Source organism: Microtus pennsylvanicus, chromosome 5, assembly GCF_037038515.1.
Source record: "Microtus pennsylvanicus isolate mMicPen1 chromosome 5, mMicPen1.hap1, whole genome shotgun sequence".
In the NCBI taxonomy this organism is placed as follows: domain Eukaryota; kingdom Metazoa; phylum Chordata; class Mammalia; order Rodentia; family Cricetidae; genus Microtus; species Microtus pennsylvanicus.
In genome coordinates this window covers 108,246,281-108,822,996 of record NC_134583.1, presented here as the reverse complement: position 1 = coordinate 108,822,996, position 576,716 = coordinate 108,246,281, and the positions used below count along the sequence as shown (strand labels likewise).

General features: G+C 43.8%; 1 protein-coding gene, 1 long non-coding RNA gene and 1 pseudogene across 5 annotated transcripts; 1 reads left to right on the top strand and 2 right to left on the bottom strand.

Moving 5' to 3' along the window:
• Positions 1-108,437: 108,437 nt before the first annotated feature.
• Glis3 (GLIS family zinc finger 3) lies at positions 108,438-529,289 on the top strand. 4 transcript variants are annotated; one of them, XM_075973782.1, is made up of 11 exons: positions 108,438-109,032; positions 122,482-122,953; positions 246,331-246,538; positions 255,098-256,211; positions 432,158-432,319; positions 436,232-436,342; positions 469,388-469,532; positions 488,536-488,704; positions 504,670-504,845; positions 524,115-524,297; positions 525,092-529,289. In XM_075973782.1, the coding sequence occupies exons 2-11, from the start codon at positions 122,578-122,580 to the stop codon at positions 525,226-525,228; spliced, it is 2,781 nt and encodes a 926-aa protein (XP_075829897.1). In that variant the 5' UTR covers positions 108,438-109,032; positions 122,482-122,577; the 3' UTR covers positions 525,229-529,289. The 4 variants fall into 4 exon arrangements, 3 of the variants coding, with proteins under 3 accessions (XP_075829897.1, XP_075829898.1, XP_075829899.1); XM_075973783.1 differs by lacking the exon at positions 108,438-109,032 and adding an exon at positions 110,249-110,267; XM_075973784.1 differs by lacking the exons at positions 108,438-109,032; positions 246,331-246,538 and having other exon boundaries at positions 122,740-122,953.
• LOC142850344 (uncharacterized) lies at positions 467,531-488,715 on the bottom strand. Its single transcript, XR_012910681.1, has 3 exons — positions 488,671-488,715; positions 480,446-480,530; positions 467,531-467,551 (listed from the first exon to the last, which is right to left on the bottom strand). It is a non-coding gene; the product is annotated as an uncharacterized LOC142850344 (long non-coding RNA).
• A 36,583-nt stretch (positions 529,290-565,872) lies between the features above and the next one.
• On the bottom strand, positions 565,873-576,689 carry LOC142851405 (ADP/ATP translocase 2-like; annotated as a pseudogene).
• Between the last annotated feature and the right edge of the window lie 27 nt (positions 576,690-576,716).

The following is a 576,716-nucleotide window of genomic DNA, read 5'->3' as shown; positions in this document are numbered from 1 at the left end:
CATCCTTGGCAGCGTCTCACGGCCACTAAAACAGTGAAATGACCCTAGCACTGCTTCTGTGGCATCTTTGCTACGTGATGACCGAGGACAATGTCTTGGTGGAGAAAATAATCACTCAGAAGCTATATTAATCACAACACTGCTCAGCCCAGTAGCTTATGCATATCTCTAGATCACTCTTACATTTTAAATCAACCCTTCTCTATTAACCTGTTCATCACCATGAGGTCGTGGCCTACTGGCAAGATTCCGGCATCTGTCTCCTCTGGTGCTACATGGCGTCTCACTGGCTCTGCCTCCTTTCTCCCAGCATTCATCTTTGTTTTCCCGCCTAGCTCTATTCTGCCCTGACATGGGCCCAAGCAGCTTCTTTATTCATTAACCAATGAAAGCAACGCATATACAGAAGGACTTCCCTCATCATTTATCCTGCTGGTAGACAAATGAAAGTCTTCAGTCACTTGATCTTTTTGTTTTTCATAAGTAAAATAAAATTTAGCTGGTTTGTGTGAAATCTTCATGATGTTATTTCCAATCTTAGTTTTAATGTGAATATTTGAAATCTTAACATTTAATCTACATAATTTAATTTTCATGTTTGGCCAATACATATAAAGAAATAGGATTATACGAAATGGGGAAAAAAACCAATCAGTAGTCGCTTCTGTACCATATAAACTTTGTTAATATCTGAACCTTGATATAGAACTCTGGTCTTCGGATCCATCACCCATACATTGTTTGAGAAATCATCCCTCTGTTTGTGAGTACCGCCAGAAAGATACCAAACATCCCTCACAGGTATTTGGGGACCAGAGAACTTCCTCAACCAGAACTACCCAGAAGCCGCAGCTCTTGCTTGTTTCTCCTGGGGACAGACTTTCTTCTCGGACCCTCTTTCCATCTTCTTGCTTGTCACATTGATAGTTCATGGTTGAACCTTAGTTCCTTGCTTTTCAACCTGCTTCTAATCATTCTCCAACCAAACAGCTCCAAGTAGAAATACGACTGGGTCAGGATTACTGGAGTCGGGAATGTGTTTCCTGCTCAGCCATCTTTGTTCGGATACCATACTGTGATGGTGATTGTCACGGTGTCCCCACAACAGCGCAGTTACAGTGAGCATTTGACCTGGTAGTTATTCATTTAGAGGACTTGCTGCAATCGTGACAAGGGCAGCTATGGCAGAGCTGTTAGAAGAGAAAATGGTGTTTGCTAACTCACCTGGAAGTCAGTGGTAGGGCTGTTTCTTCTAGCTCTGTATGCCCTTCTAACATCTATCCCCAAGCTGGAGAACGCCCTCTTGCGGTCTTGAGTCACATCTCACCAATGAAGGTCTGTTAAGATTTATTGCACAAATAGTCTTGTCTGTCTTCTCTAACCTTCCTGTATTCTTCCGGTTTGGATCACCATCATCTCCCATCCAGATGATTTAACCTGCCTTTTAATTCTCCAGTTCCTTCAGGCTCTCTTTTTCATCCATAATCTTTCAAAAACATCGTGGTCATATGGTTCCTATGCTAAAGACCTCAATGGCATTCCTTGTCCCCAGGGTAAGGAGCGACTGCTTACATGGTTTCTAAAGCTCTTAATAATTTGAATACGGATTGTATTGCATCTCTTTTCCTCTCATGTTCCACAGTCCATCCCTGATTCTACTCCAGCCACCAGGTCTTTCTCTTCATTCCCTGACTCGATCACATGGTCCCTCACCTCTGATCGTTACATTTCTTGTTTCTTCTACTCAAATATGCTTTTTCTCATCCTCTCCTCCCACAACTTGGATATACTGTCAAATAAAATAAACCCCATACCCTGGACCAGGGTAGATGTTCTTCCCAGCAATGCTAAAGCATCCCACGTGTAACACCACTGTAGCTCACTCTTGCCTATGTTGTAATTTACTTGTCGGTACCAACCTCTGATGTGGGTTGCATGGGGAGAGGGACGAGGTATCGAGTGAAAGAAAGTCTCTATAGGAAAGAAATACAAATATAAATGAATACCTTGACCTGAGCATCCAGCAACAGGTTACAGAAACTCACCCAGCAATGGTAGCTGTGACAGAAAGGTAGTGTGGCACGGGGCTTGGTCTTGCTCTGTCTTCTGACCCATCATTCGACCTTATATATGTAGTGATATTTTGTTTGTGTTTTAACAAATAAAGCTTGCCTGAAGATCAGAGTGCAGAGCTAAGCCACTAGAGGCCAAGGAGTGGTGGCACATACATTTAATCCCTGGACTCAGGAGACAGAAGCAGCTGGATCTTTGTGAGTTCAAGGCCACCCTGAGCTGTGTGAGATTGAATCTGTCTAAAAAAGAATCAGAGCTCACACAAAGGTGATCCCAGCAGTTGGGATCCCACGCCTTTAATCCCAGCACTAGGGAGGTAGAGACAGGCTGGGCAGAGATAGGAATATAAGGAGGAAGAGATAAAAGCTTAGTAGTCTGAGGTTTGGTGGAGACAGATGCAGTCTGAGGACATGATTGTCCCTTCTGTCCGAGCATTGGTAGTGGTAAGATTCTCTAGTGATTGGCTGTTCTGTTTCTCTGATCTTCAGCATTAATCCCTATATCTGACTCTGGGTTTTTATTAGTAGTACCTACTGGAATTCGTCACTGTCGCCGTTTTAAATGGGGATAAATGAAAACCGCACATAATAAAGCACTTAGCACAGAGGCCTGATACACACATGAGACAACTCTTAGGAGTTCCCCTCCCCTTCCAAAGCCTAAGATATATAGAAGGAGGGTATGAGAGGAGCTTCAACACTTACACTAAGCCTCAGAGGGTGTTGCTGGAGTGGGGGCAGGGACTAGGCTAAGAACCACTTTTAGCTAAGGAGGAACCAAGGGACCTAGCCCCACATTTGAGCCCCCTGCAGACTGGAGCTCATGGGTATATTGTGTGGGGGCTGGGGGGTGGTTGGCAATGTTCTCTAGGACATGGTTAACACTGCAGTGCCTGGAAACACCAAGACAACTCATGAGTGGATGGAAAGGCAGTGAGGATGGTGTGGGTGAGAGGCTCTGAGATGGTGGTAGAGAATACTTTAATGGGCAGGTAGATCGTCCGAGGATATTGTTTGAAATACAGTTGTGATTCAAATCCTTGGGAAGGGCTTACAAGTCTGCATTCCTAACAAGTCACCAGGTAGTGCCTAAGTGGCAGCTCCACATAACATACTTAAAAAGAAGCAAAACTGTAGAAAATAGCCATTTGCCCTTGCTACTAATGATCTGATCAATGTTAGCTTCCTAACAATACTGCGTGCTTTGAATAGATATGGTGATAAACCACCTGGGCTTGGGCTGAGGTGACTCATCAGAATATTATCTTGAAATCATAATAAACGATCTGGAATTCATTTTCCAGTGGGGGAACCTTTGGCTTCAGGGCCTTTTGTGTGTTTATCAGGATGAGAAAGAGTTCGAAGAAGAAGGAGGAGGAGGAGGAGGAGGAGAAGGAGGAGGAGGAGGAGGAGGAGGAGGAGGAGGAGGAGGAGGAGGAGGAGGAGGAGAAAAAGGAGGAGGAGGAGGAGGAGGAAGAGCAGAATGGCTCTGTCTAGGAAGAGAATGGAGAGGACACTAAGAAGTCATATTGGAGAAATGGTCATGTGATGTTTAAATTCACTTGCTTGCTTGATACTATACTCATCTCCTTTCATCCCTTCCCAGGAGTCTTTGGGCTTGCTTGCCAATGCTTTGGTACATATAATTCCTTTCTTTGTTCTCTGCAGGGGGTGTGGGATTGAAGAGGCAGACTAGGGGGACAGATCACAGCAGCACCACACTGCCTTGAAGGCCTCTGCTAGCTTCTCTTTGGCAGCTGCTGAGTGTTGGGTAGGCAGGAGGCGTGGGTGGGACTCCGTTTTCTATTGTGGAGGAATATGACTCCAGTGCTACCCAAATCAGCAATTAAAGCAAAGAGCAATAATGGGTTGGCAACCCCACAGGGAAAGACTGTGACAAGGGAGACAGAGAAGATGCCTGGAGAAGGTTAGGAGTGGCTGGAGCAACCTCCTAGAAGACACAGAGTTACGGCAAATCCATTGTCAGGTCAGCCTGTATCAGCCACATCCAGACTTGCAGTAGTTCCTAATCTCACAAAACCATAGCACAAGGGACTAGCACTAGCTTTACAACAGTTTCAACCTAGGATCCATGAAAGGGCTTTAAGAGGTAGTGTACCCGTTTGTTTTGGTTACCTGGAAACAAACTAGAGTTGCTTGGGAAGAGGCAGCCCCAACCCAGGAGTTGCCACCATCATATAGGCCTCTGGAAGGAGGGTCCAGCCATCTGTGGGCAGGGCTATATGAGAGAGAAGTAGCTGAGTAAGCCATGGAAAGAAATCCAGTAAGCTGCAGCCCTCGGTAGTCCTGGGTTTGACTCCTGACTCCGGGATCCCACACGAGTTCCTGCTCTGACTTCTCAGTGATGAACTGTTACCAGGGAGCTGTAAGATGAAACAAACCCTTTCTTCCCTGTCCTGGTTAGCTTTGTGCCGATAGGACACAAGCTAGTGTCATCTGAGAAGAAGGAACCTCAACTGAGAAAATGCTACCATTAGATTAGTCTGTAAGCAAGCCTGTGGGGCGTTTATGTTAACTGATGATTGATGTGGGGAGCAGGGCATGGCCTACTGTGTGTGGTGCCAGTTCTGGGCAGGTGGTCCCAGCAGTACAAAGCAGGCTGAGCAAACCATGGGAAGGAAGCCAATAAGCAGTGTTTCTCCATGACTTTGGCTTCAGTTTCCACCCCGGACTGTAAGTTGTAAGATGAAATAAACCCTTTCCTCCTCAAGCTGCTATCCGTCACAATGTTTATCAAAATGATAGAAACCTTAGACATACCCCAAGTTGCTTTTGGTCGGTGTTTAATCACAGCAACAGGGAAAAGCTAACTAAGACAGACAATGTATGGGACTCTCCTAAAACTATATAAAAATGCTGTATGTGTTTGCACAAGCACACATTTAGGGAGAAGCCATATGTCTCCACCACATTATATGGTTGTAACATGATTAATAAAAACCCAGAGACAGAAAATGGGTTTCAACCTGAAGGCCAGAAAAGCAAAACAACCAGCAACTGGCTCTTACCTCTACCTCAGTCTGAAAATGGTGATTCTGCCCCCAGGAGACTGTGTGTGAGAACTGTCTCCTCCCGTCTTATACGCCTCTCTAGTGCTGGGATTACAGGTATGCACCACTACGGCCCAGTTTCTATGGCAAACTAGTGTGGCTACTGGGATTAAAGGTGTGCACCCCTAACCTGGTCTGTAAAGCTGATCAATGGGGTTGTTTTACTCTCTGGTCTTCAGGCAAGCTTTATTTATTAAAATACAAATGAAATATCACTACATATGGTGATATTAAAAAAAAGAGTTAAGAATCACTGAATTCAAAGTGATGCTAGCTAGAAATCTACTCTTTAGTATTCTTGCCTCTAAAATGGGTGAAAAAGGACTGGGTGGTATCGGCACATGCCTTTAATCCCAGCACTTGGGAGGCAGAGGCAGGCGGATCTCTGTGAGTTCGAGGCCAGCCTGATCTACAGAGCAAGTTCCAGGACAGGCTCCAAAGTTACAGAGAAACCCTGTCTTGAAAAACATACACAAACAAACAAATAATAAAACTGATGAAAAAGAACCAGAAGTCTTATCAGTGAGAAAACAAAACAATTGGCCCAGAGTTACACAGCCATTGGTTTAGAAATCATGAAGCCTAGTTAGATGATACTGACTTCTTCTGTCTGCTAGAAAGGTAGAGTTGACCTCACATTTTCAACATCTATCGTAAATAACACACCAAAACCTGACGTGAGAACCCAGCAGACCACACCTAAGTTCTGTCTGTAGTGCTGCCCCGTAGAGAATCTGCCAATGTCTGGGGATGTTTTAGAATGTCTTTACTAGGTGATGCTATCGCTGTCAAGTACATATAGGTCATCCCTGACACCAAATACCCAACAGTGCATCAGACACTTTTTGTCAAGATGTGTCTTGACAAAGTGATATGCCATGAATTCAGCTTGCTGGTATTTCTTGAGAGGATGGATAACTGGGTCTTCTCTAATGGAGATGGCACATAGATTAGAAGCAGTCACCCCGCAGCAGAATCAATATAACTTTCCAGGGAGAAATCACTCACCACAATTAGAGATTAATAATGAAAAGGCTCTTTGCTGACAAACACACAGCTGACTGTGGCTAATGCCTAAGGGAGAGCCGGCCTCAAATAGGAATTTTTACCAAACTGTATACACCTTAGGCTTTCATATTTTACATACATCGTCATCGTTAAACCTCCATTAGGCTCCTGTCCCTGGTTACACTTCAAGCGATTTAAACAGAGACAAGAGCCTGCAAAGATATTGCCAGTATTCTTTCATAGGTACAAAGTGTTATTCTTTCTGAACAGTTGTTACCCAGGGTCATCTTGCCCACCTGGAAGAACTATGCTTTTCCTGGTGAGAGCACAGGATATTTAATAGCAGACCAGGACTTAATCCTGTGCTGGCTTGTCCCCCTCACCTGCCTGTCAGAGGTGTGTTCTTTGGGAGTGGGCCTAAAGACTGGTCAATACTGGTGGACAAAAATTTACATCCTGGCATCGCAGATTTCGCTCATCTCTAGCAGGCCTAGTTAGCATACAACTTATGTTTGTGGTATCATCTTTAGGTAAATTCTACATTGTGTGATTTAATTTCTCATAAGCAAATCTTTTACTAATTTACTATCAGTAAATCCTTTAGAACTTCAATTCTGTTACCTTGAGTTCCTTCTACATAAGCCAGGGATGACATGTAGCCAGAGCTGTGTCAAGTGCCTGCTGGAAAGTAGTAACCACCCTCACACTATACCCTCCACACAGGCCTTTCCCAGAGCCAGTGAGAGGGGGCCCAACTCTTTTTGGAAAGAAAAACGTCACCCTTCAAGACAAATGTACTAATGTGTTTGGAACCCCTTTCCCTTTGAGCTTGGGTGGTAGAAACCCCCATATCTTCACACTGCTGGCTGAAGACATCCAAAACTAACTGGAGGGTCACATGTCCACACTGAAACCCCGTAGGGAGTGATAATGGGAAATAGAAAATCATGTCGGTGTCTCAACAAAGCAATCAGGGTAGGCAGGCAACTCATGTGTTTTAGGGGTCACATAAATAATGACCAGTTAACAACTAGGTTTACATTATACTTGCAAAACAGTGTCTTTCAAAGGAAAAGATGTGACTGGGATTTGAAAACTGGAATTACTAATATTTACCTTCATGGGAATAATTTGTAAACTCATGAGCAGGGCCAATATAACGCCCTCAACATTAACCTTTAGTATATTACATACAGGCAAGAGCTGCCCAATCCATTCTTAATGAGTAATTAGGAAACATTGTATACAGTCACAGACATTCGGGAACTGTGGTTCTGAATTTTTAAATTAGCAATTAGTCTTCTGCTGAATATTTAATGCAAGAATCATATTCGGCGTGCTCTCCCAGACCAGACTGATTAAGTAGCTAATTACAGCCCTGGCTATTGTGGCGTCCGAGTGTAGAGATGCTCACAGTAGTTAGAGGTGGCTATATTTGGTGGTGTTTAGCTATCACTGTGATACAGGGACAGCTCGATGAGGTTGTAATCATTCTTCTTTGAGTGAGAGGAATGAGAAGCATGTTTGCCTAAGTCCACGATCACTAAAAAACAAATTTGGTATTAGCTGTGACGGATCAGATTTTCCTTAGGCAATGTGAATGAGTGCCCGGGCAGGCTTTTCAGAGAAACTTTGGAGGGTTATGATTGCTTCTCACATTCAGTCGACTGGATGAAAGGTGAGCTAAAACCTGAACATAGTTGTCCTTTGCTTGTTCTTCAAGAACTCCAACCATAAATAATTCTCTTCTAAAAGCAGACACCCCAAACCTATCACTAACTTCCTTCATAATATAAAGACTGAACAGCCACAAATGGCTCCTTTAGTCCTGGAGATAGGGTCTCGTCTCTGTTTGTATTGCTGTGATAAACACCATAACCAAAAACAAGTTGGTGGGCAAAGAGTTTATTTCAGCTTACAGTCCATCACTGAAGGAAACCAGGGCAAGAACCCGAGGCAAGAACCTGGAGGCAGGAACTGATACAGAGACTGCAGGGGAATGCTGCTTACAAGCTTGCTCCTCATTGCTTGCTCAGCCTACTTTCCTATGCCATTCTGGACCACTTACTCAGGGACCACCCACAGTGGGCCAGGCCCTCCCACATCAATCATTACCTAAGAAAACAAATGTCCCCACAGTCTTGCCTACAAGCCACTGTTACAGAGGTGGTTTCTCAGTTGAAGTCCTCACTTCCCAGATGCCCTTGAGCTGTGTTAAAGTTGACCAAAAGCTAGCCAACACAGGGCTCTAGAATAAGAATGCTTCTTTCTTTTTCTGAATTGCACTAAAGTTGTCTAGAAAAAAGACATGATGCTGCTATGCCCCATCTCAAACATCCTGTACCCTGTGCTCCTCCAGGAGGATCCCGAGTCCTCAGGGTCAGCAGTGTATTAGCTACATTTCTTGTTGCTAAGACAAAAATAGCTGACAGGCGCTTTTGGCTCACAGTTTGAATTGTGAATTATACATTGCTTTATTTGTTGGTTTGGTTTAAGTCCTCGAATCTTCAGTCATTTCTCAGCTCTTCTTCCTATTTTGGCTTGTTCTTTTTTATGTTTTGGTTTTGTTTGGTTTTTCTGAAACAGGGTTTCTCTGGGTAGCTCTGGAGCCTGTCGTGGAACTCACTGTGCACACCAGGATGGCCTCTGCCTCTCTGCCCTGCTTGGCTTGATCTTGCACAAGTCTTATGTAGGTATCCACACTTCTATGAGAAGACACTGTTTTGCTCTGGTTATCCCTGATCTATGGATCTCTATTTTCTGCCATAGTGGAATAGTGTGATAGCACAGTTATAGCTGAGGATTCCAAAGATATTTATCATTTGCGTTCTGACCAGTTGGGAGCTTTTGTGTTAACCGCCCACCCATTGCACACAGAACAGTACCCAGTCCTAATGGCACATGCATTTTTTTTTTCCAAGTCCCAGCACTTAGTAAACCAAGGCTGGTGGATGTTTATGAATCTGAATTCCAGGCCAGCCTGGTCTACATAGTAAGTTCTAGACCAACCAATGCCACCCAGTGAGACCCTGTTAAATCAAAGGGGAAAAAAAGCAAAAACAAACAAAGAAAACAAGATAACAACAAACCAACAATTCATAGTGTAACTAGAACACCAGAGCTCTCTGCAGACTGTCAGAGGTAGCAATGGATAGAGAAAGAAAGTGAATCTTTAAACTGCTTTCAGGTTGCAGAGATCACCAGCAACCTGAAAGTAGATTGCCAACTTAACACTGTCTTCCTTCTCATCTCTAGCCAGTAGCTTAACAGAGAGAAGCAGGGGCCAGAGGTAGTCTGTCACTGTGAGGCTGATCCTTGCCCTTCTGGTCAGAGATCCCTTCAGCATGGGGGGGGGGGGCGGGGCAGAGACTCAGCTCCACACAGAGATCCCTTCAGCACGAGGGGGCAGAGACTCAGCTCCGCACAGAGATCCCCTCAGCACGAGGGGCAGAGACTCAGCTCCACACAGAGATCCCTTCAGCATGGGGGGGGGAGCAGAGACTCAGCTCTGCACAGAGATCCCCTCAGCACGAGGGGCAGAGACTCAGCTCCACACAGAGATCCCCTCAGCACGAGGGGCAGAGACTCAGCTCCGCACAGGGATCCTTCAGCATGGGGGGGGGGGGGGCAGAGACTCCACACCGCCGCTCTCAACAGTCTGAAGAGTTTCCTTGACCTCTTAGAGACCTCAACTCAGGCAAACCCAAACCTATGGCTTCAGCAAAGAAATGAGTTGCAGTTCTAGCCAGTATGAAATACAGTCAAGGATTTATTAAAAGTAGAAAGGATCATAGAAATAAAAGCACACTCGAGAACATGGGTGTGGGCTTCTCTGTGAAAGAGTTATTATCTATTATTTCGGGGTTTTCTTTGGGACAGGGTTTTTTTCTCTGTAGCCCTGGCTGTCTTGGAACTCACTCTATAGACCAGGTTGGCCTGGAACTCAGCGGTCAGCCTGCCTCTGACTCCTGAGTGTGGGGATTAAAGGACTATGCTGCCACTGCCTGGCCAAAAAAAGACTAACATGGATTTTGATTGTGAAGGGTCAGGAAAGGTAAGATGTTCTCAAGTGGGCTTTCCGAGGAAGAGTCGTGGTTAATCACCATAGCATCAGCCAGGTTGACCGTTTCAGCAGCTCTCAAAATAAACCTCCAAAGTAGAAATCATTCCCTTCATTTCTCTGTCTTAGAAAGCAAGGTTGCAGGATGGCTTCTGGGTGCCTTGGACAGAATACCATCTGATAACAGACCACCAGGGACCTCTGCAGTTGCCCAGGGTTTTCTGATGAGATTCTTAGAAAATTGCAGGTTTTCAGCTCTGGAAAGAGAAGGGCCTTGAGCAGTTGGCAACTGGACTGAGGTTCTTGCTTCCCGGCTGGTAACAAGCTCTAACCCAGTGGTTCTCTCAACCTGTAGGTCACAACCCTTTTGTGGTCAAGACCCTTTCATAAGGATCACTTAAGACCATTAGAAAACACAGACATTTTCATTATGATTCAATACAGTAGCAAAATTAAAGTTATGAATTAGCGGCGAAAATAATTTTATGGCTGGGGGGGGGGGGGTGGGTCACCACAACATGAGGAACTGTATTAAAGGTCCCAGCATTGAAAAGGTTGAGAACCACTGCTCTAACCATGATGTGGGATTCCCCTCTCTATGCTGTGAATGACATTGGCTAATAAAGAAGCTTCTTGGGCCTATGACACGGCAGAATAGAGGTGGAAAAACTAAACTGAATGCTTGGAGAAAGAAGGCAGAGTCAAGCCGGGCAGTGGTGGCGCACGCCTTTAATCCCAGCACTCGGAAGGCAGAGGCAGGTGGATCTCTGTGAGTTCGAGGCCAGCCTGGTCTACAAGAGCTAGTTCCAAGACAGGAACCAAAAGCTGTGGAGAAACCCTGTCTCGAAAAATAAAAAAAAAAAAGAAGGCAGAGTCAGTGAGATGCCCTGTAGCCCCGGAGGAGACAGACACTGGAACCTTGCTGGTAGGCCATGACCTTGTGGTGATGCACAGACTAATAGGGATGGGTTGATTTAAGATGTAAGTTAGCTAGAAATATGCATAAACTAATAGGCCAAGCAGTGTTGTAATTAATATGGCTTCTGAGTGATTATTTCTGGTCTGGACAGCCAGGAAATAAATGAGCAGCCTCCAACTACATAGCCAGACCACAAGGTGAAGGGTTCATCTTGCGTCCCCCAGCCCCAACAGGTTCCTCCCACCTCAGTCACCTTTAGGAAACCCATGAGCCATGAGGTGTATCTCTCTCTCTCTGTCTCTGTCTCTCTCTCTGTCTCTCTCTGTCTCTCTCTGTCTCTCTCTCTCTCTCTCTCTCTCTCTCTCTCTCTCTCTCTCTCTCTCTCTCTCTCTCACACACACACACACACACACACACACACACACATCTCCTACATTGTTCCCTTATTCTGTGGACGTTTTTGGCTCAGACACTTCCTGGAATGCTGAAGGAAGCTGGTTTCTACAGGAATTAACCTTATCTCCTCCAGGGTCTTGTGGGTTGGAGTTAAGATGCAACAAACCATCAGCAGTGTGTACGGCTATGTTAGTAACATGTGTGGGCAGATTTCTTCCAAAAGTATGGAGAAGAGCATCTTTATAATCAAGAGTCTTAAAGTTTGCCCATCCATCTCTCCTGTCCCCTAAAGCAGGTTTCTCTCTGCTTTCCCAGTTTGGGGCTTTTCTAAATAAAGTGCAGCTTAAAGACAGGTTCAATCCCTGCTTTATCTTTCGGACAGGTGGCCTAGTCCAGGGTCTGGTTTTAACAGCAAAACAACAACAACAAACAACAAAAACAAACCTCAAAATCAAAGAGAGCTGCAGATGCTAATTTGTTTTACTTTGTCATAAATAGTTGGAATTTATGGAATTTAACAGTCTGGTCAAAGAGCTGATACTTAGAGCAAGTAATTTCTTGAAAGCTTTTAAAATGGAATAGTTAGGTCTATGGTGAGTGCTTACCAAAACACAAAAATACTTTAAATGAAACATTGAGGGATACCTGTTCTTCTAAAGGAAGTGCTTTAAAGAATCACTAAGCATTTAATTATTTCACAGAAGGCAAACTATTGCTTCTTTATATAAACTATATTGAGTCATAAGATGAAAGTCTTATTAAGTTACAAAATTTTGCATTCACTGCATAGATTTAATAAAGATTTTCTTCTAAAACAGATACTAGAAATAAATTAAATTTTATTCATTTTTCCCAAGAAGTCAAAGATAATAAAATGAGAGGACACAAAATGCTTTATGTTAATCAAAATGCAATATTTTAAATGCATTTTGGAACTAATGCCTAAAAGTCCAAATATAATTGTGCTGTGAGATTTTCTTGACGTATGTAGGTTGTCAAGCATAAGTCTGATATATATTGTAGCTAGTCTTTCTCTGTCCCACCAGGTAGCTCCCAACTCATGACATGGAGACTTCATAAGTATGAAAGCTAAGCCAATAGCTTAGGTTTGTTTTTAGCTAGCTCTTATAACTTAAATTAACCAATTTCTTTATCTATTAAAATACAATCAAAATGCCACTATGAGTGCCTATCATCCTTTCTGAAGTAAATTGGCGTTGCCAGGAGTAGACATATCTCACTGCCATGAAATGCCTGAACTCATGATGTAGACCAGGCTGGCCTCGAACTCATAGAGATCCTTGCCTGCCTCTGCCTCCCAAGTGCTGGGATTAAAGGCGTGTACCACCAGTTTTTTGGATTTATGAGGTAGCATTTGTCACCTGACTGGGTGTCTGGAATCCTACTTAGTAAGTCTTCACCATGTCTATACTTTGTAGCAAACCCCCTCTGTTTTTCTAGCAGTTTAGGATTTACATTGAGGCTTTTATCTATTTGGAGTTTAGTTTTTTGTTTTTGTTTTGCTTTGCTTTTGCTTTTGAAGACAGGGTCTCACTATGTAACTTTGGCTGGCTTGGTACCCGCACAGACCAGACCGTCTCATATTCACAGATATCCCCCTGCCTCTCCTTCCTGAGTGCTTGGATTAATGGTGTATGCCACCACACCCAGCCTCTGGAGTTTTTTTGTGTGGTGTGAGAGATTAAGAGTCTAGTTTAATTCCTTAATATGTGGGCACTCAGGGTTTTTATTGAGACAAGGTTTCTTTACATAACAGCCACCTGACATGGGTTTTAGGAACTGAACTCAGGTCTTCTACATGGGCAACATGTGCTCCTAACCACTGAACCATTTCTCCAGACCTCTAGTTTCATCTTCAGAATCTCTTAATATATAGCATAATATCATCTGCAACAAAGGATATTCTAACTTATTTTTCTATTTGTATCACTTTTGTTTTATTGTCTTATTGTTCTACATAAAAATTTCAGAACTATATGGAATAGAAGTGGAAACAGTAGACAGCCTTTTCCTGATTCTGATTTGGGATAGGATTTCTTTGAGTTTTTTTCATTTAAAAAAGGATTATCAAATATGGATATGGATATACACACATATATATATCAAATATTGATATGTTTATATATTTACAATTAGGTAGTAGAAGAAGCATACCTCAATATAATAAATAACATATTTATAAATGCATATATACACATATAAGGATTGTGGTTATGTACATATATACATATATGCATATATAATAATTTATTAAATTGAGGTATGCTCCTTCCACTATCAAAGGGTAGGTAGGCCAACACTAAGATAAAGCAACAGTCAAAAAAAACCAATCACCCCTAAATGCTAGTCACTTTAGGAAGTAAATGAACCTTGATAGTACTGTGTACACTAATATTAATCATGTATATTAATTACTATAGGTATAAGTTAAAGAAAAAAGTACAGCAAGACTAGAGGTTAGTCTTATATGGATAGAGGAAAAAATAAAGGAGGAAAAAGTGAAGGGGAGGAATAGTAAAGATGAGGCAGCAAGAAAAGAGGCAGATCTTGCTAATGTAGAATGAAAAGAAATGAAAAAATGTAATCAGTTAACCTAAAAGAGTCCTCTGTCTCCAGGAGCTGAGACAGGGAGGCCTCTAAACAAGGCCAGCCTATATTCTTTGGGAAAGCTTTTCAAAGGGAAAACAAAAAAAGGAAATTATAGGAAAAAAATAAAAGGAAAGGTTAGGAGTAAGGAGAAGGGGAGGGAGAGAAGGTGAGAGAGCCAACATGCTGGCCTGCGATATTGCCCATGTGTTTTAAAGGAAGGAGGAATCAAGGTGAAGGGGAAACAGTTGGATGGGGGTAGAGGATACGGGTGCATTTGGGCTGCTTGCTGACTCCAGTCTGGACTCTAGTTCTTCCTCGCCTTTTAGATGTATGCCACACCCCTGGACGCCTTCTGCAAGGCTAGGTCATGGAGGCTGCCCCTCTCTGGACTACCCATCACAGGCTGGGTCGTAAATTCCTTTCACATCTTCAGGTTGTCTACAGGGGTCAGATTTTGAAAACTGTTATCTCTTGCTGGTCTTTTGTGAGGTCTGCTCACTGATGCTTATTAAATGTTTGAATGGGGCGGAGAGGTAGTGGAGTGCACCTTTAATACTAACCCTGGGGAGGTGGAGGCAGGCAGATGTTGGTGAGTTCGAGACCAGCCTGGTCTACAAGGAGAGTTTCAGGACAGCCAGAGCTGTGACACAGAGAAACCCTGTCTTGAAAAACAAAAACTAAACAAAACAACAACAACAACCTCTTTGAATGGTCCTTCGGAGTTCAGCTGCAAATGCTGAGCCTGGAGTTGGGTTGTTCCTCTGATTCTGGGCATGCTGCTTGGGACCTGTGTCCATGTTGCCCTGCAGACTGACGCCAGCCAGGTTCTATCTTGTCAAATACTGGACAGCTCCGATTCAGTTTCTCCCGCACCATCTAGGAGTGTTTGGCTGGCTGGGTTTTAGTGGAGGGGCCCATAGCATGTGCTCTGAATTTCCAGAGAGTGAGGTTCAGCCCAGTACTGCTGGTTCACCAGCCCAGCAGAAACCCTTTGAAAAATGGAATCCGTAGCTATGGCTGACAATACTTAATTACATAGCTCAATATAGCTAACAGAATCTGAGCAGTCTAGGTAGCCTATTTTTTCTTAGAAGTTTTCCTATATCTCAGACCAGCCTCAAGGTCATGACATAGCTGAAGATGACCTTGAACTTCTAATCATCCTGCCTTTTCCTCCACAGCGCTTCATTTTCAGGCTGTAGAGCACACCCAGGATTCTGTGCATCTTAGGCCATCACTGTATCAACTGACGTACACTCCACTCTGGAACTTGAATATTCTTAACAAAGTAAATGACAAGCGTTTGTGGTAGCCAATGAGCTGGTCACTATACAGCCTGTGTGTGTGTTGAAATAGAACAACAAAAATACCACTGTAATGTGACAAGAAGAGGGGGTTTCCCTGGTGCCTTTCTCCCTTCTGCTACTGTTATGTGCAATTGTCATCTCCTTTCCTTCCTTCCTTCCCCACCCCAGCCTTCTTTAAAATATCTGTTACTAAGAAGATTGGAATGCCAATCTTCCGAGACTCTCTGTTTTAAGTGTTGTTCTAGACATTCCTCCCATTTGGGGCTATTTTTGAAGAACTAATTATATATGGACAGAATCTGTGATTTGAACTCTGGAGGAATCTACTTCAGCTGTTTCTTGCAGGTAGATGAATTATTTGACCCTGCGTAGTGTTGAGTTGTTTTGCTCAGTGCATTGTAAGAGTGTGGAATGTTTCTGCTAAATCTGCTGGGTTTTTCCTCCTTTAAATGGTATTCCCTACAATTTAGGTTATTCCGGAAGGATTCCTGCAACAATGTGTACAAGTGGTTTCCTCTCCCTAGAATGTTTCTTTTCTCTTCTAATGGAAAACTTATTTGTGCATTGGCCCATGACAACATGCAGTATTTGTTCAGAATGTGTTAATGGAATGAATGACTATGAATAAATGAAAGGCTCCTTCGTCTCTCCCCCAAGTAATTTCTCCCTTCCATCTAACTTGGAGCCTTCTAATGTACTTTTTTTTTTCTTTCTGTGATAAAATACCTGGTAAAAGCAACTTCAAACAGAAAGGGTTTCCTTTCTTTGGCTCACAGTTTGAGGCACAGGATCCTGATGGAGAAGGAAGAAGGAGGTACTTGAAGCAGTTGCTTATACTGTGTCTGAAGTCAGGAAGAAAGCAATGCGCACATGCGGCTCAGCTTCCTCTCCACTTACACAGGTTTGGATCCCAGTGAGGCAGTCACAACAGACGGATCTTCTCACCCAATAACACAGTCAAGGTAATTCCCAAGGGGCATGCTGAGCAGCTCATCTCCAGGTGATTCCAGATTCGGTCAAGATGACAACACTGATCATCACACTGTCAAAAGTGTCAAAAGTGTCAATCATTTCCCTTATACTCTTCCATTTTGCCTCCCCGGTTGCCTCTCTTCTGCAGAAAGACTCTTGATCGTTGTTGCTGTTGCCTGCCAGGAGAAGCACAGTGTCTGAAATGTAGCGAACACTTAACAAACTCTACCTGAATTGAACCCTTGTCCACCCTTGAATATCTGGTTATCTTACTCCATCTGTTCCGTTTAAATGTCCATCCTCCATTGCAGGCATCTGACACACGTGTCTCTAGTTTCATACGATGTGATGTTCCTGTGTACTATTACTACCTATGCAGTACCAGGAAGCATACTCCCCTGGTTATTATTTCTTTATCATTTTACTTCGTTTTATTTTATTCGAGACTGTGTGACCCAGGCTGGCTTCCAACTTACTATCCTTCCACTCTTGCCTCCTGAGTTTGGGGGTTTTAGGCCACTCCATGATGCCTGGCTTTATTTTTTGTCTAAACCCTTCTCTTGAACCCTAAATTTCTAGTTCATTTCCAGATCTAAAGAGCCTTTGGAAATGTAAATTATAATGGACTGTGTTTATCAACAACAAGAGGCTTATTCATTTCAGCAGCCTTTGGAGATCCCAGTTGGCTCTTTGCCCTGTGGAATCTCAAAGGAAGGCAAACCTTCCTCATATCCAACCCTTTCCTGCTTGACGGAAACCTAGAAGCTAGTGCATCCTTGTATGGGAAGAGACACTTGTAAGCAGAGACTATGTTTTTGGTTTCCTGGCCACCCAGACCCGAATAATCACACAGAAACTGTATTAATTACAACACTGTTTGACCAATAGCTTAGGTATATCTCTAGCTAGCTCTTACATCTTAAATTAACCCATTTCTATTAATCTATGTATCACCACAAGGCTGTGGCCTACTGGTAATATTCTGGCATATTTCTTCTCCTTTAGTGACTTACATCGTGTCTCTTTGACTCTGCCTCTATTCTCTCTATCTCTGTTTGCATTTTCCAACTGGTTTTGCTCTGCTAAGTCATTGGCTGAAACAGTTTTATTCATCACCCAATAAAAGCAACACATAGGCCAGGTGGTGGTGGCACACCTTTAATCCCAGAATTTAGGAGGCAAAGACAAGTAGATGAATCTCTGACTTTGAGGCTATCCTGCTCTACAGAGCAAGTTCCAAAGCTACAGAGAATCTCTCTCTCTCTCTCTCTCTCTCTCTCTCTCTCTCTCTCTCTCTCTCTCTCTCTTTGGTTTTTTGAGACAGGGTTTCTCTGTAGCTAGCTTTTGTAAACCAGGCTGACCTCAAACTCTCAAACTCACAGAGAGATCTGCCTGCCTCTGCCTCCCAAGTGCTGGGATTAAAGGCGTGTGCCGCCACCACCACTCAGCTAAAGAAACCTTCTCTTGAAAAACAAAAACAAAACAAAACAAAAAGCAACACATATTCAGAAGGACATCCCACGTCAGACAGTGGATGGCAGCCTGGATGGAGGTAGGACATAGCACAGCAGTCATAAGCTTGGTCATTCAGAGCAGCAGGGTCAGGAATCTCCCTGGGTAATGCGCAGATTTCGCTGTTTTCTTGGCAAAGTTTGTGCAATTGAGAAGGGGAAGCAAAGAGAACAAGCAGAGTCCAATCAGCTGTGGGAGATGAGCTCCAGGGAGCTGGGAGATATTGATTATGTCGTAGTGCCACCACCTGGTCGTCCTGGGAATCTTCCCACACATGGAACATTGGAAAAGTCAGTGGACTTTGTTTTCCGCTTATGCTGTGTTAGATGCAATTGAAGTTACACAGGGAATGCAAGGGCCTCCCTGAGAGAGACTCCGTCCTCTAGATAACAGAAAAACCAACTTTGATTCTATAGAGTGGGGTTTGTGGGGTCCTGAAATCTAGGCTTTTCTGGGAATTCTAATGAACACTCAGATTTGGTATTCCTGATAAAATACGCAAGAAACCCAGGAAACCCAGATCATTTGGAACTCACAGAAAAACTTCCTATGAGGAAGAAATCCTTGTAGGTCTGATGGAAAAGCAGAATAATAATAATAATAATAATAATAAAAGAAAAACGGCAATATGATATGATTAAAATTTAGATTTTCTCGCAAGCCTCTTCTTCCATGGACTCTCTGGCTCATGACAATACTATAACCAGGAAACCAGTGCAACCCATGTGGTCATGCAGCCCTGTAAGCACTTGGGAGGCTGAGCAGGAGAATTTCAATTTTGAGGGCAAGTTCAGCTATCTAGTGAGTTTGGAATTTTTGAAATTTTTTTTTGGGGGGGGGGGGTTTCGAGACAAGGTTTCTCTGTGGTTTTGGAGCCTGTCCTGGAACTAGCTCTGTAGACCAGGCTGGTCTCGAACTCACAGAGATCCACCTGTCTCTGCCTCCCGAGTGCTGGGATTAAAGGCGTGTGCCACCACCGCCCGGCTTCTAGTGAGTTTGGAACCAGCCTTAACTACAGAGCAAGACGTTGCTGAAGTATTTACTGAAGTTATTCTTTTATCAACAAAAACTCAGGAGTCAGCTGTTGTGGAAGACATCTGATAAATCCACAGAGCTATGAAGAAACAAATGGTTGTCCCTGCCTGCTCACACTTCCAGGTTGAAAATGCCCTCAAATCTTTCTAAGCCCCTCCCTATTCTTTCCTGTGTCTCTCTATCCTAATCTGGATGGGCCAAAAACTCGTATAGTTAATTCTGGCCAGTTGAATGTCGACTTCACCCTCGGATCCTCTGATTCGAGCTATAACTTTAGGGGCAATCTCAGCAGTGTGAGAGTACAAGCAAACTATCCCACAGCACCCTGTCTCAAAACGGAGGAAAGATGAAGAAAATGAACAGCATTAGGACAATGGGAACAAGGGGCCATTCCAGCTTGGGTCGGACATTCTGATGGTTACAGGTGCAGCAGCCAACTTTCTACTACTGGGGAAAATGCTTGAGACAATCAATTTCCAAGAAGAAAACTTATAATTTGACTTACCATTTCAGAGGGCTTAGTTCATGCTTTCTCGGGCACGTTGCTCTGGGCCTCTGGTGTACAGCTTATCACGGCAGAAACATACGGTGCAAGAGACTTGTTCATCTCAAGGTGTCCAGGAAGCAAAGGGGGGAAAATAGCATCACCACATCCCCTCTAAGAGCATGTGTCACAGGGAGCTAGCCTCCTTCCACCAGGCCTCATATACTAAAGTTCTAGCACTTTCTAGTAGTGCCATGGGGTGACAAGTGAGGTTTGTCACAAGTGAGCTTTTGGAGGACAGTTACGATCCAGACGGTAGTAACATGCTACTCAATAGTGACACAATTAGCCAATTTAATTTCTACTCTGGATTCCTCTAGATCAAATGAAATACTCTTAAACCTGTGCTTCTGATACCTCGTTATAATCATATTTCTCTTTTACTAAATCTATCACTAGGGACTTGCCAGAAGAATGGAAACCACTTCACCATCTTCAGAATTATGGACTTAATATAGATCTTGGACTTAGGAGTCCTGGAAGGAAAAGCTAATAAGAAAAGCAAGGGAGCTTGAGAAGGAAAGCCTGGGCTGGGGGCAATGGCAATATGACACCCAGAGGTTAGAATCTGTATGATGTAATGGCCAGCCTCGGGGAATAAGAGATTAAAAGGGGAGAAGACTTGTCATTAAAATTTAGGATTAGGACCCTAGGCAGCCAGTATTGGGAATGCTGAGCCAGTGTTGGCACCAATGAGGAACAACTGTTAGAGCAGAAGGCTGGATTGTTGAAAGGCCATACCTGCTTCTACAAACACCAGCAGACATAAAAGAGTTGAGGACTAAGCAGTAGCTTTCCCTTCTTCTAGCATTTAGTCAAAAGCCAAGGAGTATAGGCATTTGGGGAATGTAGCTACGGATGACAAACTCCAATAATACAAAATAAATAGAAGGTGCTCCTGGTACTGAGGGAAACAGGTAGGTAATGAGTCTAGTGAGTAAAATCAATCAAGACACAGCTCCTTCTGGAAGGCAAATGAACCTGCTGCTTTGAAGGTCCATGCATGGTAACCAGGAGATAGGAATGCTGTAATATGTTCTAGTCTTATGATAACCACTTACTAGCTCAGACATGATGGGTAGAGTATTATGGCTGTAAAGTTTTGTACATAGCAGGTGATACAAAACTCTTCTTGTTTTTTTGTCTATGTTGAGTCCATCCATTCGTCCGTCTGTCCATCCATCATCCAAGCACCCAACCCAATCAATACATCAGCCATTCAATCCCAATCATCTATTCATTTTCATTCAGTCCAATCCATCAACTCAATCCATGTAGATAATGCATGTATGCACTCATCAACCCCCATACATTATTTCATCTTTCTAGTCCAATCCATTCATGACACATACATATATACATACATATATACATATAATCCATCGAACCATTTAACTAATCCATTCATCCAATCTATCCTTCGAATTCATTCATACATCTGTCCCATTAAATACTTCAGTCATCCATCTACCCATCTATCCATTCATCCATTCATCCATTTGGTTAGTACCTATTATATGCCAAGAATTTTGTTACTTACTGAAGATTCAAAGATAATACCAGTCTTTCCCACGTAATTTTCAAGCCAAGAAGAGATTGAACAACTACATAACTACAGAAAATATTATAAGTAACAATCAGATGCATTAGTCAGCTTTCACTATTACAAAAGCCTAAAACAATCACCTAATGAAAAGATTTATTTTGGCTCACAGACATCATGAGAGTCTTTCTTCCTTCTTTCTTCTTTCCTTCCTTCCCTCCTTTCTCCCTCCATCCCCACTTCCTTCATTCCTTCATTCCTTTCTTTCTTTCTTTTTTTTTTTGTTTTTTTGAGACAGGGTTTCTCTGTGGTTTTGGAGCCTGTCCTGGAACTAGCTCTTGTAGACCAGGCTGGCCTCGAACTCACAGAGATCTGCCTGCTCCTGCCTCCCGAGTGCTGGGATTAAAGGTGTGCATCACCACCCTTACTTTCTTTCTTGCTGCCTGTCAAAGTACTTTCCCATTTTGTAATTCTTGTAGAATATAAAAATATTTTCACATTGAACATTTTTTACTTATTTTCCTTTAATTAAACTTTCCATGGACCTTGTATATAATTCCTGCAAAAACACTTAAACTTCTGTTGTTTTTCTCTCTTGCTTTGTTCATATTGCTTGGGGGGGGGTTGTTTGTTTTGGAAACAGATCCTCCCTTTGACCAATGACTTTCTTGATTCTCTCCTGTTTTTTAGACCTTCATGATCTCACTATCCTGGAGACTAAGTATCCTGTGGGCATTTCTCTTTGTCTTCACATTGTTTTTTCAGCAGTACAGGGTTTTCCAGTTCTTAGGTTTATCTGTTTTTCTACATCATTTTTACCAACTGATTCTTCTGATTCAGCCTGAGAGAATTTCGTGAGAATAGACATTGCTGGGAAAAGCTTTCTCTACTCACTGCACTATGGAAAAGTTCTGTCTCTCCTCGACCAGAACTACTCCTCCTCCTCCTTCTCCTCCTCCTCCTCCTTCTCCTCCTCCTCCTCCTTCTCCTCCTCCTCCTCCTCCTCCTCCTTTTTATTATTATTATTCCTCCTTTTCCTCCTTCCCCTCTCCTCCTCCTCCTTCTCTTCCAACAAGGCTTCACTATTGTGTCCTGGGCAGCCCTTGTGTCCTGGATCTCACGCTGTATAGCCAGGCTGGCCTCAAACTCACAGAGATCGCCTGCCTCTACCGGGATTAAGGGTCTGCACCACCGCTGCCTGGCTCATATTCTTCGCAGCACAAGGTATTTAACAACTTGACTATACCCTCATTCAGATGTGGTTGATAGTGACTAGTATTTCTCCATGTGTCTTCAGCAGATCATCAGAATCTCAACTTTGATGTGTGAAGATTTTCCCCTTCAATTTCATTCATTCTACTGATTCAGTCTCTGGGATAAGGGGCCCAGAAAAACCCCATGTTTAGCAAGCGCTCCAGGTGGCTCTGATTGCATGAACACGTGAGACGTACTGAGAACTGTCTTTGTTTTCAGCTCTGACACTTTTATTCTTTCTTCCTTTGGTGCTTTTGGAAATATTTTATCTTTCACAGCAGACTCTCTTGTCACCAGACATCTAGATGGGCAGTAATGATGGGAAGTTTGCCCCCTTGTTTCTGAAATCATTTTTCTTTGAATCAATTATCTTTTTATATGTGACAGAGGTTTTTATTACATATAATAGAAAGTAGAAAGCCATTTAAAAAAGACACAGCACTAAATAATTTGTCTAATTAGCATGTATCAAGAAGACAAAAATATTCCATTAGACAGTCTTAGGGAGAGCTCATAATAAACCAGTTGTATAAGCTTTCTTCTAGCATATAGCAAAATGCCTTCCAGGCTTGATGCTTTGTCTCAACATAGGCCAGAGGAGTGGAGCAAATATTGGTGTTCTACAGATGCTAAAAGTAAGGTAAGACTCAGGAAGACTAGAGGTGCTTGTGGAAGTCACACAAGGAGTTTATTGAAGAACTGAAAATGAAATCGAGGTTTACTGGGGCCCCTTCACTAGCTTCACCTCCAATGAATAGTTGATATATTTTGCTAACACAAACATATATGCACTTACACACACACACACACACACACACACACACACACACACACACACTGCTCCTACTCTTTGTAATATATTATAACATGGCATAATTGACTATAGGCTCCTCCTTTGCACCCACTGTTTGTAAAGGTAAATGTCATCCTTTATCCAGACTTCTTGGACAATAGCTCAGCATTCCCAGTGAATTACATCTCACTCCCCGGGTGCTGCGGACTACAGATTGGGAGGCTGAGGCAAGAAGCGGTGGATCAGACAGCTACAATCCTTTCAAAGTCCACTGACCAGCTGGCCTGGGTCTGAAAAAGCATGGGATAAATTTGGACTAGCTGAACATAGCGGACAATGAGGAAGAATGGGAACTCAAGAACAATCGCAGTGGGTTTTTGATCCTACTGCACGTACTGTCTTTGGGGGAGCCTAGGCAGTTTGGATGCTCACCTTACTAGACCTGGATAGAGGTGGGCGGTCCTTGGGCTTCCCACAGGTCAGGGAACCCTGATTACTCTTCCAGCAGATGAGGGAGGGTGACTTGATCGGGGGAGGGGGAGGGAAATGGGAGGCGGTGGCAGGGAGGAGGCAGAAATCCCTAATAAATAAATTAATTTAAAAAAAAGATTCAGAAGAGAAAAACAAAACAAAAAAAAAAAAAAACAAAGTCCACTGACACAGCAAGAAACAAGTCAGCTACCACCAGCCAATGGGAACGAGGCTGCTCTGGGTTGACTTCCCAGCCCTGAAATCTCCTCGGTTCAGAACAGCCAGCAAGCATTGACAGGAGGACCAGCAAGTGTTTCCAGGTGTGTTCTCCCATCAATGTCCACAATGAAAGGAGAGACTGATATAGTCAATTTTCCAAAATGACTAAACTTCCAAAATCATTTAGATTTGGCTTGGAAGCATATTTTCTTTTATAGTCCTTCTATTATATTTGTATTTATTTATTTTGCATGTGGAGGTCAGAGGACAATTTGCAAGAGAAAGTACTTTCTCCCACCAGGTAGAATCTGGGATGGAACACAAACCATCAGCCTTGGTCACAGGTCCCTTTACCCGCTAACTTATCTTGACAATCACACAACACATTTTTACATTTAGTATTTGGATTTTTGATTAATATATTTTGAGAAATTAGAATATTTTCATATGCCAATAATGAGAAACATGGCATAATAGCCTGGCTTTCTCATTCTGTCTCCTTATATAACACTCTTTCTTCACATAAGCAGTAGTTGGTGATCTCAGAGGGACAGCCAAACTGGACATATTTTACCACATTACATACGTAATTATTATATCTGCTGACACATGGCTGCCAGTAAATACAGAACACTCAAGAAAATTTTAACATTAGATAAACATTAAGTTTAGCTTTAGTGTTATTTAGCCTTAAATTATTTCAGATAAACTCTGATCATTGCACGTTAAAATTATTCATGTTTTTGTTTGGTTTTTGCTTTTTTGCTTTTCAAGGACAGAGTTTCTCTCTGTAACCTTGGCTGTCCTAGAACTTGCTTTGTTAGTTGGCCTCAAAATCACAGAGATCCACCTGCCTCTCCCTCCTGAGTACTGGGACTAAAGGTGTGCACCAACATGCCTGGCTAAATTATTCATTCCTTATTTGACATAAAATTTAACTGGAAAAAATGTAATTTTATTTTCTAAATCCGGTAACCCAGAATGAAGATTAAATAAGATAATATATACACAATTCCAGACAGGCAATAAATGTTCATTAAAATTATTTTGTTATTGAGTAATAACAGTAGCAAATGTGATTTGTGTATGATTTGCGTGTTTCCAAAGCCTTCTTAAATTCATAACCTTGCTCACCCTCTCAACGACTGAGTTGTATCCCCTTACCAGGTGAGAAATTAAGCCTTGCAGCCATGTTCCACTGACTGCAGAGTAATCTGAATATTTACTGTGTGGGCATCCATTTTATGAGACAAATGTGCCATGTACTAGCTAAGAGGGTTGATGGAGGCACAGTTTTAAATACTGCAGCTACTATACATATTATTAAATGAACATCGGTTTCTGTGGCTTTGATGTTAGTTTATTTTGAGACATCTCCTGGGTAGCCCTGGTTGGTCTAATACTCATCATGTGGACCAGACAGGTCTGTAATGTGCAATATTCCCCCTGCCTCAGCCTCCCATGTGCCGGGATTGCAGGTGTGCACCCCACGCCTGCCTGAGCATCTTTGTTTTCCAATTGCACCGTGAGTCCCTTTCACCAGAGACCATGGCTGCTTTCTCCGCTGTTTTCTGACCAAAGGACTTCTAAGGAAATATTTTATGAGAAAATCAAACTTACAGATTATTGCTACATTTTTCGAATAACAAAAGTAATAGCAATGTTAATTCCATCTTTAGTGAACCAAGCTTATTCTAGATGGTCCACGTTTACTAATATTTACTAGTTTGTGAAATGGATGGTGTTAGCCCATTTTATAGATGGAGGAACTGTGCATAGGGATCAGTCATTTTCCTGTCTGACTATTTGACTAGTATATAGTGAGCCTGGAGGGTATTTCCAGGGTCTGGATCAGATTCTACTCTTTCTTTTTTCTTTCTTTCTTTCTTTTCTTATGTATACAGTGTTCCTCCTGCATGCCAGAAGAGGGCACCATATCCCATTATAGATGGCTGTGAGCCACCGTGTTGTTGCCTGGGAATTGAACTCAGAAACTCTGGAAGAGCAGCCAGTGCTCTCAACCTCTGAGCCGTCTCTCCGGCCCTGCATTCTTAATTATTGTCCTCTTCAGCCTCCAGTGGTGAAACAGCAGCTCTGAGAGCACAGGTGTCGGAAGTGTCCTCATGTACATGGTCAGTGTGCTGCCTCTGTGACTAGGAACCCCCAGGCGGCCGCTCTGGGTGGCAGTCTCACTGGAACGTTTGCCCCCTTACCTGACAATAAAAAGAATCCAATAGTTCTTTTAAAGTTTAATCTATTTCGTTATTATAACTTGGACTTTTTTCATATGGTTAAAATAATATTTCTTCTTTGATATGGTAAATACTTACAAATGTGCCCTTTGACCTATGAGGATTGAATGACTACATTTTTATTTTCATTTCTGGAGTAAAAAGTCATTTGCTTGCTCTTTGGGTTAGTGTTTGAAACTCTTGCTCAGTAGTTCTCCAATTTCCTAATGCTGTGACCCTTTAACACAGTTCCTCATGTTATGGGGACCCTAACCATAACATTATTTTTGTTGCTACTTCATAATAGTAATTTTGCTACTGTCATGAACTGTAATGTGAATATCTCATGTTCAGGAAATCTGCTATGCAACCCCTATGAAAGGGTCAGTTGGACCCCCAAAGGAGTAGTGACTCGCAGGTTGAGAACCATAGCAAACGATGTTTAGATGCAAACGATGTTTAGATTCAAACACAGAGAAATGTGTCCGAGTGTCCCTTTGTGTCTTCCTCCCTTGCTCTTGTGTTTAGAATGAGAAACACAGATCCTAGTCTAAACTCAGTACTGTCTGCTATGGCTTTCCAAAGACTCTACCCAGGAAAGAAAGCGTACGGACACCACCTCTGAAGACTCCTTGGCTCCTTCAAGCTTGAAATATTTGACACCTAAAGGTATAGGTTAATTTTTCCTTTCTGAGCCATTCTACTTTTCTCTGGCAACCTGATCCTTTTGTCTCTCTGGTGCTGGGGCTGGAACCCAGGACCTTGGACACACTGTGTTACTGTTCTGCCTCTGATCTACATGCCCAACCTGTTTGCACCCTAACACCATTCCCCAGAGAGGAACCTTTTACATCATCTTCAGGAACAATCTAAGTTTTACTAACATCGTACCTGAGCACACTAAAGAAGTACACAGCCCGCTTTGTGTGTGCATGTGCGCGTGTGCAGTGGTGCATGCTTATCCCCACATGCTCACACAAAGACCAGAGAGAACATAGAGTGTCCTCTTTGTCACTCTCCTCTCAAGACAGAGTCTGTCACTGAACTTGGAGGTAGGCTGGCAGCCAGCAAGCCTCAGTGTTCCTCTAGTCACCAGGCCTCACAGCATGGGTTACAGGCTCATGTGCAGCCACACCCAGCTTATTCTGTGGGTCCCAGGGCTTTGAACTCGGGTCCTGGAACTCAGAGCAGGTGCTTTCTCCCAGTGAGTCATCTTTCCAGTCCCACACAAAGATGATGATGATGATGATGATGATGATGATGATGATTTTGTGGTTTTTCGAGGCAGGGTTTCTCTGTGTAATAAACCTAACTGTCCTGGAACTAGCTTTTTAGACAAGCCTGGCCTTAAACTCAGAGATGCACCTGCCCCTCTGCCCGAAGTGCTGGGATTAAAGGCACGTGCCACCACTGCCCGGCAAGAAAACCAGTTGTTAATCTAGACTTTCAGAACAGCAATAACAAGGGCTTGTGCTTGGTCCTGTGCTTTAGCAAATTCCGTTCCATCTCTCACAAATGCCCCTGACCTTACAGCACAGACTCTATCTCTCCTGCACACATCAAACTGAGATGCTACCGCCACTGCTACTGAAATCCCAGCCAACACTGGAACCTGGTTTTTCTAACAGAAGTTGCTATGACTTTTTTTTTTCACCTTCTCCAAAATTTCTTATGAATGAAATAGTGCCCCAAAGGGGAGCTAAATACCTACTAAATGTTTCTGCTGTCAAATATTAGTGTTTCTAGAAGGTTCTGGAACTGTCTCATACCTGTCTGTCTATGACTGGTTGAGTGGATGCTTGAGGCATTCATCCTCCCTGCACACAGTCTGAAAAGGTGAGGAAGCCACACGTGCCCATCTTGTCACTGCAGAAGTAAGTGTCTCTTCTCAGAGGGCCTTGTATGACATACAGCACTTCTCATGGCCTCATAGGATACAGAGCTGGGTACCGTCTGGTTAGCTTCTCTGCTAGCCTCAAGATGGTACCATTGCACAGCCTAGAGAGAGCGTCAGTCAGCAGAGACCCTCTAGTGGATGCAGCTCCTGTTAAATGTCCCACAGAGGAGCCTTGTCTTTATCGTCCACAGTATAAACATATTGCTCTCATTCCCCACCGAAAGACTGGAAATGCCCATGTCTTGTAACTTGACCTGTTTTGTTTCTCTCACCTCCACCACATCAGGATTCTGTTTTGCTTACTGGAGCTTTAGGATTGCCTTCACTTCTACTGAAGGGGAAACTTGTCATTTGAATGTTGGGAGTCAGTGAGGCTTGACCGAAATCCCGTTACCCTGTAGCCTGTGTGTGGTCCTTCCCTTTCAGAAGAGGCTGACTCTAGGAGGCATGGGAACCAGATCTCCGAAAAGGATCTGAAGTTTATTTCTGCAACATGAAGAATGACTGAGAGCGGTATGTTTTAAGATCCAGCAGAAAGAGTGGATGGAGCATCACTTACAGAAATGGAAAGCTGGAAACACAGTGGTAAGGAATAGGGTGGAATGGCCACACTGGAGACATGCTGCTTCAGAAGACACCAACTCAGAATGTCTTATCAAGTGGGACAATGCACAAGACATATTGTTAAATAAAAAACCCAACATTACAAAGTAGTGTATTCAATTGTATGTATGTGTTTCTGGGAGGGCTACAAAAAAGGGGGGCGAGTGATAGCGGCTCCATCTAATGTGGCTAATTTATTTTTTGGAGTAGCATCTATGCTTGCTGCTTTGGGAATGTGATCTTTCATCCGGTAGATGAAATGACGCTGCAGCCAACAGGGGGAAGAAGAGATGCCTTGATTGACAGTTTCCTCAGAGTGATGAGCAGGGACAGGGTAAAGTGCCCTATGGAAGGTATTTCAGGGACACAGCTGCCACGTGTGAGCTCTGCACAGGTAGAATTCACTGTCTTCAAGGCCTCAGGTGGGTCTGTGTGAGATCATGTGAGATACTCCTTTAGGAACTGGCCCAAAATTTGTCAGAAGTATAATTGCTATATCTGTATCTCTCTCTCATATATCTGTATGTTTATATATATAACATACACACACACACACACATGCAGATATGGATATAGTGTGTGTGTTACCTGAGTATTAGTTCTTTTTAAATGTACTACAAAGTAGAAGGTCAAGACAGTCAGGAACACAGAACATGAAGCTGATCGTCAGCCCTTCCCACCGTTTTGCTTCAGAAGGTTAAGTAGAGTAAGGCCTGGGACACCGAGAGGCTTGTTTTCTACCGTGATGCTTCAGAGAAAGGGAACTGTAAATGGAGGAAGAGCTTTTCTTTCGTCCTGACTGCCTGGTCCCAAATAAACACACAAAAGCTTATGTTAATTACAGAATATTTGGCCTAGAGCTCAGGCTTATTATTAACTAGCTCTTAGAACTTAAATTAACCCATTTCTGTTCATCTATATTTTGCCACATGGCTGGCAGCTTTACCTGTCCTCTAGCATCTTGCTTCCCTGGTGGCTGCTTGCATCTCTCTCTTCACTCTGCCCTTCTTCCCTGTATTTTCAGTGTGACTGTTCTGCCTAGCCTTACTCTGCCTTGCTATTGGCCAAATCTTCTTTACTATCAACCATAGTTACATATCCACAGTATACAAAAGGATTATCTGCAGCAGGAATTGTTCTAACTCCTTTTGTAATTTCCCTTAGAGCAGAAATGCCTGGCCGGGATTGCATTCAGTCGGAAAGTGGTTTCAAACATCAGGGCCTCCTCTGCATTTTAGCAGCAAGATCAAATGGTAGATGCTTGTGGAAAGAGACTTCAGCATCACTGGCACATGTTCCATTTGTCTGATGGCCTGGGAAGTATCTGTAAGAGGGTACATGTGGCAGTGTGAGCCATTCAGTCAAGACCAACTGAAGTCCTAACCCTGTACTAAGAATTCTTTAGCCCCAAGTTATTTAGCTTTGTGTCGCCCAAGGCAATCGCCTGGTAAAGACACAGGCTAATTTTGCCTCACAGTTTCAGTGGTTCCAGGACAAGTCATTTGATTTGGGTTTGTAGCCAGGTGACCCTGCCTATGCACACAGTGCAGCCAAAATGCAAACAAGAGAACAAAGATGCCAGGGTACCACAATCTCCAGCAAGAGTGCATCCCAAATAATGGAAGACTCTCCTGTAAGTGGCTGCCTCTTAAAAATCCTATCATCTCCCCTGACAGTGAGACCTTCATATTTAAGAGGTCACTGATAGGCAGTTTCTGAGAACAATGTTTTGTATACCCAGGCCCCACAGTGCTTCCAGGAAAGTCCAGTTTCACATAAGCATTGCTGAAAGCTGCAGAAATCTCAGAACCCCCTGTTTTCACATGCTTGGATCAGGAAACACATAGCCACCTTCCTGGGAGTGACCACTGAGATATGGTGTTGGATGGCAATCAGGCTGGCCTCAAACTCACAGAGATCTGCCCCATGAGTGCTGGCGTTAAAGGCGTATGCCATCACCACCCAGCTAGACCCTGTTTATCTTTCTGGTACATTTCTGTGCCTTCTGCAGACACTGATGGGAGACCTACTAGTGCCTACTTACCGCATAAGACACCTAGGTGACTATCCCAGGGACCTCACGGTCTGTTAGAGGCTCAGAAGGGCGGTCACATTGCTGCCACTAGGACAGGAGGTGGCAGGAACATGCGTGGATGAACAACAGCCCCAGATTCTGTCTGGGTTAGATGGACTCTCGGAATTATATCTCACTTCCCAACTATTTTTAGAGGTCTCTAGGAAAGTAGTCTACTTCAGCAGATTCAAATCCTTCAGAAATACTGCTGGCAGCAAGACTTTCCCCTTTTGGTCACCAGACAGTCCCCCAAATTAGTCAAATCTAGAAAGTTCTAAATCAAAGTTTTTTTAATGCATAGTAGTTAGAATTTAAGTGCAAACACGGTGTGATTTTTTTTTATGCTGGCTTTTTATATGCACAAATAGCTCGTCATTGTTGGCTACTCTCCATTAACAAGGGGGCCCGTGTCTGCTCATCCCTGCAGGGCACCGTCCACTTGCTAAAGCCTTTGGTGAACCTGTCTCTTTTTTAACCAAATCCCATTCCTAACTGTGCCAACCAAGACACCCCTCATCCAGGCACTTAGTGAAATTCCACAATACTTTCCTTGGTAAGTGTACTGGGGGGGGGGGCCTTCATCGTAGTCAGGGTGATGAGAGTCTTCCCGCCCCCTCCTCCAGGTGGTCACATTTTCAGATGCAATAGGAAGTAGAAATACAGGTTCTTCTTTCAAAAGGCACAGAAAAATATCATGAAAGATACTTCAATAAAAGTATTAAGGGTTTTTCTTTCGTCTACAGTCTTTCTTAACTTGTGATAGTGTTTAAAAATTGGTACACAGTGCTAGTCTGGGTGATGCAAATTTAAATTTTTAGCATCCATCTTTATATTGTCAAGGCCAATTTCATTCTTTTGGTTTTAAAATAAAATATTTTGACATAGCACTGTGCTGTTTACTATATAAAGCTGATGTTTTGGAGTGCATGTGCATTGTGGAATGGTTAAATCCTGCTGATTAACAGATGCATTACCTCACATAGTTATCATTCTTGTGGCGAGAGCAACATAGCATCCCCCTCTCTCCATCTCTCAAGAGCATAATTAACCGAGGTCAGCTGGGAGGCAGGAGGAATGAAGGGAACTCGTGGCCCAGAGCCTTTGCTGGGGTTTTCATGAGAAGCAAAGGGAGGGGAAAAAGCAGCCTCTGAGTTTCCCTGTGCCTATCTAGTGGTAAGAATTCTGGGGGACTCTGAGCTACAGGAGTGGTTCCCGAGCTGTCTGGTACCTGACCTTGGGGTCATGCGTGCTGAGGAATATTGCCTCTCACTAAAAGCCAGCCTGGGGACATGCAGCTGGAGCATCTCTCTAGACTAGCTGGTCTGCAGAGCAAAGTCATACTCAGAGATACCTTGCTTGTTCATTCTCAGAATTAACTAACCATGGCATGGGCACTCCAGCCTGGTCCACAATGTCCCCAAGACGTAAAAGCATCATTAAACACAGAAAATTAAAACACATGATTAATACAACACATACAGCAAAAGCTCAAAACTAAAACTACTTAATACATCAAGATGGCAGCAATAGAGTGTGAGACCTGGTACTTTTGAGCCAAGGGCCCCTTGCCTCTGAAGCTGGCAATGTCTTTTCTTTTGCAACTTTCATTTGCTTTCTTTTGTTGCTGAGACAGGGTCTCACTATGTAGCTCAGGCCAGCTTCAAATTCACTATATAGTGTTATGGGAATTGGGCCCGATAAGCCAACGGTATTGGGGTGACTTAGCCCTGTGGGCGTGGTCTTCTCTGGGTAAGGGGCTGTGACAGGAAAAGCACTGAGGACGAGGGTCTCTCTCTCTCTCTCTCTCTCTCTCTCTCTCTCTCTCTCTCTCTCTCTCTCTCCTCTCTCCTTTCTCCTCTCTCCCTCTCCTCCACTTCTGTCTGTCTCTGGGATGGGGAGAGAACTGGCTGAGCCATGACTTGGAGTTCCCCTTGGCCCTTGAAGAACGAGGTTATAGCGCAGTGGCGGAGAGCTGGTTCCCCAGTGGATCTGAGGAGCAGCTCGTGACGACCCAGACTCCTCCTCCTGTCTTGTCATCATTGTGCACAGATTTGATTTAATAAAAAGTAAAACAGTCTCGAGGATTCCTGCTATAATATAGCTCAAGGTGGCTTTGCCTCAGAATTCTCCTGCCCTAGATTCCCTAGCGCAGGAATCACATGTGTGCCAACACGAATTCCTTCCAAATTAATTCCTCCTGGCTCCATTACACACAGAGCAGAAGCAGGGTTGGTTTATAAGTGTTACAAAGTTCCATCTTGAAAGTTACAGGGATCTCCCAGGATCAGGGCAGACCAGACTAGAACCAGGCCTCTCCAGAGACCAGAAGGAGACTCAAAAAAGACCAAGGTGCGGGTCTGGCCAGTTGAGGTCAGCAGACAGGCAAGGCTGAGCATCAGGGATTTCATGGTAGAAAGCAATGGTTTAGCAAGAATGTATTCAATTCTATGTAGGACTGAGATGTAGCCTGCACCTTTGAAGCAAAGGACCGAGTCTCTAGTGGCCCTTCAGGACAACAAGTAAAATTCATCTTGTAGAACGTGAGGAACTTTTAAAGGCAACACAGAGTTATTTCTGTTTTATAAGGATGCTTTTAACCAAAGTGCCACAGTGAGCAGTGGAAGAGACAGGACAAAGGACAGAGGTGACTTGGAGGGCTGTAGCAGTAGTCTAATATAGAGCGGACCCCAATGAGAGCTCAGCAAAACGAGTCCAGCCTGTGGGTGGACGGGAGTCCCTGCTGGCAGGTCTGGCAGGGAAAAACTTTCAAACTATTAACGTTGGGTTGGGTTGGCACCGACCCCTAGGTATGGCATGTACAGACAACATATGGAGTGTCAGAGTGTTTGCACATGTGAGGAGAGGCCAGGACTTAAGAATGAGGTGGTATCCGGTGAGAGAAATGGGGGTGGGAAGGGTTCAGCAGCGCCTCCTCCAGAAGGGCTCCACGGACAGCTGCTTGCAGACCTCCCTTCTCTCCAGCCAGGATTTGTCCCAAGTGGGCCCAGAATGTGCAGCAGAAAGGATATTGTTTCTCTTAGGCAAGCCTGGAAACCAGTCAGACTGAAAGGTTGGATCAAACATTTACACAAAGACTTTTAGAAAATTTATCAAGATACTGCATTTTTATTATTATAAAAATTTGAATCTTAGGCCATGTGGTGGTGATGCACGCTTTAACCCCAGCACTCGGGAGGCAGAGACAGGTGGATCTCTGTGAGTTTGAGGCCAGCCTGGTCTACAGAGTAAGTTCCAGGACAGGCTCCAAAGCTACAGAAAGCCCTGTCTAGAAAAACCAAATAAATGAATAAATAAAAATCTTAATCTTATAAATAAGTAAAATGGAAAAAAAAATCTAAGTAAGTACAAGTTTGAGTTACTGTTAACCTTTAATATTTTCTCTTGTATGCTCCCTTGATTTGCAAAAACGTGAGTCTTTTCATTATTTTGGAGGAGCCGTCTCTATTACTCTGGGGGTTTTCAACTGATCAATGGTCCTTACACACTGTGTGCTATCTTGAGCCTCCCTGGAAGCAGAACTAAAATGCTGCTCTCTTTGTAATCTCCAGAACCTTAGAACTTGCTCTTGAAGTCTTCATCAAAGGCCAATCATTGGTGAACAGAAAATGGGTACCTGGATACTTCATAAAGTGCACATGGGAGTTGGCCAGTGGGCATGCCTTTAATCTCAGCATTTGGGAAGCAAAGGCAAATGAATCTTTGAGTTTGGGGCCAGCCTGGTCTATAGAGTAAGTTCCAGGACATCCGGGGACACACAGAGAAACCCTGTCTCAAAAAAAGTGCACACGGAAGATGATCGAATAAAGTATCTGATAACAATTCTATTTATATAATTCAATAGAAACAATACACTGCATTCATTAAAAGAAACAAATATACATATTTGAAATATATACATATTAGTATATTATGTTTGCTATCTCAAACCCCTGACCATGTCCAGCTCCTGCCTTTCTGTCTTTCTACACCAGTCACAAGCTTGAGATTCATCAGATTCTCAGAAAACAGAGACTGTGACCAAACTCAAATTCCTGAAATCTTGGCAATTTGGAACAGTGATTCAAGTGAACTGAGGCTAGAGAGAGTCAACTTAGAGATAAAGTCCTTCAGATGATTGAAAGTCTAGTAAGAGCCATGAAGAGGTGCACAACACTGCGGCAAGTGATGAGGCCACTGGGCAGTGATGAGACCACTGAGGCAGTGATGAGTCCACTGGGGCAGTGATGAGGTCACTGAGGCAGTGATGAGTCCACTGGGGCAGTGATGAGGTCACTGGGCAGTGATGAGTCCTCTGGGGCAGTGATGAGGTCACTGGGGAAAGGATGAGGCCACTGGGCAGTGATGAGGCCACTGGGGCAGTGATGAGTCCACTGGGGCAGGAATGAAGCCACTGGGGCAGTGATGAGGCCACTGGGGCAGTGATGAGACCACTGGGGCAGTGATGAGGTCACTGGGGCAGTGATGAGGCCACTGGGGCAGTGATGAGGTCACTGGGGCAGTGATGAGGCCACTGGGGCAGTGATGAGGTCACTGGGGCAGTGATGAGGTCACTGGGCAGTGATGAGTCCTCTGGGGCAGTGATGAGGTCACTGGGGAAAGGATGAGGCCACTGGGCAGTGATGAGGCCACTGGGGCAGTGATGAGTCCACTGGGGCAGGAATGAAGCCACTGGGGCAGTGATGAGGCCACTGGGGCAGTGATGAGACCACTGGGGCAGTGATGAGGTCACTGGGGCAGTGATGAGGCCACTGGGGCAGTGATGAGGTCACTGGGGCAGTGATGAGGCCACTGGGGCAGTGATGAGGTCACTGGGGCAGTGATGAGGCCACTGGAGCAGTGATGAGGCCACTGGGGCAGTGATGAGGCCACTGGGGCAGTGATGAGGTCACTGGGGCAGTGATGAGGTCACTGGGGAAAGGATGAGGCCACTGGGGCAGTGATGAGGCCACTGGGCAGTGATGAGGTCACTGGGGCAGTGATGAGGCCACTGGGGAAAGGATGAGGCCACTGGGGCAGTGATGAGGTCACTGGGGAAAGGATGAGGCCACTGGGGCAGTGATGAGGCCACTGGGGCAGTGATGAGGCCACTGGGGCAGTGATGAGGCCACTGGAGCAGTGATGAGGCCACTGGGGCAGTGATGAGACCACTGGGGAAAGGATGAGGCCACTGGGGCAGTGATGAGGCCACTGGGCAGTGATGAGGCCACTGGGGCAGTGATGAGGCCACTGGGGCAGTGATGAGGTCACTGGGGCAGTGATGAGGCCACTGGGGCAGTGATGAGGTCACTGGGGCAGTGATGAGGCCACTGGAGCAGTGATGAGGCCACTGGGGCAGTGATGAGGCCACTGGGGCAGTGATGAGGTCACTGGGGCAGTGATGAGGTCACTGGGGAAAGGATGAGGCCACTGGGGCAGTGATGAGGCCACTGGGCAGTGATGAGGTCACTGGGGAAAGGATGAGGCCACTGGGGCAGTGATGAGGCCACTGGGCAGTGATGAGGTCACTGGGGCAGTGATGAGGCCACTGGGGAAAGGATGAGGCCACTGGGGCAGTGATGAGGTCACTGGGGAAAGGATGAGGCCACTGGGGCAGTGATGAGGCCACTGGGGCAGTGATGAGGCCACTGGGGCAGTGATGAGGCCACTGGAGCAGTGATGAGGCCACTGGGGCAGTGATGAGGTCACTGGGGCAGTGATGAGGTCACTGGGGAAAGGATGAGGCCACTGGGGCAGTGATGAGGCCACTGGGGCAGTGATGAGGTCACTGGGGCAGTGATGAGGTCACTGGGGAAAGGATGAGGCCACTGGGGCAGTGATGAGGCCACTGGGGCAGTGATGAGGCCACTGGAGCAGTGATGAGGCCACTGGGCAGTGATGAGGTCACTGGGGCAGTGATGAGGTCACTGGGGCAGTGATGAGGTCACTGGGGCAGTGATGAGGTCACTGGGGCAGTGATGAGGTCACTGGGGAAAGGATGAGGTCACTGGGGCAGTGATGAGGTCACTGGGGAAAGGATGAGGCCACTGGGGCAGTGATGAGGTCACTGGGGCAGTGATGAGGCCACTGGGGCAGTGATGAGGTCACTGGCAGTGATGAGGCCACTGGGGCAGTGATGAGGCCACTGGGGCAGTGATGAGGCCACTGGGGCAGTGATGCGGTCACTGGGGAAAGGATGAGGTCACTGGGGCAGTGATGAGGCCACTGGGGAAAGGATGAGGCCACTGGGGCAGTGATGAGGCCACTGGCAGTGATGAGGTCACCGGGGCAGTGATGAGGTCACTGGGGCAGTGATGAGGCCACTGGGGAAAGGATGAGGTCACTGGGGCAGTGATGAGGCCACTGGGGAAAGGATGAGGCCACTGGGGCAGTGATGAGGTCACTGGCAGTGATGAGGCCACTGGGGCAGTGATGAGGTCACTGGGGCAGTGATGAGGTCACTGGGGCAGTGATGAGGCCACTGGGGCAGTGATGAGGTCACTGGGGCAGTGATGAGACCACTGAGGCAGTGATGAGACCACTGGGCAGTGATGAGACCACTGAGGCAGTGATGAGACCACTGAGGCAGTAATGAGGTCACTGGGGCAGTGATGAGGTCACTGGGGCAGTGATGAGGTCACTGGGGAAAGGATGAGGCCACTGGGGCAGTGATGAGGCCACTGGGCAGTGATGAGGTCACTGGGCAGTGATGAGGTCACTGGGGCAGTGATGAGGCTAGTGCAGCAGTGATGAGGTCACTGGGGCAGTGATGAGGCCACTGGGGCAGTGATGATGCCACTGGGCAGTGATGAGGTCACTGGGGCAGTGATGAGGCTGGTGGAGAAGATGTGGAAGAGTGTGATGCAGATGATAGTTTCCCTGTCCTGCAACTTCTTCCAAATAATTACTCTGAGGTTTATATTAACTGTAAATGCTCAGGCACTAGCTCAGGTTTATTACTAAGTAGCTCTTACATTTAAAATGAACCCATAGTCCTCATTTTTGCTCTGCCACATTCATCTCCTGCTGTCTGTCTGCATCTTCTGGCGTCTCCTCTGACTCTCCACCCTTCCTCATCCCATCATTCTCAGTTTGGCTCTCCCATCTAACTGTATCCTGTTCAGCTACTGGTCCAATCACGGTGTAAAGGACTATTCCACAGCAGCATGATGCTGCACAAGTCTGTGGGAATGATGCTCTTTTACTCAGTGCATAGCCCATGGACAAGGACGCTCCTTGCTGATACAGAGCCCAGAGATGTACGAGCTTAGGTGGGGGTGGTCATAACGTGCTATGGATCAGCATTTGGCTTCAGGTCTCTGATTCTTTTGAATATCTCTCCACTCATGAGTTGCTTTTTACTTATTTGTTTTCTTGTCATAAACGTGGGGGCTTTGTGTCTGTTAGATGATCCTCATTCAGATGTGGGTCATGGTTGTAGCTCATCAAGATCCTTTAGAATCCCGATTTGGTCACTGAGACTCTAAGCCAACTCTGCCAGCCACGTGTGCATTTGATCAGCATGCTAGTTAGATTACAAACCTCTGGATCAAGAGTCAGCCACTCCAGCTAGGGGGTATCAGAGCTGGGTCTTTTGGTCTTCAGGCAATGTTCTTTCTCTGAGGAACAATTCTCACTGAGCAACACTTTGAAACTATGGGTAGATGTATTAGAACCCACATACAAAGACCTGTCTCTTGGGTCGATATTTTTGTTTTCATTTCTCAGAGGGGACTCTCAGGAAGGATTTCTGATCCAAGTGAGAGAGCAAAGCAAGTACTCCACATGAGTTCTCACAGAGAATTCTTACGTGAGAAAGATAATCTTCCTTCTCTGAGAGTTTTCAAATGTCTTTGAGGCTATGTTTTTGGATGACTGAAGATGGTGGGTGAGCAAGATTATTAAATGGAGAGGACTCTAGATTCTAGTGGGTGAAGCTGTTCAGCCATGTATGAGAATTCTACGATGGGACTGGTTTCAAAAAGAGTATGCTACGAGAAAGCACGGAAGCCTCACTTGGGATCCTGTCTCGGGATCTCGGATTTCAACTTAGAGAGGCTGAAGGAGTTTTCGGTTTATTCTTTGGCACATGATTTGTTCTGTTTAATTAAAGTTTGGGCTACATCAAGAAGATGTTGATTACTCTAACTGAAAAGTGTTTGAAGAAGTCTTTTAACTAGAAACAAAATTACTGCCTTGCCAGCAAGTTTAGGGGGACCAGCTCCACTTCAAATAGAACAATGGAAGTCGAGACCTGCACCTGGGGAAGGCTCTTAAAAGTCCCTTCTAGCCTCGGCTTCTATCCTTCCAAGTTTTGGCACAGTCTGGCTACACAGACTAGCCAGGCCTTGAACTTCAGGTCCTCCTGTTTCAGCCTCCCAGCTACTGGGATTACAGGGGAGCTCCACCATGTCCGCTTCCATTTCCTTCTTTTTGAAGATGAAGAACCAAGGTCCCGAGACCAAAGCAGCTTTATGAAAGTCATTATGTGGCTTGGCTTAAGAACAGGATTGTGGATTCATTCCCCGGGGGCTCTTTGTGTTCTCCACCTTGTGATGTTCCATCGCCATTTGGCTCAGGAAACGCACTAATAAGGACTTCTCAGGATGATTTATTTTGTTTGGAGACATTAAGAACATTAAAAAAAAACCCTTTAGAATATAAAAAAAACCCACCAGTTAAAAACCCAGTATAAATGAATTTTAGGTGATTCTCTCTGAGAGGAGCCATGCCCTGTGATGCCGCTGATGACTCGAATAAGCAAGAGCAGATGGTGGCTATGTTGGGCTAAGTCAGAGTCATGCAACAAAAGTTTGCAGGCTTTTGAAATTGTACTTGGTTGCAATTTCAAAATTTCTGTGGACTTTGCTTTTCTGACTATAAATGGAAGATGATAGCATTTTCCATTGTTTTGAAGAAAAAAATATAATAGTGCCAGCCTATGTTTATATAGAATAAATGTCACTCTTTTTTTTCTTCTTTCTAGTCTTGTCTTTTCTTTTTCCTTTATTTTTTATTTTTTGGCTTTATGAAACAGGGTTTCTGTGTACAGCCCTGGCTGTCTGGAACTCACTTTGTAGACCAGGCTGGCCTTGAGCCCCCAGAGACCCACCTGCCCTTGCCTCCCAAGCACTGGGGTTAAAGGTGTGCACCACCACCGCCCAGCGACTTTTCTTCTTTTTATTTATGTTAGTTTTGGGGATCAAGGAAGGGACTGATGTTCAAGTTAAATCTTTAGATTTAGCCAAAGGTGAAGGTGAAGAAAAGAAATCACATTTATTTCAAAGTGAGGCAGCAGTCAGCCATGTAAACCCTGAAGGAAGAATGTGCAGGAACTGTGAAGTCAGCCGGATGGTGGCTGGCCGACCTTGCAACTCAGAGGTAGACAGGAGAGAGTTCATCAGGGGCTCAGAAGCCTTGGGGTGATTTGGGGAGCTCATTTTAAGGGCAATGAAAGAAATCACTAGATAACTGAATTTGAGCGATGGTGCTGTTTTGTCATTAAAATTCAGAGGCTGTGAAAATGTGGATGGAGATAACCACCCAAAAGGCAGGCTTAGAAGTGAGCAACCTTTGTCCCTGGACTCAGAGGCCGTGGCGGTTGACTAGCCATCGTGTTCCACCACTAGAGGGAGCCAGTGGCCTTCCATGCCTGTGTGGTTTATGGTTACTGGGTTGTCCAATGAGTACATGGTGGCCTTGTCACTTGACTTAACAGTTTGGCTGTTTTCCAGGGACAGGGCCGTTGTGGCAGTTAGTGGTTGGTAACTTCAGCCCCTGCACTCTCTACCCAACCATATGTCCAGCCCCTCCGGACAAGCCTGGGCCTGGAGCCTCCAGCCAGCTTAGCATAAAGGCAGCCTGAGAAGACTTCTTGCTGTCAGCATGGAGATCACTTGAGCATTTACCCTCTGAACAGCAGCAGCACAGGGGAGCGTTTGTGCGCTTTCGGAATGTGAGGCAAGGTTCATGGTTTTTAAAATTCATGAACTGCATGGAATGGAACGTTCTTTCTCCAAGTACAAGGAAGAAACAGAGAGGCTGTGTCTTCATGACACCCAAGCTTTGGGTCATCTCTGGAAAAAGTCCAGTCAGGCTGTTTATTGGAAATGGTGTAGATTTTCCCCCATCCTCAAAAAAAAAAAAAAAGGCGAAAGGTTATGCTTAAAAAAAAAATAACTAATGGTTTATTTACTTTTAGCTTTTAAACTCTATGCTCTGGATTTATTCAGCCTCAGGAGGCAACAAGCCCAAGAAATTTAGTGTTTCTCTTTTAGATTGCTCTAAAACAGTTATTTGGGTTGGCCTATTATTAAGTCATGGTGAGATCAAAATACAAAAATGAGAATATGACCCATGGCTAGAAAAATGTGGAGTTGGTCAAGTTCCTTCCCCATTTAGCTCTCTCTGGCTTCTTTGGTCCCCTTTGTTGCTGTTTTCTGAGCACCCAATAGTCTTATACTAGTGTTAGACCTATCTGCATACTCCACTGGCCTCTCCTTCCCAGCACACTTAAAAGAAACCTTAGAATCTGAGTCAGAAATAAAGGCATTTAATTAAATCAGTTTCGTGGATTCCAACAGATGAATGTAGGACCAGCTCCTAATACTCCAGCTCTTGGACTCTTCTGGGTGGAAACAAGGCGGGTTTTATTTTAGACGATGGTAGTTCAGTTAAGTCATTTGATTTTAGAAAGGAAGTATGAAGCGATCCCCCCACACACACCCCTCAGGTGGTGGGGGGTGTTTGGTAGTCAGCGGAGTGGAGTAAGTTGGAGAAGGTTTGGTGCTAGCTTTGGAACTTCAGATTTTTACCTGTGTGAATAAGTCAGGGTGGTAAGAGGCACCACGAGGGCTTTGGGTATGTCTGATGTGACCTTTCTCATTTGCTTGGGATCCTTCTCATTGAAACGACCTCTACCCCGGGGGGGGGGGGGAGTTCATCCCTCATTCCTGTCTAGGAGCTGGTGGGGAGCATACTTGCCCAGAGAGGGGGTTGGGTAAACTCCCACAAGGTACGAGTTCCTCTAATAGAACAGATGTCCTCTTCACAAGGTAAGGAATATGCTGCAAGTTAAAAATATCCCATTTCTTTACACTCCAAAAGAGAATCATTTTACATTTATTTTTCTTATTTTAAAAACAATAGGGGATTGTTGTAGGAAGCTGTTTGTTTGTTCCCGGCTGCCCAGACTCCCAAAATAATCACTCAGAAATTATTTTATTTGAATCACTGCTTGGCCAATCACTTAAATATATATCTAGCGCTTACATCTAGAATTAACCCATTTTCATTACTTTATATTTTACCACGAGGTCTGTGGCCTACTGGAAAGGTTCCAGCTGCCAGCTGTGTCTTTCTCCTCTGGCGGCTCCATGGCTTCTCTTTAACTCTGCCTATTCTCTCTATATATCTCTTCCAGCCTGGCTATATTCTGCTAAGCCATCGGCTGAACCAGCTTCTTTATTAACCAATAAAAGCAACACATATACAGAAGGACTTCCCATACCAGGTGATGATAGCATAAGAACATATAATATAAATGAAGTGTAATAAGGAAGTGGAGACCGACATGAAATGACAAGCATGGTACCATATTTAGAAAATAATCACCATTAAAATATTAGCATGTTGGGATATAATTGTTGAGATATTTTTCCTAGCACTCATGCACATTTCACATAGAAATTATTGACATGTTATGGTTAATATTTTGTAACCTGATTTTATTCACTTATCTACATATCATAAATTTCAAATACGTCATTATTTTTATTGGTGGCTTATAGTTTTTTTTAACTGAAAATGCCACTATTTATTTAAGAGATTTAATCAGCATAATGGAAATGCTCAGACTTGAAAATGGCCAGTGAATATTAGACGTGAATATTTGAACCTTATCTTTACACGCGACAGCTTGAAGAAGAACTTGGCTCGTGTAAACTGAAAGTGTTGTTGTCCAGGCCACTTTTTCAGAATTCACTTCAGCAACAGGACCAGAGAACTGCAGAGTAATTTGCTGTCTCAGTGAGTAGAAGTTCTTCTGGAGACCCAGAGGTATCATTAAGATCAAATAAGAATGATCGAGCGTTTCCACTTTTAAGTAAGAGATTTAAACATTCCATTTGGCTTTTATTCAAGTTTAACCCAGCGAGGCGGGGTTTTATAACACGGCTACTCATTCGCTATCTGTGGTATGTGTTTTTAATTTTTAATAGGTCATTCTTGGTAGGGATTATATGCAGCCTGCTAACTAAGGAAGGCTTCCAAAGAGGAGCTGAAGACAAGGTTTGAACATTCCAGAAGGGTCCTCTGTATCATTGGACTAGGAGTCCTGTCATGCTGCTCCAAAACTAGGAACACTGTTAGACCCTAACAAGAATAACTGCAAATCTTTGTAATTCAATTCATTAACCTTCATGGCCACTTGCTACAAATAGTGCTAAGTGCTGATCAAGGATGGTTGCATGTTTGCACATACATGTATTCTGAGCAGAAGAATTCTTATATTTTTATAGTGAGACTTCACACATATGAATGGAACCAGGACCCTGATAAATGTTGCTCAAGGCCCATTTGTTAAGGCTGTAACAGAGCTGGGGGAACTCCAGTTCTGGGATACCTAGAATGGAGAAAACTAAGGGAATATGGGCATATGTGGATTGGGGGTACCCATCAGAGGAATCTGGAATGAACCCCACACAGACATCAAGACTACTATATCTCTTCTTTGTTACTTTAGCCTTTCTTTTCCTTCCTCCAACTTTTCTAATTCCGTTTCTTTCTCCTTCAAATTGCTTATATTTTATTTTATGCTTTCTCATCCTTTCCAAGTGGACTCACCAGATCGCTTTCTAGGTCTGCAGAATTTATTGTCTTTCCAGCTCACACGATGAAGAGCTGGGTTCCCAATCTCACTGTACATTTTTTGCCCACCCTCATCTTTGAGTGGGCTTTACTAAACGGCTCCCAAACGATTGTGCGTCAGGTTGGTGGGTATGTGTCCACATTCATGAGTGTGTGTGCATGTACGGTAGATGCTTATTATGTACTGAAGGCCTAACATCAACATTTGGTATCTTCCTCCATCACTCTCCACCTTATTGTTTGAGACAAGGTCTCTCACGGAACCTGGAGCTCATCAGTTGGGCTAGGCTGGCTGCCCAGTGAGCTCCACCCATCTTTCTCTCTCTCCCCTGTCCCTAGCACTGCGGTTACATCACTATGCCAAGCTTTTACGTGGCTGTTGGGGTTTCAAACTCAAGTCTTCATGTTTGCAGTGCAGGCATTTTACCAACTGAGTCATCTCCTTCCACAGCCCTCCAAATGCTTTTGATCACAAAAACACCATCCCGGCATTGCCCATAGGAGGTAAGGTACAGGTCCTGCGGGACCCTCTGCTGGCAGCGAATGTATGACCGAGCACCTGACTCTGAGAGAAATCCATCGGAAAAGCTCTGCTTGGGAATGTTTGAAAAATAAGCTGGTGCTGTAGGAGTTTAATAAAACTGGCCTTGTGCCAAGATGGAAAGAGTGTGGTCATCAACCCCAAAGGGAGCTTCAGCTGAGCGGGCTCATTTTCCGACGAAAATCGCCTTCCTGTTTTCAGACTACATCAATGATACAGCGATTTCTTTGATAATTGCCAGTTGTGCACAAGCCAGTCAGCAGAAAAATGAGAGTTTCATTTCTTCTCCGGCTGAGAAAAGAAAGAAAAAAAGAAAGGAGTAAGGAAAAAAAAGATGAAAAAAAATCCATAGCAAAGCCGTATTGTGAAGAATCTGCCCTGCCCACTGGTTTCGGAAAAGCAAGAGTGCTTTGATATCCAGTGGCTTCCCTGCATCCTCCTCGTTGTCTCTCCTGATGTGTGGCTGCAAGATGGCCTGATGGGCCCTGTTAGTGATTTGATTTCACATAAGCAAACACAGAGCCCGTCATTGGCTGGCTTCTGCTTTGTAAGCTTAAAAGAGCGTATCAGTTGATCATCGGAATTCCACCTAGATTCTTCTCGTTAAACTGCTAGCACATTTTATTTCCTTTGGACAGGGAGAGGAGAGATAACATTCCAAACTTGCAAAGAACAAAAAAAAAATCTTCGAACATTATAACATCCTTCCCTTTTCACCATTGGGTAAGGCGCTTCAAATTAGGCTGCGGATTTTCTAGTAATGTTCAACCAAATCGAAGGTTTGAAGATGTAATAAAATCATCATGTTGCGCCAAGGAAGCATGGTTACTCATCTTTGCTGACTTTTGGTGCCAACTCTTCCTATTATGTGTGCAAGGTCAGAGCAAGGTCAAACCAGGACTGCTTACTAGAGAAGGATTGTAGGGAGCTGGAAATTTGGGCTTCTAATCTGGTTCTATCCCTGGACACAGCTTAGATTCAACCTTGTAAACCCAAATTGTTTTGTTTACATTAGAATGAAAGGGAAATGGGTTAGCCATCATTTTTTATTAAAAAGAACGGTCTTGCTGAGTTCCTGAAGTAAGAGAACAGCAGCGAGGGGCAGGGGGTTGGGGGGTGATACAATGAGCCAAGGAGCAGCTTTGGTCAGAAGAAGCCCAGCTATGAAACAGTTGTAAAGTTGGGGGTCCCCTGGGGAACTCTGTAAGTGGATCTTCTGCCAGGGGAGTCCATTCCTGAGTCAAGGGGTCAGGTCTCGCTGTTTGCTCATACCCACAGGCTATCACTTGAAAGCTGCCCACAGTGAGGCAAGACTTGCTCTCTCCTGGGGGAGGGCAGTTCCCTGGGCAGGGTAGCCAGGAGCAGTCAGCAGCATTACCCTCAGACAGGGACGAAAGGTATTCCAAATAACCCGCAACTATTGTGCTGAATGTTACGTGCGTTCCTGATTGGCTGCAAAAATGAGGCCCTAGTCAGACGGAAAGGAAGCATGAAGACTAAGAAACAGGCATCTGGACAACATGAGGTTAAAGCAATCAGTGGCTAACTGCTGGATGCTCCTTTAACCCCTCGCCTTGTGCCTCCCCAAGCCAGGTCCTCCTCCATCTCAGGAGCATTCTTCGACAACTTCATCTACCGTGAATCAACTGCTTTTGCAGACCCTTTAAGACACATGTCCTTGAACACTGCTTTGTCAATCAGCAACACGCAACACAATTCAATTTTAAGAATATAGACTTTGAAACCAAACAAAGATTGATTCAAATTCCAACACTTGTGGGGCCATGTGCAAAGGACTTAGCATTTCTTAGTTTCAGATATTTCATTCATAAAACCTGACTGATGACATTGACCTCATGGGGTTGAGGCAAGGAATAACCTGGTATGGTAAATGCGAAGGGCTCAATGCATTCTAACAGTTAACTATGAAAATGCTATCAGTTTCATATTAATGGCATTGTATTGGCCACCCAGCCATGTCTTCCAAACTCGGTACAGTCGCATTGCTTGGGTGGAGGATGCAAATGGACGTTGCCTGAGATGGGTCAAATTTTCCTCACAATGGTCAGACTCATCGATGGCATACTCTTCTGTCTCAGCTTCTCTTTACACTAGAGGACAAGCCAAGATGGAGATGTCTTATGTTTAGTGATCTAAAACCAGAGGTGGGGCTGATGATTTGGTCACTCTGCCTTTTTGACTTTCTCCATTACTTCTGTCTCAGGAGCAAACGTTATAATTTGCACAGAGCAAGAGCCCCGTGGGAGTACAGACATCAGGGGGCAATGATGACGTCATCAGGAGATGTGAAGACCACAGGTGGGCTGCTGATTTTATAACTTGCTTCTTTTACAAATCCTAACATTCTCTTTAGATGTTTAAAATATATACTATATAAATATATAGAGAACTATAGAATAACAATATACACACGTGTAATTTAGCATATACGTTTGTATATGTATATATAGTTAACATTCACCAAGTACATATATATATGTATATATATATTTGATATTTTTTATTTAACATCAAGAACAATTATTTTTCCATGGTAAATATTTACTAAAGTGGAGACCAGGGCAGTATGATGTTCCTGATAGTAACTTCAGCAGAAATCAGTATCCACTTATTGCACTCCCAAGAGCCAAAACAGGTATTCTACCATTTTATACATTTTTGTTCTAAAATTAAATGGAAGTCCAAGTGTTGGATTTCATGGATACCATGTACTCCCAAGTTCTTTCTACAAAATGTTCAATAAAGTGAAACATTTCTTGTGTCTTTTGCTTCTGTCACCAGCCAGAAGCTCCCTCTCCACAGAGCATTAGAAGGAGGTTAAAGGTAAGAAGGAGCTGCTAAAGGAGTTCTCCAGAAAGATTCTAACCTGCTTTCAAGATAGAAGAAATGCCAGCCAGGAGTCAACAAACACACTCCCCTGAGAGTGAGCCACTGTTTCCGACAGCCTGTAGCCAGCTGGTCCGGAAGCAGTTTGGGTGAATCCACAGGTCAGAGCAGGAAAGGAAACAGGGAAAGGAATAAGCCCGTGCAGCTCCCGAGCCTGGGCTGGATGGGGAGGCTGGAGGTGTGGGGACTGTCACATGTGTGTGCATTGCTGTGTGTGCACAGCTGTGGCCCTTTGTGAAGACCTGAGTTAGTTCATCCCCCGGTACCTGGATCTGCTGAAGAAATGCATGGATTTTACATCCGTCTAGTTTTTATTTTTTTAAATGATTGAAGTACTACTCGGCCATAACGAAAAGGGAAATATTCAAAGGAACTTATAACAAAAAGTAGAGTTTCTTGTTGCTCTGACCCCATGTTCAACAAACATCTGTAGTTCATGCAATTTCCAGGAATGTTCTCTGTGTGTGCGCACATATAATATTGGCATGCACACACACATCTCTACATGGACAGACACACACACCCACTCAAGTGGGAACGTGCTGTGCACCCTGTTCTCTTCCACCCTTGTCTCCCTCACCTTGCCCAGATTTCCTTATCACGTTACATAAATCTGTCTCGTTTTCCCAAACAAAGGCACAATACCCTTGGTATCTCATCACATAAATGTAACATAGGTTCTTCCATCTTCTTCCAACGGTGACCATTTGCTGTGTTTGCCTTTTCAAAAATACTTAATAATAAACGCTTTTGCGGTGCTTCAGAGGTGTGTTGAACAGGTCAGTGGAAATGGTGTCTCCCAACAACGTGCACCACATCCAAGTGTGTCTGCAATACAAAACACCACAAGTCCAATCACTGGGGCAAAGGTTGTGCTCAGAGCACATTCTCATATTCAATCTCTTCAACGTTTTTGATGTTAATATGAAGAATTACTAAATTATCTGAGAGTTTATCTAGAGAAACAGAACCAATGAGAGAAACACACACACACATACACGTGCACACGTGCACACACGCACACATACACACACGCAAACACACACACTGTAAGGAATTGGTTCACATGATTATGGAGGATGAGAAGTCTCGCCATTGTCAGTCAACAAGCTGAAAACCCAGGAGAACCTGGGATATAGATCTTGTCTGAGAATTAGTGTAGTTGGTTGCAAGAACTCTAGTCTGAAGTCAAAGCCAAGTCCAAAATCAAGATAAAATCAACATCCCAGACTGAAGTCAGCCAGGAGGAGGACAGGACTCATTATTTGGCATATTGTTTCATGAAGATTCCCATGGCCTGGAGAGGGCCCACCGACAGTGCAGTGTTACAGTCTCCTGATTCCAATGTTCCTTTAATTCAGAAACACCCTCCCAGCCACAGCCAGAATAACACTTAGCCAAGGCACCTTGTCAAGCTGACATGAAACCATTGCAGAGTTATTCTCCCAAACCTTCAGAAGAGAACAGGTTCTGCCCCTCTACTAGACCCAGCTTAGGGCCGGAACAGAACCTGTATCTCTGTCCTGCTGCATAGAGAGAGATCTGAGCATCCTGAATTTAGGTTTTAGGTTCTCGGTCTTTGGGAACTACAAGACTTTATATTCTACCCTTTGAAACACTCGTGAATATTTTAAAACGGTGTCATCCCCCAGCTGTTGGCACACTGCTGCCTTTGAAAAGTCAGAGTCAACCTGGCTTTGGCATGTGTAATCCTGCAAACACTGATGGTCATTTTGTATCCAAAGGCTTTGAGATCAAACCTTTAGGGACATTCTTTCTTGTGTCTCTCAGCTTCTAGTTAATCAGCAGATTGCAAATGCACCCTTGATGAGTTCTTTTTTCCTCTAATGCTCATCCAATTTCATTTACAAACGAAACAAGTGGCCTTTGATCACCAACTTTTTGCAAAAAACTCTACCACACTCTGTCCAATCTGCTGCTTCCGCTGTACTCTGGGAGCAGTAGCTGCACCAGAGACAGCTTGACCTTACCGTGAGAAATAGCATTTTATCACGAAACTTGGCAAGGCCTTCAATTTCCTCCCATCTAATATCTGTCAGTCATCCTCACTGTCCAGGAAACATTTTCTCCACTCTCCATGTGAAAAGCTGTTATCTCTCGTGCCAGATACAACTTCTCTGGGACCAGATCATCCTCATCCCGGAGCTCAATCATGCTGCATGTCTGGATCCCTGTGGAAAACCAATTGTGTTCTTCAAAGTGTGGCTGCAAAGGCTGTGGTGCAATACAAAGACACTGGGTCCCCCACATACGCCATTAAGTCACTCTCCACTCCTCTCAAATTGTGTGCCAATCACTCTGACCCTGTCATACTCAGTGGGCATAACATAGAAGCTGAAATGAAAGAAACGAGGCCTATTTACTGAATCGTCTTGCTGAGCTCTGTATAATTATATAACCCCTTTCTATAAAGACAACACAGTTGACTTGAATTGATACGGTAAGAACCAGAAGCACATGAGTGCCAGAGCTGGGGCAGGGAAGCATTGCTCTATTAATTAATTTTACCAAAGTATGATTTGCAGATGAGCACAAAGCTGAAGCGCTGAAGTGATTAGTTAATGGGTTTTAATAAATGTATCTGTCTATGTATCCACTGTACAGGACATTTCTTATGCGCTGTCTTTCTCCTGGATCCCTGATTAGTGCCTTTATCACCAGTGATCCAGCACCAAGGACTACACACAGCATTGCTGGTGAAGAGGCCATGCTGAAAAGAGAGTAGCCAGTTCCAGATAGCACGTAAGTAGCTTCTTGGCGCCAATATCTGCAGTTATTAAGGGACACGAACAAGGAGACGGTGTGTTTAAAAACTTTCTTCGTTGCATTTATTTATGGCTGTGTGCACGGGTGTGGGGCTGTGCGCATGCCTGCCACTTTGTGCACGTGGCAGTCAGAGGACAGCTCGCAGTTGTCAGTTCTTTCCTTCTACCTTGCGTTTTCCGGGGCTTGAAGTCAGGTTGCTGGTCTTGGCAGCAAGAGATTTTACCCTCTGGGCCACCTCACTGGCCCAAAGACCTCAATTATTTTTTCTTTTTTTCTTTTCTTTTTTTTTCTTTTCTTTAAGAGATGCTTGATTTTTTTTATTTTTTTAAATTCATTTATTCATTAAAGATTTCTGTCTCCTCCCCTCCACCGCCTCCCATTTCCCTCCCCCTTCCCCATCAAGTCCCCCTCCCTTGTCAGCCCAAAGGGCAATCAGGGTTCCCTGTGGGAAGTCCAAGGACCACCCACCTCCATCCAGGTCTAGTAAGGTGAGCATCCAAACTGCCTAGGCTCCCACAAAGCCAGTACGTGCAGTAGGATCAAAAACCCATTGCCATTGTTCTTGAGTTCTCAGTAGTCCTCATTGTCTGCTATGTTCAGCGAGTCCGGTTTTACCCCAGGCTTTTTCAGACCCAGGCCAGCTGGCCTTGGTGAGTTCCCGATAGAACATCCCCATTGTCTCAGTGTGTGGGTGCACCCCTTGCAGTCCTGAGTTCCTTGCTCGTGCTCTCTCTCCTTCTGCTCCTGATTTGGACCTTGAGATTTCTGTCCAGTGCTCCAATGTGGGTCTCTGTCTCTGTCTCCTTTCATCGCCTGATGAAGGTTAATATTCAGGAGGATGCCTATATGTTTGTCTTTGGATACACCTTCTTATTTAGCTTCTCTAGGATCGCGAATTATAAGCTCAATGTCCTTTATTTATGGCTAGAAACCAAATATGAGTGAGTACATCCCATGTTCCTCTTTTTGGGTCTGGGTGACAAATCTGCCTTTGGTTCCTCGTGTCCACTGTTCTGAGATCTTTCTGTCTGGTCTGTGAGGTATCATGAGAACCACAGCGAAAGCTTGTGACTACTGAAGACAAGCGCACCTGCATGTGCCCGTATCTAGGACAATCCATGGCGTCAATGAGACGGGGAGGTAGATGGCAGCGGCAAAGCAATGATAGGCAATCGCAACGTGACATCTGGGCTGCAGGGCACAACAATAACGGAAAGAGGAGAGGAGTCCTCATCACCCACTCAGAAGTGAATCAAAATAGGGACCTTGGGCTTGCTAACTGGTGTGGTGTCCTCTTTCCCACAGCACGAGGGGGGCCGCTCTAGTCCGAGAATGTGAACCAAGAGCCTTTACTTAGGCCATGCGGTCTGAGAGGGCACTTCGAGTTTCATTCAGTTGTAACATGTAATTTTACGCACCCTTGCTTCTCATCTGACTTGAGAGTCTGCTTTGATATTCTTTTTGAGATTGTCCTCTTGGATAGTAAGGCTGTCCCTGTAGTACCATCTAGGAGATAATAAGAAATTAAAGCGGCTGAACTGAACGAAAGAAAGCAAGCTAAGCCCCACACATATGATCCTGAACAGGTATCTCCTTGCAGGGCATATGAAGGCATAGGCAGAACAGTTGAGAACTTTCTCTCTGTGTGGTTCACTGGGCAGGCTGGGTCTGTCTTCAGAGCCTTTTCCTCTTCACTTTGGATCAGCTGAGAGAGACTTCTGGGCAAGGAACCAGAGTGAAGTCCTTAGTTCTGTTGGCAACACACCAGACACAGAATGACCTTGGCCAGCACTCGGCAGTATTTCTGGAAATGCCTTAGTCATTTCTGAGCTGGGCTGAGTCCAGAGACAAACCTAACTCTGACACTTGGAAACCCTGAGGCTCCATAGACTCGGTTGGCTTGACTGCTGGTGAACTCCCACATGGCCCTCTCGTATTTTAAAGCAAGGCGCCGAAGGTCGGAAGACCAAGTCTTCACCAAGGCAGATCATATAGCAAGCGATTTCACAGGCAACCAAACAATGAAGGCTTTGAGGAGTTTCTGGGCTACTGACGCCTGCACCCAGTTGTGGTTTTGCCTGGCTGGCGAGGCACAGAATCGAGCACCTTTGCATCAATAGCTTTAGCACAGGAATGTCAAGACACGGTGATCCTCAGAACCCAAGGGAAGCAGAGGTGGTGGGTCAAGGTTTGTTTGTTCAGTCAGGCATCAGAAGACAAAACCGAGTCTTGGGAGGCGGCTGTTATCCTTGAGGCTCAGATCTAAAGGACCTCCTAATCAAACCATTGACCCAAAGAGCCACTCTGAGCTCCAGTTCTGATGGGGCAAGAGAACTCTGTATCTCAGTCTCAAGAGTAAGTGCTTAGTCTCAAAAGGCCTTGGGCTAGGGATGTAGCTCTGAGGTAGAGCATGGGAATCGCACACAGGCCCAAGTCCATGGGTTTGATCCCAAGAATGGCAGCAATTTTTAAATTTTTTCCCAAACCTTTCCATGGTTTTTCAAGCTAAGAATATTCATTTTTTGGCATGGTAACATCTGAAAATATCTATTTAGGACCAATTCTTTATTGTGATCTCTCCACTAAATTATTGTTTCCTGTAGTTCCTGGCACAAGGCACAGGATCAGTCAACCCTCCTGATGCCAGGCCTTGCCCCTCTGGCCCACTTAGCTGCAGTCACCTCCCTCTCACAATGCCATTGCTTGAAAAGGCTATCAACCCCTGAGTTTCAAGCAAGCTAGATGACAAACAATTAATACAGGGGCACTGCGAGATCTATTTTCTTTCAAAATTCCAAATTCTGTATACCCCAACCCCAAACAAACTGCGTGTTCATTTCCTCTGAAAAACACTTGTTTGTGCTCCAGTTGTCCCGTGGAAAGATAACACTGGATTCTTACTTACGAACATAACATTTGTGGCCCACCTATGAGCGGCAGTGTTCTTTGGGTACCATTTTACGTTCTCTATGTCAAGGGACCGTCACCATTTGATGTCTATCATTAGGCATCTAGATCACACGGAAATCTCACTCACTCTGAGAAATGGGAATGCAGCGTCAAATCAGGATAAATTCCAAGTAGCGTTTGTCCTGTTTTTAGTATGTGTTCTAATACTTTTTGATAATTTTATAAAATATGTAAAAGGCTTCCATTTATTCTTCAAAATTCTGGTTTATTATGTATTTTTAAAAATCAAGACAAAATACAGAAGTGTGTAAAATATAAAAACAGACTATACCTATGGGTTTTATTTTAAATAAAAAAATAGAAATATTACAGATTCGAGCAAGATCCTCCTTATTTACCATTCTTCCACATTGGCTGGAGACCATGGAGAATAAACGTAGCATGTATTCTTAACACATTTGTGAATCCTGTTTTCATGTATCGTTACATATCAAAAGACACCATACTATGAGTGTGTTTTAAGTCGTCGCACGAACCACATATTTTTGCACCTCTTATCTCAAAGGCTCCTTTATGGTATTGCCTAATATTTTGGCCCATATATATAACTTGCATTATCAAACCCAGACTCCTGTCCCACCATCCCCTTCCCAAATTCCAGCAGCCACTAGTCCATACTTGTGCCTACCCTTTTGTAGCACCTACAGCGAGCAAGACTTTGATACTTGTCTTTCTGGATCTGCCTTCTCTTGGTCCATACAGTGTCCTCCCATTCCATGCATTTTTCCACAAGTGACAACTTCATTCTTTATGGCTAAACAATATCCCTTTGTACATGTATGTTCCACAGTGTATCTGCTAACGTGCAGGGAGACACTTAGGCTAACCCCACATCTTACTTGTTGTGAGCAGTGCTATTGTTCCTGAATTCCGTTTTTCATTTTGACTTTTTATTCTGCCCTGCAGAAGCTTCTCTTATAGGAATCCTTTGGGTGGGAGTCAGCTAACTCTCTTGGGCTTTAGATATAGTGAAATGTATTTATACTCCCTTTAATCTTGCACAGAGACTTACCTGAAGCTAAAGTTCCGTCCTGTCTATCTTCCTCCTGAACACTTTGAACAGGTTCCATCTTCACCTGGCGCTTGTTGCTTCCAAGGAGGTCTGTTGTCTATCTCAACATGGCTTCTCTTTTGGATCTATTGTGCTTTCTTTTCATGTGTTTCAGGAAGAACTCCTAATCGCTTGTCACTAAAATGTATCTGTGTTGAGAAATGCTTTTATCCTGATCACGACTCAGTGTGATTTTTATGGATTTTGTAAGAGAAAATCTGAGGTGTTTTCTTTGGTTTTGAGAACCTCTCACGCTTTCTCTCTTCTGTGTACTGGATTCCGACTGCAATACATGGCTCCATCCTGTCTCTACCCTCCACGTCTCTCACTCTTATCTTGATTTCCTTGCCACTCTGCGCTCTGTGGCCCTGTGCTGCTCTCTTTTTGTATTTCAGTGAGTGCACTTCCATTTCTCCCATTTCTCTTGGTTCCTTTCCAAGTCCTACTGTAACCACTTCGCAATCTCCTCTAGGGCTAATTTGTATTCTTTCCTTTTTGCAACAAAGACACTATCTTAGAAACATTCTAAGCTATGCTATTCCTTGTCTCAAATGCCTTACACCTCACATTATAAGAAAATCAGCAGTGTCTTTTTTAAAGATACAGATTAATCTTTATTATGAAGTTAAAACTATTTTGTTTTGGTCTGTTTTGTTCTGGTTTTTAATCTGCCACAGGGAAGCAAGGCAGAAGGTCAGGTCCCTGTGAGTATATGGCATCAGGCTCATGGTCTAAGCCAGAATCAGAAAGAAGGATTGCCATTGGCCAGGAGAAGGCAGCTGCAAACCCATGACTGCAAGGCCTTGGTCATAGCAGGCCTAGCTGCCTTATGTGTGCTCTCCAGACCCACCCTGGCCCCACGCCTGCTCTTGTTGCTATTGTGAAATTCCTAACAAGCTTGAAACCAAGGGCTCTTTTTCTTTTTGAAAATTGTGTAGCTGGTCCTATACTAGGGGAAGTATAGAGGAGACAGAAAGAGGAAATAGAAGACAGACTGAATTGTGATACCACGGCATTGTGGGGAAGGGATATAGAAGCCGGAGTGATCCTGAGTGAGACTGTGGGCTTCCACTCTCCTGGCAGAGCAAGAAAGAGTATTTTGTGTGAATTAAGAACAACATGGAAGGAGGTGTCCTTCGGTTTCATGGAACAATTTGAATTCTTGAAGAGGAATTTGATTTCCTCTCCACCACAAGCAGACATATAAAAGAATCTGATAAACTCCTAAAATAAGAACATTCATAAGAATATTACTTTCAAAGAGTTATGGAACAGTAGGATTTTAAACTTACACTGGACTCAAGTAAATAAAACATAATGTAAAGAAATTTCTATTAACGCATTTGGTTTTCATCAGTAGTTACATTCATTTACAGGTAGGATGAAAAACCAAAACTTTAAGTCAGATCCAGTAAACTTGGCCTCATGTAAACGGCTGCCTTAGGTTTAATTTTCAATCTTTTGATTTGAACCTGCCTAGTTCTCCACATCTCTTGCGTGTCCTGTGTTCTCCAGGGTGGCACATGAGTTCTGGGAGGATATAGCAGTATGGTCACATGGTGATGGATGAAGGCAGGAAGTCTCCCGTTTTCACAGGGCTCTATAAGGGGCTCTGGGTCCTCATTGGCTTCTACCATACTGGAAATCTGCAGTGGCCTGGTCCACTTATTACTCTAGTAAACACTTGATCTGATGCTACAATGAACTGCACATCTCTGGGGTAGTATGGTTTGCTGCCTGACCCCCAGTTTAGGCTAAGCTGCCCCACTGCGTCTCATGATCCCCATCTCCCCCCATTCTCTAGAACACTGGGCTGTCCTTGTGGTTTCTCTTGAGCACCAGGGCTATCCTTGTAGCTTCTGGGGTAGAGCACCCATTCTTGCCAATACAGGTCCAAGAGAAAGAATATGGACTCCAGTGCCCCTGCCTTCCAGGTAAATCTAAGGTTGTAACTAACACATGAGGCTTCTGTGATGTCGCATTCTGTCCCCGTAATGGGTGGTTTGTTTCTTCCATTCTGGCACTTCACGGTGGCTTCTCCATTTTCCTTTTCAGACAAAGTTTGAAATATGTCCCCACCCTTATCTTATCAATCATTTCTCAGTGTTTCACAACGATCCTTGTTCTCCATTTGATCTTGAAGACCTGGATCTAAATTCTGCTAGTAGCATATGCTAAAACCCTCTTTCCCAGGCTTGACACTAGTCACTTAACCCTTTATTAGAAACGAGGTTCTGACCCTTAGGGAGCCACTCTCCTTTCCTGCACTGTTTAGCGGTGTGGAATGGAGGAAAACGCTAGAGATGCTGGCAGTCATCTTGGATTATGACCATGAAGACAAAGAACCTTCGTCCTTGATGACATTTTGAAGGCACCGGAATAGCCCTAGATGGGCTACTTTTGAACTCTGCTACGGTAAGAAAGAAGTCACTTTCAATTTGTATTAGTTTTCTGTCACTGTGGCCAAGTACCCTTAAGAGGAAGCTTTATTTCAGCTCATGGCTCCAGAGGTTTGAGCCATGGTCCACTACGTCATTGGATCTGAGCCTGTGGACAGAAGAACATCACAGTGGGATGTGCATGGGTGGATGCTTTACCTTTGTATGGATGGTGCACCACATGCATACAGTACCCATAGAGGCCAGAAGAGGGCACCACTTCTCCTGGGACTGGAGTTATACGGATGGTTTGTGTCACTATGTGGGTGCTAGACCTCAAACCCAGGTCCCCTGGAAGAGCAGACAGCACTCTTAACTGCTGAGCCACGGTTCCAGATCCCTGAAATTCTGCTTATTTGTTTTTAAACTAAAGAAGTGTTTTAAATTGACAGACAAAATTGTATTTAGTGTGTGAAGCACATGTTTAAAAGTACATAAATTGTGGAACAGTTAAACTGCTTAGTTTACAGGTCTTGCCTCCCAGAGGTCTAAGCTCTGTAGGAAGACCATTACAATGTGTTCTTAGTATGCTTGGGGGACTGTAATATATTGCTCTGACCATAGTTCCCACGTGACACCACAGAGCTCTCTAACCTACTCCCGTGCTCTAACGTATTCCTGTGTTCTTCAGCCAGCATTGCTTTCTTTTGCGTACACAGAGGCACCCAGCATTGGCCCAGGTACTTAGGCTTATGTTGACGGCTGCTTGGGTTAGTGTGGCTGCACCTAACATATGCATTCAGGCTCATTCGCCTGAGACACTTCAGAACTCTAGAATTTCTTTTATTGTTGCTGTTGCTTTGAGACAAGGCCTCACTGTGTAGCCCTAGATATCTGGAACTTCCTCTGTAGAACAGACCGGCCCCAAACTCAGAGATTTGCCTGCCTCTGCCTCCTCAGCACTGGGATTAAAGGTGTGTGCCATCGTGTCCAGCTTTGTGTTTTGTTTTATTTCTTGTTTATTTGTCTTTTTATTTTTTTCAGTACTCTAGACTATCTCAAGGTGAATGATAAAAGATTTGGGAACATTTTTCTTTATTTTGGAGTGCATCCTCTGTGGAGAGCCTTCTGACCCTTGAGCAGCTGAGGTGAGACGGGACATGGTACAAGTGGTGAAGACTCCACCAGCAGTTCCTGCTACGAGAATGGCCCATGAGACACGCTGAAATGAGATTAAAGGCAAACGCCACAAATGGCCATGTTTCCAGCTTGCCAGGTAGTTAGTCTCAAGACTTTCATTAGGACTAAGCTGTAAATGCACCAAAACACACACCAAAAACCTACCACAGAGGTGATTCCTTTACTTGATTCTCAGGTGGTCAGTATCATCTGAGAGATGACTCGGGTAGCGGATGTGTAAGATCACACAAGCACACAAACGTCCATCGGGAAGCATGGATACTCACGCTTCACTTGGTATGTGATTTGCATACACACCATGTTCCCATCCCCTAGTTATTCTGATCCAGCTGGTCTGAAGTTGGGACCAGGAACACGCGTTGTACTAGGTATCTAGCTATGAGAAGGGATCCGTATGCTTTAAAGACCTTTTCAACTATGCCAGGAAACCCCTTTTGTTAGCAAAGCATGCTGCCTTCATGCTTACTCCAGAGGAGCTGACCAAGGATGGGCAGAGAGGCAGAGCAGAGACAGGCAATTCTGCATCCTTCCATCAACGCATTGGCATCTTGTGACTGCACATGTAAAGCAATGGCCGCCCTTATGCATAATGGATATGATATTTTAGGGATTATTTAATGTATTTTTTATTCTCTTTAGATCAAGATGCCATATGGCTCCTTATCCTTTTAATCAATGAGCTTCAGTGCTGCAGGGGCAGGACAGTCACTGGCTAGAACACCAAAGTCATTGCCCAGCTTTGACTGTCAAATGAAGCTTTTTATGTATCGGATCCCCAGGGGGAAAGAGCTGCTGAAAGCCAGGCTGCACCAAGAGAGAAGAAGAATTTTGAAATTTCCAGCGCCCCCTTCATATATCATTCATTTCTAATCTTATTGGATTCTTATTAGAAAATGAAGCCTGTAAAAGCTCTGCTCTTCATATTTTCCTGAGCTCTTTCTTTGCAGCTGAGTACAAGATGCATTGATGTTGTGTGTCTTTCCGTCCCTGAATGTCAAGTTCTCTAACTGTTGAAGCAGAAAGGCTGAGTGCAGTCTCCGGCTCTTCCGTGTCTGTATTTATTCTCTGCCTTCTGGATCTCACTGCTTTGAAAGAAATATCCCAGACCCCTTTGAATTTTATTCATTCTTTTGGAATACTGAATATTCTTTTTGAATTTAACTTCATTTTTTATCAAAGCAATATTCTTTTGTAGTTAAATTGCTCTCCGATGCTTAAAACAACAAGAAGAAACAAAATATCCCCCGAAATACCAACCACAAATTCCCCTGTCCCATGTCTTCGCTTCTTCAAGTCCTCACTCCCCAGAGCCAACTGCTTTCATCTCTTTTTGCTTTATGTTTTGCTGGTTACCTCTGAGTTTTAAAATTGTATTTAACTTTGGCTTTTAAAAATATAAATGTTATCATCGAACATGTCATTTGATAAATGACTTTGGAAAGAAAATGAAATAAACACCTATTTCCAACCTATCATGTTTATTATGAACCAAGGTGGGGGATTTTAAAATCTGAGGGTCCTATTTTTTCCTTTCTAGGTCAAAAGCCCAGTCATGTAATAGTGGCTGTTAGATACTGTATGACGTACTAGATAATATGAAATACATATCATTCCATGAAAAGACTCTCATGTTTCCATTCTAATAAGAGAGATACGAAATAAATGTGGAACATACATGTAAAATGATAAGACAACGTCATAAAGAGAGAAGAAAAGCAAGAAGGTAAACAGTCTAGGAAGGCAAGGCTTCAGATGGTCCATATTTTTAACTAACATCATTAGACAAGCACCCAATACGAAAGAAAGAGCTGGACAGATACCTGTGGTCACTGAGAACCCAGGAAGAAAAGCAGAGTGATGGAGGGCGGTGACAGGAAAGAAGGCCGGAGAGCTCAGAGGAAGACAAGGCCTCCGTGGGAAGGTATGCGAGTCCAGGGGCACAGGTTCTCACACACACCGGCATTTACTCTACGATGGAAGCTTATATGAAGAACTGATCTAAATCGACACTTTTTTAACCTGCTGTATTGAGAACAGACTGAAGGGAGACAGGTTGAAAGCTGGAGACTGGTGGCTAGTGTCGCAGTCCAAGTAAGGCACAAGCAGGATTTGGACCACAGTGCCACGGTAAAAACAGAGAGAGTGCAGATTCTGGATACATCTGGGGGCAGAGTTCACAAGATTTGCTGATGAGAAGGCCTTGTCAATTGGAGAGGAAGAGAAAGAAGGCTTGTTTATCTTAAGAAGTCGTATAAATGCTACTTCTTGCCAAGGGGAAGACTGGGAAAGTGTCTGTTGGGAACGGGGATTCAGCATGAAAATGCCAAGTCTGAGATGCCTCTAGATTGTGCAAATCAAGCTATGGACTAGACAGATGTTCAAATCTAGAGTTCAAAGACATTAAGACTCAAAGAACTTGGGAGTTTTTCACATAAATGGTATTTAAAGTCAGGAGACTAGATAAGAACAGCAATGTGCTGAGTTAGTATACGAGAGATGAGCACCAGAGAGACCGAAGGATGGAGCTGGACAACGTAGAGGCCAGAGAGTCAAAGACGCGTAAATAAAGAAGTCAGGAAAACAAAACAAAACAGGATTCCCAGGGACCCCAGTAAAGTATATCAAAGAGAAATGCATTGAAAGGCTGACATTAAACAGCAGGGGAACGGAGAACTGACAACACATTTAGCCAGAAGGAGATCATTGGTGGCCTTGAAGCAAGCACTTTCAGTGGAAGGGAGAAGTGGTACCATGGGGAAATGTGGCACGTGAGTACGGATAAATCTTATTGGGAGTTTTGTTCTAAAGATGTGGAAAGGGAGGTGATCTACAAAGGGGAATGAAAAAAGACGTAGGTCCAAGATAGGAAAGGCATTTCAGGGTGCTCAATTTAAAAGACTTCAATGCTAGAGCCAGTGAGGATTCAGTAAACTGTTGTGGGTTTTGTCCTTGGAGAATGGATCCCCTGGGCTCAGCAATGAGAGGAATATTAGCATAGACACGGATGTAGCTAGGAGCACTGTAGACTTTATCCATTTCCCCCAAAGACATGGAGTCAAAGAAAAGGATGTCTCACATTCAAATTAGATCATCTGTCCCTTAACTGGTAAGTGGAAGCCTTCCCCTAGCCGCCTTCCTCACATCTACTTAGCTCAGAAGTCAGAGGAGGCCCAGCCACATGGGTCAGTGGGTAAAGGTGCCTGCCTCTAAGGCCAGAGACCTGAGTTCAGGCCCCAGATCCCAGGTGGTGAAAGTTAAGAACCAACTTCTGAAAGCTGTCCTCCAACTTTCACATGTCTACACACACACACACACACACACACACACACACACACACACACACACACACGCACACGCGCGCACACATAAACACACACAGAGGCACAGACACACAGAGACACAGACACACAGAGACACATAGACACAGACACACAGACACAGAGACACACAGACACAGACGTAGGAAGCAAAGGAAAGAGCCGTTTTTCCTCAGTTGATTTGTAATGTATAAACTTCTACCAGAGAAAAGACCCTTTGGATTATTCAGAGGGTTAGAAGGTACACATTCCTTCTGTTTCCCGGTGATATTTACACGCTGGCCATGTAAGGACATGAGGGTAGGTTCACAAATCATAGCGAAATACCATCCTCCTGCTAATGCAACCCATGAGAATCTTATGAAGTCACTAGTGAGCAAGAAGCAGGGTCACCCATGACAGCTGACATTCAGAGGGCTCCGAATCTTCGTGAGGTGACCATCACCAGTACAGAATTGTGTTCTTAAGAACACTCTAGAAAACAGGCCCCCAAACAACCTCCCCTTTGTATGTAATTTCTTTGTTTTGGGATTTTTGTTTGGTGTTTTTGAGACAAGGCCTCACTGTGTGTACGCCTTGGCTGGCCTAGCACTCACTGGGTACAACAGGCTGACCTCAGGTTTATAGAGCACCACCTGCCTCAGCCTCTCCAGTGCTGGAATTAAAGCTTGCACCACCACACTGGCATGGCCTATTCTTGAACAAAACTTTCTATGGGGATTTGATGTGTTGGGTTGCTTTCCAGTTTTGAACTTTGATTGGATGCATCAGGGACCCATTGACCATCAGGTCTTGACCTATGACTGTCATCGAAGCCTGGATTCGCAGGACCTGTGGGACAGGACCACTCCAGGTGCTGGAGGATTTTCCCCTTGGTTCAACTCAAGCCAAAGATCACCGTAGCTTAGGGGACTCCTGCCTGCTCAAGCAGGGAAACGGGGAGGCAGAGCTCAGTGGCTTTCCCGTTGCCCTGAGCAATGGAACAAAAAGTACATTGAGGACTCGTCCCCATGGAATGAAGATGGCAGCATTTGAAAAACAGGGACAGCCAGAAGCACGTTAAGTCACGTTTTCATTTTACTAGGAGGCCAGCATGGCAGGTGGTGTCACCATAGACGGGAGTTAGGTGGTTTCTGGCTTGGACAGTCATTATTCCTGGTGTCTTAGTCTGTTGGAGCAACTATAAAACATACTCTCAGTGGGGCAGCTTATGAAAGTGGGGGGTCCATGTCTCGGGGATGGGTTTAAGGCCAAGGTGTTATCAGACTGGACGCCAGGTACACACTTATTTTCTGGTATACAGGAAGTGCCTTCCTGCTCTGTCCTCACATGTGGAAGTGGCATGGGACTTGCCTTTTATAAGGGCACACATCTCTCATGACTTAATAAATTCCCCCAAGTTCTAAGGATTCCACAATAGGTTTGGGGGCCTAACATAGAAATCCAAACATTCAGACCATAGCTCTGAGACTTCTACCCTAATTCAACCCTAAGTCCCAAAGGGGAGAAGAGAGGATAGATTTAAAGCAATAGCTGTTTACTAAACACCCACAAAAATGGTTGCCCCTTTTAACGGAAATGATGAGACTGTCAACAGTCTGCACTAGCAATTTCCAAAATTTTTCATTTTTCTCTCAAAAGTCTATGGCTAGAATGGAAAATGTGATTTAGACGGACAACTTTTAAATATGACTATGCATCAGAATATCCCACAGGGCTTGTTAAACATACGTAGCTTGGTTTCAGTCCGGGGCATTCCAATTCACTCTCCCTGAGACAGAGTGGACACCCATGTAGTTTATTAAGTTCTATTGGTGATGCAGATATACAAATGGATGTATCTCAGTCTTGGAGTCATGTGAAAATAATGAATAATGGGAATGCCCAAGGAACTTATAGATGCCAGGACCACAGCTTGGGTCAATTGAATCAGAATTTCTGGTTGGGTAGGTCCTACTTGTTAAAGAACTTGACCTGGGAGTCTAAGGTTGGGCACTCTGGTTGCTACTATCATCTAAAAAGAACTTATCAAAACACACACACAAAACAAAAACAAAAACAAAAAAACAGTGCCCAGTTTCCTAATGACGCCATTCTGAATCAAGATCTCTTTGCATGGAGGCCCAGGAATGTGTACCCTAGAAAAGCCCACAGGACCTCTGGGGCAGTCAATTTTAAGAATTGCAGTTTTAGATTAACAATCCCCAAATCTGGTTGCAAGCTAGAGTCATGTGGGATAATTTAAAAAGTACCGACAGCCTGGCCCCTGGCTGCTCTGATTGATCTGGCGTGGTATGTGGCCTGCTGATCATTTCCTAGGTTCTCCAATAGCTTACAAAGCTTGAGAATCATTGGTACCCAGGCCTGTAGCATCCACATCACATTCTGGAAACTTGCTGAAATGCAGGTTCCTAGGCTACACCCTAGGCCTGCTAGAGCAGTCCCTGGAGGTGGAAGCCAACAATCTATGTCTTAACGAGCCCTCAAGGGCATTCTGAGCCTCACTAAGCGCTGAGAACCAGGGGATTCAACCTTGCTCATTAGTACTAATCAATTAGAAAGGATTAATGGATTCCATTAGCTGGCTGACACTTTCAGTCAAGGGGCTTAGCCCAGGTAATTTTAGTGGTGCCGCTGGGGAGAGGAGGGTAAGATATTACAGAGGCGCTCACTCAGCACAAGCCCAGTCTCGGGTTGTGTGGAGTGTACGTGCGAAGTAACGAGAGCTCTGAGGTCCACCACACATGCGTGGCCTCTATTAAAAGAGCCCCAAACATCCGTTAGTTAGGAAAACAAGCCAAGAGCGTTTTACAGCCGTTCCCTAGGTTCTGGAGAATTGAATACCAGTGACAATTGGTGATGTCCTGTTCAAATTCAGCTTCCTGTGCCAGACACCAGTAGATTCTGCTTCTCTTGAATATGGAGTGGGCACCCGGGAATAAGCATTTTAAACACGCACCCATGCTTCTGTGAGTTAGGTGATGGGCAAAGCAATCAGAAAACAAACACGGCTTTATGGGAGGAGCTTGGAGGTCCTTCGGATTTTAGCCCACTTGAGCAGCAAAAGGCCAAAGGTCCTCCATCAGCAGTATCAAGCCCCGGTCACGAGTGTAAAATCCCTGGGTCGGGCTCAACCTTTCTATCCGCTTCGGAAGCACGGCTTTGGTACCCAGGTAGAAGAGTCTTTCCTTGTCTTAAGCTTTTTCTGTTCCCTTGTCGTATTAATGTCTGGCTTTAAGCCTGCACTGTGCAAACCTTGCCCTGTCTTAGGAAACTTTCCTATAACGAAAAGTCCGATTTGCTTCACCTGACCCTGAGCTGCAAATTACTGGACCACTAGAACCATCAGGATTCTTTTCCTGACCGGCCCCAAACGCTACACATATTTGGCCCCTAGGCGGCGCTAGCCTTCAGGAAAACAAGGCTGTTTATGTAACAGATTGGCAGTTTTAAGCGGCTGTATAAATGTCATTCTTTAAAAATAAAGAAGAAATCTCGGTTAACTCAAACAGGAGCAAATTAAGAAGTAGAGCGAAACATCTATTTCGCGAACACAATTCATCCGCTGTCTCTGCTACTTCAAATTGATACCTTTTCTCCAAACGATAACTGGCACCCTCCCACTGGCTTTAGCTGCGCGGTGACAAAACAACAGATCAATCCACTCTCTTCAGTGAAGAAGAAAAACCCAGTCAGTTAGAAGCGGCTTCACGTGACTCATACACCTGAAGACAGAATGATTCGTAAGCCACCAGATAAAAAAGCCAAGCCACTAAGCCGTGACTGAGGTGTCGAGTTTATCCCCAAAAACGTATTTAGGAAGTTTTGTATCGAGACCCTTCACTGTCTTAAACTTGATTCTCTCTCCTTGCGAACTCGCCAGGAGGGCCCTTGAAATACCAATTTTCAACAGTCTTAAGGGAATATCTATAACACATAGAGCCTCCTTGTCGCCAGGGCTTTGTGGCCAGTCTGAGATCTCAATGTTAGCTTCAAGATGGAATCACACACAGGAGGTTTGGGAAAAATGCCAAGGCTCAGGCACAACTCAGGCCAATTAAGTAAGGATCTAGAGGTGGATTCCTGGATACAGGGTTCTGAGCCTTCACACTTGATGTTTGGAGCACCTTCAGTGATATAAAAATAAGGGTTTTTAATTTTTATCTTATTTTTTGAGATGAAGTCTCTCTATACTGTAGCCCTGGCCATCCTGGAACTCACTGTGAAGACCGGGTTGACCTCAAACTCACAGAACTCCCCCTGCCTTTGCTTCCCAAATGCTGGCATCCAAGGTGCACAGCGCGACCCTGTAGGGCTCTCCTCCCAGGTCCCATGAGGCTCGGACTTTGTTCTCTCAGACTCAGTGCAGACAGCAAGGTTCAGTGCTCACGCTGCCTGCCGTTCCCCAGTTCTTCCCCCTGGATGGCTCCATCAGCCATCCTGCTGACTCGTTCCTGTCAAGTTGTGAGCATAAGCCCCAGCCCCCAGACCTGGTTGCACTCCGAATCCCAGCAGGTCAGGTCCTGACCTCTCCCTGGGGGTGGGGTCAGGACCACTCTCCAGGGTATTTAAGTGATCTCCTGAAAGAGGAAACCGTGGTCCCTTTTCCTTCCTCCTGGGGGTAGCGTTTGCGGGGCTTCCCGGTTTCCCCCCTCGGAGCCACCCAAGAGCGCAGAACTCCCATTAAACCTGGATATTTTTTAATTCGGCTTGTTTTGATTTAGCTTAATTGGGAATTTTTGTGTCGGCAGGGAGCTTGCGTTAGGAAATATTCCTAACAGTTCCTAATGGGCCAACCCCGGTATCTTACTCCCTTCAGTCTGGACTTGCCTGAAATCCAACAATAGCCACATCTGGACCGCAAGTTTGGGGACTTCCTAGACAGTTAAAAATGGATCGATATACAAGGTACTTCATAAAATGCTCTAACTACTGGTTTAAAGATTAATTAGGTGGGAGAGTGCTTGCCTAGTGTTCTAGTTACTTTTCTATTCGCTGTGATAAAACTTACGTGACTAAAGCAACTTATAAAAGAAAGCATTTAATTAGGGGCTCATGGTTCCGGAGGGTTAGAGTTCCTGACCATTATGGAGAGGACCATGGCAGCAGGCAGACAGGCTTGGTGCTGGAGAAGTAGCTGAGACCTTCCTTCCTTATCCACAGGCATGAGACAAAGAGAAAGCTAACTGCAAATGACTTGGACAATTTAAATCTCAAAGCCCGCCTCCACTGACACACCTCCTCCAAGGCCACACCTCCTCCAAAAGGCCACACCTCCTAGTCCTTCACAAACAGTTTTCTTTTTTTTTTTTTTTTTTTAAATTTTTTTATTGATAAAAGGAGGATAAAGAAAAGAAAAAAAAAAACAAATTTCCACCTCCTCCCACCAGCCTCCCATTTCCCTCCCCCTCCTCCCACTCTTCTCCCCCTCCTCCCACCCCTCTCCCCTTCCCCCCACTCCTCTCCCCCTCCCTTTCCAGTCCAAAGAGCTGTCAGGGTTCCCTGCCCTGTGGTAAGTCCTAGGTCCTCCCCCCTCCGTCCATATCTAGGAAGGTGAACATCCAAACTGGCTAGGCTCCCACCAAGCCAGCAGATTGCGTAGGATCAAAACCGCGTGCCATTGTCCTTGGCGTCTCATCAGCCCTCATTGTTCGCCATGTTCCGAGAGTCCAGTTTTATCCCATGCTTTTTCTGGTAACAGTCCAGCTGGCCTTGGTGAGCTCGCAGTAGATCATCTCCACTGTCTCAGTGGGTGGGTGCACTCCTCGTGGTCCCGACATCTTTGCTCATGTTCTCACTCCTTCTGCTCCTCATTGGGACCTTGGGAGCTCAGTCCAGTGCTCCAGTGTGGGTCTCTGTCTCTATCTCCATCCATCGCCAGATGCAAGTTCTAGGATGGTATGCAATATATTCGTCAGTATTGCTCTAGGGTAGGGTCATTTCAGGTTCCCTATCCTCAGCTGCCCAGGGAACTAACTGGGGACCTCAGCTTGGGCACCTGGGAGCCCCTCTAGGGTCAAGTCTCCTGCCCACCCTAAAGTGGGTCCCTTAACTAAGAATTGTGGTTCCGTGCTCCCCTATCCAACCTTCCTTTATCCCGATCCTCCTGTTTCCCCTAGTCCACCCTCCTTCCCTTCTACCTTTTCTCTCCCCATCTCCCCTAACCCCCATCCCACCCCACCCCCAAGATCCCACTTTTCCCCCCGGCAATTTTGTCTACTTCCCTTATCCAAGAGGATAACTATATGTTTTTCCTTGGGTTCACCTTCTTACTTAGCTTCTTTAGATTCGCCTATTGTAGATTCCGTGAACCCTATTTATGGCTAGAAACCAATTATGAGTGAGTACATCCCATGTTCGTCTTTTTGGGCCTGGGATACCTCACTCAGGATAGTGTTTTCTATTTCCATCCATTTGCATGCAAAATTCGAGAAGTCATTGTTTTTTACCGCAGCGTAGTACTCTAGTGTGTATATATTCCATACTTTCTTCATCCATTCTTCCATTGAAGGGCATCTAGGTTGTTTCCAGGTTCTGGCTATTACAAATAGTACTGCTATGAACATAGTTGAACAAATGCTTTTGACATGTGATAGAGCATCTCTTGGGTAAATTCCCAAGAGTGGTATTGCTGGGTCCAGGGGTAGGTTGATCCCGAATTTCCGGAGAAACCGAAACACTGACTTCCACAGTGGTTGCACAAGATTGCATTCCCACCAGCAATGGATGAGGGTACCCCTTCCTCCACAGCCTCTCCAGCAAAGGCTATCCTTGGTGTTTTTGACTTTAGCCAATCTTACAGGTGTAAGATGATATCTCAAAGTTGTTTTGATTTGCATTTCCCTGATCGCTAAGGAGGTTGAGCATGACCTTAAGTGTCTTTTGGTCATTTGAACTTCTTCTGTTGAGAATTCTCTGTTCAGTTCAGCGCCCCATTTTTTAATTGGGTTAATTAGCCTTTTAAAGTCTAGTTTCTTGAGTTCTCTATATATTTTGGAGATCAGACCTTTGTCTGTTGTGGGGTCACAAACAGTTTTCATTGACTGGGGACAAGCTTACAAATATATGCGCCTATGGGGACCATTCTCATTCAAACCACCATATCTAGAATGCATAAGACCCTGCAAGGAGAGAAAAAGGGCCACAGAGAAAGGTCTGGAAAGCTGTGTTTTATTTTGAGTTTGGGGACACCGACTAAGTTCATTACCTTCAATATGAATTAATAACAGACTCTCAGATGATTTGACCTTACCCAAGGTAACTCAGGTAGCTAGGAGAAAAGCTATGATCTGTTATGACTCATGAAAAGAGGTCACACTGTGGATAACCAGATTTTGTGTTTCAAAAAAAATAATTAAAAAAGAGAAACACGGATGTTAACTTGATAAACAAAACCCCAAACTCTTCCTTCCTTGTTTCTGTCAGGCATCTTGTCCCAACAACAAACGGAGTGACTACTAATACTATCTCCCATGAATCTCCTTGCTCTCTCACTAGCTGGGGATTGGAGAAGTAGCAAAGTTCCCAGGGAAGTCACACCTGGGTTCTGGCTCCCACTCAAGTACACATTCTATCTGATTTGTGGTGCAGGACAAGTATTTTCCTCTTCTTTGAGCGTTGGTTTCCTCATCTTTCCAGTGAGGCAATACTTGTCTCACAGTGACAGAGAAGATAGTGGTCGATTTTATAAAAGGTATAGACGCACTGAGTAAAAACTCAGCACTGGTCCCTACAGCTGCCTCTATTTTCATCAAGCAATCAGCATTGCCTGACTTTGTGATGCTGGAGAAAGAGAAGCAGAACCATGGGCCAAGAGAGCTCCATCACGTTACTTTAGTTTGGTTTAAACAGAGCTAACTCAGCTTATGAGAGAAAATACCCAGAGGACTTTTTCATTAAATATATTTTGCTAAGAATAATGGAAATATATATCATCCTAGAGAATGTCTACATGGCCACGGAGATTGATTCTGCATTCACAAGAGACGAAATGGTCTTTGGAGACCCACATCATCCGTGTCACCTATGAATAATGTCTTCATGGCCATGGAGATTGAGTCTTCATCCACACAAGATGAAATGGTCTATGGAGACCCACATCATCCATGTAAAAGACACTAGGGAAGACGGCAACTCTGTGGCACACAATGACTCTGTCATGATCCCGGTCCCTCTGTGGCACACAATGACTCTGTCATGATCCCGGTCCCTCTGTGGCACACAATGACTCTGTCATGATCCCGGTCCCTCTGTGGCACACAATGACTCTGTCATGATCCCGGTCCCTCTGTGGCACACAATGACTCTGTCATGATCCCGGTCCCACGTCTCCTGACCTAGAGATACTAAGCCACCACTCTCTACTCTTTCTTCCCCACCATCTGCCACTACATAAATTCTCCAGTCAGCAAAACTTACCATCAGTGGTCATAGATGTGTTTCAACTCCTTGAATTTCTTGGAGCTGGCCACACACACCATGGCTGCAATGAGGAGGAGATTCCCACATCCTCTTAAATCTGGTTCTGGTGGGTAAGGGACCACAGGGCTTCCTAAAGAGTCAGATCCCTTGAGACAGGGCAAATGGACTCCAGACATTTAGGTTAAGTTGAACCTTATGGCAGTGGGTCTCAACTTTTCTAATGCTATGACTCTTTAATACAGTTCCTCATTCAGTGGTGAACCCTAACCATTAAATTATTTTGTTGCCACCTTATCCCTGTAATCTTCCCACTGTTGTGAACCACAACATAAATATCTGATGTGCAGGGTGTCTGCCATGCCACCCTCGTGAAAGGATGGTTCAACCGCTGAACACTTGTGACCCACCGGTTGAGAACCACTTCCCTCAGCGATACCAAAAGTGACCCCTTTGGGTGCCAGGCCACAGCAGGCACTTCTGGTGAGATGCCAGACTGGGCAGGTGATCAGGCATGGACAGCAGAGCCTCACACCTCTTTCATTTCTATTTGAGGCTTTGTCTACACAGGAAGTAACATGGAACACAGGTGACACTGGACAGGACCGGCAGAAAAAGCCCTTGGGTGAATAGAGTTGCCAGGCACCTTGATTTGTTGGCTCTGTCAATTCTGAACAGCCAAGGATTTGCTTTAGCCGAACTGTTTGGTTTTTACTGCACACGAGTGGTTGGTCAGTGTCCCGGGGTAACGCTTCATTTCCCTGTGTGGTGTAGACTTTGACCACCACTAGAGGTATTCCTTACACTTCACATTTCTTTCACTGAGAAATTTACACTAAGTTATGCAATAGGAGTGGGCGGAACAGGCTCCTCTGCTGAGACCTGTTCTGGTTTTATTTGTATGTTGGATGGAACGGGAGCGACCCCACGACCAGCCATGCTTTTGGAAGTGTGACGTAGGAAAGAGCCATGGCCACGCCCCCTCTCCCACAGTACTCTTCTGTAGTATCTTTGTGTGTCCCAATCTAGAGGTGCTGCTGTGGACGGAAGGAGTAAGAAAGGAAAAGGAGAGGATGCGGGAAGCAGTCTGACGACGGCCACTGCAGATGCCTCTTGCTCATTGGGCCTGAGCTACTGGCTGTTTGGCGTTCACCTAGGTAACCTGTTGCCAGGAGGACAATGACTTCCCCATGACAACACCAGAGCAAGGTTCCTGGCATTGTAAACAGGGCCAGCAAAGTCCGCCCTCAAGTGGGCCTGCGGCTTAATAAGCAGGCATTAGCACTTGAACTACTTCCAGAAGGCTGGAGGGGGCAGAGGGCACTGGGCCACCCTCCCAGGCACCTAACTCCTTGACGACAGCACCTTGTCTGCCCACCCATGCATGAGCTTTTGCTATTGCTTGGTTTCGGGGCGCTCTGCTGCCTGTCTCTTTTGCAGCAGGACTGAACAATGTGTCCCCATGGCTTCCTGAGAAGCAGATTTCAAGGCTGCCCGGGGTTTATACTGTCTGGATGATCTTTCACGTTCCCCTCGACTCTGTTTCTTCCTCTGAAAAAAAATCATTTGTCAAACGCAGCCAACTGGCATGGATCACACTGCTCAGTCACATGGCTCTAACTGAGATGTCTTCAATGCAAATTCATCCCCTTCTCAAAATTACGAGCAAACATACTGTTTGCCCCATGAAGGACTCCCGTTTGTCTCTAAGAATCTAAGACCCTAAAAAGAACCCCTATCCTCCTTATTGAGACCCTCACTTCGGGCCTGGAAGCAACATCCCAGATGAGATTTAAGGAACCCAGTGCAAGACGGTTTTCCCTGGTGGGGCCTGAAATGCCACTTTTCTGCAAAGCGGTGTCCAAGCTTTATAATAGTATCATTTATCTCAGAAGAGTTTCATCACTCAGATGTGACATTAGAGTCAAGTAGACGGAACGGGATGTCCCTTGTTCTCGTCACTACACATCTGTGTCTATGCCAGCCTTTCTCAAAGTTCTGAGGAGAGCTAACAGCCCAACCTGAAGAAACAGTCTCAGGGTCAGCATGTCTGGGATACAGTGGGTTGAGTCATGCTGAACAGATCTCTCTTCTTAGCTGAAACTGGGAATCTAGCCCTCAGCAAGGGAGGAAAACCCCCAGGCAAGATACTGCTCTATCACTCCTAACTGATCAGAAGCCTAGAAATTTCATTGTCTTTCAAAAAAATAAAAATGAATCGATGATTCTTAAATTAAATTTTCATATGTGTGCGGGCACGAGTGACTATGCTTACACACGAGCTCACCCTTGTGCTTCAGGGACCCACCTGTCACCACCTCCCTGGTGCTGGCATTATAAGGATTTGCTGAAAGGCTTGGCTTTTGACACGGGTGCTGGGAATCAAACCCAAGTCCTCACACTTGCTCGGCAAGCGCTTTACAAACTGAGTCATCTCCCCAGCCCCTCCATTTCTTGTTGTGTACCTGTGCAGGGTTTCATGCAGCTCAGGCTGGCCTTGAACTTCTGAACCTCCTGCTTCTACCTTCTGAGTGCTTTACAGGCTTTCACTACTGCCTGTAACTTCAAATAAAAAAATTAAAGGCCTGGTTTCACAGTTGTAAATTGTAATAACACCTCTCACAAGATTATTCTGAAGGCTGAGGGAGACGGCTAAAATAATGCAGTGGACAGAGATGCCGTGAAGCTATTTCCTCCCATACAGAACTTCATCCAACCTATTCCTCCTGCTCAGAAGGAAAGCCACAGTTAGAACAGGGCCACAGACCCTAGCATCTGCCCCATGCCTTTCCCAGGAGCACTGGGTTCTCTGGCCTCTTTGCTCAGGGCCTCCAAATCTGGGTCAGTCCCGCACCTCTGCCCTCATTGCACCCCTAATTCTCTCCCATTCTTACTCAGCTCGCATACCACATCCTCATCCGCCCACTTGTTCACTGACCCCCTCAACGTGACTACTTACTGTTTCCTCCCATGTGTTTCTAAGTGTTATACTTACCGAAAACTGCATGTGTTGTCCCACAGAACTCAACCTATTATTGCCCTTTTCGGGGAGAGAGAAAGAAAGACCTCACTGTCAGGACACAACCTGTCCTGTCTAGAGTGAACCTGATCACCTGGCAGGTGCCTCCTTCCTGCCTCTGTACCCTCCCAAGTCTTTGTCTTTGCTGTAGCTAGAACCCACTTATTAATTGTGCTAAATATATGTATATTACTGCAGTTACCATTTTAATCTTTAAAAATGATGTGTGTGTGTGTGTGTGTGAGAGAGAGAGAGAGAGAGAGAGAGAGAGAGAGAGAGAGAGAGAGAGAGAGAGTTTATGATGGTTATGTGCAATGCCCACAGAGGCCAGAAGGGGCTTCAGATCTAGAAGTTGAAGTTACAAGCCTACAAGCCACCTAACATGGGTTCTGGGAGCTGAATTTCTGTACTCTGGAAGAACAGCAAGCGCTCCTAATCACCGAGCAACCTCTCTAGCCCCATGTGAACCTCGTTGAAGTGCTCAGTACTACTGGAGCACTGTGTACATCCGTGCTCAGTACGGCCATCACCACCAGCCAGCTCCAGAATGGTGCACGGTTCTGAGATAAACCCTGGGCTTTCCCACTACTAACTGCCTCCTCCTCACCACCCTCTCCCAGTGATCAGTGCTATGACTTCGTGTCTGCAAATCTGACTCCCGAGATGTGTCCTCTCAGTGGAACCATGCAATATTTGCCCAACACTGACTATTACTTCCCTTAACCTTGTCTTGAAGGCTCACCCAGGTGTCAGACTGCCCCTGTCAAGGCTGACTAATATTCCACTGAGAGGACACATCCGCTCACCCACTGACGGACATGTGGGTTGCTTACACCTTTCACAATTGTGACTAACACAACAGTGAACCCTAGTGGAACAGCATCTGTTAGCCTTGCTTTCAATGACATGCTATCATTGTGAGCTCAAAGGCCATTTTCCACTCGGTATAGCGGCGCCTTGAACTGAGCAATGCCTTCTTCCCAGCAAGCATCTGCAAACTCACTCAGTTGGCCCCATCTCAGATATCCTCCCTCCTGAGAAAGTCGGCAAGCATAGGGCAAGCCCTGGTCCCACGGGGTTTAAACACCCTGGAGGAAACAGGCTCCGTACACTGAAGGGCTGCATTTCAATTACTCAATCAAAATTCAGAACAGAGCAAGCTTGCTGTGCACCTGAATACCAGGGCAGACGGACTGGCTTCCTGGCGCTGCAGTAACGCATTGTTAGCGCCTGAGTGTGGTAGCAAAGCAGCGCTCTGTGGTTCTAGTGGCTCCAAGGCCAGCATCAGTTTCACTGAGTTCCAGTTAAAGGATCAGCAGGGATGGTTCCGTCTGGAGGCTCTGGGGAAAGAAATGACCTCCTTGTTTTCTTCTTTTTTCTGCTAGCTCTTCTAGGGACCTCCTGCATTTATCCTAGGGACCTCCTCCACTTATTGGATTGTTGCCCCCTCTTTCAAGTTCAAATTGTCAGCCTTGTCTTTACTGTCACTGTCGCAATGCTTTCTCCTCCGTTTTCTGCTTACACAGACCACTGTGTTTACATCAGCTCAACCAGATAATCCAGTATCCTTGTATTATAGTATCTTTAGTGGAATATATTTTAAAAAACTCTTTTGCAATATAAAGTAACATAATTACAGATTCCGGAGGGCATAGATGTGGGGTGGGGTGAGGGTGGGGGTGCTAGGCAAGGTTTCCCGCACGAGTATGGAAGTCGGCCTTGATAGCAGGCAGCACCGGAGAGGTGCGTGGGGTGACGTTTTAGGGAGCAGGTAAACGTGTGCTGAGTTCATCACAATCAGAGAGCAGGTAATAATCAAGAAGGAATAGAGAGACAGGCGCTGGAGGCTGTCCTCACTTATGCTCTCCTCACTGTGCCTGCTGGAGCGTGCTCTGATGTTCACAGTGTTGCTCACCGGTGGTCCTTCTGAGTTCCTAACAGCACAGTGGAGAACCCGGAGTGCAGGCTGTGCATCTGCGGCAGAGCCGCTCCTCACCAACGCACCAAACTCTCCAACATGGGGAAATGCTCAGCTCTAGGAATACATACAGAACCAGTGTCCCATTCTTTGTTCCACAGACATTACCACCAAAGCAGAGAGACTTTCACAGTGGACAGAGTCAAAACAAAGCATGACGTGTTTGTAAACTATAACAGGGGAGTTGATTCTAAACCACAAGCGTCTTGGGTCTCTCTTCCACACAGTGAAGACTGAAGAAGGTGGAGAGAGAGGCACCCTTCAGACGAGAAGAGATCCAGGTGTTCTGCAGGGAAGCAAAGGATCTTAGAAGAAGGAAGGACAATTTGAAGATTAAAGAAGGGGCCTGGGAAGATGACTCGGTGGGTAAGAGTGCTCACTTTGCAAGCCTGAAGACCCAAGTTTGAATCCCAGATCCCTGGTAAAAAGTTGGGTGTGGCTGTGCACCTCAGCACTGAGGAGCATGGAGACTAGAGATATCACCGATGATTCCCAGCCTGGCTCCAGCGCCAGAGAGAGACTTTGTCTTGAGATAATAAGGTCTGATGTCCTCCTCTGGGCTCCACATGTGAGAGAGGGTGGGGGTGCACCCATCCCCTCTCACATACGCATATGCTACCCTTCCCCCCAAACAGACAAATAAGGAGATGTTTTGAGGGACAGGTGGGTAGGAATCCGGAACACCTCTGAACGTCTAGCAGGTAGCCGAGTGAAAGCTGAACTCTGCATGTAGTGTCCTTGAGCCTTTGTTTCTTCTGAGTTTGCCCAAATGCTCTTAGCACACTGTCCAGCCTTCTCAGCATCGCTTTAGGGGATACACGCTCCTTTAAAGAGGTTTGCAGGGAGCTTGTCACTCACCTGGAGCGCACAACAGCTCCAGACTAGGTCCTATGATAGTTTCCAAAGCAAAACACCAAGGAGAAAAGCCTGATTAGGTTTGTGTTCGGAGTCAGGAGGATGCTGAGGCAGCACGCTCGGAATGCCATGGTAGCCAGCTGCTGGCTGGAGGATTTACCAGCTGTGTGGCCGATGCAATTCTGCTTCACATTTCCTAATTCCGTTCCCATATAGAAAACGAAGACAAAAGTAACACTCTCCACATCAGGCTACTGCCAGTGAATAGAGTATGTGATGTGTTGCCCGACACACAGTAAGTCCTCAGTAAAGCTTAACGGCTGCCGGGTGCCTAAGGTCACAGGGGTCCATCTTCAAGTATTTAAGGCAAGGTAGGAAAAAATGCTAACTCGTGTTAAGCTTTTTTTTTTTAAACTTGAAACAAATCCCCCAAAGCCAAAACAAATCAAGTGACTTACAGAAAATGGTGCAAAACAGATCAAGTGACTTACAGAAAATGGTGCTTACTGAGTCATTGGCAGGCATCCTGTTTTCTTGCATTTTCCTTAGTGATTTATGCGAATCCTGAAATATGTGTTCATAGTGACCTCAGTCTCTTTATGAGAAGATATTTCAGAATTGAGATCTGCTGCCAAACGTGTGTGTGTGTGAGTGAGTGTGTGTGTGTGTGAGTGTGTGTGTGTGTGGTGACACACTTCAGGAGCACCACCAATCATGCTAACAGCTACCATGATATGTGGTAGAGCCTCACAAGGCTCTCAGAACACAATCACTGGAGGAGCGTAGGTCAGGTGTAATCATTAATCCCATTTTGCTGATGGAAACACTGAGGTTGAAAGAACCTCAGTCTGTCTAGGAACACAGGAAATAAGAAGCAAAGAGCTGACTCCACATCCTCTGCCTTCAGAGATGCCAGAACCACCATGGTGTGTTTTAAACCCAGGCTCCACAGTCAGAATGAGTGGTGTCTCTGCCTGTGGTCACTTCTGGGGGCTCTGTGCTATTCTGAAAGCACGACTTTTACACAAGCATTTCGAGGATGCTTCTCAACTTCCTTCTCTCTCTTTCCCTCTCCTCTCTCTCATACACACATATCCACTGCACAAGCAAGTTTGACCACTCTTGGTTCTCCCCACTGTCCCAGGTATTCACTGATAGAAGTCCCAAATAACTGTCTCAAAACCCAAATCTGTATTTTTCTGGTGAGGCTTGAGATCAGTGAAGATATCCAAGTAGAATCAAAGCTTCCAGTGATGCATCCAAATGGTTTTGAACCAGAATAACAGTGGGGGAATGAGGAAAAACAGCATGTCACTCCCTGGGGAATTGCTTTGAAGGTCATTCCATGTTTGGGGCACGAAAGTTCTCCTGTGTTTCTGTACACATGAGGACCTTATCACTATCATTTGTGGTTTGAGGAAGTTACTGAGCAATTCCCTTTCTTTCCCACCCAAGTACAGCAACAGTTGAGAAATGAGACTTGGAAAGGGGACAGATGGAGACAGAAGTATGGCCTCTTTTCCTGATGAGCTCTCAGGAAAACCTGATGGCTCTGGCCAAAAGATAACCAGCAGCTAAAGTCCAACTCAGGGAACCTCGCTCACCCGTGCCAGGCCACCCCCAATTATCACAACACTAGCCTCCATTCCTACATCCCACAGAGCAGAGACTGGATCAGACAGGCTGGTAGGGGAGAGAGGATTAGGAATGGGCAGGGCAGAGGACCTCAAGAGAAAGAGAAAAGGAGGAGGAGAGAGTTGTGTGACTTTCTGGGGAGATACAAACAAACACCTATTTGCTGAGGGCTAGGACACTGTCTTAGTTAGGATTTCTATTGCTGTAAAGAGACCATGGCCACAGCAATTCTTATAAAGGAAAACATGTAATTGAGGTGGCTCACTTACAGTTTCAGCAGTTCAGTCCATTATCATCATGGTGGGAAGCATGGCGGGAGTCAGACATGGGTGCCCGAGAAGTAGCTGAGAGTCTGACAACTTTCAAGCATCAGGAAATGGTCTGACAGTCACACCGAGGGAAGCTTGAGCAAGAGACTTCAAAGCCCATGGCCATAGTGACACACTTCCTCCAACAAAACTGGATCTAGTCTAACAAAGCCACACCTCCTAATAGTGCTACTCCCTTTGGGGGACATTTCCTTTCAAATCAGCACAGACACTAATGAAAAAAAAAAGAAAACAAAGAAAAAGCTCTGCCCCATGCTTAGTGATGCTAATGGCATTTTAGTGAGGGGTTACTTACTTGAGCTTGAAACGCCGCAGCATGGATGACAACTCAAGAAAGCTTTATCTTTGGAGGCAAATAGACAGACAGGTTATGTTCTTTCCCCAGCAGTCTTTCCTACTTACATAACCTGGGGGAGGGTTATGAATCTTGTAAATTTCAGGAACTTGAGACTTATGAGTTGTTTGCTTTCAGCATCCAAAGGGGTTTCCCTCCAGGATAGCGTTCAATTAGAGGAAATTGCTGCAAAGTGGGTTGGGGGTGTTTGGGGCAACTGGGGCAGGACAATCATTAATTCCAGGTCAGCCTGGGCTTATACTGTAAAAGACTCTGTCTCAAAACAAACAGAGAGAGAGAGAGAGAGAGAGAGAGAGAGAGAGAGAGAGAGAGAGAGAATAGAGAATAGAAAAATAAAAGAAAATATCAGCAAGATGGTGCAGTGTACAGGCACTTGTCACCAAGCCTGATTACCTGGCCTGAGTTCAATACTTAGGATCCACATGGTGGAAGGGGAGGACTTCTACCTGCACCTACAAAAGCAATCAACAATCATAATTTAAAACATTGGGCTGAGAGACGGCACAGTGGTTAGGAAGATTGGCTGCTTTTCCAGAGGACACGGGTTCAAATCCCAGAAACCATATTGTGGCTAACAATGTCTATAACCCCATTTCCAAGGACTTTGACACCCTAGTCTGATCTCTACGGGCTCTGTATGCACACGCCACATGTACATATATGCTGAGAAAACACATAAAATAAATACACATAAAATAAATACACATAAAATAAAGATAAATACTTAAAAGTAAATAACGTAATAAAAAAAGACAGAAGAAGGAAACCATCCTCAAACAAAGGGCAACATGAATGTTTACTCCTTCCCCGGTTAATACTCCCTCAACTAACCTTTGAAATTACTCCTCTTCGAAGGGAAAGCTAAGACAAGAGAGCGAGGGAAGAGCATCATCAGACCTGGGAAGCTAGGGTTAGTGTGGAGAATTCCCCTTCCATATTTTCCATTTTTGTTTAGCGTGAAAACCATTTCCCAAAGGTAGGTGCATAGGAAGAGGGTCATTTCCCAGATTCCTGCAGTGGATGGTAAGGAAAAGGAACTTTAGTCTGAGAGCAAAGCCCGCATGTCTCCAAGCACCAAGAAGGATTTTGGATGGTCTGCAAATGAGCCTTGTCAATGTCAGTCATAGAGTGAACAGGTCCTTCTGCCTGGGAAATCTGGACAGGCTTTCTGAGGAATATAGCATTTGCTATAAGGTTTGGATAGGATTGGAAAGTTTATGGAAGGACTCTTTGGAGAGTGTGTGCATTTATGCACGTGTTTGAGCATGTGCACATGGGCACAAACTCACGTGCACACACAGACATGTACACACAGCATAAGCAGAGGGAAGGGAAGAGAGTTGTAGATACGGCACTGAGAACAGAAAGTTGGGTTATGCAAGCGGAGTACGAAGGTCTGGCTTGCAGTGTTCATTAAGCATCTTTCTCAATAAAGAATTGAAGTGAGCAGACAAGAAGCATGAGACCTGAGGTCATGATGTTTGAACCTCGGCGACTAAAAGAATAATGATGAGCGGGTGGTGAAGGAGCACCCCTTGAACCCCAGTACTCACAGTACAGAGGCATAAGTCTGAGGCCAGCCTGGTCTACAAAGTCAGTTCTAGGCCAGCCAGGGCTAAACAATGACATCCTGTCTAAAACCAATAAATAATAATATATATTAGCTAGCCGGGGGTGGGGTGGGGTGGTGGTGGTGCACGCCTTTAATCCCAGAACTCGGGTGGCAGAGGTAGGCGGATCTCTGTGAGTTTGAGGCCAGCCTGATCTAGAAGAGCTAGTTCCAGGACAGGAACCAAAAGCTACAGAGAAACCCTGTCTTGAAAATCCAATATATATATATATATATATATATATATATATATATATATATATGCGCTATAGATATGAAAAGCAGCAAGACTAGCTTGACAGTCATTATCGTTAAGACTGTCCAAGGAGGTACAGTGTTTGACAGAGAGAAGCATTTCTTTCTTTCACCCCCCCCCATCCTTTCCTTCACTCCTTCACACTCGCAATAACTTCTACCACTCTCTCACGATATCCTAGGAGCTGAGAGAATCTAATAGCAACCAAGCACAGACATACGCCTGCCCTGAAGGAGCCCACAGTTGAGCAAGAAGCCAAAGCCTAAACAATCTCGCAAATGGGACACAGCTGCTGTGGGTGACGGCGCCAAGGCAGACACATGTGGTGTCCTGAGATCCTGCAACAAACAAGACCCTGCCTGGGCTGCGTCAGAAGGAACATCTCCTGAGGAAGCGACACCTGAGCTGAGAGCTGAAGGCAAGTGGGGGCTAACTGCTCTAGCAGAACAAAGAGCTTTGCAGGCAGGGGGACAGTCACATAATGGGACAATACACAGCAATAAAGGGACTGCCTCCTTGCTGCCAGCACTACAGTGGTGAACCCTGGCAGCATGAGAGAGTATACGCCGTGTGCCCCTTCCCATAAAGTTTGAAAACAAAAAGAAACACATCCTGAAGATAACATGAAGCAATACAAATTTAAAGACAAAATGCAGACATGCAGGTATCTCAGGGAAAGGGTGGAAGGGACAGAATGGAAGATTCACTGAGCAAGTCATAAATTGCTGGCTATGTTCCAGGTGATAGGGTTGGACGGGGAATTCTGGAAACTTCACTGATTTGTTTTTAGTACAGGCCTAAAGAAGGCCAGGCACTGGCCAACTTGTGCTGTACATATAGCAAAAGTTATGATTAAGAACATTCTGGGTTCCCGGGAAATCTTAAGAGGAAGTGCTATTCTGAGGAATGAGCACTTAGGGACTATGGAGAGAGTTGGTAAAGAAAAGTGGAGATAAGGAGGATGGAGGACGGACAAGGAGGCTGCGATACGGCTGGACTCTCCGTGTGGAAACCCACAGTTCTTTCCGAGCAATTTCCTTTTTATCTCTAGATAAAGAAATGTTCTTAAGTGACAGTTTCAAAATTTGCATCTTGAAAAAACATTGCAGTCAATCTGCCTTAAACACAGTGACAGTCTAAGGACAGGCCAAAACACATGCGGATGGAAGTTTTGTCTGGACAAAAGATGTTGAAAGCTTAGAACAGTAGCAGTAGTGGTGCAAGATGGTAAACGGGGATGATGGTGATGGTGGTGATGATGGTGATGGTGGTGATGATGGTGGTGATGGTGGTGGTGATGGTGATGGTGATGGTGATGATGGTGATGATGGTGGTGATGGTGATGATGGTGATGATGGTGGTGATGGTGGTGATGGTGATGATGGTGGTGGTGATGGTGATGATGATGGTGATGGTGGTGATGGTGGTGATGATGATGATGATGATGGTGGTGATGGTGATGGTGGTGATGGTGATGGTGGTGATGGTGATGATGATGATGGTGGTGATGGTGATGATGGTGATGATGGTGGTGGTGATGGTGATGATGATGGTGATGGTGGTGATGGTGGTGATGATGATGATGGTGGTGATGGTGATGGTGGTGATGGTGATGGTGGTGATGGTGATGATGATGATGGTGGTGATGGTGATGATGGTGATGATGATGGTGATGGTGGTGATGGTGATGATGATGATGGTGGTGATGGTGGTGATGATGATGATGATGATGGTGATGATGGTGATGGTGGTGATGGTGATGGTGGTGATGGTGATGATGGTGGTGATGGTGATGGTGGTAATGGTGGTGGTGATGATGGTGATGGTGGTGATGGTGGTGATGATGATGGTGATGGTGGTGATGGTAGTGATGGTGGTGATGGTGGTGATGGTGATGATGATGATGATGGTGATGGTGGTGATGGTGGTGGTGATGATGGTGATGGTGGTGATGGTGGTGATGGTGATGATGATGATGATGGTGATGGTGGTGATGGTGGTGGTGATGGTGATGGTGGTGATGATGGTGGTGATGGCGGTGGTGATGATGACGATGGTGATGGTGGTGATGGTGGTGATGGTGATGATGGTGGTGATGATGGTGGTGATGATGGTGGTGATGATGGTGATGGTGGTGATGATGGTGATGGTGGTGATGGTGGTGATGATGATGATGGTGGTGATGGTGATGATGGTGATGGTGATGATGGTGGTGATGGTGGTGATGGTGATGATGATATTTAGAAAGTAAAATCTGAGAGATTTAGATCTCTTTGGTCCATATGCTGATAGAGAGGAACCTGTCGATGATAAATTATTGTTTCAGTTTGCCAGTAAAGTAGGGTAGATGGGAAAGTGGGCAGAAGAGTTCAGTTTAGACGACGCTGACTTTGAGCTGCGTGCTCAGGTCCCATGTCCGTTTCAGCTTTTCTCCAGAAACGATCTTCTACTTTCTCTTTTATTCTTTATTGCCTGAAAGACACTTCACAAACTCAAATTCTTTCTGGAGCAAGACAGGTAACCAGGGTGACTGCAGTAGGCTAGGTCAGGGTGGCATTCAGAATGGTGACCTTCAGAGAATAGTGTACCTCAAAAGGGAATGGCTCACGTAAGCCCATGTGACGGGAGGGTCAAACGCTGCTAAGTCTTAATGTTTCCAGAGGGAAAAAATAATGAACTTTGGCAATTAAAACATGTGTACATACACACACACACACACACACACACACACACACACACACACACACGAGCTAGCTTTCTTCCTCCTTCCCTCCCTTTTCTTTCCCTCCCTTTTCTCTCCCTCCTTCTCTCCTTCTCTCCCTCCCTCCCCCCCTTTCTCTCTCTCAACCATGAGGCCAATACTGTTCATAAACAGTACAAATCATTGGCCCAGGGTAGTCAGATGAGAATTTTGGTTCCAAACATTACTGAACAATTTTTTTGCTCATCATATGACTTATCAGAATGCCATTTTTTGAAACAATGAATTCTGGATCAGAATAAAAACCGCAAGTTGAAAATTAATTATATATCCAGTAACAATATTGTATAGACTTTCAAAATATTTTAAAAGGATTGTCATAGAAGTTTTATGACAAATAAAATACATTAAAATCTCATGCATGGGTCCTAGCACTGAGAATTTACCAAAGCATATAGTCAGTTTTTAAACATTATTTAAAAGAATTTTTGTTGTTGTGTTTTGTTGAGACAGCATTTCATTGTGTAACAGCTCTGGCTTTCCTAGAACTCCCACTGTAGATCAAGCTGGCATTGAACTCACAGAAATCTGCCTGCATTTGCAGGCTGGGATTAAAGGTGTGTGCCAACACTGCCCAGCCAAGAGAATTTTAAAGCTGTAAAAATTGCACGAACAGACTAATGAACTTGCCCGTGCACCCACTTCACAGATTCATAATTATTGGTTTTCATCTGTAGCAGGGTTTTCCCATCATCCTTTTAAAGCTACAAATCTCTTGGCCACTAATATCTCAGCGTGCATTCCCTAGGGAGAATGGCATTCTCTTTTGTAGCCATAAAATGATCCAACATAGGACCAATACAATATCGTTACATAGCACACAGCTAATTTCTACTCTGATTTTATTTTATTTTTTTTGACCAGGACCAGGCAAGGCCACCTAGTGCCCTGGGCAATGACATATATTTAGCTTCCTCTGATCTGGAGCAGTAACTCCTGCCTTTCAGGGCACCAACACTTTTGAAGACTATAAGCCAGGAGTCTCACAGAATGCCTTGAACTTGAATTCGCTTGACTGTTTCCTCAGGATCAGACTGAGGATATAGGGACGCTACATATTGTGTCTGTGTCACCTCACTCCAGGTGGCACAAATGCCACTTTGATCAGCCGCCCGTGTCTGCCAGATTCCCCATCCCTACAGGAAGCTTTCCCTCTGCAATCTGCAATTAATCTGTGTGAAGATGGCTTGAGACGCTCACCTGCTCGCCAACATATATTTAAGCAATAATTCTAGCAATCCATTGAAGACTTATTTCTTTGTTTATAACTGTGTGGCTATCAATGTTTTGTAGGCTGTAGCTGTGATTTTGATGCTAACACTTCTCATCACTGGAATCATTATTACCCTGGAGGATGTATACTTTTTGGGTTTTTAAAAAAGGAATTCTGCATTCACCCACATGTCACTGTCAGGGAGAGCGTTCTCTTGCCCGTTCGTTTATTTTTTTTTTTTTTTTTTTTTTTAGTTTTTCGAGACAGGGTTTCTCTGTAGCTTTGGAGCCTGTCCTGGCACTAGCTCTTGTAGACCAGTAGACCAGGCTGGCCTCGAACTCACAGAGATCCGCCTGACTCTGCCTCCCGAGTGCTGGGATTAAAGGCGTGCGCCACCACCGCCCGGCTCCGTTCGTTTATTTTTATATCTGTGTGGATACCTGGACAATTTTGGTAGGTGATGTCTTATGACATGTCACTGTGAGCTTGGTGCTAGCATGTCCAGAATTGATCAGTGGAAACCGCTTCTAGCTAGCTAAGTTTCTCTGACTTCATTTAGAAACCAAACTCTAGGCACTAGCGTGCTCATAGCTACTTTATGGGTCGCTCCCTATGGTGGCACAACAAAGTACTTGACAAAGCATCGTACGGAAAGGAGTTCATTCTAACTCACAGTTTGGAGTGGAGTCCAGAACGGCAGAGAAAGCGTAGCTACAAGTATATGAGCCAATATACTGGTTATTAGGTCGCATTGCATCCACAGATAAGAAGCAAAGAGCGGTGAATGTTCACGCTTCATTATCTCCCTTTTTATGCAGTCTAAGACCCGAGCCCACGGAATAGTCCTGCCTACATTACGGTGGGTCTATTTACTGCAGTTAACTGAATCTAGAAAACCCTCTCACAGACAACCCCGAGATTTATACTGAAGGCGATTCCATATCCTGCCAAGCAGATAGTTAATATAAAGCATCACTGATACTGTGTCTTAATTACGCTAGCTGGTTTCAGCAAATAAACGCAGACATTCAGAGTGGGTCTTGAAAGTCCAGTCCAGTACCAGGGCACTCTTTTCTGCCTCCTCCCATCCCATCATAAAATCCCCTGGGATGGTTCATCTGCTCAAATTGAAGGGACTTAGAATCAGTACCTCTGAGCCGGGCTATGGTGGCGCACGCCTTTAATCCCAGCACTCGGGAGGCAGAGGCAGGCGGATCTCTGTGAGTTCGAGGCCAGCCTGTTCTACAGACAGGCTCCAAAGCCACAGAGAAACCCTGTCTCGAAAAACCAATAAATAAATAAATAAATAGAATCAGCACCTCTGGGTGTGTCTAGGAGTGTGTTTCTAGAAAGGTTTGACTTAGGAGAGCAGCCCCATACTGCATGTGGGCGGCACCATCCCATGGGCTGGGGTCCTGGGCTGAATTAGAAGGGAAACTGGGTTTAGCATCAGCATGCATCTTTCTCTGCTTCCTGACTGTGGTGGAAACGCAACCAGGCACCTCACATTCCTGCTGCCATCCCGTCTGCACCACGACGGACTTGTACTCTTAAACTGTGAGCCAGATTTAGCCCTTCTACTTTGAGCTGATGCTTCCCAGGTATTTGGTGAATGGACTGTGTCCCCTCCTCCCACGGCACACACACTGCAGCATCCTAGGACGCCATGCCATATTCTCACAGAGGCCATGAATGTTAAAGCACCATTGTTAGCCTCCATTTCATTTCCATTTCCTAGTGGCTGAGATAATTTATTGTGTTGTACCTTAGTTTCTGAAACGTTTCTACTTACACTTCTCACATTCTAGACGTGCTAGGTTTTCCTAAGCATGACTCTGCAAAGATTTCACCGTGCAGAGGTGCTATCTTGATATTACTTATCATCAGTAATACAGGAAACATGTCTGTTGCTTTAAATGAGGCCGATAGGGGACTTGATAATTAATAACTTCCATCTGTTTGACAGCTTAGAGTTTACAAAGTGCTTCCTTACACCTAACATAATATTGCTTCAGTCCCTCCTAACGGTTTGCATTTCCTTAGGCTCCGGACAGAAGGAACAACAGATAAGCTAAGGGCTACATGGATGTTTCACATAGTAGGAGCACGGACTGCTAAGCTTTTCCAAAACACACTTAGCGTCTGTGAGGGATGGAGACAGGCATCACAGAAAAGGACGAGCCATCCTAAGCAGCAGGTAATCTAAAAGGTATTAGTGTCAGCAGTTTATTCTTGCCATTGGTATTTCAAAGAAGTTTTGTGTGTTCGTCAGATTGATATTTTGAAAAAGACATTGCTTCCCCAAGCCAGTCTGAATGACAAATGCAGGGGTTCTTAAATGTGCCTTCATGTAGGATGTCTGGGAGGATGGAAGCAGGCTGACATCAGACGCTTAGACCAGTGGTCCTCAACCTCCCTGATGCTGCGATCCATTAGTACAGTCCCTCGTGCCATGGTGGTCCCCAACCATAAATTTATCTTAGTTGCTATTTCATGACTGCAAATTTGTTACTGTTATGAATTGAAATGTAAATATCTAATATGCAGATGGTCGGATGTGGCCCTCTCACCCTGGGAGAGGGTTATTCAACCCCCAAAGGGATTGAGGACCACTGGTGTAGGGTAAACATCTAAGCTTTAAGGTCACTCTACTAAGCAGTCTCTGCTGGGTGAGGAAAGGCTTAAAGCATGGTGAGGGCAGCTTGCTCACAGTCTAAACACAGGGAGCTTGATCCACTCGCTTTTCATAGAGATGCACCAATTACTTAAAGATGCAAAAATATGTTTTGAACTGAGAAGCATAGAATACATGCTTTTTTTTAAAAAAAAAAGCCAATGCAATGTCAAAGATGATCACATTCCCTTCATTTCATGGTTTCATGTGATTTTTGCACTTCAATGTTTCCAAAATCACACTGTGATCTAAATCAAGGTGTGTATGAGTGTGTGTGTTAAACTGTGCCTCCAGCATGGTCCCTAAACTCAATGGACATTAGAACTAGCCAGAGCTCTTATTACAAAAGTTGAATCCTGAGTGGTCAGTAAAGTGTGTATAAGCATGGGGACCTGAGACTGGTCCCAGATCCGCAAAACAATGCTGGCCATGACGCTGCACACTAGAAATCCCAGCACCGGAAAGGAGGGTGGGCAGAACCGCTGGAATTCTGGGACTCACTGGCCAGCCAGTCTGGGCTAATTGGTGCCTCAAACTAATGAGAAATTCTGACTCAAATGAAGATAACACCTGTGGTTGTTCTAGTCTACACACACACACACACACACGTACACATACTCACATGTACTCACACACATGCTTACACACATGCGCACGCATTCATACATACTCATGCACACACATTTGCACACATATGTTCACACATACATTCCTACGCACACATTCATGCACACACACACTCAATGGCACACACCTGTGTACTCATATCCATATGGACACACATTAAAAACATGTGACAGCCCAGGCTGGCTTCCGGCCTTTTGAAAGAGCCACATCATTACCAGCAAGCTCAGGTGACTCTGTCTCCCTTGGTTCTTGTGCTTTGAGAAGTGGTTTTCCGGATGGCCCTGCCACTTCCGTGACTCCAGCCTCGGTGTCGCCACAGGTCTGGAATGGAGGTCAGGTTCTAAGTTTTTCCACACCAGACTATGGAATGAGAATCCGAGATGGGAAAAGTCCAAGAGGAAAAAGTCAGGAAATGACTAAGAAGCACGCCTTGTTACTAACACCTCACAGCGAATTTGGAAACACTTGGACGCAAAGGCTAAGGTCTCTCTATGTAGGGGTCATCTTTGGCCTTCACTGTCATCACCCCATTTTGTTTTTATAACAGCTTTCCCAGTAGCCATAATGCTCACACCCGCCGTACAGATGTGTATGACACAAAGTCTGAACAGCTAGGACCACCGGTGGTGAGCCAGACAGAGCTGGGTTTCCACTCAGGAATGTTCTGACCCAAATCCTCTCCTACGCTGACATTACAACTGTAAGTAGAGAAGCCATAGGACATTTAATTAGTTATTGATGGGGAGGGACCAGCCCACAGTGGGTGGGGATATTCCTGGACTGGTGGTCCTGAGTTCCACAGGCTGAGCAAGGCATGGGGAGCAAGCCAGCAAGCAACATCCCTCCATGGCCTCTGCATCAGCTCCTGCCTCCAGGTACCTACCCTGTCTGGTTCCTGTTTTGATTTTCTTCAATAATGGACTGTGATATAGAAGTGTAAGACAGATAAACTCTTTTCTCTCCAACTTGCTTTCAGTCATGGTGTTTCATCATGACAGTAATCCTAATAAAGACAGTATGCAACACAGAGAATCTTGCTAAAGCATCTTACTCTTCCTTCTAGAGTAAGCTCCTTGAAGGTGCTATCCTGTCCTCACTAAGTGGTAGGAGCTGCTAAAGTAACTCTTTTCTAATGATGGATTCAATCCAATTAAAGACCTGAAGAAATGGAGAGAGGCTTTAAAAGTGAGACAAGCTGCTACTCATTGGGAACCCACAGGTCATTCCAGCCTGGGAAGTCAGTGGACTAACTGTACATCTTCTCTTCTCCCACCTCCCCTCCAAGTTCAATCCCCAGTCTCATCCCCAGCTGTGTAGTAGACCTCCCAGTGTGTCCTCTCCTCACTTTCTGTCCCCATTCCAACAGGATAAGAGGATCCTGGCTGAACACCCTGCTCTCCTCCCTCCTGTCAGCACCCCCATCAATCCCCATTCCTAAGTGTCAGTTCCCAATGCCTAGAATTACATTTTACCTGGAACTCCCAGTGGCCGTACCTATTAAAATCCCAGAAAATGTCCTACCAGGTTACACACAGCTACTACATTCTCCTAAGAACCAAAAAGGGCAACAAAAACAAAAACACCCACCCAACAAAGGCAAGACCAGGTATCAGCACCTAGAATTACAATCTTCTCAAATCCAGATGCCTAGATGCTTGCATAAAAACAAAATAGTAGCCAGGACAGTATGTCTCCTCTAGAGCCAAACAAAATGAAACAAAACAAAATGACAAAAACCCTAATAAGTAGGTCCTAAGTATTTAAAATAGCTAAAGCACAAGAAAAAGACCTTAAAATAGTCCTAAAGTTATGAATATGATAGAGGAAATAAGTCCCTTAAATAAATCTAAGATAGAGCAGAGCAGGTGGAGGTGGTGTACGACTTTAGTCCTAGCCATAAGGAGGCAGAGAGAGGTGGATCTCTGAGTTCAGGTCCAGGTTGATCTACAGAGTGAGTTCCAGAACTGCCAGGGATACACAGAGAAGCCCTGTCTTGTAAAAACAACAACAAAGAGAAAGAAAGAAAGAACAAACAGTGTAGGGAAATGAATAAAACAGTTCAAGACCAGAAAGTGAAAGTCAAATCAATTTAAAAAAAAAAACACAAACTGCAGAAAATCTGGAAATGAAATATTTAGGAACTTGAGCAGGAATTTCAGAGGCAAGCTTCACCAAGAGAATACAAGAGACAGAAAAGATAATCTCAGGTATGGGAGATACAATAGAAGAAATGGATATATCTATCAAAGAAAATGCTAAATCTAAAAAAAAAAAATTCTGGCACAAAACATCCAGGAAACCTGGGACACTGACAAGATCAAATCTAAGAATAATAGAAATGAATAGAGGAAGGAGAAGAAAGCCAGGTCAAAGGCACAGAAAATATTTTCAACAAAATCATAAAGAAAAATTTCCCTAACCCAAAGAAAGAGATGCCTAGCAGGGCACAAGAAGCAAACAGAACACCAAATAGACTAGACCAGAAAAGAGAGTCCCTTCAGCACATAACAGTCAAAACACTAATTGCACAGAACACAGAGTATTAAAAGTTGCAAGGGAGAAAGTAACATATAAAACAGTGTATAAAGTAACCAAGTAACATATAAAAGCAGAGCTAATACAGAGACTTCCTAATGGAAACTCTAAAGACCAGAAAGACCTGGACAGATATTCCACAGACTTTCAGATGCCAGCCCAGGCTACTATATCCAACAAAACTTTCAATCACAATCTATGGAGAAAATAAGACATCGCATATTAAAACCAAATTTAAGCAGCCTCTGTCTACTAATTCAGCCCCAGAAAACACCAACCTAAAGAGGCTAACCACACCCAAGAAAACACAAGGAATAAATGATCCCAGACCAGCAAATTAAAAGAACCACACACACACACATACCACAACAACAAAATAACAGGAGTCAACACACACTGGTTCTTAATATCTGTCATTATCAATAATCTCAATTCCCCAACAAAAAATACACAGACTAGCCGGGCGGTGGTGGTGCACGCCTTTAATCCCAGCACTCGGGAGGCAGAGGCAGGCGGATCTCTGTGAGTTCGAGGCCAGCCTGGTCTAGAAGAGCTAGTTCCAGGACAGGAACCAAAAGCTACAGAGAAACCCTGTCTCGAATAATCAAAAAAAAATACACAGACTAACAAAATGGATGTGAAAACAGTATTCATCCTTCTGCTGCATCAAAGAAACACATATTAACATCAAGGACGGACATCACCTCAGGGTGAAAGGATAGAAAAAGATATTTCAAGCAAAGGACCAAGCTGATATAGTCATTTTAATATCTGACAAACAGACTTCAAATCAAAGCTAAGGAGAAGAGATAGGCAGGGACACTACATACTAATCAAAGGAAAAATCCACCAAGAAGATATTATAATTCTTAATGTGTACGCACCAAACACAAGAACACCCCAGTTCATTAAAGAAACACCACTATAGCTTAAATGACATAGTGACCCTTACAATGATGGTGGGAGACTCCAATACCCCACTCTTGCTGATAGACAGGTTAAGACAAAAACTCCACAGAGAAAAGCTGGAGCTGATGTCACACAGCAAATGGACTCAGAGATCTACAGAACATTCCATTGAAACACAAAAGGGTATACCCTTTTCTCCGTAGCTCACAGAACATTCCTTACAACTGATCACATACTCAGATGCTAAGGAAGTCTCAACAGATACTAGAACATTGAAATAACACCCTGCAGTCTATCTGACCACAGTGTAGTAAAGCTGGGTTTCAACAGCAACAGAAAACTTACAAACTCATGGAGCATGAACAACTCACTACATGAAAAATGTGTCAAGGCAGAAATTAAGAAAGAAATGAAAGACTTTCTACAGTTGGATTTGAAGAATACCCAACATTCCCAGACTCACGGGACACAATGAAGGTGATTCTAAGACGCAAGTTCATAGTACTAAATGACTACATAAAGAAGAAAGTTGGAGTTGTTGGAGTGAACTCATACTAGTAACTTAATACCACACCTGAAATCCCTAGAACAAAGAGAAAAAATCACATCCAAAAGGAGTAGGTAGCAAGAAATAATCAAATACAGGGCTTAAATAAATAAAATAGAAACAACAACAAAGAAAAATATAGAAGTCAATGAAACAAAGAGTTGAGTCTTTAAAAAAAATCAGTAAGATTGACAAACCCTTATCCAAATTAACTAAAAGGCAGACAAAGAATACCCAAATTTGCAAAATTACAAATAAAAGAGGACATAACAATAGTTACCAGGGAAATCCAGAGAATCATAAAGACAAACTCTTAAAAAAAAGTTCTTCACCACATTGGAAAATCTAAAAGAAATGTGTAATTTTCTCATTATAGACCGTTTACCAAAGTTGAATCAAGATCAGATAACCAATTTAAACAGGCCTATAACCCTAGTGAAATAGAAACAGTCCTTAAAAACTCTCCAACCAGGACCAGATGGTTTTAGTGTGGAATTCCACCAGACTTTCAAGAGTTAATATCAATACTTCTCAATTATTCCACAAAATAGAAGCAGAAGGAACATTACCCAATTCCTTTTTACAAGGCCACAGTTCCCCTGATACCCAAGCCACATAAAGACCCAACAAAGAAAGAGAATTACAGCCCAATTTCCCTTAGGAACATAGATGCAAAAATTCTCAATAAAATACTTGCAAACTGAATCCAAGAACACATCAAAAAGATCATCTTACATGATCAAGTAGGTTTCATCCTGAAGATGCGTGGATGGCTCAACATACATAAATCAATAAATATAATCCACCATATAAACAAATTGAAAGATAAAAACCACATGATCATCTTGTTAGATGTAGAAAAGGCCCTGGATAGAATCCAACATCCCTGTTAAGAAAAGTCCTGGAGAGATTAGAGATTCAAGGGATATACCTCAACATAATAAAGGCAATTGCAGCAAGACCATAGCCAACATCAACTTAAATGCAGAGGAACTTAAAGCAATGCCACTAAAATCAGGAACAAGACAAGGTTACCCACTTGCTCCATATCTATTCAATACAGTACTTGAAGTCTTTTTTTAAATATTTATTTATTTATTATGTATATAATATTCTGTCTGCGTGTATGCCTGCAGGCCAGAAGAGGGCACCAGACTTCATTAAAGATGGTTGTGAGCCACCATGTGGTTGCCGGGAATTGAACTCAGGACCTTTGGAAGAGCAGGCAATGCTCTTAACCGCTGAGTCATCTCTCCAGCCCCAGTACTTGAAGTCTTAGCTTGAGCAATAAGGCAACTAAAGGAGGTGAAAGGGATGCAAATTGGAAGAGGGTTCAATTCCCAGCACCTTTATGGCAGCTCACACATGACTGTAACTCCAGTTCCAGGGGATCTGACACCTTCACATAGGCTTATATGGAGGCAAAAGCACCAACACACATAAAATAAAAATAAAAAAACATTGAAAAAATAATCCAATTAAAAATTGGTACAGATCTAAGTAGAGAATACTCAAAAGAGAAAACTCAAATGACTAAGAAACACTTAAAAGAAATATTCAACATCCTTAGCTATCAGGGAAATGCAAAACACTACTTTGAGATTCCATCTTACACCTCTCAGAATGGCTCAAACCAATAAGACAAGTGACAGCTGATGCTGGCAAGGATGTGGAGTAAGAGGAACACTACTCCATTGCTGGTGGGAGTGCAAACTTGTACAGCCACCATGGGAATCAGTGCGGCAGTTACTAAGGAAGCTGGGAATCTATTTGCCTCAAGATCTGGTTATACGACTCTTGGGTTCATTCCCAAAGGATGCTTCATCCCACCAAGATATACTTGCCCAGCCATGCTCACTGCTGTTCTAGTTGTGACAGCCTGAAATTGGAAACAACCTATCCCTCCACAGAGGAATGGATAAGGAAAATACCGTATATTTACATAATGGAGTATTTCTCAGCCCTCGAAATCCTGAAATTTGCAGGTAAATGGATGGAACTAGAGAAAAATCATCCTCGGTGGAACAACCCAGATCGAGAAAGATAAATATGGTGTCTGTATTGTATCTACTTATATATGGATATTAGCTGTGAGATCAATGATAAGCAAGCTACAACCCATAGAACCACAGAGAGCAGGTGAGCAGGGGGGACAGATAGATCTCCCTAAGAAAGGGAAATAGCTTGGATGGATGGAGGTAGGGGGCTGAAATAAGAAGATCAAGTAGGAAGGAGGAAGGGAGAAAGGGAGGAGGGACAGAACATGGGAAAGAAAGTTAAAATTAAAAGTCATTTCAGGGGAGACAGAAAGGGGGTGGATCTGGACTGGAGGGGTGAAGAGGAGAAGCTGAGAGGGGTAGAGGGAGGGGAAACTGTAATCAGAACATATATGTGAGAAAAAAAAGCCTACTTCAATAAAAGGAAAAAAAGAGTCGGGCTGGTGGTGCATGCCTTTAATACCAGCACTTGGGAGGCAGAGGCAGGCGGAGCTCTGTGAGTTTGAGGCCAGCCTGGTCTTCAGAGTGAGTTCCAGGATAGCAAGCACTGTTACACAGAGAAACGCTGTCTCGGAAAATCAAAAAAGAAGATAGTTTACTTCACGGAGATGAAATATAAGTGAAAATACCACTGAATTATCGAACTACGACATAGTATGAAATGCAATGTAACCCGAGGGCTGAGGAAGTAGCTTGGTTAGCAGACTGCTTAGCACGCACCTCTGGGTTTGATTCCCTGTACTACTCAAACCAGGTGTGTTGGTATACTTCGATAATCCCAGAACACCGATGGAGGCAGGATGGCCGAAAGCTTAAGGTAATCATAGGATACACAGAAAATCGGAGGCCAGCCTGGGCTGTGTTGGGGCACATATAAACAAAATTAAATAAATAAAAATTTTAAAATTAAAAGCGAGACAAGTTGCAGGACCCTAAAGGAGAATATGTGAAGGGGGTAAATGAGCTGAATTCTCAAGGGTAGCTAGATGAGTTTTAATTAAATTCTTCTTTGGCAACTAGTTTTGAAAAACCCATTTTCTCTTTTAACACAGACAAGGGTAGGGAAAGCCATTCTGGTGGGAAGGGCAGCAGCGTGCGTCGTGGCAGTGCCCCCCAAGGAGACGGCGTGAACTGTCAGAAGAAAACTTTCCACTGCAGCCATCGCTGCAGATGGCAATGCACTTTCTTTATAATTTTAAAACAGGCTCACACCTATTCCGGTTCGCATCCAAATTTTAGTGCGGCCGGGCTCTACAAACAACTTCAAGTTAGGGCAACAGCATCCTCTCCCACCAGGTACCTGAGGCTGGGTCAAGGCTAATGTTGGCGAAAGGGTGCCCCCTGCTGTCCAGCCAAAGTCACAAGTTTTGCTACCAGAAGCTTTGGTTAGACTAGGAGCAGGTGACTAAGAAAGGCGGAGTCTGAGACCCAGGGACCTTGTCTGGAGCTGGTGTGTTTTTACTGGGAAGCTCATGAGGACGTAGTAACAGTTTGCCTTGAGGAAAAATACAAGTGATCGAACTGATATTTGACTAAAGATGGAGTCACGGATCCATCACGAGACAGTTATGATATTAAGGAGTGGCAAGGATGGGAGTGAAATTCAGGCAGGAATTCCACTTAGGAAGGGTCTGAATCTGTTGAAAAGTTCTTAAAAAACAGAGGTATATTTCACTTAATAAAATTAAATATTATTCTCTAACATATTAGTAAGAAGAGTTTTATCATACATATATGAATATATGTATTATAAACACACATATACATATATGTACACATATACACACACACATATATATATGGAAGTAGCATGCACATTCTGTAGAGTTTTTGAATGCTGACTGGGGTGTCATGAGGAGGGGTCATTAAGATGCCACTAGTGAAGGACAAAGACCCTGGAATCTCCTGACAAACTGTTCAGTCCCAGGGTCCTCTTAGGTGACAAAGTCAACAGACATTTGTCCTCAAATGCATTTGGAATGTGGATTAGATGGACGGGCTTTGCTTGTGGCACCAGGACAATGGGTCTGGGACACATTGTAGGTATGGCGCAGGTTACTTCCTAAAGCAATGGAGAAGTGGACTCCCTTGCCCCTCCCCTGCCCCTCCGTTCTCCCTCTAGGTGGAGTTGGTCTTGTAAGATTCACACCTTCACTGAATCAGCGCCTTTGAGAGTGGAAGACGCCAAGGATGTCAAAGGAGAAGGAAGAGCTTTTCCTCCAGAGGCCTCTTGGCAAACCTGCCAGGGGTGGGGGGTTGTTAACTCTCAGCAGCACTTAACTCCTGGGGAATCTTCGCTTTCTGAATCCTCACAAACACATCCCTACTAGGCACAATCCTGCACTGAGAATCCCAGGGGACTCTCAGGTGTATTTTAGGATCTCCTCTAGAGGAATGACAGGGAGTGAACGGTAGCTGGACACAAAGAAATCCTACTAGCAGCAGCTGCAGCCCAGGTGCTGGGCATGGGGTAAACACTTTCTACCGCTGGCTCTGCTGAGTCTACCCAGAGCCCTTCAAAGTCGGAGTAGCATACACCCATGAACTGAGAGCCCATGAGAGCTGAGATCTGAATCCCAGCAAGCCCAACTCAAGCCAGTGCTCCTTTGTCCCGTGATGTCTACGGTCTCTAATGGTGACTGCAGAAGCCCTTAGTGTAACTACTGAGAAACCAAAGAATACATGAAACACTCAGAGCTTCCTCTTTCTTCTTATATCCTGGGTGGAGTTGATAGGGGACGTCCTTCTTCTACCCCCCCACCCCCGCTCACTCTTCTTTCCCTTCTTCTTTTGTGAACCAAAGACCACACTATTTTACTAAAGTTCTAGACTACCTTAGGGTCTGAGACTGTAGCTCAATGGTAGACTGCTTGACCAGCATGAGAAACACCCTGTGTTCCACCCCTAGAAACTTAAAAAACTTTTTTTAAATCCTGGACTACCTTAAGGTAGTATTTAGTGGTTGACTCAAAGTCCTGTGCGCATGTGTACGTCACATACATGTATCTGTTTTGCATACAGTGGGGAGGGTGGACGAAGATTAGGGACACCGAGAAAGCAATGAATGGCAGGTGAATGCCCAGTGCCCGGGCACGAAGCCTGGTGTAAACAGTATTGGGTTGGCAGTCTGAAGTTACGACCTGAATTCTGGTTCTGCCATTACCAACTACAAAAATAGCTCACCTCTGAGGGCTAGCACGTGTCGAGTACATTCCAATCATTTCACCAGTGCGAACTCACCTAATCCTCATGACTATCCCATAAGTACTTATTATTACCACCTTACCGATAAGGAACTTTGAAGCCTACAAAGGTTAAGCTAGGCATGTGTCCCAGGTCATGTGAGCTAATGGAGAGGAGAAATGGCTGAAATGCAGACGGCTCACAATATTAACCATTACAAAATCTCTCGCCTCCGGCAGATTTACTGTTAGTCTACCTTCCCAGGCTTTAATCTTTCCCATTTAGAAACTATTGTTTGTTTGTTTGTTTTTAACCAACTATTGAGGGACAAGCCTTAAGTAGGGAGAGCCAGGGAGACTGGTGAACTGGCCAGAGAAATGGTCTGGATAGGAGAATTGAGGATTTCAAGTTGGCTGACTTGAGGATTCAAGAAAACAGCCAGTGACAAGCCTGTGTGTGACCTCATAGGTCAGAGTTGGGAAAGATCATGTACACAGACTCCCGATACCCAGCAAATGCAAAGTGAGAGAAAGGGTGCATGGGAGATTTCCAGGGAAAGCTGAAGGAGGAAGCTTTGGAACTAAAATGAGGAAGGAGGCAAGCTCTGAAAGGACATTTCAGGCAGAGGTGGCGCTCAAGGTGTTTGGAGATTCTAGCAACTTGACCATTTGACTTAGGAATATAGTATCAGGAAGGGGTTGCTGCCGGAGGCGGAGATCAAAGTTCAAAGTTGAGGGCCACAGGCGATAAGTAGCCTGTAAATCAGTTCACATAGGAGAGGCTAGAGCCAGGGAGACTGGCGAACTGGCCAGAGAAATGGTCTGGAGAGAAGACCTGAGGACACCAAGATGGCTGAAAAGTTTGCGCCAACAGACTGGGACTCCAGGCATCAAGAAGACCGGAAGCCAAGGAAGAGTAGAGGAAGACTGTAGTGAGCACAGTGGCCGAGAGAGGAGACAGACAAGAGAGGCGGCTGCTGGTGGTTCTTCCAGACTGTGTCATTCCTGTGGCCTGTGAAGCAAGACACACCTGACCAGAGTGATGAACCGTGTAGTTGGGCTTAGAGCAAAAGGCATCAGAAAAACGCAACAATGACAGCAGCCTTCTAGGGGCCAACCTGTCTCCCCTCTTCCATCATCCTCTCCAGCCAACCAAAGAGTACTGCAGTACAGACACGTGGCTTTCTCTTTGAAGAGGCAACAACCAGGGTGCGAGCAGAGAAGAGGGGATAACTAGACAGACCTCTGTTGTGTATCTTGGGCAGGCAATTGAATCTTCCTGTTTTCTGTATCCCAGTGTGTGCAGGTATAAAATGGGGGACAGTATTCCCTTCTTTATAATGTTGCTGCGAGGAGCGACTGAGGGAACACATACAACGTGTCTGTTGTGAGCAAGTACATAGGACAAGTTGGCTGGTCCTGTTGGATAGTGGGCCCAAGACAGAGGCGTCACACCTGTTGGGGACTCACAGCCTGGATTCAAACTCACATCAACCACCTTTATTTCCATGTGCCTTACTAAGGTGAGGGTGGGACTAAGAAAAAGGAGTAAGAGAAAAAGCCAAGGAGATTACAGGAGTAGCAGTTAAGGGAGGCCAGGAGGTAGAAGGAGACATTGAGGGAAAATCAGAATGAAGACTGTGTGCTGATTTGTCAGACGGACACTAGCCGGGATCACTAGGGAAGAGGGGACCACAGTTAAGAAAATGCCTTCATCAGATTGGCTTGTGAGCAGGTCTGTGAGAGAATTTTTCTTGATTCATGATTGATATGGGAGGGTCCAGCCTATTGTGGGCAAGTGTTATCCTTAGGCAGGTGGTCCTGGCTTATGTAAAAACAGCAAGTTGAGCGAGCAAGCCAGTAAACAGCATTCCCTTCATGGTCTCTGCTTCAGTTCCCCCCCCCCCCCAATATTCCTGACTTGAGCTCCTGCCCCGACTTCTTCCAATGATGGACGTTTTGGTCATGGTCTTTATGCAACCAATAGAAAGCAAATGAAGACAGAAAATCTTTCCCACTTAAATAAAAGTCAGAGGACTAAAAACGATCAGAGCACTAATCTGACATCTAATTATTTCCCTCGCAATCAGACACCTGCTGCGACGAGACCTTAGAAACAAAGCCCTGCGGCATGATAGCATCATAGAAGGCGTGTGTGTGGAGGGGGTCATGAGGGCAGGTAATTGATAAAGCTCATGCAAGAATCTGTTCTGTGTTGGGAAGCAGAAGGGAGACGTGGGCTTGATGCTCTCTGTACGCAGGTTAAGAGTGAATCTGGTAGGGAAAGGAGGGGTCGTGGGCACAGACGTTTCTGAAATGGGAACTAGGATGGACAGTTTCGGGGACAGGAAAATGTTTTTCTTGTGTTATGGACCCATTTGGGAATCTGGTGAAGTTTATGGTCAATTCTCAGTGGGTTTATACCTTAAAGTAAAATACACGGCAATACAAGCCTCACTATGCACAGACTCCTTGAGGACAGGCAGTCTCATAAAGATATCTCTGACTTGAAGACTAGATGTTTGTGAAACCTATATCCTTAGGAACTGACAGTTGCCTCTCGGTCCCTGAATCTTCTGCACCCTTGTCTGGATAGGGACCCCAAATTGAACACAGAATGTGAAGCAAGACCAAATGTTTTTCTCCACCAAACGCTCCAGACAATGGATTTAGTCAGAGACCTTAAATCGATGCCAATTTTCTTATGTCTGAAGGATATTGGAGGGTATCATGTGCTGATCAAGTCTTCACTTGGTTCCAAGAAAATTCCACCAAGACCCAAATGTGGATAGTCCTGGGTAATCAACTGACTCATTACAGGATGTACCTGGTATGTTTCATGTGCTTACAAGATGGTTGATGTGCTTCGTAGGGGCTGGACGTATACATCCCACCCCCTATCTCACTCTCCCCCTCCACACACACACTATCTGGGCAAGGTGGAACAGAGCAAATGAGGTCCAGAATGGAAACCTAATGGACATATTTGGGTTTCAATTATCAAATGAAATCCCCCAAAATCAGCAGTGACTCTTGACGAGGTTGGAAGAAGGCTGGCAACAGGCACGCTGCCAGAGAAGCAAGTGGGGGTGCACACACTGCGTAAATAACTTTCCAAGGCCTCTTTCCCACCCATCCGGTTGGAAACTGAGTGCCTATCCCTACGAAAGCTACCAGTGCATCACGGAAGAGTGTGTCGAACAGTCCCACTTACTGTTCAGTTATGAGTTTAGACTTTCCCAGGCCACACTGTGTCCAGAAGTGCGTCCTTCTGCCCCATTGTCTATAAGTAGATGTGCAGTTACCATGCCAGCCCTGTCTATTGTTGGCGGTCCTATTTTGGATTGGTCCTATGTAATGTGAAAGGAAGAGAAGCCGTGTGTAGCAAAATCCTGATATGGAAATCCAGACTTTAAAAACATTCTCTGATGGCTTGGCATCCTTGGGATAAATTGGTCATAGTTTTCAACAACTCAGATCAAAGCCAAATGTTGCTTGCATTCAGACAATGATTCAGGGACCATGTCTTATTTGGTTCCTTTGAAAGTAAAGCACAGACAGACATTTTTTTCATACCTACGAGAGAAAGAGCTTTTGGCTGCCAAATTTGCGCATCGAACATTTTATTGTACTTCAATACAAAATTTTACATCTTGTCTCAAATGTCTCCTCAGAATTACCCTAGCATCTCTAAGCCGAGGTGCCTGTTACAATGATGGTCTTCTGGCGTAACGCGAAGAAGAAAAAAAAAATATATAGGCCAAGTGGTACAGATAGAAAATGAGCGAGTAAATAAAACACATATGGAACTTCTACTTCCAGAGTTGAAATGTATATGCGCGTGTATGCAAATCAGCCATCCAAATAGGAATGTAGGCCGGGCCAGACTTAGGCACAATTAAGACATGATGACGTTCACTTTCTATGGCTTGTTACTCCTGGCCTGGATATTTTCTATGACCCCTGACCCTCATTTTCAGCCTCCTTTTCTACTCTCTGTAACCTCTGAGAATTCTCCTTCAGAACTCCTGTTTGCACTGCCCACTGATTCCTCAAAGCCCCTGTGTTTTGTGTCCCTCTGCTGTGGACTCATAGTGAGAATGACTTAAATAATTAGCTTGAAAACAATTAGCCTCACACAGTCAATTCCTGACGTTAGCAAACGGATACTTTTCATATATGTACGGACTATTTCCTGGTTGTGCTTTGTTCTCCTGTGAGAGCTCCAGACCCAGAGAACCATGGCTTCAGTGGAGAATGACAGAGTAGTCACCAGTAAGCAGGTGGGCACATACACAAAGTGCTAAACAATCAAGGCCAGCCTGGGTCTACAAGAGCTAGTTCCAGGACAGGCTCCAAAAACCACAGAGAAACCCTGTCTCGAAAAACAAAAAACAAAAAAACAAAACAAACAAAAAAACCCCCAAAAGGCCAAATAGCATCAGGTTCAGTAAAAATTTGACAATAGCTGCGCAAGATTCTTTTGGGTTTTTTTTCAAGACAGGGTTTCTTTGTGCAACAGCCCTAGCTGTCCTGGAACTAGCTCTTCTTACAGACCAGGCTGGCCTCGAACTCACAGAGATCCGCCTACCTCTGCCTCCCAAGTGCTGGGATTAAAGGCACGCGCCACCACTGCCCAGCTCTCTGTGCAAGATCTAATAAATGCTTTTGTTGTATGTTTTGTGTGGAAGATGCATCGCTGAGCAGTTAGCAAATATTAACTGATTTCATGATCAAAGCAGTGCTCTAGCATGAAGACTGGTACCACGCCCTTTTTGTGGCTCTAGAGAGGGTTTTCTCACAATCACCCAGCTATTAAATGTGGAGGCAGGACTGAACCCCAGCAGCTTGTTTCCAGAGTCTCTGTTCTTATGTTGTGGTGCGTGTGTGTGTGTGTGTATGTGTGTGTGTGTGTGTGGCATATGCATGTGTGTGCACTGTGGAGGCCAGTGGTCATCTTTAGGTCTCTAACCAAATGAACCTGGAGCTTGCTATCTGGGCTAGGCTGGCTACCTTAGGTTCTGGCTGTCTCTCGTCCCCCAGGCTAAGCTTCTCTGTGGGTTCTGTTGGTCCTGAACTCAGGTCCCTATGCTTACAGAGCGAGTACATCTCCCCAGTCCCTGGGTAATGGTAGTGGTTCTTCTTAAGATATGTTTATTGTATGTGCATGTGTGTGCCTGAGTGTATGTGTGTGCCCACAGAGGCCAGAAAGAGGGCATCAGTTATGAGCTGCCACGTGGTGCTGGGAACAAGTGCTCTTAACTGCTGAGCCTTTGGCTCTGAATTCTGCTTGTCTAGTTGTCAAGTGGGCGACACAGAACAGGGCCCTTGATGCCAAGCCGTTTCAGGGGATCCGAAAAGAAGTCTACAAGGGCCTCCTTGATAGTGGTTCTTCACTAGGGGTGCCCATTAGCATCACCTGAAAAACTTCCAAGCAGTTCTGAGACCCAGGCCTCATGTACACTGATGGAATCACAAGCTCCCTGGAGCCCTGCCAATTATACAACAAAGCTTCCCTGAGTGTGGAAAACACAGCTAGCCCTAAGAAGAATCCTCACAGAGGATTGGATACTTAAAGAGAGGGGCCAGCCCGGGGAGGAGGGGTGTGCAGGGGTTAACTCACAGTTCTAAAAGTCTAAGGTTGGGGGCTGCTTGCAGGTGAGGACTCCTTGTCACCTCAAGGGAGTACAGATGATTGGTCTCCTTGTGAGGACGAACAAGCTGGTAAGATTGTCTGTTCTGGTTTTAGAAAGTGGTGTTACCTGGAGGTCCCTGTAACAGGACAAATCATATGCAGTGCACACATGGTCTTAAATTTTACATGTAACTTATGTTGCTACGTTTTATCAATGTCTTATGCTACATTCTGCTTGGTGGAGTACAATGCACCTGGAAAAAAATGTGACCTGCAGCCAGAAGGGCTGAGTTCAAATCTCCTCCCCGTCACTTCTTAGCTCTGTTTCTGCAAACGTTTAATGAGACCATGGATCTCGATGCTCGATCCTGGCATAGAATAAGCCCCTGATAAACATACGCCGTTATCGCTGCTGTAACTGCACTGTGCCTGGCACTGACCACTTGTAACCTGATGCCTCTGCTCTTTTCCCTTTGTCCACTTCTGGCTGGAAGGAAGGAGCAGGAAGTGACAAGAAGAACGTTTCTGACCTATGCAACCTGCTGAGATAGCATCATTATTATCGAGTTCAAATGGTCTAACTGCCGGCCTCTAAATTCAATCTAGAATCTAAGGACTCTCTGCCCCTGACACGAATGCCAACAGCCCCAAGTGATCTCTACAGCTAGAGTTTTAAATGTCATTTAGTTACAAAACACAGGACCGAAAAAGCATGGGAGTGGGGACGGCAGTGGAGGACGAACTCAAACTTTGGAAAGTTGGACCAGCAGCTACCACACAATGGGGTGGGATTCTGAGACTCGTGAGCAGGCAGCACTAAACGATTCCTGATTCCTTTACTTTTTCTAAATGCCATTCCATGGCAATCCTGGAGGCTCTGCTTTACCTTTTATTGAAAAAATAGTCCAATTGCCATAGGCAATTTGGAATGCATACATTCTCTTTCAGGAGAAGAGTGCTGGGGCGGCACTTGTTAACCAGTAACTGGAAGCATACAGAAATGGCCCAGCTTTTCTTTTTCAAGGTAGTTGTCTGTCAGGCAAATGGATAAGTCACTCTGTCTGACCCCCAAGGGTTGGCCAGTGGATCTGAAAGAGCCATTGTGTGATTGTAGGGGAGATTAATGTCCTTCTTTAATGTTATACTATCCAAATGACTGCAGCGTCCCAAAGAGAACCTGGACCACAGCATTTCTCTTATTTTTCAATCCAGGCTCTTCTTACTCTATAAAAGCGATAGCAGTGTTTACTGGGTGGTAGAGCTTGTCTTGCTTATCTTTATATCTCCCGTGGTCCCTCTGCTACCTTAGGTACTTTTATAGGTCGTTACTTGCATATAAGAAACAATAAAAGGAACTTAACAGTTCTCATAAATGAGAAAGTTAAACAGCAAGGTGGAGATCAGAAGTGGAGCCATTTTCTGCAGTTGCCTGTCCTGCAGGCACCGAGTATCGTTTTTCTCTGCAGGAACAGAGGAAGGCAGCTTTACCTGACTCTGCACAACACAGAGGAAGAATGGCTGCTTCCCCTAGATTCCACCAAAAAACATTCTTTTCCACCTAACATTAGGCCAAATTGGATCATAAGCCTGATCTCCAGCCAACTCCATGCCCCCCTGGGTGGAGGGGTTGGGAAGGTCCTGTTTTGGTTGGTTTAAGGTCAGTTTAGCTAGCCAGTCACTTTGACAAGGTTGAGTAGAATTGCCCTTAGAATTCTCAAGCCCCTCCTAGGAGCTGGGGAGGGGGGAGGGGGGGTCAGTTTGCCCTGAAGCTGTTATGCTGAGACCATTACCAACAGGCAAACCCCAATTTGTACAAATTTGTTTATCTGCCCATGGCACAGTTCCTACCCAGTCTTTACAAAGACAGCAGAACTGTAGTCCCCAGTGGGCCAGGGTACAGTCTTCGAATAAGTCGTGGAGTTGGGATTTCCAGGTTTTCTGATTCCAAAGTCCACCCCCTCCCAACATCCTGCCTGAGGGCAAGAGCAAATAAACAGGAGGTAGAGGCAGGTTTAGCTGCCCTGAAGGAGTTGGAGCAGTGAACTGTGGGGGAGACTTCTGTTTGAAGCTGGCCACTCCCAGGAGAGCTGAGACACTGGGAAGGTATTTTGCCCCTCTACCTGTTTCCTCGTCTGTGAAATGGAAATTGCACTTGGTTGGACTTCGCTGGGCTGGTGTGAGAATTCAGTGGGGTTGTACCTTTAAGGAACGCTCTGGCCTGAAGGAGGTTGACACCCTTAGTATGAACAAGTATGTTTGGGGGGCAGCTGGTCATGTGAATAACAGACATTAAAAACATACTCAGTATCAGGCTACAAGAGCCTAAGAGAATAGAAGCGTGTACAAACGTTGATAGCTTCCCATGTCCCAGCAATTTTGGATGTGTAGAACGTGTCTAAGCTTATTCCAACGCTCTCTCAGGCAGTACAAGGGAGAGTCCAAGGAAAAGCCACCAAATGGTATTGCTTCTGAGCACCCAGATTGCCCAATTACCCAGCTGCGAACCCAGTGATGCCCACCCTTCTTCATCCATCTCATTACCAAGCAAACCCACCTCCCTGTAACCTCCATTCTCATTTCCTCCCTTTTCATCCACTTTTAGGATGTCATTCTTTTCTGTATAGAACTCAAAGTGTGATGTGGTGACCAGGTTTCCGGTGAGCCGGAGTGAGTATCCATTGAGAAGGCCTCAGGCCAGGACCACCCCCAAACACAAAGCCTGGCAGGGCGATTTTGGATTTTCTTCCTCAAGGAGGCAAAAAGCTGAAGAGCCTGTGCCTGCTGAAGGAGAAGCGCCAGGTGATGAGAATCTTTTCTCCAGCGCTGAAGTGGTCACACAGACAAAATCAAGCAGCGAGTGCTGGGCACCGTCTCTGCCATTCTTTCACTTCCTTGCTAATAAAACCACTCATCTGATGAGCTTTTGTTACCTGCTAGCTCATGGTGTTCACCTATGAAGAAACGTAGAGGTGCTTAGGGACAAGGTCACATCTCTTCAGAGATGCTCATCTTCACAACTCTGAAGGTAGCTGGTACTGGTGATGAGTAGCAGAGGAATCGTGATGTAGTACTGTATACAGCTACGATTCATTCCTATCTGGGTAAGCCCCTTCAAATACTATTTAAGAATATGGCAGAAAAGAGCCCGCTGGTCTTGACAGAATTTGAGATGCTCCTAAAGCTTACACAAAATGGGAAGAAAAAAAGATGTACTCATCAAAAGAAACGGAGAGGAACCATATGGAGAAAAATACTCTTGTTAGTTACCTTTGAAGTAATACATTTTAGACTCCCATGTAAAGTTTTGACCTCAGAAAAGTCCCTTCTTAAGTATAAATGAGATTTTTTTTAAAAAAAAAAACCAGTATCATTGACTGGTGGGTAAGGAGAGTCTAGGCCAGCCATACCTGTGGCGAGAGTAGCTTAAATTTTATTAGCCTATCAAGCCATGGGTTAACATAATATGAAATTTGCTGGATCCTGCTATTTGTACTACTCATCCAGGAAGGGAAAATGGAAAATTTCCATCTTACACTTTTAGTTCCCTTCTTTAATTTGGCAAACACTGACTTTTTCCACTGCATCTCTACCTGAGTGGACTCTTGTCAGCTGGTGTGAGTGCATGCGTGAGCTTGTGTTTTAATAGCTAGGCATACAGTTATTGGTGCTATTAGCTCAACTTATCTGCCAACTGCAGTTCAGATTTGTTTCTGGCTATGGGTACGCGACAGGTACAGGGCTCTGACCATTGCTCTCTGCAAGTCTGTAAATGGATCGCTGCTAGATCGCTCAGATTCACACATGTAACAGTCGGAGCGTTGGATGGCTGTAGACACACGGCGATGAATGCCTGTTTTGACTTTAGCCTTGAGTCTGCAGCTGTGCAGGATCTGTGCCTTCTGTGCCTCTCTGAGGCATAGCTGCCTTTGCGGGATGCTTTGCTTCCACTCCCTGAAGGCCAGCTCAAGCAGCCAGGCTGCTCCATGCTACACTGGAGGGCATTACTCCTGCCTCCTCCTCCTTCCTCTCTGCACACTCAGTTGCCTTCATCAACATTGATTCCAAGAGACTGTGGACTTTTTATACGTGTATAATGGCTAATCTTCACTGTTGGTTCCATTTAGAATCAGCCAGGAGGCAAACCTCTTGGTGTGCATTTGAGGGCTTTCCCACAAACGTTTAACAGAGGAAGAAAGAGCCACCCTGAATGCGGGCTGCGTGATCCCACGGGCCGGGGTTCTCAGCTGCATCAAAATGAGAAAGTGAGGCGCACAACCTCGTTCATCTCTCTTTTTCTGTCATGGTGGACAATGACAATACAAACCTCTTGGCTACTTAAGCTGTTTTTGTTACATATTTTGTCACAGCAACAAAAAGAAGCAACTAGTGGGACTTCCAGTGTGCTTGTGATAAGGTCAAGAGAGGATCCCTTTATGTTGGAGGGCAACAATGTTGACAGAACCCAGGGGTTCTGGGCCAGGAAACCCAGCTGTGTAGGCAATTCTCTCACAAGAAGAGGTGATCTACTCGAGATCCGTAAGGTTTTCCTCTATCCTAGGTGCATGCGAAGGCCTTAAGCAACATTTCCTGATCTGCAGAGTCTGCCAAGTCTAATTCTTTCGGTCTCAGTGCTTGGACAGACGAGGTCCACTTGAGTTGGCAGGCGGGCACTGTCTGCTGAGTCAGTTGTCCTGAGTCAGGAGTTGAGATGAATTCAATGTGGGTCTCTGGGAAGAGGGAAGGAAGATGCTGGCTAGGCTGCCGTTCCCACTTCTCCGGCTGGAAGGCTGCCAGGCATGATTCCTAAGGACAGACGATGGGAATTGAAGGGTGACATCTGTGAACACCCTCCCTTCCTTTCCCACTGCCTCTCATCCCTCGCCTCTGACCAGTTCAGTTCGGAAGAAGCACCGATCTCATTCTGAGTTACTCCAAAGTTGTGCTGGGAGCATTCCAGAGTCACTGTAACTCTTGGACTGTAAGCTCACCGCCGAGCTCCATTTCTGCTCCTACCCCAAGCGCTGTACCGATTTAGTGGTAAATGTATTAGGAATATTAGAGACTCATGAAAATGTCACCCAAGTAAAATGCCATTCCCGCTCCTGTGCTCAAAATAAAGAAGGGAATTTGGGAGAAATTAATGACTCATAACTTCCCCCGCAATCTCATTTCCATGAGTAACTGATTAAAGTAGGGTAAAGTACTACATATTTTCTCTTGCAGCTTTTGATATTCCCATCATGTGAGAAGTTTCAGCAGCTTCCTCAGGCCTCGAGGCATCATCTCACCATTCTGGCATCAAAAGTACAGCGTTTCAATGTTACCTGAAATGCTGACAAAGTGTTCATTTTTTCCTGTTTGTTTTTATTTTATTTTTTTACTTTTTCATCCTTTACTCTGGCTTTGCTTCTGCCTGGAGAATGCCATGAGCCTGTGACGAGCAGAGTTTCCCTGGATGCTTTGCGTTTGAGCAGCTTGCTCTGCTCCTGCAGACTTCATGAGGATGGGTTTTTATGTGAATGTCAGGCATGTTGCAATAACTAGCCACAATGGAATAATCACGGCAATTTCCAGCATTTGGTTTCTTTGTTTTTGTGATGTTGCTGCATGCTTCATTTTATGAGTATTTTCTTTTCTTATGTGTGGTTGAGCCCATCCATTGCCATCCTGGACTTGGGCATTTGTATTTCGAAGGAGATGGAGACCAGAGGGAGAAGCAGGAAATGGACAGTGTGACATAGCACAGTGCTTACTGTTTGATTCCCTCACACTTTAGTTCTGCTGACGGATACCGCGGCGGTGTTTTATAGTTTCTGTGCCTCCCTCCAAAAAAAAAAAATGAGGACCTTAATAATAAGGTCCAAGAAAAAGTATTGTGCAAACCAGGGTTCTCCTGGTGATGTTGCTTATCATCACAGATGAAGAAGTGGTAACGCTTCTGCTGAAATAAGACACAAAAACTGCCAACGACCTTTTGGGTTTGGTATTCTGGGATAAATCACTTGTGTCCTTAGGGGCTTCTATCTGACCACAGCATCTATTAAAAGTCTACATTTGATTAGAACAGGAGCAGACTAGACTCTAAGGCCGAGAGAAATTCGCTGTGTATACCGTATGTGTTTACGTGTGTTTTGGTGTTTGCGTGCGCACAAATCTGTGAATGTATGTGGAAGCCAGAGGTCCAAGTAGGTATCTTCCCTGATCCTGTTCTCTCTCTGTCTTTTTTTGGGGTAGCAGAATATTTCATTGAACCCAGAGCATACAGATTTGGCTGGACTGGCTGGCCCGTGAGTTTCAGGGATCTGTCTGTCCACCCTCACCCCCCACCAACAGTGCAGGAATTGCAAGTGTGCACCACTATGCTCTGCTTTTTACATAGGTTCTGAGGATCTGAACTCAGATCTCCACACTCCTAAGACAACATTTTACTACGGACTGAGCTATCTCCCAAGCCCCAGACTAGTGAGTGGTCTTCTAAGCGTCTGTGACACCTCGTTCATTTCAGCAACAGAGAGAAATAGACCAAGACTCACTGCACAGAGGCCTAACAGGGGGATGTGGCCTGCAATGAACACATTGCATTCCAAGCTGGAAGTCTTTGCTGTCTGTGGCAATCCATAGTGCATCCACTAACAGTAGGTAATTTTAAAGTGACAGGCTTCTGAGGGGCTCTGATCGAGCCTACCAGTTGAATCACAACTTAGGTGGGGTACAAAGCTGGGGTGTTGAACTCTGAGGAGAATACTACAAGCAACATCTTCGAGGAGGGTGCGTCCACTCCTCCCAGCCTGTCTTCAAGTGAAATCTTGGTTACTCCCTCCTTACCTTCCTTTAGCCCCTTTACCCCCTGGAAGATACCACAGGATCCTCTCTGTATTCCACGGCCAGTTTTGAAATAGTCACCAGCATCCAATCCCACACGTTTGGGTTCCTTTTGCCATCCTTCACTTTTTTGTTTCCATCCCCCCTTTCCCCTTTTTACTACAAAGATTTTCTTTCTTGTTCCTTAGGATCTGACAACGGGTCCTGTAGAAGACTGACATAGTTTTAGGTTTAAAAAGAAAGGCAAATAAATAGGTCCAGAAAGGTGAAGAGTCTCTCTGCGGTTACCACGCTCTGGAGTTTTATGGGAAGGAGCGTGTGTGCGAACGAACGTGGAGAGGAAGACACTAGCTGGCCTGGTGACCAGGAGCCCGCCCCCATCCCTCCCCGCCCCCTCCGGCGCTCACACTCAGGAAGCAGCTGGCTGCCGGCCGGCCCTCGCGGCCGCACACACATCCACACTCCTCGCCGGGCTGCCTCCCTCCCGCCCTCTTCCCCCTTCCCCTCTCCCTGCAGCCGGCGTCCCTACTGCGCCGCCCGGGCAGCCCAGAGCGCGGCGCGCAAGGGCACCGGAGCCAGGGGCCGCGCACCTCGGGGCCGCGGCGGGCCCGGGTCCAGGCTCGCACCGGCGCTCTCCAGCCGGGACCCAGCTCAAACAGCCAGCATCCCGAGCCCGGACCCTGATTCCACGCATCTCCTTGGCTCAGAGGGAGGATGAGCACCCAGGGCCAGGCACAAAGTCGCCGCTCAACTTTGTAAAGACATGGTTGGAGTGTGTCTGTGTGTAGCGGGGACAGCGAGCTGATGCCGAGAGTCGGCCGGCTGCCCTGCCTCCTCCTTCCCGGGCCGCCGCCGTCGCAGCCGCGCGCGCACACGCACGGCCATCGGGCCGCGTTTCCGAGCTCCGGCTCTGGGCTTGGATGCGAGTTTTCATTTCCGAAGGAGGCAGAGCCCGCGTGGAGCGCTGAGGGGCTCAACCCCCACCCACTCGTCGCCAGTGCTGTCACGCTCCGGCTGGCGGGGAAAAGAGACTCGCGCGCCTAGCTTTGTTGTGGAAATCCGGTTACCTGGTAAGTGGATGCCATAGGAACTTTGTTCGGCAGGCGAGAGACGGAGGGAGAAGGCGCTAGAGAGTGTGGGGGCGGTCAGTCGCAGAGATGAAACTCAGGATTAGAAATAGTTTGTGCACGCCGGGTTGGTGGCGTTCGCGCGGGTTTGAGGACACAGGCACCCCAACTCCCCATACTCAGGGCTTCTAGAGACCTAGGCACACCTTACCGAGGCTGATGGCAATATTCACTTAGCCGTCAGACTGGCTGTCAGTTGCCTAAGAGCGCCCAGTATACACGGAAAGGAAACCAGCAAGGTGTTGAAGTTTCACTTGTGAGGGAAGTCTCTGTGCCTTTTAAAAGAAAATAGAGGTTCCAGAAGGCTACACAGTCAGGGCCAGTTTACCGAGCGCTCCTGCACGGTGCGCGCCATCCCTCGGGGTCATACTTGGGGAAACTTTGGCGAAGCGGGGAGTGATGGGGTGAGCTGAGGTCTTTCGCTCACAGTCGGGACAGTAGTTGTCTTTCCGGCTTCCAAGTGTTTGTGGAGCGCCACGAAGGCTGTTTTCCACTTTTGTCTTTCATCCAAGTTGGTGTGCCCATTGTTCAGGAAGGTCCTTGGGTTCCGGGATAGAGCTTCTAGTGCGGAGAGGAGCAGCGGTGCGCATCCGCCAAGTTTCAACTATAACCTCCCACGCCACGAAATCGCAGACACATTCAGACACTAACACCCCCCGCCGGGTTCGTCACCTCGCGTGTACATTTTTTATGGGACGGGACAAAAATGTCAGCACTGTTTGGGAAATGTCTCAGTCTTGGGGACTTTGTCCCGCTTCAAGACTCTGGTCCCTATAAATGACCCTGTGTCTATTTTGAAGTCTGCCGGGACCACTTTCTGGAAAGCGTGAGTGAGTTGTTGGCAATCCTAGACACACACCTTGCCCCAAGCGACATTTCCAAGTTACTCACTAGAGCTGACAAGTCACCCAGGGGACGAGGAACTCACCCAAATGTCTGTAAACCTTGGCCCGGGCAAATTTGTCATCCTATGGATGATTCAAGTAGGTACCTGGAGGGAGACACTTTGGGGAAAGGTCGCGCCCTTGGTCTTGGTATGTAATGTGTTTGGGAGGCTACCATAAAACAACACCTGGTGCGGGCAATCGCACCGTGGTCCGGATGCGGGCAGAGTGCGGGGTACTTGGCGCTGCGCACCCGAGTGCGGCTTCCGGGGCTCCGACCGGCGGGTCCCCTCGGTAGGTCCCTGCTTTTTCACAGGCGGCTGGCGGCGGCCTTTCTGCCCCCCGACTTACTCAGTACGGGGTTGCACAACAGGAAGCCGGCACGAGTTTGTTTTGTTTTGTTGCGTTCGCTTGCTTGCTGGCTGGCTGACACGCAGCGGGTGAGGGGCGGGGCAGAGCGGGGGCGGCAGGGTGCAGCGAGCACCACTAGGGGCCCTGGCGCCTCCACCTCCAGACCCTCCCCTCACTTACCTCGGGGAAGACCAGGGGACTCAGGACCCCCGCGGGGCAAAGGTGTGTGTGTCTGAGTCCTCTGTGGCTCTGTGCTTCTGTGTCTGTGTGTTGGGGAGGGTGTTGAAGCCGCCCGGGGGGCTTTCCACCCACTGTTGCGGGACCACACATCTCGGCCCTGCAGGCCCACCGCCACCTAGGCTCCTCTGCCCTGTGTACCTCTCTTCCTGGTTTTTCTTCCCTGAACCCAACTTGGTCCTATGGGATAGAGGGTAGGGGGCTACTTCCGGAATCCTAGGGAGCAATGTCCACAGGGACTATACACTCCTGCAATTGCAACCCTGTTTCTCCCGGAGTGTACCCTTTCCCAATCCTGCAGTCTCTTTCTAGGACAGCAACATCTCTTGAGAATAGGGGTTGGTGGTCTCTTGTGATCCTAGAGTTGGCGAGGAAAGAGAAGTTACACAGCTCCCCCCAGTGGACCAATTCCCTTTGGGTTATGGGACCAGGAGTCCCCAGAGGTAACCATTAAAAAGGCCTAGGGGACCTGGAAATCAAGACTCTGAGACTCAAGGGGTTTTGCCCAAGAACCCCTGCCAGACTTAAGCATCCAGGAAAAACACTGAAGTTTCTCAGTTGAGAGCGGTTCTTGGCCCGAAGGCGAACTCAAGACAAACGCAAAGCCTCTTCTGTCTGCTCTGAAGCTTTGATGAGTCATGCTTTCTGCCTTGGGTGGGAGCCAGGTCGGTTCCCCAAATGTCTCCTTGCCCACTGGACTTCACTTTTTAAACTAAATTAGGAACTTTTTAAATGGTAGAAATGAACTCGTGTTAGTTTAAACCTTACTACCCGCTTTCTCTCTCTCATTTGCAGTGAGGCTCCACAAGGCAGGTGCACCCTGTAAAAGTTTGCAGGAAAATAATGAAGGTTGTGCTTGGAAAGACCTGATCTAAAGAGGGAACTGCCTGAGCCCGTATGTCCCCCCCCTTTCTCCAGTGAGAACTGCTGACATTTAATTACTTTACTAGAATTTGCCACAGTTCTCAAGACTAGCTCCAGCCCCACTCCCCCTTGAATCGAAGGAGGCATCATCCCCGTTCTTATTGGTACTTTGTTTATTCTTATTCTTCCATGCCAGGAGGACGAGGCCCTTCTTGAGAGTGAGTTAGTTGATTCCTTGTGCTCTGGGATGATTCCCTCTTCCCTTACTCCTCCAAGGTCAGTCTGGGCAGAGTGGCCTTTCTCCAATTCATTGATTCTATTTGGCTTTCCATCAGTCTCCCAATGCTTCTGCCAAAGACCCACTCAGATTAGCAGAGCTCAGATAACTGGGGTTGGTTGGTTTGCTTGGGAGAAAGTGGTCCTTACTCCAAAAAGTAACTCTGTTTCTTGGATGCGTTCCAGACTCTACCTAGTATGGAATTTTTACCTGGGCAAAAAGGAAGGGGGAGGTTTAAATAAATGGAATTCATGTTTCCTAACAGCTCTAATTTTATGTGGCAGAGGTGTTCACTCTACAGTTACGGAAGACAGGTCGGTTGTACCTTCTTCCTAATCACATTATTTATTTCCTAATAGGCCTAAGGATATTCTGTCCGCATCGTCCTCTCAGGTCATAGTTGCTGGTCATTGGAGTTGGAATGTTAGTGTTTAAATCTCCCAGATTGTAGAGTTCTTTTGAGGGAGTGAATCCAGGAAGAGGCACCGGAGCACACTCTTATCTTTGGAGAAGTCATTTCCTGTGTTTCTGCAATTATTTTTCTATAGAGGAATTCTATTATAAATAAGGTGTCAATACAGAATTAACCCTTTTGTGTTTGGCTGGTCCATAAACTCAGGACTGAAGGGGGAAAAGGCACACGGGTAGTTTTTGTGATAAAAATAGGATGGTATTCTTAGTCAAGGAGCTAAAGACAAAACGACATGAAGACGAGGTGAATTTTTCTAGTAGATGTTGGAGTAAAGAAGTTACCCACTTACTTTAGGCAGAGTTGATACAAAAGCCAGCATTTTTATTGCCATAAACAAAATATTCATCTGGAAGATCACACTTGTTGGCAGCTTCATAAACAGGACACGCCCAGCAAACTAACATCCCAGGAGCCTCAGAAGTCCCTCAGTGACTGCCTCCCTATAAGGCGGTGGTTCTCAATTTGTGGGCTGCGACCCCATTTGCGGGTTGCATATCGGTTATCCTGCATGTCACAACGTATTTGCATTACGATTCATCACAGTGACAAACTTACAGTTGTGAAGTAGCAATGAAATAATTCTATGGTTGGGGTCACCACAACATGAGGAACTGTATTAAAGGGTCCCAGCGTTGGGAAGGTTGAGAATCACTGTTTAAGGTAACACTGCCCGCATTTCTAGCTCTCAATGTGAGTTTTCCCAAACAAGTATCTTTATGCAATTGGAATAGTTCTAGCTTTGTTTGATCTGCACACTACTTTATAGTTGGTCAGGTAATTTTGCTTTTCCGTTAAAGGAGATGGTAACAGTTTGGCTTAGAGAAAGTATTTGTTTGTGAGCATTACTTAAAATGGTAGGACTAAGGAGAAATGCAAGTGAAGTGGGTCCTACGTCTACCTGTCAGCAGTTCGGTACCTGCGTGCCTTGTGTGACTCCGGGCGAGCAGGAAAAGGGCTGAAGAGTATGCACTGGTAGCCCTGGGGTGAGGGTCACCACTCCATAGCAAACATACTGGACTGACCATGGACGTTGTCCACCAGAATGTCAAGGTTCGGGTAGGACTGTTGTGTCTGCCCAGAGGATGGGATAGGATTTCTACATTACATTTTCCTGCTTAGAGAGAGGAAGATAGTAGAATAGGATAGACTAGACAGTGTGCAGCTGTAATTAAACTGGATCTGCAGGACACGGAGCATGGGGCTCGTTACTGCACTGTCACGTGTCACTTATACTGTATTTATTCAGATAAGAAATGATAAGGGCAGGCTGTAATTATATATCTCACTTGTATTTTCTGCACAATATGATCTGCATAATATGGATAGCATAAATGTAGTAAGTATGTATAAATTAGTATTGAAATGTATGTGTGATAACTAAGATGTGAAAAGGTCAAATATGTAAATACAGTGTATGATGGCCTCTACATACGAGGGCTAGTTGGATTTCAGATATAAGCTAAAACTCAAAAGAAGTGAGAATTTAGACAAGGAAGTGACACATAGGCAGATAGGCACAGCACACCGTAGAATGGTAGGAATTTAAAATGAAAAATGTGGATGGAATAAAACAGTTACCGTTTGTTGACTTCTTTACGTCCTTGTATATTCACTGTACTGAGAATATGACATACATTTCCTCATTTATTGCTCTGTAATGGCATGGACAGCGCACAATAGTATGGGTGTCCTCATTTGACAGAGACACGGCCGAGACTAACTTGGGAATAGTAAGAAGGACATAAAATGGGCTTGGGGAGGGAGGAAAAATGGGCTGGTGGGTGGTTCATCTGGTAAAACTCTCATAAGTATCAGGACCACTTGAAGAAATAGATGTTTTCTTCACGTTTTCAGCAAGACCCGAGTTCTAACCCTAGAAGCCACGTGAAAATGCTAGACACGTTGGCACACGTGTAACACCAGCACTGGGCGGGGCGGGGGAGGGCAGGCAATGAGGATCTATTTCAGTGTATCTTCGTTGGTGAGCGCTAGGTCAGTTGTGAGACCTTGTTTCGGAGGAGGTGGAGTGCATCACTGGGGTTGACACCAGAGATTGTCATCTGTTTCCCACGTGCGTGTGCGCATGCACCTTTCCATGTTGATCTGCATACATACAAACTTCATACATAGAGGCACACATCAGACACAAACCCAGAAAGAGAAGGCTGCGAACTCTGGAAGCAGGGTTCACGGCAGCGTGCTAGAGGAAGAGTTCTGTCGTTTTCTGTTTTGGGAACAAAATCGGGGGATTTGTCTGCAAGGCTTGAAACCTCGGAGGTGCCCCGTGGCTGAGCACATCCTGGAGATGAAGAAAGTAGTGGGCCATTCTTGTCGGCTGTGATCTCTAGGCCAAGAACATGAAAGGCTGCTCGTTCCTTCAGGGGCAGCAAGCCTCACGGAACTTCAGATGAGGAGATAGGCTGGAGCACTAGATCTGACCTTGTCCCAGGCTCCTTGATAAAGTGACCGGTACTTCTGAACGTCAGTGATTTTTAACAGTTCTGAGCCAGAGCTTCCAAGTTTCGTTTCTAGGCCTGCTGAAGACTGTACACAAAAAACCAAGTAGAGGCCTGGGCTCTGTTTTTGTGTGTGAAGAAGTAGATTAATGTTTTCCCAACCTTTTCAGCATGACCAATAGGCTCCACTCCTGTCTGTAACTTGGCTTAGTCATTCACGAAGGTTTAAACAAGATTTTTAATAAATATGTTGTCATGTTGGGTAAAGGCCGAGTCATTGTTGTGGACGTTCATACTTCTTCCCTGATGTCAGGGGACAGAATTAACTTGTATAAAACTTCTGTCTACCAACGATTAAAAATACCTAACAGTGGCTACTTTTGAGTCACTGTGGCCAAGGAGAGAAATCATTCAGTCCACGTGTGGCAGAGATTCTTCAGCAAGCCTGACTCTTGGGTCTGGACGATCAGCTTTGCTTCTAGAATCTTCTATAGGTAGCTGTCTCTTACCCCTTTGAGAAAGTTGTGATTTTAACCTTAAAAATAGCCATTCCTGTGGACAGAGTGGTAGGTTATACAAACCGAGGGACCAGGAGCCATCTTTCCGTCTAAGCATAGTTCCCTTCGCCTGTGCCTCTTTGTGTAAGGATGGGTTTTCCTGTTTTCTCTACAAAGAATATTCTCCAGTCAGTTTCCACCGCTTTTCCAGGTTTGGAAGAAGAAGGCTTTGTGTCTCAAATGATGGCCGCATGGGACTCAGTCCCAGTGGTGCAGGTAATTAATGCAGGGGTGACGTCATAGGGGATGAATTCATCTGTTCAATTTTAGATTCCTCATCTCAGGATCTAATGGTTAACTCATATTAAGACCACGTTTCAGAAAAAAAAACCAACCCCCAAACAGCTCACTCTTCTAAAAAAACCTGAGTTTTGTTAATATATAGCTATTGCATATTTTGGTTTTTAATCAGGGTGTGACTTCATTCTTGGGATTAATGTCTACACTCTGCAACTGGGAAGATCTAAAAATAATAATTATTGCTATTATTATTAATTTATAGGTATGGGTGTTTTGTGTGCATGTATGTCTGTTTACCACATGCATGCCTGATGTCTGGAAGGCAAGATAGGGTTTTTTATTTGACCCCTTGGCACTGAGTTACAGACAGCTGTGAGCTGGCATGTGGATGATGGGAACTGGACCCTGGAACTCTGAAGAGGAACCAGTGTTCATAACCTTCGCACTGACCCATCAGACTCCATTTTTGGTTGTTTTGATGCTGATGCTGTTGGTTGCTCAGTTGTTACTTTTCAGCACAAATGATCAAGTCCTCTCTGTTGAGAGGTGATAGATAGCAGTGGTTGAAATGTAGCCTTATGTTGTTTGACCTTAAAAAAAAAATAAAGCTGAAGCAAAGGCAGGAAGATCTCTGAGTTCAAGGCTAGTCTGGTCTGCAAAGGGAGCTCCAGGTCAGCTAGGGCTACCTGGAGAATACCTGTCTCAAGAAAACAGACAAAGAAACAATCAAAAAACCCAAACCAAGCCAGACAAAAACTTTAAGTATCAAGCTTTCAAGTATTTTCTACATTGTATACCATTTTGTATTTCTTTTACTTTGATTGTTTAAATCTGGCTGTGCCCACAGCTGCTGTTTGTAGGTGTTGGGGCCAGCAAAGAGTCCAAATGGTTTTTGAACACCAGGTTTTGTTTCGTTTTGACCCCACCATAAGTTATAGTGTTTATCCAAAACACACTGTGTGCATACAGCTGGGTACACCTGCAAAGAGGTGAAACAGAACAGTTCTTGACTATTACTCTTGATGTACTCTGATAGCTTCAAATATATTGCAGTCTGTTCTATTTATTTATATATATAAAAAAATTTTCCCTGTTGAGTAACTGATACCGTAGGCCACCAGGAGATTGCTGCCCACTTTGCAAAACACTGCTTTGGAATGAGTATCTTGGTAAGTGTAGGGCTAAGAACTCAGCGTATTTCTACCTGTGCTGTGCCAAGGCATCGCCAGCCCATGACTGCCTGTCCGAGCATCCCTGTACATGCCGAAGGTTTTTGGTTTCAACTTCATTCTAATTTGATGATTAATAATCTAATTATGATTATTTTTTGGACTGACTGGCCATTCTTTGTGGGGTCACAGCTCTCTAGACCTTTCTGTACTGACTGACGAGTTAATGACTGAGACAAAGTGACGGCAAATTTCTCAGTAATTATTGCTGAAAGCAGTGACACTGGGTAAGGCAGGAGGTCGCGAGAGGCCTGTGGATGCACACAGGTGTCGAAGATGCTTTCTGGGGGCAGAGGTGCTGCCTGGCTTCACTGCTGGTCTCCAACGGGGTCTCTCTGAAGGTTTGGATTTTCTTACCAGGCATCTGGTCTGGAGTCACTGTCTTCAGAGCCACTGCCTGGATCTTCAGAAGGTTGCTTCTGACCATCAGACTGACTGACTAGGATGGGCTTCTGAACTGGATGGTTCGCCCACGTCCTCTTCTTCCTCTCTTAGGCTTTGGCCATGCTCATGCCCCACATTGTAAACATCATAGCTACAGACTTTGATATAAAATGCACTGTCAGTTATTTTATTCCGTTTGCATAAAAATTAATCTTAATTCTAGAGACAGTTTATAAATATGAAATTTAGAATAGTTATGATATATTGATCATGGGTTAGTTTAGAGTTCGGAATAGTTACAATATGTTGATCATTAGTTTGTTTAGAGTTTGGATCATGGGTTCTGCTGAAGAGAGGCCCTAATGCAGGCTATAGTGTCTTTTGTGAGTGGTCTTTCGAAGACTAGGGTAGAATGCTTGCTGGGAACACTCATTTGTCTCATTAATTAGTGGTAAAGTGAGATCCCTGATTTCATCTTACCAGAGAGTGTGTTGTTTAACATCAGTATATACAGATATTCAGCATAAATGTGGTAATATTCTTACAGTCTTCATTAGGCCTTGAGAGTACCTGAGTGAAAAGATTTATACGCTTCTTTGAGTTTCTGCTCTGCAACTCAAATGTGAGTTTCTTCTTGTGAAACTTTTGTGACTCTGTTGGTTTCCGTGCATACAGTTAGGAACTCGCACAAACAACTATGTCTTGCTGTGGATCCATTCATCATCATAGAAGACATTCCGGTTTTGGCCCAGAGAAATGATACTGTCCACGTCCCATGTAGTTCCTCTGTAATATCCTCCCACGTCATGGAGCGTGTTTGCACTGTCCTCTTGTTGAAACTGCCGACAAGAATCACTCTGATTTATTGGTGACATCTAATATAGCTGTGTTTATATTGTTGCCAATAAAATGACTTACATGATTGGTTTTTGTTTATACAGTCTTTACGGAGGAGTCAGTCACCTGTGTTAGAACAAGGTACATTCTGCTTATTAAAATGAACTCTTGGGATATAAGAACATTCAGCTCTACCTGTCCTTGATTAAATTGCAAAATCTGCTTCACACTGCCGCCGTGCATGAGAATACCTTGTATTACCCATCAATAGGTTTTTCATTTCTATATTCTTCTGGCTACGAAAAGCAGTAACAGGAGAAGCCCAGGAGAATAGCGTGGGCCTATTAAATGATGAAGGCAGTGAAGTTGAAATGACAGAGCTTAATGAAATTATACAATCATTAACCCAAAAGGGGGAGAATGAAAAGAGTAGCATGTCATAGATGGCTTACGTGTGGATGCACACACACACACACACACACAATGCACATTTGCTTATATGCATATATATATAAAAATTACCACATTCAGGATCAGTTTGCTTCCTGACCGTTATTTGTGCTTCATTAACAGGATTTTTTTGGGGGGGATGTGTGTGTGTGTGTGTGTGTGCAGGCTAAGAAATGCTCTCAGCATAAGGAGTGGAAAATGTAACAAAGGCTAAATGTAGCCTAAGGAAATGAAATGATGTATGAAAATTAATAATTAACTGGCTCATCAGATGAATTATGACTCTCGATGAGTCTATTAATGGTATTTACTAAGAAAGGGCCTTTGGCTGTAAATAGGCATTATAGAACTCGTTTCTGGAATTTTCTTGAGAGGATGAGTTAACATTGCTTTCGTTTGTCTAATCTCTCTTAATCTATGAGGAGCAGTGTCTGGAGCCCTGCGAAGGAGACTGAGCCGCGATTTTGTATTTTGATCAAAGTTGATGCTTTTCCAGAGAACGAGTGGGATTATTAAAATGGTTTTTCTACCTTAAGTTTCCTTAGGGGTTAAGTCATTTCCTCTCTGACCTGAATTACAGGAGTGTTTTAAGAGTTTGAAAGTGGTCAGAAGGAAAGATTTAGTAACTCATTAGCAGAGTGAACATTTTCATTGTGAGACCCAATGGGGTATAAAAATCTAAGTTTGGCAGAACGTCATATATGAAAATCCTGAACATGATATTTCTGTATGCTCTTTGTCTTTCTCCTTAAAAATTCTTTGTTCTTTTTTTTTTTTTTGGTAGTCTTGAGTAGAATGTTTGAGCCTAAGATGGAGGAGAAGCTTGTGAAAATTTTTTAAATAAAAAGAACGGACTGGCGAGATGGCCCAGAGGTTAGAAGCCCTGGCTGCTCTTGCTGAGGACCTAGGTTTGTTTCCCAGCACCCACATGGCAGCTCACAACTGCTGGTATCTCCAGTTTCAGGGGATCTGACCTCCTCTTTTGAGCTCTGTGGGTACCAGTCAGGTTAATGGTGCAAACACAACACTAACAAATATAAAATATAAGTAAATGCATCTTTTTTTTTAAAAAAGGTTCAGTAAAATTTTCCTGGTAAAGTGTATTATTAGCCAGGGATTTGATTTTCCTAGCAGAATCTAAATTTTGGGCTGCATCCCTTTGTTTTTGGTTAGTACTGTCTTTGTGCATGGTGTTAGGGAAGGCCCGGCCCTCCCAACAGTCTTTAATTGGGTTGGTAGAGAGGGCTGCTGTTTTAGTTCTTTGTCTACACAGTTCCTCTGGCTTTAATTCATAAAGAAATAGATTTGATATAGTAATTTGTTATTGTAGTATGTGAGTGTTTTTTAAAGTAGTACTTCTTATCTAAAAACAGACTATCTTATTAGGAAAAACAGACTATCAAAAGACCCTAGTGATTGTGTTTGTCTTCCCAGGCTTTTAGGGTTGAAGAACCGAGTCCGGGGAGCTTGTGACTTAGGTCTCGGCTCCTTGGCTTCTTCAGAGCTTCTCACTGATGTTTGAACATAGGTCTTTCCTAAAGTCGAGTGGTTTACTTCTTCTTTCTTATCCAGTGGGCTTGAAATGATATTGTGATCAATGACTTAGCTCAGAAGTATAGAAAACGTTATACTGTGAGTAAACCAAATTGATTTTCTAGCTCCTAGCATTGAATGCTCCAAAGATTTGTTGACATAATTCATGTGAAAACTTTAATTTTAAGCATATTTCCCTGTATAGTTTCTTTATTTCTTTTCATCTTACGCCCCTCACCCCACCATGTAGTTTCTATCTTTTCTTTTTTTTCCAATCTCATGGGTGGTTTTGCTTAACTTAAATGCTTGTTTGCCTAATTTTTTTCTATATTAATCATGTCATTTTTGGGGGGCTTCTTTTTTCTCAGATATAAAAGTTAAGTATATTTTGTTCTTTTTTATTTAAACCTATTTCAAAGAGGAGTGCAATTTATAAAAAATAAGGCAAAATAAATATTCATGCACGACATATCGGTATGATATTAATTAAGCCTGATGCTTGATTCTGCTGTTGCTCTCTCACCTCCCCTTCTCACAGGTCTTGATGGCCGCGCCTAATGCTGGCATTCTCAGTGATGCGCTTCCCACCCAGACTTTGAGGAGAACTGCTTGATATGCTGCTGGGGCAAAAATGACTCTTCTTTACTTTTTTTTTTAAACAAAACAAAATAAAACAGAAATGAGCACAGTCAACAGATCTGCAGACATTTGCCACTTGGACATGGTTTAACCGACTACAGTCATTTTGGACCATTCTTCATTTTCAAAAATTGGCCAGTATGGCATATTTATTTGCTCTTTTCCCCTTTTTGGTAGCTACTGAATAATGCTTCCTCTGAAAGTACAGAGTGCTTAGAAAGCACTATTTTATGAATGAGCAGAGAGTGGATAATGCGTTTGATTCTTGCTCAAGATCAAAGGGAGTGGTTGGTAGGTAATACAGTGTAGCTCCACGTGCACACGACAGATGATGTGCACACAACAGATGTGCACACAACAGATGTGCACACGACAGATGTGCACACGACAGATGTGCACACGACAGTGTGCAGGGAGTTTTCCAGAAAGAAGAACTGACGTAGGACCAGTTGAGTAGCATGCTCTATTCTTACTGTTGCATGAAGAAATTCAGTCATGCAGGTTTGGATAACGGGACCTGTAATGGCAGGGGAAGTGGGAGTGGCAGATATATGACAGAGAGAGTTCTGGGTGTCTCTTAGGGGTGGCAAAGCTACTGTCATCAAAGGGTGGGTTTCTTGGCAATGCAGAGAAGTCAAGAGCACATTCTGATCTTACATTTGAATCACAAAGTGCCGCAGCGTAGGCACGCATGGTAAATTTTATAAAAAGCACGGAGAACATTTGAGTATATTTTATTTCCTAAAATGGTGAAATAAAACAATGTCCTTGAAGAAGTTTTCATTCCTCGGTAGCCTTCCCACAATGATTGGTGCCTCCATTTCTCTTGGATTTTTTGGAGTTGAGTTGAAAATATTTGTTCAAGACTTCAGGTGGATCCCACAGCATAAAAAAATCCCGACTTTTTTTTTTCCTGTTGAGGACATATGGATATTATTGACTTGTTCTCAGTCTTCATTTCCTGTGTTTGTTCAGCGGTGGCTACTCCTGTGACTATCTTGTCTCTGTAAAAGATACATAGTGGCTGTTTCAGACATTTTCAGTAGAGAGGCACCATGGTGTGGCTTGGCTACTTCGTTACACCTACTTTAAAGAGTGAGTGGTTGGGGAGTTGGGAGAGCCTTCCTTAGTGATTTGCCCTAGGGAGTGTTGATGTCATTACATACAAGTAGAGAATAGTATTCTGTGGACACATTTGTATTTTTTTCTGCTTTCATCGGAGGCTCCTTAACACTATGTATATACGTAATACAGTAGGCTTTCTGTGAACATACTGGCACCGTACCTTATGGGTTCCTCGTCTGCGCTTTCCAGGAGGTCTTGTTTATAACTCTCTACTTTCGCAGACCCTCACATGGAAGGTGGAGTATTGTAACATTGAGTCTGTTTCTAGCTTCATAATTCAGGGTCAATATGGATCTAAGGTCTTGATGCTGCTATAAGTATTTCCGCATAAGGAACGACAAAAACTAAAATTCCCAGGCTTAGAAATTCTGAATTTCTGCAAACCTGGGCACTATGAAAATATTCCTCTTAGGATGAACGTCATGTTGGCTTTGTATTTGCTGACTGGGGACATCAGAAATTGAGTCTCTCAGTCCCCAAAGGCTGGTGTTCTGGGTTTCCAAAGACTCTGTGGGGAAAATGAAGTGTAAGGTCCTTTGGGAATAGAATGAGTTACCTCGTGGGAGCAGTCCTCATAGGACTGATGGTAGCTGCTGAGAGAGCACCATGTTGAGGAGGGCACAGTAGCAAACAGGACAATGCGGTGACCCATACACTACAAGCTTCCCATGAATGCAGAAATAGAAAGTCTTTGCCAGGGATCTGTGTGTTTTATGATCATGTTCTACGAGAGAGGCCAGTTTGCTTACTGTGTTTCTTTTTGTCTTGGTATGAATGTTATACAAGCTGAAAAATTGCTGTGTCTTATTTTCAGTTCTGCCTTTCCCAATGCCTGTATATGTTTTTGTTTTAAACAGACTTATCACCTATCCCATGGATACATTACTTGACTTACCCTGAAAGGATCAGTAGCGCCATTGGATACTGACCATCTTGGCCTTAGGGCTTTCAGGATGAATGGAAGGTCATGTGGCATGAGTCTCCATCGGCCATCAAGAAACCCGCAGGGGCCTGGGTTGCTCAGTGGTCAACATACTCCTCCCATCAGAGCCCACTCGGCCTCATCCTGTGCCAGCCTACCCAGCCCCGCTATTGGAAGTCCTGCTAACAGCCTCCACCTCAGGATGTCCTCCGGAGCAGGGATGGCTGCTCAGAGCAACGTGGCCGTGAGCCCCATCCATCTGCCCGCCCTGAGCCCCAGGAGACAGTTACTCACCAATGGGAAGCCTCAGTTTCCCGTCACTCAGGCCTGTGGCTTGGCTGCATCACTTACTGTAAAGCCCAAACAGCAAGAATTTGGAGACCCCTTTTCTCCAAATCCCGAGAAAGGTAGGATTGTCATTTTGAAATCTTTTAAAAACGGGATAATTTTATCTCCCCCGTGTCTTTTCACTGCCAGCGAGTTCTATAGAAAATATGTGTAAGTTAATGTCAGAGTCAAAGTTCACAGTCTCATGTTTGGTAAGGGGCTGGCTGTGTAGTTGTGTGTGAATGCTAGGCACAAGTGTGTGACCCCTCAGAATGTGAAGCGGAGAGGCAGGTAAAGCAGAAGGTTCAGCTTCAAGGGGAAATAGGGCAGGCGGTGGTGGCAGGAGGGCAGGAGCAAGGCGATGAAGTCTGTCTTCTGCATACATGTGGCTCTGCCTTGGCTTCTGGGAGTAGAGGGGTGGATTCTCTCAGCCCTGGAGGACCGGGCTGAACCAGAATCAGTGCTGGTGTTAGAAGTACTAGAAGAAAAGCTGTGCTTGGAAGGGAAGGGTTAAACGGGAGACACTGTAATATCCAGTAATAAGAGGAATAAGTTAATATAAATAAGAAAATTAAGAGTGAAATCAACAGAGGGAATCAAGTTGGAATAACACACAACACACCCCCCTTTATACTGGGGCTTGAAACCATGGCCTTTACAATAACAAACTAGGCAACTGCTCCACTGATGAACCCTGTCCCCGCCAAGAATAATAAACATGTATTTAAAATTTGTGAGGGACTAGAAAATTGGGATAATTTGAAATACACTGTGTGCTTTTAACTCAGTATTAATTGGGTTGCCATATATTTCAAATTAAAGAGTAGTTGTTGAGGACTAATAAAGTATTTGAAAGATATTTTCTCCAGCAACTGGGGTGGACTTAATGAATTTACGTTGCAGATGGTGTGCGTGTTTAGGCTAGGAAGAAAAAGAGCCTGTATCCTATGTAGCTACAGCTTTTTATGTAAAATAGCACTCTGTATATTCCTTAAGGTGCTTTACCACTTAGTAGTAAATGTTTGTATTTAAAGTGCTTATCTTGTTCAGTAGATTTACCGGCAGGCTTCTGAACAGCCACTTACGCTTTTAATTAATGTGAATAATGATTTATAACAGACCTGTAGCCAAAGGATTGTTTGTCTTTGTGTCTGTGTATTTTGGTGTAAGATGTATGGTGTCTATGGTGTTTGGTGTAAATGAAGAGATTTTTTTAAAAAAAATCCAAAAAAAAACCCCACCACAACAGGAAACATAAATGTAGCTTTTATATTTCTCTTACACTTTATTATCTATTTTTGTACTTAAGTTATATTTAGTCTAGTTTCTCTTTGGAGTTGTTTGCTCTCCTAGAGGTACTGGTATTTAAGTTCAGCTAAAGTTTTCCTGGGGCCCTTTTCCAGACTAGTCTGTCACTGTTAGGCCCCATGCAGCTGAACACTGTGTCTTCTTTCAATTGCCTCTGTTGGGTTTTAGAGGCATTGCCCTAGCGACAGTTCTCAGCTCGTCTTGACTAGCTAGCTGCAGCTTGCTTTTATAGGCACCCGTGTTTCTCCGTGTGACCTCCAGTGCTAATGGTGATATTATCACCAATCTGCATTTCTCATGTCACGTATGTGTCAGGGAGCATGTGGGGATGCTTTCCAACATGGACTCAGAGATGGCTTGCACCATCTTGGGATGTGGGCTGTGCTTGATTTAACTGATGAAGGTCCAAAAAGAACAAACACTTTGGGGACACTAAGAAAGAGCTCAGGAATGGTACTTTGATAGACGTCAGGAATGGTACTTTGATAGACGTCATCATTATAATCCTGCTTGAAATGCACTTCAGGAAGTTAGGTCGAGTGAGTCTGAGTATGTCGTCATGGCCAGTATACCTTGTAATGCATGTAGAGCAAGTACTGCCTCCCAGTTCTTCCCCGGAGGCTTGCTGGCTCTGTTAGTAGACAGTGCTTGGCTTCCTGTCAACATGCTTGAAGCATGAGTTCTCACAGATAAGAAGCTGGGGACAATCTAAAGTTATTCCTCTCATCCTTGCAGCTTGGATAGTATTATGGTCTCAGTGAGGCCAGAGTAGTTGAATTGTTCCTTCTAGAGTAGTGGAATTGTCCCTTACTGATCTTGTCAGAATTCATAAATCAAGTCAACAGCCAATGGTGTGGGCTTGTTTGAACTCCTTCTGATCATTTGCTCAACAAATAATCATCGGACATAGATTGTGGGGGAACCATTGTTCTGGAGGACTTGCTAGTAAAATGTAGTCCTCGCCTTAAAATTTGTGTCTAAGGGCCAACACGTTCCAGACTCAAGAAGAGCCAGTATTTCACTGTGAGTCCAAAGGCAAGGAGAAGGAACCAATGTCCAGTTCAAAAGCAACCATGCCGGAAAAGGTTGCCCGTCATGTAGAGAAAGGGTCAACCTTTTGCTCTGTTCAGGCCTGATTGGATGCAGTCTCTCATCACTAAAGAGGGCAGTCCCCTTCCTTAGTCTGCTGGTGTAAATGTTAATCTCATTCAGAAACGCCCAACGCAAACACCAAGAATAATGTCTCACCAAACGTGTGAGCACCTTGTAGTTCAGGTAAAGTCACACAAAGTAACCATAGTGGAGTCTCATTGCTTTGGAACAGTGTAGAGTTTACACAGTAATAAAAAGAGCACTTTCTGAGTCCTGAGAACGATTGTACTAACTCTTGGGACTGCATCCAGAGAATTTAAGTCTTTGAGGATGTTACAGGGGAACACTGGTGTGAAGTGTAGGTTTGACAGTGTTATTTATTTATTTATTTTTTGATTAAGGATTACATCCCAATAACCTGGGAACAAGGTAACAGTGGCTTCAGCATCCTCTGGTGTGGGTTTCAAATGATACCTCGACGTCATCGGGGTATCACTGAACTTTAAAAGGCCTAGGATGCTTTAAATTTTGAAGGAATCAGAGAGATGCACCGCATTCTTTGCTCACCAGGCCGAGTTCATGCTAGCAGAGAGGATGGGCGCTTTCCACAGTCAGTTTCATTACATGCCTTTTGGTGACCTCAGTGAAGCCGCGATCTCAGGGAAAGCAACCCCCTTTTTATTCCTTTGCCTGAGAGCAGTTCCCACCGTAGCCAGAAGGTAGCTGTGCAGGTGTCTATCACGAGATGAGCATGTGGACACAATGTGGTAATGCATGTGTGCTGCGCTTGAAAAGGGAGGACATTCTAGCACACTCCATGACAGATAAGCCTTGAGTAAGCTGTGTAGAATGAAATCTGTCAGCTTCAAACACATGCATTTTGTGAGTCCTCTTGTATGTAGTCAAGTTTGTAGAGACAGTGGTTGCTAAGAGCTTGGGCAACAGGCGTGAGAAGCTCGTACTCAGTCGGTACGAAGATCTGGCTGAGGTGAGAAAGTTCTGGAGTTTTGTGGGTAGCTTACTTTTCAATTTCTAAAGTTATTTCATTGTTTAACATTTGGGGTTTTCTTGGAGAGAGTCTCAGAGACTGACCTGGCACTCACTTTGTAGCCTAGGCCAGCCTTGCAGCCCTCGTCTCTGCCTTCTGAGTGCTGAGATTCCTGGTGTTGAGTCACCACACCGGGCGTTCTCACTACAGTTTTAGCCAAGAAGTAGATGTGAACGGGCAGTGAGCATGCTGGGATCTGTCTCATTCTAAGGTTTGGGGAGTGGTAGGGCATACTATGGGAGCGTCTTTCCCTCCTGAAATTATAAATCAAACAGGTATGTTATTTTTTCTTTTAATTTACGAATATTACTCTTTAAAGCCGCTAATAAGTTGCTAGTACATAAATGCGGTGAAGTGTTAACACCCAGATCCTCAATAGACGTCTGTTAGGTGTTTCTCTGGGCTTGAGGGCCCCATAAAAACACAGAGACACTCGGTTGGCTACATCTTCGAGTGCCCGGAACCTGTCATGAGGCCATTTTTCTTAGGGGTCAATGTTGGCTGTGCAGCTCTCCACTGCCAGGCCTGGGACCATGCAGTGTTCCTCTTGGCTGCACAGTGGCTGCCTCAGTCCAGCTCTGACCAGAGTCTGCCTCTGAGAAGAGGGAGGAAGAATAAAAGGCAGACAGAGAAAAGGATCATTTCTCTCAATTTTGTACTTTTTTTTTTTTGATTTTTTCGAGACAGGGTTTCTCTGTAGCTTTGGTTCCTATCCTGGAACTAACTCATGTAGACCAGGCTGGCCTAGAACTCACAGAGATCCGCCTGCCTCTGTCTCCCGAGTGCTGGGATTAAAGGCATGTGCCAAAACTGCCTGGCAATAAACTACTTATTAAAAAGAAAAATTCATTGTTTGGTCTCAAGTGTTTCAGTCTTTTTTTTCTTTACATTAAAAATAGCTAGTTTATTATTATTATTATTTAAGACAAGATTTTACTACATAGCCTATGAAGGCTTGGAACTCATTATAGACATGCCTTGAACTTAAGTGATCCCCCTGCCTCAGCATACCAAAGTGCTGAGTTTACAGACCTGTGCCACTATGCCTAGATTAATAGATTTGACTTCGCAGCATTTTACCACATTGATCCTTTTCAAGTACTTTGAACCACTTAAAATGTGACAGACACTGTGACATTTCGTCTTTAAATTGTCATTCTTCATGTATATACACAAATGCATGTTCATAGCCAAGGAAGTCAGGCTACAGTATCACTACATATAATTCTATCTTAATATGCATTCCATAATCAAATTAATTCTGCATTATTTTATATTTTATTCATAAATTACCTCTCTTACCACTTACAATCCAATTGCCCTTTCTAGTTGCTTTTGATTTAGGCAGTTCTTATCAATTTGAATGTGGTGCATACGGCCATCACAGTACTGCCGGCTTCTTTTTTAGTCTCCCCCAGTTCCCCCACCCCTAATGCGTCTGCCTTTGTGTCAGGTTTGTGTGTTGTGCCTCATTGCTTGGGCTGGTTCGGCTGACCAGTTCTTCCCGTTCTGATTCAGATTAGAGCCCCCTCCCATCTCACTGCAGCCGATCTGGCTGAAATGGTGGGCCCATCTATGCCCCTCTTCTTGCTCCGGGCCCATTTTAACTTGGGGGTGACTGATGTGAAACTTCACCAGGCATCTGGTTCTGATATTAATGTTTTATCGTCCATACGTTCCCCTTAAATAAGACATCTCGATGGTACGGGTCTAATCAGCCCATGCCTAACATAACTGTGGTCTTGGGCAGTTGGTATTTTTTAATTTTCGGGATGCTGTGACTCAGCATAGCCGTCAAGGCATGAAGGTCAACTTGCCATGTAGCTGGATTTTTTACTCAAGTATCATTTATCCCCATGTAAACCTTCTGTAGCATATTAATCAGTGGCCCCAGGACATTAATACAAGCAGTACCAATCATGCAAATGCTGTGATTCTCATACCCAGACCCCCATGGGCTTATTTTCCATGCTTGTTAAATATACAACCCAAATTATCTCAGCCAAACCCCCTCCATCTCAAAAATAAGGTGGAGAAAGATTAGGGGAAGATGCCCAATGTTAATCTCTGGACCCTACACCCGTGTGCACACCTCCCGTGTGGGTGCTCCCCCAATTAAAAAGACGAGTGTGGAGCAGGTGATTGTGTCACCTACAGTATTACCTCAGGAAACATCAGGCGCTCTTTGTGAACATGATGTCATTGCAGGCACGTTTCCCGTCAACGTTAGTCAATGATGTCACCCTCATTAGCCTCTCATAGCTGACCTCTGGTCAGTGTCTGAGTCAGGTTCTCTTTGTGGAGCGCGATGGTGTTTTCCCGATTTTGTCAGTCCTTGTGTGCCTCTTAGCTGGTGTTGGACTTTCAGACATACAGCGAGAAAACACTTGATTATGCTGGGTGTGAGGGGCCGGACTTGTTTCAGCTCACAGCTCACCGACTTCTGTCTGTCATAGTGAAGCATCTTGGTCACGTCTGCACGAGTGTGTGGCTTCTTGCACAGTAGCCTGACCATGAGGCAGAGGCTCCGATCAGAGCTCGGAGCTGGGTTAACCTCCCCTCTCTGCCCTTTGTGCCCAGAATCTGCCAGCTTGGCAGTATGTTCTGATCTCTAATACCTCCCCAAAGAATGCCCCAAGCTGGGGCAAATGTGCAAACACACAGCCTGTGGGGGAGAACTTGAATTGAGACCACAGCAGCATCTTCTCGTCGTTTTAGGGTCACTGTAGACTCACTTAGGGACTCTTTCAGAAACGGTTCTCTGTGACTCATGACTGTCATAATTCTTTCTGATGCTCAAATTAACCCAAATATGGCCGGAGGAACCCTCTTGAAGTCAGTTCCTGTGTCCTTTAGCCATGTTCCCATTAAATACTTCCTGTTTTCAGATGTAACAAGATGTTTTTGCCTCACTTGTACTTCCGCGCCCTAGCCCTGAAATCACTCACTTTCACCCAGATTGCAGGTCTCTCTGAGTGGGGGCATGACTGGAGAGCTGTGTGAAAGGCTGTCCTTACTGCCTCTGGGAGGCCATCACGCCCAAGCCCTGCCCATCCTTAGAGTTAGGGAAGGCACTGGAAAATGAGCTACCCTTCGCAGGCACCTCTGTGCCCTCCTTCATCGTGGGTCAGAGAGAGCCTGGGTCACAGGTATCAGTAGTGGTCCTCTCTGTTCTGCCCCACAAGAAGGGAAGGGACTTGTCTAACTTAGCATTTCTGAAGCTGTAGAAGTTAGTTTTCAAGTTCGTTGCACACATCAGGTCAGTTTTAATGGGCAGAGGTGACCTTCCCCCGTTGTCTGCATGGCAGGGGCAGCATGGAAGGGGATGCCCTTGTGCAGGGCAAATTGCTTATCCCGCTGGGGCTTGTGAGTGTGGATTCCCACTTTTGTGCACCAATGAGAGCATTTCCTTGCTTCCTGGTCCAACAGAACTCACTGTTATTAGACTTGTAGAAACTCAGTTTTCAGAGCATTTGTTAAATGAGTTTTATGATCCCCACTTTAAGCACCTTTGACAGGACTATTTAAATATTTAAGACGTTTCTGCATGCATAGTACCTTGAGGACTGTGTCATTAGGAAGATTTTCATTATAAAGGTTTTTATTTTCCCTCAGGCCCTCTGACATTTCTTGTTGGGCTTGGCTGTCCTTGGAGACAAAAGGAGTTAGTTATTCATTAGCAGTTGTGGGTTATTCATTATTGCTGGTTGGAGAAAAACAGAACAATATCAACAAAGGACACCGAACTAATTGGGATTTTAAAACTCTTTTTATGTCATTTAAGGCCAGTGTGTCTTGTAAAGACCTGGTTCAGGAAAGGTAACCTTATGTGAACCTGGGAGGCCTGACACTTAATGTATGTAAAGTAACACATCGAATTGTGTTTATTTTATTTTATTTTATTTTCTGATGGTTGATTTCACGGGTCAGAGTCTGGAGTTCAGGGTAGGGATTGATTCCAGGGTGGGTTAGTTAGCTTCATGTTGTCTTCCTGCTGCTCCATCACGAAGTTTACAAGATTGCCACTGATGTAAAATGTTGCCTTTCTTTTGCATGCCTTCCCTTCATTTTGAAAAACAACAGACAACAAAAACAAACTGTTTACCCCCAGGGCTGCGGAATGGAATGTAGCCATACCAGAAACTGACAAGGAATAGCGATATGGGGACCCCTTCTTTGGAAAAATTACAGTTAAAAAGAGCAAAACACTTGGCCCCTTTTTTTCACTTCTGCTTTTTAATCATTTATATTTCCTTGCACTTCCAATGTGGCTTCCTCTAGAATTAGAGCAAATAAAGTCAATATTCCATAAAAGCCTCCAAAAATAACCAAATCGACCAGAGCCTAAAGGCATTATTCCAGTTGAGGTGGCCAGAGTTTGCATTTCGTCTGGCCAGCGGGGCAGGTGGAGCACAATGTTTACTTTTGTTTACTCTCTGGGCTGCACAGGGGATACTTTGTGTGATTTATTGTTGCTGGGTGTAAATCAAATTGATGATGAATTTCCAAGTATTACTGGATGGCAGGGACGATTTGTTCCAGTTCAGAAAAGTGCTTTGTCAGGCTTGGAGCATTCCACATTGAAAGAATACAGTGTATCCCGGGAATAACCTTCCAGGGGTGCAGTGCTATAGGACAGCAAACTGAGACAGAGGGGAACTCAGGCAACTCCCGAGCTTTTAAAGGCTGTTTGCTATCAAAATTATATGTGTTTTCTTCTTTTAATACATAATAGAGAATGTGGCAAGATCTAGAAAGTAAGCGATTAGCTTTGGTGGAAGATCTGTCCTATGCCAGACATTGTTAGACTTTGAGACTGGGCACAGTCGATGTGTTAGGGGCGATGTTAACTTCGGTTTAGACTTGGGCAGTGCACTGCTGGGGGATGAGTGTCAGAGAGGATGCTTCCTGCCAGCCTGTCTTCCTCTGGGACTTGCTCCTCCAGTGTGTTTGGGCAACTACCATGAGCCTTAGGAAACCCTGATATGGGACATTTTTGCCTTGGGGAAGAAAGATTAAATAACTCATGGTCTGAGGGCCACAATCAATACATCTGAGTGATAGAAGTCAATCTGGATAGGGAAAAATCAACACAAAATTGGGTGGATGGGTATCAGAAGTGGATCCTGGAAGTGTGTGTGTCAGGGAGGGGTGGTATGATCAAAAATACATTGTAGGGAATTAAAGATAATTGATTTTTAAACATTCATTAAGAACCTTTGGCATGCAGATTGCCAGGCCGTGTGGCAATCCTGTCAGCTCTTCTCTTGAGACTGTTTCACACCCTTAATACTTCCCACGATTCTCAAGCAAAACCAACTGTACTATAGACTTCCTATTCATAACTAAAAAGTATACTATTTTAACTAAAATTTTCAGGAACTACAAGAACAATACAACATATGATAATGATGCTGATATCAATATGAAATTTCTCCAGTGTAGCTGCACTTAAAATCGAAAGAAACCATTAAGACAAGCTAAAAGTATAATTACCTGAAATTCTGCTGAGTCATATAAGGTGTTTTGTTGACTCAGATATTTTGTTTGCTTTCAGTAATATGGTGTATGAAACGATGGCATATTTCTATAAAACTGGCTGTGAGTCTTCCATTAGTTGGCATTACAACTTTGTAGATAATCTAGCATAAATAAGAGTCATGGGAAAATGGATTAAAGATCTCCATGCAGACCAGACTTGAAGGGGGACAGGCTTCGTTGTCTGACATGTGTAGATGCTATACTGTGCATGTGGGCAGAGCTGCACTGACTGTCCGTGCCAGTAGACATTAAGAAGGTATCTGACCGACTGACGCAAGGACATTTTCATTGACCATGCTTCAGATGAAGGTCCTGAGTTGCCCTCTCTGTCAAATTTAGTAGAAGGGGCTGCTTCTGTGGGGTGTGCAGAAGTTTGGAGTAAATGCCAGGGTCTTTCCAGAACTCTGAGGAGAACCTCCCTGGAGTTATTTTAGTAAAGACAGTCTAACGCTAGATATTTCTAGAACAGTTGCATGTCTGGAAAAGTACAGGAGAGCTCTGAGGTTAGTGCATAGACTGTAACGGTGGGAAGCGTCGTCTGCTGAGGGCTGGAGGCTGGGAGGGAAGAAGACACAAGTTTCCAGAATCCAGAGTCCTCACACCATGGTTCAACTAACTGGTTGTGGTGCCTCTGAGAACTAGTGACTTTTCTAGACTCAAAGCAGTAATAATGAGACTGCTGTTATCTGTGAGCATCACTGCCAGTCCTGGAATATTCCATATGGTTGTTAATCGGGACCTCTTCTCACTTTTCCTGCTGGTTCATAAATTGACTGGAGTGATACGGTGTTGGGTCTAGGTGAAATCACTGAACCACGTTATGGAGTTCCTTTCAAAAGTATTTGAAGTGTTTGGAACAAGCCCAAAGAAATAAAGCAAGGCAGGGCCACAACTTCCTTTTCCATGCCTTCTTTGCAGTTTTAATCAGATTTTAGAGGCTAATGATAGTTAATACATAACATTGTATGGCGTATGTTGCTATATACTCTAGGTGCTTTGCGTTGTTACATCTAAGCTACTTCCAAACACAGTGAGTTGGGTACCATTGGGTTCATTGTTATTATTGTTCTTCCTGTTTTATAGATGAGGAAACTGGAATCTACTTGCAGCACTTCTTCACCCTCACATAGCTAAAGAGTGGCAGAACCAGGACCCAAGCTTGTCACTTGGCTCTAGAGTAAATACCTTTAGCCATTAAGCAATGTGCGCTCTCTCTCTCTCTCTCTCTCTCTCTCTCTCTCTCTCTATATATATATATATATATATATATAGTGTGTGTGTGTGGGTGTGTTTTGGAACTTTCCCTGTGTAGATGAAGCACACCTGTTTACTCCACACGGATGTGGAACCCATGACAGACCAAGGTGTGGATAACCCCCAAAGTCCAATTTGGCAAACCAATGAGTTTTACTGGGGTCACTTGTAGGAATATGGGGGAGGGCTTACTTAGAGGAGCAGAATGACTCGCAGACAACTGCATTACCGAGACTCACTCAGCACGAGTGGGAACCCGGAGCACGCTTGGACAGCCTGCAGGCATCTCAGCAGGTTCCAGCGCCCTTGCCAGGTGCCTCAGCTGGTCTAAATCTCTTCCGGGCAGCTCTTCCTGTCTGAGAGTCATCTTTGCTCCTGGGCTGTTCTTACTCTGGCAGGGAGGGACTAGTGAATTTGGTCAGTTTCAGGGAATTCTTGATCACGTTTTTATTTTATCTTAGTTTTTTTGTTGTTGTTTACATCCCTGCTTAAAGAGCTGGATGGAACGTTTTAAACTCAGAGGAGGGAGTATTATATAATTCTGACTCATACATCCTTTCCACCCTCTTCCGTAATGATCGCTGAGCCTTGGAGGGGGCATAGATGTCTACCTGGAGCTAATAAACAGGCCACCATGCCACAGTACCGTTAAGGAGCTTCACCAGAGGTTAGGAGTCGAGACTGACAAGCAATAGTGATTTATAGGCATAAGCACACATTTAGAGGGTAGTTTGGCAAGCGTGTGACACCCATCTAGTAAAACCCTACAAATTTCCTCCCTATTGGGATTTATGACCTCCCTAGCCACAGGTTTTTGTTCAGGCTTATGGTACCATGCTTGGCTTCTCTCTTGTGAAGTGGGCCTTAAATCACAATTGGAAGATGGTTGGTCTTACCAAGATAGCCGAGCCACTGTTACACAAGAAGGCACATCCTGCCTGGCATGTGGCTGTTTTCTAGCACACAGGTTCTGCATCCAAGCAGGCACGTTGGTGATGGTTCTCCATGCAGCAGCCTGCATGCCCCTCTGATGAGCCAGAAGCCAGAGAGCAGAGTGGGAATTTCCAGTTCAGTCCAGCTTTATTTTTCTACGTCGTGCACTCAAAGAATGCACACGTGGTGTCTTCAGCAGTAGGGTCATACCTTCTAGTCCTGGCACATGACCAACAGCAGCAGCAATGGCCGTTAGGATATGTGGAGCCTCAGGCGCTTCCCTGGCCTACCACTCCCAGGAAGGGAGATCACTCCTGGATCCAATAACCTTATAGCCCCCATGAATGTCCTTTTCCACCCATGTAAAGTACTTTTGGGATTTTTTTTTTCCTGTTTCAATTAACCCAGCGCTGGGAAGGTTGTAAGGTAGGTTCCTGGTTCCTGGTTCCATTGTTCCTGGTTGTCTCTCCAGTGGTTTTTGAAATCTGCAAAACCTTTCTCGAGCATAGGCAGGACAAAGCAATATGCTGAACCACCATCCAGCAAAAAGTAGTGAGGTTAAAAAGATAAACTTGGTGATGGCACAATCAGAGTCTGTGGTCAGCTGTTCTGAGGAAGTGTCAGGAGATCCCAGACGTTCACAGTTAAGATACTAAAGTCAGACAATAGCAGGATCTAATACAGAATGGATAGGTTCCATCCATTTCCATCAGTTGCTTCCTTCGCAGATCAAAGCTGGGTGCAAGACATAGATAGGAGATGCTAATTTAATCAGCTCCCTGCTGTCCCTGGTCATTCTCTCTGAGGCATTTCCACATTCTGGAGCTCTTCCACAGAGTCTCCCTACATTTCTCCACACCTGCTGGATAGTTTTAGGTTGACTTGACTCCAGCTAGAGTCATCAGAGAGGAAGGAGCCTCAACTGAGGAAATGTCTATGTAAGATCAGTCTATAGGCAAGCCTATAGGGCGTTTTCGTAATTAGTGATTTATGGGGGAGGGCCCAACCCATTGTGGGTGGTGCCACTTCTGGGCTGGTGGTCTTGGGGGTCTATAAGAAAGCAGGCTGAGCAAGCCCTGGGAAGCAAGCCAGTAAGCAGCATCCCTTCACGGCCTCTGCATCAGCTCCTCCGGCCTCCAGATTCCTGCCCTTCGTGGGGTCCTATCCTCACTGCTTTTGATGATGAACGGTTATACGGAACTATGAGTGAAATAAACCTTTTATGCTCCACATTGCTTTTGGTCATGGTGTTTCATCGCAGAAATAGTAACCGTAACTAAGACAGTGGACCTGACTTAATTTGCTCATGCCTACTTAGGGCCAAGGGGGAATAAGGCCCTGTTCTCCCCACATGCACCTACTGGCATCCTGGGTCAGAGTAGCCCTGGGTTGGCACTATGGGTATAGCTGTAGCCCCTCCGTCCACCCTACCTGGTTGTTGGGGGAGTTCTTGACTGGGCAAACCGTCTCTACCCTAGCATAGCCTTCGGTGTAGGGAAATGTACCCACCTTAGTCTGGGTGGGGGTGATTACCTGTACCCTTGGGCCAGGCTTGATTGTCTTTATTTATTTGATTGTATTTATTGTATTGTATGGTTTTCTTCTGTAAGCCACTCAGCATCTCCCCAGGACACGATTTGTCTTTTTATCATTCTTTCCTTAAGAACTCCGGCTCATCATAAATCCGGCCACATTTGTCTTTGAGTAACCCAGACAGACCTCTTCCTCAACTCCACCTTTTTACCATCTCCTCTAGGTTGCTCTCATTTAATGAACTCTCTTTACAAGCCTGTCTAAGACACTGAGATCTGCCAAAGCTCTTCTGACTTCATAAAGATCTTGTCCCACAAAGGGACTCAGGAAAGCTTCTAAAACTCCGCACCAGCCTGAGTTCCCTGCTGGATCAGCCTTTTCTTTTATTTCTCTGCGAACACAGTTCTGTCTGGCCCAAGGAACTGGGGTTCTAACCCAGCTTCTCTTATCCCACGTTCCTTCAGTCCCTTGCCCCTCTTCTGTGGCCCTCTAGTTCCTGATATTTATGGGGACCTCAAGCAGAGACAGCCAAGTGTTCCTAATGGCTCTGATGATATGCCAGGGGCCGATTTCCCAGGCTTTGCAGCCATTGTCTTGAGGAATGGGTAGTTAGATTACTCAATTTTGCTGCCTCCGCAGCAGTCAGACTGATCCTCTCCCACTCCCAAGTCCCACAGCCTCACAAGCCAGGCTGCAATACTGGCTCCTTCTCAGCTCATATAACATTCTTCCCTAACTCTAGCATTGCCAGTGCTGAGTATTCCCTTATCACCATAGTTTCTTGCTCTGGGCCATGCTTAATGCCCCCGTCTGCATGCTGGATCTCAGATTTCCCTCCTTTTCGGTGAAGGTTCGACTTGAGGGGTGTCGTTTACCATCTCTTTCTCTCTCCCATCCTCTCTTTTGTCTAATGTGGTTGTCAAATCAGAGACTAGCATGGAGGATGCTCCCTTTCTCATTGCAATCGCCCCGGCTAGGGTGTGGGAGCCCATGACTAAGGCAGTGATGGTACTCATCCTATGTGCCACTGGGAGATGTGCTCACAGACTACTTAGTATTATGGGAGAGCCAGAGCAAGAGTAACGCAGCCTGGGATCTTTTAGGAGGGGTTTGCTTCTCTGGTTCAAGAGGGAGAAAAGCAGGCACACAGGTATTGGTTCAGATATACCAGATCATTGAGGTCTTGGAGATTCAGGTAGGAAGGTAAGAGATTTTTAAGTGTCATGGAAACTGTTTGACAGGTTTTAAGTTAATGGATTCATATGGCTTGCTTTATACTTTAGAATAGGATGTATGCTTCCCGTGCTGGGAACACACTGGCTGGAGAGAAGAATGACCACGGGAGGGTAGGTTAGGTTAGTGTCGTCACCCTGCTGAGATAGAGGGTGACTTGGAAGTGATAAATGCTTAGATTGGAGGTAGCACATCCAGTAGGCGTTGTTGCTGATGGTTTCTTTTGCCCCAGTAAGGGTGGGTAGGAGATCAAGTTTGTGTTTTGGACATGCTCGGGGTACCTATTAGCCTATCACGAGGGACTGCTGAACACACAGTGGAGGTCTGCAGTAAATTGTGAGTCAGGGATCAAGATGGGAGTGTTAACAGCAGAGATGATATTTGGTATCATGAGGCTACTAACCTCTGTCCAAGGATGGTGAGGATGGAGAAGCTGGCCAAGTCCTGACCTTTGGGAAAAGTAGTGCATCATGAGGCTGGGAAGAGGGGCCTAAGGCTCTGCAACCAGTAAGGTAGGAGGAAAGCCAGGGTAGAAGGAATCTTGGAAGGCTCATTAGCAAAGCAATACAAGAAGGGAGGCGTGATTGGCTAGATCAGACGATGGTGTGAGATATGGGTGAACGGATGAATTGACAAACCCTCTTTCTTCCTTTTGTTTTCTGTCATGCAGTCATTGTTTTATAATTTGTCTTTAGTCTTAACAGGAAGAAAAGCCAAGTGGCTATGAAGAACGAATATACGTGACTTTTCTCTGTCTCTTAGTGATCTGTGATAGATTGAGCACAATCTCAAATGCCAATCAGTGAGTGCTGTATAAACCGTCACCACTTAAAACAGTGTTATGTGTAGTCTCAGTTTGTGGGCTGTAGTTAACCCTCTCTTCAGACTGACGTTTCCCTTCCCTGTGCCCTCTAGAGCTGGACTGCTTACATTTGTCCTTATTGTGAGGTGTTTTCTTTCTCTGTCATTTGTGACAGACAGTTTTGCTGGGTACAATAGTCGGAGCTGGTATCTGTGGTCTCTCTGAGGTAGTAGACCATCTATGCAGGCTCTTCTGGCTTTCAGAGGCTCCGCTGAAAACTCAGGTGTAATTCTCATGGGTGTGCCTTTATAAGTGACATGGTCTTTTTTTCTTTTACAGCTTTTAATATCCTTTCCTTGCTCTGAACATTTAGTGTTTGGATTATTATATGTCTTTATCAGAATCCTCTCAAGGCCTAGGGCTATATGGAAGAGGAGACAGAAAGATAGTAAACGCCAGAGGTGAGGGATGACTCCAGGAAGACAGCATCTTCCTGATATGACACTTCTATAATCAGTTACATCACAGTATAACTGATAGACATACAAATTCTCAGAGGCTGTGAGGGCATGCTCCAGACGTGCACAGGTTCAAACCAGGCAGAATCCCAGCCCTGGGGAGGGGAAGTGGACACAGAGACCCACCCCTCTCTAGAAGCTGTTTATAACTGATAACCTGAACAGAAAATCAGTTTTCTCCAATGGAATATCAATCACTGCATTCCAATGTAGGCCCCATGCCCAGGAGTCATTGGCAACGACTGAATGGACCTCATGTTCCTTTTGTGGGCATTTTTTTTGATATTTACTTTTTGTCTTTGTTTTTAATTTTTTAAAAGTTTTGTTTATTTATTTTGAGAGAGAGAGAGAGAGAGAGAGAGAGAGAGAGAGAGAGAGAGAGAGAGAGAGAACATGTGCTGACTGAGTAAAGAAGTATGGAGGATCTGGGAGGAATTGGGGGAAGAGAAAGAATATGATCGAAACACATTGTCTGGAAAACAAGAAGTGTCCTGACTTGGCGAATTAAATTAACAAAGTAACTAGCACCACACCTACCCCTGTCTGCCTTAGAGTTACAGAGCATCTTTCAGCCACCCCACATAGTGCACTTTCGTGGTTCAAAAGGCTGTTTGGGGGCGGGGGAGGCTTATTTCAGGGCTCTGTGGTTGTGGGTGGAAATTAGCACGAACTGTCTTAATGTTGTGTTGAGAAGAATTTAGCCCTGCAGTTCCCACACAGTTCTTCCAGGTGCCCTTGGGTGTCCCCGTGAATTCACAGGCGGGCTCTGAGCTATTGTAATTTTCTTCTTTTGAAGCAAACAAAAATACCTGGGTTCTGTCAGCCACCGACTACTGGCTTAAGGTAGCTCATAGTTCCAGCGTGAGATCATACCACATTCCTTTCAGTGACGTCACAGCTTTCCAGACTAAGCTTTGGGGATTTGCTGTACTGAAAAACCCAGTCCACGTTTGATTTTTTTTTCTTGTTGTTGTTTTGTTTTTTAATGTGCAGCAGGAAATAGGGCTCCAGAATCTAACTGAAGTCCTACGTCTGAGAAGCTGTGCGGTCCTCAGGAATATCATGTCCTGTAAAAACTGTGCTTATTGAAGAAAGACTTAAAACTTTACTATCCCAACAATTCCTGTCTTTTTTCCCTCAGGTGGCTACCAAATTGTTGGGACATAAATATTTACTAAATGATTTGGTTCCAACTATTTAACACATGGAATTGTTGGTATTTTCCATGCGTGTAGAAGTACTAGAGATAATTAACTGAGACTTCGTTGTGTATAGCTGAGGAACTTTGCAAGCCTCTGATGTGGCCCCTTAGGCCCCAAAGAAGAAAAGGGAGAGGCGGGGCCCACACTGGGCTCCAGCTTGAGCTGCCTGCTGGCTGGCATCTCTGGGCTCCTTGCCGCTCAGCCCTCCATTGCCATACTCCTGTGAGTGATTGGTGATTGGGTGAAAAATAACCTCTGTCTATGGGCAATGTGGCGTCTCTCACGTGAGTATCCTCTGACCCAACCTCCACTTTCCAGCAGCCACTCTGAGGAACGAATGGCAGGTGTTACTGGCTCTCTGCCCCAGCTACTGCCTCCCTTTCTCTCCTTGTAACTCCACCCCACAGCTCCAGGACAGGACGCCTCTAGACTGTGTTGTTCAGGTACGAGGTTAAGGAGACAGGCGGGAGTATTTCATGTTCTATCCCCAAAAGAAATGAGAATGTGTCCCGAGTGCTAGATGACCTAATCACATGGGAGCTTTGAGAACATGGCTGTCTGTGCCATGAGGACCTCTCAGATGACATCACTACGGGATAAACCAGTTGTGGTGTAGTGTGTTTGGCCCTTAAAAATGCAAAGAAGTTTGTGTCTGTTACTAAATAGCCTATGCTTAAAAAAAAAGATAACAAAATGAGAGTGAGCTGACCCATCCATTTTGTTCGGACATGCCATGTGTTTAAGAGTCCTTGGGATTGCACAAAGACAGAAGGCAGATGTGAGTGAGCGACATTGTGTGCCTTCGTGGGATGCTCAGAGGTGTCCTGCAGGCACAGAGTGCCCCTGGGGTCTCTCTTGCTCTGCCTTGCCACTTTGGGGAGCCCGTCTTTCTCAGTTTCATCTTCAGTCTTGCTCTGGGCCGTGTGCACTTGGCTGGTTCTTTTGCCCATCATTCATCGCGTTCTACCTCTCTCCCCATCATGGCCTCTCTTCGTCTGTCACCATCTCTGCTTTATCTTTCTGATTACCTTCTTTCATTCTCAGTTTCCCTTTCTTCCCCCACTCTTATCTCTGCACCCTCTTCACTCCTTCTTCATGCTTCCATCATGACAGAATCCTCAAGTTCCACATCCCATTCTGCTCAAAGGCAAAGGGTCACAGAGAGTTGGGGACATTGACCCCCTGAGACCAAAGCTTTATATAGGTCTGTGTTGAGCTCACTAAATAGGGTTGAGGTGGTCTGCGTGGATGAATTCTGTCATGGGTGAATTAATCAGGACTTAGCGCCTCAACCCGCTTTTCAGAATGCCATGGAAATTTCACTTGGCTTGTACATGCTGATGACGTCTTATTTGAGTCTGTAGCCATGCTCCAAGGGTGTGACCGTGATCTCTGCAGCAGCGCTGACCTGTGGAAGTGTGAGGGCCACAAAAGGGAGCCATAGATGTAATTTAATATTTTAGTAGATTCATTGAATTTAGACATTACTGTTGCTCAGTAGCAACATGTGTTGGTGACCGCTGTGCTAAACAGTACAGCTTCAATTGTCAGACTGTAGGTCCTTCATGCCATTAATGCAACGATTCCTAGTTCCTAGTTCCTAGAAGGATGAGTGAACAGGGCGGGTGCTTGGGCTTGGGGGCCCCTTAAAGCTCAATGCCAGTCTTGTTAACAGAAATCTAGAAGTCACTGCTGTTCCTTCCATGCAAACTCCTACTTCCCCTCTCTATCTTCACCTCCCATTCTTAAATCTCTGCTTTTCTTGGAGGGCTAGGATTTACACAGATTATACCTAGCATTGCTGGTAAGGGTAATTCAGCAGTTGATAGTTAAAATGAGTCCTTTGAATTATTGGAAACCTAGTCTCTTTTTATAACTTAGTTTATATGGCAAAGAAGAAGGTTGACTTCATTCTTGAAATTGCAAAATAATATCTTATCCCAGAAAGGCCCAGAAGCCAGAAAATCATCTGCTTTCCAAGTTTGCATGTCCCAGTAGTAGGAGACGCTGTCCGCCCCCCCCCCCCCCCATCTGTGAGTGGAAGTGAGTTTGAACAGGCCCTTTTCCTTGTCTTAGTTAGGCATTGTCTTACGTTCTTGGGGGTCTCTCTCATGTAACTCCACCAAACACATAAACGGAAAACCCGTCATTGATCTTTGGTCTGCGTCTCCCTTGATAATGAAGGGATAGGGCTGTAGGGGTGGGAATTTGTCCTCATAGCCAGGAGCAGAGAAAAGAACTGTGAGCGGTTTTAATTCCCCTCCCATTTGGTCCTCCCACTACTGACTTCTCTCGGGTTTTTTTTTTCTCTGTTGAAAAGGGGAGTTGGAACTAGGTGACTTTTTCTGTGTGCAGTTCTCTATATGTGAAGGAGGCAGTGGCAGGGAACGGTCTCCACAGGCAGGGGACTGCAGACCGCTGGTTCTGCAACGAACTCTTTCAAAACAATGAGTATTTGAGACCCTTAGACCTCAGTGAAATTGAGGTTCTTGGTGGTCTCAGTTCGAGCCCTGCAGATGGCTTGGCATACTGTTCTTTTGTCCTCTTTTAACAGACAGACGTAAGCGTGTATATGTGGGTCTTCATTGGTGTCTAGGACATACCTGGAATGTTGATTGTCAGAGCTCACGGAGGGAAGAGGGGAAGGCAGAGATGGCAAACCTGTGGGGCCCATTGGTGCTTGCCAGAGCAACTGCTTGCTGGTGTTGCTTTGCTGTTGTAAATCTGAAGGACTGTTTGGAAACGAGGTTGGAACAGTTCAGAGGTTAGGTGACTCCCATGCATCCAGAATGTGGAATGTTGCTTGGGTCAAAAAGAAAGGAAAAGAATGAAAGTAATGTCACCCTGGGGTGGCCCTGTACTTTGTTTCCAAATAGTTTCAGATTATCAGCGATATTAATCATATGATAAGCATATTTAGTAGAGTGTGAGTAGGTCATTGCTGTGTTCGCTTGATTTGGCTTCTTAGTTTATGATCTGGACTTTCTCTGCATAGGCTTATTCTGTATGAAGAACGGTAGTATCATTATTTATTTGTCAATATTTAACACTGTTGTTTAATTCTTACTGAGTTGTCTTCAGCTCCCTAACAATGCTAAATTATACTGGTGGTAGTGCTCAGTTTCCCCCTAATTTTAAGAAGGCTCTGGGTGTAGGAGTTGTTAATGCCCCTTGGGATCTGAGGGTGGGTTTCAGGGAAAGTTCTTTAATGCCTTCACAAGCACATTTGGTTTGAAGAAATCAGTAGTTATATGTTGATACCTATAAACGTGTGTGTATCTCTCTGTGTGTGTTGCTAACATAGCAATGAATTTGTGGGGATGTGATTTCTTACATCAGTGAAATACTCAGATTAACATTCCCCCAATCTTAGAAACAAACCATAAATTAACGTATGTTTCTGGGAAAAATCTTAGGTTTTATAAAGAACAGTCAGCGATCATTCAGGTTGTACCAGAACAGGGCACAGCAGCTGCTGATAGTTCAAAGGCACCAACAGCCTTTCGTTTTAAATGGTTGACAGACAAACCTGTGTGGATTAAGCCATGGTCTTTAACAATAGAGAAACTGCAGGCTTTAGAACAATTGGTACGGGAGCAGCTAGATGCTCGGTATATATATTGAAGAATCAACCAGCCCTTGGAATTCTCCTGGATTTGTTATTAAAAAGAAATCTGGAAAATGGAGAATGGTAACAGATCTAAGAGCTGTTAATAAGGTGTTTCAACTAATGGGCTCTCAAACATATATATACATACATTCTTATACGATATGTCACTATACTCTTATAATTACTCTTTTTCTATAGTTACATCAGAACACTTTATAATTAACTTTATAATTTAATCATGTAAATAGTTTATCTATTTACTCTTCACTGTGAGATGACCATCTTCGAGCTTTTGTCCCCTTTCTTTGTAAAGAGCTGTCGTTAGATCTCTGAGGGTATGCCCCCTTCAAACAGCTGCCTTCCGATTGACTGTTATGCCAGCAGAGGGAAACAGTGGTTCAGGGGAAGCAGGCAGTCCTGGGGTTTAAACCTCTGGTAGGCCTGAGGTGCTTGAGAATGGGGGTGGGAGCCTGTTTCCCCGTGTTCTCAGGCACACAGAACTCAGGCAGACGGGGAGGTGGGCTGACCAGAGATAGTCAGGGCCTTTGAAACTCAGGAGGGTTTAGAAACCGTTTGACTGGGCAAACTGATTGACTAGGGTTCGACTGTTCTCACCGATGTGTTCTGTAAGTTAAATCAAGCTGCATGCAAGCTTGTTCGGTTGAGGTAGAGCTGCCTTAAAGCTGATGCTACATCGTTTGGTGCTGGTGTTTGAGTCCACGACGTGAAGAGGAGTCAATGTCTGTGTTACTGGACAGCGTTCAGAGAAACCATGAAGCACGTCCCAGTTTATGTCTGGAGTTAAAAGGGACTGCACCGAGGAGCCTACTGGAGGTTTCTAGAAAGGATCTAAAATCGGCTGCATGCAGGTTTGTCTTGGAAATGACAGGAGGTAAAGATGGAACTTCCTTTGACTTTAGTCTTACCAGGTTTTGTGGAGTATCATGGGTTTTTCTCTGTTTGTGCAAAGAATCCTGTCTGTAATGGTGGGCTGTGTTCTAGGAAGAATTTACTTACGGCCTAAGGTGATTGGAGATACCAGAAATCCCAAAACAATCGAAAGTAGCACTTAGGGAAAAAAAAAGCATGGAAATTGTAACCATTAACATCCCCAGTAGAAAGCTGGGCAGTGGTGGCGCACACCTTTAATCCCAGCACTCAGGAGGCAGAGGCATGTGGATCTCTGTGAGTTCGAGGCCAGCCTGGTCTACAAGAGCTGGTTTCAGGACAGACACCAAAGCTACAGAGAAACCCTGTCTCAAAAACCCAAAAAAACCCATCCCCCCCCAAAAAAAGATCCCCAGTAGAATGGCGAAAAGACTTCATTTTTAGCCCCCGAGAGGCTAATTCTACTGACATCTTAGAAACCATAGCTCTTTCCATTCTTTAGTCACAGGCTTATTTTTTTGTATATTGTTTTGTGTGCAGAAGCTTAATGCTGATCAGCAAAGCCTTAACCCATTAAAGAAGGTTTATTGCTTCTTATGCTGGCTCACATAGGAAATGATCCTATTCGAAAAGGGGTGTTTCCTTTGTTGCAGATCGGAAAAGCAGAAACCCAGCCAAGAATGACTTTTTCCTGATTGTTCTTTCTGGTAGTTTGCTAAGTCAAACTGGAAAGGGAAAAATAAATGCTGGAGCAAGGAACGGCAGATAGGAGAGGGAACACAATCTGTGAGCATTACTGACAAGCACCGCGATAGTGGAAATGCTGCGTTTGGGCTTGCCTGCGTCAGTCCCAGCACGCCGTGCCATACTCCTGGAGTCTTAGAAATGGGAAGGAGGGGGGCTGTCGCAGGCTTTTAACAAACAGGGTGTAGGCACTGATGCCATCCCACACACCGAGTGGGAAGGTGTGGGTTTTGGAGTTTTCCTGGCATGAGTCCATTCATAGCCAGAGTACTAGCCATTGGCAAAGCTTGTGGGTTTGGAAATGCCTAACAAGAGCCCATGGCCTCCAGTGATTCAGATATGATGAGAGACAAGGCTGTGAAACTAAGCTTGAGCTGTGTGTCGTAGCCTTCAAACGGCAGTCTACTGTGTTGGCAGAGTAACGGATTGAAGGGGGTCGAAGAAGTGACATGATTGGAGTAGTGCTCAATAAGGGGCAGCTAGCCACTGTCATGTATTTTGGGAAAAACAATACCTTGTGCATGCATATGGGTTACATTTAGGGTTAATCAAAATTATTTTTGGTGCCACTGGAGGTTTGAAGTTTCTGGTTTATTTCTGTCTTTATGTATTCATCTTGTAAATTCACTCATTTTGGAAAAAATTACTATTTCTTTAGCGTCTACCGTTACGTGCTTATATACCTATAGCTCTTCTTTCATGGCCCAGGATCCCCCTGTATTATGGTCAGCCTTGTTCCTGTAAACACACCATAAAGTGAGGAGGGCTGATAGGATAGTTCCCATTACCTGCATTGAGTGTGGAAACTTATTAAAGTTAAATATTTGTAGATGGTAACTTAGCCCCAGAGACCAGGTCTTCTGGTCACTCGGACAAACCTGTCTCTGTGGGTAAAACTCTTGATGTTAAGAACTGAAGGATCACAGCCATGTCTTCTGCAAGACTCGACTCCCCCTCTTTTCCCCTCTCCCATCCTTCCTCCCTCCCTCTCTCTCTCTCCCTTCCCCCTCCTCTCTTTCTTTTCATGATCCCCTCTACACGATCTGGCCTAGTCACTGCTCAGATTATTAAAATAAATGATACAGTTGGTAGAATTATTAAGCCGCACAACGTGCATCAAACATGTTACAACAACTTAAAAGGTCCGAATACATATTTATTTCCCAGTCTTTTGATGTAGGACCAACGTCTTTTCTCTGATTGAGGGTCTTCCTGGAGTTCACTTCAGTCATCTGCATTGCATAACTCTTGTAAAATATTGATCTCTTTAATGTGGAATGGAAACTTTAAAATATTTGTGAAGCAATCTTGAGTGTAGAATCATTTTTTGGGTTTCAAAATTCCCCTAAGATCATCCACAAATACCTAACCCATATCTAATTTAGCAATAGTGTTTTAAAAGCATCTCATCTGGAGAAAAAGAAAAAAAAAATCAAGGTAGTTTTCATAGGAAAAAAAAAGCTGTTTGTTCCTACTCCCTTTATGTAATATTTAATTAAATTATGTAAATACTAACAGCACACACTGCCACGAGCATGCCTGTCATAAACAGGTTTGGGAACAAACAGTGACTCTTAGTAATTATCCATTTCCATTGGTTGGAGCTAAATCACTCTGGCGTATTGGAGACCAGTGTCCTAGCGCTGAGTGGTAAGTGCTATGGGCAGCTATCAGTATCTTTTACACAGGGAATAACAGACAGCAGTTACACTGGCTATTCAACTAAGACAGACTCAGACTCAATAGCACTGAGGTACTTATACCACTATAGAGGTTCAGAGGGTGTGTGTGTGGGGGGGGTTGGGAGAGCACGTATGTTCTTAGCAAAGGGAAGAGGACATTTCATCCTGTGATAATGTGGGAGAGTCTTCATTTTGTTCAAAATTCTTTTCTCTGCTTCTTCATCAGAAAAATTTCCCCACACCAGGTAGGTTAAGTGAGGATTTTGTTGACATCCTAATGCAAAATCATTCTGGTAGCTAGAGACTTAGAGATTTAATCTTTCACCATTGGTGTGGAGCCCTATCTATCCTGGGCAGATGTAGGTAAACCCTGTCTTAACACCATCAGATTAGCTTCAGTGATTCACTTGAATGCCCTGACCTTCTTCACTAACTCAGCCTTGCTCCAGCATATTGGCTGAAGGATGCTAAAGTGGTATGTTTTCAAATGCATTCTCTATTCTAACCCTACTAAATAAAAAAAGAAGTTAAAAATGATGGAGCCATTTCCCATTTAGAACTTTCAAATTAACTATGAAAATGCTAGTATTAAATTGATTAAATAGCCATACCTGTGTTGGTCTTGTATGTGTATTGTATGTGTACATATGTGTATCTTACATACAGGGTGCAGAAATGTGTATTCATACAAGAGCACCCACAGACCCCATAGTTTTGATAGACTGAAGATGCTAATGCCTGGGGTGTGGTGATGGGCTTCCACAAGCAGTCTCAGAGATAACTTGAAATCAGAAGTGCTGAAGCTCTGGCTCCTGGGTTCTGACTTAGGCAAATACAGTATCCGGGCAGTAGTGGCACACACCTTTAGTCTCAGCACTCAGGAGGCAGAGGCAGCAGATCTCAGTGAGTTGGAGGCCATCTACAGAGCTAGTTTCCAGGATAGTCCAGCTACAGTGAGACCCTGACTTGGGCCTCTCCATCCCCAAACAGGCTAAGATGCTGGTATTCTTTTCTTAAAATAGAAGACCCTACATGCTGTCCCTCACTGGCTCCTGAGATAGCTGGGCTTGTCTCTCACTGGACTCTGCAGCAGGAGAGGTGGCTGCTCCCCTTGGGGTGAGCTCCCCCACTCCCAGTACTCAGGAAGGATGTCCCCACCCCTCACCATGGAGAGCTGATTCTGCCCCTCCCCTGAGAGAGGCGGTCCCAGTGACCCAGACAGACCAGCTCAGCTACCTTGCAGACCCATATCCGTATTGCAGTGAACATTTTGTGGGTGGGTCTGATTGGACAAAGGCTACACTTCCTGACACACTACAGCTTTCAGCCAGATGCGACTAGGATGAAGAGGAGATGTTGGAAAGTGGGAGGAGCAAGGTGTCTTTTGTTTTGTTTTTAATTAATTTGAGGGGTCTTTGGGGGGAATGCTTCAGGAGTGAGGGCCTGATACGAAGGGACTGGGAGGTGGTTGAGTTGAGGTGCATGATGTGATTTTTTTGATTTATAAGGGGGGGGGGAGCGGGGAGTCCTAATGACTCAAATCTTAGAATTTTTTAATGTGAGACCAGGTGGTTGTAGGGTTAATCATGGTAATTCGTGTAGAATTCATTATAATTTCAATATGCAAATAAGGCTGGCTCTTCTGTAGTCATGACTCATCTAGAATAGTGCTGTTCAGTAGAAACAATGAAGTCGCGCACAGGAACTGCATAAGTGATGAAAACAGTTTTAGTGGCCACGTTGAAAAGTACAAGTGAAGTTAATTTTAACATAGTGTATCTGAAATCCTGTTTCTGTATATAATCCAACATAAAAGATCTATAGCGAGAGCTAACTTTTATGTGCTACGTCTTCTCAACCCAGTGTGTTGTTTAGAGAGCATGTCATATCCAGAATGGCCACATCTCAAGGAGCCAGTGGCTATCCAGGGTTGACAGCTGCCCTCCTGGGTAAGTGTTGGTGTGGGAAGTCCCTTGGTAATGACAGGGACCACTTCTCTTTGGTCTTGGGCACCACTTGGTACCGGAGCCTCCATCTGTCAGCGCTCTTGTGTGGTATACATTGGCTCTGCCCAACAGCCAGCTGGCATCGATGCTTTGGGGAGTGCGGCTCTTTGGTATGTTGCTGTGTGTTTGATTTCACCTCAGAGGGAGCAGATGGATTCCTATGGAGCTTGAATAAAGATGATTGTTCCTCAGAAAGAGCCTTGTTGAGCAACAAGTATAGGATTTCTTGGATGATGGCCAAGCCCGAGCAGGTTTTCTATAGCTTGGTTGGCACACATTTTGCCCACTTCCTGGAGATGCCCTGTAGTTAAAAGGTGAAAAAAGCCTGCTGTTGCATAGGGAGCTGCAAAGGACAAGGTGCTGCTGACTGAGTGTATTGGGAGCCCTTCGACAGGGAGCAGGATGGGTCAGGGAGTGTCCCCATCAACACACTTTCCATAGTGTTCAAGCTCTCGCACACCCCTGTAAACTCCTGTCATGCCTGAGGGACCCAAAGGCACAGGATGTATATATACGGTACAGTTCTATTCCAAGATACGAGAAGAAAGCAGCGGTATCATTTCTGTATTAAAATGAATGCAGCTGCTGGGTGCGTGACCGTGACTCAACGCCCACAAGCCTTTGAAAGCCCAGAGCACGAGCCTTGGGCTACAGTTGGAGCTGCTAGTGAATTTGCTGAGTTTAATGCGGCTTTAGTTTTCAGCATGCGCACACAGGCAGCCAAGGAAGCGCCGGCAGGGTCTTAATTATAAGGGTCCATTATCTAGGGAGGAACAATGTGCTTGAAATCAATGTTTTGGAAGAAAAAGAAAACAAATACGTGCGAAGATTAGTTTCAGTCGGTAAGTTAGTTTAGGGAGAAAACGTGTACACAGATATGCGCAAATAACACAATCTTTTCTTCAGACTAGCTAAGGTTCCTGTTCCCCTCCTACGCCGTTTGCTTCTACCTGAACATCCCCCCCCACACACACTGAAATTGAATGAACAGTGCTGTGCTACTTAGGTGCTTGTCGATCATATTCATGTTAGAATTGTAAACTATTTATATTTTTTTCTAACCTTTCTTTGCTTCCATCTGATTTTAAGACCAACATACATTGAATATAAGATGAAGACGAAACTACCTATTACTGCCGTGGTTTCTTATGATCTTACTGATGATTGTTGTGGGGTTTTAGGTGAAATTTAGGAAAAGATTGAAGTTCACATTAGAAAGTGAGTTCATGGTAGCTGTGCCCATAGTGCAGAAACTGGAATTTTTGTTTATCATTTAAATGAAGTGGGTAAAAAAAATATAAGATTCAATGACTTCTGAAATAGTCTAACATGAAAAAGTATTCCTGAAGTTGGGAAAATAACTTAATAAACATAAAGTAATGCAGATGCATAGGACAGGTTGTAAAAGGTTAAAAGGTCGAGTGGATGAGAGGAAACACGCAGGTCACCCAGTGACACTCCTGAAGCGCAGAACCCAGGGCAGGTAACACTTTTGAAACCTACTACAGTGCTTACTTAGATTAGAAAAAAGCACTTTATTTATTTATTTTATGTGTATGGGCTTCTTGCCTGCATGCATGTCTGTGCACCATGTGTATATGTTGTGTGACAGAACTTTTCCTGGGGACATGAAACACACTTGTCTCCTCACCTCAGTCAGGGAACCCACGACAGCCTAACGAATGGACACGACTGAAGTCCAGCTTGGTGAACCAGTGAGTTTCATTGGGGTTACTTGCAAAAGCATCACCAAAGCCCACCTGAGCATGCGTGACAGCTCACAAAAGCTAGGAACCTGGAGCACGCTAGCTGCACAGCCTTTGGGTAGCTTAGTAGGTTGGAGGGTGTCCTTCTCAGGTGCCTCTGTTGGCCTAAATCTCTTCCAGGTAGCTAGCTCTCTGGTTTCTGCTTCTTCCAGGCAGTTCTTCTTGTCTCGGTCTTCTTTGCAGCTGGGCAGGGAGGGGCCTAGTGAATCTACTCCACTTCAGGGAGTTCTTGAAGCTCTTCTGTTGTTTATCTTCATGCCTAGGGAGCTCCATGCAGGATGGAATGTTCCAGCCTCAGAGGAGACTTGAACAATGGCACGTCTGGTGCCCGTGGAGTCTAAAGGAAGATGTCAGGTCCCCTGGGCCTGGAGTTTTAGAGCAGCTGCCTTACGATGCTGGGAGTCACGCCCAGGTCATGTGGAAAAGCAGCCACTGTTCTTAATCACTGAGCCATTTCTCCAGCCCCTTAAAGTACTTTTAAAATTAGCTGTGGGTGTATTCAAATGGAAACATTTTTGATTTCCTAGATATAATTCCATAAAGGAAAAGAAGTAAGTAATGGAAAAACAATCAAGAATTCTTTGCTTCATGTTTTCAGGAAGGCTTCTCTTGGTAGCGTGACAGATGCCAGGTGCTTATGAGGTAACAGATAATAACCTGCATCTCTACATACACTTTTATACCCAGCTAAAGGGACCATGGAAAGAATGGAGCATTAGCCTGGTGGCTCTCAGCTGGGCTGGTTTTATTTTACCTTATTTTGTGTGTGTACTGGTAGTTCTAGGCAGATTTCAGGAAGGAAAGTAGAATGTTGGCAGTGATGGGTAAATTTACTGATGTGGACAAGACCTCTCATTCTCAGTTCCAAAAGAGTTATATTGACATGCATTCTCTTCTTCCTATAAAAGTAATAGCCCTCTTCCTTCTGTCTGTTCTGGGCAGGGGAGGATGCCTCATGGGTCTTCAGGAACCTCTGTCCCTCCTCTGCTGCCCTTTGGTTGCACTATGGTAGTGCCTTGGGATATGCTCTAGAAGGGTACACCCAGGGAAGAAAGCAAGTGATCTCCAGTCTTCTCATGGGAGTGGTCCCAGAGGCTTCCTTCTGCCACTGTGCCCAGTGGTAAAGAAAGAAACACAACAGGGTGGCAACAAGAAATTCCTGGAGGATTTTTTTCCACTAGAATATTCTTAGGTTTAAATCCTGAGGAAGGGATTCCAGACAGCCTTTGGTCAAAGGTAGAATAAAGGGAACACGTGTTGCCTGCCCATGTGGTACAGCTAGGGCAGCGAATTAACCAAGGATAGGGAAGTTATCAAAACCAGGCCTGAGTAAAGTGCTGAAGGCACAGAGGACAAGGAGAGAGAAAATACCTTTCCAGTGTTTAAAACAAGATCAAGACGGGGGAAATGAACCCACGAGGAGTTCTGTTCTCACTGTAGATTCTAGAGAAACAGTGGGAAAACAGTCCACAGTCAAAACACACGTCTTGTTGATGATGTAAGTCAGGGTATCACAACCACTCCAGATTTTTAAAACTACATTTACAGAAGGGGGGGGGGCTATAAAGATGGTAGACTTTGATAATGAAAGCATATCACTAAAACGGCCAGACGTGGTTTAAAAAGTAATTAATCTCAAATGATAAAAATACCATTTGTAGGATTTTCAGCCATGACTCGGAACTCATCAGAGTAAGTCCCAATTAGAAATTTCCTCTCTCACTCCAAACATGTAGGTTTTCTCTCTGTCTCTCCGTCCCTCCGTCCCTCCCTCCCTCCGTCCCTCCCTCCCTCCGTCCCTCCCTCCCTCCCTCTCTCCCTCCCTTTTAACTGTACATTTGTCTGTTGTCCTGTTGAAGTCTTCAGCAGTCTGACTTCTCTGCTGGTTGTAAAGATGTCACGTGTGGCTCTTTATTCTTCCCATTGTAATCTTTTGGATTCATAGTATTTCCCCCGGAGACTCTCCCTAACCCTGGCTGGGGTGTGTATTTAGATTACTTCAAAGTGTAACTTTGCAGTTTTGGATAATGAACCGTGAGCATCTTGGAACCTTTCCCCTCAGTTTGGATGGTTTTTAAATAATGTTCTTGAAGCAGGATGTGTGAAGGAGATGAACGTGCGGGCGGCTCTGTCCTCAGTGACAGATTGCTCTCTGAGACATTTCTGCGGTGTCCACATGGGGACGGGAGAGTGGGTGCCGTGGTCATATGACCTGCTCCTCCACAGGATTCCCTTGGCTTGGCTCAGCTGGAGGCAGTTCTCAACACGAGGTGAGGTGACTGAGTCACCCTCCGGGGAATCCTGAGCTTAAAATATTTTTCACAAATTGCTGTGGAAAAGAAGAAGAACTCCATCACTGGAGGGTTTAGGTAGCTCCCATTGCAGGGGTTCGCTTTCTCAGGTTTCTCTTGTCTTCTGTTACATCAGGGGCCTAAAAACTTAGGGTGTAAAGAGAATTTGCATAAATTGAATCTTGTAAAGATGTCTTCCACATAGCTGGGGCTCCACACCATTCGTGAGTAATTAAACTCTGTGGAAAAGTTGTTGACAGTCACCTTGGAGCGAGTGCCTTTTGGTCTGTGGTGGCAGCTAGACTGCTGCGTTTGACAGCTTTTGATGCTTCCCCCCATGTTTTCTTCAAGTGGGGTTTGCGTCTCCAGTTCACTCTTACAGCCAATGTTTGCAAATACTGTAACAAAAAACTGTTCCAGCCGAAAAACCAACATTCAGTTTGTCACATCCCAGCCCGTGTGGAAAGGGAAATACTTTTTAAAAGCGGTAATTCTTAATATTATAAGTTGTTTGGAGCGGGGGCTATTTAAAAAGCTCCCAGCCTCAGTAAATGAAGGAGACATACTGATGGAAGCCACAAACATGTTTAGTGCATGAGATCACCGGCCTCATTCTCACCTTCAAAACAAAGGCTTTCCCTTCTCTCTAGCTGTGTTTTTTTTTATTTTAATCCTGCCTACCCCCCCCCCCCCCGCCCTTGACAATCACATCAAGTTTTCCTGGCTTTGGGCAGGGAGCAGTTCTCCAACTGTTAAGCCGTGTGAGAACAGTGAACTTGGTCAGCCAGGATCATTTGTGTTCAGTTGTCAACAAAGGCTTGTTTTACTAGGAACAATGACTACGCAGGTTTGTGCAGAGTGTTGTGTGCAGTGGTGTTAATCAGTAAGCAGCTTGAGCCATACCCACAATCCCTTCCACATAGCTATTTTGCTCTTTCGGGTGACTGTTGTTGCTGCCCGTTGGCAGCATCTGAAAAACACATTCATCAGTATGCAGGGATGCGCTCTGCAGAGAGGGCTTGCATCCGTCCTCTTTCCTTCTGCTGGTCTTTCATTGCGCCTCACTAGCGCGCCGCCTGTTAGTGCTGGTGTTTAGGAAGGGCGAAGTGATTAAATGACAGGGATGAAGGTCTCAGGTCAAGATGAAAGATACTTTTCCTGGTTTGGAAATACCTCAGTGTCCGTGATGGAGTGCGGTTTTCACACACGGGCCTTGCATTTGCATACCTACCCAAGCTTGCACAGAAAGGAGGATGTGGCCCCTGGGAGGGCCCGAGTCTAGAGCCAGGGGACTAAGTTAGCAGTGAATGAATTCTTCTGCTCTGTTTGACAGAATTCTTCTCCTCTGTTACTGAAAGGACTGAATTGCCATAGGAGACATTGAGTATAATTTGTGGCATGACTGAATGATATTAACTTATTAGAAACTTCAACATGATAGTTGGAGTCCCCTCGGAGTCCTGATCAGTGGCACACATATAACCCTCCCATGTCTCAAGAGTCCTCCCTGCCAGCTTTACCAACCTAGAGATGCCCACCATGTTTGTGCATGTTCCTTTCACTGAAGCTGGAGCTCTTGCTTTTGGCTGGACTGGGTGGCCAGTTTGTTGTTATGATCTGTTTCTACAGTCACCCCGCAAGGAGTGGTTTAGAGAAATGCGTTACCATGCCCGGCTTTCATGTGGGCTCTTGGGATCCAAGTTCATGTTCTTACGCCTGTGCAGCAGACACTTTACCCACTGAGTCATGTCCCCAGCCCCATATGCCATTTTCAGGAAGTCCCTGGGTGATTGTCCATGCTCAGGGCAGGTGGATTTATGCCATTGGGTACAGGAAGTGACACCTTTTTGAATGCTTTTGGCTCTCCTTGTGTGGTGAGAGTGAAGAGCTTGAAGTGTGAGGTACAAAATCGGATAGGGATCTTTATTTTTGCTTGCATGCATAGCTGATGGCTGAGCCGCTCTCCAGCCCATGAATGTTCTGAGTAGTATAGTGACTTTGAGAAAGTCATTTGCACCCTCCGTGTTACCAACAGGTATACGAGTAATCGGTTGAAATTCTAATGCTCAACACTCACTGGGTGAGCTGGTCCTCACCGCAACGCAGTGAAGTACCTCCCGATCTATCCTGGCTTGACAGTGAGGCCCCAGCCAGGTCAAAATGTCTTCTTCAGGCCTGGAGAAACCACTCAGTAGTTAAGAGCACTGGCTGCTTTTCTAGAGGACCCTGGTTCAATTCCCAGCACCCATGTGGCAGTTCACAACTGTCTGTAACTCCAATTCTAGGGGACACCCTCACACAGACAGATGTGCACATAAAATACAAATAAGTAGATAAAATATTTTTTTTAAAAAGTCTTCTTGCAGGTGACTTGGCTGGAGTGTGGCTGTCAGACGACTGAACCTCTGGAGTCACACTGAGAGTCACACTAAGAGTCACACTGAGAGTCACACTGAGAGTCAGTCACGCTGAGAGTCACACTAAGAGTCACACTGAGAGTCACACTGAGAGTCAGTCACACTGAGAGTCACACTAAGAGTCACACTGAGAGTCAGTCACGCTGAGAGTCAGTCACACTGAGAGTCAGTCACACTGAGAGTCAGTCACACTGAGAGTCACACTGAGAGTCAGTCACACTGAGAGTCAGTCACACTGAGAGTCACACTGAGAGTCACACTAAGAGTCAGTCACACTGAGAGTCAGTCACACTGAGAGTCACACTAAGAGTCACACTAAGAGTCAGTCACACTGAGAGTCAGTCACAGTGAGAGTCACACTGAGAGTCACACTAAGAGTCACACTAAGAGTCAGTCACACTGAGAGTCAGTCACACTGAGAGTCAGTCACACTGAGAGTCAGTCACACTGAGAGTCACACTGAGAGTCACACTGAGAGTCACACTGAGAGTCAGTCACAGTGAGAGTCACACTGAGAGTCACACTGAGAGTCACACTAAGAGTCACACTGAGAGTCACACTGAGAGTCACACTGAGAGTCAGTCACACTGAGAGTCACACTGAGAGTCACACTAAGAGTCACACTAAGAGTCAGTCACACTGAGAGTCAGTCACACTGAGAGTCACACTGAGAGTCAGTCACAGTGAGAGTCACACTGAGAGTCACACTAAGAGTCAGTCACACTGAGAGTCACACTGAGAGTCACACTGAGAGTCACACTAAGAGTCAGTCACACTGAGAGTCACACTGAGAGTCAGTCACACTGAGAGTCACACTGAGAGTCACACTGAGAGTCACACTAAGAGTCAGTCACACTGAGAGTCACACTGAGAGTCAGTCACACTGAGAGTCACACTGAGAGTCACACTGAGAGTCAGTCACACTGAGAGTCACACTGAGAGTCACACTGAGAGTCAGTCACACTGAGAGTCAGTCACACTGAGAGTCACACTGAGAGTCACACTAAGAGTCAGTCACACTGAGAGTCAGTCACACTGAGAGTCACACTGAGAGTCACACTGAGAGTCACACTAAGAGTCAGTCACACTGAGAGTCAGTCACACTGAGAGTCAGTCACACTGAGAGTCACACTGAGAGTCACACTAAGAGTCACACTAAGAGTCAGTCACACTGAGAGTCACACTAAGAGTCAGTCACACTGAGAGTCAGTCACACTGAGAGTCAGTCACACTGAGAGTCACACTGAGAGTCACACTGAGAGTCACACTGAGAGTCACACTGAGAGTCACACTGAGAGTCAGTCACACTGAGAGTCACACTGAGAGTCACACTGAGAGTCACACTAAGAGTCAGTCACACTGAGAGTCACACTGAGAGTCACACTGAGAGTCACACTGAGAGTCAGTCACACTGAGAGTCAGTCACACTGAGAGTCAGTCACACTGAGAGTCACACTGAGAGTCACACTAAGAGTCAGTCACACTCAGAGTCACACTGAGAGTCACACTGAGAGTCAGTCACACTGAGAGTCACACTGAGAGTCACACTGAGAGTCACACTGAGAGTCACACTAAGAGTCACACTGAGAGTCACACTGAGAGTCAGTCACACTGAGAGTCACACTGAGAGTCACACTGAGAGTCACACTAAGAGTCAGTCACACTGAGAGTCACACTGAGAGTCACACTGAGAGTCACACTGAGAGTCACACTGAGAGTCACACTGAGAGTCAGTCACACTGAGAGTCACACTGAGAGTCACACTGAGAGTCAGTCACACTGAGAGTCAGTCACACTGAGAGTCACACTGAGAGTCACACTAAGAGTCAGTCACACTGAGAGTCAGTCACACTGAGAGTCACACTGAGAGTCACACTGAGAGTCACACTAAGAGTCACACTAAGAGTCAGTCACACTGAGAGTCACACTAAGAGTCAGTCACACTGAGAGTCACACCGAGAGTCAGTCACACTGAGAGTCACACTAAGAGTCAGTCACACTGAGAGTCAGTCACACTGAGAGTCACACTAAGAGTCACACTGAGAGTCACACTAAGAGTCACACTCAGCCACTTGTGCCATCTTGCCTCCTCCTGCCACGGTGCCTCTATACCAGGATCTCTGCTTCCAAAGGAATGAGCAGATGGAACTGGAGGAAAGGCTGTCCAAAGAGCTCTGAAAATTCTGAATTACTTCTTGTTTCTGACTTCAGTTGGTTGGGGAGCATAGGTGAGGCATAGACCTGTGTGTGGGACCCTACTTCTCAAATATTCCTTGGTCACAGTGGCTTGTAGCAAGTGGTTTAGATCAAGCAAGAAATGGGAAGGAAACCCAAGATTGATACACATCATAGAAGAGCTTCTCTCATAGGACCACGGCTGTCGTGGAACCAGTGACAACACGGGGGACCGTGTAAAGGGGGCCTGACTTTGCTCAAAGGGTTTTCAACCCAAAGTCCAAGATACAAGGATCTGTGTAGCAGAACCACAGCAGAGCCACTGTATCTTAGAGCAGGAGTCTGTGGTATGGCCCTCGGAGCATTCCATCTACTTTAAAGATTCAGTCGTCCTGGAATTGCTGAAGAGATTGAAAAAAGTTCTAGAGCATTGGTTCTCAACCTTCCTGAATCTGTGCCCCTTTAATACAGTTCCTCATGTTGTGGTGACCTCCAACTATTAAATTACTATTGTTTCTATTTCATAACTGTAATTTTGTCACTGCTATGAATCCTAATGCAAATATTCTATATGCAGGATGGTCCTACATTTCTCCCTTGAAAGGGTCCTTTGGCCCCTGCAAGGGTTCTGACCCATAGATTGAGAACTGCTGTTCTAGACCCGTAGAAGTGATGTGTTGGAAGTGCTTGAGCAGGTCCAGAGGGTTGGTTCTGGTAGAGAGTCCATACCTTTTTGGGAATGCTTGATGAGTTCCTACAGTGGGGGTTTCTCTTGTGACAGTGGCTTGTTATAATTTCAGGAGGTGAATTTCCAACCCTAAGAGAAACGGAAGAGTCGTAGGTAATTCTCGTTTCATTATGGTTTCTCTCACACAGTGGTCGTCAGGGAATCCGCTCATCTGCCATATTTGAAGACTGAAGGCTACAGGAGTCTTTCTTTTTGAAAAGCAGAGTCATGTGTCTGTTCATGTCATTGCTTCCAAATACATGGAACTTGTCAGTGGAGCTCAGCGTCTTTGTTGGTAGAAGCAGTACTGTCGTGTGGCTTTGGTTGTGACCGTGGGACTGGAGTACTCAACAGTATTCTGTAGTAGGCAAAAAACTGGCCTAAATACAAAGTTATTTTTTTTCAACTAGATTTATACCCAAGTATTCCAGGACTAATAATCTCTTCTTTGGGATGACCAAGGTTCTCTGGCTAATTTTATCATCTACTTATATTTTAGTGTTGAAGGTTTAAATATAATTTAGTAAATGACAATGTTAAAAGGAAGATAAAAGAACAAGAATTACATGGGTAGTTTCCTGTTTTAATTTTTTTTTTTTTAGATTTCTTTATTTAATGTGCAGAAGTATTTTACCTTGTGTGTGTGTGCGCGCACGCAGTGCATGTGCCTGGTGCCCATGGAGGTCAGAAGAAGGTGTCAGACTCCCTGGAACTGTGGTTACAGACTGTGGTTGTGAGCCACTATGTGGGTGCTGGGAATCAAACTCGAGTCGTTCCCAACAAGTGCTCTTAACTCGTGAATCAACTCTCCAGCCCTCGTTTCCTAATATTAGCTGCTTCTTGTATTCCTCTAAGGTCTTCATTTTTAATGTCAGTACATCTTGAGACAGATTTTGATGCTAGTAGTACTGTTTTGCAGAAAGATGCCTGTTGATAGTACTTGTGTGGTATTTAGTTAGAAAATTTCTCATATATTACCCCTCGAATTACTGTTAGAGATCATCTACATTTAAAATAAAACGTTGGAATTCAGAGCAGGTACTCTCCTCAGAAGCCACACAGTGTGCAGATGGCACAAGGATAGGAACTTAGGAAGTGTGGTGGAAGCAGGTTCCTTTGTGGTAATCCTGAAACACTTCACTTAAGACCTGGACAAAGTTGAGGCCCTCATTAGAATAGGGAAGGAGGCTCATGAAGCCCCACCCCTCCCTGAAGAGTTTTTTGATAGTTAATGATTGTGGGGTGTGTGTGTGTGTCATTTTCTTCAATGATGTAACCGCTGCTCGGTTACCCATGTACTACTAGCTAGCCCCTCATCCAGGCTCATTAAAATAGTGATAAAGTCAGTAATCACATACATATAAGACCAGAAGAGAGGAAGAGGAACTAATTGGAAGGAAAAAAGGTTAACAGGTATAGAAAGGGGTAAGCTTCAGCAATTGAGGGGTTAATATGATCATAGTCTATTGTGTAAATGTATGAAACTGTAAAAAGAAAAAGAGAGAAAAAGTAATATTTTTGTGCTGTGAAATGGCAAGTTAAATAAGTTTATTGAAATTGTATATACAAGGCAAAAGTTTAAATAAATTAATGCTCTTGATTTCTGGTAACTTTGGAGGAAAGACATTGTTTATGCAAATTGCCTACCATGAACACAAGTATTGTCCCAAGACTTTAAACAGACCACATGATGAAGTATACCTTTCAATACGTTTTCTATGAGGGTGAATGAATTATAGAAACCTTATCTTTGGAGCAGGTGTGGTAGATCACATCTGTCATCCTAGAATCTGAGAAGCTGAGACAGGAGAATTGCCTTAAGTTCCAAGTCATCCTGGGCAATCTAATGAGTTCTGCTCTAACCTGGGATATGGTGTACTGCTTTGTCTCACATAGAACAAAACAAAAAACAAACACCAACCAACCAATCAAACAACCAAAATAAAAAAGCATCAGAGCAGAGCAAATAAAAAAAAATGAAAGGAAACAACAAAGAAATTGAATTTGAAAGTCTGAAGACATGTTTATTTGCCTTAATGGTGCTGTGCAACTTTAGTTGGTCGTAAAACCATTGATTAACAGCTTCTTTCTGTAAGACTTTGAATATATTGTATGATATTGGCGTTGCTTCGGGCTTTTAAAGGTTAACTATCTAACTAGTCCCTATGAGAGTTTTTCCTGATCCTGATTTCTGTTTCATCTCAATGGATCTAGGTGTGAGTTTGTTTTTTATTTCCTGTTAATTTTCGATCTAGGAACATGTAATACACCAGAATTCCTAATGGAATAATTTCGTGTATATCAGAGACTTCTAACCCATCTGTCGCATTTCCTAGTTGAGCTTGAATTTCAAAGAAGACCGTACTTGCCTCTGTGTTCTTCAGGGTGAAGAGATCTATAAAGTCTCAATGCAGTGCCTTTGAATCCATTATTCTTTTTGTACGTCTTAGAATTAATTACTCTTTTTTTGCATGTCTTAGGTTTTTAAAACTACTTTTAACTCATTTACTGAGTTTTCCTAGTACAACCCATGATATTCATATATTCTCAGATTTTAATTGTTACCTATTATTATCCTGCCTTTTTTTGTTTTCATAAATCCATGCTTAGAATGGAAGCTTCACTCAACTCACCTGTCACTTCTAAGTATATTTAGAGTTTTGTTTGAGTATTCTATTCATTTCATTTGGACTAAATTCATAACTTGATGGTTGGTGTGATGTTCTTAGATTCTTTTTGTTTTGGAATTTTCGTTTGTGGGCTCATTTTGGATGTGAGGAATTTTTATTTCTTTTGTTCTTTTATTCTTCTTTGTTGACTGTTGCGTTTGTGGTTTTACTAAAGTTGCTTTCACCTGCCTTCCTAGGCCTGGCAGATAATTAGCTCTTGTAATGGAGTTAACATTTATACCTCTGCTCTGGGCTGATTGAGGGATAACATGTATTCACAGAGCAGGCTGACCACATGGCTGAGTTTCTAGAGACACAGGTATGGATTCCGGAAAAGCTCCAACTCCCATGATTACCATGGCTTCTTCTACAGATAGATGGGGATTCATCCTTGCTTTAAGTAGCAAGACAAATCATGAGAATTCTTGTCTCTTGTTAGAAGTTCAGCTCGTTCAGCTTCTGCTTGTTTCTGGCTTGAGGGTCTTGCTTGTCTTTATCTTCAGCCCCATTTGAGAGCCAGCCTTCCCTCCCTCCCTCCCTCCCTCCCTCCCTCCCTCCCTCCCTCCCATCCAAAGTTCTTTTTCTTACTTCCCCTTCCTTCTTCCTTTTGAATCAATTAGGGTTTGTATTGCTTTGGGAACTTGATTTTTTTTTTAAAATTAAACAGTTCAGATGTAAACTGTGGGGTTGGGCCAGAGAAACTGTCTCTAGTTGGCTTACTTGGGCCCACCCACACCATCTTCTCCCTTCCTCAGGAACTCTGAGATGTAGTTGTATGCCTGTCCTTTCTTCCTTCTCTTGCAGAACTGCTTCAGGAATTAAGGGATTTACTTTCTTCCTGGTGTTGCCTTGATTGGGCAATATTCAGAATAAATTTCAAAGCTCCACCTTCAGTGTAAATGTCAGTATTATCTTAAGTTAAGGAAAATGATATTAAGAAATAAGTAAGTTTACAGAAATTATTCTCATGAACCAATATTCAGGAGATGTGACATTTGATATGATGTGTACTCAAGTATAAACGTCTTCTCAGTTCTCATGTATGTTGTTATGAAATAGCTAAAAAGCTCCATGAGTTCTTAGAGCCTTCCTTCTTCCTTATTCTTTTAAAATCAGAAATAATATTGTAATAAAAACTTTCTATAGACGCTTTTAGAAAAGCAAATGTTAATAAGGAAATGTTTTTATCTTTTTCATATCTTAATAAACCTGCGAAGAATATGTGTGCTTCAGAGCACTTTCAGTGTACCTTGAGTACACTTTGGGTTAGGGATGGCAGTGCTCTGTAGGAGCTTCCAGACCTCCTTTAAAGTCAGGTGATGGCCCACACTGCCTTCCTGCCTACCTGCGTATTCTTCCAGTTAAGCTGTGCTCTTTCCCAAGCTCTTTCTCCCTTGGTCTAATCAGCCAGAGTTAGATCCCTTGATAGGCTTTCTTTATATCTTATAGAATACTTTCAGATCAGTTGTTATATTAAAGATATTATTTTAAATTTCTTTTAAGATATTCTCTAAATATGTGTATGTTGTTATGATTTATGAAGCGGGTGATTTGAGGCAGTGGCGGGTGGGAGACAGACAGACGCACCATCCAGAGAGAGCTTGGGCATAGAGTTTATTTAGTGGGTATTGGGAAGGGAATAAGAGTAAAAGGATTATGGAGGGAAGAGATACAGAGATACAGAGGAAAGAGGAGGGGGGAGGGAGAATCAGAGGCTACCTCTTCAGAAGATGGACAGACAGCTAAAGGGGAAGAGAGGACTGTGAGATCCACTTGCCTAGGTGGGGGCGGGAGATTGGGAGTGGGTGGTGCCTGTCTCTTAAAGGGAAAGGGTACCCAGGTGACAGGGCAGAGCAGAAGAATTATAATTATAACATATGTGTTACCATTTTCATAAGAAGAAAAAATGAGGTGAGTGAATTGAGTCTAGGAGTGCTCTGCCTTTGCCCAGTCTTTGTCCTAAGCGATGGCCATAGTTGATAGGTATTTTCTTGAGTGTTTTCTTTTCAGTGTGTGTGCGTTGTGTGCATGTGTGTGTTCATGTGTGGCAGTTCATGTGTGCATTCAAGTGAGTGGAAGCTGAGAATACCCTTCAGTGGCCAACTCCATGAAACATAGGCCCTCGTTGTCCTGGAGTTCACCAATTAGACCAGACTGGCTGGGCTTTGAGTCCCATGGAGCCTCCAGTCTCCCTCTCTCCAGCCCTGGGATTACAAACACAGGCACCCGACTGACATTTTTATCTGGGTTCTGTACATAGAACCCAGGTCCTCTTGTGCAAGTACTTTACCACTGATGGAGCTGTGTCCCAGGCTTTGTTCTCTGCCTCTTGCTCTCTCTCTGAGACAGAATTCTGCCAGGTATCCCCTAGTAACCCTGAATCCATAGTCTTCCTGCCTCAGCTGCCAAGTGCTGGGATCCCCTGCATGTTCTCTCTGAGAACGGCTCTAAATGTATGTGTCTATTCCCTTTGTTCGTAGACAGTACCGCATCAGTACACACTACCACCCTAACACCGTTTTTATACCCAGCGATTTCTTTAGTAACTCATTCACTAGAAGTCCATGAAAAGCAGCCTCATCACCTTTTTTTCTTTCTTTTTAAGTAAAGCAGTTAATTATTGCTAGATTATAGTTCTGAATGAATCAGCACGCAGGAGTGGCCCGACACGCTTGTTTTATGTTAGAGCGGTTCATCTCGCAGACAGAGTCTGTCTAGCAGAGTGTGAGCCTTCATATTGAGAAAGGTATCTGCAGAGCTTCAGCATGGAAGCCCGCATGCCTGTCAGTTCTGTGTTTTCAACAATAGGTGGCACCAGCAATTTCTGTATTGGGGCTCCGTGGAGAGGGGAAGCACAATCATTTTCATCATTTTTTTCATTTCATATCGTCGTACTCAGAGATTATTAAGAGCAAAGATGTGTTTAACTGAAAGCCTGGAGGCTGGCACCTGTGTGCATACATCCATGGCAGATTAAGAGGCACTCTGTAGGAAGGTTCCCGTGACTCAAGGCTGCTTCTGTTCTCACCCCAGCCTGTGTTTGCCGCAGTCACAGAGTGAGATAAGCCATTTCGTGAGAACAGACAATCTCATTGAGTACGGCTAGTATGTAGAGTTCCTGCGTGTCTCTTAAAATTTATGTTTTTGGAAATTTTGTCTCGTGCCACACACGAGTTGACCACTGTGTGGGGCTCTGTATAGTCCCGGGATTTAGCCTGTCAAACTGGCACCCACTGTTTCTCATCTCTGTCTCAGTTCTAAGCCTTTCCCCTTTGCTCCCTGTTGAGTGGGCCTAGACCTCCATCAGCATTTAAAACACAGCTCTTCAGATCAAATTCCTTAGCCCAGAGAGTAATTCTTTTTTTTTCCCTTTTCATTGCAACTGGAAGTCCCTTCACCAGTTTCTCATTTGCCTTTGAAGATTTGCCTTCATTTCTGTTCCCTGGCAATACAAGGCCTTGATTACTGCATAGGTAGGTGATTGTCCTAGCTCTTCCCCCTTTTTGCTCGAGTACGAGGAGCATAATTCTTCAGCTTCAGAATAAAAAAAAAATCTATACATGGTCATTAACAATGCTTCCTAAGTCAATCATACACAGATCCCTCTGAAATGGCGAGGTTCCAAATGGATCTGGATGCAGACAGCTTCCGACGTGGCCTGTCTCTGTACCCACCCTCAGGTCCACAGAGATGTTGGAAATCAGGACATGAGCAGTGCGTTTCAGCTTTTGCTTTAAGCTTCCCTTGTCTCTTCCTTCCTGAAAGGAACATGCACCCCTTGACCTTCACCTGGCATCATGCCTTGAGTTCATCCCATGGTTTGACCTGTGGATTTCTGTCTTCACAGAACCTTTAATCTCAGCAGTCCCTAGTAGTTCTGGTGATCGTTGAGCTAAGACATTTGATTCTTCCATTGTGCCCCAAGTGCCTGGCTCTTAGAGTTACTGACTTCTTCCATAATCAAGCCACTTACTTAGTCGGTGATAAGAAGCTCACAAACACAAACACACACCACAGCCTATATACACTACTGTGAGTGTGTATGTGTGTGCTTGCCTGCGTGCATGTGAGAAAGAGAGGGAGGGGAGGAAGAGGGTGCTTGGGTAGAGATCAGAGGTCGATCTTGAGTGCTGGTCCTCATCTTCAACCTTGTTTGAGTCAGAGTCTCTGGGTTCACTGCTTCTTAGCCCAGCACAGCCGGTATGCATACCTCCAGTGTGTAGTCTGTCTGTCTCCCACTCATGAGAGGCTACTGGGATTTCAGATACTGTCACGACTGTACCCAGCTTTCCCATGGGTTCCTAGGATCCGAATGTAAGCCTTATTCAGCACTTTTCCCACTGAGTCATCTCCCCTGTGCCAGAATTATGAGTATTCTTTACCCAAAGGCCCAAGTCAGCTTTGTGGTTCTAGCTAACTTTGAAGTCACTTTGTAGCTCAAACTAGGCTTGAACTCATGACAACTCTCCTGCTTCAGCATCACAAGGCTGGGATTACCAGCATGGGCAGCTTACCGGGCCTTGCCCTTACTTTTTATACTGTGTTAGGATAGGGCTGCAGCTACACCTAGTACAGGCCCCAGAGTTCCGGAGTTTTGCTTCCTGTGGTGCTTTGAATGAGAACTATCCTTCATAGGCTCAAGTATTTGAACACTTGGTACCAGTTGCTGGCACTGCTTAGGAGAGGTTAGGGCGGTGCAGCCTTGCTTGAGGAAGGATCTCTCTGAGCTCGAATGTGAGAGTTTTATAACCTCACCCCAGTTGCAGCCCTCTCTTCTTTCTGCTTGTGGTTGAGGATGGGGTCTTTAGCTTCTTACTCTGTCTGTCATGCCTGCTTGCTTCCATGCTTCTCACAATGATGGACTTATCCCCCTAGCACCGAAAGCCAGAATAAATTGTCCTGCCCATGCTAGTCTATCCGAGCAGCAGGAAAAGGCCTCATGCTGAATTGACACCGTGAGTGGTTCTTCTAATTTTTCCGTTCAAGATCTATCTAGACTTAAGGTTTCAAACATTTTGTAGCCTAATGTGACACAGACCCATCTTGGGGAGTCTGGCAGATTCAGCCATGGTGAGTGGCTGGGAAGCTGCCTATCTCATAAGGAAGAATCATTCTGATTTCCCCTGTAGCGCCAGAAGGGTTAATGTTTCTAGGAATAGATATCACATTAAGTAGTAGTAGTAGTTAACACTTAATGAGGGCACCATATGAGCCGTAGTTGTTTATCCATTGACTTTGTGGTCTTCACCAATAACTCTCGGAAATTTTGTGCCCCATTTTATGGCGGAGGAAATTTAGGGATGTTCAGTAGCTTGCTGAAGGTAAGAAGCAGACAGGCTAAGAACTGGTTCTTCCCTTCATACTCTGCTGTCTCCAAACTTTGAAATATTGTTCTACGGCTTTACTTCAGAAGGGAGCATGGCAGCGTACAGTTCCCTCATCTAGACCCCTGCTTAGCATTTTAGGACCAGCTTCTCTGTCTTCAGTGTAGATGAAGTTCCTGAGAGGTAGCATTCCAGCCTGGTAAAGCACCCTTCTGGCCTTCTCTGGAGAAAGAGCTGGTGTTTCTCTGCTCATGCTTTATGAGTTTTCTTTGCTGTTTATCTCTTCCCTTCCTCAGCATGTATTTTTTTGTAATAATTAGGTGCCGAACACTAGGTAGAAAGTTGTTAAAAAAAAGATGTACGTGGGCCTATCATCCTGGAATCTGATATTCTGCAAGCTAAATGTAAATAAGAAAAATATTAACTAAGACAACGACTCACTTATTTCTGTTCATTATTGCCAGGATATTGGAAAACAGCATTAACTTGAGTACTTACCGGAGAGTATGCTGAGAAAAGATGTTTATATGACTATATTGTCTCATGGGTAGGAATTAGTAATTCAAACCAGTAAATGATTGAAATTGATTAAAGGAAAACATTCAGATTCTTGAATAATGATTTAAATATGCTGGAACCTAATACCCATGTAGTAGATGTTTTCCATTCTGGTCAATGTTGAAGGACAAACTAAGGTAGATGGCACTAATAAGTGTTCTTGTGGCCACAGAGGGTTGAGGTAGGAAATTTGTGGGCTTTTTGCCCCCCCTTCCTCATTTTCCCTCAAGAAATTAAAATTCAAGAGAAGTGACATATGCAATCTCTTCCCCTGCTCCCCCAATCCATGACTCGTGGGATGAATAACATGGTTTATCTGAGGTCTCAAAAGTTCAAGCTGTCAACATTTCACCCTCTCATGTATTAGCAATGTCAATGACTTGAAAATAAATGTGATTTGAGCTTCATAGTTCCTTGCCTTAGATGTGGTCGGAGTGCTGTGAGCTCATCGTGAAGAAGCAGTTAGATCTTCTCTTGAGTCTGCCTTGTAAATTTCTGTCTCTACTCCTCAATGACCTCACTAGAGCCGGTGACTCAAGAGGCAGGTTTGCTCAGTGTGACCACTGCAGGGGACCACATTAAAGTGGCCTGTGCTCCTTGTTTGCGCAGGAATGAGTTTTCTTAGTGCCATCGCTGGGTTCCAATGGGGGAGAGAGATTACTCATGCATGTTCTAATGATTAAAACATTTTCCAGTGCCTTGGCTGTCTAGTTCTCATGTGGAGGTTCCATTACCAAATAGTAATTGATACAATTCTGACTAGCCGGCTGATATTGCTTAGAAAGTCAAGGAAATGAAACAGTTGAGTCATTGGTGCTAGGCCAGAATTTCAAAGGATAAGCTATGGGAGACAACCTTTCATAGTTGTGGGGAACCCGCTAGATTGAAGGACCCCCCCCCATCTTGTCTGAATAAGTTTAGAACTTCGTCTTGTGGGCAAGGCTCTTTTAACCTATGGGCCTTGTTTTTCTCCTCTTTGCAGAAGGCCGTCATGGTGATGCCTGCTGCAGTTACCTCTCATGCTACTGAGATCAATGGAGATCTCAGATCCGAAAGCTCACTAGAAAAATACTCTGTGGATTTGTGTGAATGCTAGGGTTTAAAAACATTGTAGTAACAGTATACTCAGCGTGACAATTATGATCCAAATCTTGGCTAGAATCACAAACATGGGAACATTAAGTGGGTATCAGATGCGCTCGTGTGCTAGTGTAGCGACAGAGTTGAAAACTGCAGGTCATTAGAGGAACGATCTCCTTACTGTGTGACATTAATGTTAATAAAGGAAAACGCAGCTTGAAATCCTGCCTTTGTTTTTAAAAGGGTTAAACAAGCAGACTCAGAAACAACAGTAAAAGATGGAAAATGAAGCAGATAATAAGAAAATGGGGTGACATAAAGGGTGCGTCCAGGACTTGGTGCATCTTCCTGTGACCCTGTTCTCTGGGCTGGGGATGAGTCAGAGCTTTGGCTCCCAGCTTTGCTGCATCCATGGCAATGGGGGAGAACAATGGCCGTGTGACTCATGGTCCACATGAGTTAGATAGTAAAGCAGAGCTGGGATGAGACCCAGTGCTTTCTCTCAGGCAGTTCTCACGAAGAACGGCACATGGAGAACAACCACCTAAAAGTGTCCCAGTGGAGGAAACAGGCAGTTTCTGAGGCTTTTACTGCTGGGATTGCTGGGTGAAAAGTTAAAAAAATTATTTTTAGATTCCCTGTTGATGAGTTTTTACTTTACTTTGTTTTTTGATTATGACTGGATCTATGCTAGCAATAGAAATAATAGGAGAGCCCGTGGTTCCTTCTGCTTCCTAGATCAAAGCCCCGAACCTTTCAGGTACTGAGAAGAAGTCCAGGGACACTTGGTGAGTGCATGAATCTGAGGGGCAGCAGTTCGCTCTGAGCCAGTTTTTGTGAACCACAGGAGCCTGCCTGGTCTCAGTATCACCACTGCTTGGCACTTCCAGCTTGTCTCTCATTCTGAACTTAGCAGTTACCGTACTGTTTTTGTCTGCCCATTTGCTGTAGAAGCGAAGAAAGCCGTTGAATTTGGTGCCAGCTCCCACCTACTACTTCTCGTTTGTTCTGCATTCACTCTGGAAGCTGCTGAAAATCCTTCACCATTGGTCAAGGAGTTTGTAGAGAGCAGATCTTCACACACTGAGACTTCCAGCATGTATAATTGAGTGCTTACTCCACCCCTTTCAATAAGTATCTTGAACACCAAGAATTCGAAAAATGTAGAAAAATAAATATTAAATAACACCAATCCTTTCTTTTTAGAAAAAGATGGAATTTCTAAACATTGGCTGGCAGTCTGTGGGAACCTTAGGCTTGATGCAGTAGCACACTTGCTTGTTCACACTCAAAGACAGTGACTTCTGATGTAACTGCTGCTCAAGAGGTTCCTGTGATATGTTCAAGATTAACTAACACAAATTATTCATCAGCAGCTGAGAATAAGCAGGTGGCTGAGAGCCGGAGAAAGAAGATAAAGGTAGGTTTCCGAAAGGACCAGGACTCCCAAATATCTCTCTGGAGAGACACCAGAGGGCTGACCTTTAGTTAGCTGTCTGTGACATCATTTTGTGTGCTTGAGGGACTTTGAACTTGGGCTAGTGGATCATATTACATTTTACGAGAATGAGAAGCCGTGCATCCATTCCAGTTAAATAACTTGTTCAGAGTGGTAGCAGTCTCTAGTTTTGGCACCCCCAGCGTGGAGGTGATAAGCTGGGGCATGCTGGCATGTGGGCAGTATGAGTGTGAAATTCCTTTTTTTTTTAGCTGCCTTTTCTTTTTCTAATTTGTAACATTAAAATCTACCTCAAAAGCAGCTTGACGAATATGAAAGATTGGCATTTAAATGGAGGTATCATGGTGATAAATGCTCAAGAAGTGATCTTTGTATTTCCTGGAAAGATCCCAGCTGACCTAGGAAGGAGCAGTTTCTCTCCTAATTTTCTAAGTCAGTCTGGGGGTGCAGAGGTGCGTACAGCTGAGTCATGTCCATCAGTCCCCTTCTGCTCAGCACACATTGCAATAATAAGTGTGGAGCACTGCCTCTTTTGAATCTTGTTTCAGCGCTTGGTTTCATTTCTCTCAGATACAGACACTTTCTAAGATAGTTTGCTCGGATACAAAGCATATACCGAGTTTGGAAAGACGCAGGTTTGCTTGCTTGTAGTTAAAATACAGCAAGCAACTGTGGAGTTGGTATTTTCGAGACCTGCTCTGGTGGTATTTCTTTTCTTTTCCTCTTTTAAGATAATCCCGTTCTCTGACCTTCACATCCGAAAGCTTTCCTACTGAGTAGTGATCTGTACGTGCACTTGACATTAGATGGTGACCGAGAGATTTGGCCCCTTTGTCACGTTCTGTCCTAAGGATGAAAGGAGACTCTTGGCTGAGTCTGTTTATGTTTGTTGTGGGCGAAGAATGTTAAATGATTCATAAAAGAAACCACCAGGTAAACACAGGGGGAAAAGGGTGGGCCTCTTTGAAGTATCTCATTTCTGTCTGTCGGTTTTGCAGAACCTCTGATGAGTCAGTGCAGGACTTTCTGGAAGATCTGAGTCATGACAAATTTGATGGACAGAAGAGTTGGTCGTGGGAGGAAGCTTGGCAGGTAGAATAGCGTTCTGTTGGTGGGTTACAAGTTGGGATAGGGGTTACAATAAAAATAAGAAGTTTATTTTTTGTTTTGTTTTTTATTTCTACAGTGCATGGAGGGAGAGGCTTTCGCCCATTTTGGCTGATGTTTGTGTAGCACTAAAAGCTTTCAAAGGACTGTCCTATGTATCAGTGCACTGACCTTGGGCAGAGCAAATGGAGCTCAGAAAGGGGATTAGAGGTGACGCCTGCAACATTAATGATCTAGGGACACATGGAGGCTCCTGGAGGACTGACAGTCAAGCTCCAGTTATGCTCTCCCCAGAAATGCAGCAGTTCCCCCTCTTTCCCACGCTGGTTCTGTCTGTAGGCAGCTTACACGGGCCCAGCATGCTCATACAGAGGGTTTACCTGTGTCCCTAAAGAGTTGTTGCATGATACATAGAGAGATGATGGCCCTGGGTTCTTACCTAACATAAAGTCAGCTGTGTCGTGGCCCTAGTTATCAGCTTTGTGTGTGGAGAGGTTTGTCTGGGTGAATTCTGGGTTCTTCCTGAGAATCTTTCTAGAGTTCTCAGACGTGGTCTCAGCTATTGGGACTTCCTTGTGTGGAACTGAGGGTTGAAGACTTCATCTACGTAGACAATTCCCTGGTTCATCTCTTTGGACCTTTTCTCCCTTTACTGGAGTACATACATTGCAACTATTTCTGCCCCTAAGATTTCCATTCTGCCCTTACCGCTGTCTCTTACATGTGAACATGTGTTAGACAAAGGCAAGGCTTTTCCATCCCTTGGGCTGCTGGTTCTCTCTTCAGACATTCTTTGATAGGAAAAGAAAGTTGTGGAAAAAAAATCAGATACCTGAACTAAATGTGGACAGATTTCAAAGCATTTTACCTCTCTAATTGATCTTTATATTCTTATTCATCTAATGCGGATGGAAGAAAAATACTTTCCGTCTTAGTCATGGGTCTTGTACCATACATGTGTTTTGCACATGCTCTGAGAGTTCAGGAAAATGCCGAATAAAAATAATTACAACTTTCTAACTTTCCCTTTACATGTGTTATAACACACACACACACACACACACACACACACACACACACACACACACACAATCTTCTTGTAAAATAATTTCAAATTTAGAAAAGGTAGAAAAATAAATAATTCAGGTAGGGAAAAACATGCCTAAAAACCCACATTTGAGAGGTAGAAACAGGAAGTTCCATAGTTCAAAGTCATTCTCAGCTTCATATTGAGTTTGAAGCAAGCCTGGGCTACATGGTCTCAAAATGCTTATAATACACACACACACACACACGCACACACACACACACACACACACACACACACACACACACAAAACCATAAAGATCCCACCAAGATTCTTCAGATATTCATAACTCAGATTCTCTGAATATCAACATTTTGGCTTGTTTTTTGCCTTATTTCTCCCCCCCTTTGATCATGAAGAATGTCAAGTGGTTTGACCTACATGTATATTTCAGTCATTTGAGGGTAAGTGGGATACATTTTTTTAATACTTTGAAATACTTCAGAGCACAATCCTTGTTAGAGAAGAAAGAGAGCCTTTCCCACTCTTCCCTTCTTTATGTTCTAGGGTTCGGCTCAGAGCCCTGCATTTCTCTAGTCTTCTAATCAAGGCTAGCTCCTCTAGCTCCTCAGTGCTTTTCCCCTGTTAGCCTTTGGTGGCATAGCATCTTCGAGAGCACACATGGGTGTGCCACTCACTTCCTGGGGGGTTCCCCCCCCACGAGGCTCAGTTGTACCCTAGACATGATGACTGTTCATGTTGCAGGCCACGAGGCAATGACTTGTCGATCTTTGCTTCCCTTCTTTGGTTAAGAAAGTTGGGGCCGTGTTTCTCCACTATAGACCTAAAAATGTTTTCTGTCCATTAACTTCCAAGTGATTAATAAGTTGCTAATGTGGACATATTGGATATTATTTAACATTCTAACCGTTATCAGATTTTTGCTCTGTGCCTTCAGTTGTACTTACTTTCCGATTCTGTCATTCTTTCTAAATTTATTAGTTTTATTGTAAGGTGAAAATGGAATTATTTGTTGATGCATTTTTAACTTTTTAGTTTGTTTTCTAGCGTGCCATAATGGTGCATTGTTAGCAGTATTTATTTTGTCAGTTAAAAAGCACTCTTAACCCACTGAGCAGCTCCTTAGTAAATGAGGTCAAAGCCAGCAGCCTTACACTGTTCCTTGAATGTCTGGAAGTCATTCGCTTTTCTTTCACCCCTGCTGAAAGCAGGAGGAACCAAACAACTCTAGCTGCTTACCTGACATTAGTCGTAGACCATCTCTGCTCTAAGCCTCTTTCCATGTAAACACACAAACGGGTTTTTAGAAAACAAGAAGCGCCAAGCAGCTAAGGGAGACGAAAGTATTGCATGGAACACATAACACACAGTTGACCAGAGGTGAGCCAGGCCAGGGTGGAAGCTTGCTGAGTACCCTGCGAATTGTAGATCCCGGAGACAGCTCACATAGCAAGGGGATTTAGAAAGTGAGCATGTTGTAAAGGGGAGGGGCCGCTTGTTGTCCCAGCCACCCGGCTAGCTCACACCTGAAATAACCACACAGAAACTATACTAATTAAAACACTGCTTGGCCATTAGTTCTAACTTCTTGTTGGCTAACTCTTACATATTAATTTAACCCATCTCTATTAATCTGTGTATCGCCACATGGCAGTGGCTTACTGGAGATTCTAACTAGCGTTCATCTCAGGCAGAGGATTCATGGCTTCTCATTCTGCCCCTCTTCCCAGCATTCAGTTCTGGCATCTCCGCCTACCTAAGTTCTGCCCTATCAGGCCCAAAGCAGTTTCTTTATTCATTGACCAATGAAAGCAACACACAAGCAGAAGAAACTCCTATACCATGAGCAAACCAAATCAGAATTGAAGCAGGATTCTTGCTGTCTAGCTGAAAAGATAGTGCACACTGGACTAGATATGGAGGTACTGGTTATAATTCCTGTATTTTAGAACCTCTGTGTAGATAGGTATAGGGGATATGCCTAGGTATGCCTGTTAGTAATGTACTTGATATTTGTTTAAATATTTCCCAGTAGTCCCCCTGCAAGAGACAAGGAACAGTGACACCACAGTGACAATGACTGTGTTTGTTGTCTAAGGTTTCTGTCCTGCTGGGTTCCCATAGTTGTTAAGTCCCAAAGAAATCACACAGAGGTCTACTTTAGTTATAAACTGATTGGCCCATTAGCTCAGGCTTCTTCTTAACTCTTACAACGTATAATTAACCCATCATTCTTGTCTATGTTAGCTCAGTACCTTTTTCAGCGAGTCAGTCATATCTTCTTCTGTGGTTGGTCACGACTGCTGAGGAATGGGCTTCCTCCTTCCCAGAATTCTCCTGTTCTCCTTGACCCGCCTCTACTTCCTGTCTGGTTGTCCCTCCAACCTATACTTCCTGCCTGGCTACTGACCAATCAGCATTTATTTAAAATACAATTGACAGAATACAGACAATTCTCCCACACCACTTGTGTTAAGCACTAAGAACTTGGTTTCTAAATGCCAATGCACACTGACCGATCTGGGACTCTGTAGATATGGCTTGCTCCAGGGCTAAAGCAAGGCTATAGCAGATGAACTTAGAATAATTTACCGTACTAGAAAGCAAGAAATCGCCCAACAAATGCCAGGAACATGTTAGAAGGACCCAGGAGGCAGTTTACAAGGGTTCTTATTGCTGACCAGATATGGGGCATTTGAGCTCAGGACTGTAGGGCTGTGTCCCACCTGCCCCTTTTATAGTCTTCTTCATCATCTCTGCAGATACTCAAGTTAGCAATTCCAAATGTCACTTAATCCACCCAAATGAGTATTCCCTGCCTTGTCCCAGCCATGCGATTCTCGAGAGAACTTGCCATGTATCTGGTCTCTACCATACTGGATAGTTTGTACGTGGAGTGCTCCATTACTGCAGAGAATTCTCTGGTCAGGTCTGGCTGAGCTCACCCTGAGTGTGTATCGAAGACACAGAGATTTAGGAGATTTGTGATAGATTTTGGAGATACCTTCATAGTTTGCTAATTGACAGAATGAGGTAGGAGGGAGGAATTACTCATTCGTGTGGCTCAAAGCTGACATTTGGCTTTCTGACCGATGTAGCTGTGGAGATGGTGTGGATGGCAGAGAGGAGATTGGGTACAGAGGTCAGGAATCTGTCAGTCATATGATGCCATCTCTATCAGAGTCAAAGTCAACCTTAATGGAGGTGGAGAGGTGGAAGGGAAGCCTGATTTATGAGCCTTCTAATCTCAGCTCCTAAGTAAGTCCTCCCTCATCTTTGTCAGCTTCATTGCTTCAGTTTTACAGAGGCCATCGCTGCATGTTGGTTGTTTTATTGCATGCTACTTCATGCTGCTACAGAACTGAATTCCACACAAATCTTTGTTTATTTAAGTTTTGTTTGAATTATGATCTTGGATGCCAACTGAAAGTGACCAGAAAATGAGGAGTCATCTTTGTTCAAGAGTCAGTTGCTAAGGGATCACAGATGTAGAACCCTAGCCTGGGGCCCGCGACCAGTACACTGAAACCTAATCTTTCCTCTTTTGAGCTTAACACTTCCAAACACATCTAGAAGGCTTGCTTTCTAAAGGAGCAACTGTGGGGAAGCCGAGGGTCTGGATGTAGCCTTCTTACTCCAAAGGACATCTATTAGTTTATATAAAAGTGATAGCGTACGAAGCGTGGACTTTTGCGTGTATCATACACTAGGTATTAGTGGAGAACTATGAAGTTTTTCAGTCCTAGGAATCCCTGCCGGCCATGCCTCTGCTTGTTATCTGTGAGAGATAATGTACTGGTTGTAGTTTTGGGGAGAAGGCTACCCACTTTTGTGGCTGTTTTATTTGTGCACGCATTGGTACAAGTAGACTCTGTAGCAAGCCCCCGTCTCTGCCTCTGCAGGGCTGGAATTGCAGACTCACGTTACTGTGTCCTGTTTCTTGACTTGGGGACTGGGGATTCAGCTCAGGTCCCCATGCCTGCTTAGCAGGTACTTTACCGATGGAACCTTCTTGCCAGCCCTGCACACTCTGTTGAAGCCTCGAGGCTTTGTGAATAGTGGCCTACAGGTAGGTATGAGGTCTGAACCCAGTGAATGAGCTCACAATTACACTGTGTTCTTCCTCTCACAGGCCTTCTGAAGCATGGGAATAGGCTTTGGCAGCTAGGGTTTGGGGTTCACCAGTGTTACATCCATAGGCTTGTCATGCTGGCTCCCTACTTCATGCTTCTAGACCCCATTTAATTATTCTGTGTGAGTTGGAGAGATCACAGACGGGGCTTATAAAAGCACGCCAGTAGTGACTTGGGCAGAGTGACCCCGTCCTTTGTTCTCTTCACTCTTGCACACTACACACCCACGGTTCCTGGCTCCCGTTCTCTTTGAATGTTCACTCGTTAATGTATTGCAGTCCTCGTTCTCCCATGCCGTTGTGTGAACCAGGTAGATTCCAATTGACTTTTCGAAAGAGAAGGGATTTTGATTTTTAATATGATGCATGTGACATTCTCATTCTGCTTTGCTTCCCTCTGTGGTGACAGTCCCCTCCCCTAAATCTCTACTTGCCAGAGAACGGCTTTTTACAGAGCCATAGCCATAGTAAGAAAACAGTACCAGGGAAGTATAGAGAGTTTGGAAATTTGCATCCTAGACCACATTAGACTCTGAGTGAACTGAACCGGAAAGCGCAGCTGATATTAGGACTAAAGCTTAAAACAAAGGTCTGCCAGTTGTGTGTTTTAGTCAGCTATTCGTTTATAGCTGAACCCTGGTTCTCTCCAGTCTGTTTTTAGAACCAGGGCCCTGGGTCTGAAAGTCCAAAGAATTGTCCAATTCAATCCATATTTTCTTCTTGCATGGTAGTAATTTAGAACTAAGAAGGAAAAAGTGCCCTGGCATGTCTGTTTAAATAGAAGCAAAACTCAAAGCTTAAAAAAAGTTCTCTTCTGAGCATATGTAATAAATTCATGTGAATATGATTTTCTCAGGCATTAGCAAGACCACAATGGGATGTTGCACCAAGGAACATGGAGCCCAGCATCAGAATGACAGATTTGAATTAAGAGTTTCGTTAGAACCGTTTGATTTTTTGAATTCTTGTGTGTCTGTCCTTATATTGCTGAACCATTTCTGAAAGGGATTTCAGGAAACAACCGAGTCTGCCTTTCTTTCAAAGACGGGCAGATGCCAGCTCTGTATTGTCATGGTGCTGAAGGAGACAGACCCTGAGCTGGAACATGACTTTGTAGTAACACAGAGTGAGGAGGAGGCTTTGAAGTGGTTACTTCAGACAGGCTTGCTTTCAGAGTCCGCAGCTTTCAGTGGGGACTGGGAGTGGAAGCTGATGATGGAAACATTCGTTGCATAGAAACGAATCATAGAAAGATGGTTCTGTGGCTTGGGGCCAGAAGATGGCATTATAATGAGGCTCTAAGGTTTTGGCTGCTTGGACTATGAAAGCAGAGCCCTGGAAAGAGCCAGGAATCTTTTCTTAATGGTGTTGTAGTAAGGCCAAGTAGACTTCTTTCTCCACGGTAAATGATTAGCTGTGCTCACCTCCACAAAACTTGGCAGTCAGGTAAGAGAGGGAGAGGAGGCCTTCTCCATCTGAAAGTCTTTGACTCTTGTGTGTGTAATCACACACGTATATCACACAAACCCTTTCTCTTTGTGTGTGTAAACACATATATCACACGCATGCACGCGCGCGCACACACAGAGTTACAGGTAAACCTCATGGAATGACTGCATATGGAATCTCGTAGTTTTGCCTGGAGACTCAAGGGTAGGGTAGAGTGGGTTCACATAGATTTCTTTCTTGCTTGGACATCTTTCTTCCCAGAAGGAGTTAAGTGGCGTTCTTTGGGGGAGTTTTGCCTTTCTTTTCGTGAGATCATGCTTTCATTCTCTTTTCTTGTCTTGCCTGTGGACAAAGAGCCGTCGTTTTTAACTTGATGACCATAGACTTTATGAAGTACAGAGTGCCGTCCCATTGTCCTTACTGACATCACATAGCCTAGTTAGGTAGGCACAAGTCTCAATTATTTTGAAGTTAATTGATTTTAAAGTTAAGGTGATCCTGTCATTCAGTCTCCCCTTGGATAAATGGTTAAAGCTAAGATTTTTTTTTCTAGCTTACAAAATGAACTTGATGCTCTAACATATTTCCCAACTGCACAATTTGTAATTTCAATGGTGTCAGGAGCCACGGTAACTAAGGAAAATTGCATTTTATTCAAAATGTAAAATTATTAAATAACTTTGGTCTTAGAAAAGAATGCAGCATCCTTGGAGATTTTATGACCAGGGTAAAGGACATCATCAAGGAAGCTTAGCAAAAATCAAAAGAAAGAGAAAGGACACACACATTCGGCCTGTGTCTTTTTTCTTTTTTTGCATTTGACATGAGGGTTCTCTTGTTCCTTCTGGAGGGGGAGCATCTCATGGGCAGCAGAAAGAAAGCATTGGTTTCTCTTCCAGGACTACAGAGCATGAGCTCACAGGGGATGCTCAGCAAATGAGCAAAGGTTGAATTGCGTGGAGATTTTGATTGGCTGCTGGGCTCTGACACAAGTTGTGACAATGTCATTCCGAAGATGGTCTTCCCCCAAGTCTACGTGCATCCTCTGCCTACCGAGGCTGACCATTTGACACACTAATAGCTTTGAAACAGAATATGGGTCAATTTTGCTGCTGCGTCCTTTGCACAAATATGTGTACTTGAAAGCTTTTATGACAGGATCATCAGAGAGCAGAATTTATTTTCTGAGCAATTATCCCGCTTTCTGTTAAAGTTTGTTCCATTAGCTTTTACCATGAGTTCTGTTTGATGTATGTGAGAGCAGCCTGAGCTGGGCAGGAGAAGGCAATGGCCAGCGCTGCTAGTGAGAATCGGGGTCACTGAGGTCACACACTCTCCGTCTACCACTGGCCTCTTACCTGGCTCTCACATTCTAAATAGCACTAATTTCTCTCTGAAGCTGTTTATTGCTACTTTGGGAGGACACCCTTCACCGTGTCTATTTTCTGCCTTTACACTGAGGTATAAGCTTCACAAAAAGCAGGGCAGGTACTGATCTGGAACTCTGCTATCCCTAATAATATTGAGCGTATTGTGGGGTACAGGATAAGTATTTGTTGGGTGAAAAAAGTAAATGAAAACATGTGTTGGGTGTTCATTCATGAGGCCGTATCATATGCCTCATGCTTTTCTACCTACCAGGCTTTGGCAGTGAGTAAGGATCATGCTTGGGTTGAATGAATAGAATGTCTGCTGCTGGGTTATCCAAACTAGCAGTGATAGCCATGTGTGCTATCTGATTTACATGACTATTGATCACATGTGGCTTTGGGTATTTAAAGGTAAGCTAAGGGAAATGTATACTTGAGTCTCTTAGCCATGCTGGCCATGTTTGAAGTGCTTGCTCAGAGCCAATGGCAGTCATATTGGACAGCGAGATCAGAAGAGCATCCCCATCTTTCTAGAATGTTTTCTTGGATGGAATTTTAACACAGATTAACACATGGATATTTCCTTTGCAGGTGGATAGAACATATGCTTTTAAAAGAATAAGTATGGAGGCGGGGAGCTGGCTCAGTGCATAGAAGCAGTGGCTGCTCTTCTGGGGGACCTTATTTTAGTTCCTAGCACCCACGTGGCAACTTAAAACCATCTGTAACTCCTGCCTCAGGGATATGGTGCCCTCTTTTGGTGTCCTTCAGTACTGCATGTACATCTGCACATCCAATCCATCCATCCATCCATCCGTCCGTCCGTCTGTCCATCCATCCAGGCAAATGTTTATATACACAAAATAAATCTCAAAAAAAAATTAAAAAAGAGAGAAAGTGTGCTTCAAAAGAAAAAAAAACCCTACAGGAACAGTGCTATTGGTTGTCAGGTGTGGCTTTCTGACCTGAGCATAAAGCGTGATAAGGACCAGACAGGCTGAGGACACAAAGGAGCATCAGTAACGGGAGACGGTGCTGGTATAGGAGCCTTCAAATGGTCATCACCAGGAGGTCCTGCAACTGTTTTGAGGACTAAGTGAGGCTGGATAGCTGGTATGTAGCAACAAGCTACTTTTTATATAGCTTTTTGTTTGTTTGTGGATGTTTCCAGTGTTTTCAGGCTCACATTCTCTTAACAGCTCCCTACATAGATATTTCTGCTTATAATTTTGACTCCCTCGGTTCATCTCCAGCAAAACTTGATTCTGAATAAAATAAACGTTATTTATTCGCTTTCAGGGTAAATGCCATTGCCTCATACCCTTAGCATAAAGCCAAAATGCTTCCCAGTGAGTTCTAGAAGTCTGCATGCTTTCCTGAAACTCTGGTTATTTACGGTTTACACTGCAGCTCCCTCCTCCGAGTTGTTTACGATGGTTGTACACTGAATCTGAAGCTGTAATCACTGCCCGGAGGTCACAAGACCGGTACCATTAACATTGCCTTGTCTAGGGAGGCAGAGTGGCCCAACAGACACACCGAACACACACGGTACTTCACTGGGAACATCATTAGATTCATGGAGCCCCACAGTTCACGAGATGTCAGGGATCCTCGTGAGGCCCTCTCTGCCTTCTGTGAAAGACAAAACAGTAGGCTGGTCTGCCCAGGGGACTTTTCACAGGTAACCTTTTTGTGAATTGTCTATTCTGAGCGTGGGACTCTTCATTGGTAAAACTGCCCATACGTTGCTCAGGGAACTTCCTGGTGGTAGAGCTGCCTTTGAATCATCCATCCTTCTATAAGTAACCTGCAATAACCTCATTGGTTTACCAAGCTGCAATAACCTCATTGGTTTACCAAGGTGGACCTTGGTGGGATCCTTTGTTTCATTGGCATCCTTTCTAGCAGAGGTGGACAGAAACAGGCCTTTCTTTATGTCTCCCCTGGAAAAGTCACAGGGTATCATAGAGTAACTGTCAGCTCCGATGCTGCAGGAAGCCACACCTCTCATTTCCTGTTTGACCCAAATGCCCAGCACAGTTCCTGACAGAGAGAAGAGTCCACCAAGTCTTCTTCTTATGAGTTAATGAATGGAGCTGATAACCCATTGCTAACTCCAACATGTGATCAGTCTTAAGCATGATTCTGGGGTGAACCTGTACACATCACTGGCCCATTTAAGGAGACAGCTTAAACTCAACCAGGGAGATGGGAGAGAGACCCAAGTCAGTCCACAAAGAAAGCAGGACCTTGTTATTTGTTTTTCTGTCAGTCTTTAGAAACTGAAATATAATTTGCATATACTATTCACTTACTTAAAACACAAATCCAATGACTTGGTCATTTTTTCCAAAGTATGCAACCGTTACCACAAGAACAGTTTGAAGAATACATTTATTATCCAGGCAAGGTTTCTTATGTGTACCTGCAGTTCATATACGTCCCCCTCCCCCGCCACTAATCTTTCTGTTTCTGTGGGTTCACCTTTTCTGGGTGTCTCGTACAGCTAGACTCATGCAGTGTGTGATATGTTGCTTCTTTCTCCGGCCATTCTTTCCTCGGGGCTCATCCATGTCGCATTTATCAGCATTTTATTATTTATATTGACATAATAACTCATTGTAACAATATACCACGTGGCTATTCATTGAAGACATTAGGTTTGCTTCTGCTTTGAACATTTACGTACAAATTCTCTCTTTCTCTCTGTTTTTTGAGACAAGGTTTCTCTGTAACTCTGGCTGTCCTGTAGAACTTGCTCTGTAGACCAGGCTGGTTTCAAACTCAGAGATCCACCCGTTTCTGCCTCCCAAGTGCTGGGATTAAAGGTGTCTGCACCCATATGCCCGTCTCCATACGAATTCTCTACTGGATAGATTCTTGCATTTCTCTCACTAGGTATTTATCAATAGAGCTTCTGGGTACATTTATATTTAACTTTTAAAGAAACTTTCAGTTGTTTTTTCTGAAGTTGCTAACCCATTTTACATTTCCATCGGCAGCACGCAAGAATGACCTTTCTTCTTAAGTGCTTGCCTTTCCTTCTTTATCCACACGTGAGACAGTCTTCCTATCTGGTACCCAAATGGGTTTTGCATTTATACAAAGTACATGGAATGACTGGAAAGGAACACAAAGACTCGGTACAGGTTCACACATTTAGCACAACCAGAAAAGCCCTAGTAGCAGGGTTTTTGTTTGTTTGTTTATTCTTTTTTTTTTTTTTAACCAAACATTTGGTGACAGGATTGAGCTAATGCTGGCAGTGCCTGGGTGACGCAAATGGTATGGGAATTGGAGCCCGTGCGAAGACCAATCCATTTTGTAGGAAATCACACTGACGCCGCAAGACAGAGTTTCCTTCCGCGGAGAAGAAGATGCCAGGCATTAAAGATTTATCAGTGCGACAGCAGCTCTGAGTGAAGCGGTGGAAGGAGTAGGGCAGTAGGTGGCCCAGAGATAAGAGGAACCTGGCTGTTGGTGACACCACGAGGAGGTGCATGGACCGGTGCAACTATGCAGGAGCATGCGCCATGTGGCCGCTGGCCCCTGTGCAGGCCCCTTCTTCCTTAGATGAGCAGCATTCTTGTTTATTTTTTTCTCTTGTTTCCTAGAAAACATTACTTGCTAACTGAAGACTTAAGGTTTCTGGATTATAGAAACTCATGTAGTCACTAAAGTGTGCACTTAAAAAAGAGAGAGAGAGAGAGAAAACCAGTTCCCCTCTTAGCAGGCGTCAGTAGCTTGCTGGGTGTATGTAAGCAGGTCAAATTTGAAATTCTATTCTAATTCATAGCATGTTGCACCGCCCTGCTTTTAGATTGGCGATTCAAATGTTTTCCCAGGTAATGCAGGGGAATGTTGAGATAAACCAAGGCCAGCGGGAACTAAGAAAGGCAACTGGACGCCAAACTTCACTGATAAGAGGAGGCACGATAATCTGATGGTTACTTTCTGGTTGGATTGTTCAAAGATGGAACGATTAACTACACCACAAATCCTTTCTATATCGCAGAGCTATGGCAATTGGTACTTTCTGATGGTTTCTCAAGAAGGTCTGTAGGGCTTCTGTTACTGGAATTAGGCTCATGTGTTACAGCTTGAGCTAGCTGAGCTATGCTCTATGATGAAGGAGGCGTCTTCTTTTTCAGTAAACGCTTAGGGGGATATCTGCTCCGTGCCAGGCGTTAAGCTACCAATAGAGGAACCATGTTGAAGGTAATATCATTCTTAGGTTTGAGGAACTCGGTACCCACTTTTGATGTGAAGTGGTAAGCTGATACTGCCAGAAAGCATGATGGGAGGGGTAGCAGTCTGTCTCACCTTCTCCGTGCCTGTGCCCCAGAATCCTGGCCGCCTTAGCCGTTAGCAGCATTTTTAAGCTTGTCAGGAGTTTGCCAGTGTCTGGAGACATTTCATTGTCATAATTTGGCAACTCTAGTGTATTCTGGCAGATAGACGGAACTGAAATACACAGAACTGCCTCTGTAATAAAGAGTGATCCAGTCAGACTGTCAGTAGAGAGGTTAAGAGACCTGGGCAAAGATCATGACGTAAAGCATCTCGTAAAGGCACTCACAGTGAGTCCCCATTTTTTTTTAAACTAATGTTATTAGCCTTGGAGAGAAAAGTGGAAGGAAATGAGTGTGGTTTCTAAGAACTCAAAGATGGCAGCTGCAATGAAAACAACACAGACTCGTTGTCGATGGAGTCCCATCTTGAGAGTGTCTCTAGACAGGGCCTCTTTGGTCACTTTGGATGGGAGAGTTCTGTGTGTGGCATCGTTGGAGTTGCGGGATGTTTAGCATCCCCGACACACATTCATTCTTGCCAGGAACCTGTCCCCTCCAGCGTAATGACAAACCAGGAGACATCACGTTCTGCCAAATGCTACAGAAGGAGTTGACAGAGACCCTTCTGGGAGACTTTAGGGAGGAGCTGATCTGAAACTCGGGGTGTGTGAGTTCTAGTGGAGGTATTCCTACACATGAGAGCCTTGCATCTGAATCTATGAGGTGAGGACTCTGGGGTCAGGTCAGGGGTGAGTTCAGCGCAAGAAGAAAACCCCTGCCATCTTATTTACTTTTTCATGTCATTTTTGGAAATGGCACTTTTGTGTATATTTTAAGATTCGCATAGCCTGGCTGTAGCGCAAGCATGTAATTTATGTAAAAACAAACACGTGTTGCTTAGAAATGTATTCAGGAGCATTTTACTCAGAAGTGCTCCCTCAGGTCAGGGGTTCAGGCCTCTTTCCATCCCTAGAGCCTTAAGCTCTGGAAGGACAACTCTAGCCGTGGATTCACCTCTGCTGAAGGTCACACTGAGTGGTGGCCACCAGTGTCACCAAGAAGCAGCCACCCACTGAGTTTCATCTCCCGGCATTTGGAGAGTGCCGCAGAGCTCTGGGCAAAACTTGACACGTTCCCTTGTCACACAGAGTCAGAATTTTTAAAAACTGGCAAGCCACCAGGGTTTTTCAAATTATTCTCTACATGAGTGTGGAAAATACTATTCCCTGACAGAAAATTTGATTCACACTTTACAAAGAGCATGGGGACATGGTTGAATTGCATAATCGCCTCTCACAAAAGGACTCTGAGCAGGAATTGCGTCTTCTAGTCTTGCCTGCACCAGTCTGAACAGAATTGCATGCTTGTTTTCAAACGCTCAGGCTCCTCAGCGAGCAGCGTAGTATGACTTTATAATCTTAAGACCCCTCTCTGGAAACCGCTCAGGGCCATGGTGCCTGCTCAGGTCCCCTCTACTGACGTCAGACCAAACTACACAGAAGTAGGCCTGTTGAAGGATCAAACATTTCCCAGACTATGGCTGTCTGAAGATTTAAACTTGAAGCCCTGTCCGAACCCCCAGCCCAAGCCCCCCAGATAGGTTCTCATTTTGTCATCTAGCACAGGGGGACATGTGCCTGCGGTCCTGCAAAGCAGCCATGTTGTAGCATTCAGCCGTTTCTTAGATTACTTATGTGTGGCAAGATACTTTGCTTTGACAAATAAAAGCGTTTCTCCCTGGAGACAGGCCGAGAGAGAACTGCAGGCTTGGTAAGGCCTGTTCTTGGCAGGCGAGGAGGTGAGAGTGATGTTAGCAGAGCAGAAGCAGGGTTCTTTTGCTGTGTAGGATGGCCTTGCTGGTTTAAGCACCCAGATGTTGCCCTCAGCTTTGGTCAGGGGCTGTGCATTATTTCTGTGTAGGTGGAAGCATTCATCCAGATGAAACCAAGTTCGAATCACAGAGCTAGTGACCTAAGAGATCTTCAGAAACCACCCCAGTTGCCTTTCCAAGTTCTCCCTTCCTCGGAGAGGTAGTCTGGTGTGGAGTGGCCGAAGGCACAGCCTCAGCCTGCCCGTGCCGAATTCCTCTCTGCTTGTCCTTAGTGTGGGCCTGAACTGCATGCTTCCGCTGCTGCGTCCTCCTCTACAGTGCCTGCCGGCATGGCAGAAAGCCTTTGCTTGGGTCCCAGCACTGCCTGGTAGTTGAAATGTAGCTTGGAAGATGTCACTGTGTATACGGCACACAGTGACAGACACCAGTCCTGTTCTCAACTTTAAACAAAAATAAACGTGAATCTGTCCAGATTGATAGCTGGTCTGTCGACGGCTCTGTAGCCACATTTTGAGGCTGAAGCCTTCATGAAAAGTGTGCGCACTTTAATTGTATCAGGGTGCCTTCGTCTTTCGGTCAAGGAATAGAAACACCGGTCCAGCGATCATTTGTTTTGGAATGAAAGTCCCTAGGTGGAGGAACATGTTCTTAGGTCACGCTGGCACCTCATGTTCAGATAGAGCCAGCGGGTACCCTTCCCTTCTCAGTCCTGCGACCCTGTGATTGAGGATGGGACTGGATTCAGGATACAGCATGGAACTGGGTCTCCGAAAAGGTAATGGAATCTCCTCCACATACATTATGAACTAGAGGTGGAAATGGGGTGTTGACTTTGCTTGGGGCTAAGGATTTTCTAATTTTTAAGGGGGCAGGTTGTCTCCGTCAGCTTTCAGGCCCTCTCCCTCCACAGAAAGTGTGCCTGGCTGCAGCGGATTTGAATGTCCAGATAAAGGTGTTAAACGGCTGTTTATTGATATCGTTGGGTTTGATCCTCCCCTCTGCCCACAGCACGGCATGCATGCCAAGTATCTACATTAAAATGTGAGAACTCTGCTAATCTCTCACTTGTACCCAGATTTGCTAGGTCGAATTTCAGTAGACAGTTAAACAGTTCAGCTCTGGTGTAAGTTGACCCAGGGTTCATATCTATCAGAGATCTTCATACGGGCAGTTATCACAATTCTGCATTTTTTCACAGATAGATCATTTCGTGTATGGATGGTTCAAACGCCTCATTAGACCCGAGAATTTGCGGTGCGAAGCCCATGGTTCCTCCAGCCCATGACACACTGTGGGAAAGATTATAAAAGATTCTCACGTTTCATTGACCTCTTAGAGGTCAGGCAGCGTGGCGGGGGCCTTAGAATCCCGCTGCACTACAGGTTTTCCCCGAGCAGTTCAAAAGGCGGTGCCTGCATCAGCTACTGGTAGGAATTCAGAATTTCACAATCTTATAACTTGCTGTTGGAGATAGTAATTTTATTTGTAGAAAACCCATCATTGCTTTCAGTATTTGGAGTTGCCAGCTAGTCTTTCTATATTTTCAAATTTGGTGAGGTGTGGGTCCCATATAAGGTGCTTTAGTAAGCTTTGGGAGCCCCTTGTTAATGCATCCCTAAGCTTTCTTCTTCCCAGGCCTGAACACTTTGATCTTTTCTCTTTTTAATGTCTTCAGTAAAACTCCTGAAGATGAAACTCATCTGCGAATCTCTTTGATTGCCTTTCAGGGCCCCCTTCCAGACAGTTCTGTTACAGATTTCCTCTGGTCCTGGCACCAGAAAATAGAGACTTTCTGTCCCGGGTTTGCACACGAGAAGTTCTTGTACGGTTACCCCTTTCCTTCTTTCTCCTTCAGCTTTTCTCCCTTCTAGACCCTGCTGTCATGTTTCAGATTCGACTGAGGTGTCGTGGATCTTGAAGGACGGGATGAATAGCTGCTGCCAGAGTACACCAGAGTAGAGTAAAGCAGCAGATCAGGTAGGGGAAATGGAGAAGGGATGCTCACCCCCGTCCTTCTTTGAGTTCTGTGCAAACTTGCCCCTTTCGTTCATATTTCTTACAGCATCCACATCTAATGTGTTTATTGTCCACTGCAGCTGCTTTTCTTAAGATCGTTACTAACCTGAAATTCCTTCCCTTCTGTTGAGCCAGCTTTGATGGGCTTAAAATGAATGGTCCATTTCTGAATCATGAGGTTCCTGAGTTGGGTGCTGGTCTGAGGTGAGGCTGGATCAACTGTGAGCATAACCCAGCAGAGAGCTGAGCTCCCTTTGGGCTCCTGGGTCTTCCGCAGCATCTTTAGGCTCCTCTGTGATAATCATTCATCTTTTAGCCCTCAGCTCTGTACTTTCCCCTGTTACAGAAGTGAATTCTTACACAGTCCCGGATAACACATTGCCACACCAGGAAAAGAAGAGGGGAAAAAAAAATCTGAGTCCTCACTATATATTCTATATGCATTCTACTGAATGGCTGGGTTCCTTATGAGCCAGTCTGTTGCCCTGGGCAGGCGTCTTGCAGTGTGGGCATTGGCTGAAGCCAGCCGTCGTTCATCTTGAGAGATGTGAGGTTGGGAGATAACAGATCAAATCCTTAAGAGTGGGAAGGGAGACACATCAGATGTGGGTGTTTTTGAAATGGGTCATCTATAATTTTTTTTCTTGAAACTCAGTGCTTTGGTCTCAACTCTTTGCTGACATTGCTAACTTTCCTGGTTTCTGCATAATTCTATTTCCCTGGTGGGCTCCGGAGGCTTCGCTTGTCAGCATGACTTCTCCGGCACATGGAGGCTTTCTCACCACGCTCCTTTTATCGGTTCTTTTCTTTCCTTTGGACCTTTATACCATCTGCAGACAGGAGTTCCTGAGAATATGTCAAGTGTTTCAGTGCACAAAACTAACATATTCTAGAAGGTTTTGGGGTATGTGTGTGAAAACATTATTAGTAGCATCTTCAATTTTTTCCCCCATAATTGTGTACCTGTTATTCTTATTTTGTATTTTCCTCTCATTATAGATGGTGCTTTCATTAGCTTAAATTTAATGACTATCTGTCTGTAGGCTGAAGTTTCTGCCCTGCAAGCCGTTCTCAAGCAATTACACAGAGACTTAATAGTAATTTTAAATGCTCAGCCAACAGCTCAGGCTTACTACTAACTAGCTCTTTCTTAAAACTTAAATTAATTCATATGTCTTATTGAAGTTCTACGACATGGCTCATGGCTTGTTACCTCATTTAGTACACATCCTGCTTCCCCTGTGACTGGCTGGTGACTCCCCAGACTCCACCTTTCTTCTTCCCAACATCCTCTTAGCCTGGCTCTCCTGCCCAATTTCTCCCCAGCTAAGAGCAGCCAGCTCTTTGTTGACCAATGAGAGTAGTACATATTTACAGTGTACAGATTGTTACACAGCAGCTGTCTAGCACACTGGTGATGTTTGACTCAGAGGCCGACCTTCATTATTCACATCAGTGCTTTTAACTTTCTTTCCACTTTTCCTATGTTGCTATTGTTGTTCTTAAACAGTAAAGTCAAAATAGAGTAAACAGTAGTGGCCATGCAACTATACAAACAGGTGAAGATCCCTTTGCTGCCCAAACTGAACATCTGGCTTACTGTTTATCATCAGATGGGTCAAAATACCCATTCTGGGTCAGCCGAAGGAAGAAAGTATGTGATTGGTCACATTTAAAGTAACAGATTGAGGGCACCATGCGCAGAGTGGCATGAATAGGACACCTTGCATTACACGAGGCAGCCAGTGCCCCAGTCGTTGACCTAGTGACATCTCTGCGGAAATGACAGCAGAGTGCCTCACTGTACCTGGCATCTCTTCTGCATTCTCCAGAGCAGCCAGAGAAGCCACCATCTTCAATGACGACTCAAAACAGAAAACCCAAAGTCGTCTCTGATACGACCGACGATCTCATCCACACACCTTGTCAGTTAGTGCCCAGTGACATGAGCCTGCCCTGCCCTCACCACCGCTCTCATTGCTGCGTGAGTTTGGTCCCATGTTGCTTTTCAGCTGGCAGATTCAGTTGCAGGAGCCACCTCTCTTTGTTCCCTCTGCGTCCGTCTCTTATACAGGAATCCACAGTCTGTTTCTGTGCGGTACCAGATAATAAATATGATGGCCATCTGGTCGCTGCTGCAACCACTCAATTCCCTGGCCACAGAAGCCACTGGTATTATATAAATGAGCAAGCATGACCTGTGTTCTAGTAAAAATTGACTACAGATAATGTGCAGGTATGAAAATATCATACTGGTACCCCTAAAATAGATACAATTAAAGTGAAATGAAACATTTTGAACACTTTATTTATGGACCCTAAAATGTTAATCTTGTATAATTTTTATGTCACAAAATTTGAATCTTCTAAAAAGAAGTTAGATGACTGAGCTTCTGGTACCTTTCCCTGCTTGGGAGGAGTTCAGCCATCCCCACAGGAAGCAGACATGCTGAAACCTGGAAGCTCTCACAGACCTGAGTTCCATCCTTTTCTCTTAAAGCTATAAGCCTACTCCCCTCCCTACTACCCAGATCCACGGTGGTCCTGAGGGATAACTTTAATCCATACCACAGGCAAGTGACATGCTATGGACCCCCCACCAAAAAAAGACATATGAATCAAAAATTCCCCTTTCCACACAAATCTAAAGGTAGGCCCTGTTGCTTCCCCCAGAGATCCCATTGTGCTGTCTCCGGTGCAGCTCTGCCCTACTGAGGGTCCTCTCTCTTCAGGACCAAACATCATGGCTGAATGTTAGCTGTGATATTACCTCCTAAGAAAGTTCTCATCTGAAGGATCATTTGTCTCCACTTCCTTCCTGTGGGCTTTCTTTTATAAAGTACAGCACTTTTAATTTTCATGTAAAAATCATTTAAAAATGTAAGCTTAGCTTCAAACAAAAGTCCCTCAGGCTGTAGCCGATTGATACGCATTCTGCACAGTTACAAGAATGAGCTCGCCAACATTCAGCTACGAATGTCTTCCATGAAACCTCCATCTGTACAAGGTATGTCAGTGGAACCTGAGGGAACACAGCCCCACTTCCTTCAGATGGCTTATGGAGTTCTTAAATTTTTTTAGTCACAACCCTGCTGCTCTCCAGAGTGCTGCTCACTTCTTTATAATTTTCTATCCATCTTTCTGTCTGTTTTCCTCCAACTTCCTCATGCCATTTTCTCCCCACTGTATTTAAGTCATTGGTTTATTTGCTCCCCTAGAACATTTCCTGTTTCTCCACTCTGTTCCTGACATCTCACTTTTAGTCAGTGCCCTGCTCAAGTGGGCACGTCGTACATGCTTGCTGCATGCGTGTGTGTGAGTGAATGGACAGACGAGTAAGCAGGATCGTAGAGTCAGAGGGGAGTCATCTGGGCTGTTTTGTTACCAGGTGTGACCACAGAGCTGCTGACTTTATAGGCCCAAACCAGCCCTTAATACAGGGATGGATTTGGCTCCAAAAGTTTGTTTATAAGTTAGTTGTGTAGAGCTTTGGATGGTTCCCAATACAAATGGTGTTAAAATTTTAGGCCCAGTCCCTAAAAAGATTATTTGACACACCCTGTTGAATAAAATTAGAAAATGACATCTGACGTCTCAAGCCTTTTAAATACTTTTTTTTTTTTTGAGTTTTTGAGACAGGGTTTTCTCTGTGTAGCTTTGATGTCTGTCCTGGAACTCTCTTTGTAGACCAGGCTGGCCTTGAACTCACAGAGATCTGCTGGCCTTTGTCTCCCGAGTTCTGGGATAAAAGGCATGAGCCACCAAACCTGGCCAAACTTACTAAAATATTTTTGTTGGATGATTGCCTATATTTCCAGTACTTAAGAGAGTGAGGCAGGAGAATCACTGTTAGTTCATTGTTAGCATGGGATACATTTTGATTTCTCTGGACATTTTGATTAGTCTGGACTTGAGAGGCATGGAGTGAAATCCTGTCCCAACCCCCAATATCTGTCTGTCCATTTTTATATGTGTATATGTATGATATGCATGCATGAATGCACGTATATACCTATCTAATTTTTGTAGTTCAACAGAAAAAATTTAAAGGGTATATCCTGGTCATGTGTGTTTGAAACTAAACAAAATTGAATGAAGATACAGGTATTGTGTATATAAAGAAAGTTGTGGAGTCCGAAAAATTTTTAAAAGAAATTGGTAGTTTAAGCATTTTTTTCTTTACTTTTTAGAATTTCATGCTGTGTACAATGAAATATGGTAATCTCTACCCTCCCATTCCCCCAACTCTACTTGTCCCTTCCCCCTCCCCAGTGCATTCCCCTTCTAACTTCAGGTATTTCTTATTTGCAGTAACCACTGAGTCCAGTTAGTGCAGCCCATATTGCTCAGGAGTGTGAGCTCATGGGAAGCGGCCTAGGAGCTACAGTCTGAAAAAGCGATGCTTTACTTTCCCCGGTAATTATCAGCTGTCAGTAGCTCCTGCGGAAGGGAAGGGATCTGGACTGGTTTTACCTTGTGCACGTGACCACAGGTGCTGTAGTTTCATAACTTCCATGCCCACGTTATGTCCCGAAGATGGCATCTCACAGCCTTCCTCCCGTCCTTTGGGTTTCATATTTTCTTTCACTCTCCTCTTCCTTGATGTTCTCTGATCCTCGGTACTGGGAGGATTGATACAGATGCCCCGGTTAGGGCTGAGCACAGAAACGCAGGATTTTTAAGATAATTAGTTCTTTATCCTATTTTTGTTATAGCCGAAAACTTAGAAATTTCTTGCCTTTCTAAATATTTATCATGAGAAATTTTTTTTTGAAATATTGCAGCCCTGTTTTTAGACTCAACTCTTTGCTTTTAACCGTCTGGACCATTTGCTTCTAATTTCCTTCTGTAAAATCGCACTTTGTTTTGATATTTTCTTGTTCTAGAACCATTGTATTCCTTTGCATCTTTGTCTTTGTCTCTGATCATAAGTATTTTTTCTTTTTTCTTTTTTTTTGTGGCCTTTAATTTCCTTGTACCTTGGCTAAGAAAGCAGGCAGATGCCAATGAAATCAGTAATATCACTAAGCACCAATCTGTTTTTGCTTGTTAGTTGACTGCTGAATCTCTTCTCTGTTCAACATATATTGATTAAAGTGTGCTTCGAGTGTAATGCAATGTAGAACAGTGGGGTCCGTGACAGGAAGAGGGTTTGGAAGGACAGAAGGGAGTTGGCTAGACAAAATGGCAGTTCGAAGAGGAAGAACAGAACTTGGTGTTCAGAAGCCATGTTGATAGTGGGTATGCTAATATAAAAACCTCACAGTATAGAAAAATACAGAAATAGGTATCTTTATTTTGTGTGTAAGTATTTTGTCTCCATGTATGTATGTATGTATGTGTACCATGTGTGTGTCTTGTGTCTATGGAGGTCAGCCACCATGTGGGAGCTGGGAACTGAACTCTGGTCCCCTACAAGAATAGCAAATATTCTTAATTGCTGAGTCATCTCTTTAGCTCTTTAAATACTTCTGGAATAAACAAAAAGCCCCTCTAGAACTGCATTGTCATATACCAGATACATTTATATAAACTTACTAACTTTTCTTTTCAAAACTGAGATTGCACGTTACCTCATCGAATCGAAAGTGCCCAAGTGGACATGTGCCATTATTTTTGTGTATCACTAAAAAGAGGAAATGGTCAGTTTGGCTTTCACTGTCTGGGCCAGGCGTGTATTCTGATTGTTCTTCTGCAGCCCATTCTGAACCGTCCCTGCCTTCTCTGGAAGAACATACACGGTCTCTCTGATCTTCCGGCTTAGGGATCTGGCCAAAGAAGGATCTCTGCAGGAGGAGAATAGGGAAGGGATGTTGTCCTGTACCTTGGCTGAAGGACACCTTGTAATGACTGTGCTCGAAGATAGACGGGCACTTCCTTATCTCCATGACTCTGTCTCTCCTTGCCCAGCCTGACCTTTCTTCTTTCCACCTGTTCCTTGGTAAACTTTCCACTTATGAATGCCAATACCATAAGATGTGTCCTGATTTCCAAGATGTTGAGGTGTGCTGGACACAGACTTGGTATTCCACCCTTTCCGTTCATGTAAAAACACATACGTCAATGCAAGTCCAGTATGCACATACTCTCAGTAGCTTCATTCACAGTAATCCCCAGAGAAAAGCAAACCAAATGCCTGCTAAGCAAAACACACGATATCCGTGTATTAAAATGCTATTCAGTGATAATAAAGAATGACTCCTGGAATATGTTACATGGAGAAGTTTCAGACTTAGTGTAAGTGAATGAAGAAGGATACAAATTTGCAATATCTTTTGTTTTTTTCAGGTCGAAAAGGTGAAATCAGTGACTGCAGTGATCGAATAGGGTTGAGGATGGAGAATTGGGATTAACTGTATACAGGCTGATGGTAACACTAATTTAGATTCTAGTTATTACACAGCTTGGCAAAGCCACTTTTAGAAAACGGAGTTTGATACTTAAAAAGACAATTATGATCAAGCCTATGGGAGGCCTGTCCTTTCTGAATGTCGATGGGGGAAGAGGGTTAGATGGGGAAGGGGAGAGGAAGAGAGGAGAGGAGGGAGGGGAAACTGGTTGGTATGTAAAGCAAATGAAAAAAGAATGTTATTTAAATAACAACTTGAGGCAGGACCGAACTTTTCCCCTTATGTAGAACTGGGGTCAGGTAGTCCAGCATGGAGAACCGGTTACGAAAAGCCAGCTAAGCACCAGGGAGAGGTCCTGCTCTTACTGATAGAAGCCTTACTGAAAGACAATGCTTCATGATTGGCACACACATGCAGAGGGTCTAGATTGGTCCCATTCAGGCTTCCACATCATGACCCCCTCCCCGCCGCTCTGGTACAATCCCTCGTCCATTTCTTTTGCAAGACTTTCAGAGCTCAGCCCAGTGCTTGCCTGTGGATCTCATGCCTCTGCTTACATCAGTTACTGGATAGAGTATCTCTGATGACAATTAGGGAAGTCATCACTATGTTTATAGTAGATGGCCAGTTCAGGCACCCTCTCCACCATTGCTAGGAGTCCTAGGTTGGATTATTCTTGTGGATTCCTGGGGGTTTCCCTGGCTCCAGGTTTTCCCCTAACCCCAAAATGCTCCCACCCCATCAAGACTTCTCTTGTTACTCTTCCCCTCCATTCTGCCTCCAACCTGTCTCTCTCACCCACCCTGCCCAGCATGCCCCCTCTAGTTCCCATTCCTCCATCCTCCCAACCCTGCCCCCAGTTTACCCAGGAGATTTTTTCTACTTCCCCTTCTTGGGAAATCCATTCATCCCTCTTTGGGCCTTCTTTGCTATCTAGCTTCTCTGGGGCTGTGGGTTGTAGGTTGATTATCCTATAATTTATTCTTAATAACCACCTATGAGTGAGTACATACCATATTTCCTTTCTGGGTCTGGGTTACCCCACTCAGGATGATTTTTTCCAGTTCTACCCATTTCCCTGCTAATTTCATGAGGTCATTGTTTTTTTACAGCTGAGTAATTAGTATTCCATTGTGTGAATGCACCACATTTTCCTGATCTATTCTTCAGTTGAGGGGCATCTGGATTGTTTGTAGTTTTGGCAATAATGAACAATGCTACTATGAGCATAGTTGAGCAAGTGTCCCTGTGATATGATTACGCATCCTCTGGATATATGCCTAAAATTGATATAGCTGGGTCATGAAGTAGATTGATTCCCAACTTTCTAAGAAACCACCATACCAATTTTCAAGGCAGCTGTACAAGTCTGCACTCCCACCAGCAGGAGAGGAGCGTTCTTAGTCCATATCCTCTTCAACATAAGGTGTCATCAGTGGTTTTGATCTTAGACATTTTGATAGGTGTAAGATGGTATCTCAGAGTCGTTTTGATTTGAATTTCCTTGATTACTAAGGATGTTGAGCAATTCTTAAATGTTTTTCGGCCATTTAAGATCTTCTGTTGAGAATTCTCTGTTTGGATCTGTACCTCAATTTTAAATTGGATTATTTTGATTTGTAAATCTAGTTTCTTGAGTTCTTTTTATATTTTGGAGATCAGCCCTCTGTTAGATGCAGGGTTGGTGAGGATCTTGTCTTATTCTGTAGGCTGCTGTTTAGTCTTGTTGACCATGTCCTTTACCTAACAGAAGCTTTTCATTTTCAGGAGGTCCCATTTATTAATTGTTGATCTCAATGTCTGTGCTACTGGTGTTATATTCAAGAAGTGGTCTCCTGTGCCAGTGTTTTCAAGGCTACTCCCCACTTTTTTTTTTTATCATGTTCACTGTAACTGGATTAATGTTGAAGTCTTTGATCTACTTGGACTTGAGTTTTTACATGATGAAAGATAGGGATCTGTTTGCATTCTTCTACATGCTGACACCCAGTTATTCCAGCATCAGTTGGTGAAGATGCTTTCTTTTGTCCATTATATAATTTTGTATTCTTTGTCAAAAATCATAGGTGTTCATAGGTATATGGATTTATGTCATTTATGTGGATTCGATTCCATTGAGAAATGTGTCTGTTTTTATGCCAAAACTAAGCTGTTTTTATTGCCATAGCTCTATAGTAGAGCTTGAAGTCATGGATAAAAACACACATATTGATAATGATTAATTCAGAGTAGTTATATCTGGACTCATCATCCCCCAATTCTGGCGGCTCCTCCATCTCACTGTACATCCTATGGGCTTATTCAAACATTCCCCAGCGAAGCCAAGTCTCTCTCTTTGGTGAACATGCATTCTAATACAACTTCTAGGGAAAAGAAGATAATATCACATTACTTCTGTTTGATTGCTGTGTGGTCTTTCGTCTCAGGGATATAATAAACTTTTATCACGTTTTCTCCTGAACAATGTCTTTGTGTAGTTCTCTATCTTCATGTAAGGCGATATGGGCTCCTTATTGTTGAATTTAGATTAGGTTTAGGGTTCATGAACAAATTGTTTTAATCCTTGTTCTCTACATTGCCAAAGATAAACAGGAGTTGGCCATAATAGCTTATATTCTTGTTTTGGACGGTGTGATTAATTACATGTAACTATTATTTCCTGTTAGATGACCTTTTGGTATAAATGACCCTAATTATTAAAAAAAAAAAGACTTGAATTTTCCCTGGGACTTGCTTTTTTCATAAATATGAAAGGTCAATTTTTCATGTTCCCCATTGATTTCCAGCGATGATAACGATAAAAGGCATTGATCTTTCTCACATAAAGTTAAAGTGCAATTGAAGCTTAAATGAGCTCGTTAGCTTAGTTAAAATGCCTACTATGCAGCAGCAGCAGCAGCAGCAGCAGCAGCAGCAGCAGCAGCAGCAGCAGCAGCAGCAGCAGCAGCAGCAGCGTGTTAGAAGAATCCCTGTGGCTCTGTGTCCTCAGGGATCTTAATGGCTAGTGAAAATCATAACAGACCAAAGCAGCTCACCTTCGAGATCCTGATTATGTCAAAGAAGTAGAAGGAACGCTCCTGTTTGATGAATTTAAGACTCACAAAGTTGGATGTGATTTAGGAAGTATTATTTTTAAGACTTTGGGAAGGGATGGATTGTTTGTAAATTAAAATAATTGCATTTGTGTATGTGAGGGGTAGCGGGGGCATCCACAGGTCTGGGTATCAGAGGACAACTTTAGGGAACTGGTCCCTAAAACTCAGACTTGCAATTGTGATTTACCACCTCCTGAGCCATTGGATGGCTCACCTATGACTAAATATAAAACACAGTTGGGATTTGGGGTCTTTTGAAAAGGAGACCTTTGAAATGAAGCTCTTCAGTATTCTTAGTTTACAAGGTGAGAAACAGAGTGGCGGGCTTTGCTCAGATCACACAGCTGTGGTAAGGGAGCCAGGACTCTGATAAAAAGCCCTACGCTTGCAGGGTTGCTGCCCTGCCTTTCATATACTTCTCATGCACATCACCTATGGAGGGAAGTAGACCACCAGAGAAGGCTGGAGGTGGGCAGAACGGCAGGTCTCTTCTAAACAAATTCAAATTCAAGTGCGTGTTGTTAAAGTCTTTGTCCACTGGCTTCAACCAGATAGGACGAATTTTTAATCACTCTGATCAAAGCAAGCAAGCACATTAACAACCTCCAGAGAACAAAATGATACTTACTGGAATCTTTTCATTATCTATCCATTCGCACACAGTAACTTGCTGTGCATATATATCGCTGTACAATAAGTTTGTACACCTAAAGAATGGATGTATCTGCGTCTAGACTGATGATTCTTGTCTTATTGGTTGCCTAATGCTACATAACAAATGATTTTGAAACCCAGTGGTTTAAAACAATCCATAATGATTTTCACTATTCAATGGATCGGTGGAATTCCTTCTTGTAGTCTGGATTACATCATCAGGAGCAGGATGGCCTAGGATAGCTTTGCCTTTCTGGGCTCCTGGCTTGGGTTATGGGGTAAAGTCTCTTGCTTGAGGCCCCTGGTCTCAAGGAAGCTATCCTAGACTTCAGTATTAGTATGATCTCATTTGCTTTCTAAGACTGTCTGTGTGCCCCACAGGGAAAGGAGGATTATTAGCAATGGCATCTTCAGGTAGATTTGAATTTTCACTTCTTTGTTTTTTATTGTAAACCTTTGACATGCTTATATTTACACTTGTGTATTTGTACTATCGAAGGTATATTCTAGGCAAAAGCATGAAATACAAGAAAGTTCGGCAAAGAACAGTTCTATATATGTATTCGTCAGTATACAGGTGGGCTCTGGGTGCTTCTAGCTAGCTTATCTGTGACTTTCCCGCCAGCCCACAGCTCTTCTTTCTCCAGACTTGGTGCCTGAAGAGTCAACTATCTGCCTGCTCAATCTAAGGGAGGCTTGTAAGAGGTGGTTGTTCACAGAACTTCTTATCTGGTCTCGCCCACTTCCATTGTAGGTTATCCGAGAAGTGTGACCTAGAAGAATGAGTAGGTGGCTCAGGCATTAGGAAGAATGTGTCTTCCTTCCCACCATGGATGCCCGTGGTAGTATGTAGCCCATGGGCCCCTCCTGCGCCATGTGCCACCCAGAGTCATTCTTGTCGGCTATGAAATAGAAAACTGTCTTTAAGATTAAGAACACTTGTATGGAAAGCGGCACGAAAGCGTTGGGCTTTTGACAAGGGACGAAATAATTGCTAGCTTCGCTCCATAAATCACCGTATTTCCCTGAAGGTAGTGATAATCAGTGCGCTTCGACTCCGGGCTTCAGTGGGAAGGATCAGGGATGAAATATTTCCTGTGGATGCAAGGCTTCCAGGGCGCAAGCTGTGATGGGAGTTCGTGAATTCCAAAGAGTGGCTGAGGTGTCACCGGAAGCCACGTGGCATAGGGGACCTGCTGTCTTTTTGCCCGTTCAATGCTGCCTGCTTCCTCTGCATGGAGTGCAGTTTCAGAGAGGAAAAATAAATACCCGGAACACCACAGGTGACATCCACACAGAATTTCTTGTGTCCTGGATGCTGGCTTTCCAAATTTCCTCAATCTTAATATGATTTCTTGGGGGAGAAATGACAGCCATCTTAGAAATGACAAAGCTCAGTGGTTTTTGTTTCATCCTTCAAAACCATATCATTTTTCTGAGGCTGGAGCATGAGAAGTTGGTTGTTTGCTGTCTCTCTCTTATCTTCCCTGTACTCTTCCATGGTTTTGTATTGGGCTCTGTGGACATGTCCTTTTGATCATGTCAGCACAAATTTGGAAGATTCTGAACTACATGTAGCAACTAGTTTTAGGAACGCCACTCAGTTAATGGCTAGATCAAGGCCTAGTATGTGTGGCCTGATCCCTGATCCTGTGGGCTTCCTGTCTTGTTATATTGCTGTGCCTTAGCGGAAAAAAAAATCCAAGTCAAACAGTAGTGATTTATTATGTTCTTTGGCCTACCGTGTTGACGGAGTAGATTAAGTCAGTGGAAAAGGAGTGTGCCTTGAGATTGGGTTCCCATTCATTGCTAATGATAATGTAAAGTGTGAAGATATCCATATCGTCTAGGGGAAAATGTACTGACATCACTCCCGTCTATAACTCATTAACCACGCTTCTAGAAATTAATCCAAAATCCAAAACAGGCAAAAGGAAATATACATAGAAATGTTATCTGCAGTGGCCTTTTCCTTAAGGGGTGGGAAAAAAATTCTATATTCAATTCTTAACAGCAAAGGAATAATTAAGCAAACTTTTTTTTGTATAGTAAAGTATTAAAATTAAATTCACAAATGGTTTTTAAGGTGTTAAAGAAACATAAATGCATGGCTAAATGAGTAGAATTTTATGTGAACTTATTTTATCAAACATGTGAATTGGTTCAGAGCACAGACTACAGGAAAACTAGCCCAGGATGCTGTGGTTCCCTCCAGACAGTGCCTTCGCAAGTCATTGCTGCTTCTTTCCCAAGGTTTCACTCGCGTTTCTTGAATTCTCACACTGAATGTGAGTTACCTTTATAGAAAGGGGGAAGTGAGTTTGTCTCCCTGAACATGCAACCAGGATCTTGGTCTCGATTCCTTGCTGATATAATCCAGGAATGAGGAAAGGGCCAGAGCCTGGCTTCCACTGCATAGTTTGGTTCCACACGCAGAAAAGATTTCCTTGTATCATTTGGCACAGTCAGAGGTCTCTGGTTGGAGCTGTGGCGAAGTTAGGATGCCACCAACTCAGGTTTTCTCCATGTCCTAAAGGAGAGAAACCTGGGCTTCATGGACGTTCTGCTCTAACATCTGCATCTGACATTTTTCGTCTGTCAAGTGAAGATAATGACAGTTTCTCTATGGTGACTAGAAATGGTGTATGCAGTCCTGAGCGTGAGCTGTAGAGAAATAATCCGTCGATATTTGCTACTTAGCTTTATTTCCTTTGATCCCCTGCTGGGTGTTAGTAGGGCTGCCTGTGGAGGGGAAAAACTCATTGAAAACTCAGTCCTTGTGCAGTGCAGTGGAGACTTGAGTAGATGTATGTAATCTTAGGAAGCAGGATGGGCCTGGATAGATCATTTCAGAAACTCAGGGGCAACAAGAGCAGTCCCTGATTGCTCAGAATGTGACCCAGCAGGCTTAAAAAATCTGCTGCATGTATTTATGGACATATAAAGCTTAGAAACATACTGGGCAGTGGTGGTGCATGCCTTGAATCCCAGCACTTGACAGGCAGAGGTAGACGGATCTCTGTAAGATCTAGGCCAGCTCCACAAGATCTAGTTCTACTGGGATCTACAAGAGCTAGTTTCGGGACAGCCAGGGCTACACTGAGAAATCCTGTCTCAAACAACAACAACAAAACCCCCAAAACCCAACCAACCAACCAACCAAACAAAAAAACAAACAAGAAAAACCAAAATCAAAACAAAGAAAAAAAAGAAAAAAGAAAAAGAAAACCTTAGAAACATTTGTTTTCAGTAGCTGGAGATTCAGATTCTTGCTCTCTCTGTTAGTGGCTAGGTTATGGGTCTTTGACAAGACAACTTCCAGAGCCCTGGAAAATATGTTTCTCCTCTGCTTTCATTCATTCAGTAGCCATTACCCTCCAATTCTCAGTTTTCCCTTTTTGTTCTCTAAGAAAATGGCTTTCGTGTATTTCACTTTTAAAAAATAATTTTAATAGGGCTTTTATGTGGTCAAATTAGGGATCAAACCCAGGGCCCTCTCGCTGAACTATAAAGCTAACCCTATCTACAGATTTATATAGTTTCTGAAGTTAGAGTTCTAAAAAACACCTGAGCCTCGCAGGCACAGGCTGGAGGATTGTGTGTTTCAGGCCACCCTGAGCTACACAGTAAAACACTGTCTCATTTAAGAAGTAAAACAAAACCAAAAAAAAAAACGAAACAAAACAAAAAACAAGCAACAAAATAATAGAAGCCGAATCTGAGATCATAGACTTACAAAAGGAAAAAGATCCATTCAGTTCATGACTGTGGGAGCCCTGTTGCTTTGGGATCTGTGTTGAGGAACACATCATGGCCTGGAACAAAGGAGAAGGTAGATGACCGACCATGGCCCCACGCTCCCCTCATAGGTGAGCTCCCCATGGTCTGAAGATCTCTCAGTGCCGCACCCGCCAAGGTTTCTGCCAATTTCCAATAGCAACCAGCTGGGAACTAAGCCTTTAACACAAGTCCTCATGTGCTGGTTAAGATCCAAACCACAGGACACTTGCTTTTAACAAGGCCTTTTGGAAGTAAGAGTATGATGTTCTAGCTGATAGAATCCCCAGGCCAGATAGCGAGGAAGAATTTTCATACAAAAAGGCCTTCAGGCTGTTTCCAAAGACACCACCCACTTAACACTGCTTCCTTTTTAAGGAGAAGGAGTGTTGAGCTCCGAAGACTGTGGCCTTGGAGAGGACTGACCACTGGGAGTTCATTGCCCTCTGAGGCCCTGCCCATGGCCCCTTGACCTGTTTCTGAATCATGACACTAATCCTCTTGTCTCTAGGTGTATTTACATGAAGACAGTCAGTTGTAGAGTTTTTTCAGGCTTGATGGCTCATGTGGAGGAACCTAAAATTAAACCCCGTCAGATGCCAATATGTAAATAAACTGTAAGTGAATCATTAATTATTAAAAATGGAGTCACCGCACACCGCCTTTGGATCATAGCCCATCTCCAGGATGAATTAACTGCAACACGGGATTTAAAAATCGCTATTTCCAAAGGAACAATTAATTAAACAGGAAGGTTAATTCACAGTTTATAGACTTAGCATCTGCTTGTTTAGCATATGCAATAAAAAGCAAGCTAGTGGTTAGATTTCTAAAAATGTCAGTTAGATAATTGATTATATATACATATATCACATACAAGCAGCAATCATTTTTGCATAATTTAGTTTCTCCTTCTCTCTAGTGATCTCCACTAACATAGCGATTTAGAGCAGTTGGTAGTATTTGTGTACCATGCCTTATGATTTAAATATTCCAAGTTGAAAGAATGAATATACCTTTGTATGACGTTCGTCACTGGAATTTCAGGAACTTACTATTATTTTTTTAATCACTGAATTGAAAATATCTGTATGTTTCTCTTGGCAACTCTCTATTTTTGAGCCGAGGTTATAGGTTAGATTGTTTTTCTAAGTATATAACACCCAAGGCCTGTTGAATTTGCTGCGAATTAGAATTTAAATGCACGTATTGTAACACAAAGAAACGAACACATTACAGATTAATTCTTTCCCTAGGCATAGTGACCATTATTCTGTGGGAGCATGCTGTTATTTAATTATTCTCTCTCTCTCCTAAAGATAGTTCCTACTGTAAGAAGTCTGGCTTATATATATAGCGTTTTTTAGTGAGGTCTAAATATATTAAAGTGTGAATTTGGGTAATAGTGTGGAAGTCTAAGTGCGTTTTACTATTTTACTTAAAGAAAAGTTCAGATTATTTTTCTCCATGGCAGTGTGCTTGTGTGTGTGCTTGTGTGTGTGCGTGCGTGTGTGCACGCGTGTACGTGCATGTGTGTGCGTGTGCATGTGTGTGTGTGCACGCGCGCGTACTCAGGCTAACATTAATGTCTCACACTCAAGGCCCAAGACCACATAGCGTTTGTAGGCTCCTCCAGTATTCCCAGTGACAGATGATTTGGATCGAGAACTTGTTAATGTCATTGGTTCTTTTAGAAGTGTCTCATTCCTCGGGGATCACTCCTTGTGTTAAAATGTATAGTTCCCAAATACAGTAAAACACTTGCCTGTAATTAGAATATCAGGAACGTGTGAAAGACTTATTTGTTCAGATTTACTTATTTCCTGCCTCCTTCTCAGAAGCGTTTAAAAAGCTCCTTAGAAAAAGAAAGGAGACATTTATGCCATGATTAATAAATAGGAGGAACTGGAGGCAAATTAGAATGTTGGGATAAGAGTGATAAAATAGGGAGCAATTTACCAGCTGAACTTCGAGAATAATAAGGGCATTAAGAACTTAATATTTAATTCGAGCCTTGATTGTAATTCGGACTCCTGAAAACCTTGCTTGTTTTCCCCACTTGATTTCCTGTCTTGGTAATACTTGCAGTGGAGTTGGTCCGACATCTTCCCACCCCACTTTTGGCCAATTTGAAGACAAGATTAAAACAGATAATAAGTTTATTGACAGATGCAAAGATTGAGTTGTGAGGCTCCCGAGAGATAGTCTACATGTGGAACACGGCCCTCAGCCCTTTCCTTAGATGCACAGAGGGTTATACAATCCGGAGCCATCACTTAGAAATCAAAGGTTTTTATATAGAGCTTCAGACTTACAGAGCAGCTAGATATATGTCCCACTTTCTCACATGATCACATCGTGTTTCCATGTGACTTAGATGGCATTTGGACTGTATTTATTGATTGGCCGTGGGCCATTTGTACAGCCCCTGAGTATGACAGCCATTGCTTTGACCAAGTTCCCCTCTTCCTGGCACTGGTGAGCGCTATGTTCTGTATATCAACTTGTCTCCTAGTGTCTTTCTCCTGGTTTTTGTTTTTCAGTTTCTCCCTTCCAGGAGAAAGCACACACAAAGCCGCGTGTTGCATGGTTATTGGAGGTGATGCATTAATACGTGTTCATCACCCTTACATATATGATTCATTCCAGAACATTCATGTCATGGTTACTGCTAATCTGGGTTCAGATAATTTTACTAGTAGTTGATACTGTGGGACGCATTGAATACCTTTGCACTGTGTAAAAGAGGATTGCAAGTATATATATCATATGTTGTGATGTGCGCTAATATCGGACGTTCATCCAGTTGTCAGTTCCAGTGTCACATGTTGTACCATGAGGAAAAACTGCTTCCAAGTGTCAGTTGCTCAGTTCGGGACCTAATGCCTTAGGTAGCAGTGTTCACCCTACCCTAAGGAATGGAATAGCCAACAGGCTCTCTGTACTGAGGGCAAGAGCTAAGTCTCATCTGGAGAAGAAATCTCAGTACTCTGAGAAAGACCTATGCAAATACAAGACTCCTGAGCAAATGAGAAAAGATGTATTCATGGGGATTTATTCCCAGCCTGAGTGTGCTTCATTTTAGGCTATACCTCTATCCTTCTCCCCAAATCTAGCATTTGGTAGCAGAGTTAAGCTGCAATCTTTATATACCATAAAAGTCTTTTGTTATAAAAAGAGGCATTGTGCACAAAATAAATGTTCTGTGTATTTGTTACTTGTCTTAAATTAAAAAACAGAAATGATGACAGATTATCCAGGCCATTTTTTTTTTACTTCTCCTTGAGTGACTTTAAGAGTCTGTTTCTTGATGGATTTTGTGTATTGTGTATTCCAGCATTTGTGGAATGTAGTGGTGTTGAAGCCCATAGCAGCCAGGACAGGTTGGAAGGATGAAGCAAGGAGGGTGTTAGAAATGAGGGAGAGAGAAGACATCACTAGAATAAGGTCCACAGACCCCAAGACTGGATCATGAACACGAAACCAGGAGCAACCCAAAGTATAGGGACTGCAGTTCTGAATCAGCCAAGAGCCTCAAGAAGAGGAGCCCCCTGTGGGCACTTGCTAACTTCGGTGGCTTTGTATCACCAGGGTACATTTTCAAAAAGAGGTGGTTGGGATAAATGCAGCGGTTTAGACACAGCTAGCTAAATGTGTCCAAAGTAAAATATTCACACTTGAAAAAGGTATTCTTTCCAAGCCAGCTCTCCATGGTCATTTAATAGCTTAGCCAATTGACATTTGAGCTTTTGTTCTGTATGTGGTATGGCAATGTTAAATTATGTTCATTGAAAAGCTGCAATGTCTAACCACTGCAGACCAGCTTTAAGCTTAATAATTCCAGAAAGAAAAATACTTTCCACCATCTTGGTCATATTCCTTTTATATGACTGCTTTTGCCAAAGTTTTTAGATCATGTAATAACTTCTCAATCCATCAAAGGTTATATAAAGTGATATAAATAGTTCTTGTCTTAGATGGGGATATTTTTAACTAAACAACAAGGATCTTTGTTTCAGATTTAGAAGTCTATATCTTATTTTTAAATGAAGTGAATGAAGCATATTCCATTTGTATTTTTCTTCTTTTTAACACTAAAAAAGGAAGTTCAAGGTTGAAGTTGGAGATAATCTGATAGTATAAATTTTAATTTAACCTCTAAGAAATGTCTAGCGGGTTGTCATTCCTAGACTTGAACTTAATATGTAATGGTTAACTCATGATCACTACTTAAGGTATTGATCAGCGCTTTGTTAATTAAAAAGAACTATTTTTATCTTGCGGTTCTGTTCAATGTTACATATGCATATGTTTGCATATACCAGTAAGTAATGTCACGTCCACCCCTTCAGGATTGAATTGCAACATATAGCCTTTCAATGATTGCTGTTGTATTTCAACAGTGAATGTATGGTTTTTGAAACATAACCTTTCAGGTGGTATCAATGAGGTTGCTTTCTACCACATTCTTAGGTGGTGACAAATCTCATTCTTACACAGAAGCTTAATCATGTTCATATGAGACTTTGTGTGACCACCTGTGTATGCTAAGCAGCCTGAACATGCTTTCTATGTATACATAGAAATAACAGCCATTTGATCAATTCATTATTTTCCTCTGTTGTGTTGACAAAATCAGAAATGAACTCTACTTTGTATCTGTGATGGAAATTTTTTTGCTGTTCTTGCTTGTGTGGGCTTTTGGTAGTTATCTTCAAAACACACAGTGTGAACATACAGGGAAGGTCAGATAGGCCAGAGGTAGCCTTCCAAAGCCTTTGTAGTGTGAGGAGTGGACTTGCAGCTGTGTGTTCTCATCAAGAATAAGCCTGTCCAAGAGCAATGTGAGGTTAAGGCAAGGAACGATCCACAAGTACAGTTGTTGTGTGTCTAGAGGTCAAAACTGAATGCCCCCCCCCCCCGTAAGTCTGTGCATGGATTGTTGAGTTGTGTGTTTCCCAAGGGATCCCATTCCTTTGTTGTAGACTGTATGGTTTTGGAAAACTGATTCCTACTGTTTACCAGCCCCGCTTGACACATCCCAACACAATAGACTTATGTGGTCTCCCATAGGTAAGAGAATTGGGTCCAGGAGAGAGGCTTGTCTGCAAATTCTCTTTGATTGTCTTTCAGAGCTCGCTAGAAAATAATCTTTTCTAGAAAACTTTCCTGTATCTGCTTTTACCCAACTGGACCCAAACTTCTGTCTTGTCTCTTATCACTGGACGCTTCTCAGAGGCGGGACTCCTGTAGACTAATGTTGCTGCCATTTTCCCCAGTGTGAACAGCGTAATTACTGCCTAAATGAAACCCAAAACAAATGGAAATTTTTTGAGGATTGACATTCTCCAGAAACTCTCTGTTCTTTGTATTTTTTATTTACATTCATTTATTTCACACAGGTGTATACCATATTCTGGCTACCCACATTCTGCCGCCTCCTTTTCTCTCCCTCTGTATCTTCTCCAGTTACTAAGGCCCCATCCCATTTTCATGCCTTTCGGTCTTGTTTTTAGTTTTTCTTGTTTTGTGATCCATTGGGTTTAACCAGGGATACTTGTATGTCTATGATTGTGGAACTATCTACTGGACCATGAGCAACTACCAGTGACTACATCACTGCCACAGTGGCTTCCTCTTGCTCAGCAGCTGTCAACTGTCAATAGCTCCCCTCTACAGTATTTGGGGAGATCAGCCTCTCTCTCACCTATGACTGAATGTTTAAGGGCTCAGTCTTGTGCATGCCCCATGTAGGCTGCCAAAGCTGTTGTGACTATCATGTATGCTGTGGCCTTGTGATGCCCATAAGACACAGGAGAACTTGTTTGTTTTTGGCGTACCCTCTCTCTCTCCATTTGCATATGAAGTCATTGTGTTTAATGACTATTCTCTGACTGTCTTTTATATGCTGTGGTTTATCTTTGCTTTGATACAACTTCAGAGTTGGTAGAAAAGTCATATGACTAGTACACAAATTCTCATATTTGTTACTCAGATTGTTCAAATATATTTTCAGTGTGTTACGTGTCATCTTTTGTCCCTTCTGGCCTATTGGGAGTAAGTTACATACACCACACTCCTTTACTCCAGTATGGTTTAGTGGCTTTATTAAAAGAGAACATTCTCTTAGGTGAGTGCAGCAGAAATGCGAAACCAGGAGCTTGGCACCAGTGTACAGTGTGACACCCAGACTCTAGGGGTCCCACTGTTGTCCCCCATGCAGTCTTTACAGCCACACGGTACCTAAGTGGCAGCTGGGCCACGACCACCCTGATCCTAAACTCACTCTCTGACATTAGTGAGTTTCCACCTCACAAAGCTAAAATGAGACCTTGAGACTTCATGCTTGAAAACACCATGCCATGACATTTTCTGAAAGCCTCAGTAAACTCCAGCTTTTCAAATCTGTGTAGTAACTCCTGGGATCTGGGACTAGTAATGGTGGTAGTTTTTTTTTTTTTGAAAGGTCAGTGAACATAAAATGCAATTTTTTTTTATCAGTCAATGCTTTCCTTGTGTCCTCCAGGCAATAAAAGTCTCATTGATGGCATTCAAATTTAGAGAACCCCTCCCAGTTGACCATGTTGGACACCAGCAGAACATGTGTCCAGCAGTTAGCCGACACTGGAGAGTCCTGAAATGAAGAGACAGGAGACTCAGCTGTCTTGTCTTTCCTGTTGAAGATGATGGTGATGATCTTTGACTCCATCAAGAAAAATAATGACAAGAACTGCTTTGTGAGACTGTCAGCTCACCACGTGCAGTGTCCTACCGTGACACCATGATTTGCAGTGGCGTCCTGGCTGTCTAACAAAGAGCCAGGCTAGACCTAACCAGGTATCTGGGCTTCTGCCCATTTCATTTAGCTCATCATTTAATTTATTGTAGGCATCCCAATGTGGCCTCTGACATTAAAGAGAACATAATACTACAGAATGTTCAACTTGAAAAAGAATTTGGCATTGCTCAAAGGTTTGGAGGACAATTACAACCTTCATAAAAACAGAAAACGATACATAAATCTTTTCTACAGGAAAGTGTTGGCTTATTTCTCAAAATGTTTCTATTACTTAATAATATGAGTATCAGAGCCTTTGTTCAGCACATAATGTTCAGGATAATTTGGTAGACATGAACTAAAGATCCTTTAAACAACTTGCTTTTATCACAATTCAATTTTCTTCCTCTATTCAGGCATAGTGACATTCACTTAGTGACTGTGTGGTGGGAACATTTCTTTGCATGTAATATACAGAACCACTCAAGTGTAGTCTGTTTTGGATCATTATTCATCTCTTTGGGCTTTCTTGGATGGAACAAACAGAGTCCAGTTAACAGCCCCAAGTCAAAAATATCTGAAAAGCATAATTCGCCTTATATGTATTATTTAAAAATGCCTTATTTTGGATATGCTTTAGAGAATGATTTACAATAGAGAGTTAGTATGAAACATTAGCAACTTGTGTTTGTATTTTGGGGAGAGAGGAGAGAGAGAGAACACAGTTAGGAAGAACTCCTTGTGGAGGGTTTCCGTGAAAACTTCTGCTCTTAAGGAGTGTAAAGAGAGGCTACATCTAACCATACCAGTTATGTATGTTATCTCTAGTTATCTCTAGAGCCAGCATGCTCCTTCTGTGTGCTGTTCCTGGCTGTGGCCTTTAGTGTGTCCTCATCTGAACTGACATTCTCACGCTACTTGGCCAGGCCAAAAGTGACCTCTTAAAGAAAATTCTTCGACAGAAGAAACACTCAAGGAAACATGAAAAGATACAAGAGACACAGGAGAGATTAAAAAACCAAAACCAGATAAAAGAGCCAGCCTCCGTGTTAGGAAGCAAGCAAGCAAGAAAGCACTTTTATTGGTGCTGGAGAGATACAAAAGAGAACCCCAAGCAGTAGAAGAACATGGATCAGTAATGATATCACAGTCCCAGGCTCCAATCCTGTGGCCGTCCCCTTTACCGGTGATGCGACCTCCCTGAATAAATTATATTATCTCCCTGGCTCTTACTTCGCATGCATACCTGGCGCGTCCTACGTCCATTCATCAAGTGTATTTTGGGCACCTCAGCTGCAGCAGGTACACCGCCATGCACTGGAGCTCTCCGAGGTTGTCTAGACGCGGCTAGACTCGCGACCGAGAGCCCGTGTGAGAACCTGTGTGGTCACTCAGCAGTGTCTAGCACAGAAGAACAGTCAGATGGCATCTCTTCCCATTTCTGTTTGGCTTCTCTGACTTCAGGGGAAAGGGGGAATCCAGACATGACTGAAGAGTGTAGTGAACTAAGTCGTTATTAATCGCCTTCCGAACTGAAGCTCCTATCAGGAACTGTCACAGTCTGCACTGTGACCAGTTAGAGATAGAATTCTATGGAATCTGCACCGGGCTGAGTCACCACACATGAGCTCTTACTTTGGCATTGCCAGGAACCTTCTGCTCTTCAACGGTTTTCTTGATCTCTGTGGGAGTCGTTTCTCTTAGTGGCACAGTAAGTTCATTAGGTGAACTCTCTTCTTCTGATCCTACTGATTCTATGTATATTAGTTCATAGCACACAGGGTGTGTGTGTGTGTGCATCTGCGTGTCTGTTTGTAGGTAGATAGGTGTAGGTAGATAGGTGAGCCACAAATTGTTATTGAGTATTTTCCGCCATTGCTCTCCAGCTTGTGTTTTGAGACAAGGTCTCTCAGTGAACTCATAACTCAACATTTGGGCTCGAATGGCTATGCAGCCACTCTCTGAGGTTGGTTCCTTATTGCAGCCATTACAGACACGTAACAGTGGGCCCAGCTTTTACTTGGGTGTCGAGAATCCAAACTTCTGCCTGTCAGCGATAGCGTTACTGTCTGAGTACCCTCTCCATCTGTGACTGCATTTCCTGTTTTCCTTCTTCAGCCAGTGTTAGGTGTGTGTTTTTCTATCAGCCAGTGTTAGGTGTGTGTTTTTCTGTCTGTCAGAGTTAGGTGTATTTTATTTTATTTTTTTCTTTTTCCATATTTGGTCTTCCTAAATGAGAAGGATTTGGCTTCGGTTTTTAAAACTTGATCTGGTTGCTTAGCACGCCTCTTCCTAATGACTTTCCTATCAGGACAGATAACAGAGGAGAGAGAAGTGGAAGGAAGAAGGGATAACTGGCTGTACATTGTGTCTCCTTGACGAAAGGGCAGGAAACTGAGTTCCGTGTTCTTTTGTGAGAATGCACGAGACCGAGGACATTATTTCCAAACATTGATAACCGATTGCTGCCTTCATTTACAGCCACAGTCCTTAAGGCAAATGATATAACAGTAAAAACCAAAACTGGAAGGGACATTAATGGTCCTTTGGGAATCTGCAAAGCTGAAGCCCTAGACTGAGAAGAGAAGGGCTCTTTGTCAGCATGTGCCACTGACCAGCAGTCAGGCTGGACCATGCGTTCAGATCCCAGCACAGACCTCCTCAGTCACTATTACACAGCAGCTTATTCTCATGGTCTATTCTTCACGCTTATTTAAGCCTCTTAGGTGACCAAACAGCACATGTCTCCATTTATGGTAAAAATCATCCATTTCTCAGTTTCCTCACCATAAAGTCTGTTAGCCTTAAAAGGATGCCCCCAGTATCCCCGTTACTGAAAACTCTATTTTCTAGTCTTCCATGTATCATAGAAGTTCTAAGAAAATCTGAGATGCCGTGACTGCTCTTATTTCCACAGACCTCTTGTAATTTTATTGTTTCTTAATAAACGTAACAATCATTTCACACAGACTTTAATGATTCACAGTAGCCCAGACACTGTGTATGTTAGTCTCTGTCACGGTAACAAAACGCCTGAGGTGACAACTAAAAAAGAAGAAAGGTTTATGATTCTCCCTCTTGGAGGTTTCACCACACGCCCATTGACTCCATTCTTTTGGGTCTGGTGAGGCAGGCAGGGTATTATGATGGGAGCAGCAAGCAGAGAGAGCCTTCACCCCATGGCCAGAGTGAATAAGGGACAGAGGAAGAGTTGAGAGGCCCCTAATCCCTTCAAGGGCATGCTCCTAATGACCTAATTCACTTCCACTCAACCCCAACTCTTAAAGGTTCCTCTGTCACCCAGCAATGCCACGGGCTGGGGACCATGGCTTCAACAAATGGGCCTCTGGAGGAGTATTTAAGATATAAACTGTAGTATAGTGTCAGGCACTTGCCTGGAGAGCAGTTGTTGTTTTCCCCCATATTCCAGAGAGAAACTTGGAGATTTACACAGTTTTGTGCTTCTGTGGACATTCAGGTGAAGTGAAAAGTAGTCTAAAAGTTGAAGCCACATGGTGTCATTGCCGAGTCTGTGTCTTTCGACATTGTGTGGTCCCCTGCACTTTGCTTCCTCCAGACTCCTGTACCACTCCCTCGGTGTGCAATCCTCCTTTACATACTTCCTTCTGGTCTGTTGTCAATTCCCTGTCTCTTTACAGCCCTAAGCCCTGTTGATTCTGAATGCCAGCCCTGTCCTTTTTCTCCAAGTCCAGATTTCTGAGCAGTTTCAGTTGCATTGAACACACTGTGCTTACTGATCCTCCCTGATCCTAGTTGAAGAACCTCTTCCTGACTTTCTTTCCCATCTACCTGCCTGTAGTTCTGTCTAGATGTTCATGCAGGTGGTTCACAGTTCACTCAAGACCAGGTGTCCCTTGGGTGGACAGTGGAGGGAGGGGATCGTTAAAGGCCTTTTTGAGTTTTCTGGGAGACATCCTAGCTCTAGGTCAGAAGTATAGAGCTGAATACTGAAGATGTTTTGGATAACAGTTACCTGTAAACAGGTAAGAAGTATTTTTCCCCCTATGGAAAATACCACGCTTTTTTACAAGGACAGATGGCATCTTCTTCCCTTTGGGCATTCATGGACACACTTTTGTCAAAAAGAAAGCTGAAGAGATAATGTTGGAAAGAGACAACACGCTTTGTGAGAGGGCCCTCCAGCCTCCATTCTGCGTATGTAAAGACAGCCGTGAGGACACGCTCTTACAGTATGAGAAAAGCAAGCCCACGGCAGTTTCTGTAAGTTCCAATGACCCAGTGCATCCAGCTACAGTAATCGCTTGAAAAGGAAACCAAGACCAAAATTTGGAAGGAATCTCTCTCCACTCCCTAGTTTCCAGCTGCTCGGCTATCTTTGGTTTAAACAGTGCTATTTCTGTCAGGGTACAGCATCTCTTTGTTTCTTTGAAGCCTGAGCTTTGCTTTGCTTGGAAGTGTTCATCTGGTTTTCACTCCCTTCCTCTCTTATCCATAATTTTTTTTTTTGTTTTCAAATAAGCCTTTCACTTTGTACAACATTTTTTTGCTTCCCGATATTATTTGTCTCTTGCTCATAGGATGTTCTTTGCCATCTAATTTTAGATCACACATAATGCCTGAGAAGCAGCCTCTCTTTTGGAGGAATAAACACCATGGTTAAGATGTCACTTCTCATAAATCAGCATTGGAGAAGATGAAGACAGCTGTGGTAGAGGAGCGGGGGCCAGGAACTCACAAAGTCTGACCCTTTCAAAGTCGACTTAATCCTCCCTCTTATCCCTGTCTACTGCAGTCTTGGAGAGTGGAAGGGCCCTCTTTAACATGAAGAAATGAGCTTTTGCATTGTTTGCCTTTGTCACAACAACAAAAGCTCTGGAAAATTCCAATTAATTAGCAAGCCTTGGGCTAATGAAAGAATAAAACCGAAAGAGAAATGCTCTGAGCTCTCAGAGAGGCGTAAGCATGTGAGCACAATGCTGTTTCAAATATTTGGGGCTGTTTGTATAATTTTCCCAGGGTTGGCCTTCCTGAGCCTCACGGCGATAAGACGCGAGAGACAAGAACAAGGATTTGTCAGAGTTAGGCTGCAATAACACGACTGGCTTTTAAGGACACTAAGTGACCCACTGTCATTTGAAGAAGGCAGTTAAATGTGAGCTCACACACTCAGGGAAATTAAAACCAGAGAGAAGAGCTTTGTGCGTTTGTATTTAGAGGAAGACACAAGGATTAGGTGAATGTGAAGAAGATTATGAATTAAGTTTAAATTTAATTATTAGGAAGGGCAAGGAAATCGCTACAGTATTGTAAAACTGATTGAAGATTTGCACCTAATAAGGCTACAGACATGGACGATGATGAAAACCTCCGAAATCACTCCTTTGTTGTCTTCATATTTTATGCAAATTATTATTATCATTATCATTATTATTATTAATCATCTCATCTCAAAATCACTACAATCTAACATACTGATTGTGCCTGTTCTGGGCATCCTTCGTCATTCTTCAACAGCGCTATGAGACTGTAGACATTCTGTGTTGATGTGATTAAAGATTTTCACTTTGTGTTTGTGCTTGAGGATTTTTTTCCAACTCTACTTTCTTCATAAAGAACATGGAGGATGACGAAGCTCCTAAATGGCGGCTCAACATGGATTAGTGATGGATCCAGGTTTGAATCTAGGCAGCCGACTTTCGGTGTCCTCAGTCTGTCCTACCTTGCTATGCTGGCTATGGAATACAGTTCAATTGTGACGGTAGAAATCAAGCCAGAGAGGTTAGATGCTACCAAATTGAACTTGAAGCCCGTGAGTTGGCGGCTTTATCCTCAGCTTGTTGTCCACTTGCTTCCATCATCATGGGCTAATCACTCATCATTCTTGGCATGTCTGTTTCTTAAACAAGCTTGTCCTTGGATGATAGGTAAGATATTTTCAGGTTCTAGCATACCACTGAGTGAGGAAGGGGGTAAATGAAAGAACTTTTGGGGCTTGAAGTGCTTGTATACTTTTGAAATGCATTAGATCCAAGTTCTAAGCATATCTACATTCGAAGTACTTTATATGGTAGGACTTGGTGTCTCTCTCATGATGATAATGGCATTGCATATGTAGAGTTTCTCACATGGTGCATGGATGTTTCTCATAGCTAACCCATCTGGGTGGTGAGTGTTGAGTAGAGGCTCTCTTCTGAGGGAACTGGGTTAATAGAAGAGATTAATTGATGAAAAATAACTTGATATGACTGCATAAGTATGTTTGCATGGCTGAACATCGGATGATTGGCATAACTGGTGAAATGAGTAAGCTCTGGTGGGTCTCCTGTTAGTTAGTTCACTGAGTTATTTACCTTTCCTCATTTTTTTACCCCTTGGTTATTTGTCTGAAAATGTTTTTCAGAGGCTTTGGGAAAGGTGACTTAGAAATGATGTGGTTATATGCCGGTTGACCATACTGTGTCCCACCACCCAGAGGTTCATGCCTTAAGTTTCAGAATATGATTTTAGTTTCAAGTAGTCTCTGTGACATTGTTTAGTTAAAAGATGATAGATACCATGCTGGATCGGGATGTGACCTAATACAATGATGGTTATTCTAAAAAGGAGGGAAGTTTAGACACAGGCACAGAAATAAGAATGCTACCTGACTACAGAAGACACAGAATGGGAGATGATGTATTGACAGAGGGAGAGACTGGAGAGATGAGAGGAAGGATGGAGCAAGACTGCCAGCAATTTCTGGACGCCGGGATGAAGTAAGAAAGAATCCCTTAGAGCCTTGAGAGAGAGAATGTCCAGCAAACACATTGATCTAGGGCTTCTGGAACTCCTTGGGAATAACGTTCTGTTGTTCATGTTGCCTGCTGGGCTAAGCCTCGGAACACTTAACATAGCAAGACGGATACCTTGCCTTCGATGGGTTTGGAAGACAGTGAGAAAGACAAGTGGACATCAAGAGAAACAAAGGGAAAAGATGAAGGGGGTATCCAGTGTCATCGTGGTCCCATATTCTGGGGCACGCAGAAGTTCTTTTTGCTTGGTGTATACTCAGAACAAGTGTTTGGAATTGACAAGACAGAATTTGATGAAAGAGAGTTACAATCTTTTAGTGTTTGACTTTCATAAAGTCAGTATACTTTAAGTAACAAGGATTATTCCCACAGTGACTGTTAGGAGAAGGACCTTACTTCTCAGCTGATTTAAGAAAGCTTGCGACTCCATCTGCATGATCCCAGAAACAAACAAAAGAAAGCTATTCGTGAACATTAACTTACCTATAGAGGAGACTGGAAAGCACTAAGTTCCTTAGACTTTCAGACTTTTGTTTGGAAATGGGGATACATCTTGAAATCCTAACGAGAAATGAGTCTCAGCCATCTCGGAGGTAACAACTTTGCGGAAAGCAACCGTGATAGACAATAAGACACAGCCGTCAAGCAGGCTTGGGCTCTGCGGACTCAGTTTGTCCCAGAAAAGCTCCGAGTGAAGACAGCTCGTGAATTCTGTCATCAGGCTGTGCAGCCCGTATCGCATGTCACTTCGCTTTGTTTTTAACATGTGGCTCAAGCCCCGCCAGACCTGCTGCTGTGTGGGAGATGTACTTTCTGACAAAATAAGGCATTTTCCTGGCATCAGACCCCTTTGGAATTTTTACTGGTGTGCATAAACCCAGCAAGCTTGTGTTTCCCACACATATCCAATGTAGTCACTCTGGCTTTGTAGATTTATAATGGTCTCGAAGCCTGTCAGAGCCAACCTGGTGAGGTGGTCTTGAGGCCTGTCAGAATCAACCTGGTGAAGTCTTCATCATTACCAAAAGTTATTTAGAGGAAATGAAACCAGGCGCTATTCATCCATTATTCAGAATTTGCCTCTTATCTACCACAGGCAAAGCAGATAGGCCAAATTTGGAAGTACTGAAATGTGTTTTCGCATGGAAACGAAAGTGCTCCGAACAGGCTGTCCCTCTTTCCTCCTTCTCACCATCCATCATGATAACAAAGCTCGCTGCGAGAGTTCATTTATGTTACTCTGTGTTTAGAGACTTGATGATGGTGATGATGATGACAGCGATAGCTTGATTGTGAATATTAGTGTTCATTTTTGGCTGTCCACTAGTGGTCGAGTTGAAGTACTCTTTAAATAAACACCAGGGCAAGAGAAAGCAACTCTGAGCTTCCTTTGAAAACCCTTTCTGCTTGTGCCCTGAGCTCCTACTCCTTGCCTCCTAAACATGTTTTCCTGTTGGCCACTCGAAGGATCAGTGAAACCACACGGACAACCTCACAGCACCACCCATTGTCCCTGGTGTGAAAATAGATAGAACGGCCTTCTCCAGCATGTAAGGGGCTCTTGTGATTTAGCATTATATATAAAGAATAAAGGGTGCTATGCTCCAGTGGACTGAGAAAAGTAAGAAAGTGTACAGAATGATAGAAAAGTCTGCCGGGTGTGTCGTCCAGCGCTTTGGGTGATGGTCCACTGGGCTCCTTCATTGAACCCACATTAGGGACTATGTAGTAGGTCTGGGACTATGTGCTAGAGATACAGACTCCAGCGAATCGCAAGCTATACTTACTGTGAGACTATTCTGTAGAGTTGAGTCGGGCGGATTTATCCGGCACCTCTGCTCCCACTTCTGCGTACCTTCCTTATGGGCTTCCTGCTTATTAGGTCAAGTCAGTTTAACATTAGGGTCTTTTTCCTTAGCCACTGTCTATTCTTGTGACTTTCCCCTCCTCCCCTAAGTTCTTTCACAGCCGTTCCCCCCCCGCCCCATTTTCAGCTCAGATTATGAACCACGAGTTTTACCTGCCACTCACCCTACAGTCGCCGTTCCACCCATGCGTGGCATTTCCTTTATGGAACTTACCTTTGTTTGAAATGGTCTTTCTCCTTTGTCCATTTTCTTACTTTAGTGAGTGCCCCTTCTGTACTGTACTGCACGGAAGTGGCCGGGGAGGGATCTTTATCCCCAGCAGTGCTTTCTTAGGTGAATGAATGGATGGAAGAATGAATGACTGACCTTCTGTAGGGAACATGTGAGCCACAGGCAAGGACCTGAGTGACAAATTCGGCACATAAGCAGGTTGAGGGTGTCATTACAGAATGGACAAGCGAATGGCCTGGGAGGCAAGAGAAGTAGAAGGTCCTGTTCATGTGCCAATGCTCTTTCTTGTTGCTCCTGACCTCCCTGTTCAGACACACCTGCCCTGGAATCTAGTGATCAGTCCAGACAACTTTCTGCTAGGGTGGGTGTTCAGAGCCCAGCAACTGACCCCTGCCCTCTTTGGAAAAATTGAAAATGCAAAGAAAATATGATTATTGAAAACAGTCTGTCGTGCTGTGGAAAGTCGCTAAAAGTTTCTTTCCAATAAGAAGGAATTTAGAATTGATGTAATGGAGAAAAGGAGCTTATGAAACATAAGTAGGCATTCTTGACAAAATAAAAATAGAAGCTTAAAAGATGCATCGTTTTTGGAAGAGAAAAGAAAGGCTTTTTCCCTTCTACTGTAAGAAAATATGTGTGGATGAGGCATGCATGTTAAACTATAGAATAAAATTTGCATATTACTTCAGGGTACTGCAGCCGTGGCAGTTGGGCTTTGTCAGCCCTGATAGACACCCTTGCAATATACACACCCATTAACAAGATTATCGCTTGAAGAGACAGTCATATTTCTGCTGAAAATGTTCTTCTTTTTTGAGGATAAAATTTATTGATACTTAATGAAGCGTGAGGTGTCTAAATGAACCATGAAAGCAATAGCTAAACTAATTAACTGCAGATAAAGCCTCCCAGAATACATATGTGATGTAGGCTGTGTGCTTATCAATCGTGCCTGGTTACACTGACATCTTTGATAACACGCTCCTTATACATGCTTTGGGGTAGCAAAGTCTCCTGTTGTGCACGCGCTACAGGAAGAAACATTCATTTAGATTTCTGTAAATATGGATAGGATCTTTAAGTCAAGCGCTATGGGGTTTATAGGTTATAATTTGGTAGCGTCAAGAGAGTAACGACAATGTATTATTTCCACACACTTGATTTAAGTTTCTATGTTGTTTCCTTCAGGGATAAATTACTCCCTGGTTCTAAAAATATTCATTTTCCTACTTCCTTTTCTCCCCTGTCCCAAAGAGAGATCAAGGGTGCTAAAAAAACCAGTGTGAATGTTTTCTTGTACAATAGGAGCCTTGTACAACATGTAGACCCTTTTCAACTGCATACAAAAATAACTCTACGAGTGTTAGCTAGAAGGTATGCAAAATCAAGTCCTGCTTTGACAGCAAGCCGTGCCAGTTTGTGAGGCAGGCGACTTAAATAAATAGAGTGATTAATAATGCTGACCTTTACCAGTTCAGCCATTGTCTCCCTGGTGGGTCAGTGTCTTAGGCATATGCACTTACTCCCGCAGGTACTGCAGATCGAGTTTTCAGCAAGTGGATTATGATCCTGCAGGTACTTTTCTCAAAACATTCACTTACAAATGAAGAAATGCAAGAGGCATGAAGACCTGTAGGATCCACTAGAGGCAGTAGGCAGCATGCTCACATATGTTTGCACATAGTTTTATGAGCTTGGTTGTACATCAGTAGTTCCTAAGGGCTTGAAAATACCTAAGTGATTCTCCATCTCCAGAGTTTCCGATTTAGGGTGGGGCCTAAGAATGTTCGTGTCTAGTAAATTGCATGATGATGCTGAAGCTGTTGGCTCCAACACTAAACCCTGTGGACTACTGTGGAAGCTAAAGCGGAGACGGGCAGTTTTCAGGACCTTCTTTGGTAAAGTCGTGACCATGTAGTCGAGGTGCGGTTTGTCTCACATACATTACAAATTTTTGTTCATATGTATGCGTTTATGTGGGTTTGTGTGGGTGACTACAGAGGCCAGAAGGTGGCATCAGATTCCCTCTAGAAGTGGAGTTACAGGCGGTGGTTGTGTGCCATGTGCCATCCCATGTGGATGCTAAGAACTGAAATGGAGCCTTCCATAAAAGCAGCATGTGCTCTTTACCACTGAGCCGTGTCTCTAACTCCTTGTCTCAGACACTTTCTAGATGCCCAGTCTTTTCTTTTTCTTTCCTAAAGAGTGCTTCTGTTCTTTTCTAAGGTATCCAGGCCTTCCTCATAGATAAGAGCATTTTCAGAAACCATTATATGAGTTTTCTTAGGATGACACAAAGAAATGTCTGTTCACCCTAAAATGGGAAAGCAAAGCGACATTTCTGTCCAGATCCAGTTTGATGAACTGATGAGTTTATTTTGGGGTTACTTACATGATCACGGGTGACTCAAAGGTTAGACCAATAGCAACTTTGTCAGCTTACAGAAGATTAAGCCACTGAAGAATCCCATCCATAGCATGGATGACTGTTAAAGAACTGGACTGCTGAAGAGTCCTCTGGGCAACTCAGGAGCTGCTCCAGGACCTAGGGTGCTCCTGCTTCCAGTGGAGCGTGATGTGGAGGACAAGCTCTGGTGAGGGTCTCATGGAGAAGGTTTGAGAGCTTCTTCAGCCTTCTTGCTTCCTTGTCAATGAGCATGATCCCAGGAGGGTCTCATGGCAGTATTCAGCAGCTTTCTTCCAAGATGGCAGTGGTCTTATCCAGTCTGAAGGAAACAGACTCACCCCTGCAGTATATAGGGCTACCCTTCACAAGGACATTAGGTGGAGCTCAGAAGAAGGTATTTCAGATCGTTCTTGGTGGGTTGAAGGCTGTAGGGACATACAATTCAGGTCGGAACTTACTTTAGTCATAGGATCCACGTAATCCGCCTGCTCCTGAAGTATCTGTGCTCCAGCCACCTCACAAATGATAACACTTTTGCTTCCCATTTCTCTATACCTAACCTAATTCTTACCTACTATACAGTGTTCCTTGTACTCAGAGAAACGATAAAGGTGTGGGACTCTGCACCTCTATTCTCCTGTTCACTGGGAACAGTGCTACATCTTATGCTCACCCGGAATCCTTCCCTCTGCCGGGTTCACCTCACCTGTTGATGTGGTGGGTCTCATAGGCTGCTTAATATATTGAGAGACTGCCAGGTGGTGGCGGCATATGCCTTTAAACCCAGCACTGGGGAGGCAGAGGCAGGCGGATCTCAGTGAGTTTGAGGCTAGCCTGGTCTACCAAGTGAGTTCCAGGACAGCTGGTACTGTTATACAGAGAAATCTCGTCTCGAAAAACCAACCAAACAAATAAATAAAATAAAAATCTGAGCGACCAACAGCAAATAGGAATGGAAGGGACATTGCACTGGGAAGGACTGAGACCCAGTTAGAGAGTGAGGAGAAAAGAGGACTCTTCTTTCTCAGGGAATGCTGGGAACAATTTATTACTCTTACGTGGAAGGGTAGAAGAGTGAAGGGAGGCTTCAGTATGGGGCCAGGCCTGTGTGTGTTTTTATTTATTTGTTTATTTTGAAACAAGGCCTAGTATACCTGCTGGTCTGTGACATGACATCCTCCTGCCTCAGCTTCCTGTGTGCTGAGGATATAGGTATGTGGCACCATGCCTAGTTGGACTTGAGTTTTGAAAGTCCTGCTCCATCTTAAACTGGAATGGTAGATTCTGGGATTTATTTGGGTTATGCATGATTAAACACGCTAATAGATCTAGGTCTGCTGAGGTAGTTCAGAGGGTGAAGGCGTTTACTGACCAGCCCAATGACTCAGGTTTCATCTCAGGAATCCCCGTGGTTGAAAGAATGAGCTGACTCCAGCAAATTGTCCTCTGACTTCCATATGTGGGAAATAAATAAATAAAAGCAGTAAAAACAAAACATTATGTTTTTAATGTTGAGTTGTAGGGAACAATGATCTGAAATCGTGGTTTTCAAAGCAGAGTTACAAAGGACTTCACCATTCGGGAACTAGATACAATTGCTTAGCTTGCACCCCATCTACTGGATCAGACACTTTGCAGAGCCTCAGCGGTCTGGGTCTGTGTTTTTCCAAGCCGTCCAGAATGCTTTGAGAGGCAGGGGATGGGGGAACCTTCTGAAGGAACAGCAGCCATTCTGACTGATCAAGAGCCACAAAGCCAGGAAGACTTCTGGTGAACAGACGGCTGCTGGGTAATATCTTGTATGTAGGATTTCCCCACTACCTACTGTATCTGAAAAGCCTATGAAAACAGGGCGTTGAGGGAAGTAAGAATAATCCCAGCACTCATGTCGAGTAGGGAGACAGAGATCCAGACAAGGCTGGGCTGCCTAGTGAATTCCAGGTCAGACTGGACTGTGGAGTGAGAGACTGTGTCTCAGATAATCAGTGAGGCCTATATACGCCAGAAACATGGTGAGCTCAGCATTGAAAGAAAACGAAGGGGTGAACGTCTGAGCCGGTGCGAAGAGAGCTAGCGGAGTTCCCGTACTGGACAACTGCACAGGAAGGAATCAACGGCACGACTGGGACAGGAGCCTGGGAAAGAACCGGCTGTGGACTGGGTCACTGACTCCTGGGTCACTGGCCGCAGGACTGTGCTTATCCTTTTGCTTTTTATCTTTTGGCACTAACTTGCTAGCATGTGACCTTGTTAGTCTTTACCTAGCATTACATTATTATTTCTTTCTTTAAATAGAATTTTGCCTTAAAAAAAAAATGTCTGCGTGTTTGCTGTGAAAGATTTTAAATACTAAATATAGAGTAAAATAAAATGACCTGTTAGTACTTCTACTAACTCTCATTAATGTTTTAGGCTGGAAATTTATGTGTATGTATTGTGGTTCTGCTCTCAAAAGTTTTAGACTCTCTTCCCCCCACAGTGTGTTATGAGCTCCACCAAGTACTTCAGTGTTCTTGAAAATAGGATTTTTTTAAGTTCAGAAGAATTTTTTTTATCACAAGTATTATACTCAAACCGCAGTTTATTTAATCAAGGACTTATTAAAATTAAAATTATGTCATCTCAAGCAGCACATAAGTTATTGAGCAAACCTTTGATTATTTCTTCAGATTATGGAGTCAAGTGAATATTCTAAGTACCCTTTATCATGCTAAGAAGTTCCTTCCCAAGGGTTTATATCACACTTTACACTGTCAGCTCAACCTGCTTGCAGAAGCTTGTCTGTTTTTGTCTCATCTGTTGGGCCCTTCTTTTAGAATCTATTTAAATCCTAAAATGCCTGTCATTAGTTGTGATTTATAGAAACCTCGCTCCATCCCATCCTTAAGTGCTTTTTTATATAGTATGGTAGTTTTTTCCTAGGCTTCTGTCTCTCACAGTATTTATCTTTGTCTGTGCATCCCAAATGAAATAGAAATTCAGATACATCTCTGTTTAGTTGTTTTACATTTTGTTTGTACTATTTTCTCGTTATTTTCCTGGGTGATGTCTGAAGCCTTATCTCTCATTCCCTGTGCTTTTCTGGTGTGTGGCTGTAATTCCGTGGCCAGGAAAAAGAGTCCATTTCTTTAGCCTTTGGAATCTCGATGTTTCTTGAGACTGGTGTGGCCTGTTACAAAGCAGAAGTGTCTGTGCCTCTTGCCTGTATTTAATGTGTGTGGGGGTACATGAGGGTGGGCATACTCATCCACGCTTGCATATTTGGAGGGCAAAGGTCAACAACATTAGGTATCTTGCACTATCTCTCTCTGCTTTTCTTGTTGAAGAAGGATTTTCCACAGAATCAGAAGCTCATGTTTCAGTTAGACTGTGGTCCAGTGAGTCCCCCAGCCTCTATGTGTCTCTGCTTTCTTAGCTCTGGGCTTCACAGGTAAAGGCTGCTGGAGCCAGTTTTTAGATGGGCGTTGAGACTCTGAGGTCACATCTGAATGTTGGTACAGCAAGCGCTTTATCGCCCTGTCCCCCACCAAACCATCTCTCTTTCATTCCCCCTCGTCAGCCAACTCCCAAGCCCCTTCGGCATGGCTCTTAACTGATGTACAAGGTTCTGCTTTCCACCCCTGGGAATCTGCCGCCATGCCCCGAGAAGCCCAAGTCAGGTGCCATGGCCGTGTTTTCCCACTCATGGTGCAAAGCGAACCCAGTGTTGACACCCAGCATCCTCCGCAGGGAGAAGTGAGGGACTTTAGATATCCATCCAGTCTTCACGTTGCAGCCTTAGCTAAGAGGTGACTTCAGTGTCCTGGAGCAGCCCACAGAACCATGGAATCCCAAGAGCCATAGAAGACAATAGGTTATTGCTTTAAGAATGCTAAGGTACAGAGTGGCCTTCTTCCATCTACCACAGCTCATGGTCAGTTTATTTATAATGTAAGTATAAAATTAACTCTGATTTTCCCCTTAAGCTGTGCCACATGATTGCCCTTCCACTTTTATCGATCCCTTTCCTTATTAGTTTGTAACGTCCTCGTGTGCTAATTACTGCGTATCTGAGGCCATGCTCTTACGATTCTGTTCTGTGTTAATTTTTAAGGAGTCCTTTTTAACCTCTTGTGACATACAACATACCTCCCTGTAATTAAATATCAGTAACAGAGAAGCTGAGACTGCATTAAACTATACGATAGCTTAGAATCAACATAGTTGGCTATTTTTATTTTTCACTTTTTGGAATGTGTATATATCTATAGTTGTGTCTTCATGGAAACACTGTAGCATTGCTTATATTTCATGCTGTTCCTGGGAATTAAACATTTTTGGAATTATGTTTTTGAAATCTATAATTGATAGTATATGAGAAACCCATTGTTCATGCCACTTATGTCATGCCCGGTCACTGTATTGAATTTTATTATTTTTATAGTCATTTTTAGGAAATCCTGTTGGGTTGTTTGGGTAGGTGGCTCTTGGGAAATTTAATTGGACAAGAAGCGTAAATGTGATGTTTCTTCGGAGAAAGTTTAAGCTGGAAGGGATTTGGTAACCATTTAATCCGTTGTCTTCATGGTTAGAGCAGTTGTTTACACCATCCCCATTCCACAGGAAGCAGGAGTACGCCGCAGACTAGAAACCTCTCTCTCCTTCATCCTGCGTTCTTTCACTGCATCTTCAGCAGCCGGTCCTGCCTTGACTTCTTCCAAAGCTAGGAGCTCCATACTGCACAGAGTCCCCTATCCCTTCTGATTGCTAGAAAGTTCTTTCTGTGGTTGAGCTGCAGTTCTGTTTTCTGGGGTCTGCTGTGTCCTTAGAAGGATAGAGGAGAAAAAGTTTTGTCGGGTTTCTAGATGTCATATTGGAGGTTCTGATGACTATGAAGAGATCTGTGTTACTTGTGGGTGAACTGAGTGAGAGAAAGGTTTTGGGAGGGGTTGAAACTCTTGGTTTCTGTTTTCATGTAAGAACCATGTAAACCGGGCATCTCTTAAAGAGTTGTTGAACAGAACTGAATGTTATGTTTTACGTTTGCTAGGCCTATGAGTAAGCATTTGTCTTAAGGACAGCTGAGCATCTTCACCCCAAATGCCCATTTTCTGTCTCTACCAGGGCTGTGCATGCTGGAGTAAGAGCAGGTTAACTAGGGACAGTTGCTTCTGATGCTTCATTACCAGGCGAGGTCTCTGTGCCAGGGGGCTTCGCGCAGACTCATTGACACGGTGAGGAGCACTTCCATTATTTCAGACTCCTGAAGGCAGAGCTTTTCTTTAGCGCAAAGACAAAGGAAGCAAGGCCACAATGCAGAGGAATCCCCTCCGTCTGTAACTGCTAATTGGACGATTGTTCTGCAGTTCTTATGATGCCAGGAAACAAGAGCCCTCTAGCCTCGCCCACTGCTTGTAAACTTCCTTTGAGATGGAAATCTTTTTAAAAAATTATGCTGTCAAGTTTGATATGCTCAAACGAAACCTTTTCTCCGCTTCTTAGCAAGGGGCTTGCTGTTCCCGAGTAACCTCAGCATTGGCTCGTGGCACATTGTACATCTGGCAGAAGAGGAAGCCTGCCCTTGTTCTGCTGAAGCCTGCGGTTCTACTCCAACTCCAGGTTTAAGAACATAGGAGCAAATTCGCCCTGGATATCTTCTTATGATATGTTGACACAAAGCAATCTCAGTTCCCCTTGCCTCTACAGGGGCAGACACTTGTCTGATCTGGAGGAGTGAGGCTTTGAATTCTTTGGGTTTAAAGACAAAAGGAGGAGGGAGAAATCTTTCTGGGACACCTTTCAGAGTGCATGCATACTCTTAAATAGACTGATCTTTAGACGCAGCTGTGATGGAGGGGACTCTGGTATTGCATTATTTCTCTTGTCCCATCCCGTCCTCTCTACTCATGCCCTTCCTCCGCTAACTCTCTCCCTCTCACGAACACTTCTAAACCCACGCTCGCTAGGTAGAGTCAACTGTCTGCCCTCTTCACTGTTTTGGTGGAGAAAGACGTTTTTAATGCCTCCGAAGTGTTTGCCCCCGTAAACCCCCTTGTAATTTGCAACCAGTAGAGGTGGCAGGATCTAGAAGAAGAAAGCAGGTTCCCGTGGGTGCCAGGGAACTTGGGTTTTTGTATACGGACTCGCTCTGCTATGAATTATTTGGTTAGGCGGTTACTCTACCTCTGTGTATTTGCGTTGTAATGCCTGTTAAACAAAGAAGTTGTATACGTTGTAGCTAATCTTTCTTCCTGGTACATTACATTTGGAATTTGGAGTCTAATGGGAGCAGGGACACATCTGTTTCTCATAGGGAAACCCTTATAATTGTTTTTTTTTCTCTTGCTAATTCTAGTTTAAAGGTAGTTTTTTAAGGTTATGAGAGTCTAAGGTTTTTCAGATGTGAGCTGTAGGAATGAAGGGAAATTAGCATTTGTTGAGCATTTGGTTTTTACGGGGCCAGGAGCTAGCTAGTTAGTTATATGATGTTATCAAGCTGGTTGAGGTGATCCGGCCAAATTCATTCAGTGACATAGCCAGAGATCGAATTGGACTCAGTGACTTTGCTGTGGCAAGGTCTTCTGGCCTCTGTATTGCTAAGCCTGCCTACCCTTGTACCCACGCTTCTGTCTTTCTCGTGGTAGTGTTTAGCTGGATAGTGAAAGACAAGAATGTTGCTGTTGGCCAGGGGAAGTCGCTGAGTGGTCAGACGCTACTCTTGCTGTTACATAGCTGTAGTTCGCACGGTGAATACAGAACCTGCTGAGGGAGAAGTTTTTAAAAAATCTTTAGGCTGACTGTACATGTAGTGTTTTCAAGCTATGTTGACCGGTTTAGAAACTGGTTTTATAAAAGGTCAGGTTTGTATTGGAAGTTGTTCGATTAACAGTATTTTTTCTTTACTTCTTACTATTGCTTGGTACACTAACTGTGTTCATGCAGGGGTGTGCATGTGGCGTAGATGTTTGTAGGGTGCTGAATCCTTGTAAGTTGTGTACACTCAAGACTCCAGAATGAGCAAGTCTTTTCTATGGAAAAACTTAGGAGGATGTGTATTTTCATGGGCTGTTCCAAATATCACATCGTCACCATCTCCTCCACCATGACCACCACCACGACCACCACTTCCTCCTCCTCCTCCTCCTCCTCCACCACCACCACCACCACCACCACGGCCTCCTCTACCACCACCACCACTGCTGCCGCCGCCACCCTCTTCTCATTGGTATCCCAACAATTTTTTTTTTTAAAAAAAACCTTACTTACTAATCATTTCATGCTACAGTTCTGTTGACTTATTTCACCACTGGCACGAGGCAGTTGGATTCTGAATGAGTGAATGAATGAAGAAATAAATGTGGCGTCATGTATCGGAAATTCCCTAAAGTAAGGCAGATTGCATACTAGACAGCACCGTGTTCCGCAGAGGTTATACTTGTGGTAATCTGTCTATGGACCTGACACCGTAGATCCTCCCTGCTGCTCCAGAGTAGTTAGAAATGTTCCTGCCCGTTGACCATACATAGAAGCTGCCAGTTGAAGGTTGAGTGTGTTTGGGCTATCTCAAAGAAGCCTGGGGTTCTGACTACCTTCTGCCCTTTCCACGTGGAGGCGCTTGTTCAGTTGTGTCAAAATTTTGGCTCATACACAAATTCGTGTGCATTTCACACTTGGGCTACTTGGCTTCTATATTGGCTATTTTTATGTCAGCTTGATACAGACTAAAGTCATCTGAAAGGAGGAAAACACCTCCAGATCAGGCTATAAGCAAGCATGCAGAACAGTTTTTAAATTAATGATTATAGAGAGGGCCCAGCCCATTGTGATCGTTGCCATCCCTGAACTGGTGGTCCTGGGTTCTATAAGGAGGTGGGCTATGCTAGGTGTGGTGGCGCATGCCTTTAATCCCAGCACTCAGGAGGCAGAGGCAGGTAGATCTCTTGAGTTTGAGGCCAACCTGGTCTACAAGAGCTTGTTCCAGGATAGGGTCTAAAGCTACAGAAAAACCCTGTCTTGAAAAGCAAACAAACAAACAAAAAACAAAACATAACAAAAAGAAAGCTGCCTAACCAAGCCAGGAAGAGCAACCCAGTAAGCATCACCCCTCCATGGTCTCTGCATCAGCTCGTGCTTCCTGGTTCCTGCCCTGTTTGAGTTCCTTAATGCTGGGCAGTGATGTGGAAGTGTAAGCTAAAATAAATAAACCCTGTCTTCCCCAAGTTGCTTTTGGTGTTGGTGTTTCATTAGAGCAATAGCAACCCTGAGATAGCTAAGATAGCTTCAAATTCTCACTCTCAGCAAGTACTGTGCTCTCTGAGCCTTGGGTTTGCTCCTCCGCGAAACGGGATGATGACCCCGAGAGCTGGAGAGGTAGTTAAAGCAGACAGCCATCAAGCAAGCCTTCTGCTAACATCAGTTCTTAGTTTTACCACAGAAATGAACCATTATTGTTGGTAGAAGTTACATTATTAGAACGTGTCTTCATATGCTGCCAGCTAGTAAACCTCTTTACGTCCCCTGTGGGTCCTCTGTTAAGAAGGGAAAGGGACAGGGAGGTTCACTTCGTGCCTGTTTCCACAAAGGGCTTCACAGGAAAGGTGATGAGTCAAAGGCTTCAGAAAGCGCTGCATCAGTGGGACCTGTGGGTTCCTGAGGTGTGGAGTGCGTTTGTGGGGAATGACGGCCACAGTGAGGTTAGAAATGGCTGGGGTAACTAGGAGAGGCTGCCCAGAGCTGTGGCACCCCCACTGGGCGTCTCAGCCAGCGTCCCATTTCACTTTTATTTTTCATACCACTTTAAATAATAAAAACTCATTCTCGTTTTGCCCTCTGCTCATTGACTTGTACTAAAACATGCTCCAGGCATGGGCTGGCCATCTCCTGAACACGGACATTAGTGATTGCCTGTCCTCTGCAGGAAGCTGTGGCCTGGACCAGGGGTTGGAGAGTGGGAATTTAGCCCTGTGGGCAGACTATGCATAGTCTCTGTTCTCGTCTACCTACTAGTTAAGGGGGAAGGAAACATAGAGCTATATACAGTAGATCAATAACTTAGTAAAAGGTGTATTAAAACAGTGCTACGTAGGGGATAGAAGAGGGGGGGGATGCACTTTGAACTTGGAATACAAGGCAGGAGCCTGGAAAACTCATTGCAAGGAAGGGGTGACAATAGTTGTTCTTCATTGGTGGGACTATGGAGGAATTGGGGATGGGCTAGCCACAGATTCAGGAGGGCCCCAGCGGGAGTGTGTATGGGGGGTGGGGCTGTGGTGAGATTTTAGATATGGCTGTGAGTGCAGAAGGAAACGGATGCAGCCAGACCTCACCCCAAATCAGCCGTAATTAGTAAGATTTTTTTTTTCCTGAAGCCATTTTCTCTATAGCAAGAAGTGGGAGGGAGAATTAGATGGTCAGGCATTCCCAGCCTTAGGGTTAAATGTTAACTTCTTGGTACAGTTAACAACTAACTCAGTCTTTTCTGAGAGAGAGAGAGAGAGAGAGAGAGAGAGAGAGAGAGAGAGAACCTGATGCTGCATTAACTATCTCGCTTTAAAACAAAGCAAAAGCCCTACTCGTCCATGTTTATGTGGCTGCCTGTTTTCAACTTAAGAGGCTCGCTCGTAGCTCTCGCCGAGCTGAGTGCACATTTGAACAACAGACTGTAGAAGCATCTTTGTGAATCCCCCATGTGTCCTCTGCAGGCTTTACAGACAGTTAGCTATTTTAGAAGACATTCCCAGTTCACCCATTAGAAAATTATGGGTTTTATTTGTATAAACTCAGCAGCTAAAATGGGGTTTGCAGAAAGGTGGGTGAGCTCACCGCAGTCGGCTCTGACCCAGGCAAGTTAATGACCTGCCCAGCATTGTTCCCGCCGGTCTGTACTGGCTGACTTCACCAGCAGTTCCACTTGAAGGGAGACATTGTTTCTAGGGCTGCGTTCCTGCAGGAGCTCTCTGCTACCGGCCTCTTAGCAGTCCCTAAATGTGCATGCTGCCTGTAATTTATAAAACCTCAGAGCAAAGTGGCCCTGGGAATGTATGTATAGTACGCCCGGCAGCCTTCTGAGACCCCCAGCAAACAGTGAGATGTAAACACCTCTATACCCAATCCTGTACCCAAGCAGACACTGCCTGAGGAAACCCCACTGTGGGAGGACCTCTTACTGCCAGTACTTTGCAGTGCAGTGGCTAAGGAGCATGAATAATTTAAGCATGCGCGAGGTGCCTTTGCTGATGACTGATACTTTCATAAAGAGTGATGGTAATGTATAGAATGAAGGTAGGTAGAGGAAGGGGCATGGGATTGCAGTTCATATTTGCTGTAAATATGAAATATGTGGGATGCAGACTTTTTAAAACTTTTGAAGATATTACCTGCATATTTTGTAGATACCTGAAGTATCTACATTTTGATTTTGATGAAATAATGACGGGCGAAAGGAGATTAATTGCAGTGGGCTTAAAAGTTTTAAGTATTGGGAATTAAGATAGGTTGGCTGGAAAGCATAGAGAAAACGCTTTTAATTTGGTGTGCGATTGAAGTGAAGTACTTGACACACAGTCAACTGGAGAAAGAAGGGCAGCGCAGTTTTTAAAAGTCAAAGGGAACATTGTTTGGAATGAATACAAAGTCAAGCCTTGGTATCTGTATCAAAGCATCCCAGTGTACCCCGTAAATCAGCCTTGTTATTATGTGTCAGTTCGGAAACATCCTGACACATTCCTTCTGGCCTGTTGTGAGGCGCTATTGAATTATCTTTTCCTCTGCTATTTATCTAGAGAAGGGTTTAGTCTCTTTATGAGACACATTAAAGACAGAAGGGAACCCATCTGATAAAGAAGTGTTGGGGGCGAGCATTCTGGAGCGCTCCATCCTTGCTGCAGAGAAAGAGAAGCCAGTGCCAGGGATTGAGTCCACAGCTGCTAACGCAGAAATCCATTTGCCAGGCCCAGGTGACTTGGATAAGACTTCATTCTTTGGTGTCTGTGAACGCATTCTTGGGAGGATTGCTGCTGGGTAGTGTTGCATGTCAGAGATGAGGGAGGGTTAGTTATTAACCCTGCAGAGAGGGGAGAGAGGGGCAATGGGCAGCTGCTGGAATGAGGAAAGGACCCGGCCGAAACATTTCCAAAAGGTCTTTTTGTTGTTTATACTTGTTAATTATTAATATTAATTATTGATGAAAAACGGTTTTGAGTTACATGCCACACATTGTTTGGGAATGAATTATCACACTTCTTATCTGGAACTAGAGTAGATATTGAACTCTTTCAAGTAATCCATATTTATTCATTTAGCAAGATTTTTCAACTTCCTTTGAACGCTAAAGACAAGGATGTTTGAGGTGTTGGCTTGAGGAGTCTGTTTTATGGGCCTACTCGCATTCCCCCCCCCCTCGGCCTTGGGTGACTTCTAACACTAAGCGCACACTAAGAACTGAATTAGTCCAAAGAAAGGCAACAATTTAAAGAGGAACCAGGTACAAAATAGCTATCTCTTATGTGACAGGTGGTTTGTGGGAGGTAGCATTGCTACTTTAGTTGAGCAATGGTCTCCCTCGTTTAAACCCTTTCAGGCAGGGCCTCTGGTCATCTCAGTCTCAGGACGAACCTCCTAAGAGTTTCCATGTTGTGTAGATTCATGTGTGTTCTGCTCACATTCTGATGAGTGGGTGAGCAAGAACATCACGTGATTGAAGCGACTCTGGAGTCAGACCGGAACTGGCTAATGCTCCTGGAAAAGAGGGGTGAGAAGAAAAAGAAAGTGGAGAGAGGCAGGAGGAGGAAAGGTGGAGGGAGTTAGAATCTGGAGGTCTCTGGAGGGTGGGGACAGATGTGACCTGGGACTTGCGTCTGGGAATCAGGCTGTAAAAGCCAGTGTTTACGCTTCTTAGGCATTTGGGGCTCTTTTTGAATGCTATCAGGTTCACTTAAGCCCAATTCTTAAAGAACTGGTGTGATGCATCTCTCTGGGCTTTATTGACTTTTTTCTTTAGGTTGTTTTGTGTGTGTCCCTTGTCTCGGTGATCTGTCATAGCAGTGTGCACAAGTACTTAGTCTCAGCACTGGCAAGCAAAAGAATTAAATCACCGCTAAGACTAAGTTCTGGTTTGCCAGGCTGGCCTCCTCAGGGTGTCGTTATTGGTTGGTGAGTTTCCTCACTTGGTTGGGGGTTCTGGCATGGGTCAGGTCTTTGTCATCTGAAAGACTTGGCCACTACCCTTCTCTGTGTCTGGGAGTGTGGTCTGCGAGTAGTTGATGGACTGTGTTTGGGTCACAGGTTCTCGGGGGGGGGGGGGGGCTGGGAGTTCTGCGTTAGTTTTATATGTGAAGGCTTTACGCAGATAAACTTTGCTTTCAATGGCTCATTTGGTTTTGGGACGAAAAACTCTGCCACTGTGGAAAAGGACAACACGGGCCTTTTCCACAGTGGCTGCCAGCTCTTGGTCTCTCCAGAGAGAATTCCTGGTAGGGACAGTTATAGAGAACAAATAATGCTTATAAATGAACACAGTGTTCTTGCTTGAATATTTCCCATAATTCTAAAGAAATACAATACAGGTAAATTTTTCTATGTTCTCACTGTGATTTAGGTTTATGAGAAGAAGAAAAAAAGGATTAAAAACTGGAGCTTTTTCTTATCAGTGGCTTAGGCTTTTATATCTCTCAAATTCTGGTCACTATAAAGTCTTCTAGCTTCTTGCCCTAGTCACGGTTGATATTTTCCCTTCTAGAGACCTTTGAGTTATTTTTATTCATAAGTGAAAAATGTATTACAGCTTTATTTCCTTTTATTAATAATTCCTTCTTGCCCTTAACCACTCTTTGACTTCTTGGCATGCGGAGAGCAGTGAGCTCATGCTTAATCATGTATAAACAACCATCTAATTATATGGTTTTGAATTTTCATCTGACCAGCTAAACAGAAATGACACAGAAACGAGAAATCTGACAGCCTTCCTGTCTCGGATACCTGGCCTCTCTCTCCCTCACCCTCTCTTCATGTGTTCAGGAGCATGCATGTTTCAACTTATCAAAAAATCGGTTTGCATTTGCCAAGGTTCTGAGGTAAAATTGTTCTTTTCAAGGCTACGTGTCAAAAAAACAAGTCTGTCAAGCTGAATTATATATCTTCTTTTCTTACCTCTTTCAACTCTATTCTTCCGCGGCTGGACGGAGGTGTTCCTAACATTCCTCTTACTGTTGGTGTCGGGTGACGGAACAGCACTCAGGGAAGGTTTCCCAGTCTTTGTCCCCTTGCTGTCACTTCTGAGGTGTAGTAAGAACTACTCCAGTTGCCCTTCCCACCCTCCCCTAACTCCTCCAACACATTTTCTTGAAAGAAGATGGTGCGAAGATTGGATAAAGCAAAGATGTTCCTCCTGTTCAGATGGACACGGGAAGAAGTTGGCCATTCCTTTCGCTTTCTCACTGCTAGGTGCTAGAAATCTGAACACAGGCAAAAACTCTTGGCTCTTTTGACAATTTCAGCGTGCTTGATGGCAGGAAGCGGGGTAATGAAAAGCTCCCACTGAAGGACAGTTACCACGTGACCTTCTGACATGTGGAACCTACAATAGTGGGACTCTAGGAAGGGTGGGGGTGAGGATGGAGATGAGACAGAAATATTCAAAAAATATTAGAAAGTTTAATTTATTGCAAGATGAATGAATTTAGAGCCAACATTCCCTATTGGTGACTGTAGTTGGCGATATTTGCATAGTTGACATTTATCATAAGCATAGATTAGAAGTTTAACACAGATAGGTAACTATGTGATATGAAGTATATAAAAACTACTTTGTGATGATTGTTCTAATATGCACACACACATACACACACATGTCACACTGGTTATGTGTGCTTTTGAAGATAGCATTTTACCATGTAGCCCAGGCTGCCCAGGAACTAGCTATGTAGACTAGTGGTGGTCTTCTTTGTCTTCTTTGTCCCTTTCAAGTTGTGTGATTTAAAGCATGTGCCACCACATCCAGCAAGTCACACATTCCAGGCTTCCGATTTCAGTGTTTTCTGCTCGTCAGTTACACTCTAGTGAAGGTAGGGCAACAAGAAAGAAATGCTTCCCTTTTATTAATTTCATTCCGGATATTTTGCAAGAGGAATATTTCAGAACTTGAGCCTGCCTGCTATCATACGAAGGAAGAAGTTAGGGCAGACGCCTGTGAAACTGGGTCGAAGCGACAGGTCTCCTCATTAGTCTGAAAGCGTAATCTTATTTTTCAGATTTTTTTCGCTGAAACATATACATATCTTGAACTGGCAAAATTTCATACACTTGTGGTTTAGTTGGAAAGCAAAGAGACTCCAGCTTGAGAATTGAGATTTGGCAATGTCCTGTGAGGTTAATGTCTGATAGTTGATGCTGAGGAGTTCAATGCTGCACAATGGAAATATTCTGGTAGTGCCTGCCCATCTTCCTGTCCGCCACTGGGAGCTGTTCTCACTCAGTGACTATAAGACAAGAGTTTATCACAAACGGTGAATTTCTCTCAATTGTCCCCATCCTTTCCTGGTACAAACAGTGAGGATTTTGGCTGAAGCTGTTAGTTTTGTTTCATTATGGAACATTTAAGGACAGAAGGACATGAATCCTGGCCCACACTTATTGAAGATGGGCTCTACTGTAGTGGGAGAGAAGGAGGGAGGCCTTCAGCTGTCAAGTTCAGTAGTCTACTTACATGGTCTTTGGAGAGATGGGGAAAAATTGTATTTCTTTCCCTAATTACACTGAAGGACACACTGTCTGAAACCTCTTTAACTGCGTCATTTATTCTTTTCTAAGAAGCCGTATATTACTAATGAAATAACACTGCCACTCAGCATCCTGCTCTTCCTCGCTCTGGTTTTTGACTTTGCTATTCAAATTCAGATAAATAACTGGGACTCCTTTTTAACAAGGATTATTTCGGGGAGAACCTAGGCACGACTCAGAATTTGGATCTATTTTTTCCATACTGGCATCAAAACGTCATAGGATTGTTCTGTGTTCTTTTGGTGGTACTGAAGATTGTGGAGGCCAGGTTAGTACTCAGCTGCTGCGCTGTATCGACGACACTGCTTTAGAATTTAGAAGTAAAATCATGATGTGTAGCATTTGCATGCAGTGCCCATGGAAGCCAGTAGAGGGCGCTGGATCCCCTGGACCTGGAGTTACAGAGTTAGGCAGGATAGTGAGCTGCGCTGTGGGTGCTGGGAATAAAGTGGTCCTCTGGGAGAGTAACTGGTGCTGTTAACTTCTGAGCCATCTCTCTAGCCTGTTTGTGTGGATGTGTTCACCCGTGGATGTGCACTTGCACCTGTGGAGGTTAGAGGTCAGTATGTGTCCTTACTGCCTTGTAATTTTTGAGTCTCTCATTGAACCTGGAACTCACAGATTCTGCTAGCCTATCTTGACCAGCAACCCCTAGGTATTCTCCTTCCTTCCACTCTCAAGCACTGAAACGTATATGCACCACTGTGCAAGCTTTCATGTAACTGCTGGGATTTGAACTCAGTTCTTCATGCTTGCCTGGCAAGCACTTTACCAATGAAGCCATCTCTCCAGCTACCACTTTTGTGTTTGAATAGGAAGTGTTTGTGCTGGCTGCGGAGCTTTTCCTTCCTATTCACCATTCCTGGTTGGGAGTTACTGCTGGCAACGTGGCTGACTCAGCCTGCACAGGGTACAGGGTATTACAGTCACAGCCACTTACCATACTACCTCACCTTGAATCCTGTATAGAGATATTTAGATTGAACCATTTCTCTTGTGAGTTCACAGATAGCATCAAAAGAAAGAAACAGGAAGAAACTTACAGTGTGTAGGCTCTGGCCAGATTGCCTGTGAGGTGCGGTTTGTGAGATTTGAATCTTGTTAAAAACTAGAAAATAGTTTGGGAGTTTGGTTAACATTGCATCATTTTATAGAGTGATAACATTTCTTAACCAGTAGGTAGTTGTTTCAGGGTTAAAATTACTGCTATAATTTTCAGTGATTTGTGGTTGACACGACTTAATGTTCCGACTCATAGATATATAGAAAACCATTCTTTAAATAAACCATGTCTACTCTTATTTTTATGAGTACTGCAATATAAATAGTCTCAGTCATTGTTGATAGGGTATCTTGATATTCTGCAATGATGATACCCCAGAAACAGCGGAAAATAAACTTTTCATCTGCGTTACTAGATGTCTCTTGAGAGGCCCACACATCCAGCCCTTTTTTGTTGTCTTGGTTGACAGCTCACAAAAGCTAGAAGCTAGAACACAGGGCTCATCCTTGAGGCAGCTCAAGATGTTGGAGAAGGGTCCTTTCCAGGTGCCTCAGTTGCTCTAAACCTTTTCCAGGCAGCTGAGAAGAACTTGAAGCCTTTGTTGTTTACCCTGCCAGCGAGGAGCCTTGCGAATCTGGTCAGTTTCAGGGACTTCCTGAAGCTTTCTTGAGTTGCTTACCTTCCTGTTTAAGGAGCTCCTGCAGGATGGAATGTTTCAATTTTCGAGGAAACTGCTACACGACAAAGACCATTTTATTCCAGGATTGTGCCACCCACCTTCCGAGCCAGGCTGAGCCTTCTAAAAACCTGCAGAAGGCCTCCCAGGGGGATGCTGTCCTCCAGGAAGATAGAAAAGGCTCTTCTGAGACCCCCATCCCTGAGGCCATGACAGTCTGCTTATCTTGGTTTCTATCTTCAGTCTTTGCTCTGCCTCTACATTTTCAGGAAGTATTTGGACTGTCCTCTTCATATGCATCTATCATATGCAGGCTTATAAACCTGCCCATAGCTCTTGTCCTGCCTGGACTTGGAGGCATGCCATTCTTTAGTAAGAACAGGGACTCCTAAGGCTTATGGACTACTTGCTTTCTACTGGAGAGGTATGGGACGACTTTACATATTTCAATTAATTCAATTCTTCCAACCGCCATATGAAGGTGGGAGCAGTTATCACTCCGTATTCCAGATGGGTGGGCAACAAAGACACAGAGAGTTTAAGGAGCTTGTCCATGGTCATGGTCCCCGTGGTCATGGTCCCTGTTGTCATGCTCATGCAGCTTGTATGCGAATATCCTCTCTGGCCCCGTCTACATCACTTGCGAGTTCTCCGGTGCGGATTCCGCACTTCTCTTAGCACTTCCCTCTCTCCTCACTCTGGTCCTCTGCCCTCCGGCCGCGGAGAGGCTGAGTTAGAGGAGTGCCTCCCTTTCCTCCAAGCCTACACAGATCCCTTTCTCATCTGTGATTTTTGTGTCCTCAGCACCAAGGCACCTTCATTCAAGAGTGGCTGTTGTTCACATTTCTTTCTTAAACTCCATCCAGTTGACAGAAGATTTTGCAGAAAAGCTTGTCCTGATGGCCTGAGATTCCATGACCATCATAGTGCCAAAGTCCACAGTAGGTCAGCGTGACTAGTTTGGGGCCTTAGGAGACTAAGGCAGTTTTCTTTTCGAAAGTACATTTCCTCTCGTCTTTTCTTGTGTTTGTGGAAATCTTTTTTAAGTACTTCTACCTTCATACATTTCCACAGTTGAATCCAGCAGACAGGCTTTGGTGTCAGCGCATTGTTAGACAGGAACTGCCTGACTCGTCGATGAACCGAAATTCCATTGAAGTATCTAATATAGCCGAGTAAGGCCGCGGTAAACTGATAACAGACCCACAAGCGATAAGTCACTAAATTGTGCCTGTGTTCACCTTTCTGTCTTTGGAGAGTGACAATTTGCTTATTTAACAAACACATCTATTCTCTTCCCATGGGATTGTTGGAGATTTTGTCAAGGGGAAAGCAGTAAAATGTGCTTATATTTCCTCTTTGGTTTTCGGGGCTAATTGTGGGTGAACTTTATTTAATACTCTTGCTATCCTAAGAGTCTCTGCGGAGCGGAGAGGCTTTCAGTTAACTTGGCAAATCATCACAAGGGAGAGCAGGAGGGTCAGCAGAAGTCCTCTTTACTAATTAGTTGATAATTAATGTATAATGGCCAAGTGATGGGATTTGAGGATGTAAACCTCGGGAACAATGTTGACGCTATCTTCCCTCTTTCGAGGGGACTGGGAGCTATGTATTCTTTATACCTTCTCAACAGAAGTATTCAGCCATGTGGGAAGCAAGATGAGGGCTGATGCCCAGGAAGTGGGGTTATTAGAAGTACAGACAAGCATGGGGCAGTTTTCAATTTCTTAGGTATAGCTGTGACTCCACTTAATACAGGCATAAAACAGAATGAGCAGGGGGCTGGTGATTCTATACTTTGTGAGCCACATTCCTGTAATGCTGACTAAAGCTGGAAGCATGTTGCTGTAAAAATTATAGCCTTGTGGAATAAACACAGGAGAATCAGACTGAAGGCAAGTTAGTGGGGGATTGTATGGTTCAAAGGATTCTCCTTGGGTTAGGGTTTGACCTGTTTATATTGGAACACATTGGGAAGAAGTCACAGGATAGACTTTATATGATGTCCCACATCTTAAACATGATCTTCTAAGTCTTTATAATGTAATTATAAGAATCCCTGGATTTACTCTTAACCAGCTTCTGTAATCATTGCTTTCTGAGTTTTCATTGCCCGCATTGAGCCCTCGCCACTGTCTCCTTTCTATTTCACCCATTGTTGCTTGTCTTCCTCATGTCTTGGAAAAAGAGTTTACTCTTGGGAGAGCTCCTAGTGGTATGTACCATCCGTTCTAGCTTGGAGCCTCCCATGACAGTCAGCCAGTTATGCCAATAGCACAAAGCCCCCAGTGACAGTTATGCTAACATTATCCAGTTAGTGGGCCCAGAGCAGGGTCTAGGAATTCACAGTTTTAAGGAAATAACCTTTGCAATGCTAACATACCATCCAGTATGGAGTCACTGGATGTTCAGCTTTAATGTCAGATTGTGTCAGCTTTCTGTTCCCGTAGCAAAAAACTTAAGGTTATTAACTTATGAAGAGAATAGGTTATTTTGACTTGGGACTTGAAAACATTAAGTACACAGTGGTTCCATTGCTCGTGGGCCTGTGGTACAGGACCAGTGACCATGTTAACACTGGAGCAAACCCATTTGGAAATGTAAAAGAAGAAGGAGTAGACCAAGGCCCACAATCCCCCTCAAGGGCATATTCTCAATGATCCAAAGTCTCCTTTTGTGCTTTCCTCTTATGGTTTCTATGAACCTCCAATAGTTCCAGTCTATTGCTGAACATTTCTAGGTTACAACAATGGTCCCGGTCTTTTGGAGTAACTAAGCTGATGCCCTGAGCTCCAGCTCCTCCCTTCTTTGTGCTAGTTTCGCCTACCGCAGGAACCCTGTTCCCCCTTTTTTTATTTCCATGATTTCAGCCTGTTAGTTCTTCTCCATGTCTCTTTTCTTCCTTTATTGTTTGAGCCTGTTAATTTCAGTAGAATGAGAATGTTATTCTTGAGTGATTCCCCAAAGAAGAAGAGCCTCTAAAAATTCAGTCTTCCCGACAAATATATTTTGCATTCCATTTTTCCCTCCAAGGGATAACTATGTGCACTGGAAGAGTTATAAGAAGCTTTGTAATAAAGGAAATATGTAACTTTTGTTTTATTAAGATGTTTTGATACTGTTTGGCCATGGGCATCTCCAGAAGCTTTTTCTTTTACTACTTAAGTGACACACCTTTGGAAATTCCAAAGCTCTTTGAGAAATGTCTCTGGGTTAATCGTCTTCAGTGAATTATCTGTAACGTAGCAACTGCTCTCTTTCTTCTTCAAACTCCTGTCTATAATTTAGCGTCATATTCAGTCCGGCACAGTGCATTAACCTCATCTGATGGCCCCTCGGTGAGTCTCTCTGGTGTCAGTCGGTTGTCAGCTCCGTGATGACAGCTCGCAGTGTTTCTTATCTCCCGTAGGCTGTGCGCATTTCTGAGCACCTGCTAATGCTATCATTCCTAGTCTTTGGCATCTCTAGCATCCATCCAGCCTTTCTTCTGTATCTTCGAGTGGCACACTGGACACTCAGACATGGTCACTTCATGGTTAATGTTGTGTTTTAGCAGGGAGACATTGCAGATTTGTTCCAAGATTCCACAATAAGCCTTGCGTGTTTGCTGTGCAGTAGTTGCTTGTTTGCAGTTTCTAGAAGGGGCTGTGAGTGAGGTTCTCAGAGGGCCTGATGACCTGGACCCAGTGCGCAGGCTGGCTTGGTTTGGCATGGGGCCCTGGGAGGATCCTGCTCATCTCTCTAAATTGAAAAGCGTGTACTTTTAAAAGTTCTCTCAGACATCCCCAGTTGAGGAAAGAGAAAGGAGCCCGCATGCTATGGTGCCTTGCCCCGAACTATTAATATATTACAGGTGAATACCCATATTTATTTATAAGACAGGAATTTGTGGTATAAAGGTAGATGGTTTCAGCATTTGCTTTGAGACTTTATTAAAATAGCTATATTTTCATGGTATCTTTTAAGAACAGATGGGGGCAATGTATGATAAATCATATTGCTTTAGAATTAGAGCTTACATATTCATGTCAGTAGAGCTTAGATGTGTGGAAGCGTACACATTTGGCTGTTTGAATTGAGCCTCTTAGAAGCATACTGCTGCAACTGGACAGGCATGAAAATACCTTGTTTTTTTTTAATGTACATCTTTGACTTTAACGCATATTGTTTTAAATTTGAAATGTAAGTAAATGTGATCCCAACAAGAAGTCGCTAGTACAGTCTAGGCGATGCTTTGATATATGCTAACTTAATAAACCTGAAGCCTAAAACTACATATGCTATGGTCCTAAACATAGTTTGGAACCTGTGGGGGTTGTCACAGTGTATTGAATATTTCCTTACTATCAGAACATCTTATTGTATTGATGGATATGATAGGTTGTGAGGGCAGAGTGTTGAGTGATATCCCAGTGCTCTTTCTGTCTGGGCCACAGAACCAGATGGCCTTGCCCACTCTGTCTGGGGCAACCTTATCGCTACATATGTAATATCACTATCTATGTACCTGGTGAGGCTTGCCTTGCCCCTCTGCCCCTCTGCCTAAGTTTATCCATAGAAGAAAGCCTGAAGAGTTTCTTGTGGCATGCTTTCCCACTTAGTCTTGCTTCTACATTAGAGAAAGAGTGGGCAGTTTCTTTCTTAGAGAACGAGGTGTTAGCAAGATGTGTTAGTACTTTTTGGGGTTCATAAATAATCATTTCTGCCTTCATGGCTCAGTTTGCATTGCTTAAAATTTGTTCTGTACCGCAGTGATGGTAATCACAGCCCAGACTCATGACCGAGCAGACAGTGTGTGTGTTGCTTCTCAGTTATCCTCTGAGCCGCTTTGTAGAGAGTCTGAGATGTGACAGCAACCTGCTTAGTGGCCAAGGTTCCACCCACAGGCTGGCTGTGGAGGGCAGCCACCTTCTCCCATGCAGACTCACACGTGTTCCATAGCAGTTGAGATGTGTGTGCTTTTGAAAATGGCAGGAGTGTTCACTTAGAGACTGGAAAGGTGGTTGCATGTTTAAGAGCACTGGCTGCTCTTCCGGAGGACCCGGATTCTCATTCCCGGCACCTGCATGGTGGCTAACAACCACCCGTGACTCCAGTTCCAGGGGCTTTGAACCCTCTTCTGGTTCTGTGGGCACTGCAGGCGTGTGTTGTGCACACATACATGTAGACAAAACACCTTTCGTTCGTTCTTTCTTTCTTTCTTTCTTTCTTTCTTTCTTTCTTTCTTTCTTTCTTTCTTTCTTTAACAAAACCTTAAAAAAACTTTTTAAGAATAGTTCTTTTCTTTTTTATTCTGGGGTTCAATCCAGAGAGAACTCCGTTAAGGAAGCCATGCAGGGCAGGGGTGTTTAAGTGCTTAGAACTAGAAACAGTGATAAAATTTCGAGCTTCAAAGTTGCAAAAATTTTACTTCAGAATGACCTAGATTAGTTACAGCTATGTCTCATTCTTGTGATCACCAGGAGCAAAGGAAGGACTAGACTTATAAAAACTTTGTTTGCACATTGAAGAGTTATTGAGAAGTTTAATAAAACACTATTTCTGGGAGCAGGGACGTGACTCAGCAGCCGACTGTTCTTGCTGTCATTTCTGACAGACAAGCTGGGTTGGAGTCCCAAGATGGAGGAGAGAACTGTCTCTCACAGGTTGTTTTCTTGTTCTATATGAGCACCATGGCACGCACACCTACAAATATGCATATGACTGCACATACATGCAGGCAGTGAATACATAAAGAAATGCTGAAGCTGATACTTCCGTTTTTCCATGCAGACTTTTGATTTTTTTTAAAATCGGATATGGGGAATTTTTGATGCCTTTATTTTCTATTTCTGTACTATTACCTTGTTGTAAATTGTACTGAAGGCATTTCTCTTGAGACAACACCTTAGTCTAAGACAGCCAGATCCTGTCTGAAGCAGTGAGCTGAAAGGGGATGAGAGAGGTGAGCCAAGACTGGCGTGAAGCTGGAGCCCACCCCAGGAAGGATTGGGCTGCTGTGTGTGTGCGTGTTTGTGTGTGTCCCTGTCTGTGTCCCTGTCCGTGTGTGTTTGTGTGTCTGGCTTTGTGTGTGACTGTGTGTTACATGCATTGTAAGATATCAGCATTAGTTCCTGTGTATTTAAGGGGAAAGAAATTCTAGAAACAATACATAATGGTACTGGAGACCCGTCCTTCCATCCTTCCTTCCTTCCTTCCTTCCTTCCTTCCTTCCTTCCTTCCTTCCTTCCTTCCTTCCTTCCTCTTACCTTTTATTGAAAAACATTTTCATATACTATTCTAATCACACTTTTTTTCTGCCCTCATTTTCTTCCCATTTCCTCACCCACACACCTTCATGCCGTTTCTCTCTTCAAAAAATCACAAAAACTAACAAGAAACACACACAACCCCCACAACAAATGGAAACCAAAATATACAAGCAAAACTCCAATAAGGTGAAAGAAAAAAGAAAGAAAGCCCAAACAAAGCAAAATGAGACAAAAAGTCTACAAAAAATTAATAACGATCTATTTTGCTTTGGCCAACTACTCCCGGGCAAGGGGCCTGTCCTGGAGTGTGGTAATTTATTCCTGAGACTCCACTGGAGAAAATGAAGTTTTCCTTTGCTGCTGGGGCCTCAGTTGCAGATATCTTGGCTAGGGGTGGGAGCCTGAGAGGAATGGGGGCTTCTCAATAACATTGAGCTAATTTGTGTATCCGCGTGTAGTGTGTGTTCATGATACAGAGGTCAGAGGACAACTTGGGGTGTTGTTTCCTCAAATACCAAACACAATCAACCTTTTTTTTTAAAGGGTCTCTGACTGTCGTGGAGCTTTCTAAGTGTGTTGCCATGGCGTATTATTAAACCCTGGGGACCTGCTTGCTTTCACTTCCCCAGTTCTGGAATTAGAATGAGGCCTGGCATCTTTTACATGGATCTAGTGTTTGAACTCATGTCCTGGTGTTTGCAAGGCAAGCACTTTACCCACTGAGCTGTCTTCCAGCTCCAAATTCAGCTAACCTTTTCAAGGTATTTAGTAAGCACCTCGTACTAAATGTGTCATACGTACCAGCTCTTTCAGCCCTCTTAACAGCTGTACAGTTCTGGAAGCATCAAAATCATTTTAGAATCAGGGAACTGAGACACGGAGCTTAAGCAGTGCGGGAGGATTATAAAGCTAGGGGTGGTGGGGCTATGATACAGAAGTATGCTCTTGACTCTTGTGATATTAGCCTCCCTTCTTCTTTCTTGAACCTTTCATCTTTTCTATCAACCTTCAGTGCTCTGTATCCAGTGATTTGCTAATCTATTCTTGGAGATCACTGGAGTGTGGATTAAAACTTCTTTATACTGTATGATTCTGGATTAAAAAGGAATTGATCTACATGTATCATTACATATATTATTGGAAATAATGTGAGCATAGTGTTTTCTTTACTAGTATTATAGCCTTGCTGAATGCTTTGGATTTTAAAATTATATTGTCCTTATACATTTAGGAATTAAAATATGAAATCTATGATTCATTCTTAATGGCCCCAGAGTTGAAAGGAGCAAATTCTTGAGATCATATGCTGGATGAAGAAATGGCCTTAGGTGAAGTTGGAGATTATTTTCCTATTTCTGCAATCTTTTTTAGGTCTGAAAATGTTTCATAGAGAACCCAGATTATGAAATGTGGTGGTATGTATATTAATATTAACCAGTTGTCGTTAAAGCCATCCCATGTGTTAAGTGATCTGACGGTTCCTAGTGTCAGAAGAGGATACTAGGGCAGAGAGATCTCAAGGACTCTGCCCATTGCCACATAGCTAGTGAGGACAGGGGCAGGACTTGACTCTATCGGATAGTAATATTTTTGCCTAGAAAATGTCCAGTGTGTGAGTTGCATTGAACTGTTTAGAAGCTGATCATCTGTGACCTGATAAAAGCCTATTTCACACGATCCACTGAGAGGCAGGAATTTCCCATCAGTGGGGGCTTGGTCCTTCCTTGTACCACTGTCTCCATGCGCTGCCTGGCCCAGGGTTAGCATTCTGTAAGTGCCAGTTGATTAGTGATTAGCAAAGCTTTGATTATTTCAGCGCTGCTCTCTCGTCTGCGTTACACTTTTGTTACCCTCTGTATCAGTGTGAATTTTCAGAGAACCAGCGAGAAGACTTTCACAGTTAGGAAAGAATCAACCTATTTATGATAGGTACAAGCCAATCAACCTTGCTCCTGAAGGAAGACCCTTTCTGCTAATGACAGTCATGAAAATCACGGCCCTTCTAAAATGACCGCTCAGTTTAGAACCTCAGAGACGCGAAGTGTGAGGGGCTTCCCAGAAGCACAGTGTGATCTCGGCGAGAACCTGTGCGGAGCTCAGAACACCGTCCTCTCCGATCTTTATTTGAGCAGTAAACACATCTTTAAACACACACCATGCCGTCTCTAAAAATAAGCGGTATTTCGAAAAGAAAAACTAGTGCCCAAGTAGTTGGCACATCTGGTAGTCAGAAAAGCTGTATGGTTTGTTTTTATGGAACAACAAGCCAGGGAACATTCAAACTTGGCCAGTTGCAAATTTCTATCTGTGATGACACCTGGTTGAAAAAAAAATTGGCTCTGGGCTCAAAACAGAAAGAACATTGGAAATGGGCAGAGAATTAAACAGCATCGTTTACTATCTTGTGTTGTGCAAGGAAATATGAAGAACTTTTCTTCTTTAACAGAGTGGAACAGAAAAGCAAGGGCAGACATGGAACAACCATCAGTGACGAGAGCTGCTGACACCTATAGTATCTACTATGGTGCCGAGGCTTTGTGTGTGCTGCTAATACTGGATGCAAAGCCCCTTAGGAGGCAGCATCAGTTTCTTTTCCTCTTTGGTAGATGGTGAGATACAAACACGGACTGCCAATTTTCAGAAATTTGCCCCCATCATGCAAAGAGCTTGATCCCAGGCAGTCAGGCTGCCCGCAGAGCCCACACTCCGACTCCCAGTAGTTCGGAGCTCATGCTTCTGTCTGGGATTCTGAAAAAGAATTAGACTTTTAATGCTTTGTTAATAGTGTCTTTTGGTACAACTCTTGTTTATTTTCCATTGTGAGCTCGATGGTGCCATTTTCTAGAACATTCTCATTACTGCATAAAATGCTGCATGTTTCTGAGAAAGTCACTGGTGACCCAAGCTGTCACTTTTCTGTGGTTAGAGGATGTTGACGTTGATCCGTGTGTTTGGAGTAGGGGCAGGATAGTGGGATACTGAGCAGAGAGGGACCGAGGTGTCTCATGATGTGAGTCTGGGCTGCAGGGTTCAGTGTCTGGACCAGGAGAACAGACGTACAGTTCTACGCTCACCAGCCTCCTCTTCCATTCAGCTTGGTCAGCTACACATCAGAGGATCAACTTAGTTTGGGTTTCTTAAAATGGTCTCATGTTTCATTAAAAAAAAAGTCAGGAGGGCTTCCATGGAAACAGCTGGATAATATTTAATATTCATTGCAGTCATTCTTAATTTTTATGCATTCATTTAAGGCTTTCTATTAGACTGGGTTCTAGGGAAGAAAATGCACATTAAACAAGGACTTCATTTTTTTTTCAAAAAGAATTGAAGAGCAGAAATGAGAGATTGGTAGGAATGTCATAGGCTCGCTTCCTGAAGATGAAAGGACAGAGCTGTCAGATCTGTCCAGAGGACACTGGGGGTGGCAGGTGGACCCAAGGTCCTTTGGGTTGAAACCTTGAAGATGCAGAGGGGCTCACTAGGTACAAAGTTAACAAAGACAGTTGCGAGAGAGGGTTAGAGTAAAAGATGGCCGTCCTCATGTTTGGCAGTTGAGAATTCTAAGGTATACATGTCTTCATCCCATCTCTGAAGTAGTGATGCCATGTACGGATTCGATTGGTTCTTCATGATTTTTACTACATATATAGATGTATATGCACGCAGCATTTTAGATTTGACAAGTAGGTATCAATACGGTTTGTTACCAAGCTTTCTTTCTCTTGTGTGGGCTGATAGAGGGACTCATGCATTTGTTTTAGAGGTAGATAGATGTGAATGGTTTCATTAAGGATGAATCAGATACAGAGTGACAATTCATTATATGAGCGTGTATGGCATCCTGGTTGACTGAGTGCTTGATAGCTGATGTCGCTTTTAATAGAAACGTCTAGTAGCAGTGGCAGCTGAGGCAGTAACGCAGGTTATTAGGCTGGGTTAGGCTCCGCACCGTTGCATCCTCTTTCCCACAGTTCAAAGAGAGCCCATGCAAACACACGCAATCAAGAATTTTCAGAGAAATTCAGTTTATGAGCATGATATTAAAAACACACCCGCCACTCTTGATGTTAAGGCGGAAAACCCTGATGGTCCAAAGCCATGAGTCATAAAAATGGAATACCGCCAACTGGGCTCGGACGACGTAAGATCGGAAACCTGCTCAGGTGGAAGAGAGAGGTGAATTTGGACATCTGAACAAAGATCTGAGATCTTCTTTAGGAGCCAGTGATCTTGGAAAATGTTCAAGAGCATGCCCAGAGCCCAAACTCAAGTGTGTGGGTGCCGTGGAAATACACGGAGGAGTTGAGCTTCGTACTTATTAATTCCCTGTGTGGCTATGTAGGCAGGCCGTGAGCACATGGGTTTTAGCTCCACAGCACTGGCGTGGAGAGGAGCTGCTGCCGCCTAACGTAGCTGGGACTCCAGCAGGAGAGTTGAGTTGTAGCTTCATTTATGGGGATATGGCAACAACTTTCAGGGCTGTTTTGTCTCAAGGGGCTCTTAGAAGAAAATGGAACCAAAATCCATGCCAAGTAAAAGAACTCTTGGCAGTTTGGTTTATTTTGGGAGGAAAACAGAGTATGAAATTTTGCTTTCTAGAGCTAAAGAAAATTACAGTGATAAATTCTACATACTTTGGTCCCGGGTAGAGTGATGGCAAAGCCAGAGAATCTCGCGAGAACGGTATCCTCATTTGTTAGAGCTGGGAGTAGAGGATAAGCCGCTGAGACTCAGGTGGTCGGCGGGTTTTGAAAAAGTGCATCCCCTGAAGGGAACGTCTAGAATGACTAAGCTTTTACTGTTGCTTGAAATAGATGAGTCATGGCGATGTTAGCCGTTCCCTCTCCACTTTCACTTCTCTTTAACGACAGAGATTCTTGTGGGTTTATTTGCCTCTTTTTCTTTCTCTTTTGGGTGTGTACCACAGTTTTTTTTTTTTGAAAAGAAAAATTGGAATATTATAAGTAATGAAAACAAAAAATGTTGTTAAATTCTGTTACCTTTCCAAGTGAATGTTTTATGGATTTCCCATCTTGAATTATTAAAAAAAATGTTTTCTGTCCAACGGCAGTGTACTGGGGATGAAGAGGGGAAACTCAAGGTTAAAGGGATATAGTTTGACTATAATTCTCTTAAAGAGGCTATCGGGAAATACAGATTCACAATCAAATCAGTTCAATGTTTTTGGTCCTCTCCCCCCCCCCCCCCCAGCAGTATTGGCTTTATTTACTTTGTGATTCGAAATATTAGCTGCTCTAGGAAGGAGTTGATTTGATAAAGATAATTCTGTCTACTGATCACCATTGCACTTCAGTTAAGGATGTTATAAATTATGACTTTCAGCTTAATTTTCAACAGCTGATTCTCACTTCTGCACAGTGAAATTTAGCCGTATTTAGTGGTTTGAGTGGTGATTACGAAAAGCTTTTTGCTATAGCATTACAGATTTTGCATTGGCATCACATGCTTTTTGGTCTGATGAGTATTAAAAAAGATACTCTTGTAACCCCAGCACTTGGGAGGTGGAGGCAGGGAGAACAGGGGCTTAAGGCTGTCTTTGGCTCCATAGTAAGTAGGAGGGCAGCCTAGACTACATGAGACCCTGTGTCAAAAAACTTCACTTTAAAAAGGACTGTCTCTAAAGATGAGCCCCGCTATAAATGTGCACATGTGTATGTACTGATTTCTGATGTAAGGGACATGAAAGCTAACCTGATTCATTTGTTTTTAGGGGCTCTTGGCTTTGGGCCTCAGTGCAAGTCCATTGGAAAAGGCAGCTGCAACAATCTAGTGGTCACCAGCAGTCCCATGATGGTTCAGCGACTGGGACCCATTTCACCTCCAGCAAGCCAGGTCTCCACAGCATGCAAGCAGATCAGTCCTAGCTTACCGAGGGCACTGAATGCAGCCAACCTGAATAGACCTCCTTCAGATTCCAGGTCTCAACTTACGTTTTTTTCCCCCGCTTTCCTTCCGGTATAATCATACCCCACGAGTGTTGTCCCCTCTCTCCCTGAGCACGAATGTACTCACACACTCAGGCACTCACTCACTGGTGCTGAAGCAGCTCTTTCAGTTTTAGCCTCGTAGGAGAATGTGTTTCAAAAGTGAACATGTGACATTCCTAATCAGGATGAATGATGTAATAGCTGTTGTCTGGTCATGGGAGATTTGGGAGTCTCAGGACCCGAAGCCTAGTTAGTAAACTTGTCACTGCCATACAGAGCAAGGCACATCTTGGCCGAATGAGATGCTCTGCACATCTGCCAGGCTTTCAGGAGTGCATCGCAGTGTCTCAGGGCTGGCTTACAGCTGTCAGTTTGTTCGCTCACCTGTGCGCTCATCCACTCAAACATGTACTAAGTACCTAGTGTGTGCATAGTGCAGCAGTTTAGGGACATAGCAGAGAGAACAAAGGTAGAAATTACAAATGAATGTGTTTGGGAAGACATAGCTTCACAGTGATGCAAGCCTTTAGTTAAATGTTTGATTAGGCGGCAGCATCAGTGAAGTACAACACCTTGTGTGTCTGTCTTTCTTCCTTCCTTTCTTTCTTTCTTTCTTTCTTTCTTTCTTTCTTTCTGCCAAAAAGAACAAAACTTTTATTCAAAAAACGGTGAACATTAGGGTTAAAATTCTCTGCACCCAACCAGGAAACTGGAGACTGTCCCCCTCAGAAGCTCGGAGGCTCCCACTGCAGACTTCAGGAACAGGGGAGAGGGGGCGCTGAAGGGTGCTCACAGGGGCACCTTGTGTCTTTCTTACTCAGGAGAGTTCAAGTGAAAGAAACCACTCCCCTCTAGGCAGAATTTTATCTTCCTTAGGGTCCGTGTGTGTGCGGTGGGGGTGGCGAATGAAGGTGAACTGTGGTATAATGTTTAAGATCTATTTCTTTGGAAGATTATTATGTCATCATTTAGAAGTTACTTTCCTGGGAAAAGCACAGTGCAGAATTTTTGCCCATATCAGTTCTGAGATGATGGTGGATCTTGCAGAGGAGCCGCTCCCTGCATCCTTCTGTGCCTGCTATAACCTGCTGAGGTGCCTTGTAGTTGAGACTCTATTTCTCCTTTTCCCTTCCTTCTGCTCTTCTGTCCTGGCCTCCTTCCAGCCTCCAGTTGAGACTCTGAAATCCTGACTCCCAGATCGCTTATTTATGCCTCCCCCCTTTTGAAAGGTGAAAGCTTGTTTTCCACTCGAGACTTTAGTGATGGGAGGCTGTCATTTTCCCATTGATGATTGTGCCTCAAGGGACTCCTCAGCCTTGCTGAGCGCTGCATGTAAAATTAACTCTGCTCATTGGTGGGTGTCATTGGGAACCTTCAGCTTCCTGTCTGTGGCACATCCATCCCATGCCTGCAAGGCAGTCGTAATTAATGGAGAGGCTGACGGTAGGCAGAGCTCAGGCCACTGAAGCCAGGAGCCTTACACAGTCTCTTTCATGGTGCGGCCAGAGGGGTCGTTATCTCGGTGTTTCCTGGCATAGCTGATTCCTTAGCATAATATTATATCCTTAAGAGACAACATCTTGACGATGCACTGACAAGTGTTTTGACTATGTATTCTGTGAGATCTTCTCAAGGAATGTGTTTGTGTGTGTGTGTGATTTTTTTTTTCCTCCCTGGATGGGGGAAAAAAAAACACCAATGAGTTGAGAAATGCCTAGGTGAGGTAGGGGAGAATCCATGTATAGCAGCTTGGAAAAGTTGTTTATTTTTTGTGGTCGTTACATGGGTTTGTGTGTTACATCAGGTGAATAAGTGCTTGAGAGGCAACAGTGCAACCTGAAAGCATTTTACAGCCTAGCACTAAAGCTAGAGAGTAAACCAGCCAAGCATTTCATGCATCGGGGTCTTCTATAGGTAGATGGGGGCCAAAGAGGCCACAAACCGTTCGGTCTGAGAGATGCCTGCCCTTTGAGCAGCTGCAAAGTTGATTGTTTTCCCTGCAGTTCTATAATTGCTGTGCACTGTAGAGAACGGGAAGCTGTAGAAAAACCAATGTAGTGAGCCCAAGCACCAAGCAGTACACACCTTCCCAAGCTGCTGTCCATGGCTTCTGTCCGACTGCACCTAGTCATTTCTCAACTCCTGTTTTTTTTTTTCCTATCCTGAAAAAAAAATTCTCAGAGATCTTCCAGAATTCGAATTCGGCAGTAAATGTGCTCACCCTGAGATTACCGTGAGTGGAAAGTTGATAAACACTCTTCAGATAGATCCCCTTGAACACATGCCCTACAGCCCTGGGTTTCCTGGCCATCAAGTTGACCATATAATAAACACGGTTTCATAACTTTTCCCAATATATATATATATATATATATATATATATATATATATATATAGCTTAAGTCTTTTTTTGTAAGAAATCTCCTTTAGCCTCATATCATGGTTTCCTCCCACCCCAAATATGCCATTTTACAAAGAAATAAATAAAATGAATTCTTACCAGTCCTTTATTATCAGATCTTTAGTTCTTTCTTTTTTGTGATTTTAAAAAATGATAATTATATCATTTCTCTCTTCCCTGTCCTCCCTTCAACCCCTCTCTTTCAGATTCATAGCTCCTTATTCTTTAATCATTATTGTGGAATGAATATATATATATATCCAAATAAATAGTAAATGCAATCTGCTGTTCCCTTCGCTGCTGCTTTTCTGGGTATTCTTTAGGTCTGAGCACTTGTCATTGGGTAACAGTTTAGGGGGTTTCATCCCTGGGAGAGACTCATTCTCCCTCTCTTAGCAGTCTTTAATGCTTCAGTTAGGGTGGTAGCCTTGTGAAATTTCCCCCATCCACCTTGGCATGTCAACTGGTGTTGTCATAGTTCAGGTCTGTTTAAGCAGCCATATTGTTGATTTCACGAGGGTAGCTTACCCGGTCATAGCTAGAAGACACACTACTTCTGGCTATGGCAGTCTTTCATCTCCTCTTCCTTGAAGGTGCAGGGCTTGAGTGAGAGATGTATCAATGGCAGCTGAACACCCTGTAGTAGGTTGTTCTCTGTGTTTAGACGAGTTGTGGTTTTCTCTCATGGTCTCCATCTGCCGGGAGGATGTGAAAGCTGCACATACCTGTAGCTATAAGGATGTGTGTTTAGAAATGATACTGGTCTGGCAAAGGGGCTTTGTTTGGCCCCCTTCTAAGTCTATGGCCTCACTGGACATGTGTTCTTAGCTAGGTGTACAGTATCAGATATGATTTCCCTCCCGTTGAACAGGACTTCAGCCCAATTAGGTAGCTGCTGGTTACCACCAAGTTATAAAGATATCGTACCTTTAGGGATAGCTTGCCATGCTAACCATTGTGGTGCATAGGCATCACCCCAGGGTAGGATTACGGCATGTTTTACTCCCTTCGTAACTTCCATTGCAGTTCTGTCTCTTACTTTAGTATTACCAATAATACTTTATTGGATTAACCTACAATTCTTTTATTTCATGCCTCTAGTGATTAAATTCTCAGGAGGTAAGATTTGTTGGTTTAAACAGCTACTAATGGCAGCTTTGTTGCTCTTAATAGGCATTTTTCAAATTTTCAATTGCACTACAGGGAAGACCAACCCTCATGTGAGCTTGACAGTGGTTTCATATGTTTAGTTTTATTCATACACTTTATTAGTTTGAGGTAATAATTGTGTAATTTTCATCACTGATATTTTTTCATTATTGATAATATTGAACAGTTTTCAGACGTTTGCCAGCTATATTCCTTTATTGTTCTCTTTTCTTTCTCTCTTTTATTTTTTTTCTTTCCTTGATTTGAAAGTAATTTTTTGGGGGGGGGGGGCATTCCTCTAAGAGAACATGCTCTGTCTTTAGCTTGTGCTCTGTTTAATCCCGTGATGGGAATCCTGCCCTGGTGCTGTATATTTGCTGCAATAACTGCCCAGGCATTTCTACTAGTCCACCACAGAGCTCAACAAATTCTCTACTCTGTGGAAGAGTCAGGAGCCAGTGCCAGCTTAGGTGTCATGCCTATCCTGCTGTAAAGGCCATTGCACATCTGTCCATCCCTGAGGGACAAGTAGGGGACCTCAAACAACTGCTTCATACAATTGTCTAATGTCTCAGCCGAGCAGAGCTGATCAGTAAGAGAGATGGGATGCTGCTTGTGTGGGCTTACAGTGTGTCCCCATGCACTGTGACTTTGAGCCCACGATTCATAGTCCTAGCAGGTATCATCCCTGTTGAAGGTGTGGTGGTTTTCAAGACACAGAAAGCCTACTTAATTTGCCCAGGGTCAGTTTGCAAAGGTTAGCGATTGCCTGGTGATACCAGTCTAGATCCAAATAGCATGCATTGTTTTTACATTCTGAACTGGAATTATTGGCAGCAATTGCCTTTTTTGTTTGCAGTATGCACACAAAGCTCAAAGAAGGCCAAGAAAGGGACTGAGAACAGACTCTAGGCTCCCTGTGCATTCTGACGTCTTCTAAACCTGCTGTGTTCATAAGGCGTCCCTATTCTTTTGGAAGATTTACTGGGGTGCATAGGTGGCAATTTCCAGATAGGCTAGGGCTGGTCTTTCCTAGGATCTATGGGTTTATGACACATATATGTCATGTATTATATATTATCCTCATGGATTTAGTTACATGCACACTTGGTATATGTACATGTGTTTTTCTTCATGAGCAGCAGTATGAAAAATTCCATATGACCTGTAAGTTAAAACTTCTTTGAAGCTTTAGAACAAAACAACTCCACTTGGTCAGCATAGCTTCTTCGGCTTCTTGAGAGCATGTTTTTCCTGATGGCTTCTAAGTTTTTCACTTTGCTTTTATTTGGTTTTAGTTTTATCGTCTTGCCTTTCACTTACCGTTCTAAATAAACCAGTCACCAGAAATAATGTCGTTAGGGTCAGATGGACATATGGAAATGGAGATTGCTCTCAGTGTGGTGACTCAGCTTTCTGAGTTCTTTGTCACTTTCTCTTCCACAGGCCTGGCATGTGTAGCAGCAGGGGTTACAGGCTAGAATGCTTGGCAGCCTTCACACTCTTTCAGTGTACTGTTGCAGAGAAACAGGCAATTTGTGTTGCAGTCCTAGCTTGTGTGATTCTAAGCCTGTTCTCACCAAGTCTTCCAATCAAGCAGAGCATCGTGGACCACACTGGGGGGGGGGGTATATTGTGAGAAAATGAGAGCTAGCTAGGTCTCTGCCAATCACTTCCCTTCCTTCGTGCTTTATTAAGGACCTTCCATCCCTCCTCTGCTTTCACAGATTTGTCATTATTTTCTTCTTATAAAAATATTTTAAGAGTCTAGTTAATTTATGTCATACTGTGTATTCAGTAAGCTAATATATAAAATGCTCTGTAAGCTTGTAAGTCATGATTATTGTTTTTGTGTATTAATTCTATTCTTTGAGGTAGCATCTTGCTATGTAGTCAATGTTGGCCTTGAAGTCTTCTTCTGCCTTCAGCCTCCTGAATCCTAGGGTGGGATTCCAGGCTTGCAACACCAAGCCAGGCTCTTCTTTATGTACACTCTTGATCAGCAGGTGTTTGAGTACTTAGTTTGTTTCTAACACTCCAGCAGGTACCAGGGAGGTAAAAATCATCCTTTCAATGGAAAGGTCTTGCCATTTGTGAGCATGATCCTCCGAGATCCTCAGAGATGGTGGTCTAGACAGTAGAGATGCCTTGCAAAGAAGACTCTGTGGGCCCATATTTCGATATGGCACAAAAGCCATTAGCCCGGTCCGAGCTGATCACGTAGCTCTGCAGGAAAGCTGTCTCTGCCCTTAAAAAAGGCCAGGATGCCTGTTCCTAGCTTCTTTTGTTAAGATGTGGATTACCTGAGAAGAGATGTTTGACTGAAGCTGATGATTTAAGAGTTTAGATATTTGGTGCTTCCTTTCTTTTGTAATTTGGAAGGATGTCTTATAGAGATGCTAATTTAGGGCCTACCTGACTGCTAGATGCTGATGTGACTTGAGCCCAGGCACCTGGTTGCCTAGGTGATGGCGTAATTGGTTTTCCCCCTCCCCGCTCAATTTGGTGTGGGTATATAAAATGTTTGGAGAATAACCGGCGAGCTGGCCTTTTCCATGATGATGGTGTAAGCTGTGTCAGTTCTTTTCCTCGCGACTCCATTCCAGCCGGTTTAAGAAATTAGGAAATTTATGTTGGACCCTCACTGGCCACGACAGGACTCTTCCTACAGAGATAGACTTCATGGGTAGGACTTTGAATGAATGATTAGGTCTCCTAAATTGCATCTTTGAGAGGCATAGGAAGCAACTGCCACGTGTTGGAAGTTTTGTTCCTGTTAGGTATTTGAGGTGTCGGGGGGGAGGAAGGGGAACAAACTTGTTCTCTGTTCATGCCTTTGTTTTTAAGTAGTTTGCTTTCTGAAAGATTTTGATAGCTGCCTTGGAAAACTGAGATGCCAAAGAGGCTAAGCAACATGTCTGCATTTGGGGTATCCTGTGCTATATATTAAGCCATGTTCAACATAATTTAAGAGACATGAGTTTTGCCTTGCATTATTGAAGAATGGACATGTTTCTCTATGCAGCCATTAAGCCAGATAATGCAGTTTTATCAGCAGAGTGCATACAATTGCATGAGCCACTCTGGCTGTCATTCATTGTCAAGTGTGCTCGAATGGCTGCCTCCTGAGAGCAGGCACCGTTCACCGTGGAGCTCTGTCAGTGTTCTGATATCCCTGATGTAGCTTGTGTCTGAATGTACTTCCTGACTCTCACGTGGGATAGGGTCAAAAGGCTCTTGACATCCAGTCACCAGGGGCCTTCTCCTGAGCTCTGCAGGTGAAGCCACGTGCTGGAAGTGTGCTTGGGAAATAATTGAGAACTGTCCACGGGGAATTAGAACCCAAACGGTTCAGAGACCATTTGCAGATGGCAGAAGGACTTTAATTCAAATGTAAGGATGTGAACCAACAAGGAGATCTCTGTCAAGGGCAGGTGGACATAGGTTCCTGCTGGGCTTGTCATTGGCAAACAGTGCCGCACCCGTGGGCAACTTCAGGTCAATTGCAGTGTTACCACTGTACACCGTGCTTTTCCGGAGCTGATATGTTTTCTTGTCAGTATTCCCGGGTTGGCAGAAACAGCGTTCCTGGTTTCCAGTTTGTGAAGCGGAGTAGGGAGCAGGTGAAATGATGCTTCCCCCTTCCTCTGTAGCAGGTTGATACTTAACAGCCAGAGACAGGGAGGGTGTTCATGGAGGGAAGTCACACATTTTGCATAAGAATCTTTGGTAATTAGTGTATTTAAATAAAAGAATCTAGAAAGCCAGTTGCAGGCACGTATGGAATAAACCAAGTTTCTCAGCTATCTGCCGTGTCTGCGTTGGGTCCTGGAACTTTTTTTTTTCTCTGTTTACATGTTGATCCTTTTCGGGATGAATATTCTGTCTGAGGAATATAGCTCTTCTTTTCTTTTATTGTTTTTAAAGCAATAATGTCCCTGGAAAGAAAAATGGATTTTCAAGGGTCTAATGTTATCATTATAAACCACTTTGATATGCAAACAATGAATTGTGACATTTTTAGCACTCCTTTTGTGAACGATAAGGACAGGGAAGGGATTGTTATAAAAATGAACGTGAATGACCTGTTCTTGGCCTGATGCTGCTCAGATCCAAGGACAAGAGCTCACGGAAAACCTATCTTAACAAGTGTGGCTAAGACCCACGTAGCCTGGCGCATAATGCCAAATGCAGCTTTTCAGTTTGCTACTTCTTCATGTACAATGCCTTTGTTCTATTAAGGACTATTCTGTGTGTGTGATAAAGAGTGAACTCTGTGCCTCCAGCTTGCTAAGTATGCACTTGCTCACTGAGGTATGCTTTCTGCCCATGTATTCTACATTTTCACAAATTTCCTAGGGTCATTTGAAATGAATGAGTACTTGCCATTGTAAATTGCCCTTTGAAATATCTAATTTGATAATATCAGTGCCGCTAAATTGTAAAATTATTAGTAAGTCTTTAACACAAACATTTAACTTGGAAAGTTTACTTTTTTTTTAAAAAATCATGGCTTATGTGTGACCCTCCCATGTAGATTTTAATTGGAGATTAGTACTGTTCAGAAGTATGTAACCTGAAGGCCTACCATGGCATGGTGCACACAGTAGGTGCTTAACAGATACTCCTTTGGTTTTCCAAGACAAGCAGCTATAACTTTTTCCTAGTCCCCAGTTTTCCCCCTCTATAGAAAAGGGGATACTTTGAAATAAAATGAGGACTATTTATTCTCATTAAATTACTAGAATTATTTATACCAATAGCTCTTTCATTATTTTAGTAAGCATTAGCTTTTATTGTTTGTCTTGGTACTATATTATTTACCTGGAGCCTAAGGCCTTGGATTCTGTGGCAGTCTAAGAACTTGTGTTCAGTGCAGAATGCAGTAAGGGAAAACCTTAAGGGGTTGGCGGTGCAGTGTCCTCTGAGCTCTTAAGCAATCCACGTCTTGCTGAAACGTTTGTTTGTTTCTTTCCCCTTCTCTCTGGCTGCTGCTGCAGGTCCCTCATTCTGCAAGAGTCCCTGGTGTCCACGACTTTGAGTCTGACGGAGACTCAGTCGGCCTTGAGTGTGAAGCAGGAATGGTCTCAGAGCTACAGGGCTTTTCCTTCACTGTCTTCGAACCATGGCTCTCAGAATGGCATGGACCTAGGGGACCTCCTGAGCTTGCCTCCTGGTACACCGGGGTCCAGCAATAGCGTCTCTAACCCTTTGCCACCTTATCTTTTCGGCATGGAAAATAGCCACTCTCCTTACCCTAGTCCTCGGCACTCAGCAACCAGATCCCACTCCACCCGCTCCAAGAAAAGAGCTCTGTCCCTCTCCCCGCTGTCTGATGGCATGGGGATTGACTTCAATACTATCATCCGCACTTCGCCAACTTCCTTGGTTGCCTACATCAACGGATCAAGAGCCTCCCCTGCCAACGTGTCCCCACAGTCGGAGGTCTATGGGCATTTCCTGGGTGTTCGCGGCAGCTGCATTCCCCAGTCTTGTGCAGTGTCCAGTGGGCAGAAAGGTGTGCTGGTGGCCGGCGGAGGGCAGGTGCTGCCAGGCTATGGCGAGGACGGTACCCTGGAGTACGAGCGCATGCAACAGCTGGAGCATGGTGGCCTGCAGTCTGGACCTGTGAACAACGTGGCGCTGCAGCCGGGCCTACCGGGCCAGGATGGGTCAGCCAATATGCTCAAAACCGAGCGCCTGGAGGAGTTCCCAGGCAGTGCCTTGGACCTGCCCTCAGCGCAGCCTCTCCCTCCTCTTCCCCCGCCTCAGGGCCCCCCACCCCCATACCATGCCCACCCACACCTTCATCACCCAGAGCTTCTGCCTCACACACAGCCACTGGCCCTGGCCCAGGCTGGCCTGGATGAGGATGGGGAGATGGAGGACTCAGGGGGCAAGCACTGCTGCCGTTGGATAGACTGCAGCGCCCTATATGACCAGCAGGAGGAACTGGTGAGGCACATCGAGAAGGTCCACATAGACCAGCGCAAGGGGGAAGACTTCACCTGCTTCTGGACTGGCTGCCCGAGGAGGTACAAGCCCTTCAACGCCCGCTATAAGCTGCTGATCCACATGAGAGTCCACTCCGGGGAGAAGCCCAACAAGTGTACGGTGAGTGAACTGGAGTTGCCGACGTGCTGCGCCACCGCTCTGGGCGGCCCTGCTTGATTGCATGCATGTATTTTATCAAACACGGGCATGAAGTCAGGTAACCGCGGCTCCATGTTTGTGGAATTTGTGGTGGTGAAGGTACCCATAAGGTTCCTTGCCTCTTCGGCTAGCTGGAACCAGGGGAAAGTTTCTTTGATAACTGGTGGCTGTTGTTTTCTCCCTCTTCTAGCTCACGCCCCATGCCACTGTGGGAGTGGAGGCCAGGCTTCCTTAATGTAGGCTGGAAAAACGTGGGTGGGACTTAGTGTTCTCTTGGCTTCCTGGATGTTCAAGGCCACGGGACATGCGCTGTGCCACAAGCAAGCTTTTGTGATTTTCCAAAGTATAAATCTTCAGGGTTTTTGTGTGTGTGTTTGTTTTTAATCTCTAAAAATTTGGGTGAGATTTGGGGGTCTGGGAGGAAGGGTTCTGACAGTTAAGAAAGAAATTCTCCACGTAGGAACTTGACTGCAATTGTAGCAGCACGCACTCTCAGGCCAGCGCTTCGGGCCTTTCAGAGTTGGGAAACTCATTAGTGACTTACAGCAAGGAAACCCTAGGGGCCACCCCAGGAACAGGGTCTCATGGGACCTCACTTGATTTTGAGGAAAGAGGGTTTTGTGGAAAAGCGTAAGGGCAGTGGACTGAGAAGGCTGTGCTGTTTGGTGTCGAAGCACGTGGGTCTGATGTCTGTCCTGCCTCTCTGTTTCTCAACACTGATCCTGGAACTGGGATCCTGTTTCTTGGCAGAATTGACTGTTTCTTGAATAATATGATTCCTAAATGCTTTCACAATAATTTCACACCTCACAGAAACCCTCGGGGCTTACAAGCAGGACTTCACCCCCCGGGATCACAGAGATAGCTCACTGAACGCTTTGCAAAGAAGAACATATGTTCTCTATTAGTCTAGATGGACAGGAATGGCTCTTCAGAGTTAGAACTGAGAAGCCTGGGTATTCCCTTAATGTTGAGCATTCTAGCCATCAGCGATGGGTGAAGACTATAAACCCGTTGGAAGAGGAACTTGTTTGAACTGTGACCTTCCAACCAGAGTCACCTCTTTCTGCAGTATGTGATATAAAGTGTCTGGACTGTGTTTATGTTTGACTGTAGATTGGCCAACCTGATTCATGCGAAAGCAAACCATACAGGCGATAGTAGGAATGCAAGCATTAGAGGCACTTTTCACCACGCAGTAGGCATTTTTGAAAGAGGCTTAAGACTTTCTGGTGGAATGAAATTGCATTTCTTGTCATTACATTAGACCCCATGTTGTGATTTTTTTTTTCTTAAGGAAAACCTGAAGCTGATGCATTGTGAGCGTGCCAGGTTCCATGAGTGAAAAGAATAATTACGTTCCAGGAGGCCAAGCCGTACTCTGTCAGTAGGGTTCTGTGTTAGAAATGCCAGAATGAGACAGGCGATTGAAGGCAATTCCATTTACTCTGTTTGGAACACAGGAGCCTGTTGCAAACAGGAAAGACATCCAGTCTCTGAAGGAAAACAGTCCAGCCTTTTAGTTCTGACTAATCCTGCCTGAAAATAGTTTACTGGGTTGGGTTTTACTGAAGTAAACATTAAAGTTTGAATTATCAAAAAAATACTTTTTTTGCATTGCAACATTAATTTTCATGCAAAAGGCTTTCCCCATTTTCACCTCTCATCCCAGTTTTTCAAGACATACAGGTTTGCAGAGTTGGTGCTTGCTAAAGTGTATAGTGAATATTAAAAACAGGAGGAGTTGAGGGGAAGAACAGCTGAGAGGTGCGTGCGAGCAGACCTGCGCCTCTGTTCGCTGTGCCATTCAGGACGGGCAGATGAGGTCATTTGCTTTCCTACCCTGCCCTCTCTTCGTTAATAGGTGGAGCCTGTGCAGAACACACACTACTAATCCGATAGCATGTGAAAGCCGGAGTTGCAAAGCACTCGCATGCTGTGGTGCAAATAAACTCAGACAAAGAAACGTTTCTTAGGAGTAGCTGATGCTACAGCTTCACTGCCGGAAGGGTATGTTTTTAACAGGAAGATAACCATTTTCACGTAAGCTTACACATCATGGACTTTATTGTCTTCTGTTATGTGGCTGTATGTCATGTACTTGATGTGTAGGCCTAAAGACAACACGGCTAGAGCTATGCCAGGTGAAATGACCATGCTCTTCTTTGGGAGAAGAGTTTTTCAGGTTATTGCGGTGACTGCCAAACCTAGGGGTAGTTTAAATTCTAAGGCCCAGTCCAATGTCTGAATTCTATTACTCTTCTCTATGTGATGGTTGGACTTTGCCATCTTTTTCACTTATTGTGACTGTTAGACCAAGAAAGGGGATGTTGGCCCCTATGTGTTTGGTGACCAAGACTATAAACAACACACACATTAAAAAAAAAAACCAGAAGCAACCTTCTGGGAGTTATGATAAAAGGAGAGTGTGTTGGGGCTAAGGCCTGCTTTACAGTTAGAGACTGCAGTGGAATCCTGCCCACATGCCAAGTTCCCTTTGCTCTATGGGAGAGTGCATTCTGTCAATCATTTCTCATTGTAATCTGCGGACTAACCCGGAACCTGGGGTGCAGATCACTCTGGACTCGTGGTGGAACAGCTAGGGGAAGATTCTGAATCTCTTGATTCTGTCACTGGAAGAAAAGGATTGGGTTCCTTTCTCATCCAGACAGCTCTACCCTCCCCCAGATTACATTCTGACCACCTCTGTGGAAAGACAAGACGACTTCTGTCCTTAAAGTCTCGAAAGAGATAGTGTCAGACAGTGGCCAAGTTTTGAAAAGCAAAGGCCTCAGTAGGCCAAGAGGCAGATCTCAAATGAATCAGGAAGAAGACATGGCAAGGTCTATTTTAAAGGACCAGGATCCTTTCACTCGTGTCTTTGAGCTAAAGCAGCTTCTCGGTGCCCGGCATTCTGTTTCCTGTAGATGAGCTCTATCTTTGGCAAATCTTGGGCTGATGACTGTCGAACAATCCTAAAACATCACTACACCAAATTCTGATGAGTCTTCCTGAGATCTATGAGGTGTCTGATGTCCAATTCAGAGCTAAGTCTTAGAAACATGGAGTTTGTGTCTAGACCATGTCTATGTTCCTAAGAGGATAACAGTGTATCCAAACATGAAAGTTACAACCCTTTCTTAAGGCTTTCATAGTGCTGGTTCCGAAAGAATGTGTCAAATGCTTTCACTTTATGGAGGTCTCTGCCATTAAGCTGAAGGGTGGGGCAGTGCCCAGTAGTGTTTTCCGGGGAGGTTCTGAAGAGCATCAGAATGAGGAGAAGCTTGGTCTATGAGTGCTTATGCTGAGAAACAGCCTGTCCCACGAGCAGGGCCCAGGGTTCTGTTTAGGATCGGAACCACCTGGCCCGTTTTCCTGCACAATTGAAAGCAGTTGTGCTGGGAGGTTAGGGAGTGTTCAGAAGGGAATTAGGGGCGATGCGGGTTGCCACTTACACTTTGCTTATTTTTCCTGGATGAATTTACTCCAATGGCAAAGAAGAATTTTGCAAGACTTTTACCCACCCACAAATTTTCATGAAAATGTCACTGACCAAAGACAGTTTTGAATTTTGTATGAATTGACTCATTTCTCCACAGGCATTTTCCCTGGCAAAATTCAGTGTATTTGCTTTGGCTTGGATATTGGGCAGTTTGCTTTTTAAGTAACATTGGATTATGAGCACAAGAAAATAAATACAGAACTGGGGCCATGTCCCCATTCCTCTTTTATGGCCTGATGTATGGGTCATGGGCCAGCTTTGGCCATTCAAAGTATGTTTTGAGGAAAAGTAAATCTGTTGTAAAACCCCCCCATACACACACAACATTTATTTTGTTATTTTTGATAAGATTTGGCATCGATGTGATTATCACAATTATAGAACCAGAAGGGACCTTCGAAAAATATTATTTAACTGTAATTATTAGTTAGCACACCAGAGTCTTTATATTGGCAGCAATGTGTAAGTCTTCATAGTGCCAAGTATTGATAGGGGTGTGGAAAATGGGGTGTGTGTGTGTGTGTTAATTGTCCTAGAAAAAGTAAATTGCTATACCCACCTTGGAGAGCAAGTTGGAAGTGCACAGCAAGACCGAAGTGTGCACACACAACAAAACCACATCTAGGTGTCTCCCCGGAAGACGCCTTCCCGGGGCAGCATGAAACCTGGGATGAGACACTAATTACATATGTGCCTTTATTTCTATAAAGGTGAAATTGACTCGACTGTCCACAGACAAGGTGAACCGATTGACTGTGGTTGATTCCTGTGAAATACTGTGAAATAGATGAAGTTAGCGAAATACACTCTACATGGTAACTCTCATAAAATAAAGCTGAGTAACATGGTATGTGTAACACATGGGATAATTCAGTTTATGGACATTGAAATCCACAGAAGAATGAAGAGGATCTGCAGATTAACAATAGTGTGGGCAGGGTAACCAGTAATCTTAGGGTAGTGGATCGTTCTAGAGAGGATGCGGGGATTTTGCTTACTGTCTTTGTGAGACTGGAAACTCAGGTATGGAAAAACTTGAATGTCTTTGTAGCTTCGCGGTGGAGATACAAGTGTCGCAGGGGCTTCTTATGTATTCTCTTAGTTTTACTTGAAATATTTTGCAACTTTGTAGTTTTATCCTAATGCAGCAGGAAATCGATTAGTATACACTCCAGCTTCCTTCCACACACGCCATTTTTCAGATGAGAACAAAGCCGAGGAAAATTGATTTTTCCAAGGTTATTGTTCTGCTGCTCCCTGTTTAGGGCCTCCTAGGCAGTGTTGCTAACTTTGCTGACATTGAACTCACCCAGAGTGTTTTGCAGAGCCCTGGTACCCGGTCTGCACTGGACAGTCTGTGATGTGGTTGGTCGGGGTGAAGTTTCTGTAGGTGGTTCTGATGGCTATCCATGCCTGAGAACCAGGCTCTTCAAGTTTCTGAGTTCTGACCTTGAGCCCTAGGTAAAATTCTAACGTGTCACTGAGTTCAAGCTTCAAGATGCTGTTAGGACTAGGTTTAGTCTCATTTTCATTGTTATCTCATAATGACCAGGGTAGACTCATGCTTTTAGAACAAAACACAGATGAGAAGTGAAGGATTGGAGGAACCCGGGGCAGTAGCAGCAAATGTGTGTTCGTCACACAGGTTTGCTGTTTTGAACTAGGAGTTACAGACTGAGATGGGACTTGTCATGAACTGCAAGCCTAGCATTGTCATCTTCTTGGCTCCTTAAGCTCACAGTGCCACTGAGAAAGCTGTCGTATAGTTCCCATTTTTAAAGAGAAGAGAAAGTTGATCCTGTCCTAATACATTACAGACTCTCTTTCCAATTAAAAAAACATCTATCTTCAAAATAGTTTCGCTACTATGAAGATTTCTGAAGAGTTGGTATGCTTAAAAAAAAACTGAATTTTCCCATTTTATAAAATCTGCCTGATACGATTAAACAAATAAAATTAACATTAATATCCTTTTTGTCTCTTGAGACTGAAATACTACCAGTAAAACATCTGGTAGAGATCAGAGAGACTGTAACTTCCAAGTCATATCCTACATGGCATCAGTCTGTCAAATATTAGCCACAAACTCAATGATTTCAGACAGTAAAATCAAATCTCAAATTTTTCCAGTCATTTTTACACGAGAGAGCTACAAGCATATTTATCTATGTATATTCGTGTTCAACACAGCATAGATACACATGGCGCCGTAAACTGCAGCTCCCTAAGAATAGGGAACAGCAAAACCACAGAAGTCCCCATCAGATGGAGAACTGACCACAGTCTATAAGACCCCTGTCAAATCAGATTTCATATGCCAAGACTGGAAACCTGCCATTTGGTAGTGGTTTAATTCGATTTCTCTGTAGAAAGTACTTAATCCACTTCACCTGAGGAACTAGGCTTTCTTGAACTTTGCCCTGAAAATAAATTCATAACAGATTTCGGCAAATGTTTTGAAGAAAATCATGGGTTACATTTCTTTATTCTGTGATTTTAGGATTAATGAAAACTAATAGATAATGAGAGTGTCTCTGAGAGGTTAATATTTGAGGGTTAATCCTCATTAAGGAAAATCCTTAACTACTTGATGGTCAATGTACCTTTTAGTTTACACTTATTTTGTGGCTCATCTCTAATTTTATGCCCTGAAATAACATTTTTCAAATTAGAATTATGTGCATCTTCTCACAAATGATTGAATTAAGAGAGTATATGTCAAGCCTTTTGAGTTTTGTTAATGTCTAGTTTTACAAATGTATTTTTCTTAGCCCTTTCAGACTTCATCAGTGTGGGAAATTCATTTGACACTTTATTATAAAGGTCTTTAGTGACCTTTGGAATATTTCTTAATTATCCCTTCTTTGAGTGGTCGTGTTGACATCTTTGAGTCCAGATAGAATTTGACCCTGTAGAATTAAAAGAACAAAATCGTTTATAGTTTCTTTTAAAGATAGTCTGTCTGATTCTCTGACCTCTCAGAGATATTTCCTTTAAGTTCTAGAACAGATGACTTGGGAAGGAGTTTTCTCTCTTTTTTTTTCCCGTTCCTTTTTTTTTTCCTAGGTAGCTAATAGTTCTTGAAGCCATTACTGCGCCAAAGCTTCTAGGCCATCATAAAACAATGGCTGTATTAACCCTGTGCAGTGGATGAGTGTCTGGCAAACCCAGAACCGGGGCAGGACATGTCGGTTTTACAGTTACCCAACTGTGGGCGGCCAGATGGCCTTCCTGTATGAATACTATGGAATCAATAGCTGTCTTTACTCACACAGACTTGGGTAAGAAAGTTGAGTGAAGCCTGCCTGCCCTTATTAGATAGCACAGGGTTTATATTTATTTTCTTGCGCTATAGATGTGCACTTCAGTGGGGGAGAGCAGCTAATTCTCTAGAGAACTTTAAGGACATCTTAAAGATGATTAATGTGAGCATTGGTATAGAAGTTGGAAGATGAGATGACTGGGCCGTGTGCTGAGTAATTACCCACAATGCTCCGAACAAAGAGCTCTCTGTTTTATTTCATTAGCATATGGTTGTAAACCAGGGTATAGAAACCCTGCTCATGTAGCATGTGGACTGACATGTGGACTCCATGAGTGTGCTTCCACTCACGTGATCACTAGATGTGAATGATGAACAACATCCTGCCTTGGCAGCCAGACAATACATGGGATAGTCTCTTGAGGAATTCACAGTCTAGGGATGCCCCATGCGTGTGTGTCAGATACAGAGCAGGGGCTGTGATACACAAGTCTGTGAAACTGTTTCTGCAGGCAAACAGGGGAGGCTTCCCGTTAGGAATCTGGAAAGGAGAGCCAGTCTTTTGTAAAGTAAGGGCGGGGGCCTATTAGAGGTACCACAATATCCCATTAGAAGAAATGGTCCCTAAAATTTTGATAGTTCTAGACACTAGGTAAGAGTGAAATGGGGGGGGGGTTGCTGTAAGTACCCTCCCCCAAAAGCACTTCTACTGTTCAATAGGGACATTGCTATAATTTTACCAGTTACAAACCTAGTTAGTATATATGGAACACACATTGAACAGTGGAACACATTGAGGAAGCAACACACTGTGTTTTAGTGTCCGTGAAATAAACCATTGACTCTAGCCATTTCCATCATCTCTTAATCATACAGTTTAATTCTTTATCATAGTGTGCTAGATGGCCTAGTTGACAAAGTGTTTTCTACACCAGCTTGAGATTCTTGGAACTCACGTAAAGTCTTTGGTGTGGTGGTGTCCCTCTCTCATCTCAGCACCAGGGAGACAGAGGGATCCCTGAGCTCCAGATGCAGTGATCTTGACCCTGGCTCAGAAATGAGAGAGCACTGAGGCGAACATCTCATGTGTACCTCTGGCCTCTGCATGCACACGCACAGATGTGCACGAGCACACTACCTCCACGCGCCCCCGTACACACACAGGGTATCTGTTGGTGACACACTGTTTGTTTCCTTTGCCGTATGCGCTGCTAGGGAGCCACGTGAGTGGGAACAAGCAAGGGCTTTTCTGTTGTGGACTCGAAAGATAAACAATTAAAAACCCGGGCAAGGCTAGAGAAGGAGACCCAAGACTGTTTGATCAATTATGTAAAATGATTAACATGTGGACAGAGGCCATGGACATTATCCTGTGCATGAGTAGCTCTCCTCTAGTTAAATATTTCCTTTAATAATCTCTAAAGAGACTGAAGTACTGTTAAACAAAGCTGTGGCCTGGCGCTTATTGTGCTGAGCCCGTCAGCTCCTTTTAAACTTTTTCCTCTGCTGCTGACGTTCAGTTTGGATGGGTCCCCCCCCCACCCCCCACCCCAGCTCACACTAATTAATAGGGAACAGGGCTAAAAGCTTAAAATGTTTAGTGGGGAAAAAAACCCTAAATCAATTATTCTCAGTATGTCTCTCTTTTCCCAGTGGGTCTGTCCGACCACTGGACCACTGTAGACGTCAGCGTGGCCCATGAGAGAGAGTTGCTCATTCATTCCTGGACCTACACTGACTGCACTTTCCTACTTGGTTGGGCTGCCCAAGGCCAGATCGTCCGCCTGCCTACGTCAGGGCACGGGCCTTAGGAGTGCTGCCGGTGGGTCACGTGATTGGTCCTGGATCCTTACTCTTAAGAGTTACAAGATAGCTTCTCAGGTTGGTCATTCTGGAACAGTTCCTGTGCTTTAGAATGTTTGGTGGCTTTTCATTGGCTACCCAGACTTCTGAGCATGCCCATTTGATAAGAAATCCTGCTATGAGTTCTCCTTGGCCACATTCTCACTCCTTCCATTCCCAGTCAGTTTCTAGCGTGCATCTTGAAATTTTATATGTGTGTGTGTGTGTGTATGTGTGTATATATATATATATATATATATATATATATATATATATATATATATATGAAACATGTTTCCAATTCATGCCTGGTGGCTCCCTCTGAGACTCAATGCTGCTTCAAGGGCCCCTTGCCTCACACCCTGCTTGTCCTCTTGAGGCTTACTTTGCAGGACAATGGAATCAGTAAATGGCTAAGAAAAGTTTCAGTGTGTTGGCCTTCCCAGAGGGAACTGAGTTTGGAAAGGAAGGAAAGACATATTGAACCTCTCCCTTCAACCAAAAATTCCTTCAGGCAAATGGAGGGGAATGAAAATGATTTGCTATTAGCTGTTAGATTAGTTTAATCCTCACAGTGGGTCTTGAGACTCAGTGGATCTTGAGACTCAGGCGCTTTGCCTTCCACTACATCCCCATTTGCTGGTCATCTTTAGGTCCTACCATAGCACAATAATTAATACATAACAGACTTTACACACACACACACACACACACACACACACACACAGAGAGAGAGAGAGAGAGAGAGAGAGAGAGAGAGAGAGAGAGAGAGCGTGCAATTGAAGCTTAGCTGGTAAATATATAGATTCATTAGCCTATTATTTCTACTTGTGTAAATACTTGAAAATTCCCATAATAAATTATTATAAATAAGTAAAATATTTTGACTTGACTCTTTGGAAAGAGAAGTCTGTTCCCTTCACCTCCTGGGTGAGCTATGAATGTGAATTGGGCAGTCTCCCAGTGTGTTTTGACAATCCCTGTAATCACCTTTAGGGTGTGATGAGGGCTGGATGTTGTGATGTATCTGTCTGTAATGCGCATGTGCCTGAAGCTGCTGCAGGAGTTTGGGAGATTGAAGCTAGCCTGGGATAAGTAATGGGGGAGCGGGTTCAAATCACCCTTAAGCGGTGATGTGACAAGGCAAAAAGAAAGAGGGGAGTATTGTAACATATATTAAGATGACCTCATGTCAAGGACAGTTTCAGCTCTTTGGCTTGGTCGAATGAAAGCTCCTCTCCCTTCCAGGTTGTAATGTCATTAGCCTTTTGCAGTTAGGGGCAGCAGCCTGAGCCTATGTGAAAGAGAAGTTAATGATGTTTAAGCCACTGCCTTTCAGTGTGATGCATCCCTTCCTTCATGTCATTGGGCCGAACTCAGTCACATGGCCCCAAATAGCTGCAAGGGAGGCTGGGAGTTTTTGATGGACTCAGGAGAAAACTTGGGAGTATTGATGAACGCAGAGTAAGGAATTAGTTCGCGGAGCAGAAGTTGCCCCCATTCCGTCCATTCTGTGAGGGCCTTTCATAATGTCTTGCAGAGAAGAGGCGTCTCAGTGATTTTATTCTGGATGTCTGAGCTTCTTGGGTGTCAACCACACCTCCTGACACTTTTTTTTTTGGTTTGTTTGTTTTTAAAGAAAGTTTCTTTGTTTTCTTATCAGTGCTAGCCTTGAGAAATTTTGCTCTCCAGTTTGCAGTTTTCCCCAGACCCCTCCCCCCTTTCTTTCCAAAGATTCCTTTGGCACACCATCGGTACCGCTGGAAAACTCCTCTTATCTCAAATGGATTACTCAGTTTCCCCCACCTCGTCCAAATTACATGTTCTCGGTGCATAATTCTCTGCTGCTCATCATCTTCCGAGCCATGAGGCTGTGTGGTGTTTTCCTATCCCACAGGCACTCACCCTTCAGGGATATCTGGTCATTACGGAGGGCAAGGTCGCCGATGACTCACCAAGACATTGGCCATTGTGCAGAGAAACTGGGTGGGACGGCTGCTTCACGGCGGAGTCCCCAAAACACAGTGTTTCCCATCTTTCCTTCGTAAAGTAGCTTATTGGATACACACAGTGTGGTCATAAATGTTCTTCTGTTCTCTGAGTTTCGGTCGTGAACTGGCACACACTCAAGGAAAAAATGACAATGTACCTCTATGGACACATTTGGTCCATTTCCATAAATATATTCAAACAAAATGAAATTGCCTGACTCTTTATACTCTGTCCTTTAGTGTGTTTAAACTTGCAAAGCTATCCCCACAGATGACAAATTGTAAACACCATGCAAAAACCACAGACCTGGTTCAAGGCCTATCTCAGTGTTCAGCTGACACTCACCCTCCTTAGAAATGTTTAAAGTGTTTTAGCAAAATGGAGCTCGGCAAACAAGCTTATCGGCAGCGACAATAAAAAAAAAATCATTGATTCTAATTAAGAGGCGTCACATATGCAGAAACAATGCTGCCTTTGTGTGGCGGGAAGCCTGCCTGCTCCCTCAGAAGCACAGAGTGCTTTTCAGTGCCCTTAGGTAGAAGGCTGACAAAGTTTCAGGGCCCTGACCTTTTGGCCCATCTCGAGTGATTCAGCTGTACTTGTCGAAACTTGTCTGAGGTGTTGGGGGGGGGGGCGGCGGCGGCGAGCTGGATACAGTTTTAAAAGGGCGACAGCAAGGCAAGCCCTGCTTCTGAAGACCTGGAAGGGGGGGGGGGAGCATTTGTGTTCTCAGGGCAAAGACCAAGTTTATTGAAGCTGTTTCCTCCCCAGAGCAAGCATTTCCCAGAGCAGCCTCACGGACTGCCTGACCCACCGCTGGTGAGGACTCCAGCTTCTTGGGCTGTCTGGGTCAACCTGATCCTGTTCCATTGTGTGTTCCTGGAAGGTTGCATTTAGATTGTGACCCTGATTCTGCGCTGTGTGCACAGAATGGGGTCTTTATGACGGAACCAGTCAAGGAAGGCACTGTACAATCGGAGCAAATAATGGAGAAATCACTCTAATTGCTTACTCCATTGAGGGAGGAAATCAAAATCAACAACCGTGCCACCCGCGCTTGCCTTGAATTCAGAAGTTAAGAAAAAACGAATTTCAGGACCATAGGGTCAAGAACATAGATCTTGGTGAATCAATGGGCAATTTAGTTCAGAATTAAGAGTACATATTGACCATTTGTGGTGCCAATGGTTTATTTTCAGGGAGTTCCATAAAAGGCGATTGCTAGTTGCTTGATTGTATATTTCCTCCAAAGATTGCCTTGCTAATTACACATCAGTGGGTATTAGGAATTGCCAAAAAAATAAAAAAGGAAGAAGAAGAAGAAAGAAAAAGGTCCATTGTGTCCCAAAGGAATGATACTGCCAAGTGTCGTGATGGGTTTGATCTCGATGAGTACCATCAGCTCCTGCCGTACTTGTCAAATAGCCGTGCCTGGGAGTGGAATTTCGAAGTTGGTTTCTCACTTAGCTGAGATTAAAATAGGCTTAATTGAAGGTGCCTGCAGTAGGGGTACAGTTTCAAACTTCTAAATACAGAATTCGTGCATTTCTTTAACAACAAAACATTCTACCGACCATTACTAAAGTGCTTTGTCTTGCTTCCTCCTCCACTTTCCAAAGCAGGTATGATCTACAATTCAAAAGCAAAAAATGGAACGAAAAGTGCTAGAATGTGAAGAAAATCCAAGATTACTTGTATGATTGCTTCACTTAGAATAGTTTAGATATTTAAATATCTGGTTTACGTAATGCAGAGTTATATCGTCTGATTATAGGTGTGCGCGCTCTCTGTGGTCTCAGAAAGTGATCCTTAGATGCAAAACAGAATCAGGGGTCTCCGCTGCATGTCTCCAAGGACTGAGCAAGCATTTCTTGCCTGTTACTTGGCAGGTAGTGGGGATAGAAGAACCAGCAGGATGGACCGACCCCAAATTCTCTGTCTTCCTTGAACTTAGACTCGAAAAGAGAAAAAGGGGGAGCAACTTAGGTATCAAAACTAACAAAATTAGACATTGAGGGGGACTTTGGCTTGTGGGTTGTAGACACATCAAGGAGTGGAGAAGATGGCCTGAGGTGAACTATGAAGATTGGCTCATTCAGGACCTTGCAGACCCCTGGAAGACTGGCTAGGAGTGGGCCCCGATTTGTGCTGGAGTCCCCTGAGCACTGTGTAGAGAGTAGATGAGGACACGCGAGTAAAGGTAGGGAACCAAACTTCCCAGAGTGGGGTCGTTGTAGTAGCTTCTGTCTGGTCATCACAGGATAACTCTGAGCATATGATTAAAAATGACAGGATTTTCCAGAGGTTGAGCATAGACTATGTGAGCTGGTAATATCAGAGGTGACCCCCAGATTTAGCTCCTATGTCTGGAAGCTTGGCCATTCCCTTTAACTGGAATGAGGGGAGTCGTGGTAGACCTGTGAAAGATGCCGAGTTGGGGTTTGGATTTGGTAAGGAGTCTCTTAGACACTCGGCTAGGGAATCTGTACATTAGGAAAGTCCCGGCTGATACGAGGTGGTACTCACCTGTGTGGAGATAGTATTTCGAGTGTGGAAATTGGCCGGACTACTTGAGAGAATTAAGGAGCTTCGGAATGGCAGCAGCATTTGTCTCTGTTCTGGCTTTTGTAGCAGACTGAAGAGAGGATGGGTCAGAGGAGAAGGGAATTCCTCTTCACCATGTACTGTGCATCTCCGGCGCCCAGCACCGTTGTGTTGCCCAAACCACCTTGTCCCTGAATGCATCTAGGAGGATTTTGAGGGGACAATGAGAAGAAGAGAGATTGGAATTAAGAGACCTTTCTGTGTTGGCCTCCCATGAAAATACATGCATTTGTGCTTCTAGACCAGGAGCCAAGCAAAGCGAGGGGTCCAGCATGCTAAGAGAAGCAGTTCATCATGGTCATAAGCTCTTGGAATTGGAGGCTGTCTAGCTTACTTCCTTTAGTAGCTCCTACTAGGTTGTGTAACCCTACTCAGGACCCACAGTCCATCACTCTGTCATCAGGATGGCAAGGGATCTAGAACAGTGTATGGTGAGGGCATTTTGAACAGTAGGTTGCCTTTTGTCTTCCCAAGAGTCAAATCCCAGGACGATGCACTTTAATAAATTAATCTCTGTGGTTTATGCCACCGTGTTCTAGAACAAGGGTTTTCAGTCGCATCACTCAGACCTGTCCTTAGAGAGGGCACTCTGATGAGGGCCCACGTGGAGTGGTCGGACTGTCTGACAGGCTGTTGTCAGGGTCACGGTCTAAATATATTGGAAGGGCTTTTATGTTGCTTTTTACAGTGAGGCCCCATGGATCTGAGGAAATTATATTAATTTTTCGATCACCCAATTTTGTTTCTCCTCTCTATGGACACAGCTTAATGAAAACTCTTGTGTGTACCCTGTGCTGGATTTGTTTACCCTAGCATATGACACAAAGAGGACGAGACCTTCCATTGTTGCTTTTCACAAGTTTATGATGTGCTTGTGTATGGCAATAAACGGAGCTGGCTCCAGCTGGATGCTGCTTTTGTTGGACTGTTATGTCATGTCTGCATCCAAAGAGGGGCTAAGCTTTTGTTTTCCTTTTTCTATTTGTTTTCCCCTTGTGCTGCCTCCCGGCTCCCTCCACCTTCTCAGTACCAACTCATTCCTTTGTCTTCTCTCTCTGCGCAAAGCTCTTGAGAGGCTAGCGCAGAGAAAATGGGCTTGCAAAAGTCCTTAAGAGCACTGTTCTCCAGCGGGACTGTGAAAGAAAGCATATTCGTTGCTGCAGAATGGTGGCCCGCAGTCATAAGTTTATAGACTGGGGAGTTGAGGTCCTTGTGGGGACTGACTTGCATGTTTTTGCTAAGGTAGGCTATCCTGCCAGGCCAGGGCCTCATCACATAAGGACTGCTGATGTTTTGAGCATTTAGACTGGTTAATTTCTGTCGGTGAGGGAGTCTCTTGGACATAGGGGACTGTTGAGCTACATCCCTTGTTTCTGTCCACCAGCCCCCTATAGCACAGAAGTCATATATAAATGTGTGCGGTATTTCTATATGGTGGTGGGAGGGGATGCCTCTAGTCTGGGGAGACTGGATCAGAGAGACTTACTCACATGGGGGCAGGTCTGTTGCTTTGAGAGCTCAGCCGGTGCCTGGAACACAGAAAAATGGCTTAAAAAAACAAGCTGCCTTCCCAGGCAGTGGCGGCACGTGCCTTTAATCCCAGCGTTTGGGAAGCAGAAACAGGTGGATCCCTGTGAGTTCAAGGCCAGCCTGGTCTACAGATTTAGCTCCAGGATAGCCAAGGCTACAAAAAGAAATGCTGTCTTGAAAAACTAAAGCCAAAACAAAACAAAACAAAACAAAAAACCCTAAGCTTACTTGATTTCAAAATAATATCCTCTCCTACTTCCTTGGCCTGTTTAAGGACTGTGGCCATGACTTCTACAATGTCTGAGGACTAGCAGACAGGAAATCATCCCTCGTTCTTCCAGGGTTGTGTAGGAAGATGTTATAAACTCTCTTAAGCACCTTTTTGACAGTGTGATTTCCTTTACATAGATGTAGCAAGAACTGATGTCAATGGAGGCTTGGTTCCTTGTCCTAGAAAAATGGCCAAGTCTAGAATTAGCCTGTTTTGTTTTTAAGTAATGTGGGGGATTGAACTCATAACTTTGTATCCAGGAGGTACTTTACCCCTGAGGTTCATCCTCAGTTCTAGAATTTGTGTCTAGGGAATGCGTACAGGACCTCCATAGCATAGCATTTGAAAGCCGGAGCTGTATCCTTAGACGGCAACAGTTCTTCCCAGCTTTTGGACATTCATGGGGAAACCATAATTGACTGAAAATGTACCGAATTTAGAGGCCCAATTTTATATGTTTGCTGTGTGTTTCCATGACTGCCCGGCCTCTTGATTCTGGAAATGAAGGTTCCAGTTCATGCTTCCTTACAGGAAGGCTCCTCTTTGGTGTCCGTGACCCCTCTGTAGCAGTGTGTTAGCTGGAAAGGGTTCCTCTTCTGCTACTATCCAGTTTCACTCAGAAAAGCTAAACAGAGCTCACGATCTAGCGCTGTGTCAAGGCTAACAGTGCTTGCAGAATTAAACATTAAAAAAATTCAGCCCTGTGGAAGTAATTCAAAAACAAACAGCTTTCTGGCTCATAATTAGAAAAATAGTAGGCATAATTATTGGTAGTTACATTTATCATACTTGTAACAATAACTAACTTTAGTAACTCTTTGGCGAATTTGCTCTACATAGTAGATTCCAGGACCCAAGGTTGTGATTTTCAACCAATTATCTTTTCTAGTCAGCCTCCCTTAAAGTTACCACGAGGCCTGTTTACCTCATTCTGTGCGCAGCTGATGTTCAAGCATCCCTGTTCGAGTTCTTCCTTCCATCCCCACAACCGGGCCCAATGTAGGGCAAGAATCTGAGGGAAGCATTTATTTTGCATTCCTATGTGGTGTGAACTAGAGAGGCACAGTTCCCAGGCCTCGTAGAGCCCCATCCTCGGGGGAGTTTCTTTGCCAGCCTTGAGTAAAATGGCTCTCTGTGCCGGAAACTCACAAGACCTGGCCCCACCTCAAACACTATTTAACTTTTACTGCTGCTTATAGGAATAGCTGCTTGGCCCTGTTAAATGCAGAAGAAAGGGTTCCTCTGGCTCTGTGGCTTTAAAGGGAGACCTCAGCTTTCAACAGAGAATCGCTTCATCTTTTTTTATAGCCACGGGCAAAGGGACTATCCTCTTTTGATTTGGTTACCCTAGAAAAGTTCACTGGTACCCACGAAAAACCTTATATGTCTCTGAATTGTATTATCAAGAGGTATTAGGAGGTGCTTTTTTGTTCTTTAATTATTCAGGTGGTTTTTAAAAATACGTTTATTGTTGTTGTATACTTACATTAAAAACAAACCAAGACAGAATTCTCTATTATGCTCTCCCATGTTTCAGAAGGTATCTTTTTGTCACAGGTGATCAATTTTGTAGCCCAGAATTTATGTGAGAAGGTGAGGTTAGTGTACAGGGTGTAGCAGTTCAACCCCCTCTCCCAACAAGGCTGATTAAAACGGAACTAGAATGACCTGCTAGTGAGTCCCATCTATTCCATTCCCCATCCCAGGAACTCTGTCTCTAATGTAAAGAAAGATAAGCACAAGAATACCAGGACTTTCCCTCCTGGACTTTATTCCTTCTAAACATTCTTCTGACACACAGGATTTTATTCTTGCAAAATCCAGTATCAAAGTCAGAGCAAACAGTCTGATTGTTTCTGGTTTATTGCCTGGGAAACTGAGGCTCAGCAAAATTCTATGAAATTGTGTGTCTTTAATATCATACTATAAATGTTAACCACTTGCACTCAAAATACTAGGAATTTAATGGTATAAACAAAAATTTAAGCAGCTTACATTCTCTGTGAAGTAAGATAATATGTAAATATAATGCTGACCTTATTTTAATTTATTTTTGTATATATTAATAGGGAATACTTTACATCCAACAAAATAAAAACCAAAACCAGTTACAATTGTAAATTAAAAAGTCAAACTCTATCTTTCAGTGGGATTTTGTTGTGAGTTGAATTGTGTATCTCCAAAACATATGCCGAAATCCTTATTCTCAGTGTCTCAGAATGTCACCTATTGGAACAGGGTCTTCACAGATAGAATCAAATCAAAATGAGTTCACTAGGATAGCATAGTAGCTATTTTCAAAGTATCGCAGCTGTAGGATGCAGAGATAGATGGGCCCTAGGACAGTGGCGGGAAAAGGTGATCATGTGGCTGAGTGGGGATGAAGGCAGAGAAGTATTTGTCAATCCAAGATGGTCAGAAGCATTGGCCGTGGTGCTTCATGTTGGCCGACAGAAACACTGGGAGCAAGAGCCCAGAACAAATTCTCCCCCTACAGCGCACACATCCACACCTCTGATTTGGGCATTGACTCTGCAGAGCTGCAGCATGCTAAAAATTTTCTAATTTGAAGCTCTTCCAGTGTGTGAAGCTTCTGCACAGCATCAGCAGGAAATGAATGCAGGTATTTCTCCTTCCCCCAGAGAGTGCATTCCAAGACCATCTAATATGTACAGTCATTCCAGCCTCTGTGCTTCGACACCTCAGGGGTTGAATGACCCTTCGGGGGGGTCATATCAGATATCCTGCATATAAGATATTTACATTACAATTCATAATAGTAGCAAAATCACAGTTATGAAGTAACAGCGAAATAATTCTGTAGTTGGGAGTCACCACAGTATGGGAAACTGTATTAAAGGTCACATTATTAGGAAGGTTGAAAACTGCTGCCCTCGTGGATGCCTGAGTCATTGTGGACAACATCAAACCCTATATGTCCTATGCTTTTCCCCATGTACATACTTAGGATAAATTTTATTTTATGCATTAAGTGTAATAAGAGATTAATGAAGATAAAATAAAACAGGACAATTGTAAAAATGTAATAAAATTATATTAATGTTCTCTCTCTTTCAAAATACTTTATTGTACTATGTTCAGCTTCCTTGCATGATAATGTGAGATGACCCCGTGTTTACCTGATGAAAAGTGAGGTGAATGACACAGGCATTGGGACATTATGGTTGGTAGGCTGTTGCTAATCCTACAGTGTGTCCGGAGGAGCATACATTGTGGTAGGCTGTTGCTAATCCTACAGTGTGTCCGGAGGAGCATACATTGTGGTAGGCTGTTGCTAATCCTACAGTGTGTCCGGAGGAGCATACATTGTGGTAGGCTGTTGCTAATCCTACAGTGTGTCCGGAGGAGCATACATTGTGGTAGGCTGTTGTAATCCTACAGTGTGTCCGGAGGAGCATACATTGTGGCAGGCTGTTGCTAATCCTACAGTGTGTCCGGAGGAATAGTGCTGAGGCATGATGACCTCAGTTGATTGGAATTACTGAAACTGTGCGATGGGAAACTATGGACTGGGGTGTCTGTTGGACCAGCTTCCTTCATCCCTGTCTCCTGGTTGTTTCTGCTTTTGTTTTCCTCCGTGTGCCTACAGAAGCCATATTGCAGGCTTATTAAGGTCTTAGTCCCAAAGGGAGTAGAAGTCACTTAGCTATTCTCAGAGGAGTAGGAAGTGACTAAACCTGTTTGAAGTGATTGGTTGTCATGTAGAAAATGGGCCTGGTGAACAAGATGAAAGCAAAATCAGGGTCCGATAGTAAATCTCTATGCTGGGCACGCAGATAGCATTTACACAGGATTTGGCAACGTGACTCCTCATCTGTCCCTTTGTGCCCAGCCATCAGTTAGCATGGCCTCACCTGTGCCTGCTTTCTTAGAATGTGCGTTAGAGCGGGGTGTTCTGATCTGCTGAACGCCAGGGTTTCAAATGGCCTTACAAAGTGTATATTCTCGAAAGCAAACTCCTACAAATGTGGATTAGCCCATTCTTATCCGGACATGCCGTGTTTTACCTGGGAGTCTTCTCAATGCCTTTGGGAATATGTGCGTGCTAATCTGGAGGTCACGAGTGGGCGAGCATCTAGAGAAATGGATCCATGTGGCTGTCTGTATTTAAGTCATGATCCCTGGAGTTTTGTGTCCCAACTTTGATTATAACTATAAGAAGAAAATAAAAAGATGAAGGTGGAGGCCACAGCAAGGGGTGGGACAGGATATTTAAATAAATTTAGAGGACAGAATTTAGTTTAGAAATGCTAGGAATGTTCTACTGCTGAGCTGTACAACATAGAGCTGGAAGGAAGGAAGGGAAACAGCACAGAGGCCTTAGTTCTCATGTAATTACTCTCCCAGGGGAATTTGTTTACTGGGATCAGCAGTCAGCCTGTGGCTTTCTTAGGGGCGAGGGCTAGTTGATGCAGCGAATTGTTACGTTTCTGTTTCAAAGCCTATTGATCTTGCTCATGGAAAAAAGCAATATCTCTTGTCCGTCTGTCAACTTCATTCCCCCAGTCATTATTCCCCGTCCTGTTAGTAATTCTTGTCACGGCTATCGTTACACAGACTTGTATAAAGGACTCAGCATCTGAGTCAGAGTGTGTTACTGTGTTCTGAGTGTGGTGCCTTTCTCGGTGTTGATAGTAAACTAAGGGCCGAATGAGGGAACCTGACTTTGATTTTCACATCACTGACTTCCCGAAGCTGTTCTTTAATCATTCAGAGTCCTGTTGGGTGGAAGGCTCTGTGGGCCCTTCAGGCGTGGTGCTGAGACCCGAGTTGTCCAAAGTTGGGAACTATTTCTGATGTATACAAACTGGTAAGGGTGATACAACAAACATCCGACGGAGCCAGCGGAACAGGAGGGCGCCCAGGAGTGACCTGGAGATAATAAAGAGGCTGGAGAGTTAGGAAGCCTGTGTGCACCTCTCTGTGTGTGTGCACCTCTCTTAACAGAGCAGTAACCAGTGGATGCTGGAACCTGGCTCCCTTGGGTCCTTGGGATATTGTCCTGATAAAATGCTCGTCAGTCGATACAGCAGATCATATTGATGGCATTGATTATGGTGTTTCACCTTTACCACCAATGGCACAGCGTGGGCTCACGGCAAATGCTTTGGTCAGAATAAAGGATAAGCTAATGGAGGTAGCTATAAAATAACAGGCCTCACCTCGTCTTCTCTCTGCTATTTTTTGGAGGGTAAACAGGTGACTCCAGTAGAGGACCGGAGCAGAACATCAGGTCACTCCACTCCTTTTCCTCCCATTTAGGTCCAGGATTTCCTGGAGACCCATGCTTCCCCTTCTTCCTTCTTCCAGGGTAGTGTGAATGTCTTTACTCAAGCAAGGTCACTCCCCTGTTTGCTGTCACTTCCAGAAGAACGTTTTCTTTAGGAGAACCTTAGTCCTAACTTATGGAAGAGGCACCTTGTGTTCAGAGGGATGCCCCTCCCTCCAACGATTTGAAGAGGTGAATCTTTCCAGGCTTGGAGGGTTTGTGGTGACGGTCTCTGTTAAGAAGTCTTCCATGGGAGGGGATTGTCTTCTAACTTACTCCACTGTTTCCTTTTCTAGGTTAGTTTATACGCTCTCTTGCCCTGCTCCTTCCCCACGGGTTATGTTTGGAAGACTAGATCATCGCATATAAGCTCGGGGAGGGAAGAGCCCCCTCCATAAATAACTGCAGAGAAGGTGTTTTCTTCAACTTAGCCTTCATCCACCAACTTTAAAAGAGTCCGTTTCCTGAACCAAGCCCGCTGTTAAAAAGTGGTTCCTGAATTAAAGAGAGGACCATTGAGAACTCGAGTCCTGCAATTATTCATAGGATGAATGTGTTAACTTTTTGTTTGTGGGACGAGTTAACAATACAAATGGCCTTTTAGTTGAAACTATTTTGGGAGTAGGTGTGGGAGTGATTCTGGCTATGTCTCTAACAGCCAGTAGGGGAGAAGGAACCAAACACGTATATTTACCTCCATCTAAATAGAGTCAATTAGCAGCAAATCATCTGGCTATTTTAGTTTTATGTAAAAACACAGATTTTTAAGGTACATTTGATGACTCAGAGAAAGAATTAAGAAGTGATCTATCTAATCCTTTAATTAATTAACCTACCTTTGCTTTGTTTCAGTATTTTCCCCCCTAAAACATCTCCCTGCTTTGCAATCAGTTATATTCTTGTTTTGACAAAAGTCCTAGGAAGATGGAGAGCTGTTTTTCAGCCTTGGTTGCTGGCTGTGAAGTAAATTTAGCCAAGGGTCACGATTTGGAGTTATTTAGGTTTGATATCTTTAATTTCAGGAACCTTACTTAACTGCAGAAGGTTGGGCTGGGAAGCTGAAGGAAGGATCTGACCGTTCCTGACCTGTGGTGTTGTTGGGGTTTGGAAGAGCTAATGAAGTGCTCTAGTGCCCCATGATGAGAGGGAGCCCCCTGGAGTCTTAGTGCTCCTTTCCTTTTGTGTGGCCAGCTGAGGTTCAGCTCAGGGTAGCTGTAGCGTGGATGGATGGTTGAGTGTGAAGTAGAATTATAGCTGACTCTCTTTTGTCATCGTGGATGAGGGAGATCATAGGAGTGAGTGGATGTATTCAACAGGGCAGGGTTGTTGGTAGTGAAAGATTAAGTCCCATTAACTCTCTTTCTCAATTCTCAGCCTTTCTCTTTACCCTATGTGTGACCCGTGATCCAGTAATCCTCTCTCTTAAATCCCAGAAAACCTAGCAGCCACTTTTGAAATCTCTCAACTGCCTCCATGCCTCCAAAGGATCTGTATATGTGGGTATTTCTAACTTTGTATTCACTAAGACGGAGTTGGAGAACATAAAACTTTCAGGTTCTGTTTTGGTTATGGGACCTTTTGCTCGCACCTTGGTGAAATTGGTGACTGCTCAGAATTTGGGTGACTCTCAGATGTAGCGTGAGATGGCACCAGGTACAAAGTTGGTGTTCAGAAGTAAAATGTCAAAGCACATGGTTCATTTAAAGCAGGATATATGTTGCCAGATTTCACCTCTGTGGAAAGGCCACACCGAGTGCATGTTCACCTAGAATTCTAGTTTCTCACACACCCCGGCAGCAAAGTACTCCTCACACAAGTATGCTAATGCCTGTTAACCCAGTAGGTTAGAGATGCTTGGGATGCTCATCCCCCTCCCGAGACAGGGTTTCTCTGTAGCTTTGGAGCCTGTTCTGGAACTAACTCTTGTAGACCAGGCTGGCCTTGAACTCACAGAAATCTGCCTGCCTCTGCCTCTCAAGTGCTGGGATTAAAGGTGTGTGCCACCACTGCCCGGCGGGATGCTAACCTTTTAAAGAATGATGACTCATCTTGTTCTCCTCTTGCCTTAATTTCCTATCACTGTGACAGAACGCCTGGGGAAATTATAAGAAGAGAAGGCATAGATGGGCTCCTCATTTCACAGGTTTCAGCCCATGGTTAGTTGGCTCTGTTGCTATTTGGGCCTGTGGGAAAGCAGATATCATGGGTGTGTGTGTGTGTGTGTGTGAGAGAGAGAGAGAGAGAGAGAGAGAGACAGACAGACAGACAGACAGACACACACACACACACACACACACACACACACACATGATTCTGCTGAGCTCATTATGGATGAAAAGTGAAACAGAAAAAAACCAGTGTGCCAATATCCCTTTCAAGGACACATTTCCAGTGGTCAAAGTTTCTGGCACAAGGGCCTTACCTTCTCCCTTCTTCCACCTTTCCCCCTTGCGCCACAGGTGATAGCAAGCCCTCTGCATCTGCATATGGGCCTGTGCGAGCTATTTAATATCGACACCATGCTACCTTTCCTATTTCTCAACCCATCTTTCTTCCTGCCACATCCTTCTTGTTTTCCTCTCTGTCATCTGGTGGTTTATTGAAGTGCTTATATTTAATCAAGAGCCCAGGTGTTGGCAGAAATGATGAATGGAAAAAGCAGTACCACACAGGGTAATTAGTCAACAGCATTCGGGGAATGGGCCATTATAAGGTAAAAGACCCAGGGCTATTAAAGTATTGGTACCATGTTCTAGTCAGCTTGACCTGACATGACTCAGGAAGACATCCTTTGCATCATCTACCCGAATGGACTCAATGAAAGTGGAAAATATTTCACATCTCCAGGAACAGCACGTCTAGCTGCTTTGTGGACATGCTGTTGGTATGCCCGTCAGACTCAATGCTGGGTCAGGGTCGGAGCTCCAGGTGCCTCGTTCATGGTTGACTTTCTCATGACCAGTCTTCAGTCGCTTCACAGCCCTTGGAGAACCATTGGAAGAGCAAGACAGGGCGAGCATTTACTCTCATCACATTCAAGGGTTCTAGGAAACCAAGTGACTTTGAAATCAGACCAGTACCCTGGGAGGCTTGTAAAGGTGTTAGCAGGTCTGAGAGAGGGCATTACCTGCTGCTCACACCCTCGTCCTCCCACTGGGCAAGTTGGCAGGAGCATCATCGAAGCTTGGGGAAGATACGATCAAGATTATGACTGTCTTAAGTGTTTTCCCTACAAGAATGTTCATTCGTTATGTAAACCTTTCCCCAGCCAGCCTAGCATAATGACAAAGACCATGAAGACTCAATGGCCTGGACTTGGATCATGTATCCACTGCTTACAGACCCAGAGGCCAAAATACTCTCATCCACGCCATACTTAAGTTTTCCTCTCTGTGAATGGAAACATTCATAGGCAAGACTCAGCTGGCCACTTGAGAATCTGAGCTCCACTCTCCCTCTCTGGCCTTAGGAGGAAGCATATGCACACTACTGTAGTATGTACGTGTCTGACTTAATGACTTTTCTGGGTGAGGATAAGTAGCCTCTGGTCGTTATATTGATTGATTGCTTGTGTGTTTGTGGGAAGTGGGATGGGACTTTTGCATGAGTAAGTGCAGGAGCCTGTCCAGTACTCAAGATGGTGTCAGAACCCCTGGAACTAGAGTTAAAGAAAAACAACCACGGGTGCTGGGAACTAAAGTTGGACTCTTTGCAACAGCGCTGTGAGTTCTTATCTGCTCAGCCATCTCTCCAGTCTGGTAATATATTTTTTTTTATTCTAGGTTTTAAGAATTAGTGGGAAATCCTTCTTATTGTTCACACAAGTGTACATATTAATCTCACGCATTACATTTCCCTAGATAGTTTCAGCCCTTTCTTATTTATGAGTGCCAAAGCACAGAGATGTTAACTGAGTTATGGGAAGTCTTCTGAAGCCAGCAGTTGCCTGGGATGTGGTTTTAACTGGTCCCTAGAGCTGTAGGTGTGGTAGTTACCGCGAATAGTGGGCTTTCCCCAGCTTATACCTCAGCGCTGGACTCACTCACCATATTGAAAGCATCCTCCTCAGCCATGGCAGTTACGGTCATCATGCCCCTCGCCCAGCAAAAGGCCTTAGACGACCAGCTGCTCACAGGGTCCTGAGCTCCCATCCCTGGTTCTGCCTGGGGAGATAAACTGTTTTGTTTCCTTCTTGACTTTAATTGCGAACACTGCTGAAATGCAGAGTCTGCCGTGATCGTCACGGGTCCCGTAATCAGGTTCTGCTTTCCTCTGTGGGACTTGGATTCATATTCTCAACAGGAATAGTTTCAAAGCTCTTTTGAAAAATTGGAATCAAACAGCGATGAAGCCAAGAACGCACAGGGTTGAGTCTGTTGCTGGGAGGGGGTGGAGGGTTTTCAGCCAGAAGGCAGATGTCTGGAGGATGATGAGGACAGTGGGAGCCTGTGGAAGGAATAGGGCAGCGCAGGCCAGCCGTATCTCAGCTCTGTCTAGAAACAGTGTTGGGAGGTTTCCGATACATTTCCGGGTAAATCGCTTTGCTGCATTTGAGGAATGGGGTAGAAATACCTCAAGTTTCTTCAAGCACAAAATGCTCACCTCTCACAGAGGCGAGACAGAAGGGGCCAGCCAAGCGGCAGGATTCTTGAGTATTTTTCTCCTTATGCAGCTGGTGTTTTCCCCTCTTGACTGCTGTGTTACTGACAGCACCCGAGAGTAACAGTTTTAATGATTTTATCATTTTTATATTTTTTAGAGATATTCTTCCCCAATAAGTTTGAAATTATTATATCATTTTCTTTTCACCATTTCAAATATTTACATGTCATAGTCCATGTATGTAAATACATAGTTCCTCATTAACTTTTACACCCTCGCTATTCAAATACACTTCCTCCTGAAGTTTTTGTGGAAGGAAAAGAACATCACCCACTCTTCAAGATTAGACTTTTCTAGCATTTATTTCATTTTGAAGGTAAATCTGCAGTCCAACCAGGTACTTCAGGCCATTCCTAACTTCCTTCTCTGTTCTTGTTATTCCGGAACCATGGATATCTGTAGAACCTGAGTTTCAGGGACCTCACCACAGTTGTTATGGGTACAAATACTTGGGTGACTACGGTAGCCTAGTCAAAATAAGTCAGGGCTAATTCATACGACATACACAAAGCTGATGCGCCCCTGAAACACATGGTAGTGGACAGCCGTTTCCGGTAGCTTTAACACAGATGGAAGATGTAGGGCGGATGTAGACGTTCCTGTCAATCCTGAGTCCTTGGTAACCCCATCTCAGTAGCTTTTGCCTCCATTTTCTTTCTATGGCATGAAGACAGGCCCGTGGAGCCTTTGGACTGGCAGGCTGCCCTGTGGGACTTGACTGTGAGGTATTGGAAAAGAAGTGTTAGCATCATCACTTCTGCCCTGGTTTTAAAACCTTATAGCTGGTGCTCAATAAACGATTGTGACAGCATTGCGTAGCTTGTTTTAAGAAGTGAGATGATTGTCCTGTGAACTTTTCCCTACAATCTGTAATCCCCTCTCAAATTTAGCTTGATTGACAGGCATACTGTCAATTCTCTTAAGACCCCTGCAGGCAAGGAAAATGAAAAAGGAAATGAACTTCTCATTGCAGGGACACTAGCCAGGTGAGACCATTCCTTCTTACTCTCTTAAGTACCTGATTCACTAAATGGTCAACTGTAAGTTTAAGTATATTTTATTTGTAGACTTGCACTAGGCCCACAAGATGATCAAGTCAATAGGTTGTTATCAGTGTCCCGGGGAAAGATTGTGTATCAGGAGTTACTTCCTCTTTCCCACCACCTCTTCTTCATTTCCCCATTGTCCCCTTGGGAAGTGGGTGTTTGGGAGTTCTAGGACAGACCTAGAATCAGTGCGGCTGTGACTGAACACTGGATATTATCGAATCAGTCTGCTGATTTCAACTGTGGGCTTGTTAGGGAATGAGAGGGGATGTGGGGCTGAAGCGGTCTGAGCGCCGTCTATGTGCGCAGATAGCCACAGTGAGAAATGGACGATAGCGAGCTCAGTGAGGTATAAATGAAATCTCCCAGCACTTTCCGCAGTTCTGTGTGGGGTGAGTAGGAAGGAGGCTCCTGGGAAGGAAGGAGAGAGGTCGGAGCTCCTCGGAGGTGCTGGCTTCTTCTTACTTAGGATGAGTCAGCTCGCCAGGGGGTGTGGTTCCTGAGGTTCCATCCCAGGTGCTGTTTTACCTACAGGAATCCAGCAGTGATGGGCATTGTGTAGTTTTGTTTTTAGTTTTTTTCTCCCACCATTTTCCCATACTTTGTTGCCTTCTTTTTCCCTTCTCCCCTTTCTCTACCTACCCCCATAGCACAATTAATAAAAATCCAGAGACAGAAATTGGGATTCAACCTGAAGGTCAGAAAAGCAAAGCAGCTAACCACTGACTCTTACCTGTACCTCAGTTTAAAATGGTGACCCTGCCTCCAGGAATCCTCAGGATGAAACTGAAACTGAGAGCTGTCTCCTCCTGTCTCATATTCCTCTCCAGTGCTGGGATAAAAGGTGTGCACCTCTATGGCCTGGATTCTATGGCAAGTAGTGTGACTACTGGGATTAAAGCTGTGCGTCATCACTTCTTGGTCTGGTCTGTAAGGCTGATCAATGCAGCTGTTTTACTCTCTGATCTTCAGGCAAGCTTTGTTTATTAAACAGAAATGAAATATCGCTTCCTGATCCCCTGCCCACGTCCTGTTGTATCTAGTCACTTTTTCTGTTCTTTCTTACAGGGTCTCACTCTGTAGCCCAGGCTGCCCTGGAACACAAGCATTACCCAGGCTATCCTTGAACTCAGCAGCGGTCATGGTGTGCGATCCTCACACTCGGCTTTAATGGCCTTGTTTATACAGATAGGTTTGAAACTCACATCCTGTGCTGTTTGTTGTTCTGTGCTCAGAGCTTTAGTGTTTCCACTGGAGAAGCTAGACTTTAAATCTGCCCGGAAATTGTTGACTGTTTTCCCATTTGGTTTCTGAGGCTAGCAATTCAGGATCCATTTTCTTTTTGTCTTTCATCTCAGGATATTTTCATCATTCAGTAGTGGCCCTGCTTGCTTTTTGGGTGTGCATATATTCAAAGTTTTCACTCAAAATTATGTTTTGCTAATATAAATGGGGAAGTGAAAATATATATTCATCTAGATCCTAAGGAAGAGAGGAAAAGTACAGCCCCTGTATTCAGTACAGCTGGGATAAGCCTGTTTGTCCCTTTTACCTGTTTTAGGTTTCTTTCTTAACCTGGCTTATTGGCTTCCAGAAAATATAATTGTTGGCTTTCCTGAATTGAAACCTTACCATTTCTCAGGACCCACCAAGATCAGTTAAATGATACAGGTTGATTGGCAGCTTGTATAGGCTGAGGAGATGAGAGGACCATCCCTGTTTAGGGAATGCATGATCCAGTGGGGGTGTGATTATCCTATGGTTGGTTAGTCTATGATGAATTGTAAGGTTCTGGGGGCTGGGTGGGAGCAAAAGGAGACTGTTTTGCACAAGGATGATGCAAAGCCCATGATCCCTCAAATCAGGCACACACTTTCCAGTCTCCTTCTGTCTTGAAATAAGACAATTGTTGAACACATTCCATCATCCTCTAGCGCCACCCACTTTCCAGAACTTTCTTCATCTGGGTGACTGTCAAGGATTAATTCTAGAATATATTTTTGCAATTCAATGCAATAGATGTTCTGTATTTGTGCTCCATTGTGTTCTGGTGATTCATACCAAGAATGGAATTCTGACCCCTGAGAACTCCCACTATAATATGAAACTTGGAATATTATATGTTCAGTGAAACAGTGGGAATATGGGGGAGTTTGCTCTGGTAACAGAGATGAGGCAGGCTTGCTGTGCTGTAGTGCAGTTGGAGGCATGGCACAGAGAGCGAGAGACCTGGGCAGTGAAGTGTTAACAAGACTAAGGATGGAGGCAAGGTCCTGGGCTCAGAGAATTCTGTACTCAAAGAAATAGGAAGTTGAAGATACATGTTTGAATAGGAAGCATTCGGTGATAGATAATGTCTAGAGATTGTCACCAAATTTTCAAGGACACTAAATTTATGATTCTGTGCCATACAATAAAGATGGAGGGACATGAATGGAGTAATACACACATAGTAGGGGTTCATAGCACAGCTTTCTTTTAGAAAGAGATCTGTTACAGTCTGGGAAGGCTGGAATAGAGAAACTGCCATCACTTAGGGCAACAATGGGCTGGGTACAATAAGAAGGTGGCGATGGAAGGCAGCCAGGGAAGTCCCAGAGATCATAGAAGGGCAAAGGACAGGCTCTGCAAGTATAGGCATGCCCTACCTCAGGGCTTGTGGACCGCTGAGCAGATGCTGCTGAGTGTAGACACAGGATCTCCTGCTGAAGGAACTGACGGTCCTGAGAAGCAAAGTGTTCCCAGTTTGAAGACGAAGAATTGATAACACTACAGAGAAGTTAGCAGTTAAATTGTGGTCAGATTACAAAGCCGTCCATAAAGATGAAATAATTCCAGATCTACTGAAGTGACAGTAGTCTGTGTGGTGTGTGTGTGTGTGTGTGTGTGTGTGTATGGAGGGTGTGTGGTGTGTGTGTGTGTGTGTATGTTGAAGGGCTGCTGAACAAGGAGAGTGCCTCCATGTCTGACCACTGCTTTTCCATCATGATGCTAGCTAGCTCTCTTGAAATCAGGCTTGAGAAAGAGTCTTAGCCAGCTAGAAAGTCAGTGTTGACGTCTAAGGGGAAAAGAGGCTTTGGCAAGAAAATAAAGGTCAGAGTAGAGAGTCCTGAGGAAAGCCATGATGCACTGACTTACTGTGAAGCAGGATGGAGGGAAGAAATAAGGTTGGTGTAGTTTTTCTGCACGCTACCTATTTGGTGGATGGTTGGTTAGCGTGTTCCCAAGCAGGCCTTACTAGGGGAGAGGAAGTTGATTGTCTGACGCATGAAAGGTAGAAGTCAAGACACAGAGAGGCAAAAGACCAATGGAGCCACCTTCAGGGATCTTCTGCCCCTGAACTTGGATAGCTTCCTCTACCGCCTTCACTGGCAAGCTGTCTTGTCTGTCATTTCTGTTGCGTGTTTAACTTCATGCATAAATCCACACCAGACCATTTTCTTTGGACTTCCTCGGAAATGTGTTCCGTAAAGGCTCGCATCTCTTTACTTAGAGAACACGATGCTTCTCGTCACAGATGGGCCCAGCCCTGCCTGCATCTTCCTGGGTTACATCAATATGAACACAGAAGGCTTCTGGGGAGGACGCGGTGCCAAATATCACCGACGGTTCCTGTGAGCGGATTGAGATGTACAGATTAGCAGGCACGGTCCTCACATGGTGTTCTAGAAACAGCGTCATTCGGCAGGAAGAAGGAGCCAGGGAGTTTGTTAGGTCACCAGAGCCCAGAGCTCACGGTGCCTCTTTCCTGCACGGCTTCTGTTGTTTATAACGTTCTGTATATGTGTGATAACAAAGAGCAGTGTGTGGTAACAAAGAGCGCTCTGTTAGCAGGAGTTATTTTAACCACCACCCTTCACTGCTCAGCCTTTTTTCCCCTTCTTCCTCACAGCTCTGTTTCTGGCTCCATGTCTCTGTCACCCACTTCCACCTCCTCCCCAGCTGCTCCTCCTCGGCTCCTTGTGTGAAGTCCTTTACCGTGGCTCTCTCCATTACCGCGGCTCTCTCCATTACCGCTGAGAACCTGCGGGAGTGGGAGGCTCCTGCATCAGTACGTCAGTACACTCGCGGTTTGTGCCTGCCATTCCACCTCCCGGCACCCGCATTTCTTCCACGGGTTCCTCAAGTTTGAGAAGAGACATTCTAGGGGCTCTTGAAAGTTGAGGGAAGGAGAGAGGGAATCTATGAAGGGGAGAGGGTAATTGATTGCTGGTATTGAGGACTTTGTAGTGTTTCTTTCCTCTTAAAGGTCTCCTGGTTGTTTTGTGGGTGTTTGTTCTTGTATGCTCGGGACTGAATTTAGGGCTTCCCATATATAAGGCAAGGGTTTTACTACTGGTCTGTGTTCCCAACCTTTGTCACTGTCTTTCTTAATGTAATTAGCCGAAAGCCCTCAAGTTTTATTAAATTAGTTTTTCTTTTTTCCTTTTTTTCCCCCCTCTGATTCCTAGGTTTTAAAACCAGGGGCAAGAGAGGAAGGGGTGTGCAGCTAACTTGGTTTATATACAACATCACTTTAGATCTAGGTGTTTTCCAGGAAAGCACTGGCACCTGCAGAGGACGCGGTACAAATTGTAGCTCATAACTCATCTATGCAGCAATGGTCCTAAAATTGAACCTTTTTTTTAATGACCCCCAGAGGTTTAGGAGCAAAATGAGGAGTTGTGAAACAAGTAGGAAACGGCACATATTCCATCTTAAGTCTGTTTCAAGAGTGAATACTAATATTGTTTTAATTGCTCTCGGATGTCTGACAAAATTATGCTCTTGAAATATCCAAGGGAAGAGTCTGGAGCTGCAAAAATAGTCTGTTTGGAGTGCTGGACGGAGATGGGTGATGTTAATCAGATTTCAAGGTTCATCTTGACCCGCTGCCTCTCGGGACACTGATCAAAGTTTGGGAGTCCTTCTGATGCGGAGTTATTCATTAGAGTTCTCAGCACATAATTACGGATTGTCAGAAGATCTCAGTTTTGTATAAGAGATGAGTAGCTGTTGCCTGTGGCTTGCTGAAGTGTTAGCTTAATAACCTCCTAAGATGGCTTCTTTCCCTTCTCCCTCAAGACCCGAGCAAACTGGCTTATGGCTTGCCCACCCCTCCTCAAATAGAGATGTAACGTTTAGGATTTTGATTTCTTTAAATGTTTAATTCTAAGGGGAGGAGACACAGCTTCGCATTTCTTTGCCTTTCCCTTTGTTCTCCCGTCTTTGGAACTGGAAGGGTAACAGATTTTGTTTTTATGCCGAAATCTTGGTAGGAGCCTATATGTTTCTCTTGTACGACGCATGGTTATCTACAGTAAGATATTAGTAAACTGGGGCTGATAAGCAGTACCACGTTGAACCCGCTGCCTGCATGATCCTCTTACTCGGGGATGCAATCATTTCCCTTGGTTTTGACAAGATGTCAACTGTGATGTGCACAGAGCACAAACACAGCCTCAGACACCAGCATGCATTAGCAGGGTTTCCGGAGGAAAACTCAAGTATGCATCTGGAGCTCCCGTTCTGTGGTGGAGTCCTCTGTCTTTGGATTCTTGTTGATGTTTAGATTATTAGCTGATTATGCACATGAAGTAGCACTGAAGAAGCATGAATCATTCTATTTACTGATCATAATTAACAGTGGTTTCTAGGAATATTGTGTCTTCCTTTTCAAGTTGAGGGTTTAAGAGAAGAGCCATTCATTATCAGACGTTTTGTTGGTGGTTGTGTTAGAGACGCTCATACAGAAGAGCTCCAAGTGGAGAACCGTGGCGGGGAATTTTGGAAAGCCCTGTGTGGCAGGGCTACTTCATACAGCTTACTGTTGATTCAGAGAACCGTTGGACGCAGCAGAGTCCGATGGTCTAGTTGGGGAAGTGACTTTGTCACAATAGGTTAGTGGCTCTAACCGAGCCAACCTTCTGCCCCTTGGCTACAGTGACAACACAATCAAACTATAATTCTAGCTTGTTGCTAGGGTTTTCCACAGCTAAACCCTTCTTTTCCAAGCCCACTGGACAGAATTCAGGCATGTGACCAAAGGGAGATGCAAAGACAGATAGGAAGTACAGCCTGATTTACCACCCCTCTGGCTGAGCCTGCCCCACCCCTGTCCCACTTTGCTCTTAATTGCTTGTTAACAGAGCAGCAAGGGTTGAGTGTGTGTGTGTGTGGGGGGGGGGACTCAGGATGCCCGGGAGAGAGGAGATAGATGTTTAAAAATTTTTTGAAGGGAATTTAAATCCATCATCTTTTGTACCAACTTTGTCTGGCAGTGGTGTCCTGGGTCTCCCCGTAATTCTCCGTGATAAGTTGTGGTCTTAGTGATTGGCCTTCATTAAATATGATCCTTATTGTTGAACATAAGAAAAGCGAAGCAGTTCATGGTCTCCAAACTTTTGGAGCGACTGTACTTACTTCCACGGAGACTGGCCAGCCAAGCAGTGCAGGAAATCTGTGTGTCAGACAGCTGACTGCTCTCTGGGGGGACGGTGGCTAGCACCAGCTGTTTTGGATAGTGGTTTTGGATTCAGGGGTGAATAGATGGAGCTTGTATTAAGGGATCATTAAAGCAACAGCAGCAACAACAACGTAAGAGGCCTATTTGCTGCTGGAAAGGCCAATGCTGTTTGCTCCCTCCTCCTTCCTCCGTCTTGATTCTGTTCCATATTTTTGATGTCTTTAGACCTCTTCCATTTGGGGACTCTGATAGACTTCAGTCACCTGCTAATCAGGGCCAGTAACGGGGGCTAAAAGTTCACTCATGAAGGTGAATAGCATTTTAATGTAACATTTGAAGGTATCAGTATGGATTGAAAAACCTATGAAACACAAAGTCTGGAAATTTCCAGGAGGGCAAGCAGAGCCCCAGTGGGTGCTTCCCTCCACTCTGTGTGGCTCAGCATAGCAGCCAAGGGGCTTGTGTTCATTTAAGGGGATGCTTTGCTCCTTGAGTATGTTCGGCTAAGAACCACTTCCAATATCATATACACATCAGATGGCTGGATTTTGACTCCTATGTGAGGAAGGCCTCACATCTGTCCTATCACCTGAGCCCTGGTTTGTGCCTGTGTCTCAGAGCTCAGAACAGGGCCTGAGACAGAACTTGGTACCCAGGGAATGCTCATGATTGCAAAACTCTGCGCCAGAGAAATCACTAGCAGAAAGTAGCCACGTCTATCTGTCTGAGTACAGAAGGCTTAGAAAACAAACATTCGGCAAAGGAAAGAGCTGGGTATTCGGAAGTTCTCTGGTGAACCCTAGGCACGATGTCATGACTCAAGTGGAGTGTGTCATCCCTCAGCCTGTGTTGATTGGGGAACCACACCGAAATGACCTGGCTCGGGAATCGATTGTTGGTTTATGATGTAGAGGGCACCAGGCTTGGTGCTAATGAGCAAGCTAAGTCCTGGGAGTTAATGAGCAATGCGAGGCTGCAAGCTGCACGGGAGATTGCAAACTGGAAATGCTGGAGAGTGCGGGGAAAGGAAAGGTCGGAGTGAAGTAATGGGAATGTCAGAGCTGCCCTGTGGTGCTCCGTGTGTGGAACGGCGCTCTCCAGACACCTTCGTGACCTGTATTGTAAGCAGGTGTTTGTGTGCTTACGTCAGGCACACACGGGAAGGTCTACCTGATACTGCTTTATGCACATTATGTGTATCAGATTACGTGAACAGTTCCAGTGTTTTCCAATCACCACTGTTACTCTCATGTTAGAGGTTAAGACACAGAGTATTCAAGAGGAGTTCTGGTGAGGGTTCAGTGAAGATGGCGTGCCCGAAGGCTTGAACCAGACCAATGACTCATTGCGGTGAACTTTTGCGGGTGGGGCTGATTGGACAGAACGGTGTCCTGCATGACACACTGAACCTTCTGAAGCCACTAGGATTGGTAGGAGAGACAGGAAAGATGGAGGAGTGAGGAGGGATTGGGGTGCATGATGTGAAATTTCCAAAGAGTCAATAAAAAATTATGCTATAAAAATGTAAAAAAAAATATAGGGTCACATATTTGCTCATTAAAAAAAGAGACAATGGCAAAGAAAGAGAAATAAACCCTTTGGTAGATCTGACATTAGAATGTAGCTTGTTTGACTCCAGAATTTACACTGTGGGTTCCCATAATATATGACCTGCCCTGACACTTGGCATGTCCTGGGTGGGGCTAGAGTTAGAACGCTTTGAGAGGGGGCAGGGTGAATGGGATGTGGTAACATCTTTTTCATAAAGTAGACCCAAGACAGGTTTCTGTTCATGGCTGTGCATTGCCGCTATCCCAGGCATTTTGAGTATCGAGAACGACCTGGAAGCTCTGTCTAAAGCATCACACAGCCGTCCCGTGCTAAGATAAGTGTTCCTAGCCCAGCTGTGGCGATCATACTTTATCATGGTAGATGAATGGATCTCCGTCTGCACTGGGCGGTGGGAATCAATTGGTAGGCACTTAAGGAACAGGTGTGTAGCAGTTGCAAATTACCAGGCTGGTTTCCAGTTTGAGATTGGCAGCTATTTTTGTACCCCAAAGGGAGATGCATACTTACTTAAGGAGTCAGTAGTCTTTAAAAGAAAAATAAAAGAAACCTAGTGGAAAAGAATTATAAACACATATATCGCTCTCTATGGCTGAAACACATGTTTTTTTTTTAGAGATGAGCTATTTTATTGCTAATTTGGGCTTTCAGTTCTCTTTGGGGCAGTGAGGGAACTCTTGGAGGAGTGTGGCTTTGTTAGACAGCTCATGTATAGCACAAGTTCTGTGTTTTTAATTCATTCTCCTTATGTAGAAAAAATTAATTAAGCCATCACCACCAAGGCACAATGACAGACCAAGGGGAAGAAAGAAGAACAGTGTTCTAGGAAGCCAGCCCTCTGTCGTGTGCAGAAATCTCTGTGATGAGCACAGTGCCATAAAACGGGAGTTCATGCTTGGCTTGACTTAGCAGCAACTTGTAAAAGAGCGAGCAATGTCATGTTTTATTTACAGTGAACATGTTTCATACATGAGACCCAAATACTGAAAGCTTAATAATGGATATTTAAACTTTCCTTGGAACTTCTATCAGGAAACCTTTCCCCCTCCCTAAATTATTACTCCTCAGACATTATCAGTGGCCTGAAGACACTCTGACTCCTTTATCCTTGGAGAATGGACCAGTCAACCACACAAAAAGCATGGGATGCTGGTCCTTGGGTGCTTGTTGGCTACACTTCATAAGCTGGCCTTCTGTACAGATGTTCAAGTCATGCAAAGACTGTAATGGAATGGCTCTTTTTAGAAGATTGTGCAAGAGCCCAGGCTGCGAAGATTGTTAGTTCTAGGTAATGTCATCAAGGTGACCTTCGAGAAGACCTGTAACCTGGTACAAGCTTCCCATGTCACAGGAGGAAAGAATCTTTGGACAGAGTAGCAACTAGAAGGGAGGGGATCCACAGAGGAGGGCTGCCTACTTCACCCCACCTTTCTTCATGCTGACTAGTGATGGGACCGACAGGTGGGTGAATGCTAGGCTTCACCTCAACATTACACAGGCTTCACCCCAAGGCCTGCCGTCTCATAGAGTGTTCTTCATACTGTATTTGTGTGTCATTTGCTTTGGTATGGATGTGTTCTAGCGGCTCTGTGAGTGTTTCAGGTTGACTTTTTAAAAGCTACTTTTAAAATGAGACATTTCTTTAGTCATTTTGTCCCAAAGAATACAGGTGGCAAGTTAGGAATACTGGGGTTCCAAGGATAATGAAAAACAGAGAACTAATTTGCCTCTGGTGGTCTCAGTCCTGGGAGCAGGTACAGAGCCCCTAGGAGGCAAGGATGGGGGCTGCTGTCACTCCAGCTTTTGCATTGCATTCCGTTTCTTAGCCTTATTGAAGTCAGTGTCTGAGTCCCAGGAGAGGGTAGTGGATATTGCTGAGGATTTTAAGGAGCAGTAAATAGCAGCCCATTCCCCAGCATTATTCAGTCTCGACTTCATCATACCTCGTTACAAAAGCCAGTACTTAGTTTGGCTTTTGGAATGGTCTTTGATAATACTTGCTGTTCTCAGAATCATTTAAGATTACATCAGTAAATTACTGTTTATTTTTTGGGAAAAAAGTGTCTGTTTGGTGTGTGTGGAGGTATGTATGTGCATGTGTGTGTGAGTAGACAGGTGGGGGAATACCTGAACCTGGAAACTCTTAGGTCTTCTGCTGTGACTTACTGCCCTGTTCTCATTGCTTTGGAGGTTACCTAACAGACACCATCTATGGTCTGTCCCCTTGGGAGGGTGTCTGTAGAATTTGAAACCCCTGCCTCCCAGGTGATGCACTGCTTCCCCATTGAAGTTCAAGAAATGCCGTGTAACAATTACTCACCCCTGTGTGGGAGCTCATGGTGTCTTAGCATGCTTTGAAAGCGAAAGTCCTTACAGATCTCTTTGCATAATATTGGCCAAAGCGTCATAAGCCGTGAGTGAATTTTAAAGGAAGAAAAGGGATCCCAGGTGGAAACGGCAAGAATAATGACCAAGGCTGTGGTTTCCTGTGCGTGGCTGGGTGCATGTTTCTGAATGCTAACACGAGACACATAAGGCAGAATGGCTGTATCGGGGAGCTCTTTTCTGTCTTTGACAGGCTTCTCTGTAATAACTGGAGACTCGCTGGCCATGGCTGATAGAATTGATGGCTTATTTATGAAATGTTTAAGTGTTTACTGTCTCTGGAGCATAACTGTGAATATTTGAAGAAAATTAAAAACTCCTCCCGTAGTTGCTTACCTAAGTAGCGTGTACAGTGTGCCCCCCTTCCGTGCCCACATTTCCTCTATTACCTGTGGGATCCTTCTAGTTTCAGAGTGTATGGAGAGACAGTGCTGTGTGGAGGGACACAGATACCTGAGAGATTATATTTAACAAAGTCTATTAGTGAATATTTCTTGTTTGCTCGTTTGTCTTCTCTTGTACAAAGAGCTCAGGTTTTCCTGAGTCATTAGCCACTAAATTGTTATGGCCCTGAGAGGAGTCAGCACAGAATCAATTGCGTTGGAAACTTCCTATAAAGAGGATCTCATCTTTTGAGGCTAGTGAGATGACTCAGCCGGCGGAAGCCATTGTTATCCAAGCCAGATGACCCGATTTGGATTCCCAAAACCCATAGTAGGTGACAATAGACTCTTGAAGACTCACTGCATGGACCCCCCTCCCCCGCTCCCCAACACACACACACACACACACACACACACACACACACACACACCCCTACCTATTTTAGAAGGCTGGTCTTCAGTGGAGTTCCTGAGGGAAGAATTAAGACAGAGTCTATATAGATCCAGATTTCTGGAATTACTTGAGTGTGTTGGTGATAGAAATGCAAGCTGGGACAAATGGAAGCCGGTCAGTGGTCACCCGAGCCTCGGTGCCATGCCCTCAGGTCTCTCCTGGGTCCCTGTGGTAGTGAAGATGAAGGCTGTCAACAGGCTTCCAGTTCAGATGGAAATTTCCAGAGGTATACCTCGAGTATAACTTGAGTCTTTGGGGTTAATTTTTAACCCTTTTGAAATTTACAGTGGTATTTTAGAGTAATTTCTAGATCTTTGTTAGAAGAACTTTGGCAAAATAGCAGAATAGTTGTAAAAGAGCTCTTGAGAAAATGTAATGGCTTATTATCACTGTAAGCATGTGGTTACAGATGATAGGAGGAGGAGGAGGAAGAGGGGCCCTCCACATGTATTTTTTTAAGGTTCTTTTTTGCCTCAACTTGGAGGAAGCATGTAGTGAGATACAAAGCCAGACAATAAAAACAACACTTTTTGAAGCTCTGGAAAGAAAAAAAAAATTAAAAGCCTAGTATTTGACTGATACCTTGACATTTTTTTGAAGCATCTGTGAAAGTGGCTGTAGGCTCTTCCAGACTCCGAAGTGGGGTCTCAGGTGTGTGTGTAGGGTCATGTGCCCCTCAGTTTGTCGAGATTTTACATGTAGATGCCTCGTCTCCAGTTTTGATCTTTCATAAGCCTGGGATTCTTTGTTGTCTAAGCAGCTGATCCAGGAGCTCATGTACCAGGAGCCAACACTGGTTTCAGGCCTCGAGGCCAACAGGACCCTAAGGAGCAAGCGTAAGCCTCAAGATCTGGAAGACAAAGTAGCCAATTAATTCCTCCAACTGTGACGTTTAGAACAGTTACAGAGCAAGTCAGGGTCTCAGAAATCTCAGCTCAGCAGGCGCCGTCCGAGCTCAAGAGGGCAATTTTTGTTTGTTTTAATTGAGCCATCTCCAAGGCCCTCAACGCTTCATAAAACTGGGTTTTATAGTATTTCTGCTAATCAGGTACTTTTATTATTGCACTAACTCCATTGGCTGGACATGCATCAGCCCGTTACTTTTCTAGGCCCTAGTTCTTTATATGTAAGACAGGGATGTTATATTGTAAGTGGCTCTGAGAGTCTTTTTTTGGGGGGGGGGATATTTCATAAATGTTTGACATGGATTTATTGCTCATATCTGCATTGTGGGCAGGGAGTTGAGTATGCATGAAATACATGCGTGGCACACACGGCAGAAATAAAAACAAACAGGAGGAACTTGTGGCGGTGAGAAAAATGTCTCTAGAGAGTCGTCTCTTTCCAGGTCACTGGAGTCTGTCTCTCTGCTTGGAGGGCAGAGGTATGTATGTATATGCCACAGCAGATGACAGGCAGGGGCTTGGGGGTTTGTGCCTTGGATACCCTCTCTGTCTTTGAGCCTCCAGGTTTTCTTCAACGTTTATGATTTTGTTTCTGGTTGTTTAGATATATTTTAGAATTTGGAAAAGGTAGAAAAAAAGAAGATAAATTAGTTAAGCTCCCTTCTCAGACATTCTTCTTGCCATGTTAGCCATTTTCTCTTCCTTCTTGCTGTGTTTCTTTGTCCACGTCTCTCTTTGTAACTTGGTAGGTATAAAATCTGATTTTTAGGTTATTACTAATTTTTCAATTAAATAATTATTCAGCTTGTTTTTCTCTAATTATAAAATTCACAAGTGGAATATTACTGATTGTATACAACACAAGATGAGAAATACAGCATGCTTTCCACAATGCCCTTGCAACAGATTATTAGGAATGGGATGTGATAATTATTACTTTCATTATATTTTACATTTTTAATTAAAAACAATTTCAATTTTTTTTGCTTAAGGTTTTACAATCATATTTATAACATTAAATTTTCATTAGAAGAACATTTCTGTTTCTGAATTCGTGTTTACTATTCACCCTTTTCCAAGAATACTGTATTTGAATTGAAATCCTTTTTGTTTGTTTGTTTGTTTGGTTTTTGCTTTTTCAAGACAGATATTCACTGTGTAGTCTTGGCTGTTCTAGAACTCGCTCTATAGACCAGCTGGCCTCCCAAGTGCTGGGATTAAAGGCATGTGCTACCACCACCCAACTTGTATCTGAATTCTTAATTTTGAATACTTTCTCTACTAGCTGGCATGGTTTTGAGTACTTCTTTCAGGAGTAGTGGTCAGTAGCCGTGTGCGTACTGGATCTGCTGTACAGAGGTTAGCTTGTTACACTGTTTAAGATCCTCTGTGGAATAGCTACTGAGGAAGTGACATGCCATCCAAGCTTGTGCAGGAAACCCCAATTAAACACAGTGGGGCCCACAGAGAGACACAGAAGTAGGAGGGGGACTTGGGAGGAGAGGGAAGAGAATAAGAAAGAATAATGGCAAAGGGCACTTCAGTAAAAGAACATTCTACATACATACACATAATGCATATATTATAAAATTAGTTACTTTTATGAAAGTATACACAGCACAATTTTCTCTGGTGGTTTATTTCTCCAACTTTTTCTGTTATCTTTTATTAAAAGTGCTGGTTCCTCTGAATAGCAAACAGTTGTCTAATACTTTTTTTTTTTTTAACGCAGTTGCTGTTGCCTTATTTTACCTGTGTTCGTGCAGTGGAGCACTCTGGAACCAGGCAGTTCGTTGCTCCTAAGTTGTTTTTTTTTTATTTTATTTTTCGAGACAGGGTTTCTCCGTAGCTTTTGGTTCCTGTCCTGGAACTAGCTCTTGTAGACCAGGCTGGCCTCGAACTCACAGAGATCCGCCTGCCTCTGCCTCCCGAGTGCTGGGATTAAAGGCGTGCGCCACCACCGCTCCTAAGTTTTTATCTGCATCTTCTTGCTTTTGCTTTCTCTCTTGATGAGGTATTGTCTTCTCCCTGGAATTCAGTCCTCCTGCCCTTGTCTTTATTTCAGTTTACGCTTGGCCTCTTGTCCCCTGCCCCCACCACCATTGTTGGATGTTTTACTCTTCTGGCATTTTTAGGGGTCCACAACCCAACTCCCAAATAAATCACATGGAGGCTTATTATTACTTAGCTTGACTTGTTTCTTGCCAGCTTTCCTTATCTTAAACTATTCCAATTGCTTTTGCCTCTGGGATTTTATCTTCCTCTATTTCCAAATGCCTTACTTTACTTCTTTCTCCATGACTTGCTGTGTAGCTGGGTGGCTGGCCCCTGATGTCCTCCTCTCCTCCTCTCCTCCTCCTCTCATTGCTCCTCTTTCTTCCCCCAGATTTCACCTTCTGTTTATACTCTCTGCCTGCCAGCCCTGCCTGTCCTTGCTCCTCCCTAGCTTCTGGCCATTCATCTCTGGAACATCAGGTGTTTTAGACAGGTACGGTTACACAGAGTTCAACAAATGCAGCGTAAACAAGTCACACACCTGAAAATAATATTCCCCTTTAGGAATTTGTTTTAATGTTCTCTAGACATTGCTACAGAAAGTGTCCACCTGAATTGGAGACATCTGGTTCATGTCACCGAGCAACGACAAACTCCCTGGAGGCTGGGGGTTCAGAGCTGTTGACCAGGGAATTGTCTGGCTGCCATGAGCTAGTGCTGCTCCCCTGCAAGGTGCCTACTGGGTGTTTGGAGAAACTCACCAGAGAGCAAGGGCCTCTGGGACTCTCCCTCATGCCACCAGAGCAATGCGGTGGAAGAGACACACTTCCTTGTCTCTTGCATGTTCCCTCAGACTGCTCTTGGCAGAATTACTTTGTCTACATGTGTTGCTGGAGAAATGTTTCTAGGGACCAACTCTAGTGTCTCAAGAACAAGATGGACAGCTTGATTTTTGAAGCCGAGTAGCTGGCACAGTGTTCTCTGAGGCCCTGATGAAGGAAACGGGTAGTGACTGGAAGAGAGTTGGGTAGCCCTGAGTGGCAGGGAGGGAACTGCGGCCTCTCTCATTCTTGGCTTCAGGAGGTCACTGGCTGAGTGCTTTGGCTGAGCAGCATGTATAAGAATTATCATGGAATCAATAAGAGCAGCCTGGGAATATACACCCTGGGGAAGAGGTGTTCTCACCCAGAGCCTTTCTGCCTGGATACTTCTGGAAACCTTATAGATGTTCACATAGATTCCCAAACACCCCCAATAATGAAAGGGATGATCTTTGAGCATCTCTCCTGCTTGTGGCCCATGCCAGACAGCTGCTGATGGGATACACCTTACCTACAAACCAGTATCGTTTGCTCTTTTATTAGACAGAACTGACTTGGGATTTGTGGTGGGGATCAAAACAAAACACTACAGCTCTCACTTTAAAGAAAATAGGAGAGTTTATTCCGGAGCCATTTTGAGTGACCATGGGCTAGAAACACAAATTAATCTCCCCCCAACCAAATTCCATGTTCCAGTGTAGAAGCAATTCACTGGCGTTTTATACAGAACGCAGGAAGTCATAAATCAAGGCAAGTCTAAAATACACGGGTGGGCCTATCAGAGTGGTGGGTTTAGCATGATGGAGGATGAGTCTCGATGGGCTTCAGATGCTACCTGGTAACACTCTTAGCTTTGGCGTTACTGGAAGCAAGAGGTTTGCTAAGTTAATAGTTCCCCAAAGATTTTTATCTGTTAGTCACAGGGTGTTGGTTCTGATACAGAGGTGTACCTGGCTATTCAGGTAGCTGGCCAGGATAAGGCAGTTAGCCCCTGGACCCGCAGCGTTTTGCTGTCTCTATATCACTGAAGTTTAATCAGGGAAGAAGCCTTTTGCAGACACAGCTTCTTTCCAGGAATTCTTGTTCACAGTGGCTTGTGAATTTTCCCTTTCCTTTGGTTGTTTGGTGGCCAGGTGTGTGTGGAGGGGTGGTCTAAGATTTTCTCATCATAATAAGATTCTAGAAGGCAGCAGAATTACAGGTATGTTTATTCTGCTGTTTGCCTCTAGGAAGTATTGTTTTCAATGCGCCATAACTGTTTTCTGATAGCGGTTTTAATCTTATTTTTAAAAGTCTTGTGTTTTAAGTCTGTGCTTCCTCTACCCTTTCTAATTGAAGTTAGAGATTTCTGACACTAACTCCAGCTAGGATATACTGTGCAGAGGATTCCTAATGGGTGCTATATATACACTCAGTGCAGGCAAACCCAGGCATCTTCAACAGGCCTTCCCACCACTGTGTTCTGCGCTTGTCACTTGAGTTAATTAACATCACGCTGGTTTGTAGTTTTAGAAACATTTGGATTTTTCTACTTTTTTTTTCCTGTCCTGAAGGAACTAAACATGGTTAGATCAGCACACTCTGTTTAGTAAGTCTATTAATTGGTAGAACATGCCATGTATCCGAGTTAATATATTAAGACAGAAGAGTTGGGAATTTGTATAAAACAAACCAGTTTGGTATTAAATTTTGAAAAACGACAGAAAATTTCTCACTTTGGTGGTTTGAATGTTGGTATAAAAAGACTTAAAAGGGGAAAAAATAAGAAGTGAATGATTTATACAGCGTGTGAAAAATAAAAGAAGTATCATAGCATTTAAAAATAGATATTTAACCCGTTCTTCTTGTCCTTGAAGCATCCTTTGTTTGGGGTCTTTGTGTTTGTTTCTCTGCTTGGGCTTTGTTGGTGGCACAGTAAGCAAGGCCCCGGATAAGGGTGAGTCACGAAGCCCAGAGAAGGGGTGCAGAGCTGTGTACCCAGAAAGGGCTTGTTTGTGAAGTCAGTGGCTTTGGGGAATTTTAGCGAAACAAAACAAATACCCAGGACAAACAATCAAGCTCCCTAATTTTGAGCAGGAGTGGGATCAAATGAGTTGAGTTTTTGTAATACACAGAAGCCAATTTCATCTTATTTCTGAAACATTAGGTAATGTTTGGACTTAATTTCCTGGCCTTTCTCTTGCGTCCCAGATGATGAACAGCCATATTCCAGTAACATCTAAAACGCTCTAGAGCAGCACTTCTCGATGGGGGGCCTTGATCCCTTTGGCAAAACCGGTCTTCAGAAATACTTCTCCTATGATGAGTTGTAACAGTAGCAAAAATTAGTTATGGAGTAGCATAATTTTATGACTGGGATTCACCACAACATGAAGGACTGTATTTAGGGGTCTAAGCTTTAGGAAGGTTGAGAGCCACCACTCGAGAGTCTCTAGGGACCCAGGATACATACGTTTCAGGATTGTGGGACCCGCATACCATGCTCTCTCGCTATGTTTCACTGAATTAGCTCTCAGTTTCACAGTCTGAAACCCACTTTTCTAGATGAAAAAGGAAGCTGATGTTGGTTAGTTTTGCGCACCTTTCCAGAGCAGGGAAGTCTTTGAACTAATGTGCCAGTTTTACGTGGTACAGTTTCATCTCTCCTGTGTGGCCAGCCTTAACAGTTTTGGTAGTCATAGCCATCAATCACTTTTATTATTTGTGGACTTTTATCTTATTTAGGAAAATTTTCTTTGTTTTAATATCAAAAGATATATTCTCTGGCGTTTTCTTAAAATATTTTTATAATTTCCCCTTGACCTTTGTCCTTTCCTTGTAGAATTTATTTTCGTGTATAATGCAAAGTATGAGTCAAGATTTTTTCTTCAATAAATGTCAGTTTTCATAGCTTCATTAAGAGCTGCCCTTTTCTTACTGAGATAATATGCATACTATATCATTATAAACTATATTCTGCTTTTTGATTTATACTTTTCATTTCTTTTTGGTGTTGGTGAGTTTATCATCAGTGATTGAGTTTCTACATTTCAGTTTTTTGGGGGGAAAATGCGTTTTTCAGTTTACATATTTGACACTTGGCTCAGGACATTTTCTGTCTCACAAACGTTGCTATTTTATGATGTTCTCATATTCCCTGTCTGTTAGTGAATCTCTCTCTCTCTCTCTCTCTCTCTCTCTCTCTCTCTCTCTCTCTCTCTCTCTCTCATTATCCCATTTTAATCCCACTTTACTTTCCCTTCAATTAGTTTTCTACGAAAGTTTTTGTTCTGGTGGCTTTGTGTCTCTGCAGCCCACTGAATTCATGTGCCTTTATTTCTCGTTGGTTCACCTAGATTTTCTAGGTCAGTGGTTCTCAACCTGTAGGTTGTGATCCTTTGAGGGGGTCGATTGACCCTTTCACAGGGGTCACCAAAAACCATCGGAAAACACAGACGTCTACATTACGATTAATAACAGTGGCAAAATTCCAGTCGTTTAGTAGCAACAAAATAATTTTATGTGGGGGTCACAACATGAGGAACCGCGTGAACGGATCACAGCATTAGGAAGGCTGAGAACCACTGTGCTAGGTCCTTCATGCTGTTTTTTTCTCTTTTGTTTGCTTGCTTGCTTGCCTGATGTAGGATCTTCAGCCCACTGCTGTGTTTGGATAGTGAAGTAATAGCAAACATACTTCCTCTTCTCCCGATTTCAGGGAATATGCTTTTAATACATGTTGAGGATCTTGAGTTGATATTGTGAATTAGAGTTGACGCTTTGTGAATTTTTCTTAGTAGTGAAAAAGGTTTTATTTTAAAATTTGTAACTCACATGTAGTAGTGGGACATATTTATGGGACATGGTATGGTTTTTGATGTAGGTATAAGTTCGTAGTGATTAAATGGACATTTCTGGCCGGCTCATCTGTGATCTCAGGCATTTCTCATTTTTTGTGATGAGAACATTTGGAATGCTGTCTCTTTCTGAGATACAGCGTATGCTACTACATACAATTGCCTTCTCTGTAACAGAACACCAGGATGGATTCCCACATCATCCAACAGCCTCCTTTCCTCCTCTGACTTCTGCTGACAATACTCTGTTCTCTACTTCTCTGAGATCAGCTGTTTCAGATTGCATAGGAGTGAAATCATGTGAAGTTCATCTTTCTGGGCTTGGCTTACTTCATTTAACATTCTTTATTCCCGGTTCCTCTATGTAGTCATAAATGATGGGATTTCATTTTTCTTTACTGGTCATGAGTATTCCATTGTGTATATATAACTCATTTTCTCTGTTCATTCTGCAAATAGTGAGGTTTGATCTGTAGCCTGGCTCTTTTGAACAGGGCTTTAGTAGACATGGGAGTGCACACATCGAAGAACGTTTTAAAACTCTGTTGATACCTTCATTTTTTTCTTCTATTAATATACCGGATCCATAAACAGAGTTTGAGATGCTTCATAATCACTTCTGAACTAAACTGTTCTTAGTAGTAGAACTTGGCTTTCAGTTAACATGGCACTAGTTGGCGAAGCATGTTGTTCCCCCTGAGGTATAATTTGTTATACACCTCAGCTAGCTCTTCCATGTTACATGTTTATAGAAGCTAGGAATTCACTAAGTGAGGAACAAAAAAGGGATACATAATGAATCAGGGGAGACATACCATTTACCTGTCCTCTTGAGAGTGCCGTGAAATCTATACAGCACATTTATAGAGAAGTTTGAGAGAGAGCTGCCTGAGAAACCGTTTTTCCTTCGTGTATTGCTTTGTGCAGAAATGGAACTCCATTTGCTTTCTGTATATTAATCCGGTCAGGTAAGATGATGTAGATGTAGATGGGTCACTCCAAGCGCTTAGTCAGCAGGCTGGTAAGGTTTCATTTCTCACTGTGTGTGCACTTACTGTCTCCATCATGTTTCTGCATGTGATATCTTAAAATATTAAGGCTTATTTATTGCTTTTCATGTGTGTGAGTGCTTTGCCTACATATGTGTCTGTGTAGCATGTGCATGCCCAGTGCTTATAGAGCTGAGAAGAGGGCTTTGGGTCCTCTCACCCTGCAGTTATGGATGGCTGTGAGCCCAGCGTGTGGGTGCTGAGAATCAAATCCAAGTCCTCTGCATGATCAGCTGGTTCATGTAGCCCCAGAGTTACCTCTCCATGCCCCCACATAGGCTATCCTAATTTCCATAACAAGAAAAGGGAAAATGAGAATCATTCTCAGCCTACTTTGTAGGTAGGAAACAGATTCAAAGTGTACGTGGCTCAGCCTTAGTCACACAGCAAACAGCAACTCTTTTAGTCCCTTTGTCTCTTTCCTCGTCTTATATTTTCAGCATGAGGTAATTAGGAGGGGGTCAATTCATCCCTTAAACAACAGTGATATTTCTACTTTCAGATGCGCTTTCTTTCTCCCCTGATTAGTCACTAAGCCTCAGGGTAATGTGTATGTATAATTTCCTATGGCCTTGCTTTGTCAAGCTCCCCCATGTCAGAGAACATGGATTTTACTCCCAGGCATTAACTTTCATAGATTGGCTACTTAGTGTGGGTGGGCAGCGATACCTCCTCTCTGTAGCGGAGTAACTACATTGTGTCAGGTGTGCTGCTGAGTTCTGGTGTCTTGGAAGAGTTGAGGACAGATAGTTACAGTTTTCCTTAGTTATGATAAAAGGTAAATTAGATATAAAACTTTAGAGTAACGAAGATAGGATAGATGATATTTTTCCTTAATTTGACAAATATAAATGAACTAAATATTTTAACTATAATTCTTGCTTGATAACTGTTTTGTATATGTAATTTTACTATGTTAAGGTTAAAACCTTTCTTTTTAATTAGACAGAAAGGGGGAGATGATGTGGGGTGTCCTTCTGTATATGTGTTGCTTTTATTGGTTGATGGATAAAGCTGTTTGGACCAATGGCTTAGCAGAGTAAAGCCAGGCTGGAAGGGTTATATAGAGAGAATAGTCGGAGTTAGAGAGACGCCATGTAGCTGCGGAAGGAGAAAGATGCCAGCCAGAACTTTACCTGGGAAGTCACAGCCTTGTGGCGGCGATACAGATGAATAGAAATGTAAGAGCTAGCTAGAAATATGCCTAAGCTATTGACCAAACAGTATTGTAATTAATATAGTTTCTGTGTGATGATTTGAGTTTGGGCAGCCAGGAAATGAATGAACAGTCTCCATCAACACTAGGCGAGCCAGGACCTTTTAGGCAGTAGAATACGGGAAGTAGAATCCAGGAGGACAAAGGAAGTGAGAACTCTGGCAGCAGCCCTCTCTACCCACAGTGCTTCACTTTGGACACCTGATAGAAGGAAGTTTATCTCTGCCACGTGGAAGATGTTGTCTTGAGACAAAGCAAGAAAAGCCTCATGAAACACACAATAACAAGTCTTATTCTCACAGTGGCATTGAGTAGAAATCTGTTAGAGTACACTCAGCACAGTGTGTATTGTGTGATGTTTCACTCTTCTGGCTTTTTAGGGAGCCTGCCACCCAGTTACCAAATAAATCACACACAGAGAGCCTTATTCTTAGTTATGAATTCCCGGCCTTACCTTGGCTTGTTTCTAACCAGCTTTTTTAAAATTACACTATCTTTTGCCTCTGGACTATTATATTTCTCTGTTTTTGTATACTTTATACTTCTTTCTCCAGGGCTTGCTGTGTAGCTGGGTGGCTGGACCCTGGTGTCCTCTTCTTCGTTTACTTCCCTTCTTCCTTGTTTCTTTTTTTATTTATACTCTTTGCCTGCTAGCCAAATCTTTCCTTGCTCCTGCTTCACTATTGGCCATTCTCTTAATCAGGACCATCAGGTGTTTTAGACAGGCACAATAACACAGCTTCACAGAGTTAAACAAATGCAGTATAAACAAAAGGAATATACCTTAAAATAATATTTCACAACAAGCCTGGGCAAAATCATTATATTTCTTTAAAAATACATTTTTAGTCTGTAGTGATGTTGGCCTTCATGATGCCTTAGTTAATTCAAATATTTGTTTGGACAGTCATGTATTTTTGAGTCCTTAAAAAGAACTGACATTTATTTTTTTTTAAAAAAATGAAACTCCTTAAAGAAGAATCAATATCTCATTTTTCGCACAAAACTTTGTTAGTAAAAACCCAGTGCAGTTCAGCCTTTGCAAATGTCCAATTAAGCCATTTTGTGACTGTTCATGTGATCCTAAGCTTGAATAGAAATTCTTCTTTTTCATTTTTTCCCCTTATGTTGTAGTGTAATGTTAATGAGGCAGCATCCACAATAAAGCTAGGTGATAAGTAGATAAAAGGAAACCCGAAGAATGTAGAAGAGAGTCTATTGAAAACGCTGGGGAGATGGTTCAATGGGTAAGAGGCATGTTGTGCAGGCCGAGTGCCTGAGGTCAGACCCCAGTGCACATAGAGAAGCCGGGAATGGCAGGATGGGCCCGAAATCCCAGTGCTGAAGGGGGGGGGGGGGACAGCAAATATGAGACGGGCAGCCCCTAAGAGCTCATTGCCCTGCCTTGTTCACTATAACAGCCCACCCCAGATTTAGTTGGAGACCTTGTCTCAAAAAAAAAAAATAATGTAGAGGATTTCAGAGGAAGACACTTAAGATGAACCCTTAGTCTTTACAGGCGCATGCTTGGGTGAGCATCGCTACCCATACATTCATACATACAGTACACATAAGAGTGGGGGTAACGGGAACAGGGACGAGAGAGCGAGTGCTTCCAGGTGGAAGGATACAAGAGTTTAGATGCACTAGGAAAGGGCTGTCATCTATGGTGTCAAGAAAAAGTTGGCTTGGGGGTGAATCAAAGCTTCTTGGATCAAACAGTTGAAGTGAGCACAGGAATCAGAGACTAACCACAGGGAATTGGTCTTGGATAACTGAGACCATAAGGAAGAGTGGCATGAAGCTCCTTCCATCCTATGAGTTGTTTACAGGCACCATCCTGGGTGCCTGGGTGCTTGGTTACAACATCTTTCATTGAGGTACCTGGTTTATGCTGTAGGAGCTGGCAGATGGGCTCCAGTGAGCTGGTCATGCTGGCCAGGAGTCTTGAGGAGAAATGAGGGAGGTAGACTTCAAGGTAACCTTAAAGCAGGAGGGAGGGCACTCTGGTTTAGATGTAGACGTTGACATTCTAATGATGAAAGTAGCAAGAAAGAATAGATGTCTTTAAATCAGTGAGAAAGCTTATGATATAAATAAGCCAAACTCTAGAAACTTATGAAACTCAAATAAGAGAAAAAAGATACCTCAGGGCTGCTTTTGTTCTGGGTGGTGTAAGAGGAGGAATTGGGCAGGATCAAGATGAGGAGGATTACATCTCACTGAATGGATTGGTAGCTGGAATGACTGCTTATGATCCTGAGGTCCTCCAGCTAGGACACGTCTAAGTCATTTACATTGTCATTACCGGGTTGTGGAGGTGGAAGGCAGAAGACGCTGGGGGGAGGGTAGGAAAGCTGATTGTCTCCCAGTAAGGACCACCTGGCTTTACTCAAGAGCCGGCAGTGTCATGGAGACCCTGGAGACAGAGCAGAGCTACAGGACGAACATCTTGTCATGAGTACTTCATGAGCGTTCTGGGGTCACTCTCATTGTTCAAGGGCAGGGCATAGAGCTCCCCAGAAGTGCAGACAGGAAGGAGCTGTAATGGATCGCAAGGAGAATTTCTTAGTGACTCCAAGGCAAGAAACATTCAGGTTTCAAAAATTTTAGGCATCTCTCCATTTAGAAAAGGAATGATATAATTATAAAATGGAAAGAAGGTTCTGAAATGTCCCGAGTTCTTAGATCCTGTGATTGGGAAGAGTGAGAGTCTCAAAATGTTGAAGCTAGTTGTGAATTCTTCTTCTGACTTTTTTGCTTATTCTGGTTTTGAATGGAACAATAAAGAGGACAGCCTCAAACTTGCTGCGTAGTTGACACTGGCTTGAACATTTGATTCTCCTGTCTGGCAAATGCTGGGATTACAGGCATGCAGCTTCATACCCAGATGCTAGAGATAAACTGCCTCTGATTAAAACTGGGAACACTCAGAGCCAACTTAGCTATTGATCAGATAACCCAGTGCTTACTCTTGAGCCAGTGAGCTAACAGAACAGACAAGCTCCTTCTGTGGGCAGATGTTATTAACCCAGTCTCAACCATAGCTTTATACAAAATAAAACAAAACAAGGTGTACAAAATGTGAAGGAAAAGTAGATAACCAAGAGAAGTTAGCCACAAGAAGAAGTGGTCAGTAGAACTAGATACAGATCAATTGCATTCCAAGTGTTGGACAGGTTTTTAAGACGTATGCTGGATATAATTGAATGAAAAAAATGGAGGGTAATGCGAAAAACAAGGGGGAAGTCCAGCAGAGAGGCAGGAACTATTTTTGTTGTTTGTTTGTTTTTGTTTTAAGTAGAGGCTGAGGATTATGCCCTGGGACTCGTAGAGAGTCCAAAGGTTAGTAGGCAAAGGAGGACACTGTTGAATAGGAATCTGCTTTCTGAAGCCATTGCAGCCTCTGTGTACTGTCTGCCATGTATATGCTCTTGCTTCTTATCGTGTGTGCGTTCACGTCTGTTAACTGCAGAATAACAAAATTAAATGAAAACAAAATGATTAACGGAGAGGCCCTTGACCATTTCCCAAGGTGGGGAAATCAGAGGCCCGTCTGTTCCAGGAGTCACTTCCTTTCCTCTGGTCAGGAAGTTTAGGTGCTGGTGACATTTGTGGTTTTGTACAATGTGTGTATGCATCAAGTGATGCTCTCTTTGTCTTCAGTCCCTGGCTTGCTTTGGAGAGATCACTCGTTCAAAAGGGCAAGCGCGCCAGACGAATTGTCTGAATGCCAAGCCCAGAATAGAGGTACCTGCCTATGGGTATTTTTAGAGTATTGTATTTTCTTTATCGTTAGGGCTTTCTTTTTTTCCTTTTACAAGGGAAGAAGATCAAGGTTCATGGCAAGGGCCATGTGATTTTTGCATAAGCCCATCATCAAGGTCTCTTTTCTCAAGTTTTCTCAGAGAAGACCATTTTTCTTTTCTTCTAGTGTTAAAAGTACTGTCATGTCTTCACCAAGAAGTGTCAAAAGGTCTTTTTGGTATCACTGAAAAGTTAGGTAAACTGTGTTTTTTTCCTAGGCTGCATTCTATTGTTCCCTAGGAAGTCAGTTTGACCTTTCTTACTTTTTTATTTATTTTTCAATTTTATTTCATTTGAAGAGGAGTGAACTGGCTCACACAAAATGTGACTTTACATCGTGCCTCTCAGTCAAGGACAAATAATGAGTCTGAAACAGGCCCCAAATGCCTGCTGAACTCCAGCCTTTCCTGGGAGGCGAACAGGGCTGCTTTTGTGCGACGGATTATTCATTCTAAAATTGCTCATTGTTGCCTCTGCGTCTGTGCCTTCCTGTTCTGCTCTTTCAAGAGCTGTGATATCTATAGTGCACGGATTGCTTAGAAATGGGCCTAACCAGAGGAAAATGCACTTTGAGATTAGTCAGGACCTGCTTCAGAGTTAGAGGCCAGGTCAAAGAGCAACTACACAGCCACTGGTTCAGAAATTATTAAGAATTTTAATAAGGCAGCGACAGAGCATGAAATCATGTGACTTCTATGGCTTCCATGTGACTACGTGACTTCTACGTCCCTGAAGCCAGCTCTGGAGTTTGGTTCTTTAGGTATTCTTCACCTTTCATGGAACTGTTAGGGATTCTAGCACTACAGTCCAGTCAGAGTGGGAGATGCGCGCCCAGGCTGTAAAGCTGGGCAGTTCCACCCTGCACAGTTCGAGGGACTGCAGAGCACATCCATGGTCATTACAGAAGAAGATGACTGTGGTCTTTCCCCGTCAGATGGCACAGTATTGTCTTTGAGAAGGTTCGCTTTTGGTAAGAACACTATTGTGTAATTAATCAGTTTTTACAAATTCTCTTTCTAACCGTTATTCTTTTCTGTTTAATTTTAAGTCCTGGAGCCTTCTGTGACCACATTATTTCACAGTCCTGCGTGCATGTGTGTTTGTGTTCATGCCCGTGTGTGTCTTACCTGCCTCTCCGTCCTTTCTGCTGTCTTGGCAGGCTGTTTCTCTTCTCTCTTCAGCCTCCACTCGCTCCCCAGTGCTCACCTTCACGGCTCCCCCAGGGAAGCTGGCATTTGAATCTCAGTGGAATTTCCTTTCATTTTTGTCTCTTTTCCCTAGAAATGTTTTACTTGAAACTTTCAATTACAAATGGCAAAAAAGGAGATTTTTTAGTGACGGAAAAAGCAGCCTGTCAGCAGCTGGTGCCATCTTAGTCACCCTTAAAACTGGTATGGTAAGAGGCAGCCCTGGGTTTGAAGCTGCGCACGTAGAGGGTCCTCTCCATGACAGTGAAGTCAGATTAAAATCCCCAAGGGCACTGCTGCCTTCCCACACCTTCCTGATGCGCTCTCGCATTAGCTTCCCTGAGCTGGAGGAGCTCTTAGGCATGTGCCAAAGGTTCCCCTTGACAGAGCTTATGCTGTGGGACCTTCTGTTCTGAACATGTTGGCTGCCATTTTAGTTCTCTGTGTTGCACCCTGTAGAGCCACATGGTAGGTCTACAGAATCAGAGCCAGGCTTGGGCTGGGTGGGGACAGTGGTCCGAATGGATATTTTGGCATACTAACCAAGATCCAATATTAACCGTTACACATGGCCATCCTGCCAACCACTCGACAGGTTTCCCATCTCTGTAACAAATGAGGAATGCAGGCTTCGTTTTCTGGGTAGGCCTTTCAGACAGAAACAAACAAAACAACAAACGTTCTTTATTCTTTCGTTAATGCAGCCCTTGATGTTCATTTTAACTGAGTTTTACCTGATAGATCTTAAAAGGAAGGCAAAGAGTTCATGTTTCGAAAGCTTGACTATGTGAGCTTCCTTACAGCTCCAGGGAAACATCACATTGGCAACTTGTGACCATGATACCACTACAGAACCATAGAGTATCAGAGGCTTCAGTCTGCCTCGTCTGAAGGCCTCGGAACACATTGTATGGCACCAAAACACTGTAAACTTTGAAGGTGAGCCTTTTACAGGAAGCCCCTTGATATTTCTTAATGAGGCTTACTAGCCTACAACTCCCAATGGTGTGATGTTACCATTTCCACTTCCACATGTCTCAGGAGAGTAAATACTTGAGAGGCATCTCCTCTGTCTTGGTTTCCTTTGGAAGCGCCATTGTCTGTAGATTGCCTTGGCAGGTGGAAGGTGTTCAGTGGGAGACTTTGGTGATAGTGCAGGGGTCTCTGAACAGGAGAGGAAGGAGGACATACCCTTGATTTCATTGTGCCCGAACCAAAGCGGAATCTGAGGCCAGATTCTGCTTAGTCAGATTTAGCCTCTCTAGCTACATCCATTCCTCAGAACAGCTCACAGAAGAGAAAGCAGAGGCTCCGGGGACATCCGTTGATCCCAAGAACTATGACTTCATAGACGAAGAAGCAAGAAGCCCCAGTTGTCCCTTCCCAAAAGATGAAAGGGAGAGAGAAAGCAACCCTGCCATTCATTCTTTTGTTCTAGACCAGGAAAAGAATAATTTTGTTAGTTTGGTTGGTTGGTTTGGTTGTTTTGAGACAGGGTTTCTCTAGGTATCAGCTCTGACTGTTCTGGAACTTGCTTTGTAGACCAGGTTGGCCTCAAACTCACCGAGATCTGCCTGCCTCTATCTCCCAAATGTTGGTATTAAAAGCATGAGCCACCACTGGCTGGCAACACAGTTTTTTTTAAAAGGAATTAATGCAATAATTATTTTGTTAAAGCACTTATGGTGACTTAAATGAAAATGACCCCTGTGGCCTCATAGGGAGTGACACTAGTAGGAGGTGTGGCCATGTTGGAGGAAGTGTGTTACTGGGAGTGGGCTTTGATGCTTCAAATGTTCAAGCCAGGCCCAGTGTCACTTTCTCTTCCTGCTGCCTGAGGATCCAGATGTAGAACTCTAAGCTCCAGCACCTTGTCTTCTTTCACACTGCTATGCTTCCTGTCATGATGATAGTGGATGGAACCTCTTAACTGTAAGCCCTGCCCAATTAAATGTTTTCTTTTGTAAGAGTTACCATGGTCATGGTGTCTCTTCACAGTAATAGAAACCCCAAGGCCGTCATCCCTGGATGTCAACATTAGGCAGATCCTTGAGAAGTCTCACATAGTCATCCTTTGTAGCGTTTGTGGAAAAATCTCTGAGAGACCAACTTTGGAAGAACGTTTTCCTTTTAAATAGAATCTTCTGAGCAGCGAGGCCTGTGAAGCGAGGTCCATCTTTGCCTCCTTCTCTCTCCACGGATAGAGCAAGCTGCATTTGTAGCTGCAGATGGCATGAGCTCTGACTTGACTGCAGAACACATCCACACCTGACTCGCCAAGAGACTTTTGTTAACTTTTCAGTCCAGGCATTTTCTTCTAACTTGGGGTAAGTTTATTTGTTCTTTGAGAACTTAGAGCTGAAGGGATCCTGCGGAGTTCATGGATACATGTGGCGTATACTGGTCACAGGCTCTGATCTGCCGGAAATCAGCAGTTATCATGGAGGGCGGGGTCTCTGCCCTTGTGAAGCTGGAGTGATAGCGGGGGCATGGGGAGCGATTCATAGTGGGCCCCTAGGGAAGGTGGGGCTGTGGGCAAGCTGGTTGTGCCTTCCTCAGCCAAAACATCTTCCTTAAAGGCGGCAGATCTTCTGACGGCTGTGCTCAGCTGTGTTTTCTCTCTGTTCCTCTTGCTCATGCAAAGAATAAGAGTCCAATGATTGTTCAGGAGGCTGGAGGGTAGAGTGTGCTCTTGAGGAATCTTCTGGAGGAACTTGACTTTTGTATTGACCTTAGAGAAAGTACTTGGAGGCTTTCAGTTGTGGAACAAAAGAGAACAAAACAGACTCAAAGCCTGAGGCAAACTTACCTCAAGACCTTTAGTAACCCCACTTTCATCTTTACATAAACAAGTTTGATGGTCTGTGTAGCCAAGGAAAGACAGCTTGAAATGCACATTGGAAATCTAAGCAGTTGGTCAAGAGCATCGTTAATTCATTCGGTGGCACCTGGGGCCACGGTCCCATTTCTTCTTGGGCCTTTCGAGTGAGTTTCCATCCATATTTTTCCTCTTTATGAAGAAAGAAAAGGGATAGACAGTGACCCTTCCCACCCAATTCTCTGCAGCCTTCTACACCAGGAAGGGATTTATCCAGTAAAGCCTGGGATGTGTATGGAGCCAAGCATATATAGGGCAGGGAGAGTTTATCATTTTACAAAGGAAGTAAGGCAGACTATTGACAACAAAACGAATAGGAATTAATTTTGAAAACATTATTATTGCAGTGTGTGTAGGTGTTTGGGTGGCACAGGACACGTGCGGAGGTGAGAGAGCAGTGTTGTGCAGTTTGTTCTTTTTTTTCCATCTTCCTGTGGCTTCCGGGTGTCATGGTCGCATTGCAGACACTTTACCCATGATGCCATTTCTATCTCCTGCAAGTGATTTTGAAGAACCTGAAGTGTTGTGGAAAGGATGACTAAAGACGGATGGCAGAGGAATGCTGCAGGTCATCAAGAGGCAGCTCTCGGCGTGGGTGACCAGAAGATTCTGACAGGGTGTTTTAGTGTTCCAAGTCCACACAATTCAGAGAAGCCAACGCATGAACCTCCACAGGCCCTCATGTTATTTAATGCTAGTTAATAACTGAACACGAGATGGTGTGTAACCATAGTCCCAGCACTTGGGAGGAGGAGACACAAAGGTCAGGAGTTGAGAGTCAGCCTTGGGTACATAATGAGTTCAAGACTAGCCTAGGCTGTATGCGACTCTTCCTTAACAAAATGAAATGAAGCAAAACAAACAACACTAAGTAGTTGCAAAATGCAGCAGCTACTGTAGAATACACTTTGGCAGTTTCTCACTAAGTTAAATAGGAAACATTATGTAACTGAGCAATTCTTCCCTAGATTATGGTGATAAAAGGATTAAAGTCAGATGTTCAAACAGAAAGTTGAACATGAGAATGCACCAAGTGGCAGTGTGCACAGTTGTCAAAAAGAGAAATAGCATAGATGCTTATTGATAAGTAAATGGATAAACACACTGTGGTATATCCACACAATAGACTACTACACAGCCATGAAATGGCATGATGTTCTAATGAATGCTGAAATACAGATGCATCTCCAAGTCACTCTCAAAAGTCAGTTTGACATGACAAGCCACTTGTGTCATTTGACTTCTGCGATATTTCCAGAATGCCCAAACCCACACAGATAGAAAATGCATCAGTAGACGGCACAAGGTTGTTGAGTGGGGAAAGGACTGTGGCTATGGGGCTAACAACACTCTGAAAGCAGAGAGTGGAGGAGGCTAGAAAGAACTAAGAACATATTTAGTGGGTTTGTTTGTTTGTTTGTTTGTTTGTTTTTCAAGACAGGGTTTCTCTGTATATCCATGGCTGCCCTGGAACTCACTCTGTAGACCAGGCTAGTCTTGACCTCACAGAGATCCGCCTGCCTCTGCCTCCTGAGTGCTGGGATTAAAGGTGTGCGCCACTACAGGCTCGTATTTAGTATTTTATATTTTCAAGTTAAGATGGCAAATGATATATTACTTTACTACGCAAATATATAATTAAGTAATACCCAAATACATATTTGTGATGATTTGAATGAAAATGCATCCCCTCAGTGAGCTCATATACTTAAATATCTGGTCTCTAGTTGGTGGAAGTGTATGGAAGGATTAGGAAGTGTGTCACCAGTGGCAGGTTTGAGGTTTCCAAACCCCTTTACCTTGCCATTCCTCGTTAGTACCCTCCCTCCCTCCCTCCCTCCCTCCCTCCCTCCCTCCCTCCCTCCCTCCCTTCCCCCCATTGTTGTCTCAAGATGTTACAACTCAGTTACTACTCTAGTGCGTCCTTACCTGCTGTCATGCTCCAGCCACGATGGTCATGAACAACTATCTGGAACTATAAGGCCACAACAAATTCCTTCTTGTATAAATTGCCATGGTCGGGATGTCTTAACCACAGCAATAGAAAAGTAACCGAGGTAACACTTAGTACTTTTCTGTGCTGAGAAACATTTGTACCTAATTTTATGGTCTGATTTGGTGCTACATTTCAGGGTAGATGGAAAAATATTTCATCCGGCCCTGACTTAGACCCACGTCTTCTGAAAGGAGGGCTCAATGAAATGAGTTACACATGGATGAGATGCATTCGATACACGAGTCTCCCCCATCTACACCTGAGTCTTGTGACACATCCAGCCTCTTTTCGTGCAGTCGTTCAACTTTCTAAGGGCAAGGAGAATTCTCACTTGGGAGCTGTGGCCTCTACTTGCTGCCTCCATGGAAAAAGAAGGCAGTGGATGAAGAGTGGGTATTGGGGAGGGGATGATCAGCTCTGTCAAGGCCGTCAGTAGTTCAACCTTCTAGGGACAAGCAGAATTCTCACCTGGGAGCTTATTGCCTCTGCCTGGTGTCTCAGTGGAAAGATTAGGAGTGTGTATGGGGGGTGGGGGCGTGAAGCCCTGTCATGGTCATCAGCCATGGACCTCAGCAGGAGGAGAGTGTAAACACAGGAGCCACAAGACTTGCTCACGTGTGATTGTGGGTGAAAGCAGCCCAGAGATAGGAGAGACAGTGGCCAGAAGTATGACATGATTTTGGACCTGGTGTCACTAGCTGCTGACTTCCTTGTGGTCCTAGGATGTTACTGCATTTCACACGTGTGCACGTGTACACAGTCACACACAAACACACACACACTTTATAAAGTTAGCACTTTCCATAGGCCTAGTGCCCGCACTAAAGCCAAGAGAAACCGACTACTTTTGACCAAACGTACCAGCCTTAGCTACCACAGTCATGTGACATTTCTTGGTTGTCTTTAGTGAGTCATCCATCAGCTGTATCTTAAGATGGGGGGACTGGTAACAATTGTGTAGCCTAGAAAAATTATCAGGGAAATCTGAAGAGTTTTCAGATCTCTGGTGAGAATGAACGCTCTGAAGCAGTGTGCACTCTTAAGCAGTGTGCACTCAGTGTCTCGGGTCTTGACAGCCCTATCATTTTTCTGGATAACATTAGACAGTGCTAGCCAGCCTCTTGTTCCTTCTTCCAGCTCCTTAGATTCATACACTAATCAGGAGAAGTATTTTTAGGCCTGTTTTCAGAGGGACACTTCTCCATGTATTTAAGTTAAGATAGAAAGTATCTACCATACAGACAGAAAATATTGGCACTAACAATTTCCAGTGGTCCAGAATGTTTCACTACTTGTGAGTGGTGAGGCCTCCCCTTTTCTTTGTATTCACACCTTTCCTTTCTCTCAATCTTCTGCCATACTCCATCACACTGGAAATGGGCAACCCAGTGCCTTGCTTATGGGATGTTCAAGTGTCTTGCTAAGAACCCAAGTGAGACAAGCCAAGCCAGGTGTCTTCTGTTTGGATCCCATCGTCAACATTTTGACCCAGTTTCTTAGGGACAAGAAGGGAGCTCTTGACCTCACAGAGATTATCAGTGGATGCTTTCAAGTAGTTCCCTGAACCGAGCACCTCTGGGAATTAACGTACCTAGGCGCCTTCACTTCAGGGGGAGTTTTTTGTTCTTCTCCCGGAGGAAATAAATCTCTGTAGTTCACTGTGGAACTTTCAGGTCCCTTCCAGTAGACAGGACCTAGCTTCAGGTTTTGCTTTTCACCTGCAGTGTGAAGGCTTACATGCTTTTTCTCCCTATCTCTTCCTACATGGAAAACCAGCTCTGACAGGAGAAGTAGGGGTAGCCAGACTGGTAAAGGTGGAGGAGCAGGTGATTTTCAGTGGCCTCTAATATATTAAGATGGAGTAAGGGAAGACCAAACACTCAGGATACAAGTATATAAAAGGTGGCGACCCCTGACAACACAGCAGTGTAGAGTCAAATAAGTATCAAGAAGAGGCAATCCTTAGAGAGTTCCAGTGCAGGAAACACATTCCTATGTGCACATAAGCGTACTGGAGGGGGGTTGATGTATGAAAGAGAAAGACAGAAGGGAAGGATCGTAGTTTGGAGAATTCAGCACACAGGGCATTATGTCAGGACTTCGGTGACATCATAGCCTTGACTAATTAGCATAGGAAGTGGGGTCAGAATGGACCCACACAGAGGCAGCCTCTTGTGTAGTAGTCTTTTTTTTTTAATTTGTTTTTGTTTTTCAGCAGTCATATGTAGGGAGAGAGTGAGCATGGAGTCTAGTTAGCCGACCCAGTGGCTGGAGATTTTAGAAGAGGCACAGGAGCTGTTTATGGTATGGATGTGTCAGCAACCAGCCACACCTGTGGGGACTCTCTGTGTCTCAGCCAGCCTTCCAGGTACTTGCTGTCAAGGAGGAACCTGCTTTGCTGTTCTTGCCTGATGCTGGTGGTTGGTGGTGGCAGTCAGGGTTAGAGGTGCCCTTGCATCTTAGTGGTTTGCGAGTTGGGCTGGCTTGCCCAGACCTCAGCAGTGCCCATCTGAACCCGTATCTTGCTAGACCTGTGTCCTTCATTTTGAATGCTCATCCAGTGCATCTAAACGCCTACAGATACATTTAGCATGGGAAGGGATGTTGAGTCCTGTCTTACTCCATCCAGAGATGGCTTCTAGGAACTGTGTATTCCCTATCTTCAGCCAAGGGCTGAGATGCTGTTGGAAGATGCTGGGAAGTGAGCTGTCTGTGCAGAGATTCTTACGGGTGTACAGGCAAGAAGAGCCGGGTTGCCCAGTGGCTGGCTAGGAAAACAGAGGAGTAACATTACTCAAGAGTTTCCACTCTCTGAAAGGACTCGGACTGCGGTCTTAAAGGATGCTTAAGATACTTCTGTGTTTTCTCCTCATCAGGCCATTGCCTCCAGAGCAATTTATTGCAATTTAAAAATAAGCACACAGTTAACTACCATAATGTGGCGAAGCAAGCTGTTTCTGACTGTGCATGCTAACTTTTTCTCTAATTAGAGCATGACTTATATTATGTACATACTGAGCCATGACGTGACTGTGTAGAGACCCCTTGTAATATCGGCATTTAAGGTGGGCTATTCAAATCGATCAGCGGGGTGGTAAGTTTTCGGTGCAGGAGCCAGCTCACAGCTAGACATATGACTTTCCATATTCCACTAAATATGTTTTGTTCTCCTGATTTTCATGAATGTCATTGTGAATTAAAAAATGCCGCCTGCTCTCCATGGTCGATTTAAATATGAGTTATGTTTAACTCTAGCTTTGCCGTCATGGGGCTCGCTGGAGGGTTGCAGTAGGATATTATTCCTCCTCTTGGCCAGGAGTTGATGAATTTATCATGAACATTCAAAATTGTACCATGTGGACAGAGCAACAGTTTAATTTGGGTCTCTTTGATCATAGGTTACATTGGGGGAATATCTTGAGCCCCCTTTCCTCACTGTGGATTTGAGTCATGGCCACGCTTCTCACCAAGAGACTGTTGGGAAAGTTGGAACTAGAGACCAAGATCTCCACGGGACGACCAGATAGAGACTAGCTGGGGCGTGGCAGATGTAGCTACTCCTGCGTTAGCTGGTTCCAGACTGGCAGTGGCCTTAGTATCTGCCTCTACCTTTCTCTAGGAAATGGGAGACAGCAGAAACCATCTGCTACATAGCTTTCTTCTTAGGAGGGGCTTGGAAGTCTCTTCTGGAGAAAGGAGGATGGGGGCATAGGATAGAGAACACCTTTTCTCTCCCAACAGAATTCACTGCACAAAAATGCACTGTCCTTGTCTGTGCTACCCAGAGGGACTTCACACACAAAGGGTTACACAGAAAGGTCAGGAATGTGTGCATGGGATCCAACACCCCGTTTTGAGTCTGTCTGCAAGCATTACCTGGCTCTGTGAGAGTCATGCCAAATGGCACACCAGGTCTGCTACCTCTTTCTATGCCAACATCACTACATAAAAATCCTCTATGTAGAATTTCTTGATATCAGAGACTGTGCATGGGTCACTTTTATGTTACTGGGCCCCAGCGTGGTGCCCCAGTTGTTCCAGGCATGCTTCACAAATATTTATGAAAATGAGATGATAAGCAAATGAACATGCTGGAGGGTTTTTTAAGATGGTAGATAAAGGTGGAGATTTAAAAATCCGTTTTTAATTGGAAGGAACAATAGGACATGGAGACAACTGATATGACAAGATCAGGATTGGAATATTAAATAAGCATTGGATAAAAGCATAGATACCTAAGATTTAAAAAGGACCCCAGAGAAAGACCCAGTCCAGCATTGTGTCTTAAAGTGTACACTCCCCTGTAATTTTTCCATTAATGGTAGTTGGGACTTTGGACGCCTGCCAAGGCCTATTTTATTTTCAGTGAGCTAAAATATCCTGTATAACGTACATCTCTAATTTTGTCTCTTGGCGATGCCTAAATGAAATACTGCCTGTTTGCGTGTGATCACCTTCCACTTACTGCAAGAAGAATTTTTCTATCCCTCAATCTGCTTGACAAGTAAAAGGATGCAGCCCCTTCCTCTGCTCCTTGCCTGCCGTGCTAGCCTGTTACCTGAACTCTAAAGAGCACAGCAAATGCCCAGCCCTTCAGTGCGTCACCTGAAGCGAGGGCGCAATCCAGGCCCCGCCTCGAGTAGAAAGGGCTCTTCGTGTTCCTGTCACTCTAGAAGCCACGAGTGTATTAGATGCAGCTTATAACACTAGCTCATTCCTATCCGACGCTCACTTTGAATCATCGCCAGGTTTCTACCCATGAAAATGCTGCTTTCCTCTGCTACAGCTGACAGTGTGTTTCTCCAGCTTCTTACATAGTTACTTATTTGGATGCAAGAGTATGGATTAGAGCGAGCTTGAACTCCCTCCTTCATAGTGGGCACAAATACTGTATGAGAACCGGGAAGATGCATTGTTGAAACCCATTTTGCTACAACTGTGTGATCTACAGGAGACATGAGCTTTGGCATAGCTGGCCAATTCTGAGTAAAATTTGATGCCTCCTGCTGATTACACTTGCCCTGGCTTTTCATGAACAGCCAAATAAGCCATTTATGGTTTTCCCCAAGATCCCCCAAGGTGACCTTTATCCAACTTTTAGAATCAGCTCCTTCATGTGAACACCTGAATGACATTTCCCAGGCCCCTATCTTTTGGCATATCTTCATTTTTCCATGAGTCCTCCAAAGCTGCCTGCCAGGGCTCAAATGTTAGTGTCTGCTGTGGCAGGGACTCATAATGTCATGGTTTTGGAGCTGTGTTTAATTTCACGTTAAGCCTATTGTCTGATTCTTTCCAGGCCTTGACTGTTGGGGCCAGATCTTATTTTACCCTCAATTTCTTACATTGTATGTAAAAAAAAAAAAAAAAAAAAACCCACTTTTTTTTTTTTTTTTTTTTGTAGCACAGATTCCAGAACATTTATCTTTGTGCAGTTTTCCAGCTAAGCAAAACACACAAAGCCTTGTGTATGCTTGTTGCGCCCACCTCGACCAGCAAGGAAGACTCAACACCAGAGCTCTTCTTGCAAGCAGTTTTATTCAGGATCTTTTGACAATCAAAGATCTCTCTCTCTACCTCCCCTCCCCCCCCTCTTTCTCTCTCTCTGGGCAAACCTCTCCCAGCCCTTAAAAAGGCACAGGCCGCCAACCCCGGATTGCCAGGTGGGTACTGCCCATAGGTCCACGCATATGCAAGCAGCTGACAATCATTGCATGATAATAGCATGAGTCAGGCCTTAGCCAATAATAGGAGTTGATTATCATAGAGAGCACTCGCTTTCAGGATCGAGGAGGGCAGTGCGGCTCCATGCAGCTCTCTACATATACTGATTCCTTTCCTCTGTAAGAGAGCTTCTTTAAGCAATAGGGATGTTTTAAAGATGTAAATGGAAATAATGACACCCCCCCCCAAAAAAGCAGAACCCACAAAACAGAATAAACAAACCCACCAGCAAAAACCACCCCCTTTCAAACACAGAACTGAGTCAAGAAACTGTGAGGCTTTAGAGCTGCAGCCTGTGAGGTAGTTCTGGGTTTCTCACCATGCCCATAGTAGCAGCAGTTTAGGGACCACCCTGCCAAGGGAGGAGACTCTGTTCCTTCATTTGCCTTACATAGTAGCCCAAACAACACGCAGATGCTTTCCTACCTGGGATATCGACACTCTGGGTGTTATCAAAAGTTCCTCTCAGACTGGGAGTTATGTGCGGCTTAAAGCCCAGTGCTGGGGAGGCAGAGACAGGACGATTGGGGACGGCGTTTTCTAGAAATTTCTCCTGGAGAGCCATAAGTTGCGTTGTGTTTCTAAAAGGAGATTCTCCTTTTCCTTTTGTGTGACTTGGTCACATTACTCTCAGTAACACTAGTGTCGGTTCCCTGTAGGTAAAGGTGACTGAAAACAGGTTTTGCAAGTACTGTTTTCAGACAGGTTTTCTTCACAAGTCCAGGAATGCTGGGAATTTTAGGGGAAGGGCTTTCTTGTGACCAAGTTCTGTCGTACAGACAAAATACTGTCATCAGAAACACACCTTCACCCCTATAAAACCCCCAAACTGAGGCACTGTGTGGGTGAAGATTTAAGGGCCTGTCCTCTCTGCTTAAATGGTGTATAAAGGACCCTTCCCCAGCTCTTACTGCATGGAGCATTTGGTTTGTGGGTGCTCCCAACTAGCCATATCTGAATCCCCCCCCCCATGAAGCCTCAAAACAAAACTGCTTCTTACCCCTCCCCAACTTAGTCTTTGCAGAATAAATTACAGCAGAAGTCCCCGTGCCTCACCTGTTCTCCTGCAGCAAAACCAAAATCAGGCTTTCTTCTCCACCTTCTTCAGTTCCTGCCTTTTAAAAAAATTAATTCTGACAGAACTACCTCTGGCCTCTTTCCAAAGACGTGAAGTTTTACTGAAAGTGATTGGGAAGAAAGGTACAAATGGGTGTTTAAAAGGATTAAAATGCAGAGTTAAATTGAGACCTTGAGTGGAGTTGTGGGAAGCGGTGGGGGCTGGAAGGCAGCAGAGCATAGGGAGCTGTTGCGGGGAGCATTGTGGTGCTGCAGCTGGGGGAGAGAGCCATTGGGGATACTCAATAGAAGAATGGCCATTTCTTTTGATATTCCCCAAATTGCGCTCTTGGGGTTCGCACTGCTTTTGCACTGTACCTTTCTTCTTTTCAAGCTAATGATTTGGCATCCTGGCACCGAGCTGCTGCGCTCTGTATAAATACGTGTACTTTCAAGTCCCCGTTCAAACTCTATATAATTCCTTTTAGAAAATGATGTTTTTTTTTAAAGTAGAATAGTATTAATTCAAGAAAGCCCTTGCCGCTCTTATTGTCACCAAAATCATACATTGTTTCCCACAGAATACCGCCATTTGTTTATATTTCCCCACAGTTTTTGTTTGGGGGAGTTTTGTTTTGTTCTAGCAGCAGCTGAAGTGATTTTGAGTGTTTGCAGCATGATGTTAATTAACCAAATGTTGCAACCTGGGACTCAGGAACACCTGGGCTGACTCCAACTGCTCGGAATCAGTGTGGAAATCGCTGGAACAGGGGAAGGGAAGGATTCGAGGTGAGAAAGACAGTGTATAGGAAAGGATTTTACCTCCACCCATTTTTGTAGACGGAACTAATACAGGCAAGGTACCATCATGTTCCCAGGGTACAGTTTATTCTCAGCCGCAGAAGGCGGTTCTGTGTACGCGAGGGTTAACCCGCAGGTGTGCTAGACTGTTTGAATGAAGGTAGGTTTGATTAATGTCTGTTTGGTTGACATTTGACCTTAATCGCCATTTGTTTTGGACTTAATCATTTTAAAGATTGAGGTTCTTGCAAAGGCTGCTGAGCCTAGGAATTATTCTGTCAGGGTGAGATTTGGAGTCCCCAAACCTCTCACTTACTCATACGTCTCTCTGGGGTTCCCAGTCCAGCAGATCATATTGTACAAAGAACCATATCTGAGAAGGAAATGAAGCAGCTCTTTGTGAAGAGTTGAGCACAGGCCTGGTCACCCCACAGGGACCCATGCAGAAGGGGCTCACGCGGGTGGACCACATTGAGGTGGCCCATGCCGCAGGTCCATCCTTTCTCTCACCAAATGTGAGGTGCAGATTGAGAATATCAGACTTTTGCAAAGCATCATCAGTGATACCTGAGGCGAAAGAGTTCTTGGTTTAGGGCTAGTCCTCTGTCCTCGAGGATGTTTGACCATTTCCAGGCCCCTGCCCACCAGGGTCCCATATCAAACTCCCCTCTCTCACCTTCTTTCATAGCAAATGTTCAGGAACCGCCAAACACCCCTGAAAGGGATGGCCCCCGTTGAGAACTCTTCTAAATATAACTGCAGACTCTTAACTGCTCTGAGTGTCCCAGTGAGACCTAGATTAAGTACAACTTTTTCAAGGAGCCACAAAAAGGCTCTGAAATAAGAATCTTTCTAATTGATGGAAGGGTATTTTTGAAATTCCTTAAAAAATTTTTTCTGATTATTACACTTGAAGTCACCTGGAAAGTGTTCTATCCTGATGCCCTGGACAGCATTATCAACTCAAGAAAAAACTTGCAGGGTGGGACGGGAGCTAGAGAGATGGCTCAGAGGTTAAGTAAGAGTGTGTCCCTGTCACTCGAGGACCTGAGCACAGTGCTCAGCACCAGAATCAGGTGACTCACAATCCCGGGTAACTCCAGCCCCTTGGGACCCATCCAACGCACGTGGCCTCTGCAGGCAGCCACACCTGTGCACACACCCTTCACGTACACATAATTAAAATTAAGATTAGTAATTAGATTTTCTTGTGGGTGACACCGGAATGTCAGAATATTTTTATTATTTAAAAGAAATGTCAGAATATTTTAAAGCTTCCAGAGAGTTCCTGTAATATTTGGATGTAGGGATAAGTCCCGCCCCTTAGGGGCGTGTTCGCCTCGGGCTAATGTCTGCCTATAAATTTGGCGAGCGTGCTCCGAGCTCTCCTCTTCTACTTCCCCGGTCTCCCGCGTGACAGGCGGGGATACTCACCACTATACTGGGGACACAGCCCGGCCGCCGCCTCATATTGCTACAAAATATATGATATGTTAAAAATATATGCAGACTAAAAGTTAAAATTCTTAAAGTAAACCTCTGTGACTTCAAGGTGTGGTAGCACACACCTTTAATCCCAGTGCCTAGAAGGCAGAGACAAACAGATCTCTGTGAGTTCAAAGTGTAGTAGCAAACACCTTTAATCCCAATGCCTGGGAGGCAGAGACATGCGGACCTCATAGAGTTCAAAGACAGCCTGGTCTACAGGGTTATTCCAGGTCAAAGATATACGCTCAAAAAGCAAAAAGTTAACCTAGGAATGTCACAGCTTAGATTCTTAAGTGCCTAATGATTTAAAGGTGCAAATCAAAAGTGCTCCTGGATAGTAAAAAATTGCAGATTCACAATAGGACAGATTCAGACCACTAAATGAGTCACACTGTTGGATGAATGTACGTTGGCTTGGGAGAGAGAAGAAAAAGAATATAGAGAATAAAGTTAATGGTTTAAAAAGAAAAAAGTAAAGTCTTTAAAGAGACAGAGTACAGATAGTTATAGATATAAATAAAAATAAGCCACGGAAAGATGGAAAATTCACAGAGAGTCTGGATTATGTACATTGTGTTTTCTTTAAAATTTTTGACTGTAAAGGAGCTAAGTACAGAGAGACATTTCATTATATGGGCTGCCAAGTGGAACCAGAATGGATATCATGAGGGTATGATTTCAGAATTTGGGTTTAAGGACATGATGCTTTGGAAAGGAGTTTCTTATTTTGTTTTCACAGAGGATGAGACCCTGTTCATTTCTTCAATTCCGATTTTGTATGATGGACCACGTCCTCCTGAAGGGTTGCTGTGAACATCTTCAGAAAATTGCTCTGCTCAACTGCCAACTGAGATGAAGCTAGCACACAGGTTATACCATGAAAGACCTAATTAACGACGCCCCCATTCAGCAGGAAGCAGTTTGGAGAGAAAAAACTGCGCCCATGTTCCCAAATATAGTTTATAAATGTTCTTTTACATTTAAAGGGGGATATGATATAGACATGAATAATTTGCATTAGTATAGATTTTGCTTTATTGATAGAGATTTAAGGTCAATTTTGTTATATGTATAAATGTTTCTGATGTAACTTTTACTTGATAACTGTTTTGTTATATGTAATTTTGCTATGTTAAAGTTAAAGCCTTTTTTGTTTAAACCGAAAAAGGGGAAATGATGGAGGAAGGTCATTGGTTAAAATAAAAGAAGCTGCTTGGCTCTCATTGGTTAGGAGATAGGTGGGAGGAGTAAACAGAACAAAACGCTGGGAGGAAGAGGAAGTGAGGTCAGACTCCGCAGCTCTCCTCTCGGGAGCAGACACCTCAGAGAGAGACGCCATGCTACCTGCTCCAGGGAAGATGCACGCTATAAAGCTCCGACCCAGGATGGACATAGGCTAGAATCTTCCCGGTAAGCGCACCTAGGGGCGCTACACAGATGATTAGAAATGGGCTAAATTAATATGTGAGAATTAGCCTAGAAGAGGCTAGATAGGAATGGGCCAAAGCAGTGTTTAAAAGAATACAGAGTCCGTGTAATTATTTCGGGTAAAGCTAGCCGGGCAGGCGGCTGGGGTATTGGGGACGCAGCCTCGCCGCCCTTATTACAACATTTGAAGGTCAGTGTTTTAGCCCTCTCTCTGTGAACTTTGACCCATGTGCGAGGCTTGCAAATGTCTTGGAAATTCATCTTCTCAGTTACTCATTTCACACACCTGACTGTTGGTCATTGCCAAACTTTGGAGGGTGAAGGAGGCTGAGCCATCGGTTCTGGGGTGGGACTTCATGCTTTGCATCTCTCAGAAGTTCTTAATTGGTGCTGATGTTGTGAGACTAGGAAACGTGCTTGAGAAGCCCCGAGATGGACATACCAACTCTAAGGACCAGTAATGTAGTTAGTTACTCTAAACGTAAGGCCTCATCTCCAGAGTGACAGATGGCATCCACTACAAACTGGAAGCTCTCCCTCCATTTTCTGTCTTCTCCTAGTGTCTTCCTTTCTCCATGTGTTCTGATGTAGTTCCACTAATGGCACTGCTGATGATCGCCTGCCTTCAAAGTGCTCAGAAATGTTAAGGGTTTTCAGTTCGTAGCTTTCCTACTCTTCGTATCTGTGTTTGTCAGATCTAGTTTTCTTCCTTCATTGACATTAACGATTTTAGGAAAAGATTTTGCTTGTCTCATTGATGAGTTGTCCTTGCTTGGTTACCTATCGTCAGTGGGGGTTTCTTCTGTCAGTGTGGTAGTCTAGATTAAATAGGCTTACGAGGTCACTTGGAAATCACAGCAATCATATTTTTGAAACAGTGAATTAATGCTAATGGAAAATCTTGGGATTATATCTCTGTTTAGCAGGTTTTTTGTTTGTTTTGTGTGATTTGGATCTTGTACAGCATAGCGATTCATCATTTCAAAGTTCCTGGCCCACAGGTGTCAGGCTTTGGAGATGGGTGAACTCGGGACCAAGACTGTGACGAGCATCCCTATCGAAAGCTGTCATCCAACAATAAAGGTATGACTCACGGCTAACCGGTCAGTTAAGTTCCAGAACTACTTAGAAGTTCCAGAACTACTTAGAGCGCTTTCCTGCCAGGTGTGCAGAAGGCTCAGGTGGACAGATGGTCTCAGTTCCTCTCTAGCCGGAGTCAGTTGAGGAAGGGCTCTCTGTCCTCATCACAGTCAGATCTCCGTGTTGGAGAAGGACTGGCCTCAGACTTGGCATTTACCCCTTGACTTCACTGATACCCCACTTCTCACTGTGAACTGGATCCCTATATGATGCTTACATCCATCTGCTCCTCTCCTGAGCATTCTGACTTTCCATTTCTTACCATTTTGGCACTACACTGCATCTGTAGCAGCTGTTGAAAAACACCCAGAATCCCTCAGAAAGTTCTCATGTCCTTAGCAGAATCTTGAACACTGGTCAAGTTGCACTACCTTTTTTGTCTTTGTGGGGTGGGGAGATGAGGGAGCCTGTTGGTTCCTTCAGAGCTGCTCTCCTAGGCCTGTGGAGCTGTGCATCCTGAGGGCTAAAGGCCTGTGAGAACAGAGGTGCTCCTTACAGCAGGCCTTTCCATCCCCAGGTTCTCACAGGGAGTACGTTGGCTGAAAGAAAGACCCACAGAGGACGTCAGTTGGCTTCTCCTGGTTGTCTTTCAGTGGCTGAATAGCAGCCCTGGACAGGATGGGACACATGTTTTTTGTCATTGAAAGTTGTTCTTCAGAATCCATCTGAATACCTGCAGAAATGAATGCATATGCTGAGCATCAAAAGGACAGCCTGCTAAATTCAAAATTCATGAAGGGGAAGAAGGTGTTTCATCTTACAAGCCCCTGAAAGGATAGAACCACATCTGGTTCTGGAACCTGTCTCATTGTTTCCTTTCTTGTTTCTCTTTGAGGTTTAAAAGGAATGGATGATTGCCTGTGTTGTAGGTTGCCCGGCGTCTCCCATAAGAGAGGACATGGGGTGGCTTCCCATACAGTTCATCAGCTGGGAATTAGGCTGCTGTGGTGTTGTTCAGTGACAAAAGCAAGTAATCAGAGTCATGAGGGAGTTCAGTTTACCACCTTCCTTGATATGTCCCTGGGTAGGGACAGCTGTGTGCACAGTGTTTAATACACTTTAAAACTAAATCTGAATATTAAGAAATCCGGAATAAGGGAGTTGTGGAAATGTGGAACTTGGAAAATGTTGTGGACAAAAGCATATGGGGGAGCTAAGTGGACTGCTGGTCTATGTCTGGTTTACAAGATGGATTTTCATGCCGACCCCTGACAGACAGAGAGGAAGGGAGAGAGGTAGGGAAAGAGGGGGGACATTAAAAAGGCATGCCCAGGAATTTTTTTTCTCTCTAATCAGGCCTAAAGTGACCTGTAGGGACCAGGGAAAGCATGTTGGATTTCACGCTTGATCCCAGAAGTGGGTCCTTACAGCTGACCGGCCGTTATCTAAGAGCTACAAGTTGGGAGTGCTTTGGCTTGTCGTTCTAGAATAGATGACAATTTTTCCAATTTAATTAACAATTTATTCAGTCGTAAAACTACAGTGACTCATGTAATTAGAGGCTTCCTTCTGTGTCAACAGAGGCTTTTGGGAGCTTGGTAACAAGTTGGACAACTCCACCGCTTTTCAAAAGGAGTAGTCAATCACTGGGTGCTATTTTTAGAGTTTCAAAACTGGAATATGACTGGCCGCTAGTCATCTGGAAGGAAAACGCTTGATTAATTATAGCGAATGTATCCAAAGGGACATTTTCTTGGGCCTCGTTGAAGTTTTTGCAGGTGGCCGCCTCCAAGCAGGTGACCAGGAAGGGGAAGAGGCACCTCTCCTCCTTCATTAGTGTCCCCTCAAAACAAACCCCAACCCCAACCTGCTGAGCTCCCAGAGCTGGCCAAGGTTATCTTGCAAAGCTTTGCCCTGTAAAGTGGTTTCAAAAAATGTTGCCTTCTCCTGCTGGATTTTGAGTCTTCCTTGGACATGGGCAACTTGAAAGGTATGTATAAAATATCTTTCAGGAAGACACCGAAGTGAAGTTCCTCCACGGCTGCCATGATAATCCCTCGTTAAGCAAGTGGTGTGTTTGCCCCACCAGCCTCTTGAACATTTCGTAAGCACAGACAAATCACAGAAATGGTGCCGGTTAATGAAATGACCACAGGATAAATCTGAAATTTGAAAGGGAGAGTCACAGAATTCAAATGAGTTTGTGGCAACGCTGTTAAGGATGTTCTGGTTCCTGAGGATGTTCACAGGAGAACGCTGAGTTCCCAGATGAAAATAATGCCTTAGCCTCTCCCTCTGGGGACAGGAAGGTTCAATAGGGACTCAGGCATCTGAGGAGCAGCAGAAGCCTGTGACTTGGTACTTGGTTTGTGAGATAGTCCTAACTAATGCATTTAAGAAACATGTGACATTATATGTCAAGAGAATTCTTCAGTTCAAACAACCCCCGTGAGGCCTTCATGACACCCTTTCGAGATTGAGGGTTTCTTAGGCACTGAGCTGCTCCCATGTCATGTCCGTTGTTAGAAAGCTGGAAGGAAGCCCTGGGCTGCGTGGTTGCAGACCCTGTGGCCATGCTGCCATACCGCTCTCAATACATTCTTGTGGAAATGGAACTAATGATGTTGGTCATGGTGCGTTTGCTGCCAGATTTGAGTCATTTTATTTGATCATGAAATACCCAACGAAGAGGGTTTAGCTATTCCCATTTTAGGAGAGATAAAACCAGCTTGTCAGGGTTATAACCTGTTCCTCCTCACCCCCCCCCCCGAATAAAGAAAAAGAAAAATCAAATCACTACTTTAAGTCACAGGGAAAACAGCAACAGGATACTGGTTGTCTTCAATCTGGCTTCCTTTCTACTACATCTGTAGAGAGGGAGCTGGACCTTACGAAGAACACAGTGCCCACCTCTCATCCCCAGCCCTTCTGCTACTTTCCCTTTCTCTGCAGGGGACCAGCCTAAGTTACTAAGGTCCTGCAGGTTGCTAAGGAGTGGGGAGGGATCAGGCCTCCTCTGGACACCAGTGTTTTGTTTTGTTTTCTTCTTTTCCCATCTCTGTCACTGCACAGTTCTTCTCACCTCCTGCCCCAGGAACAAACTACCAAGAACTATGGGGGTGATGGGTTTGGGAGGTTGGAGTTCAAGGAAAAGATTCTCAGAAGATGGCTCCACCCATCCGGCATTTGTTTAGTCTTAACCAGAGGAAGCTTAAGGCTTCAAGCTAGACTCCCCCTTTCTCTCCAGCACACAGTTTCAGGGAGCAAACTGCTTTCTTGAGTCTCAGATCATCCTTGGCTATTGATAGAAACTGGAACCAAATTGGTCTGCTTTTCCCACTTCTTTCCCAGTAGGAATCTTGCTTTCGATTCAAGTTGTCAATCATTTCTCAAAACCTACTCTTTATTTATAAATCTGTTTATTTATAGCCATCTCATCCTGCAGAAGTTGAGGTAAATGAAAGGAAACGTGAGGTAATGAACATACAACTCAAAGTAGAAAAACAAAGATTGGAGAAGAAAGAAATTGGAAGAGGGTAAGACCCGAGAGAAGAGAAGAGGGTTGGTGTCTGGTTTCTTAGCTAGGAAGCAAAACAAAACAGAAACAACAGAAGCGAAATGGGGACGGTAGTCAGTCTCTGGATTTTTGTTGACAAGGAAGAGGGAACAAGCCTCCAGACACTAAAAGAAAATTCCTTTCAGATGATAATTCCTTGTGAAAAGCCTATAGGTATTGTGGTTGTAAAGATGACCTTGGGTCTTTCTACCCAGCAGGGAATCAGGCAAATTAATACTTATAGAACACAATAAAATAGCTCAAGGACAAGCCTTAGTGGAGGTGGGGGTGTGGGGATAGCGTTCATGCTGACAGTGGAAACTGGGCACCCAGCGGGAAGGCAGCTCCAGCAGGAAGGCGTTGTCTTAGTCTCCAGAAGGGATAGGTTCTCACTAGACGATGGAGAGATGAGCCAATGAGTAATGGTCAATGTCCTGGCCTTGTTTTGGGGTGGGGCAGACACGCGATATTCTGTGACACATATGTAGGAGAATGCAGGACAAGGGCGAGTGGGGAACTGTGGCTTTAGGGAAACTGCTTAGCATATGAAGAAAGCCTAGTCTCAGGCTGAAATCTCGAGAAACTTCATTCTGATAACACTATGGAGGCAAGAGGTTGGGTGGAAGAGATTAGCGATGGCAGTGATGTGATAGAAAATATTAAAACAGAAAGGTGGCCAGAGCCAGTAGACTAGGAAAAATACAAAGAAGATACTCTGTATGCTGTAATTAAAACGACCTGGCCACCTAGCCAGATGTGGTAGTAACGAAGAGATGGGTAGGAAGTGGCCAGGAGACAAACACGGGCTTCGAGACAGAATGAAGTCGTCAACTATGCAGGGATGCAACTGCTGGGGTCTTGTATTCTAAAGTCCAGTGAAGGACGTTAGCATTAGGCATGGGTGGTCATCTCATAAGCCCTGAAGGTAATGTTTCCTAGTGTGAGATACTAATGAGGACTGGGAAGGGTAACTGAGAACACAGGTGTCTGTGATGTGCTCACACACAGATGGCTTATGAGAAGCAATTTGAGAGGTCATCTCCTTATTTCATTTGTGTGTGTGTGTGTGTGTACATGTGTGTGAGGGGTCCTGCAGATGTCAAGAGGGAATCCTATATTCTAGAATTGGGGTTGCAGGTAGCTGTGGCTGGAAACAGAACTTGGTTCCACTGCGAGAACAGCAAGCATTCAATGGCTGTACTGTCTCTTCAGCCTTTGGGGGTCATTTCTGCTCCTGGTGTATCTGGACACCTGGAACAACTGCTCCATTCTGTAATATATTCCATTGTCTCGTCTACAGTCTGTGGTGCTCGGGGAACATATTCAGAACCTGCCTTGTCCGGCATACCTGCTAGCATACCCATAGCAGCAAGTGATTCTCAGTCTTGCTTTGGTTCCTGCCCCCACTACGGAGGACAGTCTAGGAGACCACATGGCCTGTGGGTTCTGAAGAGGATTCCTTAGTCTCCAAGAGGAGGGAGGGATTACACTCTTCACCTGCCCAGCTAGACTGTCTTTAACGCTCCTCAGCAAAACTGAGCAGAAAGCACTGGCCTGCCCAGCCTAGTGTCAAACAGCTCCCCAGAATGTTTCCTGGTGACTTGGAAATATGACAGTTTGCAAAGGCAGCAGTAAGTTGACAACTGGGAGGGACACTGATGTAGCTCTGGGAATCCCTGAGGACAGACACCAGGAAGGTAGGGACCCTGAAGGGTCAATGATTGTTACAACATTCCTAATTATCAGTGGAGGTGGATTGGGCTTTTCGCTGGGTAATTCTCTCTCTAATTAACATGGTTCTCCTCTGGACAGCTCACAGGTCTGTGCTGATTCCAGAAACACTGGAAAGATAGAGTGATAGCTCGGTTTTAATTGAAAATACAATAATTAGTTTGTGCAATTCTGCTCTTAATTATAGTGCCAAATCTTTCTATTTCTAAGCTATTTTCTGGTCAGATGATGCGCTGACAGAATTAATAAAGGGTATTGGGGGGGATATGCTCCATTTTTTTTCACCTTTATGATTTAGCTCAAACCTACACATGGAGACAGAATGTACCAATTCTGGGCTCCTGGGTCCTTTGCCTTCTATCAGCAGGAAATATAGACGAGTCCTCTTGTTGTGCCAGAGGTGCTCTACCTCCGCTGCAGGAGGATCTCTTTGGGTAACCAGGAACAGTTTTTGTTTTCTTGTTTTATTTTGTTTTCCTACAGTTATTTCCTAGTCATTTATTTTGGCCTTTTCAAGTGGCAAGAGGAATTCTCGACATGGAAAGGTTTAATAGCCTGCAGTTCAGTCATAGCTACTCTGCAACTCTGAGCTGTCTAGTATATTCTCAAGCCATGTAATCGTTTCCTCCAGGAAGTTTCGAAACAGGTGCATCACCCCCAAAGAAACCAACAAAGAAACTCTTGCTTCTTTGCACCCCTCAGCCCCAGACCACCACTGCTTGGCTTTTCGTCTTCCATTTCATGAATTTGCTTACTTTGAATATTGCTTTTACATCTCGTCAGAGGCACATAACCTTTGTGGGGGTTGCCTTTTCCACTTAGCATAGATTCTGAGGTTCAGCCATGGAAGTGCATGTATTGATCTTTATTTACTTTTTATGGATGAATAATATTTCGTTAGGTGGTATGCAACATTCCTGGAGACACATAAATGAAGTGTTCACCTACCTCCGGAAGGTTCCAACAGACCACAGAAAGAGTGCATCAGCCCAGTTTAGCAAATAAATGATCATATTTGGTTTAAAGAAACTTGAGCGACTCGTAGGCAGCTAGACTGGAAAAGACCCAGTTCCACTCACTGTTGACCTCTTAGGAATTTACTATACAGTGAGGTGGGAAAAGGCCATCATGGTTAGAATTCCAGGGGAGGGCCTGCTGGTCCTCCTCCCCATCAAGAGGGACTGTCCGCAGTGTTTAACACAGATTTCATGGCTTGCTGTGCCATTCAACTTCCTCCAGCCCTTTGTCAGTAAGGCAGGGCTCCTCTAGGTCACCCATTCCTGTGCTTCAAGATAGGTGGTCATGTCAAGCCCGCTGCTATAGTACATTTTGATTACTGGTTCTCCGGTTGTTTCTATGTCACCTCTTGTGAATGGTTCTTCTGTGATTGTGTGTGGAGCAAAAGTACTTCCAAGTCACATTTCTGGGAGTGAAATTGGTGGGACATCTGGAAATGTTCTTTTACATTTCTGGGGTATTACCAGATAATTCTCATGGTGAATAGCTTTATTTGGTGTCTCTGCTGGCAACATACATGTTTCAGTTTCTTCACATCCATGTCAGTACTTGCTGACTTGCTATTTCCCCTCCTTTTGTTGGTGGGAGGTAGCCATTCTGGAGTAAGTGGTTTCTCCCTGTGGGAATACATTTGCTAGTTACTGACGGCATGAGCATCTTCATGAGTAGTTTCAGGGTGGTGCTATATCACGTGACATTGTAATGTCACCGACTTCATCTCTTCTATAGTAGGCTTTCCAAATTTCTTTTTTAGTTGTGTGTGTGTATGTGCGCCTGCGTGTGTGTTCATGTAATAGTAGGTGCTCTATGCCACAGTACATGTGGCAGTCGGAGGACAATGTGCAGAATCAGTTCTATCCTTCTACTTTGTATGTCCCAGGGATCTTGGGACAAGTATCTTTCATCATTGAACCATCTTGCCGGCCTAGTATTGCTTGGGATTTATAGCCCAGAGGGCAGTTACCTGTGTAGAGCTTCACTGATTTGGTTTGTCACATGTCCCAAGGATTTCAACTACAGTTTAGAGACAGATAGGTGTCAGTAAGGTTAAAGAATTTTTGGCAGCAAATTACTGATTAGTATTTTAGATTTGGAGCTCTAGAAATTATTAAATCTGTTTCCCTTTTCAACAAAAAGAATGTACCTTGTCTTATATTCTAAAAGAGTGTCCCCATTTTAGTCAGGTGCTGCATGGCAGCCCACAGAGAGAGTCCTGCTACCTTCGCTCTGCATTGTCTACACAGGGATAAGAAGGCAGAGAGCTTTCAACCAAGGCAGCTGTCATTCAGCAATTTGCCAGACACAAGCGTCATAATTTACCATCTCCCTTCCAAAGGGTGGATGGGAGACACCTGATGGATGTTCTCTAGACCTTTTGGAAATCATGGAGTTGTTCTTATTGCCCCATACCTGCAATTCTGGAGGAAAGGTGAGACTGTGGCCGTCAAGGGAATGGGTACTATTCCGAAAGGAAGGCCCATGAATGTTGCCATGGCAAAGCTGGAAGAGTCTAGAGTGTCACTCAGCATGCTGTTAAAAATGTTACAAACAAGCAAATTAAAGGTAAGATTCCTGCCAAGAGAATTACTCCGTGGATTGAGCATATTAAGCACGCTAAGAGCAGAGTTGCTTCCTGAAATAGGTGAAGGAAAAACGATCAGAAGGGAAGGAAGCCAAAGGGGAGAGAACCTAGGTTCAGCTAGAGTGCTGCATGCTTCTGCTGGAGAAGCACACTCCGTGAGAACGAACAGAAAGGAGCCTGAGTGCTAGTGCCCAGTGCCTCTCAGCTCATGGCTCACACACACACACACACACACACACACACACACACACACACACACACACACACACGACCAAGTCTTGGGTGCAGGCAGAGAGAGAAGCGAACAGTCTTGTCTATGTCCATCACCAGTCCCTCCACTACTGGCAGTGCCCTTATTTATGTGATCATCAACTGTCCTGTGACTTAGCTCATGCATATCATTGTCCTGCACATCCACTGGGTTTTGTGTGTAGACACATTATTAAAATCTTCTTTGATTCAAAGCAGGTGTTCATGTTCAGATTGCAGAGAGAGGGAAAGTGGCAGGAACTGGGCATGGATGGGTGTGTGTATGTTCTCTCCTGATCCTGGTCACACACGTTTGCTGCTTTGAGAGAAATCATTGAGTTTCATGCTCAGAGTTTATACTGTGTTCCTTACTTAACGCTGTCCTCCTGTCCATATCTTACTATAGAAGGAAAGGATAACACTGTGCTTTGTTCACAGTGCCTTATATGGTCTCAGTATTAATGTAAAAGCTGCGATATGAGACGATGTGGATCCTTTGGTCTTGATACGGAGAGGGCAGACGGGGAATTGACTTTCAGTTAAGAAAATTGTATAAGTGCATGATTGACGTGGTCTTCACAGCAGCCCTGTGTAATGATGTGTTACCTGTATCTTGCTGATAGAGATACTGAGGCTAAAAAATTTAAGTACGTAGGGCTCATAGCACCAAGGTGTAATGGAGTCAGAAATGCCCCTCTGTGGTCCTCTGTGGGACTGGGTGTTCCTGCTACCCAGCCCATAGTCAAAGGCTATTTGTTAAATGGTGCACGGGTTAATTAGAGAGGCAGAGAGCCTTGCTCCTGCTCCAGTGGCTCTGGGTTTTCCTGGTTTTGTCTGGCACGTGTTTGCAGATGAGGCCACTGAAGCAGAGGTGACAGGACCCTCATCCACTGGGCCTCGCCTTCCTAGATGCTCTGAGCAGGCCTTCGGTTGGACAAGGCTGGGGGATCTTAAGAGCTCCTGACAGATTGACGGGATGTTAGCTGGTGACTCTCCTGTGAGGTTCCGCAAGGCTGTTCTCATTTAGAGCTAGGTGTCTGAATGCCTCCCTGGCTGAAAACTGGCAGGAATAATGGTCTGGTTCGGAGGCTGGTTTGCACAGGATTCTAGTGAGCTGTCAAATGTGATTGCTGAAATGATTTCAGTATGAGCTTATCAGACTGCCGAGGAGCGGGGAACAAGCACGCTGCATGCTATTTATGGCACCCACACCCCTGCAGCTTGGAACAAAATATAGCACGTCCCAGGCTCAGATTTAAATTAGAATATTCTGGTGTGTATGCACAGATTAACTGAACAATAGATTCAAGGGACAAGAAGATCCTCAAACCTGGATGAGAGAGTGAATATGTCTGATTTTACCGTGCATTTTGAAAACGTTTCCATCCCCAAAGGAATCGATTGTCCTTTACCAAGGAGGTTTGTGAAGGGCATCCTAGTGCATCCAATTGCAAGTCTTAGTCAAACTCCCGCCGTGGAGGAACCACCGCTGGATTACAGTGCTGTTGAAATATATTAATTTTGTGTGTATGGCTTAAACACTTGGTTGGACAATTCTTTCAGTATTATTGGGATTTGGAAATAACTAAGGATTATTCAGTAGATATATCCTTCAGCCAGGTTAGTAAAATTGTATTCTGAAACTACCGTAGGAATGGAACCAACTACAGTAACCTTGCTCTAGCAGGGTGTATCCAAAAGTTTGGCTTATTGTTGGGGCACTGGGCAGATTGAAAAGTGAAGGGTCTGCATTGCTGAGCTTTTCCTTCCCCTCTCGTGTGTGTGTGTGTGTGTGTGTGTGTGTGTACGTACGTGTGTGCACATGTGCATGTGTGTGGACCCAGGGAGCTCTGCATCAGAGAGACCCAGGTTTGAATCTAACAACGTTTCTTCTAGACTGTATAGCATCTAATCTCTGTCTCTCTCATAAAAGAGTATCAAATATCTTGAGGGGTGTGAGGATTAGATGAGATGATCTACGCAGTGCCCGGGCAACAGATGCTGTCATTCACCCCCCTTCTCCTCTGGAAACTTGCAGAGGAGAAAACGTCTACATTGGTAAAGGTGCTTTAACCCATATTTTGAAAACAGTCTTTAATTTTTTTCTTTAGATTGTATAATCATTTGGCCTTTATAAATAGTCTCGCTTTCTAGGGAGGTGGCTCAGTGGTTAAAATATTTGCTATACAAAGGCGGACTGGAGCTCAAGTTCCCTAGAACCACACAAATACTGTGCGGCTGTGGAAGGTTTCCTGAAATTCCAGCCTCAGAAGGCTGAGACAGGATCTCCAGGGCAAGCAAGAAGGAAGTCAAGCATTATCGATGTGCTGAGAGACACCCTGCCTCCAAGGTGTGGTCGAAGATTGGAGGGGATGATTCCTAAAGTAGGCCTCTACAGTCACACAGGTGCACAAACACAGACACATATCCCCACACTCATAAACAGTGAACTCACATCAGTGAAATAACAAAAAATGTCTAATAAGTGTTGTAAAATTTAAAAATAGATGGCTGGCGGTTTCTAGGCTTTGAGGTGTATCATTCACTACAAAGCAACTCACGATTTTACTTGAAACACTTTATATAGTTTTTAAAAAAATTCTCATTTATATATACATATTTTACATATGATAGATCCATTTCTCCTTTTTGGTATAACTCATTGGTTTTCTTTTTGGCAAATGGAAGACACTAGAGAAACTTAAAGCATATAGTTGTTTTAAATCTTTTATTTCCTTTGAGGGTCTCTGTGAGTGGCTGGGGGTGTAGCTCAGTGGTGAAGTACTTGTGTGGTGAGGTCATGGATTTGGTTTCCAGCATTGTAAAAAACAAACAAAACAAAAACTTCCATAGGCTCGTCTCCCATCTTAAAATTTTCACAATTTTGAAAGACATACCTTTTTTGCTAGCTTTATCAACCAGAATATGATATAAGCACATCTGGTATCGGTAGAGTTTGATTGCTCATCTTTCCATTCATAGTAAATTTGTACTGAGCCTGGCCTGCTGCCCGTTCTTCTTGAGTGCTATGGGCCCAGGGATGAAGATCACGGGTGCAGGTTCTGTGATGGAGCTACTGAATTAAAAAGAAGAAATAAGGGAAGCAAAGGGCATGGCTGCTCCTAGGTGTGGTGGAAGAAAAAGTTTATTATAGAAATGTGGGAGAGCATAGGAGGAGGCAGGGGCATCTAGGAGAGTCCAGAGGGGACAGGGCCAGACTCAGCTGGGCCCTGTGTGGAGAGATGGGGAGGGGAAGGGAGGGGGAACCAGGTGCAGCAGCCTTGAGGCCAGAGGTAGAAGAAGGGGAGGGTAATGTTTGGATTACACAGGGAAGAGCCTCTGGGATGAAGAGCAAGCAGCCCCTGGGCTGGAGAGTTCCTGGTAGAAGACAGTTGACTGAGATCATACTCCCTTACAGGTAGGAACTGAGGGATGCTGGGAGAACCTGGCTGCCAGCTCTGCTTTGATATGTTAAGTAGGCACCTCAGCTATTTGCCCTGGGTTTGAGACTTAACAGCTACTACTCCCTGGGGGTTGAAATTGGGACACTGATAAAAACTCAGGAATCACAAAATGAAATTTGTTGTATCTGTGATAAACTGGGGGAAATAGTCTAACCAGAGGAAGACTTTGAAGTTGAAAAGCTGCAAAGGGCAAATGAACATTAAGCAAATCTTGCCTGCGAAGTCAAATCCTGGCTCCCATTCTTGCAGGCTTGAATATGTAGGGGTCCAGTGGCAGTCAGGGTGGGGGTAGGCGTTCTCCTTCATGCTCCCTGTAATGGGGGGGGGGTGTCTCCTCTCCCTAATAGGCTCTGAGTTGCCCACCAGCTCAGCTTTGTAGAAAATGGGAGACACAAGACACAGGCGTTCACTGAGCTTTGTTTACTGTGTCCTAGGTAGATGTAAGCAGTGGCCACATAGAGCCGCCTTCTCCGTGCCTTCTACCTCTGCTGTGCGGCAAGTTGATGCAGCTGCGTCAAGAAGTATGTTCCTGCAGGCATGCAGAGGGGGTTGGAGGAAGAGGAAGAAAAGAAAATTAATTAATTCTATCCACACAGTCATTATCATGACCTTCATTTTGATTCTTGATGTGATGACAGCCGTATTTGCAGCTTGTACAGTCGTGATACTAATTAGAATAAAAGCGGCACTTTGGATGAATTTCCTTTTAGAGAAGGTTTATTTAATTCACTTCACAGTCTCGCTCGGTCTGAACACCTGGAGACAGTCTGGGGGTTTCACAGGCTGAAGATCTGACTGGATCATAGCGAAAGGCACCCAGCGTCATCACTTTGGGGGAAATTATCCTTTATTGAGTAAGCAGCATTGTGCAGTGATAGTTCTCGAACCGGCTGCAGAATAGGCCCACTTATTTTCCTTTAGTGTTTTAATCCACTGCAAATGAAACACGATCCCCTCTACAGGACTGGGCATGCTGTGTGCGTGTGTGTGCCTGTGTGTGTGTGCGTGTGCTTGTGTGTGTGCTTGTGTGTGTATGAGAGAGACAGAGACAGCGCCATTTCATTCTGGGTTCTGGTCTTATCCCAGGCAGTCTTGGTAACCAGTGCTGGCCGTTTTGGTGCTGATGGCCCTATCTCCCCTGGAGCTGTGGCACAGCCTCTGACATCCTGAGGGGACAGTATTGTTGCCTTGCTCACCCTTGATGGACTGTCTTACTGAAATAGGAAGATTCGAGCCCAGGGTTGCCTTTGGCTTTCAGAGGCCGCACTCTGTGCTCAGGGGCCCTCATGACTTTACATTTTTGTAATCAGATGGGTTCAGAGAAGTCTCAGACTTACTGTGTTTCTTCTTCTTCTTTGTTTGTTTTGTCCCCCTCCCCACCCCAGTCCCAAATTTTAGAACAATTTTTATATGATTAGGGACCAAAAAAAAAATCAAAAAATTCCTTGATGACATTTTTTCATGGATCTTTTGGGCCACTAACAGGTCACTCTCCTTTCTAAACCCAGAATTTCTTTGGAAAGCAAAGAAAAACAGCAAGAATGGAGTTTTGTTGAGAGAAAATTTCCTGAATACTTGTGCTGTGGTACCACTCTCTTGGTTACTAATCGGACTTGAGAGAGAATGTGTTTTGGACTGCTAGGAACTCAGATGCTGAAATAAATGATGTGGAAACCCTGCATCTATGCAGCGCTACGGAAGATTGGCCATTTTAAAAAGTATTTCAAATATTTTGTTTTAAAAAAAAAGATTTTCTAGGAGAGTTGAACACATAAACAGTTTTCTATAGGCTCACATAATTAATTTTTAATTTACTAATATGTCATCTATATATAATAGGTTATACATTTTTGCTCGTGAGCCTGGCCTTTAATGGCTGAGCCATCCCTCCTCCCCATAGTGATACTTTTAAAGGGGCAGATTCATGTGTTTCACAGCGGTGTCTGCTCAGGAGACCATTGCCACAAGCAATAACAGAAAACATACTCATTGCTTCCAAACGCTTCCTTACCTCCTTGTCATACATCCCCCTCCCCGCTGGTGCCAGGAGTCCATCAGCACTATCAGCTCCTTTGCACTGTTTAGAATTCCAGGTCAGTGGTGTCTCACAGTATAGACTGGGGTATGTGTGATAACCTTACCTGAGACTCATGCTCTGGCTTCCGGGTTGGTAGTCTGATCCATGGTGTGGCTGCGTGGGCTTTTTTCTGTGGAGTGTCTTTCTCTTTTCTGAGACACCATTTCCGGTTTTTGACTACTGTGAGCATTGTGTGTAAGTCTCAGCACGGATAACTATGTTTGTCATGAGCAAAACCAAGGAAGGAGGGGGCGAGTTCACGAAGGAAATGATGAGGTCGCATGGACGGTCTATGGTTCCCAGGTAAGGAATTTGAACAGGGCAGTTTTGCTAGCACCAGTTTTGCTAATGCTACAAGTTGGAAAGAAGATTTTCTTTTCTTTTGCTTCCTTCCTCCCTCCCTCCATTATACAAATGGACCCCAGGTGGGTGTGTTCCTGTGTGTGCACACGCACGTGTAGAGATGGTAGTGGTAAAAATTCTCCCTAAATGCATGCTGACAATGTGCTTTTATAAAATATACTTTCCAGCCAGGCAGTGATGGCACACACCTTTAATCCCAGCACTGGGGAAGGCAGAGGCAGGTAGATCTCTCTGAGTTTGAGGCCAGCCTGGTTTACAGCACAAGTTCCAGGACAGTCTCCAAACCTACACAGAGAAACCCTGTCTCCAAAAGCCAGCCAACCAAGAAATAAATAAATCAATAAATCAAACACAGTCTCAGAACAGGGAAATCGAGATAGAAATAGAGTGTGTGAGTCACAGGCGAACGCAGTACCTTGGCACCTCTGTTTCCTGATGCAGTGATGTGGACTGTAATTTCATTCTTTAGTAATTGATTTGCTGTTTTGTGAGTGGGCATGTTGGTAGTGAGGTGACTTTTTAAACTGGGTGAAATAAGAAATCCTACCTAGTGGCATTAGCGTTAGTAAGCACCAGGGTGTGGCAGCGTTTGCATGTCATTGTCCTCTTTGTTGTATATAGAGAGGTGTCAGTTGTTTTCTTTATGGGGAGGGGCATGTGTGTGCGCATGTGTGCATGCGTGTGTGCATATAACCTATAGGGTGAGGTTCACAGGACACCTTGTGTGAATTGATTCTTTCTTTCCCCTGTGTGGACTCTGGGGATTTAACTCAGGTTTTCAGGCTTGCTCTTAGCACCCTACCCACGGAGTGACCTTGATGTTGGTCCTAGGGAGGCATTTTAATGAGACTATCTGACATGAGGACAAACTGCCTTGGAAAAACATGAACCTGACCTGCCTGCCCTTCATCATCTTTGCCTTGGGGTTGTATACATATGGGTCCTACCTTTTGGCAAAGGAGTGTACCAAAGTCATTGCTGTGAGAGCTTCTGACTTTAGCTGTGCAGTGTTCCAGCTAAACTGAAAACTCTGGAGTGGTTTACAAATTACCCAGGTAAAGCTTAGCTGGTTACATGCTTAGTTTGGGGGGGGGTCCGCAAGCTTGGTAAGTGCTGTAGCACAGTAATTCTAACAAAACCCCGGGCTCTTCTTAGAGCTCCTTCAAGGACACTGTCTGGGCCTTGAGATTATTGTTAGGACTCTTGTTGGCGTGGTAATGACCTTATCTGCTAAATGCAATGCCATGTTATATTTATTCTCTTATTGAAAACAAGATTCTACCAGTGTTGAACTGTGGATAGGAAATGCAACTACGGGAGGGATAATAGATGTGCGCTCTCTCTCTCTCTCTCTCTCTCTCTCTCTCTCTCTCTCTCTCTCCCTCCCTCTCTCTCTCTCTCTCTCTCTCTCTCTCTCTCTCTCTCTCTCTCTCTCACACACACACACACACACACACACACACACAGAGTGGGAGGTAAACCCAAAGCTTACTGTCTCCATGCGTCTGGTGGCTTTGCAGAGGATGCAGTCCTGTCTTTACTTTACATGACGGGACAATGGTGACATTAACTCACTAAAATGAGATTTAGTCACAAATGTTTGGCCAGGATAAGTTCTACAAAGGACAGTGAGAAATTTCTTACTCTATTGGACCGGAACCATATGTAAAATGCTGCGAATCATTTAAAGCTGGTGTAAATGAGCCCATTGAGTTTGCTCTTCGACATCCTCCCCACTTCATCCTGAAGCAGCACAGGATGGCATGTATGTACTCACACAAGATAGCCTGTGTGTCATACAGTGTATGTACAGGGAAAGGCTTAGATGACCTTCTGGGGAGACATCTCCTCCCAGGGTCTAGTCTGGGACTGCACATGTTAGGGTGCTGTTGTGCTCAAGCAAGGCCGGCCTGCTGCAGACCGAATGCCCCTCCAGTCCCCGAGCCCTGCTACTTTCTGCAGCTTAGAAATCTCAGTGCTGCTCTATTTTTGGAGCTTGGAGCAGGTGGAATTTGATTTGTGGTGTTACTGTGGCTGTGATCAGGAACTGCGTGACCGCTATCATTTGCTTAGATCAGGGAGGCAGCAAGGGAGAATCTGAAATAGAAGCCACCATGTGTGCGGCTGCTAATTATTTGCTTTGTTCTCACAGCTCGGCACTAATTCATATAATATCAGACATTTATAATCTGGCACTATGTAAATGACGAGGGAGAAGTCTAAAAAGCATCTCATAGCTGGATGCTTCAGGCTCATTGCAAAAAGTTATTAAATTATCAAGACTGAAGCCCATGCAGAAGTGGGTGACAGAATCCATGTTGTGCTAAGTATTTGGTTTGGGACTCATAGACTGCATCCAGCCAGCCTGATTGGTTTCAAAGATGGAAAATACAGTTCCAATGGATTAAAAAAAAAACATACCTTTTTCTAATACTAAACAAAAGGATTGGTGAATTTTTCTCAAATTGCCCAGGTGTTTAGATATGATGCCAGAACAAACACAGAGGCATTCTCTGTTTCAGAAGGACTTTGACAGCTCTGATGTTTGGGAGGAGCTGTAGTGTGACTCACAGTGTCCTCTGTGACCTGCCTTTGGCACACTGGCCACAGGGGCCTTGGCACTCCACCTGCCCAGCAGGCGCACTGCTGACCCGCCTGCTCACACTGGCTGTTCTGTATACCTTAACCAATACTGTCCAGCGACAGCCCTCTCACCTCCTCCAAACTTTGGCTCAGATTTGACCTTCTCTAGGAACATTATTCTGCTGCCTCATTAAAATTGCAGCCAGTACCTTCCCTGACTTCCACAGAGCCAACCCCTCTTGGTTTTAGCTTCATTTCTCTAACAGCATCTCCAGCTTGCTTGAGTTTGCTTCTTAATCTTGTGCCCCATTACTGTTTGTTCCCTGGCATTCCTCCCTGCTCCTCTCTGCAGGGCCGGGTCTTTGTCGTGCTGTCTGCTGATAGATTCAGGCAGCACATAATAGATACTTAGTAAATACTTGGGAGTATATGGATGCGATGGGCATTGGAAGTAACAGCCTCCCTGAGTAGCAGAGCTGTCAGATAGTGAAGGAGTATGACGTCATCAGAGAGCCCTGTCCTTGAGGTCTGCCCTTTCTTCCATATACGTTTGGTACCTGAGACACTCTGTTCCTCATAATCCCTGGGGAAGATGGGAAGGGACAATTACGTGACAAGTACAAAGACACAGTTTGTACTCTGTAAGCCTGCCCTATACAGACGCCTAGTGTTTGTTAGGGAGTTTTAACGTTCCACAGAGCTAGCATTATTTTTATTTTCAAGTAATTAATTTTATTTTCACTCAGTCCTTCTATCAGCTTCCTGATAGATGACACTGCCTGGAGCTTTGCTCATTTCCGCTTGCGGCTCTGCCCCAGCCCTTCCTGAGGTAACTACTGCTCCCTCGTTCCAGAACAGGCATTGGAGATGAGGGGGCAGACAGACACAGGACCTCCAGCTGAAATTTGAACTTCAGCCTGTCTTGTTCAAAGATAATTCACGTTCCTTCGTGTAAGTGAGAAGTCAGAGTCTTTCTCTCTAGTCAGAGAAAACTGGTCTCATTAATGTCTGCACTTGTGTCTGTTCTTCTGCCACTGTGAATCCCCAGGGCCATGGGTCACAGCCTCTGGGCTAGTTCCTTTGCAGGTGTGTGTCCTTGCCTCCCAGGGGGCAGGCCTCACTGCCACAGCTGCTAGCAAGGGACCCATAGATCACAGAGTTTAGGTCGAAGGCAGTTAAAGAGCTACTGCACGGTCTGTCGGAACACTAGTCTTTAAGTCTCCCCCGTCAGTCTTCTCCTTGCCTGAGCCCACTAACCCCAGTCAAGGTCTCCAGTAATGCTGAAAGCGGCAAGGCAGCTGTATTTGGTGTGTTTAACAGACTTGGTGAGCCTGGGTGATAAAAATGCCTCCCAAGTGTTCCTCTACTTTACAGAGAACATTTATTAAGAGCAGCGACTCGGCTTCTTTCCTTCCTCGGTGACTTCTGTTTCAGCTGTGGGTTCTGGGGTCAGGGCTGTGGATTCCTCCAGGACTTGCAGAGCCAGCTTTGTGTCAACCAGGCAAAGGAGTAATGGAGGAGAGCATTAGAATTTATCCCTAAGCCACTTAGCTTGTGTATTGTCTATCCCGGCTCTTCCTGTCAACATGCGAGAAAGGCCACTTGACGTGCAGCCAAGTTTATTTTCATTCCCTTACCCTTTCTACTCTCTCTCCCATTCTTGATGCACTTGGATATTGCCATTGCTGTACAGGAAGAGGTTGGTGTCTCTTTCAGTCCAAGCATTTGGGTCTCTATTTGTTTATGAGGATTTCCATAGCAGCGAGATGGAGTTGTGTTAACTGTTGGTTGCTGAGGACTGGGGCTGAGCAGAGGAAACAGGTCTGCCCCATTGGTCACTGGAGAGGGGCAAGTTAGACAGGCATTGCTTTCATGTAACATAGTCATAGAGTGTGTCCCCCGTAGCCTTCCAGCCATGTTCTGATTGCATAGGGAGGGGATCACCCTTGACAACCATTGGCTTCTGCTGGATCTCTTCTAGTAGAGTCTTATTGCCCATCTTTAAATATTGTTGGGGTGTCTTGATAGGGAGCTTGTATTCTGAGGAAGGCTTCTTCCCCTTTGCTCTGCCTTTTGTGACTCTGGCACCGTATTCTCCATCCCGAGGGTTCTATCTTTGTTCTGGCACTTTGCCTCCTGGGAGTCCCACAAACTGCAGATCTGAAAATTTCAGCCCCATCCACCTGTCACAGACTTTTTCTACTCTGGAAGTGTTCTGAGATTCCCTCTGTGCAAACGATCATTGCCTTCTCCAGATGACTGTCCTCAGCCTGTGCTATCCTGGGTGTGCCATTTATATTATAGCTTTGTATTGCTAGTGTATCATTGTGTGTGTCAATGGGTATTTACACGCATCCTCGTACTACCTTCTTAGACATAGGGAAATTTCACTTTCTGTCTTTCAAGACTTTTCACAGCTGTTTGTAGAAGGTGGGCATAGTGCCTGGTCTTCCTTGCTGGAGAATCAAGGTGGATCAAGGAATAGTTAAAGAGTCATCTCAGGTGCTTCTTGAATCTTCGCTAGAGCTAAGCCAAAATCTTCCTTTGTCTTTCGGAGGAATCAAAGCCTGCCCCTAATAAGTCTAACCTTGGCAACTGTCTGCGGGGTAGGAGTGGGTGAGGGAAGAAGCCTAGAACACCCAGTGTTTTCTAAAAGGGAAAAGGGTTTCAGAGAAGACTAAAGGCCAAATTGCATCTTTCCAAAGCACACAGGACCAGATGACAGGCACATGATGGCAAATTGAATGGTTGTTCCTCAACACTGAAAGCATTTTGCAGGGTGATTGTTTGGCGTGTGGATCAGATGTCAGAAAATCTCTTGGGCTGCCGTGCCCCAGAGCACGACGTCAGCAGTTGCCTGTGTTAAGTGTGTGCTTGCTTTAGTTATCATCTGACCAGATGCCAGCTGGTAATGGGGTTTAGTGGCTTTGCACAACAATGGAGCCCACAGAGGGCTGAGAAGAATGGGACAGAAATGCTGAGTGGCAGAATCCTTGGAGTCTCACTTCATATTGGGTGCCTGAGTACATCACATAGAGGAGTGTTTCGTGTCAGCGTCAGGGCAGAGCCAATGTGGTGAGGCCTCAGTGCATTCTGTGGGTGAAATGGGGTGGCTGGCAAAGTCATCTACTGCAAATAGGCTCAGAAGTCTTTAGGCCGATGGTCTGTATGACTTCAACATTGGGTACCCCTGGCCCTTCATTACAGTCTTCTAAAGATGCCATGTCATAAAGCCCAACCGGATGTGCTATACTGAAACTCATTGCATCTCTCCGCTTGGGTTTGAATCTGTAATTTTTATTTACTCCGTGTGTAATGAAAACGGAGAGTAGAAGACTCCCAGGCCTAAGGCCCCACTACAGAAAGGAAGCGCGGCAGCCTGGTAGGGACCTAGTTCTCAGAAGTGATAGGAACTTCAGTCGTTTTGAGTTCTTCCTGACTTCATGGTTGACTCTGGGGGAAATACCTCCAGATATACAAGGTGTTTTATCCGAAAACAGTGCTACACGGCTCCTGACTTTCTTAGCATAGGGTTTTGGGTTAGGTAGTCATTTGTTTCACCCAGTTTACTTGGAATGAATTGAACTTGCTATGGAAGACATGACCCACCTTGGAGGTAGCATTGAGTGCCTTAGCTAGAGACAAAACACTATAGCACCAGGCCTGCAGCTGAAGCACACTCTCCAAGCAGTGCCTTTGAATTTAGCAGGCACATGTCATGGGAACAGAATGTTTGACCTGTGCGTTACTGTTTTGTGGTTCTTGTTATCAGGGTCAGGGTAGCTGTGGTAGTCTTTGAACAACCTCATAGACAGAAAAGACAGAACTCGAATTATGTGTTCTTTGAAATTAAAGCATGTCTCTTTTCAATTCATAATAGGTGAAATGTTGCAGACACTCTCATACTATTTTAATGGTAGATGTGAATACTTCTGTGGATATTCTGCATGAGCATTTCAATTTAAAAAGATTATTAATATTTTCTAGTTAATATTTCATTAATATAACTTGGAAGGGCAGTGACATTATTCATGATTAGATATGAATTTTCAATAAAGATAGTATGATAAAAGATTGAAGTGAAGGTCAGAATCTTTATCTTGTTTTTTTTTTAATTTTTTTATTTTTCAAGACAGGGTTTCTCTGTGTTATTGCTCTGGCTGTCCTGGAACTCACTTTGTAGATCAGGCTGGTCTTGAACTCACAGAGATCTTCCCCTGTCTCCCGAGTGCTGGAATAAAAGGTGTGCTCCACTACCGCCTAGCTATCTGGTATATCCTTGAATTTTGTTTTCTCTTTTAAAAACCCATTTCATCACAGATCTGTATACAGCCTTCTGTTGTCGACTAGCTAAATTACCTTTTAGGTTTCCTTTAAAATGCCTTTAAAATTGTCTGAGGCACAGATTCCTGTTTCAGATTTAAATCCTCATTCCTTGCATTAAGTGAACGTTGTATTTTCCTCCGTGGTTTTCCCCTTCTGGTAACTAAATAATTGATTATGTCAGGTGCTCTTCATTATCGCTGAACTCCATGATACCAGAAGTTCCCGAAAGTGGAACCTCAGGTTCTCTATGGTTGATTGTTGAAGGAACAGATGAGCAAATGAGTAAATAGTTAAACTACCCAGAATCTCTAGGATTCAGAACAGCATGTCGAGCTGCCACCAACTGTCTTGGTTTCAGAGTGTAAATCTGTAATCTGAAAGCTATCAGACTAGATCATTTCTGTTTGTGTTGCAAAGCTGCAAACTTAATGGCTTAATACCATCCAGTGGGATTTGGTAACTCAGATAACAGTCCTTCCCAGCCACTTCCTGGTTCTTGTAGGTTATGTCAGTCCTTGGCAAATAGTGTAGGCCCATTTAGTTCACATGCTTATCTTCCTTTTGTATGTGTAGAGCAGTAAATTCATACTTAGAGACAACTCCAATCCAGTATGGCATCATCTTAGTAGATAAGGTCATATTTGCAGATTCTGGGACCCATTTTCCACCTAAGATCCCAAGCTGAGGTCTCAGCAGTGGTGGATTTGTGAGAACCCCATTTAACAATGTAGCTCAATGCTCTGATATTGCCTTATGAAATTCTCGTCTTTGAGAATCATAGCCCCATTCTTCACGTGCAGGTCTTAGAAACTCAAGAGGTTCTGTTGACCCGAAATGAAGTAGTTTGCACCCAGCTGCCGACAGGCATGAACCAAAGGCTGCCACCAAATTCAAGTCTTTTAGATTTCTGTCCTCTAGCGATGTCTTTCCTCCACTTTATCTACTCTCTGTTGCCCTGGACTTTCTGAGGAGTCTGATGCATCCATATATTTTCTTTGTGTATAAAAGTAAAAGGTACCCCCAAGTTTAGGATTTCAGCTTACTCCTCATCACTGGATATGTGTTGAGTTCCGTCTGCCTACATGTATGAGCCATTGGCCTCTGTATCTCCTGAGGAGCGATTCCTGGCCATCTGTCATCTAGCTGGTCCCTTTACCCTTGAGACAGCCAGATTTGTCTCTTCACCAGCCTGCTTCTAATGAGACTAATCCTTCGAGCAGTGGTTCTCAACCTTCCTAATGCTGTGACCCAGTAATACAGTTCCTTGTGTTGTGGTAACCCCACCCACAAAATTATTGTTGCTACTACTTCATAACTGTAATTTTGTCACTGTTATGGATTGTAATGTAAGTATGTTATATGCAGGATATCTGACATGTGGCCTTTGTGAAAGGGATGTTCAACACCCAGAGGGGTCACAAGTCATAGGCTGAGAACCACTGTCTTAGAGTATTTATGGATCCCAGAGTCTTTAATTTGAACTTTGAGGCTTTTATTTGTACCCAAAGATTAAGCATACACTAGAAAAAAGAAAATGTGGCCTAAGACTTTATGACTAGAAAGTAAACTAGAAGCCATAGTTCTTGAGTATGTCTTATAGTTCTTGAGCATATCTTATAGTTCTTATCTATTCTGATGAGAAGCCAAAGGAACATTTGCCGAAGTCCTGTTATATGCCAGGCCCTGAGTACAGGCTATAAATGTGTGCTCATGGGCACAAATGAGTTGCATCAATGTATTTAAGCATTGGAGTCCTATAGAAAGAAGCAGTGTTTCTCCAAGGGCAAAGACTTGAATAGATTACAAGGATGAACGTTCTGCTTCTTGATCTCACATTCTTGTATATTGGGAATAAAAACCCACAACAATGTCCAAAGAGAAAATATCCGAGGAAGAAGCAGAGGTGTTTCCACTTCCAGGAGTTATTTTAAAATTCATCACCTATTTTAACTTAATCCATGTAAGCTAGCATTTTCTTTATTGTGCTAAGTACATGATATAAAGAGGGCTAGAGAGGTTGGAGAGCCTGGACCACCAGATGAGCCAATCAGTTCACAGATGGCTCTACACGGTGTAAGAACCTGTTATCAGATGAATAGCCCCAGGCACAGCTTTTACTCTGTTCCTATACTAGAACCAGAGGCTTTGGGAGTGTAAGCATGTAGCCACAACTGGTAGAAGACAAAGGCCAGATGAGATGGTAGCTAGGTGTGCCAGGCCCCACCTTCCTGATAACTACAGACTTGCCGTGAATTTTAAGAACACAGAAGGGGGTGGCCATGTCATTCTTTTCCAGTTTAGCCGAAATACATATCATGCTGGGTGGTGATCCGCCTGTAATCCCAGCACTCGGGAAGCAGAGGCAGGCAGATCTCTGTGAGTTTGAGGCCAACCTGGTCTACAAGAGCTAGTTCCTGAACAGGCTTCAAAGCTACAGGAAACCCTATTTTGAAAAACCAGAACCAAACCAAAACAAAAAAAAATTACATATCATATAGTCTTTAAGTAATTGCACCCACACTTAAGTAAAAGCATCGAAGGATTTATGTATGCATGCTCCTTCAGAGAATTGTCAGGTGCCTGTTAATAATGATTGTTTACACCTCCCTTGCATGTCATTTTGTGCTTCCAACATAGTAAAAAAATAAGTGCAAAGTCACCAGAAAGAATTTATTTTGCCCAGATCCTAAGTTCTACCTTGTATTTCTAAAATCTTTGTTGGGTACTTTCATTTTCATTACCCCTTTTCCAATTTTTTTTAAAAAATATTTATCTATTTATTATGTATACAATATTCTGTCTGTGTGTATGTCTGCAGGCCAGAAGAGGGCACCAGACCTCATTATAGATGGTTGTGAGCCACCATGTGGTTGCTGGGAATTGAACTCAGGACCTTTGGAAGAAAAGGCAATGCTCTTAACCGCTGAGCCATCTCTCCAGCCCCTTCCAAAATTTTTTAACCAGTGATCATTTCCTTGTGAACTCCCCATAGCATTAGATTTTTCAGTGAATGCTGCACATGCATCAATGTGGAAAATCATTTTTGTCTGTAAGATTCTTACAGCCTAATGAGTAGATCTGAGGTGGGAACGGGGCAGTGTCTCAGCCCTATACTTAAGCAGTTGCTTTTGAAGGGCACACAGAAAGGTTAGAAGGGCTTTAGTTATATACTTCTACATTTTTTTTCCCAATCCCTGCACAGTGTTTTACAGGAAGGTTTTCCACAAATGGAAGAAATTAAAAAACAACAACAACAAAAAAAATCAGTGCCTCCAGTTCTTCCTTCTCTCCTGTCACCTTTCTGACTTCGGCTGCCAAAAGTAATTATTTTTAATGAGAATTCTCAGCTATAAGAATTTGACTTTTGAAAGCAATGCGGGAGAGTCCATCCTCTTGGCAGGCATGTCAAAACAAACAAACAAAAGTTAAAAACAGATAAGCCCATTTCCCCATGAATAGCCAGCATTTCATAAGAGCCATAGCACATGAAAATGAAGCATGGGAGAAAGGCCACCTAAGCCTGACTCACTAAAGAAAAGCCGTTTATTAAAAGCAATTATGAAGGATACAGCACTGGGGAACGAATTCTTCCTTGTCCGTAAGATTGGCCGGTCTAGACAAGGTGTAGACTCACCAGGCAGCCTGGATGCTGGGGCTCAGGGTCTCTCCATGGTTGGGCAACTTCAAGTCTAGACCTTCGGTTAAAGGGCTGCTTTCCTGTCCACGAGTCGGCTAGGGCACATGGCACACGGTTTCCGAAGGGCTTATTCATCTGCACGCCTGCTGGATGGCGTTTTTCGTCAAGATATAACCACACACTTCTTTTTGCCTTCTGGACTGTGTTTGAGTTTTCATTTGCCATTTTTCTGTGAGTACCTAGAGGGCAGTGGCTTGGTCCTTACTGATTTTCGTCTTTTCCCAGCGCTTGACACAATACTCTTTAATAAATGAACCCTCTATCATCAAACACCAGCAATAGCCTGTTATTCTCTCAGGGATTGATATGGGGTTTTTTTTGCATATGTGGTATAGCACTTTATATGTATAAAACAAAACACACACATGCGCACGCATGCACACATACACACACACACCTTGCTCTTATAATGTAAGGTTTGCAATGGAGCTTTTCAAAGGTACAGAATTCTGTGGTGTAGGGGAAAAGCAACTAAGAGTAAACTGGCTTAGACACCCTTCTTCCTTCCATACACTAACCCTCTGGAGAATACATGCCTGCTTTACAACTGGTTTTCTTTGGAATCATATGGTCCACCTTGTAAATGCAAAATAATATATTAATGCTCTCAGACAGTGTGGGTATCAAAGTCTGTGTTTGTTACTGATATACCACTGTTTCTTGATGGAGAATTATTATCCTGTGTCACCCCAGATATCTGGAAATCCTGTTAGAAAGATATATCTGTTTACTACAAGAGGGGAAGAGAAGTGGTATTACTAGAATATCCCAGTAAAGAACAGGAATGATGCCAGACACCTGCAACCCAGAGGAAGCTTCCCATATAAAGATTTATCCAGTCCAAGATCCCAGAATGTCAGAAGTGGATCTTCCTGGCTCTACAGTCTCATCAGAGGACTGGCAGAGGGAAACATGGCCGTCAAAGTGGCTTCTTGACATCTTTGGCATTCAATCTGAATACTTCCTTTGTTTCCTACTTGTCCTTCTCACAAGGGACAGATGCTTCATTTGCAGAGAATGCAGGTAGACCTGGCTAGGGTCAAGGGGCAGGAGGCTCCTCATGAGCCTGAGACTGCCAGATCCCTAAATGGTCAACCCACTTCCTCTGGTGGTGCCTAGCAGCATGTTTTCCAGACTCAACATGTTGCCTCTTGTTACTTCTTCTTGCTCTGTCTGGAACTACTATTCCTCTGCCAAGTGTAACAGAGACCTGTGGCGAGCATTAGAGCACTTTGGCTCCAGCTGGGATCCCGACAACCTGGACAGCAGGAGAGAGTGGCTGCCCCTTGCCCACCAACCGCAGTATGAAGCTAGTACCATTTCTACTCTGCCAGAAAGGCTCGTCAGAGGATGCAGTCTCAGGGCATGGGCCACGGACTGCACCTTGCTGGCCAGCAGGGACACCGCCCATCCCACTGAGTGGCAGCTGGTGCCTGTCACACATGTCCTAGTGGCGTTTGCGTTGGAAGAGAGGAGCGATCCGTGCCAGCTGGCTTCTCAGCTGCCATGGTAAACAATGAACACGGACCACCTTGTGTCTGAGGCACAGCTGAGGGGCTGTCTTTGCACACGGGCTGTGCGAGGGAGGTGGGCAGCCTCCTCATGCTCCATATGAGCAATTTCCATTCTGTTGTTTTCTCTCACACATGGTGTTCTGGAACAGCTCTGGAAGGAAAGAGAAAGAGAGAAACTGACTCAATGGTTTTTTTTTTTTTTGACTTAGATTCTGTGAGATTCGTCTTTAGATTTGTCCATTTTTCTTGTGTGTAAGAAGGAAAATAAACATCAGAGGGTTAATGGATGAGTTGTGTTTGTGGCTTGGGTATAGGAATGCATGTTACTTCCCCATGGAAAATTTTAATGCTGCAGTGGACAGAGCTCTAAGCTCTTGAGCTAGAGACGTGTATTCTAGCCTGGATTGTTTGGAGTTCATGATATGAACATGTGTGGTAGCTACTAATCTCATCAATGTGACCAAAGACCTGACAGAAGCAATGCCAAGAAGGAAATGTTTGTTTTGATATACAGTTTAAGATGGGATGGCTATAGTTCATCATGACAGAAAAGCATAGTGGCAGGAATGTGATCATATTGTGTCTCAAGACCCAAAATAGAGAGCAGATAGGAAGTGAGGTCAGGCTATGCAACCTCAAAGGTTGGCCCAGTGTGACCCACTTTATTCCACAAGACTTCATGTTCTGAGCGGTTCATAACCATCTGGGAACCAGGCATTCAAACCCTTGGACTGTGGGAGGTGTTCTACATACAAGTCACAATACCATGGTTGGGTTACTCTCCTCTGGTCTGTTTGTGTCTAAAGTGTGAGCCTTGCTGCATGTCCTCGTTCCTCTTCAGCTGCTGTGATGAGATGTTCCTGACAAAGGCAACTTTAGTGAGACAGGGTCTTTTCTGGCTCACAGTTGAAGGGTGCAGTCATCACAGTGGGAAAGTCAAAATGGCAGGGGTTTGAAGGAGATTGTCACAAAACGCCCACATTTAATAACTGAAAGCCACAAATGCATGCTCAGCATATTTTCTCTACTTTGACAGTCAATGATCGTCACCCAGATGATAGCCTTGCTCATGTCTAATAAAGATAATCCTTCCCAGGATGTTTAGATGTCCATCTCCTTGGTCAAATTGTCATCTGTATCCACCACAGTGTATTGTCGCCCCTAAAATTTATTTCAATAATTCAATTTAGATTACTGTTCATAAGAGTTAGACTAGCATTGAAAGTCTCCAGACCCCCCAGCATATAGTTCTTTTCCTGCCCCACAACCTCTGTAAACAGGCACACACACTTGTCATCTTTGAGTTTCTCACAGACTAAATAGGGTGAAGAAAAACAGACTCCGCTAAGAGTCTTTCCATGCCCTTACACCCATGTTAAAAGATACCCAACTAAGGGTTAAGGAATACCTGAAGGTATTGAGTGCTGTACAGATTTCTTCTAGCTCTGTTTTTCTTCCTTGGGGTCTTAGGAGGGACTACTGTTGAATGTGCCCTTGAAGCATTTTGACCAGACAGTTTTGTGTCCTCTTTACCAGGTGAAGGCATGGCAGTACTGGACACTGTACTAGGATCCGTGTTCATCCTGGGACTTAGAGTCTTGCTGTTCAAGTCATGGTCCATGCTTCATGTTGAGCCTATGGAAATGATCTTCAGTGATCTCATACTCTCCTGTTTGAGTCATAGATGAACTAGGTCAAACCTCCCTCTGCCACCTCTGCCTTGGTTTTATGTTTTATAGTCAACGAGCCTTCCAAGCACTATAAGTTGTATCTGGGTAAAGAGAATTTAAGACTGTGGAACGTGGCTTTCCTCAGATGGGAGTTTAGGAGAGGATGGATAAGCAGCCTAATATGTACAGATGCACACTAACAGAAAATTGACCTCTGAACTCAGGGACTCTTGTTTTGTGAAAGCTGCATTGGTACCCAGGGGCATGGAGAGGGAAGCCAGCAGTAGACGCCAGAATATCTATCTGTGCTTGCTCTGTCCTAGTTTTGTCCTGTGGCTGTGATAAAAACACCCTGAGAAAAAACAACAGGGCAGGAAAGGGTTCATTTGGCTCACAATTGCAGGTTATGGTCCATGATTGTAAAGGAACCAAGGCAGCAACTTGAACAGATCACATCATAGAGTCAAAAGCAGCAATAAAGGAATGCACCCACATGGCCTGCTTGCTTCTGCTCAGTTAGCGCTCTTCATTTTTATACCATTTAGGCCTAGCCTATGAAATCGTGCCAGTCACCCTCAGGCGGGCTCTTAACAGCCTCACTTGACAATCAAGAGAACCTGCCCGAGCCCCCAGGCACACTCTCAGTCCAGCCTGAACTAGGTAATTTTTCATTCCTTGTCTCTTTCCAGGTGCACTGATGCTGTGAAAGGTGGACCTTCAAAACCAACCATCACAGCTTCTAAATCTTATTAACTCCAAAGTAAGAGTACACACACTTCCTGATTTGTGTTCTGTGTATACTTTGCTTTGTAGTTATTGAAGAGTGCCATCTTTTACGTAGTTTTGACATGGTTACGTGTGCCCTTATTTTCAGACAAGTAGTTGTGTAGGTCATTAATGTTTTTTATAGTATCTAGAATATTCTTCCACCATATGTGCATTTATTATTTTTTTAGGGTTTTCCTTGAATTCCTGATGAGCTCTCATTGGAATTGCGACTCACTATCTTTTGGAGTGTATGTAGCACACATATTTAACTGCCTTCTTGGCAGAGTTCAGTTTCTACTGTGGCAAAGAATTGAGAAGACAATGTACAGAGAGAAGGCTATAGATGCCACAGTTTAGGAAAAGACCCTTGAACCAGGAAGCGGTCCAGGAACATAGAGAAGCCTTTGATTAGGCTAGTCCTGGGAGAGGGCCTGAGGAAGCAGGACTCACAGTATCAAAAGCTTATCAAGAGAGGTCTGGGCTTTATTATGATGAAACCATAAAGAAGGCAGCTAGGGCTGTGTGCTCATTTTAATTCTGGGTATCCCTCTCTTTTAGGGACCCCTCAACAGGTCCAAGAGGGCTGAGGCAGGTGCTATGGCTTGTAGTGGATTCGCATATACATTTGAATTTTTGGACCTTTCTCCTGGTTGGCTTTTCCCCCTCTTGACAATGAGCTAATATCATGATTTCCAGGGCTGATCTTGGAAACATTAACCCCTGAGTCACAGGAGTGCCAGGTCATTGTTACATCATTTTTTCATTTTGGTCAGCCAAAGAGTGCTTGTCTGAGAAATACTGGCCCTTGGTTCTGACTGTTGTTTTGTAGACATCTCAGTCCAGACGGACCTCACAGGACATTTGTCTCCTAGTCACAGTACTTTGGGTAGGTTTCAGATAGGACTGTCTGTCCATTCACTCTTAACTTCAGCTTGCTTCTTTCCTTTATAGCTCATCAACATTAACCTGGAAATGTTTGTTTTCAGGGAAAGAACATGGTCATTCTAGAAACTGTGGTACTGAATAGTAGATCTCAATTTTCTGCCTGATCTGTTGTTCTCGTTTGCTTTTCTGCTATGTGATAAAACATTCTGACCAAAAGCAACTTCGGGTAGAAAGCATTTATTTGGCTTGTCCTTACAGATCACAGTCCATCATCCAAAGAAACCAGAGTGGGAACTCAAACAGGAGGCAGGAGCTTGCTTTCCATAGCTTGCTCAGCTGCCTTTTCTTCTTACACAATCCAGCACGACCTGCCTAGAAGTGGTCCTGCCTACACTGGGCAATAATAAAGAGGATGCCCTACAATCATAGCCTCTGGCCGATAGAAGGATACATTCCTTAGTCAAACTTTCCCTCTTTCTAGGTAACTTCAGTTTGCATCCAGTTGACAAAAACTGACTGCTGAATAAGCGTGGGCAAGACTTTTAAGAACCATGTAACTGGGTATTTTTATCTACAGCATGGAAATGACGTACTTAGGACCTCAGAGCAGGTTGACATATAATGCACACAAAGGCTAGGGCGTTTGGTGCTCTGGTTGTGTTTTGTCAGCTTGACACAAACCTAGACATATTTTGGAAGAGGGAACCTTTATTGCAAAAAAATATACCTCGATGAGATTGGTCTGTGGGCAATGCTGTGTGATATTGTTATGATTAATGATTGATGTGGGAGGGCCTAGCTTGCGGTGGGTCAGTGCCATCCTTGGGCAGGTGTGGTGTCCTGCACTATAAGGAAACAGGCTGAGCGAGCAGCCAGGAGCAGCAGTGTCCTTCCTTGTTCTCTGCCTCAGTTGCTGCATTGAGTTTCTACCGTGGCTTGCCTCGGTGATGAGGTATGACCTGAGAGCCATGCTGAAATAAACCCATTTGCCCCTAAGTTCTTTCTGGTCATGCTGTTTTGTCACAACAATAGAAATAACTAAGACAGTGGTCAAGGGATACAACTGTCAGGTCCTTTCAACCGTCTTCAAGCCCCCTTGGGCCATCAGATGTCCCTTCCCGCAGGGATATGCTCAAAGCACATTCTAAGCAAAGGATTAAATAATGACACATTTTTATCATCTGGCCTCCAGCTAAATTATATTCTCATTGGCTGGTTTACCCACTTTGCTTTATTTTCAAAAATTCCATATGGATGGCTAAATGGGATCCAGAAACAAGGCATATTTTTTTCCTGACACATATGACTAACTAAAGTTAAACTGGGATGCGGAATAATCCCTAAAATAAGTCCCTGTGCGGTTTACCTGTCAGGCGAGGAGTTGGGGAGAAAGAACTTACAACAGAGTGCACAGCAGTGTCGCCCAGGCAGGAAAACGTGCGTCCTCCTGCATTACTTGGGCAGCTTTTGTGGACAATCCATAGAAAACGGAGAAGGGGATGGTGGCTGTCCTGTGCTCTTCCCACCAGAGCTACACACTGAGAAATGGGACAGGAAGGTAGAGAGAGCCTCTGTGAGTGCGCAGAGGATGTGATATCCTTGTGCAAACACACAGGACTTTATTCTTCATCTTTTCCCTTATTTCTGTTCTTCTTGAAGGACTGAAGATTGTAATACTGGATTAGTTTGTCAGATTGGTAACAGAAAAGGAAGAGCAAGCCCACAGATCTCAGAGTAGATGTCTAAAGCATATACGTCTTTTCTCTGCTGGACAAGCAGCGGATCCTGACTTAGCTCAATCTCTGATGATGATGTTTTCTTTTATATGAATACACCTTCCCAAGTTCACTCTGCCTTTGGTGGACGTCTGTTCCTTCCCTGTCCTCTTTTTCTAGATCCCTTCACTTATTCAGTGGTTGGTAATCATAACGACACAGCTCATTGTTGTACAGTTTCTAGTACTTTCTGGCCTAGGTCTTTTACAGTTGTTTGAAGTTGGTAATATTCTTTACTCCACTTTGTAGGGGAAAAAACCCAAGCACAGATAACCAAGAAGTCTTAAATCATAAAAGGTGGTAGAAATGGGATTGGGATTTCAGAATTTACTCCTGAGGTCATACTTAGCTACTGAGCTTCTCTCCCTCCTATTAGCCTGTTGTTATATATATGTATGAGGACATAAGCATTTTTATACATGTATGCATGTATGTATATGTATGTATGTATGTGTGAATGAATTGCAGGGTGTTCTTTTGTTTACTTACTTTTTATGTATATGAGTGTTTCTGCATGTATGTATGCATGTGTAGCTGGTGTGTGTGGAGGTCAGAAGAGGGCATTAGATCCTCTGGAACTGGAATTACATATAGGAGATTGTAAGCTACCACATGTGTGATCGAAAACAAGCCCAGGTCCTTTGAAAGAACAGTCAGTGATGTCAATGGCCAAGCCATCTCTCCAGCCCCGGGACATTCTTTCGTATAGCAGTACTTTAGATTCTTGCCAGTGGGTTCGCTGAAGGTTGTGTGTTTGAAATTTTGATGAGTTTTGTCAAACCATCCCCGTAATAGAATGTACTGCTCTTTTACAGCAGTTATTTTGAGACCTATTTTCAGCATTAGCTGCTATAGAGAATATAGAAATGACAGAATGTGTGAAGGTAGAAGCTGTAACTTGAATGTTTCTGTGGACAGCTCAGAATAGACTGGAGAATTCAGCACCCAGACCATCATAATCATGGGGCTGACCCACTGCTGGTGGCCTGAGGAGCAGTGACCTTCAGTTCTGACTTCTCCGTGCCTCCTCATGGAGGTCATCTTGCCTTCTATCGTCATTCAACCACATTCTGACTGTATTCCACCACAGAAATGATACATGATCGAGCCAGACGCCAAATAGTAGGTCCCTGATGTCGTGCATGGAAGTGGTGCCTGGGTTAGTATGTGTGAGAGACTCACAGTGTCTTCTCAGTGAATCTTTCCATTTGCAGTGTTTTCTGAAACTACAAGTCTCATAAGCAGTCCTTCCTTTCCCATGTGCCTCCTAACAACACTGCATGCCTTGGTTTTCTGTTGCTACTTTCGGCAAATTACCACAAACCGTGTGACTTCTTACAGTGGAGATTGATTAGTTTACCTGCTTGGAAGTCAGGGCATTCCCAGCAAGCAAGAATGCATCCAGTTTCACTCCCTGCACTTAGAAGCCTGGCTCCTTCTGGGGCCCTGTTCTCTGGCCTTGCTGAGCTTCCTGAGGCTTCCTGCATTCCTGAACTTGGAACTGCATTTTCATACCATTCCAGCCTCCTGATTCTGTTGTTAAATCTATGAGCAACTGGCCTTCCTTTCTTCCTCTAAAACTCACTCCTATGATAACACCTGAATAATCCGGGTCATGATCCTCATTTCTGAGTCTTAGCCTGAGATTAGTTGTAGCTTAACCACATCTGCCGAGTCTCTTTGAGCATGTAGTATGATATGTTCACAAGGTTTGGGTGTAGGGTGTGGGTCTGGCTGAGATGAAGGAGAACGTACCAGAAGGGTCAAAGTTAGATGCCCACAGAAGATAGAATATTTGCCCCACTAAGACGGCACCCCAATTTGAGAACAATGAAAATGGTCCAGGAAGACCTGACTTCTTATTGAAGTCTTGGGTTTGGTTTCTTGAAACTGTTACTGTGCAGTGCATTCCTAAGGATGCCTTGCTATGTGACATTCGTAAGTGACAGATACAATGACTAACTGCTCACTTGAATGCCTCAAGCTATTTAGAAAATTTTAAAAATTAAACGAAGGCTTTATTTGAAGTCTTTCATTGGAATTTCTTCCCTTTTAATGAAAGTGAGCCCAAGCAAACATGTTTATAAACGGTTTCACGAGAGAGAGCTCAGGAAGGAACACTTTCATGAACGTTTTCTGTGGACACAACCTTCTCACGTTAGTGTTTGGTATCCTGCTATGGAATAAAGTGAATTTTTTATTAGCAAAGTATTTCCTGGAAATTTGCTGGAAATAATTTAAACATACTACACTTTTCTCATTAGTGTGCGTACACTCTCTTTTGGTATACTTTCATCTTGGACAGGCATATGAATTTTACTCTTAAAGGGTCATGAATAAAAAGTATGATTCATGCCAAAGGTTTTTTTAAATTTTGTTTTTGTTTTCACACTTTTTAAAGTAATAAAGTCATCTTGTTTATTTCTTAATTTGTTCATTCATTGATTCACAGAACTTATGAATTTCCTATTTGACAGGCAGAATGCACAAAGAAAATAGACATGAAGCAGCCATATTGCAAGATCTTCGAGGCTGTGTTTCTGGAGACTTTTCTGTCCTGCCTGATTCTGCTGGACAGGTTTCTCTCCTGTCTGCCAGTCCCCAGAACCACTCATAAACAATCACTTGGAGGCTTAATATTATTTATAATTGCATTTCTTTTGTGATTTTTGCTTTCAGAATTATTTTCTGGTTGATATGTGGGCAGTTAGATTTCAGAGTCATAAAATAATTATCTGGTGACTTTTTTTTTAATCAGTCATTTGGTTTACCATCACATGTTAAGATTATGTGAAATTTTACTATTCTGAATAACGCCATAGTGATGCTTTTAGTACTTGTTTACTGCATTAAATATTTTTTACCTTGTTTACTGAAGGCATAAATTTGTTCAAGAGCTTTAAGAGAGAAATTACTAGAACAGAGATGTGTGCATGTTCAAATTTGATACCTTTTATCTGAGGCACGTATTAATTTACATGCCCAGCATTGTACAGAATTGTCATTTTTTCTTCTTATGCTTGCTACTTGGTACTACCACAAATTTTAATCTTGGCACCTTTTCTGGAAACAAGAAAATACCACTCTAGATTTTTTTTTTTTGTAGCCCTGGTTATTCTGGAACTCTTTAGACCAGGCTGCCTCAAATCTACAGATGTGCCTGTCTCTGCCTTCCAAGTGCTGGGATTAAAGGCATGCACTGCTATCCTCGACTTATTTTAGATTTTTAATTTGCATTTTCCCCTATATACTCATAAGTATGAGCTTCCTTTTCTATGTTCACTGGCCATTTGTAATTTCACTATGAAATATACGTCTCTTCTTTAAAAACTTGGCTAGCTAGATCTCAACAAATGTTTATGTATTCTGTTTTACAGAGAGCTATGCATTTCTTTCTTCCTAGCCTTTATTTGAGGCAGTGTCCTCAGGAGGTACTGCCTTCCTCTAGTTTGTCTTCCTTTAGTTCATGACAAACTCTTACTTGCTTTATTGTCTTTTGATGAATAGTCTTAATTTAAATGAAACATCATCCTTTTTTTTTCCTGAATGTGATTTGTGTCTTTTAGTCTCATAGCCCCCTGTCTACCTTAGGGTTTTCAAAATACTTCCCATGGTTTTCTTTCTTTAATATAAATGTGCTATCCTGAGCTGTGTTAACTTTTAATTTTTTCATTTTTTTCATTTTTTTTCTGGACCTTGAGACAGTGGATCAGTTTCTGCTGTTCCTCTGGACAGTCACTTTTTCTCGCGGTATTTTAAAGGGACTCATACCTTCCCTACAATTCCGTGACACTGCTGCTATAGTGCTCCCCTCTTGGATTCTGGACCTTTGCCATTGTTCTGTCCCCAGACTTGAATGCTACATTACATAGCACAAACTTTGTGTTTTGCCAAAACGGGTTCTGAGATGATCTTGGCTTTTGGCTGTGATTTCTTCATATGTATTACATGATAAGGAAATCAACGTTCTTGAAAAATCCTGTTGAGGTTTTGATTAGGATCTATTTAAAATTGGATCTCAGATATAAAATCATCAATACGCCTGCAGTGGAGACCCTTCCCTCCCTAAGTATTTTTTCTTTCTCAACTTACTCCCCTCTTTTATAGGATCTTCCAGTGAGCTTTTGAGATGCTTTTAATATGATCTTTCATGCCTTTTGCTAGTCTTCCCACTCAGGCATATTGTGTGCTTCTGCATTTGTTTCATAAGTGACAACTTCCAAAAATTTACATTGCAAACTCATGATTTCTCATGCATAGAAATTAAACTTTGCCAGGAGAAACACTCTTGGAAAGTCTAGAAAAACAAGCTTCTGGTTCATTGCTAATGAAAATACCAAATAATTGAAACTTCCATGGAGGAGAATTGCACACAAACTTTATATAGTTATTTGTCCTTCAAAGAAACAATCCCACTTCTGAAAATTTAGCTCAGTAAAATGCTGTACATTTAGGAAGCAATTTATACTCCTACATCTTTGCAACAATTTATCAGGACCAATTATGTCTTGTGGTATTTGTTGTAATAATAAAATATCAGAAACTCAAATTGCAGTTCTAGGGTTGAGTTAGATAACTATGGCATAGCAAAGCAGTTGAGTGCTCTGAGATGTAAAAGCACGAGGAATATTTCTATAAACAAGTATGATTTGATATACAGTATAATTGTTAAATAGGAAAGAACATAGTATAAACTAGCTTGCATTATGCATACAGTATGCAACTTTTTTGCTTTAGAGAGAGAGAAATGTGTGTGCGCACGCACATATATACATATGATTTGATGTTATTTGCTTTCTTTTACAAAAAGACATATAGATAGGTAACTAAGAAAGTAATTAAGATGGTTGACTAAATTTCAGAAGCATTACTCTAATGCTTGTTGTATATTTCATGGTTTCCCTAAGATTTTGGTTGTTTCTCATGGTACTTGTATTGCTCTAGATGTTCATCTCAGATTGTAATGTACTGGCATAGATAGCAAATGCCTTTAATTTCTGCTACATACTTATACTCTTGTTTTTTTTCACTCCTACTCTTTTAACTAGTGCTTTCTCCCCAATTTTTTTCTTTTCTAATCCTTGTCAGAGATGAACTAAATTTATCATTACTATAAAGGAATCAGTTTGGGACTTCATTTCTGTGTGTGTCTTTTTTAAATGTATTTTTAAAAATTATTTCTCCTCCTATTACTTAAACATAAGGTGAAATTTTTCTTAATTATTAATAAAATTTGTTAACATAAGCATTACATATCATTATTCTCCTTTAAAGACTGCTTTAGTTGAATCCCACAAATGTTTACGTACTGATATGTAGCTTTAACTTGTGAAAAAGTAAAATTAATCAAAGTCCACCCATTGCCCAGCGTCACTTCTACCCAGTTCACTCGTTATCAGAGTTTTATGCAAGGCTTCAGCCGCAATCTGGGATTATATAGTTTCTGTTGACTGTCACACAGATGAATGCGGTTGCCTGTAAACTCTACACTTTTACAACTGTATCATGGGAATTCTTTGAGGCCCCCATTTATGTGTGCTCATTCCAGGATAGTTAGAAAGGCTTGAGTTGTATAACTTTAAAGCATCATTGTAGTACCGTTTCAGAGCTCAAAAAGAATTTGAGTTCACAAGCTCAGAGGTGTTTAGCAATTTTCAACAGGTCTTCCCCCCAAACATGCCCCTGGTAGCCAAGACCGCTTTGCCTGTAGCAGGGGTGAGACTTACTGTCTTTTTACAGGTGGTCAAGTTGTTGTGTTTGCCTACTACACTCGCTTTTATCACTTGGAAATCCCTGCTTCAAAATTTTTAAGTCTCTCTCAGGAGGCAATTTTCAAACTGGATCCACACTCTGATTCTTCCTACTGGCCTCTTGGAAGTCAAACTTCAGCATGCATGGAACAGTAAGACTGTTTGTCAGCTCTTGTTTACTCACCTTCATGACTAGTTTCTTTATGCCTCTTAAACTATTCCCTTGCTCTTTTACCAGGTTAGCCATCTTTAAAGTGTTATTTTGGAAAACATTTGATCCACCTCTTTAGATGTCCTGTATCAGCGATGATTTCCCTATATAGTCTGCCTACTATAGTGTTAGAGAAATAAATATGTAAGGAATGGGTTTTGAATTTTAGGAATGTTAATGAATTGAATATAGACTAACCTCAGGAAGAGGCTAAATCTGATAATTAAATATTCTTGAGTAGTTTTGTTGGCAATACAACTTTATAAATTGTAGAGATCACAATTTTGTGAATCACTGCACACAAAAATGCAGAATTTTTATACAACCATAGTTTGAGTGTGTGTGTATGCATGCTTTCCATGTTATAAACAAGAAATATGACTTCTAATTCAAGATCTAAGTGTTAGTATTGCACACTTTATTGCAGCACAACTTTGCTAAATGTTTTTGGCCTCAGAGGGCCCAGAGCACAGGTCAGGCCATGGTGGTGCTGAGAAATGGGAATTGAAGCAGCTTTTGGTTTCTCAAAGGGAAGATAAAAAGGGTCTCTGCAGTAGGAAACCCTTCACTGTGGTCATTTTATAAACCACAGTGGGAAACCCTTCACTGCATCTGTCCTTTAAGCCATAGTGGGAAACCCTTAACAGCATGAGTTTCACAAGCTTACAGCTGCCTTTCCCCAGAGTTTACAAAGTGTAGCTCAGTCTGTGAAACTGATTGAAATGCAAATTCTCAGATCTGACCCTTGACCTTTCAAGTACAGAAACTCCAGGAGTAAGATGTAGATATCTGTGTTTAACTAACTTGTTGATTAATTCTGTTTGTATATTGGAGCATGGAAACTGCAGGCAGGAATAGATAGTTTGGGGAAGTCAGTTCTTTAGGTTGTGAAACTATTTGTAAGCTAAGTAAGAACTAAATTGTTTATTGTAGGAAGAAATTTTGGGCTCGGTGTGGCTCGGCATTACAGTGTTTGGCCAACATTCTTGAGGCTGTAGGTGCAGTCCTGGTTAGTACTCAGCTCACGCTTACACCTGCATTTCCAGCACTCAGGAAGGAGGGAGATTGCAAGTTTGAGGCCAGTGTTGGCCACACCGAGAGCTCTAAGTAAATTTGAGCTGTGTGGTAAAACTCTGTTTTAAACACAGAAACAAAGCAAGACATAGTTAAGAGATTCCCTGATGTTTCACTAGTAGACAAATTGTAAAATTAATTGTTATCTGAACATTTTATGTAATTAGATAGCAGGAAAGCTTTTCAAGAATATTTAATTATTAAAAGTTTATTATTTTTAAAATATATGTTCAAATATATGCACACACATACATGCTTCTGATGTCATTTATAGATGTTCAAATTTTTTATTCTTTGAAAATATGTGAAAGACATTTAGGGAGGTTTTGTATAGCTACACATACATATATTAAATAAACATACTTCCATTCTTCCATCTTTTATACATCTATGAAGAGTCAGTATTCAATTTTTATCTCTCAATTAGAAAATGAACTGTGTTTGAAACAGGAGTAAAACTGCCCTGTGCTGTGGGTTTCGTAAGACGAATGATCACACCTGCCTGGCCAACTTTCCTTAGAATGGCTGGGGAAGGAAGTTGCAGAGACATCCTGATCTGGCAAATGGTACCAAGCCACATGGTCAGTGGGCTCTTCTCATGGGATATTTTCAGGCAAGTTTATGATACCGTTGACTAGTTATAAATCTTCAAAGTTTGAAAGATGGCCTGAGAACTCAGGAAATGCAAAACCCTTTTCCCCCACGATCTTGTAGTCCAGAAAATCCCCAACATCTGGCTCACGTGGGAAGCCAGGAAAGATACGGTTTACCCTGGCAGCTGTCCTTGCTGAGGGATGGAGCTGCTGGCTTCATGTCACATAGGGAAAACACTCTGCCAGGGTTTGCAAAGGATTTTGTTCCCAAGTGGAAAAATCTTCACACACATCATACTAAATGAGAGAGAAAATTTTGAGCCTCCTCCTGTGGGATCAAGATGTTTGACCTTATCAGAATTGGTCAGAGCCAAGATTGTTGGAAGGATCACTGTCTGCTCTTTTGTTTTACACCATCTAAATGAAAGGTTATGCCCTAAAGTAAAAGCTTTACAGAGGCAGTGAATACACTGGTAATAGTTTTTTTACTTTAGGATGGGAATTCACAAAAATCAAAAGCAGAAAGTTACAGTGATTTACCGGCTAATAGTGGAAACAAGAGTATTTATTCCTGAAGTGCTCTTAGGCTAATCACCTTACTAACTCCTGTTCGTGAGAGTCTCTCCTCTTTGTGGGTATTTGGTTTAGGAAAATGAGGGCCATTTATTTCTTTGAACTCTTCCCAGCCACACCTTGAAGAAGGAAACTTATTTCTTTGTTGTCACTATCCCCCAAAAGGCTACTATCACTAAAATAGACTGACTCCTCATTGTAATTAATTCATCTTCATTTTGAACATGTATATCTCAAATTGTTAAGATTTAATAGAAAAAAATTACTTCCCAACTTCAAAATTACTTTGCAACAGACAGATCTTCCTTAAGGAACAGTTTCAAATGGGAGTTCTGTTTTCCCATTGACTTTATGCTATTAAAGTCTGATTTTATTCCCCTAGGAATTGGCATAAACATATAAAGTCTCACTCAAAATTGTGCCCCCCTTAAAATAATTGCATAAAATATTAACAATACCCAAGTGAAGCCACAGTTCAAACACAGAAAAATATAATTAAGACAGGAGTGGAAGTGTCAGTAATTTGGTTGATCATTGTGTAAAACACAGCAAATAAAGATTCAGCCAAGGTGTTCAGAAACTTTTATAGGACTGGCGTTACCACACCCCAGTATATTGTGCTTTCAAAGGAAGACACAATTTCAGCTGCTATATCCATGTTGGGTTTGATATTTTTTAAAAAATTAATTACTTTGTTTCCTTTCCACTATCTGTGCTCTTTATACACTCTGGAGATAGTGTAGTGACATCTGGTGAGACTCCTCTTGGTATCTTCATAGAAGAGCCTTGGAAGGGAATAGAAACAGTAAAAGCTAGGATGAACATTGACCGTAAAGATGCCTCCTGGCATGCCAGCTTGCATGCTGTCTGCAGAACATCTAGGTGGTAGACCTTCAAAAGCCCCTTCTTCTAGTTGTCTGGTGCCCTGCTCTTCCTTTTTGCCAGCGCTACATCTGCTCAAATGTTGCAGGAGCTGGTATTTCCACTGACATACTGGTAACTACTTTCTGCTTGGGGAATGATGCTCAAAAGATTCTCAGGAAGATCTTCAGCCCTGAGTTTTGCTCCAGAGATATGTCTGGTTTCTTGCTAAGCAAAATTCTTGCACTTTGAAACAAAGAGCTCCGGTTGATTAGGCCTAATCTTCAAATTTGGGAGCAACTTTTATTGGCAAGAATGAACCTGTATTTTGGCAGAGGCCACAAGAAGCTTAGCTCTGTCATTCAATATATTTGAAATTAAGTTTTATGAGATTCAGTGTTTTTTACCACCGTAAACATGTGTCGTTACACGATAATGAAAGTTAACCCCCCAGCTGTGTGCCTTCAGAGTAATTATATCCTTGGCTATTTGTAAGTCAACTACTATTCCATTTTTTTATGTAGTTGAAGAAGACTGTTCTGGATGGAGAGATGTTGGCATAGCCAATCCCAAGTGTCAGGACATTCCTACTTGGCATGGAGAATACAAATACTGTAAACTTGTAGTCAGCAAAATCCCTTAGGTATTAGGGATGACTTATGTTCCACATGCTGATTGACTCAACTCAAATCCCATCATGAGACAGTTCAGATGTATTCCTCTGAAACGTAAAGCCTGTTCTCAGTATTTCCTCATGGGCTGGTGTGATGCTTCCAACATGCGTCCTCCTTGGAGATTCAAATGTTGTGAATAAATGAAAGAAAAAAAGAATGAATGCATGAAGGTGACATTCCTACTCTCTGTCTCCTACAAATGCCATGCTAGAAACTAACTTCATGGAAGAAATATCATCTCGATTCACCATTCAGTGACTTCAGGTTTTTAAGGTCAAGTATTTATTGAGGTCATTGTACACTCATATTCACTTATAAGAAACAAAGAACCCTTGTATACTTTGCCTATTTCTCACAGTATTTTGAAAAATAATCTGGGTATTGGTTTTGGGGTGTGTGTGTCTATGTGCACACACATATGTGTATGTGTGTATATGTTTATACTTCTGTGCACTTATTTTGATGTGTAGATTTTTCTACTCAGTAAAACATCCAAGATGCTGAATTTTTTTTATAACATCATCTCTCCGTTTCCTTTTCATAACCTCACCCATTTGTTCCCCAGCCATGCTGACCTTAATTTTCTTCAAACCAGTAAATCTGTCCTTGAGAAAATGTGACATAAACAGAACTCTGAAGTATGCGGTCTCTTATGATGGGCTTTTTTGCACTCACCATTATTTATTGGAGATTTATGCATTTTCCTGTGTAGCTGTATTTTAGTTTTAATTGTGAGCAATTGTACACAGTGTGCCTGTTCCACAGTATGCTGCTCTGACCAGTCACCTGGTGAAAGACGTGGGCTGATTTCAGATTGACCTCTTACCCATAAAAACTGCTATGAGCATTTGTATACAGGTTTTTATGAGTGGTCATATATTTCCATTTCTGTGGGTGAATGCCTAATGTGTGATTTCTGGGTCATGCTGTAATTTTATGTTTATTTTTTAAGAAAAAAGTTTTCAGAGTGCCTGTTTTTTAGTTTTTTTACGATCAATTTATGAGTCATCCAACTTTTCCACGTCCTTGCAAGCATTTGGTGTTACCACTTCATATTTTAGCCATTCACTTAGGAAGAAAGAACTATCTCACCAAGGCTTTAACTTACATACTTTTTCAGCTTACATTCAGCAAGTGATTTTGAACATCCTTCTATTTGCCTTCTGTAATCTTCAGTAAAATCACCATTCATGCCTTCTCATTTTCTAATTGGGTCGTTAGTGTGATTATTGTTCAATGTCTTTTATCTTCTTTATGTTTGTCCCCAGGTGACTTTAAAACTCTTACCCAGTTTCTCTGCATTTCCCATGCTCTTCCCATGAACTTTTGTCCTAGAAAAGTTTTGTTTTTGATGAGGAAAAATATTAGTATTTTGTTGATCTTGTAGCAAGAGGCATAGTGTTATGCTTTATAGTTAAACACATGGCCTATTTTCAGTTCCGTTTCTGTGAGGTCTAAATTCAGGCTCAAGTTATTATTTTTATTTGATTGATTGATTGATTGATTGATTGGTTGTCTATGGTTTTCCAGTGGCCCTGGCATCACTTGTTTTAAAGGCTAGCCTACCATCATAGAACTGGTCTGGGGATTGTCACATGCCAGCCCAGCCTATTTATCAGAATCTACTTTGCAGCTCTCTTGTTTTGTTCAGCTGTTCTGTGTCTTCATTAATACGCCATTGCTCTAATTACTGGAATTAATTAATGACTAATAGCACTTTGTGACTAATACCGTCATATTAAGTCTAAGAATTCCTCACTTTTCTTACTGCTTTAACTGTTCTGGGGCCTGTGTTTTTTCAAATATATTTTATGTAAAGGACAGAAATTTTCTATTTGAGTCTGTTTACCTTTGCCACTTTTAAAGATCATCTTGAATATCAGATGGTGTTTTAATTTTAATCACCAGCCTCTTGAGGAAAATTCTAATCTACTGCATGCAACAGTGCACCTGCTTTTCTGGTTTATCCCTCTCCATTCCAGTGATATGAGATTATTTCTTACATTGTTTTCTTTCTGTTTCAAGATGTTTTCCAGTAATCTTTGTCTTAAAATTAGATTCTTTACTGTATTTTATGAGAATTACAAAATTAAAAGGGAAAACTTCATTTCATTCCTGAAGAAAAATTTTTCTACATGTAACATTTGCTATCAAGAGGCTTTCTTTTTTCAGGTTTGAAAACACACCATTCTGGTCTCCTTGGTGTATTTTAATCATTAATTATTAATATTATTATCCGTGGTTAGTTTGTTCATAATGAATCCAGGTTTTAATAAGTCAGTGAACTGTAGAGTAGAAACAGTTTTGCAATGGCCTATACTTCAATAAAGCTGGGGTTAAATCTCAGTGTCCTTTGGTTTGGTGTTTTTATAAATAGTACATTCTTTTCTCTGTCTTCTTTCAGGATATTTTCTTCATCTTTAGTCTTGAAATTTTTAATCGTAGTGTTATAGACAGCCAAACAGTGATGACCACGAAGACATTGTAGGCAATTGAAAGCCTTTATTTCAGCCTGTTAGTACCACACTCAGGTGTTCAGGACCCTAGTGTAGTGCCCAGGATTGAGAAAAAGGAGATATCAAGTCCTGGTCTCTCACTCAGTAGCTGCAGGGGTAGGTTATGTGCAAGTTTAACTGAAGCTAAGTTAGTTAGAGCATCTTGACCTCGGGTTCCTAGAATAGAGTTAGGTAATGTTGCATAAGGGAGATCAAATTCTTGCTAAAGCTAAATGGCCTTAGTAAGAAAACAAGATGGAGGAACCTCTGCATTGTCTTGCCCTGTCACACTGTGTTTGAATGTAGATTGGTTTTTGAGTCATCTTGTTTGGATTTGTTGTGCGTTTTTAAATTGCAGGTTTGTATACTTTGCCAGAGTCGGGCAGTTTTAGCATCATTGCCAGAACACTTGCTCATCTCCCCTCTTTCTCTGAACTCTGATAACGAATAGTGGATCTTTACTTCTTGGTCCACCAGTCTCCAAGGCCCCGTTAAATAATTGATTCTGTATATTGCCTCTGTTGTTGAGATTGGGCAACTTCTACTCTGTTCATACTGATTTTATCCTTCGTCACCTCACCATTGAGCCCATTAGAGTAAACCTTTAAATTTCTGTAATTTTTTAGTTTATAACATTATTTTTTTTATAGTTTCCATATCTTTACTTGAAGCTTTCTCTTTTTTTGTTTCAAGAGAACTTATAATTGATTGTTGAGGCATTTTTATGATGGATATCTGTAAATATCTTTTAAAAGATACTTCTGCTTTCTAAATTACCAAATTTATTCTGATATTGGCATTATTGATTGTCCTTTTTCATAGAAGTTGGTGGTTTTTCTGGCTCATGGTAGATGAATGGATTTCAGTTTTGTCCTTAAACTTTTTCTGTTGTGCCATTTAACGCTTTTTACTTCAACCCTCTCTTTGGACAGCAGTTCACTCTTGAGGTTTTGTGCATGAATCTTTGCATGTTTTGTGGGAAGTGACAATGTGGCTCTTAGAGTCCTTGTAGGACTTTTTATCTGGCTAAGTTTATGGAGTGTCTCAGAGGGTCCCGCGCTGGCACTATTTGAAATGAGAAGGGGATTTTTATACTTGATCCCTAGTTTGTTCTCCAGCAGGGAGTCCTGTGGGGTAATTCTTGGCCTAAGTGTGTTCTGGTAAGGGAAAAGAATGTCAGAGTCATGGGGACAAAAGAGGATCCCAAGACTGAATTATCTGATAAACCTTTTCTATGATTCTGTTTGCCTAGCCCAAGTTAAAGGTGTATACTGGTTTTCTCTGTTGATTTCAATTCTGTATCTGTTTCTAAGTCTCATTCCATCTTTAATGAGGCAAACATTTCAGGGAGCCTGCTGCATTTGGCTTGAGTAAGTGGAATTACGCTTACAGGACCTCATCTAGGTTGATTCGTAATCCCTGCTAAACCATCTCTTTGTGCTTTTGATTTAGTAGCATTATTGGATCTGGTCATGTGTTCTAATGTTATTCTGTTGCTGAGATAAAACACTGACCAAAATAAGCTTGGGGAGAAAAGGTTTTATTTTAGTTTAAATGTCCAGATTATTAATCATTGAAGAAAATCAGGCCATCAGCTCAAATAGGAACTAAAGCAGAAATCACGAAGGAGCATTGCTTGCTGGCTTTTTCCTTGGCGTGTGCTCAGAGAGCTTTCTTACACAGGCCAGGTTCAACAGTCCAGAGATGGTGATGTCCACTGTGGGTTATGCCTGTCTTCATGAATCATCAGTCAAGACAGTGGCTCACAGACTCAGCCATGGGACTAACTGATAGAGGTAACTCTTTGGTTGAGATATCCCATCTTCCTGAGTGATTGTTGGTTTGGTAAGATTGACATCTTGTTTACCCATAGCTGCATCCTTCTGTCTTGTCTGTGAGTCCCTCTGCGTGGCTCAGTGCAGCTGTTGTGAAGTGCTGGTTCTTTCCACCTGGGTGGCTTCCTGTAAATACATCACTTACCAACTTGGTGCCCCTTCTCATTCGTGAAAGTTGTATTCCCTCAATGAACAGTATTTTTACTATTAGTTCTGATGTCAAGATACGCTAATAATTAATTGTCCAGTCTTATATTGTCTGAGCAGTCACAGGTACGTAAGGCACTAGGAAGAAAGAAAGGGCATTGGTGGTATGAAAGTATTCCGACTTATAAGTAGCTTGTAGAACTCTGCCTGAGAGCTATGAGCAGGATTGGTGAATAGGGCGTGGAATCCTGTTCATATTTAACATTTGGCTCATAATCATCAAAGATCCAAAGTGAAATAACTTGCAGCAGCTCCATTTTCCCAGCCACGGTGGACTTTTGAAGCGCTGAGCCAGCAGCTGGAGCTATGCTCAGCTCACTGGTGGTATTAGCCGAAGGCAGAGTGTATCTTTTCTGAGGAAATAGGTGCTTACAATGCAGAAATACAAAATACCACTGTTCCCTGGGCCCTATGGCCCTAAGGTATTGAGAATCCACTTGCTACTTTTAATTTTCTATAAATTATTCTATAATTTAACTAAAGTAGACTTCCTTTTCCTTCAGGGAAGTCATTCTTGACAGTTCCTTGCTTAATATTTTAAATTACCATGACTGATTGAGTTCTCTTCTTTTCCCCCCACAAATGAATTTATAATTGATGTGGGCAGAACAAACTACGCAGTTTATACTTTAGTAATATCATAAAACTTTAATTGAAATTGGGAGTGACAGAAACTAGAGGGAAACATGAAGAAATAAATTTTTTTATAGAATTAGATTATTGCAGCTTTAAGTCTCTTGGGTTTGAGCATAATGCTCCGTCCACAGTCAGCTGTGGTTCCACTGTCTGCTGGCGGTCAGTAAACCTTTTTTTCTCTTGAGTAACCTTGTGTTTCTCTCATGCAACCAAACCTGCCTTCTTTGCTAAATTTCTCGTATTCCAAGGCTCTCTTGTGATGGCTAGATGACATTGTTTCTTAAGAAAAGGAATTGACCCAATGGTCGCTGTTGTTAGCCATGCAGCCTTTTGTAGAGGAAGTTATTCCTGAAAGGAGCATGTGTTTGCCTGGTGGCTCCAAATTGTTATACATCAAGTGCCTTATATAGCTGGCAATCTCTGAAGGTATGGCTTATATCTTGTATTAACACTCATATCTAAATTTAGTGATCGGAAGAAGAAAATGGATTTCTTCAAGAATAAACTCCATGTAGAGGAAGTGTACAAATCACAGAATATGGTTTTGTTTTTTTTTTTTTTTTTTTTTGGCCTTCACCTTGATGGGGACTCTCGCATCTTCTCGTTTAGAGAAGTTCGAAATCTGAATGGTTTCTTCTTCTAGTCAAGACCCATTGTGCCTGAAGACTTCATTCCCCTAGTCTCCTTTTGACTAACTGCTGGGAGCTTTTTCTACTGGATAGGGAGGGTGGGGGATATAAGAGAAACTGAAATGCTAATTTTCTGTTTCTGAGGACATTTTTAGTGAAGATTAATTTGAAAGTACCCGTTGCCTAAACACAGGCTAGTACTTCTCTACTTCCTTACTTGCCTTGCTTCTTTTGAACAACTAATGTACAAGGAATCTTATGGTTTTTGTATTCTGATTGTTAGTCTTCATATATGTAGGTTATTAAACTAATAGAGCATCTTACCCAGCACTTATAACGGTCCCCACTTTCATTACTAAGATAAAAGGGAAACCTTGTGTTTTTTTTATCATGGTCCACTTGTTAAAGAGGATGTCGTCAGTTATATAATCACCCTACTGTGTAGCAAAAGTCAAACACTAGATTAAGCAGCAAAACATCTGAGTGTTAAAAGTGGGAAGGATGAGATGCATAGCTAGCTGTACGGAGGAGACTGACGTTAGAACTGGGTAAGGGGACACAGGGAGGAGATGGAGTCTCCATACCAGGATGTTTTAGACAGGAGCTGTATGTACTTCATAAGATGCTATAAAAAAGAGAAAAAAAAATAAAGAGGGAGAGACGGACTAGTCAGATGGTTTTGTTTTAATTAGTCAGCTGTGTAAATCAGTCTTAAAATCTCAATTTCTCTCTCTCTCTCTCTCTCCCTCCCTCCCTCCCTCCCTCCCTCCCTCCCTCCCTCCCTCCCTCGCTCCCTCTCTCTCTCTCTCTCTCTCTCTCTCTCTCTCTCTCTCTCTCTCTCTCCCCTCCTCCTTCCCTCTCTCACTCTCTCGCTCTATTTCAAAGTTACTTCTGCTGCTAGAGGAAGTCAAACTATGGAACAGTATATTCTAGAATATCATGTTCATTTTTATTTCTTCATTGACAACTACCTATAATAATGTCCTGCTTAGTCTTCTGTGAACTTGACACAAACCAGAGTCATCTAGGAAGACAGAGCCTCAATTGAGAAAATGCCTGTGGGAAATCCTTTGGTTGTAGTGTCTTGATTGATGACTAATGTGGGAGGGCTCAGCTCACTGTGGGTGGTACCCATCCTGGGTTGTGGTCTTTGTGCTATAAGAAAGCAGATCAAGGAAATGATGGAGAGCAAATCCATCAGCAGCTCTCCTCCATGGCCTCGCCTCCTGTTTGCCTCTAGTTCCTTGAGTTCCTATCCCGACTTCCATAGATGATCAACTATAAACTGTAAGATGAAACAAACCCTTCTCTTTTCATGATACATTTTTTATGGTGTTTTAGTATAGCAATAGAAACCCTAACTAGGACAGTCCCTACGTAGAAACAACACGTGAGCTAAAACATGGCTTTCTAGGAAGGTGTAATAAGTCAGAGAGGCTGACCTAGGACATTTTTCAGTGTAAGTGATTATTTTGCAGATGGGATAAGATTAGGATTGTGTGACTTTCTCCCTCTTTCTGTGGCCATATTTGAGATCTCAGAGCCTGTCAAAAAACCACTAGAAATCTTTGGTCTTCTCATGATGTCCTTCTGTAAAAGGAAGATTGTGGAAGACCGCCGGGCATCCCCATAGGGAAACTGGGGTTTTCTGGACTAGGCTGGTAATGATGCATGACACAAGAAGTCTATTGTTCGCAGCCACAGAAAAATAGAACATCACCCCACAGTCCAGAAAGGTTCTTAGGTTGTATTTGGGCTTGTTATAAACACTGGTTGTAACATTGTTTTATTACGTCTTTTGTTAAAAAGTCTTCAAGAAGTGGGCATATGTTAATGAAAAAGATGGCTGTGCTGGCTTCTCCCCACTCACCCATCCACCCACCCAGCATCCACCCACCCATCATTTATCCACGCAGTGGGCTTTGACTTTTTGTCCATTCATAGCAGTGCATCATCTTCCTTAAGCCACCGAGGGGTTACTGCTTTGAAGTTTTCTGCATTTCATTACTTCCATTGCAAGTCTGGTAACTAAGAAAGAGATCAATTTACCCTAAAGGAAATTCTACCTAACTATTTAGCTATTGCTAAACCCATTTGCAAGAGAACAAAATTTAGTTTCTCACAACTCTCTGATTTCTGGAATGGAAGATAAATTGATCAACTGCAAAATAAGGGCTTAGACTCTAAACTAGTCCAAAAGTAAACAACAGCTTCTCTACTCATCTTGGTAAACAGCTTTATTCAGGCAAGCCGGACAGATGTCCCCTGGGCTCTGCTCAGGTCTGTTGTGCCCATAGGGAGCAAACCTGAATAATTCAAATCTTCAGAGCTAGACTTCTTGATGTATTGCCCCACTACCTTCACGATTAACCTGGAATTATATCTGGATGCCTGATGTTCATCCACCTTCTCCTCGTTCATTATCAGTTTCATTGTCTCCGAGTTGCTCAACGTTAGTATGCATAGGATTTCTGTTAGGGTTCTCTAGATTCACCGAACTTAAGGAATGACACCCCCCCCCCCCCCGTGTGTGTGTCTATATGATTTCATTGGCATGACTTACAGGCTGCAGTCCAGCTAATCCAGCAATGGCTAGCTCTGAACAGAAAGTCCGAGAATCTAGTAGTTGCTCAATTTCACAAGGCTGGGTGTCTCAGCTGGTCGTCTGTATGTGCTAGGATTCCAAAGAAGAAGGCTCCAACGCCAGTGAAGGGATGGATGTACTCACAAGGGGAGGGCAAGCAGGCAAAGAACAAACACTTCCCCCTTCCATGACCTTACATAGCTTTCCAGCAGAAGGTATGGCCCATGTTAAAGGTATGGCTTCCCACCTCAAGAGTTGACTTAAAGGTGTGTCATCTGTGTCTTCTTGCTTCAAGATCCAAGGCAGGTTGTTCCAGCCTTAAGTTCTGGATCGAAGATAAATGTCTTCATACCTCAAGGGTCTGGACTAGGAGTAGAATCACCTACTACAAACCAGGCAGACAGATCTCTTACACACGTGTCTTCCATTTTAGTCTTCTAGTTCATTCCAGATTTAGTCAAGTTGACTACCAAGAAAGCCAAATATCCATGAAAGCCAAGGTCTGAGGGACAGTGGAAGAGAGTCTTTTTTGCCTAACGAACTCCATAGTAGAACTACTTTCCTTGCTGAGGATTGCAGAATGTTGTATGGTATAGATGCAAACTCTACTCTACATGTCTACCTATGTCTTCTTTTCCTCCTTGAGATGGAGAAGACAGCTTCCCTTCCCCACCTCATGTATACCCGGTGTTTCCGGTCTCCCTTGGGGTCTTCTTCCCTGTGGAGATAAACTTTCTCATTTATTCCTGTCCTGAAAACTAGCCCCAGTCCTTTTCTTGTCTTGTGACCTTGCTAGTCTGCTAGTCATCCTCCTTTCTCTCGGTTTCTACCACTTTAACCTTCTTCTTCCAGCCTCTTGCCGTTTGACCGTGCTCACCTTCTCTCGGTTTCTACTGCTTTAACCTTCTTCCTCCAGCCTCTTGCCGTTTGACTGTTCTCCCCACACTTCTTCTGCTCTCACCTCATCTTCCCAGTGACACTTTAAGTTGTCTGAAAATAAGAATGACGTACGTTTCTCTTGTGCTTTTTAAAAGTTAATTTTAAAAAAATTAACAAAATTGGTTGGCTGTGGGTGGTATACACCTTTAATCTCAGCACTCAAGAGATAGAGGCAGATGGGTCTCTGTGAGTTTGAGGCCATCCTGGTCTACAGAGTAAGTTCCAGGACAGCCAGGGCTACACAGAGAAACCCTGTATCAATCCCCCCCCCCACACAATTTAACAAAATTGTATGAATTGGGTGATTAATAATATCACATCTATAACTTCTACCTCTGTGATTTCAACCAACCTTAAATATAAAATATTTGGGGAAAATGCATCTATTCTGAACTTCTTATCATAATTATCTAAGTCAGTAGTTCTCAGTCTGTGGGTTGCAACCCTTTTGAGATCACACATCAGGTATTTACATTATAGTTCATAACAGTAGAAAAATTACAGTTTTGAAGTAGCAATGAAGTAATTTTATGGTTGGGGGTCACCACAACATGAGGTGTATTATATTAAAGGGTCACAGCATTAAGAAGGTCGAGAACCAGCGACCTAAATAATCAACCATTCCTACTATTTTTGTATCACTCACGGCATACATGGTATTAAAGTAGAAGATGTATAAAGTTTATATGCTAACATGACTTCACTTTATATAAAGGGCTTGCACATTATGGATTGAAATACCTGAAAGGGATTTTAGAACTTCTCCCATGGGTACTGAACAACAGCAATATATTTACCATTTACAGCATATTTTAAAATATGTATGCCTGTGGAACTGAGCTCATTAACTGGGGTTTGCATTTTTCAGCATCGCTCACCGCAGTAGCATAGCTGAGTTGATTACAGGCACCGGTTGGATACAAGCTGATGAGGGAGCTGACTCTGTGGCTGTGTGTTTCATAGCATCAAAGAGCCTCTGTGTTCATGAAGGCTGCGATCAGAGGTGTTGTAGGAGCTGCGGGCTGTGTTCCTGCCGCCCCAGCTCCCGGTTGCCTGACTAGCTTATGCCCTGAAATAACAACACACAAACTGTATTCTTTTAAACACTGCTTGGCCCATTATATATAGCCTCTGCTAATTCTTGCACCCGGACTAGCCCATTTCTAATAATGTGTGTAGCACCCCAAGGTGCGCTTACAGGGAAAGATTCAGCATGTCTGACCTGGTGGCTTGCTTCATTGCGTCTGCCCGGGAGAGGGGAGCATAGCCTCTGAGCTCACTTCCTCTTCCTCTCAGCATTCTGTTCTGTTTACTCCTCCCACCTATGTTTTAACCTATGAGGGCCAAGCAGTTTCTTTATTATAATTAACCAATGACCTTCATCACAGAGGTATAAATTTGGCTCCATCTTAATCTTTTTTTTTAACTGCTGTAATATAATGACTGTGGATAATGTCATAAAAACAAAAGCTCATTCCTTTCAGTCCTTGAGACTGGGAAATCTGATGAATGTAATGACAGGTTCAGTATCTGGTATGGTCCTGATCTCTACATCCAAGGTTGCACCATGGATGTTGTGTCCTTTCTAAGGTAGGAATGCTATGTGCTTGAATGAGGAAAGACTAGAGGAGAATGAATCTACCTCCTGAGCCCTGGAAATAGAGGACAGGAAAGTATAGGGAATGCATTCGAAGTGCATTTCCAGACCCTCATGGTGCAGTAGGGTTTAGCTCCAGCACACATGTTGGAGGGATCAGAAGCATTTAGATGTCAGAAAGGCCTTGAAGGATGTGAGGATAACTGGTTTGAAATAATAATGAAAATTCCTCGACCTCATGAAACTCAGGAGATTTAAGATTGAAACTGGAATTATGTCTTAGTCTTCTACTGGTCACAATCAATTTTGATTTGTTTAAAGCATGAAAGTAAAATAGTGTAAAATAGCTGTAAAGCAAGCAGTGTTTAGTAAGATATACCTAAAGCCTTTGCATATCTCTTACATTTTCATCTTCTCAAGAAGACCCCTCTTTCTGAATTGTTAGGTACTTTCTATGTGTAACCGTATCTATTGATGATAGTTTTGCAGATGCACCTTTCATATTAAACTGTAAGTGCTCTGAATATGATAGACATGCCCCATCCTCTGAGCTGCACCAATGAAAGTGGAACTCTGTTGATTTTATATTCAAAGTTTCTACACAGTTCTGTATTCTGATTGCATCCCTCAATCTGGAGCACAGCCGTAGATGCCTGATACTTTTTGTATCCCATCCATGAAAGAGAAGAGATGACAGAGAAGAGGGAGGTACTTGTGATGGGGAAACCAGAGCATTGTGCAGAATTCTTCATCCCACAATAGTTACCGGGTGACCACTAAATGTCAGGACCTCTGCTGGCAACATGAGAGGATAACAGACAACAGCACAGACAGGATCCTTGTGCTCACAGAACTTGGAAGCCCCTACAAGAAACCAGAAACATTTCCTTCCATAGAGTTATGAGTGACAGAAGGGAGGCAGCGGGGCTTTTTAAGGCATGGAGTGGGAAAGGGGCTCTCTCAAGCAGCCCCCTGAGAGATGCTAAAATGCCTTCATTCAACGTCCCTGAGAAAAACACCACTCTCATGTCAGGAAGAATGTTCCAGCATCAGGAACCAGTGGCATATTTATTGCCCCTTTGATGTCAGTTTGTCAAGCAGCTTTTTTTTTTTTAACACAGCCTGCTTCCCAGAAGCATATCATGCCCGTTGCATGCTATGGCCATGCTGCAGCCAGACATTCGGTGGCATCCCATTTCAGCCTAGCAAGGGATGCTGGGAGTTAATCCGCCTGTGGCACTGTTAGCACAAGCATCCCGAGCGAGCCAAGACACAAAGCAGTTCTGACTCCCTGGAGGCCAGAGCTGCTTCTCTGGCCAACTGGTGTCATGTGGAAACCTCTAGACCTTGGAACTAGATGGTGATAATTGATCAAGAGTCTTAGTTTTATGATTTCATTTGTATTTTAGGAATGGTGCTGACCAGATGCAATTTTTTAAACCCTCAAATCTATTCCAAGGGTAGATTTTAAAAATATTTTATTTTTAACAGGGTATTGGATCCAGTTTCAGAGAGCACAGTGAGACTTAGGCTATTGGGATATTCCATGTTGCAGAAATACAAGCCTAAATAGGTTGAGATTTACCATGCTACGGAGTGGCACCACACGTTTGAAACCCCATTGAGAATGCTAACCTGAAGTCTGTAGGGAACAAAGATTTGTAAAAAGTCAGCCCTCTGTGCAACTAGCTAGGAGCAGAGGTCCAGCCAGCCAAGGTTCAAATGGGCTGATTAGCTCTCACTTGCAATCAAGCAAAATTGATTTTGTACATGATTACATGTAGCCAAGCTCAGGGCAAGAAATGGTAATGATGCCCTTTTATGAAAATTACTGATAGCCCATTCATAAGCACAACCCCAGTTCACTCTGTACAAAGAGGTAACTTTGTCATTCAGCTAAACGCCAAGCGTTTAGAGCTCAGAGGAGAGGGACTTTCTTAGGACAGTCTTTGGTGGGGAGTTGAAACCTGGATTTGGCATAGCTGGTGATGAACTTCAGATTGACATCAGAACCTTTATAAGAATTGGAGGCAATAGGGTGTGAATTGTAGGACAGATAAGAAAAAGCCAGACACAGATATTGGGGATCAAGTTGAAGATCAGAAACACAAAACAGCCAAGCCACTAGAGAAGTCTCAGCTCTCCCAAGACTGGGAGACTGCAGGCTGAGCCCTGAGCCTCTGTCTCCTCCTGTGTTATATTTCCTCTGGTGCTGGGATTAAAGGCATGTGACTCCCAATGACTGAGATTGAAAGTGTGAGCCTCCACCACCTGGATCTGTTCCTGCATTGATCTTGTGTAGCCCATGGTGGTCTTGAACTCACAGAGATCCATCTGTTTCTCTCTCCCAAATCCCGGAATTAAAGGTGTATGTCACCACTGCCTGGCCTTTAGAGCCTTAGTTTTGCTCTCTGATCTTCAGGCAAGCTTTATTTATTAAAACATAAATAAAATATCACTATATCTCCCTTTTTGTCCAAGATAAAAAGGCTATAGCTAATATAAGAAAAATTATATACAATAAGTAATGTTAATAGCTGTATATAATATATACAGGCAACAAGTACATCAACATTGTCTTTCCATTTGCATTTTCCAAATTCAGAGAAAATACTCCATCATCTATTTTTGGTAAGTCCAAAGTTTTGTACCTAATTTACTTTTGTCACGACTTGCATTACCATCCATAATTATCTTTTGACATCTCTTAACTTTATATACTTTACGTTTCTTTTATTGAGTTTCTTTTCTGGGTCTCATAAACAATGAAAACTATAACTCTTGAGTCCTTAACTACCTCAGAGACCTGAGAGGAAGAAGATGGATCTCTGAGTTCAAGGCCACTCTGGGCTACACAAAATCAATGCAGAAACAGGTCCAGGTAGTGGAGGCTCATGCCTTTAATCCCAGCACTAGAGGGGAATATAAAACAGAGGAGACAGAGGCTCATGGCTCAGTCTGCAGTCGCCCAGCCTTGGTAGAGGTAAGACTTCTCTAGTGCCTGTTTTGCTTTTCTGATTTTCAGCTTGATCCCCATACCTGTCTCTGGGTTTTATTATCTGTCTTGCGGTGAATACTCTGGAAGCCAGGGGAGGCTTCACTTGGAATTCGCATTGAGTTGATCTTTGTGAATCTGCATTATGCCTAGAGCAGTGTTCCTTGAGAAGAAGCATTAGGAGTTAGCACATAGCTGTGCAGCATGCACAGAAACCAGCTAACAGAGAAGCTTGTGGATCAGCAATGGCAGGGAGAGATGGAAGGAGATCTCATATCTTTCTTTGCTGTCTTCTTAACATTCTTCATAAGTAAGGTGCAGCTGTGGTGTGCTTTTTGAGCACCAAAGAATAGAGTCCTTTTGTTGTTCGGATAATGATGTTGGCAAGTCAAGAAATGAAAGACCATATGACGTATGACACTAGTGCATGGGAGAACAAGAGCTGAAGACCTGAGGCCTTGTGTTATAGTTTGAATCTTGAATGTCCACCATAGGTGCTCGTCTTACAGACTTCACCCCTTGGGACTTTCCGGAGGTGATGGAGCCTGTCAGAGATGGAGCCTGGTTGGAGGACTTCATGTCACTGTGGGAATTCACTGGGATGGAATTGTGGGAACCCAGCTCCCTCCTCCCTCTTTTAGTTCCTGAGTGATGACATAAGAAGTTTTGCTCCACCACATGCTCCTGGCCCCTCACAGATACCTAAAGTCATCTGATACCCTGTACAGATGCCTAAAAGCAATGAATCTGCTTGATTGTGGTCTGCAGCCTTTTTCAAAGACACAGAAGTTAAACCTTTTCTCACTATAAGTGGATTGCTTCAGGCATGTTGGTATAGTGGCAAAATTGTGATAGCTTCTGTGGCAGTGATGAAAGAGAGGGCAAAAAGAGTGAACAGCCATGTAGGGAGGATGGGGAGAAAATTCTTGAGGGAGTCATGGCACGCTGATAGCAATGGGTCCGATGCTGGGAAGTACTACAGCCATGTAGTCAATTGTGACTTGTGAATTTAGCTCTATGACCTGGAATACAGAGACTTCTCTTGAACTCCATGATGGACTGTGGGCAAGTTGACTTCAGGGTGATCCCGTAGCCATGGCTACATTCTGTTAAACACAGTCACTTAGCTTGTTTTGTTATCTGGCTTCTTACCACAAAACAACTCACCAATGTCCGAGAAACATCTCTATTGTGAACATGAGAAAAAATTGTCTTAAGGCAAGACAGTTCAGTTCACCAAGAACTTCCAGCTTCCAGCTTGCATGACAGACCGTCTGTCCATCGTTCTCTTCTCCCTTCCATACAGAAGCATCTCTGGTTTCCATTACACAATGGAGAAAGCACCAGCGAGAACTTTCTGCTTCTCACTGCACCTTCCTTCTGCTTTATTCTATTACCTACGATCCTATGATGGCAGAATCTCCTCCTCCTCCTCTTCTTCCTTCTTCTGTCTCTTTGTTCTCTATGTAACCTGGCTGTCCTGGAACTCACCCTGTAGACCAGGCTGACCTTGAACTCCTTGAACTCAGAGATTCTCTGCTTCCATAGTGCTGGAATTAGAGGTGCACACTCCGACCAGTTTGTTCAATACCCGGTTTTTAAACCTGAAACTAGCAACCAGGAAAATGGCAGCCCCTGGCTCTTTATCCTTCTGTACTTGGTTAGTCGAATAAACTGAACTTTCTTCCCCTGGATACTCCACTGCTGGGTTTACTTCTCTGTGAAGGAACTCTCTTTCCATCCCTTTGTCCCTCCTGCGTCAGTGAACGGTCAGTGTCTCCGACCTTCCTCGACCCTCCTCATTGGACTATGACCTTCTTAGAAGACAAGGACCATGGTTTTAGCTTTTGGTATTGACTTAATAGTCTCATCAGCAGTAGGAACTTGAAGCTTGATGTTGATGAGAAAATTCGAGGTTCCCTTTTGAATGAAACTTGTACCCTGGCTTGTCATGTGTTCAATTTTGAATGAACCCCACTGTATGTGGGAGCACTTCAAGCTTTTGGAGCGTTCTAACTAAAGATAAATGGCAAGACCAATTGGCTGGTCAAGGACTTGTTTCTTGATGTTGCCAAAATGGTAGATTGGAGCAAACGTTGGAACTTAATGCATGCGACATATCATTAATACTTCAAGAGCCTGTGTGGGACATGAAGCAGTGCAGAACCCAGTGTTAACAAACTCAAAAGAAAAGAGAATAGAAAGAACATCCCAACTTCAGGAGATGAAGTGGGGTTACCATTAATCCTCAATCAAGTTTGTTTTCTCTGTGATCTCACATTCTCCATCTCTTTGATTTATTTTTTTTTAAAGTTACATGTGGCATTGTCTGGATTTTTAATATGTAACTAAATGAGAACTAAATGAGATTCAGATTGAATTCCTTTAAAATTTGTGGGCTTATTTATATAATGAGACAGCTCAGTTTTATTTATGTGAAATTTTAATTTTGTCAGTTTTTCTCTCCCATAGTTAGTGATTGTTTAAGATGTATCACATGATCCTCATTTTCACCTCCCTGTCATTTTTGAAGCTTGCATTTTGGTGTCATTTGGCAAGGGCTAGCATTCTGTTCAACTGTTAGAGCTGTGGGCAGGGACTGGGCCTCTGCTGAAGATTTTCTTTCATGCTGTAAAAATTCACTGGATTGGATTCTGTTGCTTTAGCTTTGTGATAGTGTTGGTCTGGCGGTGTGGCTGACATTGAGGGAAATGTTCGGCCTTTTATGTAGAAAATTGTCGTGATTTTTTTTTCCCACTAATTTTCAGAATGGTAGAGCTGAAGGAACTGTAAGTGCCCTTCCTGAATGTCTTACTTGGCAGATAAAGAGCCCACAATATGAAGGGTGGAACATTGTTTGAGAACAGCAAGCCCTGGTCATGTCTTATCAGATTCCTGTGATTTCAGATACAAAAGAGTGGCCGTTTTAAATCTCAATTAAGCTCTGCTTTCACCCTGGCATTGGTAGTTACCCCATCATTTCCCTGTCCCCCCACTTCCCTCATTATTCATGCTGTAATGCTATCCTAGGACCCTAGAAAGGTTTCAACACAGGAGGTGTTTCTAATCTTTGCAGTATGAAGAACACAGCCTCTCATACTGTCTATATTTCAAGCTAGCCCTGAAGTGGCCACTCATGGTAGAATGAGGAAGAGAAGCCAACACGTTCTCCTCCTCTTCATGGTTGATGTTGCTGTCTGCAACCACAATTGATGTCCTGTTTCCACCAGGAAGCTCTTCATTGAGCTATCAGCCCATTGGATCTCAAAGGTTCTTGAATGGTAGGATGGTTCAGATTTGCTCTCAGTATCATCTGTGCTAAGGATGGTTGCTATTATATAACCTGTCCTGGAATTTCAGAAGGACCCTCTTTGTAAGAGCTTAAGGTACTCTGCATCTTTCCCCGGAAGCTTTTTGGACAGTGGCTTTCATCTTTGATGGACAGTTTGAGGTGTTCAATGAGGCACTCTTCTTGTTGTAAGACCACATCCAGAGGTGCTCGTGCACACATACATTCATTCAGACCACGTCCAGAGGTGCTCGTGCACACATACATTCATTCAGACCACGTTCAGAGGTGCTCGTGCACACATACATTCAATCATCTCTGCATGCTATTTTTGGTGTGAAGTGTCTGCAGATGCTTGTAATCTTATCAGTGGCCCAGAGGAAACAGTCTATAAGTCAACAGTTTCCAGTGTGTAGTGAGTACCACCCAGATTTGTCTCACGTGGGGTGGATGGATTATACCTTTGGCATATAATAAAGTATGTGATCCTAGATAATTTCATGTGGTGTATCTAGTCCCTATCTTGATGGATGTGAAATATTAATAAATAACAATGTCCATAGTAATATTGCTGTTATTATTACTATTATAATATTATACCACTATAATATTATAGTAGTATTAACGATTTGTTGTATTCTAAGCCCAGTTTTAAACCCTTGCATATATTAACTCCCCTTCATAATGCCTTTTGGAGGACTGTTGCTAACACTGGTTCAATGGTATAATAATTAAGATGGGATAGGAGGACCTCACAGGACTGAGAAGGGACTTGAGTATCATGCTTGGAATGGAGTGGAACCAAGCCTTAGTTTGGAGCGAGGGAGTCTGTTTTGGCACACCCCTCTGTGGTGAAGTCCCCACCAAGGTCTTTCATAATTGAATTATTCAAAATGCAGTATTCCAAGTGCCCTGGGCTCCCTGACTCTCTCCAGAGTGTGGCCAGCTCCTGGGTTACCCCACATGCAGACTGGATTTGACAGAGAAGACCCATTCCCTAGAGGCTGTGCTGAATAAAGAAAGGAACCTGGCCATGGGAGACTGATAATCTGCTGCTATCCCTCCTGACCATGGGAATCATGACAAGGTCCTTCTAGGCCATCCCTTATTTTAACAAGTGAACGGACTCATGGAGATGGTGTCTATGCCAAGTGTCTGGTGCCAGCACCTGTAGTATTTTTCTGCACACACCCTGGCCCACAAAACTCTGCCGTGCCGCGTGGTCTCAGAGAGAACAGGGAGCAAAGCTTGTTTTTCTGTGAGAGAGAGAGAGAGAATAAATGAAAAGTTACTGACATAATTACCATATTAATATAGGCTATTTTCATGGGAAAAGAGTTTTGTGGGAGGCAGTGATTATAGTGAAAATTTTATTTTATATTTAATTAAATGCTGGGTTTTTAGATGGCTTGGGATATACTGATACACTAAGAGTAAATTTGGATTGTATTGGGATTTTACAAGGATTGTCGTATAAAACCTGTTCTCTGTGTCCTCCGTGTTTCTTCCTAGGTGCCCATCTCTTCAGTAGCAGGGTTCATGGCCAGGTCCTCAGGACACACTCCCCAGTCTCTTCATGTGGGTCATTGCAGATCTACATTGTACACATAGAAGGGCAGGCATTGTGTCCATCCCACTGTGTTGTCACATGCGTCCCACCTTGGGCTCCAAAGTAGCTGTGATCCCAGGTCTCTCCTCAGTCAGTAGAAGTCACTGCCCCTGTGTCTGTAGAGCATACTGATGTCTTGACAGGGTAGAAAAACTCCAGTCTCTGAAGCCATACGAACCTGACTTGGTTCACTGTTTCCATTCATTTTTTAAAACACTGCCTTCCAAGTTTCTTGAGTTGCGTTTTCTTTAGCTCTTTTTCATCCTCAATAAACTCTGCTTCCTCATTGCCAGCTCTGCTGTTGGTCTCTTCCAGTATAGTTTTCCTACTTCTATTTGCCGTTTTCATCTCTAGCAGTTTGAATTACTTTGAAAGGTCACCTATGCCTCTTCTTAACTTTGGGACCATAAGGAATATAGATCGTATTCTAGTGCGTTCCAGTGTAATTCAGTGGCTTTGGATGCCAGCGCTCCCACTGATGGAGTTCTCTCGTCCATTCAAGGGGGTGTGCTTCTTTACAGTGGTCATGCTTTCCTAATTTTCAAGCCTGGGGGTTTTAGATTTTAGAGACTATTATGGCCGGGGGGGGGGGCAGATTTTAGGTTTATAAACAAACTTGATAGTAGCATAAAAGTATACACCCTGTACTTCTTTAGTTTCTCTATGATCAGCAGCCTTCACCACTTTCTAGGTTGATGTACCTGTATTGCCACATTATACATTTCCCCAAACCTATAGATTATATGAGGTTTCCGTCCTAATGGTGGCTAAATGCCTCTTGTCATCCATCCACCGTCATAGCTCCTGCAGTGGGCTTCCACTGCCTAAAACCCCATGTAAGCCTCGTTTTTCTTCCTCTTGCCGTGGCTCTGTCTCACACCGATTTTTTATTGTCTCCATGCTTTGTGTCTTCAGAATGCCATATAAAAGGATATTACGGATGTAACCTTAACCATGGCTCCTTTTACCTTGTAATGTGCACCTCATGTTCCTCTGTGTCTTTTTATACATGGTAGTTCATTTATTCTAGTACAGAATAATATTCCAATGCATCCAACTTTGTCCATTCACCTACTAAGAGATCTCTTGGTTATTTGTAGATTTTGATGATTATAAAGCCAAGACCCACAAGGATCAAAGTATCTTCATTTACTTACTTCTCAGAGCAAATACAAGAATATCTTTAGGCATTCACTGAACAATAAGTGGCTCCTAACAAAATTCCAGGTCTATATATATAGTTCCGGGGTTTATGTATATAGTTCTGTATGTAGCAATCAGGTCCCTGCTGAATACTTTTCGGGGGGCTCCTCTGCAGGTCTTCTCTGTGGGCTTCTCCTTTGCTTGCTGTTTTCTAATTGCCATTATGTGTAATTACTTCCTCAGTTCTAACTTTAGAGTCTGCTGTATTCTTCCGGACTTCTTCCTTCTGTGTTGATGACTGGCCTGCAGAGGGCCTGGAGTAGGCCTCATTTGTTGGTGGTGTTCTTTAGGGGATCATTTTTTTTCTCTAATTTCCTGAGGTCCTAGATTCTGACAAACATTGTTCTTGTGTTTTGTGCTGTGTGTTTGAGAGCAGGACATTGCTCCATCTTGACAGAAGCAGAAATATATTCGTCACATAGTACAGAAACAGGATGGACTATGCTAATCACTATCGGGCTCACAGGTCCTTATTAGCTGTCAATTTCTCCCTCCAAGAGAATCGTCATAATGAACTATTGCATATAGCTAGGTGCTCTTCCCTTTCCTTTTAAAGATTGCACTCCTCCACGCTGAGAGCTGCACATTCTTTCAAGCTCATTGAGCGTCTCTTAGACCCCTTACACTCTTTGAGGCTTGTGAAATAAAAGGGATGTGGGTCCTGTCTTTGACAAACCATGATGTGGTCATTGACCAGAAAAATCCTCCAAGAGGATTCAAGAACCTGGGTTTTGCATGTGGTCTTCTAAAGGGTTTTTCTCTTATTTATTTATTTTGAAAATTTTGTCTGCATGCATGTGTGTACACTTCACACATGTCTGTTGGATTCCCCTAAACTGAGGTTTCAGATAGTTGTGAAGCCCATGTTTGTGCTGGGAATTGAACCCAGGACCTCTGCAAGAGCAACAAGTGTTCTGCTCTTAACTGCAGAGCCATCACTCCAGCCCCATCAATTGTCTTCTTGATGGGAAGAATCATCTTCTTGTCGTCTTCCTAATAGAGGCTCATTCATACACGAGAGAGAAAGGAACCATTTTAGTTCTCAGTCTGGGGGAATGCCTGGAAAATAGATACTCAACAAATATGTTGCTAAAATGAATGAATAAAGCAATCACATTCATTGATCATTTGAGACCATATTTACTGCTGTCTTACATGAACGGGTGTGAAAATATTGCCATCTCCTGTGCAGAGCAGTTCAGTTGGAGTCATGCTTTTCATTCCTACTCCGCTCCCAGCACCATGCTGGCCACTGGGCCCGTGGTGAGAATAGTGTAGAGGTCTTCATCAGCTACCTCAAAGCACTTCAGAGAGAACTTAACATTGTCTCCCAAGCTGATGGAGAGCTTCCAGCAGGAGGTGCTGTCTAACCTGCAGCCGGAGCACAGGGCATTTGGTGGAGGGGCACAGTTCAAGGGACACCCTTGTAATGCTCCAACTTCAACTTGGGAAGATAAGCATTTACGTGTCTCCTGTTCTGGTTGACAGCCGTTGTTTAAGGCCGACTAAACTGAAAAGGTGAAAGGGCTTCTCCATCATTGTGGAGTGTAGTATCCTCATGGTACCTACCCCGTTCAAATGAGAAGACTGGAATATGATTCCCTTTCATGCAGATCCATTTTCAGAGGATCCCAGCAGAGGACTGAGGTTTGCAGAAGTGCTGGTTTGATTCAGTTGAGGACATAAACTCCGAGAGGTAGCAAGAGAGAGATGGGAGGATCCGCTGACTCTCCTCCCAGCTTGGGCTGCCAGCCGGAGCTCATCTTTCTCCGCTTGGTCCAGCTCTGCAACAAAGAAGGGCTTCAGTTCACCCCATCATCAGGCTGCATGTATGCCGAGCAAGAGGGTGGCAGAGAGGTGCTACCGTGATACAGAGCGCTCATTGAAATGCCAAGTGTCACTAGTTTGGCATTTAATTATCTGACTTGCTGGCAGTTGGAAGTAGAGAAGTAAGGTGGGGAGGGGAGCGGTTGGGAGGGTGAGAGGCAGGCAGGAGGAGGCAGTGGCAGCAGCAGAGGTGGGGGTGGTGAGGAAGGAGAAGAGAGCAGAACTCAGCTGTGCTCTGATGAAGACCCATGAGCTACAGTACTTTCTCAACACGTCTTTAAGAAATATTGACCTTGCATGTAATTCTAGTTAGCTGTGCTTAACGGAGAAGAAATCTCAGCTACAGCGTCTTCTGATTTTTAAAGAGACGTTGCTTCGTGCATGCAGAGAAGCACCAGGGAATATCACCTCGTGTTTGTGTGCAGCGTGGGCTGCACCACCAGAATCATCTAAACTCACAGCTAGATCGCTTGGGAAGGAAACTCAGGCAATATCAATGCTGCGAAGCTGCATCAGATTGGAATCAGAAGTGTCCAGTGACTGCTGGGGATGAGGAGATGTGGGCTCTAGTGGTTGAAGCAAGGAGTAGAATTGTAGCTTGTCCACTTTCCTGTCGCATGCTGGCTAGCAGACCAGTTCTGATCCTTCCTTCCTACCAGTAGCTTTTGTCACTCGGAGAGTTAGGCTGACTAAAAGTTAATTTATTACATAGTATGCCTGAGTCCCAGGCTGCAGTAACAACCACAAGAGGGGGGAGGAAACACTGCATTTGTGCCCAGCACAAAGCTGTATACATGAGGGTTATATTTCCAAATCTCATTGTTTAAAGCAGCGGGCACCTTTTATTAAGTAACATATTATTTAGAAAATGAATGAAACCAGCAGGAAGGATCCGGCCATTGGGACAGAGACTGACCTGACCTAACTCTAGATGCCAACCCAATTCTTCCTATGTAAGGGAGCCCTCCTGAGACCCGTCATGCCCCTCCACTCTTGCTCTGCCTCATAGCCGTTACCATGTTCACCACAGAGAATGTTGACATGTTCGGCTGTCGGCCTGCTATCGCCGCTGGGATGCTTGCCACACCAGAGGGAGAAACAATGTGTGGTGTCCTGTGCTCTCTCCCACCTGTCGTCAGCAAGGTCATCCAGGAGTTTTCAAAGTCGGGTGGTCAGTGCAAGGAAGATTGAAATTGTGTCATTTGGGGGAAATGGCTGGAGCTGGAGATGATCATGTTAAATCAGCTAGTTTCACAAGGACAAGGATTTCCTGTTTTCCTCTCTTCCATGAAGGAGGACATGGAAGTAAATGGGTAGCTGCTAAGGATATAGGAGAGGAAAGGGAAGATTGGCGAAAGGATAAAGAATGGTATAAAAATGATCAAAATACATGGTGTACATCATAATGATAAAAGGGTTTACTCTGTACAAGTAACTTATGCTAATTAAGAATGAGGATTTGCTTAATGATATCGTTGTTAATTAGTGGCATAGAAGTAATAACTATTAACTGATGGACATGGGTTTTACTCTGACAGCCTGGTGTCAGGGAAAAAAAGGTAACTGTGAAAGGCAGCTTCAAGCTGTGTGATGAGGAGGTATTTTGCAAGTGGTGTTGTAGGAAAACAAATGAAGTCCCAAGATATGGCTAAGTGGATTTCTGGAGGAGATGCTCAGAGCACTTAGAGGGAACATAGAAGGTAAATTACTGCCCCAACAACAAGGAATCGGAAAAGTGGCGGAGCTGGTATAGAACAAGCGTGTGGGTCTCAGGTCTCGGTATCCATACTAGAACAGAAGAGCAGGCGGTTGGGTCCAGAGAGTGTTCAGAGCGCTCTACAAAGCGCTAAAGGGGATTCCTAAGGATGTGAAGGTGAAACGAGATTGGCAGATTTCTCTGAAAATGATAGTGGAAGATTCCAGGTGTTTGTCAGGATCACATCCAAGAGGAGATGGTTCCAAACTCTCTTCCCATGCCCAGGCATTAACACACTGTTTTGATATAAGCAAAATCTTTTCTCTTTAGACACAGATGCTTTGACCCAGGAGTTCCAACTCAGAATCTACTCTAAGATGCTTTATTATAATAATAAGATTGAATATATGTCTGGATATGGATATGATAGATTAACGTATTTACATATAAACATATCACAAAATAAATTGAGACGTATATCCATCCATATCCATCTAGTGTTGAATGAGTATTTTTTGAATTATCCATGGAATGAAATAGTATTTAATTGTATGATAGCTCTGAAATTTATTTATTTATATAAGATTATAATAACCATAGCTCATCAAATACTGAATCCTTGAACAGCTCCAGGGATTGACCTGACTTGGGCAACAAGGAAACAAAGAAGAGACAGACACACAGACAAGCTGGGATTGGGTAGACTGGAATCTCAGATGGAGAAGCGGTAGCAGCCAGGTAACCCAGTGGCCTGTTCTCTACAAGTGTTCTTGCACACAGCTGAACAAGGGGGCACGTTTAACCAACCCTGTAGGAGCAATATTTGTAGGATAGCAGTCTTCAGGACATCAACACCCAGGGGTAGAGAGATACGATAGACATTTTCTGCACACAGTGTCAATATTCACACTGGCCAAGAGGAAGGCTTTGCTCTTCCTCATGGGGCTGAGACCCTGGTTTCCTTGACATGGCTGTGCCCATGTCAAACAATACAAATATACTTAGGACTTCACCTACTCCAAGCCTTCTATAACCCCCACAATTAAACAAATATCTGTATGTATGTATGTATGTATGTATGTATGTATGTATGTATGTATGTATGTGTGTGTGTATCTATCTGTCTGTCTGTCTGTCTATCTATCTGTCTATCTGTCTATCGTCCTACACTACTTATGACTGTCCTACTCTGCTGTCCTTATAAATGTGTACTGAGGTCAATTTTGTTTTTGTTTGACCGTCATGGACTTGCTTGCAAAACTTAGATAGTATAGCTCTATCACATAACACTAGCGTCCTGCTGCCGGAGTATGCTGTACACTGTCTTTTTAATTTCTGTTGTCATGCTGGGTTGGAGCTAGTGTTTTGTTCATGCTATGTAAGTGCTCTACCCCTGAGCTGCATGCCCAACCCTCAACATTTGATTTCCCATAATTAGAACAAGTTTGCGCCAAGACGATGGTAATATTACAGCCTTGTTAAATACACAGAGCAGCAATAATCGTTTATCATTATGACCACCTATTAGGTACTGTACATAGCTGCACCTCTGTTGTTTTAGGACCGGTACCTCAGTTGGTGTCTTTATACCAGCAATTCCAGAACCATGAATGATGCATTGACCATAGAGTTACACTGTCCATGCTAAAGATTTTTTTTACAGTCTTATGAAACTGCCATCATATGTAGTAGTGCAGCGTTGACTGAACATTGTCACATGACATGTATGCACTCTCATGGACTCATGCATTTTTATCAAAGTGCAGATTCATGTGTGTTCTTTTACAGAACCAGCAAGGTTCCATTTATGTTAAAAGAATCAATGAAAATACATACAGCAACAGCCCCCGGTGCCTTGCCCTGCCATGCTAAGACCTTCAGCTGATGGCATTTCTTCACACCAAGGTTACTTGACACTTTCTGGAACTCTCAGACTGAGACACAGTTTCAGTTGGTTGTGAACTTCCTGGGGGAGGGGAAGCTGACCCCCTCTCCCTGCTTGAAGCCTATCTCCACTGTGGGCTTTTCATGAGAAATCCCTGTTCGTCAATACTTCAACAGAGACCCCCATTTGTCTCAGAAGTTTAGATCCAAGGAGGGTACACCCAGCGGCGTCAACTAGCCTTTTGCTGTCATGAAATATTACTGTTTTACACTCACAAATAAAAGTTAGCAGCATTTCATTGCTGCGTGGTGTGAAATTAGGCCTCCTAACCAGCTGGATGCAACAGTCTGGTGTAGCAATAGTGATGAGTGCTAGTGTTCTTGGTTCAATTCAATTAGGAATAGTTTTTTTCCCCCTTTTCTTTGGTGAAAGGGGGTAGTCAAGATGAATGCCTCACAAAGTTCTGAAATATGTACTTGTATAAAAGCACTATTAAAGCGGAGTAACATCTCTATGATCTTTGAACTGAGCCGTCATCCTGCCGTTATTGATGTAGCTGCTTTAAGCCGTCTAATTAAAATCAGAGTGACAGATTTGTTATTGAAAATCTGAAACCCAGCTCACATCCTGTGCAGCACATCTGAGCAGGGTGGTATATATCTGCTGTTTTGATGGGCTCTCAAAATTACTAAGCTGTGCCGGGTGCCAAAAGGAATTCAATACATCCTTTCTTTTCCTTCGCGAGCAGGTCTCATTAGTCTCCTTAATAATAGCACTAGTGGATATCAACTTCACTTCTCCAAAATAAATTAACTGTGTCCATTAGGGTTGTAATTATATCACCAGATAGGAGTTTCTTCTGCTGCGAGGAGATAGCAGCCTGCTAGAGCCCAGGGCTCTCCTCTCGGTCGTTAGGTTTGAGACATGACTTCGCGTGTAAAGATGGGGGTCTGACATGGGTGGGAAGAGGTGACCCAGGCAGGGCTTTTGTCATCTGAACTGACACTCTCTCTCCCCACTTGGACTGCTGAGCATACGATCTCACCGGGTGTGAGTTCTGCAGCTAGGAAGTGAGAGTGGTCACCAGCTAGCAGCCTGCAGTTCAGAGCCCACTAAACCAACTCACAGGCTCCGAGTAGGAGAACATGACAGAAGGCTGCATTATCTGAAAATTTAGCTAATTTTTTTTTCCTAACTAGCAGAAGCCATCTGTCATGGTTATTCCGATCCGAGGGCTAAATTGAACGGAAGGCATCGCTGGGCAATTAAACAAGTTCTCTCTCAAAATATTTTCATACCTTTCTATCTTGTCAGGAGAAAGTTGGTTTGGGTTGGTTTTGTTTTTTTTTTTTAAATCAGATTATGGTTTTGTTTCTTGTTGGTTTGTTTTTATTTTTCTGGAAAGTTTTTGTCCTCCGTGCCATAGAGAAACTTTCTTCCGTTTTCGGTACAAGAGACTGGAGAAATGTAATTACAGGCTGTGTAGCATTTGGAGTTTGTCCTGGTCTCTGGCTCTCACAGTTTTACCATCTCATTCTAACTTGTGGGGTTCATCTCAGTGAATCCATGAGAGAAGTCCACAGAGAGAGAAGGGAAGGGTCTAGCAGCTCCCCTTCTTCCCCACATTTACCAAAGGCTCCACTGACAGAAAGCAAGCAAGCAAGCCATAGGGGGGAGGCCAATACCACGCGGATGCATCTCCCCTCCATTTCCCAGATGCATCTCCCTTCCCTTTCCTTACACTAGTTGGCTTCCCACTTCCTTTTCCACTTGGGACGTAGCATTTATTCTGTGACTTTCTGTATTTATGGAGTAGCACAACTTTTGAGACCCAGGCCTCTGGGTTCATACCGTGTTTAAAAAGATATTTCTAGAATTAAAATATTTCTAGATTGGAAATACCCCTTGCCCCCCACCCCCCCGCCTTCCACCTCTTAACTTCATTATTCAAGAGGGAAAAAAATTCCCGTGTGTCTGGGAAGGCGACCGAGTGTCATTTCCTGTTAAATAGTCTGAAACATATGGGGGCAGGATTGCATTCGTCACAGAATGTCAAAATATTTTTTAAGGAATCCAAATCTTGTAGGGATGGTTCCAAATGTGCCTGGTTTCCCCGAGCAGTGAACAGCGTGACCTTTACATTAGCAGCTATATTTATAAATACACATATGGCCTGTCAAGACCTGATTGGCTATTGAGCTAATGAAGCAGCAACAGCGTTATGGTGTTTCACCTACATAGAATTTAATTTATATGCATATATAATAACTAATTTACCTTAGCAGTTTTCACTTAGAGTAACCTAATATAGCTGTGGGGTTGACAGGTGTAATTTTTTAATGAGTGCTGTGCAAGTATTTTAAAATACAATTTTTTAGGGGGGCCTTTAGATAGGATGCTAGCTTGATTCTTTTTCTCCAATGAATTTGTGTGATTATTCAAGATGGACAATGACCAGGGATATTAAAAACAGACAGCTTTAAGCATTGTGGAGTCATCTTATGGGAGAGTTTAAAAAAATAGGCACTTGTGAAATGCTTTGAGCTTCTCAGAGAAAGACAGTCAGACCGATAGACAAAGAAAGAGACAGACTGTATAAACAAAGCCAAATACCCTACCCAGAACTGGCCAATGCTTTATAAAATACCAGAAGTTTAATTCCAGAAAATTGATTGCCACTACTACCCCAAGATTTCCCTCAAAGAGCAAAACAGGCTTAGGTTCCAGGAGTCAGGGTAAGGAATGTTGGTTCGATGATACTGAAGAGAAAATTTCAGTCTTTAGAATGTTTGTAGCCAACCTTTGGGCATAAACAGCCCAAATCCTCAGTCCCCCTGGCTGCTACTGTGCCCTCTGGGACTCTTATTTGTTGTGTCCTGCCCTCTGCTTCCTCGTTGAGCCTCTCCTTGGCTGCTCCTTCAGAGTGGGCTTATCTTTATCAGCCCAGAAGGATTTTTAGAGCTGGAGTCATCAAGGTTTGTGTAACAAAAAAGAGAGCCAGTTCTCTATTCAAAATATAAGATTGTAATATTTAATGCCCCCTTTCAAACTACTCTGCAGCCCTAGGACTTCCTAATCTCTGAGCCCCGCTGAGAATTTCTGATTCGGGAAGCTTTCTTGTCCACACCGTGTATCCCCTCCTTGACATTAACACGTTTTCCAGCTGCATCTCCTCTCCCTTTCCTTGTTCTGTCTTCGTTTTAATGTCAACCTTTCTGGAGCCCTTTGAGTCCCAACTGCTTATTCCCTTTTCTCTAGTTGATGACATTAAAGGACACAGCCCCTCCTCTGAGAAAGAGAAATTGCCTGAGCTAAGGATATGTCTTTGTATTTCAGTTCATTTCTTTTTTAGTTTTACAGACATAGCACAATCCTGAATCTTTTAACATTTTCTAGGTACACACACACACTCCATAAGAGGGCTGTACTTTTACCCTCTTAATAGTTCCACATAACATCCCCATTTCACTGGCTTTGCCCTCTACATTTGTGCATGATTGGTTTTTCTGAGTGTGCAAGGAATAGTGATGGACTTAGAGACTAGCACAGACACCTGGTGTGCTTATAGGCTATAGTTTTGCTCCATTCAGGCTCAACTGCATTAAAATTACTAAGCAATTGAGATTTAATATAGGGCAGAGATGCTTTGTAGAACCTAGTTCTTTGTGTATATAGATGAGGGGCTCTGGCAGCTTATATTCAAATAAAGATGTCCCCCAACTGTTATCTGAACCACAGAGGGTGGTTCTGTACCCAGAGTTTAAGAAGGAAAGATGAAGCACCTTGGGAAACCATACTCCCTTCATTTTCATTGAATTTGTCTTTTTCAGTAAAATCCGTTGACTAATTTATTGGTAGCCAATTCCTGACCTGCTAGTATATGTAATTCATAAAAATTTCGTGTTGGGAAAGGGGAAAAATGGTGTAAATCCAGAACTTCCACTCTGTTTTCATGTGTGGCAGGGAAGGCCTTGAGGAGCTTTGCACGTCTCACTTGCAAAATCAAGAAGAAACGAGTGAGAATTTGTACCATATGTCCACTGAGTTTTCGCACTCAGAAGAATCTAGTGATTCGAGCTCATAAATTGTTGATTGTGAACGAATTTCCTTTTCAGATATTTCATACAAATCTCTGAGGCTTACAGTAGGCTACAGTGAAAAGTGTGCTTAGTTTTCAGTGACACAGTTAGGTAGTCACTATGCTTACAAAAACAAAATACTGAAATTTTCCTATCTCCCTCTTCTTATGTATGTGCTTTGAAATAGTGTAGTTTTCAAACTTACCCTTTGTAACTGTTCCTATTGAAGAGGTTAGCCCCTGGCATGTCAGATCAGGCAGAAAGCAGTTAGTGTTTTCTTGTGGCCTGGAGGGTCTGGGTGAGCCACCAAGTGTCTTCACTTGGAGAAGAATAGTATTAGCTACCATGCCATGGTGTCATATTTTGGTAGTGGTGAGCACCATCAGCTCCTCCGTTTCAGCACACACACCCCCTTTTCCCAAATTGTACTTAGATGACCAGTGTCACATAGTAATTCATGCAGTTTGCACCTGGGAACCCACTTTGAAACTCATGGTTGTTTTGGGGGAAATATTTGAGTATTGTTCAACTCCCAGTGCCCCCAGTGGCCAGCTTCTTCTAAGACAGATAGAAACTTGGAACAAATGGAAGTGTGTTGTCTTTGTCTCAGGATCTTCTACTATTGAGGTGACTTCTGTTCCTTTCCCATGAACGTCCTACTGCTCCACATTGTGAGGAGGCCCTCAGCAGGGAGCACTACTGATGGGTGGGGACCATCCTGTGTAACCTGCCTGCCTGGCGCCTGCTCAATGGTAGTGGTTCTAACTCCAGTACACAGCCATACTTCGCTATGACAATTCTAAATGTCTCCAGACACTGATGAAGTCTCCTAGGGTGGAGGAGGGGGAGGGTCCCTTTGGTTTGGAGTCATTGCTGCAGTAGGACAATCTGATGCTCTCCCCTGTCAGAGTATGACCAGGGATAACTGTGCTGACTTCTTAGGCTGAAAATAGATTCTCCCCAGATCAGAGATTTGCTTGCCTAAATGAAACAACAGAAGATTGCATTTTGGACTCTATTCCACCTATGAGGGCTTTTTTGTCAAAAACGAATCAATTATCATCTCACAATATAAAACCGTTACAATTAAATTACCTTGGAGTTTTTCTTCCTAGCATTAGAAAAATGCTCTTTATGGTCATTTAATCCTAACCCTCACTAGCATTGGTGAAACAGCCAGGGTCTTGTCTACTCTGCTCCTGAGAAAACAGCCAAGTTAAAGGGTAGCAGTGGGCATCTGGTCGTGCAGCCCTGTAAACTACCTGTAAGCCTTGCTTTCTAGTTGCCTTATTGCTAGCCTTTGGCATTTGGGCAGAGATGAAAAACTGAAAGAAATTTTCTGACTTCCCAATTCTTTGTGACTGCTGGGTGTAGTATTCATTTGCAATACAAAGCAGCTGTGTAATTGCAATGAAATATTCTTTCTGCGGTGTCTAGCATTTGCCTATCAGGGTACCAAGTTATCCCTGAATCTATTGGAAGTTCATCACCCAGCTTCGTCAACTGAAAATACAGTGTTGAAATGCACCTTTTTAGTTTGATTCCATTTTGGGGCAGTGGGGCTGAACTGCCTGAATTTCTACCATTTGGGATCCTAATGAGGCTAGCCTGGGATTCAGAAACAAGTGACCCAGATTATTTTTATTTTTACATTTAATATTTTTGAGACAAGGTTTCCCTATGTAACTCTTGCTAGCCTAGAACACACTATGTAGACCATGTGCTGGCTTGGAACTCACAGAGATCGACCCGCCTCTGCCTCTCAAGTGCTGGAATTAAATGCACACACCAAATCCACAGAAAACTGAATGCTTCCATTCTCTGTTTTATTAGGGACAGTGACTTTCTAGAAGGATCTAATACCTTTTCTGGGCTTTTGGAGATCACAGTACAGGAAAAATAGTCAGTGATTGTCAGGGACAGTGTTATTATGGCCCTGAGACGTCTCCTTGCCAAGAACTCATCCTGATTAGTGCCCGTCATTTGATAAAATCAGTAAAGTGTTGTATATCTGGTCAATGCAAGATGAGAAGGTGATCTCCCGGGGGCTAGAGACATTGTTCAGTTTTAGACTTTGTCCCCAGACTCCTTCTTCCCTGGAGATGCAGCCTGCTGGGTACGAGGAGCAACAAGGCCAGTTCAGCTCATCTTCGAGCTTGGGCAACACTAACTAAATGTGAGTTCTAAGCTCCTGTCTTGTTCAGGGTGAGAATAAGGGTGAGAAAGTGATGCTGTTTCAAGCTGAATCTTCACTTTGTGCTGACAAATTAATCATCTGTTTTACCCTCTCTGAACAGCAAGTCTCCTTGTCAAGCTTGCCAGATCATCTGTGTTTCATTACACGGCATCTTGATGACAAAGGAAATCTAGGGGTGAAAGTGAACCTAGAGATGACTCAAGGGTTTGGCTCCCTTTCTGTGACTCAAGCATGGAAGACTCAATTGGTCCCTGTGACACAGGGGAGAGGCAGCCAGGCCTGGGGATGGAGCCCAACACTCTTTTCCAAGGGACGATTTGCCTCCAGACTCGATGGAGTTACATTTAAATTTGTTCTCTTGTCCATATTTAAATTTCATCCAGACAGCCCAGTCTGCACCTCCATGGATGGAATAACTATCCAAATACACCAAATATAATTACTAATTCAGACTTTCTCTTCTGGAACTAAAGGTTGAATTTCTTTTAGAACTCATGATGAAACATTTGAGTTTCTTGATCTGTCCTGGTTACCAAAGTGTCTCCATTTTGCAATAATTAACTGAGTTGCCCTCTATTATTTGTCTGGTTTCCTGGACTTTCATACTTACGTGAGGAGATTTATTTTCAAAGGAATAATGTTGAAATGGGAAAGAATGACAAAACTCCGTAAAGCAGAAAAAACCTTGGGGAAGACAGATAGAGTCGCAGAGCCTCACTGAGCTTTCAAATCTCATTAGCATAGTTTAATCAGACATCTTTCCAGTCTGCTTCTTTTGGCTAAGGATGACTAAAGATGGCCTATCTCACTGATGCATAGTTTTTTTGTATGTGTGATAATTATTTGGTGGTACCCTTTTTAAAAAAGAGCCTTTGTTGTTTTGCTTATAGATTTTGTCTTATTTAAAGTACATTGGGTCTCCAAACAGCCCTGTTGGGCCTACCTTCTCAGCATGGGAATCAGCCCATGTGCCATATCTCACCGCCCCATTCAGGAAGAATTAGTTGGGAGTCAATAAAAGAGAGCCTCACCCTGAGCTGTCTGCTGATCTTGCTCTGTTACAGAGTCATGCCATAGAGGTCCTCATCACCTTGCTAAGCAAAAGTGGATTTGAAAGCCAATTTCAAGACCCTCTGAAGTTATAACCCAGACAGCCCAAGAGCCCACCTCATAATTTTATGATGTAAAAATTTGGATTTATGGTGAGGAGGCTAGCATAATGAGGATAATCCGAGTTAGTGGAAAATGCATTTATAGTTGTAAAAGATATGTTATAGGGTTTTTTTTTTTTTTGAAACAGCCAAGGAAATTTGTTTACCACAATATACAAAGCATTTTCTTCACTTCCTGTCCCCATCTACCTCTCACCTAAAATAGCAAGTGTTTAGGGGTCTGTGGATGCTGTCAGTACATTCTTTATGCTTGTAGATATATAAGCGTACACACAGAGGACCTTTTGCTGTAGAACTTGTGATCATCTTTCTCACCGCACTGTTTTTTAGAATAGTGTGTATAGCTCCTTAGGTCAGGTCATGTAGCTCTGACATATTGACATATCCAACACCCTTTTTTTTTTAGAGTTTTAAATTTTCTATTGCGCTTTCCACACAAGAGTACTGTGTTTATAACATTTTTACCCCTCTCTCTCTCACCTCCAACTCTGTAGTAATATGGACGGCGGCGGGGCTGCATTCCCAAAACCCCAGCCGTCTGCCCGGTAATTGGGGGAGCGGCGGCTGGGCTGCGTCCCCAATACCCCAGCCGCCCGGCTCCGGATAGCTTATGGCCTGAAATAATTACACGGACACTGTATTCTTTTAAACACTGCTCTGGCCCATTTCTAATAATCTATGTAGCGCCCCTAGGTGCGCTTACCGGGAAGATTCAAGCCTAAGTCCATCCTGGGTCGGAGCTGGGGCATGGTGTGCGTCTTCCCTGGAGCAGGTAGCATGGCGTCTCTCCTGCGTCTGCTCCGGAGAGCGGAGCTGTGGAGTCTGACCTCACTTCCTCTTCCTCCCGGCATTCTGTTCTGTTTACTCCACCCACCTAAGGGTGGGCCTATCCAATGGGCCTAGCAGTTTCTTTATTGCTTAACCAAGGAAATCAACAGATTGATATATGACACTCCCCCATCACTTCCCCTTTTTCTGTTTAAACAAAAAAGAAAGGCTTTAACTTTAACATAGTAAAATTACATATAACAAAACAGTTATCAAGTAAAAGTTACATCAGAAACATTTATACATATAACAAAATTGACCTTAAATCTCTATAAATAAAGCAAAATCTATACTAATGCAAATTATTCATGTCTATATCATATCCCCCTTTAAATGTAAAGGAACGTTTATAAACCATATTTGGGAACATGGGCGCAGTTTTTTCTCTCCAAACTGCTTCCTGCTGAATGGGGGCGTCGTTAATTAGGTCTTTTTTGGTATAACCTGTGTGCTAGTTTCATCTCAGTTGGCAGTTGAGCAAAGCAATTTTCTGAAGATGTTCACAGCAACCCTTCAGGAGGACGTGGGCCATCATACCAAATCGGGATAAATGCAATCCACAAGGTCTGATCCTCTGTGAAAACAAAAGCAGAATCTCTTTTCCAAAGTATCATATCCTTAGATCCAAATTTTGAAATCATACCCTCATGATATCCGTTCTGGTTCCAGTTGGCAGCCCATATAATGAAATGTCTCTCTGTACTTAGCTCCTTTACAGTCAAAAATTTTAAAGAAAACACAATGTACATAATCCAGACTCTCTGTGAATTTTCCATCTTTACGCGGCTTATTTTTACTCTATCACTTTACTTTATTCTGTCTCTTTAAAGACTTTACTTTTACTTTTTTCTTTTTAAACCATTAACTTTATTCTCTATATTCTTTTTCTTCTCTCTCCCAAGCCAACGTACATTCATCCAACAGTGTTACTCATTTATTGGTCTGAATCTGTCCTATTGTGAATCTGCAATTTTTTACCATCCAGGAGCACTTTTGATTTGCGCCTTTAAATCACTAGGCGCTTAAGAATCTAAGCTGTGACATTCCTAGGTTAACTTTTTGCTTTTTGAGCATATATCTTTGACCTGGAATAACCCTGTAGACCAGGCTGTCTTTGAACTCTCAGAGATCCGCCTGTCTCTGCCTCCCAGGCATTGGGATTAAAGGCGTGTGCTACTACACCTTGAACTCACAGAGATCTGTTTATCTCTGCCTTCTAAGCACTGGGATTAAAGGCGTGTGCTACCACACCTTGAAGTCACAGAAGTTTGCTTTAAGAATTTTAACTTTTAGTCTGCATATATTTTTAACACTGTAAATCATTTAAAATTTTTCTTTGTCTTTGAATCTCTTTACTGTATCTCTCTCTGTTTTTCTGACCACATGAGTCTTTAATTTACCAAGCAATATCAGTAGGACTAAAGGCGTGGCTTTGCCAGCTAGATCCAGTCCATTCCTTAGCTTTCCAGCCTCATGGCGGAAATACAGGCTGCAGCCATGTTTATAGCATTTCAAGGTCCCTGCCAGCCAGCGAGCTACAACAGACAACACTCAAGTCCTCTCTTGGTAGCCGGCCCTCCTGCCTCAAACAGTCAGAGTTTTCCCTGGCAGGATGGCCCAGAAAGCCGGCATTTTTAAACGGGCAGCTTTTTTCCTGCTACGGCTGAAAACCGAAAAGCATGCGTTCAGCTTTTCGTCACCACCGTTTAAGTGTTTCGTGGCAGGACCTCTTAATGAGCTGCAGGGTTTTGCAGCTGAAGCTGAATCAGGAAGCCTCTTGGGGCTACCAGGTAGGAGCGGCACTCAGCACTTTAATTCTGAGACTGAGCGTGCAGCACAGAAATTCTTTTCATCCAAGTAACATCCAAATCTGACACGCAGAGCACTGCGCAGTCTGAAAACACGTCTCTGTATGGCGGCAGGAATCCGCCATGCTCTTCCGCCTGCCTAAGCCTGATTCTGCCTTCTGCCCAGGAGCAGGCGGGAAGCTCTGAGTCATCGCACCGTCTCAGAGCACTCTCCTTCCGATCCCAAGCGGGAACACAAACATAAAGCCAGAGTTTGCACTGGCGGCAAAGCCCCAGGAAGCCGCGCTTTGAAATGACGCAGCGTTTTTCTGCTGCTCTTGCCAAATCAGGAAATCTCTCTACAGCACGCCACCAACAAACAGCAAAAATCTGTGTTAAATGCTCTCTTCCTTATTTTTAAGCCTTCTCAGGTTTTTTAAGTAGGTTTAGTTAGCCACACGTCTGGGCGTCATTTGTAGTAATATGGACGGCGGCGGGGCTGCATTCCCAAAACCCCAGCCGTCTGCCCGGTAATTGGGGGAGCGGCCGCCCGGCTCCGGATAGCTTATGGCCTGAAATAATTACACGGACACTGTATTCTTTTAAACACTGCTCTGGCCCATTTCTAATAATCTATGTAGCGCCCCTAGGTGCGCTTACCGGGAAGATTCAAGCCTAAGTCCATCCTGGGTCGGAGCTGGGGCATGGTGTGCGTCTTCCCTGGAGCAGGTAGCATGGCGTCTCTCCTGCGTCTGCTCCGGAGAGCGGAGCTGTGGAGTCTGACCTCACTTCCTCTTCCTCCCGGCATTCTGTTCTGTTTACTCCACCCACCTAAGGGTGGGCCTATCCAATGGGCCTAGCAGTTTCTTTATTGCTTAACCAAGGAAATCAACAGATTGATATATGACACTCCCCCATCACAACTCTTCCTTTTTCCACCCCACTATCATCTCTTAATTCATGATGCATAGATGCGTGTGTGTGTGTGTGTGTGTGTGTGTGTGTGTGTGTGTGTGTGTGTGTGTATAATGACCTATTGAGCCCATTTAGTGTTGCTCGGGGCTGATCACTTGGGGATTGATAACTTATCAGGGGCCTCACCCCTGGAGGAAACTGATTCTCTTTCTTAGAAGCTATTGATTGCCTGTAGCTCTTCATGTAGGGGCAGGGCTTGTGGGATTACTTACATCCATGTTGGAATGTCAACTGTTGCTACCATTGTGTAGCTCTTGGTTAAGCAAGCATACTGTTGAGATTTCATGGGTGTGCCCAAAGACACTGTCTTACAGCATACTTCTTGATTCTCTGGCTCTTGCAATCTGTCTACCTCCTCTTCCTCCATGTTTCCTGAGCCTTAGGTATATGGGTTATACTATAGATTTATCAATCGGGGTTTGTCACCTCCCATTCTGTTGTTTTCTGTACCTTGATTAGTTGCTAATCTCTGTAATTGTCGCTATTGCTGCCAAAAGTTTCTTTGATGAAGGGTGAGAGCTTCATTTAATCTGTGGGTATAAGCGTGAATATTTATTAGGAATTTGGTTAGTAGCATCCACTGCTAAGTTTATAGAACCATGCATGAATTTGCTCCTGTTGAGCAGGCACTAATTAATGAGAAAGCTGTTGGTTAACCCAAGGTATAAGTGCCACTATTGTATCCTGTTTGATAGCTTGCTGAGCTGCTCATTCTTATGTTTCATAGGCCTTACAGCTGGCTGGGAGTGTGTGTTGCTTTCCTCTCTAGGCAGCTTTATTGGCACATTTGACTCCTCTGAGAGCCAGACCTTAGGGAGGAAGCTTCCAGCCAGTTCCAGCTCAGTTCCTTCAGGTCTTGTGTCTGAAGTCCATGATATCCTCAGCAACAGAGTCTTACCTTCAAGCTCTGAGAGGCAGCCAAGAGCAACAGCCTATATGGTTTGGGGAGTCTCTTGAACTCCTGGGACCACCAACTTGAAGCAAGATTTCCCAGGCCTGGTACTGGGGTTTTTGTTAGTTTATGGCTCTTGAAGAATAAACATGTTTGAAAGAAACAAAGGAAAATATATATGATTGTGTGTATATATATATATACATATGTATATATGCATATAAGTATGTGTACACATACATATACATGAAGCAGTGGCACATAAGGTGAAAATGCTTCTACTACATAATAACTGCATTCCAACCTGCACTATTGAAGATTAAGACATGGCTCCTGTTTGTGCCTTTATAACAAATGAAGCAATAAATATGCAGTGTAGTTTTCTCAAGTACTAACAGTGATGTTTCAGTGGGGTATAGACATATTATAGAGGAAGAGCTTTAAAGAAACATTTTCAAGTGTGTTTATATCAAGTCTAAAATGAGCTAACCACACCAAGAATCGCAGGGGGCTGTTTCAGCCATGTTCTTGATCAAGTAGTACTCCAAAGGTCAGGGATTTTTTGTTTGTCTGTTTTTTTGTCCCACCCCCCCAAAAAAAGGTAGATCAAAAGTTGTCTGTGGTTGAAAGCAGAAGTTAAGACTTATTGTAAACAAGCCCAGGTAGTCTCACTGGAGGGATTGCAGTATTCTAAACTGAATTAGGAAGAGAGTTGCACAGCTCAGGAATTTTACAAAATAATAGGTGAATTTCACTTTTAAATGAGATGATTTTTACAGTATATAAATCACACCATACCATGTTGCCCAGGCTGGTAAAATTTTGAAGCAGTTCATGTGACATTACACACACACATACACACACACATATAATTAGCATCATCTGTGAATAAGCTTTGCTTCAGAGAAGTCAGTTTCAGCCCACTAACACCTGTTTGATTTATTACAGTCTTCGAATTCTTGGAATTTGCTCAATAAATATTTTCTGGATTTAATTTTATAAGCCTTTCTTGGCTCCTGCCAATTATAACAGTGATTTCTCAAGAGTGCATCCAAGAAAGCCATTACCTTAAGGCAATAGTGATGGATTTTGCCCACCCTGTTTGGTTGCTCATTGACTAACAAAGCACTCAGCATGGTCCGGGTTGTCCTAGAAAAGGGGAGATTCCTGCCCTCTTTAAGCTTGTTTTTAGCCTAAAATCTAAGGAATAAGAGTTGGTTTGGGACTTTTTTTTTTTTTTTTTTTTTTTTTGTGAGAGTCACAGTTAATATTGGTTGTCAACTGACCCACCTGAGAGGAAACCTCAGCTGCTATTGTGGCCAGCCAGATGGGCTTGTGCATATCTGAGGGACTTTTTATTTCTTGCTAACTGATGTAGGTGTGGCCAGCCAACTCTGAACCTTACCTTATCAAGCCAGGTTGTCCCAGGCAGGTGACCTTGAGCCAGGAAGCAAGCAAAGAAGCCACTTTCCTCCATGGTCTGTCCCCCAGAGTTTCTGCTTGGGTCTCTGCCCTGATTTCCCTTCATGAGGGACTGTAACCTACAGGATGCAAGAAATCTGTAACTCCCAGCTTGGTTTTGGTGACTGATTATTTTACATGTAAATGGAAAGAAGACCCCAGTGATGGGATTTTCTGATAAAATACAAATGCCTGTTCAGGAGGATGGGGCTGTGGTGAGGCTAATGCTCACCCATTGAGGAATTTGATCCGGTTATGAACCGATAGGTTACGGCAGTCACAGCGTTGTAACACACAGTGTTCGCGTACTCAGTGGTCACGGTTATGCGACCACTGATCAAATGAAGATGTTTTTCATAGATTTTGTACTTCCTTACTCCCTCCACTTCCTGGGATCTAAAATACCAGTACAGATGGAGGAGCCGGACTCAGTACCAGGAGCTCTTGACCATCACCTTGTCCATCTGGGTGAGAGACGGGCATGCTTCCTAGGCGAAGCTTAGGAGCCTGACATGTTTTGAAGACAGAGCACTTTCTGTTTGCCCCTTCTGCTGACCCTGCTCCGCCCTCCACACATTCGGTTCAGAGCATAGAAAGTGTAAAATGTCCTGCAAATACTACCACATTTCCTGTGTTCCGAGGATGAAGACCCGGGTCATGACACGAGAATTTGATGGATTCTAGCATCATCAGGAAAGCAGAGGACAAAGGCTAATTTCTTCCTTTCCTTTTTCTTTTTTGTTTTTGTCATGCCTCCTGAAAACACAAAAGAAACCTCAATACAGGTTTTTTATTTTTATTGGCAAGTGTGAAACTTGTGGCCCTGAGAATATTTTGTTTTGTGGGTGGCAGGAGGGGTCCACTGTGACACCGTTGTTCATTAGCAGACCCGTGTTAAGAATGGTTTCTGTTTGTCGTCAGGGAGGTAGCTAGACTCACACTCTGTGCTCTGAATGCCGTGTCTTAATTCAGTAGGCCTTGTTCAGGTGCCGTTACTGTGTACAGCTTGAAAGTCATAGCCCTTTAGGAGGTAGAGTCTCACTTCACCGCCTCCTGGACACTGAAATACTATGTTCTAAGTCGTTTCACCCAATGGCGTTTGTGATGACAGCCTATGAAGTAAGTCCCTTTTCAACTCTTGTTCTTTTCAAGTATTCATGCAAGAACAGTGAGGTTTGTTCCAGACACAGCAAGTGTTAGAGATACAGACGCATCATTTCAGGAGACTACCTGAGCCTTCTTACATGCCTGGTAATATCTTTGGCTACTCACTTCAGAACTTCCCACTTAATTACATGTAGTAACTAAAGTACTGAGTGCTTGATTGAATTCCTGGGAAATTAGAAAAAGAAAATTGAAGGTGATAAGTAAAATTCTCTTCATATGTTACCCCTTTTTTTGGGGGGGATGGTAGTCTGTGTGTGTATATGGGGGGGGTCAGTTCTTGACCTTTAGTCAAATGCAAAGCAAAGAAAATGTAATTAATGCGAGTATGTTTTATATGCCCGGTAATGGATTTTTCCATTGAAACATAACCTTTATAAGATGCTTCCGTTATTGCTGGCTGTCAGGTGGAAATTAAATGAGCTCACTGTGAGCTTCAGATTTATCTTTCTGTCTACAAAAGGCTACGCAAGAGGCTGAGGAGATATATAGCATTTACTGATGATTCCCTAAATTAGTACCATCAATCTATGGTAAACATAATCCATCCTCTCCTTAGAGGTAACGGTGGGCTAGCCCGGATTCTTTGCCTCCCAGCATGCTCTGCGTGACTACTTGGAAAGTATACGCAGCTCTCAGAAACTTCTGCCCTCGATGTGCTGATGGAGTCGTTTATTTAAAATGTGCCTGACAGTCTGAAGCAACCTAGGCTCCGTCATAGAGTGAAGAGAGCTTCCACTTTACTGACAGGATGTTGTACCCCATTTGTAGCAGCTTTCTGGCAATCCAGTTCAGAATTAAAACAGCACACTGACCTAAGGGACATGGAAGACCAAAGGACTTGTCCCTTTTCCACTTTATGCACTGGAAACCATTGCCGGTGTTTGTCCCAGTCAGTCCTGAATCAGCTCCAGTTTCACGGTAAGATCAGTCTCATTTGGTGAAGACATGGAGCATGGCTTCCCCTGCATTCTTAGAGCTGAGCAGCCCAGCCCGTGCTAGCTCTTACTGCCTGGAGGTGTTAAACTTTGGGTTGAGCAGAAAGCTGTGGTAGTTCAGTTGGCAATGTTCCTCCCATTTGATCTCAGGGTTGTGTGTGTTGGGGGGCGCTGAGCACAGAGCAGACCTGAATCCAACAATATAACTGAGAGCATAGCCACGGGAACCCTTTTAGCTAAGTACCCAGACATCTTCTGTTTTCTCTGATAACTTCAAATTCACAGGGCTATAGAGTTTGACCCATTGTGGGAACAAGTAGCGCTCCCCCAGCAAGAGTGGCCTGGAGGCGGACAGTCCTCTCCCCATACCCAGGCTTTCTCTCACTGCAAGTTGTTTTTTCCCGGAGTTCTGTAAGTACAGATGTGTGAACATGTCAAATTAATGAAAAACAAAGTCAGACATTCCAGAACCTGCGAGAAGAGTTCAGTTCCAGAAATGAGCAAAGGTTTGGGAAGAGCCTTTTTTTTTTCTTGTGAGGTTTATTCATCCTCCATAGATACAAAAATAAGTCTTTCAAAGAACATGCATATTTGAGGCACTTGGCAGCATGCTGTCTCTGGCAACTTTTCCCTTATTTATACCACGTAATTATACTTGCCTTTATACGTGTGTCCTTTTCATTATCGAGTCGAACATGGTCTTTTGTCAAATTCCACTTATTGATTAGTACTGGCAACTCTGCAATGTGGCTTTCTAGCCATCAATAAATCTCTCCCCCCTCCCCCTTCCTAAATTATAACGGATCTTGTTGGACATTTGGGGAGAAAACAACTTAAAATTCACATCCAGATCTTGGCTGCCAGTTCAGGACGTTGTTACTCTGCGCCTTGCCAAGATTTTAGCTTACGCCTCTCTGAAAGTGCAGGGCTTGGGGTGGGATCCCCATTGCCAGAGAGAAGACAAGTGACATCATTCGAATTCAGCTGCCTCTGGAACTCCAAAGGCATGCTGGCGTCTCCTTCCCCCACCTTTGTCGCCTCCCCTCTACACTGCCCCTCATCTGCTTGGTAATCACAGATGAGAAGCCAGCTCAGAACTGCTCAGAGCCATGACTTCAGAGGCCAGCTATGAGATTTGTTTGTATAAATTGTAAGTAAACAGCCAAAGCTTGGGTCTTTCTAAAGCAATTCCAACCCTGTGGCCACTTACCCACCAGCAGTGTTAATTTCCTTTAGAGGACTGGTAACCCTTTTAATAAGAAAAAAAAAAAGATTGCCTGTGGGCGGGATCTAGTGAAGCATGAGGGAAGGTTTCCATTCTTTATAAGAGCGACCATTGAATTGAATCTGTATCGCCACCGAGAAAATGTAGTTGGGGCCCAATACTGTAATGTTGGCTTCTAATATATTTTGGAATAAAAAGATGAACATGGTTTGATTAATGCCACTTTCGTCTTCCATGTTTCTATCAAGATGCCTTGGGAACAAAGTCCCTTTTTTTTCTTTTGGAGCTACTTTTGTTCATGAAGATCAAATGGAACCCTGGACCCTGAAGGAGTTACTGCAACTTTTCATGATATCTCAATATCTGGCAGTCACTAAAGTCCTCCTCGTAGTTTTGGAAGTCATAGTCCTGTTCACTGCTTTGTCTGCTTATGCAGAGTCTCGTGTGCAGTCTTCCTACAACTGCCAACTTGAGCAAATGGTGGGGAACTCTGCTCAGCATGGGCGAGCCCACAAAGGACGGCTTCAGAGTGGGACGCTGTTTCCTCAGAGAAATGTTCCATCTTCCTTTTGAATGTTGGCAACCTAGACCTTAGAATATTTTTGCATTCACAATCAAGAAACTTTCAAAGAATGTTATTCTGACTGGCTTATTAAGGACCCATGATTTATGGCATGTTTAATTCCACCTGACTTCCATTGGGTGGTTGCATGGAGAGATGGTGTAATATATTCAGATTCTGTCATAGTTGGAGAACAGCATATTTTTGTCAGATATCAGGTTCAGTCTTGTATTCCAGGCATTTATGCTTTTCACATGTTTATTTCTTTTGTAACAGCAAAATGATTAGTACATGGCTTTTATGACCCATGTCACTTACAGGATACTGTTTCCACGTCTTCTGGGGCCAAAGGGCCACTATCATCTATACGGCAAGAGCAGAGCAGGGCCTGACAAGCCATTTACTTTCTTGAAATGTAAGCATCTACTGAGGGTGATCCTTGCATTTCTGTCAGAGCAATGAGGGTCAGCAGTTGTGGTGACAAATTCGTTTTGACAAGCTTAATGACCCCCAAAAAGAAAAGTCTGTGGCTCTGATAGCAACTGGGGAATAATTGGTAAGCTCAGCCAAATGGGGAATGTGTTAAAAATTTCCCAATTCTCTATGGCAGGCCAATTACACCGTTGAGCAGAGGGATGGAAGCTGCCATTGCTTCTTTAGCGCTACAAAAGCATCAGCAGACAATGTTTCAGTCAGTTGAATTTGGTTTGGCGGGACATCAGGACACTGAAAGAAACGACTGGATCTTTCAAACTATGTTCCTATGAAAAACTTGGACAAAGAACAAAATGGCAATCTCTGTGAGGCTCCAGTGGACGGCACGCAGCTCACTATTGGCAAATTCTATTCTCATACCATAGGCTAGTTTTACCTCATCTGCCCTAGGGCGCTAAGTCCTAAAATCAAGTCTACCTCATTAGAGTGTATAGGAGATACATGATTATCAGTTAGTAGCCAAACACCAACACACAACATCTTCTTTACTCTGTTGTGGACTAAGTGTCAGGATCTTTGTGAATATCAGGCAGTAACTCAATGCCTGCCAGCACGAAGACTGTTTCTAGTGTGTACGTGTTAGCAGTGTGGGATTCCTCTGAAGACAGCGGTGGAAGGATCTGTCCTTCTTATCCCTGCAGATAGATGTCTTCATATCATCTGTACACGATGCTACTTACTTTCACATCATTGTCCCTCTGTGTGTGTCTCTAGAGCAATGGTTCTTTCCTAATGCTTGACCCATTATTACAGTTTCTCATGCTGTGGTGACCCCCAGCCGTAAGTTATTTCACTGCTTCTTCTAACTGTAATTTTGCTACTGTTGCGAATCAATAATGAAAACATCTGCTATATGACCTCCAAGGGGGTCATGAGGCACTGATTGAGAACCGCTGCTCTTAAGGGTCCAGATTTCCTATCTCACTGAAGTCACCAGAAACATTGTGTTCAAACCCATCATAATGACCTTGTTTCAACTTAAATGTCCTCCTGTGATCTAGTGCAGACACTCTTCACCAAAGCTTACTGGGCTCTCTTGTAGCTTGCCGCTATGGTCTGTATTCCAACCTTTAGACCTTGGAGGTTCTTACTTTTTCTTACTAAATTTCTCTTAGCACCAGCACACTGATTTCCTCTTTATACTTTAATACCCACTTCCAGAGTTGCTTCTTATGTGGTATCATTCTAGAATCACATAGACCTTTATTTTATTTAACATCAAATTGTATTGAGTTTCTTGGCTTGTTTGCCTAACCATATGCTAGACAAGCTTCCTGAGGACGGGGGCTCTGTCCCATTCATCTGCATTTGCTGAGATACCCAGCCCCCTCCAAGCTCAAGTTCTGTTTATTAAGTGAAGGACTAAAGTTTAAGACAAGATCTTGCGCTCAAAAAACAAAAAGCCTGTTAAGAACTTTAGGAATTAAAGAGTAGAGCAGGAAGAATGAGCTTCTTTTCTAGGCATCACTAGTTGCTCTCCTTCCATCTGCACTGCTCTCCCTTGTAAGAGAGGTCTAAGTAATTCATATCTAAAGAAAATCAGCTTGGGAACTTTTATGAATATATCAGATTCCGTGATCTGGCATATACTAGAGATTTAATAAAATGGCCCTTTCTCTTTCCCTGTTCTTCAGAATGCCTCTTTATTTTACACGTTAGGTTGGGCACATGAACATTCATGAAGAGTCTCAACTGAACAGTTGTTTACTTCACAGCTGGGCAGTTGTGTGCAGACATTTACCTCGGAAGTCTGTTTCCAGGGAATTGCCAGGATGGGTGGCAATATTGTGCCATCGTGGTGGCAGACCAGCAATAGGCCTGATGGGAGGAATAACGTCTTTCTGTTACCAGCAATTCTTTCTGGGGAGCTTGCAGAGTCCTGATGTTTGCTGCACAGAATTCCAGTGCTCACTAACTGCCATAATCCCTTTGTTTGGGACTCTCATCCGTTCTCCCAAGAGACTTCCTGGTTTGTGCCAAGGTATTCCATGCAGAGCAATCTTTTTTTTTATTAGATTTTTTTAAAAGTACCAATCCAAATTCCCACTCCCTCCCCTTCTCCGATTCCTTCCACATACCCTCCCTCCCCACCTCAATCTAATCCTAAGAGAGGGTAAGTAAGGCACATTGCTTTGTGGAGGTCCAAGGCCCTTCCTACTATATCTAAGCTGAGCAAGGATACATCCAAAGAGAATGGGTTCCCATGCAGTAGAGATAAATCCCGGTGCCACTACCAGTGGCCCCTCAGTCTGCCCCAGCCATGCAACTGTTGACCACATTCAGAGGGACTGGTTTGGTCATTTAGAGCAATCTTCCAGTCTCACGTCATCGATGGTGTGTTCGTATGAACTTACACGGGTAATATAAACGTTTGATTTTTACGACAAAAAAAAAAAGAAAAATCAGAAATTCTTTCTCTCATGCTTCTGAGCTAGGTCTGGAATGAGTATTAAAGAAACCTCACTGAAAAGGTGCTCAGGGTGTTTTGTTTTCCGGATCCCTGGTATGCAGAAGGTATGCAGACTACTAGCAATGTTTCAAACATGGCTTCTGTTTAAATCCTCTGTTTCTTAGTGCGGCTGCCAGGGCCAGGATCTAATTCAGTGTCAGTGCTGTCCTGGTGGTGTATCCTTGGGGCTGCTTGTAAATCTCTTGGTTAACTTGTCTGCAATATGCAAATCCCGTCTCCTGGTTCATCTTGCAATTCCCTGTAGTTTGGGTCTTTGTTCTCCTGCACACACAGCCTCCGTGCCTGCCTTATCCTCAATACCTCAAAAGCAACTTTTAAAATCTTCTTTTAAAGGCACAAATTTTAAAGGTGAAAGCAAAGACATTAATTGGCAGCACAGTCAAACCGGGGAAGTGTTATTCAATCCAAATACATTGATTACCGCGTAAACAAGAACAGGTTTAATGTGTAGGCAGTGTAAAATACTCCGAGAAAAGGCTCTAAGCCTGATGATTATTTTATCCTGTTTTCCATTTGAGACCCCTAGGCCACACCTTCAAAGAAGGAGCAGGTGCACAGATAGTGGCAGCGTTGAGAGGCTCTTCTCGGGCACTGTGGGAGGCAGAGAGCTTAGGCACCTCGGGAAGCTCTTTGGGGCTTGGTGCCCACTGCTCTGCCATGCTGTGAGTTGCGGGCAAGGTCTTGAGGATGCAGTTCTGCCAGGCTTGCCAGGGAAGGCGTGCGGCTTAGCCAGCTCCCTGTGAGTGTGTGGGGTTCCGAATGCTTCTGGTAATCCTGAACACGGACACGGAGACTCAGACCTTTTCTTCGCAGGGAACTCACGTGTTTCAGTGAAGTTGCAGAAGAAAAAGTTAAAAACAAAACAAAACAAAAGACTGAATAGGCAAAGTCCCAGCTGGGGCCCTTGTCTACAGGCCAGGGCTGTTCTGTAATAGAATTACCGTTTAGGAATTTTGCAGTGTTGGCTCCAGGCAGAAGGTATTTGGGTAATGAAAAGAGGGGAATATACAAGTGGACCACGAGAGCAAGTTGGAAAAACACCCTCCATGCAGTGTCTTAGGATTCCCCCTAAAGCTAGGCATCGGATTTTGTGTAGTGTTAGAAGAATAGGCCGAGAACCCAAGGGGTGTCTCCAAGCCTAAATATAGGCTTTCTGGGAACGGCCTATATTTAACAGGTCAAAAATATTATTCTTGAGGACTGATTTTCCCCCAGAATTTGACAAAGGGCCTCAAAGCCTGTTCACGGTGATCTGCAGGCTTCCAGCCAGGGCGTTTCTGCTGATCTGGATACCCTGGAAACCATCTATAGTCTCACATCCATGGTGCTTGCTCGGAACATTTTAATAGCCAGCCTGGGTTTTTGGCAGACTTTTATTTGGGTTTTTTTCTGTAAGCTTGAGACTTAAGGAATTGAAATTTGAGTGCATCACTGTGTCTTGGAACTTGGAATCAGAAACATTATTGGAGATGATTCGCTTTCTTCTCCTCTCCTGGTACACCGAAGAAGGAAATTTAACATTTGTAAATGGCCACTGGGTGATGTTACTAGAAAGAGCTATTTGCACAGATGACGTAAGCAGATGGTTTGCCCGGAGTTAAAGAAGCCCTGTCTTCCTTTTGCTCGCGCTTGGTTGTATTTTCTTCTTTCTTTTCCTTTCTCTTTGTCCCCCCTCCTTCTCTTCTCTGCTCCAGTTTTTCACCTCTCCTTTCTTCCCTCCTTAAATACAGATCATGTCCTGTGTGGTGAGAACTAATCAGGGGTGGGTACGGCCCTAGTCGCTTGCTCACATATATACCCCTCATTCCACATCCCTCCCCCCCCCCACCACCCAGTGTTCTCAGAGCTGCCACTAAAGGAGCTGTCTCTTTGCTGCGTGTGGCAACACCCTTCTTCTTCTAGGCTTCCCTCCCCGTGCTCTGACTTCCCTCAGGAGGTTTTCTGCAGAGCTTAATGTGTTACGTAATCATCAGGTGAACGCTCTGTTCTCAAATTATAATTTACTAATCATTTCTTCCCCGTGGCTTTTGGACCCCTAAATTCTGGGCGAGGAAACTCAGCTGTCATTGTGGTATCTTTTCTGCTTGACTCTTCACAGCCTTCCTTAGGTAAGAATCTATTCTACAGTCCTGGAAACAGCTCAGCTATTTCCTGCTCTTTAATCCAGTGCCAGTCCTAACTGCTGGTTACAGCCCCGCTTACGTCATGGGTATTGATGCTTTCATATTGGTAAATATCACAGATTATTTCTTTGGGCTTCGTGACAGGCTCTGAGGCAGGCTATTCTTGGCTCCAAAGGTAGTTTTTCCTAGCACCAGGATGCCTCCCTCCTGTCTTTGGAATTCAGGTTCAAGGTTGTTGTGTTTGTTTGTTTCCCAGTGTGCAAGGCCTCAGATGGAACTTGTCCCCTTCTTTCCTTTGGAATTTAGAATGGCGTACAGCTTCTCCCTACCTCAGAGACATTATCCCTAGTAGCATCCGGGCTCCTTCTGGTGACACAGCTACTCACCCCAGCCCCTGGTGCTCCCTCTCCACCCTTGTTGGTCTCCCCAGTTCCTGATTTCTCTTGCTGCTGCAGAACTCCTGTGTGTGGGTCCTCTGGGGCTTCACATCCCTCGTGTGTTTTTTTTTTTATTTTACTCACTGGCTGACCCCCTGAGCACCATTGTCTGAATTGTCATGCATTTTGGACTCCGTTGCAGATTGTCAAAGGCATGTTTTCAACTGAACAAACCAAAAGAAGGAAAACAGCTTCGGCCCCTTTTCCTTTCTTCTCATTACCCATCCCAGCAGGGAGGACGGGAAAGAATGCATCCTCGAGGTCCTGAGAGAATGTCTAATATTCGTCTTTTCTCCATAAGTTACACAGCTTAATCCTTGCTTTAGACATTTTTCTTTCTTTCTTCTTTTTCCTTCGAAATAAACTGGGCCTAATTGGAAAAAGCTGAGAGAGCTAAGCGGAAAAGAATAGAAAACATTTACTGAGCTTGGAGGTGCATATTGAATGCTGCAGGAAATTTGCATATGGATTACTTGGTGAAAAAAAAAAAAGAAAGAAACCTTCTTAGCCCATTAGTTACTGCGATGGACTCCCACTGACTAAAGTCCAAGTACTTCGCCTTGTTTTCTCCAGCTGTTCTTTTCTGTAATCATTTCTCCTTGGCCACAGGGCAGCTATTCTGTTGCTGCTCCCTGCTCCAGTACCGAGGAGAAGACAAAATAAGGGATGTCAAAATAAGGAATGCAACTGTGCCTATGACATGTGTAGGCTACTTCTGGTTTAACCTGTATTGTATCCTTATATCTGAGAGCAGCGCTTCTTCGGCCTGGACATTCTTAAGCCACTTTTCCTGTCTTTGCAGGTCTGATAAGTGGCAACCCATAGATTCCTCCCTGGTGCCTCAGTTTCCCTAAGTACAAAATGGAAGGTAGTGTTTAGCAGCAGTTTAACTGGAGATGGAAAAGAATCAATGAATATTTATAAAAGTAAATTCAGTTCCTGGAATATAAGATTCCACAGAAATTCAAAGCATAATTAAGGTAAAGAGAACAGATTAGTGTTAAATATATGTGTGAAACACATTTTACATTTCCTTCCAACAAAGGCTGAATTTCATTTACTCCAAGTGAGGGGGAGAAGAGGGGAGGAAAGTGGTATTGTGAATTAGGCTTCTAAATTTGGATTTTGATATGTTGATTGGTATACTATAGACATAAAGTAACATGTTGACGTTTCTCAGCAAGTGTATGTGTGTGTGTCTGTGTGTCTCTCTCTGTGGGGTAGGAAAGGGACATATATAATAAGCAAATGCAATTACCATTGGCAATATTCCTCAAGGAGAGACAACAGAAAGAACTAGAGAAAGAATTGTCATCAAAAAAGATACTTTAAACTGCTTTTTAATCCGTGGAAACATCACTAAACATGGATGAGCTCTTTACATTGCAAGATGAGGCGAGATCCTTATATGAAAAATACTAGATACAGCCTGCGGAGATCACCTGTGTAACTGTGCCATTGTTTCAGGGAGCAGCAGAAGCGATCTCATCACAAGGCATCTCTGAATTGCTAAGAGGTCTGGAAATCAATATAAAGATCCCAAATCAGTATTGGCCAGCCCATTTCAAGCTCTCCACGGTGGCTCGGAAGCTGTTGAAAACAAAGATCTGTGAAATAGTGACAACATAACAGGGAAGAAGCTCTCATAAAGAAAAACCTTTGCACACCATAGAGCCCCAAGTGCTACCCAGGCACTGATCTTCAGCGTGGTCATTACACACTCGGAAGGCACCCCTTTCGATCTGAGTCCATGTAGTTTTCCTGGCCAAGGACCCGTGGAGCAACTGAATCTCTCTTTAGAGCAGTAAGACATAGCTAAACCTAGCAATGAGAGGTAGTGTTCATCAGAGAATTCTTTAGTTGATATTACTGAGTACTAGAGACAACCAAGGAATGATGAATCTCTGTTCCCAGCTAAGAATATCTGAACCAGAATCTACTTAGGTGACAATCACAATGTAATTATTTTTTCTTTTGGTTTTCAAGACAGGGTTTCTCTGTGTAACAGCCCTGGCTGTCCTGGAACAAGCTCTTGTAGACCAGGCTGTCCTTGGACTCACAGAGATCTTCCTGTCTCTGCCTGCCTAGTGCTTGGATTAAAGGTGTGCTCCACCTCTGGCAGACTCACAGTTTAATTTTTTAATGCAAAATATCTGAGTTGTGTGTAGTTTGAGGCTGCTTGTTTGTTTCCTGACTGCCAAGGGCCTAACTAACCACACATAAATTGCATTAATTAAAACACGGCCTGGCCAATCACTTAAGCATATTGCTAGCTAGGTCCTATATTTTAAATTAATCCATTTCCATTATTTTATATTTTACCACGAGATTCATGGTTTACAAGTAATGTTCCCGGGCATCTGTATCCTCTGGTGGCTACATGGCTTCTCTTCTCCTCTGCCCACTCTCTCTCTGTGTCTTTTCTCCCTGGCTGTATTCTGTGAAGCCATTGGCCGAACGCAGCTTCTTTATTAACCAATGGCAATAAAACATTCATAGCATATAGAGGAGAATCCCACATCAGCTGTCTATATTTTAGATCCTCTGGGCCCTCACTGCGCTCAGGTTAGACCCCCTGGGACCTCACTGTCCTTGGGTTAGACCCTCTGGGACATCATCACTGTTACAGACTGTTGCCTGAGAACAGGTGTCATTAGCATACTTTTGGAAAGCTTTAGAGATGTTACTCAGGCCCTACCTATACCTACTGCATCAGAGCAGGAGAATTATGGAAACAAAAATCCAGCCATTGCCCCTGGATACCACTTGGTACGTTATTGCTTCAGGTCTGTGGGCCATCTCCACACAATGATTGCTGCATAAACTCTTAGCAGTTGATTGGGGACCACTAAATAAATGATGAAGCAGAGAGGAGTTTCGGCATTAGGACAGAATTGACCCATTGCTGCTCATCAAACACAGATTTTATACATTCTTATGCTTTGGAAACCTGGCAGATTCTAGACACTATGGTTAGGTTCTGGAAACAGGAATGGTCGTGACAGATCCAGAATTCAGAAGTGAGCCATTCAGCAGATGGTTAGGAAGGAAAGGCCCTAGCAGAGAAAGTGGAGACTGAGCCTTGTCTAGAATTCTGGTTAGTGTCAATGTCCACCCCACCCCACCCCACCACCTGCCCTGACCCAACTGTTCTCTGGAGGCTCTTGGCTCATGTGGGCATGGGTACACAGGAAGGCTGTGAAATCCTCTGCTGTTTCCCAGTAGGAAATACTCAAACATAGTAATAATTCCCCCTCCTAAACAAGCACATTTAAATAAAAACATGATTTTGTTTTGGGGGTGGGTACCAAAAGTTCAAAGGATTTACTCGTAGTAGAGAAACAGCAGCATGACCCCAGGGAGCTTGTTGCCAAGAGCATCCAGACCTACCTTCTTGTCTCCAGCTTGCCTTGGTCTGGGGGACCTGTGACAAGGCAGCTTCTGGGTCTCCCTGATTGTCTTCAAGTCTGTCAGATTGACAGCTGTCAGACTGATCTTCAGGTCTTCTGTAACATCCAGAAAAGGCCAGGGTCAAGTCGAATTTCTTAACTTGTGGGTTATGCCTCCTCTTTCCTTCCTTCCCTTTTCCATCTCAGTCATTTCAGGTTTGAATTTGATTTGCATATCTAAACTGCTAATTATACCAATTACTTGTAGTGCTTCTGCTTTCTAAAAGAAGTCAGAAGCTGACCCCTTGCATTAAAGCCAGTGTCAGTCTCCCCTGAAGTTTGGAGCTGTAGGGATAGATCCTTCTTTTCTTGTATTCTGTCTTATTCTCATACTATCTATTATCCATCCATTCATTCACCTATATCTATCTATCTATCCATCCTCTATCTTCTATCATCTATGTATGTATCATCTATCTGTCTGTCTGTCTGTCTGTCTATCTATCTATCTATCTATCTATCTATCTATCTATCTATCTATCTATCTATCTATCTACCTACTCAATCTCTTCTTACAAATGTATCTTTAGAAAACCAACTACTGGTGATTTGTTGTTGTTGTTGTTGTTCTCAAATGCTCATGTTTCTGTCTGTAGTCCAGAGTACATTCTTTAACTAAACACCATTCTTGAAAGATCAAAAGGAATCCTCCCTGCTTTCCTTTTGTTCTTGGCTGTAGCTCATGGATAGCTTTCTTCATTTTTTTTTCTTAATTTGTTAAGAAAAAAATAAGCCCTTTTTTTCCTACAGAAGAAACAGAAGTTGCTCTGTGGACATATAAAGGACCATTAACATTCACTAATACAGTGTGTCCCTAAGTTGCTTTACTGCCACATCCTTCAATGTTATTTACCGAGCAACTGAAATAATTGGGCTTAGAATTTTTAGATCACAATAAAGCAAGACCTATTGTCACTTATTGCTGGGTGTAATTGCACCGTAAGTATTTATTGAGGCTATTTATTCATCTCCCTGGTGGATAACTTTCTCAAAACCAGTTGAGATATTTCTCTGTGTACAGCTAGAATCTAGAAAAACATGCATTTCATATAATACTTAGAAATTATTGGGAGTTTCAAAAATAGTGTTTGTCTTTAGACCTTAGGGTTGTTCTCATCTTTGATTGTTTCTTATTGTTCATTAGAACTGTTTGGCAGGATGTGCAGTTGTTCTGAGTAGATTTTGAGTCCTAGAGAGGGGAAAGGCAGAGAGGAGTGGGATTAGGAGTGGAAGGTTTACATGACTCAATCTCGCTGTGTTAGAAATGAAAGACATGCTGCTGTATCATGGAAAAAACAAGCTGATAGGTCCATGAGGATGTTATAATTGTATATATGTAGGTGACTAAATTTGACTGTGGGGACAAAGAATGCTTTTTTTTTTTAAATAAAAGAAGGATTTTAGCTAAGATCTAAAAGGTGCATGGGTTTAACCAGCCAAATAGGAGGAAACCATTTTTCCCAGTAAAGGAAGGAAACAGCTTGTGCAAATGCCCCGAGAGAGAAAAGAGCCATGTGCCTATGAGAAGCTGTCGCTAGAGGAAAAAGAGAGGTGAAGCTGTGGTTGGAGGAATAAGAGAGGTGAGAATGTGTAACTGGAGGTTTCTCTCCCACCCGCTAGTTTCCAAATAAATACTCAGAGGCTCATATTGATTATGAAAGTTTGGCCGATGGCTCAGGTTTATTGTTAACTAGCTCTTACAACAAAATTAACCCATTCTGTTATTCTCTGTTTTACCATGAGGCTCATGGCTTGTTTGTTAGCTCACATCTTGCTTCCCTGGCAGCTGCTGTCATCTTTCTGACTCTACCTTCTTTTTCCCCATATCTCTGTTTGATTTCCCACATAGCTATATTCTGTCCTGCCATAGGCCAAAGCAGCTTCTTTTTTAAGCAATGGCAGTAAAACATAATCACAGCATTCAAGAGGGACTTTTCACCTCAGGGATGATATAGGTACTCCTATAGAAAGACAAGGAGTATCAGGGAGGACCTTATGCACCATGGCAAGGTTTAAGGGATCTAGCTAGCCTCAAGAAACCTCTGGAGAATTTCACACAGAAGAGAATCTCATTGGTTTTTTTTTTTTTAAATTTTCCTGAAATTGCTTCAGCAGTAACATGGTAGATAATTAAGTAAATATGTCAAAGCAGCAAGAAAGAGGCCACTGCTATAGACTAGAGGAGGAGGTGGGTGGCGGCCAACCGCAGCAGTTCAGATGAATAGAGGGTGTTCATGTATGTGAGAATCTTGAGGATTTGAAAGGAAAGGTGGATGGGCAGGAGAAAGAGCATCCAGGGTGTTTTTCTTGGGCTGAGAAGCCAAGGTGGGGACAAGACCTTGCTGAGGTTTATATTATGTCCTCTGAGGTACTATGGAGACCTTGGAAAAGAGACATTGAATAGATGACGGGCCTGGAGCTGTGGAGCCTCTGGTCGGGGTGCTCTATGTCACTGTTAGTTGTGATAGCCATGAGGATTAGAATGCCATACATACATGTCTCTTCTCTTGTGCCCAACAGTGGAAACAGTAACAAGAACCGCATTTGCTTTTCAAGAAGCTGGCTTTGACTCAATGGAATAAGAAGTACCGCAGCAAATATTTAGGTGGATCTCCCTGACAATTAAAATAAAAGAACATGTCTTCCGCTCCTGCTAGACTATGACAATGTTTAAAACACCTTTTCTTTCTCCGTGTAAAGTTTACTTTACAGTATGTGTTGGTGAAGAAAGGTCAAATTTTGCCACTATGAATGAATTGGTAGTAATTTCAAGACCACTATTTTTATTTATTGATTGATTTTTTTTTTAGAGCAATAAGTGCTTATGCTGTATATAAGTTCTTTCATTGTTTGGCTGAATGTACAACCTGAAGTCCTTCTACAATATTCTTGTTGATTCTTTCATCCCAGGTCTCACTTCGCGTTTGCTTCTTAGCAGCCAGTGTTTCCGAGTGGCTCACAGATGCACACCACATATTTTCCCCAAATTTGAGAACTATAGTTAGTTAAAAGAAAGATCATGCCAAGAACATATGGCTCACGGTACTTTCTAGTCATAGCTGATGGCTTAACTCTGTGCGTAGACTTTGGTAAGGGTCTTTGGTATAATTTAGGAGAGCTAGTCCTTGTGAATTTAAATTCCTAATATTTATATTGTGTAAAGAAAGAAAACCATAAAAAATGGAGTTGGTTCTTAGAGTTCCCAGTTGTACTTTATATTGCCCTCCGCTCCAGAATTTGCATTCCCTTTGGAGGGAATAGAGCGGTCAAAGGTCATGATTCTCCTTGGTGCCCTGCTGTCTACCAGCTGGATCACTTGGGCAAGTTAACTACATCTCTAGCCTATGTCCCCCTGCAGTGATTTAAATGAACACTGTCTCCATAGGCCTATGTATTTGAACCCTTGATCCCCTGGTGGTAGCACTGTTTGGAGGAGCTGGAGTACCTGTTGGGAAGTGTAGATTTGCTGGCAGAAGTACATTAATGGAGGCAGGCTTTGAAAGTTTAGAGCCCGTTTCACTTCCAGTTCACTCTCGTTCTTCCTGCTTTTGGATGGGAGTGTGGTTGGCCAGTTTCCTGCTCCAGCCATTTGTTGCTGTGCCTTCCCTACCGTTACGGATGCCTTCTTCAGCACCGTTAGCCAAAATAAGCTCTCTGTTCTAAGTTATTTTTGCTCATGGTGTTTTGTCACAGCAACAAAAAAAGTAACGAACACCCCCCCCCCCAACCTATTAAATACAGACAATAAGTACTAGATAGTTTAGGTACATAACAGACGATGAAGCTGTCCAGGCAGCATCGACTGTGAGTTTCTATGTTAAGTACCTTTTTGCCAGCATTATTGGGGAAAGGTCACAGTTAAGTCTGGCAATGAGCTACAATAGCAGAGGAAAAATAGCTTGAAAGCAATTAATCTTATTCCTTTTATGTTTTTGGAGAATGAGAAGCAAGGGTGGCTGGCATTCAGGAGCAATCAACTGCATCGTCTCACCGAAGCTAAAGCATTAGAAGTGATGGGGTGCTCACATCCTCCTCAGACTTGACAATCTTGGGGAGAGTCTCATTTAACTCTCATGGTAAAAGGAGTCAGTTTCACGTAAGTGCCATAGCCAAGAGGATTGAGGTCCTCCCCACCCACCCACTCCCTGCGCCCCTTAGAATTGTAGGGCTCAAAGTTTGTTGCATGCATAGCACTGTCTTAATATCTCAGAGGTCAGGAAAGGAGTTCATAGATTTACTGATAGTTTTTGTCATTTTGTTTGTTTTTTTTACACATTAATAAATCAAGGCACATGCCTGGAAGGGACAGGAGGTGACAGCAATTCCCTCTATGACCAAGAAGGGAAGCTTCAGATACAGGATGGGGAGTCATTTAAAATTAGAAAGAGGAGGTACAGCAGGTGGGAATCATTAAGGGTTTTTCTGTTTGTCACGTGCCGGTCAGGCGTGCATGGAACCACTCAGCCTTGAATGGAAAGGGACTAGAGGCGCACAATGTGAGGCAACCTAGTGAGTGGTTTCCATGGCCCAGTCTGAACTGTCGCAAGGGTGTTCAGTCCTAAGGCTGTGGAGCTGCAGGGGACATCACTCTGAGGACATCACCCTTTGTCAAGCTACCAGGACCAAGGCAGGGTTCTGCGGCCATTTTCTCCGTGTCTGCTTCTGCTAAAGTGACTAGTTGTAGGTGGTTTTGAGCAAGAGCTAGGGAATTTCTGTTTTAGCAATACATAATAGAAATCGATGACTTTATAGAAAAGCAAAGTCAGGAAGACTTCCGAGCCACTCTCTCCTGCCCTCCCCCATCATGTGCTGGAGGCTCTGCATTTGAAAGTGAAAAGACATAATTTTTTAATCCCATCTTTCCTGCCCACTTGCATTGCTTCCAAAGCTCGTCAGGGCCAGATCTAGAATAGCAAGAGCCATTAAAAATTTGGCATATTGCACTCTGTTTTTTGGAATACACTCAGTGTGGGCCAATTTATGGTAAATTATTCCCTTCTCTTCGTGTGTGAATTTCCTCTTCTCTCTTGGCAATTTCCTTCTTGCTTCTACACCCCTGCACACAGATCTTAAACACAGCATGCGTGTGAACATACGTGCGTGCATGCACATACACACACACACACACACACACACACGCGCGCGTGCGCATCTATTGTAGAGTCTGCATGGAATATGTGTGTGCAAGTGTTTCAGCATGTGCCGTGGCTGCATCCACAAGTACATACGCACACATTTTGCACCTTTGTGCCTATATGATAAGCAAATTGGCTTCAACAATTTGTCTCAGAGGCTTGTATTGCTGAATGTATGTCAGCATACATTCCGTGTGAACCCGCAGACAGTTTCTCAGTCAAGAGATGACAGAATTCAGCTATCATTTTGGGAACCACTGTAGTAAATAAATGTATTGCTTAGCGCTGTTAAACCAAGCATGCCAATTCTTAATGAAGCTGAAGGCAGGCAGTGACACGTCTCATCATTACAATCAAAGACTATTAATTACGGGGTAGCCAGGTCCATTGCCAACGAGAAATTTGGCATGGAGGCTTTAGTGACAAAGCACTGTACTCCGAACACAGAGTCCCCAGCTATTATACGGTGAAGACCTGTGATCTAGGGTCTGAACTGCTGTCTTCCATTTAGAGAGGTTGACTGTAGGGTGGTTGACAGCATGGGAAATTGTTGGACCTTTCCATTGGGGATTCTTGACTCAGGGCAATTCAGGGCAAAGTCCTAAAGTTATTTTTCTTCATGAGAAACTCCGATGAGAGGCTGTTTCCTGGCATATTGCTGAGCATATTAGCTCAGTTTAAAAAGGGCAGTTTATAACAGTTTCTTTTCCTTTATGCATGAGGAAGGCACATATTTATACGCCTTGGATTATTATTGATAATAACATGTTTCCAATGTGTTAGGATATGCTTCGCTCATATTTGGGAAAGGGTGTGGTAGGAGAATAGTCCATTGACTCTACCAGTATTGCTGAAAATTTCTCAAAACATCAGTAAAGGAGCTAATCCAGCACACACGCATCTACTCAAATAGAGCCATATGTTGTAATTAGTATTTTCTCCACTTGGATAGATATTAGTTTAATTGAATATACATTTTGCAGTAGTTCTACAGGACATTAAAATCCAATATTTAAACCCCCATAAATGCATTTTACAGCTTTTAATAGGTTAGCTGTTTGATGTCATCTCAAGCAGTAACTGGCTCTCCCTAATTAAAAGGCCCTAATGACTTCACCACACCAGGAAGGCTAGGAAATCAATATGCTTTCTTACCAAGGGTTCAGTCTCTTTATTTCATTTAACATTTATTTAGCAAATCATATGTGATCACTTTGAGTATAAGCACCGTACCTTGCCGGCAATAAAAAGATTAGTAAGACTTGGTTCCTTGTCCTCATAAAACTCACAGCCAATGAAGGAAAGGAACAATCCAGTTAGCCTGTTTCTGCATGCTGCTGGGCATAAGCCGGGTGGTGGGCACCTGGGGGGCAGATCCAGCACATCCTGCTTAAAACCTAGGGAGAGCCTCGCAAAGGAGGAGGCTCCGCTGTGACCAGCAGAGGGCGCTGCATGGGTAAAAGCATGCAGGGGAAAAAAAAGGAACTTGGTTAGTTGGGGAGTGCACTAGAGCCAGAGGGGTGTGGGGCGCGGGGAAGAGGGAAGGAGCTCGTGACAAAGTGGTAAGGTTTAGGTCTCCCGACCCCTCTTCCCTTCTTTCACCTGCAGTCTCTACCTCATGCTTTCGATTTTTTTTAACCACCTTTTCTTTGCTTATTTCTTTCTTACTTCATCAGTCCGTCTTTGCCTTCTAAATATTGAAATGTATTTCTGAGGCAGAGCTCTCAGAGAACATATAAAATGTATTGCCTAAATACATCCCCATTGTTCACCTCTGCTCTGTAGTACACAGAAAATCCCGTGAACGTGTTGAAGCTGGCCGGGCTGTGGCAATCCCATGGGATGTACTAGGAACACAAATGTAGGGTAGGATTGAGCCTGCTGTTTTCCTGTGTCATCCACAGAGCCTAGGAAAATGTCGGATGTTCAGAAGCCCATTTGGGGAGCGGGGAGTTGGTCACTACTGATTGTAGGGCCACAGTAATTGGTCAGCATTGACTTATATGTTGAAGTTTGAAAATGTCCATACCATAGAGTTGCGAAGTGTTTGAATGCTGCTTTTATTTGTTTGCTTCGTATGTATTTCAAAGTCTTGTGCTTGCATGCAACATGTGTAAGGAGCGGACTAAATGGAGTCTTCAACACATACTGAGTATCACATATTCATGTATCGCTGCCATGCCGGGAGACTGGGTTTCAAGCAAATAGTGGTGCCTGTGATTGCCTGAAATAAGGAAAACCTGGGGGGCATGGAGGTGGTGTAAGCATCATTTTTGTGTTATTAGTGTTTGAATGTGCATCCATCAAGGGTAAAAATTACACCTAGGTATGTGGTACTTGGCAATGCCTGCATAGAAAATTAAATAATTGCTTTTCAAATACATTTATACACAAATAATTATAATACTCATAAGTATATGTGTGCTGGCATATATTCAAAATGCATTTATTGTGGTCTTGTCATTCCCTGAAGAATATATGCTCTTGTGAACAGTCACAGATTGCATGGAGTTGGTGCCAGTAAATAACGGAATCTCCACACAACCAGGTATTCATTGTTTACTTGGTCAAAGAAATAGTAATTTGTTTGAAGTTATAATTTTATTACATTGTATTGTTACAACATACATACACATGTATGTGTGAGTTTATGTGTGTGTGTGTGTGTTCTTTTATGTGGTGAGGAGCTGGGAAGGGCCGCATCATACATCTTAGCATAGCTGTGTTTCATCCACTTTGCCAGACTCCTTTTGTAGCTGTGTATATAATGCTCATGATGAGGTTCCGTTTGACCCCAGTTCCTTTCAACTGTTATAAACCAGACACGATAATTTCCATAAAAATTCATTATGGTTCTGTTGTTGGCACAGAAGTGACATATTTTTCCCCACATTGTCACGTGGGCTCTCAAGAGTCATTTTCCCAGCCTCATTTAATTTCCTTTGCTGCCTCGTTTAGGACACCCTCTTACCATCAACTGGTACCCAAGGTCCAAAATGGTCAAAGGCAGTGAGTCGCCTTAAACCAATAAAAATCATACACATAGGCTCATGCCGGTGACCTTTGTTTTATGCAGATTTCTTAGTAATCAAAAAAACAAGAAGTGCAACAAGCCAGGAAGGAATTTATGAGCTGGTTAATAGATTCATTTTGCACACCAGAATAACAAGCAAGGAGCAATGACTGGAATCTAGTACTGTTTCGGAAAACATTACTGAATGGGTTTTATATTAATTCTGCAAGATTTTTAATAGTTCCAGAAAGTCTCGATAAATGAGAACCATAGGCCACTTAGGAATGCTGGAGAAGTGGCAGACACACGCTGAATTGGGAACTCACTGAGGCCAAATGCCATAGCTGCTTTCCCCCTTTCTGCTGCTGCCCTTAGTCACACCTAAAGGGTTGCCATGGACAGCCAAGAGCCTATCTCCGTAGATGCCAGGAACCTTTGGAAGTCTTGCCTGAGTAGCCTTGAACCAAAGACAATTTTAATGGTGACTTCCAGTGATTTTCCGACGACGCCACTGCTGCTCTGTACAGAATGTCGAGTCACATTTTTCCTTTCAGCAGCTGAAGGTAACACAGACACCTATGGATACAGAGCTGGGGACAAGAGGGTGACCGAGTTGTAAATGTGAGTGAGGATATGCAGAACGTGTCCTCTGTCTTCCTTGGACATTCACTGGTCTGGAGCAGAGGAGCCAAGTGTCCCTTGGTGAACAAGACACAGTCTCTTTCTAACACTTTCTGTAGACTATACTTAGATGATAGGGTTCATGAAGGATCCCAGAAACTTGCATTTCCAACTATAATCTCTATGAGCATTGAACAAATCTATTGGCGTGACCTGGGAGACAGAACTCCAGGGGCTCATTCTTCCTCTGGAAGGCCAAAGGCATGCATCTGGAGACTTCCATGTGACTCACATGAACAAGAAGTTGAGAAGAGTCTCTGGAAGGAAACTTCCAGAAGCAGATGTCAGCTGAGTGTATTCGTCAGAGCTCTTGCTGCTTCTCAGCTGTGTAAACTGGACCTTTTTACTTTCCTGGACTCTTTTCTTTTAGAGTCACAGAAGAAATCTTAACACCCTTTGAAGGCAAGCAGTTAATCCAAAGGGACTTGACCTCCTAGACTCACTATGGAAGTTGCCTGGGCTGTAGTCAGGGCATGAGAAATGTTTGCTGACTTTTCCATGGAAGCTTCTCATCTCTAGTGTCTCGCGTGGTATGTTGAGATAGAAACTAGCACCTAATTCATTGGCCAGTTCTTACTGCATATCACGGTGGCAGCCAGCACTAATGGGATTAATTGGTCTTGACTGGTGGAATTGTAAAAGCGCATACCTCCCAGGGTCATAAACACCAAGCCGTAATTGAAATCAAATGCATATTTTTAAAAAGCCTGTCCAGCATCATAGACTTCTTTCTGTTTGGGTTGTGTTGATATTAGCAATGGTATAGAAACCTGATCAAGAAGGTTTGCTTTTATTACTGCTCTCAATACAAACTTGTACTTCTTGGCACTCCAAGTAGCTGATTAGAGGAGGGGATAATATTCAACGTGATTATTGGTTACACATATGGAATAAATCCCATTTTAATGGTGTCTAATGAGCCTTTCATTTCTAGAACCTTACACAAAAGCTTCTAATAGAAAGAGAAAGTAATATTTCAAAGGTCATCTGAATGTTACTGAATGTCAGCAATCCGTAATCAAGCCAATATATATTGATGATGATTGCAGTCCAGTCTGATTCTTTAAATATGAGATAATTTTCTAAATTAGCAGAGTGATGCAATCTAAGGTTCTTTCGGTTTGTAGGAACTTGAAAATGTCTAATTAAAGTTTGTTACTTAAAACCAAAATTGGAGAGATTTTTCTTGGAGTGAGGCTTCATGCCATGAAGTATTTCCAAGGCCCATGAGATTTCAAGTTCTCTCTCTCTGAGAATCTAATGCCCTGGTCTCCCACATGCCTGTAATTCCACTGAAATGGACAAGCAGAAAACATGGCTTCCTCCCAGTGCTTTCTCTCAACAGGAGGCTGTAAGGGGCAGTTCCCATGCTGGGTGGTTCACTGGCCAGACAGCGATGGTGAGAGCTGGTGGGCACACCTAGTGTGGAACCAGACATCTCTCTGGTGGCATCTTTGGCAGCTGTTGTTTGAAGAATCTCTAGTGAGAGATTGGCATTCTGGGAATTCTGTCTCAGTTGCCTTGGGATTGATGATGTTCCTCTCTACCTTGGAGTGGTGATACCCCTTTTCAGTCTTAGGATAGCTGTTGCTATACACGTTCAGATGACAGGCTGAAGTAGAAATGGTAGATGCTAAAAAACACTTTCCTTCCGTCATGTGGTTTGCATAAGGAGATGGAAGATGACCGCAGCCTAGGTGGCATCTCTGAGAGCACTGGTTCACACTTAGGCATCTCTGAGGGCACTGGTTCACACTTAGGCATCTCCGAGGGCACCGGTTCACACTTAGGCATCTCCGAGGGCACCAGTTCGCACATAGGCATCTCCGAGAGCACTGGTCCCCACTTACACAGATGGGCCATATACCTAGAGTTTGGGGTCTGTAGTGGGGTCAGAGAATCTATGCTTCTGGCAAGTTCCCCGAGGATACAGATGCTGGTCTGGGAAGCATGGCTCTGAGTACCATTGCTCAGGGTCTACTAGTGTATAACATACTGCCTTTCACTTTTGTCATCTTTGCTTGAATAAACATTGAGTTTTATTCATTTTGCCTCCTGGCAGCTACAGTGGAGCATGTTCATAGGGTTTGTTCAGAGAGCAGATACTATTTAGATCAAATTAATAGCCAGGGGAAGATATTTAGCGTGAACCAAATACTCAGTGAACACCAGATCCTATTGCAGCCCCACTATAGCCCTGTGTGTTTGCAGTTCTTTCCTCTTTCTTAAAATCTTACTTTAGTCCTTCCTCTTCCCTTTGGAACTCTTAAGTTTGATTGTAGTTCTGTTTTATCTCATCGTCCTGTTTTTGAGTTAAGGACAAATCAGAATATGTGATTCAATTATGAGTTACTAGCCTTTGGATTCATGGCTTCAGAGCCAATCCAAGAAGGAAGGGACCTGAAACGAAGTGGGTGAGCACAGCAAGGGTGAAGATCAACCAGTTGGCAGTGCATTTCCTAGTTCTCTAGGTATGTCTTGGACTGTGAGAATCACACTGAGTAAATGGGAATCAAACTCAGGAAATATCCCTAATTGTGCTAATTTCCCTATATCCGGGCATTTACACAGGTTTCAACACTTTCAATAGCTATGTAAAAGTCATGAAAAAAAAATCTAAGAGGATTAAAAGTCATCCATTTGCCCAAACTCTCCAAGAATCCAGTCTTAGCTGTTTGAGATTTCTTTTATTAATTCCCTCCCTCCCTCCCTCCCTCCCTCCCTCTCTCCTTCCTTCCTTTTTTTTTTCCTTTCTTTTGCCTGCCTAAATGTTAGCTTATTTTTAAATCATTTTCCTTTAACCAGACTTGTGAATGCCAGGGTGAAAGTGCCCCAGGGAGAGGAAGTTCTTGCGCTGAATTCCAGGGTTCATCCCATAGTGCATGATAACTCTTCAGTATACAATGTCCGCTTTCAAGTTCCATCCAGATGCCATTAGAGCCGTAAACGGCATCTCCTTCCTCTTCCAGAATCCCCTGACAACCCATTCTAGTGGCTCTGACCCATTTAGTGTTAGCCCCCATACCAAGCTGTCTACCAGGCTGTGAGGACCTGTGCCCATAGATTCTTCAAGTGAGCGTTTGCAGTGAGCTGAGAGTGGCTGGTGTCTATTAGGAGCTCCTGCCTTCCAAGGACAGCCTTTACTGGTCAGTTCAGTGCGGGAGGTCATACCTTCTGTCTCTGTTTTCCCTGAAGATACGACATACTTCTCTTTGTCCGCTGGCCACTCTTGTAGAGGGAACATCTGATGTCATCTAGAATTTCATTATTTTACAGATTATCTTTTTGCCGTCTTATTCTATCTGGATGCCCATGTTGTCCTTCAGCCTTGCTACATTAAGAAGTTTGGGTATTCTGTTCCTCACAGGAACTTGGAATGCCACGGGTTTTTTGTTTGTTTGCTTGCTTTTTGTTTTTTAATTGGTTGTACAAATAGCAATAATAGCAACCAGTTCAATTCTAATTCTAAAAAGACATTTAAATGGGCATTGACTATACAGTATGAGCAATTGCTAGCGTATATCTTATATGTGACCGCATGGACAGTCTGAACCATCTAAGCACGTAGCTGGGTTTCTCACTTTATGATAGGTGCGGGGGAAGTATCTTACGTATCTTAGATTCACAGAAACCCTGTTATGTGAGATACCACTGTTCTCCACTTTCTCATCGGTGCCAAAAACAGTGCAGCTTTCTCTGTAAGATTTGAGGTGACTGTAGAAGGGATGAGAGATTGCATCCCACCCAATTCTGGGTATGTACTACTGGACCTGGCCCCAGATTGGCATCTTCTCTACAAAAAAGCCTTGCTGAGAAAGAGGCTACAGGCTCAGCATGTCCAAAACCAAAAGCTCATTTCAGGGCTAAGTGTGCTCGCCCAGGTAATTCCAAGCAAAATAAACTGGGCTCCAGGACTTTGCTCTGATTCTTCGTTCAGAGTGAACCTTAAAAGGACACATTTGCTTTGCAGAGATCTTTTAGCTATGAATTAGGAGTTAAATTAGAGCTCTTTGATCCTTAAACTTGAGACCTATTTGAAAATGTATAGAAATAAGGCCCCATAAACTCCAGAACTGCCCTCTCCCCCAGCAGTGTGGCATTATATACACTTGGCTGTGAAACCGCCCCTCCCCCAGCAGTGTGGCATTATGTATCCTTGGCTGTGAAAAAGTCGTCAGCTTTGTCAGCATTCTCCCTTCATTTGGGCTAAATTTACTCTTTATGTGAAATAGAAATCGGGAAAACACTGAAAATTATTTTAAGCAAAATATCAAAATCGAAATAAACCAACATATGTCTGTGAGACATGTATAACTCTCAATCAAAAATAAGTGCAACTTTCATAAATTTCTTAAAATACTCCAGCGTGCAGAGTGTGATCAACTTAAGTGGATGGAGTTGTGGCAGAGCCAACTCTTCTTTCTGCTTAGTTCATCCTTGAGTTAGTGACGAGATTTCCAGCCACCGAAACCTTCACAGCCGGTGCCCTACACCATCTGTGATCGCCAGTGAGGGAACCAAGGCGGTGTGCGAGATCCTTGTAGCGCATCTAAGTAATGTCAACTAATTCCAGATGGAAAGAGTTTTTCCCCTGCCCTCCTTCCCTGTATGCATGTCTGTCTGTCCTTCCCTGTATGCATGTCTGTCTGTCCTGTTCCCTTCATTCCTCCAAAACATGCCCATCAAGATTTAATCATTCTAAGCATCCCATGTTTTTGTTTCCCATATCCCTAACTTGACTTGCTGATGAGAACTTTAGTGGAATTAAATGTGTTAAATTCACATAAATTGTCTAGGGCTTTGTACCAAAGATGACTTCACCTCACCTTTATCCTTTACTTTCTCCAACACATTTCCTTACCGTCATTCTTAAATGTTAGCATCATTGAGACCCTATAATACTAACTGATAATTTGCCCATGGAAGTTATTAAATTCATGCTCCTCTCAATATGTTTGTTTTCGTTTTTTTCGAGACAGGGTGTCTTTGTATCTTTGTTGCCTGTCCTGGAGGAACTAGCTCTTGTAGACCAGGCTGGCCTCGAACTCACAGAGATCCGCCTGCCTCTGCCTCCTGAGTGCTGGGATTAAAGGCGTGCGCCACCACCGCTTGTCCCACTTTGAATTATTAACAAACTACAAACACAAACATGCATTTAAAAATGACCAACCTCTTATCTTTCTCTTACTCATGTCTAGGTAGTGAAATTTCTGAAATACTAGTAATAATAATAATGGTTACTTTATTTGGAACAATTTAGCACTAGTTAAATTCTGTGTCTCCTAGTTTCCTTTAAAAAGCATTTGGAAAACTCACTCAACTTGGCATCACCCTGCATGTTAACATTGACCACTAATTTGGAAGTTGAAAAAGCTGGACAAATATTTAAGGATGAGTCTCATTGGCTTGATCTAGCAGGTACTTGCTCTGCTCATCATCTCTTCTTAGACCTCTCTGTCTTCTTTTTCTGTCATATATCACTCTGGTTTCTCTTGTTTGTTTCAGTAGTTGTTGAAAGTTTCTTCCTTCCAAGTTGCTTTAATGTAGACCAATTTGGAAATAGAAAAGTGTGTTAATTTTTTTTAATAAATCTTTTAAGATACACATTACTATGTTTCTATTGATTGAGCCAGATGGCTCTCAGTGAGTTGTCTCTGACATAAGTAATCACAGAAACCAGTTTGGGACCAAAATCTGGTATGGAACGTGGCATGTATATACTGTGGGAAAGATGCAATTCACATAAACATATGGGTATTTTTAGCAGCAGTATTTGCTACTGTTTGGATTGAATTTCATCTTTCTGTTAGTGAAGTACAGACTAATGGTTATTTTTCTCCTCTCGTCTCAGGCATTCGGGGTCCTTCTCAATCACTAAAACTTGTTTTTATTTTTGCACAGTTTGAAGGGTGCAAGAAGGCCTTTTCAAGACTTGAGAACCTCAAGATTCATTTGCGGAGCCACACGGGGGAGAAGCCATACCTGTGCCAGCACCCGGGCTGCCAGAAGGCTTTCAGCAACTCCAGTGACCGTGCCAAGCACCAGAGGACACATCTTGACACTGTAAGGATGGCAGGGGCTTGCCACCTTCCAGCCTCAGCTGCGCATGCCAAAGGGCCCCTCTGATGGTAGGATGGTGGAGGCGTTTGCTTTATGGCCTGCAGGTCACAGGGGCAGTGCCAAGCACAGCAGAACACAGTGAAGTCCCCACAGAGGCGCCCTGTGTGGCTGCTACATTCTTTTTTATTTTTAATTTTTGTGGTTATGAATTATGCTACATATTAGAACTTTCTGGGGTCAAGGGATTCTTTAGTCCCTTCTCTGTAGCATTTCAGGGTCTATCATGCAGTAGATGTTGGCCCACAGAATGACTACTAGAGATAATTAAAGTAATTATTAATGCATCAGGCTGTACCAAAATAGACAACGTTATGCAACTGGGAGGACTATGCCATACAGTATTTATGTGTTGACCCCGGTTCTTGTCCTCTTGACCTAACTTCTCAGCCAGCATGGTGTTAACATGAATCTGGTCTTGTGCGTTAGAAACCATCTGTTATTTTCACCTACAGTTGATCTGAAAAGACAGAACAGATCTCTCCCCGAGTTCATTTCATACACGCTTTTTCTGCGTTAGCAGCCACACATCCATTTTTATCAACCTTATGAGAACAATTGAGATTTTATTTTCACACCCTTAACTCCCTTAATGCTGCTTCATTTTGCTCCTCGCAAATGCTGTTTCTCTGTAACTTTTGTCTTTTATTTCCCCCATTATGTAGATAACACTCCTTTGCGTTCTCAAACTTTGATGCCATTTTCTTTATGGGAGGCCAGGTAGATGCTGTGTAATTTCACTTCGCTTGACAAAGCTGTTGGGATAAATGTATTATACACATCACAAATCTCTTATCCCACGTTCCTGCAAATAATGTATTCATGACAGTACTTTCTCAGTGTTAACGTTCTGATGTCTATTATTAAACTACACCAGAGCATGAATTTTGAAAAGATACTGTTATTTCTACACACCTTCTCATGCATATTTCAGATTTTTCTGATGTTATAGTTGACATATTTATTACATTTTATATTAGTCTCTATTAGTCATATCTGTAGAAGTCATTTTAGCTCCGTATGTCATATAGCCTCTTTTCCAGAATCGTATAATGTGAATAGATGTGATGGTTTGTCTGGTAAATACCTGAAACACAGTTAACACAATTTGAGCAAACAATAAACCTTTAATGCTTTAGCCAAATAGAATTAATCCATTTGCTCAGGACCAACTGAATAGAATATTACATAAATATATGGAAAGTGCTGAAAATTTTCAACATACCAAAAATGCAAATAAATTACGTTAAATGTCCTATTTTGTTGTATCTGAAATGGCCTTGGTACAATCCAATATATTTGTCATGAAACCACATCATAGAAGTGTGACCATTCATTCCCAAACCAAGATCGTCCTGAGGAGTTGTTCCAGTTAGTCTCTACTCCGTGGTTTCCAAGCCATCCTTGAGGAGATGCGCTGCTCTTCAACAATACCCTTCTTTGGCACTAATTTTGGTTAACCAGATAAAACATTTTATAATGTAACTTCAGCAGTAAACATGTATAGACGTTTAAAAACTTTTAAATAAAGCTGTGTAAGATAATGAAAAAGTTTTAAACTCAGTGTAACATCTCTTCAAAACCCAGTCATTTTATCTTGCTAAAAATGATTTTCTCTATTTCACCTGTTAAAACTGTCATTTTTCCTTAAGATCCAAACTGTCTCTTATGCAAATGTTTACTTCCTTTAACAAATTGGTAAGCTCTTCAAGAGCATAGAGAAATGAAATGCTTGTTTTCCCAAGCAAACCAGCTGCTTGAAGAATTTATACCTTAAATTTGGGTTCCTGTCCGTTAATCACTCCATCTACGAAAGCTGTCAGGGTTTTAGGATAAAGGTGTCCTTTTCAACTAAACACATTCTTCACGCAGGAAATTGGTTTTCCCACCAAGATTATTCACTTCATTATAATAACCCTGAAAGTTTTTGTTAATATTTGTGTCTATTAACATCTTACCTCTAAATAAGAGAAGTAATTACTCAGGCTGAAGCTGGAAAATAATGAAATGCCTCTTTTGATGGAGTATAGTGTGCCACGTAAAGCTTGGGTAATCAGAGATAAAATGATAAGCTAGCAGTCCCGTCCATATCAGAGCCTGAGAGCTGATTGGGCATCCCTGCCTCAAGTGGCATACACAGTGGGGAACCCTCAAGGCCAGTTGGAAGGAGTGGTGTGTGTCAAGCTTTCTCCAAGAGTATTTGAAATCAACCGTTAGGTGGCATTCCCAAGACTGTTTGCAGTAGCATAGATTTTTAGAGCACACCGGTGTTCATAAGCCTTCTTCCATCAAGTTCCCTCTCATGCTCAAAGACTCAAGCGTGAGCGCCTGCTGCAGCCTCTTGTAAGGTTAGGTATTGGCCACTTGCTCCTCTGAGGTGAAGGCAGTGTAGGGAAGGCTAGGTCAGCAAGGCCGAATGAACTCAGAAAAGATTTCCAGGTTAAAGCAAAATCTTTCCCTGACGGAAACTTCTTAACAAGTGCCTTTAGCCAATAATTGCTCAACTTTAAAAAAAAAAGTGAGCTCAGGACCTGGTTCTTATTCACCTTTCATTTGTTGTTAGCGTTTCTTAGAATTCAGTACAGGGCCCAGCACATCCTGGTAGCATGATCTTAGGTTATTCAGTCAATCAAGAATAAGTCAAGACCAGTCAGTGAGTAATCAGATCCAGTATTCAAATCGGACATTTCAAATGAAATGATAATACCATCATTCTGTCCTGTTCTTGGAATGAGAAAATGGCAAAATGTCAGTGAGTTCTAAACATTTCTCCCAGCAAACGAATAAGAAAGTCCACCTTCACTCAGGCAGTGAAGTGCACATGAGGAGGGCAGAGTAAGAGCAGCCGTGGTGTGCTCTTGTCCTTAGCAGAGCAGGTGGCCAGAGAAGAATCCTGCCAAGAGAAGATTCCAGATCTTCCTCTTTATTTTCCCTTGCAGACTCAGCTCTCATTTTTCATAGTAGATGATAATTAATTCATCTTGTCTATACAATAACTCCTGGTTTTATTTTTTTAAGTTCTTGGAATAGATATCAGATTTTGGTTTAGCTTGCCGCCAAAGTCATTGTCTCTCAACCCTTGATAAGTCAGTACTAGGTGGTGATGCGTTGTTGGCGTCAGGATGGATTTGAGTTGTTCCTCTCCTCCCACCCAGGTCATGCATTCATTTCGACCTTAGGTGCTAAGCGCTTGGGGACAGTCCTCATATTTCCATATACTTCCCATCTCTCTGCTGCACAGCAAATTGGAAGGGGCAGATTTGCACCCTTGTCCCTCCACTAAGGGCTCATTCATGTCACTCAACCTTGACTTCTCTGTGACTAATAACGTCACTGACTGTTTCCTCTGGCGAATTTTCATGTGTCTGCTGTTTGAGACCTACTGTTTCTTGCTCACTTTATACTAATTTTTCCTTCTTAATTCTTTCCCTCTTTCTGAATCAGGTACCCTCTGAACCATACCCAGTCTTTTCTGGACTTTCCTACAGCTTCCTTACCTGAACCCTTAAAGAATCTGTTTACTATTTCTGACAGTACCAATGATTTTCTCAGGGGAGTCACTGTAAGTATAACTTCCATGTTAAAATTTCTTGAAGAGATTTTATGGTTACACCGCAATGTAAGTTAATGTCTTCAAAATCAAGGCTATTGCATCTCTGTGGGGCATTTTGGAAGTTGACTGTTCTCATCCCCGTGAAGCAGAATTCCTGGGTGTCCTAATTAACATGCATGAGTATTACCCTGCGTTTGACACCTGTCATTTGGTAGCAGTTCATGCTCTGAGCATTCTGAGTAAAGCATGACCCTGTGACCTTTATGATTTAACCACAGCTTGCTCTTTCTCTCTTTCTCGTTCAGAAACCTTATGCTTGTCAAATTCCAGGATGTACAAAACGCTACACCGACCCAAGCTCCCTCAGAAAGCACGTGAAAGCGCATTCTTCCAAAGAGCAACAGGCAAGGAAAAAGGTAAGATTCAGAGAATTGTCCAGCCAGGAAAGGCATGTTTGAATTACTCTTGCGGTAACAGCGTTTGGGCGGGGCATTGGAACCCTTTGACTTTGAAGATATGCTGTGCTTAGTAAGGAAGAGGGACGTCTTCCCTGAGGCCTCAGCAAGGCTGTGGTTGGCACAACTAATATAGTCATGTAAAAATTTCTAGGGAAACTTGCAGAGAAAATTAATGCCAGCCACCAACTCCAAGAAATGTTAATAACAAAAAGCTTTTATGGAAATTTCTGGAAGCTCTTTCTGGAGAAATAACTTTTTCATAATATTACCAGCTAGCTCAAGTAATTTCAGCTCTAATGAAGGACTTGGGAGACTCCCTAGGATTTGAAGAGCACATTTCCCGTGCTTGGCTTGAGGATGATTGATAGGCACTATGTGTGAAATCAGGGCTGGAAGGGATAAAGTACTGAACCTGAGTGGACTTTGACATCAGTGAGGGATTGATGCAAATATCAAAATCTGCAGGTATTATGATGTCACAGATTCAGAATAAATGTCAAAGGTCATTTAGCTACTCTTTTTTCTTTTCCAATTAGTACTTCAAGAATGTTCACACAATTTAGACTACTCTTCCTTAATATGAGGCCAAAGCCATTTTCATACAATGAAAACCATTAACATTTTCTAAAAACGCCCCGTGTGTTCCCACACATGTGAGCATCATTGTTGTCTCCATAGGGGACAATAATATTTCATGCCATGACAGTAAGATCTGTGAAGGTGCCTTCATCTTACATTATTAGGAAAGCCTCACTTACTGGGGACAACTTGCAGGGAGAGAATTGTCGGGTTGAGAATGAAACCCTCTCTCACCCAGAAGACTGGGTTTTTCCAAAATGAATATAATTCATTCCCTTGAATTTATAAGATACAGACAATGACAAAGTCAACAGACGGTGATCCTGCTACAGGATCCAGTCATGATCATGTGCTATTTTAAGAGAAAGCACTGTTCTTTCGGTTTGATAATTTTATTCACATTAAAAAAAATCCCTTAGCTTTCTTAACTTAAAGTCATATTCAAACCATGACTAGTGATTCTAGATAATAATTTATTTGTATTCCAAAATAAAGAGATTTAAATATATTTCAAGAGAAAGAAATTACAGTTGATTTACAAGACTGGTTTCGTAAGTAATTAAGTGTATCTGTCAAACCCTTGCAGCTGAGTATTTTCTTTCTTAAAGGAAGACCTGGTTAAGGACTTCCTGTATATCAGCCCTCAGCTGGCATTCAAGCTAGCTGCACTGCAAGACAGAAAAAAATGCAGTGTCAACAACCTATAGAGATTTCCCAACAGAATATCAAATCCCGAAGAAGTACGAAAACACACACTTTGGACTAAAAGCCAGTGACTAGACACCCTTGTCCCTAAACACTCCCTTAATTTTGTTATAAAGTCCCTTACACAAATCAGGTAACCAACTCAATCGAAATGTAACACTAAATGAGCCAAGTTCCAACACGTTTCTGCCATGGACAGAAGATCCTCGTTTGTTTAGACAAAGCTTGGGTACTGGATCGAGCTCACTGTGAGAGCGTGAGGACCAGAGTTCACACTGAGGGATAGACCATCTGTGGTGGCATGTGCATATGTGTATTGATAAGCCACCTGTGGTGGCATGCCCTTGCGTGTGGTGGCATGTGCAATTGTGTTGATAAGCCCACCTGTGGTAACATGCACATGTGTGTGGTGGCATGTGAATGTGTGTTCACTACTTGAGAGGTGGACATAAAAGCAAAGTGGGCCGCTCCTAAGGAAAACACTCGAGGCTGGCTTCTGGCCTCTCCCCACAGGTGTGCACACATTGTACCCACCTACACATGGATATGCATATGAGCCCCCACACACCACATAGTCCATAAAATCTCCGTTATGAAATGACTTGGGGGATAGTAAACTCCCTGTCTCAGAAGGTTTGGAAGGCCAGTCTGGCCAGCTAACGACAGTATTGTGTGAAGTTCATAGAACACAGCAGAGAAAAGGAGACCCTGAGAGTTTAAGATAGGATTGTGTTTACAGAGCCCTTGCAGCTGTCGGCAGGCAGTCTAGTTACCAAAGGCAGGGCTTTCAGAAGCCTGGTGATCGCGTGTCAGACGTTGAAGCTCTCCCTTAATTTTGATTTATGTAAAGTGAAAGAGTCCCTCTCTAATGTGCCCACCTGTTTGGTGCAAACGGATAAATAAAATTTAGGTGACTTTCTTTTTTGAGCCCCCAGTAACAATTTACAGTGTTTACTTCCCGAAAAGTCTTTTTTTCAATCTGTGGTGGTTAATTCATGAAATTAAAATGATGAAAGTTTCTTCATTTAAGAAAAGAAGCAGTGTCATTCCCAAGAGAAGCAGCTGCTGATAAACCCAAATCAGTTTGTCCAGGCTGCTAAGTCTCATGTCGATATCCCAGTGTGTTCTATTTACACGGTACAATGTTGTCACTAGACCTTAGAGAGCTTCTAATTGCTCACTCACATCAGGACTTGGTATTTGAAATATTTCCTGGCATCAGTAATAAAAAAAAAAAAGAAACAATAAACCTTTTAAGGCAGAATTAAGATTATTTACGACTTTAATTAAAAATTGAAAACTGGCATGATTTCAAAAAGGGCTTTACAAAAATGTGAATTCATCAAAAATAACCATAAAAATTCCAAGGTGATAAAGGCACAGTGGAGTAATGGGCCCAGCCGTGGGGAATTGTTCTGTTGAAAAGAGTGAAACTCTTTTCTGTCACACCCTGTTAGTCATGGACTTGTTTAATATCCCCTGCCTGCCCGCCTTCCTCTAATCCTCCTCTTAACCTCCCCCTAGACACTAAACGACATTATTTTGGTCTTAACGTAGCCAGCTTTATGAGGCCCAACTCTGACATTGGGGCCAATAACAAAGCACCCATGAGATAATGTATATGGGAAAGGCGTGTTGCTCTTGAATGATGTCCGACCGCGGGCAGTCGGTCCTTCCATTCACATGACACATACCACTAAAAAATAAGATGAACCTGGAATCTCATGCAGATGTTATTGAAGCTGTATCAAGAAGAAAAAGTAAATGAACAGGAATAGTTTGAATTGTTGCACTCGGAGTAGTTTTAGTGTTTGCATAAATAAGTGCACACACGCCACCTCTTCAGCCAGCGGCCTTGTTCATCAGGTGTGTGTTACAATTCTCCAGTTCACTGAAGCAAGGGCATGCTGATAAAACAAGCAGCAAAGTATTCAAGCCTCCAGTAAAGGGTCTCCACTGAGAATAAAATTTAGCCTCCAGAGCAAAAGTCACAAAGTCTGTCCTTCAATTCTTCCCGGTGCGTGAGCAAAATAAGAGAAGGCTAAGGCAATAGGCCACTTGAAATTCTTCTCAAGGCTGTGAGTTTTATTAGAATTTTTCATTTTCACCTTGGAAGTACCATGAACTGGGATTTCCTTCAACTCTAGCCTGTTGTCAAATGGACTTTAAAAGAAATGAATACAAGCAGTACCTGGCCAAAAGTTAGAGGTGACCTGCATCTTTATCCATTCTGCACTCCCCCAAAGATTGTGAACTTCATGTGAGTTGCTAAATGTTTGTTAGACATTGACCCTTGATTGGCTGAGCATCCTTGATATTCGCTTCAGTGACCTCAATACAAGCTGCTGCAATTATAAATGTTTATGTTACATACTTAGAGACAACATTGCTTGGTTTTCTGGCTGTGTGAGGGCCGTTACTTAATGCCGCTTTCTCCAAGTGAAACTGGTAATTCCTCAGACTCCATCACTGTTAAACTTCACTAGGGAACCCAGGCTTCACCTTGAAGTACGTAGTTCTTGGAACAGTGGCCAAGTGGACAGGAGCAATACTTTCCTTTAAATTGGTGTATACAGCAAATAATGAATCAAGCTTGCTTTTCCCATGTATTGTTTTTGTGGTCTGATCTGTTTGGCAGGGGGATATGTGTTCAAGTGCCTCTCCAGGTTTCATAGTTCCCTTGAATTATCTTTCCCTTGTTCCTCGACGGGACTCAGTTCAAATTGCTAGCAGAGTATTAGGAATAGGCCCGCACCACAGTCGTGACCAGGGAATGAGGGAGCCCTCATCTCCTGTCGTATGTTAGTAACACGACTGTGGTGGATGTGTGTGAGGATGGTTCTTCTGTTCCGGCAATGAAATTTGAGCAGTGCAAAGCTGTCTTTTTTAACAACTCACAAACATCTGCACATTATCACATTGGTGATAAATGCCTAACATCACACCTCAGAGCATTGGTGAGACACATCTGGATCCCCATCGCCCTCAGCTGAGAGGAACTTAATTTCAAGGAAGTCTCTGGGAAATGCTCTTGCAAGAAATGTTTTCGGTGAAAAGCAGTGATGAAAGTAAATTATTATATTTTAATGAAAAACATCCTTGCGTGTCACAGACTGAACCAGAATGATTGTTACTTGGAACAGGTTGTCTCCTGGCTCCTAGGATTACTTGGCCCGGTGTTATACCACTTGTATCTTTGAAGTGTGTTGATGCTATGTGGTGGTAGGAGTTATTTAGAAGAGGTCACACGTGTAGGAGTTGAAGAAGGTTGTCGGTGAGAATGACCAGTGAATGACAGAAGCGTGTGTTCTCTTTGTCATCGGGGCTGCATTCAGCTTTGCAGGAACATACCTGCCACCGTCTGTCGGATGATGGCAGTCTTAGCTGTGATGAACGTTGTTGCTCGTGCGCTGCTCTTGGAACAGATTCCACGGGATGTTATTAGATAGGTTTCATTTGTTTCATCTTGTTATTCTCGTGTTTAGGTTTATTTTAGTTCGTGGGTATGAGCTCTTTGCCTGCGTGTATGTCTGTGTGTCATTTTGCCTAGTACCCCTCTAGGGTCAGAAAGGGGCAACGGGTACCCTGTAACTGGAGTTAGGATTGGGTTTGAGCCACCGTGTGGGTAATGGGAACTGAACCCATGTTCTTTGCAAGAGCAACAAACTTTTTTTTTGTTTTTTTTTGTTGTTGTTGTTTTTCGAGACAGGGTTTCTCTGTGGCTTTGGAGCCTGTCCTGGAACTAGCTCTGTAGACCAGGCTGGTCTCGAACTCACAGAGATCCGCCTGCCTCTGCCTCCCGAGTGCTGGGATTAAAGGCGTGCGCCACCACCGCCCGACAAGAGCAACAAACTCTTATCTGCTATTAACTGCTGTGTGGTCTCTCCAGCTTCCTAGATACTTTTTTTTTAAAGTGTTATTTCTACATAAGTTGAGGAAATACTAAGCTGAGTTGTGTTCCGTGGTTTCCTTCTTAGCAGAATCCTCAGAGCCTCGTGAGACACTACTATTTCTTAGGGAAGATGACAGACCAAAGAATTCTTTCTTTTGTAGTCTCTCATAAAGCTACTTTCCAAGTAGATATTTTGGAAGTATCTCAAAGTTTCATTTTTATTTTTTTTAACCTAAATTACCTAATTTATTTACCTAAATTAAATTAATTACCTAGCGTATGCTGGGCACTTGTTAGAACCATAGGGAAAAAAACACACAGCAGAGCTATGTTTTCTGCCCTCTTAGATTGACATTCTAATGACAGTAAACACACAAGATTAGTGTGACAACCATGCAAAGAAGAACGACAGTGAAGGACTGATAGCAGGAAGGATGTGTTGAGGTGAGATGGTCTAGAAAAGTCACCCTAGGACCTGCGCAGAAGGACACAGCTGTTACCACTTTAGAATCGAGAAAAATACATTCAAACGCATTCTTCAGACTGCCCTATTTAGTTGGGGGGGGGGTGCAAGGGTGACTAGTCTATGAAACTAGTGGCTTCTACCTCCTGTCAAATGCCACAACTCCATGATCATCACTTGTAATTTTTGGAGCTGATTTGCAGGTTAGGCCTTCGCTGGTCCTGAGGATTCTGATTGAAGTGAGGTTGTATCTACCCTCTGAAGATTTAAGTGAGGTTGTATCTGCACTCTTAAGGTCTCATGGAGATAGATACCTTCTTTCAGGCGGAATATATAACTGTGAGAAGTCATGCCTATACATGACATGGAGAAACGATGAAGGCTGTTCGGGAGTGAGGTTTTGTGTAGCAGGCTTTCCTTTGGGCCACCAACCAGTTCCCAAATCATGACACAGAGACTAATGAATGCTCCCCCTAGCTTAGGCTTGTTTCTAGTTATCGCTTTTAACTTAGTTAACCTGTTTCTCTATCTACATTTTGCCTTGGGGCTTTTTACCTTTCTTTCTGTACATCTTATTTTCCTGCTTCCTCCAGTGTCTTGGTGGCTGGCAACTGCCAGACTTCTGACCCCCGTTGTGTCCCTCTCTTTCTCCCTCCTTCTTTCCGTCTTACGTTTTTCTTTCTCATTTCTAGATTTCTTATCATATATATTGTCTTTGCCTGCCAGCCCTGCCTCCCCCTCTTCTGCCTAGCTATTGGGCATCCAGCTTTTTATAGGACCAATCAGGAGCCTTAGAAAGGCAAGTTGAACCAAATACAATACATCTTTACATAATTAAACAAATGCAGCAGAAACAAATGTAATATACCTTCCCATAATTAAAGTAATATTCCACAGTGTGAATGAATATAACACATCTTTGCATAGTTAAAGTAAGATTCCACAGTGTAAACAAATGTAGCACAACTTTGCCCAGTTAAAGTAAGATTCTTCAGCAGTCTTGTGACCTGGTGCATGGCATGCCTTTGGAGATGACAAAGATTGTTAAGGAGTGCGGCCTTGTGCTTTGTTCCATGAAGCCATTGTTCTTGATTACATCACAAAACTTTGCCATAGATAGATAGTAAGGTCAGCTTATTTCTATGCCCACTGAGAACTCTTACTTGGGACCGAAACCCAACATATGAAAACAAAGATGGTGGGTGTTTCATAGCATCCTGGAAAGCCATGTAAAGAAGAATGGCAATCCTCTGCAGGTGCTTTACTGGGCATTTTGAGGCAGCCCAGTGCCCAAGCACAGCTACTTTATAGAAATAATTGCTTTTCTTTTGATTGACTGACAGGAGATATTACGTTTCTTGTTCTTTTTCTTTTGCTTATGTTTTGGCATCCTTGATGAAAATAACTTGGAAAGAAGAGTGTTTACCACAGAGTCTTTGCAGTCTCAATACTGTGTCTTGAGCTATCAGGAGGCAGCTCCATGCTGCCCTTCTCAGGTGTCCCCCTCTGCATCTCTGCTTCCAAAGTACTCGCATCTCTACGAGGTTACTGTTCTCTCTACTGGTTGGTGCTTGTCTTCTGTTTTCAGCTTTAGCTGAACTCTGTCTTAGGTCTCGGGGGTGATACTTTCACGTTTGTTTGTACCTTGACTCATGGGGCTAATGAGGATTTATTTTCAGGGTGACCTCACACAAGGGCTTGGAGAGGCCCTGATGCAAAAACTTTTCATGGTGCATACTGGGCAGGTGGCCTTGTCCCCCAAGTGTTTGGATTGGACACCGAGAGGTACAAGCTTCTTTTAAATAGTGCCTCGAATTTCATCATGACTTAACAAGTTGCATTCCCCTGTTTTTTCCATTTTCCTGTCTTTGCAACTAGTTTGAAAGGCAAACACTGGGCCCCAGAGGTGAAAGAGGATCTATTTTCAGGAGGAAAGCGTTGCTGTGCCATGGAGCAGCCATCCTCGGCAGCCCATTGTGACTGACAACAGATGAACAATGTCCTTGGAAACATTTTCCTCCTTGAGAATTGTGTATTCTTGGCGGAGCCATCTCTCAGATATTGCTGCATCCTGTCTTTCATCAACATATGGCTGCTACAAAAATGGCTCATAAAAAGGAAAGGAAACGGACCCAAACCAGAGGGAATTAAAGCTTAGACCTGCGATGCCTGATTCTGTCCAAGGGGTTTGCCCTGAGGGTTCATAGGCAATAGGCAAATAACCATGGATGGATGAAAGTGGGTAGTTTTAAGAAGCTCAAGAATGTTCCCCCAAAAGTATGCAAAAGGTGATTTTTGCTTCAGAGAAGCTCCATAGGCTTCACTGACACCCTGAAATTAAGATTATAAGGCAAACGCAAGACACCTAGTGAACAAATGTCTTCTTTGTATCACTTTGTTTCTAACTGCCTTCCCTAAGATGATCTGTATGACTGGTTAGAACTGCCTTCCCTAAGATGGTTTGTGACTTTGGTTAGACCTGCCTTCCCCTAAGATGTTGCCCAAAGAAGAATTTTTTTTTGCCTTCTTTGCTCTTGAACATTGACTCCTCTGGCATTGAATTTTAAAATACTCACATAATTCCATGAGTAGTTTCTCAAGATTTCTGTGTGTCTGAGGTTTTGTTACATGTCTGAATATATGAAATGGTAAGACACATCTTTTTCCCTGGAGGCAGGCAGAGAGGCTGCCAGAGTGAGGGTTTCTCTTGCTCTGATAAAACATCGTAACCAAAAGAAGCTTGAGGAGTAAAGAACTGATTGCAGCTTACAACTTTCAGATCACTGTAAAACAAAGTTACGGTGAGAACTCAAGGCAGGACCTGGAGGCAGAAGCTGGAGTACAGGCCATGGAAGAGTGCTGCTTCTTGGCTTGCTCTTCTTGGTTTGATCAGCCTGCCTTGCTCTACAGTCAAAGATGTACTTCCCAGAGGTGGCACTGCCCAAAGCTAGCCCCTCCCATACCAATCATAAATCATAAGTAGAAAATGTACCATAGGCATATTCACAGGCCCATTGGAAGGGGACGTCTTTTCTAAAATGGCTCTACATGTAAATGGAGATTGCACTTTAGTTTCCTGGCCTCCCAGACCTGAATAATCACACAGAAACTATATTAATTACATCAGTGTTTGGTCAACAACTCAGGTATATTTCTAGCTCACTCTTCTATCTTAAATTAACCCATTTCTGTTATTTTATATTTTACCACAAGACTCATGGTTTCTTACATTACATCATGCTTCTTGGGCATGGTGTCTCTCTGATTCTGCCTTCTTTTCTCCTCTATCTCTGCTTGCTATATTATACCCTACCACAGGCCAAAGCAGCTTCTTTAGTATACAATGGTAATAAAACATATTCACAGCATACAGAGGGGAATCCCATATCACGGCCTTACGTCAAGTTGCCATAGCCAGGACAGATATTCAAGCTGGATTTTGGGGATTGGTTGCGTTGTTGGCTAACTGGAGACTATTCACAATAACCAGACTCAGGAGTCCGTGTCCTTTCAGGACAAAGAAACAGTTTGGATTAAAATGATAGAGGAGGAAGTAGAGATGGGCTGAATGCACCTGGTGAGAAGAAGGGATGGAAAGGTGAAGTCCTGTTTTCCTTGGTTGATTGGCCAGGGATGGGAACTGAGCTCCGCAGGCTGAACTCCTCTGGAGGCTTCAGCTCTTAAATCTTTAAGATTGATTAGATCAGGCCCACGGGGATTATCAGATAATCTCTTTTACTTTAGAGTCATCTGACTGAAGATGCTAATCACATTTACATAATGTCTTCACAGCACTACTTAGATTTGTGATGTTTTGTTGACAGGCATGGACTATAGGGTAGCTAATTAGAGATATAAAACTGACCACCACTAGACTCCATTATGGTACATTTTAACTGACTTTTTACATTGAAAGATAAGAGTAGACTAGTCATTGAAAAATGGAGCATTTTGAACTTCTAATGTCCTTTATATTTGTGCTAATTGATTATTTATTAGGAAAAGAGAAGGGAATTAATTATCAGATGTACCTAGTCTTACTCTCTTTAATTATAGCATTGACTGTTCAGAGTAAATATGTTCAAGTTAATTAATTTAGAAACATCATGCTGAGAGAATGAAAGATTATTATGCCTTAAGGGAGAACGTCAATACTCTGTTTTCAGCATATATTGCATTGTAATATTGGAAATTATGCAGCTATACAAATTTAACATGATGAAAACTTACATGTCTGTGATTTTGTCATAACTTTGTAATGCTTGTTAATGCTGTGTCTGAGTCCTATTGAGATAATGACAGCAAAACACTGAGAACAGTACCTGACGTGCTTATTGTATATGCCCATTCAGAGCTGGCTATTCTTATGGGAATTGCGTCTTACCCATTACGGGGTTTTCCTAGAGAACACTGAGAGGTTGTTGAAATTTCCGTAAGCTAATAACAATGTGCTTCAGGTATCCCATTAATTAATTTTCCTCTTCAAGTGATCTTAGCTGCTTAAAAATAACTAATGGAAACAGATTATGATGTGATTATAAACTGATAATCTGTCGACTCTATTTTTCCCATTTTCCGCCCAAGATCTAATTTGTCCTTTTTTTAAAATGTGTTTTTGTAATCTCTGCCAGATAGTCTGACCATTCAAATGTCTGTTTTTAGAAATCCTTTGGCTTGGGGGTTGCTGCCTGGCACCAGACCTTCCATTACCCTGCTCTGTGAATGGAAGAGGTGTGGTTCTCAATTGCATATTAAAGAGCTTTACCTTGTGACCATTGTAGATGCTGGCTTTATTCTGAGTTGGTTTTATCTAAATCCACAGGCTTATCAGTTTGCTTACCATTATATTTATTACTCATTTTATTTCCACCGTTTGGATTATGTGCTCTTTTTGATATGGACTGCGTCAAGGGCCTGGATTCTGATCCTCTGTCGCCAGCTTTAATGATAGAACCTTTGGTCAGTTTTCATTTTCTGATTGTCCTAATGAGCAATGAGAAAATACACACGCTGTGATTGTTGCTGTCCTTCACTCAAAAGGCTCAGACCTGGGAGGAGTCACAGGGCCTCCGTGTGTGGTAGCAGTTTGGGCTAATATTGAGCTTGTCAGTTCTTAGGAAAACACTTCGCTGTTCCATTTCAGTTTTGGAAGCTGGCTTTACTAAGTGGAAGAATAGGTCAAAGTGAGGGGCTACATAGGTAGCTCAGCATTAAAGAGCACTGGCTGGTCTTCGAGAGAACCTAGATTCAATTCCTGGCACCCACTTGAAGACTCACAACCATTTGCAACTCCAGTTCCAGGATGTCCAATGCCTTCTTCTGTTCACTCTGGGCATGGACACATATGGCACATGTACGTGAATGAAATTTGAAATTTATGCCCTGGCAATGCTGAAGCATGCATGGACAGCCCGTACAGGGCAGTTCTGTTGAACTTGTCCATATTGGGTTTCATGGTCTAAGTTAATGAAGATGACTGAACAGGTCTTTTGTTCAAGAGGGCACCAGATCTCATTACAGATGGTTATGAGCTACCATATGTGTGCTGGGAATTGAGCTTAGGTTAAGAGCTCTGTCTATATGTACATAATATGTAGGCAAAATAACGATACACATAGAAAGAGGCAAAAGTGAGATAAAGGAAGAACTTTCTAAGGAGAAAGGAGCATTTTTCTCGCCCTACTGAGCTTTATTTTTGCTTAAGAAGTCATGTAGCTCATTTGAGGCCCTCTGGAGCTGCTATTTAAAGATCAGGTGAGATCCAGACCCCGTGATTCAGAGGCTTCAATGGTGATCATGGCTGTAGTGATTAAGAAAGGGCTCGGCTCCCTGCAGCTGATGCCTGCACATTCCGGAGCCACCGTGAATGTATACATGATCTTATTTTATTTCTTTGGCCTTTAGACTCAGGATGAATATTTTTATTACTATGTCTGTTCTCTCCGGTTTGTTCCTGAGAAGCAAAAGGCTTCGAAGTAGGAAGAGAGCCAAGTGTGATGGCAGAGGTGCTGTGCTTGCCTTCCTGCAAGCCAGGAGGCCTGCAGAATACGTGCCAGAGCGCGTTAATAGTGCCTAACGCAGAGCCGTCCATTAAGTCTTGACACACTGTTTGCAATCTTGGCATTCCACAGAATGTTTCGGCAACAGAATTTTCTCCCACTTGGCAATCCCGAGTTCTCTTTACAAATGCTGGCAAGGCATCATGCGACGTCTGAACTGTTCACTGTTTCCTCTGTCGGTTGAGTAGCTTGAGTTAGCTGTTGAAGGATTACAGATAGTAGCTGCCTCTCTGAGGCTATTTATTCTTTAAGCCAGAATAGAAAGCTCTTTTGTCTAAATGGCTTTTGAGGATGGGGTCTTTCTTCATCCACACTGCAGTGGCCTCCTCTAAGAGCAGCGCAGCCATGGTGGAACCGTAGTTCACCAACATTAGAAGGTCCTTAGTGTCCCCTCCAGCCTGCAGCCCACTAGGGGAATCAAAGTCAAAAAACCCCCAAATGGGCTAGGAAGATGGCTTAGTGGGTAAAGTGTGTATTGTGGAAGCATGAAGACCTGAATTGAGGCTGACCCGTGAAAAAGCAAGCACAGTGGTAGCTTCCGGTGACCAGGGGCTGGGAGTGCAGGCACCTGGATCTGTCTAGCTGAAATGTGAGTCCAGCAAAAGATCCTGTCTCACAAAGTAAGGCGGAGGCAAAGAGGACACCTAGCATTGATCTCTGGCTTCTACGCATGCCTGGACACATGGGCAGACACGTGACGGAGAGACAGACTTATGCTAACTTGTGCACAGGCGTGCGTGCACACACACACCTAAAAGATAGTCAGAAAGCCTCTTGAAGTTATCTGAAGCTTTCTGACTTTGAAAGAAATCCTTATTGTACCATTAGCAAGTCTTACATGTCTACACCTTCCTTACACACAAAGCCGAAAGCCTGAGACACCCATTACATACTCAGTTCTGTCTCGAAGGGAACTTTGTTTTGAGTATTTACATAAAAATGCTGCATTAATATTCCCAGTTTTCTACATTATCTTTTTGATACCATGCTTTATCAAATGGATCTCACGGAACTCTATGATCTCCGTTTCTCTGTCTGCTGGAGAATGCCGTTTCATCAATAGGTTGTGAAAATGACTGAGGCCAGCATCGAGGATGGGCAGCTTTGTAAGGGAACCGATGTGCCCAGATGGCGAGTGCACACCGTGGTCAGACCTATGGTTTAGGAAGAGGATCACGATGCTAACGTGGGGAATGAATTAGTGATTTCGGGTCAAAGGAGGCAGGCAGTTCATTAGGTTGGCATACTTCCATTACTCAACATTCTTTAGATGCTGTAGTTCATCCGACTGTGTCTGCGCCCAGCTGTGCCTCCATCAATTCTAACTTTCACTATCTTTCAAAATGCTATCACGAGAACCTGCTGAATGTCTTGCTGGAATGGGTTCATTGTATGTGTGGTGAATCCCTCTATAAATATACAGGGACAGCCAAACAGTAACCCCTCCCTAGCCAGGGCTAGAAGGATGTCTCTCTCTGCTATTACGAACATCTGCTTTTCTTGGAGAAAAGCTGGCTTCAGTTCCCAGCACGCACAGGAGAGCCCACGAACATCTGTAACTCCGGTTCTATGGGATTTGGTGCCCTCTTCTGGCCTCCATGGGCAGCAGACACATATATGGCACACATAGATACATACAGGCAAACACAGTAAAAAGAAAACCAAATAGACATGAAGAGAACTTAAGTATTGTGTTTCATGTCTTCAGTTTTCTTTGGCCTTTTAAAGGAATGCAGGGATCACATTCTAAACTGAATGTTAGTGGCATGTTTGTAAAAGAACAGCTCAGACACGCTTATGTTCCCTTGCGTGGCAGTGCCACGCTTTCCTCTGGATTCCTTACAAGGCTTAGGGTACATACCATGCTCAGGGAGACATCGCCTGCCCTGACAGCCTGCTTTCATTGGGACCACCTTTTGGCTACACGCCTATGAGCTGCCGATGCTAGCAACTACAGGGCCTTGAGTAGAAAGCAGGGATATTTATGTTGGTTTGATGAAATTAACTGTGGCAGTGAAAACCTCAGCCCTTCATTTCCTGCCTGGTATTTGCAGTTTGGAACGGCAACACCGCATTTACGTGCCGTTTTGCTGTTTATGTGGTGTTGCAACATTTGAGAAATTCCCAGAGACACTTAATCTTCCTCCAAACACTGGTTTATAAGCAGGGGACCGACTTATTATTGCAGAGTGATTTTTCTGTGGTCCGATGAATAATTCTGAGTTTGCATTGTTCCCCTTCAGATTGTATCCCTCCACTGCCTTTTAATTCGAGTTTCCCTCTTGAACCTACCAAGAAAAGGACAATGAAAAATAGATTTTTTTTTAAAAAAAAAAGAAAATTCTTTTAAGGGCTATTTAACTTAGAAATACTTTCTCTATTGTTTTTCATGAAGTCTCATTTAAAATATTTTATTAATGTGAAGAGGCATGCATTCGGGGCTAAGGACCAGTGAACAGTAACCATGGCAACCAAGAAGCCATTTGGGAAAAGGAAAAAAAAAATGCAGCGAAGAGTAAGTGTTTTAATCCTTAACTTTAATCCCTTTACTTCCTCTTCTCCAAATGAAATATAAATGCGCACTGTGCAGCAGGGCAGTTTTTCTCTGAAAGGGATGTTGGCAAAAGAGGATTAGTAATGGACAGGCATGTTTAAGGAGTTTAATCATACAATTTGTTGTAAAACTTTTGAGACCACGAGTGACCGGTTCCTTTGAGTGGCGTCAATGAGAACCAACAAAACATACTTTGAAGCTGATTAGAGAGATGGCATAGGGGGGCACCCATTTGGGTTGTGGTAATGACATGAGAGAGAGAGGAATTTGCTTGGTTCCTACCGGAGGGAGGGAGACAGCTGGGGGTGTCGCCCTGATGGAAAAGAAAGACCCCTTTGATCGTCATGGTCTGAGGGAAAAATTAAGTTGCTTGTATTCCACATGCTGCCTTTTCTTGGTATTTGATTGCTGTGGGAGTTCTGTGAAGGCCTGGCCCTTCCTTCTGTTGTCAGTAGACTTGGATTTCCACTCAAAAGTTCAGACTTGAGTTTCTTGGTACGGTAAAGGATCATCCTCAAGAAGATAGTGTATTAGTTCTTGGTTATTTCTACTTAAAAGAAATTGCGTGTGTGCATGTGTGTGTATGTATATGTACATGTGATATGACGTGCACAGGAAATTCGGGATTGGTTCTTGCCTTCTACCATATGTGGGTCCCAGGGACTGAACTCTGCTAATCAGGCTTGGCAGCAAACACCTACTCCCAATAAGTCATCTTCCCTACCAATTGTCTCTACTTTTAAATTTTACTGTTATCTTCTAGACGAACTAAAACACATGGTCTACTCATTTAAGTCAGATAAAAGAAATTGGGCTATCACAGTGACTGGACATGTTGGTTGTTTGACTCCCCAGTCTCCCTTCCTTTTACATTGCAGGATTGCTGGGGAAGAAAGGGCAAGCGTGTCTTTTCATGGCACTTCCCTTTCCTTTCCTATATAGATGAGTATTTCCTTGATAACATATATTTCTAGTGGTCTGAAAGTTTCCAGCATGCAGGGAGCTTTGCTGAGATCTAAAGTAGCTCCAACTTCTGCTAGCTTCCTGTGGTGTCAGAATGTGAAATGACTTCCAAGAATAGCCCCTTCCCAAGGGGGTGCTGATAATTATGACAGACAGCAACATGAGGCCTTGGAGCACTGGAGAGCAGAGTTGGAGACAGCCGACCGCTGCGTTTAGAGTGCCTTGTAGCCCTGGGTACTAAAGCACACGTGCTAAAATCTGCCAGGGCCATGGCATGTGGGTGGGGAAGGGGACTTGAGTGGTGTTCTCTAGAGTGGAAAACCTGTGCAGAACTGCGGATACCGTTTCTGCTTCCCCGCCTTCATTGGGACTTCCCTCCTGCTGTCCTACTGAGCCAGTGAGGCGACCAGTGTTGTTTAAGACGCTGCCTCTGGGATTCCACCCCTACACTACCCATGGCCCCTTGCAGCCCTTATCATCTTTCCCAACCTTGCTTTGCATACGTGCTTCTTTAAGCAGCATTTCTGGGATGCGGTTATTTTCGAACTGTTTGCAAGTGGTGGGTGAATGATAAAGAAGAAAGATAAAATGGCATCATCCTCTTCCGAAGCAAAGTAGATTCTTAGCGTGGAGATGGCTTAGCAGGGGCCATACAGACTAGAAGGCTCGAGAGGCGTTTAGTCCCTACCTGGGTTCTACCCTGAGATTACTGTCTGTGCTAGGCCTCATTTTGGAAGATCCAGTGCGAAAGACAGTCCTCAGACAAGGGCAGGGAAGGTGGGAAGCTGTGTGGCACAGCACTTGCCTAGCAGACACTGGTATTTTTAGCCAAATGTGTCTATCCATTTACAGCAGTAACACCAGTGAAGTTCTTCCTTTGACCTTGTGACCTCCAGGGTGGAGGTTAGGTAGCTGGAGAATTTCAAAGGCTGAGCGTGTGGCGTTAGCCCCTGGGACTATGGCCCTGGCCCTTACTCAGAGTCAGCTCCTCAGCCAGGTAGATTGTCAGAAAAGGGGTAGAATTTAGAGTTTGGGTCACCCTTCCCTTAGTTCCTGTGTTGTTCTTATCAAACATGTGCTGGACTCTTTTAAAGCAGGGTAGACAATTGGCTTCGCTCCCGGCCCCTTCAGGTGAGAGATATGAAGTACCCCTATAAATGTAATGGTTTAGCATTTCCTGTCTCAGACATTGCTCATTTGCGCAATCTGAGAGGCAACAGATAGATTTGAGTAGTGAAATTGTATATTGAATTTTGATGGTTTTATATATAGAATAATATCTAGTAAAATTTGCCATGAATGAAAATTGACTAATGATGGGAAAAAAATCTTCCCAAATATCTGGATTTTTGAAACTTTAATTTCTGTTAAGATTTCAGTTGGTTATTTCCTAATATATTCTCAATTGATTATTGAAGGACTTTTTGCCCTGCCTTGCCCTGTACCTCCCTTTGGGATGTATAAATGCCAGGTTCAGGCAGCCTTTGTGGTCTGCCCTAAAGAATAAGCATAGATTAACAACCCTTAACAGCCATTGACAGATTTGTTATCCACTCATTGATTTGCATGTTTCTTCCCCAAACAATGTTCTAGAACACTCTGTATATTTGGGGAAAAAATGTTAGTACCAATAGACTCTGCATATACAATAACTTTTGTCTTCTGTGTTGTGTAACTGCATTACATGTGACGTGTGCACAACACACGCACACACTTTGAAATGCAGCGGGAGTGCCCTCACCAAGACAAAAGGAAATTGCTATTAGAATGGAAAGATCCAGAAAAATTAAAAGGGAGAAGAAAAATGGAATCTGAATATGCAGAGTATCTGGGTAATGGCTTGCAGAGAAAGGGACTGTGCCCTAGGAAAGTGTGTGACTCGGGCTAAGAGTGAGCAGGATCATAGGGAGGACCATCTCTCTGCCACCCAGATCCTGAGACAGGAGGTAGCATTTGTAGGGAGAGCGGATCAGTAGAATACATGGATTTGGGTTGTAGGTAATGTTTGGGGGGAAAATCCCTAAGGGACTTTTCAGTGCTGGGGAAATTTAAATGGACTGACGAGCAGAAAGCAAGCGTTCTCCGCTGAAATGACAGCCTTCGATTTTCAGAAGTAGGCATTTGAAAATTACCCAAACACTCATGCGCATTATAAATCTGCCTTAGATCCTTCGCAGCCATTCCTTTTTTATTACATGAAAGGAAGGGGGAGGGAAATGCTCAGGATCCTAGGATCTTTGCAGCTGCTCCCTCCCCACACTTCCTAAACTAGCTCAGGCAGGGGCTGTAGTCAAAAATCAATTCAAGGGAAGACAATACAGAGCTGGAAAGATGGACAGGGGAAGTAATTACTAGATAACTGGTTGTTTTAATTAAGCCCTGAGAATACTTGAACAGAGAAGATGGACTGTGTGTGGTACATCAGTGCAGTGAGCCAGCGTGAGAGGGAGTTATCAAGCGATCGCGGTATGGCGGAAGTAATCCCTACTTCTGCCGCCAAGCCGGAAGGCTGTAAGAGGATGTTGCAATAACAAATTCCATATTAATACTTCCCTGTTTATATAATAAAGAATCCAGCAACATTCAGCTCAGTGTTTTGTGTTTGAGATACGCCTGATGGCCTGATGGGGAAGCTTGACTTGGACCATGAGATATACCTTGGACGGTGCCCATTTCTGAGTAACATTTTTTTTTGTCTCATTTAGAAAAATATTGACTCAGGAGGAAATGTATTTACCAATGTAGCAATGCAGGGAAAGGCCCAGGAGCTCCATGCTTCTGTGACTGAGACATCTGTCTGAACGTCACCTTCCCATCTCCATGCAGGACAGTAGAAGACAGTTAGTAGACAGATAGTAGTAGATCACACAGGTTTTCATATGAGAGGATGTGAGTCCATACTGCTAACATCCCCAGACTGTTCTGGACAGGTGTTGTTACAGGATTTAGTTTCTCGGATGTTTTTTAATCTCTTCCGAGAGAATGAAGACTAACTACATTCTCTGAGGTCAAATCAGCTAGGGTGGCATTGATCCTCAGCAATAGTGCTCACATCTTGATTGGTCACTCAGGCCTCGGACTGGGTCTGAGGCTAAGACCCCACTGTTTGGAAACACGGGTATGGCTCTTAACACTCATAATAGCTTCCTCTTCCTCCTCTTCTTGAGTAAAAACTGTAAACAACTCTAGCAGTTGTAGAAAGGGTTCTTCTGTCACGCTGTAATAATCCTTCAGAATTAGTGTCGTCACCCCCATGTGCAGAGCGAAGTCCTGAAGCCTTGTGAGGTTAAGTATCTTGCCAAGGGTAGACAGAACTGAGATCTCAACTTGGATTTGTTTGACCTAGAGTTTCTACTATTTTTCTTTGTCGTGGAACTACGCTGTGGGAAAAGGAAAACAGATAAACAGGAAAAAGATTCAGAAACTAAGGGAGGGGGAAAAAAAGGAACTTTACAATGTCTCTCAGTAAATGTTAATGAAAACATAATAGGTAAAATAATGCGTATTAACACTGGTTATACGCCATAAATTTGTGAAAGGCTCCTATCTGTGTTGCCCCTGGTAAGAGGTTAATAAACTGGGCCTTGGGCTGGTGGGCTAACTCACGGGAAATGGTACCCCCTGCCAAGCTTGGCTATCAGGGCTTGATCCTAGAACCTCGGTGATGGAAATAGAGAGCCTGCTCCCCAACTTTGTCTTCTGACCTCTTCGGCATCCTGTGGCACATGCACACACAACACACAAAACAAACGCATCTAAACTAGGTTTCCGGACTATCCATACCATATGAAGAAAATTCGTCTTATAATATTGACTAATCTTTCCACAATTCTCAGGCATTTCATAAGGAAGAATATAAAAGTTCATTCTGGTTCCAGACTCCCACGTACTGGTTTAGAGTCGATACAGGGAACTGATGTTTATTTTAGTGGTTACTGATGGTAAAGTGTTGTTTGTTGGGCAAAGGCTGTTTTTTTGTAGATTATTTGGTTTTAGTCAGAGATATGGCATCATTGTTCATTCCAGAAAATCAGTGTATTTTGCAAATGGCAGTGGAAGGGGGCAGCTGGTAGGCTGTTGAGTTAAATGAAACAAAACTGATGTTGTAGATCAGCAAACAGCAATGGAGCTTCAGCACATTTGCTTTCCGATATAACAAATGCTCAGAAGCAAGGACTGTGATATTGAAGGAAAGGCCCAACGTGTATGCTCTGCCTCACCATACCAGAAGCTCGGCAGGCAGGGGACTGGGTCAGAATATGCACTCTTATGTCTTAGACCCAACACAGCTCTAGGTACAATGAAAATCTAAAGAGTTAGTGCGCAAAGACACAGTAAGGCATGGCTTTTAAAGGTTGTTGACTGTTGCGACCATTTTAACAGAAGAACTAGAAAATTGAGGAAGTCAGGAACAAGGGATGCATTGATTCCCTTTCGTCTCTCCTGGTCAGGCAGCCGATCCACTGTTAGTGCTTGCTATTATTTGCACAGAGAAATCCGGTTTTAAGAATAATTGGAGTGTTGAAAGGGATAATATGCTGCATGGAGGAGCCAGTACTGACATTTGGGCCCCTCACAGTGTTAGGCACCTCCTGTGTCTGTCTCATTTAGCTAGTAGAACAATGCAGAGGCAGCTATGCATCCTCATGCACACAGAAGCAACTGCATTAGCTGACTGTACCTCCATATGGCTCTCCCAGCCATCGGACGATGGTTTGTTAAGCCACAAGGCTCCATCATTGCGTACTTAACTATCCTTTCATCCTTATTTAAAAAGAAAAGTCATTTCAACCTGTAGAAAATGGATTAAGGGGCTGGTTGACATTGGCCCCTGTCAGGGTTGAACTCTGCCATTCTATATGGCGTTTTGGTGCCTCTCAAATACTAGAAGAACTATAAAAGCAGAGTGTGGGCAAAGTCATTCTGTATGGTCTGGAGGCCAAGGGAAAGAAAGAAGTCCCAGTAGGTATATAATAGTTCAAGTAAAATTCTCTTTCCCTCTCCATTCCTTCCTCCCCACCCTCCCTCCCTCTCTCTATTTCTCTTTCATTCTGTTCCCTCCTCCTCTTGTAAGCAGAGGCCCAGCTGCCGAGACTCAAATAGCCACACTGAAACTATATTAATTACAACACTGCTTGGTCTATTAGCTTAGGATTCTTAACAACTAGCTCTTACATCTTAAATTAACCCATTCCTATTAATCTGTGTATTGGCACGAGGCTATGGCTTATTGGTAAGGGTCCAGCATCTGTCTCCTTCAGCAGCTACATGGCATCTCCCTGACTCCACCTGCTCTACTTATATGTATTTTCCAGCCTGGCTATATTATGCCCGGCCATAGGACAAAGCAACTTTATTCATTAACCGATAAGAGCAACACATGCAGAAGGACATCCCACATCGTCCTCTCTTATTAATGTTTTTATGTTAGCTTATTAAGTAATATGTTTTGTTGTGACATCTTAAGCACATGTGCCTTCCTTTGCTGTGATTTACCCCCTTCCCCTTGCCCTTCCCCAGTGTCCCCTTAATGTATTTCCCCTCACCTCTGTCTGGCTCCCTTCTTCACTTCTGCTTTCATTTCAGATACATTTCTTTGCCCATTGCCATATTTTCCTCCTCTCCCTTAAGGTCAGTTCCTCCTCTCTCATGATCCCTTTTCTAATTTTTATGACCTACGCACAGGCATGCACACACCCTCCTAATGTAGTAGGCCTGTTTATCAGGAAATGAATCTAAATCTTCCAGATTTCACGTCCATCAGAAGGATATAGACAGAGGCTAAGTTGATTGATACTGTGGGAGGCAGTAGTGCTTTGCAGTGTAGTGCTGTACATGGAAATTTAATTTTAGTTAAATCATAGAATCAGTTCCTTAGGTGTACTGGCCACATTTCAAGTGTCCACTACTCACACTGGGTCAGTGAGATGATATAGAGTTTTGGGCCTCAGTAGAGAGCTAACAGGTAGGATTAGGAGAACCCAGATCCATGACCTCTGAAATTGTATGTCGCTATATACAGTTCCAATCAACCATCATTTAAAGAAGTAACTGTTGTTTTGTGTATATATTGGAAATGTTTTTCATGGCATTATTAAGATATATCCCTAGTCATTTATTTTGGTATGTCCATCTACCAGTGATGAATACCATTTGGGGCCTTAATAGTCCTTGCTAACCAAAGCTTGAGCTGCCTGGCCGGGCAATTCTGTCTCTTCCGGTACCATTTCCTAAGACTTTACTCTTACTTCTTTTTCTCCTTGCAAATTGGTCATTCCCAAAGGAAACAAATTTGATAGCAGATTGTTGGAAATTAATTACCTATGATACACAGAGACACTTCATAAATGTCAGTCCTGAGGAATCCCCTAGAGATGAAATTCTTACATTCAATGAAAATTAATTGTAATTAATATAATAGGTTAATTCATTGTAATTATTTTTAAGCCTTTTGGCAATGAGTTAATTCCCTGAGATCCACGTTGCTCAGAGTGTCATAGAGAACACTTGATAAGAATGTTCTGGTAATAAACCTTAAGCCTCTAGGAGGAAAAAAAAAAACTGTTTGTCTTTCCTTCTGGCTGGGTTTCTTGAGAAACATATTTTGGTGACATATGATTTCTGGAGAACAAAGGAATCCTGACAAGGTGATGCATAAATATGCCTGGCTCAAGTGGGCTCTACTCACTGGAGAAGGAGAACACAAAAAGCCTTTGAATGTGCCTCGTTTTCTTTGGAAGTCTATCTGCTTCGGACTCACAGAATTGCCTTTACTCCTGGGATAAAATGTAGTAGAACTGCAAATGACAGCATCTGGCCCTTTTCCCCCGCCCTGATTATTTCCACTTGATTCACTTAATCTTGGATGATTATTCAATCATGTCTGAAACAAACAAAAGCAATGACAGGAGTAGAATTCCTGTCCGGTCTGAAGAGCTTATAAACATTAACAGAATAGTCTCAAACATAAAAACAAGCACAAATCACAAGTGACGGTGCCTTGCTTTTATGATTAGGAAAAGTTACTGTGTTGCGAGGGAAGCAGCTCCAGTTCCCACACGCAGGAAGCTTGTCAAGCTGTGATGGGTGACTTCATTATTAAAGTTGAAAAACAATCGCTTGGAACAAGTACTTCATAATGTGAGACCATACAGAAGCTACCGAGCCATTGTGTTAACTCGTGCTGGGGAGATCCAAAAAAATAAACCTGAAAGTGGTTTGCTGAAGGTAGACTCTTTAACACTCAGGGACTGACAGGCTCAGAGCTGTCCCGTGTTGTCCTCATTTGTCCACAAGCCTGACTCCAGGTTTCCAAGTAGCAAGATACAGACAGCTCTGCTCATTGCTGAGAGAAGGTCAGGACTGAATTGATGAAAACAAACAAACCCTTTCTTAAAGCCAGGGTGTAGTTGCCCCTTGGATCAGTGACAGCTAAATCTTGTTGGAACAGTCCTGTTACTTCTGGTTTTGTTTTAAATTTAGTCTCTTTTATGCTTTTACTTATTCACAGTGACCTAGAAATAACCCAGAGACAGTAGCCTTCTGGTTTCCATATTGTCATGGCTTAAACGAGTGTCTCCCAAAGGCCCACGCTAAAAGCGCCACTTGTTGCTCACAGAACATTTAGGATCTCTGCCTAGGGAGAGACCCTTAAGACAAGAGGGAGAGTGGTGTGACCCTGACTCTGGCTTCTCCCCTGCTGCTTCCTGGCCTATTTGGTAAGCCATTTGTTCACCAGGTACTCCTGGTGATATGTGCTGCCTTCGCCAGGGTCTTCAAACAGTAGACTGGAGTATCCCCTTTTTAGAAACAATTGCCTTGATACCTTAGAGGTCCTTAAGATGATAGAAAACTACTTTACACACATATCCTTGGTGTATGGGAAGAGCAGGTCCAAAGAAGAAATGTATGTATGCATTCCTTTAAGTCTTCTGATTGGCTCTTGGCAGTCAGTCCTAAATGAACAAACACTGCCTTTTCAATGTTCCCTAAGCTGGGTGCCTCCGAAGTCAGCTCTGAGCCGAGGACTTGGGTGCCCCCTATACAGTTCAGGAGAGAAGTAGAGAGGAAGCTATGGAAGGGTACTGATCTGGATGGTCTCGATAAGGAGATACGGAATATAACTTATTCCTCAGGGTTTGTCCCATAAAAAGAAGAAGAGAGAGGTGGCTCTGTGCCAGCTGCTGGCTGTCGGTCCACAGAGTCCAGATGCTGAGAGTTGGTTACACCACAGCTGGGGGCGAGGCCGCACATTGCAGGCACAGAAGGGGTTTGAGTGGACCGTCAGTAGCCTCACCACCATGCTTAGTTTCGTGCAAATCTTTGAAAACTTTCCATTTCCATCCTGGGGGTAAAGGAAGAGATGATCACGCAGTCTGTTTTCAACATCACACATCAGTAGATACAGTCACTTCTTGTAGAGTATTGAGGCGCATGCTCGCAAATCCAGTTGACAGTCAGTGGCTGATTTTGTACAACGTTGATGACACATTGCCCTATGCTGAGGATACAGAGCTTGTCAGTAAAACCCTTGTGGAGAGTGAGTTGGACAGACTCAATTCATATCAAAACACAAAACCCCAGTGTACAATCCAGTCCCATGATTATGGACTGCAGACGCTACAGCTCTCCTTGTCCCCTGGTGCTTGGTGTTGACTGGCCTGGTCAGGGGAGGTTTCATTCCGAAGAATCATAGATTGGATCTTGGAAGATACCGGGAGGAGGGGGCATGCTGTGACAGACAGAGCAACAGCAGTCTCCGTGGGCTATTTGCAGACAGCAAGCCAGGCTGTTGTGGGAACTTAGAGGGCATGGTCTTCCAGCAAATGGGGAGGTCGCAGAACGGAAGCTCCTAATGTCTTAGCCTTTGGGACTCTTTCTCTGAAGTATCCAGAAAGAAACGTGTTTCTTAAATATGGGGTAGCAAATGCTAATTTATGTTAGTCCATCCCAACTGTATTGACTGGGGATGTTCTCTAAGTGGTCCAGACTTATCTTGCCCTGGGAATCAGCTCCAAGTGCAGATGCCTACACGTTCTCTCTGTCTGGTGTCCAGGAATCACCCGAGTTAATGTCTCCAAACTGCTGATTTGTTTCTAATGTGTTCCATGTCTCCCAACACCAAAGTATGGGGCCTATGTTAGGTCTCATTGGTAGGGAGAGATGATAGATTATATTGAAACATTACAAAGGGGGTTTGCAAGAATGGCTTTCAACTAATAAAAATGGAGGAGTCATTGTGACCCTGGCCATTTGCACACTGGGGAAGCTGAGAACCACATAGTTGCCCAGGCCACAGAATTGCATGCCTCAGTAGTCCCATCCTGGAGCTGACAACCTGGAAGGTTCCTAAAGAGCCACTGGTTTTCATTCAGCGTGGGAATTCAGAGAAGCTGGAATCTGGTGGCAGCAGATTTTCCAGCAACATTGCCTGCGCACTGCTTTCTCCTTAGACCTCTATTACTCTTGCTTTGGTGGGAGGTGCCACCCACTCCAAACGAGAGCCTTAGATCTTTAGTTAATCCTTCTGGGAAATGTCCTCATAGACCTGCCCAGAAGCATGTCACTTAGTTGATTTCTCATCTAACCAGATTCATGGTCAAGATTATCCATCACAGGACCGATCCTGGATTCCCCATCCCCTCTCATACTCTATCAAATTCAGCTCCACCTTCCAGATAGAAGCTGACCACTTGTAACACCTCTGGCTCCAGCTGTTCTCCCCATTCATTTGGAGAGATATAACGACTCCTTCCTCAATGGTTCTGTCTCTTTTCCACGCAGATATCTACAGTGCAGGACAAAGCCCTTTGCCTGCCTCCTTGCCCTCTCCTTTTGCCTTGCCATAGCCACAACAACAAACCAACACTAAAACTTCATGTTTCTGTCGGCCTTCACCTGGTGAACCCTGGCCGTTTCTGTGGCCCTGTGCCATGTACGCTTCTTACTCAATTGCACACTTCTCTCTTAAAGCTGTTTCGAGAACCTGTCAACATCTTCCTTCCGCACGAATACTCGGATTTACATCTGGCTTTCTTATTTCTTTCGGGACTCTGTTCTTAATGACCCTGCCTCCTAGAAGTCTTCTCTGACCTCCACAATAGGAAATTGGGAAACACAGATTTGAGTGTTATCCCTATTGACTCGGGGTGGTTCTCCAGAGCTGGAGGGAGGGCATGGAGAGGTGGAAAAGCCAAGCGAGTGCCAGAAGAAGACAGAAAAGAGACATTCTTTTTTTTTTAAATTTATTTATTTATTAAAGATTTCTGTCTCTTCCCCACCACCGCCTCCCATTTCCCTCCCCCTCCCCCACTTAATCCCCCCCCAGCCCGAAAAGCAATCAGGGTTCCCTGTCCTGTGGGAAGTCCAAGGAACCCCCATCTCCATCCAGGTCTAGTAAGTTGAGCATCCAAACTGCCTAGGCTCCCGCAAAGCCAGTGCATGCAGTAGGATCAGAAACCCATTGCCAATGTTCTTGAGTTCTCAGTAGTCCTCATTGTCCGCTATGTTCAGAGAGTCCGGTTTTATCCCAGGCATTTCCAGACCCAGGCCAGCTGGCCTTGGTGAGTTCCCAGTAGAACATCCCCATTGTCTCAGTGTGTGGGTGCACCCCTTGCGGTCCTGAGTTCCTTGCTCGTGCTCTCTCTCCTTCTGCTCCTGATTTGGACCTTGAGATTTCTGTCCGGTACTCCAATGTGGGTCTCTGTCTCCTTTTATTGCCTGATGAAGGTTGATATTCAGGAGGATGCCTATATGTTTTTCTTTGGGTTCTCCTTATTTAGCTTCTCTAGGATCACTAATTATAGGCTCAATGTCCTTGGTTTATGGCTAGAAACCAAATATGAGTGAGTACATCTCACGTCTGGGTCAAGATCTTCTCATTTCAAGATCAGAATGTCAAGTTAATAGTGCCTGTGTTGCAAGAACCAGGGAAGTCATCCACGAGGAAGAGTTAGTACCCTTGGAAGGACTGCTGTGTGTACTTAGGATAGAGTGGTAAGGAAGGAAGGCAAGTGTCGGGCTTCATAACACTTGTTATAGACCATAGCCAAAGCAGGGAGAAAACAAGAAAAACTGAGCAGATGTGGTTCATTTTGTTTGTCACCTTTTTCTCTAGTCCAAGACAGGATCCTTTCACCTACTGAGCATGATGTCAGAAATACACACTAGTGAGAAAATATGCCTAGGACATTTCTAGAAAGCCTTGGAGCAAAATCTGCTGATGGGGTCCTGGATTGACCAGACGAAGGTAGACTGTGAGAGTACACTGTGTGGGGAGGGAAGAAGAGAAGGTTCCAGGAAGCTGGCTCACGCAAGTGTGCATCCTCGCAGGAAAGGAGTTGGAAAGGAAGGTTGGCAGCACGGACATTCACAGACAGGAGTGGATGCCACCCTTCAGTGGCGGAGTGCTATCTTTTTAGCCTACAGTTCCTCCTCCTCCAGTGAAACCTGATTATTTCTGCTCTTTCACTGATTGGCCCACTCGGGCTGTAGGAAATACTCTTTCCTGAAGGTCAGTTGTCTGTGGAAATGGACCACATCTGCACAGTCCCTTCACGGTATCAATTAGACACATGCAGGATGGACAAACTAGGGCCATAGCCAAGTCAGGTAGGCACACAGCACTTACTGTCACGTATCCGTGCCTCACAGAACCTGCGAAATCTCAAAGGAAAGCCATGGAGACTTTAGATACAAAAAACAGAAGCTGAGCTAAGTGCCTAGGCACCAAGTGACAGAAACTTTGCCAGACACCTCCATCATATTAACAGAAGCTAACACATTGGTGAGGATTGTGAGGTCCTGCGTGGCTAAACCAGGTCATGACCATCCTCGGATCTTTCCAATTCTCCCACATACCCACCCTCAACTGCACTGGCATCCTCTCCCAGAGCTCTTAACTACCTTCCCTACAATTTATTTTCAGTTTACTATTCATTAAGTTCCTGATCTAGAGTCTTCTTATGGTTGCTGTGTTTCAGGTCCCTAATACAGCACCTGGCATATGGTTTAGGCCAAAGAACAGTCTGTATGGTGAATGAGAAAGGTTACTGAACAGTGGCGGTGTTCTGGAACTCGTGTTGTGTGGTGGGGGCAGCTGAAGGCGACAGTTCCAGGGGGACCGGTCCCATTGTCCATCCAACACAGCAGCCCTCTCGCAGAGAAGAATCGAAGATCTGTGGCTTCAGATCCCTCCTCTATCCAAAAAGAGCAATGAAGACCCTGTTGGGGATGGGGTGGGGGGCTGTTCTTTGCTCTTTCCTAAGAATGACATTGTGCTTTGTAGAAGGTTTTATTTTTTGTTGTTCATGTGAAGAAATAGGAATCTCAGCTGTTTTTGAGAACTGAGCCTCCTGCAACCATTTATCTTATGTGAGATTTGCAGAGGAGTATGCCTATGTGGGAAACGGAAGATTCTCCTTTATTATAATTAGGACTTAGGATGCTGGAATTAATGATTACTTTCCACTGGAGATAACACCAAAGGTCTCGGGGAGGCTTCTTATAAATCTGTCAAGGTGTTTTGTAAGATGCAAAGCCCAGAATCCCCCCGTGTTGGTTGAACCTATTTTCATAGCATCTGTCTATCCAGTGACCAGAAAACTTGCCCATCTAATGTCTTTATCTTCTCTTCCCGTGGCCTTTCCCGAAACCTGCTAATTAGAGGTCTCACGCTTGTGTCTCAGCAAAAAAAATACCACATTTCTAAATCATAGCTAATCAGAGAAGATACAGTAATTTTAACTTCTATATGAAAAGAATATTATATTTTGATGAGCCTCTGTCTTCACAATGCATTTCCTTTCTTCATAGCAAGCAAAATCCCCTAACTCTGCCCATTGGGATTCTTAGAGGCCAGCAATTCTACAAGGGTTGTCTGCAGACCCCAGCATCCAGCCCCACCTGGGAACTTGGGAATGCCCCCTTGGGAATCTCTGTCGTGTGCCAAGTCAGAGAAGGACATTCATAGATGATCCTGACCTAATCAAACTTTGCCCTGTCTTTTTCATGAATCCCTAGCAACTAGGCTGTTGTTGAGATTAACAATAGGAAGTTATTTCTTGTAAATACTTGAATTTCTCACTCCCCCCTACAGCTGTATTATGTTGAAAGATACCCCTCCAGGAGATCTGACTATGCCTTCTGCTCACTTGCTTCCACTTGGAGGACCCTTTCCTAGACTGTTGGTCTGGGACAGGTATACGACTTCATCTCATGACTTGGTATGCACATATAGCGTTCCTCTGGAAATTCTGCAGAAGGTTCTAAGGCTTGATTAATTTAAGAAGCACTTTTAAGAACCATGCCTAATCCTAGAGAAAACTAAATTAACTCTCACCACAAAGTCGTATAGAATCACACTGCTGGAAGACATGAATGCCTGTTGAAGCTAGGGAAGATTGCCTGTGTTTGATGCCAGGATTAGCCGTGGCCATGAAATTCCTTGGAACGATCTCGCTGGTACTGATAACTGAAAACCCTAGAGTGGTGGGTAATCGAAAGCAGAGAAGCATTCGTTTCTGCCCTTAGTAGAACATGTGCACCCCAGATCGCATTTTAATGATGAAAGATAAATTAAAAGTGATCACCAGAACTCATTCTAAGCCTTGGATTCTCCCTCCCCCCACCAGTTTTCCTTAAGCAGCATGTGTTCGGTTCATAAGAAAATAGCAAACGTATCTTTCAAAGGTCCAGAGGGGATTAAGCATAAACGTAGATAGTCCTGGTCAGAAAGTTCAGTATGCCAAAGCTGAGGGAGTTGTGACGGTCTCCTTGCTATGTGAGCCAAATGGAACTTCTGTTGCCTACTTCTCTCTGCTGTTTTCATACTCTGTCCAAGGTCTAGGTAGAGGTTTAATCTCATTTGAGATCCAAGAAGTGCCATTTTCTTTTGCCGGTGTTGTTTGTATGTATATGTGTGTGTCCCTTCATTTTTCAATGTTATAAAAATTAACCCGAGGCAGGGAACCTTAGAAGAAAAGAGGTTCAGTTAGCTCACTGCTTTTCAGGCCTTAAAGTTCAAACACTGTGGTGGCCAAGTAAGCGCCCCTATGGCTGTCACATAGATGGTGTCACGGTGGGACCACGTGTTAAAAGGGTAGACAAAATTTAGTGTGACTCTGGGTTAGGCTTCTCTTCATTGTCTTGAAGATTAACTTCGGGCCAGTTGTGGTGGTGCATGCTGGTAGGATTTGCTGAAGGAGGCAGAGGCAGGAGGATCATGAGTTCGAGGCCAACTTGGGCTACACATTTTCCTCGAAAATAAAACAAAACAAAATAGCTGGGGGGGGGGGGAGATTAACTTCGGGTCGCACAGGATCTACCTTGATCTGTTTTGAGGGCAACACCATCCATGGCCTAACCAGCTCCCAGTAGGCTCCACCTTTGAGTAGTCCCTCCAGCTCTCCTCTGCTTCTTACCAGGAACCTAGCTCTGAGCTGTGGACTCGTGGGGAATAAACAGTAGTCCATCCGAGGCAGTCTGTCCTCGGGTTTGATCAGAGTGCAGTTCATATCATATCAGTAGTGGTCTCGTGAGACTTAGCAGCCCGAACTACAGGGAAGAAACGTTAGTGGAGAGCAGTTTCCAGTTCCCATAGTGCAAATATTTTCACCAGGACCAGTTTCAAGCGATCTGTCTAAGGACCGTGGTAAAGAGGCACACACAGCACTCTTAGATTGGCACGTGGCATTTCCAGTTCACCACTGGAATGTAGAGTATTTGGAAAATGAGAAGAAATTTCATTTTATCTGAGCTGGATGTTATTTTTAACATTTTGTATATAAAATTGTGTTTTGCCGTCATTATGAACATAGTATTCCAGTTACTTAACGTATGGACATTTAAGAACATTTTCTAATTTTGGGTATTGCTATAATTCATGCTATATATCACTAGAAGAATGCATCCATAGGTCTTCAGGTTTTCATTGTTTTTCATATTTCTGGGAATTTCCTTAGGACAGATTCAAGAAGCAAATTATTTTGATTATGGGTCTAAAAAGATGTTCCCTGATGCCCTCTAGAAATTTCATACAAACATACTCACCTACTAAAAGGTACATGAATTTCTACCTGTGACATCACTACCACAAATACTTTTGTGAGGGTTTTAGATGATTTGATAAATTTAATATTTTACTTATTTATCTTGCATGTCTGAATATTCTGTCTGTACCACATGTGAACTTGGTACTCACAGAGGTCAGAAGATGGCATCAGAACCCATGGGACTAGAGTTACAGACAATTGTGTATGCGTACCATGTGGGTGGTAAAAATTACACCCACGTTCTCTGTAAGAGTAACAAGTTCCATGGAGCCATTTCCCCAGGCCCCGATTAGTTAGTATTAGGGTCTTTCTTCCACAAGTGTAGTGAGTTTTTTTTTTTTAAATGTTAGACTTGTTTTATTGGAAAATAAAATACTTAATGAAAAGCTTTACTAAACATTTCCAAAAATCTATTTTGTTGCGGTTATAATTGTTGTCATTTCTTCTTTCCTTTCCCTCCCTCCAGATATTCCCATATACCCTTCTTTGCTCTTTTTTTTTTCTTTCAAATTTATGGTGTGCCCTTCCCTGGAGAAGACTGTTGTACCCATTCTCCACAGTCCTTAGCTGCCCGTAGTTTTTTGTGCAGGCTGAAGCCTCGGGGAATTTCCGCCACCCGCTTTGGCTTGTTTATTGTTGTTTCTCTAGTTCAGCTCAAGTTTATACAGTTCTGTTGGTGAGACTTGTCGTCTGGATTTAATAGAAGCAGAGTCTCACAGCAGGCTCCCTGATCTGCGCCCTCTTCCGCAGTATTCCCTGTGCCTTAGATGGAGGGATGTTTCATAATGTGTCCACTGGGACTGGGCTCCACAACTGCCTTTTGGTTGGTTCTGGTTTTCCGGGATGGCCTCTGTCTGTTGCCAAGAGAAGTTCCTTTGGTGAGACATGAAGCCTATACTTACCTGTAGGTATAATGACGAATGTTTAGATGGTTGTTAGCGATTATGCTGGTTTAGCAAAGGGGCGGTCACAGGTTCTCTTCCACCTGTGACCTCACCAGCACTGAGAAGCTGGCTTGGTTTCCGCTCTCAGGCATGCCATCCCTCTTGCTGAGTGGCTCTTAAGTCCGGCTAGGGAGCCGTTGCTTACTGCCCGTTCCCTTAGGGTTATCGTGCCATGTACTTGTTACATGTGCATTGCCATTTTTAAAACTGAGAAGTTTATACATGAAAACCACATTTGCATCATTTCCACCCCCAACTCCTCCCATGTCCCCTTACCTGCCCCCCTTGAAGCCATGGCCTTCGCCTCTGTAATTATTGCTGTGTATGCATTACCTTGATAAAGGAGCCGCGGTTTGTAGTAATTGCCCATGGCAGGATTTTGTTCTCTTTCTTCCCAGTTCCTCTTACATCTTCTGTCTCTGTTCCTTGGGCTTCACGTCCCACCCCCACACTGTGCCAGCCATACCATTCCACCAATCATTTTGCAAGGCAGGCAGCCCCCCCCCCCCCGCCTCTGACACCCACTGTCTGGGACATCTTGCTACAATTCTTCTCAGACTTGTTACCAGTTTTAGCCCCAAGCTGCAGTCCCAGACCGCTATCCCAAACTAACCCCTGACCCCCATGTGCCCTCATGACCTCGTTTCTGAGCGTCACTTTCTAGCACTTAGCATTGCTCATTTGTATTTTAGTTGTTCAACTTTGCACAGAGTCAGAGTTCTGTAAAGACAGTGAATCCTCCTGGAGTCAAGAGGGCCATGGGACATTTGTCAAAGAACTAACTGATTGCTTTGTAAGCAGTGAGGACTTGGGTTCAACCCTCAACTGCTGCCTAAACATTGGTAGTTCTAGTACTGAAGTAGAGACAGGAGAGTTTCTGGGTCTCACTGCTCAGCCAGTCCACTCTAATTGGTGGGCTGTGGGCCAATGAGCCCCTGTTTCGAGGTGGCCGGTGGTACCATGAAGATGAAACCAAGACTTTTTCTTCAGCCTGCATACATGTATAGACACATGCACATTCATACACAGACATACACACATGCTCTCATTCACACAGACACACATGCACACATTCTCACACATACAGATGCTCACACACGTGTGCATACACTAACACAAGCCCTTGCATAAATGAACACCTACATGCAATCAAATGAATCAAGTAAAGAGGTACTTATACCACATTTTAACTCCATTTTGGTCTAATTTTTACATGCGACTCACATATAAAATTGTGTGTGACTAAGTAAAGATGTACATTCCTATTTTGTGTGTCACAGCATCAGGGTTTATTATTGTTGCTGTTAGAAGTTTAATTTAATCAATTTCTATATTTAAATTTTGTTCCAGTATGTCTCCCTCATGTAAAACTTCTAAGCATCAAACACCAGTGGAGATTCCCTGACTTTTCTCCCGGATAGCTTGTGTGCCAGTAACCTTGCTCTTTACAGTGGGAACACTATGGACAAAGTCTTTCTGAGTCTGTGTCGTCACTACAACTTCTGATTAGAGACTGAGTGAGCAACTAAATGGAGGTTTGAGTTCTTAGAAGTAGGGCTACCAATGTCTGGAGTCAAACCTACTCGCAGCCACTTGCTTCCTGAAGCACCTGCCAGGTGTTCTAGGCTGGAGAACCAGTCCTTCTGTTGAGGCTATCACACTCATGCCTGCCTCTCCACGGCTGCTTGATAAATATCTGTGGATTGAATTCTTCCACCTTTGGGGCACGAGGCTTTTCCAGGTAGGTGTTCTAAGGACCAGCTTTTTCCCATCTCTTCTCTCTTCTCCTTTCAGCTGCGGTCTAGCGCTGAGCTCCACCCGGATCTCCTCACCGACTGTCTCGCTGTGCAGCCTCTGCAGCCAGCCACTTCCCCCAGAGATGCTGATGGTGCCATGGGACACTCCCCAGGGCCAGGGCCTGGGCCTGAACTCTATCCAGGTAAGAATGTAACAGCAAATCTGTTTCACCTGAGAATTCATCCATGATCGTCTGTGCTCGCGGTCAGTAGTCTGCAGCTGTTCTCCTATGTTGGTTTGGCAAAGCAGACCTTCCTGTTCCTCATAAAGAAACAAGGCCAAATAACACATTAGTTCATCTTGTTCTGGGCTTCTGCCAGAGGTTTGGTGCACTAAGCCCTCCCAGGAATCTTTGGGACTCAGAGGAAATGCTTGGCCCTGAAGCAGGCAGCAGAACACATGCGGATTCTAAATGGAGCGGTCTTCATCATCTTTCCATTTTAAGTGGAAGCTCCAGGTAGCTACAGAAAACCTTGATTATTTGTAAACCAACTTGTAAGAATATCCATGAATGTTCCTAAAACAAAGGGAGAGGAAGGGATGGTGCTCTAGATCTCTTGTCCACCTCAGTCTGAATCATAAGTGACCCTGTATTCAGAAAATTGCAGGTTGATCCGGAAAAGGGAAGACTAGTCTATCACAGTAAGAGGGCTCATCGTTTTTCTTTGATTGCATTAGCTTGCAATTTGGGTGCACTTTCAAGCCTCTGTGATGGTGGAGGAGTTGAGCAAGCATAATTAGTTTTATTATTCTACACACAGAAAGCTCTTGCAGCAAGCCATCTGAAAGCAAGTTGCACTAGCACCCTATTCCAGACAATGAGACTTTTCCATTTTCAGTGACTTGCAACTCTACTCCCATCTGCATCCGATCCCACAGCCAGGTTGGCAGCATGCTATTTTTTTTCTTTTCAGAAGTGCTAATAAGAGAGAATGAAGAATGTACTGATACATTGCAGTGGAATAGGGGAAAGGCATGCTTGTGTGGCCTTTTAAGCCTGACGGTTCTCAAGACAATCCGGTGCAGAAGAAAAGGGCATCAAAGCAGTCGTTTCTGGAGCATCCGTCATCAAAACATTCTTAATCACAGTGAGCCAGCATAGAGGAACCTTTAGCAGCTTCTTAGGGACCTATTCACTGAAACAGCATAGCTTCGTCTCCTCTAGATCCAGAGATAGAGATTAAAACTTACTTGAATGGCTGACCAAATCTTAAAGAAATACATAGACACTTCATCAAATGCATAGGACTGTTTTATAACACTATCAAAACATACTGAAAAACTTGATATTAGACATGAGTGAAGAGACATGGATGGCTTTTGTGTGCATAGAGGCTGTTGGTTTGCAAATTGATGACACACGAACATTTCTCTAGCACACTAAATGAATCAACAATCAGGTTAAAACAACCGATGAAACGTCCCTCTACTTCCTTAGGCAGTGAATATACCTTACTAAAGATCTGGAACTCAGAGTTAAGATCGAAGCTAATCAGAGGCAACTGAGAAACCTGCACACGGTAGCAACAATTTGCAAGGAGTGGCCAGTCTTGTCCCAAATCTTGGACACTACGACACCTGCCGCTCTGGAAAATGTTGTCTGTATTGTATGCATGTAACATACGATTCATTCTCAACACTCGTGTGTCGGACTGGGTGTGCATTTTTCCATGTCAGCTAGTATTTTTAAAGTTTTGGAGTTTCCAACTTTTTAAGGTGTAGTTTTAGTTTGAAATGACTTTGTCATGCTGAATAGACTTCCACTTTTATTCTCGATGCTTTTCTATATTTGGGTCTCACAAAGATCTTCAGCCCTTGCCTTGGAGCCTCCAGCTGTAGCAGAAGCGCTGTAGCACAGGCAAAAAAGCATACATTGCCACAGCCGTCCACATGGCATCTTGCAGTTGACAGGCATTTTCTGCTCTGAAATGACCTGAACTAGGCAGGTGGCCACCTTACCAGCATTTCCCTGGGGTTTTATCTCTGCAGGCCGCTTGTAAGTGCCCGAGTTTATTCTCCTCACTTTCTGTCCATTTCCCTTAGGTACTGTTGTACTTTCTTGGCCTCTGGATTATTTTTAAATAATTGATTATACCTTTTGATTTGCTGAGTAGGCAGCAAACCCAGAGGCAAAAGCAGACAGGGAGGAAAACTCTAAAACCCAACTTGCATGCCTTCTTTGTTAAGCTCTGGAAAGGCACGTGTGTGGACTGCTTGTGCAGAGCAGCCGCACATGGGCTGATGGCCTGCAGGCACATACCAACCCGCGCATGGCACATGGCAAAGGCATGCTGGAAACTCTCCATTCATTAGGGAAAGGTGAAATCTGGATGGTCAAGTCTATTTGGCAAGGGTAAGAAGTGCTTGGAGATGGGCTGTGGTGTGGTTCAGTGGCGGAGGGCTTGTGGAGCATGTGTGGGACATGGATTCCATCTTCAGCACAGCACAGAGGGCATGGTTGTTCTCTTTCCATTCTGTTAGAAAAATCAGGAAGATAAGTACCTCAAGAAAATACTTCCTTAATGATTATTATATGCCTTTCGTTGCTAGGAACAAGTCCGTGGAAACCTGTTGAGTATGTGTGAGCGTAGGAGGGGAAACCCTTAGATATGACTTTGAGCAGAATCATCCCTTAGATGTCACAGGATTCAGCACCCAGAAGGATCATTTGTACAGCATTAATATGAGCAGGGAAGAAAGCCTACACATATCTACTTCCTTTATTGAAGCAGATTTCTGAGATTGATAAGAGAGTGATTGATTGGAATAGATGGCCTGAAAAGATTTTCATTTTTGTAGACCATGCTGAGGATGATTTTAAATTGTGGTGTTTACTTTTGCACTGTTGGGAGATCCTGGGCTCCCAGCAACTTTCTGCAGCTCAGTGGGCCCCCACGGTAGGGGCGGTGGTGAAAAGGCCCCGAGACTGGACCACTTCTAGTTTCTTTTCTGAGACTATGCCCCACATCGTGGTCCAGGTCAGTGTGGGAATTCCAGGTGATTTACTGAGACTCTGAGAGAGAGGGTTTCACCGTAGGTCAAGTGTGACCTAAAGCCACTTTCAGGGCTTTAGGACCAGTCCAGTATAAATCTGAGCTCATAGAATGAGCTGATGGAGTAGGCAAGTCTAAATTTAGTGAGGGTGCAGCAGCATGGACCAGTGCCTGGTCTTGGCAGAAGGTCCGTACGTTAGCAACAGATGCCTCGGGCAAATGATCTGTCCCATGTGTGGCCACAAAAGTAATGGCTCCCTCTGAACCACAGCTGTAGCCGTGGACTCAATATGAGGTGACTTTAGTAAGCCTGTGACCTCGGTCATGAAGACTTGTGGCTAAATACTAGAATCATCTAGCAGAAACCCAATCCTTGGGACAGTCTGATCAATAGGGCTAAACCGCAAGTGAAAGCTGCCAGGTAACCCAAGAGGAGATGAGGCCTGCTCCACCCTCACTCACCCTTCAGTCGGACCTGGTGGATGGACACACAAGAAAGAGACGGTCCAAACAATGCGGGTTTCTCATGGGAAGGGTTTTGAGATATTTGAGTCCCACAGAAACTTCTATGAGATGGAGTGCTGTAGTAGGAGCTTTGGGCTCTGTTCTGCCATCCAGTTCCCGCCACCGGCTAGCTGTACCCGAAATAACAACACACAAACTGTATTCTTTTAAACACTGCTTGGCCCACTAGCTCTAGCCTCTTCCGGGCTAATTCTGATATCCCGATCAACCCATCTCTAATAAACTGTGTAGCACCGGTCTTACCGGGAAAGATTCAGCATGTCTGACGTGGCGGCTTGCTCCATCGCGTTTGCCGTCTGCCCGGGAGAGGGGAGCATGGCGTCTCTGCTCCAGAGAGCAGAGCTCTTGAGTCTGAGCTCACTTCCTTTTCCTCCCAGCATTCTGTTCTGTTTACTCCTCCCACCTATGTTTTAACCTATGAGGCCAAGCAATTTCTTTATTACTTAACCAATGACCTTCCTCCATCAGAGTGCTGATGCAGCAGAAATGAGAGACCTTCAAGAATGGTGTGTATGGAGGGGGGTATTGGTAACTGTTTCCCTTAGTTTATAAAGTAATTCTTATGTTTATAGATCTAGTAAGTCCTGTTGAACTATTCAGATTTTAATGTAGATTTAAGCTTTTCAAGGGAAAAAGGTTCTTTTTTTGTTCCACTATCTTATATAAGCATAAGAGGGAAATGAAGATTTCTTTGTAAAGTTTTATGATGTCATTAGCTCTCCACCCCATTGCTGGGAGAAGGGAGCTTTTCCCCCTGCAATAATACCAGTTTTGTAATGAATAGCACTGTGTTAACATGCTTTATGAATAGTGTTTCATTTTAGTTTAATCTCATGTTATATGTTTTAACGTATTCTCCACATTCTTAAATTGAGTATATTTGCTGTCTTTGGACAGCTTCTTAGAAAGCTGTAAACGTTGGCTCTAATTTTCTGTGAAAGTGCCTTCTATGGACTCTTCTCAAAAACTGGCTGCTAATTTAGGGGGTGGCCATTAGAGACCTCTAAACTGACACACAATTTCCCAGGAGATTAAACTTTACAGGGGAGAGCTGTAAAAGACGAGCATAGCATACATTAAAGTCTTCAGAAAGACATAGAACATTGTGAAACACATGAATATCTCTTGCACTATCTTCAAAAGCACTGTTTTGCTTGGAATTTACAAAGGGGAGAAAGCAACCGAGAAACTTCGGAGTAGGGGTGGGCAGAAGGGAATGGAGACAAAAGGAATTTGAAGGAAATACCTGACGGTGTTCTCATGATGTCTCCCCTGGTAGTGTCTTGAGCTGTCATCAGAAACTGGGTCACTTTAACACAGTGGTTCTCAACCTTTGGAGCGTGACCCCTTTGAAGGTCAAATGACCTCACTGGAGTGACATATCAGTCATCCTGCATATCGGATAACTGAGATTCATAGCAGTAACAATATCACAGTTATGAAGTAGCAATGGAAGTGATGTTATGGTTGGTGTCACCAGAGCATGAAGAACTGTATTAAGGGGTTGCAGCATTAGGAAAGTTGAGAACCATTGTATAAAGCAAGCAGTTCCTGTCAGTGATTGTCTGTTAACTTGAACTGAAGTCAGCGACAGTAAGAACAAGCCCCATGTCCTCTACTGTGGGCGCTAGCATCCCTAACACACAGTTTTAAACCTGAGCCAGTCCACCAGTGTATATAACATCAGCAGACAGCCTTATAAAAGTGCAGCTTTCTGAGCTCACCCCTGGAGTTTCCAATTCAGTAGTTCTGAACAATCTCAGAGATTTGCATCTCTGCCAGATTATTCTAACAAGTTTCCAGGTGATGCGGGATGCTGTTGTTCATCCAGGCAGCTCACTTTGGAATCCATCCTCTGAATCACAATATATGAGATGTGGCTTCTACAAAACCCCATTTGAATTTTATCAAGGGTTACTAGAGTATGGGTTACTGGGTATACATACATGTTACTCACTGTAGAAGTCTGTAGAAGGCTTACGTTTTGTTTGTTTTTAAATTAACAGTGAGCTTTTATTATGCACGCTCCATTAAAGCAAATTAAAATGTTGGTTCTCAGGCAGCACAGGCCCCACTGACATGTATGGAGCAGTTACAGCTGTTCCTACCTTTATATATTTGCAAACTGACAAATTGGGTGCTTCAGTTTGTCCTTGTGTGCCTATTCCCTTGTACTCTTGCTGGCTTTTCATGCAGGATTAAACTGAATCACGCAGTTTTCTGGAACGCACGTTGTTGCTATGAGAACATTTTTGGGGGGTGAGCAAGAAACATTCCACACCTCATCAGAAAGGAGACAAAGGAGTAAGGCTTGCCAACCGTGGCTTTGTCCCCACTGGGGAAGGACTTGGTTGTCTCTGTCATTTGTCCCCTATCTCACTACTCATTGAATACTATTTTGTCAGTAGGAGAGGAGAAGGGCCATTTGGAGCTTTGCAGTTTGTCTCAAGCAGGTCTGAAGGGATCGATGGATGGCAGGGTGGAATTCAGGCTAGAACTTAACAGCTGAAGCACTTTATACCTTGTGTGGCTGTGGAAACGAGCCAAACATGGGTTCAAAGTTCTGACTTTCTACTTCCACTGAATTTAGGCTCCAAGGGGAAAAAGAAATAGAAAGCTCATCTTTTCCGTCTGAACCACAAAGGGCTTTTTCTTAAGAACTGCTTGTTTTTGGTGTTTGTAGTCACAGTGAGAGTTCCTTTTTATTGTTGTATGGACACTATAAAGAAAGGTTAAGCATGACGTGGGGGTATAAACTGAAGGACATTACTGGAGTAACTCACATGAAACGAGATGTTTTCCAGTAATAAAGAGAGTAGTGTCAGGTCTGCATTGACTATGCTGACATCTGCCCATTCCATGTTAACCAAAATCTCTGTCTTGGGGATTGTCATTTATAGTGTCTTCCTTGTTATGGTCATAGACTGTTCAGTCCCATCATGTTCCTCACCTATGCCTTGAACCACTGCTACCCTTCTAACCCACACTGGAAGTCGCAGGCACCTCTCTGGAGGCTTGATCTTCTTCCTAAGTTAAGTCTGTATTTGCCTCGCTTCCATGAATGTTTCTAGCTGGAGTTGGCCGTCTTATTGCATGCTAACCCAGTTCTGTCTCAATGAGCATGGTTGCTCATGATTCATATCTGTCTTGTTATCATCTATCATCGACTTACCTATGTATGTATGTATGCTTCTGTCTGTCTACCTATCTTTTCATCTGTCTGACTGTCTTACCTATCTGTCAGCCTTGGACTACAGAATTGCATCTTACCCTAATGCTTTTGTGAATTCTCAATCATATCCTCAGAAATAACAGGCTTTGTGCCACTGGATCCTTTTCTCTGAAAGTGTAGAGAGAGTCTTATCACTTCCTTGTAGTAGGGAGAAGCTGCAGAAAGTGACCGGTTATTATTAAAGGGGACAAGCTATCATAATTCTACATAGGAATTTGTTCCGTAGGCTAGTCCATACCAAACTTTTTTATCTTTCTTTTTTCCCTTCCATTTTAAAGATATTTTCTTGCTATGTAACCCTGGCTGGCTTAGAACTCACTGTATAAACTATACTGGCAACTTATAGAAATCCCCCTGCCTCTGCCTTACCAGTTTGGGCATTCCAGGTATTTATCATCATGCCTGACTTTTACATCAAGCATTTCAAAGGGATGGATATGCAGTTTGAGAAGCACTGTGTACCTGCTGGCCAATGCTAATGGGAGAGACGTCCTTAGGTCTGTGTGCTTGGGTGCTCAGGCAGTTGGTAGCTGTATAAACAACAAGAGTGAATAGTGTTCCATGTTCCTTTGAAAAGTCAGATATTGTATGTCGTTAGTGACCGTGTTTTCACAAGTCTCTCTTACTGTCCATGAAGCCAATCTGCTCAAACACAATATTTACAAGTGGAAACACTTCCTTGCCTCCAACTGAGACATTCCCCTTACTGAGATTGATTACTGGGTTTAATGACATTAAGAGTTCTTAGGAGGCAGTAAGTGCTCAACATCTGTTAGTGCTAATTATTGCTGTGTTCAAATACTAGGAAATGTATATTACGGTCCTGAGCAAAATTACCTGCCACCCCGGTGTTCTTTATTGTTGTTTTTAGGAATGGGGGGGGCGGTTAAGAAATTAAATTTTAAATCAGCATCCTTTAGCAGACTAAATGAAAGCTAAAAAAGAATTCTTTAGATTTTCTAACCCTATACTCTGCGTAGTATAGGGTTAGAAACACATTGTGTTTCGAATGTAGGAGATCTACTGTGTTGCTTTAAAGATAAAATTGGAATCAGAAGCTCACCACTTTAGGGTCAGTCAGTGGCCCCAAACTCACAATGCCAAAATTACGTTTTGATGGCTACTAGGGTTTGAATACAAAAATAGTGCTTTGGTTGTTTTTATTTTCGTTTCAGTGACAGAGTGTCATTCAGAAAGATTGTGGGACTAAATCTGAAGCCCCATCTTGGCTCTCTGCCTACTGGGTGTTGTGTTTATGAAAGCTACTTTCCCTTTAGAGTAGGTGCTGATAGGAATTCCATAGGGCTGTCCTGAGAGAACAAAAAGGAAGCCAGTGGGCTCACTGTCAGCTTGCAAGTTCTCAGTGACCCTCTTTCCTTTCCTTCCTCACTTCCTCCCTCTTTTCCCTCCCTCACTCCCTTTTTGTTTCACAGACTGTTGGTAAGCCACGTTGAGCTCTGTGGCAGACACCGGCTCCCCTTTTGTGCCCTCCTTGTATCCTAGGTAGTGCTAGGTAGAGAATTCACAGACAGGCAGTTTCTCCCAAGAAGCCAAGACAAGATTAAACCATGGACTTGTAGACCTAAGTCCCATTTTCAAATCTATGCATGAGACTTTTTTTTTTCCATTGCCACAAAGAGACTGAGTCTCATGGGACTGGCTTTGCAGACTACCCACACCATGCCTGCTTGAAAAATAGGCTTAGTGAATAGTGAACCTGTGAGGTGAAGCAGGTGCAGGAAAGAGGCAATCGTACTGATGGCCTGGCCAGTGTGATTTCATACAGCTTTTGCGGTGGCATTGCTCAGGTATATATAGCTTTGGTCTCTCCTGGTGTCATTTTATAAATGGTCTCTTCCTCGCTCCATCATTTTCCTCAAAATGCAGTCCACGGTATTTTGCCTATAAAACTATTTTTGGCTATTTTCTTCCCTCGATTTATTTATTATAATTCATATTTCTCTAATCTTACTGTGACGGTGTTCTCTTTGTAACAATTATACAGCACGTAATTTGTACACCAAAGATCAGCAGACTGCCCACAGGCTGTATCTGGCCTGCCTCCTGTTTTCATTATGGCCAGAGAACTACTAGTGGTGATTTTAAGAATTCTAAAAGTAAATTTAAACAAAATACGTTTAAGCTTTGTGTGAGGATAGCTGTTTAAATAGCTGAGGGTATTCTTGCCTACAAAACCTAAAAACGCTGGTCCTTTCCAAAAACAACTTTGTGACCTCAGCTTCAGACTTCCATCTGGAACATTTGTCAATGACCAAATGAAATCAAGGAAGCCATAAATTTAATTAAGTAAAATAAATTAATTAAAGTGGAGAATGCATTATAAGTTAAGAACACATAATGCATAGGAATTTGGCTGGACCTGTACTCTTTTAGATTTAGCAGATACTTCAGAAGTCCCCCAGCCCATGGCCTTGCAGAGGTCTTTATGAGACCCAGCAATGAAGGCAGATAGATGGGAACAAACAGTCTCCCCGTAAGGGTACCAGGCCACGCTTACTTCTGTTTGTCTTCCCTGGGATGATGCTCTCAGAGCCCTTAGACTAGAGGCCCTCAAATAGAGGGATCCCTGAAGTCACCAGCTAGCAGGAAGATCTACAGAGGCATCCTAGGGTGGGATGCCCTGACAAACATGCTTCTCTCATCCAGAAAGAAGCTGCCAGAGAGAAAAGAACTGAGTTTTGGCATGATGAGCCAGAGGCAGGCAGCGAAATCCAGGAACCATCATGGTTTCCCCCTGTCCACATTTGTTCCTCCTGGAAGGGGAAGTGTCTCAGGGCGTAGAGTAGCACAGATTTTTCTCAAGTCAAAACCTCTCTGAGATGTACATCAGTCCTCAGGAATAAAACAAGGAGTTGAAATGTCAAGTTTGAGGGGCCCACTTGCTCGTATTCCAACAAGGAAGATACTTGCTTACTCAAAATACGTTTTGTCTCACAGTAGACCTGGAAGTCGGCATAACTGAAGACTGTTTCCCAAATAGAGAAAATTATTCAATTAAAATTCCTTCCAAAATGTCATATATGAGCATAATTTCATGCTAAAGCATGAATGTCTGCTTGGAAATCAAGTAAACGCCAAGGTGAAGAAAGTCTGTGAGGACGGAAAAAGGGGTTACAACAAAACCAACTTGGGTGTCTGTGCAGTTTTGCCTCAGGTTAGTGGCAATTGAAGACTGGTTCCTTACTGCCCCACAGGCCCTATAAAGGACTATTGTCACCAACCTTTCCACATCTAGGAAGAGAGGTCTCTTCAGAGTCCACAGATCAGCATTTCTTTCTGCTAGAAGAGCATGGCAGTCAAAACCAGATTGGCCGTCCTTGCTACAGATGCGTTTCCAAGCAGCCTCCACTGCAGGTGGTTTCAGAGTTCGTGCAGAAACACAGCAGGTGGGATCATAGATCCTGCCTTTGATAGTGTAGCCGTGGAATACATAGTAAGGGTTAGAGACCTGGTATGTTTACTAAAATGGTTATTATTTTTTATGAGTAAGTTGGACTTTGCTACAAAGACAGAGCCGAGGAGAACTTTTTAATTACTTCCCGGAGCAGTTAGCCATGCCAGCTCCATCTTTCTCCCTTCTCCTTTTCCATCCTGACTTGAAAGGGGCTGAAAATCTAAAGTACAGGGAGAGAGGAAATGCAGCTACCCAAAGGGAAGTCTTGAGTGGTCTGTATGTTCACATTATCCTACCGACTTTTCTGTGTAACTTAAGGTGAATAAGTGGGAGGGCTGGTACTCCAGAGGAGGGAAGCACAGTCTGAGATTTGAGGTTTGATGTGTCATGCATTGTCTGGAAAGATTTAAGAGGGCTGCATGAAATGTTGGCCCCGGAGAAGCGCCTGAGTGATGCCATCCAAATTGCGACAGAATGTCTTTGTTCTGTCGCAGTACAGATGGGAAACTTCCCGAACAGAAGCTAATTACACCTGGTATTTCAGGATGTTTGATGGTAACCTTTGGCATTCGTGTGGGTGACATATCTTCTAGCTGGACCATGGTAGATTCCAGAAAGACTTGAGAGCGTGCATGCACTCCCAAACAGTAATGACGTCTTCCCTGGTGGTAAATCTAGCTGCATGAGCTGGAAATGTAATTGGGCTGCCTACACTGAAGTTTGGAGTTCCTGGGAGACATCTGTTTGTAAGAGAACCTGAATATTCATCTAACTATCCAGACATCAATAAATTCTTACTGTACCTTATTTATTTCTGTTCCCCAGTGATCAGCGGTTCTATTAAGCATAAAGCTAATAGGTACATTCTTTAGAGCGGTATCCTTACATACCTTAATCCGGCAGCCTCCTAACACAGCGGTTTATCCATTGCCAGGTAGCTCTCCTGTCAGGAGACACATGTATGTTTTCTTTGTCCTAGAGCATTGGAGACAGTTGCCATCAATTAGCTGAGGGTAGCATGTCAGGGATGGACGGGTATTGTCATTTTAGTCTGACAGCCACCCGATGCGCTTGAGAGGGAATTGTTTCATTACGCTGTTATCGGGGCTGCTGGATAATGATACTCCACATTGCAAGGGGGATGGTGGTGAGACAGGCAGAAAGAATGGATTTTCAGTGATTGGCAATATTAAAATTATTCATGCTGGAAGGAGAGGGGAAAGATCAGAGGGATGGATGTGCAAACCCTTAAGAAGCGGCTTCCTCCTAACACAGGTGGAATGTGGGTGCGGAACGACGCCCTACTTGATGGAGAGGCAGAGGGGCGGGCAGTGCCCTGACATCAGGTGGGAAGGTAAAAAGGAACAGCCCCTTCTCATCCGCAACAAGCATTAGCATAAACCGGGGTCTCCCCCATTCTCCAATTAACTTTAGAATTAAATTCAGGCTCCCTAGCAGATTGCCCTGGCAGGCATTTTCCTTGCTAGGAAACTCTCTCTGGTGTGTGAATTTAGGTCAGGAAGGCGTTTTCCATCCAATGACATCCGATGGAGGTGTTCTGTGAAGAACAGCAGATGGTATTAGACTTAAATGTTCACTTTTGGTGACTAAGTTTCTAGATGCCTCCAATATTGGTCAGTTTCCTCAGAACATCTAAAGGGAAGCCTTTCTTTAAATTCTGAAAAATTAACCAAAGCTGAATCCGTATGCTCTTGGAGAGGAGAAGCAAACAAGAAGCCCTGAAAAATGTAAAAATACTTGAAGAAAAGCTAAGCTTCAAGAGGGACAATTGTGTTGACATTTTAGGAACAGCCCATTTTCGCTCCTTAGTGAAGTGCAGCCATGCATGAAAATGACTTGTTATCTTCTACACTGAAATGTATTATGGGCTGTATCTCAAAGGTGTGTATTACTCCTTCAAAGTGAAGGACAACATGTTAACCCTGTGCGGATTTGTTCTAGTCCTCAAATACTTTGTAGCACTTGCATAAAAATATTGAACAATAAATAGCTGATTGAATATGATGCATAAACTCCTCCCCAGTGACGAATTCCAGTGCACAGTTATATTGCAGTTTTTCATCTGGGCTTTTAAAAAAGAAAGCTTAATCGGATGTTTACCATTTTGGGGCAATGTATGTTTTTGTCATTCCCTAATCATATTAAAATTGCATTAATTACAACAATATGATAAGAATTACAATAAAATGATAAGAGCACTTTGTGGGTGAATAACCAGAGTTCAGCCTTTGTGCTGTGTGTTTTTAATTTTTAATCGTATTCTATTTTCTACATATCAGTGTGTTGACTGCATGTATGTCTGTATGACTGTGTACCACATGTGCAGTGTTCACAAAGGCCAGGCTGGAAGAGGGCACCCTTCCCCTGGAACTGGAGTTACAGGCATTTGTGTGTTCCCAGGCAGGCACTGGGAACCAAATCTGGGCCTGCTTCAGGAGTAGCACATGGTGTGAACTGCTGAGCCATCTCTCCATCTCCTATTTAGGTTTTCAATGTATTATATATTTATATTTTTCCATGCAATCCTGTGAAGTATTATCCTTTTGAAGATGAAGAAACATCGGGCAGTCACTCGAGCTAAGCCTCAAACCCAGATCCATGTGACTCCCATTGTGTTCACTCTTGTTCCCAACCATGCTGACTGACACTGTCTGTCCTGAGCGCCTGATTTCTGATGGGGCCAATGGAGCCAAAATCGCCACTGCAGTTAAATGGCTTATTGAACTCCTCCCAGGTCTAAATTTCTCCTCTTGGGAGAGAGACAGAAAGACAAGATTAAGATCACCTTTCATGCGGACCCTCTAATTCTTGCTAATGTCTACTTGAGAGCCAATTTACCTCGGGCTCATCGATTAGTTTGCTCCTCTGAGCCTTGACCCTTGAAATTCTGCCTGAGAGATGAATGGTCAGCCTAGACTTCTTTCCTTATGCTAGCCACCAAGCAATTAATGTCATTTCTCGGGAGCACAAACATGGCTGTGGCATTCATTACAAGTAAGAGTCATCATCTTCAAATAAGTTGGATTTCCTTTCCAGTGAGGACAAGTCAGAGCTGGGCTAGGGCTTCTCAGTAGCCATGAATGCCCTGAAGTGAGGGCTTACAGGGAAGCTCAGTGGTCTCCACAAACACAGTAATTCTCCTCTAGGCTCATTATCGACAGCCCAGGACATCCTGCTTGCTACAGTAAAGGCGCACATAGCCGATTGCTCACGAATCGCCCTGCAGGCCCCACTCCTTGCCTTGCCTGTGGATCAATATGCGTCTGACATGGATCCGAAATCTTTATTTGGGCAAAAGCACATTTCTTACCAGCTGTTTGTTTTCCAAACGGAATAATTCAGTTAATTTCTTGTCTGGATTAAATCTCTTTATCAAGGTTGAGAACGGGTTGGGACAAAGAATTTTTTTTTTTTTTACCATCTAACTGAGAATGTTGCGGCGGCCACCTGTTTGCCTTTACTCCGGGATGCCTTTTCAGACGCACTGCTAGACATGGATGCACTTTGTTTTGAGTCCGCCGGGCCCTCGAGAGAGAGTGTGGGATGGTGGTTAGGGCCATCTGACCTGAAATCTCACTTTGAATTTTGCCTTCACTATTTGTTCACCAAGTGACCATAGCCATCTCATCTAACCAGGAATCCATAAATAGCAAATGTCCTTGGCATATGACAGGTATTCAATCAATCATAACTGTGAGTTCTCCAATATGGAGAAGGGAGTTGATATAATGAAGCTGAGACCTGGGTCATCCCCTGCTACTCCGTGTGTATCTCTGGACCATTTTGAAAGTCACAAGAAGTTTAGAATCTCAACATGTCTCAGGCTACAATCTAGGGTATCGGAAAGTATGTTCTACTTCCATGGCTCTTTCTGGGTTATTGGATTATTTAATATCAGAGAACAAAAGTGTAGCTGCTCACACAGTTTTGAACAGGAAAACATACTAGCTATTCCTCACTTCCCTGGGGGCTGAACCTAGTTCTGCACGTGCCAGCCCAGGTCATTCCCAATGAGCTATATCCATAACTTCTTCTTTGGTCTTTTGTTTGAGGCAGTCTCACTAAATTGCCCAGGCAGGCCTTGAACTTGAAATCTCTTGCTTGTTATCTAGGATTACAGGTTTATTCTATCAGGCCTGTCTATGCTAGCTACATTTTTTTTTGCCTCCGACTGACAGGAGAGTCTTTGTGCCAACCATCTGAATGGATGGAAACAGTCATCAAATGATGTGGGTAGTAGTTCTAGCAGACCTAGGATGGCAAGGCAAGAAGATCTTTATTTGGGGTCCCTAAAGTACTCCTTGTATCCTCTGTTCACATGGTGAATACCTCACAAGGGAAGAATCTCCAGATGTGCCTTTCATTAGAAATAATATATTGTTATTAATAATATAATACATTAATAAATTATAACACTATAATATCATTTCATAATAATATGCTGTAATATTATCTTAACATAACAATTACTAATAATATATTAATAATGAATAATATATTGATAGTTATAATAGAGATATATTGATTGACATTAACTGAAATAGTCACGAGCCTTTCGTGGCTCCAGCAGCCTTTGAGATTGCTTCTAGGAACCTCATGGATCTCAGAGCCACCTCTGCCTGTCACTGCCATAAGCCAGGCCCCATGAGAAAGAGTCCATAGTGGTAGGGAAGAGAGCTCCTGGCTCTGGGCAGCAGGCAGAGTTCATGCATTCATTGGTTGTCCAAGCTTTATTTCCTTGGGGAGTTCACCATCTCTTAATCACAAAGGCAATAAGGGTTTCTAGTTTGTTCCTTTGCTGTGCCTAATCAGTTGTTCCAGCTGCCAGTCACCAACCCTGTCTGGAAGTTCAGTGAAAAGCCCCCTTCGAGCTTTGGAGACTGCACTGACCCCCAAGGTGACACCAACAATGAAAGCTGCCCCCAGGGGCAGTCTGTGTCTGGTTGATTTGGTCACAACAGTTTTGTTAATATTGTGCTGTGTGCTGGAGGGATCCATTTTCTTCTTGAGGCTTTGATCAATAGGCCACATTGTACACTCCACTGGTTGATTTGTGGAAATCATTTTGAGTAAGTGTGGAAATATTTTTTTTTCCTTTCGTGAATAACCTCATAGTTCTACTCCATCGTGCGGATTTTCTTCCTAAGATTGGAAATCCCTTGGCAAAGCCTGTGTGCTCGTCAGTAAGCATATGCTGGAGCAGGCACGGCTGCGAGGAGCCGGCAGGTATTGAAACGTAAGAAACATTAGTGAAGATTTAGCACCTGCCATATAAAAGGAGGTACTGGAATGCTGTGTCCAGATGAACAAATAATACTTGGAAACGATACACTTAAGATACATCCTAGATGTGTCGTTTGATAAGGTTAGACATTCCTGGGAGTCACTGTGGATAGAAAAGACATTTTCTGGATGACAATGGCAGTTTCTGAAACTTGCTGGTCTTCGATAAAGGCCAAGGATAGTTAGTCCTATCCCAGCCAGAGCTACATAGCTAACTGACTTCAGATGGTTGTCTTTTGGATATATATTAGAAAGCCATGCTTGTGTCTCTTATTACTTATCCTCCATTCATTTCATTATTTTGGTCATAAGTAACATCTGTAACCAGCGATTTTACCCTGGACTCCGCAGGCAGACTGTCCTGTATAGACATTGACACTAAGTTTCTTCCAACTAAGTTATACTCTGTAATTCTTGTAAAATCTCTCTGATTTTCATCCCATGTCCTACAACACAGAAGTAAAAAGTGACTGGTTTTCTTTTGCAGAAAAGTGATCAGTTATGCCCTGTGTAAGAAACTATTCAGATGCTTTCACATTCAGACTTTAAGTTGAAGCCTGAATCCCTCTCTCTCTTCTTCTCATGGGGTCTCTTGTAGAGAACCCTTCCCTGTTTCGAGTATTCTATGTCAGCCATAGCTATAAAGGGAAGGACTGTGGATGTGTGTTTGACGTCAGAGCACTTGGAAGACCCAGTCCTTTGCCTTCAGCTCCATGCCCGTCACTCCAGATGCCTTACCCTACACACCTTCTCCACCACCTCCTGCCCGTGGTCATGGTAGTATACCTTCCTAGAGCTTGGACAGTCCTGGCCTCAGTTTACCAGCACATTCCTCCCTCCCTACCCCAGGACTCCTAGATTCCTCAAGATTAGGCCTCTGTGGCATGTGTCTGCTGACAAATCTGAGAGAATAATACTTCCCTGGGGCAGCCTTGGATCAGGAGGGAGTAGGAATTGTTGGATAAAATTTCCAACTGGAGCCCCAGGATAGACTTTATTGACATTTAGATGGTTTGTCTTTGCTCATTAAAAAAGCAAACATGACTTGATACATACAGTTGGAGATAACAGATACTAAACATGTCTTGTTTTATAGTTTAGCCCAGGACCAAGTTTTGTGTCTGCCATATGGTAGCTGCTCCATAAATATTTGTGGAGTGATTGGCACCTTAGAGAATGAGAAGAGGCCAGGGCTGTAGCTCGATGCTAAGTCACTTTCGCAACATACATAGTGTTCTGGGTTCAGTTGCCAGTAGGGAGAGGCAGAGGAAGGTGAAAATACTAAAATAAGTATGTCAAAGTGGAGGACTAAACAAAAGTGCTCAAGTATAAACTGTTGTAATACATTTGGGATGTGCTCACCTACCTGGTTGTAGAGCCACAGATTAGTGTGAGGTCAACATTAGGAAATCTTAGTATTTTGATAGAATTAACACACAGAGACATTTCTCCATTTTCAAGCTAAAGCCCACTCAAGGTCAGGAGTACACAAATGATACGATACAATAACTATAACTATATATACATATATATATATACACACACACACATACATGTGTATATATGTACTTAGCAGGCTCATCATTTAAAATAATGTTAGATGGAAAAAGGATGGATGGATGGATGACAGGTGTTTGGTTGTGACTTGGCTGGGAGAAAGGATAGTTCCTCAGCAACCCCTCACTTTCAGTGACAGGCTATAAATAACACCATATTGTCTAGCTTATTAATTGTAGCTAATGTGAAATCCAACCAAAGCAGTTACTATGGACCTTTGGGAAGCGCCGTCTTTTCTGCTGAACCACATAGTAAAGCGTAGCATGCTTCCCTGTTGCCCACTGGGTTGCAACAGCCAGGGCAGTGCTTCCCTTGTGATAAACAGAAACGCATACACACAACAGGACCTCGGGTAAAGAAGCAAAGGCTGAATTCAGCACCAATTACAAAATAAATGATAGCTGCCGTTTCTATACTTAAAGCAGGTTTTTATAAAGGTAGCTGTGTTCTCGTGGTGTCTCTGTGACCTTATTATTCCATTAGATTTTAGAACAGTATATAAAACCCAAGCTTCATGCTGACAAACACCAATATTGAAACTACTGCTACAGTCAGTCCAAACAGCCTTCTCCCCTGGGCCACGTCATTATTCGGAATCCAAGCAGAATTGAGGCTCCCTGAACCAGCAGGGCACAAACGAGGGCAGTGATTCATAAGGTGACTCCAGCGAGTTTGGAAATGTGCAGCTTCCAGGGAGGCTGACGCGCACAAGAGAAGCTCGGGGTTGACTTTTTGAACTAGTAAGCACTTCCTGGCCTCACTACCACTTTTTAGGCCTCGGAGGACTCTGGAAGGGTGAAGGTTTCTGAGGACAGGAGTGAGTGAGCCTGACAGAATGCTGATCTACCAGAAATAAACCCTTCAAATCAGATCACAGCCGTGTCAGTAGCGTTTTGAGCGGGAAGATGGTAATTTTGCCTCTTCACACACTTCTCTAAGTCCTTGAACTTGCATTCCATTGGATTAGTCTTTGTGGGGCTGGGTCACCTGGGGTCTTAATTTCTACCCTGGTGGGGTTGGCTGAAAGCGATAGCGGTCTAAAAATACAACTCCCTGAACTTTTAAACCTTCAAATCTTTTTTGATAATATGACTTTCTTAATCTTGAACTTGATTTCTTTAATTAAAAAAAGATCCGTTTGTTCTTTGATATTAGTAAAGTTCAGACGGAGCAGAAGTGGGCACAGGGCAAAGCTGTGTGCGGAGAAAGAAGTGAGGGAGCATGGGTAATGAGGCTTCTGACTGCAGCCTAATGAGACATCTGCCGAGCAGGTACCCCACATTAAGGTCCTTCCTCGCCCATAGACTTGGAAAGTGACAAGCCCTGGTTATCAGGTGACAGGATACCAATTAGATGCTGTAAATGGGCACATGGGCAAGTTTGAGGTCAGATACAGTTCTCACAGGTGAGGCTGCCCCAAGAACAAGGCCGTGACTTCCCGTCAGTGTGTGATTGGCAATGGTGGGGAAAGACCCCAGAGCTGTATGTGAGGGCTGCCTTTCCCTATTTTGTCACCTTGGGTAAAGACTTCTTTAGAATAAAAAGAAGAATATTTATCACACCATCAAAGGAATGCTCGAGTCTGCTAGGCTTTTAGTTAGAGGGAATGGGGCCCTGTGCTGGGACTGTAGTTATGAGGGTTCTGTTATCTTTACACGGACCGTGGAGGGGCCTGACCCACAGTGTCTAACTACATGGTGGGAAGAGGCGGAAGGCCTGTTTTGTGCCCCTGCAGTCAGCATGCATCACTCACGTGTCGTCTTCCATAGCTAAAAAACAGACACAAAAACGTTTGCATAGAAACAAACAGCACAAGATGGAGTAATTGTAATGACCAGATAGGGAACTGTCAGGCCACACGGCCCTTCAGAGACCAAGGTGAGCCTGAAGCAAGCCCAGCTGGAACTCCTGAGGTCGCGTGAAGACACAGAGCCAGGGAACCTGTTCCGCCACGGAAGCCAAAGCTGTGCGTATCCACGAAGGGGAGAACTGCTCCCTAAAAGGCACTCAGAGAAAAACAAACAAGTCCCTGAAATATGCTTGCTGTCAGGCTCGGTGTTTAAAACGGGGCCTCCTTCAGGGCACCGTCTCATGCTGCCTCTCTCTCTCTTGGTTTCAGCTCCCATTTTCGCCAGCAGTCATTCAAGCCGAAGTGGAACAGCTGCTGGGGCCGTGCCACCCCCACATCCTGTCAGTCACCCTTCTCCGGGACATAATGTACAGGGGAGCCCCCACCACCCCTCCTCCCAGTTACCTCCACTCGCAGCTGTGGACGCAGGCACCGAGAGGTAAGGCCATCTGTCTCGCTCTCATAATAGGTGTTGCCGCCAAGCCTCCCTCCACGGAGAGGAGCGCTGACAGTTGCTGGATTTTATTAATAATCCGTTGGTGGGCTGAGTTACCCAGGGGTGACATTTTAAAAGTAACATACACAAAGCATGTGGACCAAATATCTCATTATCTGTTACATTTTTTTTATATAACAAAATAAAATGATACTGGCATTCAACCGCAGCTCAAGTGTCAGGAACTAGAAAATGTATCACAGCGTCCCAGCTTTGCCCCTTCACCTTGTTTCGGGCTCAGTTTTCAGTGAGTTGAGGGGCTGGCTCTCCAGGTATAAACGACCCCATAGTCACACAGTGTGAGTTTGTGTGCTAGGCAGCCTTCCATAGTCACAAAATGACTGAAAAACAGTAAACGTACAAGTTGGCCTTGGCTCATGGTTTCAGGGATTTCACCCATGGTCACTGGGCCTTGCTTTGGGGTCATTGGGGTGGAAGTGTGTGGCAGAGGGGCCTTTTTCACCTCATGGTGGCTAGAAAGCAAAGAGAGAGACAGAAAGGGACTACATTTCTCCATTTTCCCCTTCAAGGTCATGTCCCCAACAACCTAACTTCCTTTCACTAGACCCCACTTCCTCAGAGTTCTACTTCCTCCCCAGGGAGAAGTCCAGGGTGGTGCCCGGGCCATGTCTCAACACACAGGCCTTGGGCAGTTGTTCAAAATCCAGACGGCAGGACCTTGGGAGAAGACAGAGTGACAGAAAAGGTTGCATGATAGCCAGGAAACGACTGTTCCCTCAATACTTTTTGTTGGTGTCACCCTCGGAAAGAATTTCTATAGGAGGACCCCTAAATAACTGTATGTTTCCATTTTGCTTCTGAGATCTCCAGTGGCTTTAAAGATTTGGGGCTAGACATGGTTCTCATATCTCTACTTCCAAGATGCATCTGTTTCTGTGAACCACAAATCCAAACAGTTTCTCAGTGAGTTAAAGACAGGATGGCACAGGCGTCAAGAGAAAAAGACTTTGCCTCCTCACAGATGAAAGGGCACAGCATCTCAGACAGCAAGGGCACCTGCAAGATGAGGAGAAGGTGGGCGTGCAGCAAGTACAGGGTCTCGGCCACTCCGGATAGCAGGATGCACGTGGATGATGATTTGGTGATGGCGGGTGGGCTGGCTTCTGTGGAAGTCAGTGTTTTCAACCAAGAAGTTGCCCTCATCCTCCTGGAAGCAAATAACCAGTGTGAGAAGAAGCATGCAGTGAAGTTGACATCACAAAGGAAGGACTCTGCATGAGAACACCATGAGAGACAGGGAGGGTACAGAGTGAAGCTACATCCGGGTTCCTTGGGAGCAACATGGTGCCTTGAAGTAAGACAAGGAAGTCAGGAGAATTCAATCAAGAGCTTTACTAGGAGGCAGACTTTTGAAAGAATAAAGAAGAGCCAAACCAGTACCCAAGTTATCTCTAGAAAACTGTGCCCCTAACAAAATTTGAGAAATAAAAAAAGAAAAGGACTAATAAATGGAGTTTCAGAGCATGACTCTTATGAGATAGTAAAAGATCCACATGTAGATGTATGTGATAATTAGAAACGAGAATCAGAAGGTACAAATTATTTTAACAGCTGTGTGCACGTGGTAAGTGCCGCTTCCCCTGGGAGGAACTGTCAGCAAAAGCATGTCTGTGGTCACCATGTCATGGTCACTGGAAACATGAACTCTATCCTTCAGTTACCTGAGCCTATCTCTTTTAGCATCTTTACAGTCCCCAAATGGACTAAAGATGGTGTCACCACGGCACGCAGTCCCTCACACAAGGCTGCTCAGACAAATACAGGTTGCCTTGGCAGGACTGGGAGGGTTAGGGTTGGAATCTAGAGGATGTTCAGTGATCTCAGTGATCCATAACGTAAGGAACCGTGGAGTGGGGAAGGAAGAAGGGAGTTGGGACAGCACAGTAGCTCCGTGGGAATGAGTAAATAGACATTTTCACTCTTTCGGATTTATATTGCTGCATGTCCTCGCCACGGGATCTGAACTCTGATCCCACCCCTGACTGACTGGGCAAATGTGAGATGTGGGTTATCTCTCCCCGTCAGGATAGAGAAGAGGATGCCATGAAGAAGCCCTGAATTAGTCCCTGTGTTTTCACTAGGGACCAGGATGGAACCGCAAAGAGGAAATGGACTCACCTTCCGCTCTGGCTTTGTCCATCTTTGCTCTGTTTGCCTGGGAAATCCCCCAGTAAAAACTCCAACAGCTTTCTTAACGGAAACAGGTTGATCACACGTTGCGATTTTAGTGGGGCCCTGGCATCTTTTCCTGCTTTGCAGGCATTGATTCATCATTTACTTAGCTCTAGCTCATTAATAAAATGGCCTGAGTCACCGTCAGAAGTTAGCAAAGGCCCACGGCAGCTGCCCATCTAACGTCAAGCTCTTTGATCCTGCCCATCGTAAAATAAATGTACCGGCCTTCAATTTGATGAGAGTCTATTTTTATTTTTAAATGCTAACTACATGGCACATAATTCCAGGGATTTGAGCAACAACACATCCCCTGATGTTGATTTGAACTTCTTAAGGGAAGTGGTGTTTTACCGTGCCGTGATGTATGAGCCACCACCGGTACTTAAGGCGACAAGTGGCTACCCTTGAGAGGAACTCGGTGTCTTTGGAAATGCTAATTCTTTGGGCTTAGTATGTCTGTTATGCCAACAAATCGCAAAAATATTTATGGGCAGCCATTTTGAAATGGAAAAAATCTTTAACTTCAGTTTGCATTGCTCATGTTTAAAAGAGCATGTCAGCCACCTCGCTTCCTTCTAAAGGCCACAAGCACAGTACACTTCGTAGTACCAGTGACAGGGATAGGAGCTTTGGACTCCCTACAAAGGGGGGGGGGCTTACTAAAGATTTCTTGAACCCCACCTGAGGGATAAGATGGAAACAAATGAAAAGATTGGGTCTCTTTGCAGAATGTGTAGTCTGGCGCAGGACTTAAGATCATAAAATATTGGGAATCCTTGCTTTGGAAAAAAGTAGTTAAATTGTCTTTACCAAATAAAGCATGCCAGTTTCTCGAGTTCCTATTGAGTGCGAGAATGTCCCATGGCTTCTTTCATAACGTTTCAGATGTGGCGTTGCCCAAATTCTAGGTGCTTAGATAGGTATGAGGGTTTGTGTGTTTTGGCCAACCGAAGCTATGCCTCATCGGGGCCGTATTCTCACTCATTGCTGGAAACTTGGTACCGTCTGCCTAGATGCTGAAGGTCAAAGCATCGCTGTTTCTCAGCACTGCTTTTGCAATTAGTAAAGCTCTCCATTATCAGCTCCATTCTAGGCAAGCCAGCCTGGTCACTGCTCCTTGCTTCATTCACTTGATGCCATGCCTTAACTTAGCCCTTCACACTATCACATACAGCCTTCAGTGCTCAGCTGAGTTCCCGGGAAACCTCCCCGTTTCTCAAGTCTGAGGCTGACACTGCTGTAGAACCCCTTGGTTCTTAGGATCTGTTACATCTATCGTAGATCTGATGTATCTATCGGCTAGAGCTGAGTTCGATGTCGGAGAACAGGGGCCTTTGTTCCCTCACAACCTTCCGAATATTTTGTTCTGAGTTATACTATCGGATATTTAGTGTAGGCTACCATATGTCAAGGAAGCTGTGACAAGGAATAAAGAGCATCGAGGAGAATGTCTAGGAAAGAGGAAGACATTGCCTACCCACTGGCCCAATGGAAGGTTCCCATAGTATTCTCTTTGAGTTTTGTTTTGTTTTTGTCAGAAGGACAGTGGTCTTGATTCTTAATACTTCTGCCATCTTATGCCTCTTGCAGACTTTAGTGTAATACCTAGGTGCCAGTCTCCTGCACATATAGATACATACTAAGAGGTATGGTGCTTTCTGTGGCTCTCAATGCTAGAAGCCTGTTACTGTGAGCGCTCATTGAGATGTTAGCATTATCTCTTCTTAGCATCAGAACACCTCAGAACTAGGCCTGTTGCTTTCCTAGTCTTTCTCCTGAGGACTCAGGGATGTCTTCATCTACACAGCTTTCTCGTAGCCTCATGTGCATTCACATAATCTTCCCTCTTCTTAATCTCCTCATCTATGTTCAGTAATCATAAAAATGTAGCAAGATGTTAAAGCTGATCAGGAGCCATTCTAACCCTGGGGGCTCTGTGGTTAGTTGAGTCTTTCATTCGGCTGGTATTGATGAAACATGAGATAGGAGGACAGTGAGGACTCCATGCGACACATGATGAACTAGAGCCGTGCTGTCTCTGAGCCCCGAGTCTAATGGGAGGCAGCTGAACCAATAGCCCATGATACCTTAGCAGAGAAGGGAAAGGTGATGCAGGGGCTTTGAAGGTGCAGAGCAAGAGTGTCTGTTGGCAAAATGAGGGAGGAAACATTAGAGGAAGTAATGTCCCCATGTAAGCTGATCCTCTATAGACTGTCAGGCTGTGTTTGAATGTCAAAGGACAGTAAAGGTGGGCGGGGCTGAGCCTGTAATGGCGAGTAACCCCATATTAGCCACATTGAGGAGTTTCAGCTTCCTCTTGAGAGCAAGAATGTGTGCATTTGGCCAATGAAGAGCAATGACAGCTACAGCATTCATTCTAAATGTGCCTGATGTTTATTTCACCCCCAGAAGATTTGGAGTGTCTTCCAGAAGCAATGAGAAGGAGTGGGAAGTTGTTTCATTGGTCCTCCGTCAGATAAGGACGGTCCTCTGTAGTTCTTAGACTGACAAGTCCACACTGTGGAGTTGATGTTATTTTATCCTTTAGTTCAATTTGAAAGGATCATTCTCTTCTTTACCATTCCAAGCTTTTATCCTACACAGTTACAGCTCATCGGGCCTTTGAAGAGTCCCCGAGCATCAAAAAGAGTTGAAAATTCTCTCTCAGTTAGAGAGAGAGTACCAAAGGTTTGGAAATAGAGACACTGCTTGGCCTCACCTGTCTGTTGCATTAGAGGAGAGTTGACTTCTGCTCAGAGTTCTCCATAGGACTGTGATCCTCACACAGCCAGTTTACCCAGTGACCCCCTGACGTGTGTGGCAGATACTTTATCATGTGCACCAAGATATTCCTAACCCAGAGGGCAACAGATAAACAGACAATAAATAAAGTCTTGATTCTCGTGATGAGGTGACATGAAGTGATCTCTGTAGCAGCAGGCTCTGCCATTGGATGATGAAGATGTTAGCATCAGAGAGGTCTATGAGAAATCAAGATGTGGTCCTCACCTAGAATCCCCTGAGGATGTCAGCTGCTTTCTAGAAAGATGGCTTCCAAGGACATTTGAGATTAACAGGGGAAGATTACAAAATACCCTTTTTCTCCCGGTATTCACATATGTGTGCTTCTATACGTGTATACACACACACACACACACACACACACACACACACACACACTCTGAGAATTACTGAATGTCATAAAAGATGAATGGATGGATTAAGCAAAACCTAGGCTAGAATAATATTGCCTGACCTCCCTCTGATTTAAACGTCCATCAAACTCTCAGGGTCTAGTGTGTTCCTTTGTATTGGAATCAAGAGTTAACTCTATCACTATCTTTAATTTGCCATTAAAAACCTGAAAAGTCTAGGGCTCAGCTTTGGTCTTTTCTTGGCCCTTTCATGTCTAATTAATGCATCGATCTGACAGTGGTCTCCAAGCTTATTCACACATTCTTCTACTCCACCTTGTCCCCGTTCCTGGCCTGCCATCTCAAGTAGGGCTCCCTGCCTCTTTTCTCTGAGTCTGACTTTGCCTGCCCACAGCAGTCTCTCCCCCAGCACATCAGCCTTTGCTCTGTATCACAGGACCTGCTCTTTAAAATGTAAACAGATCATGTGTTCTCTCCACACCTTCCTCCATCCTTCCGAACTCCTGTTGTGATGGTCCTGAGGTCTGGGCCAGCCAGGTTCACGGGGCATTGCTACCTGTGTTTAATAGGCCGAAACGTGCTGACCTTTTCATACTGTTCCTAGGAAGGACCGAGATGTCTTGCCTCCAGCTTTTGCATTTGCAGATCCTGAGACACTAGGTCATTGTGATGATGCGAACCTTTCTTTCTGGTGTCATTCTAAAGAGGCATTTCTTTCGAGAGCCTTTGTTTGTTTGTTTGAGATGGTGTCTTGTGTAGCCCTGGTTGGTCTGGAACTTGGTAGGTAGGTCAGGTCTCAGACTCAGAGTGTTTTTTCTGCCCCTGCTCCACTGTGCTGGGGTTACAGGTATGAACCCGCATGTTGACCTGAGAGAAGCATTTCTACCCAGCCTCACTCTGTCGCTTGACTCTGCTGTTTACCTTCACCAGCACATTACCTGAACTTAGGAAATGACTTTGCTATGGATTCATAGCCTTTCCATTCCATAGGTCTCTCTGAGAGCAGAGAGTACATGAAGGTGACAATTGCCTGTCTCCACCTCAGCCCCTCGGTGCTTCTGGGGAGATCTGTGGAAATTCATGGGGAGTGTGGAAGTGGGGAAAGGCACTCCATTGTGATGATGGCTTCACTGTTCTGGACAAGTTAATAACAGCCTGAGCAATGGTTGCTGTCCTTCTTCTGCCTTCTACTCTGAGTCTCTTGGTCCCTGCTGCAGGCCTTGCTATGACACTCCTTATGCACTTACCAAAGAGACGGCTTCATTCCGGTCCTTATGCTTATTCACATCAGATTACTGTTCATGTCATATTTTTTAAATTTGAGATGCACTATTTCCTCATTTTCCTTAAATAGAAGCACACATAAAAAAATCAACTATTAAGATATCTATAAAAGTTACCTTTTTTTAAGTGCTAAGGAAGTTACCTGGACCCTAAAAGCAAAGACAGCTATCTTGATTTTATTCCCACATTCCAAACAAATACCCCTCCTGTTAAGGCCAAGATGATGTTTTCTTAGTCCCTTTGGATTTTCTGTCAGGAAAGTGAGTCATGGCTGTGAGAAAGATGCCTTGAAGTAAAATAGAATTTCTTTTTTGTCACCTCTACTTTTTAGCACATGAAGCAACAGAAGTATGGCACTGTTGCTAGGCCGTGGTATTATTCAGGCTTGTCAGTGTACGCTCTTCTCCAGCAAACTATGCAGAGCCCAAAGCTCCAGGGCGAGAGCTCAGCAGCCTTCCAGCCTGACTTCCATGACTGCATAGCCCTAAGTTCCTGCTCTCTGGTGTGGAACAGGCAGCTCGGGAGAGAGGCTCCACGTCATAGTCTAGGAGTGCGATCTAGACTGACAAGGTCATTTCTCTTCCTAAGTAAGGGCATTCACTACTCAGAGACTCCATCATTTCGCAAGTGAAGATTTGTCTGTTGGTCGGGATGGAGACTATCAAGGTGAACAGACAGTAAGAGGCAATGCGTTTCAGATGAGGTTTCTTTTTTGTTTTGTTTTGTTTGGGCTTCTTTTATTTCTGAGAAATCTCCTTGGTTGCTTTTCTGTGTGGTTGCAAGAAGAAAAGCCTCAGAGCAAATGAATAGGGATCTTCTTTCCTCTCCTCCCCTCCTTGCCTCTCCTCTCCCTCCTCTCCTCTCTCTCCTCCCCTCCTCTCTTCCCTACTCTTCCCTCCCCTCTTCTCTTCTGGAGTAGCGGGTTTCCTACAGAAACAAATACAATTTCCAAAGAGATGGTTATCAGTTGAGCAGATGGCTCATCTACCTGTCCCCGGGAATTGACACTAAACTAGGGAACCGAGTCTCTGTAAGCGCTGAAAGAACATCCCACGGAGTAGTTCCTTGGCAGCAGTGACCAGCATTTACTAAGTACTGGTCTTTGCACATTGTTGGGTAATGTATTACAGATGCAGATCCACAATAGTGGCCGAGGAGTTACTCTTTCCACCAGAGGAACCATGAACCCTTCTCTGATCGAGTGTGGCCTTTGAAAATGCTGTTTCCTCCAATTCACTTTGCTAGTCAGTTACTGAGTCTTAACTTCAAGAGAAGGAAATGAATATTCCTTCATAGTTAACGGGATAGTCCAGGTATGGAAAGAAATCACATCCAAACAGCACATGTCATTACCGAACAGACTGCCTCTCAGCTAGTTTCCTAAGATTCACAGATTTTACTGGCTGCTGTGGTCTCATTTAGCACTGGCTTACAAATGTATCTAGCCATGTATGGCAGGCGTCACATTTAAATTTGATCCTCAAAGTTGAATAGACTCTAAAGAAACTGTTTACATTTTGAAGCAATGGGGAAAGGTTTAGGATAGTCTGTGTGGGATACACTTGCGCCTCCCTTTTTCATGTTTGGGCAAAAATAACAGTTTTTCTTGTCTAGCGTTCTCATTACCGTCTGTTCTGGGTGTTAACTTTTTCAGCCCACATTCTGTCAGAAGGCGCGTTGAACAAGGCTGCCATGCTGACCAAGAGAGAGAGGCGCTTCCCTCAATGTAGGACAGTGAGTTGGCCCACTTGGTCAGGCCTGCTCACAGCAGCCTAGGAAGAGTGACATCACTGCAGAAATACTCTTTTCAGAGCATTTTTTTAAGATCAACTGTCCAAGACCAGCCTAGGCAAGATTTTCTTTTGCTTAAGTGCTCTTTTGAAAGGAGAATTTGGCAGAATCAGATGTTTCTTTTCCTCCCGTTCACAGCAGATTCTGAAACAAAAAAATGACTGAGTCACCGCCAATCCCGGGGTCCAGATATTTCAGAAATCCCAGTTCCTGTTTCTGCAGAATTCATTGTTCTTGTGCACATAGATCTTTTCTCCTTTTCCATTTTCCTTTCCACAAAGAAAACAGCAGCGCTTTTGGCACTGCTTCAGAGTTTACCAGGAAAAAAACTACACGCTCATGTAGAACTCTTAGCCTTTGGCATTCATTATTTTCTTGAGCTTGTTCTCTGTACCCCAATGAAATGACTCTCCTGTATGTCACTCCATCTACGCCATTTCCATAAATGCTACCCCTTATCATATATGTTTGAATCTCCTTTAAAGTCCTGTGCGCATTTCACCACCGTCTTCAATTCATGTCCACCGGAGGCTTGGGGATCAGTTTTAAGTCTTAAGCTCCTCCGTTTTGATGAACTGTTTGCAGTAATTATTGATCCAGCTGTTTATAAGGAGACAGATGTGCTACTCCTTTCCAGAGCCCCGATTTGGCTCTTCCAGTGAAGACCAGCTTCTTGGACGGACACTCAGCTCTTGGCCAGCATTGGTCCTGCCCAGATGGATGGTTTTGCAATTACCCACACCTCCCAGCAGCCGTTTCTTCATTACTGAAAGCTGCCCCCAATTGTCCCAAAAGCCGAATTCAATCTGCAGTTCCCCCAGTAACGTGCTGTGATTCATTTGGGGACAAATCTGGATTGAACTGAGTCCAAGTGGTCTCTTTTGTGAGACAGAAGGGAAGTATAAGTAGATACTATAGTCACCCAGATGAGTCAGCCAGGAATTCACAAAATGATTCATAAATCGTTATAAAGACCACTAAAGTCTACTAAAATGGAGCGCTGTCTGGCTGTACAAAGTGCAGTATTATCATTGGGCTGGTTTGGGGTTTTTTTTTTAAGACGTTAAATCAGATGTGAAATCCTTAAAACTGCTTTTCATTTTAGGTTTTGAATAGGATTTCTTTCTCCTCCCCTCCCCCCGCAGTGGACCAACGGCAAGGCATTTTTCAATGATTAGCTTTCACAGATGAATTTTAAAACCCCAACAGATGATACCCTACAATTTCTTGGGGGGAAAATCTTTGCAAAAATCCATTATAGGCCTTTTTGTATCCATTAGTCCTACTACCTAGCAGCAATTCAATAATATTTTTGTGTGGATACAGTGAAACATGTTCCCCCTTCTCTGTTAAGTCTACAAGCCCCAGTGGAAAAGAAAGTGGATGAACTGTTCAAACCATCTACCAGTCAATGCTTAATCGAACTGATCTGGTAATATTCGAGTCTCTTTTGTGCACAGTGTTGAGACTCAGAGCAGAGCTATAGCACAGCCCCACCTGATTGGCTAGAACCATTATGAATACAGCACATGGCCGATGGCATGAAGAAATGCGGGACATGGGTGTGGCTTGCAGCACATCATTAGTAAGTTTTGTTTTCAAATATATCTGAAAGCTGATATACAGTGGTCTAGGCTTCTAGACAAGGAAAGAAGTCCTAACCGAAAGGAGTTGTCCGTCGGAAAGATTGGTACCTGACCAGCTCGGGCACAATGTCCTCTCTCGGGTTGAACTGGTTTGCTAAAACCACGGAGCAACACTTTTAATGTCAGCTCTTTTTACATCTGTGTTACTGACACACTTTGTACTGAGTAATGCACCTTGTATTCCTCTCTTGACCCTACCCCACTGGCTTGGTTTGAATACCAAGAGAGAAGTTGGTTATGACATGCGTAAGGGAGTCATGTGTGGAAAAGTAGATTGCCAAGGCACAGAAGTCCCTTTAGCATTTTTTTAATTAATTAATGATTTCTGCCTCCTCCCCGCCACCGCCTCCCATTTCCCTCCCCCTCCCCCTATCAAGTTCCCCTCCCTCATCAGCCCGAAGAGCAATCAGGGTTCCCTGACCTGTGGGAAGTCCAAGGACCCCCCATCTCCATCCAGGAAAAAGCATGGGATAAAACCGGACTTGCTGAACATAGTGGACAATGAGGACTACTGAGAACTCAAGAACAATGGCAATGGGTTTTTGATCCCACTGCACGTACTGGCTTTGGGGGAGCCTAGGCAGTTTGGACGCTCACCCCTTTAGCATTCTTGACCGCTTTTATTTTCCTCCAGAAACGGTACTCCGCCTGGGATGTTCCATGGTGGCACTAACATGTTAAGTCAGCACCAAGAAGTTAGACCCTTACAGGCTGCGAAGCTCACTGAGCCTGGGAACTGGAAAAGGACCCAGATGAGCCGGTGTTAGTTTCCATACTGGAATTGTCAAGCGACAAAAGGTCTCCTGAGATTGATGTTTTCATTCTGAGCCTTCCTTACGTGTTCTGACATAGCACCAGGACTATAATCTTGGGCGTTTGTAGGCCCCGGGTCACAACAAACACTTATCCTGGATGGCCTACATGGGCACTATTGAGATTAACCATCCATTTTCTAAGCACTGATACCTGAAAGTTGTCAGATGTTCTTAGCCTTAAGTTTTAGGATATCCTGGACTTGGGAATGTGCACTTGTGTACAGCACACCATCGTTCCATATCTGCTGTGGCTTCTTCTCTGTTACACTCACTTGCTGGCACAGTACCTTTTTATTTTATTTTTTTACTTAGTCATAGGTGTGCTTGCTTGCTTCCTTTCAGTAACTTCCTGAAATACAGAGAAATGCCTCTGCAGTTGCTCTGCCCCAGCGCAGCTACCCACTCAGCCAATGACCAGTATATATCTCCCGAATGAAAAGAAAGTTCGAATGATCTCTACTTTTCACTTCTGAGGGGAACTGGACTGTCTTTGTCTTACACTTGCTTGAGGGCATGGGGAGATTTACTCATCGATAAGAGATCACCAAAGTCAAAACCTGTGTGCTCTGACTGCTGAGCCGTTTGTCCTTCTGCGCCTCCTCATTCTCCATCCTTTCCCCCATTGACTGTGCTCCTTCCACTTGGGACTTACTGCCTTGTGGTAGTCTGGCATTCGCGGCTGCATCTTGAGGAATGGTGACCTCCCTGTGCTGGCCTGCCCACTGCCACGTGGGGAGCCTGATGGCAGGGGGGCGCAGGAAAGGGCGGTACTGAAAGGAAGGTAGCGTGGCCAGGTGATCAGCTGTTTTCTGAAGTGTACATAAATGAGTATTTGCTGGAACCTTTTAAGTCCCCCTTCTGCCGGAGGCTCATTTATGAGGTTTAAAAAACCCCTTCCTTGCCTCCTTTTCTTGGCAAACCATTGCTCACCAGAAGGTCATCCCAGCTCCCCCACCAAGTGAGTGGAAATGGTTGACTCAGTTCTGGTTTGCTTTTGTGTGCTCTGTTTCTGGTAAGCAGGGATTTTTCCCTAGCCTGTTATGTGCCGACTTGTGCAGTAGCTGTCTCTTCTGAGGTCCTGTGAAAGGCATAAGCAGTGACTCTCAGCTGCTGTGTAAGGAAATCCATGAAATGATTATTACAGATCAGCTGGGGTGACAGAGATGGGTATTAGACAGGTGCCAGAGGATCTTTCTTCTGCCTCAGGACCTACTGTAACTCAGGATAGGTAGGTGAAGCTGCCTTGGCCCGACATATGTGAGAGATAAAATACTCCATGGAAGAGATCGTTTCTACATCGTCATCATCACATAAATCATGGTTGCCGTCATTGCTGTCATCATCCTCACTTAGAAAACGGGATAGGGAGGGCTTCCTTTGCTGCAACCACAACAGAAAAGGTAATTGCAACTCAACAAGCTTCAGCATCCCTTCTCATCTTCTGTTGGTTTCTTTTGTATGAAGTTGTCTAGAGCTACTAGATTTCTTGGGCTCTGTGGCTTATTGAGTCAAATACGTAACATCTGTCTTTCTTGGTGTCTGTTGTTTTCAGATGTGTCGGAGGCCCTTGCCTCTAATTGTAGGATTTTGTTTTCATTTCCACGTTCCTCTTCTGCCCTTAACCTGATTTCAGTTTGCTCTTCTGCTCTGCCATGAGCTGGTTAGCAAACAACTTAATACATATAAATTAACAGAGGCAGTGACTTTATTCTTTAGTTTAAACACTGTGTGATACGAGAACACAGCCCACAGAATCATCTAAGCAGGGCTCATAGGAGCTCACAGAGACTGAAGTGACAGTCACAGATCCTCAATGTATCTGAGCTCGGTCCTCTGCATAGACATACATTATGGTTGCTAGCTTCCTGTTCTTGTGGTACCCCTCACAGTGGGAGTGGAGAGTGTCTGGCTGCTTTGCTTGCTCTTGGGACCCTTTTCCTCCTAGCAGAGGGCCTCATCTAGCTTTGACACGAGGGTTTGTGTCTAGTCTTACTGTGACTTATGTCATGTTTGCTCAGCTGATACCCATGAGGCCTGCTCTTTTTTAAAAGGGAAATGGAGGAGGAGTAGGTCTGCGGGAGAGGGAAGATAAAAAGGTAGGAAGAGTCAAGAGAGCAGAAACTGTGATTGGGATATTATATATGAGAGAAAAAGAAAAAATACTATGTGGTGTTTTTAGGCAGAAATAAAACTGTTTCTAAAAATTCATGGATTAAAAATAACAAAATGTCTTTTAATTGATTCTTGTAAGTGTGTATAAATTGATTCTGGGCTTGAAAAACATTCCTGTTTATAAATAGATTTCTTGTGCTGGAATTTTAATTTATTGATTCTTACTTTTTTATTTCTGGCAGTTGTCTAAAAATATGATCACATGATCACTTCTTTTTCTTTTGTTTTTCGAGACAAGGTTTCTCTGTGTAGCCTTGACTGTTCTGGAACTTGCTCTGTAGATCAGGCTGGACTCAAATTAACAGAACTCCACCTGTCTCTGTCTCCACCTGCCTCTAAGTTGTGAAATAATACTAAAACCTTGGTACATTTTTCTTTTTATTTATCCTTACCAGTATTAAATATGTAATATCCAAGAAAATATGCCCAGGAACTTGTATGAGTAGTTAAGAATAATTTGGAATGAGTACATAATTGTATAAAACCATACTATACAGAATCTACATCTAGCCTAATATAATCTACCTATAGATGACTCAAAATATTTTAATAAATTATACCCTTGTATTTTTGTATTCTTCATTTCCTAGTTAGTAGTCATAATTTAGCCTTTGACCCCATCATTGCAAATGATAAAAGCGTTAGATGTGTACTCGGAAGAACTTTGGACTTCCTTTGCACTCTTCGTACGCCATTTCTCCTTCTTACTAACCCAGCTAATGCGATTCAGGTTGATTACCTTGTTTGGGGGTAGCTTATGCCCTCTGATTGTACCAAGGTCCCCAAAGAGTACCAACTTGGCTCTCCACTCATTGCTCTGCTCCTGCAGCCCCAGACTGAAAGAGGGTAGCAGAGGTATCAGAAGGAAAGACCAGAGGACCTTTTAGCTTACGTCTTTTGTTCTCAAACAAAGAAGTAAACAAGAGACAGTCTTAATTATTTTGTTTTCCAAACAAAGTTGAAACATCAATGTGATAACATGATAATGATAACAGTCACACCTCGCTGTTCAGTTCCCTCCCCTCTCCCACCCCAGGGGCCATAAGAACAGGGGCTTCCAGGATTGGGTGCCAGTGTGGGCTCCATCTATCCCCAGAGTCAGTGATTCCTTAATTGCTCATTCCTCTCCTACAAGCTCAGAGTAACTTCGGAGACATAATAAGGACATGTTCCCCAGAAAATAGCCTCCATATGGGGATTCCTGGCTTACGTGGTTTACTAGATGTTCTCAGGCCAGTGCCAGGATTCGCTTGCTGTGTTTTCTCTCAGGGCCACTTAGCGTAGAGTCTTCTGGATAATCCCAGTTAAGAGGATGTGCTTAGAAAAGGGCACATTTGTCAGCATGGGACACGCAGCTGCCCTTCTCCGTCCCTAGAAAAACCTCAGAGACCACCAGTTCAGAGGCCTCCTGTCACATCTGCTTTGCCTAGGTGCTCTGACCTCTTCGCTTTGAGGTCCTGTCTTCCTCTTGGCTCCTATGCAACCTAAGATGGTCTTCTTATGCCTCACAAATGAAATACAAAGCGAACATGGCACATTGTCTCATGCTCTTACTGCTACAGCAGAAAGGTCGAGGCTCTGCCCTCTGAGATACTCTGCTTCAGGACCCTTTGAATTGCTTTGTGAACTTGTCTAATGCACCTTGCCTTTTGCTCAGGTGACCCAGGCTTGTGGAGTCATTCGTTCCTAGAAAATGACTATAATGTCGCAGGCGATGACCTGTGTTTCCTAGTGCAAGATAAAGATTTTCTTCCTGCATAGTGTAAACAAGCACCAATTAAATGTTTTTGTGTTAGTGAACTTTGGAGAGAAGAGGTTAAACATTTCATTGCTAGCGTATCTTTACCCAAAATTATTGCGTTGCTTATTCTCCTGGCATTGGAAGACCCTCAGCTTCTTTCTCTACCAATACACACATTCAGCATCTTGTTGGTTTCTCTGTGAACATTCCCAATTGCAAAGCTGTTCTCAGAAGTCTACCTTCCTTCTCTGTTAAGACAATAAAGGTCATTCTAACTCTATGACTTAGACCTTCAGAACAAGAAGATAAATAGACAGTTGTCTAAGGTCACTTGGTGATTTTTTTTTCTTGTTTAAATATCAATGTATCTCCTTTCAGAAAACAGTACTCTTGGACTTGGGGCTGAGGGTATAGCCCTCAGAGTAGAGGGGTAAGTGCTTGCCTAGCATGCGTAAGGCATTGGGTTCAACAAAACCAAAAAACCCACCAATTTTGTGAATGTTCCACGTTAAGACAAGGAATGCTGTACATTGCATTCCCTCTACACCATCAGGAATGTTCTTCGCCCAGCACAGAACCCAAGCCGACCTCTCAGGTTCTGGGTTTCAAGGCACATTTGACCTTTGAGGTTGAAGTTAATTTACTCTTGGCAAGAAAGAATGTATTGTTTAAGGAGACTCCAGTTAGAGAGGGTCAAAATAAGGACCCGTAACACTTCTTGGACCTCAGATATGCCTTACAAAACAAAATGTTTATGAGCTAAGTGTAAATGACTCAGAAACATACGAATTGAATTTCCCCTAAAATGTGAGTGGATTTTAAAATTAGCAGGAAAAGGGCCTGGCAGTAGATGTGCTTTGAATTTCACAAAACCCAGAGGATTTGAAGTGCAGTTTAAGAAGCTTGACAAACCCAAACTGTGACTAAGGTTTTCTTTGTTGGTGTCTTTTCTTCTCTCTGTGTCTCAGAGAAGAACTCAGTGGTGGGAAGAGAGCGGGGTTATGAAGGGTTTTGAAAGAGCACATTGTCACCCTTAGGTCGAGCCAGAATGGGGACATAGAAGGCTTTGGAGAGTTGGTCATGCTGCCTTTTGGAATTGTTTTCCCAGGTTCGCACCTCCGACTCCATCTCCTCAGCACTTGAGCCCAGGAAGAGTCCCAGCTCCTCCGTCACTGCTGCAGAGAGCACAGCCTCCGCACACCCAGCAGCCACCAGGCTCACTCCTGAAGTCCTTCCAGCCAGAAACAAACCCTGCTTTTCAGTCGAATGGTATCCACGTCCATGGTAAGCAGGGGCTGGCAGCCCTTTGAGTTTTGAAAGGGAGTGTTTTGCTGTCGCCTTTTATCCTAGTGATGAGCTGCAGGTCTCAGATGTTCTGTTTTACATCAGACCTGAGCCTTTAGACCCCGCCCCCTCCCCGCCACACTTATTAGTACACTCATAGGCATGAAACCCCATAGTATTTTCCCCAAATGAACTGACTTGTAACACCTATAGTATTCTGTTCAAGACAATCATTTGTGTTCCCGGTGATGGGACACCTCAAGGGCAGGCGATAGCAATAGCATCGTGCTTCTGAATGATCAGGAGACTGTGTGAAAGGGAGCCCAAAGAGCCCCGCTGTCCCTGTCTGTCATCTCCTTCCCATAGGTCAGATCGACACCGGATCCCCCCCCCGCTATGTCATGCCGCTGGCTCTGAACTGACTGTGTCTCACCTGTGTTTCTTTGGTAGATCTTCCATTCTCTCCATCTTGTAGCTTATCTGAATAAAACATATCTTCTTTATTAATATATGAACTTGCTTCTGAGGCCAGAGTCATCTGACCCATCATCAGATATTTTAGGGAGCTCAACACATTTCTTCATATGTTGTAATGGCTATAGATATTCATGTAGGAAGAAAAGGACAGAAGGAAATGAGAAATCACAGAGGTTTTTGGTCTAGGCTGGCGTTGTGTTCAACAAGGACCACATTTGGAGAACTGAGTCTGCTTCAGTTTCTTTTCTTTATTTAAACTCATTTTGTCAGTTGAAGACCGTGGTGCTAGTGGACTTCCACAGAGAACTGCAATACCGAACCATACAGACTCCAGCTGTCAAATCCTTCTATTTCCTGCTGTCAGAATTCTCTGTAAGCAAAAATTATACTGTCCATTGAGACACCTTCGGATGATTCTACAAGTGAGCCTTTCATCTTTGTCTTCTCACCGATAACACATATTTATATGGCTTATCACTTGGAATTAATAGATGGTGTCCCAAGCCACGCCAGTGTTTACTCTGAGTATGTGGTCCATACATAGCAGGCTTCAGCAGTGCTGTGAGGATGAACTTGAACAGGAGCCGCAGAGCAGAGCCCTGAGCAGCAGGGAGGAGACAAGAAGATGACAGTGGTCATCTGTAGCAACGGTGGACATTGGAAAGCCAGCATCCCTGGCTGAGTCAAAGCTCCATCATCTTCCACACCCCCTACTGGTCCACTGTTTACCAGCAAAGCTCAGGCTTCTCAGTTCAGTGGGAGTTTTTGCTTTCTACTTACTTATGAACATTTTCTCATACTTCAGTTACACCAGGAAATGGTTTTGTAAGTGCCTGCTGTAAGTGCCCTAGGTAAGTTGTATAAAAAAGAACAAATGAGTTCTCTTCCTGACCAGCAGCTTATCTGATGAAAGGAGACCCAAGGCCGTGGTCTGGAAAGCACCCTCCAAAAGAGAGGTGGGCGGTGTGATGTGGGCTCTGTGGAAGTCAGAGTTGGTCACCTTCGTGAAGCACTGTTTGAATGTTCCTATTTTAATGCTGCCAAAATCTGGGCCTATCCCTCAGTCAGTGGCACCCAATGCCGGTAGCAATCCCTCTTTCTGGTCGTATAAAGACTAACAGAACAGTCCACAGGCAGTGTTGTCCTAGATCCAATGAAATACAGTAGGCCCTGCTTTGGTTACAGTTGTGAAACCCACTTTTAAAACCTTTTAAAATTAACCTACGTGTAGAAAAATGAACTGGAAAGAAAATCAGTTAAAATGCTGATGGTTTACTTTTAATCAGGCTAACACTTTGTGCCATCCCCCGCCTCCCCTTTAGTTTCTGTCCTCACAAAACTTCATGAGTGGGTGTAAAGGAGGCCAGGTTCTTGTGCCTGGGTTCCTGGTCCCTGATGGGGACACTGTCACCTCTCCTCTTGCATCACGTGGTACAGGAAGCTGATGAGAAAAGCACCAGGTGCAGGCGCGGGGCTCAGTTCATGTCAGTGTCACCCTTCTCCTTCCCTGATCGTTATTAGGCGCTGAGGACAAGGATCGTGTTTGTAGCCCCAGAGTAAGCATGACACTTGGTGCAAAGTAGGCATTTAGTAAGTATTTACTGGATCTGTAGTTGGCACTTGCTCATTCAACAAGTAAATAATGAACCAAGAGGACCCGGGGAGCATGCTCCATGGTGCTCTGGCAAAATACTCTTCCTCTACATTTTTCCTTTGAAAGATAAATAATGAATATATTTTCAGCTTGAAAATGTCAAGCTTTTTTTTTTAAATAAAACTTCCTCTTTTTTAATTGTTGAGAATCTTCTATAGCCAATGACAAAGAGAAGCCATAAATTAGGTTCAGACTAGAGTTAGGGAAAATGAGAATTCATGACACGCTCCAGAAAGATGGCCCCGTGACTCCAGTGATGAGATTACAAAGAAGCTGCCTATGCTTTAACCACCTGGTAAAGGGGCAGGGGCACAGATACAGCCCTAGGCCTCTCTCAGCTGGTCCTAAAACTTTCTGAGTGCCAGCACTTCTCACCAACCGTCCTTAGATGAGGACAAAATATATATGCTGGTTTTTCAGGGGTGAGTGACCCCCTTTACCCAGTGCCCTTACTAGCTGCAGCTGTCCCTATCGTTGCTCACCTTGTCTGAGTGAAGTTACACAGTATCCTGGTGGCAGAGAACCTCATCCTCCACTACAACTCAATGGCCACAGCGCGAGTCTTCATGTCTTCTTTGAAGATGCTCATGGCTTTCAAGAGCGCCACAGCCCGTCTCCTCTGTCTGACCTGCAGCAGGGGGAGAGGTTAGGGAGAGATGCCATCCCTCCGTCTGCAGAAATGGGAGCTGAGACACAGAAAAATATAAAATGTCTAGGTATCACTACCCTGGCACACTGTGTGGGCTTTGCAAGAGGTCCACACTTCCAAACGGAAACCGTAATCAGGGTGAAGCCAAGTCAAAGGCACACCAAAAGAAACAGAGTTTGCAGCTCCCTGTGGGAAAACGCGGTGCCTCTTTTGACACGCTGTTGTCTTTCCTGGAACTTAGAAGGTCAGAGTTCAAAGGGGCTCTGGTCTTCCTGATGAGGAAGAAGAGAAGAAGATCCTCTGAGTTTTGTTAATTATCTGCTAATTGGTACTGAACTAGATGTTGTGTGTTGATCTTGTACTTTTACACTTGTCAGGATTAACACCAACAACCACCATTCTTTCACATGTCCTCACTGTGGTTTTACGGACACCTACCCCACCCATGAGATTGCCTTTATTAGTAAAGAGAATGCGATGTCCTTCCTACTTAATGTGGATAGACTTTTCCAGCCTCTGTTTGGGCGATATCTCTAAGGCAACTTCTTAGTACACTTGATCTTTTCTTTCAGATGTCAACGTAAGGACACTCTTTCCAACCATGTAAGCTTGTTCTTTGGCCTTTTCTTTCTTGTCAGGGTAATTCTCTTGCCCAGGCAAGCTTCAGAATTTTGCCTGGATTAGTTGCCAGAGCGTTGATATTTGTACATTTTGTTATGGTACTTACTAATGAATAATTTCTTTTTAAACTCTCTATTCACTGCTGATTGTTCAAATGCCATGGGAATTCCTAGAAGAACGTTTTCACAGTCTTCCTGCCTCTGGACACATCAAAGAGAGGCCAAGTTCAGTTCAACGGGTGTTTGTTGGTCACCCTCTAAGTACCAGGCAACGAGAATGCCATTTAACGACTGCCATACTGCAGTAGTTAAAAGGGGCAAAAGGAACAAGCTGCCTTGCAAGGAAGATGCTACCAAAGGGTTTACAGAGCTTGAGTATGCAGAGAAGAGCGGCACTGGGAGATGGTTTCCTGCTGGGTGTGGAGGTTAGACCCAGAGTGGAGGAGAGGATGGGGGAGAACAAGGTGGGCTCAGAAAGAAACAATGTGTCACACTCAATGCAGTCACACGCTGATGTTTTAGAAACATCATATAGAGATCTGTGCAGAGGGTGGCCCAGGATAGGCAGGAACATCAAGCTCTCGCTGTCAGCATTAGATTGTGCTGTTTGGAAAACTCAGTGACTGGAAGGGAGTTCGCCACTCTCAGATCCAACTGGGAGGTTAAAGGAATGATAGGAGAATCGGCGTGGTGTTGTGTGTGTTCACAATCTTTCTGAAAAAAGGAAGGAGGGAATAGCAAAGAAGAAATGGAAACACACTCAACTTAGGTGCTACAGTGAGCAAAAGCGCTTTCAGTTTTGTCTCAATAAAATTAGAAACGAGCGCAGCTATAGGGGTTTCCTGCTCAAGAGAAGACTTACATGGGGCTTAGCTTCTGTCCCTCCCTTTCACACACTTGACATGGAGTTCCTGTAGGTCCCATGCCCTACTCCTTTGTGTTTTCTGCCCTCTCTGCCTGTGTGTGTGTGTGAGTGTGTACATAAACATGTATATGTTTATGTGGATATGCTGTGGGCATGTGCACATGTGTTTGTGCATATGTGTGCACATAGAATCAGGACAATGCCAGGCTTCTTCTTTGATCACGTTCCACATTACTTTTTGAGACAGGGAGCCTCACAGAACCCAGACCTCACCCGTTGCTAGACTAGCGAGCTAATAATTTCCAGGGACCTGATTGCTTCCATACCGCACAGCAGTGAGGATGCAGATGTGCACATCAGCACCTGTATTTTTCAATGTGGATGTCAGGGATCCAAATTTGGGTCCTTATGCTTGTATAACAAATATTTTACCAATTGAGCTATCGACTTGGCGCATTTTGTGAATTTTTGATAGCCACTCCGAAGTCTCTAGCCACACTGGACTAGGTGTCCAGCTTACTCTTCCATAGTGTGTTACTGCTGTTTCTTGTATTTGAGTGTTCTGGTCAGTACTGGCTTCCTGAAGACCCAGCTATTTCACATCAGCATCTATGCAAAGTGAGAGAGCTTCCAGGGGTAGTAGCAACAGCTGGGTACAAATTTATTGTTTCTTCCCAAGATGACCACTATAGCAAACATGTGGGGTAGAGGGACAGCTTAGTTGAGTCAAAAGTGTCCTGTTCTACTATCTTCTACTTTGTCATCTTGAAAGGGGGCTCTCCCATCATCCTGGTCACCATAGGAACGCTGATATTCTACATGTCATATACCGGCTTTAGGCAGAGAAGACTGAACAAATACATAACCACCCTCAAATGCAAAGCTGAGCTTATTGGATGGATGGATGGATGGATGGATGGATGGATGGATGGATGGATGGATGGATAGATGGATAGATGGATAGACAAATGGATGGATGGACACATACACACACACCCCCCACACACATGTTGTGCAATCTGCTTTTTATTCTCCTCATTCCCTAATCTGTAAAACAGGCAATGTTACCTATCTTGGAAATCAGTCCCTCTTTCTAGGTCTCTGCCCAGATTTTTGCCCATCTCCTCTGATCTCTTGGGTGCCTCTCAGGCTTGCACGGTTTGCTCTTACTTTTCACTCCTTTGGAGTTTCTAGTTGCCAGCATCCCATCATCCATGGTCCAGTTATTCAGTTTCATTAGGAAAACACCATGAGGCTGTTTGATGCCAGCACAGTAGCAGTGGGAAGTGGGAGCCCTTCCTTTTGGTCTCAACCCCTGTGGTTTATAAGCTTGTCTTTTTCATGATTTAAGAAAATAGGCCCTGTCTGTGGGTCCCCAGAGAAGTGAGCCAGACAGTGTCCAGACAATGGTGGCATTTTCCCACCTCAGTATGAATCTCTAAGCTTGTCAACTCAGTTCAGATTGACTGCATGAAGAAACAAAGGGTTTCGATCTACCAACAGGCCTCAAAGAACAAAACATATTATGAACGGTTTGTACTGACCAACACATCTTTCCAACTCTGGACATCACAGTACACTCGATGTCAATGTGAGCGTTGTTGTGGCAGGTAGGAGTTCCGTTCATCTCTTCTTTCGTGGCCATTTTCTGATCACAGTTGCTCATCAGCACTTTCCATGAAGGATTCTTTGGGGGTGCTGCCGTGCCTGATCTCATTGCTAGGGATTTAGGATGGTAAATCTTTAAAGCTTAAAGTGTTTTTAGAAAGACAGCAAGCATACTCCCCCCTCTATGGGAAATTTAGCCACAACTGCATGTGTTAGGGTGCAAAAGAGGAAAGTCTAGTAATTGTGTTGCTCAAGTGGAGTGTGAGCATGTCCTAACTCTGACATCTCAGGAAGACACATCTAACTGATTAGAAATCAAATGTCATCGACTTCGCTGAGAAACAGGCAAGATATTTACAGAAGAAATGAGCCGGTGAGTATCCTTGGTGCCACTCAGATGTTATCAGCAGCCATAATCAGGCATCCTTTTCAGTGTCAGCTCGGGTATTATTAAGGCCCGAACAGTACTAAGGATTGATGATTAGAGTCACAGAAATCCTTAATTAGTCTCATATTCTTAATTACTGCACAATTACCCAAGAACAGTTTTACATAAGTAGTACTTGATAAGTTCTGACAGTGTGCTAATTCTACAAAAACAAAAGTTAAATTTAGGTGTGGATGTGTTGGCTCAGTCAGCATTTCAACAGCGCCTGCTTTGCAGGAAGAAGTGTAAGGTGGTCTTCTTGAGTCAGAATTGCTGCCTGGGTGATGGAGTATGGAACTGAACAGTGAGGAACCTACACCGGTGACATGAATGCTCGAAGCATCGCCACACAGAATTTGATGTGTGAGCACACACCTGACCACATAGACTAAACCTACCAGAATCATGCTGTGTTTGGTCAATAACAGTACTAAGATGACTAACGCACTAAATCCTGAGTTTACTCAAGACAGAGAGCATGTCTCCCCTTGGTGCTTTTCATAGAGTAAGTGCTTAACAAATCATTTGTAATAAATAGGAATGAATAAAAGACAAGGAAGAGAAGGTCCATTATATTAGAGGAGCTAGCCCTGGCAAACTCGTGCCCCACAGGCAGCCATAATGGTTCTCACACACATTCTGTGTGCTGTCGTCCTTTGAACTCATTCCACTATTAATGGCCCTTTTTTTAAATTAATATCCTGCTTTCCTAGCCTGTCTCTTCAGTTTATGTCCATGCATCCCTGTGTGTTTACAGCAGCACACGATTTCCTGACGGACATTCTCAGGAAATGCTTCTGGAGAAAGCTTTCTGGACTGATGTGTAAACATTTTGGGGGTAGCTAGGGGCTTCCACGAATGTCTTTCCGAGGCTGCCCCAGGTTTAAACTCCAGCCAGTGGACATGTCTGTCCTGTGACTTCCCAGTGGGTGTCGGTCTGTACAGAAAAGCTGAGATGCATGCTTTAATTTTTCCTTTAGTTAGCGAGTGACTGAACATCTTTTAATGTCCCCGTTGATCACCCAGGGAAGTGTTACTAATAGGGAGTCAGAGACAGGGCCAGTGATGTGGGCTTCTCCATCACTCTAGCTGCTAGCCTGCTCGTTCACACAGCAGTGAAGCTGTGTCACTGGCAGTGAAGCACCTTATTTTCGTTGGCTTTTTTTCTTTCTTCCATTCCTTTTTTTTTCTAATTGGAACTCAAAAGTTTATTGAAGTGAAGGAAATATCTAGAGAAAATTTCCCATTTCATCAGCTATTGTGACTTCTCCATCAAAAAATTTAAAAGTGCCTGTGGTAAGTGGCCTATATGAAGTGGTTTTTCATTATTTTGAGGAAGTAATAACAGGTTTTCAGAAGGAAATATTCTCTCTTATAGTTTAAACTCATGAAATTTGGCCTCTAGTGAATAGAATTTTGAAGGAAAAAAAAAAGGATTCCCCCCCCCCATATAACCCTATTTTCAGGGCTCTGCTGAACTCCATAAAGATGGACATGTTAATGGCAATCTGCAATCTTTTGATTTTAGCTGGAATTGTCTTTTATACATATGATAAACAATTCATAGTTTAGAACAAAATGGTGAAGAGCTGTGGACATTTTTCCTTAAAGGGAAAAATGAAAATCCACACATCAGGAATATCTGAGGTTACTGGTAATGAGGTCACTGTGCTAATAAAATAGAAAACCAAACACTAGCCATGGCTTGCTCTGACCCCTTCCAGCTCCTTTCCTCTCAGCACTGTGTTGCAAAACAATCCTAGTTGCCTTAGAATTGCTTGTTGGTTTACTTACAATTGGGAGGACTCTTGGATTGTGGTAATTTTTCTTCTCTAATCTAACCAAACCGTTCTGACTCAGCCCTCCGTTTCATTCTTTTGCAAGGCCTTCAAGCACTGTCCCCCAGAAGTCACAGTGCCCGGGAAGTGGAACATTTAGACATTTCTGCTCGATCGCTTGAGTGTAACCACCAGCCACTCCCTCTCTGCGTTGCCTCACCAAGCCCAACCTCATATCACACATCCAAAGCAAGTTCTCAGATTTCTCATCATTATGGTGACATGACTCGGGAAATCTGAATCCGTCCCTTGGATCCCATAGTTACCCAAGGATCTTTGCATCTGTAGATCAGGCCCGATGTAGCGGTTTCTCAGCAAGAGTGTATGGTAATAACTACATTCATATTAACGCATATGCCTAAAATTTACTCCTGTAGACTTCATTGTTTGTCAGGTTGCAGTTAACTCTGTAGAAACCGTTCACAATTATAAGCATGCGGCAGGGCGGTAGTATGTTGTCATCTTCAGCTCTCCTGCCCACTTTTGTTTCTGTCTTGGGGTTTAATGTCTCTCTGGCATCCAGTGGAAAACAGTGATTCAGAGCAGGCAAACCATCCATGTTCTCTGTAAAGAGCCCACCCTCGTTAGTTTTAACCATTCACTTGACACAGCCTAAAACCACCCGAGAAGGAATCTCGGGTAAAGGATTATCCGGAGGAGATTTGCCTGTGGGGAAGTCTCAGTTATTAATTGGTGCAGGAGAGCCAAGCCCACGCTGTGGCACAACTCCTAGGCAGGCCATCTTGAGCTATATCAGAAAACTAGCTGTAGGTGAACCTGCAAGTGAGCCTGCGCGAAGCCAGGACTCTGTGGGTTCTGCTATACCTCCTGGGCTGTGAGTTTGTTCCCAGGACAGAGAGTGCTGCCTTCAGATTCCTTCTCTGACTTCCTTCAGTGATAAGCTGTGATATGGAAGCGTGCACCAAATAAACTCTTTCCTCCCCGTGCTGATTTCGGTCAGTGTTGGAGCACAGCAGCGCGAGTCAAGCCGGAGAAAGACCGTCATATTTGCCTCGCCTTCATTGATCCTCTGCATGAGAAAATGTCCATGATAGAAAGGGAAGTCACAGCATTTTCCCAAATACTGTCCCTTCGTGTGCAAGGGCCCTGAGTCCTAATCCTCCACCTCAGCTCTGGTCTTGCCTTCACTATTCTCATCAGAGGCTCCAGCCATGGTTCCACTCACTCATTCTCTGACTGATTCCGTACAGCCGTTTTCTGCTGTGTACTAGGTCCTACTCTGACTCCTAAACCTACATTAATGTGAGAACAACAACAGCAAAAAGACGAAGCACAAGTCCATGGCTCTTCTGAGTCTGTATTTATCTAAGGGGCATCTATTATGTACTATATTGGTCAACGATTGTGTTCCTTGACAATGTAAACAGACCTTGAGACTATTTCCTGTTCTCAGAATTATGTAATCTTTTTGTTCCCTGTAGGGCATTACACGTTGCAAGATGCACATTATGAACTTAAATATAAAAGGTCTGATATACAGTGGGATGGGACTAAGTAATAAAGGAAGGTCTCTTGTCTCCCCGATGTGCCCATCAGAGTGGCGTTGGGAAGATGTTAGCTCAGAGGGAAAGGTGGAGCAGGGGTGCTGGGTTGGCTTATGCACGAACAGTCAGTGTCCATAAGTTCTGAGAGTGCTTAGAGTCGGCTTCTCTGGTGGCCAGGGAAGAAGATGAGAAGGGTCCCGGGATCCAGGGACAGTTTGGAGGCTTCAGAATCAGAGACTATCGACTCTCTCTGATTTCAGACCCATACAGACATTTTCCCGTACTTTTTCCCCTTAGTTAAGATTCTGTCTTACTCTAAGATTGGAGGGCTGGATGTTTGTATAACCACAGATTTAGATTCCGAGAAACAGAAAGTCATCTGGTTAGTAATTCAGGTGGAACAGAGAGCTTTGTTTCCAGTTAGACAATAGAAATCTAGGTCACAAAGTTATTATAGAGGCCACAATAGGAACCTTGCATCATTCAGATAAGGTCCCACATTTTCACATGGGCCAGGAACTGACAAAGGGCACTAGAGGAAGGAGCCAGGTAAATCATCTGACTGATGCCTGCTAGCCATGTAATTCAAGCTCACTCAGGGCCACAAGATGCAACAGAAAACATGGTCCAGCTCAAAGAATAAAGATGCCTCTCAGAAGAATTCTTCCTCATTTCAAAAAGAACCCAGGCCCTTGAGACTGTGACTTCAAAAATTGTAAGAAATGATTCCATGATGTCCTTAGAACTTTCCATTCATGTGTGAGATATTCCTCATTAAACTCAGGTTTCCAGGCCTTTTCCCAGCAGTCTGGGGATTTCTTGGAGCCCAGGAACACAGAAGCTCTGCCGAGGTGGCTCTTGTCCTTGGAGCACGTACTCTGAGAACCTCTGACCTTGTTCTCAAGTCGTCTGTTGAAAGAAGGGGGCCACTTGTTGGTTCCCAGCTGCTGAGCCCTGAAATAATCACACAGAAACTGTATTAATTAAATCACTGCTTGGTCCATTAGCTCTAGCTTCTTATTGGCTAACTCTTACATATTAATTTAACCCATTTCTATTAATCTATGTATCACCACGTGGCTGTGGCTTACTGGCTAAAGTTCCTCCGTCTCCAGTGGGGCTGCATGGCGTCTCTCTGCCTCTGTCTCCTTTCTCCCAGCATTCTGTTTAGATTCCCCCCACGCCTACCTAAGTTCTGCCCTATCAACAGGCCAAGGCAGTTTCTTTATTCAACAGTGGTATTTATAGCATACAGAGGGAAATCCCACATCCCCCATTTCCTCACCATGTACTCCACCATGTCCAGGTGAGGAGGATTCACCTCTCCTTACAGATGTCATCTTCCTTCTCGCTGTCTGTCCATGGAGGCTGCACACATGCAGCATGGCCTGAGTGCCTTAGAAAGCCAGTGTGGTCTTTGGGAAAAGACGGAAACAGACAAATGAATTAAACCTGCGTTCTTTGCAGTACTTCTCGTATGAGTCCCACTAAGCCAACAATGCTTACGGGCCTTTGAAGAAGGAGCCTGACACCTGTGTGCATAGTGGCCCATGTGCTTTGACACCAGTATTTTTTATGAACTATGTGTCTGGCTTTTAATGAATTACTCTAACATGGCTATTTCTTTTTCAGTAAGCTGGGGATAATATAGTTTATCTGGAAGGCTGTGGTCAGCATAAAGATTGTCTATGTAAAACCCCTAGGTCTGGCTTGGCTTGAACCACCAAATACTAGATCCTTTGCTTCTTTAGAACAGTTGTCCAAGTAGATGTCATAACACTAAGCAAAATATTATTCGGTGATATCCGTGCATGGAAACTGCCATTGAGGTAGCTCTGAACTTAGTAGATTTTTATATAGTGCCTATTTTAGTTCTTTTTCTGATTTGTACTATGTAAAGGCTAGACTAATAAATAATTCCAAATATTTGGCTATTTAGAAATATTAGTATAGTTGAAAGAGTTTCCTACTTTATTTCCATGATATCAAATATCAGTTACAAAGTCTTCCACAGTCCCTCTGCGTCTGTGCCGTTTGTTTCAACTACCAAGTTCCAAAGAAGAAATATCAAGTGCTTATGTGTGTATGAAGGACTCGTTAAGGTGTTTTGATATTAAAGTATCTGGCAGGTAATGAATGTGTATTCTCCCAGGCTGTTCTCTGAGCAAAACTTGAGTGTATGGAATCAGTCTGATAATACATGATCCCCAGACTAGAAACTGATGGTCTTTTAGGGGCTTCTTGCCTATTAATCTCCTCTTCTCGTTGACCTTTATAATGTATTACAGAAAATATTCAAATGGGGAAGGTCACAGTTTCCTAAGAGAATCATAGTTATGATGAGAATGAAAAAAAAAATGAGAAGAGCCAGGAAATGTGAAGATATCCCTCTTCTTTGTCTTTTTCTTTTGTCTTCTATCAATATTTGTATTTTCAGAGATGACCTGTGCTAGTCAGATGTTATCACCTTGGCACAAACTAGGGACATCTGGGAAGAGAAAAGATAATTAAAGAATTGCCTACATCAGAATTTTTTTGATTGACTGATAATTGATAGAGGAAGGCCCATTCCACTTGGGTGGTACTATTCCTGGGTCAGTAGCCTTAGGTTATATAGAGGAGAGTAGCCAAGCAAGCCAGAGTAAGCAGAATGGCAAGAAGTGTCCCTATGTGGTCTCTGCTTCAGTTACGGCCTTGAGTTCCTGCCTTGCCTTCCTCAGTCATGAACTGATACCTGAAAGTGGAAGATGAGATAATCCCTTTCCTCTCCTTGCTGCCTTTTGTGTATGGTGTTTATCAGAGCAATAGAAGAGTAGCTAGAACATGGTTTTAATGTGGGTGAATGTGGAGACTCCTAATGTAACTTAGGGAGGACCCACGAGGGAGGATCCACTTGACCAAAGGAAGCCCCTCATCTCCAGAGTGCAGAGACGGCTGTTTCAGCAGAGATCCTTCTTTCTTTTCAATGGCCCTTTTTCTCTTTCCTGTGCTCAGCATCTGTGGGTGCAGCAGACTCTTCCCTGTTCTACCCTCTGACTCTACATCCTAATGCTGAGTGAAACTGAAGGCAGAGGTGATGCTCCATCTTTTGTGCAGAGGTGAGATCTGCAAGTGTCTGTTAAGTGAAATGATATTTAAAAAGAAAAAAGGCACTGGTATAGCTCCATCCATTATACCGTGGCTAAAGCAGCACAGATGTCCTGCCGTGCAAATGTTTACCGAGTGACGGCGACTACTACAGCAGTTGCTATTCTAAGCTCTGTGGACGAACAGTGACCAATTGGGTGAGGTTCTTGACTTCATGGAACATTTCTTTGGGGGGGGGAGTATATATGTAGAGATAATAATAGAGAGATGCATGCATTTACCATTTCTTGGTTGTGAGCCATCTCTCCATCCCACAATTGTCATTTTTTAAAGACTATTTCTTGAGGCAGTTTTAGGTTAACAGTAAAATTATATGAAAAATAAAGGTGCTTTTCCAGTAAGTCCCTCTCCTTTTCCAGACTCGGTGGAAAGATACTTAATTAGTTCTCAAGGGCAAGGTCAAAGATCTCCAGGGTATCTACAAAGAGCCAGTAAGGTACTGGAGGAAAGAAATCCCAAGAGCCAAAGAGAATCGAGGTGTATATTTCTGCTTGCATATTCCTGTCTCTGGGACTCCGAGAGGACGACTCCCACTGACCCTCACTTGGGCTCAGCCATATCCCTACATAGGCAACAATCATGACTAAGGACAAAGATTCTACACTTCCTAAAGTAATCCACAAAATTACAGCCTTTGGAAAATAATGGGTCTTAAAGCTCATAAATATACATCCTTCTTCCTTTGACCAAGAAAAAAAAAACCGAAGTGCTCAACAAGGCATTGCTGCTGTCGTGTCCCCCCATGGGGCTGTTCAACAGTGCTGGCGGGAGAGTCTCTTCACTGAGACTGGTCCTTAGTTGTGTGGGCAGAGGCTCCCTCTTAGCTCTACCATCCCAGGCAAGGTCAGACAAAGGAACTATGTCAAAACTTCATGCTTTGTTGTTTGTTTGTCCTGTTGCATCCATTGCAGAAAAGAGAATAAGTCCTTTTCATCCCGGCATTGCTGTTGCAAAGGTGAAGTAAGTATACAGTCATTCTGCCCCGTCTGTTTGTAAATGGGGACATTTGACTGAACTCTCTAGCACCTTCCCCCGAATCAGAATTCAGTGGTACAAGAACTTAGCATAGCCAACACCGTGTATGGCACTTTGCAAGGTGCGAGCTGTCGATGGCATGAGTTTTCAACCACACGTGGTAGTGTAAGTTGGGTAGCGGCTTCCCTGTTGGCCCACTACCATCACATGGTTCACAGAACGGACACCCCCCTGTGATGCTCCCACTCCCTATGTGCCTGGTGAGGTATGGTCAGATACAGTGCACATAATGTGTCGCAGACTGCTCTCAGCTGCTCTTGTTTTCCAGAAAAGCACGAACTCTACAGAACTGGTGAGCACCCTAGCTCAGCCCGAAGCAGCACCTCACTTCCTTAGGGGAGGAGGTGAGACGACTGTTTTTCTTACGTATTCGTGCTCTGGTTCCTTCCCACAAGACCGAAGTGCGAATTGTATAAGAAACAAATAGATGTAACAGCCTAATATACTTCCTGTCTTGAAAGTCAAGAGACTAGAATAATTTGTCTGGCTTTTATTTCAACCCTTAGTCAACTCTGTGCTTTTCTTTCAAGAATTTAATCAGGAACGTTGCTGAAACGCGGTTGGCTGAGCCTGACAATCTAGACTGATCAAGTTTACACTGCCTAGCGTAGTACTGTGAACTATATGTAGTATGTGTAGTTGTTTACCTCTGAGCTACAGTTTGAGTGCTCGATAACCACACGTAACTACTATGTGCAGAAAAACACCACTATCCCTAAAGGAAAGTCCTGGGGGGCAGCACTGCCCTGGCAACCCCCTCCTCCCTCCTGTCACTTCTCTTCCACCTGGGAAGGAAGTAGGCACCTAACAGCACAAGAGGGACTGTGAACTCTTGCTCTCACTTGGCATCAAAGGACGTTAGGGACCCTATGTGGCAAGGTATGGAGAAAAGCTTTTAGGAATGAATTGTAGTGATGCATGAAGAAATTCGCAGACTTTAGGGAATAAAATGGGATACAAATAATGTTATATATGTATATTAATAATTTTAGCCATCTTGCAGAGTAGTCAATTGTACGACATTTTTACATATATTATATGCCCTATACCTCCTCCCCACTCTTATGTGTATGTGTGTTTGTGTGTGTGTGTAATTCAAAATTGTGAAGGCGTATATCTGGCCATTTCTCAACTATGTACATAAAGACAATTTCATTTGTTGTTTATACCAGCTTACGTTATTGTTATAATTAGCCCCCAATTTTTTAATAATTAGGAAAGCAAGTTTCTTTTTCGAAAGGAAAATTACCTTGCCCAACTTGTGACAAGGAGGGATGAGTCTCCTTGATCTTTTACATGCTGCATTTTAGATAAGACAAGATGAATAATGTGTCTGCCCTCTCCCATTTTTGGAAGCGAAATAACTTGGGTAAGAAAGAGGGGTGGCATTTGTGAGTGATGTGGTAGCTAGCATTTCTTATCAGCTTGTGTGGGTTTCTGTGTCCTTGTCTGTCATCAGTCCTAAAGGACAGGTACCGTCTTCCTTTTCGTTGGTCTCTCCAGCTGTTGTTGACCCCGCAGCTGGTAACCATTACTAACTTGCTGACTGACAGGTTGGCTGCCCTTGCCATCACTCTTAGATTTTATGCTTACAAAATGTGTTAACATCTTGCCTCCTTTTGCGTTGGGTCTGAGAAGTCCTGCTCTTTCCAAATTTGCTGTTTGAAAACCATCCACTGGAATATAGGAACCATTCATCTGAAAATGAGTTGGCCTTCCCCTAGGTTTGTATGTGTGACAAGATGCTAATGGAAATCTTTTTCTGATTGTGTTGTTTTTATAGAAATAGCACTGGGAAGAGACCACGTTAAAACTCTGTGATTTGATTTACCGCCACCACCCAAGCAATGCACTCGGCATCTCTGTTTGGGCTCCCCAAAGAGGGTGGGTACAGTTAATGAAGAGAGTTCTCCTTTCCCAGGTTAGCTATTAGAGTCATTAAACATGCTTGTAGGGACATTCTGGTTTTAACAGGTTCTCAAATCAGTTACAGTTCTCAGGCAGGAATCATAGACTCCATGGCTCTCTCCTTCTTTAGGTCCCACCTGGGAGATAAGGCGCGGTATGGATTATCACTGGGTGTGAAGCTGGTGTGGATTATCACTGGGTGTGAAGCCGGTGTGGATTATCACTGGCTGTGTTTTTGCTCGGTGTGGATTATCACTGGGTGTGTTTTTGCTGCCTCACAAACCTTTTAAACTTACGCACATCAAACACCAGAATACAGATGGAAGCGTGCGACATTTCTGCTCCCTCTCAGAAACAGGAGGGAAGATAGGCAAAAAAATGAATTAGTTTTTACAAAAGGCCAGTGAGTGTCTCTGTCGTTGCACCTGAATGATTGATGTTCCTGTTGGGAGACTCGTGGGAGTTCAGTGAAAAATGTCTTCTCTTCCTGGAAGGGTAATGTTACACTAAGGAGTGAAACGAGGGGATTTATGGGTGACAAATTTGAAAAGAGCCAGCGTGGAGCTGTAGATAGCAGACGTCTGTTCTGTGCAGTAAAGAGACGTTACATTCCAATAGAGCGCGGCAGTCGTTTCTTCCTGAGGTGCCCGTGCTACTTTCACGTGCGCCTGACTGTGGGGACCCAAAGTCACGATCTGTCAAAGGGATGACCCAAGCTGACAGATCCAATTTCTGGTTCTTTCAAACCACTTAGACCTGTTGTTCTAGGCCCCGCCGAGGTGAATGAGGAAGCCATGGTACATATTAGCTCACGCAGTGTCTTGCAACCATAGCTCATTTCTCCAGTGAGCCGATATGGGTTCATTTTCCTCACCTTGTGGTACGCTAAGATTACAATAAGTCAATCTTAATTCTATACTGGGGTTTACTGCCTATAGTTTACATCCATCTTACATCTATTTATTGAAGGGCATTTTGCCTTTTTTAAAGATTTAACTTTCCTTAATCAAATTTATCTTATTTTTGAGAACTGTATTTTCATGGTAAAGTGATTTACCTTATACTTTTTTTCTATTTTGCAAATGCATATATAAATTATATTATTAAAATATAGGGAACATAATTATATGCTATGTAAATATTGTATAATTTTTGTTGTAACTTGGTGTGAGATCATCATTATCATTAACCCCGTTTTACAAGTCAAGACGCTGAGACACCAAGACTGTGCGGTTGGTATGTATTTTAGTGAGGACTTGAACCCAGGCAGCCAGACTCCAAAATACTACTCTTAAAATCTGGGCAGAAATAAAGCAAAAAGGCAGCCATAGGTGAAGTATTTTGCTGTGCTCGTCCTGTGTTTAGACTATCATAAGCTGATCTCTCATAAAACGCTAACTTTGTTTCTTGCCTTTGTAAAGATGAGACAAACAAAGCGGTGTTGGTAGGGTGGCTGGTGGCTCTGTTTGGAGACCAGTGCAGCTTTCCGTACTCTGCCATTCTCTGATGCTTGGCCGCTTGGCCTCTGCTTCTGCCATTGTTTGTATTGCAGTGACTGTCTCGGCAGAACGTGCTCTTCAGCGTAGTCTTAGGATTACTGATTCTCGGGCGTAAAACTGAAGTCCAAGGGAACGAACCCGTGGGTATACTGTAGTTAGAAGGAATTAGATACTTGTCCAAAGAGCCAGAAAATAGAATCTGTTTTTCCCAGTATCTAAAAAAGTAAGCCGAGCCATGCGTACCTTCTTCTCCAATCACGCTTCAGCCCCAAGGAGAGATCCTTGCTGGTGTAATACATAGAACAGGAAATGTTAGTGTTATTTTAATGTCTCTATTTCTTGGTTAGCTGGGGAGTTGACTTCCTTCATTTTGGTCAGTTATTTGGAGTATTTGAGAGCGATCTGTTTGGGTCTTTGCCTGTCTCATTAAAAGCAGGCAAAGCCATTAGGAATCAAAACTAAGAAGTCATAACTTCATGTTTCTCTATGCTTAGATATGGAATTTCCATAGATACAGTTTTAGTCTAAACTCTAATGATGCTTTGCCTTTCCCCAAACCTTACATGAATGTTTTCTACGGATTCTGTATAACATGTGCTGTTAGCCACTTAGAAACAACCATATTCTGTGAATTTGCCCAGAGCAGAAATCTGCATTTAGTCTCTGTCGAACATCATAAGCTCCTAGAGGGTGGCACTGTGTCTTTATGAGCAGCTAAACACATTTTAGTGGTGTTTACAGCAACTGTAGAATAGCCCTCGGCCAAGGTGAGTCAGGCATGTGCTGGGTAACAGCAGGTTCCAACTGGACAGCCAGAAGAGTGTGTTTTCAGTAGGGTGCCTGTACCAGTGTCCCTGGTTTTAGAGAGAGCCAAGAAGAACCAAATAGCACCACCACCCTTCCACACCGGATGAGTCTCAGCAAAGCTTTCCGTCTTAAGAAGACATGGCTGTAATGGTAGAAGACATTCGAGACCAGGGTTCCAAAGTTGTGTGAGCTGGTTCTGTGTTCTCCATCAGTTAGTGTTTGCAGAGGGATCCTAGGGTACTTCCTCTAGTAATCCCTTCATTTTTCCCATTAAAAACAGAAGAGTAATATCAATAATGGCTGGCATTTCTAAAGCACTTTAAAACATCATAAGCCTGCGTCTTTATCCAGTGACTCAGCCAATCCACACAATAGCCCTGCGTGGCAGACAATGGCACTCACATTTTACAGCTGAGGAAACACACAATGGAAAGCAGCATCCGAAGGCAACGGAGCCTCGGCTCCCCCATCAGTAGAGTGTGCAATGAGGATTGCATTATTATGTCTTTAAAAGCATATTACACGCTCCGAAAGTAATCCATTGATACGCATTATCATGAAGCAAAGAGAGAAAAGGGGAAAGTGAGGAATCAGGGGGGAATGTAGAGGCTCACAGAAAAGGACCACATGGGAACACAAGAAAAATAACATTGAATAAGAGCAGAAATGAAGGGGAGAGATGAAATAATGCAATACTATGGTTGTCCATAGGTTGGTGGGGGAATTTCAAGCATTGGGATATCTTTCTTCATTTCCTTTATCGTAGTATTTTTTTTTGTTTCCAGTTTCCTCTTTTGCTGCAAGGATTTGAAACAGTAATAATGATAGAATACAGTAGGCTCATGTGTAGGGTGCTAGGAACCTATTTAAAAGACTGAAGTGTTGGAAAGATGGATAGATTGGTCTGTGCTAGGCTATGTTTGTTTGTATTTATGATGGGCACGATCAAGGGCCTTGTGCAGGGTTTCAGTCGGACATGGAAACGGACTGAAGTGGGGGTAAAGACGTTAAGATGCCTGCAGAGCCCAGTGGGAGAACTGGGATGAGACCATTTCTCCCTAGAGTGGTCACAAGCCTTGAATGCAGCTCACCCAAACACTTGTTGAGACGACTTCTCAGGTTCTCTAAGATGCAAAGGCATTTTGTCAAATGAGTCCGACTCAGTGAGGCTCTTCCTGGATGGGGCTGGTTTCTGCCCTGAATTCGCTCACTGCCATGCTTGTGTTTCAGGATTTTATGGCCAGCTGCAGACATTTTGCCCCCCACATTACCCGGATTCTCAGAGAACTCTGCCACCCAGCAGCTCCTGCAGTATGGTGCCTGCCTTTGAGGACTGCCTGGTCCCTACGTCCATGGGTCAGACCGGCTTTGACGTTTTCCACAGAGCCTTCTCAACACACTCAGGCATTACAGGTGGGTGTCTGGGACTTGGCCCGCATGAAGAGAAGCTGGGTGCTTTTCCAGTTGCTGCCAGGAACGGTGTAGAATTCGGGAGAACAACCCCTGATATAACTTCTCGTCTTCACCTTCTGCCCTGGCTCTCACCCCTTTGTCCGCCTGCACAGCGGCCAGCATTTCTCCCCCAGGCTGAGGCAGTTCCTTCCAGTGTACCTCCCACTTCACCCTCTCACCTGTGCTATTCTACCCGTTTGGCATTGCTCGTTAATCCGAGTGATAAGTTATGGCACTTTCCTGCTAGAGTATCTTGGCCATACCCAGTCTCATCACCTGTCAAGCTCCCTGCTCTGGCACAGTGGTAAGGCTCATGACTACCTAGTCAAGTTCTCCAGACCTGCCCGCACAGACTTTCCCTTCATCTTACTTTTATTTTGTCTTATACTCACTTTCCTGATCCCACGTGTCCCTTCTTCTCTGCTTTAGTTCTGTTTCCTCCTTCTGGAACATTCTTCCCTTACTTCTCCATCTGTAAATTCCATTCTTTCTCCTGACTCAGCTTTATTGTTGTGACCCCTCATTCCATTCTAAAACACTTTTTACTTCCATTAAGGTCATTCAGCTTCATCTTTTCAGCTAAGGTTTTGTGTTAAGACACATCCATTCAAGCTGTTCTCTTCTACCATTCTCTTCCGCAAGGACACACCTAGGTCCCACCAGCATCTGTAGGTAGCATGGGTGTATTATGTAGCCACTGGGACCGCATAGCGCAGGAACTGACTGACTGTCTGTCTGTGTTCCTTCTCTTCCAGTGTACGATTTGCCTTCAGCTTCCTCCAGCCTCTTTGGGGAACCTCTCCGCAGTGGCCCTGAAGATCCCGCATTCTTGCAGCTCAGTGCTGTGGACCGCTGTCCCAGTCAGCTGTCCTCCGTGTATACCGAAGGCTAGAAGGCTCCGCAGGTCTCTCCTGCGCATCCAGGACCTTTGAGTCGCTCATCACCTCTTATTTTCATACTCTCACAAGATGTGTGAAGGATGTCAACCAAATCCGTGGAGCCAGTAGGGTCACGTGGTCTCTGGAAGGCGGGACTGGATGGTCGGTTCTGACTTTTCAGAAATGCCCGCACCTCTTCCATTTTCCCTCAGTTTGCTGGGCCAGGTGACAAGCAGGAATTTCTTTTCAAAGGGAATTTAGAGTCTCGCTTTAAAGATACCTGTCACTTCCTGCCTGTCAGCTTTCAAAAGACACCAGTGAATGTGTCCATGAATGGGATGACCCTTGCTGAAGGCTCGAAAGCGGGGAAGATGCCCAATCCCCAGAGGCCGGGTGTGCCGCCTCACCCTGTTTTCCCTCCTGGCTGAGTGACGCTCGCCCAGTCGAGGACAGTGAGGGAAATGCACGTCCAGAGCAGGTGTGGCTTAGACGCACTCAAACTCTGGCTTCAACATTTGTCTTACGTAGCCCATGCTAACTCTTTGCTCCTCAGTTGCTCCTCCACTGGCAAAATAAGGTTTTATATTCGCCGGCCTACTTTGGTTTTGAACTTTAAAGACTTGCTTTTTACATCTACTTTTAAAGGAAAAATATTTAAAGGTTTGTTCATTTGTTATAAGTCAGTACCCTTTTAATCACCCCAGCTGCGTGTATTTTACCACAGCCGTAACTCTTCCTGGCCTAATTTTGCAGTTTAGCAAAGGTTATCTGAGGGAAGCAGAATAGTTTTGTGCGTGTGTGCACATGCACACATGAACGCACGTGCACACACACACCCTCTGCCTGCCTCCCTCCAGGCTTGTTACAAGAACCCTTAAGTGCTGTGTCTGGTGGTTTGTTCCTCTAACCCCAGCATTTGGAAGGCATTCTGAGTTTGAAGGTAGCCTGGTCTACACAGTGACTTCCAGTCTAGCCAGGGCTACATCTTAAAAACTAATAGTAACTTTCATGTATTGATGGCTCGATGACTCCAGCTGAAAAACGTCTCGTGTGATGGTTTGTGCATTGCCTCTGCTCTAGTGCTCTGCCCAGGATAGACCAGGAATCACGAGAGCTGGGACACACTGAGGCTTGTGCGTGGCTTTGTTCAGAAACCAAGCCAAGCACCCCTGTGGTCCAGTTATTCTCCGTGCCTTCTGCCCAGTTCCTTCCAGGGGTCCATTCATCTGTCCGTCTCCTGTGTTCTGCCCTTCTCCGCATTTTCACGTCCTCTCCTCCTTCCCTAACTGTGTTTCAGCTGTACCGACATCCCCAAATCCTGTCAACTCTTGGGAATGTTCACAAAAGGTAGACTCAAGAAGGCAACTTTTTGGAACTCATCTTTGAAGGCCTGGAATTTTTTACAAAGCACCTCGCCTTTTTATGTTAAGCCTAAACACGACATCATTTTCCACTGACAGAAAGGTACTTTAAAAGAGTCTGTGTCCTAGGGCAGAGGCTGTACAAATAAGCCAAACCCCAAAAAGCTGCTCAGTTCCAGCATTCTGGTTTACTCATATTTCAGGATTTGTTTGCTTCTTAAAAAAATGCTTTTTCAAATGGAACTACAGCTAAATTCTTTATGAAACTGGGGTCACTGTGACCTTAAATAGCTCAGTGTTTGGGGGTCCTGAGACTGCCTGTGCTCTAATAGACAGGCTTGTGAGTCCCAAATCAGACAGGTCCCAAATCAGAAGAGTTCCACCTCTTCCCACGCTTCACTCCGGATGCCACTGGATGGGGTAGATAAAGAACCAGGTGTAGGTTCTAGTTTCACAGCCTATGGCTTGGTCTGATGTTGCTGAAAAGGTCGCATTCTTGGGGTGAACTATTGTGTAGACATCTGAGGCACAAGACCTTGAGTTCTCTCGGGTCTTCTGAACATTAAGGAAGAAGGCACATCAGGCTACCTCCATAGGTGAGCTCTCGGGCTGCTAAAACTACCACCCTTAAAGACCTGCTTGGGTCATTACACTTGGGCTAAGCAAGAACACACTTACGTTAACACTGACTTACTTGGTAGCGGCCCTCATTTGACTTCTGTCACATTCTAGAAAGAAAAGGAGACCCTACTCTCAAGGGAAGCATCGTTCAGTTCTTACACCCTAAAGCTTTCACAAGGCACCCTGGGCACATTTCATCTGGGTGCTAAGGAAAGAACAGATGAAAGGCTCTTGCCCGCTCCACCTTGTAGAGTTACATGAGTAGGCGGAGCATCATAGAAGGGAACAGAAGCACAGGGCCATACATGACATCTCCCCCTGTGGTGGAGACATGGGCTCGTGAGCCAGGCTCTGGACTCATGGTGGCCTCCCGCCTGGCACTGCTCCTTTCCTGGATCACCTAAGAGGACCTGGCGTCATCAAGGCCTTCTTACTAGGTCATTCATCCAGTCTCTGCCCCATAGACAGCCACAGAAGGACATTCTTGCTGTCAGAAAGAAGCATGCTTTGAGCCAGGTCCATTGCAGCCCCACTGAAGGTCCTCAGTGTATTCCTGAAAGCCACTGGTCTGTGGGCAGGGCCTAGTGACATGTCACATTCAGGGTCCTTCACATTGCACAAACTCTGTCTATCCTTAGGTTCCAGAATTTCTCCTAAGCTTGAAATGTGCCCCTCACTTACTTTGACCTACATAGTTTCGTCCATGTTTTTAAAGCAGTGAAAATCAAGCTTAAAAAACATAGATTATTCCCTTCCATTTCTGGGCCCTTTTAGTCCTGATGGGTAGCCATTTTTATAAACATCCAAATGGAAATCGTCATTCTCCTTTAAAAACAAAAACACAACAAAAAGTAATGCTGGTGAAAACACACATAGCCCAAATCCAATTATCCCATTACACAAAACAGATCAGTGTGCCTAGAGACATTTCATTGCTTCATCCGTTGCCATAACTCCCTAAAGGGACTGCATCAAAGTGTCACTTGTAATTTACGCTCTGATCATCACTTAAAAACTGTTTAAATATCTCATGGCCCTGAGAGGTACGGTCCCTTATGCGGTCTGCACCATGACCCAGCTGATTTTCAAGTGGACAATGCAGTGTGTGGCAGATCACAGGATAAAAATCCCGATTCCAGTGTTGGCTATCTCTAGTTCAAGTGTCCAACCGGCCAGGGTTCTAGTTCACTAATACAAGCTTGGGACAGGGCTAACCAGCCTCCTTGTCACAGAACTTATGGACAATAGCCTCCGCAATGTTCAGTTTTAAGATTTGGTATTTGATGTGTCTGTTTAGACCCATGTTGTCATTGCTGCATTTAGAGTAACAGGGCAAGAGAAAAAAAACCCAACTCATTGGATCAAATGGGGAGTATAAAAATGAAGAGATTTATTTTGTACAGACAAAGAAGTGTCCTCTGTAATGTTGCTGACATAAAGCACTTTGGGGAGGGGGGAACGTGGAAGTCTGTTTCCCATAAATCACGCAGGCCCTTCTACATTGTTATATATATACTCACGTAGAGAGAGGCGCTGCGTCTCTCGTGCTGGATGGGGCCGGCTGGGGTGGAGAGCGCATCTGGTGCTGGTTGTCGGAAATCTTTTAAGGAATTAGGTACACTTTTTTCTATTAATATGTATAGTTTTGCGATTTGTCACAGTTATGTTTCATATAATCATAAGTTATTTTGTCTTGTTTCATGAAGTCCTTTTTTTATGTCAAAAGCAAAAAAATGAAGGGATGGTGTACTTGGCACAGAATAAAACTGGAACTTAGAGGCTCGCCCCTCCTGCCTGAAGCACTCCTTCAGTGCAGTGGCTTTGAAACAATGGCAACCAGTGTTGTTTGTTTGTTTGTTTTATTGTTCAGTTCTGTCACCAGCCTCCTCTGTATTGGGGATGGTAATTATAATTAAAAGCAGATGGGGAGGGGGGGTCCAAGGCCAGCTTGAAAATGCCGCATCGCTTTGGGCCAGAACTGAAGCCTGGATTTGATTATAGATATGAGGACGAAATGGCAGTAAAAATGAATGTCTCCCCGAATCCTTTACATGTTGGGAGTGTCCATAAATAAAACATGAAGTTTTATTTCATCACATTTAATTAAAGCTTTTATACATGTTTTATTGGTTATTCTATTAATCCACTTCACAAACTGGATAAATGTGTGCGCGGGCTCGGAGTTTATTTGTGCTTTTTCAGCAGAGCGCTGCATCATGCTCCAGCAATGCCTCTGGTGCTTGCTACCCCAGGTGCTGGGCTTCCAATGCACCGCGGGTGGGAGGGGTGGGTTTTCAGTCCCGTTCTCCTAAAACCTTTCAGGGAAAGACGGCACCATCGGCCTCCAAAGATCGCCGCAGTTGGAATCCCTGCAGCCTCGTGGGACAGTGGTCCCTGCCCTGGCGTTCTGCTCTTAGAAGGCCCCCAAATCCCTTGCTGTACTGTGGCCTTTATACCAGTGATTCTCAACCTGGGGGGCGCAGTAGCCTGCATAGCAGATATTTACATTATGCATCCTAACAGTAGCAAAATTGCATTATGAAGTAGCAACAAAATAATTATATGGTATTCAAGGGTTGCAGCGTAAGGAGGTTGGGAATCACTGCTCTGTGGCATCAGGGAGAGTGGTCAAGATGGTTTGGCACCCACAGCCTGCTAGTCAAGCACAGGCACTTATGAGGGTCACTGGGAGAGCTGGCACCTGCCTGCAGTCCCCACGCTCGGGAGGCAAAGGTGTAGGGATGAGCAGTGGGCTGCGTTTTTTGAGAGCTGCTGGGCACTTCCGGCTAGCTTTACACCCGACCGTCCCGCATCACAAAGGCATGGATGTGAGTTTGAGGCCAGCCTGGGCTAAATAGACTTAAAGAGTTATTTTAAGGTACCTAGATGGCTGGTATTCTATTGGGTTCCCTGTCATCAGAGACTGGGCACAGAATGAAGAGATTCCTTGGCTTCCTCAAGCAACAGTTGCTGTGGATGTGGCTTGTTCCCCCAAGGGTACGGTTGGGTGTATCATGGTTAATAAAAAACCCAGAGGCATATACTGGGGTTCAACCAGAAGGTCAGAAAACCAAACAGCCAACCACTGGCTCTTACCGCTACCTCAGTCTGAAATGGCAATCCTGCCTCCAAGAATCTCAGAATGAAACAGACCTGTCTCCTCCAGTCTTATATTCCTCTCTAGGGTTGGGGTTAAAGACACGCACCACTACCGCCCAGTTTCTATGACAAAGCAGCGTGGTTACTGGGATTAGAGGTGTGTGTCACCACTGCGTGGTCTGTAAGGCTGACCAGTGGGGCTGGTTTACTCTCTGACCTTCAGATAAGCTTTATTTATTAAAATACAAATGAAATATCACTACTGTTGGGGAATAAGTGGGAGAGTTTGTGGAAGGCAAATCCCATGTCCCAACAATGTCATTCCTCTGTCCAGAAGTCAAGGATGCTCAGGTGCAAGGTGTTTATTGTAGTTTTTTAATAGCTCCCAACCTGAAGTGACTCAACTACCCACTGATAGGTAAGTGAACCAATGAGCCTTGCCAAAATGATAGAATGAATGAGGTACCACGAAGGGGACCCGTGACAAGACCGGAGTCCCACATAGTCCCACACGGCAGCCTCCCAAACCCGGTTGAGAAAAGAGAGACCACTCAGTGCGGCTACTTTAAAACAAGCAAAATTCAATTCAGTTCCCTAGTTTAGGTGGTAGTGTTGCAAAGAGCAGCGGGGAAGCCATTACCATAAATCCCTGAAGGGGAGAGGCTCTTGGGACCCAGAGCTGCCGAGAGAATGCTTCACCCCTTTGTCCAAGTGCCGGGGTAGCCAGGTGTGTACTTTATAATTATTTTTACTGAGCATCTATATTTTATAATTTTTACTTCAGATAACAGAACGTGAAGTCTTTCATCCCCTACTCTTAGGCTCGGCAAATTGCTTCTGCAAAGAGCCACATGGTGCATATTTTATACGTGGAGGGCTACCTGGTCCCCCTTTCGCCCACTCTGCCACTGCAGTTTAGAGCTGCTGTAGACAGCGCCCAGACATAGGCGTGGCAGTGTTCCCACAAAACTTTGTTGATGGATGCAAACCTGAAACGTACCCTCATTTTTAGATATCCTTATTTTTTTTAAGTCCAGCTATTTCAAGCATTATTTTAAAAAGATGTTCTTAAAAAGTATTCACGCATTGTACAAAAACAAGGGACGGTGGGCAGCAGGATTTGGCCTGGGGGCCCTTCCTCGGCTGAAAGAGGGTCTCCAATCTATCCCGTAAGTACCCACTCAAAGGAAGCTGCGGACAGGAGCCGCTGTGATCCTTCTTCAGCAACCTAAGGTCCTGTTCCTGGAGGGAATTCATGAGTTCTGTTGATTGAGCTTTTCTTTGTTTAGATCTTGGGTTCTGCTCCCCGGGATACAGATGAATGCTGAGAGCCCGGAGTGCCATTCCACTTTATCTCTGGATTTAACATTTTTAATAAAAGCAACTGGGCATACAGAAAGCTGTGAGAACTGGAAAATGAGCACCCATTCTTTCCAAGCTAACCAAATATTTGCTGGATCTTGGCAGCCATAGCCAACCTTTTTCCGCGGAAATGCTGAGAGCTCATAAGTAATGGATGCCTTCATTTTTCTCAGGCCACGGCACTTATGAGAAACTGGAACTGCCTCGAAACCTGCAGGGGAAAGAGTGAAAGGTGCTGGCGAGGGAGGGAGATGCGGCCTGGTTGTAGACCGCATGCAGACCGCATGCGCATGCTCCGCAGGCACTAGTAAGCCCCTGCCTTCCATCAGCAGGAAGTGGCTGAAACAGAGTCAGGGAAGTACTGGCAGTTGTAGGCATGCTCCAGGTAGGTGGAGAGCAGATGAGTTCCTCACCCCCCCCCCCACTCCTTCCCCGCTCCCCTGTGCCCTCTGTATTCCCGTAATGCCTAGCTTTCTAATTCCAGAACATATGGCCAGTCACAGTAAATTGACACGGGCGAATGTGGATGTTTCTCTTTGTGTCTCTAGCTTAGGCAAAATTGGTACTTTGCAAAAAACTGTGGGTCTTCATGAATCTTGAGTCATTTACTTAATATCAGGTTGGACTAAGTCGTCATTAGCAGGCCCCCCCCCCCCCCCCCCCCGCTAGTTTCGTGTGCTTGAGTTTGCGGGATTGAGCGCTGCTGCAATCCTAGTATTTGGGAGGCAAAATAGCTCCGTTTTATAGTTTGATGAGAAATGAACCAGGGGAAAGTTGGAAGAGCTGCCAGTCAGCTCCTTTTACAGAGGAGGAAACAGGTGATTTCATTCATTCATTCATCTCTTCATTTTGTTGTTGATTTTGGTTTCTCTGTGTAGCCCTGGCTGTCCTGGTACTCACTCTGTAGACCAAAATGGCCTTGGAACTCACAGAGATGTGCCTGCCTGTGCCTCCCAAGTTCTGAGATTAAAGATGTGTGCCCTCCACCACCTGGCTTATGTGTTCATTTTTTTTATTGTGTACCAACTGTATATAAAATAAAATGAGGACATCTTCAAAGAGCTAAAGATCATAAGAATCAGCCAAAAAAGAATTACTGCCCAGGGCTTTTTTTAATGCATGTTTTATGGGACCAGCAAGACTGATAACTGCATTCAGTACCCTGAACGTACATGGTAGAAACCCCAGAGGGTTGTCACCTGACCTCCACAGGTACACTGCGGTGTTCCCCCACACAAGCAAACTATATAAAATTAATGTTTAAGTAATGGGGAAATGTGTATTTCAGAAGCACTGAATACATAGCGTGGAGCGGAGGAGAAATTCTAGTGACTTGAAGGCACCCAAATGTTTAATAGTTCTCCAGGTGGCTGTTTGTGCAGGCCTCAGCTGACTGCCTCTGACATCGTGGAAACAGGGTACTTAAGAGAAATGGTGGGGAGATTGCAGAGCAGGGGTGTTCACAGAAGAGGGGCACCTAATTCCTGACTGGGGGAAGGAGACACAGGGTCGGAATTGCCTGGGAAAAGTGGGGGTGTGGGAACTAGTCCTGAAGGATGAACGGGCCCTCAGCTGGGGAGGGAGGGAAGTCACTCAGTGCGCTAACTGGAGGGACGGAGATCGCTCTTCTCAGCTCAGAATGATTCTTCCAAGACTCCTGGCTCAGAGCTACAGCCCTTTCCACAGAGGCCTGCTGGACTCAGGGCATTGTCTCCCTTACCAACAGCAGGGGGCCCGTTCCCACTTACTCTACAAAATGAGGTCACTGTGGAATTTAGGGATGATGGATCCAGGTCACGTTAACCTGTATTTACCTCAGGACCACTCAGGGCCATAGGCATAGTGTCTCTCCAAGAGAGAATCCAGACAGTTTGCAAACCAAGAAAGCAATCCTTTCCCCCCAGAAAGACTTGTTAGTACTCTGGAAACAATGGAGTGGTTCCTTTAAAAAGTCAGACTTGCCATCACCCCATAACTCAGCACTTCCTCTCTTAAGTCAAAACCATGCCCAGCAGAGGACAGTCTGATCAATGGTGGGCCTCATGCCCATGGGTGGTCTCTTGAGGTTCAAATGAAACTCACAGACTCCTATTGCTTAACGTGCTATGGCCAGCTGAGCTCACAGTGCAAGAGTTACCCCATTAGTAAGTAATTAGTAAGATGCTAATGTAAGTAAGCCCATCCAATAAAAACAGGGCATATCATTATGCAGCATAAATTATACTTGATAATAAACGACTGACTAGTTTATGTGTTTGCTATATTTCCTATTGTTTTAAAGTGTATACTTCATACTTATTTTAAATTTGACTTTAAATCTGCTCTTTCTGTGGCCGTGGTCTCGTGCAACTAATGTTATTTCTTGACTACATCCCAAGGCCACGTGGAGTGACTGAGCTTTACTCTCTAGGTCTGTGTAAGCGTGTTCTGTAATGTGGCACCCACAAATTCAACTAGCTGCAGTTCTCGGAGGATATCATTGTCATAAGTGGTGCCTGACTGTATGTGCACTAATGTTCATGGTAGCCTTACCCCCAAAATGCAAAAGATAAAAATATTCTAAAACACCTAACAGCTGATGGGTTAATGAAACATGTTATATACATACAATGGAATTGTGTTCAGCCTTGAAACGGAAGGAAATTAAGATACCATGGTCTTGCCTCAAAGACATTATGCTATGTGAAATAATTCAGAACCCAAAGGACAAGTGCTATCGGATCCTTCTTATGGGAGGCACCTGGCATAGTCGAATCAGAGACAGTAGAATAGCACTTACTTACCAGGCGTGAGCTGGGGAGGGTAACGGAGCGCTATTGTTCAACATGCGCAGAATTTGTATTTGAGAAGATGAAGAGGTTCTGTGGGTGGATAATGTATAGTGTGCGGTATTATGAGTGTGTACCTACTGAATTGTCTACTTAAAGTGGGAAATTGATGTTTTTCACAGTTTACCACTTTAATACAATGTTAGTGTGGGCAGAACACTTCTTAGGATGCCTGATACCCAACAGACAATACAACTGTAAAAAACACTGTGTTTGGCCAGTGTTCTTGGGGTGCCTTTTGGAAGGATCCTCCGCTGTAGGAGTGAGTGAGTCTTCAGTAGAGCAGTAGCTGACCCTGATCAGAGGAATGGGCTCTGTAAATGGCCCCTGGCTTTCTGAGGAAGAGACACTGAAGAAGCAATGGGGAGGTGGTTCAGGCAGACTGCACAGTGGAGTAATGTACTTGCTCTGAATCTAAGTTCCGAGAGAGGAGAAGGATGGAAGGGAAGGAGAGAACTGAATACTGGGGTGCAGGGGAGCAGTTGGAGAACTAGAGAAAATGGAAGCAGTGTTACTCAGACTTAGCTAATCCCAATGTGAGCAATATTAGAAATTTGTATTTTATCTCTCCCTGTAACTATTGTTTCTGAGCTTCATATCCCATGCCAGGTGGGAGTAAGTGATAATGCAGGAAAATAAAATATAAATATCAGTGGTCCCAGTGCCAGTTCCAAGTGGACTGGCTTCAAATGGCTTATTCTGGTTCCCCGTGACGTAGGAAAATTTGCAGGAAGTAGGTTTCCCTGGGACACAGATACTGAGACAGGTCTGGAAGTGTACAAGACTATTGACACAGCACACTGGAGAAAGGGACAGTGTAGAGACTGAATTGAGCAGAGGGTGCCATCAGCGTGCAATGCCAATCAGTCCACAGAGGCTCCACCAGCCTCTCAGGGTGTCCCATACAAAGATTGCTCCTATCCAGTATAAGGGTTTCATGCTGTAGAACTAGCTAGGCTGGAGGGAACCCTGGGAGGAAGTGCTTGGTTATCTTTATCTTGCTGATTCAATGACTAGGGTCCTTCTGAAGAGCTGCCAAACAGAGGAGGATATGAAAAAGAATTAACAGCACCAATCTACTATCTACACCCCAGGCATCTGGGGAATCTGATCCACGTAACATTGTGCCCACCTTTAGGGTACCGGAGAAAAGCAGTGTCCCCAACCCTGTGTTCTCCAGTTTGCAGTAAACAATAGAGAATATTCTTGGCATACATGTTGGCTCTTTAGTGCCAGGACCTAAGCCAGGGCCACATACACACACACACACACACACACACACACACACACACACACACACACACACTGAGGCTCATCCCCAGCGCCCTCTCCACTGTCCAACCTTGCAGGAACACTTGCAGATTCTGGGATTTCAGAATCTGAGCAGTTTCTCCTGCGGCTGCCACAGCATATGCCTTCATGGGAACAATGATGACACTGTTCCCTGAACATGAGGAGGACCTCTTTTTCTTTCTTCCTGGGAGCCATCCAGAAATGGCGACAGCTTGCATGCCAGGCAGACCTTGTTTTCTGCTGCTTGTCGGCTTTGCAGCTCCTGTAGCTCTTCAACTACACTGGTCTGAACCCATTTCTTCTTCAGAGGAGACGTAGCTCATCTCCCCAGCAATGAGTACACAGATTATCCAGCAAAGGCCCAGGTGCATGCCAAATACTCACTGAAGGGCCGTTGCCCTCTTTTAAACATCACTGATCCTGCAACCCAAGCAGAATGGTCACTTATGGGGAGACTCTGGCAAACGCTACTTCTGACAACAGAACTCAAAGGGGTCCAGGAAATGAGCTGATGGAGTGAGCCTGCACAAAATCCACCAATGGTGGTGCCTACGATGTCCACAAAAGCTCTGCTCAGCTCCAGGCACACAGGGGCATCTTCAGCTCCTTCGCACCATGGCAAAATATAGTAGCACCTTGAGGAACAGCAAGAAGTCTCCTGCACTGGGTGATATGTGTCCTTGGGATGCCCGAGGACCATCTTCCATCCCTCCCTTTACAGTAGGATGTTCACAGTCCAAAGAATGTAAAACCTATTTGCTTTCCCTTTTGGACGCACTCTAGATACCCACACCGCTGAGAAATCCCCATCCAAACAGCTCCATGCTATATCCAGGGCCAGTACTGGCTTCATTCTGGAGTCTATCCACTCCAGAGAGGATCAAGTCTCTAGCATGCGCATCCTGAGGCCTATGGAACTGCCAGGAAGTTTTTGTGTGGGAGATCAATGATGGAACTGAGTAGGTATGGGGTACCCACATGTATGAAGTGTCTCCGGGTGTGTAAATGGCCAATGTTGGAAGACAAGGATGATGGGTAAAAGCAGAAAGCCTAGTTCTTCTCATGATGCCATTATATTCTAGCTTTGAGTTCTAAAGGGGCTCTCCGTGTTCAAGAGAAAACCTGGTGGTCTCTTTTGGAAGCTTGATGAAAACTTGCTTCCCAGACTGTGGAACTGCTGGAAAATGACGGAATCTTTGTAGGTTGGGGACCATGAGATGGAAGTCAAGTCATGCGTTGGGGTGCCCTCAAAAGGGAGATTAGGACCTATGCTAGTTGTATGTTGACTTGACACAACTAGATCCCCCTGAGAGGAAGGAGCCTAATTGAGAAAATGCCTCTAAGAGACAGGGTTATCGGCAAGCCCAGAGAGCAGTTTCTTGATTAGTGGTTGGGGTGGGCTGGCCCAGCCCATTGTGGGTGTGGCCACCCTTCAGCCTGTGGTCCTGGGTTTTATAAGAAAGCAGGCCGAGGAAGCAATAAAGAGCAAGCCAGTAAGCGGTGCCCTGTGGTGGCCTCTACATCAGCTCCTGCCTCCAGGCTCCTGCCCTGCTTGAGTTCCTGTCCTGACTGCTTCCTTCAGTGATGGACTGCGATGGGGAAATGTAAATCAAGTCCTTTCCTTCCCAACTTACTTTGGTCACCGTGTTTCATATAGCAATAGAAACCCTAACTAGAACAGTAATTGGTCCCAGGGTTGCTGTGACAGACCCCATCATGGCTTGTAGAGGATTATGGAAGGACTTTGGGACAGAAAGGCCGAAAACTCCAAGAGCGGTAAGTTGTTCTATTGCATCATTGGAAGAAGATAAGAATGTCGAGAGCAGTGCAGATGATGGAGACCTGGTTTGGCATTTCAGAGGGAAGCAAAGACTCTGTGGGACCATTGATGTGAAGAACCTGTGGTGTCTGGTCAGCTGCAGCCAAAGAATCAGCTGTGGTTAATAAGACACCAGAACCATTAATGTGAAACCTTTGCTTTGCTGGGACAATAGATGTTAGTCTGCTGGGGCTGAGAAATTAGCAGTGATTGAGAAGAGACCGGCATGGTTGAGGTGAAATCTCCTGGGAAGTGTTTCCTCAGAGTCACTACACAGAAACTGTGTTGGACAAGGTTGCGCCTCCTTGTAGTAGCTGAATTTGATAGTGTCAGAGTCTCAAGGTGATGCTGGTTTTGAGGGCATGAAGGGGTCATGATGGAGGAAGGTCATTGGTTAAAATAAAAGAAGCTGCTTGGCTCTCATTGGTTAGGAGATAGGTGGGAGGAGTAAACAGAACAGAACGCTGGGAGGAAGAGGAAGTGAGGTCAGACTCGACAGCTCTCCTCTCCGGAGCAGACGCAGGAGAGACGCCATGCTACCTGCTCCAGGGAAGACGCATGCTATGAAGCCCCGACCCAGGATGGACTTAGGCTAGAATCTTCCCGGTAAGCGCACCTAGGGGCGCTACACAGATGATTAGAAATGGGCTAAATTAATATGTGAGAATTAGCCTAGAAGAGGCTAGATAGGAATGGGCCAAAGCAGTGTTTAAAAGAATACAGTTTCCGTGTAATTATTTCGGGGGTAAAGCTAGCCGGGCAGGCGGCTGGGTGTTGGGGACGCAGCCCCGCCGTCGTCCTATACTACAGGGTCATAAAGAACAGCTGAGGCTTGGCACTATGAGAGACCAGAGGGCATTAGTGAAGGCGCAGCCTCAGTAGCAGTTGAAGGCCCAAGACTGAAGGGCTAATAGAGAAATTTGGGGCTTAGATCCATGAAGAGAGCCCAGGAGAAGCCATGGTGAAAGTGCAGTCCCATTGCAGCAGAAGACCCCAGCATTTTGGAGATGCCAGTCCCATGGAATGACCACCAAGAACAGTAGCAGCCATTGGGTGGAGCTGGCCTGAGCCTAGAAGACAGGCAGTGTGTGTTGCAGGGGTGGAGAGCCTTAACTCAAGCCCATAAGATCGTGAGTAGATCCCGACACTGAGTTATTTACACAGTTGGAGTGGATTTGCTTTGATTCCATTGTGACTGTGGTTTCTTCCTGCTTGGAGTAAGAAAGTATTTAACTTATTTTTTTGATTATAGAAGCTCACCACTCACAGTGGAGAGATGCTAGCTTTTCAAAGTCTTTGGATTTAAAAAGAGCCTGGATAGTTTAAAGAGACTGGAATTTTTAAGTGTCTGAATTTTAAAGGCTCCGGGACTTTTTTAACTTTGTGAAATGTTTTATATTGTGATGTCTTTATTAATGTGTCATCTTAGGATGAATAAGAAAGGAAAGGCTGTGGCTTAACAGGGATGTGCTTGTGTGTCAAGGTGACAAGGGGTCACTTATGGTGGCTAGTTTTATGTTGACTCAACACAGGCTAGAGTCATTGAAGAGGATGGAACCTCCTTTGAGAAAAACGCCTGCAGAAGACGGGGCTGTAGGCAGGCCTGCAAAGCTATTTTTTTTCAGATGATCATCATTACTGTTACTTTTATCTGGGGTCAAATACAGTTGAAATAAAACAGTTTCTGCGAGTTTCCAAATTAGCCTAATAATTTATTGGTCTCCTAAGATCATTGTAGATGGTTACCTTGGTACAGAGTTCTAAACCAGAGGGCCCTCTAGGTCTGGTACAGACCCACGTAGGCCCTATGTTTGCTGCCTCAGTTTCTGTGTGAGGTCATATGAGCCTCACTTAGTGGATTTAGAGGGCCTTGTCCTCCTGGTGTGCTTCATCCCCTCTGTCTCCCATACTTCTTCTGCCTCCTCTTCCACGGGCTTCTCTAAGTTCTGAGGGAAGAATTTGATGGAGACAGCCTGTTTAGAGCTGTGTGTTCGAAAGTCTGTCTCGATGTTCTGTCTCTGTCTCTCTGTCTCTGTCTCTCTGCATAATCTCTGGCTGTGGGTCTCTGTATTTGTTCTCATCTGCTGAAGGAGGAAGCCTCTCTGATGAGGGCTGAATCAGGCATCAGTCCGTGAGTATAGCAGAATATCATTAGGGGTCATTTTACTACTACTTTTTTTTTTTTTTACTACCAGTAGTGTTTAGTTTTACCCTCAGTGTCTCTACTCTCAGGTTCTTGCTCACTCCAGCGGCGCTGGGTGTGGGTTCCATCTCATGGAGAGGGCCTTAAGTTAAATCAAATATTGGATGGTTACTCCCACAATTTCATGCCACCATTGCCCTAAACATATTTTGCAGGCATGACAGATTGTAGGACAAAAAGGTTTCGTGGCTGGGTTGGTGTTTATGTTTCTCCTTTGGTAGTCTGCAGAGTACCTTCACCATACCAAAGACACTTAAACATTGGGGTGAAGGTTCTACGTGGGAACCAGCTCTATCTCTCCATGTTTAATGAGTTGTGTGGGTGTTGTCTTAAGCAATGGGGCCTTGCTGTCACTGTGTAGACAGCAGCCTATTGTCTTGTCAACAGCTTAAGTTGTTTGGGATTTCCATGAGACGACTTTGGCCAACAGTTCAAAAGGATGTGACTCAGTTATAGTACTGTTAGCTTCATTTGGTGACAAAGATGGCCAGTTGGAGTCTAATCTTCCTCATTATTTGGAGACTTCCTTAGGATGAGGAAGGCATTTTCTTGAGCAATGGTGAATGTGGGAGGCTGGGGAGAGTCACCCATTAGCTGGTGACTTCAGCTCTATAGGACATCAGGATGTCTGAGTTCCTATCCTGACTTCCTTCAGTGCCAGACTATGCTGCATAATCCCTTCCCTTCTACAAGTTACTTGGATCATGGTGCTTGTCACAGCAGTAGAAACCGTAACTAAAGCAGGACTCAACCTCTTTTGTCTTTGCTTCCTGCCACTATGAGGTGATCAGTGTGGTCCCACCACTCACCACTACACACCCCCACACAATGTTCCACTTCACCACAGGCCCCAAAAGGGAGCCGAGTGACCACAGCTTGAAACCATGGAAATTATGGGCCAAGATACGCTCTTCCCTGTTGTAAAACATTATTTTAAGGTGTGTTACTTTAGTTTATATTTGCTTAACTCTGTGAAGCTGTGATTCCTCGCCTGTCTAAACTGCCTGATGATCTAATAAAGAGCTGAACAGCCAATAGCAAGGCAGGAGCAAGAATAGGTGTGGCTGACAGGCAGAGAGGATAAATAGGAGGAGAAATCTGGAAAAAGGAGGAGCAAGCGAACAAGGAGAGGAGGACTTAGGGGGCCAGCTACCCAGCTACACGGTCAGCCATGGAGGAAGAAGGAAAGTGAGATATTCAGAAATAATAAAGATAAAAATCCAGAAAGAAAAGGTAGATGGAATAATTTAAGTTAAAAAAAACTGGCAAGAAACAAGCCAAGACCGGACTTTCATAAGTAATAATGAGTCTCTCTCTCTCTCTCTCTCTCTCTCTCTCTCTCTCTCTCTCTCTCTCTCTCTCTCTGTGTGTGTGTGTGTGTGTGTGTGTGTGTGTGTGTGATTTATTTGGGAGCTGGGTGGTGGACCCCTCAGAAAGAGCAAAAGAGCAAAACAACACACAACACTTCCCTCTCTAAGACGATTCTCTCAGGTGTTTTACACAGTGACGGAAGACTGAGCACAGCATCTCCCCTTACAGGGTGTTTGTAAAGTATGCTTATTAAGATAAAACATATATTTATTTATTAAGTTTGGAAAGACTTGCCTTGGATTTTTTTTTAAATGGCAGGCTTACCCCAGATTTTATAAAGTTTGGTATAAGCCTTAGTTCCTGAAACTCAATAACCCATAATAGTGGGAGGAAAAAAAATGTGGTACAGATTCTAAAGTCTACAAAAATTCACTAAGGAATTGTCAGAATGCTCAAATACCTTGACAGTTGCCAGACAACCAATGGCACACGGTCAATATTTGCTTCAGATAGGACATGTACTGTTGTGTGTAAGCCAAGGCCTTCCTAGTTTGCTGGTACCCTCCCATCATCAGGGAACACCTGTAGACCACATCCTCGGACAGAGTACCTGGAACCTGTGCACAGCTCAGTCTTTTTAACATGGAGACGTGGAACTGAAGAGTTCTTTTCTGGGCCAGCCCTTCCCCATACTGCACGTGGGCATGACATGCTAAGCTAGCTGTCTCTCTGGGATTCCGTGGGACACATTTGTGTAACTCAGCTGCACAGCTGGGCCTTTTTTCTATTGTCAGCTTCAAATTCTCTCTCTTATGCTGTCTTCTGTTTGTATTTTCAAAGGGCCTGATTCTTATCCCCAGGCAGTTTATATGTGAGGCCAAGGGTCCACAGAGGATGAGAGCCATTTGTGCTCCAGGCCCCTGGGGATAGCTGAGAAATTCAGAGCTTTGTCACTGGTCAGTGTACAGTCCAGGGGCCTCCTCAGACATCACAGAGAAACTGGAATGAGAGTGGCTCATCCCGGTTGCCACTGTAAAATCAATCTGTGCTCATTTACTATGCACCGGATCCTTCTGGGAGCGTAGCCTTTATGAAAACATGGCCACAGTGAGCTATCATTGCAAACACTTGCTCACAGTGGCCAGTGGAGGCAAGGCTTATGGGCTCTAGTCTCCCTTTCTGCAGGAGATCTTCGGCAACCTGGCTGGCCTTGACTCAACCCGCCTAAGGTCACTGCCCCATAGAAACTACACCAGGATGGCGCAGTGTGGCAAGGTTTGAAGGAGACTTGTCTGGGAGGCCAGAGATCTGGGAGGCCAGAGACTGGGCTCTAGTTGGGTGACTGCCACCAGGTCATTTGTGACAGAAGCTTCAGCTCCAGAATTCATCCATCTCTGTGTAAGCAAATATACAGAATAGGGAGAACCTCAGGTACTCTACTCAGTGAGGATTATACCCCAACCTTCTAAGGGGCTCTATAGCATCATCCAGTTGCCTCTTAGATATTGACTCTCCCTCCACATCTGTAACACTCAAGGAGTTGAATTAGGTGGTGGGTACTGCTTTTGACTTCCAGATGTTTTCTCTAGGATCCCTGGTTTGTTTCCCCACTGGGTCCTTTTCCTCTTCAGCCCAGTTGTTTTCACTGAAGAGTTTGTATGAAATGTGCTACTCACCTTTCTTCGCCACGAGGGACGTTGTAGCCAGACCCAGTTAACCTGGCAGTCAGCACTGTGCCTCACCGAGATGATAGGAGCTGACTGTGACAGCTTGCTCTCTGTCCCACTGCCTCCTCTCAGGCAGCTGGAGGAGCGCGCTGAAGTTGAAGACGTGGCATTCTGAAGTACAGGCACTGTAACAGTCCAGCAAGCAGGGAAGCCTGCAGCCACCCAGGACAGTGCCCAGGTGTTCTCTCCTAGTCACGTGACCCCAGATGTGCACTTCAGGACAGTGTGAAAGAGTGAATTCCTGGGGGAAGAGTCAAGCTGACAGAATAGGAGAGAGAAATTCTGCACAGTAGCCTAAAAGCGTTCTGGTTCCTAAAGCATACAAGCCAAGTTGTGCTTGCCTGTGTTGGGAAGAGAGTTAGCGACAAGACACTGTGAAAACGTTCTGAGTAATCAGTGGAGCTGCAAAGCTGCTCAAAGCATTCAGATTTCGGTGGGCGCTCTCTTTGTGCCTTCTCCTTCCTTCTCCTCGCTCTCATCTCTGCTTGCACTGGCCGCCTTCTAGCCTTCTCTCCCTGCAGACTTACCTCCCCTGCTTCTCTGATCTATGATCAAATGATGCACATCCTACGCTCCCAAGCTTAACTAATCTAAAAGAAGAAAGAACCAATCAGCTGTTCTCTGTATACACATGCACAAGTGTGTAGAAATGGGTGCATATATGAGATGTAGACAAAGACCTAGGTTAAGATAGACATCATATCTGCCTAAACTTCAAATTCACAAAGAAAGGGGCTTGACTTAGGTAGCCAGCCATAGCCTGTCTACCCCCAGCACTCTCCTAGTATCTTAGCTAATAGGATTCTCCACAGTGAGCCAGAGGAATTGGGGTGTCTCTGAGCCTGGAATGCATCTTAAAGGTATCTGCAATAGCCTTGTGAATTAGGGCACTCAGCCATAATCATGACCCTATGGATTTAGGCTTGCAACATATAGTAGGTGGGTAATGACCAAGCCAGCAGGACCCTTTACCAAACCCTGACTTGCCTGGGCTGTCATTGAAAACCTGAGTCCTTATCCTTATTTTGCTGCCTTGTGCAGTTTCAAAAGGCAGTAAATCAGACCCGAGTCATTATCTCTGAGATTTCCCCCAAAGTCTGCCTACACAGCTCACTCTTGCCATGACTTCCATTCCTTTGCATTATTTTCAGAGACTCATCATGTCGGGGAGGACCAAGATGGGGCTAATAATACTTTGAGAGCCAAGGGTGGGAGCCGCAAATAAGCTATTGGTTTGCATTCACATAATCCTATTACCTGTTATTTATTATAAATATTTCTGACTTGATAACTATCCATGCACTACCTCTTTTTCCACTTATGAACTTCATAGGAATTTTGCCCAGTCCTTCCAATGAGCTTTTCAATTCCCATCCATTAAATTTTTCTCATCCCACAGCATTCCGTTAAGCTGCTCCTTACTTCTGAGAATATGGAGTGTCATTCTGAATTTTACTCTTATGAGTCCCACAAGTTCTTAGGTTTGTTCAGAGACAAATTGTCCCCTTAATCATTATTAACTTTTCTGGTGAGTCAAAAAAAAATATCACATTGTAAAATATTCCCGTAATGAGCTGTAGTATCAAATTCTTATCTACTGCAACTGTTCTCAAATTGTGGGTTGTGATCCCTTTGGGAGTCATCTATCAGATATTTACATTATGTTTCATAATAGTAGCAGAATTATACACAGCAGCAATGGAATAATTTTATGCTCACAACATGAGGAGCTGCATTAAAGGGTTACAGCATCAGGAAGGCTCAGGACCACCGGTCTGCTGCACTTAGTGAGAAGAAGACATAGCATCAGTGCTTCTATTTGCTGTGCTGCTGCCAATGACACACAGCACAGTGGAGTCACAGCAGAGGAAGCAAAGGCTTCCTGTCTTAAGAGGTGACTACTGTGGACTGCTGGGTCCTCGAAGCAAAAGCAAATCTGTAGAAATTGAAAAGAAAGAGGGAAATGTGGATTATGGAAATAGCAAAACCATCAAAAACCCCAAGGAACTCCGGAGAATTCTAAAGTCGGTGTTCAACCAGCGACATATGGAATGTGAGCCACTGTAGGAGGAAGGTTATCAAGGCCCCGAGGAAAGATCATCGTGTATGATGAGACAGTTATGACTCCAGGCTGGCTGTTGCTTGTCACTTTGCATCGCACTGGGGCCAAGCTTGCCTATCTTTTTATTCAGAAAGCAGCTGCTAATTGCACTTCTCCAGTGCTAGGCCATAGACAAGTGGCTAGAGCAGTGCCATTGGGGTGAGGGTTGATGCAGACTCCTGGGGGAACCAGCTGGCAAGAGTTCTTCACATCTCCACTCCACTCCTACCTAAACATCTTCAGGACCACCCCAGGAGGCTAAACACGGGTCAGGGCTGCTACTTCTTCCTGTACAGGGTTGAAGGTAAAACCCTTGGGAGAGTTGTTTGGTAAAATGGCAAAGAAGTTAACAGAAGGGCTGTGGTGCTGTGGGTGAATTTTATTCCCCTTGTTCTTTCCTCCAAACAGAGGAAGACTAGGGTGGTCAGTGCCAAGTAGAGTCAATGGCCCCCAGGAGCTCTTGTGCTAAAATACCCGGATTCGTGTGCAGTACCACCAGCTAACATACTCCGTTGGAAATGAAACATCAGAACCAGGAGAACAGCACTCCCAAAGCTTGCATCAGCTTCCATCAGTTACGGAATGAATACGCTCCGATTGCAATTAGGATAATCACCAATCTGATGGCAGGAGAAGGCCAACTTCAGCACCCTGACCATTATTGCTAAGAGTCTTAGCTGGTCATCTTTGTGGATTCCTGGGAGTTTCCCTAGCACCAGGTTTCTTCCTAGCCCCAAAATGGTCCCCCATCAAGATATCTCTTTCATTATTCTTCCCGTTCATTCCACTCCAAACCTGCCCAACCCTATCCCTCATATTCCCATGCCCCCATACCCTCCTCCCCTGCTCCCAGTTTGCCCAGGAGATCTGTTCTATTTCCCCTTCCCAGTGGGATCCATGCACCTCTCTTTGGGCCCTCCTTGTTACCTGGCTTCTCTAGGGCTGTGGATCGTAACATGATTATCCTTTAGTTTACAGCTAATATCCCTATAGGAGTGAATACATACCATGTTTGTCAGTTCCATCCATTTGCCTACGAATTTCATGATCTCATTGTTTTTACCACTGAATAATACTCCATTGTGTAAATGTACCACATTTTCTTTATCCATTCTTCAATACAGGGGCATCTAGGTTGTTTCCGGTTTCTGGCTATTATGAATAGTGCTGCTGTGGACGTAGTTGAGGAAGTGTCCTTGTGGTATGATTAGCATCTTTTCAGTATATGCCCAAGAGTGGTCTAGCTGGGTCTTGACGTAGATAGATTCCCAATTTTCTGAGAAACTGCCATGCTGATTCCCAAAATGGTTGTACAAGTTATCACTCCCCACAAAATGAGAGGAATGCTTGTACAAACTGGGGTTGGGGACAGTCAATGTCATGGCAAGGGGACCCATAGAAACAGCTGACCTGAGCTCATGGGCCCTCACTGACTGACTCTGGATTGACAGCTAGGGAGCCTGCATGGAAATGACCTTGGCTCTCTGCATGTGTGTGACAGTTGTGTAGCCTTGCTGTTTGTGGGGCTCCTAGCAGTAGGATCAGGACTTGTTCCTGACAACTGGAGCTAGCTTTTAGGAACCCATTCCCCATGCTGGGTTGCCTCGACCAACCGTGATGCAGGGGGAAGAGTTTGGTCCTGCTTTAGCTTGATGTGCTATGCTTTGTTGACTCCCATGAGAGGCCTTCTTTTTTCTGAATGGACACAGAAGAGTGGATGGGGAGGATAGAAGGGAGGTAGGGAGAGAGAACAGGAGAAAGGGAGGGAGGAGAAAGTGTGCTCAGCATGTAAAATAACTGAAAAAAAATAATAAAAATGAGAAAAGAACGGGGAAAACAAAATTTTAAATAAAGCTAGCTAAGATATTTACAGAAATGAGGAAAGAAATTACCCATAAAGAACAAAATATTAATGAATGAAATAACAAGGTATTAATAAAAATAATGATGTGAAAACCTTGCTACAGAAAATGTTACACTTGACAAAAGATACAGAAAGATGGATGAAACCAGAAAAGATTGCCAATAAAACTGAAGATTGCGTTAGGAACTCAGAGAAGAAAGAAGAAAACATAAAAAGAAACCTGAAAAGAAACTGTGTCCTCGTAATAGAAACACGACATGCACAATCTAGAGCCATGGTCCTCAGCCTTCCCAGTGATGCGACCCTTCGTACACTTCCTCAAGTTGTGGTGACCCCTAACCATAAAGTTATTTTTGTACTTAATTCATCGCTGTAATTTTTCTACTGCTATGAATTGTAATGTAAATATCTGTGTTTTCCAGTGGTCTTAGGTGTCCCCCGTGGAAGGGTCATTACACCCCCAAAGAGGTCACAACCTGCAGGTTGAGAACCACTGATCTATAAACAACCTAGGAGATGAAAGCAAAATTAGAAAAACACTTGAAGAAAAATGGAAATAGTTTCCTCAGAATTGAGAAAAAAATTAGATTTTAAAAACTCATATGCTGCCAAAGGATCAGCTCAGGCTTGAGAAATGGCTCAGCCATTAGGAACAGGCACTGCTCTGTAGAAGGCCAGTGTTCCCAGTACCCATGTCAGCTGTCTCATGACCACCTTGAATCCAGCGTTAGAGAATCTGCCTCTTTCTGGCCTCCGTGGACACCTGCACTATGTTCGTGTAACCACAGACAGACATGCACACAGATAACTAAAAAATAAAAATACATCTTTTTCCCCCAAGAAACCATCTGAAGCACAGATGGACATCAAAAAAAGCTCAGCCTTCTGGATGGCAGCGCTGCAGGTGAGAGGACCAACACAGAGACACCACATTGGGAAGGAGCTTGGGAAAGAAGGAACAAACAAAAGGTGTGGTGGGAGTTATAATAACTGGAAGATGTTAAGGAAGTTGACAGAAGTGTATCCTTAAATAACAATTATTACAGTAGGTATAAATGCATTAGATCCACCACTTCAGGGCAGAGAACCTCTTAGAATGGATTAATTAAAAGGGACTTCCCCTATGTGGGACTCAGTGGAATGACAGAAAATAAAGAGACTTAAACAGACACAAAATACAGCAATAAAATTTACCAAACAAAAGCTGATGCAGCAATCCTCGCTTTGATTAGGTATCATTTATGATCAATGTAGTGGGACAAATAATGCCTTATGTACAAGTATAAGAAACTAATGAGTGAGCTGTGTTTATCATAAGATGCTTGCATAAATATTACAGATTTAAAATAAGCCCCGTAACAACTGATAAAGCTGAAGTGAGACAAGCCAAGTAATGTTAATTGCAGATTTTAGAATTCCACTAAGAGAAATTGAAATTGATAGATGGAGCAGAAAACACAAACTATTTTTTCATAGATGTGTTACAATAAGTAAGCTTGTGCTGGTGCACTCAGGATGATATGGCATACAAGCATAGAATTCATTGTTTTTCTATGTTCATACAGAGGTGATTTATAAAAGTGAGCCTTGATGATAGCCAGTTGACTTGGCATGTTCAGGATGCCTTAAACCAACTAAAACCTCCTGTCACAAGCTCTTTGACAATGGCCAGGGGTGGGGAAAGTATGGAAATTATGCTTGTATTTCTTCACAATTTCATATGAAGGTGACAGGGTCCCATTCTTCTACCAATGGTTACAAAATTAACAGCATTGTAAGTTAAGAGATAGGTATGAAGATCGCTTTGTCAACTGGACTGGATTATGAAATTCCCAGGTTAGTAATGAATATCTCCAGGTGTGTCTATGCTGACAATGAGAAGAGGAGGCCTGTGATCTAATGAATGGATTAATACCTTGAGAGACTCATAGGTGACCACTCTAATGGGGGAGGTTGAAAGAGAGAAGGTAGGGCCTAGGCAGGCGGGGTGGATCACTGAGGATGTGGCCTTGGGACTCTGGCCCATTCTGTAGGGCTTTTCTCTGTCTCCTGGGTGCTCTCCCTGTGAACTGATCTTCTGATACCATCACAACCTCCCCACCGTGATGAACTCACATCTCGGAAATCAGGAGCCAAAAAATCCTTCCTTCCTTAAGCTGTGTCTCTCAGGCTTTTGGCCAGCGTGATGAAAATGGCAGCTAGCAGCAGGGACGCTGAATTCCCTTTTGTTCTGGAAGAGAAGCAGCAGCAATTCCTACCAGCGATCATTCAGTGAAGGAGGGCAAAACATTCACATAGGAAAATAAAGAAATCTTTTCTAAAAAATTCTGAATAAAGAAAAAGTAAAAATAAGCCATTTATATTAATGCAAAACATACGTACCTATACAAATACATCCACATTTCAAACATATTAGAATGAGTGTTGATAAGAGAACAGAAAATAGAATTAGAGTATGCAGACAAGAATATATAAATCAGTGGATAAAGGACCAAAATGTCAATAATAAAGTGAGCTACAAATGAGAGACTATGGTTGATTCTACCCTCTGTGGGTAGACGCTGATATTTGTTTTGAGGTATTTAGAAAAGACGAATGAGTTTAAATAATATTATCAACTTGAGAAAAAAAATCTAAAAGTATATGTACAGAAATGATTAGAATTAAAAACACATAGGATTATTAGAATGAATAAGTGTTTCATAAGAAGTTCACTGAAAAAAATCAATGCAAATAAGTCTGTCATATTTCACTAGCCAGCACACAGGTAGAAAATATAATTTAAGGGGACTGGAGAGTTGGTTCAGAGGTTAAGAGCTCTGGCTGCTCTTCCAGAGGACCTGAGTTCAATTCCCAGCAACCACATGGTGGCTCACAGCCATCTATAATGAGATATGGTGCCCTCTTCTGGTATGCAGGCATACATGCAGGAAGAACACTGTATAAATTAAACAATCAAACAAATAAGAAAGTACCATTCCAGAAAGGATCTGTTCCACTTGTATTTTTAAGTAACATGAAGGGCCTAGGAATACTTTTGACTCAGTGTGGAAAGATTTTAATGGAGAAATGATAGGATTTTCTTCAAAGTAACTAAAATGATTCTAAATATATGGAGAAAAAAGTTACGTCTTATAAGTTAGAAGGCTTGAAAAATAGAGTCCTGTTATTACAAAATTAATCTCTATCTATTCAGCACAACCTGAATTTTAAAATCCCAACAAGTCTTTGTAGATGCATAGAAGGGAAGGAGCGTCATTGACTCCAATGATGCAAACATCATGAAATCCTGAAAAAGGGAGAAAAGGGGAAAGAAGTATAGAGGAGGAGAAAGGGAGACAAAGGGGGAAGAGTGGGAAAAATGAAGGGAAGAAAGTAATAAGAGGAAAAGCATCAATGGGGCTGTGATTAGCCACCTTTTTGAATAGTAAGAATTATTGCAATATACTATTTGCAAGGAAAAGAAGGGAACAGAGGCAAGAAACAGGCTTGTGCATGCATGGAAATACTCTACAACACATGGACTCAGCACAGAGAAGATGACTTTAAATGGTACTGGGAAAATTAAATGGGACCCTCATCTTTCAGAAATTTCAGCATTTCGGGTTTTTGAGGGGAATCCCACATCAGGTTTTACCCTGATCTCTTTGGATTCTTCCATCTATTTGGAGGTGACTTTAGTACAGTGATAGATATGGATCTCACTACATTCTTCTACATGAGGACATCAAGTTTTCCCAGCACCATTTGTTGAAGATGCTGTCTTTCTTCCAGGATGTATTTTTTACTTTGTTGTCAATTATCTGATGGATAATTGTGCACTCATGTTTGGTTCTTCTGTATTGTTCCATCAATCTACATGTCTATTCTTTTTTTTCCTGTTTTTGTGTCAGTACCATGCTGTTTTTATTATTATAGCTCTATAACATAGTTTGAAATCTGGTGTGGTAACTGTGGTAACCACTCCACTCTCCCCCAGCATTCTTCTTTTTGATAAGAATACCTTTAGCTACCTGGAAACTTTGTGCTTCAATATGAATTTTAGGGTATTTTTTTCTATTTCTGTAAAGAATGAAATGAGATTTTTTTAAAAAAAAACAGAATTTTATTGAATCTGTACATTTCTTTTCGTTATATGGTCATTTTCATAATATTAATTCTATGAATTTATGAGCATGACAGTTTTTTTCTCTTCTAATGTCTTTTTCATTCTCTTTTCCCAAAGATGTCAAGTTCCCCGAAGAGGACTTTCTCTGCCTTGGTTAGGTTATATGTATACAGGAGGCTATAGTGAAGAGGGCAGTTCTCTATGACCTTTTTTTTTTGCTGTACTTGCTATCATAACTATCAGTAATTAGAAAAGCTATTGATTTCTCATGCCACAAAATAAAAATTATAACTCTCAGCATATTAAAGAAGAACCTTATTATGGAGAATAACCTTGTGATACTGAATATTACTAAAACAAAATCAAATAGCATGAACCATAGAAAAGAAAGATCTGAGTTCCTTCAATTTAATATACATATTACAGATGCCTGGAGAAAATGAAGAGAGAAACTACAAATATGAAGAAATTATTCGCAGGATACGAGGCTAACAAAAATAATAGTATTTAGAGTAATAAGACAAAAGAAAACTACTACATATGAGGGTTGGGAAAAATTTTTAATAGACACCAAGAAGAAGAAACTCAAATGGACAGTGGCCTTACTAGAAAACTATTCAGGATAATTATGAATCATTCAAATGCAACAGTTCATCAACATGAGAGAATTTTAACTACATCACATGGACAAAGCATTTTAAAGCCCCTACTATCTAATGGGGGAGGAGACAACCAAACAGAACACTTCTACTGTGTTAGCAGGAGTGTAAGTAGATGCGAATTACCCACAAAATGAATGTCATGCATACAACCAATCTGCAGGTCTTCTCACTTTGGATCCTAGAGCAATTCTTACATGTGACCAAAAGCCAAAGAAGACTCCGAGGCACATCTTAAGGATTGAAACCATGAGAAGCAAGCCATGGATTATAGCCATCAAAACTGATATGTGACTCTTTCCTATATTCACATGTGTGAAACATATGTGAACTTTTCACACAAAGGAACCCTGTTATGCAATAACAGGGTATGAGTTATGGCTGAATGCAACAGAAACAATTCTCAGGGTATACTGACTTTTTAAAAAGCAAATTGCAATCTTAACTGTAATCCCACTCAAGAAGAGAGATGTGGAAAAAATAAAATGTTGGCTAACTGACGTGCTATGAAGATTGAAAAGAATACAGGGAATCTAAAGGACTTCAAAAGTGAATACTGTGGATGTTTTGTTTCTGTGAGTTGAATAATAAAGAAATCAGCGGTGGTGTTTGTAAAATATGTGTATGTACTTTAAATAGCCTTTAAATTTTTTTCATTCCATTTTTTTTTTCAATATGGTATCAAGAGGGAAAGACCTTTGCTGGGGTATACTGTTAATATTTTCTAGAACTCTCTCTAAAGGCATGTTCTGTTTGGGACTGTTTCACAGCTTTGTCTAGGTATTTTGCATTTTTTAGATCCTCAGTTGTGCAAATCCACTATACCATCAAGTGCCTAGTCATCCCACAGTGCATAGAGTGGGAACACAGTTGGTTAGCAGACATGCTCTTTCTTCTGAATGCAGTAGAATCTCCATTGCTCATGGTGCCTCCACACTTGGCCCTTCCCACAATGAGCACCCTGGGTGGCCTGGGTGTACTTAATTCTGCCTTCTAAGAAGCCTCTTTCCCTGCTCATGCTCAACAGGCCTCTCCAAACTGAGCTCATTGTTTCCCCCCACCACAGCCCCTTCTGCTGCAAAACCTTCCTGTAGACCAGCACACTTTATATTTCCGCCTTCACTCTGCCTCCCATTTGCTACATTCTGTCCCTGAAATAGTCAATGGCTCCTTCTCAAACCTGCACATTGCAAAGCCCTTCCCATTCTTGTCAACATGTTTTCATCAGCTTTCCCCCCAATAAAGATAGATCCCTATAGCTTAGAAAAGTTTAATTCAAAATATGTGGAAGTATGACCCAAGTAAAAGGAGCTTCCTTCAGTCACATGTACATCAACGGGGAAGGAGAGACCCTTCATGGTCGCATGATGAGTCACTGAAGACTGACTCACAGGATTCACACGGGGCCACGTTCTCTATATAATCCCCAACAGGGTTTGGTAACTTGGGTTTTTTGTTTTGTTTTGTTTTTGTCAAAGAGGAAACGGGCTTTTTAAGGGTGTGACTACAGGCTCTGATGTTCCTAAGAAATCATTCACTTACAGACACATGCCGCGTGGCAACAAATAACAAAGGTTATGGTATGCTTATGTTTCATCTTCTCCCTACTAAGAAGCAAGACGCTTTTCTACCAGGGAGCCAAGGGAAAAGCCTCTTTGAGGAGCTGACCCCACGTGTTTGGCTTGGGTGTGCTGTGATGTCCCCTCTTTGAGTCAGGTGCTGGCTCTTGCCTCTGCTTTTAGCCAAAATAAACCTGCTAAGAAATCAGTCTCCATCTGAAGCTCATCTGGTACTCCATTCCGGGGCTGAGGTTGAACCCAGGGCCTCACACGTGCTTTGGAAATGTTCCACCTCTAAACTACATCCCTCACCCTTTCTTGGAAGCTCTTAATGGAAGTGTGCAGTTCCCTTGAATAGCTCTCCACAGCTGACATTGTTCCACGACACTGTAGCAGCCTACCCCTCCATTGAGGACACTTGGGTCTGTATTTCAGTGGTAGCAGTCTCAGTGAGGCGTCAGTCCTTCAAGGACAGTGAGAGGACAGTCGTTGGTTGGGGTGGTGTGAATGTTTACTTAGGAAGACAAACAGGGCCCTGCTGTGCAGCCATTTTCCCCGAGGGCCCACCCACCATCATCCACTCAAGACCTAGAGCAGCCAGTGTCTGAGCATCGCTCTGGGCTCCCTTCTCTGGGCCTTTGCTCAATTGCTCCTCCCTTTCCAAGGAACCCTTGACAAATCGCATTAAGAAGAAAAAGTGGGGAAATGATTTGAGAGAGAGGAAACTTTGCTGGCAGTCCATTAGGCTGTATACATTCTGCGTCACCTTTCGTGTCTAAATCGAGTGGGGAGTCCTCACTAGACTGAAGGAGAGTGTGGGACATTGCTGCTGTCATATCCTGGACTTGTCTCTGCCCCCCCCAAGAGAAAGTAGTTCGGCAATTATTGCCCACTGGTGGGCTAAGAGCGAAAATTAATGGTAAAAGGAGGCTCCATCCTCACCCCAGTTCACAGAGTCATTTAACCGTACTTTAATCCTCCAGGGCAGAGCAGCGACCTCTCTGGCAAATGCCCTTTCCGCTCTCATTTATTTAATAACTGCTATTTAAAAGTTGGGAACAAATTGTGTGTGTCTCTCTGTGTGTATCTGTGTTGGGAAAGAGCCAGGGATAGGAAATTTAATGGGAAAAACATTTTCTACTGATTAATTTCTCAAAATGTGTGTGATGCACATATGCGATGGGGGAGGAAACAACTAAACCCAATCTGGGACACGTCCCTCCTCTCCTGAGCTTTGCACACACACAGGCACACTCTGAGGGATTTGACCAACATTCTTAGGGTCTTGAATCCAGAGGCCAAGAACTGACCTTTGTGTGGAGATGAAGTCTGAATAAGGTGTCTGGGTAGTTAGAAACTTGAATATGCTCTTCAGTTAGATGAGACTCTGAGACTCACCGTCCTGTCCAGGAGCACAGGCTGCCATTCTCCACTCCTAACAATCTGCCATGTAAGGGTGAAGCTGTTAATCTGGGCCCCCACTTTAGAAACCAAGGAAAGGACAAATCCCATTGGGATCAAGATGGGTCAAGCCAACCTGCATGAGCTACAGAGGTATTTAGACCACAACTACAGAGAAACTATCTCCTTGGGTATCCCAGCTAAGATCATCACTTGCTTCTTAGTAAGGAGGATGTGGGGACAAATGTATCCTCTTTTGTATTTGCTTCCATCTGGTTGGTCCATTGCTCACCGGCAAAATGTTCTGGAATTTATTTAAACCCATAGTATCTTGAAAATCCTTCTACTTTTGCATCGACATACAATAGACTATGTTTAGCAATCTCTATACATATTAATGTATACATACACAGAAAGAACGTAGATATTTTACCTCCTTAAGACAAATGCTACCCAAAGGGAAACTAACAAGTCTATGATGTACCATGGAAGTATGGAGGTTATTTTTCATCTGTTTCAATCTCCACAGGATTTGATAGCCTTAGCATTTTGTCGTCCTGTGAGTGATATAATCTCATTCAGTCTGGGCAAGCACTGGAAGCCACAGGAAAGGAAGACTGTAGTAGATTGGGACCAGAGGTGCTATATTAGTTTGCTTCCTACTGCTGCGATAAAGACCATGACCAAAAGCAACGTGTGAAGGAAAGAGTTGATTTCGTTTTACAGCTTACTGTCCATCATTGGGGAAAATTGGGGCAGGAAGTCAAGGCAGAAACCTGCAGACAAGCACTGAAGCAGAGCCACTGAGGAAGGCTGTTTACTGCCACGCTCTCAGGCTCACACCCAGCTACCTTTCTTGTGTCTCCAGGACCACCTGCCTAGGCATGGCACCGCCCACCTCCCACGTAACTTGATAATTGTTGCAGGCGGTCCTTCCACTCCTCCAGCCTATAGCCGCTGAGATACCAGCCCATTGGGACGTGGTCTCTTGCCCTTTAAAAAAGCGGCCACTTCCTTCTCCTCTCTCTCTTCACTTCCTGCTCCGACGGAGACTAGACTCCCTTCCTGGTTGTGCAGAGGGCTGTTGTCTGGGACGGTGATCTGTAAGTTTTTTCCCCTTTAAATAAATACTGCCCTATTAATCATAATTCCAAACTGGTGTGGCATTGTTTGTGACTTACGCCTTCAGATAATCAAGAAAATGCCCTATAGACTTGTCTACAGGCTGATCTGATGGAGACTTTTTTTTTCCAGTTGAGGTTCCCTCTTCCCAGATTATTTTAGCTTGTGTCAAGCTGACAAAGCTAACAAAGTTAACCAGCATGGGGGTGGAGTTAGTAATCAAGGCCCCGATTTTTGGAAGGTTAAAAAGATAACATTTAATGGATCCCGGTAGGTATGCAGAAACACGAGAAATTTATTTTGTGTTAAAAGTCTATAAATTTATTTAAGAATATGGGGGTGGCCATTTTGGCAAAATTGTATTTCCCATCAACCTACTCGGCTTCGCTTCCTGCCTTTTCTGAAATATATGTATGGAGAAAGCATGAGACTCCCCACTGGGTTCTGCATTGGTACGCATCTGCTGTCCAATTTACAACTTGTGAAGGAGGTGTTAATTAGTTGGCAGAAGCACCTGAGCAGGCAGTACTGGGCTGACTGAGGGGGTGGGAAGGTCTCTGGCATTTCCTCATTCACATAAGCAGGAGAAAGGAAGAAAGGAAACTCACATTGCCGTCCAAAATGGCAACCTCCAAGCCAAGGCAAATGGTGCAATTATAGCAGGTACCTCGTTCCTCCAGAGAGTCTAATTCTGGATTCATGTGATTAATATCCAATAATGTCAAATGCTCGTAAGAGTTTACTCCCAGTTTCAACTTTCTATCTACTCTCTAAATTATAGTGATCTTTCAAAGAAACTTGGGTAAGAGTTTTTGCTATTGAGTAGAGTAAGCTTAACATTGAAGAAGTACTAAGACAGATTTCCACAGTAGAAAAGGCTTGAGAGCATCCTTTACAACGGGGAAGGGCAGTGGTCCAGATGCAGGAGGTACCCTGTTGGAAGGGGAAGTCACAGATCCAGGTGGAGCACAAAGGACTTTTCATTCATTCTCAATAAAAAGAAATTGGCTAAGTCAAAATAGATGGCTTTGAGCAACTGTTTGTTGGAGGGAAATCAAGGCTAAATAAAGACCAACTGGAGCTTTCTTCATCTCACAAGCCAAAATTCTACCCAATCTCTACAACCCAACAGGGGCAAAATAGTTAAGACAATGTGAGGACCTGATGTTATCTCGTAAGGTCTGATGAGCTTAGGGATGGTTCAGAGGTGCAGAACAGGGATGGGAGAGTCCCAAGAACACTCATGGTGGAAACATAGCTTGAGCCCTTAGTTCCTGTCTTCCCACTGACATTCTCCGCATACCATATTGTCGCAAAGCTGGTCAGAGCACATCCGGGCCTTCCTCTGCCAGGTCTGATCCAGCGAAAAACGCTCTCCGTAAGACACGAGATGGCTAGACCTAGTACATGAAGACTCCAATGGAGATAGGATAGAAAGACAAGGGTGTATCTCATTGTGCAAGCCTCTAGTTCGATAAAATCGATAAAACAGTCAGCAACAAGCAAACCTGACATTTGTTGGTAAACACTGTGCTGATAGGGCAGAAGAAATTGTTTTTAAAAATTCAGAGGTGCGCCGGGCGATGGTGGCGCACGCCTTTAATCCCAGCACTCGGGAGGCAGAGGCAGGCGGATCTCTGTGAGTTCAAGACCAGCCTGGTCTACAGAGCTAGTTCCAGGACAGGCTCCAAAGCCACAGAGAAACCCTGTCTCAAAAAAAAAAAAAAAAAAAAAATTCAGAGGTGCTCAAGTTACCATAGAAGGAACACGGGGTGCACTTATTTTCTGCTTTGAAAAATGTCACTTGGCCTTTGTAAAACTACAGCTTGCACTGAAGTTATCCAGAAAGGAGAAAGTGCCATACATTGGGCTTTTTGCACACTCAGCAAGCCCTCCTTCAGGCTGCCAAGGTACAAGGTCCCTGAACAAAGACAGGAGAGACCCTTTTCTTCCAACCCTGGAATGACTGCTCCTGGCTCCTGATGAAGTTCCGGAGGTTGGACAGAACAATCCAGCATAGGTGAAAGGCAGCCAAGAGCACAAATGAGCATGGGGCCCCGCTGGGAGATAAGACAAGGTCCTCAACACTGCTGCTACCGCTTGGATCAAACCCTAAGTGGCCCAAGAGAATACAAACACACAAGGTATTTTCCGCCCGGGCGGTTATGGAGGTATATAACTAGGAGCAATTAAGAAGGGCTGGAGGGGTAAAAGGAAAGATGCAGAGCTGGCTTGCTCGAGAGGCAGTTGGGGCTTGGGGGGGCTGCTAAGGATGCTTCTGAACACTGTGGCCTCGGGTTCTTTTCAAAAGCTTGAGAACAGAGGTCAGAAACTCCAGGGGGATTTTCTTGCTAATGTTACCAAATATTTTTTCTATGAATTATTTAATACTCCTAGTTCCCAGGACACTCTGACTCATGGTAGATTTTCCATAACGCTTACTAATGAGGGAATAAAGAGAGATGGAATGGTGACGGCAAGGCACACACTTCCTGTCCATCTTCATCACTGGCACAAGTCGTGGGGCTAGAGTAGAGGCAGGGTTCAATACCTTCGGTTAAATACAAAGGCTGTCTAGCACTTTGTACTAGAGTTATAGACCTTGTCAAACCCCAGTGGAGGCAAAGCCAGGTGGCCTTTGCTTGATTTAACTATTCATTAAATTTAATAGAAAACCATGGGGTGGGTAGGGTCTCCTGTTGCCTCTGTGAACCCCATCTGAACTGCAGAAGTCTGGTTCCAACAGAAAGTCTACTACACGTTACTATGCAGCCTTTTCCAAACAACAGGCTCTCTGGTCGCTCTGAGTCTTGGTTTGCTCATCTGCAAAACGGACTGTATGCAGGCTCGCTTGTGTGGTGATTCAATCAGATAATGTCCCCCAACTGGCTGTCAGGAACAACCTGAGGCAAAAGGCCAATAAGTTCATTTAACCCAAATGTGTGTTTTGGAACCAGTTTATCTTGGAAGGCTCACCAGGAAATTTTATTACTAAAAATTAGGCATTCAAAAGCTGGGAGATTTATTGGTTTTTTTTTTATAGCCAAGGTGGGTGTTTGGCAATGCTTGCTTTTACAGGTTTCTAATTAAAATTATTTTAGATTGGCATTAGAGTGTTCAACTTTGGGACTATTCATCCATTTGGAGGAAGTGTTCCTAATTTCCTCCTTTTTCATACTTTTTAATTTGATGAAACACACATCAAGTAACAGGCCGCTTTAACTATTTCTAAGCACACAGTGCTATTACATTGTTCAAGCAGCGCCACCACCACCCACCCCCAGAACTTTCCATCTCCCCTAATGGGAACTTAATGGTTCTTTCCTTGCCCAGCTGTGGAATGTGACTAGCCTGGGATCCTCATGGAAGCCACACGATGCTCGTCTTCTTGCAACCGGGTTATTTTATGTGAGAGTGTCCTCAAGGTACATCCATTATAGACTGTGTAGGAATTTTTTTCCTTTGATAAAAATGAATAGAATTTCAGTATATAACACAATTTTTAATTGCCTGGTCAACAGATCATACAAAACAACTACAAATATAGTAGTATAGTCATATTTACATTTGTTTTGTTTTGTTTTCTTGAGGCAGGGTTTCTCTGTGTAGCTTTGGAGCCTGTCCAGGAACTAGCTCTTGTAGACCAGACTGGCTTCAAACGCACAGAGATCCTCCTGCTTCTGCCTCCTGAGTGCTGGAATTAAAGGCATGTGCCACCACCACCTGTCAGTCTTACATACTTTTCAAGAAAAGGGTTCAGAGTTCATAGACCAGAGTCGTAAGATTCTGTTGTCGTACCTCTGCCAATAGCTAGGTTGTTTTCTCCCCTTCAAACCTGCCACCTCCTTGGGTTCTTATTATCTCACAAAAGCGGTAGAAGCATATGAAATTGCAATTAAGAACAACAACAGAAAAACCCCAGACATCAAGTAACTGTATACCAGGCAGTTATGAGATGTTGTAAGGAGACTGCTTGTTCATTTCTCAGCCACCCAGACTCCCGAAATAATCACCCAGAGACCGTATTATTTAAACTATTGCTTGGCCAAGCATATTGCTAGCTAGCTCCTACATCTAGAATTAACCAGTTTCTGGTATTTTATATTTTACTGTGAGGGTCGTGGCCTACCGGCAAGGTTCCAATATGTCTGTCTCTGGTGGCAGCTCCATGGCTTCTCCTTATTCTGCCTTCTTTCTCCCAGCATTCAGTTTAGTTTTCCCCTATTCTATCTCTATTTCTTTATTAACCAATGGTATTCACAGCATACAGAGGGAATCCCACATCAATGAGACCTACTGTTTGATGCTCCCTATTGCCCTCAAATGCCAGCTGAAAATGATGTTTATCTGAGGGCTCCTTGGGGCCCATTTCTCCATCTAGCCTTGCTTCAGCCGGGTCACCATGGAGCGTAGCAGTTGGCAAGTGGCATATTCACACTGAGTGGTATTTGTTACAGGGCCACACTAAGTGTTTAGGAAAATGTGTTGTGTTTATTGGCATAAACAGCATCTACCTCTTCACACTATGCATAGAAAAAAATTTTCTTTGTTATGAACACCAGCTGTGCTTCCTGGGGGGGACTAGCTTGCTTCTTCTCAGAGTGCAGAATCATGGAACAATGTGTGCTCTGGATATCCCCCTGGTTCATAAGGGGTTCCAGTGCAGGCGTGATACCCATCTGTAGCAAAAGGCATGAGAGTGTGCAGCATGAATTTTATACATTTGTTTCCAGAAGTCCCCCCTTGGCCATGGTTTGCTCACTTATTCGTTGTTGCAGATGTGTGTTTGGGAAAATGGGTGGAGATGGGGGCAGGGAGGGAGGGAGGGAGGGAGGAGAGAGAGGTTTTTTAAAATAGCCGAGAGGATGGAACGATATCACATATAACTCAAAGTTTATGCCTGGAAACATCGGAAACTAATTCTGATGAACTTTACCACAACTTAATTAATTAATTTAAAAAGAATTTATGGGAAAGCTCTTAGCTTAGCTCACACGATTATTGGGAAGGGTGGAGAACAGGGCTCGAATTGGGCCATATCCCCCAAGAAGCTAGGCTGTTGGCACTGCAAGAGCCCAAGTAGAGAAGTCCAGAATGGCAGCTGGTTCTGTGGTTTGGCCTGCTTGCCTGAGGCTGAGTCATCACTCTCCCCTGCCCAGGACTCAAGCAAGCCCCCCACTCCCCTGAGGGCAGCTAGGGCTGTGATGGAATATATTCCTTAAAATAAATTCATGTTTAGAGTTTATGTAGTCCTACACGGTTAATATCCACTGCAGAGAGACAAGAAGGAAGGAGAGGAGCAGGGAGAAAGAGAACAGGATGGGGAATTTTAGAATCAGAAAGAATTGGTTTTATTTCCACTGAAGAAGGACAGTGGGCAGATAAATAATCCAGAAATTAAAGTCATACATAACTGTCATACACAGCTGGCCATACATAACTGTCATACAGAACTGCCCAGAGAAGAGCACCATTTATAGGGAGGTTGTAGCCCTAAAGGTTCATGTGTTCTCAGAGCTGATTATATGAAGGAGTGCGGGGATGCAGAGTCACAGAGTGGCCGACCTTTTTAACTTTCCCTCGGCGCTGTCATTTAGCTCTCAATGAGTCCTTTTCTACTTTTCTCCCTGGGAAGTAAAACACGTAGGAGCGATCAGCCGCCTTCTTCCTTTTTGGTTAAAAGTTTGGGTCAGAGACAGGCGGGAGCCATCTGTCTGTACTGTTTTCTCAGCATCAGCTGAAGATTCATGCAGTAGGAAGCAGAGGAGGCACTTGTACCCAGGATGAAGGAGCCCTTAAAACCTGTATCAACCAAATGAGAAGGAAGGGGATGGGAAGAGAGGGGAGAGGGAGAGGGAGGGGTAAGAGCATAAGGAAGACCAAGGGCTTCCGTGGGAGAAGAGGCCTTCTGGGGTTCTCAAAGAAGGAGCTCTTTGAAGCCTGCTGTCCTTGGGAACCCTGTATCCATGACAGTTTCTTCTGTCTACAGACCCTGGCGTGGTCATCAGGCTGCATTCTACCCTAAGTTACTTCGTGTTGTATAAACAGTGGGTTGGGTTTTTTTCCCTTTGGTTTTATTGTTTGTTTGTTTTTTTTTTTTTTCTGACTGTGCCTTGTCCCAAGAGATTCCATTTTTCAGGCAGTTTTTTAATTTCATTTTCTTTCTTTTTTTTTTAAAGATTCATTTGTATTTGTGTGTGTGTGTGTGTCTTTTGTCTTTCTGTGATTGTCTGCCATATATGTTCAAGCTCTTGAGGAGGCCCGAAGAGGACCTCAGCTTGCGGCTGTAGCAGTGGGAATTCAATCACTTGCTCAAGTGGCAGAGGGAGGATTCAGTCCCAGGCTGCAGGCCTCTGATCTGGTGTTATGCTATAATGCCTGCAGGGATTGGTGACATCTTTGCTCCACCACTGTGATGTTCTGTGCAGACTACAAATAGCACATCTGGAACCCATTCCTCTGACGTCTTTGGAGAAGCTATGTCTAGTGGCTTAGAGTCACTTTGATATTAGAAAGCAAAGCCAAACAAAATGAGATTAAACAACAACAACAAGAACATATGTGGGATATGCGGTATTCTGTAAGCTCTCCACCAAAGCGGTGTCTTCAGCCTAGAGTCTGACCAAGGAGACAGCCAAAAAGTCACATGGCCGTGGCCGTTGGAGGGTCACTCCAGTAGAGACATACCTCCTTAATTGGCACAACCGGTCTTTCCAGAATTCTGTCTCTGTGGTCTCGGCCCTTCAGCCGTTATTCATGAGAGTAGCTCTGACAGACACCAGACGTGCGGCAGAGGCAGAGAGTGTGGAGCGACCTGCCAACCTCAGGCTTCATCAAGTTAAACAAAGGGAAAGATGACAATGTGGTGAACCCTTCCTCCGGTTCTCCTTCCCCAGTTGTCTTCCTGTGTGCAGTGTGAGCCAGGCATTCTGTCTTGCTAATGAGCTATGTCACCTGTTTGATGTTACCCATTCCAACACAGCAGCAGAACTTCCAGACAGACCAGAGTCTGCAGCATGGCATGCATGAGCTCTTTGTTTTTCTTATGGAAAAAGAAAGGTCTTTGTTATGCAAAGACCTGGGGTTTTCAGTTAGAACATGACTGATTTTCCCCCACCCCAGTTCCTACTGCTGAACACCCCCATCCCCCCACCTTCACCCCCTTCCCCACCCCCACTCCCACTATCCAGAAATCCTAGTGGATCCTTGGGTTGGATGATTCCATCAATGATGAAGTCATTTCTCCCAGTGAGAAGTCCCCCCCCCCCCGCCCCAAACCAAGCTAGTCTTTCAGAAATCCCCTCTGGAATCATCCAGGATCAACTAGGTACAATCTGAAGACCAAGGCCAAGTCCACTCAGCAATACTGCCTTTCATTCGGTCTTCCTGCCTGTGTTTAGTACCCCTTTGTGGCCACGGAACAGTGGATTCCCAAAGCTGGAGTTCTCATCAACAATTATCTTTGTTAAAAAAAAAAAAACAAAACAAAGCAAACAAACAAAGCTATTTTTTTAAAAAAGCATTTCACAATATTTCTTGCAAGTGCCTATCCACTCAAGCAATGGTACCTGAGACTATAGCTTGGTCCTCCCTGTAGCCTGGCCTATTTTTGCCCCAGAAGCTTCTCTTGGTAGCCTTCACACTGTCTGATCCTCAGAATGTCTGCCCTGATTGGTCCACGATGCTGGTTTTACTCACTCTTGACTGTTTCCAGCCTGCAAACTGTCCTCTCACCTGAGACCAAGTGTTTGTTCCTGACTTGGTCCCTATATAGGTCTATCTATATAGGACCTGTATAACCACATGTAAACCAAGTCTATCTATCTATATAGGACCTGTATAACCACATGTAAACCAAGTCTATCTATCTATATAGGACCTGTATAACCACATGTAAACCTGGGATTTCTTCTTATGGGCTTACACTGTTCATGCTGTTTTAAAAATTATGTCTAATTTCTCTATCAAAACGTATCATCTTGTCCCATGCACATGCAAATCCACCTTATTATCTAAATTGTATAAACTGTTCTGTTTTAAATAGATGACAATGTCTTTTTAAAATACACAATGATAGAAATCTTATTTGTTTTCAGCCGCTTTGCTGTAGCTATGAACAAGGAGCATCCCCGGACATCTGTCTTTGATCACTGCTTTGAGTATTTCTGTGGAGTTTAGATTGTTGGACAGGAAAAAGTATCCATGACCTTCAGTTTTCCTTCGTCACATAATGAGGACAGCTTGCAGCAGACTGTGAGAATTAAATGAGATACTTAATATTGTGGGATGTTGTTATTCTAAATGTCTGCTGGGAATTTTCCACTTGATGAGATTTTATTGTCAACAAAGACTTCCTTCCCCCAGAAGTAGCAAAACAGAGCCTGGAGGATGGCTCCGTGGGTAGTGTTTGCCCTACAAGCCTGACAACTGAGTTTGAATCCTCAGAACCCACATAAGTGCTGAGAAAGTGGAACACAGTTGCACGTGCCTCTGGAACCCCAGTGTACCTCTCTGGGAGATGGGGTGCTAAGCCAGAAGAGTTGGAAGCTTGCACACAATTAGGCTGGCATGCATAGCACTGAACAAAAGAGGGTCTCAGACAAGCAGGAAGGGGGAGACCCAACCTGAGGTTGTTCTTCAACTTCCATATACACACTGCAGTGCACACACGCACATGCACGTGCACACACACACACACACACACACACACACACACACACACACACACACAGAACAAGATATATCATCAACTCACCTATCCACACTCCCTTGCAACCAGGAAAAAAATCATGTGAACTCCAGCAAACACAAGTATTCACAGAGGACTTGACCCGGAGAACAAGTGACCCAACAGCCAGGGGGCCCATGCTGTGTCTCTCCTTAAGAGAGTGACTGAAGAGATGGCTCAGCCATTAAGAGCACTTGTGCCTTTGGCAGATAACCCAGATTCAGTTTCTAGCGCTAACATGGCAGCTATCAACTATCCAGGGGATGTGATGGCCTTGTCTGATTTCCGTGGGCACCACATGCACACGACATCCATCCATCCATCTAGGCCAAACACACATACACATAAGATGAATCTTTAAAAGATAAAGTGTTCATATGAGAGAGCTGCCATGTAGCTGTGGTGTGTGGTGACAAATAGAAATTGATTTTCATTTTTAAAACAAATTTTAATGACATGCGTGTGTGTGTGTGTGTGTGTGCGCGCGCGCGCGCGCGCGCGCGCACGTGCACATGCATGTGAGAACAACTTGTGGGACTTAGTTTTCTCTGTCCACCATTTGGGTTCCTGGGACCAAATACAAGTAGGTAGGATTGGTGAATAATTTCTTTAGATCCTGAGAATCAGACTTCAGGTGTGATATAAACACTTTCACCTGCTGAGCCATCTTGTCAGTCTGACATGTGGGTGTTCTTAATTCAAGGGGCACTTCTAAATGAATGACTACCTGCTTGGGTAGAGAAACTGTCCTCACTGTAATGTCCTTTGGATGATAATGACATTATTCCAACCTGGAATTGATTAATCTTACATAATTAGACTTGCACTGCTTCCTGGTATAGGAAAATCTGGCACTCAGGGTCTCTTAAGAAACATAACTTTCAGGACTTGGAATTATATCCTCAAATATAATTTCATGTCTGTTCTAGAGTTTGCTAGTCCCAGGGATTTTTATAAGAAATGACAATTGACAATACTCAGAATTATCTAGATTCATATCTTACTTTAGACCCAATATAAGTTGAAGAGGTAGATAATATTTATTTTTTAAACAAAGGAAATAATGTTTGGAAATGAGTCACATTGCTGGTGGGTTTGGAGTTGTAATCCAAATATACCTTAGTGGTTCTCTTTGGTGCCATTTGATTATCTAGCATACTGCATTTGATTCTTTGGGGTAACCCCCTACCCCCAAAAATGAGATGCAGTGGTTCTAGAGGGATAGTTGGCCTCTAAGACCTTAAAAACAGCTTCATCAAGGTCTAAATTATTTAGTATAAAACTCATGAAATCATACTTGTAAATGCACTTAGCTAAAATATATAAGTTAAGAATTGTGCAGTCATTACCTATACAATAATGCGTTGTTATTATTTATTCTGAAATATTCCTCAATAGGTTCATGTGTTAACTAATTGGTCCCTGTCTTAGGGTTTTCTGTTGCTGTGAAGAGATACCATGACCATGGCAACACTTTTTTTTTTGTCTTTAGATATTTTTTTATTTCTTCAATTTTTATTATCAGGAGTGACTGAAATAAAAAATATAATTGAGTCCGATCATTATTGTCATTATGGAAATGGCTTTAAGAGAAAACTGGTCAGATGAATATTATTGCTTCCCACTTTTCAACTGGTAAATAGTTGCCATTGATAAAACAGACAAGCCCAGAGAATCTGTCCAGAATGTTCAAGATATGGTGTATTACACAACATGCCTGTTCTCGGGGAGAACACCTACGACATAATTATGTGTACTTCTTGATCTCATCATACAAGACAAGCACAAAGGCACCGCCCATGCCCCTGAGAACGTTGGACCATGCACCCTTGAAAAGGCCTTGCTTCCTTCGTCACCAGCAATCTTCCTCCAGCAGTCGATCGTGCCTGTGTACATGATGTCAGTTCCTTTGCATCCTGACTGCATCATCATACGATGGCGAACTGTGTCAAAGGGATAGGAAGTCAAGGCACAGTCAGCAGTGACAGACTGTGCAATCATCCAGCTGATGAAGATGTGAGTGTTCTTGGGATCTGGAAGCATTCCCTTTGCAGTGTCATAGCCAAAGTAGGCAGCTCGGTAGATGATAATGCCCTGGAATGACACATTAAAGCCTTGGTACAGGCCCCTAATCCCATCAGATTTGTAGATCTTAACCAGGCAGTCACCAAGGCCTTTGAATTCCCTTTCAGCTCCAGCTTTGCCCACATCAGCTGCTAGACGGGTACGGGCAAAATCAAGGGGGTACACAAAGCACAAGGATGTGGCCCCAGCAGCACCACCTGATGCCAGGTTCCCTGCAAAGTAGTGCCAAAACTGGGTCCTCTTGTCCACACCACCCAAAAAGATCTGCTTGTATTTATCTTTGAAGGCAAAGTTGAGAGCCTGGGTGGGGAAGTATCTGATGACATTGGCCAGGTTACCATGACCATGGCAATTCTTATAAAGGAATATATTTCATTGGGTCTGGCTTACAGTTTCAGAGGTTTAGTCCGTTATCATCATGGCAAGAAGTATGGTGGTGTGCAAGCCCACATGGTGCTAGAGAAGGAGTTGAGAGTTTTACATCTTGATCTTCAAGCAGCAAAAGAAGAGACTGTGTGTTATATTGGGGGTAGCTTGAGCATATGAGACCTCAAAACCCGCCCCTCGGTGACACACTTCCTCTAAGGCCACACCTACTCCAAAAAGGCCATACCTCCTAATAGTGCCACTTCCTATAGGCTAAGGATTCAAACACATGATTCTATGGGGCCCATTCCTATTCAAATCACTACAGTCTCCATCTGGTAGGGCTATGGTGATAGAAACTTGAGGAGGTGGGGCCAAGATGTAGTCCGAAAAGTTTTAAGGGGTAGATCTATCTACAGTGGTTATGACTGTTCCGCATTCTCTTCTCTCACCACTTCCTGTCTGTCCTAGGGGGAGGAAGCTCTTCTGCCTCGTGTTCCCACTATCACAGTGTCCTACACTAGTCTGTGAGGAAAAGCAGCATGGACTCCCCCATCCACAGCTGTGAGGCAGAATGAACCCTTCCTTCCAGAAGTTGTTTGCTTGCATGTTTTGATCACAGCGCTATAAGAGTAACTGACATGTTTGATTTTGGACATATCTATCATCACAGAAAATTCCCTCTTGGCAAGTTTCAGTCAATTTTTGTTCCCAGCTCTAGCCCTGGTGTGCCCCTCATCCACCTCTAGCTCTGTCAATTGTCCATAGTAGATAATTATACAGATATAATCGTATCACATGCAGCCTGGTTTCTTTCCTTTCTCACACTGTTCTTGATATGTGTCAATGTTACAATGTGTTCCTATTTTTTGGTGGACAATATTCCACTGCCTAGGCATACCATGTTTTGTTGATAAGTATATAGGTTCCTTTTAGTTTCAGGATACTATGGACAATCCTGCAGAGAGCACCACTGCATGCAGCCTTGTATAAAAATGTCTGCATTTCTCCAGAATATAGTGCTAGGAGAAAACTTCAGATTCATGTAATATTTTATAACTTTTAAAGGAAATTCCAATTGTTTTCTAATGTATACCTTTTTACACCAATAAGTTTTCATTTTAACATTCTATTTTATCCACATTCTTGTCAACACTTTTATTTGTCAGTTTTAAGGACTATAGCCATTCTAGGGTGATATGGCATTGTAGTATTAATTTATATTTCCCCAGTGACTGATGCTGAAATCTTCTCAAGTACATAATAACCAAGTTTTACCTTCTTTTGTGCAGTCCCTTTTCAAATCTTTATCCTTTCCATTGTATTTTGTGGTTACTTGTTTTGTAAAAGCTATTTACATATTTTTAACAAGTGAGATTGTGAGTATTGTTTCCTATAGCCATCATTATTTTTCCAAGTCTGTCACATTAGTTGTGAACGTTGTCTTTCACGCTGCGACTGACCTCTATATTTTCTTGTGGGTGTTCTGCAGATATAAATTTTTAAAATTTTGATGGAATAAAAAACACATTGTCCTCCCCCTCCCCCCCCCCCAGTTTATTTATTATGCTTTGACCAACTCAAGGTCAAGAAGCCTTCCTCCTAAGCACTTTCTGCACGGGCTGTGGTTATTAGCTAGTGAGACTCCCTTTCCCCATTCAATTGTCTTACATATTGGCTGTCCAACTCTGCCTTTTCTTTCTTGGTACATGTGAATGGACAGGGGCGTGCATGCATGTTTGTGTGTGCATGTGGAGGTCAGAGGACAACTCCAGATGTCATTCCGTAGGCGTCTTCCACAGTCTTGTTTGAGACAGGTTCTCTTATTGACCTGTCACTTTGTCAAGCAAGCTAGATTGGGTGGCTAGCCTTGCTGAAAATGCAAGCATATGTCATCACGCCTGTGTGTTTACAATCGTTCTGAGACTCTGAACTCAGGCATTCACACATGTGAGGCAAGCACTCTACTGGCAGTGCCCCTGGAACTTGCAGGTTTAAGGCCCCCAAGTACAGCCAAAGTTGAAACTGAAGCCTCTGAAACTTATCAGAATCACTAGGTCTCCCTTGCCTTCCAGTATTCAACAAAGACATGCTAGAATCAAACATGCCTTTCCAGCCTTACAAGATGTGTTGGGCTAATGTTGTCACTGTCTATTGGACAGAAACCTGCAAAGGAAACCGACTATACTAAGCAATATGTTTATCATTATTATTATTGTTGCTGTCGTAGTTTGTACAGAGACTGCCCTTTTATTTCCTGGCCACCCAGACCCGAATAATCACACAGAAACTATATTAATTGCAACACTTCTTGGCTAATGGCTCAGACATATTTCTTTCTAGCTCTTACATCTTAAATTAACCCATTTCCATTAGTGTATTATTGCCATATGGTCATGGCATTACCTCATTTTCTGCCTGTCTTGATTCCTCGGCAGCTAGCTAGCGTCTGCATGACTCTGCCTACTCTCTCTATATATCTCTGTTCAGATTTCCTGCCTGGCTTTACTCTGCTAAGCCATTGGCCAAAACAGCTTTATTCATCAACCAATGAAAGCAACACATATCCAGAAGGACATCCCACATCAGTTGGTGTTGTTGTTAACCTCCATAAATGCATAAAATGTATCCTGACTGATTCCACCACCTACCTCCACTCCCAAATCCCCGTAGGAACTCTGACCCCATGCCCTCTACCTCTCAACTTCATTTCCTCCTTTTTTTATCAATTAATTTTTAAGCTGCAGAGTCAGTCCAGTTAGTGCTTGCTGTCCCTAGGTGCACGTATAGGGGAACTACCCACTGGTGCATGAGGAACTTACCCATAACCGTATCCCTAAAGAAAAAGTGCCTCTCCCTCCTTTAATGGCTATCAATTGCCAATGGTTCCTCAGCTGGGGAAGAGACCTCTGGACCCTCCCCACCTTATTCAGAGTCTCGTTACTGTTCAAGTGTGACCATCATGGCTCAGGCACAGACAAGACGTTGGTATAATCCTCTCTGCTAGGCTCAGGGAAACCTCAGAAAAGGGGTAAAGAGACTAGAAGCACTGGAAGGTGGGAGGACACTGCGATATGCTGTCCTCCGAACATGACATAACTGCATCACACGTGATAACAGCACAGGACCTACACTGCGGCAGCACAGTTACAAAAGCAATCTTAAACCAAAGGATAGCCACATCATAAAACTAATGGGATGGGTCTGTTCTTTCAGGGGTCAGATCTACTGTGAGCTGTTCACAGGATGGAGGACAGGATGTATATGAAAAGCTGGCTTCGGGGCCTGCTGGGCTTGAGTGCTGTGTGGGGGGCTTTGTGTATATTGTCTCCTGTAACCATCATTTCCCAGAACCCCAAGTTGTGCTTCACAGAAGTAAGATAACTTGGCCAAGGCCACACGGTCCAGAGTCTGGATTCATCCCTGAATAGTTAGTCTATAAAACAAAACAAAAACAAATAACCAGAAAACCAAAACCATTAATACCATAACAATAGCCTGGAGAATATATATTGCTTAAAATACCTGCATGAGACGCTGGCAAAAGCCTTGGATAGGTGAGTTCTTCTGCATGAGGTGAAAAGCATAGACTCTGATTTTCCTGTCTTGGTGAAATTTGAAATTTGACTCTATTACAGAATGGCAAGTCATTTTACATTTTGGTTTAAGTTCCTTTAAGTTTCTTCGTCTTTATTTTATTATTATTTTAAATATACTCTTATTTTATTTGAGAATGGGTCTCACTATGTAGTCCTGTTGGCTCAGAATTTGCTGTGTAGACCAGATTGGACTGGGACTCACAGAGATCCATCTGCCTCTGCCTCTTGAGTACTGAGATCAAAGGTGCGCATCACCATGACTGGCGACTTTCTTCCTCCTTTTGATGCTAGTCAGCATTTCACCTTCCCTAGGAATGTTATGTTGAGGCTTAGAGGAGCAAGTGATCTTTCCCATCAGCCATCACGAAGACATGGTGCTTTGCCTGCCTTCCTCTGATGAGCTCTTGTCTGGAAAGGGGATACATACCCATGTGATACCTGACACTTCATCCAGACTGCATTGTAACATGCCCCGGGGGGGGAGGGAGGGCATTCTTCTTTTGTTCTGCTTGATCAATGATTCTGTCTGCTGCTCTCTGTTTACTTCTGGTCTAGCTCACATTCAGACCATCACCTGCTACTCTCCAACTCGGTAACTTTTGCTAAACTTCTGCACTCCAAACTTGATAGTGAATTAAATTAGAAAGCTTCTCTGGAACTCTCTCTTGTCCTCCTGGAAATCCCCTATACCCCTTCAAGGCCTCTGCCAAACTCTCCTTCTCTCAGAAGCCCTTGTTGGTCTCACCTTTCCAAAAGCCTTCACCCTCTTCTTTCTCTCTCTTCCCACAGTGTTTTTCAAAGTCTTCTAAGAGTTACGTGAGCGTTCCTAATCTCCCAAATCCAAATTCTGAAATGCTTCGAAATCAGAAATACTTGGCCACTGACATGAGGGCACAAGTGGAAAATTCCATGTGGCTTTGTGTGGCAGATTGTAATCAATCAAAATTCAGATGCCCTAACTAAAAGTATTATATAAAATTACCTTCAGGGTATATGTGTAAATTGTATATGAAAAAATAAGCAAATTTCAGACCTAGACTTGGGCCTCATCCCCAAGACAACTCATTATAGAAATGCAAATATTCAAAAAGCCCAAATCTAAACATTTCTGTCTCCAAGGATTGTGGATAAGGGATAGTCAACCTAAGTAGCGCTCATCCCATGGTACCCAATTTATTTTCCACATCTGTCTATCCAGCAATGACTTGAACTCTGCACAATTGGCATGTTGTACCTTTCATCTCTAAATGACCTCACACAGGTGGGACAGAGTCGATGCAAAATGAATGTTGATATTAAGAACTAATAATTACAGTTACTGGATGACTGGAACTGTGTTTATATTTTCCCGGACTTCCATAAACACTGCTCTTGGTGTCTTTTTCCTTCTCTTCCTGAGAATACAGCTCCTCCTCATCCCCTGATTCTGTAATTAGGTAGGGTTATCAGTCTTAGTTCTGAGTAATGTGGCTATGACACGGTATGGGCTGGACAACTATATTACCTTACACTCCTGTCTGATGAGTAGGTAAGAGGAACGAGAGTCTGTGATCCAAGCTGGAATTCTTGGACTGTTTTTCATTCATGAATCCTTTGTCAAAACTATTTTTCTGTTACTTGATACTTCATAGTTAGGTAAAATTATCTTTATATAGAACCAAAATTTTGTAGGTTGTTTTCCAAATTAATGTGCTCTAAGATGTCAACATTTAAAAAGCACTACAATATATTAATTTGCACATGATATGTAAATGTAAAATGGTGCAGAGATGAAGGAAACCTTGAATCAGGGCCTTGCAAACTTTGATAGAAATGCTCCATTGATTCTGGGTGAAGATGGATATAATTTTATACCCTTTAGAGTCCCTCTGATGGCCATCTTCCTCCATCTGTGGAACTCTGACACACCTGGAAGGATGGAGGGATGGAGGGATGGAGGGATGGAGAGAATACATGTTGGGGAGGCTTCACAGTCTTAAATCCCAAAGGTCTAGAGATTTCCCTTCCATTCACCATCATTGTCTTTCTCTATGCCCCATCACGTTTCGATACGTTCTGTTGATTGGAGCCTAAACTTTACCTGCAGGCCTTCCTTCTGCCATTCTCAGAACACACACACAGTGATGGTTGACTTGTGCAAGCCCAGGTCTACAGCAAGAAGGCGCGATTCCATGAGCAGTGGTGGTTTCCCCAGGACACAGTTCAGCAAGCCAGCATCATTTTGCAATCATTCTACCTTCCTGGAAAGAGGTTTAAAGTTCCAATCTATGTCTTACCTACAGCACAGCCCTCCAAGAAACCCGAATCCTTAAGAAGAATTCTTGTGTTTGTATGCTGACTCAGAAAGAAAGATTTTTTTTTTCTAATTTTAGAAAAAAAAAAAACAACCAATTTTCTTTTTCAGGCCCTGCCTCTAAATGTCGTGGTTTGGACTGGGGACACTGAGGCTGGAGGCAGCTGCTGTATGCTGCCATCCTTAGCTCTGTTCTGCTTCATGGCTTTCGTACATCTGCTTGTTTACATGAAGAACTAATTGAAAACTATACAGGACTAAAATAGCATTTAAAAAGCATTATAACTTTCAGAGTCTTAGAGAAAAACTTACTTTTTACATTCTTGAGGCCCCAGGGAAATGGCAGCCACTATTTTCCTTACCTATGACACCTTCTCTAGCAAATTCTCCTTTTAAAGTAGCAGGTTCTGCCCTGAAACCGAGCCGTGACATTTTACATCTAGCAGTGGCAAAAGAGATAAATGAGCGGTCCCGAGGTAAAGTATCCGGGCAGCGTTTCCTTAGCTGAGTGGAACTGGATCTGGGTAATGTAAAACTTTAAAAATCCAAGGGGTGATTATCCCAGCAGTACTGGTCTTTCTAGCTAATCCATTGGGCATTGGTCCACTCCTTGTCTCTGTTTTTGATTGTGGGGATGACCTCCACAGCGTGTATGTCTAGAGCAGCTGTGGCAGCCTCCTTCCTAAAGGACTGGGCTTCTTGTTCACCTGATGACCAGCATCTAAGACTCTGCGTGAGAAGAAAGCACACAGTCAGGAAATAGAGGTGAGAGCTACAGTCTTGGGAGCACCCGGATGAAGTGAAGGCAGAAGGGCACGCTTTGTGGATACTAATCTCATTCTTAGGGCTGTGACGTTTGCTGTCACAAGTGCCTTTTTCTCACGTGGCACCAAAGGATTCCTGGCTGATGTGGGTTCTCTTTGGACCCCGTGGATTTAGAAAGGTTGTTTTTATGGGATTATGAGGACAGTGCATCACACCCACACATGTCTCTACCCTCCACCTTCCTGTTCTGGCCTCACTCAGCTCAGCTCAGTCCCCTGCAGCTGCAAGGGCACAGCATCATTGATTTGGGGAAGTCCAGCTGTGCTCAGTTCTAGATCAGCATTGACTTCAAGGAACAACTGAAGTAGAAACCATAGAGTAGATGGGCTCAGAGGAAGATGCTAGAGTCAGTAGCTACAGCATGACCTGAGGCCTAGTGAGAAATACAAACTTGTAGACTCTGTTGCAGATCTCCTGAATTAAAGACTCTGGGGGTGAGGCCTTGGGATGTTTACCTTAGCCTATCCACCAGGGGGATTGGGAGCTCACTGCATCGTGAAAATAGATGGAAGGATGTCTAAGTCATGGCTGCCTGGAGACTATTAGTTTGAAGTTTGAAGACCAGGAAGGCATCTTACATGCTTTATGACAGGATATGAGGTTGAAGTGCCACAGTCAGTCAACAGGACTTGATAAACATGGGCACCAAAACCAGCTGAAGAGTCAGCGGTTTCCCAACACCAAGTAAGGAAGGAAAGGCAAGTGTAGGGATGAGGTGGTGGGAAAAATGGAAGTGTGGAGGGAGGGGGATGTAGTGAAGGGAGTCAGTCAGTGGGCTTGATGTTGTTGCCGAGGTAGCAAAAAATCACTGACATGAATTTCTTCGATGATCACCTCTCTCTCTCTCTCTCTCTCTCTCTCTCTCTCTCTCTCTCTCTCTCTCTCTCTCTCTCCCTCTCTCTCCCTCTCTGTATCTCTCTCTCTCCCCTCTCTCTCCTCTCTCTCTCCTTCTCTCTCCTCTCTCTCTCCTTCTCTCTCTCTCTCTCTCTCTCTCTCTCTCTCTCTCTCACCCTCTTCTCTCTGTCTGTCTCTCTTTCTCTCTCCCCATTCTACTCAATCTATTCAATCTAGTAAGTTTGAAAGTTTGGAGAAAGTAATTAATGGGGTTCTGAACCAATCAAACTTAGCCTCTCATGCACTGGCAGTTTAGGAACAGCATCATCCCTTGTCATGAGGAGTGTCATTTGGAAGAAACTCATAACCATGTCCTTTGAGTGCCGAGTGCTTGGTTGCCTACTCATTGAACACATCACTGGCGCTAAGTGGTGGCAGCGGGGTCTACTCCTCAAGAGAGCAGCAGTAGAGCCCCTGTGCTTAGCAGATCTTCCCTCAGCCAGCCTTTCATTGGAGCCTTCTCATTCAGCAGGAGTTTGGTTGCCATGATAAAAATAACTGAGAAAATCCTCCTAGAGGAAGAAGGATCCGAGCATCTTAGTTAGGGTGTCTCTTGCTGTGATGAAACACTATAACCAAAGCAACTTGGGGAGGAAAGGATTTATTTGGCTTACACTTCTACATCATAGTTATCATTGTAGAAACTCAGGACAGGAAGTCAAAAAGGGCAGAAGCCTGGAGGCAGGAGCAGATGCAGAGGCCATGGAGGGGTGCTGCTTGCTGGTTTGCTCCTCCTAGCTTGCTCGGCCTGCTTTCTTACAGATCCAGGACCATCATGGCAGGGGTGACCCCATACACAGGGGCAGCCCCCACACATCATTCACTAATTAAGAAAATGCTTACCCACAGCCCAATTTATGGAAGTGTTTTCTCAACTGAGGCTCCTTCCTCTCTGAGGACTCTAGCTTGTGTCAGTTTGACATAAAACCAGCCAGCACACTGAGATTTCAGGCCTCAGTCACCTGACTCCACTGTTTCTGTGCCTCTGGCGAGGCAGACATCCCTACAGAGAGACATGGTGATCAAAGCTGCTCCTCTCATGGAAGCAGGAGGAAACAGGGGAGAAGGGTCATGGGTAAGACATTCACTTACAGGGTGAGCCCACAGTGTATGTTCCTCCCACGTGCCCCTATGCCCTGGTTTCCACTACCTCCCAATAATACCATCAAATTATGACTATCGATTGATTAATCCACAGGGCCTTTGTGATCCAATTATTCCCCAACAGGGAGCCAAGTCACTAAAAAGAGCCTTTTATGTCCAAACCTTAACAGTAAGCATGAGTACCTTGACCAGGTGGAAGACTCCCACCTTCTCTATTCCCAGGTCAATCATCCTTCTGAAATGTGCTTGCAGCAGAGGCAGTCTCTCAAAATTAGGGAAAGTTCTATTTAGACCAGAGGAGCCTTGAATATAGAGGAACAGCTCAGCTGACCCCAGGTCCTAGGCTCTGAGAAGCTACCATAGGGGAGTCAAAGTGATTCTTTCCTGAAAAATCAGCCTGCTCGCCCGGATTTAATGACATCAAAAGAAACAACATTTCTCCAGGCTTCTCTTATTGGCTGCTCCATCTTTAGACATCCGAGTGGAGCAGCGTTTCATCCTGTCAGGAGTGCCCTGCACCATCCATCTCCCAGGTTCTCCCTCTGTTGCCAAATAATTAGTTCCTATTCAACAAGGCTATTTTCCTTAACTATCTATTGAGTACAGTAAGGCTCTAGGATGAAGGCCAATACCTCTACACACACTCTCTCCCCCCACTCAGGTACACACGTACTCGTGTGATTGCAAAAACACCCTCTAATATGCATGCCTGCATGCATTGATTCTCTCTCACACACACACATACATATACGCTCACAGGCAGGACGTCTTTGCATCTAGGTGTTTTATTGTTCAATATAAAAGAACCCACAGCGATAAAGCCGAACAATAAAAGCTCACTTGCTCCTCTGCTGCAGCAGCTGCCATTCATGTGCTGGCAGGACAGGGGTAAAATCCCACCATGAGGGCTGTTACCCACCAAGACGTCAGCCATTCTCCCATTCCACGCACCTCGGGCAGCAAAAAGCAAGAATCACCCTCAGGACAACCTGAGTCCAGCTGCTGCCTTTACCTCTTATTGCCATCATCAACTAAATGCCCGTCTCCTACCACCGGACACGCACCACCACTTCCTGTCCAGCTCTTATCTGAGCTGTAAGAATTTGCCAACAAGGCAAGGACGTCCTGTCCCACAGACTTCATCCTGTCCAGGAAAGAGGCCATAAGCAC

Coding starts and splice junctions, on each gene's coding strand:
- Glis3 (XM_075973782.1), top strand. CDS start 122,578: ATGAATGGAAGGTCATGTGGCATGAGTCTCCATCGGCCATCAAGAAAC. Junction 432,320..436,231: donor AGAGGACACATCTTGACACT/GTAAGGATGGCA, acceptor TTTCTCGTTCAG/AAACCTTATGCTTGTCAAAT. Junction 524,298..525,091: donor AACACACTCAGGCATTACAG/GTGGGTGTCTGG, acceptor CTTCTCTTCCAG/TGTACGATTTGCCTTCAGCT.